Source organism: Balaenoptera ricei, chromosome 5, assembly GCF_028023285.1.
Source record: "Balaenoptera ricei isolate mBalRic1 chromosome 5, mBalRic1.hap2, whole genome shotgun sequence".
NCBI classification, from domain to species: domain Eukaryota; kingdom Metazoa; phylum Chordata; class Mammalia; order Artiodactyla; family Balaenopteridae; genus Balaenoptera; species Balaenoptera ricei.
The window spans coordinates 60,569,477-61,146,192 of NC_082643.1; the positions used below are offsets into that span (position 1 = coordinate 60,569,477).

General features: G+C 34.4%; 1 pseudogene; it reads left to right on the plus strand.

Annotated features, from left to right (window-relative positions):
• Positions 1-337,897: 337,897 nt before the first annotated feature.
• Positions 337,898-338,547, plus strand: LOC132366485 (THO complex subunit 7 homolog; annotated as a pseudogene).
• The last annotated feature ends 238,169 nt before the right edge of the window (positions 338,548-576,716 follow it).

The window sequence follows — 576,716 nt, forward strand, 5'->3', positions numbered from 1 at the left end:
AAGCTGGAGGCATAATTCTCCCAGACTTCAGTCAATGCTACAAAGCTACAGTAATCAAAACAGCATGGTATTGGCACAAAACCAGACATAGGGATAAATGGGACAGAATAGATAGCTTAGAAATAAACCCACACACCTATGGTCAATTAATCTTTGACAAAGGAGGCAAGAACATACAATGGAGAAAAGACAGTCTCTTCAATAAGTGATGCTGGGTAAACTAGATAGCTACATATAAAAGAATGAACTTAGAACATTCTCTAACACCATATACAAAAATAAACTCAAAATGGATTACAGACCTAAATGTAAGACTGGATACTGTAAAACTCCTAGAGGAAAACATAGGCAGAATGCTCTTGGACATAAATCACAGCAATACTTTTTTGGATTCATCTCCTAGAGTGATGGAAATAAAAACAAAAATAAACAAATGGCACCTAGTTAAACTTAAAATCTTTGCACTGCAAAGGAAACCACAAAGAAAATGAAAAGACAACCTATGGACTGGGGGAAAATATTTGCAAATAATGCAACGGACAAGGGCTTAATTTCCAAACTATACAAAACAGCTCATACAACTCAATATCAAAAAAAAAAAAAAAAAAAAAACCCAAACCAAAAATGGGCAGAAGACCTAAATAGACGTTTCTCCAAAGAAGACATACAGATGGCCAACAGGCACATGAAAAGATGCTCAACATCACTAATTATTAGAGAAATACAAATCAAAACTACAATGAAGTATCACCTCATACTGGTCAGAATGGCCATAATCAAAAAGTCTACAAATAATAATTGCTGGAGAGAGTGTGGAGAAAAAAGAACCCTCCTACACTGTTGGTGGGAATGTAAATTGGTACAGCCACTATGGAGAACAGTATGGAGATTCTTTAAAAAACTAAAGATAGAGTTACTATATAATCCAGAAATCCCACTCCTGGGCATTTATCCAGAAAAGACAAAAACTCTAATTTGAAAAGATACATGCACCCCAATGTTCATAGTAGCACTATTTACAATAGCCAAGACATGGAAGCAACTTAAGTGACCACTGACAGATAAATGGATAAAGAAGATGTGATACACACACACACACACACACACACATACACAATGGAATATTACTCAGCCATAAAAAAGACTGAAATAATGTCATTTGCAGCAAAATGGATGGACTTGGAGATTATCATACTAAGTGAAGTAAGTCAGAAAGAGAAAGACAAATATCATATGATGTCACTTATATGTGGAATATTAAAAAAAGATACAAATGAACTTATGTACAACACAGACTCATAGACATAGAGGGGGTAGGGATAAATTAGGAACTTGGGATTAAGAGATACACACTACTTTATATAAAATAGATAAACAACAGGTCCTACTGTATAGCACAGGGAACTATATTCAATATCTTATAATAACCATTAATGGAAAAGTATCTAAAAAAAGAATATATATGTGTGTGTGTATATATATATATATATATATATATATATATATACACACATATATGCATATATAAATATATAACTGAATCACTTTGCTGTACACCAAAAACTAACACATTGTAAACTAACTATACTTCAATTAAAAAAAAGAGTATTATTAAACTCTCAGAAATAGTAAGTTGGTTTTATAGACAGTAATATATGTAGAACTTAAGAAACATAGTTTTGAGTGTAATAATATTAAATAGAATTATATTTACTGAATAATAATATTTTTGTAAATTAAAAACTCATCTGCATAAAACATTTTATAATTTGAAATATAACAAGTCGAATGACATACTTAATATATATAGCTCTTAAAAGAACATATAAAGAACTGCACTTTTAGTTATAGACATTAATTTTTGTAGAAATAAATTGTACTTTCCGAAAAATGTCAGGTGCAAAAGAGAAACGTCATACCTTTTAGTTATAAACGCTTGCTTTTTGGTGCATTTAATATTTATATACAATATATCTTCTTTTACTATCTATATGTGCAACTTTATAGTTCTTTGAACAACATTTCATTTATACTTTAACATTCTGAGTTGGATTTGTGTTGCCCTATTCTTGGTAACACACATTTAAATCAGTTTGTAAATGTTGGGATTCTTGCCAATGTGGAGAACAATTAGGTTACTTAAACTAAGTGGTAATTTTCTAATTAATTCAATTAAATACTATTTAAGTGTATTTGTCTTGGGAGAGGATAATGTTAAAAACTATAGCTGGACTTGTAATCTGGCTGTGTGCCTAGAAACAGTGAACTGTGATATTAAGTAGTGACATAAGTAACGGGGAGCAAATGGTAAGAAAAATTAAGCCATTGTGTCTAAGAGCAAAAAGCTACACATGGAGTGGGAGATTTATAAATCTGTCTTTAACTCACAGTAGTTTAAAAGTGTAACTGATCTGTGAATACTAAAACACAGGAATTGAGATTTGAAGTTTTTCTTGCAGGATAGAATTTGTTGTATATCAGGTTCACTTGAAATTGCATATAGAGGGTTTACTGGGGCAAGTAGTTGGGGTTGATACCAAGAGGGAATGAAGGCAGCCCAAGGAGCTCTGGAGCTGGCAGGACACTACAGAGTTGCCCTGCACTGTGGTGAGGCTAGACATTTATATCCCCACACCAGTCAATGATTGGTGCAGATTATTTAGCCCAGGGCATTTCTCGGCGAGGGACTCATTTGGGTGCTGGCAGCAGCCAACATTTCCAGCAGCTGTGGGAATGAATATAAGTTTTAAAAAGCCTATAGGAGTATTTTTAAAACACAAGTTTTAAAAGCTTATTTGAACATAGTGATAACTATTAACAATTACTTGTGTTTTCAATCAAAAACTGCTTTTTAAATTTTTTAAATTTAAAACCAGTTTATCTCAAGCCAAAAATTTTAACTTTTTTTTTACTTTTTATAACCCTAGTAAATTAAAAATAATCATATTCAAATTTTTATTCATTAAGCATTATACTTCGACACCTTTGTGGAAAATAAATTGACTAAGAGTAAGTTTATTTCTGAATTCTCTTATCTGTTCATTTGATCTGTAAATCTATCCTCTCGCCAATACCATAGTGACTTGATTAATGTAGTCTTGCTCTGAGTGTCAAAAATAGGTGTATAATCCCTTCAAATGTCTTATTTTTTTCATATTGTTTCGGCTATTCTAGATACTTTGTCTTTACATACACATTTTAAAATCAGCTTCTCATCTTTAAAAAAGCCTACTAGCATTTTGACTGGGATAACCTTTAACATCTTGATCAATTTGGGGAGAATTACCATCTTAACAATATTGAGTTTTTCAATAATGAACATCTTTTATCTCTCCATTTCATGTGGTATTCTGTAATTTTCCTTGATGATATTTTGTAGCTTTTAGTTTATAAGAGCAATACTTAAAAATATATACAACTTTACATATGTAAGTAGTCAAATCTATCAATATAGAATATTGGCACAAAAAGTAGATAAATTTATTGATTTTAATATGTGTTGCTATCTTGAGCTCTAAAGTTCAGTTATTTTTTTCATTCCCTATTGTGTTAAAATTACATGACGTAAATGGCCTCATTCACATGTCTAGTTTCTCAGCTCAGATACCTAGAACGGATGAAGTTGCTGATTTCTCCCCCCAAGGTGGTCTCTTTCCACATGGGACCACATCCTTACAGAAGATAGACCAGGTTTGTTAAAAAGATGGCAGTGTTCCAAGAGTTAAAGCCTTATCAAGCCTCATACTTGTTGATTTCCCATTGATCAAAGTATGTCACATAGCCATGCCCTGAGTAATCTGGAAGGGAACTACATGAGGGCATAAACACCAGAAGGCATGATTCATTGACAGCCATTGATCTAACAAACTTATACAAAAAATAACAGATGATGCCCAAATCTCAGCAACTTAGAACTTTCACATTACATTTCTATTATGGTATGGCTGTGGCTGTACTCCACGATAACATCACTCTGGAAATCTAGTGCACAGAGTGTCCCCAATCTCAAATTACACTCATATTTCATAGGCCAAAACAAGTTGTTTCACCATACCTATTTTAACAGGAAAGAGATGCTTTATTCTACCTTGCAGAGGGATACTTCACACCAAATATGTGTGTATGTACAACTGAACACTGTAAAACATAGTTCATATTCTCACTAACATTTGATAAGGTCCAATTTATTAATGTTCAGCTATCTAGATGCAATAAAATGGTTTCACATTATGGTAATACTTTGCATTTACCTGGTAACTGACAAGTATATTAGCTGTTAGATACTATGTTACAACTATTAGTAGTTCTAATAGATTGATTTGCCCTTTAAGTTTTCTTTGCTGTTAAATGCTGATATATGTATTTTGCCTATTTTTATTAGGTTTTGTGTCTTTTGCTTATAGATTATTTTCTTTACTGTTATTTTTCATTATATAATTTTGATATTAATTCTTTTTCAGATATATGGGTTTTACACATCTATTATTTTTTAAGGCAGATAAAGCTCTAAATATTACTTTTATTATTGATATAGTCAATCAGAGAAAAGATCTTCAAACTGGAGGCCTTGCTAATATTTTGTCCCAGAGGACAATTTGCCCTCCCACTTATGGACATCAGTGGACAATTGCAGGTGTCCTCAGGAAAAGCAAGCAGGTTGTTAGCTGCAGAGAAAAGAAGAGACCAGAAGTCTTCATCTCAATGGGAAGTCAGAACTGAATATAAGGGAAGGAAAGACTGAACTGAGCATGCTTAGTTCCTTCTCTCAACTCCTCTATCAGGTAATCCCTTCTCTTCTCAAAAGGAATAAATAAGACATGGGGAGAGAATCCAGGTGTTAGGCTAATTAAAATCCCACAATATGAAAAAATGAAGCCATCTAACAGGTTCTTCAAATATCATCACCACCCAGCATTATCATATTTATTGATTCAATTTCTTAAATAGATATTGGAATTTGTAGATATTTAAAAGTTCTATTTTTAACAGTTTTGTGTTTTTCTAAGAATTTGTCTATTTCATATAAATTTTCATTTGTTTGCATAAAGATGTTTATATATTCTCTTATCTTTTTAATGTCTGTAAGATCTGTAGCAAAGCTCCCTTATTCACTCACTAAGAATAATTAATGTCCTCTCTTAATTCTTCTTGATCAGTCTTGCTAGAGACTTTTACATTTTCATAGTCTTCCCCCAACCCCAGTTCTACTGAGAAAGAATTGACATACATCACTGTGTAAGTTTAAGGAGTATAGTATGATGGTTTGATTTACATATATTGTGAAATAATTGCCATAGTAAGTACAGCTGCCATCCATCTTCTCATACAGATTTTTAAAAAAACAAAGGAAAGGGGAAAAAATAAAGGAAACAAACTTTCTCCTTGTGATGCGAACTCAGGATTTACTCTCTTAACAAGTTTACCTTATACAGCTATAGGCATCATGTTGTACATTACATACCTAGTGCTTACTTATGACTGGAAGTTTGTGCCTTTTGACCACCTTCTTTCAAAAATTTGTATTTTTTACAAATTGAAGATTTGTGGCAACCATGCATTGAGCAAGTCTGTTGGTGCCATTTTTCCAAAATAATTACATTTTGGTTAAGGTATATATATATATTGCTTTTTAAGACATATGGTATTGCACAATTAATAGACTACAGTATAGTGTAAACATAATTTTTACATGAACTAGGAAACTAAAAAAATTTTGTGACTCGCTTTATTGTGATATTCCCTTTATTGCAGTGGTCTCTAATCAAACCTGCAATATCTCTGAAGTATGACTGTAAATTTATTTCCTAAGTACACAAAGAAATATAATTAATTTTAATTTATTTTTACCTAACAAAGCTGTAAATATATCTTGTTAATTCTAAGAATTCACTTTTGAATTTCCTATGCATATAATCATATCATTTGAAACTGAGATTTTTGTTTGAATTATTATAATGTGTATAATTTATAAAATAATCTTGTCTTTCTGAATTGATACTGACTGTTCATGTGATAGTAGTAATAGTCACTTTACTTACAATGTAAAGGAAAGGTTTTCAATGTTCACTGTTAAATATGATACTTGCTTTAATTATTTATATATTCATTTGCCACTTAAAGCAGTTTCCTTCCATTCCTAGTTGTAAGAGTTTTCATTTTTTATTATAAATGGATATTTATTTTAAAATATTTTATGCCCTTATTAAAATGATCATATACATTTACTCATTTATCTATTAATGAGTAATTTACATTGAATTTTTTAAGTAATAACCTAGTTTAACATAATCTGGAATAATTTGAACTGGGTCATTAAGTAATGTATTTTTCATAGAATAGAAGCTTCATTGTAGATTTTATTTAGAATTAAAATTTATATTATGAACGAAATTAGCCTGCAATTTCATTTTTCATTATTTCTTTTAATTTTTTTAGTATGAAATTTACATGGAATAATTTAAAATGTAAGTCAAAAAGAAAAGAGAAGTCTTTTAAAATTGGAAACAAAACAAATGAACTTAACTATATATTAAATTAACGGGACAGCTATACATGTACACAAAGTACTTTCTAAAACATATTTAATTTCTTGATCTTTTCATTGAAAAGCCTAGAAAAATTTATTCTTAAACAGTGGATTGAATTTCTAGATCTTCAACTACAACCTCTAAACATCATTTACAAGTGAAAATAATGAGGGATCTTTTAAGAAATGTTTTAATTCAGATCTGGAGAAGAAATGTTCCAGATGGGCATTTTCTTGAACTAGAAAGCAAGAAAACTATCAAATTTTAAAACCATCTTGTCCAAAGAACACAAAAGGTCACTCAAAGGCTCTGCCCCTGGCCCAAGATGAGACAATCTGAGAATCAGAAAGATTATAATTTATATTTAAGAAATTCATGAATTCATAATAATTCAATATTAAGGTTGTTAGGACAGCAATGTGTTAATCTGAAAACGGACAATTTAAAAATAAAATCAAGCATTATCTCATCTACCCTTACTGATTTTGTTTCAGCAAAACCAGTTGCTTAAAATTTTTTTTCACAGAAAATTTTTTTTTACAGAAAAATTTATCTAATAAACTCAGAAGTAAAAATGGAATTAAAATATTACCATTTTGCAATTTATAATGGGACAATGAATCTAAATAATAATCAATATGATATTAAATGATTACATGAAAATTTAGTGAGGAAACTTTATAGTGGAGTGATCAGGCTGAAGCACTTTATCCACTAATCAATGTTTACATTAATAAACATGGAACGATCGACATTTTATGCTTCATAATTTAACACAATAGGAAGTACAAAGAATCATGATTATTCTTATCCCCCAAAGTGGATAATAACTCTAATCAAACCTCTAGTTATATTTGCCATTTTATAGGAAATATGATGAATAGAGAAACTAAGTAAATGATACCACAAAAATGCAATTTGCCAGACCAGATTTGAGTTAGCCTATAAGACAGATAACGTGGTATTTCTAAGAAGTTAATGCTCTTTTTAAAAAAAGACATCTCTAAAGGAGTTTTTGTGATATGTACAAAGTATACATGGAAGTCTCCACTGACTAAACCACCTTATCTAATAAATTCATGCATTATCAAAAAGATCTGATGTGTTCATTTTAAAACCAGATGTGTTTTTAGCAACCACAGTCATGAATAAAAAGGTAATTGGGAAAGTCACTTACTCTAAAATCAGAAAAAAATAAAATCACATAGCTTATTTTACTGATGAAATTTTTAAACTCCTGTAAAATACTCTTGTTATGGATCAAATAATACAGAGTTATAAAAGCTAAGTGTTCTAAGTCTTAAGACAGTGTTGGTATATAATGTGTTGAATGGCAGAGCTTAAAATCATCATAACTATAAGTTCCTATTTCCTATTTTCCTGCAGATTCTATCCATTTGGTAACTAATGTTTGACATATTATATCATAGATTCAAAAACTGAAATCATAATGGGAAAAATTATTAGAACTGATAAAATATTTTGTTTGCACACTCAGAAACATACAAAAAGTATAGTGTTTCCTTATGACAACTACTATAAAATTACAAACAATGACATCTCTTCTTTTACAAAAGTCGTAAAATCCAGTTCAACTCTTGTAACATCAATGACAATAGCACCGCAGAAGTAAAGACACTGTTTACTGAGACTAGACAGAGCAAAACAGAAAATAGAAGTTGTTCTTTCTCTATTTGCTAACCAGTCTTAAAATCTATATTCGTTGGTAAAAGTCAAATTCTGCTTTTTATACTAACTTTAGGATATGCAGATATGTAACATTTTCTAAAAGAAAGTTTTTCTAAAACATCTATAGTCTAATCAATATGTATGTAGAGTGTGTAGTATGTATAGTTTTATACATAAATAAAATGAGTCAAAGGATATTGTGATCTGGCCAAGATCACAATTATATTACTATATTTAAGTATATTTATGATGTGAAATATGTTTATCCCAGTTAAAATGTTTCAGGAACTATTCTATGTTGATTCATGGGAAGAATGATCTTTTCAGGCAATCATCTATGGTCGAAGGAGAATAAATGTTGACCTCTCTGAATTGTGCTGCAAATGTATGAATAATACTGAACAGCAGAAACTGAACTTATGTAATGGCAATGCTGAGTCACAGCGAAAAAGTGATATATGAAACTATTAATGGCCCTCAGCAAGACTATCTCTTTTTCCTTGTGCCAATAACCCAAAAGATGAAATGTAACTCACTGTGAAGGACAAAAATAAATGTGTCAGATATGATATGTTAGTCCTAAAAATGAGGAAAAAGCACACTTTTTTGAATATCATATTAATAAAATTGATTAATTCCTCTCATCCCTTCCCCACCATATCTAGAACAGTAATTTCAATGCATACAAATTCAAAGGTTTTGGATCACATCAGTCATTTTTCTTCACATAAGGAAATCATTTTAGCTGAGTTGTTCAGTTTTGGAGGCACTAATGATTTACTGGATTGTATTTTTTAATAAAATGGTATTTTTCATCACTGAAAGGAATGGTGACAACCTAAATTCTTGCTCATCACAGGTAATGCACACAACAAAATGACAAAGAAATATCAAGTCATGTGTGACCTTGGATAAACATATTCCTTTTATAAAATAGACCTAATTTTCCTAGTTTCCAAATTTAAGGAAAATGTGTAATTTATATAAAATTGATTAGAAGACTTAGGCAGTGTTTCATAAATGTACTTCTGTCATATATTCATAGCAGTCGAATAATTGATTAGAATTATTTCATGAGAATGTTAGTTAACCATAATCAATCCCATGGCATTTTTTCCCCTTAGCAACAACAACAAAATAGCTTTAAACAGAGACACGGAGTAAAGAAGGGATTCTGTGAAGACTATGATCAGAAATTGTCCCTTTCCTTTATGCTAAAAACATAACAAAATCTTCCTCTTCTGAGTCAAATGATAATTTGAGCTTACATGCAAATAAAGTCTTGAGTTCTAGGGAAAAAAGAGCTGGCATTTTACTTTCTCCCTCAGTATTTTTGGCAGGTGCCTGGAAAATAGATTAAAGAGCTTTGCCTCTTGTGTATCCTCAATTGAAATTTGAACAATATTTAACAATAATATTAAGTAATTTCACTAACCCACAAAAATGAATTGAGTAGGTTAGCTGAATCATCTTCCTCTATGTAATTCTTGGGGAATACCTGGAAAAGAGAGAGGTGGGAATGTTCCTTTATGTACATTTGCAGGGGAATACAGTCTCCCTTCTTCTGATGGTTCACATGGGGAGGGCTTGGATTACCACCACTGTAATATCATCACAACCTTAACTAAAGTTAAACTACAGTAAATAGGCAAAGAACAATAACAACTGAAAAAGAGACCAACAGATAAAATGAATGATAGTAGTACTAGCCTACATAGATATTAATAAAAAATATATGGCAATGGAAAACATATTTATAATACAGATAATAAGCAAAGTGTCCTTACATGTTGAAAAGAAAAAGATGAAACATTAACAAAAAATAATGGTCAAGTGTTATGAAGAGTAAATTCACCAAAAAAATAAATCCAAATCAAGAAACACACCAATATTCAGAAAAATGCAAATAAAACAAATGTTGACTCATTATTGTCCTTTTTTATGTTTTATATGTTTCAAACTGTTAAAAAATTTGAAAGAGATAAAGGTGTTATTGCTTTTGGAGATTACTAGAAAATGACACTCATCTATTGCTTGTAAAAATGTCAGTTATTTTTAAGACAAGCAATTGAACAGCACAAAATAAAATTTATTAAAATAAATTTTCCTTTTAAACACAATATCCTATACCAGGATATCTACTCCATAGAAATAAAACACATTACATAGCAATATAGGTATCAAAAATTTAATTACAAGCATTGTTTTCAGTGGAAGAAAAAAGCAGAAATAAAGTAGATGACTATTATTTGAAGGATAACTATATAAATTGTGGTATATCTCCACTATGAAGTATTATTCAGTCATTAAAAATAATGAATTACACATAGACCAGTAGACATGGAAGAATTTCCATAAAATATTGTTCACTGAGAATAGCATAAAAGATTGTGAAAATGTTTCCACTTGAAAGACATAAGATGACTAAAAAACCCTATGTACTGTCTAGATAGTTAAAATAGTTACATTTATAGCGCTTCATACTAGATTCTTTATATGAGTTATTTGGTGGAACATTGGTTGGGTGAATGGATAGGAGTTAGCAAAGTCAAAAGAAAAAAAGACTATACCAAAAATTAGCAAGTGTGTTATTTGCATTTATGTTAAATGTATTGTAAAAAATAATTTGTATAGCAGATGGCCTTATGATAATTCATTTAAAAATATTTGCTGATACTTAAATAGGCAAGGGTGGAGCTTTGACCTGGTAAAAGTCCCAGTACACTTGATGAATAAACAAAAAAATTGTGATAACCAGAGAGGCAGTAAAGGTAAAAGGTGAAACCCCAGTTTGACTAGTTGGGTGGAACTGACCAATCATGAAATACGTTCCCATAGAATTTACAGATATAGACACAGTTGCTTTCAAGATCATTGGTCATCATTTGTGTGAGCTCTAGTCTAATTACAAAGCTATAGACTATTCAGTACTGAGTCATCATGAGGTCAGGATTCCAACCCTGAGGCAGAATAAAAAGGAAGAGAAAGGCATAAGAGAGGGGAAGGAAAGGAGAGACATGGAAATTTGTCTTTAAGACATCTCTGGAACCTGCATTTTTGAGACATAGCTGCTTTTCAGAAAAGGAAGCCCTACTTCAGTTGTACTAACTCAAGCTACAATGTAGTGGCCAAGGATATGACAGAAATGACTTTGTTCTGGAGAAAGACCTCAGATTTGATGTACAATCAGAAAGACATTGAGAGAGAGAGAAAGGAGAGGGAGAGGGGGAAGAGGAAGAAGGGGGAAGAGGAAGAGGGGCGAAGAGAAAAGTTGAAAGGAAGAAATTATCTTACTGTGGTAAGGCTGGAGTTCTGGAAAATCAGAGTGAAACCATACTGTTAATCTCCAGACACCAGACTCCCTCAGCACCAGTTGCACTGTTAAATTAGAAATCTAAGACCAGAGTCTGGATTATGATTTTTTTCAGTCAAAAAAGGACATGGCATCAGATTGGAGTTAGGGACTAACACATACTTCCTGTCAAATTTAAACAAATGCAGCTAAACAAGATATATCTAATGCTTTTCCTGGATCTGAAGAAGTTTTAATAATATATGTGGATGAGTTTGAGGTGGCTAAGAGTTGAACTTCTAAGTTAGATTGGAAAGTGTGGGAGGAAGCCAAGCATACTGGGGAGTCCTTCAAAGGAGATGCAAAGATTTAAATGCTCTTTTAATATCAATTTCTATAACTTACACTAATAATAAATACTAAAATATATTTAGTGCTTAAGTGTAAGGCATTATTCTAAGCCATTTATCTATATTAAATCACTTCATCTTTCAATATCCCTATGAAGTAGGTACTAAAATAATTTTTAATGATAGACAAGAAAATTAAGGCACAGTTACATGGCTTGACCAAGATCATATATTTAATAATTGACAGAGCTGTAATTCAAACCTAGGCAAACCGGCTCAAAACTCTGTGCTCTTCATCATTAAACTGAATACCATCTGCTATCATAGCATGAAATTGGGTGAAAAGATAAATTATATTTAATGAAGGAGGTAGCTATGATATAAGAGAAAGATAGGGAAAAACCTCTTTTGCTTTTTCCCATAAACCATCCTGGTCAGAAACAGAGTTGGGAAAGAGAGATCAGATCAGCCTATAGTAGCTTCCTCACCTGAGATTCTAGGAAGATATGCATGAAGCTCAGCAACAGTGAGATCTGGGGGAGGGAACTCTAAGTGCACAGCTCCTTGCATGTATCTTGTGGATATGCCAAGCTTTCTGGAGACCCCCCACCAGGGGAACAACCAGCCTGAGGTAGTGAGAGTTCTGTCACAATGGTGGAGGGAAATGGATGCATAGGTGAGACATGGGAGAAGTATGTAAAAAGGATAGTCTCTCATCCATGTGATGAGATCAAACTTATGTGTCATCATGATCTAGTTATTGTCTTAGAATGTGATGAAATGCAGATTATTTATTCCTGTGAGAGAAGAGGAAGAGGTCTTCCTTTTACAATAATAACACTTTTTAAAAACTTAAGACATTAAGTAACTCACGTGATTAATAATTTAGTAATTGTACCCAAATCTAGCTGATTCCAGACCCCGGCTCTTTAAATCATTAATGAGGATAATGGCACATAAAATAAATATTTAAACATCTGAAAGTAGATGACATTTACCATACAGACTTTGTGAAATGAGTGAAAAGAATCCAGAATATAATTCTAAGGAGTAAAAAAACAGTGGAAATAGTAGAGGTAGAAAAGGAAAAACAGAATAGAATAACTGGTGTGAGTTGTCGGAGAAACGAGTGATGCTCCAGAGACTGGGAACAGAGATTTTTGAGAATAGTTACTACCCACGTCAAGTAACAAGAAGTCAGGCAAGATGAAGATTTAAAAACGTTCAATGGCTTTAAAATACCAGAGTTTTTCTTTGGTTTGGTATTTTTTTTGCAAATGTAAGAAATATGAAAAAAATGTTGGTTATAGTAAATATTGGTTATAAAAACTTAAGTTCAAATTCCTATCCCCACATCCTTCAAAATCCAAGTTAACAGTATTGTTTCATCTAAAACAATGACAATATCTGATATGTTACTAAAGCTATTGTAATTATTTAATGCAAGGGTCCCCAACACCCGGGCCGCGGACCCATACTGGCCCGCACCCTGTTAGGAATGGGGCCTCACAGCAGGAGGTGAGCGTCAGTGGAGCGAGCGAAGCTTCATCTGCCGCTCCCCGTTGCTCGCATTACCGCCTAAATCACACACCGCCCCTCCTCCATGTCCGTCCGTGGAAAACTCATCTTCCACGAAACCAGTCCCTGGTGCCAAAAAGGCTGGGGACCGCTGATTTAATGTACTCATAATAGTATTCTTGTTAGCACTTTAATATATTTTATAGAAAAAGTTTGAGAATGTATTAAGGAACAGAACTAAGCAACCAACTACTCTTGTACTCATTTCACAAAGACCTGCTTTGTTGTTTACTTCACTTTGAAATTCCAGCATAGAACAATTTGTTGCTCGCTGCATTACAATCTTAACTATGACAGCATAGCATTATCACCTCCCCCACTGATTCTCTCTTATTTATTCTGGTTAAAATTATCACCCTATTATTCTGGACTTTATCTTAACCTTTTAATATACTTTGCTTGCTTTTATATTCCTCACAAGTGTATGCACTTCCCCAGTATGTTAGTCAAAATCTATTCTTTGTAACCAGAAAAACAACCAATAGAAACAAACATAGGCGATTTATTTACTGCTCAACATAAGAAAAATAAATTTGTCCCAAATTGGAATATCAGGAGAGGGTATAAAAATGCAGCAATGACAAATTATGATGGACACTATTATAAAAATTTCCATGGGAGCTGTAGGTTATGTTCCCTTCTAATTATGGTATTCTATTAATTTCTATTTATGTCATCTATATTAAAAAGTCTTCTTGCAAAAATTGTTTACTGCTAGTGCTTATAGTCATAACTTTAGTAACAAGTTAAATACTTAATATTCAAAACCACTTTATCTCCTACCTCTTTCAGCTAGAGAACAAAATATATTGTTTAAAGAAGTTAAAATTAACTAGCACTTTCATAAATTGAGTTCCTATCTCCATTTCTGTTACCATTTCTTTTCTCAGTTTACTTTAAATTACATTTGAGAGTCATTCCTATGGAGTGAAGTGCATCTGGAGGTCAGAGACACAGCTGCCTCCAGTTCTCCGTGTGCCATTTTGGGCAAGTTATGTATCGCCTCTAAGCCTCAAGTTTCACATATGTAAAATGAAAGCAATATTCTAACTTACAGTGTATAGAAAGCTTAAGCTAGATAATATCAGACTGGGTCCTCAAAATATTTAGAGTGAGTGACTGAAAAGGCAGAGGGTTTCATCTAATAGAGAAGCCAGCAAAACATTTGGAAATCTTATGGAGCTTAACAAAAAGAAAAGAAATTCAGAGTTTGAGACTGCCAAGGTAACCAGAACTTGCATGGCCAAAATCCCAGGGAGAAGGGAGTCACAAGAAAGTGAGTCCAACACATTGCTGAATCCTTAAGCTCCAATCTTGTGCAGGTAAAAAAGCAGAAAAATGAATGAAAATTAGAGTGAAGTTTTCAGTGGTGTCACAGCTGTTAGGGGTTTCAGACAGTCAAGGGAGGAGTGGTAGTAAACATCCTCAGGCGATTTATTTACTGGAGAGCTATAAGCTACCATGGGGAAACCACATATAGCCTGAGCCTCACCAAAAAAAAAAAAAACAACCCTAAAACAAAGCAGGTAAATTAACCCAACAATGTATAAGGTGAAACTTCTGTGGAGGAAGATAAAATGTATCCATAATGTCTATAATTTTTCATATGCAATTAAGCATTCAAACCCAAACTATCAGATATATCATTAAGCAAAACCCAGGATATAGATAATAAAAATTAACTCATTGATGACCTTATGATTGTGGTTACCAGGGACAAATTTTAAAATGAATACATCTATAAATAAATATGCTGAAGAAAAGTGATGCATATGTTAGTTTCCTACTGCTGCTGTGACAAGTCACCACAGACTTAAAACAATACAAAGCCATTATCTTACAATTCTGGAGATCAGAAGCCTGGAATGAGTCTTACAGAGCTAAAATCAGTGTCAGCTAAGTTGGTTCCTTCTGGCAACTTTAGCAGAGAATCATTTCCTGTCTCTTTCAGCCTCTAGAGACTGCTGGAATTCCATGGTTGTGGCCACCTCACTCTCATCTCTGCTTCTGTTCTCACACTGTCTTCTCTTCTTTGACCTCCTGTCTCCCTCTTACACTTGTGATTTCATTGTGCCCACCCAGATAATCCATGATAACCTCCCTTTCTCAAGAATCTTAATGTAATCACATCTACAAAGTCAGTTTTACCATGTAAAATAACATATTTACAAATTCTGGGAGAAGGACATGAACATCTTAGGGCAGCCATTATTCAGCCTACCACAGATGCTAAAATGGAAAATTCTTCTGAAAATAAGAATTTATAAAAAGAATCAAATGTAACTCTAAAACTAAAAAATGTGTTAATTGGAATTAAAAATAATAAAAATAAAAATACTCGTAACAACAAATTGGAAATGACAGTAGAAAGGATTAGTGAACTAGAAAAATAGGTCAGTAGAAAATGTCCAGGCTAATGTATATAGAGAATTATAAAAGAAAGGCAAATAACTACAAATACTGAGAAGGCCTTACATATCTGTAACTCTAGCTTAGAATCCATGAAGAGCAGAAGAGAAAATGGAAGATAAATAATTTTAAGAGGTAATGCCCCCCAATTTTTTTTTAAAGCTACAAATTCAGAGAAATCTATGAGATATAAATAGAAAGAAAAATCACTTCCAAGTGTGTGATAAGACGACTAGTAAAAATGAACTACAAAGAAAAAACAGTGAGAGCAAATGGAAATACACTGTCTTCAAATGAGCTAAATAAGACTGTTAGCAAACTTCTCAAAAGAAATGATAGATCCCTCCCCGCCGCCCCCCCAGCCGCCAAAAACAAAGATCTGCCTAAAGTCCTTGCAGACTAAGCTAGAAGTCTATATTAACTGAGAATATCCTTCCAATGTTGAAGATAAAGAAATTTCAGACAAAATTCAACATACAAACCAATAAAAGTCATTATTTGTAATCATGTAGGTATCCAGCATAACTTTGATACCAACATGGCAAGGACATTTTATATATATATACCAACATCCACATATATATATATATATCCACATATATATATCCATTCTCTCTTTCTTATGAGAATATTAAGAAAAAATTAGGAATAGAATTTTACCAAACTGAATCTAGTTATCTAAAAGACAATATATTACAGTAAAGTTTGATAAGGTCCCCAAAAAATCAACTGAAATTTTAGAAGCAGTTGATTTTATTGAACATGACTGGAAAATTTTTTAAAATTAATTTTGAAGAAGGAAAATATTTTTCCAAATATGCTTATATATACATCTCTATCATTTATTCAATAAATCTATTTATATTTACATATTTATATTTATTTCTATATTCAATAAATATAAACTGTAGGTATAGTAGACATCAGACTCTGTATTCAATGTTAGGCATCTGTTTTAAACAAGATTCATTTCTTGCCCTCAAGTAGCTTGTAGTTTACTGAAAATATAGTTGAGGCCTAGTGATAGTGATAAGAAAAAGAAAAAAAGAGGGAGGAAACAATAAAAAGCATTTTCATTAAAGGGAATAGACAATTCCTAAGCAGGTATTGGTGTGAAATAAAGTTAGAGTGATGAGTAGATCATACAGTTTTATGTCTTATGTTGTCCTGTGCTGTCATTTCATGTCATGTGATATGATGAGAAATTATATTAAGGAGTAGAGAGACCACTTACTAATGGCAGTACTTGGATTTAAGAGCCTCATCACATTTGTCAGTTAAAAGATAACCTAACTACAATGTGGCACATGGACTCGAAAACTCAAGAGGGGCTTCAAGAGTATAAAAAAATTATCATAACACTTGTGAAAATTAATCAGAATAAACCAGGGAAATGACTGGAAATTTAAAAGAAGTATGTGGACTGTGAGGGAGAGGAGCCGTAGGAACTCTCATTTACTGCTGGTGGGATTGCAAAATAGTGCACCCCGTTTGAAAGGCAGTTTGGCAGTTTCTTACAAAACTAAACATACTCTTACATGGGATCTAATAATCATGCTCCTTGGTATTTACCCAAATGTAAAAAACTTATGTCCATACAAAATCCTGCATGTGGATATTTATAGCAGCTTTACTCATAATTGTCAAAATTTGGAATTTTTGGAATTCCAAAATTTTGGAATTTGGAAGCAACAATGATATCCTTCAGGAGGTGAATGAATAAACTATGGTACATCCAGACTAAGCAAAAAGTCATGAAAAGACATGGAGGAGCCTTAAATGTATATCACTAAGTGAAAGAAACCAATCTGAAAGGGCTACATACTGTATGACTTCCACTACTTGACATTCCAGAAAAGGCAAAACTATGGACAATTGTTGCCAGGAGTTAGAGGAGAGAGAAGGATGAATAGGTGGAGCATAGTGGATTTTGGGGGCAACGAAACTACTCTTTGTAATACTATAATGGCAGATGCATGTCATTCTACATTTGTCCAAACCCATAGAATGTACTACACCAAGAGTGAACCCTAATGTAAACTATGGACACTGGATGACAATTTTTTGTCAATGTAGGTTCATTAAGTGTAACAAATGTACCACTTTGGAGGGATTATTGATAATGTGGGAGGCTGCGCATGTGTGGGGAAAAGATGTATGTGGGCAATCTTTGTACCTTCCACTTAATTTTGCTGTGAAACTAACACTGCTCTGGAAAAAATAAAGTCTATTTAAATAAATCAATATAATTGCCTATTTAACCTGCAGCTGACTATAGACGCATGAGTGACCCTAGTCAAGACCAGAACCATCAGCTGGTCCATTAATTTGTAAGCAATAATAAATATTTATCTGTTATTAAAGAAGTATATTGAATTAGTATAGTCAAGAGACCTTTAAACAGTAATAATCAGAGGTAGAAGATTAAATGAGGCAGGAGACAAAGATAATACTTATGTCTCTGGCTTGTTCGAATTTTATTTTTATCATGCTCTGAACAAGTAGCTGGAACATATGGAAAGATTTTTTGTTTCCCTTTTCTTCCCTCTGTCATCACATCTAAGACATTTTCTACACATATACATGTTCTTTTAACTGAATAAAAATTATAACTTGCTATGAAAATATCAATAACAATAAAAATGATAATAGTTATCACTTATGGAGTACTTATGTTAAGTGTCCTGCACTGGACTTTGTGCTTTATATTATTTAATCTATAAAATAGCCTCTTGATAGAGAAATTACTTTTCTTATTTTACAGAAACCAAAACTGATATTTTGAGATGTTAAGTCACATAAAAAAAAGTCTCAAGCTTGTAAGTGGCAGGACCAGAATTCAAACAAAAAAAGCCTAGCAAACCAGTCTTTTAAATATTTATATCAATTATATTTCTGGGAAAATACATGACATCTTCCTGTCTTGGTACCTCTGACCTGTCTTCATGTCTTCTACTTCTATAATTAGGGCAACATTCCTTGTCATACTTGCCAAATTCCTCTGAAGAGTTAGCTCTTGAATCTGTCTGTTCAAATCCTGATTTCCTTCCACTTACTGAACTTGAGATGTTACCACTTGCTGAACTTGAGATGTTACCACTTACTGAACTTGATATATTAGCTGAATTATCTCTGTGCCTCATTAGCTCTTAATAACTGTAAGTTTGCTGTAAGGATTAAATAGTCACACAGCATTTAGCACAGGATCTGGCAAAGAAAAGCTCAAGTAGATTTTGTTTTGTTTTGTTTTACCTTAATGTTATTCTCACCTTCATGGGCCTTTTAAATAAACTACTTGAAAATTAACAGATCTTCCATCGCACATTGTTCATAAAGCAGTGGAGAGAGTTCAGCTTTCCTTTCTCAAATTATCACTTTAGTTTAGGTTACTTTGGAAAGATGAGATTATTAGTAAAAGAGGTAGCTATGTAAATGATGTAAATCAGAAGCTTAAATGTATAAAGTAACATCTTATAAACCTGGCAAGTGAATATTTCAGAAAAGCTAAATTGAACAGTTTATGGAAACAGCTAACACTGATATAGCACAATATGATAGAGAAAGGGACCCCTCAGAGTGTTTTATATATGTTAACTAATTTTATCCTTAGCATAAGCCTGTGAGGTACATATTATAATTATGCTCATTTTAGGGTAAGGAGACCAAGGTACATAGGTAAGTTACTTGACCAGCTAATAAATGGCAGAACTGGGATTCTAGATCAAGTCCTCTGGCTTCACTCTTCGTGCTCTTAACCACTGTGCTAATATTAACTATTCTTAACAACACTGTATCTTAAATGCTGGATATATGGACTAAAAATAATAAAGTTTTCTATAAAGCTCAGGGTGTTATAAACATCAGTTACTGTCCTGAGGTTTAACGCAAGACATTATTATTTTAACTAGAGATAGCTACATCTTTAATGGAAAGAGAGCTGGAATCCTACCCACTATCTAACATGACTTTTGTCACTTTCTCTTAGATATGAGGAAATGTGTCATTGAAACCAATGAGAATCAAATATACAATATTTATGACCATGGGATTAAAAAAATCTTTTGGTAGATGGCCTGGATATTATGATAAACTTTTCCTTTCCAATACAAAGTTTCATATTTCCCTCACTCAACAAATTCACTAATATTGGCCCTCCTTTCTTGGAAAATGTATCTCAAACAAAAGTAATCCCTGGAAGGTCTTATTCCAAGTAAATGACAAGAGGCAAAAAGAATGAGAAGATGTACAAAAGGGGAAAAAATATCTGAATGATATATATTCAAAACTAAAAGACATTTTTAAATACTTAGGAAAAAAATGATTACACAAAGATAATATGAAATTCTTTATATGTCATGCAAAATTATTACATCTAGTGCTACAGCCAGATTGGGATCTTGCCTTCAGCTTTTATCCTTACAATGTTCCAGCTCCTTGAGGATTAAGTGCAAAATCAGGAAGAATTTCTACTTTGGAATCTCTATTTTTCCTATGATATATTCAGACAAATCGATGTGTTTGCTGAGTTCAAGGATTAGCTTTTTATCTTATTTCCTTTCCTTGCAGAAAGATTTTTTTTTTATGGATGTAAGTGTGCCTTCAAATATTTTTAATTTGTTGCTTCTAATTTGCAAGGCTCTGGCAAGTGGGGAATAAACAGTGTGCTATAACTGGGACTAGATTAAATAGAGGTTCTTTGCTTGTCTGCAAAATTTCTCATCTGTGTTCTGTATAGCTAAGCTTATCTCCTAGGTAACTACCAGATAATTGATGTTTCTCTAACAGATTTTAAACATTCCTAAAATGTTCAGTTTTTAATAGTGTTCAACCAGAAGATAATTTTCTATAAGAAATCTTAAGTTTATTTACTCTTGAAGTTCTAATCCCTGTGGTTTTACTAAACTTCTATTTCTACTTCTCTTTTCAAGAGTCCCAGTCTTGCTTGTCATTATTTAGCTTCTTATGTTCGTGTTGCAAATCATATATATATATATTTTAAAAATGTATAATATATATTTTAAATATATATATAATATATATTTGAAAGGAAAATGACATTGATTTACTTCTGTCTATTCACTTGCAATTAAAAAAGTCACAGAGAGTTACTTAAATTCATGAACCACTTCTCAAAATTCATTCTACAAGATGCCATTTGATGAATACAAAGTAAAATTATTAATTTTTTGAAATTTGAATATATGAAGAGAATTTTATTTAAAGAAAATAACTTGTTGACTTGTTCAGAAAAATCAAACTAATACAATTTGTCATAGCTTGTATTTATGCTTATAAAAATAAACTTTTGAAAGTTTACTTTATTACATTGCTCTTGTTAACCTTAGTTTTATGCTGGTTAAAAAAAGCCAAATTATTCTTCTATACCAAAGTATTTGATGGGAAAGTACTCATAATTTATAGAAATTCACAACTAATATTCAGTCCTCTTCTCTTTCATTAATTGCTCTAACATTCCCCCAAGTTATCAAAGAAGTAGTGATTACAGATATTAATTTGTCTCTGAAAGAGTTCCAACAGGGGTGTGGGTTTCCCCACACCAACAAGCAATGCTCTGACACAAGCTGGGTGTTCTACAATTCAACTCAACTTTGATACTACCTATCAGGAGATAGCATCAAATTCTACAGCTTAAGGGGTCAGTAACACAAGACTGCCCCTACTCCTCACTTCAGAAGCCAGTTGCAAGCCCAGGTTATCACCTGTGCTTCTGAACAACTGCTTATAAATAAGAGATTCCCAGGACCCACTCCTCGTGTTTAACAGCCACTCACAGAACTCAAACATTTTACGGAATAGATGCATAGGGTAGGGTATGGGAAAAGGGCAAGGAGCTTTCATGCTCTCTCCCAGCATGCCACTCTCCCCAAACCTCCACATGTTCACCAGCTTGGAAGCTTTCTAAACCCTGTCCTTTTGGGGTTTTATGGAGGCTTCATTACATAGGCATAATTAATTAAAGCATTGGCCATTGGCAATTGAACTCAATCTCCAGCCCTTCTTCCCTCCCTGTAGGTGGGGAGAGAGGTGGGACTGAAAGTTCCAACCCTCTAAACACACTGTTGGTTCTCCTGGCAACCAGGCACCCATCTTTAGGTTACCAAAGAGCTTTCCAAAAGTCAGCTCATTAACATAACAAAAGACACCTTTTTAACTCCTATCACAGAAAATTCCAAGGGTTTTAGGAATCAGGAGCCAGGGACCATGAACAAATGCCAAATATATATGAGAAATAAAATCTGATAATCTAAATGACCAAATATATATTTCTTATAAATCACAATATCACAGATATACAGGGAAAGCCCCATCAGATACATAAAACTGGCACAAAAGCTCAGCTTCCATGAGGGAACATTTTTCTATAAATCTAATATAAATTCATAATCAATAACCTAACACCTATATTTGTGAAATTTTATATGGTATAAAACATAATATACAGAAACCTCAGTTAAAACAGAGTTGGGAGACCAGAAGGAGAAGTTCTCATGCCCTATGACCATAGCAGGGTCCAAAAAGGAAGAAGAAAGACTCCTTTTTCTTGTCTGCCAAGAGTTTAGCTAATGTGAGACTGTCACAACTCAGCCAACCAAAAGTCAATGTACTTCCAACTCTCAGTTCCTCCAATGGACTCTATTTACAAGAGCCCTCCCAACTTCCTTTTCCCCTCTTTAAAAGAGTTCTTCTCTCCTTGCTGTACAGGGACTTGCACGTGGCTTGCCATAGTGGCAGAGCTCAAATTTCAATTCTTTGCTGATTCTGAATAAACCTGCTTTTGCTGGAGAAATAACTGGCCGTCTATTTGTTTAAGGTCAACAATGGTATTATAATGTAACAATAAATTGCTTATATACAATGAACAAGCCCATTATGCAGAAATAGTGCTCTTTAAGCCTAGTTTCCCTATGGTAGCTTATGACCTATGACGTGTGTCCCTTCAAACTGCTGGAAGAAAGCCTACCATCCTTTAGCTTATTATAAGTTTTATTGCTGAGAGTATATTTACTTATAATGAGTGCTTGAAAGAATTTTGGAGTGCTCTGTAGATAATCATATTAAAAAAAACAATCAAACTTATAAGAAAAGAAGACAAATTATCTGGCATGTATTCTACATTTTCTCTATATTCATTCAGGGCAAAATTTTACTTTTCAAGTGTCCAACAGTTGTTGTGCGGGGTTTAGAGTTTTTGTATTTAGTCCTTTCCTCTCTGGGCTGTTCCTATTCAGTTTGGTATAAGGATTATATCTGGAAGACATTTTAGATATCTTCAGTAATATATCCTATTGTGTTTTTTCTCAAAATTTAATATTACCTAATCTGAAGTAAGTAAACTAAATAACTCTTTTAATTTTTAATAAATGTCTGTTCCAAATTAACTGAAATGAAAAATTTGGATGTCAGATATATGTCAATGCAAAAAAAGGCAAACAACATGAAAAAAGATATAAAAACCCCAAAACACCCATACACAAAATTATTTTTCTATCTATGAAAATATCTCCTCACTGTAAAGGTATATATAACAGGAACTTTTATATATTTTTTGATAATACTAATTGCTAACAATCTTTCTGGAGGAAAATCTGCATAATGTATCAAAATTTTTAAATTATGATAACCTTTGATCCATTTGTTTTAATCACAGGGATATATAAGAAAGAATAATTAGACAAGTGTAAAAAGATGTGTGCACAATCATCCAAACTGACATTTTTTCTAATAGTTAAAAATAGGATTGATTAATTAAGTAATCAATCTCTTATTATAGACATTAAAAATGAAGCAGTACATACCAAACAATCATCACAGAAAAATACCAAAGAGAGGGTTATGAATAAAACATGTTAAAGAGGGCTACTATGTCTACTTCTCATTGCAACAAATTTTACATCTTCTCAGAGTGAAAGAGAGGGACTATGGAGCTGTGTTGCTCATGGGACATCCTGAGACATGTGCTGCTGAAGTCACAACCAAGATATTTTTTGTAGTGGTTAGTTTTCTCAGCATTGTTAGGGTCAAGTAATGTCCTGTTCATTGATTCAGAAGAGTCTTAGCTGTGACCTGCACTAGATCCTCTGAGTATCTGTTGCTTTCTCTATCTCATCACTGGCCCAAGTAGTCCATGTTGCAGTGCCTGTCTTGGAATTACTTTTTTTTTTTTTTTTTTAAGCACAGTGATTATCTGCCAAGGCCAATGAAGCCCTATAAATTATATTTGCCTCCTTCAATGGGAGTACTCGCCAATACCTGGATCCCATCCTCATCACAGAGGGGTCAGGGAAGAATTAAGGGCTCTCTCTTCTGCCTTAATAAATCAATGTATTGGGCTTCCCTGGTGGCGCAGTGGTTGAGAGTCCGCCTGCCAATGCAGGGGACAGGGGTTCGGGCCCTGGTCTGGGAAGATCCCACATGCCGCGGAGCAACTAGGCCCGTGAGCCACAACTACTGAGCCTGCGCGTCTGGAGGCCTGTGCTCCGCAACAAGAGGCCACGATAGTGAGAGGCCCGCGCACCGCGAAGAAGAGTGGTCCCCGCTCGCCGCAACTAAAGAAAGCCCTCGCACAGAAACGAAGACCCAACACAGCCAAAAATAAATAAATAAATTTTTTTAAAAAAAATAAATAAATCAATGTATCATTCCCAGTCAAGGGTGGTCCAGCCTTATTGGCTCAGGAATACATTTTGAGTTAGTTCCCTACATACCAATGAAGAAAGACAAAGACAAGCTCCATACTTACAGGTTTATTCCTTAACCAAATTGGAGTTTTCTGTAGTCTACTCCACCTCAAGGGCCGATAACATTCAGAGGTGGTGAGAATTCTAATTCTTCATATTCTCTTTTCTTCCTGTGGACTTCTGTAAAAAAAAGGGGTTTTCCCTATTACTTTTTGGTTTAGAATTGCATATGTCAACTTCTGAGATCTCAATATCCATGACTTATACCAAAATTTGAAGTTTAGACTTTGTCTTTTGATATGTAATAGAGAACTTATAACTTTCACTCCCAATAATCAAAGATGGACAATGTTATCCTTTTTAAGTGATGAAATTTATCGATGGCATTATATTAATCTGGAAGATTGGTTTTCCAAACACATCAAAAATAACAATATAGAATCATGCACAGAATTTTGAAGAAATATTCAAAAGATTATTAAATGCAACATTTTGAACATATAAAGACCTCACTGAATAAGATTTACATATACCTTTTTGCATTTTGATAATGCAATCTCTCTATATTAAACACAAAAGAATAAGCTATTATGTAACTTTATTTGTATTTCTGTTTTCTCTAATAAAGTCTAAGTTTGTTGTCAGCAAAGAAACTAATTCACATTTCTCTGTCTTAACTGTTCCTAATTCATCGAAAGAAGCTATTTAGTGGATGGTTGCTGAATAAGTAGCAATTTCTGTCTATCTATCTATACTTATTTTACTTTGTTATAGTTAAGTATATAACTATCTGTGTCTATAAAATGCCATAAGGGACATAAAAGTGGTGCATACAAAACAATTTATGTATAAGAATAAATTCTCTGTCTATATTACCCTAATCCTGGTTTGGTAGATTAAAGAAGGATGCAAATGCTTTGACACTCTTCTTGTAGGAGGTTGTGTCTATCACCCTACCTCTTGAATATAAGAGGGCTCTGTGGCTACTTTGAGTAATAGAACACTGCAGAAATGATGTTGTATCAATATCTAGTCAGGCATTAAGAGACTGGCAACTTTCACTTCCTCTTTTTCTTTCACTGCACTTTTTCTGGGAACCTTGTATAAGTCTGTCTATCCTACCAAAGAGACTACATAGAGAGGTCCTGAGACAAAAATATAAGGGAGTTGGGCCCAGCTGAGCCCAGTTTCCCACTGTCTTCATCAAGGTGCCAAGTGTGTAATTGACACCATGTTGGACCTTCCAGCTGTCAGCCTAATTACACCAAGTGATACCAATTCAGCCATGCAATCCTTGGCCAAATTCCTCATCAAAATTTCAAAAGATATAATGAAATGGCTTTTGTTAAGTCACTAAATTTTGGAATATCATGTTATGCATCAATAGATAATTGGAAACATAAGTTTGGAGTATATTAAGGATGACAGAGAACAGCCTTGAATGGACTGATGTATTAGGATATTATGGCTATTAAAATAAGACTAGTTACAGTTAATTTTTTTGTACACAGAACTGGCTACATAATTTTCAGGTCAGGCAAAATGAAAATGTGTGTCACCTTGTTCAAAATTATTAAAAATTCCAAGACAACAACAATAGAGCATTAGACCAAGTACAGGGTCCTTCTGAGGGTAGGGTCCTTGTAACTGTACATGTCATATGCCCACAAAGCCTGCTTGTACATGAGCTTTAAAGTATTGATATGCAGACATAAAATTATCCAGTAATGTAATCATACTCCCTGTGATACACTAGAAGCAGTTTAATTATATTCAATTAATGTTAAAAACACTCTTTAGCATGCAGACAATATATCATCGAATAACTTAACTTTAACTGTTATGACCATTTCCTTTAGGTATCAGTATAAGCCTTCAGTTATAAAGGCATAGAGAGAACCTTCTGTTATAGCTAAGAAAACAAGGATAGAATTAGAATATAAATAAAACACAGCAAAGATTATATTGACCAGACATACATTCAAACTGTATTTTCTAAAAAAAAGTATATTGTTCAATGAGTGGCTCAAAATATTGCCTTTGAACACCTCCATCCGATGACTCTGAACTATAACTTATTGAATTTAAATTATATGCGGCCATGAACATATTTAAAGGTGTTTTGTCCTTTAAATATTATATTTTCTTGTTATTCAGTATTTCATGATGTCAGAATGGTGTATTGTGTAACTAAAGGTCTTAAAACTTTACTCATACTAAATCCCTTTCTGATTCCATATATTTGTGTTTACTTGCTGTGCTGATTTTTATGTTCAGCACCAGCTTTGTCATCAATCCCTTATATTACTCTGCCAGACTACCCTACCTCTGACATTAGATTTTGCATGAAGTTACAAAACAAAACAAAAAACCCATTATTTTATAGTTATTTATTTCTTCAGAATCTCCCTATGTAATCTTTTAGAATTCTATCTCTAAATGCCTGAGAGATACAAGTGTGCACTATTAGTTTAAAATAGATCTTTTCTGTTAGGAGATTTGGGAAAAATCCAACAACAACAAAGCTTATTCCCCTAAAAGGATATACACAACCAGCAGAGTAGTGAGAACGTTCTAGCATGCTAGCACGGATTATATCCCGCTGTTATTCTGTTTCCTGTTAATTTATTTCCCAAATAGGCAGATAAGGAGGAACCCATAGGAGTAATTTTATATTTTTTGCCTACTAGTTACAGAATTTCTAGTAAAATATCTTCTTTTAATTTAAAACCCTTTATTTTTCTCCAATTAAAATCACAATCAATATACAAAATCCAGGTACACTGTGGAAATACTGGAAAACTGAAATGAGTAAAATATAAAGAAACATCCACTCTTTCATTAACCATGTTTCAATAATTATTACTTGATGTATATTTTATCAGAATGTGTTCTATGCATATAGAGTAAATAAATATACTGTTTGAAAACACATTTCAACCTTATAATACATTGTGATTATCCCTAAAAGTAAGTGTTCATTTAGCATATCATTTAATGACTACATATGTAAATGCACTATTTATTTAACATATGTTAAGCTATTTGATGCTTATATATATATATATGTGTATGTATATACACATACATACACATATCTATCTGAAAAGATGCAGGTAGTCCTTTGCTAAGAAATGCAAGTATATCTTTAGAATATCTTCTTCAAAGTGTGAAAATCTTGGGCAAAAGTATACATATTTTTTATGTTTTTTAACATATTATCCAATTGACCTCCAACATGGGTTTCAATTTTTTCTTTTTAAATTTTTAACAAAATCATTAAAATTAAATAGTTTGCATACAATTTATATCATTATTATATATTGTAATTATTTTACATAAATGCCCTTATTAAACTTGTAAAAACCTTATGAGATTGGTTTTATTCTTATTCCCATTTTATAAAAGTACAGTACAGAAAGTGTGAACAATTTGCTCATGGTTACACTGCACTGTAATGGGAAAGTGAGTGATCTGTGATTTAGATCTACCTTTAGGCTTAATCCAGAGACTATACTAAGACTAAGACTCTGGCTTAATCCAGAGTCTATAGTCTTATATACTTAGGTATATTTATAATACATAAAATTTTTATATAGTAAGATCATGAAAACATTGTAATAAGACACAGAAAAGTTGATGTCAAAGCTACCAGAAATCATTGCACATTATTCCTCGCCACTAGTGGTTTTACTTCCACACTAATTCAGCTTCTCTGAAAGAGAAAGCAAATATGTTGCTACTAGATAGTCATTTACTAGGTGTTTAAGTGTCTCTTAGAGGTTTTGTGATCTCAAGCTTAGGAAATGTGCTTTGATGAAAGATAAATAGTGGGACATTATTTTTAATATGAATAGAATGTTTTTTCTACTATGGTCAGTATTAAGTGAGCATTTCTTTCCTTTTGCATGGCATTTATCTCACTGGATTTTTATTACACTGTTATCTGCTTCTAGGTATTCTTCTCCACTACACTGAAAGCTACTTAATGGTTAGAATCATTTGTGCTGCTCATTGGATGCCCAGTACTTGGCAGACTGCCTATTATACATTCATGTTTTCATTTATTGATTTGATAAAGATTTATTTAGCACATATTATTTGACTACAATATGGTTGACACCGGGGATTAAACAGAATACAAGAGAGACAAGCCTTGTATACTTGCTGGTCTCGTGCTTTAGTGGAAATGATAAATCAACTAATAAATATGTAAGTTACCCAAGCATATTCTTTGAATATAATAAGTTGACTCACCAAGCAAGTTGCTATTAAATAAATTAGGAAAAGTCCTGGGTGTGATGAAAGCTTTCTGACCAGATGTCCAAGCTCAAGGACTGATCTGATATGCAGTCTTGTGGTCATATGTGCTGGGGGGAGGGGAGTGGGGAGGTGGAGGGGGGCTGTATTAGACAGCATAGTCAAGAAAAGCTTCTCTAAAGTATAGCGTTATCAGAGTCCTGTAGCATGATAAGTAGCTCACTTGAGAAAACAAAGGTAAGAACATTCAGCACCAAGGGAACAGAAAGCACAAAAAGTCCTGAGAGAGGCATAAGAGAGCTTGATATAACTTAGAACTAATAGGAGAAGACAAAAGAGACTGGAAAGTAGTAAATGTTTAAGCTAGATGGGGAGATTCATGAGATGAGAGGTTGGAAATGAAAGCAGAAGCAAGTTTATTCAGGTATTGCAGGCTAAGAAATTTAGATTCTAACAAAAGTAAAAAGACAAGGAAAAGCTTTAAGGGGAGACAAAGGCCTATAATTTACAATCTAACTTACAATTTTTAAAATATCACTCTGACCTCTCCACTTGAATAGACTGGAGGGAATGGTATTTGTTGAAAAGAAGGAGACCATTTGAGAAGTTGTTTCTGTAAACCAGGCTGATGCAACTGTGGTTTGAAATAAGATGGAAATAGTGGAGGTGGTGTTGGAGAGAAAGAAAACTTTCCTCTATGCTTCTAGGTTCTTCTGGCTGGTCTAAGAATTAAATTAATAACTGGAGAAAATAAAATTTAATTTTGCACATACAGGAACCTTGCATACAAAAGAAGTTTAAATACAGAAAGGTAAAAGGAAGTAGATATTCCATCCTGAGCTAAGGAATGAGATAGGGGCCTAGGGCTTCCAAAGACAGGAAGGTCATTCACGAGACAATTAGAAGAGGGGTAGATATTTGGAAATTAGTTGTTTGCCCTGCCGTACAGATGGGACCATTTAGATAAAATTTATATCTGGTAATAATACTCTTTCTGGGAAAAATTTCCAATTTAAACTCTTATGGATAGTTAAGGGAGGGGCAGTAGTTTTTCTTGAGCCTATAGGATCTCCACTGCCTTTATTGCAAAAAAATTCACATGCCAAAGTAGTACATCTTGGGTAGGCCTGTTCTGAAGCCCTACAATGGCGTAAAAGAGTGTATTTGAGATATATTTTGGAGTTAGAAATTATACAATTCTGTGAAGTTTAAATGGTTCTTTGGTTCTCTATAAATTCTGAGCTCCTGATAGAACCATTTTTTAAACTATCTTTCAATGTCTTATGTCTATAATAGAACCATACCAAATAGAATGCTCCAAGACTGCTTAAAAGAATGTTTCTTCTGGATAATAAATATCAAAACTTATCTGTAACTAAAGCTTCTCCTTGGCCCATACATATATATCTTAATTTTCATTCCTTAATCAGCACATTCCATTCTCTTTCTTCCATTTCTCATACAAAACTTAACTGAATTCCAATAGAAAAAATTAAGGAATTTTATGTTTCAGACATTAAGTTATATGTTGAAACTCAAAATAAATAAATCATGTGCCCTTTTTCTCAAGGAGTTCATAATCTACAGGGAAACAAAACTTGTAGCATTTAATTATATATAATTATGTTTTCTTCAATATTAGCTTGTTGCAAACCAAAATTCTCTGAGAAAGATTGAACATTTAAAAAAATCTATTTTAAGGTACTGGACTGCTGTCAGAAAAGATAGAACTTGCTGAGGTAAAATTCTGGAGAGAAGGAAATGCCAGAGAGAGCCCAATGTTTGATGCTACTTTTTCTCTTGAGGTATTGGTCTATTCAAAAGCCATGATTAATGTGCTGAGAAGCTTGACAGAAAGAAGTAGCAGCTGAGATTCTGAGAACCAGAGCAGCTGGAACAGAGTTTTTGACAGTTTCATGCATCTGGGGCAACAAAAATTTGAGTTTAGTGCCTGCCAAGAAGGAGAAACTCTGAAATAAACATCCCATGCTTTCTGCTGTGATCATGAAGGGATACACACGAAAAGAGTAAATGCGGAGCAGAAACTGAACAATTTGAGTTAATCCTAGATATAAAACAAATCACCCCAAATATTGGTAGCTTAAAACAACAATCATTATGTAGGTTGGCAACTTGGGCTGGTTTTGCCTTGGCTTACTGCAGTGAGTGGACAGTTAGACTGAGGCTGCATCATCTAAGAAGTCCTCATTCATATGACTGATGTTTGGTAGGCTGTCAGCCAGGCTGTCTGGGTTATTTTCCGGGTGTCTTCTCTAATAAGCTACTCAAGCTTTCTCACACTGTGCAGGTGGGGTTCCCTTCAGCAAAAAAAGGTCATGGACAATATGCAAGTACATTTCAAGTTCTCTTTATACTCTATTTATTAACATTCTGTTGGCCAAAAACAAATCATATTGCCAAGCCTAGATTCAAAGATTAAATAAATAGATTCCATATCTTGATGAGAAGAGCTACAAAGAGTTTGTTGCCTTTTTTTTTTTTCTTTTTAGTCTATCACATTTTACAAGGTTAGGTCCAAATTGAAGACAGATGGTTAATCCCTGATTTGATTAAGGTGATTTCCCCTGGCTGAATTAGCTCTACAATTTTTCATCTATAGTATCTGGTACTCAATAACAAATAACATGACATCAAAAATACTTGTTAAGTGAAAGCCAAAAAGAAAAATTAACAATAGAAACAGGTTACAGGAGATCCAAATATTGTTAATATTCCCAGATTCTTAAATAATTATAAATATTCAAGAAGTAAAATTAAATCAAATTATCAAAATTTTTTTAATACAGAGAAAATGAAGTACTTGTCAATTTTCAATATTCTAGACAAAATCTGATGGCAGTTAATAAAATGTTCTTGTTTCCTGGACTCAGGAGAGATAAACTGTTAGGCCCAGTAACAATATTTAAAGAACTATATAATTAATTCATAAATGACACTCAGCACTTAAAAAAGTCTCCAGGAAACTCCTGTTTTTAGTCCTAGTATTTTACGTCTCTAGTTTTGTTCACTATACAGCAAAGAGGTGTTAATAATTAATCATGTTATAATTAATTAAGATATATAATCAACACTTCTTTTGCACCAATGTAAATAAAATCAACCAAAAAGGGAAAAATGTAATAAAAGGAATCACAAAATCATTGAATAACTATATTTGATTAAATCTGTCTTAAGAGAAATAAACCAAAAAAGAAATGAAGAAAAAAGTGAAAAACTGTCATCTTGTCCTCCTCACCTCTTTTGCCTTACATCATGACTAACAATCATATACAAAAACATATCATATATAAAATATGTCACACTAATGTCCAAAAAGAATCATATTCCTCAAGCCTTATATACTAAGTCACGAAAAATTAAAAAAAAATGCCTAAAACCTTTGCATTCTGAATAAAGCCAAGGAAAGTAAGAATATCTTGTTTCTAGCTGTATCAAATCTAACTCAAATATCATACAATCAGAATTTATAATTTCCAGGTAACAAATTGAACTCGAGGTTTTGCCTTTAAATTCTGCCTGGGTATTTTTTTTTTTTTTAATAAATGTATTTATTTATTTTTGGCTGCATTGGGTCTTCGTTGCTGTACTTGGGCTTTCTCTAGTTGCAGCGAGCGGGGGCTACTCTTTGTTGTGGTGCGCAGGCTTCTCATCGTGGTGGCTTCTCTTGCTGCAGAGCACAGGCTCTAGGCGCGCGGACTTCAGTAGTTGTGGCACGTGGGCTCAGTAGTTGTGGCTCTCAGGCTCTAGAGAGCAGGCTCAGTAGTTGTGGTGCACGGTCTTAGTTGTTCCACGGCATGTGGGATCTTCCCAGACCAGGGCTTGAACCCGTGTCCCCTGCATTGGCAGGCGGATTCTGAACCACTGCGCCACCAGGGAAGCCTGCTTGGTATTTTTATCCAGGGAACCACTGTTACAATAATTGGTCTCTCCTCCAAGGACTCAAGTAAAAATTTAACTCAGTGCTCAAATTTGTCTTTGAGTTTTCTTTGACACAGGTTATTTATAAATATTCAGAACAGCACACAAAAATGTAGCAGATGCTATTTCGAAAATCCGTTGAGGCCTAGCAGGCGTTGTGCTATTCTCTTAGTGGTAGTGGGTACAAGATTAATTTATCCATCTTTTACTAAGGGGATATTCTAACACATCTCAGACCAAAAACTTCACTGAAATACAGGCCCTTGAAATTTCATAGGCTTTATCTGCAACCCCCAGAATTTTGTACGTTCCTAAGGTATTTATGGTCTCTATTTCTTCACGCTCACCATCTCCTATCAGCAGAATGTCATTAATGTAATGACCAGCTTGAGGTCTTTGATCTTGCGAGATGAGCAACTTCCCTGTGAATTAATTTAGGACAGCAGAGAAGTTGATGTAGACAGATATGAGAGTGAAATGTTACTTCTGTGCATGATAGATGAACACAAACTGTCACTACCTTTATCTGCTTATTGCTTGTAGGGGCTGGAGGTGGGAAAAGACGACCAGATAACAGTTCTCTTTTTTTTTTTTTTTTTTACTGGTTGTTGTCTCGGACCATTTTAATTCTCTTCATTAATCATATTTTGACAGAACTCCAGTTAGAATCACTACCTGATTAAGTTTGTAATCCAATGTCACTCTTCCAGAACCCTCTGTCATTGCTCAGAATAAACTAACAAATAAAGGGAATATGAATGGAATCCTAAAGTTGCATTTTAGTCTCTGATTGTGGCACCAAGCTCTGTAATTTACCCATGTGTCATGAATCTGTAATTTGAAACATTGCTTTAGCTTTACTATCCTGGTAAAGAGGGCTAAAGCCAGGGCTCCTTTTCACACAATAGCTATTACTCTATTTATCAGATATGGTTTGACACATATGTCTATTCCAACTGCTTATTTAAGACCTGCCTGGAAACAAAACGGAAACATAGGATCCAAAAGACATATGGTGAGATGGTTTTGGTGAAAACTTCACGAATTATCTGATCTCTGAACTCTAACATAAAGCATTCTGTATCTCTAGTTCAAGGCAGCGTCCCATAGATTCTGAAAGTTCTTATGCCAGTTTCCCTAGTGCACAGCTGCTCTCAAACATGACTGCTCGACTCTTTGGAGAAGACTTGGAGGAAGATTTAGAATCTTCTGGTGGAAATAATACTCAGTCTGCCAACAGGGCAAAATTGACCCCAGGTACCAGAATCGCCTTTCTCTCCTCTTCCAGATTCTAGTCCTGCAATTCCTCACTATCTTGGTAGTTCTTTGATGCTTTTAAGAGGTTATTTTCGGGGCTTCCCTAGTGGTGCAGTGGTTGAGAATCCGCCTGCCAATGCAGGGGACAGGGGTTCGAGCCCTGGTCTGGGAAGATCCCACATGCCGCGGAGCAACTAGGCCCGTGAGCCACAACTACTGAGCCTGCGCGTCTGGAGCCTGTGCTCCGCAACAAGAGAGGCCGCGATAGTGAGAGGCCCGTGCACCGCGATGAGGAGTGGCCCCCGCTTGCCGCAATTAGAGAAAGCCCTCGCACAGAAACGAAGACTCAACACAGCCATAAATAAATAAAAATAAATAAATAAATAAAATTAAAAAAAAAAAAATTTGCCAAAGAACACGTAACTAATAATTGGCAGCACTAGCGTCCAAAGCATTTAAAAAAAAAAAAAAAAAGGATATTTTCGTATATTTTGTCCACTAATTTTTGTAGTCTTTATCAAAAGCTTAGTCCAAAATTACTAAATTTACCAACACCTAAAGCACCTCTCATTTTGTCACTGGCAGAGCCCATTAACAATTACCAGGAAAGAAAAATAGAATCTGGGTAATAAAATAAAGTCTGACCTTTTTTTTCCTTTGCGTGTAGTCTAGCTTCACTTGCTCACAGGCTGCCGCGTTCACAGGCCTCACAACAGCCCTTCTAACCCGAGTTCCTAATGGGAAACGCCGGCAGCGCCAGCACTTTTAGCTCAGCGGGCCGTGCGCAGAAGTGCTGCGCCCGACACCTCGATTCAAGATGGAGGTGGTAGCGGGCTGTGAGCAGAGACGCTGCACCTGGCCCTGTGCTCTGGAGTGAGCACAGCTGCGCGCGCGCGCCTGCCCAGCGAGAACTGCACTCCTTCCACTCTGAGGAGAGCCTTATAAAGCAACCCCGCCCACAGCCTATCGCGAGAGCTTGTGCTCTAGAGTCTGACCTCGCGCTTATCCATTCTCTGATTAAAGAATAGTTTTCCTTTGCTTCTCAACAAACTCAGTCAGGTTCTGTTGGCCAGAACAACACTGAACAGAAGAACCCTTGTTGGAGACCAACTCGAGAGGGTTGATTAAAAAATTTTAACACCCCGGGTGGGATGGACCATGGCCTTTTAATCTGCACCTATGCACTAGACTCTGGGTTCATCCCAGCTCCAGTGGGAAGGTGACTGAGAGGTGAGAATAGGAAAAGGCCCAGGTCATAAAGACAACCTGACCAAACAGAACGAGGAGACGGGATCCAAGTTCAAGAAAAGACGCTGAAGACGCCTGAGTGCAAAATGGTCCCAAAGTAGGGACATAACTGGCGGGTGACTTGACCTCTTTCTGTCAGTGCTAGTTTCTTTGAAGTAAGCTGGGGAGCCTTGTGAGTTGCTCACAAGGGCTGTGGGAACTGAGGGTGTAGGGGCAGTGTGGTATCGCAGGTCAGGCCAAAAACCACAGGCAGGTGTGGTATTATTTCAGAATGCTGTGACTGCTTATATTTTGCTTAATGGTAATGATCTGCCGTGTATTGTGCCTGTTACACATCTTACATTTTGTCCCTAGTCTGAGTGGAGGGAGTCAGTTTGTGGACTGAGCAACCATGGTGGTCTCACTGCAAAATGCTCTTGCCTCACTGCAAAATGAGTCTGATTGCTGGGTCTATACTGAAATGATGCTGTCGTTCTCCTCTGGACTTTCATGAGAAATTGGCCCAATAAGCACCTGGCTTACTCTTTATACTCTTTAGCTGCTGGTGTCTGTATTGCATTTGTGGTATTTGGTTGCAGTGCACCTCTACGTATGTCAGGGATATCACGGAAGAGGGACAGATCAAGATCGTAAGGGTCGTGCAGGGTCTGTAGTGGTGGAGTGTATGGTCAGACCACTCAAGATGGCTGTTCTCTTGCTCTTTGCATGTCTCCTGCTTGACTAGTCCCTGCTTCACTTAACACCCTACTCATATGAATGTTCTTGCCCCCTGCCCCAGCTAGTTCTAATTCTTAGGCCAGAATAGCGCCACTTGTTAGTTTAAAGGGAAAAATCTGCCCTTGTGATGGTCGTTAACCTGAGGGGCAGGGAGGGACGCACCCTAGCTGCTCGTTTCCCTGGTAACAGATGAGCCAACCTGATGTCAATTCCAACTATAAATGGTAGCCTCCTCCCCTGAGTAGCCAAGATTGCTGCCATATCGTGCCTGCAGTCTGCTGTACACAGTGAGGTATTGCTTCAGGTCCTTTGGCCGCAGATGTGTAAGATCCCCTATCCAAAGAATTGTTGATATCTCTGTCAGTGTTCCTGGGCTCTTTCTTTGGTCTGAAGGCTGGGCAACTACAAGGCTTGTAGGCACGTGGAGTTCAGCCCAACAGCAACGTAGCGGCATGTTTACCTCTGTGCTCCGTTGCCAGGCTCAGTGGTGCCTCTTTCTGTGAACAGAAGACAGTCCTCAAATTTATTTACTAAAAATGTGGAGTTTGCTCTTGCAGTAGATCATGTACTCAGGGCTCTTATCATCTTGTATATTTTACCCCAAAATTAAAAAAAATTATAAACTAAACTAACAGAAAACTAGAATATAAATTGCTTGTACTTTATGGTACTTCAAGATCCCTTGTGCTTAGAAAACTGGTGCTTCTAGCCAAATCAGACCCGTGAAATGTGTGGGCTTTTTTTTTTTCTTTTATTGCTGGTTGTGTTGTGTTATGTTTTGGTTTTACAGCCAACAAACTTGAGATACTGTTACAACTATTTGTTAAAGCCACATTAGCAGAAATTTGTAAAAGGGGACTAAGTTTATATTTGAACCATTTTAATATGCTTTCTTTTAGAGTAGAAATCTATTTTCAAATAATCAATTTGCATGCAACATGTGCTGTGCTTAATTTAATGCATAATAAAATAATCCAATATAAAATAGAGCCAATTTTACTCTTTAGGGGAAAAAAGATGCAAATCTAGAGGAATCATGGATACAGTATCAAGATACTGATTCAGCTAAATGAGGTAGAGACTCAAACGTGCCTAAACAAAATATAATTTTCTCTCTTTGTCACTAAAAGACCAAGATAATATGGCTTTACATATTTCTTGTGGCCTGAAGTCCTTCTCTCTTCTTTTAAATCCATCTCTAGAATATTTCCCTGATCAGCAGAATCTAAGATGTTTCAAAATTAAGGGGAAGTTTCTCTCTTATAATCTTAAGGAAGAATTAGCTGAAGATCTGACCTAGAATCTGACTTTGGGAGTTGCTATATTATAGCATATATTAAATTCACCATCTAGTCAGGTCATTATGTGAAATGCTTGATTGAAATCCCAGGGAAAAACGGACTTTTTGATATATTTGGCTGACTGGTTAATCTGAATTCTAAGCACCTCTGAGTCTTCCTTGGAAGCAGAAGAAACAAGTTCTCTGTTTAGAATGAGGCTGTTTGGTCACTGATTAAAGAACTTGTAAGGAACTCATTTGAGGTAATTACCTTGCGAGGTAATTACCTTGCAAGTTAATGTCAATCTTTTTATGACTAATCTCTACCACCTTTTTGACTTTTTGAGTCAAAACTCACCCTGTCTCAGATGGATAAGAATTAAATCTGAACTCTGGTAAGATTTATATACCAAAATATTTGCAACAATTTTATGATTTATTGTGATAGAAACCTGGGAATTATATGTGGAAATGGATACTGATGGTACTGGACCAAGGAGGAAAAAAATATGATTGTCTGTTGGACTGAATCTACTGATAGAGCACATTTGGTAATGAATCTGGATTTCATGCACTAGCTCATTCATCAGAGAGTAGATTTCACTTTTTAGTCAAGTTGTTAATTAAAACTTGCATTTATGTGCAGCCTGTGCTAATTCAAGCTAAGCTGCAAAAGTTTATTAATAAAATGTAAATATTATAAAGTGTTAAGATAGCAAATTTGGGGCAGATTTAAAGTGTTCTACCCAATCAGCAAGTCTTCAATTATGTCTAACTAAGAGAGCTCAAAGAATACTTTATTTATCATCACTGAGATGTGCATTGGTGAGTAGGTTACCAGCATCTCTGAAATGTACTACTGGGATTGTCGTCTGTAGGGTGGAAATGAAGATGGGAGAGGCTGCCATTCCCTAATTTTAGTGAAGATGTCAGAATCCCAGAATGTCAGAAAGTGGCAGTAATTAATTCCAAGAAGCAAGAAGTTGATGACCATAATTGACATCGAGGTAAGAATGGCATTCAGAATAGCTAGCAAACAGGGATCTTTGGTGTAGTTAAAAGAAGCTCTAGGACTTAAATATAAAGACATCTCTCTTAACTTGGATTCATTCCCTAAAACCCAAGACTGAGACAAAATCTAAGGTGTTTAACAGAGGATGTAATTCCAGGAAAATAAATAAATAAACCAAAAGCCACAAGGTGAATATGTCCATTTCCCTACTTCTATTCAGTATTGAGTATTTTTCTGGGCACATTAACTAGTACAATAATGAGCACAAAGAAATAAATGTAATGATCATAAAGGGATTAATAAATCTGGGGAAGTAAATATAATGAAGAGATCAAAGGCCTAAGAACCAGACAACCCAAATGTTTGGAGGTTAAAGAGTTTTGGAGAAATCAGAAAAGGAGTAGGAGAAGGAAGAGTCAGTAAGGTAAGAGGGAGACTGAGAGAGTGTGGTGTCTACCAATACAAGGGAGCTATAATTTTCAAAGAGAAATGAGATCAAACATAACAAAAGCTACTTACAGTTCAAAAATAAAGGATATTAGCAAGATGGAGGTCATGAAATAGGTAAAGGAACTTTCTGTGGAGTGGTGGGAAAAAGTCAAAATGGTAAGAATTCAAGAAAGAATGGGAGAAAAACAATGAAGACAGAATCAGGATTAGCATACAATTTATTATTTAATACAGAACAATTTTCTTCAGGAAAAACCAAACTGTGACTAACTCAGATAAACTAAGATGAATGATTCAGCCTAGGGAGAACACACAACTCTTTCAGTGATTTTTCTTTAAAGGAAAGAAAGTAAATATGGTGGCAGCAGGAAGAAGTGGTGGGGTTCAGAAATATGTGTGTTTTTGTTGTTTTCAGATGGCTGAGGTAAATAAATACATGTTTGCATGCTAATGGGGATAAATCTGTAAAGGGTGAAGAATTATAGATATGTGGTAGAATTGCTGGGGCATTGCCAGGAGTAGTCAAGGAATGATATCTACTGCACAAAAGGATGGCTAATGGACAAGGTAGAAGCATGAATAATCCATCCATAATAATAGAAAAGGTAGAATGTTGGGCATAGGTACTAGTTGGGAAGATGTGGTGGAGGCCTGTGGAAGTTTTCACTAAAACAGTAATTGAAATCATTACCTAAAAATAAAAATAGTGGATAAAGTTTTTCATCAGGGTAAAATGTGTTTAATGCAGTCAATAAAGTTTTAATTAATATGTTGGGATGTATACTTAACCATAAAATATTGAAACCTAATTCATCTTATAAAGCAAATAATATTTTCTATAGATTGAAGAAAAATGAAAATATAACACTAGAGATAATATTGTAAAATATACTTTTATGACAAATAATATATTAACATCTTTTCTAAAGAGAATTCTTTTAAAAACTAAGGAAAAGGCAAACACTGCTATAAATATGCACCTATCACATAAATAATTCTAATAAAAATTACAAAAGAATACTAAATGCTAATGAAAAAATTGCAAAAGAATAGTAAATATGATCACACTAGTATATAAAAACATTTCTAAATAAAATACATATTTAAATAGCAATAATCTTTTAATAAGTTACTTTGGTCAGGGCATGCAAACACAAAACTCACAAATTGCTGGTAGGTCAAAGCACCTGTAATTTTTGATGGAATAAATTCACCTCTAGGATTTTGAGACCAAGAAAGTAACCTGAGATGCACACAATTACTTCTTTTCTAAGGAAATTATTTATAGCACTCTTTACAATTGTAAAAAATCAAAAATAATCAATGTTTAACAATAGGAAATGGGTAAAATAATTGTGTATCAATATATTAGAATATTCTAAAATTTAAAAATACTTAATAACATGAGAAAATGCTTACAGTGTGTTATGAACTGATTTGTATACCCTCAAATTTCATGTTGAAGTCCTAACACCCAGTGTACTTTAGAATGTGACTGTATTTGAATTACCTCTTTGAAGTAAGCCCTTCAAAAGGGTAATTACGGTAATTTAAAGAGGTAAATGAGATCATATGGGTGAGTCCTAATCTAATACTGCTAATGTCCTTATAAAAAGAGGGAGAGACACCGGGGATGTGTGAGCACAGAGGAAAGATCATGTGAGGATGAAGTAAGACTTCTGCAGTCTGCAAACCAGGAAGCCTCAGGAGAAATCAAACTAGTCGACCTCTTCATCTTGGACTTCCTGGCTCTAGAACTGTGAGAAAATCTATGCTTACTGTATGAGCCACCCAGTCTGTGATATTTTGTTACGGCGGCCTGAGCAAACACAATACAGTCTTTTGTCAAATTTTAAAAATGTTAACTCTATCAACAGTGTGATCACAACTTTCAAAATGCTTTATTTATTCTTTCCAACTATCTAGCTATCTGAGATCTAGATTGAAGTATAAGTCAGTGAAGGAAAGAAGAAAGAAAATAAAGGAAGAGAGGAGAATAGGATAGGTGTACAGATTTATAAAATACATATCAAGATTGTAAGAATTAGAGATGGATTATAAATTGCTTTTTTATTTTTTATATAATTTTTTATTGTAAGTATAGTTGATTTACAATAGTGTTAATTTCGGGTGTACAGCAAAATGGTTCAGCAAAAATCAGATTATTTTCATTATAGGTTATTACAAGATATTGAGTATAGTTCCCTTTGCTATACAGTAAATGTTCATTGCTTATCTATGTAATGTATAGTAGTTTGTATCTGCCAATCCGTACTCCTAATTTATCCCTTACCTCCTCCCTTTCCCCTTTGATAACCGTAAGTTTTCTATGTCTGAATGTGTTTGTTTTGTATATAGATCCACTTGTATTATATTTTAGATTCCACATATAAGTGATAACATATAATGCTTGTCTTTCTGACTTCTTTCACTTAGTATGATAATCTCTAGGTCCATCCATGTTGCTGCAAATGGGAATACTTCATTCCTTTTAATGGCTAGGTAATATTCCATTGTATCTGTATACCACATCTTCTTAAACCAGTCATCCATTGACGATCTCTTAGGTTTTTTCCACAGCTTGGATATTGTAAATAGTGCTGCTATGAACATTAGGGTGCATAAATCTTTTCAAATTAGATTTTTCATCTTTTTGGGATATATGCTCAGGAGTAGGATTGCTGGATCATGTGGTAACTCTGTTTTTACTTTTTTAAGGAACATCCATACAGTTCTTCATAGTGGCTGCTCCAATTTATATTTCCACGAATAGTGTATGAGGGTTTGCTTTTCTCCACATTCTCTCCAGCATTTGTTATTTGTAGATTTCTTGATGATAGCCATTCTGACCGGTGTGAGGTGATACCTCATTGTGATTTCGATTTGAATTTCTCTATAATTAGCGATGTTGAGAATCTTTTCAAGTGCCTGTTGGCCATCTCAATGTCTTCTTTAGAGAAATGTTGATGTAGGTCTTCTGACAATTTTTTTATTAGATTTTTTTTGTTGTTATTGAGTTGTATGAGCTATTTGTATATTTTGGAAATTAATCCATTGTCAGTTGCATCATTTGCAAATATTTTCTTCCCGTCTGTAGGTTGTCTTTGTTTTCTGTTGATGGTTTCCTTTGCTGTGCAAATGCTTTTAAGTTTGATTAGATCCCATTTGTTTATTTTTGCTTTTATTTCTTTTGGCTTGGGAGACTGATCTAAGAAGATACTGATACAATTTATATCAGAGAATGTATTGCCTATGTTCTCTTCCAGGAGTTTTACGGTGTCATGTCTTATATTTAGGTCTTTAAACCACTTTGAGTTTTTGTGTATGTTGTGAGGGATTGTTCTGTTTTAGTTGATTTACATGTGACTGTCCAGCCTTCCCAATACAAGCTGAAGAGACTGTCTTTTCTCCATTGTATATTCTTGCCTTCTTTGTCATAGATTAATTGACTGTACATGTGTGGGTTTATTTCTGGGCTTTCTATTCTGTTCAATTGATTTAGATGTCTGTTTTTCTGCCAATACCATGCTGTTTTGATTATTGTACCTTTTTAGTATTGTCTGAAGTCTGAGAGTGTTATACCTCCAGCTTTGCTCTTTTTCCTTGGGATTGCTTTGGCAATTCTGGGTCTTTTGTGGTTCCATATAAATTTTAGGATTATTGTTCTAATTCTGTAAAAAAAAATAAAATGGTAATTTGATAGGGATTACATTGAATCTGTAGATTATTTTGGGTAGTAAGGCCATTTTAATGATATTCTTCCAATCCAAGAGCATGGGATACCTTTCCATTTCTTTGAATCATCTTCAGTTTCCTTTCTCAATGTTTCATAGTTTTCAGCATATAGGTTGTTTACTTCCCTGGTTAAGTTTATTCTTAGGTATTTTTTATGGAATTTTAAACAGGATTGTTTTACTTTCACTTTGTGATATTGTCAGTGTAAAGAAATGCAACAGATTTCTGTATATTAATCTTGTATTCTGCTCCCTTGCTGAATTCATTTATTAGTTCTAATAGTTTTTGTGTTGAGTCTTTAGGGTTCTATGTATAGAGTATCATGTCACCTGCAAATAGTGACAATTGTACCTCTTCCTTTCCAATTTGGCTATCTTTTATTTTTTGCTTCTTGTCTGATTACTGTGGCTAAGGCTTCCAATACTAATTTGAATTGAAGTGGTGGGAGTGGACATCATTGCCCTGTTCCTTAATTTAGCAGGAAGGTGTTCAGCTTTTCATTGTTGAGTATTATGTTGACTGTGGGTAGTAAATGGCCTTTATTATGCTGAGGTATGTTTCCTCTATACCCACTTTGGTGAGAATTTTTTTAATCATGAATGGATGTTGAATTTTATCAAATGCTTTTTCTGCATCTGTTGAGGTGATCACAGGTGTTTTGTCTTTCCTTTCAATGTGGTGTATTACATTGATTTGTGTATGTTGAAACTTCCTTGCAACCCTGGAATGAATCCAACTTGATCATGGTATATGAGCCTTTTCGTGGGTTGTTGGATTCAGTTTCCTAAAATTTTGTTGCATATTTTTGCACCTATATTCATCAAATATGTTGGCTTGTAATTTTCTTTCTCTCTTCCTTCCTTCCTTCCTTCCTTCCTTTCTTCCTTCCTTCCTTCCTTCCTTCCTTTCTTGTAGTGTCTTTGGTTTTGGTGTCAAGGTGATGGTGTCTTCATAGAATTAATTTGGGTGTTCCTTCTTCTTCAGTCTTTCAGATAGTTTTAGACGGATAGGAATAAGTTCTTCATATATTTAGTAGAATTCCCCAGTGACATTGTCTGGTCCTGGACTTTTGTTTGCAGGGAGGTTTTTATTATTATTATTATAGATAATATTTTGCTTCTAGTGATTGGTCTGTTGAAATTCTATTTCTTCTTGACTCAGTTTTGGCAGGCTGTGTTTCTAGAAACTTGTTCATTTCTTCTAGGTTGTCCAATTTGTTGGCATATAATTGTTCACACTATTCTCTTAAGTTTTTTTTGTGTTTTTGTGGTATCAGTTGTTATGTCTTCTCTTCCATTTCTTATTTTGTTTATTTGGGTCCTCTCCCTTTTCTTCTTGATGAGCCTGGCTAGAGGTTTGTCAATTTTGTTTATCTTTCAAAAAACCAGATCTTGTTTTTATCAATCTTTTCTATTTGTTTTTTGTCTCTATTTTATTTATTTCCACTCTTGTCTTTATTATTTCCTTCCTTCTGCTGACTTTGAGATTTATGTGTTTTTTTTCCAGTTCTTTTAGGTGTTATGTTAGGAGATTTTTCTTGCTTCTGAGAAAGGCCTGTATCACTATGAACTTCACTCTTAGAACTGCTTTTGCTGCATCCCATTGATACTGTAAGTTTGTGTTTTCATTGTTTGTCTCAACATATTTTCTGATTTCCTCTTTGATTTCATCATTGACCCATTGGTTTTTTAGTAGCATGTTGTTTAGTCTCCATGTGTTCTTCACCTCCCCCCCCTTTTTTCTTTCTGTGGTTGATTTCTAGTTTCACACTATTGTGGTTAGAAAATATGCTTGAAATTTCTATCCTCTTAAATTTGTTGAGGCTTGTTTTGTGACCTATTATGTGGTCTGTCCTCGAGAATGTTCCATGCATGCTTGAAAAGAATGCATATTCTGTTTTTTAGCATGTAGTGTCCTGTAGATATCAATTAATCCATTTTGTCTGTTGTGTAATTTAGGATCTCTGTTGCCTTACTGATTTTTCTTTCTGGAAGATCTGTCAATTGATGTTAATGGGGTATTAAAATCCCCTACTATATTGTATTCCTGCCAATTTCTCCCTTTATGTCTGTTAGTGTTTGTTTTATATATTTAGGTGCTCCTACATTGGGTGCATATATGTTAACGAGTGTAATATCTTCTTGTATTGATCCCTTTGTCATTATATAATACATTGCTTTATCTTTCTTTTATGGCTTTTGTTTTATAGTCTACTTTGTCTGATATGAGTATTGCAACCCCTACTTCTTGTTTCTATTTGCACAAAATATTTTTCCATCCCCTTACTTTCAATCTCTGTGTGTCCATTGCTCCAAGGTGAATCGCTTGTAGGTAACATATGGTAGATTATTGTTTTTTATCTAATCTGTCACTCTGTGTCTTTTGATTGGAACATTTAATCCATTGATATTTAAAATAATTGTTGATAGATATATACTTTTTGGCATTTTAAGCCTTGTTTTCCAACTAATTTTGTAGTTCTTTGTTCATTTCTTCTTTTTCTTTTTCCTTTTGTGGTTTGATGGTTTTCTTTTGTATTGTACTTGAGTTTCTTATTTGGTTTTTGTGAATTTATTGTATGTTTTTGATTTGTGGTTACCCTGGTTTTGAACTGTGTTAACCCATAGCTATATCTACTGCTTTAGACTGATAGTCATGTAAGTTCAAATGCATTCTAAAATATCTACATATTTTTACTCCCCTCCCCCACATTTTGTAATTTGGATGTCCTATTTTATATCTTCTGTTTATCCCTTCGCTGTTAATTGTAGTTATAATTGCTTTTACAAAATTTTTTATTTTTAATCTATGTACTAGCTTAAGTGATCTTAATCCTTCTATATATTTGCTTTTTATACTTTTATTTTTCCCTTTCCTATAGATTCTTGATGCTTTTGTGTTTAGAGAAGACCTTTCAACATTTCTTTTAGGGTAGGTTTAGTATTTCTGTATTCTTTTAGTTTTTGCTATTTTGTTTTTTAATTTCTGAGAAATTCTTTATCTCTCCTTCTACTCTAAGTGATAATCTTGCTGGGTAGAGAATGTTATATTGCAGATATTTTCCCTTTTGGGACTTTGAATATATCATACCACTTCCTTCTGGCCTGCAAAGTTTCTGCAGAAAAATCAGCTGATAGCCTTATGGGGGGTACCCTTGTAACTGATTGTTACTTCTCTTGCTGACTTTAGAATCCTGTCTTCATCTTTAACTTTCACCATTTTAATTATGATATGTCTTGGTGTGGGTCTGTTTGGGTTCACCTGTCTGTGCTTCCTGTATCTAGGTATCTGTTTCCTTCTTTAGATTTGTGAAGTTTTCAGCCATAATTTCTTCAAATACATTTTCAATCCCTCTCACTCTTCTCCTTCTGGAACCCCTATTATGTGTAGTTTGGCACAATTTATACTATCTCATAGATCTCATACATTGCTTTCTGTGTGTGTGTGTGTGTGTGTGTGTGTGTGTGTTTCTGTTTGCTGTTCTGATTTGGTGATTTCCATTGTTCTATCTTCCAGATCACTTATTTATTCTTCTGCATTATTTGGTCTGCTATTCATTGCTTCTAGATAGGCTTTTATTTTGTCAATTGAGTTTAATTTTGATTGTTTCCTCTTTATAGTTTCTAGTTCCTTTTTATAGTGGTCTGCATTTCTACCAATAATCTTTCTTAATACCTTTAGCAATTTTATTACCTCTTTTTTGAACTTGGGGTCAAGTAGACTGAGGTCTGTTTCATTATTTGTACTTTAAGGGGATTTCTCTTGTTCTTTAATTTGGAGTAGCTCCTCTACTTTTTAATTTTACTTAACTGTTTCTCCTAAATTCACAGAAACAGAAAAATTATCTACTGTGGTCTTGAAGGGATGTTTTTATTTGGGAGCATCCCTGTGTAGCCTGTGTGAATCCAATACTTTAGATGTGAGAGTTATTCCTGGTATGGATTCCAGCCACATCTTTCCTCAGAGTATACTGGCTGTTATCCCCTTGATAGGGCGTGTGATTGTTGTTGTGGTTTCCAGACCCTGCACTGGATGTTGGGCAGGTTCTCCTCTTTGCTCCATGGCTGTCACAACCCTCTAAGGGGCAGGGTCTGCTCCTTAGCTGCTGGAGTGGAAGCCCTGAGAGTCTGGTTCGGTAAGATTCCATTGCCCTTAAATGTGAGCTCTGTCCCAAAGGAGGTGAGTGCTGAAGTGAGTGAAGCCCATGTGATCACAGTGAAACTATGAGCCATCTGTGCAGGTGTCCGTGGTTCTGTCCAGAAGCAGCCAAGGTTGCATCCCTTTCTCCATTGTGTTTGTTCCAGACCTAGTGCTAGACTGGTGCTGGGTGCCTGGGCACTGGGGCTGCAGGTATCAATGTGGTTGTGCCACCTCTGTAGGAGGACTCTCCCTGGACCTGTCTGCCCCAGATCCAACTCCAAGCTGTGGTGGGTTGAACTGGAGGACTCCTGCTGGGAAATGAACTGCTGCATACTCCTCCCCAGGGGCTGTCTCCCTGAGACACGTAATCTATGGCACCACTCAGTGTTCATGCCAATGAGATCTGCCACTGCCAGACCTACCCCCATGGTGTGAGCACTGATAATTGGTTCCCAGGTCAGCACCACCCCAGAAGTGCATGTGCCCACAAAGTCTGCCACCCTACCATGCACAAGCTGACAATGGGCTACAAGATTGAGCCCAGGTCATGCCCTAGGCCCTCTGGGCTATCTTCATTGCAGCTAGACCGAGTTCTCTCCCCTGCCAGTCAGCCCAAAATTTGGTGCCTAGCAGTTTTGTGTACTAGCAGACCTGCCGAGTGTTCATTGTGATCTGGGAAGTGCAGAGAGGTGGCAGTCTGCAGTGCAGGTCTCTCTCAGCCCTGATTGCCAACTAGCCAGCATGCGCACACTCCTTGTGAGCAGAGACCAAGCTCCTACAGCCCCCCTCAATATGTCCTGGTGGACCTCCCAGTAGGCAAGGGGGCTTCCCAGGTCGGCAGCCTACCCGTGTTTACCTTCATTCCTTCACAGATTCCTCCTAGGGATGCTGTTCCCATCCTGATGCCTTTTATTCCCATCCTACCCAGTTACATGGGGATTTTTCTTGCAGCATTGGTTGTACAAGAGATTATCTGCCAGTTTACAGTTGGTATTCTGTGAGAATTGTTCCACATGTAGATGTATTTTTGATGTATTTGACATCCTTCTATGCCACAATCTTGATCCTCTCCTCTCTAAATTGTTTTTTCTTAATCGTAAGATATCTCAAGTATGATATCAATCATATACATCATATATAAAATCACTTTAAGGACAAAAGGTACTTTCTTTGTGACACAATTCAATATTATTGATACATTTTAGTAATGCCAGTCTCCATTATGCATCACTTTTTGTTGTTGTTGTTTTAAGGTCAAGCACATAGGGTCAGATAACCACAATAGTAAATATATCAAAACAATGTTTCAGTTAAATTAATATAGATGATACCAGAAGACACTAAAATATTTACCATTCTATGATGTTAGTACTAGATAAGACTGGTATCATAATGTGACACTTAAGTAGGCTTTCTTACATTTTGGTGAGGGTGAAATATTCTAATCAAGAACATTCATACTCCATTTTATATGTCTCACTCAATTCAAATTTATTATAATATTAGTGATCTCTGAAATATTTACCTAAGAAGTTGTGAGTCTTTGTGTGTGCTTGCATTATAGTATGCTTTTAATATTCTGGCCATCAGAGCTAGTTGAACAATCTCTATATATTTGGTTACTGAATATTTGTGTGTGGCCACTTAAGCACTCAGTTAAAATAAGCAATCTACAAAGCATTTCTGAGTTTTGTATTTTTAGCAACCTATATATACTTCTAGGCAAACAGCTTTGACATAAAATAGCAGGCACTGAAACTGCCACAAAACATGAAAGAAAGAACACCATTTTATGGGTTAAAATTCAAGTTTTTGAATGGTCCAAGATTCCTTCAAGGGAAAGTTCCAAGGAGAAGTCTAGGAAATGGAGTAAAGTTCAGCAGATAACTAGAGCTATGTGTGAGTCTTGGGATATTATAAATGTGTAAACATCATTGCCTTCTAGGAGTTCAGTCCAGCAATTGAATCAGGTCTAAGGTGCTGGCCAGGGAGAGGTCATGATTAGAGGATTAGGAATAAAGAGAAGAACTAATACTTATGTAAAAATATCTGGAAATACTTCTCCATGAAAAAGTGACATTAAGATTCTTGTAAGTGCATAAACATACTTTCAGGTGTATTTGTGATTGACGACCATGTTTTTCAATGTGAGAATATAATTATGAAGACTTTGCAGTTCTGTGATTTGCTTCATTTTCAAAGAAAATGAGAGGAGAATAACCCTAGTATTTTCCTATATTTTAAGGAACCTCTGTTATTAACTTGAAGCTGCCCATCCTACTTTGCATCTTAAATACATTTGAAAAAATGTAAAAATATACAGGAAAAGCAAATCATTGAAATAATCAAATTGTATTTTAATCAAAGATTGAATGACATTTCTTCTAACTATAATAAAGTAAGCTCCATTGTGTAATCTAAAATTCCTTTTGCAGATAATAGAGGAACCAGCTTCAGAAGTATAGATTGAAAATGTGGCACCTGACAGTCCCATCATTCTAAAGCATTGTTTTATGACCTCCCTGTATTTAATAATAGTTCTTTAGAGGCTCATAACCCTTTCTGTGATTTACTGTGGTTATCCCTTACACCACCTGTGCCTGATATTAATTAAGAATTGGGGATACAATGTTATAAAAATGAAAAATTTTCTTTGTCATCAGGGGAAAAAAAAAGGCACTCAGTAAGTTCTTTGTTCATCAACGTTTGGTGACACTCCAACTACTTGTCCCAAGGCTAGTGTTTTATATATCCACAGCTTGAAGCAGTAGAGCAGCTGAAAGATAAAGCTTGCAATTTCAATAGTCAGCTTGGATATATAATCATGTGTTTCTGTCCGCTTGGATTAAATGTGCTTAGAGACCTGAATGTGGCTCGTGCATCCTTTAAAGCCCAGAACTGAAATAAATAGCATGGACCTAGAAAGACTTGATGCTAGCTGTTAATCTACAAAATAGTCCATTAGTATCTGTCACTTTGTATTAACTGAGTGTTTTTATGTTCATCATGTTTTTAAGCACACCAACTTATAGATGACTATATAGATAGATTCCCAGAAAAACATCCGTCTAGAAAATTTTATATATTAAAAGTATTTCTCCACATTAAGCCCCATAAAATGGGCTTTGTCATGACAGACATTAGCTAAAATGAAGTAGCAGCTCTAAAGTTTCTAGCTTTCTACTATTAAGACATGTAAAAACTAAAATTAAACCAAAGCATATAAAAATATAGACTTTCTTTTCTCCCCTTCAATTTCCTAACCCTAAAGTAACCAGTGTTAACAACGTGGTATATAATTTTCTTTTTCTGTGTATATACAAAAGCAAAACATACATATAACACATGTATTAAGTTTCTGTTATTTGGTTTTAAGAAAAATGGGATCAAACTATATATAGTATCATGAAAAACTTTTACAGGTAATATATCTAACTTTAAGAGCTGCTTATTACATAATTTATAATTAATATATTTTCTATTGATTTACAATCAGATTTGTAATAGTGCTGCAAAATAAACCATACACATGTTTGTTTAGGTGTATATATATTCATGCATACTTTTATTTATTTATGTAACTTAGATTAACCAGGTAGCAATTGTTTGGTCAAAAAAGTATATGCATTTTTAATAGATACGGTCAAATAATTTACAGATTTACTGAGGCAATTCACATTTGTATGGGGAACTTCATTTCTTCACATGTACTGCAACGATGGAAATATTAAAAAATTTTTGCAGTATCTTAAAAAAGGTGAAATTGGTATGATATCATGGAATTTTATTCTACTTATAAGTTAAAGGATTTAAGAAACATAATAGCTAAGGTAAATTCTGCATTTTACATAGAATTTTGTCATACAATTCAAATGTTATCCAAATTTTGAGAATTTTATGCTATATGAAAATTTAGGAAAATGAAAGGGGCAAAAGTGGAATAATTTTAATCACTTTATAGTGTGCGTTCTGGAAAAAGGGATGGGAAATGTTTCCAGACAAAGCTCAGTGAACTGAAAAATTGGGAACAAAAGTGTTGATCTATGTATTCTCATCTAATGAGAGATACATCATAACAAGGATAGATGGCATTTAAGACAAGTAAGTAAAAAGTTGTAATGGAAACCTATTGGTGAATGTGAATGGAATAATACTAGCAGCAGCTTTGTTGATGCAAATTACTTTATAGAATGATACTTCCTGTGGAGCAGCTTTCATAATTCTTCTTTAAAATGCTACTAGAGGGTTTCTCAATTACAATAGAGCAGCTTGATTATAATTATAGAACTTTGGACAGGAAAACTCAGACAGAGGACATCAAATTTATAACTGGAAGATAATTGTATTTGACATTGTGTTGAAGTTAATAAGGATAATTATTGCCATTAAAATGACATTAAAAACCATTAAAACCTTGCAATTTTAAAGGCATAATTTTCCAACTTGATTATTTTGAGCATTTTTCCTATATTTAAAGAAAACTTTTCAAATTAGCATACATAGTGGTATAGAAACATATTTACTTATTTCAGGGTACTAAAACTCCACCAACCTTTTTATGAAATTTCAAGTTAATAGAAACATAATAATCAGTGGGATCCAAACATTTATTCCTTTATAATTTAGATGAAATTTAAGACTTCTGCCTTGCTAATAATCTTGCATGCTGTGCTATGATTATTCTAGAGTAATAAGGTGTTATGATGACAAACTTAAGTAAATCTTTTTATATGTTTGCTATTGATATGAAACTATTTTAAGAATAAGTACATCTTTAAAATAACAATTACAAATTAAATGATATTAGTGGGTATAATTATAACACTTTTGGGTATGATGGTGAGTTGAGCAGATAAAAGTATCTAGATCCAAATTGAAGTAATGAAATTACTCTAAAAATGTAGAAGAGATAGGGAAGTCTGAGTCACTTTTAGAATTTTTCGATTGATATCATTCAAAGGCCAGCCCCTTCAAAGGAATTTTCTGCTAAAAATGGAGATGGAACCATAATAAAGAAGGACTGAAAGTGATTCAATGTCAGAAGAAATAAGTTTATTACATGACCTTTCTAAATAATATAGAAGGACCCGCAGTAGATGAGAGTACAAACTCTGAAAGGTTTTGGACACATTACTTAGAATAATTTTCAGTGACATGTAACAATGTATTTGAAAGGATTTGCTCAAAGCTACAAAAGTCAAGCAAAGATTACCTATACGCAGGGCTCATTGGGTAGGGTTTTTCCTAGATATGTTAAAGCTTAATCTTTTATATAGGGAAGCAGAATTGCAAAGCAAGCCAGATAAACCTGATGTTATATTTGCATGACTAAGATGAAGTAAAATAAGTATCAGTGTATATGTTGTTCCTACAAAAACTATTACAACTATCTCTTCATTTTTCAGGGCATAGGCTCAGCTTCAATAAGACACCACCTTAGATGTGACAAAATTTTAGTCTCCTTCACTTAAAGTCTAGGTAGCCTTTTCCATCTTCAATATGTGGTAGCCATTTCACTATCCACTATGAGTACTCTAAATCCCACCAACAGTTCTAGCAAGGAGAAAGGAGAAAATAAATCAAGACAAGGGTCCACCACTTATCTTGAAAGGTAGTACCTAGAAATTGCACATAACACTTTTTTAGATGTTACCTGATTAAGGTACGAACACTTAGCATGAGATTTATTATCTTAACTAACTCTTTTAAGTGTACAATATGTTATCGGTGACTTAGATGGACAGTGTTGCACAGCAGTAGAGCTCATTCTTCTTGTCTAACTGAAATTTTATCATTGTTGGCATATCACTATTGCTCATATCTCATTGGCCAATATTTAGCCCCATGGTCATAATTAGCTCTAAGGGAGACGACTGTAAAAGATTTTGGTGGGGAGGAAGGGAAGGATGGTATAGCTATGTGGGCAACCTCATACTCTTTTATTTTATTTTTTTAAAGGCAAACTGGAGTAAACTGCCCAAGATCAAGTCCTAGCTCCACATCTTACTAGCTATTCAGTTTAGGAATGTATACTTCTCTGTGCTTCAGTCTCATTATATGTGAAATGGGAATAACAGTACTTATCTTGCAGGATTGCTATGAGAATTATATGGAGTTGTTATTTGTTAAAGATCTCAAAAGAGTGCCTGGGATAATATCTGCCACATTGCCATTGAAAGAAGGGAAACAAATGAAAAACAAATTATATTTAGTTTTAGTGCCTTTTTGTTTAGAATATACCAGAAGTCATAGACAACTATGTGCTGTTAATAAGATAGAATGATTCAGCTGCTAACAACTCACATACCCAGACACACACTCGCATACACACACACTCACACACTGATCATTCTTGTGACTGAATCTTAGGAAAAACCAGTTTATGATGTAATAGCCTTATTATTTAGGACTATACCTGTCTCCAGTAAACAAGCCATAGGCATAGTGAGACAGAACACAATAAGAGGACCAAGTCTTAAACTGTGTGGTACATCTTTTGGCTCCTTAGATCATGGTTAAAAATCTAAGTTTGTGCCCCTTCAATTTCCTAACATAAAAATAAGCAAACAAGCAAGAAAAAGAAACCCAATGTTATTCAACTCACTGTCAGAGTGAAGTTACTAACATCACATTTGTGGTCTGACATATCTGCTTAAAGTGAATGTCTGGATCACAGATGTAACTTACATTGGCTGGAGGAGAAGAATATTGAGTAGATGTTTAGCTGACTTGAGTTGTATTTTTGTTTAATCAATGTCACCTAAAAAAATCAGCATTCTCTTGTTACTTTATATGAGCCAGATATTAAAACATTTAAATTATTAAAACCAAAGAGATGGACTAAAAAGTTAGTAGATATGCTGGTCTCAAATGTTTTTAAGTTGACCAAAATTTAGTCTGATAAAAGTACTAAATGAATAAAGAAATTTCATTTTTTTGCAATTTTTAAAATTTACTTTTTTTATTTTGAAGTATATTTGATGTCCAATATTATAAGTTACAGGTGTACAATATAGTGATTCACAATATTTAAAGATTATACTCCACTTATAGTTATTACAATATATTAACTATATTCCTGGTGTTGTCTAATATATCCTTATAGCTTATTTTATACATGGTACTTTGTACCTCTTAATCCCCAACCCCTATATTGCCCATCCCAGCTTCCCTCCTGAGGAGACCCAACAAGACCCACTAGTAGGTCTAGCCCAGGATCCTATGTAGTCACTGCCACGTGCTGGGGCCCAGTGCATATGAAACCTTGTGTGCGTCTTCCAAGAGTGGAGTCTCTGTTTCCACCAATCCTGTGGAGATCCTACACTCAAGTCCCACTGGCCTTCAAAGCCAAATGCTCTGGGGTCTCCTCCTCCCAGTGCCAGACCTTAAGGCTGAGGAACCTGGCATAGGGCTCAGAACCCTCACTCTTGTGGGAGAACCTCTGTGATATAATTATTTTCCAGTTTGTGTGTCGCCCAACTGGCTAACTATCTTTATTTTAAAGTCTATTTGTCTTATATAAGTATTGCTACTCAGGAGATGGGGGTTCGCTGTGGCTCACCATAAGGGAAAGGACACTGGAGGCTGGGGCCCTAGGGAATACTGATCAGTGTGAACTCTCACAGAGGTAACCATTTTGGCACTGAGACCTGGCCGCATCCAACAGCTGGCAGGGTCCAGTGCTGGGATGCCTCAGGCCAATCAACCAGCAGAGTGGGAACACAGTCCCAGCCATTAGCAGACAGGCTGCCTGAATTCATTCTGAGCTAACAGCCACCTCTAAACACACCCCTTGATGTGGCCCTGCCCACCAGAGGGACAGACCGAGCTTGACCCAACATTGGGCAGGCAGCCATCCCTCCCACCAGGAAGCCTACACAGACCTCTGGACCAACATCACCCACCAGGGGATACCAGACACCAGAAACAGGAGGAACTACAACCCTGCAGCCTGCAGAAAGGAGACCACAAACACTGAAAGTTACACACAATGAGATGGCAGAGGATTATAGTCCACATGAAGGAACAAGATAAAAACCCAAAAGAACAACTAAGTGAAGTGGAGACAGGCAATCTGCCTGAAAAAGAATTCACGGTAATAATACTAAGGATGATCCAAAATCTCAGAAAAAGAATGGAGGCATGGATCAAGAAGATACAAGAAATGTTTAACAAAGACCTAGAAGAACTAAAGAAGACAAAAACGGAGGTGAACAATACAATAACTGAAATGAAAAATACACCAGAAGTAATCAATAGCAGAATAACTGAGGCAAAAGAATCTAAATGTTCTAGGGGCTCATCAGGTTTCCCACCTAGGGGTATGGGACTTGATTATATCATGAGTCTGCCCCTCCTACCTATCTCGTTGTGGTTCCTTCTTTTTCTCTTTAGTTGTAAAAGATCTTTTCTGGTAGGTTCCAGTCTTTTTCACTGATGGTTGTTCTGCAAATAGTTGTGATTTTTATGTGCCTGCAAGAGGAGATGAACTCAGGGTCTTTCTATTCCACCATCTTGGCTGATCTCCACAATTATTTCTTAACAAACACATAAGTACTTACTATGTACCAAACACTCTTCTAAATATTTTATACATGATGATTCATTTAATAATCATAAGAGTCCTAGAGGGTAGGTATTATCATTTTAATTTTACAGATCAAAAATTTAATGCCAGAGGGATTAAGCAAATAGCCCAAGATCACCTAATTTGTTCAATATGTAGCTAATATTTGATTCCTGGCAGCTATGTTCTCTTGTCTGCACACTTATCCACCATGTGATTTTTTTTTTTTTTGACAAAAAATATAATCCACATTGGCGATACACTTAACATGATCTTCCTATATGTCTCTTACTACATAACAGAGAAATATATAAGATTTTCTGGAAATAAAGATAAATAATCTTGAGAGATATTAATGCAACATTATCATCTCATGCTAGATCAAAGAGAAACTAGAACTACAACATGAGAAATCTGTTAATGTTCTATCTACTGGCATCTGGACCCATCTTCAGTTTGTCCCTTTTTTTGCTCATCCCATCTAAGCCAAGTTGTTCCTTCTGGGTTCGTGGACATATTTCCTTCCATATTCCTAAAAACCTTATATTATTGATTATATGAGTTTCCATAGAATATTCTACATCTTTCACCCAAAATGGAATCTTTAACGACCATCATGTAAACATAAATTCTCTAAATCCTTTCACACTGGGGAAAATCTTCCTCATCCTCTCCTCACTTCTCCTCTGCTACATTAGTCCTTTCGGGCTGCTACAACAGAACACCACAGACAGGGTTGGTTAAACAACAGACCCTAGTTTATCACTGACAGCCATCTTGTCACTGTGTCCTCACATGGCAGAAGAGGTGAGGGAGATATTTGGGGTCTCTTTTATAAGGGCACTAATCCCATTCACATAGGCTCATGTCCTAATCACCTTTCAAATGTCCCACATCCTAATACCATCACATTGGGGGTTAGCATGCCAACAAACAAATTCTGTGAAGACTCTAGAGAATCTAATAAACACAATAATCATGAAGAACTGCTGCCTTTTCAGGTGTCAAGTTCTTCTTTTGTGTCAAAATTTTCTAAGGTAGAAGGTTTGTCACTGAAAAATGGTCAAATAGTGCTGGCATTAAACTCTTATAGATGAAAATTACTTATTCACTTTAAACTAGAGATTTTAGAGTAATAGAGTTTGGTGAGATTGCTAGCATATTTCAATAATATTTGAGATGAAAGTTTCACAAGAAACAAATTTTCTTATGTTCTTTGAAAGCTTTTGATTCCAAGAAGAACAAATCTGTGAACCAGCTTTCTCTAGACCTTACCAGTCTAGGGTACAAACAAGGTCACAATAATCTTAATACACAAGTGAAGCTATAGTAAAAGAGTTCTGTCAACGTTAACAAAGAAAAAAATTGTCTTGCTGCAGCAGATCTGTGAGAAAGCTGTCAGAGCACATTCTGCTAAATAAGAGGTACAACCAGAAGGTCAAAACTGAAGAGATACAGTAGCCTTGAGGCAAGATGTTATTAGATTGAAGCAAATTGAAGATTTCAACAGAAATGGCATACAAACTTCAGCTGAGTATAGGTAAAGCTTAGTGGATGTGAGTCAGGACATAGATGACCAATCAAGATAGGCACCACCAGCTCCCCAGAACAGGATCCTGGGCCTCCTTTCTCTGCCAGACATAAATGCTTCATTTGTTGTAATAAGGGGAGGTGGGAGTGAACCAGGGCAAGAGCTTGGAAGGCCAGGGTGGTGAAGGTGGACCACCTACTGGAGAAGTTAAGGCATGCACTATTTTCAAACTGGTGTGGAAATGTTTCAACATTAAAATGCTGAAACCCATCACATAGCCTTTCCAGGGTGTACCAGCTCTCTGGAATGATAAAAACAGGTATATGTTTGCTTCTGGGGAGAACGAGGTGGCTGGGAAACAAGCTTTGAAAAGAATCACATTTGAAAATGTGGGGATTTGAAAAATGTTTATATATTACCTATTTAAAAATAAATAGCTTTGAAATAAAGCAAAATACCTGATCCGCCTTAAAATGGAATGTAGAACAAGGTCTCCCAGAACTGCAAAGAAGTTATCATCTTAAAAGTCAAAATATTTACTATCTCCTCAAATTGATAGTAGCTTTTTTTATTCTGTGTTCATTGTTACAAAAGTATATTGTAGATTTAGAATCTTTTAAAATGTGTATGTATGTATGTATGTGTGTATATATATATATATATATATACACACATATATATATGGGCCGTCCTATGATATAGCAATGGTGAAAAAAACATGCTGCTTAATTTTGACTTGATCCTACTTAGGTAAGCTCACACTAATTTTATTCCATAAACCTTCACATCTACATTTCACTTTGAGACAAAAATTAGAAAACCTTAAAACATACAATTAAAATTCTTATTATGAAAGAAATGCTAATGATAACACTTATAAGTGGAACCTAAAAAAATGATACAAATGCATGTATATGCAAAACAGAGACAGACTCACAGATAGAGAAAACAAACTTGTGGTTACCAGAGTGAGGAGGGACAAATTAGGGGTATGAGATTAACAGATACAGACTACTATGTATAAAATAGATAAGCAACAAAGATATACTGTATAGTACAAGGAGTTAAAGCCATTATCTTGTAGTAACCTGTAATGGAGTATAATCAGCAAAAATACTGAACCACTATGCTGTACACCTGAAACTAACATAATATTATAAATCAACTATACTTCAATAAAAATGATGCTAAACATTTTATAACTTTTAAAAAAATGATTCTTTTACACATTATTATTTGATCTTCTTACAATGTAGCTGTCCTATCTGTAAAGTGGAATTGATGCGTTTGATTGCTCATTTTTTACTTGTAATGGGCAATAAATCTAAATCGAGGCATAAACTTCTGTTCTTTTTTCTTTCTTTAATTATTATTGGAGTATAGTTGCTTTACAATGTTGTTAGTTTCTGCTGTACACCAAGGTGAATCAGTTATACATATACATATATAGACTCTTTTTAAAAATTCTTTTCCATATAGGTCATTACAGAGTATTGAGTAGAGTCCCCTGTGCTATACAGTAGGTTATATACACAGTTAGTTATATATTTTATATTATAGTAGTGTGTATATGTCAATCCCAATCTCCCAATTTATCCCTCCCCCTCTTTCCCTAATGGTAACCATAAGTTTGTTTTTTACATCTGTGACTCAATTTCTGTTTTGTAAATAGGTTCATTTGTATCCTTTTTTCTTAAGATTCCACATATAAGCGATATTGTACGATATTTGTCTTTCACTGTCTGACATACTTCACTCAGTATGACAATCTCTAGGCTCATCCATGTTACCGCAAACAGCATTATTTCATTCTTTTTTATGGGTGAGTAACAGTCCATTGTATATATGTACCACATCTTCTTTATCCATTCCTATGTTGATGGACATTTAGATTGCTTCCATGTCTTGGTTATTGTAAATACTACTGCAGTGAACATTGGGGTGAATGTATCTTTTCAAATTATGATTTTCTCTGGATATATGTGCAGGAGTGAGATTGCTGGATCATATGGTAGCTCTATTTTTAGTTTTTTAATGAACCTCCATACTGTTCTCTATAATGATTGTACCAATTTACATTCCCACCAACAGTGCAGGAGGGTTCCAGTTTCTCCACACCCTCTCCAGAATTTATTGTTTGTAGATTTTTTGAGGACGAGGATGGCCATGCTGACCAGTGTGAGGTGATACCTCATTGTAGTTTTGGTTTGCAGTTCTCTAATAATTAGTGATGTTGAGCATGTTTTCATGTGCCTGTTGGCCATCTACATTTTTTCTTTGGAGAAATATCTACATGTTCTGCCCATTTTTTGATTTGGGTTTTTTGGGGTTTTTTTTGATATTGAGCTGCATGAGCTGTTTGTAAATTTTGGAGATTAATCCCTTGTCAGTCAATTCATTTGCAAATATTTTCTCACATTTGAGGGTTGTCTTTTTGTTTTATTTATGGTTTCCTTTGCTGTGCAAAAGGATTTGAGTTTAATTAGGTCCCATTTGTTTATTTTTTATTTTATTTTCATTATTCTAGGAGGTGGATCAAAAAATATCTTGCTGCAATATACACCAGAGAGTGTTCTGCCTATGTTTTTCTCTAAGAGAGTTACAGTAACTGGTCTTACAATTAGATCTTCAATCCATTTTGTGGTTATTCTTGTGTATGATATTAGGGAGTATTCTAATTTCATTCTTTTACATGTAGATGTCCAGTTTTCCCAGCACAACTTGCTGAAGAGTCTGTCTTTTCTCCATTGTACATTCTTGCTTCCTTTGTCATGAATTAGGTGACCATAGGTGTGTGGGTTTATCTCTGGACTTTCTGTCATGCTTCATTAATTTATACTACTGTTTTTCTGCCAATACCATACTGTCTTTTTTTTTTTTTTAAATACTTTTTTTTAAAAATTTTTATTTATTCATTTATTTATTCATTCATTTATGGCTGTGTTGGGTCTTCGTTTCTGTGCGAGGGCTTTCTCTAGTTGTGGCAAGTGGGGGCCATTCTTCATCACGGTGCGCAGGCCTCTCACTGTAGCAGCCTCTCTTGTTGCAGAGCACAGGCTCCAGACGCGCAGGCTCAGTAATTGTGGCTCACGGGCGTAGTTGCTCCGCGGCATGTGGGATCTTCCCGGACCAGGGCTCGAACCCGTGTCCCCTGCATTGGCAGGCAGATTCTCAACCACTGCGCCACCAGGGAAGCCCGACCATACTGTCTTGATGGTAGCTTTGTAGTATAGTCTGAAGTTAGGGAGTCTGATTCCTCCACCTCCATTTTTCTTTCTCAAGATTGCTTTGGCTATTCGGGGTCTTTTGTATTTACATACAAATTGTAAAATCATTTGTTCTAACTCTGTGAAAAATGCTGTTGGTAATTTGATAGGGATTGAACTGAATCTGTAGATTGCCTTGGGTGGTATAGTCATTTTGACCATATTGGTTCTACCAATCCAAAAGCATGGTATATCTCCCCATCTGTTTGTGTCATCTTTTATTTCTTTAATCAGTATCTTATAGTTTTCTGAGTGCAGGTCTTTTGCCTCCTTAGGTAGGTTTATTCCTAGGTATTTTATTCTTTTTGATGTGATGGTAAATGGGATCATTTTCTTAATTTCTCTTTCTGATCTTTCATTGGTAGTATATAGGTAGCAACAAATTTCTGTGTATTAGTTTTGTATCCTGAAACTTTACCAAATTCACTGATGAGCTCTAGTAGTTTTCTGTTAGCATCTTTAGGGTTTTCTATGCATAGTATCATGTCTTCTGCAAACAGTGACAGTTTTACTTCTTCTTTTCCAATCTGAGTTCTCTTTATTTCTTTTTCTTCTCTGATGCCATGGTTAAGACTTCCAAAACTATGTTGAATAAAAGTGGTGAGAGTGGATATCCTTGTCTTTTTCCTGATTTTAGAGGAAATGCTTTCAGTTTTTCACCATTGAGAATTATGTTCGCTGTGAGTTTCTCCTATATGGCCTTTATTATGTTGAGGTATGTTCCCTCTATGCCCACTTTTCTGGAGGATTTTTATCATAAATCAGTGTTGAATTTTGTTAAAAGGATTTTCTGCATCTATTGAGATGATCATATGGTTTTTACTCTTCAGTTTCTTAATGGTGTGTATCACACTGATTGATTTATGTATATTGAAAAATCCTTGCATCCCTGGGATAAATCCCACTTGATCATGGTGTATGATCCTTTTAATGTGTTGTTGGATTCGGTTTGCCAGTATTTTGTTGAGTATTTTTGCATCTATGTTCATCAATGATATTGGCCTGTAATTTTATTTTTTGTGATATCTTTGTCTGGTTTTGGTATCGGGGTGATGGGGGCCTCATAGAATAAGATTGGGAGTGTTCCTTCCTCTGCAATTTCTTGTAATAATTTCAGAAGAATAGGTGTTAACTCTTCTCTACATGTTTGATAGAATTCACCTGTGAAGCCATCTGGTCCTGGACTTTTGTTTGCTGTAAATTTTTTAATCACAGTTTCAATTTCAGTTCTTGTGATTGGTTTATTCATATTTTCTATTTCTTCCTGTTTCAGTCTCCAGAGATTTTACCTTTCTAAGAATTTGTCCATTTCTTTTAGGTTGTCCATTTTATTGGCATATAGTAGCTTGCAGTAGTCTCTTACGATCTCTTTTATTTTTGTGGTGTCCATTGTAACTTCTGTTTCATTTCTAATTTTATTGATATGAGTCCTCTCCTTTTCTTTCTTGATGAGGCTGGCTAAAGTCTTTAATTTGTATCAGTTTGATTAATATGTGTCTTAGCCTGTTCCTCCTTGGGTTTATCCTGTCTGGGACTCTCTGCATTTTCCTGGACTTGGGTGACTGTTTCCTTTCCCATGTTATGGAATTTTTCGGCTATAATCTCTTCAAGTATTTTCTCAGGCACTTTCCCTTTCTTTTCTTCTGGGACCCCTATAATGCAAATGTTGGTGCATTTAATGCTGTCCCACAGGTCTCTGAGGCTGTCCTTATTTCTTTTCATTTTTTTCTTTATTGTGTTCTATGGCAGTGATTTCCACCCCTCTGTTTTCCAGCTCACTTATTTGTTCTTCTGCCTTAGTTATTCTGCTATTGATTCCTTCTAATGTGTTTTTCCTTTCAATTACTGTATTGTTTATCTCTGTTTGTTTGTTCTTTAGTTCTTCTTGGTCTTTGTTAATCATTTTTTGCATCTTCTCGATCCTTGCCTCCATCCTTTTTCGAAGATTATGTTTCATTTTTACTGTCATTACTCTGAATTCTTTTTCAGTTTGATTGCCTATCTATCTCTTCATTTAGTTGTTCTTGTGCGTTTTTATCTTGTTCCTGCATCTGCAACATATTTCTTTGTTGTCTCACTTTGTCTAACTTTCTGTGTATGTGGTCTCCTTTGTTCAGGCTGCAGGATCGTAGTTCCTCTTGCTTCTGGTGTCTGTGCCCTGGTGGGTGAGGTTGGTTCTGAAGCTTGTGTAGGCTTCCTTGTGGGAGGGACTGGTGCCTGCCCTCTGGTGGGTGGAATTGTGTCTTGTCTCTTTGGTGGGTAGGGCCATGTCAAGAAGTGGCTGTGAGACCAGGATGATTTTAGGCAGCCTGATGGGTGGGGCTGTGTTCCTGTCTTGTTTTTTGTTTGGCCTGAGGCTTTCCAGCACTGGAGTTTGCAGGTTGTTGGGTGGAGCTCTGGGCAGCATTGCAGGACAAGCAGACTGGGGAGCCCCTTGGTCCTCCTCACGTCTCAGTTTGCCTCTTCTCACAGACTGTGATATTGTCTGCAGTCAATAGCCTGTGAATCTGGAGTTTCTTGAGGCACTTCTAAAATTCAATTCCTTTGTTGAGTTTATATGACAACCCATAGCCTTCTGCCAGTTTCTGTCTGTCAGTTGTTGCAGGATCTCTTAGCTACAGCAGCCTCAGAGTGACTAGTGTCCAGTCAGTCAAGTTGAATCCTGTCTCCTACACCAACTGTCAGGGAGGAACAATTTTTCCTCTACCTTTCTAAGTCCTTCTGGCTGAATTAAATTGACATGAGACAGATTAGCAAGAGAAAATCATGCAAAAGTTTAAGAACAAGTATACATCAGAGAAACCCAGGAAAACTGAGTAAACTCCTAAACTTCTGTTCATAGGTATTCCACCTCCTAATACAATGTAAATGCTAAAGGATATTACACACCTCAGGAAAGGTCATCCCCCAACAATGATATCATCAATGAACGCCCTGGTAACTATACAAACACAACAGTACTTACCTTCAATATAACAAAAAGTGAAAAATATTCTGTTGTTGTTGCCATCATATGCAAACGTGGTAGTAGAGGGAAAAATAATATAACCAGAGGATGAAGACACTTTTCAGGAAATGTATTATATAAGACTTCCGTGTACTTGGTCAGCAGTAAAAAGTTCAAACTTGTCTAAAGTCTGATAGCATACAAAAATACTTCATTGTAGTGTACTTTCCCAAATAATGCAAATATCAGACAAACCAAAATTGAGGGGTCTTTTTAAAAAACTGTGCTTAACTCTTAAAAAATTTGCATGACGGAATTTTTTTAAATGCAGGAGGAAAGGTCTATATTAAAGAAGACCAAAGGCATATGATGATTGAATGAAATGCATGATATGTGATTGGGTATTAGATCAGGAAAAAAAAAGTGGGTGAAATAAAGCCATAAAAGACACTTAGGAATCGTTGGGCAATATTTAATAAGGGTTATATACTAAATAACAGTGTTAGATAATGTTAAATTTCAATTGTGTGATAATTATAAATTTAGGGTATAAATTATTTATATAAAATATATGGGTAAGACAATTAAATTATAAGAGAATGTCCTTTTCTCTTATGAGATACATGTTGAAGTATTTAGAGATGAAGTATCAATGTTCTCAAATCAAGCACAAGAAAATGTGTGTGTGTGTGTGTGTGTGTGTTTGTAGTCAGAGGTGTACAATTAAGAAAGCATGATAAAATGAGCATGCCACGTATAAATCTTTGTAAAAGGAATACCTGTGTTCATTGTACTGTTCTTTCTACTATTCTGTGGATTTGAAATTTTTTAAAATAAAAAGTTGAGGATAGATTTCCCAAAGAAATTATGTGATAATTAGTATAAAACTGGAAAAGAAGAACTCTGAGATAAAAAGGGAGGGAAGAATCATTATGTGAAGATTTATGCTTCTGTATATCTATATTTCTGCTTTTACTGATATGTACATTCAGTAAAGTTGTATGCCATTCTTTTTGGCTACAAACAAGATGTACAGAAAATGGTCCTGATGGTATGATGGCTTTGTGATGTGTTAATTTGTACTAAATATTCCAGAATTCAATTTTTTGTATGTTTCTGCTTTGGGTGGGCCACAAGGGAGATTTGTGTATAACTTGAAAAATGGAAGGGAAGCAGAAGCTATTCTAGAACATAAATGTGGCTGCTGATATGTTTAGTGTAAAGTAGCAGCTGGGCCTGTGATTTCTCTATACACACCTGGATTCCCTTTTACCTTCTCTGATTCCTAGGCACAGTGTGTGTTAGCTCCATGGCTCCAGCTTCTGCAGGATATCCTCATCACCAAAGTCAGAAACAACAAGAATGTACAAAGCTTTCAGTCCATTCTGATGGGATTCAAGAACATGTTTGTGGATTTCACCCTACTTAGAATCTTCCCTTATAGATTGCCCTTTCTAAGAGCTTTAAGTTACAGCATCAGATGAAGAGACAACAGTATTACAGAGAAAAGTGCAATAGTTCCCACAGTTTGATAATTCAATTCCGTTTAATATGTCCCATTATAACAAATGAGATGAGAGATTATATGTGGTATCTAGACAGATAGATAGACAGATAGATAGCCTTATACTTATATACATAAATCTCTAGTTAGTTCTGCCTCTATTTTTGAACCTTGATTGATACAAAAGCATTTCAAAATAATAAGAGTACAAGATGGCAGAGTATAAGGAGGTGAGTTGACCTCTTCTTATGAAAACACCAAAATCACAACTAACTGCTGAACAACCATCTACAAAATAATTCTGAAACCCTACCAAAATTATAGCCTCCATCCAAAGAAGAAGCCACAACAAGATAGTAGGAGGGGTGCAATTGCGATAATATCAAATCCTGTACCTGATGGGTGTGTGACTCACAGACTGGGAAGTTATACCACAGAAGTTCTCCCTCTGGAGTGAAATTTCTGAGTCCCATGTCAGGCTCCCCAGCCTGGGGGTCTGGCAATGTTAGGAGGAGACCCCAGAGAATCTGGCTTTGAAGGCCAGTGGGGTTTGATCACAGGGAGTCCACTGGATGGGGGACATAGATACTTCACCCTTGGGGGGCACACATAAGGTCTCATGTGCACCAGGACCCAGGAAAAAAAGCAGTGACCTCATAAGTGCCTGGGGCAGACCTACCCGCTGGTATTGGAGGGTCTCCTGTGGAGATGGGGCATGGCTGTGGCTCACCATGGGGACAGAGGCTCTGGCAGTTCTGGGGAGTACTCATTGGCATGAATCCTCCAGGAGGCCACCATTTTCTCACCAGGACCTGGCCCTACCCAAAAGCCTGTGGGCTCCAGTGCTGGGAAGCCTCAGGCCAAACAGCCAACAGGGCAGTAACACAGCACCACCTATCAGCAGGCCGATGCTTAGAGTCTTCCTGAGGACACAGCTGTTGGCTTAACACACCCCTTGACATGGCCCTGCCCCCTAGAGGGACAAGACCTAGCTGCACCCACCAGTGGGCAGGAACCAGTCTCTCCCACCAGGACACCTGCACAAACCTCTTAGCCTCATCCACCAGGGGGTAGACAGCAACAGCAAGAAGTACTACAACCCTGCAGCCTGCAGAACAGAAATCTCAGTCACAGAGAGTTAGACAAAATGAGATGGCAGAGAAATACGTTGCAAATGAAGGAACAAGATAAAACCTCAGAAGAATAACTAAGTGAAGTGGAGATAGGCAAACTACGCAAAAAAGAATTTAGAGTAATGGTAGTAAAGATGATCCAAGATCTTGGAAAAAGATTGGAGGCACAGATAGAGGAAATACAAGAAATGTATAGCAAACACCTAGAAGAACAAAAGAAGAAACAGAGATGAACAATACAATAACTGAAAGGAAAAATCCACTAGAAGGAATCAGTAGCAGAATAACTGAGACAGAAGAATGGATAGTGACCTGGAAGACAAAATGGTGGAAATCACTACTGTGGAACAGAATAAAGAAAAAAGAATGAAAAGAAATGAAGACAGTCTCAGAGACCTCTTGGACAATGTTAAATGCACCAATGCTCGCATTATAAGTGGTCCCAGAAGGAGGAGAAAGAAAAAGAACCTGAGAAAATATTGGAAGAGATAATAGCTGAAAACTTCCCTAATATGAGAAAGGAAATATTCACCAGAGTCCAGGAAGATGCAGAGAGTCCCAGGTAGGATAAATCTAGGGAGGAATAGGCTGTTACATACAGTAATCAATATGAGAAATATTTAAGACAAAGAAAAATATTAAAACCAACAAAGATAAAGCAACAAGTAACATACAAGGGGATCCCCATAAAGTTATCAGCTGATTTTTTCAGCAGAAACTCTGCAGGCCAGAATAGAGTGGCACAATATAGTTAAAGTGATGAAAGGGAAGAACCTACAACCAAGAATACCCAGGAAGACTCTCATTCATATCTCATGGAGAACTCAAAAGCTTTACTGATAAGTAAAAGCTAAGAGAATTCAGCACCATCAGATCAGCTTTGCCACAAATGCTGAAGGACCTTCTCTACACAGAAGGGAATAGGCCACAAAGAGAAACAAGAAAATTACAAGTGGAAGAGCTCACCAGTAAAGGCAAATATACAGTAAAGTAGGAAATCATCTACACACTAGTATGATATCAAAATCACCATTCATGAGAAGAGGAGAGTACAAAATTCAGGATATTGGAAATGGATTTGAAATTAAAAGACCAGCAACTTAAAACAATCTTGTTTATATACAGACTGGTATATCAAAACCTCATGATAAATGCAAACTGAGAATCTACAATAGATAGACACACAAAAAGAAAAAGGAATCCAAACACCACACTAAAGTTAGACATCAAATCACAAGAGAAAAAAAGGGGAAGGGAAGAAAACTACAAAAGCAAATCCCAAACAATTAACAAAATGACAACAAGAACATACATGTTGATAATTATCTTAAATGTAAACACATTAAATACCCCAACCAAAAGACATACACTGGCTGAATGGATAAAAAAAGAAGACCCATATATATGCTGCCTACAACACACCCACTTCAGATCTAGGGATATATACAGACTGAAAGTAAGAGGATGGAAAATGGTATTACATGCAAATGGAAATCAAAAGAAAGCTAGGGTAACCATACTCCAGCTTTAAAATAAAGACTGTTAAAATAAATTGACTTTAAAAGAAAGACTGTTACAAGAGACAAAGAAGGAAACCACACAATGATCAAGGGATCGATCCAAGAAGATATAAAAACTGTAAATATATATGCACCCAACAGAGGAGCACCTCAATATATAAGGCAAATACTAACAGCCATAAAAGGAGTAATCAACAGTAAGACAATAATAGTGGGGGAGTTTAACACCCCACTTACATCAATGGACAGATCATCCAGACAGAAAATAAATAAGGAAACACAGGCTTTAAATGACACATTAGTCAGATGGACTTAATTGACATTTATAGAGTATTCCATCAAACAGAATACACATTCTACTCAAGTGCACATGGGACATTCTCCAGGATTTATCATATGCTGGGCCACAAAGTGAGCCTTGGTAAATTTAAGAAAACTGAAATCATATTAAGCATTGTTTCCATCCACAACATTTTGAGATTAGAAATCACCTACAAGAAAAAAACAAACACCTGAAGGCTAAACAATATGCTACTAAACAACCACTGGAACACTGAGGAAATCTTAAAATACCTTGAGACAAATGAAAACAAAAGCACAGTGATCAAAAGACTGTGGGATGGAGCAAAAGCCATTCTAAGAGTGAAGTTAATACAATCTTACCTCATAAAAGAGGAAAAATCTTACCTGAACAACCTAAACTTACACCTAAAGCAAATAGAGAAAGAAGAACAAACAAAGCCCCAAGTTAGTGGAAGGAAAGGAATCATAAAATCAGAGCAGATGAATGAAATAGAGATGAAGAAAACAGTAGAAACATCAATGAAACTAAAAGATGGTTCTTTGAAAAGATAAACAAAATAGATAAACCTTTAGCCAGACTTATCAAGAAAAAAAGGGAGAGGGCTCAAATTAATAAAATTAGATATAAAACAAGGGAAGTGACAACGGACACCAAAGAAATACAAAAGATCATAAGAGACTACCACAAGTAAGTATATGCCAATAAAACGGACCACCTAGAAGAAATAAAGAAATTTTTAGAAAGGTACAATTTCCAAAAACTAAACCAGGAAGAAATGGAAAATATGAACAGATCAATTACAAGTACTGAAATTGAAACTGTGATTTTAAAACTCCCAACAAAGAAAATTCCAGGACCAGGTGACTTCACAGTTGAATTCTATCAAATATTTAGAGAAGAGTAAACACCTATCCTTCCCAAACTATTCCAAAAAATTACAGAGTAAGGAACACTTCCAAGCTCATTTTATGAGGCCATCATCACCCTGATACTAAAACCAAAGATACCACAAAAAGAGAAAATTACAGGCCAATGTCACAGATGAATGTAGATGCAAAAATCCTCCACAAAATACTAGCAAACCAAATCCAACAATAAATTAAAAGGATCATACACCATAATCAAGTGGGATTTATCCCAGGGATGCAAGGATTTTTCAATATCCACAAATCAGTGTGATACACTACATCAACAAACTGAAGAATAGAAACCATATGATCATCTCAGTAGATGCAGAAGAAGCTTTTGACAAAATTCAACACCCATTTATGATAAAAACTCTCCAGAAAGTGGGCACAGAGGGAACATACCTCAACATAATAAAGGCCATATATGACAAACCCATGGCTAACATCATACCCAATGGAAGAAAGCTGAAAGCATTTCCTCCAAGATCAGGAACAAGACAAGGATGTCCACTCTCACCACTTTTATTCAACATAGTTTTGGAAATCTTAGTCACAGCAGAGAAGAAAAAATAAAAGGAATCCAAACTGGAAAAGAAGTAAAACTGTCCCTGTTTGCAGTTGACATGATACTATACATAGAAAATCCTAAAGATATTACCAGAAAACCACTAGAGCTCATCACTGAACTCAGTAAGGTGGCAGGAAACAAAATTAATACACAGAAATCTCTTGCATTCCTATACACTAACAATGAAAGATCAGAAAGAGAAATTAAAGAAACAATCTCATTTACCATTGCATCAAAAAGAATAAAATACCTAGAAATAAACCTACCTAAGGAGGCAAAAGACCTGTACTCAGAAAACTATAAAAGGCTGATCAAAAAAAATCAAAGATGATACAAATAGATGAAAAGATATAGCATGTTCTTCGATAGGAAGAATCAATTTTGTCAAAATCAGTATACTACCAAAGGCAATCTACAGACTTAATACAGTCCCTATCAAATTACCAATGGCATTTTTCACAGAAATAGAACAAAAAATTTTTAAATTTCTATGGAAACACAAAAACCCCAAATAGCCAAAACAATCTTGAGAAAGAAAAAGGGATCTGGAGGAACTGGGCTCCCTGACTTCAGACTATACTACAAAGCTACAGCCATCAAAGCAGTATGGTACTGGTACAGAAACAGAAATACAGATCAATGGAACAGGATAGAAAGCCCAGAAATAAACCCATGCATCTATGGTCAATTAATCTATGGCAGAGGAAGCAAGACTATAATTATATAGTCCATTAGGAGAAAAGACTGTCTCGTCAGTAAATGTTGCTGGGAGAACTGGACAGCTACATGTAAAAGAATGAAATTAAAACATTCTTTAACACCATACAGGAAAATGAATTCGGAATGGGTTAAACACCTAAATGTAAGACCGAATACTATAAAACTCCTATAGGAAAACTTAGGCAGAACACACTTTGACATAAATTGCAGCAAGATCTTTTTTGATCCACCTCTTAATGAAAATAAAATAAAAAATATACAAATGGGACCTAATTAAACTCAAAAGCTTTTGCACAGCAAGGAAACCATAAACAAAATGAAAAGACAACCCACAGAATGGGAGAAAATATTTACAAATGATGTGACCTATAAGGAATTAATCTCCAAAATTTCCAAACAGCTCATGTGGGTCAATATCAAAAAAACAAGCAACCCAACCCAAAAAATGGGTGGAAGACCTAAATAGACATTTCTCTAAAGAAGACATACAGATGGCCAAGAGGCACATGAAAAGATGCTCAACATCACTAATTATTCGAGAAATGCAAATCAAAACTGCAGTGAGGTATCACCTCACACCAGTCAGAATGGCCATCATCAAAAAGTCTACAGACAATAAATGCTGCAAAAGGGTGTGGAGAAAAGGGAACCCTCCTACACTGTTGGTGGGAATGTAAATTGGTACAGCCACTATGGAGAACAGTATGGAGGTTCCTTAAAAAACTAAAAATAGATCTACCATATGATCCAGGAATCCCACTCCTGGTCATATATCCAGGGAAAAACATGGTCTAAAGGATACATTCACCCCAATATTCATTGCAGCACTGTTTACAATAGCCAAGACACGGAAGCAACCTAAATGTCCATCAACAGAGGAATGGATAAAGAAGATGTGGTACATATATACAATGGAATATTACTCAGCCATAAAAAAGAATGAAATAATGCCATTTGCAGCAACATGGATGGACCTAGAGATTATTATACTAGGTGAAGTAAGTCAGACAAAGACAAATATCATATGGTATCACTTATATGTGGAGTCTAAAAAATGATACAAATGAACTTATTTACAAAACAGACTCACAGAGAGAGAAGACAAATTTATGGTTACCAAAGGGGAAGGGGGGGAGGATAAATTTGGAATTTGGGGTTAAACGATACATACTACTATATATAAAATAGGTAAACAGCAAGGACCTACTTATAGTACAGGGAACTGTATTCAATATCTTGTAATAACCTATAATGGAAAAGAATCTGAAAAAGTATACATATATTTATATACATGTATAACTGAATCACTTTGCTGTACACCTGAAACATTGTAAATCACCTATACTTCAAAAAAAAAAAAAGTGAGATTTTACTGGGTTACATCCCAGTAAACCCATCGTAAATTGAAAATGCATTAAATCAAAAAAGCATTTAATACACCCAAGTTACCCAACATCATAGCTTAGTCTAGCCTAACTTAAACATGCTCACAACCCTTACATTAGCTTACTGGTTGGCAAAATCATCTAATACAAAGCCTATTTTATATTAAATTGTTGAATATCTCATACTTAGTTGAATACTGTACTGTAAGTGAAAAACAGAATGGTTGTATGGGTACAGACTGTAAGCGTATTGATTGCTTAACTTGTGATCTTGTGGCTGAGTGGAAGGAGCAGCTCCCTGACACTGCCAAGCATCATGAGAGAGTATCATACCACACATTGCTAGCCCAGAGAAAGATCAAAATTCAAGGTATAATTTCTACTGAATGTGTATCACTTTAGCACCATCATAAATTTGAAAATTTTAAATCAAACCACTGTAAGTCAGGGACCATCTGTACATTGCTGAAGTCCAAAACTCTGACAACACCAAATGCTGGCAAAGATGTGGAGCAACAGGAGCTCTCACTTGTAGCTGGTGGGAATGCAAAATGATATAGCCACTTTGGAAGACAATTTGGAGTTTTGTTTCAAAACTAAACATATTCTCATCATACAACCCAGCAATCATGCTCCTTGATGTTTATCCAAAGGAGTTGAAAACGTATGTCCACATAAAAACCTGCACATGGATGTTTATAGCCTCTTTATTCATAATTGCCCAAACTTGGAAGTAACCAAGATGTCCTTCATAGATGAATAGATAAATAAACCATGGTACATTCAGACAAAGAAATATTATTCAGAGCTAAAAAGATGTGAGATATCAAGCCATGAAAAGATATGGAGGAAAGTTAAATGCCTGTTATTAAGTGAAAACAGGCATTCTGAAAAGGCTATATACTATATGGTTCCAATTATATGGCATTCTGAAAAAGGCAAATCTATGGAATCAGTAAAAGATCAGTGGTTGCCAAGGGTTGGGTGGAAAGAGAGATGAATAGTTGGCACACGAAGGATTTTTAGGGCATGAAACTATTCTGTACAATGCCATAATGGTGATTATACGTCATTATACATGTATCCATACCCATAGTACATACAACGTCAAGAGTGAACTGTAACATAAACTATGGACTTTGGGTGTTAATAATGTATCCAAGTAGGTTCATTGATTTTAACAAATCACTGTGATGAGGGATAAAAATAGGGGAGTCGTGAACTTGTGGGGACAGGAAGTATATGTGAACTCTGTACTTTCCCCTCAATTTTTCTGTGAATCTAATAATGCTTTAAAAAATAAAGTTTATTAATTAAAATAATTTTTTTAAATAAAAGATTCAGGCTGGATTAACCTGGCCTTTGTTTATTTGTTATTGTTCTTCAGTGATTTGTTTGGTGAAGAATCCAATTTATAAAAGAGAAGACAATATTGTCTTATTAATTACAAAAGCTTTTATGAAATGAATTAGATATTTGGGTATCTTTACATCTTCATAAGAATACAAATTTATTACTGATGTCTCCTGTTTATAGACCAAAAATGTGGACCTACCCCAAAAAAAGCACAAAATAAGTTGATAGAAACATTAAACCCAAGAAACACAAACATAACTTTAGAAATTCTGCAGTGTATCACTTCTTTTTTCCTTCTTATTGCTATGCTTTGGCATAAAGAGTCATTAATTTATTTATTCATGCATACATTCAGCAATCACTTATTGAATTCCTATTTTACACAGAGGCACTGAGAATATAGTAGTGAGTAAGCAGAAATAAATTTGCTTATAATGAGTGCTGAGTCCTCCCAAGTGGGATGAGTTTGCTAAGAGGATATTTAATTTATTGGGGTGGGAGAAGAAAATATTGGATCTTTTATTTGCATATATATTTTGATTATCTTTTTTAAAAATATATTTTTGTTTATGCCTCATAAGGTAAAAAAAAAAAAAAATCAGAATTCCGGTGCCTGTACAAATACATAAATATATGTAAATATATACATATTCATAGATAGTGGATTCACATTTCTTTCTCCATGTGATCAAACAAATTTGGTCTTATGTAATGAGACAGATCTTAAAACAAACATACAGAACACATAATTACAAATTGTGACATGTTTTATGAATGCAAAGCACAGAGTACTCCTAGAGCAAGTGTGAAAAGTGTGGAAAAAGTGTTCACGGTGGATGAAACAACACGTACTAAAGCTGTGATGCAGGAACAAGCTTAGCATTTTGAAGGAACTGAGAGACGCCTAGTGTAGCTGAAGCCCAATGATCAAAGAAGGAGTATAGGAAGGTCAGATAATGCTGGCGAGTCAGGAAGAGGCCAGGTCACAGACAGGCTTGTAGGACAGGAATGAATCTGAATTTAGTGTTAAGTGCAAAAACATGCTAGTAAATATTTGTTTTTTAAAAAGGAATGACATCAGGTTTATTTGTGTACAAGGTTAGTCTGACTGTTCTTTATGTTATTTTTGAGGGGGCAATTGAAAATGCCAAGGAGTCTGGCAGACACAAGGAATTTTGTTCAAATCTCATTATAAAAAATTTCCCTCAAAACATGGTATGAAATTAATGACATAAAACTGTGAAATGAAAAAAATTTCTGGATTTGCCCTTTAAGTTTTTGAGGCTTGTCATTTAAGCTATAACTAATAAGGGGCATTAATGACTAGTTCTTTGAGCATGTCTAAAGTAACCTAGTTGCCATGAAACTTACGGATTCAGAACTTATGTCCTTTTTTCCCCAGAAAAACAAAGCAGCAGCAAGAGAAGAAGGAAAAGAAAGAGGGAGAAAGAGGAGGAAAAGGAAAAGGAAAAGGAGGAGGAAGGGGAAATAACAAGCTAAAATCAGTTAAATTTATATAAAAATTTTGTGTCAACATTTAAAGTTTGTTGTCATGGTTATTCAACCATAAACTGTCTCTAACATCAGACTTTATTAAGAATTAGTGTTTATCTGACAAGTTGGCCTACAGACGTGACAAACTTCAATTGGGCTTACACAAATAAAAACCCTGCTTTGACTTTGAGTATCATTTTATTATTTAACCAACTTATTTCATTAAAGCCAGACATTGTACCTATAAGCATTTTATAAAATGGTGTGGATACAGCAAGATAAATCATGGCATAGCTTTATTTTTCCTGCAATAGTGGTTATTTATTTTTCTGTCCCTAATGCCATCTCTACTAAACCAAATAACATTTATATTCACTTTATGGAATTAACAAATTCTCTTTTTTAGGCATGAAAGTATACAGGATAATATCAACAAGTTCTAATATTTTATGAGGTTTAAATATTCACACTTCTCCTTTATCTAAGCTTAGAAGGCTGCGTTGAAAAGATGAATGTGATCTGTCTTGTCTTCTCTATTTTCTCTCCTATGTCCTGTACTCAGAGACTTTAGGGTAAGAAATAGAGGGAGATAAAAACCTCTCATTTAATGTTTGAAATTGTAGTTTGGATGGTAAGGGTTTAGAGAGACTCTAAAATTGTTTTCTCTGTTTAACATACATACACATACACACACACCCCAGTCTTCTGCTTATTTTTAAAATAATAAACATGAAAGCTTACCACCTCAGTCTGCTCCATCTGGCATACAATCTTTGGTTATATTTTTGATTTAATGCCTTAGCAGAGACCTCAATCATATTATGTTTCTTATACTTTCCTGGGATTTGAAGTTTACAGAAGAAAATACCTTTTCTAAACTGCTTTCATCCTCAGTCTTTGTATCCTGCTTTTGCTTGTAATTAAATCCAACATTTTTAAACTCTGAAATAGAAAAGATCAGTCTTGGCAGGTCTTTTTCAATTTGAAAGACTTGATTATTTTCCAGCTTTAATTATTTCAACTATGGCATGATATTTATCCTCTCATCCCTGAAGCACTCTTAAATTTTCAGAGTAGATACAAAATTTTACTTTCATCAATATTTGATTCTTTTGCTGACACAACTTAAAAGGTGTTAAGAGTTTTTGTTTCTCCTATAAACATTCTGAATACAACCTGAATCCAAAAAATTTAGGGTCATCCATTTGCTAGCTTTGCTTTGGCATAGAAGAAAAATTCTCCTCCCAAAGGGATTTAATTGGTAAATGATATTAGAAAAGAATAACTGGAAAAAGCAGAAGAAAAACTTTATAAATTTTTGAATTTTACCTAGGATTAGCTAATAAATGATTTTCTATCATAATATTTGAGGAAATTGGAACTATTTTAACATATTTTTAGATTATTTTGGGTTTCTAGATTAACACCCCGTGGTTCGGTGGAAAGAATGCAGGCTTTGGATTTGGATAAAGTTTCTAATCCTGGTCAATAATTTTATAGCTTTGTTATCTGGGGGAAATCTCTCCAGGTCTCAGTTTCTATTTTGTAAACAAACTACATTTTAGAGTCCTTAGGTAGACTAGATGAAGTAATTGATGGTACTGCACATTTCTACAGCACATTTCTGTAGAAATGTGCAAAGTTCTACAACACATTTTCCATCCTTTACATATTCTTCCTCTTTTCATCAAAGCCCAATACTATAAAGATATCCACACTTCTCCACAAGGCAATGTGCTTTGGCGGAGTGAATCCTTATTCTAGCATCAAGGATAGTTCTTAATTGGTCTAATCCAATCATGGTACTCCCATTTTGCTGGCCAGTGACTGGTCTAGGCCAAAGTGTATGATCCAATTCTAGGCAGCACATATGACGGGCACAGGAGTTATGGGAAGGGTTTCTTCCTCCCTAAAAGTGAAACTCTTTCATGATGAAAACATATTCTCTTTCCAAATATGTTTTAATGTCTGGATATAATGCTGGGGGATACGGCAGCCATCTTGTTATAAGCTTATGGATAAAATCAAACTGAAAATGTCAGAAAGATGCTGGAGTTCTATCTGTTAGAACTGTATCTGTATCGCTGATCATCTGATTAACCATTGCTGGAACCACAGTAACTCTAGAATTTTTGTTATGGAGATAATAAATGTTCCTTTATTTTAAGTACAATTTGTTATTTGCTGTAATTTACAAATAAAACATTCTAACCAATACAGTGATGTAACCAATACTGTAGTATGTGGTAGGTGGTAAGTGTTCAATAGATGTTATTTTCCTTATTTTACCCCATTTATCCCGAGAAGTGTTACACTAAGTATATCTGAAATTATTCGGCTTGATAGAAACCTAAGTGCTGTATAGAAAAAAAAAAAAAAAAAAGGTTTGATCAACTGCTTAACTTGTTGAATCCATAGGGGAAATTTATAACCAGTGTTAATAATGTGCTAAGTTCATCATCATTTAAGAATAAAATTAGCTTCATTTGGCTAGATATCTCAGAGTGTAGAAATGAGATGAGAAAAACACTTTATTTTGCTCTTTAAATATAACTCTATGTTTTTAAAACTTGATATTAATTTGTTCAAACTAAAAATTAAATATTACACCATATTAAAATCAATATAATATTAAATAAAAAGCATCCTGAGCATCTAGCATACTAAGGGATCATAAAATGCATATTTCATTCTTACAATAAATCAAAGTTAAAGAAAATATTTAAAAGCTAATGAGAGCAAGGGTGTATCAGTTATCTTTATTTCTCATCTAGAAAATACACCAAAAGAGGTAATTCAATTTTTATAAAATGAACTGTATAATTCAAATCTAAGTTGTTTCCATGAGTGGAGAAAAAAATCAAGGAAGAAACTTAACTATAGATGGCAATTCAAAGCTTCCTTGATTAAATTGGGAACATTCAGAAGGAGAAAAAACCTCTCTCTAAAGGAAGGAGGCCCTTGACAGATGAGAAAATTCACTTACATGCATTTTATGACACCAGGAAGCCCTGAATAAGTCCTGGAAAGGAGTTATTTTTCACTTTGTTAAGAAAAATAGGGTGAGTACAAAAGAGTATCCTAATTAAGGACTGGAAATAAAAGATTTGGATAAATTGATGACATTTAAGGACCTTATCCTCATTTGAATTCTTTTAACAACTACTGTCTGAACCATATTGATGGCATATACTTTTAACTGCATTCCTTTCCATTGCGTGTATGTGTGTGTGTGTGTGTACCACTTTTATCAATCCTAGTGCATTGTTATTTTAAGTAGCTAAGATATAGTCTCCATCCTTGTCTTTTCTATTTGTTTCTTGGCACAGAAGAAAGGTTCATGAATAGGAGGCTTTTGATAAATTTCATAGGTGAGTGAAGGATAAACTAGAACTATAATTTATAATTTTGGTTACTTTTGAGACAATTTCTTTATAATTTATTTCTTTTGTGCTTATGCTGACATGTTTTGTAAAAAAAATATAAGTGAAAAATCACCCTAATAGTCTATAATCACCATGTTATACTATAAATATGCATTCAAAGCACAGGTTATTAAAAAGTCACTACCTGGTAGTACTTCACCCAATTTGATAGTAAATTTTTGAGGAGAAATAATTTCTAATTTACTGAATTAGATCTCTACAGCAGTGGGCAGATCATTTCCACTTTCATGACTGCCCCAAATCCAATGAGGAGAACATTTATTTTGATCCAAAAGCAAGTTGTTATCCATTCTCAGGCCTAATAAGAATCTCTATGAAAATAATAAACTGCTAAGTAACACACACACACACACACATACACACACACAGCACTGATTATCACATTTTATCAATAGTTGACATCAAGTCTCTAGCATAATCCATCAACTAGAAGGTAACTTGAATAATCAACCCAAGAGCAAGGATTAGGCATTACTCATTTTTGTCTCCTCCAAAGTGTGTCCTACACATAGTATTTCTTTATCAATGTTTTTAGCAAATGAGCAAATAATTACTAAAATACTTTTTAAGCAATAATTGTTTCTTTAACAACAATTTAAAAAATAGTGCCAACATGTAATTTCAATTTCAATTCTAATTTGAAACATTCAAATCACTTAAAGATAATCCTTTAAGAGCCACTGTCACTGAGTCAAGAGTCAACCAAATTCTACCCACTCAATATGCTACTCCAATATATAGGTAATAGGATATAAAACCCCTCAGAAGCAGCTAGGATAATCCAGGACATGTTCTTCAGGTAAATTGAAAAGTTTCAGTAAATATCGTAGTCAGAACAAGACAGGGCAAATTCAAAGCAAGTCAACTATCAAGGAAAACAAGGAGGAAGGTATTTGAATGCTGGAGAGAATAAAGATGAGGTAGGCAACTTCTGGCCTCTAAGCAATTTAACAAAGTCTGTTAGGTCAAAGAATCTTTAGCAGTGATATTAGCAGTCAGCTTCCACCTTAATCCAAAGAAGGAAGTTCTTGTTTCCCTGTTATGTTTTAAATTCTCTTCTGGGAGTGAATAGTACTAAGATCATAAATGTAGACTCCTTGGCAAATCCTGATGTTGATTTACATAAGATAGACTTTAAAATTCTGGGAAGATGGTGGAGTAGGAAGTGTAAGGACTTTGTCTCCCACCTAGGCAATAACTGCACTGGCAGAATCTGTCTGATGTAAATATTTTGGAACTCTGGAGTCTATTGAAGGCTTGCAACTTCCAGGGGAAGGTTTAGAACAGGGATCCCCAACCACTGGGCCACGGACCAGCACTGGTCCGCGGTCTGTTAGGAAATGGGCTGCGCAGCAGAAGGTGAGTGGCAGGTGAGCCAGTGAAGCTTTATCTGCTGCTCCCCATCACTTGCATTACCACCTGAACCATCCCACCCCCTCCTCTGGTCTGTGGAAAAATTGTCTTCCACAAAACCAGTCCCTGGTTCCAAAGAGGTTGGGGACCACTGGCTTAGAAGGTAACTTCTGGTTAATTTCAGTGAATTTCACTTCTTAGCTTGGCAGCAGATATCCAACCCCCCATCCCCCACCACCCAGTCCTGTGGAAGGTGGTTGTGTACTTTTTTCTGGAGCAGCTTGCACACAGCTTGTGGAGCCAGAGTGGGCAAAAGGTCTTGTCCTCCAAATATCAGAGATCTGTGCTCTGATCACTCATTGCTGCTTCTGGTCTCAGAAGTGCAGACTAAGAATTGTGTGACCACTGTTGTTGTACCTCCCCCTGTTGTTGCAAGCCCCATTTTTTTGCTAACTAAAGTGACTTCCAGGGGTTTTAAAGGGACCCTTTTTCCCCATCTTCATTATTTTCCCTCTTCTGGGAGACAGACAATAATGACAAGGGCATTCAAAAGCAATTACATATATGGGGGAAATTATAAAGTTACTGTACATGCCCAGGGAAAGGTAAAGTTTCAGAAAACAGCTGAGAAGACCATAAATTTATAGTTCAGGTTGATCCTTGCCAAAGAGCCAGCCTCTAACACTCAAAAAAACAAAAACAATAAACCAAAACAGCAGCAATAACAACAAAAACTCAGCAAAACTTGGGAACCAGGGAGAATATGATTTCAAGTGTTCTCATGTTTTTAGGGTCAACTGTTCAGTTTTCAACAAAAAAAATCACAGGGCATACAAAGAAACAGGATAACATGGTCCATTCAAAAGGAAAAATAATCAACAAAAACTATACTTGAAAAAGAACTGATTTTTTTGATCTAGTTCTGTGAAAAATGCCATTGGTAATTTGATAGGGGTCGCATTAAATCTGTAGATTGCCTGGGGTAGAATAGTCATTTTAACAATATTGATTCTTCATTGCAGCGCTGTTTACAATAGCCAAGACATGGAAGCAATGTAAACGTCCATCAACAGATAAAAGGGTAAAGTTGTGATACATATATACAATGGAATATTACTCAGCCATTAAAAAGAATGAAATAATGCCATTTGCAGCAACATGGATGGACCTGGAGTTACCATACTAAGTTAAGTAAGTCAGACAGAGAAAGACAAATATCATATGATATCACTTATATGCAGAATCTAAAAAAATGTACAAGTGAACTTATTTACAAAACAGAAACAGATTCACAGACTTCAAAAACAAATTTATTGTTACCAAAGGGGAAATGTGGGGAGAGGAATAAATTGGGAGACTGGAATTGACATATACACACTACTATATTTAAAATAGATAACCAACAGAGACCTACTGTGTAGCACAGGGAACTCTGCTCAATATTCTGTAACAACCTAAATGGGAAAAGAATTTGAAAAAGAATAGCTTGTATATGTATAACTGAATCAATTTTCTGTACACCCGAAACTAACACAACATTGTTATTCAACTATAATCCAATATAAAATAAAAATTTTAAAAGACCTGACAGCAGATGTGCTAAACAAAGACTTTAAAATAACAGTCTTACAGATGCTTGAAGAACTAAAAGATGTGGAATAACTCAAGAAAATAATGTAGGAAAAAGATAAAAATATCAGTGAAGAGAAAACCTATAAAGAAACCAAAATGAAATTCTGAAGCTGAAAAGTACAACAATTGAAATGAGAAATTACTAAAGGAATTTAAAGGTAGATATGAGGAGGGTGAAGAGTCATCAAATTAAAGATAAGTAATGGAAATTACTGAATCTGAAGAGAGGGAAGAAAAAAAAAAGATTGAAGAAACATGAGCAGAGCCTAAGGAACCTGTGAGACACCATTAAGCATATAGTGAGAGTCCCAGAAGGAAAAGAAAGGAAAGGTTAGAATATTTGAAAGATAATGACTGAAAATCTCTCAAATTTAATGGAAGACATGAATATAAACATCTAAGAAGTTGAACAAGCTCCAAGTAGAATAAATTCAAAGAGTCTCACTTCAAGACACATTATAATAAAACTTTCAAAAGTCACAGATACAGAGAGACTCTTGAAAGTAGCAAAAGAGAAATGACTCATCACATACAAGGGGTCTTCAATAAGATTATGAGCAGAGTTCTCATCAGAAACTTTGGAGGTTAAAAGGCAGTGGGCAGGGCTTCCCTGGTGGTGCAGTGGTTGAGAATCTGCCTGCCAATGCAGGGGACACGGGTTCAAGCCCTGGTTTGGGAAGATCCCACATGCCATAGAGCAACTGAGCCTGTGAGCCACAATTACTGAGCCTGCGTGTCTGGAGCCTGTGCTCCGCAACAAGAGGGGCCACGATAGTGAGAGGCCGGCGCACCGCGATGAAGAGTGGCCCCCGCTTGCCACAACTAGAGAAAGCCCTAGCACAGAAACGAAGACCCAACACAGACATAAATTAATTAATTAATTAATTAAAAAAACAAACAACAACAACAAAAAAACTGTGGGTCAAGGAAAGATGGAAACTTAAAAAAAAAAAAAAAAAGGCAGTAAGCAGATATATTCAAAGTTCTAAAAGAAAAAAAAAACAACCTGCCAATAAAGACTCCTATATCCAGCAAAACTTTTCTTCAAAAGTGAGGTAGAAATAAAGACATTCCCAGATAAGCAAAAGTTGAGGGAATTTGTTACTATTAGACCTGCTCTGTAAGAAATGCTAAAGGGAGCTTTGCAAGTTGAAATGAAGGGACACTAGACAGGAACTCAAAAGTGTTTGAAGAAATGAAGATCTCAATTAAGGTAAATACATGGACAATTATAAAAGCTAGTATTATTGCAACAACAGTTTGTAGTTCCACTTTTTGTTTTCTACGTGGTTAAAAACTAGTACTTTTTTTAAAAAACAACAATTACTAGTCTAAAAGCTAGTAGTATTCTAACTGTGATTTGTAATTCCACATTTTATTTTCTACATAATTCAGGAGACTAATTTATATAAAAGAATTATTAGTTCATGTTTTGGGGCACACATTTTATGACATCAACAACTGAAAGGACCAGGAATGAAGCTATAAAAGAGCATAATTTTTGTATGTTACTGGGTTAAGGTGGTGTAAATTCAAATTAGAGTGTTATAACTTTAGGATTTTAAATGTAATTCCCACAGTAACTACAAAGAAAACAGTTACAGAACATACACAAAAGGAAATGATAAAGGAATTTAAACATTTCACTACAAAAAAAATCAACTAAACTCAAAAGAAGATAATAAGACAAGAAGTGAGAGACACAAAAGCTATAAGACATATGGCAAACAAATAATAAAATGAAGAAGTAAATTCACACTCGAGAAACTAGGACTAGAGGGAAACTATCTCAGCATAATAAAAACCATATATGAAAAACCCATAGCAAACATTATGTCCAGTAGTGAAAGACACATCTTTTCCTGTAAGATCAGGTACAAAGCAAAGATGCACACTTCTGTTCAACATAGTACTAAAAGATGTAGTCAACTCAGTTAGTGAAGAAAAAGAAATAAAAGTCATCTAAATTTGAAAGGAAGATGTAAAATTATCTCTGTTCACAGATTCTGTTCTCTTACACGTAGAAAATCTTAAAGAATCCACACACAAAAAAATTGCTAGAATAAATCAATTCAGCAAAATAACAGGATAAAAGTAAACAAGCAAAAAAAAAAAAGGCAGTTTTATACACTAATAATGAACAATCCTAAAAGAAAATTAAGAAAGCAATTTCGTTTACAATATCATTAAAAAGAGTAAAATACTTAGAAATTAACCAAGGATGTGAAAGTCTTGTGCAATGAAAAATAGAAAACATTGCTGAAAGAAACTAAAGAAAACATTAAAAAATGGAAACACGTCTCATGTTCACAGATGGGAAGACTTAACATTGTTAAGATGTCAATACTATTCAAGGCAATCTATATATTCAATACAATCCCTAACAAAATCCCAATGACATTTTGTGCAAAAATAGAAAAATTCCCAAACTCATTCTATGAGGCCTCCACCACCCTGATACCAAAACCAGATAAAGGTACCACAAAAAAAGAAAACTACAGGCCAATATCACTGATGAACATAGATGCAAAATCCTCCACAAAATACTAGCAACCCAAATCCAACAATATATTAAAAGGATCATACACCATGATCAAGTGGGGTTTATCCCAGGGATGCAAGGATTTTTCAGTATCTGTAAATCAATCAGTGGTGTATCAGTGTGATACACCACATCAACAACTTGAAGAATAAAAACTATATGATCATCTCAATAGATGCAGAAAAAACTTTTGACAAAATTCAGCACCTATTTATGATAAAAACTCTGCAGAAAGTGGGCATAGAGAGAACATAACTCAATGTAATAAAGGCCATATATGACAAAACCTACAGCTAACATCATACTCAACAGCAAAAACCTGAAAGCATTTTCTCTAAGATAAGGAAGAAGACAAGGATGTCCACTCTCGCCACTTTTATTCAATGTAGTTTTGGAATTCCTAGCTATGGCAATCAGAAAAGAAAAAGAAATAAAAGGAATACAAATTGGAAAAGAAGAAGTTAAACTGTCACTGTTTGCAGATGACATGATACTATACAGAGAAAATCCTGAAGACGCTACCAGAAAACTACTAGAGCTAATCAATGAATTTGGTAAAGTAGCAGGATACAAAATTAATACACAGAAATCTGTGGCATTTCTATAAACTAACAATGAGAGATCAGAAAGAGAAATTCAAGAAACAATCCCATTTACCATCACATAATAAAGAATAAAATACCTAGGAATAAACCTACTTAAGGAGACAAAAGACCTGTGCTCTGAAAACTATAAGGTGCTGATGAAAGAAACTGAAGATGACATAAATAGATGGAAAGATATACCATGTTGTTGGATTGAAAGAATCAATATTGTCATAATGACTATACTACCCAAGGCAATCAACAGATTCAATGCAATCCCTATCAAATTACCAATGGCATTTTTCACAGAACTAGAACAAAAAAATCTTAAAATTTGTATGGAGATACACAAGACCCCAAATAGCCAAAGCAATCTTGAGAAAGAAAAACGGAGATGGAGGAATCAGACTCCCTGACTTCAGACTATACTACAAAGCTATAGTCATCAAAACAGTGTGGTACTGGCCCAAATATAGAAATATAGATCAGTGGAACAGGATAGAAACCCCAGAAAGAAACCCATGCACCTATGGTCAATTAATCTATGACAAAGGAGGCAAGATTATAAAATGATGAAAAGACAGTCTCTTCAATAAATGGTGCTGGGAAAATTGGACAGCTACATGTAAAAAAAAAATAAAATTAGATCATTCTTTAATACCATACACAAAAATAAGCTCAAAATGGTTTAAAGACCTAAATGTGAGACCAGACACTATAAAACTCTTAGAGGAAAACATAGGCAGAACACTCTCTGACATAAATCACAGCAATATCTTTTCCGATCTGTTTCCCAGAATAATGGAAATAAAAACAAAAATAAACAAATGGCACCTAATTAAACTCAAAAGCTTTTGCATAGCAAAGACAACCCACAGAATGTGAGAAAATATTTGCAAACGATGTGACCACCAAGGGATTAGTCTCCAAAATTTACACACAGCTTATGTGGCTTAATGTCATCAAAACAAACAACCCAATCAAAAAATGGGCAGAAGATCTAAATACACATTTTTCCAAGGAAGACACACAGATGGCCAAGAGGCACATGAAAAGATATTCAACATTGCTAATTATTAGAGAAATGCAAATCAAAACTACAATGAGATATCACCTCACACCAGTCAAAATGGCTATCATCAAAAAATCCACAAACAATGCTGAAGAGAGTGTGGAGAGAAGGGAACCCACCTTCTACACTATTGGTGGGAATATAAGTTGTTACAGCCACTATGGAGAACAGTATGGAGGTTCCTTAAAAAACTAAAACTAGAGCTACCACATGATCCTGCAATCCCACTCCTGGTCATATATCCAGGGAAAAACATGGTCTAAAGGATACATTCACCCCAATAGTCATTGTAGCACTGTTTACAATAGCCAAGACATGGAAGCAACCTAAATGGCCATCGACAGAGGAATGGATAAAGAAGATGTGGTACATATATACAATGGGATATTACTCAGCCATTAAAAAAATGCAATAATGACATTTGCAACAACATGAATGGACCTAGAGATTGTCAAACTGAGTGAAGTAAGTCAGAGAAAGGGAAGTATTGTACAATATCACTTATATGTGGAATCTAAAAAGAGATGATACAAATGAACTTATTTACAAAACAGAAACAGACTCACAGGCTTAGAGAATGAACTTATGGTTACCGGGGGTAATGGTGGGGGAAAGGGATAGTTAGGGAGTTTGGGATTGTCATGTGCACACTGCTGTGTTTGAAATGGATAACCAGCAATGACCTACTGTATAGCACAGGGAACTCTGCTCAATATTATGTAACAAACTAAATGGGAAAAGAATTTGAAAGGGAATAGATATACGTGTATGTGAGACTGAATCACTATCCTGTGCACCTGAGACTAACACAACATTGTTAATCAACTGTAATATAAAATAAAAAGTTAAAAAAAACAAATACACATACCCTGAAATACATAATATGAAGATAGGAAATAAGTGACTCCTCTTACACCTGACTGTGACAGTGCTCCGTTTCATACTTTAATTACTGTAAATATCTGAAGTAAAACAAATGTACTCCAGCTTGTGAAATAAAAAAAAAAAGAAATAGAAAAATCCATCATAACGTTTATATGAAATCTTAAAGGCTGCCCAAATAACCAAAACAATATTGATAAAAGAATAACAAAGCTGGGAGACTCACACTTCCTGACTTCAAAACTTACTTACTACAATGCTTCAGTAATCAAAACAGTGTGGAACTGGCATAAAAAGAGACATAGGGCTTCCCTGGTGGCTCAGTGGTTGAGAATCTGCCTGCCAATGCAGGGGACACGGGTTCAAGCCCTGGTCTGGGAAGATCCCACATGCCGCGGAGCAACTAGGCCCATGAGCCACAACTACTGAGCCTGCGCATCTGGAGCCTGTGCTCCGCAACGGGAGAGGCCGCGATAGTGAGAGGCCCGCGCAGCGCGATGAAGAGTGGCCCCCGCTCGCCGCAAGTGGAGAAAGCCTTCGCACAGAAACGAAGACCCAACACAGCTGTAAATAAATAAATAAATAAATTTATAAAAAAAAAAAGAGACATAAATATCATGGAATAAGAGAGCCTAGAAATAAACCCTCATATATATGGTCAAATGATTTTTGTCAAGGGTCCCAAGACCATCCAATGGGAAAAATACAATATTTTCAACAAATGGTGCTGGAACAACTGGGTATCCACATCCAAAAGAGGGAGGTTGGATCTTACCTAACACTACATACAAAAAGTGACTCAAATGAATCAAAGATCTAAATGGAAAAGCTTGAACTATAAAAATCTTAGAGGCAAACAGGACAAAAGCTTCGTGACATCAGATTTGGTGATTATTTATTGGCTATGACACCAAAGCCAGAAGCAACTCAAAGGAAAAGAGACAAGTTGGACTTCATGAAAATTTTAGAATTTTGTGCACTTAAAGACCCTATCAACAGAGTAAAACAGCAACCTAAATGGTGGAAGAAAATGTTTGCAAATAATATATCTTATAAGAGATTAACATCCAAAATATAGAGAGAACTCATAAAACTTAACAACAAACAACCCAATATTAAAAATTGGCAAAGGAATTGAATAGAATTTGTATATCCAAAGAAGTTACACAAATGTCGAATAAACACATGGAAAGATATTAAACATCACTCATCATTAGAAAAATGCAAATTAGAACTTCAATAACTCACACCCATTAAAACGGCTAGTATAAAAAATCAGAAAATAATAAGTGCTGGTGACAATGTGGCAAAATTGGAATCCTTGTACACTGTTAGTGGGAAACTAAAATGGTACAGCTGCTATGGAGAATAATATGATGTTTCCTCAGAAAATTAAAAATAAAATTACCACATGATCCAGCAGTTTAACTTATGGGTATACACACAAATTAATTGAAAGCAAGGTCTTGAAGAGATATTTATCACCCTTGTGCATTGAAGCATTATTCACAATAACTAAAATATGGAATCAAGCCAAGTGTCCATAAATGGATGAATGGATAAGCAAAATATTGTACATACATACAATGAAATATTATTCAGCCTTAAAAATCCTACATATGTTTCACATGTATAACACATTCTACAACATGGATGAAAATTGAGGACATTATGCTAAGTGAAATAAGCCAGTCTCAGAAAGAATACTGTATGGTTCCACTTATATAAGGTACCTAAAATAGTCCAAATCAGAGACAGAAAGTAGAATGATGGTTGCCAGGGGCTGGATGGAAAGGGAGAATCGGGAGTTATGGTTTAATGGGTATAGAGTTTTAATTTAACAATATGAAAGAGTTCTGGACATACTTTGTGGTAATGGTGGCACAATATTATGAATGTATTTAATCGCACTGAATCGTATACTTAAAAGCAGTTAACATGGTAGATTTTGTTATGTGTATTTTACCACAATAGAAGAAGAAAAATAGACTGTAACATTATGCCCCTAAAATGCTATATTACTTGGCTGACATTTCATGGCAGAAGTTTTAGAATTCATCATGAGTCAGGAATTGATGTCAGAAGGGAATTACTGGTTTTAGGGTCACCGTGACATCTCTGATTGACTCACAGTGAGGGCAAATGGAGTTTGTTGGCTATCACTTTCTCCTGTGGATGACATTAGGATGCATATTTTCTAAGAAGGCTGCTCTACACAGGTTATCATGGAGCCAGAAAAAGTTTGGGTCCTTGGTAGAGAAAAGGGTAATAGGAATAAAAAATAATAAATAAATAAAAAGAAAGCAATTAAAAATTCACAGTTATAGAGAAACTTCTTTGTAAAAGGTTTTCTAATATACATGTATATCCTAAAGGAGTTTTGATAAGTACAGCAAGAGAAAGGATTGATCATTGATCACTAAAGGTTAGGCTAAAGAAAGTAAATGCTAAGTATTCTAGATCAAGAAGGAGTCTATTATATGAAAAATGCTATAATATGATACTTAAAATAATATATAACTCCTTCCAGTCTAGGAGATGCTGAATTTTCGGTAAGATAAAATTGTTCTTCTCACTGTTTCAACTTGGATAAGACTATATTATATCTGTAATAGCTCAATAGAACCTCCATTTTCTTTTAAACCAATGCCTACCACTGCGAAATTTGTCTCTAGATTACGAACACCAGCCACCTAATTACATATGAAATATTCTCTTTAATTAACTTTCTTCAACTGTTTCTTCAGTTATCTAATCTCAAATGAGTTGCCAGTATCATAAATTTACCACCTTTTAATAGATTTTGTATATTATATTTGCTTGTACACATAGATACAAATAAGATCATACATTATAAAAATAACAAAAATATAATCATTATACATAGTATGCAAGTATTATAATAAAGAATAAAAACATAATTTTTATAAAATTATGATACAATTTTACATAACCTTTTAATGTTTATAGGTCTGTTATGTTCTGGTTTCTGAAAATTCTATACTTAATTCAGTGTCTAATTATCAGTTAACAATTCTCTGTTCAAATTCTTTCAATGGCTCTCTAATTAACTCATAACTAATAATTTTAATACACTTAACATTTCATGCAATTCTTGACATAACTGAGCTTAATTCTACCATATGTTACTATATGTTTTCTATTTGTCCCATTATTTCTTAAAGTCTTTATTGAACTTGTTACAACATTACTTCTGTTCTATGCTTTGGCTCCTTGGCCCCAAGGCATGTCGGATCCCAGCTCCCCCACCAGGGATCTAACCTGCACCCCCTGCATTGGAAGGTGAATGGACTGGACTGCCTGGGAAGTCCCAGATTTTTCCTTTTAAGAGAGAGTAGTTCAGAAAGGAAGACCTATTGACTGATGCACTGAAACAAAGGGCTTTAACCCGAACCTACAGCTAAGTTTCATAGGTACAAGTGATTTCTTTGAAGAGAAGTGTTCTCACTTATTGCCCCTCTTGAGGTAGAAATGTCTTTGTTAACATATACTCATAACTATGCTGCTTCATTTGAGACAGTTTCACTGGATAGGCTGTCTCTAACAGATATATTGACCAGCAGTGAAGAGCAGTTTCTATACAGAATGACATTTCCCAAAGCAATTACATAGACATTACATGTTTTTGTAATATCTATGTGTTGGTATCTGGAAAAAGAGACACAACAGATCTTAATATTGTTTATAATAGTCAAAGATCACCATTTTCTAATCTATTTATTTTCATAAAAACAGAAACCAGGCGTTGCACTGTAAGGATAAAGAAGACACCAGAGCCATAGATGGGGATTTACTAAATATTTTTCTAGGATATAGATATACAACAATGCCTAGGTTCAGATGATACTTTTCTCTGTCAAAGCTATTTTTGTTTATTTGTGTTTCTTTTTGTTTTTATCACGTGGCAATAAGTTCCTAATTATTAAATGCAGAAAGTCTTTGTATATGAGCCTGAAAATGTTCAAATTCTTTTAAGTGAATCTTTATCACTTTATTTCTCCAGACAAATATTTTCCCCAATTCCTGTCTAACAACTTGACTTGTTAAACTGGCAGTGACTTTTGACTCTAATAGGAACATGCTTTATCTGATACATGTTTGCTGATATGTTATCCTTCCCCATGACATTTTAATGATTGGATAGGTCAATATTATCTCATCTTTGAATTACTTTTTTACTGGGATCCCAGAAGAAAACAGTCTCTATATTAAATGCACAATTTTCTTTCTTTTTTATATCACTAAACTTCCCTCCCATCAACCCACCATAGTTCAGGTGTGTTACAGTTTAGTCACTTTATATCCATGTTTGTGTGAAGCACACAGGAATATAGTAGTACTTCAACAAATATTTAATGATGAAAGAAATAAATTTTAAAATTCATAAAAATAATATTCCCTCAAATTATAATTTAATTAATAAATAACCTCAAATTATAATTTAATTAATAATCATAACTAACTATGGTAGTATGGTCTTTTTTTGTAAGTTAAATATAGTACCAAAGTGAAATCACATCCATAGAAGTTACAGTGACCAAGTATCAAAATTTAAAAATAAAGAGTGTATCCAGCAATTCTACTACTGGATATATACCCAAAACAATTGAAATCGGGATATTAAAGAGATATTTGCATCCCCATGTTAGTGGAAGCACTATTCACAGTAGTTCAGAGGTAGAAGTAATTAAGTGTCCGTTGATGGATGAATGGATAAACAAAATGTGGTACATGCATATAATGGAATATTAGTAAGCCCTAGAGTGGAAGGAAATTCTGAGAAATGATACACCATGGATGAAATTAAAAGACGTAATGCTAAGTGAATTAATTCAGTCACAAAAAGACAAATATTGTATGATCCCGTTTATATGAGATATATAGAATAGTCAAATTCATAGAAACAGAGAGTAAGTAGAATGGTGGTTGCCAGAACTAGGGAGAGGGCAAAATGGGGAGCTGTTGTTTAATGGATATAGAGTTTCAGTTTTGCAAAATGAAAACGTTTTGTAGAATGATTGTACAATGGTGTGAATAAAATTAATACCACTGAACTGCACACTTAGAAATGGTTAAAGTGGTAAATTTTATGCTATGTGTTTTTTACCACAATTTTAAGAGATGAAAAAAAGTGAGAATCTATGGGCTTAAAAAAAGTCTTAATTGTGCAGTATAAGTTCACAACGTCTCAGATGTATTTGCACTCTTAAAAAATATATATCTTTTACAGAATTCTGCAATGTCAACTTCTCATAACCAATTCTTATTAAACTCTAAACTAGTAGTCCAGGTTTTCCAGGTTTTAATTCAGTTTTATTTATTTTCTTTAGTATGTATTAAACTTAAAAGACCACTTAAACATTCCCTGCAGTAATGTTCTAAGATGTTTTTGAGGGTAACTTAAAATTTTCCATAGTATTAAAAATAGAAAATTGAAAATGTGTTATTGTGATAAGAGGTACTGTTAAAGCACAACAGAAGTGGTTTAATTGGTATGTACATTTCCACTTTAAAAATGATTCTTATAACATTTGACTTCAGTGCATTTTTCCCCCAGCAAATTAAATAAAGAGTATACTTCTTTTAACAGAACTGAGGAGATTTACTTAATATCTAACTCTAGGGAATTAATATAATGTGTTGAGAGTAATCTTTAAAAAGCTAAAGGCTAAATTGCTGAAATTGCTAAAAGCAGTTGTCTGGCCAGCTCGCGGGAATAAATGTGTTGAATGAGAAATAACATGAACAATTATTTAGTTATTTAAACTTGTTCCAAAATTTTCCATATTAATAGTTGTGATTAAATAGGTCATGTAACATTTATTCATCTGTCAATTAAATATGTTTTACTTAGTTATAATGTAACTTTCTTTAGAATTGGATAAAGTGCTGTGGAATGCTTTCAGAATATTTTCCTTACAAAGGGGAATCAAAACCACATGAATATACAACATATACTAAATGAATAAAAAATAATGAATACTATTTTAAACACTTGAAAACTAATTTGAATTCATTTAAAAATGAGTTTAGAAATAGTTTTCTTTCATAATTTCTTCTTTTAGAAAGACAACTGCAAATAATTGAGAAAATCAAGTGCCTTCAGTGTTTTAACAATGTTAATTATGTTTTTCACAATTACTGTTCCTATTAAAATATGGTCTACTTATAAGAGCTAATAATTAAATGAAAAATGGAGTCTAGCAACAACAAATCATAAAGTTTATGCAATTATATCATAACTGGAATACATTTGGATTATTAAGAGAGTTTTAGGAAAGCTTCCCAGAAAGAAGATTGCTACATACATTTCATATATCTATTTCTTCCACAGTAACCACCAAAGTTAAAATTATTTAATGAGTTCTATATCCACAATTAAACAGAACTGTCACTTTAGTAAGCCAGAACATGACTAGTTAAAAAGAAGTCATAAAAATGCAAAATATTTTGATTATTTTTTATTTATTACAAATAAGAAAGAGATAAATATTTATGCTTCCTACAATTTTTACTATCAGATTTATATCTGATTAAAAAAAATTTTTTAAACCCTATTCCTGCACTCAAACTTCTCTAATTACTTGAATCTATTTGTCTAGAAGGCATGATTTATTTTCCAAAACCATCCTATCCTTTTTTTTTTTTTAAGTGAGCAAACAAAAATTCCAGAAATAAAAAAACTTTCTCTCAAAAGGAAACCTATTAGAATACTAAAATTAGAGTTTACGGATTCTAACTTAAGATCACTAAATTTCTGACTTTGGGAAATATTTCAAAAGTCTCTTCTATGAGCTAAATTAGCCAGTGGATAGCACAGTACACATGGCAAATTTCTGAAAACTCTAAGATCACCACTAAACTTGAAGCTACACAGTTGAAACATTGTTTAACTGTCTTTAATTGCACAGATCTGCAAGAAGAACTAAGGAACAATATTATGATTAAATAGTCATAAGTAAATGGAGAAAATGAATAAATATTGGACCATACTTTTAACATTTTGGCACAAATTCTGAGATTTTGGAAACCACAATCACAACACATCAACCTGCAAATAGAACAAAAGAAATGCTTGTGGAAAAAAAAGATGGGAAATTATCACCTGATTGTACAAACTACATGTAGCTATAAACTGAGGAATAGTCTCTTCAATTAGAAAATGAGGAAATATTATGTACCCATTAGTTCTTCATATATGCAGCACACTTGAGAAATATAAAATTACACATAATTTTAACATTATTTATAAATTGTTTAAAATCACATTTAAAAATATTCTGATCCTCTTTTTCTCTGTGTACTAAGAGTACTACTACCACCTTATCCTGAAAGGAAAAGACAAATACAATTTATAATCCTAAAGGATTTACTTCCAGCTAGTTAGCACATGCAGAGCATCAATAAGAAGTTGTTTTCTTTCAATTCAAATTGTAAATTCCAGTCCTTTACCATATCCTCATCTGGTAGAGATTGGGAACAAGCTCTGCTGCCCTATTCCTCTGTTTTCCCCTCTCGTGGTTTTCCTTACTGGTGCCTGGGCTCATTTATTGACAATAGGGTATCAAATGTCTCTCAAGGTCTTTAGAGCAACCTCTCCCACCCTGAACTCCCTCCTCTTCTTCTTCTTATCTCCAGTCTTCTGTCTCTTGTGATTCAGACTTTCCCTATGCTGTTTGTCCTTTGGTTTCGTGGTTTCCTACTGAATGCCCCTAGATATCTGGTTCCTTGGAGATTTGGGAAGGTATAGGGTAAGAAGGGGAAATAAGTCATTCCAATGGTCAAGTCTCTCAGGAAAATATCTTTTCAAGATGATAATTAGTTACTCTAATGCTCATTATAGGCCAGGCACTGTTCTAACCACTTTCCATGAAGTAGTTCATTTAATTCTGACAACTCTATGATAGATATCTTATTTTCAAGCCCATTTTACAAATAAAAATATTGAGGCTCTGAGAAACTAATGAAATAGCCCAAGGTCACATAGTAAATGACAGATCACATATTTGAGCCTGAGAAGTCTGTTTGCTATGCAGATTCTTAACTACTATCCTATACTACCTCTAATAATTCACACTGCCTTTGTTAACAAACATATGGGGATTACCTCTAATTTTAGGAAAGATTGCTTGTCCTCGGCTTTCATGATGTCCTGATATTTGCACTACTGCCAAGGAGAGAAAGGGAAAAGAGGAAGGGGAAAAGCCTACCACACCGGTGTATCTCTTAATGAGACGATCTGTTCAACAGTAGTCAAGCAGCTGCGTTATATGAAGAAATATTTGTATGCATTTGCTTTTCTCCAATGAAATGTTAAGGTGTGATGATTTTCACATAATTTAGTTCATATTATTGGGAAGTAAATAAAATAAACTTTCACTTTCAGACGTTTTATTGATTTTCATTTTCATGTAAAATGATGATGCCATACTTGAAATAATATTTTGTTCATTAAGCAAACATTTTTACAATATTCCCACTGTTGTCAAACTATTCCAACCTAGCCACACTGCAAGACCTACTAAAAAGCCACAGTTCTTTCCATTTCTTCCCAGACATATCACCATAGTCCTTAGTGCCATTTCCCTAATATTTGCTTGTCTTTATATTCATTAGCATTTATTTAATGCTTAGTACGCCTTTTGTATAAATCACTTACTCAACTAATACATAGAATTGTTATATATTTTTTATTCTTATATACATGCATAAAATGTTGTGTCCCCACAGGACCATGAAATGTTTGAATGTCTTATACATCAATAGTTCCTTACAGTATCTACTTATACTAGATGCCCAAGACATTCCTGTGGATAGGGTAATAATAAATTATAACTTTCTTTATATAAGGTAATACAAGAAAAGGATTTAGTTCAGTATCACTCTATATATGGATAAGTGTTCATTATTTATTATTATTATTCAGTATTGGTAATAACAGTATCACAAATATGTACTTAATAATGGCTCCAAACATTATAAATAACTTCATTTTTTAAACTAATTATAGAATCTCTATAGAATACCCAACAGTTACTGTGTCAAATGATGGAGACATAACTGGGGAGGGAAAAATCTGAAACTTTCAACCATATAATCTATTTGTGGAGGTAAACATTACAAAATATTATTTAAATAAATGCAAAATAATAACTCTGGTAAATTCTATAAAGAGAATGTATACGTTATTATAAAAAGACATACTAGTAGATTTCACATACAGAGATCCGGGAAGGCTATTCTAGCCAACAAGTAATTAATAAGCTAAAATCAGAAAATAGGGTAGGCATTAACTAAATAGGGAAAAGAGGGCCTACTCTGTACGGATGTCCTATGTTGGGAGGTGCCACATTATATTGTGAAATCTGAAAGAAGCCTATTGTGGGTGGAGTGAGGTCATAAAATGATGATGAAGATGGAAAAGTAGTTGAGACTCAATCTTGCAGGCACTCTTTGTATTATGTTTAGGATTTTGAACTTTATTTTAGGAATTCCGTGAAAAACGTTGAAATATCTAAGCAAATGGGTTACAGAATCAAATTTACTTTTTGACAAAAAACATTCTGGTAGCAGTGTAGAAAATGAATTTTCTACATAGAGCATAGGAGGCACTGCTCGTGCCTTGCACATATCCCTTTGGTCTCTACCATTTCAGTGCAGACCAGCCAGACTTCCCAAAGCTAGTACTTGGATTTTTTTTTTCTTCTTGGCCTGAGGACTTTTCCTTGCAGTTAGAGTTCATTCTAATCACAAGTTTAGCAAGCTGGAAGTTCTAGGGAATTAATGACCAATAACTGACAGGAGTTGGTATATTAATACCCCAGACCCTTTGTTGCTTAGGTGGGCTAACCTTAAGCAATTTTCTACACTGTTTCCCAGAACTCCTTTGTGGGGCTAAGTTTCAGCTGCCACATGGTAACTAGTTTGATACTTAATCCTTTTTTGGAGTTCCTGCCTAACTTCTATACTGCCTTACAGGGGAGTAATTCTGAGATTACCTCCCCCCTTAACAACTCTATTGGCACTGAAATCTTTGTCTCAATTTCTGTTTCTGAGGAGCTCTAAACCAATATAAGGAATGATAGAAATGGAAAACAGGAGACAGGTTAATATACCTTTGAAGCAACCTTGAAGAGATGCAGTGATAAAAAAGCATGCATTTAAATAAGGATCTGTAAGCAAGCCTTGTAAAGTTTGCCTTTCTGTTAAAACCCAGGTATCTTTCTTCAAAGTTAAAAATGATGGTAAACAGAGCAAACACTATCCTCAGTGTAATGAAGAACCTGGCGGCTTACTCTTTGATCTTTTTACAACTCTCTATAATATAATACCAAGTAGGTTGCTCCTGGATTTAACACATAGTGAGTAGTTTTTTGCTCTTCTTTTTCTCATCTGCAGTTTCTTGCCATCAAAGTGGCCTTTTTTTAACTTATATTCTGGATTTTAATGAGAGGTATCAGACAGAGTCACAAGAGGAAACAGAAAGCATACTCAGAATAATTTGAGGAAATTTTAATTACAAAGAAATATTTTATACATATTTGTCTGAGGTGACCACTATGAATAGTGTGTCATACTACAGCTAGGGATACTAGAAAGGAAACTGTTACAATAACAATACTGAAAGAAATTCCTAAGGAGCAGGTTACCTTGAGAGGACCAGTTGCCTTCCAGCTAGTGACATAATCAGTCCGACAGAATGGCACAGAGAGGACAACAAAGGAATAAATGTCTCAACCTCACTTTCCAACCATCTTCTGACTTCCTACCCAGGTTTTCAAGTTATCTGAACCCAATAGGAATCTAGCAAGTGGGGAAGCCACTGATGAAGTCCATAGAGTCATCCTCCAAGGGCAGATATCTGGAAGGAGAAGAGTGTAGGATGACTCTGGAAGGATAAACCAAAGGTATTTAGTGTATATGAAAAGTACCAGTGATGGATCTTTCTGCATCATAAAATTTATTGCATCCCAGGACAACCACATGAGCTGACATTATTCTACTTAAAACTACTGCGCACATTCTTCCCAAAGATATTCATTCAGTAACAGAATCTTTAGAAAGCAGTGATTCTATGTGTAAAAAGGAGAATAAAATATGCATTATCTCAGATAATGAATCAAATATCATAATGATTTACCACTGCATAATGAACTAATGAAGGTGAGAAATACGTGGTCAAAGTCATTCTTCAAAAAGAATGTTAGTTAAGCAGTTGTTTTATCTTAATATTTTAGTGATTTTTATCACTTATCTATTGCTGCATAGCAACCACAAAACTTAGTGGTTTAGAACAACACATTTACTATCTCTCAATTTCTGTGGGTCAAGTATCTTGACATAGAAACAGAAAAGTAACACAAACTAATATGTAAAAATAAACCTAATATATCAGTTATAATAAATATAAATTCACTGAATTTTGAAGTTAAAAGGCAGAGTGCAAATGAATAATAAACAAGATAACTCCTTCAATTTGTTGTTTATAACTGACCCACTTTAAAAGCCTGAGTACAAAGAATGAATATAATAAAACAGTAAAGGATTAGATTAAATATGCATTCATTGATATGGACTAATATCCAAAACTATAATATTTAGTAAAAAGAGCTATTTATAAATATATTCAGGATGATTCCTGTTTATAAAGCCTAAGAAGTTTTAAAGGTAAACAATATACTTTTTAGGGATATTCAGAATCCATTAAAGAAATCAGTAAATGAATAAAGACTAACAAGGTACTGTTTCAAAAATAGTATTTCACTAAATCAATTGTTTTTAAATTGATCAACTGAAGAAATTCTGTGCTAAATCATACAAGGCAGCTGTGTAAAAATATATTCAAAAGGAATAAGAAGCTTTTGCAGTTTTCATCGAGCAAGGGAGTTGAACTCTATCTGGGACACACAAGCCACTGTAAAGACACATACCTCTTTGGAAGAGATCAATTCATCAGTTTTATCATATAAAATCACTCTAGCCTACAAAATAAAATTCTAACATTAAAAAGAGGCCTATCACACTTGAATATTGCTATGTAACCACATTTGAACTAGTAATGCCATATGTCACCCTGTTGTTTTTGTTTGCATGTTTTTGCATTCTTCTTTTTCAATACCCTCACTCCCTCTTCTTAGACTGATTTTTATACTCTGCATATGTCAGCCTGCTACACATAATATTTTTATCTTCTGTTTTTAACTAAGCTCTAGTCTTAAGTTACCCCTTCCCTGTTATTCACTCCATATACCAAGATTAGGAGAGCTGTTTATGACCACCACAATATCTGACTTTATCTCATAACACATTCAGGTAGTGTCACCCTTTGTTATGATAATCCAGAAATACCTTCCCCTGCTAAATATTCCAAATTGTGTCACTTTCTCATTAGGACATTATTTTATTTATAATATGCTTATGTGAAGTTTAATATGTGATTTATCATTTCATTGCTGCATTTAACACTATTATCCAGAGTCATTATTACCTGATATTACTTGGGCACTTATAAATGAATTATGTAGCTTCTTATATCTATTATAACTTAAAAATGGGTAAAATTAAAAATCAAATACATTATTCAAAAATGGCCATAATAAAATTTTCTTAACTATTAAGAATTAAATTATGGTTACTTTCATAAAATATTATCATTATAATAGTATCTTTGAAACAATTGTTTTAAAATGTCATTCTTTTTACTTTAAAATATTTTATTGAATTCTGATAGGCTCACAAACTTACAAAGAGTTGTAATATAGTACAAAGATAATTTCTTTTTCTGAAACCATTGAAGAGTAAATTGTTGACTTAAGCCGCTTCACCTTTGCATACTTTAGTCTGTATTTCCTACAAATAAGGACTTTTTCCTACATAACCACAACATTACCACCAAGACCAGGAAATTAATAATGATGCATTACTGGCATGTTGTCCTTAGACCCCATTCAAGATTTTCCAGTTATCCCAATCACGTCCTTTATAACAAAAAGTCATTCTTAAAAACCTTTTAGATTTTATTGCCACTTGACCTACATGAAAAACCACAGAACCACAGAACATTGAGCTGACAATAGTGTTAAAATGCTGCATGACAATTTTCATTCTGCTAAGGGTGGCTGGTTCAGATTTAGTCCAATAAAATTCTGTCCCTTTTGGACTTTGTATATGTAAATAAGGAATTTCATCTCTTCCCATAACATCAGAAAGCAGTCTCTACTAAAACAATGACTTCTTCTTCATTCGAAAATATGTCAAATCCTTCACTATAGTGACAGAGTAACATTTGCAGTATCTAAACCATTACATTTTGAAGCTGCCTAGTTATATCAGGTATTTCTGTCCACTCACTATATTAATGGCAAGTTAAAGTTACTATTAAAATCTTTCCAACCCTTTACTGGATGTGGTTCTGACACTCCAGGACTAAAGATTGTATTAATGATGAGGGAGTAAACTGAAGTGAGGAGAAAAGCAAAAGAGGCATATTTATGACTCATTCTCAAAAAACAAAAAAAAAGAAAAAAGTTACTAGCTTCTTTTGTTTATTTATTTACAGCAAATTTAAAAGAAAAAACTTTAAAATTTTCATTTTCTTTCTTTCCAATCCTTTTCCTGAATATCCTCCTGTGCTCATTAACAACATTTCATTCAGTTCATCTCACCTTTTGACCTTGTTACCTTCTTCATGTATTCTTGAGAAAGTGTTATATATTCTGGGGGGCAGGGGAGTGTCACACAAAAAATACCTCTCGGTTTAGAATTTACACAATAAAAGTGCATATTTTAACAACTGTCTTGAATAAACATGATACAGCATGTTTCTAAAATACCTTGAGTAGTGTCCCGCAACAGAAAACATAGTTAAGTCATGAATTGCATGTCAAAAATTGAACTGCATTAAGAATGGAAAAGCCGCGCTTATTAGAGGTGAGAGAGCAAAGTTGTGACACATAATGTGGTTTGGCTCTTCACTGTCTAGTCCCAATAATATTATCTTGTGAAGTAAAACGTTAAAAGTTGATCTTGAAAAATGCATTAGTATTTTTTTATGTGCATAATTTAGCTCCCTTTTAGAAGAGAGCTTAGGCTTGGAATCACTTTAAATATTGAAGAGATATTCATGTTTTTCAAAGAAAACAATCTACTTCTCAGATGTCGTTGGTTAATTTTGGCTTTGTTCCCTATATGAATAGCCAGTAAATACTTGATATTTTGAGAAGATTGGGTTTTGAATCCTTCTTCTTTCACTTACACATTTAATCACGTTGCACAAGCCACTTCACCCTGCTGAGATTTAGTGTCCTCTACTATAAAGACATACTGATTTGTGATAACATACAGTTAATAACTCTTCTCTCAAGGGAAATGGGAGGTCAGCAAGCAATCAATAGTAGACATAAATATAAAAGAGCCGATGGTGACAGGAAGAAGCAACGAATAAATTAGGAGTTTAAAGTAAGTTCATGAATGCACACTACATACTCTCTAAGGCCTAGTGGGTTATCCCAGACAAAAACAAGAAATTATGAGATAGATTACAATGGAAAAAAGATGAGAATTAGAGTCTTTACCTTGGTCATGTCATAGATATATTGATAAAGTGATCTATAATAAGTTTGGGATTAAAAATCAGAAATAAATGTATCACCAACCATGAAATTCAAAAAGAAAGGAAGAATGAACTAGTTGAAGGCATAATTTTGGAGTTATAATGAGACCCAGTCTCCCACAACAAAGCATTTAAGGGGTGAATTGGAGCAATAAAGCTTCATTATCAGCTCATAATGTGTGCTCAATAAGCTGCTGGAAATTGTAGATGGAACGGTAAAGTACTGTTAGCTATTCTTGAAGTAGGTTCAGATGCAGAGTAGCTCAGACAGAAATCCGACATCAAGACTGTACCTTACTAAGGGTTCATGTCTTTCTTTTCTGGAATCCTGTGTTAATTAACAGACAAGACTACTTTCATCTGAAAAAAATGAAACAATCCCTTTTTCTCCCTTCTGGGAGAACACTTGGGAAAAAAAGCATTTATTAATAACAGCAAGACTACATCTAGTTTATTATCTGTGAGTAGATGAAATCAGTACCTGCTCTTCCATATCCCATTATGAACACAAGGGTAAGTGAGGAGGATAATCTTCACTCTTAACTTCAACTCTCCATTTACATTCAGAATGGTCAGTATTAATCACCAGAATTTTCTCTCAATATCTACACACTTTGCCCTGTGGCTTTGTAGTTCTCTCCCACTGTGACTTAGAGATGAGCCATATGACTTGCTTTGGTCAGTCAGTGTCAGCAAACATGATACAAGCAGGGGCTTGAAAAGTGCATGCTTGCCTGTTTTGCATGTCCTGTCTTCTCACCCTTGTAATTCTGTCACCAGTGTGAGATCAAACCTGAGCCTACTGGAGGGAATGTGAGGGACATGTGCAGGAGAACTGAGGCCATCCTAGATTAGCAAGCCCCCAGCCAGCCTGCCAGCTGACTGCAGACTCACAAGCAAGCAGAGTCAAGATCACCCTAACCCAACCCAGATCTGCAGAACAACCAAGCCAACCCATAGACTTACAGGAAACAATCATCATTTTAAGACTCTGAGGTTTAGGGTGGTTTATTGGATACATTTTTGAGGCAAAAGAAAACTGAAATACACACACACACACACGCACAGGAAAGCTCTGTATCATCCCAAATGAAGTTAATAACTGATCTCCCATGGGCCTCAATAACCTGGAGTAGAGTGAGTGGGAATGATTTCTCTATATCCACAGCTTAAGTCCCACATACCTTGGGAGACTTACCATTTTGTACTGTTTTAGAAAGCAACTTACTTCCCCTGGTAGATTCCTTGAGGAATCTGAGCTCTGAAAATGTTTTGCTACTTGCTGAGAGCCTGGAGAATAGAAGAATGTTGCTCAACCAATGTTAAATGGTATTGCTGTTCATGATCTACCCCCCTCCCTGCTTCTCCACATCTGTCCTTGTGCTGCTCGGTTTAACTTTATGGACTCTCCTGAAAACTAATGATTCCTAAAGGTTAAGGTTTTTCAATGAACATAAAGTCATGAATATTAGTTTTCTACTTTATAGGTTCATCATCTATAATGAATTCCAGCTTAAGCATTTTCCTTTACTTAATAACAAGGAAGGTTAAAAGATCTCTATTCCTTGTCAAGGCCTTATCAATAAAATTATAATGAAGAACAATCAAGACATACCAAAGGTTAGAAGTAGAGTTTTGGTGATTCTGCAGGGGCACTCTCTCCTGAAGGTTTATTTGGAACATAGGGGAAATGCACTTATAATTGATAATCTTTTATGGAATGATATGACTTAAAATGCTCCATCAGTCTTAATTGAAAGACCAGGGTGCCTAGCACAGGTAAGCATTCTGTGCTCAGTTAATTAAATTGTCTTCTCAGTTAAATAGTTTGATTGAAAACTGCTAGTCTTATTAAACTGGACTTTTAAGCTCTTAGGTTTGCAAAAAGAATAATCGTTCTGGATGCATTCCCTTCATTGCCTCTGTATAGGCTTACAATGTACTAGAAGGCAGATATGTATTTTCCCCCTGTTCAGGACACAGAAATTGTGCCACAGAATTGTGAAGTGATGTGCTTAAGATAACGAAGTTAATAGAGGCAGACTATGACACGTAATTTAACCTTTGGGTCCCGAAGCTGTCTTTCTTTCTATGAAAACATATTGCAAACTCAAGTTTTCTTTTTGACAAAATGAAACTCTTGTTATTATCTAGAAATCTAAATTTGTGGCTGGTTTGTATTGGAGCAAAATTTCACTGATTAACTAACCTATGTAAGAACTATAGTTCTACCTTTTAGAACTATAGTTCTGCAATCAAGACTTTAGGAAAACAGGGAAAAGAAGTTAATATCCAAAACTGACCAATTACCCCTTTATAAAAAACACTTTTTTTTTTGCTTTGACTATAGAGGCAAACTGTTCAAGTTTGGGATCTTAGGAACCGGAATTAAATCATGTCTCTGCCACATAGTGGCTGAGAGATCTAGAAGAAATTATTCATTTCTTTAAGAATCAGGGTTTTAAAAATGTATAAATCTAGGTTAACAATGATACTAATTTCATATGTTCCCGTAAGGAATAGATGAAAAGTACAGGTAAAGTTCCCATCATACTGCCTGACTCCTAGTAAGTATTCAGTGAATGGCAGCTTTTACTATTTTTATTGTTGTTATCATCTTGAGTTACAATAAACAAAGGTTAAGGTTTCAATTCCAGTGTACTGTTTGCAGATACTCGAGCTTCCTATCAATTAACCTGCAGTGGCCAAATCTTTATCTCAAAATTGGATTATTTCTACCTTCTTTCCCTCTCTCAAGACCAAGGAACTTGGTATTATAAACATTCTCATGTAAATTGGAGTGTGTTTTATTAATAATATGCCTTATTAGCTCTAAGGAAGCACATATTAAAATTAAAAGTTAGCAATGGGTAACAAGTGTTATAGACCACAGTTGATCTTGGAAGTAACACAGACTCAGCCCAGGCTATTTGAAGGTTGATATGGCTATTATAGCTGCTTTTGAAATTTCCTGCTAGGTACGTCTTCTTGCACAGATATATCTTCTCTTTGTAACTCTTGGCAGATCTGATTCTGTCAACTCCGCAAAATAAAATACTGAAGCTACTTACTCCTTAACTTCCTAGCTCCCCACAAATCCTACTTTAGCTTTCAGGCCCTCCAGCACTGGCATTGAAAACTCCACTACCTTCTCTGGAGACCCTAGTAATTAACCTTGGAAATTCCTGTCCTGTCTTTTACTTATTGATCTCCCTCCTGTTTTGTTCTGAAATTTCCTTATTGTTTGTTAAGATAAGGAGTAGCCATTTAAGAATTTCTATTTTTACTTTTATAATTCTAAGCTAGAATTTTCCAATGTATTCCTACATTATGCTCAAGAAAAGAAAGCTCCATGTTTACTAAATATTTAGGAATGCTTAATTATCACAATCCTCAGTAAAGAACGAAGCATTCTAAAAGATATGTGTATATATAATAAATATATTAAAATATATAATATATCATAATATATTTTTATATTAACTAATATATTAATAAATTCATATACATATATTATGTCAGAGGAAAATAATATCCTGTTTTGGATTTACTCAAATTTATTTTAACTCAGAACTTATTTCTTTCTTTTATGGCAAAGTAGTTATTATATCAATCAGTAATTATTATACCACCCTTCCTATTTCAAAGATTACACATTATTCTGTACTGTGCCTAATGTTCTCTTCTCAAGTGGAGACGATCTGTTCTCCTCAGCTAGTATATATAGCTACGCCATATACAGCAAATAAGCAGGACATTTTCTGAATTTTGGGATAATTTTCCAGATTTTCTGACATAAATTCAGTGATGTGAGTCTTTGCTCCCAGTTTATCTGGGAGTTGTTATCAAATAGGCTGTCTTTTGTTTTGTTTGCTTGTTTGTGCTTTGTTTGTTTTTTGTTTTTGCCTTGAACCTCTTTGGCAGTTTTGTTTAGCTTATGACCTCCTTCTCAGAATAATGTTTTTAAACATTTTGCAGAAAAGTTATTTAAAATAACAAATGTTTTAAATGTATTTACAAAGGAAATTAATTATCATAAATGTAGAATATTAGAAGTGTGCTATAGTTAAATATATGCATCTTGATGTTTTAAATAAATTATTGGGAGATTTATTAATTGTCATAATTTCAAAATAATGATGAGAATAAAAGACACTAGGACATATTTGCAATTGGTGTAATAGGATATGAAAATGTCTGTGAGTTCTCCTACTGAAAAAGTTACAGGCATCACTAATATTACCATAATTTATTACCTGATATATATAATGGAACCATAATTTATTACCTGATATGTATAATGGAAGAAAATATAAATTTCAGTTAGAAGTTAGTGGGGGGAAAAAAAAAAAAAAAAAAAAAAAAATATATATATATATATATATATATATATATATATATATATATATATATATATATATATATAATTTTCTTCATCTAAATTGATGGTCTCCCAGAATTCCCTCTGTTGTCTATGGTTAACAGATTTGGTACTTCAAACTTACAGGAAGGTTTTTATTGCTGTTATTGTGTTTGCATGAAGGTTTAAAGTAGGTAGTTTTCGTTCTTCTGTTTTTTTCTAATGTAAATCTTATAGTTCTCTTGAGGTATGCTGACGTTTTGTGCAGCACCATTTTACTGTAAATAATTTTTTTAATTGAAATATTCATGATTGAGTTACCTGAAGCAGTCTCATTCCCTCATCTTAACTTACTATGAACAACATTAAATATCCTCAAATTGCAGTTTACTCCTAAATAGTTGTAGGCTAAAGTGAATCAGATGATACATCTGTACATTTTACAGATATAAAGTGGCATAAATTAATGCCTAATTATCATATTTATATCACATTTATATGTATTTTTTGTTTTATGTAGATTGCAATTATGCAACTTTATACCCATCACAAAATGTAATTTTCTCTCTTTTTTTCAGCAGTAGAGAAGAATGATGTACTAATTGTTCTCAGTATTATAAGATTTAGAGTTTTATTTAAGTCTAGTGGACAGAAAAATTAAACATGAGTTCTTAGATCAAAGTTAATGCTTCAGAAGGTAACATCAATAGCCTATACTTGAATATGCTACAGAATTAAAACTTTGGATATTATTTGTGTAATAAGTTAAAACTTTATCTTTTAAGTCAGAATCATGTATCTTAAAACATCACAATTCTTAATAAATCTATAACCTTAAAGTTCATGCCACAATATTATAGTACTTTAAAGAAACTTTGACATATATGTTTGATCATTTGACTTCCATTGACCTTAGTTTCTTAGAATAAACCTAGAAACTGGGATAACATAAAATTTTTGGAGATAAAAATTAGAGGAAACAGATTTTCACAAATTCATAATGAATTATGTAGTTATTCTATGTCTACAAACACTGTACTCATTGGCATTTTTCTTCATACATAGCTGAGCATAAAATATTATCACATTTTCTTCATACTACTCCCAATGCCTTCCAGTTTTAGATGAATAGTAAATTAAAAGCAACAGAAATCCATATTCACAAAGGGTAAATAAAATAAAGCAAAATAAATAACAGCTAAAATGAAAAGTTGGCAAAAAACAAAATATATCTAGGCCTAGTTAGTACATGCAATAATTTATACTAAATATTTATTAGCAATTTCATAGTGGTTTGCCATTCATAAAATACTCTTACACAAGTGTATGTGAAAAGAGGCAATGATGCATGTCATCAATGTTTTAGTTATTATATGTTACATCAAAATTATCATGGTCCTTTCAGACCAAACGTTGACAAACAGAGAAATTAGCTTAGTCCTGGAACAAGATGATATTTGAACTTCTTTCCTTGCCATGTAAATGCAAACTGTTTTGGACACTATTTATTGACTGGGATTAAAAAGAACACACTAGATTATTAAATGCTTTAGTAGAGCCAAAGTCTGTGTTCATCTTCTAGTAAAAATACTAGGAGAGCAGCTATGCTCGGGCTACATCTTATTTAAGTGGCACTTATTAGTCTATTAGGGGAAGTATCCTACCATTAACTGTCATGACTCTTCTGTGTGTTAAATGCTGTGTGGCACCACCCAGAAGTCCTTAAGGTTTGAAGGCCTTATCACACAGCTAGTGGAATTGCTGCTGGCAATTCCCTTTGAGAACTGCCCCATTTGAAGAGCACCGATTGCATCACCATTAGTCACAACCCCCTTCCCAGGGCAGTCCACATCCAAAGACTTATTAACACGATAGTAAAAATATGGCCCTCTTACACTGATTTGGTCAAATCTAAAGGGCAATTCATGCTCCAGATATGTCTGGGGGGTTGTCTGAGCATCTATTTAGGGCTGCAAAAGAGCTCAACTTGTTCCTTTGCTCAGTCTAGCCCCTTACTTTCACTTCCACAGATGTTAATCCTAAAACCACTTCCTACAATCCCTCTTGCCTAGTTACCCCATGCGTAGTGAAGTTAGGACTTAGAAATAAGAGCTTCAGTGAGAAAGAGTTGACACATTCAAACATTATTCAAGGGGTGGACATCCTCTTTTAAGGACTCAGTCTGTCCAAACTTGGGTAAATATTTAGCCCTTTCAAAGAGACAAAAGCATCAACCTATCAGTGTGATGTCATTAATATTTTTGCCATAAAAATAATTTCCCTTCCTCATAGACTATGATTACCAATCATTCTTCTGATTTAGTTATTCCAAATAGATTTCTTTTTAAAGAGATATTTTACTCACTAGAAGGTATGAAGCAATAGTTTCCTAAGCAGTAATGGTTGTAATTATAAATTAATAAGTTGCCTTCTAGTTATTTGTAATATATAGTTAACTTATGAGCTTGAGTAACTATGCTAAGAATTATTACATTTATAAACTTATTATGTTTCTGCCATGTGCCATGAAATATTATAGGTGCTTTATATATCTTATTTTAGTTATGCCTCACAGAAATTCTCATAAAAACAAAGTCGATGTAAATATCTTTATTTTGCTAACAAGGTTGACAAAGTTTCAGTGACTTCCCTCAGAACACATAGCTAAGAAGCCTAATCAGATTTAAATTCAGGTCCATAGCGTGCTCAAATTCACATGAAGAGCTAATCTTTCCTGGTGTAAATGCAAACTTGTTAAACTCAGTAGACCAAAAAAACCCCAAAATACATAAAACAAAATCAGAATATTCCTAGCAACAACTTTAAAACTCATGTATACCCAATACTTATTTTTAGCTATGATTAAATTTTGTCTTCACATCAGAGACAGCACATATCACCAAATCTCTGTGAACTTGTTTTGGGGTGTATTCATTTGATCTGATGCACTGAGAACAGCTGGTAATTCTTTATAAACACACACACACTTTATTTCGAGATCAAATGTGTCTCTACTGGTTGTTGCATAGTCTTTCAAAAGGAGGAAAATGGCATAAATATAATAATAACAATATTAGCCAATATTATTTAAACACTAGCATGTAGGAGGCACTGGTCATAGCATTTTAATATGTTGATCTAATTAGTACAACAAAACTTTTACCAGATATTTGCGATTATTATCTCCATTTCACAGATAATGTAACTGAGACGTGGAGATGTTAACTAATTCACCAATGATTGCAAAGCTTTTGAATGGAAAAACCAGAAGAGGGGATGGTGTCAGTTCAAAAATTGGAGTATCCAACAGGGATAAGGCAAAAAATGGGAAGATTAGAGGACCTTAAAAGAGCATACACCTAACAAGATTCCCACTTCCATCTCCTCACACATGTATACTCTTTTATTCACTCCCTTATCTCTTCAGTTGTCTAATCTCTAGGTTTCAGGTGGAATCCATAGGTAAATGGAAAGGAAGATATCTCTGTGTTGTGATTTAAGCATTCTAGAAAATCAGTTACATTCAAGTTATTTTATTACTGTTTTAACAGGATATTTTTATCATCAGGATCACTTCTTTAGGAGAAAGTATTATAGTTAGATAATATCTCTTAAAACATATCATAAGACAGCAGACCTGATTGATGTGGAGTACAGTTGAGTCCAAATCAGTGTGTGCTACATATGCATCAAAAATTAAGACATTATTATTATTCATTTCCTGATTTAAGGTCTTACAGTCTAGGAGGAATGCTGCTCAAACAAATCTTAGAATTTTTAGAGCATATAAATGAATTTAAGCATACAAAAGGAAAAACAGAAATTTGAGAGCACCTTACATCTCAAACTAGATATTGGCAATTTGGTATGATAAACCTAAGTACAGAGTGCTAGGAACTCTCTTAGGAGAGACTCTTACCACAACCTAGGAGAGAGTAAGTTTTATGAAAGAGAAAGTGTCTGGCTGAATCTTGCAGAATAGGTAAATAGAGAAAGAGTGGACTATACAGAAAGAGAAAAGATCATATAAGGAGACCTGGAGATACAAATGTTTGGTTAGTTCAGTAATCCACAGGTGGGTAGTTATTCTTGGAGCTTGGAGTTTACATGTCATGTTGCCTATAAATATTCATGCTGTCTATGTAATATTATACAGTATGATATTATATAGGCAACATACAGTGTTACCTATACAGTATTCTTTCTCCTGTTTTTCTGTTTTTAGTTAGCTTGTTTTTTTGTTTTTTGTTTTATGTGGATCTGATTCATTCAGGCTATCAAAGTATAAATCTCCTTCTCAGGCTCCCATGAAGCTAGAGGTGACCAGTTCTGGACAAAGCAGAAGTATATTAGATAGGACTTCCAATAAAGCTATTATTTTCATGACAAAAAGGGACATGATCAGTTGTCAGGTATATCTTTTGTGTTACCCTTTCCTCTTCTTTCCTGCTGGAAACTTAAAAGAAAGTTCTGGAAATGCATTCGCCTTATTTTGGCTTTGAGGATGAAAGATACATAGTGCAGGGTCCAGAGTGGAAAGATAAGGAGAACCTGAGCCCTCAATTACCTCTTCACTGTGTTAATGTTCTATGAGGTCCCTATGGCTTATGAATATCTTGAGAGATCAAACAAAAGACAAAATAAGGAGGAGGGATGGCATCACCATTATTATTGATAGGTTTCAGATTGAACTATGTGGCTTAATGTGAGAGCAAGATTGCTAACTAAATGTCACAATTAGGCAAACTTACTCACCCAGTCACAAGCAATGCTGAACCAGGGCAGATGTCCCTGTGTGGTAGGGGGAGAGACTTCTCTTGGAGGAGAAGTGAAGAATGTTTGCTTGTTATCTTCAACTCACCTGTAAGAAAGGAAGCATGGAATGATAACGCTAAGCAGACACATTTAACTATCAGTTGAAGCACCCTCACTCCCCTGGAGCAGAGTAAATTAAGTTTTAAGAGATGCCAAAGGCCAGAATTACCGAAATTAGTCCTTTTATACATGAAAGAAATAACAAGATTGGGAAAAAAGTGTTTTCTTCTGACATACTATTCCAGTCTGGGCTGTCTGCCTCAGGGTTATTATTGCCTGAGAAAAATAAGTTAAAAATTATGTAAGTCATCATTAATAGATTTCTCTTATGTGTAGCCAAACAGAATCTTAACTGATTCAACAGGTGGCAAAATTTGACAGAAGTGTGTAAAGATATGTGGCTGTAATGAAGATATGTTAACAGTTTTAAAATCTATTCTGTATGCCATGGGAATGTTTTAAAAATTTGGTAAAGTATAACTGTGGATAACATAGTGCCTCCTTCTCCCCTGGTTGAAACAATGAACAATGGAAATGGAATTGAGAATCCAGTGAGGATTATGGATTTCAAAAATACTGTAAAGTCATCACTGATATTACTTGGTGACTTATTGAAATGAAGGAGAGGAAAAGGAATAAATTAAGGATGACACACAAAATTTACTGTCTGGTAACAAGAAGAAAAGGAGTAGAGACTGGGTAGAAAAGCAGCAGATGGAGGTGGGAGGATAAACTCAGTTTCAGACATTTTGATTTTGATTTACTGTGGATCAACCAAAGTATAGACTGATCCAAATGCAGAAGGCAATAGAATGTATTGATCTAGAGCCCAGTGGTATTAATGGACTAAACATCTGTTTTGGAGACACCAGTCCAAAAAATCTTGGGTGAAATCATGAGGGTGCATGAGTTCATCTAGGAAGAATATGCAGCACAGAACAGAAATAGCACTTAAGAGAGAGGTCAGAAAACCTCAAGAGAGTGACATCAAGGAAGTCAATAACATTGCTTAGGAGATAGTGTTTTGCAGCAACAATGTGTAGAAAGATCAATAACAAGGAAAAGACTTAATGAATGGTATCCCTTTTCTTCTCATAAATTATTTCAATGATAATCCTGGTAAGAGTAGCCTTAGCAGAGATGGCCATGGGTGAGGCATAACGGGTGGTGAAATGTTGAGAAGCAAATAGGAGATGAAAAAATGGACTCAGTAAATGCAGTCTATTCTTTCAAGAAGAACACACCTGGATGTAAAGAGATACAGTGGGTAGAGGGAGTTTGAAAAGCATATTTTTACTGTGGTTATTATTGCTATTTTGTTTCAAAAATATGAAAACTAAGCCTTTTAAAGTAATGATGAAATATAGAACAAGAAAGGTTTGTTAAAGGAGCTTGAAGAAAATTAATGGGCTGTCACTCCCTAGGAAAGGATAGAATCCAGATCAGAATATATTCTGAGAACAAATATAAAAAGGGGACTCTTGAGAAAGCAAGATTAGGATTTTGGAGACATGAGACAAAATGGGAAGCTAAACAATCTTATTTCACAATTCTGCCTGCAACTCATCTTTTTTTGGTGTAACTGAAATTTTGTACTTATTAGTGGTGGCCAGCCAATAACTCAGAGTCACATGCTATGATTTAGGAGCAAGTTGAAGGTAAAAATAACTGCAACTCTACAATAACTTAATGTTTCCATGAAATCCCTAATTTAAAATCTCTTGTTAAAAGCAAGAGAATTTTTTTTTTGTTCAGACTAGGGGTTCTATATGCATGATAAAATAGTTGTTTATCTCAAATTTTTCTCTTCATCTGACACTAATTCTTTGGGCATTATGAAAGATAGAATGACTGAATATAAAACAAATGAGCATTTTAAGCACTACAGGGAAATGGTGAATGAGAGAGAAACAACTATGACACTGATATTTAACAGCTATGCTAGAATCATGAGCCAGTAGTGTGATGAGCACTTCAACCCATTTCTCTAATATTGTAGCTGATGAAAAGTATGTCAGCTCAGCATAGGTTTGATTTTCTATATTTTATAAAGGACATCAGACCATGAATATCTAGTTTCAGGACATTAAGGTATAAAAATCAAATAATAACATCAAGACACAGGAGACTACCCTAAATAACTTGAAACAGATACAGGAATGCAGGTAATAAATAAAGAATGGCATACTCAACAGGCGAGTGACACAAGTGGCACTTCCTGACACGTACCTGAGCAAAAAGAGCCATCTTCTTTTGGGAATATAGTCAGATATGTAGACAGCTTCAGACAGACCACATAAAGGGGTGAAAAAGTCATACATTGCCTTGTAAACCTATAAATCTCTGGCAACCAGTAGTGTGGCACTTGTCACAATATTAGGCAATTTAGTTTGGGGGGAATTTATGGTAGTCCTTTATCAATGACACTTTTGTGCCTCTCTCCACACTGAATTCTGGCTCTTTTATTTCCTATATATTGTAGGTAATTGTTAGAGCATGGGTTCTGGATTCAAATAACATAAATAAAATAAACTGTTTAGATACATGGGGTTTTGCTAGTGAAATATTAAGACAGTTAGTTACCCCAAAACTTATTCTCAATACACTTGTTACCTTAAAATCAACTTTGTGCTGGCAAGGCTGTGTTTTAGATAAAGGAGGCCATAAGTATGTACTAAATAATTATTTACTTATCTTTCATTTCCTTTTATCAGTTCTTAACTTTTCCTTTGTTGTGACCCAGACTTTTTATATCTTATTTATTGAAGTTCTCAGATCTCCATAGTGGCTCTTCTCTGGACAGGAATGGCACTAGAGAATTCTCGAAGGAGATTATGTGATCCCAGAGAGACGGGGCCAAGTGAGAGTACTTAAGTGTCATAGACAAGGTTGGTGTGATTATCATCATAAGCAGCAGACCAAAGTGTTAATCAGAAAGTTCTGAGAAAGAGAGATCTTTAGTATTGGATAATGCATCATGACGTTCCCAGGACTGAAATAGGCTGCCTGTTAAACGTTTACTTGATTTTATAAGCAGAAATATCCTGGGTCTGGTGAACAGAAGTTTAAATTCAATCACCAAAACAGAAAATGATGGCCCCTCCAAAATGACCCCTCTGAACTCGACAGAACTGAGCTTTTGAATTCAGAGATCCAGAGCATCTTGAACGAAGGGAAAGTCAGGTCCCCTTTAGGAAGGACCCTGCTTAAATTTCCAAATTTCGTGTTGTAAATCTTACTCTTAGTCTCTCCTATAAACACTTGTGACCATTTATCAGGGTGGTCATACATGAAAAAAAAAGGAAATAACTAGATATTCAGGGAGTAGTGGACAGTGGCTCTGAAGTGAAATTAATTCCTGGGATGCAAATACCACTATGGTGCATCAAATTAAGGCCTTATGAAGGTCATATGATTAATGGAGTTTAGCAAGGATCTGTCTCACAGAAGGTACAATGGGTTCTTGAAACCAACCTCTGGTTATTTTCCCATTTCTGGAATGCACAGTTGCAGTAGACATACTGGCAATTGAAAATCCCTAAATTGATATCCTAGCCTTGTAGATTGATGTCTATTATGGTAAGAAAATCCAACTGGAAGCTTCTATTACTGCTGCCATCTTTCTAAGCAGTAAACCAAACACATATAACATTCTTAGAGAACTTGCAGAGAACAGTTCTACCATCAAGGACTTAATACCCACAAAAGAAATCCTTCCATATCTCCATACAATTTGCCCACTTGGAGTGTGCATAAGACTGGTGTATGTCAGAGAATTATTGTATTTTAATAAGTTATAGGCTCCATTGCAGCTTCTGTTTCAGACGTGGGTTCTTTGCTCTTGCACTTCAAAATATCCCCTGCCATCTGGTAAGCAGCTATTGATGAGGGAATTTATTTTTTCCCTATACCATTTAATGAAAACCATCAAAGTTATCCATGTAATTTCATGTTCTTATTCTCCAGCTCTATTTCATAATCTTGTCTACAGGAATCTTGATAGCCTCTTCATTCCACAGGACATCACACAGGTCCACTACATTGATTCTATCATGCTGGCTACACCTGCTAAGCAGGAAGTAGCAATTGTTCTTGATACCTTGCTAAGGTATGGATATGCCAGAGGTGGAAAATAAATTTCACAAAAAGTCATCGTCCTGATACCTCAATTAAATATCTAGCAGTCTAGTTGTCTAGTGTATGTCAAGATAGCCCTTCAAAGGTAAAGGACAATTCTGCATCTGGCCTCTCCTACCACTTAAAAAGAAGCACAAAGCTTAGTGGGCCGCCTTAGAGTTTGTAGGCAACATATATGAAATTTTCACTTGCTAATTCTACCCATTTACTGAGTAAATTAAAAGGCTGCCAGTTTCAGATAGATCCCATAGGAAAAGTCTCTTAAACAGAAGCATACAATGTTGACGCTTGGGCCATATAACTAAAATGATTTGACGGTGCTTGACCTATCTATAGCTGATATAGATGTTGTATGGAGCCTTTGAGATTTTGCAGTAAAGTTATGCCCTCTTCTAAAAAAAAAATTCTTTTTCAAAGAAATAACATCTGGCTTGCTACTGGGTCCTAGTAGAGACTGATCATGTGACTATGTGTCAGACTTTATCATGAAAATTGACCTTCCCATCATGAACTGTGATGTTTTCTGACCTTCCAGGCCATAAATTTTTAAGTATTCCATCATCCAGTGGAAGTGGTATACACCATATCAGGATAGAACAGGTCTTAAGGGTATAAATAAGCCAAATGAAAAATTATCTCTGATTCTCATAGCTTCTGTTTCTCCTACATTTCTTCCTCAATTTGCATTATGATCTCATGGGAAACTTACTATGATCAATTTACTGGAGAATAATAATTCAGTTATAGTCTACAGATGTTATACATAAAAGGCTCTATGTTTGAAAGCAGACAGCTACCTCCTTATTTGGAAGGAATAAAAACCTTCCAAAAAAGGATATAGACTCTGAGAAATCTATCTTATTATTCTTTTTTTTTTTCAGGAAAGAGATATACAGAACTATGAGTCATCAATTCATGGGCAATAACTAACAATTTGCATAGAAGATCAAGGATTCAGAAGGAATACAATTAGAAAATTGGTTACAAGAAAGTTTAGGAAGAAGTGTGAGACACAGTGATTATCTGTGTCCCATCTGAATGCTTGCCAAAGAAGAGTGTATTAATTATCAGATGAAGGCAGTACCCCAAACTGTGGATGGAAATCAGGCACCCTTGCCCTTATGCAAGGAACAAAGAGGCCATAACAGTAGGGATGGTGCTTAATGTCGGTTTAGCAACATGGATTTTGTAAATGCTCAATTATCGAAAAAGTCACCATGTTTCTTGCTTTTCACGATAGCTCTATTAATTAGGCAGAAGCACAATTTTACTATTGTGTTTATTTGTAAGTAAATATGATTAAGAGAGTTTGTATGAATTTCAAGTTAACAAAAGGTTTGTTCTGAATTGCGCTCTGTCAGATTGGTTAAGCTGGAGCTTACATTTCCCTAAATATCCTTCACTATGTAGCTCCAGATTAGATTAGTCCAGAAAAGGAACTTGTGGGAAAAAAGAAGTAAAATATTAGCCATTTCTCTCTGAAGATGTCAGATAAGTTTAAGAATAAATGCAGAGATATTTGGCAGTTCTGGCTTATCCTCACTCACCCCTGTTCTTCATCCAGCTATTTTCTCAATGGTTGGTCCTGCTGACCAATAGCTGCCCCAGGCCCATTGGAATGTGGAGGTGTTAGAGACAGGAGCTTTACAAATACCACTCCAGGAGCCCACAGACTTTGTGCACTGCAGCTAAAGCAATGTTGGAAGGGAAACTGATAACACTAATTGCTTACATTCGAATATATAGATAAGAAAACAATAGAGAAAATTAAAGAAACCAAGAAAATCTTGTTTTCCAAAAAAATTTGATAAAATTCTAAAAAACTGACAAAAGTAAAAAGAGAGAAAAGATAAACCATCAATATCAGGAATTAAACTGGGGAATATCACTACAAATCCTGCTATAATAAAAAGATAATAAGAGAATGCTATGAACAAGTTATGCTCATAAATTTAACAATTTAGAAGAGTTAGACCAATTCCTTGAAAACCACAAACTAACATAACTCAATCAAGATTAAATAATCTGAATAATTCTATAACCATTACATAAATTTAATGTGTGATTAAAACTCCCCCCAAAAGAAATCTCCAGGCGCAGTGGTTGCACTGGTGAATCCTACCAAACATTTAAATAAGAATTAACCCCATATTTACACATAGTTTCTTCCAAAAAATGAAAATGAAGGAAATATTTCCCAAATTATTTTTGAGCTAAGTATTCCTCTGTATTACCAAAATCAAAGATAGTGCCCCGCCCCCCAAAAAAGAAGAGAAAAGTAAAGACCAATATCTTTCAAGAAATTAAAAGTGAACACTCTCAAAAATATTAGGAATATATCAAATGTATCCCAGAGTAAACCAAAAACTTATGATCACACACATATAAAATGTACTCAAAAGTTCATAGCAGCCATTTTTTTGCTAATAGGAAAAACTAGAAATAACAAAGATGTCTTTAACGGGCAAATAGTTAAACTGTGGTATATTCATACCATGGAACTCTACTCAGCAATAAGAAAGAATGAATTATTGATATGTGCAACAATTTGAATGAATCTGAAGGAATATAGGTTGAGTGAAAATTCCCAATCTTGGGCTTCCCTGGTGGCACAGTGGTTGAGAGTCTGCCTGCCAATGCAGGGGACACGGGTTCGAGCCCTGGTCTGGGAGGATCCCGCGTGCCGTGGAGCAACTGGGCCCGTGAGCCACAACTACTGAGCCTGCGTGTCTGGAGCCTGTGCTCCACAACAAGAGAGGCCACGATAGTGAGAGGCCCGCACACCACAATGAAGAGTGGCCCCTGCTCGCCGCAACTAGAGAAAGCCCTCGCACAGAAACGAAGACCCAACACAACCAAAAATAAATAAATAAATTAAAAAAAAATAATTCCCAATCTTAAGATGTTACGTATTGTATGATTACATTTATATAACTGTATTGAAAAGACAAATTTATAGAAATGGAGAGCAGATTAGTGGTTTCCAAAGGTGAGGAGGGAGTGGGAGGTTGGTACTGCAATAAAAGGGCAATAGGAAGGATCCTTTTGGTGATGGAACTATGCTGTATCTTGACTGCAGCAATGTCAATATCCAAGTAGTAATACTATATCATCAATTTCTCTATCTACTGTCTATCTATCTCTACTGTGCTATCAGGTTTTCAATATGTTTTTATGGTGTGGTGGGGGATCTTGATAAAGGGAGTACAGGATATATCTCTACTATTTCTTACAACTAATGTAAATTATTTCAAAATAAATAGTTTAATTAAAAATATATTATCAGGTAAATAACTCATTCCTTAAAACTCTACTTGACATTACACTGGAGATAGCCTCATCCACCAGAGGGCAGACAGCAGAAGCAAGAAGTACTACAATCCTGCAGCCTGTGGAACATAAACCACATTCACAGAAAGATAGATAAGATGAAAAGGCACAGGGCTATATACCAAATGAACGAACAAGATAAAACCCCAGAAAAACAACTAAATGAAGTGGAAATAGGCAACCTTCCAGAAAAAGAATTCAGTATAATGACAGTGAAGAGGATCCAGGACCTCGGAAAAAGAATGGAGGCAAAGATCAAGAAGATGCAAGAAATCTTTAACAAAGACCAAGAAGAATTAAAGAACAAACAAACAGAGATGAATAATACAATAACTGAAATGAAAACTACACTAGAAGGAATCAATAGCAGAATAACTGAGGCAGAAGAACGGATAAGTCACCTGGAAGACAGAATGGTGGAATTCACTGCTGTGGAACAGACTAAAGAAAAAAGAATGAAAAGAAATGAAGACAGCCTAAGAGACCTCTGGGACAACATTAAACGCAACAACATTCGCATTATAGGGGTCCCAGAAGGAGAAGAGAGAGAGAAAGGACCAGAGAAAATATTTGAAGAGATTATAGTCGAAAACTTTCCTAACATGGGAAAGGAAATAGCCACCCAAGTCCAGGAGGTGCAGCGAGTCCCATACAGGATACACCCAAGGAGAACCATGCCGAGACACATAGTAATCAAATTGGCAAAAATTAAAGACAAAGAATAATTGTTGAAAGCAGTAAGGGAAAAACGACAAATAACATACAAGGGAACTGCCACAAGGTTAACAGCTGATTTCTCAGCGAAACTCTACAAACCAGAAGGGAGTGGCATGATATACTTAAAGTGATGAAAGGGAAGAACCGACAACCAAGGTTACTCTACCCGGCAAGGATCTCATTCAGATTCGATGGAGAAATCAAAAGCTTTACAGACAAGCAAAAGCTAAGAGAATTCAGCACCAGCAAACCAACTCTACAACAAATGCTAAAGGAACTTCTCTAAGTGGGAAACACAAGAGAAGAAAAGGACCTACAAAAAAACAAACCCAAAACAATTAAATGGTCATAGGAACATACATATCGATAATTACCTTAAACGTGAATGGATTAAATGCTCCAACCAAAAGACACAGGTTTGCTGAATGGATACAAAAACAAGACCCATCTATATGCTGTCTACAAGAGATCCACTTCAGACCTAGGGACACATACAGACTGAAACTGAGGGGATGGAAAAAGGTATTGCATGCAAATGGAAATCAAAAGAAAGCTTGTGTAGCTACACTCATATCAGATAAAATAGACTTTAAAATAAAGAATGTTACAAGAGACAAGGAAGGACACTACATAATGATCAAGGAATCAATCCAAGAAGAAGATATAACAATTATAAATATATATGCACCCAACATAGGAGCACTTCAATACATAAGGCAACTGCTAACAGCTATAAAAGAGGAAATCAACAGTAACACAATAATAGTGGGAGACTTTAACACCTCTCTTACACCAATGGACAGATCATCCAAAATGAAAATAAATAAGGAAACAGAAACTTTAAATGACACAATAGACCAGATAGATTTAATTGATATGTATAGGACATTCCATCCAAAAACAGCAGATTACACTTTCTTCTCAAGTGCGCACGGAACGTTCTCCAGGATAGATCACATCTTGGGTCACAAATCAAGCCTCAGTAAATTTAGTAAAATTGAAATCATATCAAGCACCTTTTCTGACCACAACACTATGAGATTAGAAATGAATTACAGGGAAAAAAACGTAAAAGACACGAACACATGGAGGCTAAACAATATGTTACTAAATAACCAAGACATCACTGAAGAAATCAAAGAGGAAATCAAAAAATACCTAGAGACAAATGACAATGAAAACAAGATGATCCACAACCTATGGGATGTAGCAAAAGCAGTTCTAAGAGGGAAGTTTATAGCTATACAAGCCTACCTCAAGAAACAAGAAAAATCTCAAGTAAACAATCTAACCTTACACCTAAAGGAACTAGAGAAAGAAGAACAAACAAAACCCAAAGTTAGCAGAAGGAAAGAAATCATAAAGATCAGAGCAGAAATAAATGAAATAGAAACGAAGAAAACAATAGCAAAGATCAATAAAACTAAAAGCTGGTTCTTTGAGAAGATAAAGAAAATTGATAAACCATTAGCCAGACTCATCAAGAAAAAGAGGGAGAGGACTCAAATCAATAAAATTAGAAATGAAAAAGGAGAAGTTACAACAGACACTGCAGAAATACAAAGCATCCTAAGAGACTACTACAGGCAACTCTATGCCAATAAAATGGACAGCCTGGAAGAAATGGACAAATTCTTAGTAAGGTATAAACTTCCAAGACTGAACCAGGAAGAAACAGAAAATATGAACAGACCAATCACAAGTAATGAAATTGAAACTGTGATTACAAATCTTCCAACAAACAAAAGTCCAGGACCAGATGGCTTCACAGGCGAATTCTATCAAACATTTAGAGAAGAGCTAACACCCATCCTTCTCAAACTCTTCCAAAAATTGCAGAGGAAGGAACACTCCCAAACTCATTCTATGAGGCCACCATCACCCTGATACCAAAACCAGACAAAGATACTACAAAAAAAAAGAGAAAATTACAGACCAATATCACTGATGAATATAGATGCAAAAATCCTCAACAAAATACTAGCAAACAGAATCCAACAACACATTAAAAGGATCATACACCACGATCAAGTGGGATTTATCCCAGGGATGCAAGGATTCTTCAATATACACAAATCAATCAATGTGATACACCATATTAACAAATTGAAGAATAAAAACCATATGATCATCTTAGTAGATGCAGAAAAAGATTTTGACAAAATTCAACACCCATTTACGATAAAAACTCTCTGGAAAGTCGGCATAGAGGGAACCTACTTCAACATAATTAAGGCCATATATGACAAACCCACAGCAAACGTCATTCTCAATGGTGAAAAACTGAAACCATTTCCTCTAAGATCAGGAAAAAGACAAGGATGTCCACTCTCACCGCTATTATTCAACATAGTTTTGGAAGTCCTACCCGTGGTAATCAGAGAAGAAAAAGAAATAAAAGGAATACAAATTGGAAGAGAAGAAATGAAACTGTCACTGTTGTTTGCAGATGGCATGATACTATACATAGAGGATCCTAAAAATGCCACCAGAAAACTACTAGAGCTAATCAATGAATTTGGTAAAGTTGCAGGATACAAAATTAATGCACAGAAATCTCTTGCATTCCTATACACTAAGGATGAAAAATCTGAAAGAGAAATTATGGAAACACTCCCATTTACCATTGCAACAAAAAGAATAAAATACCTAGGAATAAACCTACCTAGGGAGACAAAAGACCTGTATGCAGAAAACTATAAAGCACTGATGAAAGAAATTAAAGATGATACCAACAGATGGAGAGATATACCATGTTCTTGGATTGGAAGAATCAATATTGTGAAAATGACTATACTACCCAAAGCAATCTACAGATTCAATGCAATCCCTATCAAATGACCAATGGCATTTTTTACGGAACTAGAACAAATCATCTTAAAATTTGTATGGAGACACAAAAGACCCCAAATAGCCAAAGCCGTCTTGAGGGAAAAAAACGGAGCTGGAGGAATTAGACTCCCAGACTTCAAACTATACTACAAAGCTACAGTAATCAAGACAATATGGTACTGGCACAAAAACAGAAACATAGATCAATGGAACAAGATAGAAAGCCCAGAGATAAACCCACGCACCTATGGTCAACTAATCTATGACAAAGGAAGCAAAGATATACAATGGAGAAAAGACAGTCTCTTCAATAAGTGGTGCTGGGAAAACTGGACAGCTACATGTAAAAGAATGAAATTAGAACACTCCCTAACACCATACACAAAAATAAACTCCAAATGGATTAGAGACCTCAGTGTAAGACTGGACACTATAAAACTCTTAGAGGAAAACATAGGAAGAACACTCTTTGATATAAATCACAGCAAGATCTTTTTTGATCCACCTCCTAGAGTAATGGAAATAAAAACACAAATAAATAAATGGGACCTAATGAAACTTCAAAGCTTTTGCACAACAAAGGAAACCATAAACAAGACGAAAAGACAACCCTTGAATGGGAGAAAATATTTGCCAACGAATCAACGGACAAAGGATTATTCTCCAAAATATATAAACAGCTCATGCAGCTCAATATTAAAGAAACAAACAACCCAATCCAAAAATGGGCAGAAGACCTAAGTAGACATTTCTCCAAAGAAGACATACAGATGGCCAAGAAACACATGAAAAGCTGCTCAACATCACTAATTATGAGAGAAATGCAAATCAAAACTACAGTGAGGTATCACCTCACACCAGTTAGAATGGGCATCATCAGAAAATCTACAAACAACAAATGCTGGAGAGGGTGTGGAGAAAAGGCAACCCTCTTGCCCTGTTGGTGGGAATGTAAATTGTTACAGCCACTGTGGAGAACAGTATGGAGGTTCCTTAAAAAACTAAAAATAGAATTACCATATGATCCAGCAATCCCACTACTGGGCATATACCCAGAGAAAACCATAATTCAAAAAGACACATGCACCCCAATGTTCATTGCAACACTATTTACAATAGCCAGGTCATGGAAGCAACCTAAATGCCCATCGACCGACAAATGGATAAAGAAGTTGTGGTACATATATACAATGGAATATTACTCAGCCATAAAAAGGAATGAAATTGAGTCATTTGTTGAGACGTGGATGGATCTAGAGACTGTCATACAGAGTGAAGTAAGTCAGAAAGAGAAGAACAAGTATCGTATATTAACGCATTTATGTGGAACCTAGAAAAATGGTACAGATGAACCGGTTTGCAGGGCAGAAGTTGAGACACAGATGCAGAGAACAAACGTATGGACACCAAGGGGGGAAGTCCGCAGTGGGGTGGGGATGGTGGTGTGCTGAATTGGGCGATTGGGATTGACATGTATACACTGATGTGTATAAAATTGATGACTAATAAGAACCTGCAGTATAAACAAACAAACAAACAAAAAAACAACTAATACTAAACTATCTTTGGGTTATTTGTATTGAAATATGTTAATATAAATGTTTCAGATATTACATGAAATTTCTAAAAATCTTATATGTTCTGGTATAATGTTATAAGTCATAATTCTAGTTATTACTTTAAAATGTATATCTCAGAAATAACTAAATTCCCTTGTCAATTGCATTATTATGAACTTTCATCAAATCTTTAACCATGGTCATTTTTAAGTCTTTTGTCATTTACAGACAGTTCTGGGTGTACTCTGATGCTTTTGCAAAAATGTTCCTATAAAAGGGTTTCATCTTCAAGGAATTCATGGAAAAGATTCTGACAAGTACAGGTTTCTGGTAACTGACTGTACTGCTGAACTGAATGAATAAGCATTTTCAGAACTCTAATGGAAAACTGATGAATTCATAAAAGTGCTAACAAAAGATCAAGATGAAAAAAAATTAATTACATGGGACTGAGTGAACTGCTGAGGATGATTATAATTTTTGTGACTTTCTGTTTGAATAAAAAAAAAAAATCCCACCAGGACTCAGAGACAAAAAATATACAAATCAATTTTCACTGCAAAGTAAAGGAGCTGTTACAGTGGAGGATTACTGGACTGAATGTCAATATTATGACATAGTATGAGTGTGTTTTGTGTTTGGTAATTGCAATCATTGTTGCTTTTGTTGTGGTCATCCATTTACAATGCTTGGTGTCAGTTTATTTATCTCTTGTAAAAATAAAATACAGTGTGTGTGTGTGGAAAAAAAAGACATTACACTGAATTTTCCTCCTACCTCCTCAAGTGTCACAGTTGGAATTAAGTTCTAACTTCATTATCTTTTTACATAACTAGGTGTTCCAACTATATCTTTTTAAATTATTTTCCTCATTTCCCTGATTTCTAAATGTTTGAGTATTCAAAGATTCAGTCTCCATATAACTTATCTTTTCTATTTATATTTGTTCTCCACAGGAATTAAGCTTTAAATGCCATCTATGTGCTGAGTCCCAAATATCTCTTTCTCTCTCTCTCTCCACCCCTTGCCTCCCAGATAGCTGAATCTAGCTGCCTACCCAATATTTCCACTTAGATGTTTGAGAGGCATCATAAATATAATGTTTCTAATACCAATTTCCAAATCTTTCCTCCAAAATGTCTTCTGATAACAGTGTTCCCTATCTCAGTGAAAGGTATCTTTAGTTTCTTAGTTTAGTTGCTGAGAAATCCTCAACGTATCTTTGACTCTTTACTTTTTCATTACTAGAATACATCAACTAGGAATTTCCCTTAGTTCTCAAAAAGACTTCAAATATCTTATCACTTCTTTCCACATCCAGTGCATCCGCTCTGCCAAAGTCACGATTATTTTCATTTGAATTCTTACAATAAACTTCAAATTTTTCTTTCTCCTTATTTCTGCTCTCTCGGGCTCCCTGACTGCTACTCACAGTCTATCTTAATACAACAACCAAAGTAAAATTTTAAAAATAAATCAGATATTTAAAAAATTGTTCTTTATTCCACTTCCCTCCACTCTTGCTCCACTTCCCCCCCTAGACATCACCATCTTACAGTACACACATTTTACTTACTCCTCTGATTTTTAAATCTCTCTTTCTCTCCTACCAAAGTATAAGCAATGTAAAGGCAAAGGTTTCTGTCTATTTTGTTTCCTGAGAAATGCCCATTTCAACATTTCCTGACACACTGTAGACATTCAATAAATACCTGTTAAGTGCATGAATGAAAAGAATAAATAAATGAATGAAATATAAAATTAAAAAGACCTGAAAATGGTCTGAATGTGAAACGTGTAAAAGAAAGTATTTAATATGACCCTGAGACTTCTTGTCTAAGTGACTATGAGGATTGATGGTTTCATTAAATGAGAGACTGTAAAATGTTCTAGGGGGTTGGTCAGAGGAAGATAATGATTTTGAACATGTTGGATTTTAGTTATATCAATGAATCAATATTAAACTAACAATTATAATTTATTGTAAGAAGGAAATCTAGACTAAGATGTAGATTAACAAAAAGTTAGGTCATCTTTGAATTTCTTAAAATGTATAGACATTTTTACTTTTCTGCTGTTTTTTTCCTTCCAGCATAATGCACATGTGGTGGGACAGATTTTAAACCCAATCTTGTGGGTATGTTTGGGATTGTTACTTAAAAGTGTAGGTTTTTTTAGTTTCCTGAATACCTGCCTTGGGAAATCTGATGAGAACCTCAAAGATCTTTGCAAACTTCCTCAAGGACAGATAGAACTGATGACTACCTATAAGTCTGTTTGGTTATTGAAGGGGAGATAACATACCAATACGTGTTCATATGCAGTGGATAAACAAACACAGAGTGGTTTAAAACAGGGTCTCTAAATGAAAGTTACAAAGATAGATGCTCCAAATTACAGGCACTGATTTGCAATCAAGACAGTTCTCACATGGACAGCTCTAAACGTGTGCTCCAGGGTGAGGAAAAGCAGGGATTTATTTATATTTGTTAATGATTCTCCCAGCAGGCTAGCCAGTAATTTAATAGAAGAATTTGAAAAAATACATAATTAATTTATAGCTTATAGTATTGGAAAAGCAGTTAACTATCACAATAATTAACTTTGAGTTTTAATACTTGTGGGTAGATTTTGGTCTCATCCATTAGAGTCTGGCCACATTGCTTCTGCTTGGGTAATGCGTTCCTTGAAGCACAGAGAACTTACAGGTGAGATTTTCTTTGGTAAGATATGATTCCAAACAAATATGATGAGTTATTATCCAACAAAACTGTTCTTTTCTTAAGCTGCTTTAAGGAGGATTTTTAATCTGAAATCTATGATGTTTCCAGTATTCATAAACTCTGGCTGCACACACACTTCCTTGCCAACTAATTTTACCTTTCTTAAATTTAATATTTCAGTGCTTTAGAAACACTTGATATCAATGCAATTTGATCACCTACTCACACTTAATCAGAGAAAAGACATTACTTTACATGTGATACCCCAGCACTCCTTCTGTGTAACTAGGAAGTCAGTGTCTGGACTACATCCTCTTTTCCTCATGGTAAATAGAGAAAAAAAGGAGAAGTAAGATTTAATTAGCAATGAGCATGAATAATGAAAACACTAAAGAATGTAAGCGATCCTCACTAACAAAATAAAAATAAAGCTAATATAATGCCTTATGGCAATAATTTTGATAAAACAGACAGTGGAATCCATTATACCCAACTACAAGCAATTAGTTTTAAGGGGGAATAATGAAAGGCTCAAATTTAGTGCACAAAATTTTCCTTCTCCCTAAATATATAACTTATTTACTGTGCTCTGTTAAGAATATGACTCCTTTTAAAATCATTTGAAAATTGTACTTTTACTCTACGGTGCATAATAAAAAGCATACATTTCAAACTCTTTCACAAATAACACAGAATGGGGAATAATGTAAAGGAATTTGCTATAAAAAATTTAGTGTTTAATTGTATTTTAGTATTTGATCTAGTATTTAGTAATCTTTGACTTGATGCAAAGGATAATTATGACTTGCATAATTTTAGCTACTTTAAATTTTGGCATTTTTCAGGTAATGATTCTCAGGAAATGCTTTGACATATAATATGCCACTAAATGCTAGGAATCTGGAATATAGCTAACATTTGTCAAAAATGATATTTATTTTAACTGTACCCCAATAGAAGAAGTAATTACACTATTCCCAGACAAACTCCTTGTCATTACCATGACTCCCTAGTATTGCTCTTACCCATAGGTGTGAAATCAAGCATGCTACTTTATCTCTCTCATATTTACTTGATTACATTACATCAAAGTTTACTTCCAGTTCTTGAAATAATTCTGATTGTATTATGATTTTCTGATGACAGTAATAATTTCATTCTCTATACTGACTTTTGATTTAATATAATTACTGCCTTTCTGGTTATAAGTGAAGACTAAATGTTTAAAAATGATACAAAGAAAATGTGTATAGGTATAAGTTATCCTAGACTATTTCTGTGAAGTGTACTCTTTCAAAGATAATATCCCATCTGCATTTCCCCCTGGTATTTCCTGTATCCTATCTATGCTTTCAAGCTGATGGCTGGTTCTCATTGCCCCAAAATGGGGAGAGGACACAGCCCAAAGAAGAGAAATGTGTAAGGCTTGCCTGGTGTTTGAGTACCCCAAACCTAAGCCTATGTAGTGGTAAGGTGTGGGTGGGAGAATTTTGATTTGGAATCTAAACAAATTGTTTCAGAGAAAGAAAAAGTAACATTACTTTTCTGGGCTGGAAGGACTATGTAAACTAAAGAGTGGGGCCAAGAGTATTGGTCTAAGAATAGTGTGTTGTATTTCCTGGTCAGAGTTCCAGGAAGTCTCCAGAGATCAGATATATGGATATGGGTATATCTAGGGAAATGAAGTCATAGAACCCTCATTAAAATTAGTATGCCCTATATATCCAGACAAAAGTATAATTGAAAAAGATACATGCACCCCTATGTTCATAGCAGCACTATTCACAATAGCCAAGACATAGAAACAACCTAAATATTCATCAACAGATGAATGGATAAAGAAGATGTGTTACATATATATATGATGGAATATTAGTCAGCCATGAAAAAGCATGAAATGATACCATTTGCAGCAACATGGATGGAACTAGACATTATCATACTAAGTAAAGTAAGTCTGAAAGGGAAAGACAAATGCCATATAATATCACATATGTATAGAATCTAAAATATGACACTGATGAACTTATCTACAAAACAGAAATGGACTCCCAGACATAGAGAACAGATTTGTGGTTGCCAAGGGGAAGGGGAGGTGGGGGAGGAATAGAGTGGGAGTTTGGAGTTAGCAGATGCAAACTATTATATAGAATGGATAACAACAAGGTCCTACTGTATAGCACAGGGAACTATAGTAAACATCCTGTGATAAACCATAAAGGTTAAGAATATAAAAAATAGTGCATATATATATATAACTGAATCACTTTGCTGTACAGCAGAAATTAATAAAACATTGTAAATCAACTATGCTTCAATAAAAGCAATTACTATGTCCTATAGTAACAAGGAAAGAACAAAGATACTTGCTGGATATCTTGCCTTCTATGACATAAAGGCAATTGCAACTTGTACACAGAATTTTGAGAAGTTTCACAATTATTTCTTTTCATTCTGCCCTTACTTTAGTTTACAGCAGGCAACAGTGAACCTATGTTACCTTGCCCCAGATGACTTTGAGCTTAAGACACAAGACTTGTTTTAACACATGGACTCTGGGCAGAGTAAAACTCCCCAGTTCTAAACAGAGGCTATAAGAGGCATAATGTGTTTGTTCTTGTCTCCCTTGTGCTATGCCATCAGTTACAAAAAAAAAAAAAAAAGCACTTTCCAACTAGCTATTACTCCTACAGCCTGGGTCCTGGAATGGAGAACACCTGATCTGATTTGCAGCCTGATGCTGGGTCCAGCTGAGTCCAGTTAAGCCCATGTAAGGCAAGACAAGACACAGGCTTTTGGGTGAGAAATAAATTTTGTTATTCACCACTAAAATATTGGTGGTTTTTAATTACAGCAAAGACTAACAACTATAAGATGTGACAGAAGAAATATGAATTATCTTAGCAGATAACTACAAGGAAAATAACTTAAGAATTTAGCATACCAACCACCCCCCCCCCCGCAAAAAAAAAAAAAACAATCAACCAACCAAACGCAATATTCTAAAAGCTCCTTAGGCTTTGGAGACTATCCTGGAAACTGGTTGTAGCAATACATAAAATTGAACAAAATTAACTTTTCCACCCAATTGAGAAAGATTGATAAGTGGAGAGAAGAGAATAAAGTGCAGATTGAGGAAAAACTGGAAGTTTGAGTTTTTTAAGTAATAGAGTTTAGAGATATGCTGTCCAATATAGTAGTCACTAGCCACATGTGGTCATTTAGTGAATTTAAATTAAAGATAGATAAAATTAAAAACTCAATTCCCCAATCACACTACAATGTTTTAAATCTTAATACCTACATGTGGTTAATTACCCTATTGGAGAACACATATTATAAATATCATCATCACAGAATGTTCCATGGGACAATGCTGGTCTAGAGGTCTCAGTGATTTATCCTTTATATGGATAATAAGCAAGATAAAATAATTCCTATGTTTCCATCTTGGGCAAACAGAATATTATGGAATACTGTATTATTCCTGAAAATTTTCACTTTTACCTTCCTCTCTTTTAATATAGACTTGGCCCTGTAAGTTGTTTTGGCCATATGAAAAGAAGTACATTTGATGTGGTCAGGTCTGAGCGGAAGCTTTAAATATGACTGCAGGGTTCATCTCCCCACTTTGATTTTCCCCTTTGACATAAAAATTGGCATGTCTCAAATGAGAGCTCCTTCTTATTCTGAGTTCCAGATGAGACAGCAGTGGAGCAAAAATTAGGCTAGAGCAGACCTACACTCCAGAGAAAATCCAAAGGCAACGTGAAACCCTCGTAAACTGTGAAAATGAACATTGTTGCTGCAAATCACTGAAATTTGAATTATTTGATTCCTCTAGCAAATCTAATCAATACCAAAATGATTCAGAGAACAAGGGAATTTTGGAGTAGAAAATAAAATTTTAGTATGTTGAGTATAAGATCCCAGTGTGATGGCTTAGTGAAGATACCTGGTAAATATGTCCAGTAGATATTAGCTTCTGGAGCTCAGTAAAAATAATTGAGGCGGGCGATATAAGATTTGGGCATAAGCTGCACAGAGATGATCATTGAAATTTGGGAATGGATGCTATTATCTATGTGGGATTCATAGCATAAACAAGAGTTTTGAAAATGAAATCTCATTTTGGTAGATGCATGTTATCATTCTATAAACCTCCAAATATGTATTTGCCCTTTGCTGGATAAAATATTATTATAATTGCAATCTGGAAAAATGCTTCAACCTTCAACCTGCTTTCCATGGGTTTAGCTGTATCTAAAGCTCCAGAGGTGGGCTTTCTCTGGCTAAACCAATCAGAGTATTTCTTTTCCTTGTATACAATGATCACTACCCCTCATGAACAGTGAGACATGAGAAGGTATTTGTGAGGCTTCTGGGAAATAGACCTTTTTTTCATATAAACAGGAATAGATTATCTTCCCCTGGATGGTGTAGTATGACTGTGAGGTGTACAACTGCCATAGCAATGTATGATTCAGGCAGATTTTCTGAGGATGCTGGAGTAAGGGTTCCCAACGTGGAGACCAAAAAGAAAACTGGCACCATGATAGAAAAGAGTGAAAAATGAAGGCACAGAAGAAAAAAATAATCAGGGTGCTTGATGGTATTATTTGAACTTTCTAAAGCTTCACCCTAAACAGCCCTACTATTTGTCTTTTTAGTTATGTGACCCAATATCTTCACCCTAGTGATTGAGTTAATTTGATATGAATTTTTAATATCTCACAATAGAATTCTAGCTGGTATACAAAAGAAGCACAAATATGAATAAGTGGCTGAAGAAAAAACATTTAATTAAGCCTTGAAATGGCATGCCACAGAAAACAGGAAGAAAAACAGAATATGCCATGGAAGAGTGCTTAAAGTAAAGGGAAAAATTGATCATTCAGATGCTACTCAAAAATACAGTAAATAAAAACTGTAATGTTCTCAAAATTTTCACTGCATTTAGTAACAAAAACATATTTTGGAATAAAGCATGCTATGAACTGAATGTGTCACCGGATTCGTATGTTGAAACCCTAATTCCCAATGTGATGGTATCTGGAGATGGGGCATTTGAGAAGTGATTAGGTCAGAAGGATAGAGCTCTCATGATGGCATTACTGTCCTGAGACACAGAGAACTTCCTCTCTCCCTCTCTTCCTCTCTCCCTCTTTTTCTCCCTCTCTCCTAATCATGTGAGAATATGAAAAGGCAGTCATCTGTAAACTTCACTAAGAACCTGACTTCTAGCCTTGAAATCTGAGAAATGTTTGTTGTTTAAGCCACTCAGTCTATGATATTTTATTTATTATAGCAGCTACAACTAAGACAAAGCGTAATGCTTTATTCAAAGGTATGAATAAATTATACGGTGGAAATAAAACTGAGATTTCTATAGTTCGGGAATGACTGAGAGTTTTTAAAATAGAGCAAAAGTAGACAACATCCACAAAGAAATTTGGCTATGAAGTGGGAAAAACAGGTAAACTAATTGGTGGAGTAGCGTATGAATTTGAGGCAAACTTTTTGTTTACGCTTTTAAGATTTGTGTTTTTTAAGTTTTCATACATATAATCACTTAAATATATGGTAATATGTCAATACAGAGAACTGGACAAACTGAAAATGTATGAGAGAGCTGGGATAAGGAAATGGATCCATACCACAAATCAAGTGGGAAAGGGAGGAGACAAACCTTATATTTAGACAGAGCCTTGTTCTAAATGTGGTATTAGGAAGTTAAAAATTTTTTATTATTATTTTTATTTTCTCTTGAAGTTCTGAAACAAGAACTCTACATGAATAAGTGACGAGGTGTTTGACTAAGTTTGCAATAGGATTTGTAGAGAAGAGAGGAAATTATGAAAATGAAACATTTAGGAGAAAGCACTGAGGGTTTATTTAATGTTGGGAAACAAGAATCTGCATTGTGTTGTATAGCATTGGGTATACAGTCCATTTGAATGTGGTAGTCAACGAGAATAATGGTTGGATTTAAAGTACAGCGGACTCATTCATGTTAGGTACTACACTCTTCAGTAACTGAGAGAATGGTGAGTTAAAATTGAGTAGTTGGAGGAATAGGCACACCCAGATGGCATAATGCTCAAAGGAACAGATGTTTTTAACATGAGGGTGACGCAATAATGATCTTGAAACTATATTCAGGAGTGAATTGGTTATCATCCTTGTTTCCTAGTACTAATGTAGGTGGGATACAAGATAATGAGGAGGCTATAAGAAGAGTAATACTCTTAGCAGACAACCAGATTTCAGTTAGTGCAATGAGATTGAGGCAAAGTATACAGAAATGTTCAGGTTGTGGGAGAGTTTTATAGCTGAGAATGTGAGTTCCAGAAGGCAGAATGACATGTTTTGATAAAGAGAACAACAATGGGAAAGAGAGTTGATATAAAAGCAGCAAAGCACAGATGAACCTTGTGAATGTACTACAATTTTTTAAAAAAATGCTGAATTGTGCAGCTTAAAAGAGTTAATTCTAGATAAGTGAATTATATCTCTATGAAGAATAATAATTATTAAAAGTACGGAGATTAGTGAGGACTAAAGGTACTTTCATGGATGATGAAAAGTGAGGAGTGAAATGTTAGAATTATCTGGAAAAAATTTTCCCAAAGGAATTAGATCCATTCATACCCAAGAGAAGGCGGTAACTCATGCTTCTTCCTACAAAGAATCAGCAGCAAATAGTCAAAAGTAATGTATAGACGTACTTGACGGAGACAGTGTTCACACTTAGCTGTAGTGCTGGCTCAGCTGGTTTGTCGAGAAATCTGAGCCCTGACAAGCACTGATGCACATCACCATGGGGCACACAATAAGCAATTCTGAAGTAGTCAGAAGGAATAAAGAATCAAACACACACACACACAAATTAAGTAACAAAAATATTATTGCTATAGCACCATTATCTCCCCAAGAGTAGGTGAGCTGCTGCTCTTGAAAAACAGAGCAGCAGAAAAACATAAACCTCTAACATTTTTTCTTTGTGTCTATTATAGATTTTTACTGTCCCACCAGAATTCATTCTCCAAAGATAGGATTCCAGTTAGAAAAAAAAAATAACATAAAATAAAAAATAAAGAACAGAGATTGTTCTTCATTATATATCATCTATTAACAGCAGAAGAAAATGTCTGTTCTTTTCTGGGCTTAGTGCTGAATTTTGAATAGCAGAGAAAAAAAGAAAGTGAAGGCAGTCCTCACTGACAAGTGTTCCACAGAAATAAATCTGAGATGCTACAATATGGCAATTACATTGATATAATAGACACCCAAGCCCCTTGTAACAAACCCAAGGGCCTCAGGAGGAAGGAGAAACACTATGTTATCACGGAGAGATTCACTTCATGTGAAATTCATTGAGTCCTATGGGCTGTGTGTTGAGATTTTGCTGTCATTTTAATATAGCTAGGTTTTCCAGAGTTGTTTTAAAGGCACTGTATTTTATAATACAAACAGAAAAGGAAAAGATTAAAGATGATTTAATAAGAATAAAATAATGATTGATGACAGACATATCGGGTTCTGAGACAACGTTGAGAAAACTGATTTTAAGCAAGAATAATCTGTATTATAATTTCTTGATATGTTTTTCTGGACAACTGGACAGGAGAGAATGGTAATAGGGTTTAAGAGAAGAAGGAACAATACATTTCCTGGAGAAAAATTAAGCAGTCTGATTACGTCATTTATTTATAAGACTCACCAGTTCAAAAATATTAAATCATGTAAATTAATAATTAATTCATAATTAAGAGAGCCTTTGTCATTCTTATAATATGAACAATGTAAAAATTTGTCAACTTTCTATAACCTATTGTTTAATGCCCAACAGAATTACAGTTCATGTCTTGGGAACTGATCAAAAGACTCCAACTTTGATTTTCTTGCTGTCTAGAGTTAAGTTATTCAGAATCTCTTTATTTTGATATCAAAGGAAGGTCTCTACCATTCATCAGAAAAATTCAAGATTCTTCTCTAGTACTATTTTGTTAATCCTTATCTATTTCTGGATGTGCCTTTGTTAGAGCAGGACAAAAAAAATTCAGAACTCTTTGTGCCTCGTGCCTTAATGCTTAAATGATAGCACACAAGGCAAATTTCAGAGACGTCATTTGAAGTCTGAGAGACTTTTAATGTTTTCTAATTTTTCAGTTTTAAAATTTTTAAATGACATTAAGTATGGTAGCCTCTTTTGCCATTTTTGGGACAGAAAGTGATAACATTCTGATTTTTGCGAGCAATAGGGTTATAGGACAGTGGCATGAACATTTATAATGTAGAAATGAGGTAGTACTCCACCAATAGAACAGTTGATATGAAGTGAGAATAAGAAATGTTGAGAAAAAATGTTCTATTTTTTCCATTTACAAAGCAGTCATTGTTGAATTCTTAGGAAATAGTTAATATTTGGACATTATTAATAAAAACCAAAGAAAAAAACACTGAAGTGTATTATTTCCTGATGATCAAACAATAAAGGAGAAGGAGATTCAGATTCAGTTAAATAGAAATGGAATAATGGTGGTGGGAGCACAGGTGAAATCACAGACAACCCAAAACTTGTGATTAATAGAAACTGATCAACAGTGATATCCAAAGGAGAGAAACAATTTTGGAATGAATTCTGGGTAAAGCTTGGCTAGGAAGAGGGGATAGAAAAACTTTTCCAGCTGAACTCATTGGGCTCTAGTTAATTAGTGTACTGCCTTATCCTTTTCCATCCATCCCCACCCCCAAGAGGCTAAGGAAGAGATGCAAACTCTTAGTCTTGGTTACTTGAGGAAGGGAAAATAGAGGATGAGCTGGTAATGGAGTAATTCATGGAGAGGAAAAGTCAACTTAATAAAAGGGCTAAATATTCACCTACTCACAGAAAACAAACAGGTAATGTGAATTAACGGACTCAAGCACAGGACAACAGGGAGTCAAGAGGACTGTGAGAAAGAATACAAGTTCTTATGAAAGACATTGAAATTTAAAGGAAAATGACTGAATGCCGAAACAGACAAAGAAATGAAAAGCAACAATAAAAAATGCATGCATGTCTATGGACAGATAAAATTCTTGTGCCACTAACTTGCTTTTCTTGCATAAAGAAACAGAATAAATCACAGACCAGATCAGGGTTTAGCTTTGTAAATTAATTAATGGAAGAAATACATTTTAAATAGTATATATCAATAAAAGGAGGGAGAGTAAAAACAAAACACAGAAATCTGAGAATCAGAAAGGAAAATATCAGTAACATCCATCTAATCACTAACTTTTGGATAGATTTCTCAGACATATTGGCATAAATATCATTTTTTTAGGACGCTTAACTCAGAATATCAGAAACTAAAGTTACTTCATATCCAAATCATATCAGCTCCCTGAAGGAAAATAATTTAACTTTTCATGTTTACTTTCTAACAGGAAAGAGTCTGATAACAGGCAATATGAAGGTCTGAATTGTTTTTCACCATGTAGCAAAAGGAGATGTTTTTGCCCAAAAGTTTTACAGAATTAAAAATTAATTCTTGACAAAGTTGCACTATAAAAGGTATATATTTATATATATTCTAGCAGGAATCTAAATGTGGACATATATGTTGAAATTTGTTCTAGCATTATTTTTAAATGGTAAAATTGGGGAAAGGATAAAATGTGACATAGTCATATGATAAATATAGCAGTTGAAAGTTAAAAAACTAAAACTACTCAGTCAACACAGATAGATCTTCAAAATATACTTGTGAATGATAGAAGAAATTGCAGCATTATGCAAATTGTAAGGCATTTATGTTAAGAAATACATAAAATATAAAATTTCCATGGCTATGTATTAATATTTATAATTTTAAAAATATTACACATGGATCAGTTACTAGTACATGCCTCTAAAAAGGGGGTAGTGTTCAAATGGGCTTTTATTTTTAAAAGAAAATTATTAATTATATAACAAAAGAATATTCTTAATATTGATATTTAAAAAGTATATATAATCAGTAATTAAATATACAATAGTCTAAGTAATAAATGGACAAATATACACATACATAATTCAATAAGGAAGAAATTCAAATGCCTGATAAATGTGAGCAAATTCAAAACCACTTTCAAAGATGTCACCTTCCTTCATAGTAAACTAATATGAAGTTGTTTAAAATCATAGAAGTCTATATAGGAAAGGCCGGTAGATATAGGTTCAAAACAAAAAAGTTTACTATTTTACCCTCCAGATGGAAGAATAAGTTGGCAGAGTTTTGATTTTAAAAATTGCTCAAATTTATCCCAACCCTAAAAGTTTATTTTCTTGACTCAGAAATGCTACTTGTAAGAAATTATCTCACAGAAATAGTCTGAGACGTATGCAAGTTTTAACTAAATTATCCTTCATAGTCTTATTTACTGTACAGAAATTGGAAATAACACAAATAATATGCACAGGGAAAGGAAAATCTTTATAAGCATTACTCCAAGAAGCAACATTTATGGCTATGAATATCAGAAAACACATTTAGTAATGTAGATACTTTTTTTTTTTAACATCTTTGTTGGAGTATAAACACTTTACAATGTTGTGTTAGTTTCTGCTGTACAACAAAGTGAATCAGCTATATGTATACATATATTCCCATATCCCCTCCTCTTGAGCCTCCCTCCCACCCTCCCTATCCCATCCCTCTAGGTCATCACAAAGCATCGAGTTGATCTCCTTGTGCTATGCAGCAGCTTCCTACTAGCCATCCATTTTACATTTGGTAGTGTATATATGTGATTCTTATAATATAAATCTGGGTAGAAAAACATATACAATTTCTTATATGTTATGATTGCAATATATTTAAAGTGTATTGAAAAGTAAATTAGTAGAATTATTCCCAAACTTTGTATCTGGGTAAACAGGTTGTAGATGACCTTTCCTCTTTTTATGCTTTTCTGTTCTATAATTATTTTGATACTGAGCAGGCATTATTTTTAAAGTTAGAACAATAAGAAACAAAGAAGTGGAAGATGTATCATACAGAAATTATTCCTAAAACCTGATTTTCCTCAGGCCTTGCAAACCTACAGACCCCTAAATTTCAAATGCACATTTTAGGAAGCTTTGCATAACTACATAATATTACCTCCTATTACCTATGGTTTCTAACCTCAAAATTCTGTTCAGGAACAAATACATTCTTAGGGTATCTAAGCTGATAGAACACAATAGTTCCCTGTTGCTGCTGTCTTTTCAACTCTTTCAGATGCACCCTCCCTATTCCATATGCTTTTCCAATACTGCCTTGTCTCTTCATCATTGAGATCACTTCTGTCCTTCCAACATGGCTGTCTTGGTCAGATATTAGTATTCCAAGTTACTCAGCCTATGCTGTGGTCTCTTACTCTCCAATAGGCTTAGAAATTTTTGGCCCACCGAGTAGAGCTGGAACCCAAAGTCAATATGACATGATCAATATGAATCATGTCCTCACATTATACTGGGGTTTTTTTTGGCCACATTTACTGATAAATAATTGACATACAACATTGTACAAGTTTAAGGTGTACAACGTTTATACTGTTTTAATTAACATTATTGTTGTATCAAATTAGACCAGTAAATTTATACATATGGAGAGACCTTCCCTCTCAGATATTTCATTATAGGAGAGGAGTTTTGATTTTGTTTGTGACAATATCTTTTTTTTCTAAAAGTTTATTTTTTTACATTCCTTAGCCAACATTTAATTGTTCTTGTGTTAAATAACCAATATTCGGTTACCTATCACACAGAGGGCAACAATGCCAGATTACAGTCTTCCTTCAGGAGGAGCAAGAAATAGACATCTTCTCACCCCATTCCTGCTGTAAAATACCAGTCCTGAGCCAGGGATAAAGGGAAAAACTTGTATATTAGCTGTGAGACTAAAGTTTAGATTGAACTGAATTTCCTAATACCTAAATCAGAGACTGCCCTTTTACTCCAAACTGATTGTAAAAGCTCTGGAAACTTGCAGAAATATTATCCAGTGGTGGTAAGGAGGAAAAGCCAAGAATCCCACTCCAAAATGAAAACTGGTGGAGGCATAGATGAGTGGTGACCACCCTCTCGTGGATAAAGGTATGGGTATATAATTCCCTTTGAGTGTTATTCAGTAACAGTAACTCTGTACAACCCTTGTTGAGAGAGAATAGACTATGGAGACATCAGCAGATCAACATTACAGGTCAACATAGCAGACAAGATTAAGACCAAGATCAAGAATGACCTTGTTATGTCGAGAACCAGAGAAGGGCTAGTGCCTAGGAATAGACAAAAGTATTTAAAAATTTGAAGTTGGAGAGTTGGATTCTTATAAGCCATGATAAAAATTTTGGATTTTAATCTACTTATAGTTCATAGAAGAGTTCAGATTTGTAGATTTTCCTACCAAGCTTATGTTAACCTTCTCTAACTACAGCTCTGTAAAATGCAGGGCATTTTCTTCACTTGTAGGTGTAATAACAATTGATGTTTTGGGGTAAGGGGCGGAGTATCCCTAACAGAATTTAATAAGCAATAGCAGTTATTTTTCTATATTATTTGTAGTTACTCTTAAAATTTTATTTTCTCAAAGGATTATCCAGGAATGAATTTTTCATTCAGTTCCTCTTAATCAAAATCTCATCATTCACATTGTTATATTTAAATTTCTCTGTATAGCATTGCTGAATTTCTAAGTATTTCAATGAAACTCTTCAGGTGTATTGACTGGAATTAGGAGAGAATTCATCAGACACTATTAATTTACTATAGGAAATATTCTCTTTTGTCCTTCAAAATAACCTCTTTGCGAAAGGAATTTATGTCTTTTATCTATTTTTACTCTTCTCAGGTAAGAACACAAGTTTACAACAGGATTATTGATAAGCCCTTTTGGTAGATTTTATTGCAGTCAAACTTGTAGAGATACAAATCATACAGTTAACATATATTTTAGTGTCTATTATGTCCCTAGATGCCAGAAACCTTGGCAAAGGACGTGTACTCTGACATCAAGAGTCTTTCGCTTGATTTAAAGAAACAGTAACCTAAGAGTTTGCAAGCAAATCATACATGCGGCATGATTCAAAAGTGAATTTGAACTTGAATTTCTCTTTTAAAATAAATAGCATTAGGGTAGTCAGATAAGGCAGGAAATAGCATTATAAGTTACAAGGATGTAAGTTATTCATTATAAGTGTTATGCTATTTTTAATGAAATTAGGAGAACTTTGAAGAAGAAGGAATTATCAGGAAAGATTCAGCATTTATAAATTTGCATTTAGCCAAAACAATGGTATTTATAACCCTTTGCAGGTCAATTGAGTTCTTGATAGAAGTGACATTTTAAGTACAGTATTTCAGAAGGTTGTTGGTGATTTCTAAGAGGAAATTTAATAAAATTTATTAAAACACTACTTTTATACCATTTTTACTTAAATTATATGCTTTAATTTACCTGAATTAGTTGAACAATTGATTGATCAATATATGCCAGCTAATCAGAGACATTTTGCTTTGTTTTTATCCACTTGACTGTAAATTTCCAAAAACAACACCACATCTTCTTGTTTATGAACAGAAAATATCCTGCTTCCTTTAATGACGTGACATAAGACCTTGAACAAAATGAATGTCCAGAATACAGGTTTATTCCTTTATCTGTTTTATTTCTTAATTTTCATTGTTTGTTCTTCATTATGCTTATTATTTCTTTTTCCCTTTACTTTATATGACACTTCAAGTTTCTATTCCAATCTTATTTTACATTTTTCTTTTCTGCTTATCCAGCAGTACTTTATTCAACTCTAAGTGCCAGGCGCACACATTTTTATCTAGTGAGCTATAGATGGCCTAAAGATTCAAGACTTGTGCCTATGATGGAAAAGGAGATAAAAAACAGAAACTTTTTTTTATAATTTATGATTTACTACCTGTCCCCTTCAAAAAACAATTGAGGAGCACTAATTATACTGAAATAAAAGTTGATATTCTTTATGTATGTTTCTTGGGAACAACGACTATTGGCTTTGGTAATATTGTACAAAAATAGCTCATTGTAGAAAATGTAGAGAAGTTAGAAGTGGCATTTCTTTAAGAAGTTCAGTTTTGTGTTTGTCGATATTTGAAACTTTTTCTCATTGACCTTTGAAGATGCCATTGTCAACTCTTGAACAGGACTGGTTCCATTTGAATACTGAGGATTCCACACATTAGCTGTGTGCTATTGTGCAAGATACTACTCCACGTGTCAACTTTTTCACCTTTAAAGGTTAAGAGTACTAACCTAGGCCAAAGTGTTGCAGTGAAAATTAAGTGAGTTAATACATATAGAGTCTTGTACTTAATAATTACATAGTAAGTATCAGCTATTATTATCATTGTGGTTACTCTTTAAAAATCTAAAAACAACTAGATTGTTTATATCATTTAAAAATGGCCTGGTTCCAGAAAACAAATTTATCGCATTCAAAAATTTCACAGAGAGTAATTAATCCTAATGCTAATGAAAATTAGATAACTAATCTAAAATTAGATAATCTAAGAAAATTAAACTCTAAAGTTTTTCCCACTTTCCTCCTACATTATGTAAAAATAATTTTGGCTTACTGTGCCAAACACACAGGTTTGTTGGTTCTCGAAATTCTGGTTTAACTTGGTGTCCTAGTGAGAGAAATGTTAGTTAAAGAATAGAGCTCAATATTTTATTCTGAGATTCTAAGATCGAGAAAAAAAAGAATAATTATTGTAAATTTTTGATGCATTTACTTGAGCAATAGAAGTCTTCTGATTTTTAAATAAAAAAATTAGTTCCGTGCTCTGAATTTTATTTTTAATAACTTATTTTTCCAAGCCAGTTTCAAAGTATCAAATTTTCATGAAACAGTAAACTTCAAAAGTTTTAGTTCAGTACATACAGCAATTGTTTCTTAATGAATGAAACATATACTCTATTTATGAAGAAAATAAAAAAAGTAAAATGTGACTTTCAAGCCAAATCTAACATCTAACATTTAATAAATAGTATTAGTTGTAAAGATTATATATACATACAGACACATATAAAATCTGTATAATTATATGTTATAGAATATGTATAATCTGCTCTTTGTTGTGTACCTTGGTGCCAAGTGTGTAAGTCATCAGGAAACCATGTAATAACCAACTTTTTAGGATATTATCAAGTTTAACATTAGTCCAGGGAGTTTGAACAGAATGACAAGAATCACTGACTACATACAGAGAATTAAACTTTCAAATATGACCTAGAATCATTCCTTAATATCAGATTTCAAATGAAAGCTTAAATTCATAGGTGATTTGCCAATTTCAACCATAATAAGCATATAAAATATCTAACAGAGGTTTGCTCTTGAAAGGAACTCTTCTCTGTTCGGTTTTATTGCATGCCTTAAATTCTCCACTACCTATAAAATGCATTTTGATAAAGTGAAATTTAAAAATATTAGAATATAATCTTGCCTATTTCCCAGCACAAGAGGTTTTATCCAAATTGAAGCATGAGTATATAAAAGTCATGTACATTAATATAGTCCAGAGCTCCACATGTGCATATCTGATACATAATTACATTCATCCCTTTGATGTCTAATATGTGATTACTATTTTTGTGATTTGGGCTCAAAAGAAAAGAGAGTGAGTATCCAGCTGTTCATTCTAGGTATCAGAGGAGGTTTTCTTCTTAATGAGAGATACTAAAGTTTTATTGTCAGACAATCAAATTTATCGGATTATTTATAAATGGCCACATTCCATATGATTTATATTTCATATAAGTTTTAAATAGATTTATAGAAAGTTATATCTTAATCAGAATATCAATTTATTTATTTGTAAGTAAAAACACAGGGAAAGAGAAATATCATATGATATCATTTATATGTGGAATCTGAAAAAGAAATGATACAAATGAACTTATTTACAAAACAGAAACAGACTCACAGACTTAGAGAATGAACTTATGGTTACTGGGGGGAAGGGTGGTGGGGAGGGATAGTTAGGGAGTTTGGGATTGACATGTACACACCACTATATTTAAAATGGATAACCAACAAGTACCTACTGTATAGCACAGGGAATCGTGCTCAATATTATGTAAAAACCTGAATGGGAAAAGAATTTGAAAAAGAATAGATACTTATATATGTATAACTGAATCACTTTGTGGTACACCTGAAACTACCACATTGTTAATCAACTATACTCCGATATAAAATAAAATGTTAAAAAAAAAAAACCATAGTGGAATAATTGTGTTGGCATGCCAAGATCTCCTTCCTAATTTCTAAGTGCCTGCAGAATTCAATTAGCAACAACATTGTTTTACAAGCATTTTGTCAGAATGAAAGTAGATGAGGAGTTTGTACAATATTTCAGCTCCAGGGAAATTAACCCTGCTTGTATGTAGAATGTCTCAAGACATCTATTTTTATACTTTTGATCTCACTGTCAAAGAATGTTATAATTTGACTATATTCCCAAGTTTTAGAATGAATCTATTTTAAATATCTACTCTCCTTCCCAAAGTTTTGACTCCCAGCACTTTAGTAGATTAATTTTAATTAAATAAATATTTACTAAGCACAACAGATTACTTCTTATCCAAATCAATAGAGTTGGTTAATTTAAAAAAAATTCCTCAAAAACTGGAAATCAGAAAAATAAAATCCCACGGATGTAAATATTTTATATTTATTAATATCCATTCACCAAATTTTTATTGCAAGTACAAAGTATTTTCTTTGGGCTTGGGTGTACTGATTGTCATTTGTGTTGACTTTATTTCGTATACTACACCCATACTGCTATTTCTTCTTATCTTCTATTTTTATATGATATTTTGTTTCAAATAAAGAAAAAAAGTGCTAAACCTCTATCAAAACTAATGCAAACTATGATAAAGGTAGAAAAAAGTGTCCCACCTCTATCAAAACTAATGAAAGCTATGATAAAGGTAGAATATAGAAGGTGCCTAGGAACACATAAATGGAAGCATTTAAGTATTACTGAAGATCCCAAGTAAATTTTCCAAATAGGCAGATATTTTGAGCAGAGTCCTAAAAATATAAGACTTTTCAAGGAGGTCAAGATGGGAAATTCATTCTAGTCAAATGGCACTGGATGTTCCAACACCTGGAGGTGATCAATAAATAACTCAGAAACGTGTGCCTTATTTTCAAACAAGGTAGAAAGTTAGCTGAGGTCTATGTTGTAAACATTTGGTTTTACCTACAGACAAGGGACTTATTAGAGGACTTGATTCAGACAGGTTTTTGCTTGTTCGTTTAACCAAATTTGTAGTTTACATGGAAGTATTCACATGTAAATTCAATATCTAAAATATGGAAATAGAGAAAAGTCTTACTTCCAATTCTATGATCTGACACTTCCGGAGTGATTTGGGGCAAATTTCTTCAATGTACCTTGGATGTTAGCAGAGATCTCACTCTCTTTCCTTAACCCCAGATCTTGGGCAAAACTACTCAAACATGATTACCTCAAGCTGAAATTCTATGGCAACTTATAGCCTTGACACCTGATTCTTCCTCCGCAGATCCTTTCTTACCTCACTCACTCAGGCAGGCACAAGCATACCGACAATATGATAGCATCCTCTAGGAAAAGCATGGTACCAGAGACCAGAGCATGCCTGGTCCTGGGCTTAATATTTCCCCATCCTTTTTCAGTGTCTTAACCTCCATCTCTTGTGTCTCTGTGGGGAGCTCAGGATGATTATATTAATTTTACAAAGTGGAGATGGACACAGAAGACAGTTTTGTCAATTCTTTTAAGTTTTAAAAGTACATTTCTTTACATATGCCATATAAGTGGACATCAAAAATATCAGCACCAATGTATTCCAGAGGCATGACAAAACTATTTTTGTAGTCAAAAAAACACTTGTAGTTAAAATTTCTCAGCACCATAGAAGAGCATATCAACTGGACAATATAGATTTATTTCCTTTTCTTTCTTACTAGCCTTACTAAAATAGCCAGACTAAGTTTATCTGTCTTTATCTATCCATCAACCATCTATCTATCATTTATCAATCACCTATCACTTATTTATCTTTATTTCTCCCAGTTTTCTCTGATTCTTGCTCCTACTCAGGATGGATACTAGCTTCCAGAAAGGTCCCTCCTATGTAGCTTGAAGATGTCTCACATGAGTTCATTAATGAGAGCCTTCAGGTTCAGTTTCCATAAGGCATCTATAATTTTTCCATTTTGTTTATTGATGCACTCTTCTGTTGGGCACTATCATGTACTACAGATAACATGCCTGTATAGCATTTCTGCTCCCTGTAGGCACACTTCTGCTTCCATTGGTAGTTTTTTTTTTTTTTTTTTCTTTTAATGGGACCCTGGTACTTTCACCAGGGTCACAGGCACCCTGATCTGTTGGAAACTTTCTGGAGCTGAGTGCCATAGTCCAGGAAGCATTTAATATGTACAAGGCGTTAAAGGCACGGTATGTTTTCTACAGAAGTCAATCAATTATATCCTTCTATCATTTTGTGTTGTAATTTACCACATTAGTACCAAAACACAAAGCTTTTCAGAAAAAAAGCTACTGTGGTTCCACATATAGCTTTTAAAAAATCCCTCCACACGTCTCAGATGTGCTGGATGGGAAAACCACAGGGTGCTAGGCAGCAAGAAAAATCCTTGTGAGACATCCAGAATGCTGCATTCCCAATCACCCAAACCCTCTGTCAGGGGTTATGAATTCCTTAGGAGAATTTTTTTTCCAGGAAGCTCTGAAGTCCCTTCTCCTAATTAGCTCTGATAGATCTTCCGTATCAGATCACCAGCCATTGTCAGATAGAACTGAAGCCCAGCACTGACATCTCCAAGGATCATTTTAGAATCCTCTCTGAAGGTCAGGAGCTACATGCTCTTCTCAGTATAATATTCTATTTTCCCACATGCTCTTGCCACATCTCTCTTGTGACTCACTAGTAACCATTTTACATTTTTTCATCTAACATTGATGGACTAAACATATGGCTGCTGGATGAACACTGAACCATTCAGAGGTGAGGCAATACCTACCCAGCACAGGGTATGACTGTATGCATACAAATGCACTTGAGTGTGCTGGGAGAGGGGCCTTGCATCGGCACGCAAGCTTTTTAAGATATATGTATTTGTACTTCTATACTGAAACAGTTCTAGCCCCCAAAATGAACTATCTTACTTATCTAAAATCTCTGTAGGAAAGAACATTTTCTAGTTTAAAAGGTGAAATAAAACTATATTTCCCAGAAATATTAATTAAGCATGTTTTCAAGAGTTCTTTTTTCTCTCCCCACCCCAGACTTCTTCTTGATATAATGTATTAGAAATTTGCAAATGTGTTTTTTTTCTACCTGGGCACCCCAAAATATTTAGTATATTGGTGACTACCTATGAGAATACTAGTAATGTCTGCACTTATACCGTGCAATATAGAACTATAGTCCTTCTTTGTTTTTTTTTTAAAAAAGAATCCTTTGACAAAAAGCAAAGCATCCTACATACAGAATTAAAGATGAGATATGCAAAATGGTTCAATATAAATAAATAAAACCCAACAAAGTAGTAGAATAAAGTAGGAAAAAAATGGAGTTCTTTCTCTACAAACATAAGCCTCTACCTAAATCCTCCTAGAAATATGCTTGGCATTACTATCCCAACTCTCAGATCCAATATTAATAAGATAAAGTTGAAAATATAGATTTAATATTACAGAATAAACAAAAAATAAAAAGATTGAAACATGGAGGTGTCAACAACAAATTGGCACTTGTCATTGGCACTTACCATCTACCTACAATGATTAAATCATGTGCTGCTGCAGCTGCTGATTTTCAACACCCGCTGAAAGGAGTTCAGGGTGGAGAGCAGAAACAAGGCACTCTGTGCTCTGAACAGGTCTTCAGATAGATATTTTCAGGAGCCGATTATATGAGCCCAATTCTTGTATCTCCTCATATCTAGAAAAGCACTAAAATCCTTCATGGTGATGTCTACTCCTCATGACAAGCAGTAACCTTCATGAGACCAGCAGAAACCTTCTGCAAAAAATATGTGCTTGATTGCATGTACTCCCCCTTCACGAAAATCACATATATACTGACCTTCCCCCCTACCTCTTTGGAGAAGTTTCTCAGAGATATCTGAAATGCTGTCTCCCAGGCTATCGTCCTCATTTTGCCCCAAATAAAACTTAACTTGCAACTCTCATGTTGTGCATTTTTTAAAAGTTGACAGACGTATAGAAAATGAATAAATTAGAAAATATCGAAATAATTAAAAAATGAGTTACAGGAATGAGTTGTAGGAAAATGTACAAATGGAAAAGTATAACACAAACAATAAAAATAATAAGCTATGAAAACCAGTAGATATTAGAAAGCCTTAAAAATGCTTTTAAAAGAGAAAAGGCTAGTTATTTACAAGAAAATATCCAAGTCAGTATTTCCAAGTAAACATGTATAGCAGAAGTAAACCTATGGCAATAAAAAAGCCTGCACAAAGTTTTTCCACTATACAATATTTTATATAGCATACTTATATTATTTTAAATATAAATGGATACTTCCTGCAACACAAATTAACAACACAATTTATATATATATATAACTATATTTTTCATCTTCATAATTAGAAATGAATGGATAAAATCATTTATTTTTCTTGAGCTACTATATTTTCATATTGTGAAATAGATTCATTAACATAAGCAATTCTAGTGAAGAGTTCACAATAAAAGAAGTAAGAATAAAGGATTCCAAACCAATGCCTGTAGTCATTAATCTCTAACAAGCTGAAAGGACAAAAAATTATCTTGCCTCAAAATACACTTTTTTTTTTTTTATCGGTATGCACATCCAGTCCACAGCAGATAGGCTCAGCAGGGCCACTTTAATCCTCTATTTGAATGAAGATTTCTAGATGTCAGATTTAGAATATCTCAGGGATGCTAATTTTCTCTACTTAAATATCACCTTACATTCTGAAGTCCCCTTACAATTCTGTGGCTCCTGTGAATGGAATAGTCTCTTTACTATGACTGAAAATAGTTCCTAAAATAAGCATCTCAAAGCTGAACTTTAAAATTCAGCTTTGAAAACTTATCAGTATTTATTATTTAAAAACATCTTTGAATCATGGATTCTCTTTATTTTACAAACATGTTTTTCTAGGTAGGTTAAGTAATCAAATTCATAAAAACATGATAATTTCCTTTGCGACTGTTTTTGGCAGCTTTCCATTTGATAGACTTTTTCTTTTCCTATAATTCCTCAAGGTGCTAATACTAGAACTTGAAAAATAAGTTTAGTTTCTAGTGTAATGTACTGATTATATTTTCTATCACAAAGCTGCTTGCATATATGCAACAGATCTAGTCTCGGTTAAAAAATATGAGGTAAATAAATATCCTTTCGTAAAATGTCCTGCAGAGAAGACAAAACAAAGTTTTAAGGTTTTGAGCTGGCCGCAATGCCCAAATCATAATATTGTAAGTTGTCTTAGATTCTTCTCCATTTTAATATCTCCCTTCTCTCTCCAGGAACATCTCTCCACACTGTCCCTTTGTGATATTACACTCAACAAGGTATCAGTTGATTTTTGCTAATCAAGCAATAGAGTTATTTGTGATCAGTATTTAGGTGGATGAAGATATTGTGTAAAACATTCAATGATATAAGGAAGAAATATTTAATTCTGAAAGGTCTAACATGGGTCAGAGTAACTATATTGGTATCTGTTACGGGGTAAATTGTGTTCCCCAAAAAGATATATTGAGACTAACTCCCAGTATTTGTGAAGATAATCTTATTTAGAAATAGGGTCTTTGTGGATGTTATCAAGTTCAGATGAGGTCATACTTGATTAGTGGATTCTAATCCAATATGACTGGTGTTCTTACAAGAGAAGAGACACAAACACACAAAGAGGAGAATGCCATGTGAAACAGAGTCAGGGATTGGAGAGGTGCATCTATAAATCAAGAAGTTCTGAGGATTGTGAGTAACCAACAGAAGCTAGGAGAGAGGCATGGAACAAATTCTCCCCCAAGTCACCAAGATGGAACCAACCCTATTGATATCTTGATTCTGGACTTCTAACCTCCAAAGCAGTAAGAAAATAAATTTCGGTTGTTTTAAGCCACCCTTGGTGACATTTTGTTATAGCAGCTCTAGGAAACCAATAAAGTGTCCTTGTTTGGCACCCTTAAAGAAAATTATTTGATGTATACTGCTGCTCCATGGAAAATCTATGGAAAAACAGTAAAGATACATAAAGATACATGTTCAGCAAGTTTCTGGCCTTTTAAGTTAAAAATGGGAATTAAGATCACAAGCTTAAAAGTCCTTATAGAAGAGAAGTGTATATTGCAATTTATCATGTCACAAACTATTATTCTGATGCCCGTGCTATGTGGCAATAAAAGCTGATACCAGTCTAGCATCTCTCTGACCATTTTTGTATGTGAAAACTTGATTAAAACAATCATAAAAGGAAAGGTATTCACAAGGAATAAAAGAATGAAAGGAAAGTCAGATTTTGGATTGAGCAGTTTAAAGATGAGTTAGCAGTGGAAAAATGAAGTGCCAGATATAAGTTACCCAGGAGTTGGAGTCCCATATTTAGTCTTGGCTCCTCCACCAACTAGCTGCCTTCATATCTGTTAAGTTTTCTGAGCCTAGGTTTCCTCATATGGAAAATTAAAAGTTTGACCGGACACACCCGGCATCTACATTCTACCTAAATCACTGGAGGTAACCAACCTGGCAGTGATACAACTTTGATGTATCCACTTCTTCAAGCTTCTTTCAAGTCAGAAAAACAGGAAACAATTTATCTTGACTTGTTTAACATTGGAAAGACAGCTACTTGCAGCTAACTCTAAACAAAGTACAATATGAAAATCAAAATGGATTAAAGACATAAATGTAAGGCCGGATAGTATAAAACTCTTTGAAGCAAACATAGGCAGAACACTCTGACATAAATCACAGCAGTATCTTTGTGGATCTACCTCCTAGAGTAATGAAAATAAAAACAAAAGTAAACAAATAAGACCTAATTAAACTTAAAAGCTTTTGCACAGCAAAGAAAACCATAAACAAAAGGAAAAGACAACCCACAGAATGGGAAAAAATATTAGCAAATGAAGCAACTGATGGGTTAATTTCCAAAATATATAAACAGCTCATGCAGCTCTATATCAAAAAATAAACAACCCAGTCAAAAAATGGGCAGAAGATCTAAATGACATTTCTCCAAACAAAACATACAGATGACCAAAAAGCACATGAAAAGAGGCTCAACATCCCTAATTATTAGAGAAATGCAAATCAAAACTACAATAAGATATCACCTCACACCAGTCAGAAAGGTCATCATCAAAAAATCTACAAACAATAAATTGCTGGAGAGGGCGTGGAGAAAGGGAACCCTCCTACACTGTTAGTGAGAATGTAAATTGGTACAACCACTATGGAGAACAGTATTGAGGTTCCTTAAAAAACTAAAAATACAACTACCATATGATCCAGCAATCCCACTCCTGGGCATACATCTGGAGAAAAACATAATTTGAAAAGATACATGCACCCCCAATGTTCATTGCATTTGCGATAGCCAAGACATGGAAGCAACCAAAATGTCCATCAACAGAGGAATGGATAAAGAAGATGTGGTACATATATACAATGGAATATTACTCAGCCATAAAAAAGAATGAAATAATGCCATTTGCAGCAACATGGATGGACCCAGAGATTATCACACTCAGTGAAGTAAGTCAGAAAGAGAAAGACAAATATCATATGATATTACTTATATGTGGCATCTAAAAAAAAAATGGTACAGATGAACTTATATACAAAACAGAAACAGACTCACAGACTTTGAAAACAAGCTTACAGTTACCAAAGGGGGAAAGTGGTGGTGGAGGGGAAGATAAATTAGGAGTTTGGGATTAACATATACACACTATTATATATAAAATAAATAATCAACAAGGATCTATTTTATAGCACAGGAAACTCTACTCAATATTTTGTAATAACCTATATGGGAAAAGAATCTGAAAAATAATGGATATATGTATGCGTACTACTGAATCACTTTGCTGTATACCTGAAACTAACACAACATTGTAAATCAACTTTACTCCAATATAAAATAAAAAAATTAAATTAAAAAAGTACAAGATGAGAATGCTTACTGAAATGACATTAAGATTTTAATATCATCCAACCACCAAATCATTTCTCTCTCCCTTAAGACCTAATTTCTATTTTTATCTAAAGATCTTTTCTTTTTTATTTAACTTCATCTGCTTGTTGTTTCTTAGGTGATGTGATTTCACTTTTCAACATTTTCCACTACCAGAGTTATCTCTCACTTTTGACAGGGACAAAATAATTCCAGTCCTCTCTTTAAGGGTCTCTTTTGGGTATCTGTGATATATAGGATTTCCTTTATGCTCTTGATTATTCTCCTGAAACATGTCTTATTACCCAATATTCTCCAATTTCACCAAGCAAACCGAGTCAGGCACTACTCTTTAAGATAACATAATTCATTTAAGAAGAATTATATCCATTTAAAAGAATTCTTGAGTTTCATAGTTTAACACCAACGTCAAGGAATAAGAAAAAGGAGTAAAATAACCTTTCACTCAGTATCACACACTACTACTTCTTGTATTCATTTCTTTCCAGTTCAAAACTAGAATTAAAATAAAATTGGAAAATTTATCTTAACATTGCATAAGTGAACACTGAGACTAGCACTGTCATCTTTCTAAATATTCTGGCAAGTACTATTGTCTGCTACATAGGAATTACTTTCTGATTATTATAAAGACAAGAAATGTACTGAGCCTTTTTCTTTCTTTTCTTGTATATGTCCCTCTCAGAAATTTTTCTAGGATTTTGAGTCTCTTTCTTCTGATATCACTAATCAGCCTGGCAAGCTGGCCTTAATTCTCCTTGTGGGAAAAATCCTATCCCTCTAGGATTCTGGGAGAGTTTAAGGTATAGGAGGTGCCCTTTCCCCTTGCCATTTTGACTCTTTAGCATCCACAAAATAACACATTCAGACTCCATACAAAATATCAATAACTAAGAAAAAAAGTTCCAATGCTGGAGAAACAAAGGAGAAATTTCTAACTAACCTGAACTTTTCGCTGAACATTTTTAAAGAATGGATTATCAATGCATGCCAGCTCCCAGTGGGAACTTCCAATGCAAGTTTCTTTCACTCTTACCTATGTGTGTTTATCCTCAAGTTCAAGTTTTCTGCTCCATCCCATAAACAAACTTCATTCCAAGTCTCTCTCTGTGAGACTCAAAGTAGTTTTTTTTTTTTTTTTTTTTTTTAGAAAAATATTATCTATTCTCTTGGGAAGAGAGTTTGCTTCCTAACTCAATCCTATGTCTTAGAGTCTTAAGTAGTATCCAGAGTCTCAGCCAATACCTCAGAATTTGTTGCAGCTCTGTTTCATTCACATGGAGAAGATGGCTTCAGGCCCATGAGCAAAGATAGAAGTATTGAAGTTTATTTTTAATATTTCAACCAGAAAAGCAGCATGTCTTCGAGTTCTCTTAATTGTCGATCAATAATGTTAGCTCCCCTCATGTATCAGATAGGGTGGTTTCACCATTAAGTTACAGAAATCCTGACCTAAAATGGTTTATGAAATAAGTATATTCTTATATAACACTAAGTCCCAAGGTAGGGCAAGTTTCAAATCTACTTGATTCAGTGGATTCATGATGCCACCAAAGACACAGATTATTTTCATTTCCTTGTAGTGTCATTCTCTATTTTATAGTCCGTGTAAAGCATTCTAAGCATCATATATAGATTTGAATGTATCCCCCCCAAAAAACAGAGACCTTCTCTTCATGCAGCAAGTTTCTTTCCAGAAGACCCTCAACAAACTTTTCTCATGAATTATTGGCAAGATATGGGTCACATGCCCATTTTCTAAACCAAATACAAATAAGGGGAATTGACTTCCCCTTAGGCCAAGCAGGCCTCATCTGAGGTGAGCTGGGGGTTCCCTGAGGCACAAGCTGAGCAAAGTTTATGCTCTCCTGGGGGAACACAGGTAAGAGGAGTAGGTGCTAAGTAGACATAAATCATTGCCTTAAAGAACCTTTTATTTTCTCTCTTAGAAATGATAGTAATTTCTAAATTCAACACCAGGATAAGTCATGAGCTTTTCTTAAAATTTTCAACTCAGTAATTTCCAACATAGTCAGGAGAATGGGTGAAAGAAACCAGGCACAAAATGATCTCCTCAGTATATTAGGAACCTATCTCTTCAGGTCTACATGATCATTAGAAATAAAGAGAGATACTAAACAAGTATCTTACTATCTTTTTTGGAAATAATAACACTTTCCCAATCAGATAAATAGTCCTCACCTTTACTCAATTAAACCATGTTTATCTCATAGCATGAGGGGCACCCTCTTATTTAAAACTTCTTAGATTTCATAATATTTTCTTAGTGTTGTGCAGGTTTGAAGGCCTCCACTTTGTCATTCAACTTTGCTAGCCATACCTTCAGTCTCTTTTGATCAATGTTTCAAAGACCAAATGGGGCATCAGAGAAACTCTTTCAGGATATACTTTTTTAGTGTTGTTTCAAGTCTACTGTCTGGATTTAGAGTAGAAAACCATTCTTGAAAACCATCTCTACAAAGAGTAATGTCTAATTTTTTTGTGTCCGATTTTACCTAACCTTTATAAGAAATTAGCATTCTTAGACTGATCCTTTGTAATTGGCAGGCTTCCACCTATGTATTATTGGAGACAAATTTTAAAACTGGACTATATCTCTTTTTGTCAATTCTAGAACTCTATAATAGTATTGTTTCCCCTACAATGGCATTGCAGAAACAATAAACAGAACCAAAAAGCTTTTCATAGATTATCTCTTAGCTCAGCTGAAATATGAGTAATAGAATTTGCCTTTCCATCCACAGGAATGGTACTGAGATCAATAGACAGTATCTAGATAATTTTCGTTATTTATTGAAATGCTTATGTCTTTAAAATTTGAATTTTGAACCTTAGCATCTTCTCACTCCAATAGTTTACTTGGCATCTGCATTGGTTTTCTACTGTGCATCTCAAATGCAAACAGCATGTATTATTCTCCCAGGGCTGCCATAACAAAATGCTAGAGACTGGGTAACTTAACAACAGAAATTTATTTTCTCACAGTTCCAGAAACTAAGTCCAAGATCAAGGTGCTGGCAGGGTTGGTTTCTCCTAAGTCCTCTCTGCTTGGCTTGCAGTGAGCAACCCTCTTGCTGTGCCCTCACATGGGCTCTTCTCTGTGTACATGCATCCCTGCTATCTCTCTCTATAAGGACACCATTGGATTAAGGCCCCACCACAAGGGCCTTATTTTATCTTTACCTTTTTCAAGGCCATTTCCCTAAATACTGTCATATTCTAAGGTACTGGGTGTTAGGACTTTAACATATGAATTTGGCAGGAACACAGTTCAGGCTATAACATTGCAAAACAGACACTTGATTAACCACCTCAAACCTCTTTTCCTTGTTTTCTCAAGTCTAGAGGTGCCACCATCCAGCTAAAGCTACTTAATCTCTCTACCCTTCTCTGAACTCTTCTCACTAACTTTCCTTCTACTACCTTGATCCAGGCCTCAGTTATCTTCTGTCTGGACTATCAGCCTTCATATGACTTTCTTCATCATTTATTAAACTCCAGCCACATTAGTTACATCTCTATTTCTCATATAATTGAAATTTAATTCTGCCTAAAGGTATTGTTTTGAATTTCCCTCTACTTCAAATCTTCTCTCCAAATCCTGAAATGTATGGATTTTTAAAATCATTAATCTCTTCTCAAAAGTCCTTATTTCTAACAGCTTTATTTTCCCCCAATCATCCTATCCAAATTGTCCCTCCTTTTACTCTTTCTCCAAAATCCCTGTTTTATATTGTGATCCCTCTGTGAATGTTACTCTTTATCGTTGGTTTGTTCGTATTTTTCCTAACCCAACTTATATGTATGTTCTTTTAGAGCTAGGGTCTTTTCTCTTTCATTCACAACTCAAACAGGACCTGGAAAATAAGAAGAGCTCAATAAATACTTATTTAATACTTAAGTAGAACAGGTCATCAGGAATGATGCTGGTCCATATGACACACCATAGATCTAACCAAAACCACTCTCCTTTTTTGAAGGCTGTGAGATAATATTTCACACCTGGCCAGCAAATGCTTCCTTGAACACCACTTCTATTTTTCAGACAAAAAAAAAAAAAATTCCTGAATTATAAAACTGACAATTTCTCTGGTTCTATCTCATGAGGCACCAGCAAAGGAAATAAAGCATAATATTTATTTCTGAATAATGAGTTATTTCTGAACTCTCTGCTAGAAGACACTGACATATAAAGCTTCTTGGTGGAATATAGCTATATTCTAAATTCCAGACTGTGGTACTGTTGTTCAAAGTATAAAGAAAGTTAGAATTATTCTTATTGCAAGAGCTGAGCTACCTGTGTCAGCACAAACTAATCATTTCAGACATGAAATTGAGAGATGCAATACTGCCTCGTTCATCATATGAATATTGAAGTCATTCCAAAAACTGACAGAAATTATGGTGAAGAAGACTCTAAGACTGGTTCCAAAATTGTTAATAAATTACAAGACTCATGTGAAGTCCATAAATGATTGCAAAGTGGAGAGACAGAAATGGCAGAACCGGAATGGAATATACAATGGAATATTGGCTATAAAAAAGAATGAAATCTTGCCAATCGCAACAACATGGATAGATCTAGAGGGTATTATACTAAGTGAAATAAGTCAGACAGAGAAAGACAAATACTGCATGATTTCACCTATATGTGGAATATATAAAAAACAAACAAAAACAAACAAAAAAACCCAAATTAACAATGATGACTAAGAAACAGAGTTATAGGTACAGATAACAAATAGGTGGTTGCCAGAAAGGAGGGGGTTGGAGGAGGAAAGAAGTAGGTGAGGGAGGTTAAGAGGTACCAATTTCCAGTTACAAAATAAATGAGTCCCAGGTATGAAATGTGCAGTATGGGGAATATACTCAATAACTTTGTAACATCATTGTATGGTGACATATTGTTATCCTGGTGATCATTTTGAAATGTATAGAAATATTGAATCTCTATGTTGTGTAACAGGAACTAACATAGTATTATAGGTCAATTATACTTCAAAAACAAACAAACAAACTCATAAAAAAAGAGGTAAGATTTGTTATCAGACGTGGTGTATGGGGAGAGGAGGAATTGGATGAAGGCAGTCAAAAGGTACAAACTTACAGTTATAAGATAAATAAGTACTAGGGATATAATATACAACATAATAAATATAATTAACACTGATGTATGTTATATATGAAAGTTGTTAAGAGACTAAATCCTAAGAGTTCTTATCACAAGAAGAAACTTTTTTTCTATTTCTTTAATTTGGTATCTCTATGAGATGATGGATGTTCACTGAAGTTACTGTGATAATCATTTCATGATAAATGTATGCTGTATACCTTAAACTTATACAGTGCTGTATGTTAGTTATATGTCAATACAACTGGAAGAAAAATATCTATTATAACCTTTAAAAAAATAGCAGAACTGGATAATATATATCTCAAATAATCAGATGTTCTTAAAAAGTGGCAGAACTGGAGACTATATCTCTCAAATATTCAGATAATCTTTTGGGTAGCAAAATAATCATCCAAAATGGCAATGTGAGCAAGGAAGACACAGACCCCATCTTTTTATCTTGGAACAATACATGATAAAATAGAGTTGACTAAGACATGATTTTAGATGGGCCTTCCCCCAAGTAGCTATGTACATTTAATAAACAAGTTTTTGGTCAAGTTTTGAATTACAGTTATCTATAATAAGGAACATTCTTAGCTACAAAACATTCTTAAAAAGTAATTGAGATACCTACAATTATGCTAAATAATTGAAAATATGCTGAATTTTAAAGCAAACTAAAGTGTTATTTTTAAATGTAGGTGTAGCCTCTATTAAGCTCAAATTCAGCTTTATTTATAATTGAACATAGGAACAAAATCTCAAAAAGATTAAGATGTTTTGCAAGAAAAGTCCTCAATCTAATGTTTGAATTTTAACACTGAAAGAGAAGCCCTAACACCAAACTCAAAAACAATGAAATACATTTACAGACACCGTCTTAAAGAAACCAACTCTAAGGTGTTTATTTTCTGAAGTTTGCATTTACTGGGAATGAGTAATTTTTAAAAGTTGGTGATATATTGCAAAATGATCACCACAATAAGTTTAATTAACATGCATCACGACACAAAGTTATAATTTTGTCTTCTTGTGATGAGAACTTTTAAGATCAAATAATTACACTGTATACCTGAAACTAATATGATGTTACGTCAATTATGTTTCAAAATGTCCATCAACAGAGGAATGGATAAAGAAGATGTGGTATGTATATACAATGGAATATTAGTCATAAAAAGGAAAGAAATTGGGTCATTTGTAGAGGCGTGGATGGACCTAGAGAGTGTCATACAGAGTGAAGTAAGTCAGAAAGAGAAAAACAAATATCATATATTAATGCATATATGTGGAATCTAGAAAACTGGTATAGATGACCATATTTTCAAAGAAGAAATAGAGACACAGAGGTAGAAAACAAATGTATGGATACCGAGGAGGGGGGGGAGTGGGAGGAACTGAGAGATTGTGATTGACACACATACACTATTGATACTATGTTTAAAATAGACAACTGATGGGAACATACTGTATAGCGCAGGGAACTCTACTAAATGCACTGTGGTGTCCTAAATGGGAGGGAAGTCCAAAAGGGGGGAGATATATGTATATGTATGGCTGATTCCTTTTGCTGCGCAGTAGAAGCTAACACAACATTGTAAAGCAACTCTACTACAATAAAAATTAATTAATAAAAAAATCTTAAAAAATAAATAAAATATCATTTGATGAATGCCAAATGTTATGAGATGATCAGAGTAGTCACTGTTATGTTCTTTCACAGTTGAGGAAACTGGGGCTGAACAAAGGTAAGAGGACTTTCTCTTCCAAGGTCACACAACTGGTAAATATCAAGTAAAACATGAACCCAGGTTCTTTTTATTATTATTATTGTTATACTGGGTTTAATCTCATCGGCAAATGGATCTCCATGTAAATATACCAATAAAAAGTTTCTAAAAGGAGGAGATCTTTTCTGAAATGTCCTTAGAAAGGCATTCTTGGCTAAAGAATTACTTATACTGAACAAACCCAGGATCCATAGATTTATCAACCTGGGCTCCCCTTGTTTGTATTAAGGATTATGTAAGGTGGTTACTGAGAAAACTGACATTTAGAGAAGTTAAGTTACTTGACTTAGGTTCACATATTAGGTGTAGTTGACTATTAGGTGTCGAGACAAGATTCCTATCTAGCAAGTCTGACTCTGGATCCTGCACTCCTAACCACTACTCTCCAGGCCTCTCCATTGGACACTGAAAAGAAAATTTATAGAAATTTTCTAAAATCCTTCCAAATTCTGAAAATGTATAATTTTCCAAAGTATTCTGACAATACGGTATTTTAAAAATTCATTTGATGTGACATGTTTAGATTCATAAAATAATACATTTTCCTTAAAAATATTTAAAGCACTAGGACAAAATAAATCACATTAAATTACAAGAATACCTATGCATTACAAGACTCCAAAGAACATACTTGTAAATAAGTTAGAAGAGTGCTTATCAGGCAAGGTTTTAAATGTTCTTATACACTAATTAGAAATTAAACAACAAGAGGTTTTTCTTATACAACAAGTTCTTAACCTCTATATATTGCTTACCTTTATCTAAATTAGGTTTACAAAATGTTGAGACAAACTGTCATTTTTACTCTATCATGAGAACTCAAGTAGAAGAACAATAATAGTAAAATGATAATATTTAACAGTTTATATTTATTTATTCTGCAATCCCAAAATATGGTTAATGTGGATATCACATGGAAAGAAGTTGATTTTGGCAATGACGCATAATGATCGTGGCAATAACATAAAAATGGTGATGCTAAAATAGCCAAAATATACATTTATTTAATAAGTGACTAAGGAACAGGTATTGTTTTATCCCCTTTACTATAATAGTCAGGAGTTTTACGTACTGAAACTTCTTGATAGATCTTATCACAACACTGGTCTTCTTACTTATTCCACTTATTCAATAATGCTTAACCTGAAAAATGACCTTATTTTAAATCATCAATGTTCTTAAGAACATATTAGAGTTTAAATTTTGAAATATTTAAAATCCTTACATAGCATGTTTATGTATACTATGTATATGCATAGGTGCTATAAATATACATGCACTAATTTAATATATATGTATAGGCATACATATATGTTTATATATATGCATATGTGTATATGCATGCATGTGTGTGCATATATATGCACACACACACATATACATAAATAGTGAATAGTTGTAATGAATGGCCCAGAAAGATAAATATCTAAAATTTGATATGTTAGGTTATTTTTCAAAATCAAAGCTTTTAAAATCAAAAATGCTATAAATATTTCTATTACTATTTTTCCATAACCCATAATTTTAAATCTCAAGACCTAATAATTGATTCAAATATTTACTTTTTTCTTCAACTGTAAGCTAGGTTTTGTTATACTCTATGTCACATGCCAAATTAAATCTTCTGAGCTGTACCATAATTCATGTCAATTCATATGAACTCTGGCTACAGTCATTTATGAAAAATTACTGTGATCTTATTATTCATAGAAACCATTTGTTCTCTTTAATAAAGCTCATCACCAAATTGTAATTTTATATATAGTGTGTTTTGAGATGAAGCAAGAGATGTGGAACTACACTGAAATAGGCTTTCAAAATTTCAATTATCTTGATTTTTCTTCATCTAGAATGTGATGAAATTTCCTGCATAAGTATATGTGAAATAAATGAAGTAAATATATATGCACACACACATATATATTATGTGATAATGAACCCATGACTTATTAACAGATATGCAGCTGTAGCCATATAGGCATATTTTGGAGGTAATGAGGGTTCAGTTCCAAACCACTGCAGTAAAGCAAGTATCACAACAAAATGGTCACAGAAATTTTTTTTCCCAGTGCATATAAATGTTTACATTATACTGTAGTCTATTAAGTATGTAATAGCATTATGCCAAAAAACCAATGTATATACTTTAAACAAAAACATTTTATTGCTAAAAAATGCTAACCATAATCTGAGCTTTCAGCAAGTTATAATAGTAACATCAAAGATTACTGATCACAGATCATCATAACAAATATAACAATAATGAAAAAGCTTGAAATATTGTGAGAATTACCAAAATGTGACACAGGGACAGAAAGGGAGCAAATGCTGTTGGAAAAATGGTGCCAAAGGACTTGTTCAATGCAGGGTTACTACAAAACTTCAATTTGTAAAAAATGCAATTAAAGTGAAGCACAATAAAATCAGGTATGCCTGTTTTGAAATACTGATAGTCAAATCGCTTAAATATCTTTAAGCAATGATCATTTCTGGTTTATTGTAAATGGAAACATATTAAATATTATATAAAAGAATTAATAATTTATCTTTATGACCAAAAGCTTTCAGAAACATGCTATTGGATAGAAGTGGAAAATTTTTTCCCAGTTAAAGTTGCCTTGAACACTACTCAAAGGAAATGTTAGCAATCAGCACTCTGTCATGTCTTAGAACAAACTACTAAATTCACTTTGGGACTTCAAAAATCTAAACTGGCAATATATATTTTCAAGTTACAGTTTCTAAATTGCTTATTTATATTTCAAAAATGCATCCAAACCACTGTTTATTCTTTAACAAAATACCAACATTAGCTCTATAAACTGAATTCTTAAACATGTAAATCCATTAACTGTAACCTTAAAACGTACAAAAACATACATTTGATTTTTCCCCTTTTAATATTCAATCTATCCTTAGGTAATGAATCACAAACATATGGGAGCCCCAAGCAAGGGAAGGGCAACTGAGGAATTTACAAAGAAATTTCATCTTAAGGCATGTAAATGAATAAAATCATAAAGAAGCTAAGTTTAGGGAAAAATTATTCAGTTTTGAATCATCATCTCATCATCATCATCACGACTAAAGTTTAAATGCTGCTGTGGACTGAATTTTGGTGTCCCCCCCAAATCATATATTGAAGAGCCAACTTCCAACGTGATGGTACATTAGCACCTGTGGTGTTTGGGAAGTAACTAGGTTTAGATGAGATCATAGCAGGGAAGCCCCTATTTTGGGATTAGTGCTCTTATAAAGAGAGAAAGAGACACCAGAGCTTCCTCTCGCTGTCATGTAAGGATACAGCTAGAAGGTGGCCAGAACTGTGACAAATAAATGTCTGCTGTTGTATAAGTCACTTCATCTATGGTATTTTGTTACAGCAGCAGGCTGACTAAGACAAATGTTCACAATGATCAAAGGCTTTACACGTCTCTTCACTAGTCTAGATGATGCCTCATCAGTAGACACTGTGAGGTCAGAAATTTCTGCCTTTTAAAATGACCCGATCCCTCCCTACCACCTAAAGCAATGCCTGACACATATTAGACTTGAATAAATATGTGCAGAAGGGAGTAACAATCCACTTAACATTTGAATAAACAAATTTACATAAATTAAAACAAAGCAAAAATGAGACCAAGGGATAAATAATGAAACATTTACTATGTACATGAAGCACCTCAGCCAGACCATGATGGATGAATTTCACTAGTCAAAAAAGAAGAAAAAGCATTTTAAACAAAAGAATTATGAAGAAAAAAGTCATGAAGTCACTGAACCTCGTAGGCTGTGTAGGAGAAATATGTCTGTCCTTATTACTAGACTGTAAAGCTCACAAAAAGCAGGGAGTAGTGATACGGTGGAAAGTGAGTAAAGGATGTGAAAGATTATTGCAGAGCTCCAGTGAGAGGTAGTGAATGCCTAAACTATGATGTTGGGCAGTCATATGCTGGAAAATGTTTACTAATCACTCTTCAAAAGGAAAATATGTATGGGATGCAGTGTGCATTGTGTGTGTGTGTGTGTGTGTGTGTATCTGTACATGCTAGTAAAATTCACAATACCACTTGAGGGTTAACTTTACTGTTTTGGTTATTCCTTTACATAATTTAATAAACAGCAGTTTAACAAAACTATGTACACTTAAAAAAATATACTCCTTTAAATTCAGTGTGACTGGCTATTTCTCACAAAATCTACTACAAATTTTTATCATTCTGGCACCTATGAAAATTTCACAAAATCAGATTCTGAATAATGTTTGATTACTAATGAATGGGGAAGGAATCACTCAAGTCAGTGATTAATAAGCATAGTTCCAATATGAATACTGTTTGAGATCTTCATGTACATTAATAGGTAAGCCAACATGAAACAATGAAGATCTATGCCAGAACTTCAATTGTCAATGACATGAGTGAATTCTTTGCTAAATCTGATTGTTTTAAGAATGATATGCGAAAGAGAAAAACAAATATCGTGTATTAACTCATATATGTGGGATCCAGAAAAATGATACAGACGAACCAGTTTGCAAGGCAGAAACAGAGACACAGATGTAGAGAACAAACATATGGACACCAAGGGGAGAAAGGGGGTGTGGTGGGATGAACTGGGAGATTGGAATTGACATATATACACTAACATGTATAAAATAGATAACTAATGAGAGCCTGCTGTATAGCAAAGGGAACTCCACTTAACTGTACAGTAGAAACTAACAAACATTGTAAAACAGCTATACCCCAATTAAAAAAAAAAAAGAGTGAGGTGCAATATTTCCTCAATTTTTTGGTGCTATTTATAACATAAGGGCTACCGATATGATAGACTTTAATCTGCATCAAAATGTTCTCCATTATTTTCCTAACTCTAGGCAATCAGCAGAACAATAAATCAAGCCCTAATTTGTAATGTTCATCCATTTCCATGGTGTAAACCCTGCAACCATGCCAGATTCCAAGCTACCAAGGGAGCTTTCATTGCATGTGAATTTGGGAAGAGATGTGCAGCAATACATCATGATGTAAAATTTCCGCTCTATACATACAATAGATATAAGGTCAAGAGCACAGGCAAAAGATAAATCAGTAAGATAATTAGGAAGTAATGGTAAAAATTAAATAATTATGAGCTTTGTTTATAATATAAATTTTAATTGTAGCTTTATACAATTTAATTTTTAGTAATAGCTGTGTTTAATAACCAAATGACAAAAATTACTAAAATTTAACCATTGGCTCTCACAAGCAACCTCCATCACATCATCATTGGGGTTACCACATTTTGGGTTTAAAATCACTTTTAAATTGGGGCTTACTCTTTACGAAAAATGTAATATCTATTTTAGCCATTATAAATATATTGAATCACTCTACTAAGATCTTTCTCTAAACCAGTAGAGAATTATATTTTAAGTAAATGGGAGGTAACCCAGATTCTTTAAGAAATTAAAATTAAAAAAAATAAATAAGTGAAATTTATTTGACCACAAGCTTGGACATAATTGGTGCACAAACATTTTCTTTCTCCAAAAATTTGGAATTCCGTTAGAAAGTATACTCAATAGTTTGCCAAATGAATTATCATGATTTGCATAAATTTGGTTTCAAAGAAAAAATATGAGAGTTGAATTAAACATTGAGAGAAAAAATCATTTTATAAGGTTAGAGATATTAATTTGAAAATATTTTACATGATATAAAAGGGAAATAGCGTGTTCATTAGACATTCAGAATATGATTATATCTTTATCTTCTCTTGTGGTTTAAGGCTAAAACCAGTTTGTAGGAAAGAAAGGAAGTCCATAGATATCTGACAAATGTGTAAAAAGAAAAAGTTTATCTATATATAGAGAGAGAGATAAGCTTTACATACATACTATTTATATATGCCTGTGTGTGTATGTGTGCAAATTTTCTCCTAAAAATAAATGTCAGATATTGTGGGGCATGTATAAGTCTTGCTTTTCTATGTTTTTTTTTCCTGTCAAATTCATAACAAAAGACAGAATACTAGACTGGAGTTTTAAACCATTGTATCCTGGGAAGAAATTCTTTATATTTTGTGTTTCTTCCTCACTGATAATAAACAAACAATTCTGTGTCATCAAGGTAAGTGTTTGAGGTATCTATTTTGAACTCAGGCAGTCCCATATATTTTGGAAAAGAGTTTATGAGTCATGATAGCTTGACAATTTTATTATGAGGACAAATGTCAATCACTCAATTTCAAATATATTCTTTACTTAACACTGGCATTAGTGGTATAGTGGTGAACATAACTGCCTTCTAAATATATTCTTTACTGGGAACTGAGATTGATGACACATTGATCATCCTGCAAATGACAAAAAATATACTATCTGGCTAGTGACATACTAATTACAATTACATATATAAATGTAAAATATTTTAAAGTCTTTTATTTCAGAAGTAAGAATGTCAGACACTAGTGCTTTTTATAGTAGAGATCAAACTTCTTAATTTGTAACTTAGGCTTAGAAAGATATTATAAGGAAGATGGTATCTTTATGTCTAATAATTAATTTGCTATCTGCTTACTGTAAGCTAAGTGATGAGTGAGTCATTTTTTTAAAAAACAAAATGGAAAAATTCAATATATCTTAAATGTTTTGAATTTATGGCTTATTTTAAAACTGTGCAGATATTAAAATATTGCTAGGTAGTACTTTAGAACATAACTTCATGGAGATTCAAAATAAATTTTAAAAGATTAACAAACCTGAAAATTAAGTCTCCAAAACAAACACTTGCCTTGGAAAATCAGCTGAAAAGAACCAAAGAGTGTAAAATTGTATTGGAGCAAACTACATGATTTGGGTTAGAGTCTACTTTCTTACTCAATTGAAAACCTCACCATAATCTTTTCTGTAAGGTTTGGCTTTCAGTTTTTTCAGGGAAGCAAATACATGTGCATGTTTTTTCATCTTTGCAAAATAAGGTTTTTCCAAGAGCAGGTATTAACTAGTTTTTTGGTAGTTCAGTAGTCAATGATTATTTTTAATTACTGAATTACAAAATTCAGTGAAAGAGAGAAATAAACTATGTAAGTTCTAAGATGATATAAAAAGTGTAATGGGTGTTTAGGGAATAAAATTGATGCTTGAGAAAATGACAGAATATATATGAGAGAAAATGACAATTTAGCCTGGAACTGAAGAACAAATGTTTTATTAATAAACTGATAATAATAGCAACATGTAATAAATGAATCATGTAATATTTTAAAATAGTTATGCTAAAATGCAATACTTAAATACTTAAAATCATCATGGATATCTAAGATATATTTTTAAAGTTTTTCAAAATACACCTATACTAATGCACACATTATAAAATTATCTTGAATATATGAATTATGAAAGTGAATACCCCTATCAGGATCCCAAGGAAAAGAAGGCATTCAAAAAATGCCATATCATAACAGCACTGTAACAAAGACAGATTATGAAAATGACTAAGATATTGCCTGTCTTCATGTATAAATATTATATTTATCCCAAAAATAGATGTATTGATGTAAGATAGATTCTTGTCATGGGATCAAAAACAAAAAGCTGAATCTTAATTAAGAGATCACACTGCTATTTCAGATCAAATATATTTGATCTATATACTGAGTTACAATCTTAGGAATAATAATGAATTTTCATCAATAGTCACTATTAAGGCTTAAACATGGTATGAGATCTCTGAGAAAAGAAAAAGCACAGAGAAGACAATATAGTGAATCAGACTCTATTTTCAACATGGAATCACGGGAGTTACTATGTTGGTGAAAAACAGAGAATGACTAGGAAAAGAAGAACAGAGAGAAAAATGGCATTTTAAAGTTTTTTTTGCAAGAAAAGGTAGACATTGATTTCAAAATTATTTAGTCCTTATAAAATAGGAATGGGAGGATAAAACCAATAAAATTTTGGTAATAGATAAAGCCAACAATCTACATAGATTTTGTTGTTGCTGTTTCATGTCATCTGCTTCAACATGTCACTACTCTGTTTCTTTAAAAACGCAGTAAGTATACACACACACACACACACTTAATGATACAATATACCTGTAGTAAAAGGAGAGTTAGTAGGTACATATATATAACTAATATGCATATTGTATTTCATGCTATATAGAAGTTATAAAGGACAAATAATAACTCATACCTTCAAATTGCTAGCTAGTTAATAAATGAAACCATTAGAAAAATACTAGACAGACAACAAATACGATAAAACAAAATCATTAATAAAAACTTTTGGCACTCAAGCAAAAGAAGGAGGGAGAGAGCACAAGAATGAGAGAGTAAGAGAACATCTAATTTAATACTGGCTTTTTTTTTTTCTCCTTAATACTAAAGACTGGAAAACACATTGACAAGTCAAGTGGAAGGACTATCACTCTAGAGTATAATGTCAAGTTTGTACTAAGTTCGATAATGGACAGAATGTGTAAAAAATAGGTAGAGTGGCTAACTGAATGGGTTGTAGAGGAAATTATGATATAAAATATGATCGGACCTGGAAAGACTTCAAATGTCATCATCACCACCACAATCATCGAATTTATTCTATGTCTAGTGGTATTTTATCAAAGTCTTGAAAACGGTGAAAACACAGATTTCCTTTTTTGTAAATTGTATTTGACAGATGAGAAAATGTAAAGTATTTGGGTCAGAGGAATGAGAAGGGGAGTTGTCACCAAAGAAAAGGAAGATGTTTCAAAAGGAAGGAGTATGTATACTAAAGATAAACTTGATCAATGGCATAGTTTTGTTTGGAGCTGGCACTAAGTTCTAAGCGAGAACCTAGGATGATTTTTTTTTTCCTACAGGTTGTATTTCAGGGTCATATAAATCTCCAGAAGGATAACATACCATAGGACTTCAAAAAGATTACAGAATAAAATTCCATAATAAGAATATAAATATGGTGCCTTATTGCAACTAAGGTTGAAGAGCATAATGGTATGAGTTTTCCATATATAAAATTCCTATAAAACTCAAAAAAAAGTGTGAAGTAACACTAACAAAGGAAAAGTACTTTATAAAAATGTCTCTTAAAAAGATTTTATTTCTTTATTTTGAATCCTACCATTTTCCCTGGAATCTAACTTTATTTTATTTTACATTCTATATACTTTAGTCAATGGAGTTTTATTGCCAAATTTTGAAGTCATATGTGTGGGAAAACTTTCTTTCATAGGACATTTTCCCACATTATTGTCTTACAAGACATCATCAATAGGAACTGGGATAGTTGCTTGTTCATCTCATTTTTCACTCATTTATTTATTTTCCTGTTACTGTTAGAGAGATAAATATTTCGTGTATTGTCTCATCCCCAGAAAGTATACTAAGCATAATTTGGCTTAGGCCAAGAAAGTTTAAAGAAGGTAATATACCATAATGAAGAATATAAAAGAAAAGAGAGACATAATAGCATCCTAAATATTTTCTGGCTTTGTGTATATCCAACTGAATCCTAACCTCACGAAATTTGTCTGAATGTCTTAGAACTTTACATGTAAGTTTGATTTTTCTTAAGCCAAGTTTGTTTTATTTATGTAATTTATAAAGTCCTCAGTATGGCATAGACTCATTTCGATGTTACTTGTTTCTGTGAATTTCTGCCATGCTCTATTGAGATTTGGCCCTGATTCATATATTTTGTGATTTTTTATTTAAGGAAGATACTCAAATATCCTGAGATTGAATAGCTGCATTACTTGGAATTCCTAAGTGATTAGTCGTTTTTCCTTTCAATATTTAATTCTAATTCCAGTTGTTATGAGAACCATAGTCATTCATGATACTAATTATTTCCCCTAAAAACATAAATATGCTAATCTGTTCCCTTTTACATTTTTACCTTCAGGGAATTCTTCTAATCATTGTCTCTATCTTTCCATTTTTCTCCCTCTCTCTTCCATTAGGAAATTCATGCATAGCTTTATTTTTCTTTTTTTTTTTTACTTTGCTGGATCCCTCCTCATCCTTGATAATTCAAGATGTCTCCTACTCTGATTAGAACAACATATCTCTGAAAAGTGCATTTTATTGCTATAAAAACATCTTAAGAAATTCATATATGCACTTTATGTTAACTCATCATCTTTGAAGACAGTGCAGAACACTGTTGAGTTGGTCAAAGATAATAACAGGTCAATATACTTTCTATCACTGCTAAATCATTTAACAAAATATATTATTTTCTGATACTCGTACAGATAGTCCTAGCATCTCTACAACTTTGCCAAAGATCAACATAATAACATTTAGAATGCCTTCTCAGAGGCTTCAAATCCCTTGATTATACAACAGAACCCACATTTTATAGTATTACACGTTTGGACATCATATATTCAAATATATTCAAATTATTTTATTTATAATATTAATTAAATACATCCTTAGTATAAATGTTTTTTATTTGCAAAGTTGTATCCTATGCATATTAAACTTGTTCTTATAAAAAATGATTATAAGTGCTTTTGTTTTCTTAACCCTTTACTTTTTAGCTGATTATTACAACACATCTATCATATTGGGCAAAAGGGGACAATCCATTAACACTGCCTTGGAAAATTATGCTTGCTTTGAAATTCGCATTCTCCCTGCAAGTGCAATCAAAATAAATTGTGCTACTTAGCTTATAAATTGATTTTTTGGACCACTTTGGAAGATTTCTCTAGGTTTTTATCACTGACTTTACAAGAAAAGAGCACTGCATTTAAATGTCATAGTCCACGTCCTTACTCTGTGCAAGTAACACTCCCCATACCCACATCGTGGATTCTAAATACCAGAGCACTTCACTTTAATAACACATCATTTAACATGGCTCTTCATGGTCATTGAAAGAAAATGATTAACTTAAATCAGGAACACACAAGCATTCCTGTGAACTAGCTTAAGTACAAACCCCCTTGGTCTTCAAATTCTGTTTAACAGATGGAAGTAAAATTTTTTTAAAAAAAATAGAACTTTGGTGTTGACCATACAATGCTATTATGGCTACAAAGTATGAAAAGATGAATCTGATATCATAAAGTAGAGTTATTCTCCTTCACTGAACTGATGAAACAGGTAGATAAAACGTGAAAATGATTTATCACAGCAAAAATTTTTAATTATTTGGAATAATAAAAATAAGGATTTGTAAAGTTTGATTGTCATTCTTACTAGGGAAAATTGAATTTCTCTCTGAATAATTTTATTCAAACGGTCAGTGAAAAAAAAACTAAGTGTTGGGACCGATTTTAACGGAAATCTATTCTAAGATAACCAACAACGACCTACTGTATAGCACAGGGAACTGTACTCAATATTTTGTAATTTTGCAATAATCTATAAGGGAAAAGAATTTGAAAAAAATAGATATATATTTATGTATAACTGATGTATACCTGAAACTAACACAAAATTGTAAGTTAACTTTACTTCAATAAAAATAAATGAATTAAAAAATTAAAAATAAAAAAATTAAAATAAAGGAAATCTAATTACTCATTTGATCTTTATACTATTATTTCTTTTCTAAAAAAATCCTAACCAAAGTTTATGTTTGAATATCTATAATAGTAGAGACTCAGTACATCCCAAGAAAGTCTATTTTATAACTGAAAGACTATTAGAAATAATTTCATAAATGTATTCAAATGAAATCATTTTATTTTAATTTTCAAAAGTTTGGGAAGCTATCCACCTGAGACCACACAGAATAAACTAAGATAGTACACATTCGATACCATCAAACACATAAAGAAGCATCTGATATATAATTTACTGTACAACCTTCTCAAATTTAGTTGCACTACAAAATTAAGCATACTCAACATTCAAATATGGTTCTAACTATGGCTATGTCTAGAGAGAGCAAATTAGGAAGAAAGCATTTTCTCTACACATTAGCCATTAAATACTATAAAAAATACTTAGAAAACTCCATCTTTGCTATTTTATTGTCTGTTATACTCTATATATCTGAATGAAAAAGAGTCATAAAACAAATAGAATCTATAACTTTGTATAGTCTTTCCTACCTAAGCAAAGAATAAGTGTTCTAGAAAGTCAAGAAATTAATATAAGCCTTTGAAATGAGGATAACTACAAGTACTTAAATGAGGTGGCATCTTTCTCTATCTGAGAGAAAGTTTCTAATGATCTTTGCCCGAACCATGGTATTTGGATTAAATGTTTCCGCTTTATTGTTTTACTTTTTAAAATTTTCTTGTTAGTTTTGTAGAGTCATTGTTCTCTAACATATTGTCCTAACCTGGGAATAAAATACTTCATTGGGAAGTCTTTAATAATCACACAAAAAAGTTAAAGTAGAGATATTCAAAAAAATTTTAAAATCTATGTCACAATTATATTAACTTGTTAATAAACATTGAGGCCTTCTTTTTATCTGTACCTCCAAAGATGGCAAGAAAAAAAGAAAAAACACTGAAACACCTAGTAGTTTTTTTCATTTCCTATATGTATTTTAATCTCCAGACCCATTCCAGGACTAACCATGAAGACCTATTGATAGTTAGTAAATTTTTCATAATAACTGCTTATCAGGTCTCTGCATAAAAATTAGCTCTATATAGCCCATAGAGGGACTTAGGTATAAAAGCATTCTATTTGCTTTTAGATATATCTAATAAGAAAACATTATATTTCAAAAAATAGTTTCATAGGAAAATGGGCTGAGAATTATCAGAGTACAAATATTCAATTTCTATCTATAGTAATATTGTGAATGAGTTGTCCAAAGAATATAAAGTATTATTCTAAATTATCCTAAAAATACTACATTATGATTACTGGTAAGATGTGTTCTACCTTGATAGTATAAATACATCTAGCAATTCTTAAGTGAATCCATGTTGAAATTGAATTTAAATCATATTCAGAGCCATCCCTAGTCTGTACCATATCAGAAAACTGCTACCACAAATCTGATGATCATTAGTAATCAAATTATTAAAAAGGAAAGAAACAGTGGAAAAGAGATTCTGGACATCTAAATATAAGAAATACTCATATTTTCTCTTCTCTTTAAACTTTAAATTATAAAGAAATTATTGCGGGACTACAGAATCTTCAGATTTTCATTTCTGGCTTAGAATTGGCTCCCTTGTGACTTCTGTTAACAAACATTAACTGGAACATGTTTACATAAAACTAACTTTTACTACGTTAACTATCATCATTAGAAGTACTGCTAATTTCACACAGTAATAAACAGTTTCCCTCGTACTTGCCAACAACTAGAAGTGGAGAGGAGAGAAACTGTCTAACAGTGCTACTACTATGTGAACACACAGAAATCATGTTCTATATGCCATTCTGTGTAACCCATGCTTACAATTCATCTTGGGTGTTCTATTTTAGCTCTATAATGATGCTGATGATCAGAAGAAATAACTTTGTTTCTTCTTCATCACCTTAGGAACAGACCTGATTGTGTTTAATATGAGATAAATTAACTAGGAGAAAAAAAAGATTAAACATAGAGCACAGGGCTTCCCTGGTGGCACAGTGGTTAAGAATCCACCTGCCAATGCAGGGTACATGGGTTCGATCCCTGGTCCGGGAAGATCCCACATGCTGCGGAGCAACTAAGCCCATGCGCCACAACTACTGAGCCTGTGCTCTAGAGCCCGCGAGCTGCAGCTACTGAGCCCACGTGCCACAACTATTGAAGCCCGTGTGCCTAGAGCCTGTGCTCCGCAACAAGAGAAGCCACCACAACAAAGAGTAGCCCCCACTTGCTGCAAATGGAGAAAGCCCATGCACAGTAACAAAGACCCAATGCAGCCAAAGATAAATAAATAAATATTAAAACAAACAAAAACCCATAGAGTACACATTTTAACTTGTAGTATTCTATATTCTTTATGCAACAGTCAGAAGAGAGTGCATAATGTATAGACTAAAATGTCCCAAACTTATTTTTGACTGAAACATGTTATTTGTAAATAACTAACTTAAACTTGTTAAAGAGTCATTCTCTTGACCTAGTTCCAACAGTCATATAACTCTTCCAGTTCACTCAGAATCTTAAATATTAATACTTTAAAATCAATACATACAAATATATATACACATGTATTATATATATATGTATAAACATTACATATGTGCACATATACACATGTATGTGGGTGTATATATTTACATGTGTGTGTAATTGAAGGGTTTACCTTGTTACTTGTGTGTTTTTAAGAATAGCCTTCTTTTTTCCATTTAAAGTGAATAAATATTTATTTAATGTGAACATTATGCCTAGGACTCTTAGACAAACAGTGGGAGTATAATCCATTTAAAAGATACAATATCCTCAAGGAGCTTTACATTGTATGTGTGTGTGTGTGTGTGTGTGTGTGTGTGTGTGTAGATAAGATGTAAATACTAAAGCAATAATATGAATTACACAATAAATTCTTTAGGTTGTGTATGTAAATAATGTATATGTAAAAAAATGTTAAAAATTGTGCTAAAAATAAGTGTAAAAGATAACATGGCAGTGGAAGGAGCATGAGCCTTGGATTTCAATCCATACTGTTTTTAAAAAATTTTGCTATTCAGTTTTGTACAAATTACCTAACATGTCTAGGCTTCAGTATCTACATTTATAAAGTGCTAATAAATTACTAGGTCATATATTTGTTTTGTGGATTACAAAAATTGCTATATATAAAGGATTTGACAAAGTGCTAGGTATCTGATATATGCTCAAATTTTGGTGGCATTCTTAATGTTGTTAATATTGAACACACTTAATATTTAATAGTTAAAAGCCATTGGGAATAGAAAAATGTTAATATTAAACATGAACACTGACTCAAATAATAATATCAATAAAACAGCAATTGAGCACCATTTATTGAGCATATATTGTTCCAAGAAGTGTTCTATATTCTATCTCAATTCTGATAGAATTTATCAATAGGTACTTTTTTTAAATTGCCATCCTTGCCCACTTAGCTTTTTTTTTTGTTTGTTTGTTTTAATTTTTATATTTATTTTTGGCTGTGTTGGGTTTTCGTTTCTGTGCGAGGGCTTTCTCTAGTTGCGGCAAGCGGGGGCTACTCTTCATCACGGTGCGCGGGCCTCTCACTATCGCGGCCTCTCTTGTTGCGGAGCACAGGCTCCAGACGCGCAGGCTCAGTAGTTGTGGCTCACGGGCCTAGTTGCTCCGCGGCATGTGGGATCTTCCCAGACCAGGGCTCGAACCCGTGTCCCCTGCATTGGCAGGCAGAGTCTCAACCACTGCGCCACGAGGGAAGCCCCTCAATAGGTATTTTTAATATGAATCAATATCCTAATTTAATGAAAACAATACATCCCATTAAGTTTGAAAATTAGCATATGTTATTCAAAAAGGGGTGAGAAAGTGATTCTTAAGTATTGCTAAATTGCCTTCAAACACTGACACCCTATGTACATTTTTTTGTTTGTCACTAATTCAGACTAAGATAAATTGGTCTTTTTATTTTGTTCCTAAAAGCACAATCTTTCAAGGGAACAAATTATCAATTTCAATAATATAATGTAATCATATTCATTTATATATAAAAGGTATTATATAAATATGGGGTTATTATTAAGCTAGAATAACTTTTCAGAGTGAAAGTTCTTATATAAATATCACTATTGTATGCTTTCTATCTTGTGATTTCTGAATTTCATCTTTCAAATTTAAATATATACATCAAAATGTTTGTCGCAATTTTATGAAAATTGTCTCTTAATGGCAAATTAATAAAATATGGATATTATAACTATGAATTCCAGTTTTACTGTGTTCACTTCCAAACATATCTCTTCAGTTACAATATTTAACCCTATTCTAGCATATGAGAATAGTACTGACACCAACATAGAAATGTACTAGACCTGTTCTCCCTTCCCCAGTCCTGCTCTACCTGGACGACTTTCATCAGAGTTCATGACAGTCTCATTATTCTGGTTTTTCAGGCTCAAAGAATAAACGTGTCCTTCTCTCTTCTTTTTCTCACTCTCTATATCCAACCTATGAGCAGTTCTTGTTGGCTATATTGTCAATATGTATCTACATTCTAACCATTTCTCATGATTTTCACTATTACAACCCTTGTGCAAGTTCCCATTATCTCTCTCCTGGAATACTGCAATAGTCTCCTAACTGGTGTCCCTGATTTATGTCAACATAGCAACCAAAACACTACTTTATAAATTAAAATTGTATTAAAGCACTCTTGAATCAAAACATTCCTTAGCAATTCATTTTTCTCAAAATAAAAACTATCCAATTAGACTCCTTTACCTCTGTAACACAATCCACTACTACCCTAACCATTGCTGACCAAACCTACTTACTGTTTCTTGAATAACCAGATACACATTCCCTTATCCTCTTCCTCCCACCCAAAGATATTTACTCAACTATTCCCTCTCCTCTTTCAAGTCTTTGTTGCAATAATACCTTTTCAGGAGATTCTACACTGGTCCTCTTATCTAACATTGTAACCTCCAGTCTTAACCCTCACTCTCTACCCTGATTGTTGTTTCACTTTCCTAAGTAACTCATTACTTTCTGACAAAATGAATTATTTACCTACTACTTATGTATACCATTTCTTTCTGTCCCTACCAGAATGTAGGCTCCTTTTTTTTAAGGTAAAAGTTATATTTTTATTGGAAAGATGTTTAACAAAATACAGTGACTCTATCTTATAACCTTTCATTTTTGTTGACCTTCCAGTCCTTGTACACATCAAACAGATTCAATCACAGGATTACATACCATAATGGGTGCTCAATGCAGTGATGGAGTCCCACAATATGCAATACTACCATTAAGAAGTGCTCCAAATTTTAAGTCCAGAAGACAAAGAAACCTAGAAACTTAGCAAGATAAATATTTATAAACAGTGTAGGAAAAAGCAAAATATTTCAATAGTTTCATTAAATGCCTTCTTTCAGGTGTAACAGAGGCTACAGAGAGGGATACAGCTAGCAGTCTCTTGATCAGAAAAGGAAACTTGACCAAAAACAAAACAAACTATGCTTTCCCAAACTTTCCAGCAACCCCAAAGTGAGATTACATGAACAACTATACTTCAGAAGTCTAAAATTCTCAGCAGTTGATTGATGTTGGTACTATGCTGCTCTCTACAAATCACTAAGGAAAGCATTGCTTCCTGTAACATTCCTGCAATGTTTTCATTTGTGAGAAAATCTCCAGAAAGAACTCTGTTTACACCAAAGCAAGGTAGCAAGGAAACCAGTTACTGTGGAATAATAAGGGCCTGACAGAATGTAAGCTCCTTGAGGGCAGATTATTTATCTGTTGGTTTCTCACACCACAGCACTAAAAGCAATGTACAGCAATTGGTAGGTGTGAATGATTGAATGAAATATGCAAGTAATTAATCTCATCTCTATCTCTGAAACAGATAAAACTAGTAATTAAGTAAATTATAATCTATGTGAGGCAGCATGTCAGAGTCAGCAGGAATTCTTTGAAAAGAGTCAGTTCATTGGATTCTTTAAGGAAACATGTCTGTAAACAAAGAAGCACTTACATCAAATTTATGGATGAGGATGTTGATATATGCAACTTGGTAAGGTAAAGCTTCAGATTATATATTCTTATTTACTTCCCTTTAAATTATTTCTTTATATTTTCATAATTTGATTTTTATGAAAAATCATTATTATTTGATTATGATTTAATATAGAGGAAAACAAGGTATCTTATTTTTTTAAGTGATTAAATGAGAAGACAAGATGTGTGATACGGAAGCTACTTAAAGTTGCTAAGAACACTGATCTTAAAGAGCTTAATTTAATAGCAATCACTTAAACCACATTTTAACCTTTTCTATCTAAAAGCTGTACACAAAATCTCTCCTATATTAAATACTTTATAAAAGTCATAGGTAAATTTACTATTTAAAGAACCCTAAAACAATTATTTTGTTTTAAAAAAATCACACTTTCCAATACAATAATCCCCTTCTTCACCTGTTCTGTGGTCAAATGTTTTACTATTAAATTTTCTTAAAAGTGAGATGTGCTTCCCAATTTGCTGTAAACATTTTTGATACAGAAAAGACCTCTAAGTAAATTGACATGGCAATAAAATTAGCATTATGAAAAGTCTTTTTTCCCCCTCTTTCTCTTAAACATGTCAGACTCATTGCTGGAAGAATGTAGAAGACTTCCATTTGAAATATGTGAATGAACATACTATTTTAAGAAACTGATCACATTTCTATGGGATCCTTCCCCCTTACAAGTAAAATGCAATACTTTCACACATGATATATTTCCAGCAAATTATATTTTTGGTTATCCATATGTTTGTAGAAGCAGAATTATTCCAACAAACTAGGTTTGTTTTAAAAGTCCCTGTATTGTGGTGGTTAAGCGGTCAGGTAAAGCACATGTGAAGCCTGTAAGTGTGGTAGGCTCCTGGTAAGTGTACATATGCTCTATATTGATCGACATTGCTTTGAAACAGTAGTAACACAACTCCGGTGTTGAAACAACTCACTACTAGAACTCTTTGTTTTGAAATGCTCTCCTTAAAACTTTCTTAAGAGTATTCTGTTTGTCAAGAGGTAGAGGGCACCAGCTCAGAGGACAGGGATCTTGGAGTCCCACCCATACTTCACTGGCAGCTTCTATTTCAACTCAAAAAAGAGTTTCACATGTTTACAAAATATTTAAGAAACACAATAGCATAGAATTTTGAATTCACTTTTCTGCTCTACATACTAATGATACCAGCTCATAAAAATCACAACAGTAGGCAAGTTGGAGTACATATGTTTGTTTGTACTTTGTTTGCAGGTGTGACAGAGAAAGGAAGCAAGTTTGAAAGTGAGAATTAGAAAAGAATGACAAAACGAAGTGAGTGAAATGAGGAATCACCACTATTTGTAAACAAATAGAAGTTGACTTTGGTGTAACCAGTTATTAACTTGTATTTCGTGTAAAGCATTTGATTAAATACATACTAAAATATATCATTAAAAAACAAATATTTAGGTCTAAACCATGGTGAGGGTGTGTTAATTTTGCAACAATTCTTATTCAAATTATTTCAGTAATTTAACAAAGTAGAACTTCATGAAACATCCTACAAACTTTTGACTTCTAAATATCCACAACCTTTCCCTTAAACTTGCTGGAATATTTTATCAGATGTATCAGGTGACATTTCTTGAAATTTGCTCTGCCTACTCAAACCCTATCACCAATTTTATAATGTAATTATGTGGAAAATCTACTTTGCTTTATCAGACTTTCAGCATGTCAGGATAAGAAGAATAAGTAAATAAACAGTGCATTACTATCAAGTTTTCTTAATACTCAAGGCATCTATATTTTTTATTAATCCCACTTGATCCTCTAACTATATTAGGAAGGATATTATTGACTGTTAGTATTGATGGTGTAGAGAGATTTTTTTTAAATAACTTAAATTAGACCTGAAGGAGCTATAAAATTTGTAATGTTTTCCTTTTTATGAAGAAATCCAATAGATAAAATAACATGTGGCAAAGATAATAGAATGCCACTGAATCCATCTACAGAAATAACTGTAAGTAAACATTTTAAAGACAGATTAATAGTTTCAGTATTCTTTCTATGGCTTCCAGATTTCAATTCATTCAGAGAGTGAGGGGGGAAAAAAACGATTTACCAAAGGATTATTTCAGTGCATACATTTTTTTTTAAATTTTAAAACATTTTATTGAACTAGTAATAGAAGAAAAACATTGCTTGACATAATAAAGAATAATGTATTTCAAATGATCATCTATCATTTTACTTTGTGGTGACACAATGGAGGCATTCCTATTCATATCCAGAATAAGATGAGAATATTTGCTATCACCAATAAATTTTGGATTTTTCCTGGGCATTCTAACAAATGCATTATAAAAAGAGGGAAAAAAGTACACAAGTACAAACACTGTAAAGGAAAAATCAAAGTTTTTGCCAATGACACAAATATCTTTTTCTTTTTTTTGAATTTTATTTATTTTTTTATACAGCAGGTCCTTATTAGTCATCAATTTTATACACATCAGTGTATACATGTCAAACCCAATCGCCCAATTCATCACACCACCACCCCCACCACCCGCCATTTTCCTCCCATGGTGTCCATACGTTTGTTCTCTACATCTGTGTCTCTATTTCTGCCCTGCAAACTGGTTCATCTGTACCATTTTTCTAGGTTCCACATACATGCGTTAATATACGATATTTGTTGTTCTCTTTCTGACTTACTTCACTGTGTATGACAGTCTCTAGATCCATCCACATCTCAACAAATGACCCAATTTCGTTCCTTTTTATGGCTGAGTAATATTCCATTATATATATGTACCACAACTTCTTTATCCATTCGTCTGTCGATGGGCATTTAGGTTGCTTCCATGACCTGGCTATTGTAAAGAGTGCTGCAATGAATATTGGGGTGCATGTGTCTTTTTGAATTATGGTGTTCTCTGTGTATATGCCCACTAGTGGGATTGCTGCATCATATGGCAATTCTATATTTAGTTTTTAAGGAACCTCCGTATTGTTCTCCATAGTGGCTGTATCAATTTACATTCCCACCAACAGTGCAAGAGGGTTCTCTTTTCTCCACACCCTCTCCACCATTTGTTGTTTGTAGATTTTCTGATGATGCCCATTCTAACTGGTGTGAGGGGATACCTCATTGTAGTTTTGATTTGCATTTCTCTAATAATTAGTGATGTTGAGCAGCTTTGCATGTGCTTCTTGGCCACCTGTATGTCTTCTTTGGAGAAATGTCTATTTAGGTCTTCTGCCCATTTTTGGATTGGGTTGTTTGTTTTTTTAATATTGAGCTGCATGAGCTATTTATATATTTTGGAGATTAATCCTTTGTCTGTTGATTGGTGTGCAAATATTTTCTCCCATTCTGAGGGTTGTCTTTTTGTCTTGTTTATGGTTTCCTTTGCTATGTAAAAGCTTTTACGTTTCATTAGGTCCCCTTTGTTTATTTTTGTTTTTATTTCCATTACTCTAGGAGGTGGATCAAAAAAGATCTTGCTGATTTATGTCAAGGTGTGTTCTTCCTATGTTTTCTTCTAAGAGTTTTATAGTGTCCGGTCTTACATTGAGGTCTCTAATCCATTTGGAGTTTATTTTGTGTATGGTGTTAGGGAGTGTTCTAATTTCATTCTTTTACATGGAGCTGTTCAGTTTTCCCAGCACCACTTATTGAAGAGACTGTCTTTTCTCCATTGTATATCATTGACTCCTTTGTCATAGATTAGTTGACCATAGGTGCGTGGGTTTACCTCTGGGCTTTCTATCTTGTTCCATAGATCTATGTTTCTGTTTTTGTGCCAGTACCATAATGTCTTGATTACTGTAGTTTTGTAGTATAGTCTGAAGTCAGGGAGCCTGACTCCTCCAGTTCCGTTTTTTTCCCTCAAGACTGCTTTGGCTATTCAGGGTCTATTGTGTCTCCATACAAATTTAAAACTATTTTGTTCTAGTTCCGTAAAAATTGCCATTGGTAATTTGATAGGGATTGCATTGAATCTGTAGATTGCTTTAGGTAGCATAGTCATTTTCACAATATTGAGTCTTCCAATCCAAGAACATGGTATATCTCTCCATCTATTGGTATCATCTTTAATTTCTTTCATCAGTGTCTTATAGTTTTCGGCATACAGGTCTTTTGTCTCCCTAGGTAGGTTTATTCCTAGGTATTTTATTCTTTTTGTTGCAATGGTAAATGGGAGTGTTTCCTTAATTTCTCTTTCAGATTTTTCATCATTAGTGTATAGGAATGCAAGAGATTTCTGTGCATTAATTTTGTATCTTGCTACTTTACCAAAATCATTGATTAGCTCTAGTAGTTTTCTGGTGGCATCTTTAGGATTCTCTATGTATAGTATCATGTCATCTGCAAACAGTGACAGCTTTACTTCTTCTTTTCCAATTTGTATTCCTTTTATTTCTTTTTCTTCTCAGATTGCCATGGGTAGGACTTCCAAAACTGTGTTGAATAATAGTGGTGAGAGTGGACATCCTTGTCTTTTTCCTGATCTTAGAGGAAATGGTTTCAGTTTTTCACCATTGAGAATGACGTTTGCTGTGGGTTTGTCATATATGGCCTTTATTATGTTGAGGTAGGTTCTCTCTATGTCCACTTTCTGGAGAATTTTTATCATAAATGGGTGTTGAATTTTGCCAAAAGCTTTTTCTGCATCTATTGAGATGATCATATGGTTTTTATTCTTCAATTTCTTAATATGGTTTATCACATTGATTGATTTACGTATACTGAAGAATCCTTGCATCCTGGGATAAACTCCACTTGATCATGGTGTACGATCCTTTTAATGTGTTGTTGGATTCTGTTTGCTAGTATTTTGTTGAGGATTTTTGCATCTATATTCATCAGTGATATTGGTGTGTAATTTTCTTTTTTTGTAGTATCTTTGTCTGGTTTTGGTATCAGGGTGATGGTGGCCTCATAGAAGGAGTTTGGGAGTGTTCTTTCCTCCAAACTTTTTTGGAAGAGTTTGAGAAGGACTGGTGTTAGCTCGTCTCTAAATGTTTGATAGAATTCGCCTGTGAAGCCATCTGGTCCTGGACTTTTGTTTGTTGGAAGATTTTTAATCACAGTTTCAATTTCATTACTTGTGATGGTCTGTTCATATTTTCTATTTCTTCCTGGTTCAGTCTTGGAAAGTTATACCTTACTAAGAATTTGTCCATTTCTTCCAGGTTGTCCATTTTATTGGCATAGAGTTGCTTGTAGTAGTCTCTTAGGATGCTTTGTATTTCTGCAGTGTCTGTTGTAACTTCTCCTTTTTCATTTCTAATTTTATTGATTTGAGTCCTCTCCCTCTTTTTCTTGATGAGTCTGGCTAATGGTTTATCAATTTTGTTTATCTTCTCAAAGAACCAGCTTTTAGTTGTATTGATCTTTGCTACTGTTTTCTTTGTTTCTATTTCATTTATTTCTGCTCTGATCTTTATGATTTCTTTCCTTCTGCTAACTTTGGGTTTTCTTTGTTCTTCTTTCTCTAGTTCCTTTTGGTGTAAGGTTAGATTGTTTATTTAAGATGTTTCTTGTTTCTTGAGGTAAGCTTGTATAGCTATAAACTTGCCTCTTAGAACTCCTTTTGTGGCATCCCATAGGTTTTGGATCGTCATGTTTTGTCATTTGTCTTCAGGTATTTTTATTTCCTCTTTGAGTTCTTCAGTGATCTCTTGGTTATTTAGTAACGTATTGTTTAGCCTCCATGTGTTTGTGTTTTTTACGTTTTGTTGCCTGTAATTCATTTCTAATCTCATAGCATTGTGGTCAGAAAAGATGCTTGATATGTTTTCAATTGTCTTAAATTTACTGTGGATTGATTTGTGACCCAAGATGTGATCTATCCTGGAGAATGTTCCATGTGCACTTGAGAAGAAAGTGTAATCTGCTGTTTTTGGATGGAATGTCCTATAAATATCAATTAAATCTATCTGGTCTATTGTGTCATTTAAAGCTTCTGTTTCCTTATTTATTTTTATTTTGGATGATCTGTCCATTGGTGTAAGTGAGGTGTTAAAGTCCCCCACTATTATTGTGTTACTGTCGATTTCCTCTTTTATAGCTGTTAGCAGTTGCCTTATGTATTGAGGTGCTCCTATGTTGGGTGCATATATATTTATAATTGTTATATCTTCTTCTTGGATTGATTCCTTGATCATTATGTAGTGTCCTGCCTTGTCTCTTGTAACAGTCTTTATTTTAATGTCTATTTTATCTGATATGTGTATTGCTACTCCAGCTTTCCTTTGATTTCCATTTGCATGGAATATCTTTTTTCCATCCCTCACTTTCTGTCTGTATGTGTCCCTAGATCTGAAGTGGGTCTCTTGTAGACAGCATATAGATGGGTCTTGTTTTTGTATTCATTCAGCAAGCCTGTGTCTTTTGGTTTGAGCATTTAATCCATTCACGTTTAAGGTAATTATCGATATGTATGTTCCTATGACCATTTTCTTAATTGTTTTGGGTTTGTTTTTGTAGGCGCTTTTCTTCTCTTGTGTTTCCCACTTAGAGAAGTTCCTTTAGCGTTTGTTGTAGAGCTGGTTTGGTGGTGCTGAATTCTCTTAGCTTTTGCTTGTCTGTAAAGTTTTTGATTTCTCCATCGAATCTGAATGAGATCCTTGCTGGATAGAGTAACCTTGGTTGTAGTTTCTTCCCTTTCATCACTTAAATATATCATGCCACTCCCTTCTGGCTTGTAGAGTTTCTGCTGAGAAATCAGCTCTCAACCTTATGGGAGTTCCCTTGTATGTTATTTGTTGTTTTTCCCTTGCTGCTTTCAATAATTTTTGTCTTTAATTTTTGCCAATTTGGTTACTATGTGTCTCGGTGTGTTTCTCTTGGGTTTATCCTATATGGGACTCTCTGCACTTCCTGGACTTGGGTGGCTATTTCCTTTCCCATGTTAGGGAAGTTTTCGACTATAATCTGTTCAAATATTTTCTCTGGTCCTTTCTCTCTCTCTTCTCCTTCTGGGACCCTTATAATGCAAGTGTTGTTGCGTTTATTGTTGTCCCAGAGGTCTCTTAGGCTGTTTTCATTTCTTTTCATTCTTTTTTCTTTATTCTGCTCTGCAGCAGTGAATTCCACCATTCTGTCTTCCAGGTCACTTATCCATTCTTCTGCCTCAGTTATTCTGCTATTGATTCCTTCTAGTGTAGTTTTCATTTCAGTTATTGTATTGTTCATCTCTGTTTGTTTGTTCTTTAATTCTCTTTGGTCTTTGTTAAACATTTCTTGCATCTTCTCAACCTTTGCCTCCATTCTTTTTCCGAGGTCCTGGATCATCTTCCCTATCATTATTCTTTTTCTGGAAAGTTGCCTATCTCCACTTCATTTAGTTGTTTTTCTGGGGTTTTATCTTGTTCCTTCATCTGGTACATAGCCCTCTGCCTTTTCACCTTGTCTATCTTTCTGTGAATGTGGTTTATGTTCCACAGCCTGCAGGATTGTAGTACTTCTTGCTTCTGCTGTCTGCCCTCTGGTGGATGAGGCTGTCTAAGAGGCTTGTGAAAGTTTCCTGATGGGAGGGACTGGTGGTGGATAGAGCTGACCTTTGCTCTGGTGGGCAGAGCTCAGTAAAACTGTAATCTGCTTGACTGCTGATGGGTAGGGATGGGTTCCCTCCCTGTTGGTTATTTGGCCTTAGGCAACCCAACACTGGAGCCTACCTGGGTTCTTCTGTGGGGCTAATGGCAGACTCTGAGAGGGCTCACGCCAAGGAGTATTTTGCAGAACTTCTGCTGCCAGTGTCCTTGTCCTCACGTGAGCCACAGCCACCCCCCACCTCTGCAGGAGACCCTTCAACACTAGCAGGTAGGTCTGGTTCAGTCTCTTATGGGGTTACTGCTCCTTCCCCTGGGTCCCAAAACACACACTACTTTGTTTGTGCCCTCCAAGAGTGGAGTCTCTGTTTCCCCCAGTCCTGTCAAAGTCCTGCAGTCAAATCCCACTAGACTTCAAAGTCTGATTCTGTAGGAATTCCTCCTCCCATTGCCGGACCCCCAGGTTGGGAAACCTGACATGGGGTTCAGAACCTTCACTCCAGTGGGTGGACTCCTGTGGTATAAGTGTTCTCTAATCTGTGAGTCACCCACCCACCAGTTATGTGATTTGATTTTACTGTGAATGTACCCCTCCTATCGTCTCATTGTGGCTTCTACTTTGTCTTTGGATGTGGGGTATCTTTTTTGGTGAGTTCCAGTGTCTTCGTGTCGGTGATTGACCAGCAGCTAGTTGTGATTCTGGTGTTCTCACAAGAGGGAGTGAGAGCACGTCCTTCTACTCTGCCCTCTTGGTTCCTAATCTCAGTGCATACATTTTTATACCTCCACAAAATGAAGGCAGGGCTCTGTTAAATTCACTATCTAAGGTTTATAACCTATTATTTTTGTCATTTTCTTAAATTGATTCTATTTTAATTATTCAAGCCCTTGATTACTTTTCACTTCCTTGAGTAATTCTTCTTACACATTTTAAAAGACATTAGACATATTTTTTTCTTTATGTTCATGTCTTCATTCCAACACAGCTTTTCTCTAAATATGCACAGTTAATAAGAAAAATTATAAAAATTATAATTATCATTATAAATAATATTTATTCCTATGAATTCTCATGCATTTATATAGAATATGTACGAGGTTTTTGAAAGATGTGTCATTTTTAAATTATATATTTTAAATGTGGCATCTAAGCTTACATCCATTTTCTTCCTCACAGCTCTTAATAAATGTCTCATACATATGGTATTACTTTTGAAATAGTAAACTAGTATTAAGAACAAACACTGGTAAGGTATTCACTGTAAATAGTAAAATATTTCTGCCACTATTTTTTTTTAGCTGGTAAATTCATTTCTAAAGAAAGTAATTGTTGCCTGAGGTATTTAGCTTAAGACTATGCTGTTTTGAGATTTCACAAACTGAACGTGATTTTAACAACAGCAATACCACACAAAATTACAAATATATTATTCAGAATTATATTATTGAAATGACAGAAGCCCAATTCAAAGCATCTTAGGAGGTAATGGGAATTTATTGGAAGAATACTGGATTAACTTATAATAACCACAGTAAGGCAGTGTTGAGCTTGTATCTAAAAGGCCACTACATTTTTTTTGTTTTTAACTAGAACTAAAGGAAGTTATTCAATCCCTGAAAAGTGAAACTCAGAAGCTGATAGTGGTCATGTTTCTGACCAAAAGGGGAAGCAGAGCTGGGAGAATTCTTTTGGCTTCTTTGACCCACTATTTTTTGGTGTTGCTCATTACTCTCCTGGCTACTTTTCTTTTTAATTATTATTGGAGTATAGTTGATTTACAATGCTGTGTTAGTTTCAGGCGTACAGCAAAGTGGATCCATTGTATATATATATCCACTCATTTTTAGATTCCTTTCCCATATAGGCCATTACAGAGTATTGAGTAGAATTCCCTGTGCTATACAGTAAGTTCTTATTAACTAATCAATTTTATATATAGTACAGTAGTATGTATATGTCAATCCTAATCTCCCAATTTATCCCTCCCTCGCCCCCTGGTAATCATAAGTATGTTTTCTACATCTGTCACTTTATTTCTGTTTTGTAGATAAGTTCATTTGTACCCTTTTTTTAGATTCCACATATAAGTGATATCATATTACATTTGTCTTTCTCTGTCTGACTTAACTTCACTCAGTATGATAATCTCTAGGTCCATCCATGTTGCTGCAAATGGAATTATTTCATTCTTTTTTATGGCTGAGTAATATTCCATTGTATATATATATACCACATCTTCTCTATCCATTCCTCTGTTGATGGACATTTAGTTTGTTTCCATGTCCCAACTATTGTAAATAGTGCTACAATGAACATTGTGGTGCATGTATCTTTTTGAATTATGTTTTTCTCTTGCTATATGTCCAGGAATGGGATTGCTGAATCATATGGTAGCTCTATTTTTAGTTTTTTAAGGAACCTCCATACTGTTCTCCATAGTGGCTGTACCAATTTACATTCTCACCAACCGTATAGTGTTAACAAATGAAATTAGAACACTCCTTAACACCATACACAAAAATAAACTCAAAATGGATTAAAGACCTAAATGAAGGCTGGACACTATAAAACTCTTAGAGGAAAACATAGGCAGAACATTTTTTGACATAAATCGCTGCAAGATCTTTTTTGATCCACCTCCTAGAATAATGAAAATAAAACCAAAAATAAACACATGGGACCTAATTAAACTTAAAAGCATTTGCACAGCAAAGGAAACCATAAACAAAATGAAAAGACAACCCTCAGAATGGGAGAAAATATTTGCAAATGAAGCAACCGACAAAGGATTAATCTCCAAAATATACAAACAGCTCATGCAGCTCAATATCAAAAAAAAAAAAAAAAAAACTCAATCAAAAAATGGGTGAAAGGTCTAAATAGACATTTCTCCAAAGGTGACATACAGATGGCTAAAAAGTACATGAAAAGAAGTTCAACATCACTAATTATCAGAGAAATGTAAATTAAAACTACAATGAGGTATCACCTCACACCAGTCAGAATGGCCATGATCAAAAAACTTACAAACAATAAATGCTGGAGAGGGTGTGGAGAAAAGGGAACTCTTCTGCACTGGCTACTTTTCTAAGCCACCCAGTTAACTCATTCCCTCAATGTAGATGTTAAATTTTTATTTCATGAATTAAAAAAAAAATTGTATTTAGTTATCCACACTTTTCCTAGGAGAAATCATCTCTCATATGGCTTCAATTATCATCCATACCCAGATAAGTCATATTTCTCTCTCCATCCTGGGATGTTACACAGAGTTCCAAACATCAATATTCAGCTCTTTAATTGACACTGTGAATTATATATATCAAAGCCAACTCAATATCAATATAAGACATTATTTTTTCCTAGTCCAGCATACCAAAATACACAAAAAAGAAAAGTTACTGGCCATCTTCAATGACCTTCAGGTCATTAAATGGATTTGTCATCCACATGATGAAACTATTGGAGTCAGGGAGTTATACCTTCAATTTCCCTTACCTGAGCCCAACATACATACCTCTACACTCACACAATTAAATCCAAACATCTAATCCATTACCAAGTATTGTTGAATGCCTTCTGAAAAATGTGTGCAATTCCTCCATTTGCTCTATCTCCACCACCACTACCTTAGTCTATCTTACATCACTTCTCAATTAGGTTACTCAAGTAGATTACTAAACATTTTATGTTTATTCACATATTCTCTTCCAAATAGTTCTCAAGGCAGTGTCTGTGATTTGCTAAAATACAGATATTTTCATGTGACACACATTCTTTGGATCTTTGTTGAAAATGCTTGAATATTTCTTTCGCTGTATCTCTTAATATAAAGAGAAAACCCTTAATGTGACCTCTAAAACCATCACTATTTACCTCTCCAAATTTCCCTGGCACCACATCCCGTTTATGCTTTTCTCTTTACAACCTGTGTTTAATTCACTCATATAAATCATGGTCACCCCCACTATCATCTCTTATAGGTCCCTCTGTGTGGAATGCTATTTTCTCCCTTTAATTCTTGGTTAATTCTTATATCTTTAAGGTCTCAGCTCAAATTTGAGATCCTCATAACCTTTTTCCATCCTGGTTGGGTCAGATTTTGTTACCATTGGCACCATTTACCACTCTGTCACAGTTCTTATTATGGTGAAATGTTGCACATATTTCTGTTATTACTTAAATATTATCTCTCTTCAGTCACTGGAGTATGAGTTTCATAAGACAGCAAACATATTCAGCTTTATTATTTTATTCCCAGCTCCCAGGAAAGTGCTCAGAACTATTTTGTGCTCAGTTAATGTTAAATAACCAAAGGTAGAATGAATATCTACATTCAGCTATAAGAAAAAAAAAGGTAATTTTTTCAAGACCAAATTATGTCTCCTTTAAGAGAAATTAGCTACTAATCATAGTAGTAGATGATTCATTTAAACACATTGGTTCAATTAACAAACAACCTCTTTCACAACAATAATCAAACAAGAACTTAAAGATTTAAAATAGTCCCACTTTTACCAGAAATAAAGTGATATTTTATAGTATATTTTATATATTATATTACCAGTATATTTTCAAGTTTTTTCAATTTTATCAATTTTATTGAGTTCTAATTTTTATGCAATAAGATACCCATATTTAGGTTTAGATACACTTTTTTTAAGTTCAAGGAGATCTGACAAAATCTTGTAAGCACCACAGCAATCAAAATATAAAATATTTCTAACTTCCCAGGAAGTTCCCATATTCTTCTTTATGGTCAGTCTCCACCCCTCCCACCCACACATACATCAGACAACCACTAACCTAATTTACATGACCACAGTTGGTTGCTTCTTCTAAATATAAATTTACATGGAATCAGACTGCATTTTTGTGGTTGGCTTTTCTCAATATACTGTTTTTTTGAATTTTGTCTGTTGTAGTGTATGTCATTATTTTGCTACTTTTATTAACAAAGTTAATATGAACAATCTTGTACAAGTCTTTTTGTGGGTGTATGAATTGATATCTCTTAGATGAACAGGTAGTATTGAAATTGCCAATTTCCAAAGTAGTTGTACCATTTCACCATGCCATCAGCAATACACAAGAAAAGAGGTTCAAACAATATAGTAACATTTTTGGAAGGGCTCCCACTGGCCAAATCTGGGGTAAATTGTACAGTAAAGCTATGAGAGGAATAAATGATAGTTTATTTAAAAAAATAGGAATCCTGAAATCCATACTGATATAAATAAATAATTAAATCGGGGAGATGAGAAATTTCCTTCTTACAGTAAAACACTAACTAAAAAATGTAGAAGGAGGGAATTAGAAAAATCATCATTTAGTCACCATGAGACTAATAATTTATTGAAATAAAAAATGTCAATGGATGTTAATAAAAAGAAAGAATGTTTACTGAGGGATAGGATTTTTACATATTCTCAAAATATCACTCCACAAAAGACATTTACTAAAAATGAAAACATTATAACTTTACAATGGAGAAATCTGGTAGATTACACCTTAATCAAGTGATCTAGTATCACCAGTAATAATAGGACACGTTGATATTGGATGCTCCAAAGATGATATACACTGAAGAACACAACATACTTTCTGTAGCATTCCTGCTAAAAGTGAATATTCCCAACACAATCATGAAGAAATATTAGACAAAATCGAATTGAAGGGTATTCTACAAAATAATTAGTCTGTGGTCTTTAAGGATTTCATGGTTACACAAGAAAAGAATCATGTGAGAAAATGTTTCCTACTGAAGGAAACTAAAAGATATCATAATGAAATGCAAATAAAATAAAATGTTACTGGATTCTGGACAGGAATCTTTTTCTTTGAAAACAAAAGAATAAAATGTGGTGAAGTTATAGTACCTAATCTAAAGTTGCAGTAATAATAAGAGTAGCCTATTGGCATAAGAATAAACAAGTATATCCATGGAACAGAACAGAGCCCAAAGGAACTGAGGTGACTTTATGATGAAATACAATTTTTCAAGAAAAAAATCTGCTGAAACAAGTGGATATCAATTTGGATATCCAAAACAAAAACAACTCCTTGACTTCCACCTCACAGGTTTCACCAAAATTAATTTATGTATTAGATCTGTGAATAAAACCTAAAGCTGTTAAGCTTCTAAAAGAAAACAAAGGAGAAGATCTTTACAACTTTGAAGTAAGCAATGATTTCCTAGAATAAACACTGAGTACTTCCTTATTTTGGGGCACAGCAAGATATCCCAAGCCTGTTTTCTCTTCCTGTCCCAGTCTGGGATCAGCTATTTCTCCTGGTATCTCAGTTTCCATTTAGTGGAGAATGGTATATAGAAACTAAAATCTAAGTACTAGTTGTGCTCCTTGCTATTAGATCCTCTCAACAGAGAGAATTAGAAAATATATATATGTATGTATGTATGTATATTTATATCTATACATTTATATGTATAGTAAAAACAATATTTCTCATTTATAGCTCCAATTCTAAGCCAACACTACAGTGTTCATTTATTCTTGTATTTTCCTTATTGGTATCTTCTCTGAAAGTAAAAAAATATGGTTCCCATTATCCTCGTTATATTTTCTGACTTGGTTACAGACACATACCCATATACACAATATATGCAGTCACACAAAACTACCAATCCCCTCCTTGGCCTCAGAACACCTAAACAGGCTTTGCTGACTTTGCTGGTCTTGTCAGCCTTGACTGCCATCTTCCGCCAGGCCCTGTCAGTCCTGTCATTTCCAACAGCCAACTTTATAGTACTCCTCCACAGATGTTGCTAGCACTGGTATCTCAAGAGAAGAAAAAAGAGAGGAAGAGAAGGCAAGAGAAAAACAAATGAATCTTTTTTAAGCAATGGGGAACTGAAGGGAAACAGAAATTGCTTACTGATCTTTTGTCCACTTGTTTTGTCAGTTACTGAGAGAGCTCTGTTTAAATCAACTACTGTTATGAATTTATTCTCCTTTCAGTGCTGTTAATTTATGTTTCATGTACATTGGCATTCTAATGTTAGGGACAAACATCCATAAAACTATCAGAACTTCCCTTTTTATCATATGAATTGTCCATCTTTAACTTTGATAACACTCCCTATGTCTACTTTAACTATAATATAATACATATTAGCTGTCCTATAGTATTTTTTTATCCAGCCCTTTGCTTTCAACTTATCTGTGAATTCTTTTGTTTTTCATCATTTTTCATTTTCAAATTTTTTAAATTAACTTTTAGCTTTTGCTCTTTGTTTTTTTATTTTAATAGGTTTATTCTATTTAGATTGACCATTATGACTTCATGTAATAGGTACACAACAGTATAATTTCATTTTCAGCCTTTCCTTTTTTTCTAATGGAGTCATATATTTTATTTCTACCTATTTTATGAATACATTAATATAATTTATTCTTTGTCTCTTACAGAAATAAGAGATAAAAAGTAAAGGTCATTTTGTGCTTTTTAAAAAAAATATTGTTCACAGAGTAAACTTTCTGATGCTTTTCATTTTTCTTGAAAATCTGTTTTTTATTTGTTATCATTTACCTTTAGACTGAAGAACTTCCTTAATCATTTCTTATCGTACAGGTCAGTTGCTAACAAATTTCCTCACATTTAATTTTTCTGAAAATATATTTATTTTATTCTCAATTTTGAAGGATAAATTTATGGAATATGGAATCTATCATGACAGTGTTTTTTTGTTTCAGTACTTTGACGATGTCATTGTATGGTCTTTTGAGCTTCATCATTTCTGATGAGAAATTAGCTAGTGAATAAATCATATTCCCATTTGTGTAATTTTTTTTTCTGATTTAAAATTTTTTTCTCTTTGTGGTTTATAACAATATAACTATAACGTACACTGTTGTGATTTTCTTTGTATTTTTTTAACTTGGTATTATACTTCTTGGATCTGTGATATTTTATTTTTCACCACCTTTGGGAAATTTAAAGGCATCATTTTGTTCTAGTTTTTTTTTTTTTCCTGCCCCATAATATCTGCTCTCTTTCTGGAACTCTAATTGTGCATATGTAAGAATGCCTGATATTGTTCTATGGGTTATTAAGGTGCTGTTCATATTTTTTTTTCTGTTCTTCAGTGCGATAATTTATGTTAATCTGTGTCTAAGTTCACAAATTTTTTTCTCTATATAGTCTCAAATATTTGGTTAAGCTCATCAATTGATTTTTTAAAAATTTCAGATAATGTAACATTTCACTCTAGAACTTCTGTTCTTTTTAACAGTTCCATTTCTCTGCTCTCATTCCCTATACGTTACCTCATTAATGGATGTTTAAAGTCTTTGTATGCCAATTCTAACAGGCAGGCCATACTGGGATCTTGATTAAGGGTCTTTTCCTGCTTCTTTACATGTATAATAATTTGTAACTACATGCTGGACATTGTGTGACACATTGGGTGGAGCCTGGATTATATGACCTCCCTTTAAAGGATACTGAATTATTTTTGAGTAACCAGTTATATTTCTGGTAGATTCTTTCAATCTTTCCAGGTTTCTTTTCTTTTTTAATTTATTTTCTTTCTCTTAAAGTATGGTCTTTCTGGAATCTCAGCTAAACACCTGGAATACACAATAAGATCACTCTACAGTGGCTTGGTGAGAAATGCAACATTTCTCAACATTGTGCAAATTTGTGTGTCTCCACTTACCTCTCAGCTTTGTAGTAACTGCTCTGTGCTAAGCCTTGCCAATTCTGTGCTTATATATTCCAAACTTCTGCCAAAAAAATTGCAGTGTACCTCACACAGCATATGGGGTTTTCTGCTTCAGAGTTCCCTTCTCTACAGTACACTGTCCCACAAGTTCCAACCATTTTAACAGTCTGTAACATCCATCTCTGCCTCCTCATCTCAGAACACTACCATACCCTGCTCTTATTTTATCTTCATGTACTCTGGTCTAGAATGTGCCTCCGATGAGAGAGTAGAGTCTAGCATCCAGCTGTCTCCTCAAGAATACAGTTTTTACTGCCTATTTGCTAATGTCTAAAAACAGTTGACTCATTTTTTGCCTAGCTTTATAGTTGCATAAGAAGGGCATTTCTGGTACCAGTTACTCCACCATGGTCACAAGCAGACCAATTTAATTTATTTTATGGTAAAAAGATTATTAAGAGTGAAGGGATTATTTTTCTCCCATTTAAAACCCTAAATAAGAAATAAATATAACTGTAATTTAATAATATTTAGAAATTCATTTTGTCCATTTGCTCTCCATTTCCTTTGATTTTTATGAAAATTTTCAGAAGGAAAGCATACAATTATAAAAATAATATTAGTATGTCAATTCATTAATTGTTAATATTTTGCCATTTTTGCCTCTGTCTTTCTGGATGGAGATATAGACAGATATGTATGTATGTATTTGCTGAGCCCTTTGACAGTATTTAAAACCACAGTCCCCCTCTCTATCAAAACAGAAAATGCACATATACAGACATACATAATAGCCTAAAATTTTTAAAATAGACCACTTGGGTTCTATTTTAAGCATACTTTATTTAAGCAAATCTAGAAAGGACATTGAGGTAAGCTCCTGGGGGGGACATTCATGCTTTCCAAGTTATTTATTATTTTATTCTGTGTCTAATAAGAAACCATTTTTGCTTTAAACAGGATTTTCTTATGATTACAGATACACTCTGGAATAATTACTTTGACAGTGGCAAGTAATTTGTATTAGAAAGTTTAGAGAAGGCACTTAAAAAATGCTGAGTGAAGAAAGGTAGGCAGAAGTTCAATTAAAAGGCTCATGTAATGATATTAGTGAAAAACAATAAGGTTCTGAACTACATTGATGATAATGGAAATATAAATTATATACCAATGGAGATTTCAAAGAGGAAAAACCAACAATAGGCAATTACTTGACTGAGAGTAAAAAATGAAATAAAAAATGATTTTGTATTTTGAGTGCTTTTTTCATACCACTAACAGAAAAGATAAGTCAGAACAGAACTGGGTATAGGAGAGAAAGATGATGATGATGGTAATCATAATAACAACAACCACATCATCACTAATATGCCTCAGGTACAGTTCCAAGTGCTTTATAAGTATTAACTCACATAAATTTCACATTTTTCCATGAGATAAGTACTATTATTATGTCTATTTTACAGATGAGGAAACTGAAGCACATGATTAAGAAATTTTCTGAAGTTCATCCAGGCACTAAATCATAAAGCAGAGTTTTAAACTCATATATATAAATGCAAAAGTCTGTGTTTTTTAATAAATTTACTTATTTAATTTATTTATTTTTGGCTGTGTTGGGTCTTCATTGCTGCACGTGGGCTTTCTCTAGTTGAGGTGAGCGGGGGCTCCTCTTCCTTGCGGTGACTGGGCTTCTTGTTGCGGTGGCTTCTCTTGTTGCAGAGCATGGGCTCTATGTGCGCGGGCTTCAGTAGTTGTGGCACACGGGCTCAGTAGTTGTGGCACATGGACTTAGTTGTTCCGCAGCATGGGGGATCTTCTCAGACCAGGGCTGGAACCCGTGTCCCCTGCATTAGCAGGAGGATTCTTAACCACTGCGCCACCAGGGAAGCCCAAAAGTCTGTATTTTTAACCCACTCTACCATGCTGCCTTCATATGACTAGTTGAATTTATTGGTCAAATAGTTCTTAGAAAAAAATTAATTTTAAAGACTCTATTTAAAGTTTCTAATAAAATTACTATAGCCAGATTATAGAATTATATTTAGATGCAGCGTATATTTAGATATATATTTACTGTATATTAGGATGCCTTGTGTACCTTGGCTCAGATATAAGTCTCTTTAAACAAGGTCAGTAGGTGGAGATAAGCCTCTTTGATGGTGTGAGTCAAATAGCATAATTGAGTTATGTGGGAAAACGTAAAACTTTCCTCATTCCAAGCAAATCAGTGAATTATTTCTTCTGTTTTCTTTACTCTTATCTACAAAATATCAGTCCTATTTATTAGGTATATTATTTGTTTCCTTTTTTTCACGAAGTAACCTAAAAATATTAATGCCAAATGATGATTAATACTTCCCAACGGCCTGAGCTACTGAAGTGAGAGAGCTCTTGGTGGAATGAGAGAAAATTACAGGAAATATGTCCAAGAACAGAAGAATAATTCATTAGCTATAATCAATGTTAATTCAGTAATATGTTTGTCTCATATTTTGTTTTAGATCTGTCAGCCCCAAACTTCTATGAAGTACAGAATATTTTATGAGTTAAGAAACAAATAATTACATATTTGAATGAATAAGCTAACTATAAATCAAACCACTCATTATTTTTGAATTGAAGGGAAGATGAGAGAAGAAGGGATTAAATAATGTTAATAATTCCCTCTAAGTGTATAGATATATGATCAAAATTAATCTACACATTGCCTAATTAGCTATATTTCAACCTTCAAATCATTTTCTCAGTAGTATGTTTTAAGTGCATTACATTTAATATCTCATTTTATATCTAATACCAATAATAACAACAAATGAGGTATGAACTATTAGCAGTTTGTCATTGACACATGACATGAGTGAAATGATTTCATCCAGATGAGAACCAATAGTGAGCTAGTAATGTAACGTAGTCATTAATTCTTTTTCTTTAAACTCTCTCTCCACTGGTTCATTACATATATATGCTCAATAATTTTTTTCTTCTTAAAACATGTATGCATATAAGGATGCACTGATGCCTGCACACCTGTCATGTGTACATGCACAGGTCCACACCTAATATAATTTTGATTTCCTTTACAGCCAACCTTCTGGAATCTGTTGTCTAATCTTTATTTTATCTAGTCCCTCATCTCTACTCATACCTCAATCCACTCCTATCAGGCTACTATACAGTAGTGTGCTGAAGCTGGCTCATATCAGTGCTCCAGAGACAGTTCTTAAATTTTCAGAAATATTTTGAGCTAAGCACAGCATTATTAACATTGGCTTGTGGTAGAGGTTAGCCATACCTCTATTAAAAACCTTGATTTATAATTAGATACAACACTTCTTCAGACCACTGAGAACAATGATATAAGACCCTTAACTTCCAGTATCCCTAACTAGACTACAAGTTTTCTTACCACAAGGATTATTTCTATCTTGTTCACCATTGTATTCCCAGTGCTTGACTTATAGTTGCTCAAAAATGTTTAACATGTAATGTAAATAAAAAGAGTGAGGCATGCAATAGACAGGACTCCAAATAGAAGTGAAGTTAAAAAGAAAAAATAGGGAAAAAAAGTTGTTTCCTCTTTTTAAAATTTTGATCAGTTTTTCTCTGATAATAATTGCTGCAGCCGTAATTCATGTCAAACATTTTTCCTAAGACTACAAACCTCAGGGTTTCACATGATTTTTTTTTTCTGTACTTTATATTTGGGACAAAAAGTCTATTAAAGTTTAGCATGATGAGAAATATAATCTTGGTTAATATTTGAAGCTTAGCTCTTTTTTTAACAACTGAAGAAAAGAAAAATTACTTCTACTCCAAATGTAGGCAATTTCTAAACTGAGATAAGCATGTGGGATGAGAGCCAGAAACATTAAGCAATAGTACATAGCATCTAGCAATTTGAAGGGTAAAGTGCCCCACTGAAAGCATCCAAGTTCTTAAGAATGAAGTAAAAATGTTATAATTACATTATATACATCAATTTCAAAAACTCACAGTAAATAAACAGAAAGTACAGGCATACCTGGGAAAGAGTGCAGGTTTATTTCCAGACCACTGCAATAAAGCCAATATTGTGATAAAGTGAGTCACATGAATTTTTTCTTTTCCCAGGGCATATAAAATTTATGTTTATATTATATTGTAGTCTATTAAGTGTGCAACAGCATTATGTCTAAAAATAATGTTCATACCTTAGTTTAAAAATGCTTTATTGCTAAAAATTGCTAATCATCATCTGAGACTCCAGCAAGTTGTAATCTTTTTGCTGGTGGAGGGTCCTGCCTCAATGTTGATGGCTGCTAGTTGCTGAAGGTTGGGGTGACTGTGGCAATTTCCTAAAATAAGAGAACAATGAAGTTTGCCACATTGATTAACTCTTCCTTTCATGAAGGATTTCTCTGTAACATGCAAAGCTATTTGATAGTATTTTACATACAGTAGAACTTCTTTCAAAATTGGAGTCAATTCTCTCAAACCCTGCTGCTGCTTTATCAACTAGGTTTATGTAATACTTTAAATCTTTTGTTGTCATTTCAACAATCTTCACAGCATCTTCACCAAGAGTAGATTCCATCCCAAGAATACACTTTATTTCCTTATCCATGAGAAGCAATTTCTCATCCGTTAAAGTTTTATCATGAGACTGCAGCACTCCTGTCACACCTTCAGTCTCCACTTCTAATTCTAGTTTTCTTGTTATTTTCACCACACCTGCAGTTACTTCCTCCACTGAAGTCTTGAACCCCTCTATAAGAGCTAAAGTCAACTTCTTCCAAACTCCTGCTGATGTTGATATTTGATCTCTTCCCATGAATTATGAATGTGCTGAATGGCACCTAAAATGGTAAATCCTTTCCAGAAGGTTTTCAAATATTCACCCACACCCACTAGAGGAATCACTACTGATGCCAGTTATAGCCATACAGAATATATTTCTCAAAATAGTAAGACTTGAAAGTCAAAATTACTCCTTGATTCATGGGCTGCAAAATGGATGTTGTGTTAGCAGGCACTCAGTATTTTTTAAGAGCCTTCTCTAAACTTTCTAATCCAAATTACTTACGACTGTCAAAGTAATTATTCCAAAGTATATCTGTAATCATAAGAAAATTCTGTTTAAAGCAAAAACGGTTTCTTATTAGACACAGCAAGCATCATACTCAATGGTGAAAAACTGTAAGGTATCTAAGATTTTGTTAAAAAGTGACAAAGGCAGGTGTTGCTGTTTTTTATCTTCTTCTTGCCTTGAACATGGGCATGAGATTAAACCTACAGTAGACATTTTGAAAACATAAGGGAAAGTAATAGTAACCACATTTATAAAGAGTAAATATTAAATAATAGCAGATTTTAAGCAAAATAATGAAATATGAAGATATCTAAATCGCTTATATGAAAATATTTATTGGCAAGTAAATGATCACAGTATACTGCAAAAGTTTTAAATGGTATACAAACTATGCAAAAAGATGGTAACATTTTGTAAATATATGAAGATGAAAGAGAAAAGTGTAGAGTCTGGGTATTCTCTGGCAGTGTAATAAAAGAGGTGGGGTGATAGAATTTGTCTATACCAGACGCAGCCAACAATGGGGTTGTATTCTCAGTTATAGTACTTAGAACAGTAATAAAGCCAACCAAAAACTAATTAGTGATTTATTATTAATATGTACCAGTTGGCTTTTCTGTTTGTTTGCAGAAATAATATCTTCTAAGGACAGAAAACTTGGAAAATAAGAATATAATCAAGAAAAACATCTTTGATACTTAGTTCACCAATTTTTTCCATTTCGTTAAACTACTCAAAATCAAGTGGCTTAAAACAACAATTTATCATTATTTTATTTCATATTATGTGGGTCAAGAATCTGGGTGGGGTCAAGGGGCTTATCTCAACTTCTCAACATCTTCTGTCTCTGCTGGGCTGATTTGAATGGCTGGGGCTGGAACACCTAGAGCTGGTGGAGCTTCTCTGTCCAGACAGACTCTGCCTCTGTCTCTCTCCTTACTTCCCCCAAGGCCTCTCGATGTGACTACCTTGAGCTTTCACATTGCTTGCACACAGAATGGTCTGACTTCTCCAATGAAGGTCAGTGTTCCAAGAAAAAGGAAGTGGAAACTGCCAAGTCTCTTTTTTTTTTTTTTTTTTTTTTTACTGCCAAGTCTCTTAAAGGCTAGGTCCCAAACTGGCAAGCATTAGTTCTGTCATGCTCCAAGCCTAGATTCAAGGGGATGGGATATAGTCTCCATCTTTCAAAGGGAGGGATGTCAAAGAATTTGTGGCCATTTTTAATCTGTCACGATATTTATGTATGGATTTGTGTACATGATTAACTGGTCAGATATCTTTCAATTAAAATGAAACAATATAGCTTAAGAAAAAAAATTGAAATAAAAAATGAAACAATATACAATAAATTGTCAGAGTGATAGAGAAGACTAAGAAGAGTGGGTAAATATACTGGCTACTTAAAAAAATCCAGTTAGTTTCCAAGAGAGGCTAGACACAGGGTTCAAACTATGTTCTCTCTCTCTTGTTTTCACTCTCTCTTTCACTTGCTCAGATGTCCGTGGAATAACCTGAGTGGACAGACTTTATAGGACTGTCATAGGACAGTGCCTATAACAACATTGTAGCATGGAAAAAGGGGCCTGGTTAGCCAACCTGAGCCACATAACCGCCCCTGTGGGTGGAGAGATAAGGCCATGTAATTCTTTAGGTAAGAGAAGATGCATTAGACATTTCTTACTACAAAACAGAACTACCATATGACCCAGCAATCCCACTACTGGGCATATACCCTGAGAAAACCATAATTCAAAAAGAGTCATGTACCACAATATTCATTGCAGCTCTGTTTACAGTAACCAGGACATGGAAGCAACCTAAGTGTCCATCGACAGATGAATGGATAAAGAAGATGTGGCACATATATACAATGGAATATTAGCCATAAAAAGAAATGAAACTGAGTTATTTGTAGTGAGGTGGATGGGCCTAGAGTCTGTCATACAGAGTGAAGTAAGTCAGAGAGAGAAAAACAAATACCGTATGCTAACACATATATATGGGATCTTAAAAAAAAAAAAAAAAAAGGTTTTGAAGAACCTAGGGGCAGGACAGGAATAAAGACGTAGACGCAGAGAATGGACTTGATGACACGGGGAGGGGGAAAGGTAAGGTGGAACGAAGTGAGAGAGTGGCATGGACATATATACACTACCAAATGTAAAATAGATAGCTAGTGGGAAGCAGCTGCATAGCACAGGGAGATCAGCTCGGTGTTCTGTGACCACCTAGAGGGGTGGGATAGGGAGGATGGGAGGGAGATGTAAGAGGGAGGAGATATGGGGATATATGTATATGTATAGCTGATTCACTTTGTTATAAAGCAGAAACTAACACAACATTGTGAAGCAATTATACCCCAATAAAAATTTTTTTAAAAAATTGTGTCCACTAACTTTAAAAGGGATATAGGTAAAGATAGTGTAATAAAATTATCAATAATTTACGGATATGTTCACCATCTACATGTGTTTTCTGTTTGAATTATTTGTGTTCTGATTTAATACCTGCTATTAAGTAGAATTATAGGTTTTTTTGAATATAAGAAAATTAACAGTACTTATTGCAGTTTAAATAACAGCAACTGTGACTTGAATATATGTCAGGAAAATATATCTCAAGGTTCTATATAAAATAATGATTTTTAAAATGCCTTTATAGTTTGTTAACTATGCACAAAGGATTAAATTATAAAGATAGATAATAGCAGAGTACAAGCTATATATCTCCCCATCTGAACATTAGCTCAGGAGCCTGGACCAACTACTGAATTTTCTCTATGTCAGATTTGAAATAGTCTCAGGAAAAGGTTAAAATCACTCCCTGTCAATCATTATCTGTCAGCACCAACATCAAGCCCAGGAAGGATAATTGTTAAAATAGGTGTCTTCTAACAGAAAGACACTTGCTGGGATACAGTTTATTCTCAATATTTCCCATGGATGGATAACTGTAGAGTCCAAGGGTAGAGCAAGCTTCTGAGACCAGTCCAACCAGCATTTGTCCTATATTCACTGTTTTTTACATCAAGGGGACCTATATGCTGGAGGATTTCCAGAAATATCTTTCAAATGAAGGGAGGTCAGGAAATAAAATGCAGCATGCCTGAATTTGTCCCCATAATCTCTATATATGAGTTTCCATTTTAAGAATGACAGCTTTGATTAAAGTCAAATTTAGGAATACTAGTGAGGGTCAAAAATCAAGCTTTTATGGACTATATGCTGTTAGGATATTGTTCAGAAGAAGATGACTGAATTGTTAGAATAAACAGGAGTAAAAATGCAGTTCTAGGTGTGGAAGGCAAAAGAAGGCAACTGGTAGAATGTGCCATATATATATATATATATATATATATATATATATATATATATATACACACACACACACACACACACATATATATATATATATATACATATGCCATTACCCAATTGAAAACAATCTTTGTCATTTAAATGAATGCTTTTCAAACTGTGCTACCAGAGTCCAGAGCTTTCCACATGTTGAGAAGAGTCAAGCAAGAGGATGCTAAGTGATTGGGATTTCTCACATATAATCCAAAGCCCACAGCAAATCTATCTGGATCATAATAATTTTGTTTTTATTAATGTACGTGATTGGATTTTCACAAAGATTTTATTTGAAGGAAAGAGTCCATTGCTATAAAGATATAGAAACTACTGAGCTAGACTTGTTGCCTCTTCAAATATTAATATGTATTTAGTCATTAAATTTCATGCCATTGTAAATATCTTATTCATTATAATCATGTAGACCAGATAGAGATTTTAAAGGATCATAACATTTTAATTATTAAACAAGGTTTTAGGCCTCATTAAAATCTAATATGGATAATATTTTAATGAAAGGATTAATTATGCATCTCTATTTTTGAACATTTTTATTTAGAAATTTGTGGTATAACTATTTATAAGCCTTGCTCCATACAAATATATTTCACAACTGTGTTTTAATGACCATCATACCTGAAAACTATACCATGAAAGATGTACAGATCTAAAAGGAAGAAAACCATCAGTGGCTGTGATGACTTTATGCTGATTAGCATGTTTAACCCAAACAACGAACTGCTCATGGGTTTTTACTGAAAGGTTGCTAATAAATATTCAGAAACTAATGGGAATGTTTTTGAAATTGTTAGTAAATTGGTAGAAACCTCTCTTGAATCTCTTCATTTAGAAGATTTTTAAAGAAATAAGAAAATCTTATTTCCAATTATCTTTTTTCTGTTTTTACGTGCATTACATAAGATTTTAAAGATGTTACTAATCTTACTATGACGATAAAGTCATATGGTAACTGTTACAATTCCAGACACCTGTTTTCAAAATGACACTGTTCATGGCACAAATTTCTTTTGAAAAGCATTAACTCTATCATTTATTGTAAAAAGGTCACCTTTATGTTGAAAGAACTTTTATATTTATTTTCAATTTACAAACACTTCATCAATAGGTTATTACTGACAATCACTTATCATTCAGTAAAATGTCAACAAATTCAGAGCAATAATTTTTTTTGTAAGAGAAAAATGTATAATTCATCTTTAACTTTGACTATTCTTTGGGACTACATAACAGTAACTATGTTAGTCTGTACAAAGATTTTCATGATAATCTATCTCAATAGAAGATATAATAGGGGCTTCCCTGGTGGCGCTGTGGTTGAGAGTCTGCCTGCTAATGCAGGGGACACGGGTTCGAGCCCTGGTGTGGGAAGATCCCACATGCCGCGGAGCAACTAGGCCTGTGAGCCACAACTGCTGAGCCTGCGCGTCTGGAGCCTGTGCTCCGCAACAAGAGAGGCCGCGATGGTGAGAGGCCCGCGCACCGCGATGAGGAGTGGTCCCCACTTGCCGCAACTAGAGAAAGCCCTCGCACGGAAACGAAGACCCAACATAGCCAAAAAAACAGAAAAAACAAAACAAAACAAAAAAAAAAAACCTGGATTTAAAAAAAAAGAAAATATAATAACATTTTACAATTAAAATGTGTTTTATTATAGTAGCAATCATGTTTAGGATATGTTGGTTCACAACTATAGTATGTTAAATCAGCTGAAAGTATATGCCACAGTGACAGCAAAGTGACAAAGCCTCTGCCTCCCTGAGACTATATACTTTATGAAATGAGCTAGAGTTCCAATAACAAGCTATATATTAAGTTGTGAAAACTACATGCTTTCATGATTTAGATAAAAATTTAAATAAAAACATTCTACTATTTCTTCCTGTACTTCTATGGAGCATATAATAAACACAGTGATGGATATGCCTGCCACCATGTAGACAACAATATTCTGCCAACAGTGTATATCTATTTGATCGCTGTTAGAATTCAGCCTATATACCATTACTAGAGAGGGTAAATTTCACTAAGTCAGACCTCAAAAAGCTTTATGTATACCCCCTTGGCTACAGATAATGTGCAGATGACTCACCATGGCAATCATGGCTTGCTGTTTTCATATCTAAATCAGCCTTTTTACATGACCTTACCCAGAAAATTGAGTTATTATATGCATCAGTCATATTGAGAAACTTGCTTTTTACTGGATATGGTCTATGTTTTCCCACCTTAGGGCCTAAGCTATTTCGTTTCCTTCTGCCTCTCTTGTACAACCATCACTGCTTCTACAAACCGTACTTCTTTCAAATCCACCTCATGATTCCTTCTTCATTTTTAATTCCCTGAATTGGGACTATTCTGTGTGTGTGTATCAATGTGTGTATGTGTGTGCATGTATGTTTCATCAAGTGTGTGTACTGTCTTTAGTTTTATATGACTATAGGAATATGCTCTTTCTCTTCTACTATATTAAAGGGAAGGATCATGCCTTGCTCATGTTTGTATTCTTTGAAAAACAAATATCTGGAAACATTATGAGCTTGATATATTTGTTGAATTTAAATTGTGCTCATTAATGAGAACTTTTGCTCATTAATACAAGAAAAATAAATGAAAACCAGTTTCCTAATTTCCCTGGATCAGCAGTAAGTAAAGAATAACTTGTCAATGTCTTAGCTATCTTCCACTACAGCTTCAGGAACAATATTAAATTGCCTTTCCTTGTTTATTTTTTATAAATTGTTGTTTTATTTCTATTAATAATTATTTTGCATGATGTTAATGTTGCTTTTGTAACTTAAAATTGTAATTAATTATTATTTTCCTAGATGAGTTACATTTAACATAAGAAATTATGAATACTTTTATAATAATTTGAGACCATAAAGAAAAAATGCATAAAGATCCTTAATAACAGAAGAAAATGTTCTAGTATTCACACAAGAATGAACGAAACATTCTGTACCATAAATAATTACTAAGCATTGATAAATCCAATGCACAATCTTCCTAGTTATTCAACCACATAAAATAAATAAATCCTAAACGTGACATTCCAGAGACCTACTTAAAAAATCCTGGAAGATAATAACGTATTTTTAAAGCCATTTAATAAGCATTCAGGGCTTCCCTGGTGGCGCAGTGGTTGAGAATCTGCCTGCCAATGCAGGGGACACGGGTTCGAGCCCTGGTCTGGGAAGATCCCACGTGCCGCGGAGCAACTGGGCCCGTGAGCCACAACTACTGAGCCTGCGCGTCTGGAGCCTGTGCTCCGCAACAAGAAAGGCCGCGACAGTGAGAGGCCCGCGCACTGCGATGAAGAGTGGCCCCCACTCGCCGCAACTAGAGAAAGCCCTCGCACAGAAACGAAGACCCAACACAGCCAAAAATAAATAAATAAATAAATAAATTTTTTAAAAAAATAAATAAATAAGCATTCAGCCACATTTCTTTTTGAAATAAGCTTTTTTCCAATTAAACTGAAAAAGTGAAAATGGTTTATGCTTTTATTTGATGTGATAACCCCATATGTCAGAGTTATGGCATACAATTTCAGATAACACAAAGAAATAAAAACTAGCTTAAGGGTATTTTTTCTGATATACAATTTTTATGATTATAATAAATATTTCTTTATTAAAATCTCATGTTATCTGTTGATTGAAAGTGAATTAGATCATCAGTAGACATTGAAAGTGCTGCTGTAGATTTTAAATTGGGTTGTTGCAAAAATAGTTCACTGACATGAGTACTGAATCTAGAGAATTGCTTAAGAAACCCATTGGAAAAATAATCTTTAAAAAAAATGTTCTGTCCTCAAGTGTCCTCATAACTTTTCATTAAATGGTCCTTTCTATTGACTAAATTATTGTCTATCGGCTTATTATTTCTAAGGTCAGCAACTAACATTTTGAAAAGCAAAAACCTGTGAATAAGAATGGAGTGTTTGGCTTCAATAATAGAATAAAGTTTTGCTAGTCAAAGGTTATCAAAATGTTTATTTAACCAGGAAAAAGTGATTTGTTCAACATGGGCAGTTGTCTGTTCCGTTTCATGAATCATTGTAAAGTATAAAATGAATCTTTAGGGGATTTACCATTCAGAGTAAAAGAACTGAGTTCTAAAATCATGGTTCTAACAAAGGAAAAGTCTTCACCTCTCAACTGAATATATCTGTCTGAAAAAGAATATCCTGAGAAATATTAGTAAATATTTAAGGAGGTTTTCTAAAGCTATTGAAAGTGCATATGTGTTGATATTTACCAAAGTAATTTATGGTCCTGGGCAAGTGCTTTAGTTTGTTTCAATTCTGAAGAGAAGATTTAAGTGTACAATATAAAAAAAGGTGAGCATATTACTCCCATTTCCCTATAAAAAACATTTGAAACATTTGTAATGTATGTAGACATTCTGTTCCAGTGGCAAACATCAGAAAACTTTTCTTTAGCATATTTTACTTATTCATTTACTTATCCATTAAGTAACTATTAATTGTCTAATATACAACAGTTACAGGCTTAATCCTTAAGTCTCATGACTTAATTTCAAATGCAGTGATCATGAATGTGTACAGATCATGTGAACAGAAGAAGGGACAGCTATTCCAAACTGCAACTGGTTAGAATCAGCTTTCCAAAGGAACAGGCTGAATTTCAGTAGGTGAGTAAAGATTACTTAGACTCAGAGAGGAGAAAGTGATATTCTAGAAATAAGAAACAGTAAATGCTAATAAAAGTAGCACAATGTACGTGGGGGGAACAGAAGTAATTTGGATCTTTGGAAACATAAAATACAAGGCACAGCATGACTAGATATGTGTCTGGGAAACAGTCAGAGGGCACTTCATGGCCACCCTTAAATATAAGGTAAAGTACCCCATAAGTGACAGAAAATCCTTGAATGTTTTTAAGCAAAGAAATAGTGTGGTTAAACTGCACTTGAGAAAGTACCTGGTGGCTCTTAAACTATGAATTTGAGTAGAGCAAGTAGAAAGCAGAAAGAATGCTAAAACAGAAAAATTTAAATAAGGTCCTGTTTTTTTTTGTGTGTTGGAAGAGTAGTGTTTTTGTATGTGTGTTTCTTTTATCCTAAAACATTGGTTGTTAAACAATTACCAACACTTGACTGGCTGTATCCCACTAGTGATCAAAGACTATACCCTGTTATTCAAAAAATCTTCAGAAGTAAAAAGAGATAAGATACTGTGATATTAGTAAAAAAAAATCTCTACAATGCCTCATAAAACCATGCACATGCAATACCAAATTAACAGAAATGTTGAAAACAGTAAAAAGCATGTGCCTCTTAGCTAAATTATAATACACATAAGTTAGAGGTTTAAAGGGTTTGCATGTTATAATCTATAAAGCAATGGCTTTCTCTACAGAAATTACTGCATTCACCAAAGGCAGAAGTTATTCAGTCACACTTTTTTATCCAGGGACCTCTAGTCACCCCAGTCCTGCCATGTATGTCTCAATATTTGAAGTAAGCTTCTATTTTTTCCCAGAGGTTCTTTTATATGACAACCACTTTCAGAAATCTCTGCATAAAAAAGTGTCATCAAGGAGGAAAAAATCTCACAGGCACATAAAAATTATATTTTTAAATAAAAAATCCAAATGCTAAGTTAAATGCCACACAGTAATAAACATATTAAGTATGACAGTGTTTGATGAATATAGATGCAAAAATCCCCAACAAAATACTAGCAAACAGAATCCAACAACACATTAAAAGGATCATACACAATGATCAAGTGGGTTTTATCCCAGGAATGCAAGGATTCTTCAATATATGCAAATCAATCAATGTGATACACCATATTAACAAATTGAAGAATAAAAACCATATGATCGTTTCAATAGATGCAGAAAAAGCTTTTGACAACTTCAACACTCATTTATGATAAAAACTCTCCAGAAAGTGGGCACAAAGGCAACCTACCTCAACATAATAAAGGCCATATATGACAAACCCACAGCAAACATCATTCTCAATGGTAAAAAACTGAAAGCATTTCCTCTAAGATCAGGAACAAGACAAGGGTGTCCACTCTCACCACTATTATTCAACATAGTATTGGAGGTCCTAGCCACAGCAATCAGAGAAGAAATAAAAGGAATACAAACTGGAAAAGAAGAGGTAAAACTGCCACTGTTTGCAGATGACATGATACTATACATAGATAATCCTAAAGATGCCACCAGAAAACTACTAGAGCTAATCAATGAATTTGGTAAAGCTGCAGGATACAAAATTAATGCACAGAAGTCTCTTGCATTCCTATACACTAACAAGAAAGACCAGAAAGAAATTAAGGAAATAATCCCATTCACCATTGCAACAAAAAGAATAAAACACCTAGGAATAAATGGACCTAAGGAGGTAAAAGACCTATACTCAGAAAACTATAAGACACTGATGAAAGAAATCAAAGATGACACAAACAGATGGAGAGATATACCATGTTCTTGGATTGGAAGAATCAATATTGTGAAAATGAATATACTATCCAAAGCAATCTACAGATTCAATGCAATCCTTATCAAATTACCAATGGCATTTTTTACAGAACTAGAACAAAAAATCTTAAAATTTGTATGGAGACACAAAAGACCCCGAATAGCCAAAGCAGTCTTGAGGGAAAAAAACGGAGCTGGAGGAATCAGACTCCCTGACGTCAGACGATACTACTAAGCTATAGTAATCAAGACGATATGGTACTGGCACAAAAACAGAAATATAGATTAATGGAACAGGATAGAAAGCCCAGAGATAAACCCACACACCTATAGTCAATTAATCTATGACAAAGGAGGCAAGGATATACAATGGAGAAAAGACAGTCTCTTCAATAAGTGGTGCTGGGAAAACTGGACAGCTACATGTAAAAGAATGAAATTACAACACTCCCTAACACCCTACACAAAAATAAACTCAAAATGGATTAAAGACCTAAATGTAAGGCCAGACACTATCAAACTCTTAGAAGAAAACATAGGAAGAACACTCTTTGACATAAATCACAGCAAGATCTTTTTTGATCCACCTCCTAGAGTAATGGAAATAAAAACAAAAATAAACAAATGGGACTTAATGAAACTTAAAAGCTTTTGCACAGCAAAGGAAACTATAAACAAGATGAAAAGACAACACTAAGAATGGGAGACAATATTTGCAAATGAATCAACAGACAAAGGATTAATCTCCAAAATATATAAAGAGCTCATGCAGCTCAATATTAAAAAAACAAACCCAATCAAAAATGGGCAGAAGACCTAAATAGACATTTCTCCAAGGAAGACATACAGATGGCTAAGAGGCACATGAAAAGCTGCTCAACATCACTAATTATTAGAGAAATGCAAATCAAAACTGCAGTGAGGTATCACGTCACACCAGTTAGAATGGGCATCATCAGAAAATCTACAAACAACAAATGCTGGAGAGTGTGTGGAGAAAAGGGAACCCTCTTGCACTGTTGGTGGGAATGTAAATTGATACAGCCACTATGGAGAAGAGTATGGAGGGTCTTTAAAAAACTAAAAATAGAATTACCATATGACCCAGCAATCCCACTACTGGACACATACCCAGAGAAAACCATAATTCAAAAAGACACATGGTCACAAATCACCGAGCTGATCTCTCTGTGCTGTGTGGCTGTTTCCCACTAGCTATCCGTTTTACATTTGGTAGTGTATATATGTTAGTGCCACTCTTTCACTTAGTCTCAGCTTACCCTTCCTCCTCCCTGTGTCCTGAAGTCCATTCTCTACGTCTGTGTCTTTATTCCTGTCCTGCCCCTATACTCCAATAAAGATGTTAAAAAAAAAAAAAAGACACATGCACCCCGATGTTCATTGCAGCACTATTTACAATAGCCAGGTCATGGAAGCAACCTAAATGCCCATAGACAGACGAATGGATAAAGAAGATGTGGTACCTATATACAATGGAATATTACTCAGCCATAAAAAGGAAAGAAATTAGGTCATTTGCAGAGTCATGGATGGACCTAGAGACTGTCCATACAGAGTGAAGTAAGTCAGAAAGAGAAAAACAGATATCGTATATTAACGCATATAGGTGGAATCTAGAAAAATGGTACAGATGAACTGGCTTGCAAGGCAGAAACAGAGACACAGATGTAGAGAACAAACGTATGGACACCAACGGGGGGAAAGTAGCAGGCGGGGTGGTGGTAGGATGAATTGGGAGATAGGGATTGACATATATACACTAATATGTATAAAATAGATAACTAATAAGAACCTGCTGTATAAAAAGATAAAATTAAATTAAAAAAAAAAGTATGACAGTGTATAAAGCACCATGTTAAATATTTATATCAATATTTTACATATTATCTCATTGAATTCTCATGCAAGATCTGTTTTTTTTTATTATCTTCAATTTCCGTATGTGAAAATTAGGACTTGGAATGGTGTTGTTGTGCTGGGGGCCTTACAGTTTAAAATTGGTTGAGTGATGATTGGAATCTAAGTTTAGATCCTGGACCTCTTTCTCTTGTCTGGTTGCCTAATCTGCCTTATCATTCTCTACAGTAAGTCTCTTTGGATAAAAATGAAAGAGGAAACCATGTGAAAATCTCACAAAGTGCAAGCCAGATTACTGATACAGAAAATGAATTTTAGAAGATAAAACCCAGAGCTCTCTTTAATAATAAAACGAGCACTGGTTTTAGAGTCACATATATCTTAATGGGATTTCCTGTTTCATCAGTCAGATGAGCTGGGTGAATATGGGAAAATTAGCCAGTCTGGGCCTCAATGCTGTCATCTGTAGCACAGTTATGAGAATTAAATATGAAATTGCCTATAAAGCCTCTAGTGCAGACCCAGGTAATAATGAGTGCTCATTAGCATGTTAATATAATTGCACTGCTGAAAGGTGAGCCAGAATAATAAGTGAAAGAATAGAAATATCAATATTTATTTCTTTCTCAAAAGCAACTTGCAACTGAGCCAACAATAATGCTTTCAGACATGGTGTTGACTTCAATAATAGTTCAGTAAGGAATTCTTTATATATATATATAAAACTTTGTTTTGTTTTCTGCTTAAATTATAAACTGAGGCTCAAGAAGGAAAAAAGTAAGATGAGAAAAGGAGACAGAACTGACCAGCTCTACATCATTCTAAAAATATTATAATTTCCCTAGGAAATTATGACTAAAATGATAATAATGCCACTAAGTTAAATTATGATCAATTATTATCAAATCTATAGAGTTTATGTGACTATTAAGGACATGCTTTTGAAAACTAGTATGGAAAGAAAGATTAAATGGGCCTGACATTTGCAAAGTGTTATGTAAAGAACTATTCTTGCTTTCTGTTAACAAATACAAAATGAATTTATGGGAGTGAACCATAAAAAGTAGCAAATGATAAAAAGTAGTGTGGGACAAGATAGAAAGTGTTTATTATAACTTAGTATCTTCTTTACCTGTCCCCAGAATTGATCTCAAAAGTTTAACATTCTGATAAGTACTTTCACTCATATCTCACAGATGTTAATCGTTCTTGTTACAGGCGGTACCACTGTCACTTTCCCACAGACAACACTTCTTGGGTCATGTCAGTGTCTGCAAGCAACACCAGTATCAGTTGTTGGTTCTCTTTTCACACTGAAGCAATGATCTGAGTGTGAAAGCAAAGCTACTGTTGATAATTGGCAAGGTATATTCAAGACTCAGAAACCTGCTTCCTGGATTAAAACATCCATCAATGTCTCAAACACTCTTCCCATCTGTCTCTCTTTAAAATAAAATTTTTTAAAAAATGAGTATCTGAGAACTATTTCATATCTTTGATATTTAGAAATGTACATAATACAAAGAAAAATATTCTAGTTTCTTTCCGCCTCCTTTTATTGTCACTGAAATTTGTAAGTGATCAATATTGTGATCCTAACATTTATTCTCCATATAACTTTAATTTACTACTTAATATATGTGTTTCTATAGAAGATATAATAACAGGATTATTAAAATGATTGGAATTTCTTCTACGTATGCAAATCATAAAATGAACATAGTTTTATCAAATCCTTAAATAATATAGAGGAGAAATTCATAACACTTCCTATCATAGTAAGCAATAACCACATACACGTAAACACAGAAATATACACAAAACCTCCTACATAAGGTTTTCAAAAGCGTCATAAGGCAAAAACTTTCTTTTTACAGAGGAATATATTTGAGTAATACTTATTTAAACAACCATTGCCATTCATATTACTGTGCTTACTGAATAGGTAAAATAGATTCAGTATTTTCACCTAGTTTTAATAGCAATAATATATATTATTTTTATTGAAATTTATCATGCACAAAGTATCTCTATAAATATCATCACTCATGACCCACACAATCTGGAAGTAGGAAGGTGGAATCATCCTTCCTACTCTATAGATAACGAATCTAGGGTTTACACAGTCAGGTGGCTAATAGGTAGTAGTACTGAAATGATAAACTAGCACTTCTGATTCCCATTTTGCTGCTCATTTTCCTTTATCCAATAATCTACTAAACTACAGTGATCTTTAAAAATATTTCTCAAGTTAAAATACTTGAAAGAATAAGAAAATTTAACATACCAAAATAAGAACTTGTCAGGCACTGAATGTGACACCTAGATCCAAGGGTAAGTGTAATAAAATTCAAGTTCTCAATAATTTCATGGTCTAATAGGTGAGACATTATATTTAAAGAAATAATTACAACACAACATATTTAAGAAAATACAACTGTCTAGGACATGCCCCATAGTAGCAGGAGATGAGGATTGATGCATAGCCAGGACATGGAAAGCCTTGAATGCCAATCCAAGGTTTTTTTCCCCCCTTACAGATAATATAATACAAATGAAATGCAAGCAGGATAGTAATGAAATAAGACTTGCATTTTGAAAGTCTATATTAGCAGTAGTATAGAGAATAGATTGGAGGGACATGAAGAGAGAGTTCAGAGGTTATTTTAAAAATCTAGAAGAATGAGAGAAAAGAGAAACTAAATAAATAACAAGAAATGGGGATCAAATTTATATAATACAAAACCAATTAAATACTCAAAATAATGAATGACTCCCAGCACATTTATAGAGAAAACGGTAAATGGTAGTACCATTCAACAAAATACGTAATACATACATAATAAACCACAAATCTCATGGGAGAATATGAATGAAGTGTATTTTGTGACATCTGGTCACTCTGAGTTTGAAGGGCATAGGGACAGTGAACCACAAAACCCCAATGAAAGGCTGAACTAGGGAAAGAAGGACCACTGAGAGACTGGCTTTACCAGAAGTAACTAAATCTGAAAATCAAACAACTGGTTTCTAGGTTTTTAAACACATACATACATAAATACAGAAAAGGTAAGAATTTCAGCCAGATTCCTTGAGTGCCAAAACTATTAAGTTTCAAGTTAACAGTATTTTCAAATGGAAAACAGTGGGTGGCTTTTCCTTTACCATAATAAAATAATTTAAATCTGCAACATTTGATACATAGAGAACACTATGGTAAAGTAGCCGTCTATCATTGTCACTAAGATATGCAGTAAAAAATTGAAAAAGTATGAGTCATTGGATCCTTCATGAAACCAATTAAGACAGATTAAATTTCTTCTTCATCCCCCTACTCCAGAATCCCCAAAATCCAATTTATCTTAGCTGAATCCTGTATCCAACTCTATGTGTACAATTGTATTTCTTTGTTGCCTAGACAAATAATATACAAAACATCTTGTAGTTAGCTTTTTAGAGGGTAAAATGTAATTTTCTCAAAGAAATGTGATTGCTTTCTGGGAGTTTAACTGGTTAAAATAAATTTTACTTAAAGGATACCATTAGCTATCTACTGTAGTGGGGATAAGCTATCTCTCTGGTAAAGTTAAAATACAAAGAAAAAGAACTTGAAATAGAATCAAAGCATGACCATATAAAACATACTATATGATATATAAAGAATAAGTTAAAAGGAGGGGAATGGCCTGTAAGGGACCTACATGGATGAAGCTTATCGTCCAATACATTATAAAGATAACTGATTAACTGTACAAATTGGAAACATCTCATTTTTACAATAAATATAGGCAATTGGAAAAAGGGACATGGTAATTGGCTTCAAGTCTACTACCAAAATGACTAACATGATCATAAGTATGAATAATGTTCTCTATCTTACTAAGTTAAAATACATAGACACCCAAATATAAGATTTTGTTTCAAAGCTATGGTATATTTTAATTCACGTAGATGAAGAGGAAATAAAGAGCAAGGGCTCTAAACTCTAATTACCCAGAATGACTTGAATAAAATTCGTTGGACAAGTTTCTCATTAATTAATTTTAAAACTACTGAGACAAATTTTGAATTTTCCATGCAAAAACTTACCACTGGTTGTCAGAAAAAAAGAAACAATATTCATGGGATTTTGTATAACAAAAATTTTGCGTACTGAAAAGAATTCAAAATTTTAAATAAACTCATATACACACATGCTCTTATTGGACTCCTAGCCCCACTACTTACTAGTTAGGAGTGATTAAAGTATCTTTCATTTCTCTGAGACTAATTTTCTCATCAGTTAAACAGGAATAATAATAACTGCCTTGAAGGGTTGTTATTGGATTGGAAATCACAAAGTGTAGTACAAAGCAAACTTCCTGGTACTTAATACACTCTCAAAAACAGACAGAAAATACAAGAATTTCACTTTAGAGTCTAGCTCTGTCATAGACATATCACTTCCCTTCAAATAGTTTATAAATGGCAAGTTGTGTAATCCCTCTAAAAATTTTTCCCTATAAATCTACATTACCAACTCAATCACATCCTTCAAGTCCTTGCACAAAAATGACCTCATCAGTGCCTATCTTGATTTTTGAAACTTACCCATCCATTTCCACCCTTAGTATACATCATCCCTCTGAACTTGGTCTACTTTTTTTTCCATAACGTTTATCATCATTATGTATGTTTATACAATATTTTTTCTATTCATTATATTTATTACTTTCTATCAATACCTATTCATTATATTTATTAATTTCTATCTACAATTCCTTTCTAGACTATAGACTTCAAGTAATCAGATTTATTTTGCTGTTTTGTTTGTTCATTGACGTGTCCTAACATTTAGCATAGTGTCTGACACATGATGTATATTCCCAAATATTTGCCTTTGAATGAATATATTAATTAATTAGATAATCCTCACTTCTAAAGAAAACACAATTTGCTGTAAATATTGTCTAGAATAGGAAAATGAATGACCCTATTCCAATGTTTATGAATAAGAAACACTAAAATACGAAATCTTCCAAAAGAAAAAAAAAAAAAGCATACAAATCTAATCTGAAATTGTTACCTATCCTCCAGCAGAATTAACAATGGCCACTTACACAACATTCCTAGGTAATGCCTAGAATTTTACCTAACTCGCTGAATTGCTTTTTGAAAATTCTCTCTACATCCTTATATTTGGAGATACAATTTATGTGTCAATTTCTCTTATCCATGTAGTTGTTCAGAGTACTCTTTTGTTAAATAAAATATTGGAAGTATTTTCATGACAAGAACTGTGTGCTTGAGAGCAAAAGATACAATGTTATAAAAGGCTTTAGATATTCAAACGTAGACATTCATATTCGTCTATCTTTCCAACTCATCTGTGAGATGTAAGACCTGTAGTCTCCTTGGATTCCACGAAATTTCTTTCTTTTTAGCACAGCGCTGTATCTCAAATATGTATCCCCTTCACTTTGAAAAGATGCCACACTGGGATGTGCCTTGCATTGACACAATGTAGGGGAAGAGGAACACTTAAAATTGTGAGAGGCATTTATATTTAGGACTCTTCATCAGCTATTGCATTTAGGATGGCCATACATCTCCTTATCCCTAACCCCTTCAAATTGGCTTAGTGTACATTTTTGGCCTGGGGGAAAGATTAGCTTCAGCTAAACCATAGATATATTTCTTAGAGAAACAAATGTTTCACAGAGTTCCCAGAACTGGCAGATTCTGAATCTCTTTCTTCTCTGAAATCTGACAGAATTCAGGTTCAAAGAAATGAGAATACAAGGCACAGCTTGTTTTACTGAGAATAACATAGAAGTTGATCTATGTCTAGTTTATATATAACTATGAACACTGAAACCTGAAATAACCATTCAGACACTTCACTCTCTTGAATTCAATTAAACATAACAAGTGTATAAATAAATGTATTTTACACACAATAAAGCATGATTTATGTTAAAAATAAGCAGTGAATGCTTACTACACAAAAGGCACTCCTGCTGTTCCCAGATATAAAAAGTTGAATACGAAACAATCTTAGTACTTAAGAAGTTTACTATTTTTGATAAACCAAAGCAAAAATTAGGTTTATAGGGAGTACAAAAGAGGGACTGCTTAATTCTAACTGTAGGGCTGAATAAAAACTTTAAAAAGAAGGTTGCACTTGATGGGGCACTGAAGAAGTTTCATGATTTTGCTGAAAGAGGTAAAAGGATTCTAGCTAAAGTAAACAACATGAAAAAGACATATAAGCATGAAATTGCACAGATTACTAGAGGATTTCATAGGTGCCTGTTGTGACTGGAAATTTAGTGTCAGAAGGAGATCTATGGGCAAGAAAAAGTTGGCGAAAAAAGTGAGCGAATTGTTTAAAGCCATATATTTTTAGAATCGTAAATGACAAAGACATTAGATTTTACTGTTTGCCACAGAAACTTTGAAACCATTTGAATAGTGTCAATATTTAGAAAGTTAAGTTAGTTGTTTTAGACGGAAGTGTAATGACTAGAGACTGGAATAAGAAAATGTTAAGTGAATAACACGATTACATAAAGAACTACAGTATGGTAGTAATAGTGGCAATGATGTACTATTTTTCATTTTTGACACCCTTACTTATAATTTAGATCATTAAATTATAGCCTATGAACGATATTCTTTTAGTACATATACCTACGTCTCTGAAGTCACCCTGAAAATACTACATTTTTTATTTCAGGAAACTAGAGGTATAATTTGGTTAATTACCCATGTGAGACAATGACATTAATCTAGTGCTAAAAACAGTAAAGTGCCCAGACAGGAGTAGGTAAAGCTGTATGTGAATGGAGTATGAAGAGAGCTTTTCAGTTCGAATGACAGCAATTCTTAAGGACAGATTACAAATTTCCTATATGAAGTCAGACTATTAAAACTGGAATTTATTTTAAAATAACATTAAAACAGAATTTTAAAATGTGAAATCCTTGGGAATAAATATAAAAATTAAAAAAAATAAACTGCAGTCTCTAAGGCCAAATAGAAAACTTTGTTCAGAGAAGTTAAAGAAATCCTTTAAACACCTGAAAAAGACATAAATAATTGTGAGAAAAAAACAGTATTTATGATTAGGTCTCAATAGTGTAAAATATCAATTCTCTGATATTGGTCTTTAGTCAGTATATTCCCAATTTAATATAATCAAAACATCAGAATATATTTATTTGGGGCACTAAACAACCTAACTCTAAAATTTAAGAACAGGAAAGTTTCCTGTAAGAAGAAAAAATGTTAGAATTGAGCCTACCACATTTCTAGACTTACTATAGTGTTATAGTGATTTAGACAATGTAGTAGGCAGAATAATGGCCCCCTAAAGATTTTCATGCTCTAACTCCCAGGAACTGTGAATATGTTACTTTTTATGGTAGAACAGATTTTTTCAGTTATGATTAAGGTTAAGAACCTTAAGATAGGATGATTATCCTGAATTATCTGTGTGGGCCCAGTTTAATCACAAATCCTTAAAAATGGTAGAGAAAGGCAAACAAGTTAATGAGAGAAATGTGACGGTAGATGTGGAGACAGAAGAGATTCAAAGTCTGAGAGAGACGATCCAACATCGCTGGCTTTGCTGTTGGAGGCAAGGAATGCAGGTAACATTCCCTGTAAGCCTAGAAGGGCTCTCAATCCTACAACCACAAGAAACTGAATTCTGCCAACAAGCTAAATAAGAGAACAAAAATCCCAGAAAGAAAGGCAGTCCTGCCAACACTTTGGTTTTATACCAGTGAGACCAGTATCCAACTTGTGACCCACAGAACTGTAAGATAATAAAGTTGCATTGTTTTAACCCACTAAGTTTATGGTAATTTGTAACAATAGCAACAAACGGAAATAGTCTCATACATATATCAACACTTCATCTATGTAAGAGGTGACTTTAAAAATCAATAAGGAAGTAACAATCTTTTCAGTATATGAACTAGGATAAATGTGTAACCATTTGGAAAAATAATATTTAATATTTAGAAAAATAATTATTTAAACTTCTAAATATGTAAAGCAAAGCAGCAAAGATCTTAGAAGATAATCTAGGAGAATATCTTCATGATATATTGATATTTATCAAAAGACACCATTAAAAGTGTAGAAAGGCAAAGTTGAGAGTGGGAGAATATATTTGCAATTTATAGTATTATATAATACATATACAGAACTCCTATAAATCTCCAAGAAAAGTCAGACCACTTTGAAAATTTGGTAAGAAACTTGAACTTTACTGAAAATAGAGTCAGTTGGTCAGTAAACAGATGGAATAGTAATTGACTTCATTAGTAACCAGGAAAATTCAAATTAAACTCAAAGCTCCTCTGCAAAATGGGAAGAGGGGGGAAAAGGGGAAAAGGGGGTGTTAGAGAGGAGGAGGGAAAGAAAGAGGAAGAGAAAGAAAAGAAGAAGAAGAGTGGACTTCTGGTTTCTAATTCTGCCTGGAAAAAGCTTAGAAGTCATCCTAATAACAAATAAAAAGCTGAATAGAATAAAATATAACTTTTCTTGAATCTGTAAGAAAAGGGAAGACACAAGCCAAACTGCAACCCCCAAGACTGCAGAGACACACAGTTGAATACAGGGAGTCACGACTTACCAGAGCAATGACTCATGCGTGGAAACTGCCATCAGGACCAGTGCCTTGGGAGGAAAAACTGAACTGTAAATGACTAATTGCTTGAGGTTTTTGTGGATAATTCTGGGAGTTAGAAACTCCAGGAAGTCCCAATCAAGTGTGTGGGAGGTCACACACTTTTGTGTTTTACCTCCAAGAACTTAACCAGATTCTCACAGTAAATAATGCAGGAAAATACTTCCACGCTTCAAGCAGGAGGAGAAGAGGAACCATTTTGAAATACAGCAGAAAACTCTGTTTTTCTTAACAAGTCTAGGCCTCAGGTGAAACTAACCAGATCCTAACCTGGGGGATTATCAGAGCCTACTTGACCTGGAGAAGGGGAATACTGGATCCCATCTGACTCTAGCCTTCCATGTGGAGAAGGGGAATATCCAAGTCCAGCCCACTCTAGGCAGAATAACGGCCCCCTAAAGAAGGGGAAGCTCTGAGAAGCTCTTGTGAAGTTTACAGCCCAGAGCAACAGGCTCCTAAAAGACTGAGCCCTAATCATAGGACTATAGGATGATTCCCCTTCCCCCACTCCTCACAACCACATTACTAAAGCCTAATTATAACAGTTCCTTTTATCATGTACAGCTGTCAAGAAAAAATTACAAGGCATAACAAAAGGCCAAAAACACAATTAGAAAATACAGAGCAAACATTAGGATCAGCTGTGGGAGGGGTGTTGGAATTATCAGGCTGGAATTTAAAACAACTATGATTAAATATGCTAAGGACTCTAATGGATAAAGTAGACAACATGCAAGAACAGATGGGCAATGTAAGCAGAGAGACAGAAATTCTGAGAAAGAAAGAACCAAAAAGAGATGCTAGAGATTAAAACAACACCAACTGTAAGAGAAATAAAGCAGGCCTTTGATGGGCTTATTAGTAGGTAGGACACAGCTGAGGAAAAGAAATCTCTGAGCTACAGGATATATATCAGTAGAAACTTTGAAAACCAAAAAGTAAAGAGGAAGAAGACTAAAGAAAACAAAACATAATATTTGAGGACTTTGGGACAGCTACAAAAAGTCTAACATAAAATTAATGGGAAAAGAAAGAAAGAAAGAGAGAGAAAGAAAGAAAGAAGGGAAGGAAGGAAGGAAGGAAGAAAGAAAGAAAGAGGGAAAGGAAGAAAGAGAAAGAGAAAGAGAGAAAGAAGGAAGGAAGGAAGAAAGGAAGAGGGAGGGAGGAAGGGAGAAATGAAAGCAGCTCCTTTGCCCCTTTTCTGTTTGCCCATTTCTGTTCCCCTTTAAACTTGAAAGAACCTAATTAATCTGTTGATTCTTTTCCTAGATAAAAAGAATGAAGAATTAAGTAGTTAAAGAATGACTAGCTCTCTGCCCCCAAAAGCCCCCTTATCAATACTGCAGGCAGATCACACTAGCATGAAAACTTCTGAAGAGAGAATCAGCCAGCCTGCACGCAATGGAGAACAATGCAGAACTCAACCTCCTGCCTCAAAGATTCACTGAGATTCTTCCACCATTTTTCCCTTTAAAAACTGTCATGCCTTAGCAGAATCTTTGGAGCTGGCCTCAGGACACGAGTCAACCTTCTTTTCATATTGCTGGTTTTTCTGATTAAAGCACTTTTCCTTTCTGTTGACACTTGCATCTCTAATTAATGGCTTTTGGGTAGCGAGCAGCCAAACCTGAGTTTGGTGAAAAAAAGAAAGAAAAGAAAAGAGAGAAAGAAAAGAAAAATATTCTCATGGATTATCCCTCACTTCCTCTAGATCTTTGCTGAAGTTTTACTTTCTCAGTGAACAACCTATTTAAAATTATAAAGTACCATTCTGCTGAAACTTCACATTCCTTCCTCCCTTTCTTTGTATTTCTCTATATTTGCTATGATCATTTGGTCAATACACGTCGCACTTATTAATGCAGTTGTTTATTTATTTGCTTGTTTTTATCATCTATGTAAAAATGTTAGCTACATGAGAGCCAGAAATTTTTAGTAAATCAGAAAATAAATAATTGAATGAACATTTATGATACATCAATTTCTCATGACTTCAAAGGACTTTTCCTATGAGGAACATAGATTTGATGATCATTATAATTTATTTGCAAGTTCTACAAGTTTTGTGTGGCAATATTTTTTTAAAGAAGTATTTTTACAAAGGAATCAACACCTTATTTTATTTATTAGAATGTGAATTTAATCATGTGCCTTCTGAATCTAGGCTTGCATTAGAAAGTAAAGTTTTATTGTAAAAAAGCCCCTGGTCCTTTGAAAAAATATATATATATTTAGTATGTCATAATTGTGTTACTGCTCCACAGAAATACAGCATCTTGGGGTTTACCAGAGTAAGGATTCCAATAGGCTGGTCTTCACCCAGAGAAGTCTACATGTGAACACAATGGGAATGGTATGTAGGTAAAGAAAAATAGTTAGTAATTTTATAGATAGAAGGAAGCTTGGCAGATTTTGCCTGCTGAGGGAAACTTTGACAGCTTGACATATTTTAATTGGCTGTCTATTCCGGGTATTGAAGTGAGCAAAAGCAAATAAAAGAATAAGAGGAAACTGGGAATAAGAGACAAAGATATTCTAAGAAATGTTGAAGAAAAAGACCGGAATAACTGATGTATGGAGATCTGCAAAATTACAAATTAAATTATGAGAAAGCACTGAGAGATATGAGAATGCTATAATTCACAAGAGTTAAAGGTTGAGAAGAATTGAATAAATTGTGAACCAGAGAGCATTATCAAATAGGGTAAATATATTTTTGTTCAAAAGTATGTTTAGATAAAAATATTAGTGTTAGGAAGAAACTAGTTGAATCAGAGTGAAGATTGGCTTGGCAGGAAAAAATAATCAACATCTGTCACTTTCCTCCTTTTTGGGGTGATCTGTAAGAACAACAATAGAAACAGTAGAAAGTTCCCTTGGGTGCCAAGTTACAGAAAAATCTGAAAACCTATGCTTTTGGTAAGAGTGATATAAAAGTCAAATGGGCAAAAATATCAGCAGAGAAATGGTCTAAAAGTGGCAAATTTGAAAGCACTATATAGGTTAACATCATGTGGTTTGGGCAAGGTCTAACAGAAGATAAGAAAAGAGAACTCTACCACTTCAAATGTGAATACATGAATATCTGTGCCTCAAAGTACGTTGGCTGATATGAAAGTGAGAAAGATCAAAATAGAGTTTTACACACACACACACACACAGAGTTGCCATATTTTGCTACCTACTGAGTTTTGGACTTTGAAAGATGGAAAATATCCAGGAGAAAATGATGAAAAAAGTGCTAGATTGTAACAGCCAAAAGTATCCAAAAGCATTCCTCTCACTAAAAGTATGTGGTAAAAGTTCAATAAAATGAAAATGAAGGTAAAAATGTTGAGCAATAACTAATATTAAGTGATATTTACAAAATTCCTTGGTGGGAACCATCATGTTTGTAAGACACACATAATATTAGTAAGATAATAAAACAAGATACCTTAAAGAAAATAACTCAAAAAAGTCCAAGTTAAATTTTAAAAATATTTAAAACCATTAAATTTAAAAGACGCTACAGATTATAAATGAGCAATAATAAATCAGTGAAGCCAAAAATGGCAGAAAATAATTATTGACTTATTCTGTGATTAACATCCAAAGTTACATTACACCTTTTACTCTATTGTTTTAAAGAACAGTTTGTCTGTGTTCACCTTTTCACAAAATGTATTTTATAGTATATTTACATATGAATAAAATATTACATTATGCATTACAGGTATAACCCCCTTTTATGTTTTGCTTTATTGCACTTCTCTGATATTGTATTTTTTACAAATTGAAGTTTTTTGGCAACTCTGTGTCGAACAAGTCTATCAGCACCATTTTTCCAAAAGCGTTTGCTCACTTTTTGTCTCTGTGTCACATTTTGGTAATTCTCACAATATTTCAAAAATTTGTATAATTATTATATTTGTTATGATGATCTGTGATCAGTGATCTTTGATGTTACCGTTGTAATTGTTTTGGGGGCATCTTGAACTGTGCCTGTATAAGACAATGAACTTAATGGATTGTTGAAATGACAACAGAAGATTTACTATATTATGTATACTTAGTTGATAAAGCAGTGGCAGGGTTTAAGAGGATTGATTCCAATCTGCAAAGAAGTTCTGTGGGTAAAAATGCTATCAAACAGCGTACTACAGAGAAATCATTCATGAGAGGAAGAGTCAATTGACGCAGCAAGCTTCACTGTTGTCGTATTTTAAGAAATTGTCACAGCCACCCCAACCTTCGGCAGCCACGACCCTGATCAATCAGCAGCCATTAACATCAAGACAAGACCTTCCACCAGCAAAAAGATTACAACCCACTGAAGGCTTAGATGATGGTTAGCATTTTTAGCAACAAATCATTTTTAAATTAAGGTGTATACAATGATCTTTTTAGACAGATGCTATTGCACATTTAATAGACTACAGTATAGTGTAAACAAAAATTTACGTGCACTGGGAAACCAAAAAATTTGCTTGAATCATTTTATTGTGAAAGTCACTCTATTGCTGTGGTCTGGAACAAAACCTGCAATGTCTCCAAGCCAAGGTATGCCTGTACAGTACATTATTACTGAACACAAACAAAAATATTTGGTTTTTTTTATGCCTCATTTATGGTTGTGAGAGGCAATGGGATAGGTTCCATGGAAAAGTTTGACACAGTAGTATGGAAGAAAAAAATATATATATATTTAACATATATATATATTTATAATGCATTAAGTGCTTAATAAGTCTTAGGAATGCCATTAAGCATGTTACATACATTCTTTCATGCAAACACAAACATCTCTAAAAAAGATAAAGTTAGTTATACGTGCATTAAAGTGATATCCCAAAAGAGAACTATGAAAGTTCAGAAAAGGAACCTATTTCTTTCTGCAGAAATTTCTCCAAAAATGATGTCCTATGATAACTTACTTTAAAGCTTGACCTTGATGAGAAGGTAGGATTTGGATACACAGGGCAGAAGAATACAACATTCTATTGATATATGGGTGCAATACTGTCAACAAAGATATAGAAATTGCAAAACAATGGACACATGAAAAGAGAGGAATGCAGTTGATATGCAGCAGATATGCATGGTGGGAAGTAGTGAGAGAAAAGAAAAGCTAGGCTGTTTCATGTTTGCCATATTCAATAACACTATGTGAGGTCATGGAATTAAATTTCTTGATTTTTATTATTGTCATTTTTTAAAAAAATTTATTTATTTTATTTTTGGCTGCATTGGTTCTTCATTGCTTTACAGGGCTTCTCACTGCGGTGGCCTCTCCCGCTGCAGAGCACAGGCTCCAGGCGCACGGGCCCCAGCAGTTGTGGCACATGGGCCTAGTTACTCCACAGCACGTGGGATCCCCCCAGACCAGGGCTCGAACCCGCGTCCGCTGTACTGGCAAGTGGATTCCCAACCACTGTGCCACCAGGGAAGTCCCCTATTGTTGTCATTTTAATTGTTCCAGTTATTTTGAAATCTATGACTTGTAGAAAGTATTATTAATATTCTCATGACTGAAAAGTAAGGTCAAAATATAGATAATGCCCTTTAGTCATTAATTCTACACATATTTGTTAAATGTTTAATTATAAGCGAAGATAAACATGTCATACTGCTCATTTTGACTATTTTTTTATCTTATCCTTACAATTTTTGATAGAAATAAAATACATAGATTTTTGATAGAAAACAATGACTTTTCTGAACATTCATACTAAGGATTCATTCTGTCAATGATACAGTTTCTCCTAAGGTAGTGATAGTGGACATACTCTAAGGTAACCCCATTGACTCACAGCCTTGTATAATCCCTTCCCCTTGAGTGGGAACACAACTTGACTTGCTGCTAGCCAACAGAATATGGCAAAGGTGAGGGGATTTTGCAGACGTAATTAGTCTTAAATCACTTGATTTTGAATTTCTCAAAAGAGAGATTATCCTAGGTGGGCCAAATTTAATCAGGTTAAAGCCCTTAAAAAAGGGACTGGTGGTCATCCTGAAGTCAGAGACTCACTGTCCTGCTGGCCTCAGAGAAGTAAGCCACTATGAGTTCTACAACCATATGGAAGTAAATTCTTCCAGCAAGCTGAGGTAACCTGGAAGTGATTTTCCCCCAGTGGAACCTCTGATGAAAATTCAATCTGGCTGAAACTTCAATTGCATCCTCACAAGACTATAAGCAGAGGACCCTGCCTACAAGATGCTCTCCTTGTCCAAAATTTAGTCAGGTTCCTCTGAACCCTCTTCTCAACTAGGTCTTGACCTTTGGACTTCCATGTCCATCTTTGCATTGCCCAATTTTAGCAAAAATCCTGCTGAGTGAAAAATCCTCACCCTTAATATCTGATCACACTCAATATCAGATCAAATTCCTTGGCTCCCTACCCTGGGTATCTGATCACCCTGGCCTGTGTTCAGCAAGAATTCTGTCACATTGGTTTAGCCAGAATCCCTCCTTACCCCTGATGTTTCCTCTTAGTAATTTTCCACCTACTGACCCCTACCTACCCTGCTCCTTGGCTATATATCCCCAATTGTCCATGCTATATTCAGAATTGAGTCCATTTCTACAATAAGGTCTCTTCCCCCTATTGCAACAGTCCTGAATAAAGTCTGTTTTTGCTGCTTTAACTACTTGTTCAGCTCTAGTTTTTCTTTCTCACAGCTAAGCTATGCCTGATCCACAATAATTAGTATCTTGTTTTAAACCACTAAGTTTGTGGTAATTTTTTATATCACAATAACAAATTAACACAGCAACCAACATAAAAATATATATTTTCTCCTTTTCAGTAATGGGAATGAAAATTTAAAAATTCTACATCTGAACACAGACGTCCCCCTCAAAAACAAGAGTAAAGAATTTGCATGTGAGGAATAAACAGTTCTCTCCCAAGCACATACTCATGGAACACTGTTTCCTTAAATCTTTTGTGGATCATGGGGTTAGCAAGTATTATCTTTCTTACTCGTTTTTACAAACTTTTCAAAGTATTTGTAAATAAAGAGTGAAAAAGCATTAACAAAGCAAACAAGAAGCAATCAAGAACTTTTGTTTCACTAAAGAGATTTTGACGATGTGGATAAATATGCCTTTGGAGATTTGAGAACTGACTGCAAAGATTTCTAGAGATATGTTCTAATATCTTTTCAAGGTATACAGGAATTATTCACAAAGCCTTTGTTTAGCCATATTTTTAAAAAGGATTTAGATTGATAAAATCTCAAGCTTTTAATGCTGTTTTTCTTGACATGTATATTGACTGATTTGGTTTTAACTGGAATGAACTACCAAGAGTTAAATATTTCATATGGGAGAATGTTAACTCTACGTGGCAAGGGACCCCAGGAGAGTAGTGAATAATAAATAACAGAATTTCTTCTTTGTTAGCCTCTCACACCTATGCTTACTGAATATCATGCTGAGTATCCAAAGAAAGTATGAGTTTGTTTGAAACAGAAGCAAGATACTACAGAGCCAAGTTCAGGCTAACTTCAGAGCATCTCTTGCTGTGCCAGCCGGACAATTAAATGACCACATTCCCTTGGTGAGTTACCTGGAACACAGCAGTGCACAGAAAATGGACTTGAATTTATCTTGTTTTTGACCATTTTCTTACAGCCATTTCAAGTGGGATTTTAAAGGACTGATTCTAAATGATTGCTTACTCTGCTATTATATTTCACGTAAGTGGATTTTTCAACAATGACAAACAACACATTTTACTAAACTGAGCAAATCTTAAATGGAAATACAATTAAATAACTGCATTGATAAAACACTGACAATAAAACAGAGAGTTTTAATGGCCACATAAGAAAGTGGCCCTGTAATATTAATCAGCTGCTGTGGCTACAATATGATGATATGACTAAGATCAATGATGAAGTAAAACCAAACAATAATGCTGAAATCATATTTTTGTATTATAAAATTGAAAGAAAGAGGTTAAACATGTGAAAAACTCAACTCTGAATGAAGGAAAAGGAATCTTATATTTACTACTAAAACCACATGTTGAAGGATGATAAACATTCAGCCCATAAAGAGCATCTTCCAACTGTGAAAGCCATCTGTTTTCCTTTTAATTGGGTAAACCTAATCAACTGTTATTCCAATAACAATGTAAAATCTCAACCACAGAATTATTTTTTTAATTAATTTTTATTGGAGTATAGTTGCTTTACAAGGTTGTGTTCATTTCTACTGTACAGCAAAGTGAATCAGCTATACTTATACATATGTCACCACTTCTCTGGATTTCCTTCCCATTTAGGTCACCACAGAGCACTGAGTAGGGTTCCCTGAGCTATACAGTAGGTTCTCATTTATACATAGTATCAGTAGTGTATATATGTCAATCCCAATCTCCCAATTCATCCCACCACCCCTCCCCCCTTGGTGTCCATACATTTGTTCTCTATGTCTGTGTCTCTATTTCTGTTTTGCAAGTAAGATCATCTATACCATTTTTCTAGATTCCACATATATGCGTTATGGTATATATATGATATATACTATGTTTGTTTTTCTCTTTATGACTTATTTCACTCTGTATGACAGTCACAGAATTATTATTTTAATAATGATGTGCAATGGACTATGGATTCTGCTTTTAAACAATTCACATTGCCTCATCTTTAATTCTTTTAAAATTCTGTTGAATTACATAACCCAAAGAAAATAATCATGCTTTGTTAATGTGAAAAACTAAAAAGATTAATATAATTTAATCCTTCTTTGGTATTTAAGAGAGCATTTTTGTAAAAAAGACATCTCTTTTCTATATATTCTTAAATTTACTATGTGTGGATTTGTCTACTATATTTTATGGTGGTTTAATTTATGTACTAAAATGTTTCTTTATAATAACATCCCAGTTGGAGTTATACTTTGATGAAAATCTGTTAAATATCTTCCAAATTTCACAGAGTTTGTTTGGAAAACTCTAATATCCTTAAAATATTCATATTAGCAAGTTAAGGTGTTAACTTTAATTGTTACCATTGTCTGAATATTTCTGTCTCTCAAAATCCATATGCTGAAAACCTAATGTCCAAGATGATGGTATTAGGTGATGGGGTCTTTGGGATGTGATTCGCTCATGGGGGAGGAAGCCCTCATGAATGGATTAGATTTATGAGAGTCAGGAGAGAGCAGCTTTCCCCTCTCCGCTCTCTGTCACGTGAGGATACAATGAGAAGTTGGCAGTCTGCGGCCCAGAAGAGATGCCTTACCAAAACTCAACTGCACTGGCACCCTGATCTCAGGCTTCCAGTCTTCAGAACTGTGAAGAATAAATTTCTATTACGTATAAGCTACACAGTCTGTGGTATTTTGTTAAAGTAGCCTTAACAGACTAAGACAGCTGTCTACCTGCATATTTTATTATTTTTATACTTGAGTTATATTAAAGAATGGTAATTGTGACAGATTATACTCTCCAAGAAAGGTCACAAGGCTATCTCCTATCAGACATGCTTGTCTGTAATGTGGCATTGTCACTCTATCATCAAGGGATGGAATGTCTGTATACATCCCTTTTAACCTGGTAAGTCCTGTAACAGCCTTGACTGATAGAATACAACAGAAATGATGCTGTGCCAGGTCCAGTGGTTCCCATTAACCAGCCTGTAAGCTTCTACTGCCTGCCACTTGGAAGCTGCTCAGCTTTATGAAGTGCAATTACATGCTATGAAAAGTTCAAAGTTCATGCTCGTGGAGGGTGAGCTATCCGGTACAGACAGACAGAGACAGAGAAACAGAGATCAGAATCATGAAGCTTCCAGATATTTGAGTAAAAAAAATCCATTTTAAAAGTGAAAGCTCAATCCCCAGCCAATACCACATAGATCAGAAATAAACCACCTGTTATCATTCCCTTCCAGAATCTCTAACATAAAAATTTGGGCAAAATAAAATAATTTTTATGTGATTACTTTTCAGGGTGTTTTTATTAATTTTTTCACATGGGTTTTGTTAACCAGAAGCAGGATGCTGCCATAATAAGAGAGAGGAAACTGGAGGGGTCTTAAAAAGACTGTAAGGAGAGACTGGAAAGACAATGAGGGAATTGTGTTCAGACTAGAGAAAGCAGACCATGTACTGGTGGAAAGTTTAGTGAAACTGGTGCCTATGATAACATAGAAAACAGAAAATGTTTTTAATGAATCCAGAGAAGGAGATATCCAGAAAGGAAGTTGAAGGTACTAACTGGTTTCTTTCAGCTACAGAAAACTCAAGCCACTTTCAGAGGCCATGGAAGATGAAACTACATGGAAAGACAGAGCCTAAGTCCAAGGAGCTCCAAGGCGCCTGACATGTAAGCAAAAGGCCATCTTGAAAGTGCTTCATCCAGCTTTAGTAGCCCTGGCTGACAGATACCATATTCAGATACAAACCATCCACCCAATCACCTTCCAAATGCATATGTCTTAAATTGTGAGCAAAACAAATTGTTTCTTTAAGCTACTATCTTTGGAGTGGATTTTTTATGAAGCAATAAATAACTAGAATCTAATGATTGTTTTTTTCTAAGTAACTATTACTTAAATAAATTACTCCATTAATTTTTCTAATTGCAGAAAATGTTAGAATACTGGCTCTAAATATGGCAGTTTAAGGTCATAGAAATTTCTAAACAGTAAATGGCATCTGGATTTAGATTTAACAACTGTGTAATTGGATGTTTAGAATTGTTTTGTATTTTCTAAAAACTATATTACTTAGATAAAAGGATTAATTTTTAGTAAATGTTATTGTCTTTATGTTTTATTTTATTTAAGGGAACCAAATAAAATAGGTAAGTCTAACAATTGACACATCCAGAAATGATAGTGTGTGTGCCTATATGTATGTTTATGTATGCTTCCTTTCTGTCCTTTGAATATATTTCACTGCCATCTGCCATCCATTTTGGTTGATGAGAAGTTTGTTTTCAGACTATTGGTCATTCTTTTGTAGTCAAATTTTCTTTTCTCTCTTACAGCTTTAAAGATTTTTTTTTTTCTCTACTATGTTCTGCGGTATCACTACAATGGAACAGGAATGGATTAATTGTATTTATCCTTTTAGCAGTCTGTGTGTATTTCAATCTGAAAAGATAATTCTTCAGTTCTGAAAATTCCTTAGCCATTTTCATTTTAGATAAGCTTTCCATCTACTTTCCTTTCATATTAGCTATGGTTGAGTCATAAGTATATTCTCTATACTCTCAATTTCTTTTTCTCATTTTTAACTTTTTTATCATTCTATGCTGCATTCCTTGTGAACTTCTCAGGACACTTCCCATTTGTTATGGTGAAGGTTATGCTGCCATAAAAATTTTTATTTTTATGTGTTACTGTATTTTAGTATACAAGATCTATAATTGGATTTTAATATCCACCAGTTCTTACATCAGTCTGTCTTTGTTTCATTATTTCCTATTGTTTTTAGGGATGTTATATTTTTTCCATTTTCTCTTTTAGAAACATTGTCTAAATGATTGTCAACATACGCTAAAATCATTTTGAAATTGCTCTAATACTTGCATTTCATTGCCTTGCTCCTATTTCTCAACTGTTGGTTTTGCTGATCAATTTTTTTCAGTGTTTGCTCTTCTCATGTGCTTGAAATATTTGCAAAAGCCTCACATGTGAATTCTCTCTTTCTCTCTCTCTCTCCACCCCCCCTTTCCCTTCCTCCTCCCTCCATCTTTGTCCAATGGTTTTGCATCTGCTTCCACCTGGCTTCCCCAACCCCATTCTGGAATTAGGACTTGTATCAGCTCTCCTACTGCAACAGCCCAGGGCTATTCCAGATCTAGTCACTAAACTAATGGGTAGGTTATCCCAGACCCCATCTGGGATGATTTCTTCACTTTCCTCATTCTTTTAAGATGAGCTGCTTTATAAAAGTCATAGCTCTTAGAAATGTTCAGTTCTTTTTGGGTCACCTTTCTTACATGGATGGGAAGTCTTATTCCCGTCTTCATCTCCATGCCACGTAGCTGGTTCTTTTCTTCTGTCCCACTTGCCACTCAATATCTTCACCCCACAGGAGGTAAAATGTGATGATGCCTCTGCTTAAAGTTCTTAACATTAGGTTGCTCATAATACTGTTACCAACTTATAAAAATAATTTTTTTTAAATTTCAGTTTTGTCATGTTTGGAAGAAAGGGGAAGTTTAAAATATGAATTCACAAAGCCATCTTGATCAGAAATCCCCTGAGAGTTCACTATTGCTTATGTTCCTCCTAAGAGTATGTTCCCCATCCTCCAGTCTAGTCACCAAAGCTTCAACCCTAAATATCAAGCAACATCCATCTTTTTCAGATATCTATATGCTGTAAATAATTTTTAACTAGGGAATGGGTAAAGACAATAAAAATATCCATTAAAAAGAAAAGAGTTTAGACACAGTTATTAAAATATCTAAATTTCACTGCATAAAAAAATGTAAAATTAATAATGATAAAATATACTTTAATAACAGCTTTTCTTTCCTCCTTATCCAGAAACAAGGAGTAGATCTAGAATAGCTAAACTAAGAGTTTGCTTCAAACTCGACTAGTTTCCATTTTGTATATATTTGATCCTGTTGTGTATCCCTGGCTGCCTTGCAGAAGTTTTACACTGGGTGGTCCATCATTAATCACAGCTATTCATCATTCTTTTACTTCTTAATCTTGGTAATGATTGTATAATACTCCTTTCCTTTTCTGTCTAACCAGATCCCTGGAAGTATATTTCTCTCAGTGGGGTCTATGTTCTTGCTCTGCTCAGGATAGGTGAAAGATTTTTTTTTTAAATTGAAGTATAGTTGGTTGACAATGTTGTGTTAGTCTCAGGTGTACAGCAAAGTGATTCAGATATAGATATACACACACACACACACACACACACACACACATATTCTTTTTCAGATTCTTTTCTATTATAGGTTATTACAAGATTTTGAATATAGTTCCCTGTGCTATACAGCAGGACCTTGTTGTTTATCTATTTTATATGTAGTAATGTGTATCTGTTACTCACAAACTCCTAATTTATCCCTCCCCCACCTCTCCCTTTTGGTAAACATAAGTTTGTTTTCTATGTGAGTCTGTTTCTGTTTTGTAATTAAGTTCATTTGTATCATGTTTTTAGACTCCACATATAAGTGATATCGTATGATATTTGTCCTTCTCTCTCTGACTTACTTCACTTGGTATGATAATTTCTAGGTCCATCCATGTTGCTGCAAATGGCATTATTTCGTTTTTTATAGCTGAGTAATATTGCATTGTATAAATATACCACATCTTCTTTATCCATTCATCTATCAATGGACGCTTAGAAGTAAAATTGTCATTTATGCAGATGACATGATACTCTATATAGAAAACCCCAAAGACTCCACACAAAAACTGTTAGAACTGATAAACGAATTCAGCAAGGTAGCAGGATACAAGATTAACATACAGAAGTCTGATGCATTTCTTTACACTAAAAATCAATATCAGAAAGAGAAAGTAAAAAAAGAAATCCTTTTTAAAATCACATAAAAAAAAAAAGTAAATAAAATACCTAGAAATGAACCTGACCAAAGAAGTGAAAGACTTATATGCTTAGAACTATAAAACATTGATAACGGAAATTGAAGATGACTCAAAGAAATAGAAAGATAGCCCATGCTCTTGGTTTGGAAGGATTGTTAAAATGCCATACTACCCAAAGCAATTTACAGATTTAATGCAATCCCTATCAAATTATCCATGACATTTTTCACAGAACTATAACAAACATTCCTAAAATTTATATGAAACCACAAAAGATCCAGAACTGCCAAGCAATACTGAGGAAAAAAAAAAACAAAGCTGGAGGCATAACCCTCCCAGACTTCAGACAATACTACAAAGCTACAGTAATCAAAACAGCATGGTATTGTCACAAAAACAGACATGTGGTGAAAGACTTTTTAAACTAACTTTGTTGCAGAAAGCTGAAATATGTTTTCATCTGACAAGAGGGATCTCCACTGACAAAACAATGTAAATTCCATGAATATTCTCACCTAACACCATTGAATTCGAAACACAATCAGTAGTTGTTTTGCATTAATGCTTCGTTACTCCATGGTCACATAGTTACTCCTATATCACATAGGTCACATAAGTACACACTGTGTCAAATACCAATAGTATATATAGAAAGGCACAATTCTTACTTTTCAGTAGTCTATTTGGAAAGACAATGAGAAACATTTTCAATGTATTAATTTTGTTCTGTGCAGGTTGGATTGAAAGAAGAAGATGAAAACAACAGAGAGATTAGGTAGGAGAAATTTGTAATAGCAATTTGAGATAACAAAGGCCTAGATCATAATGAGATCGTGGAAATGACAAGAGCAAACCAGGAAAGACACAAAAAAAGGAGTCAGTATACCAGGAGACAGGACCTGAGAAATAAAAGAAAGAGGAGTAAAAATGATGATGATGATAATAATAACAAGGGTAAGAGCAGTGAGAACAACAACAGGTTACATTTGCTAAGTGCTGACTGAAATATTTCAAGCAGAGGAAAATAAAACAATGTTAGCAACAGGGACAGAACCTGGAAAGAGAGTAATTTAAATGAAGAAAATTATTGAGTTATAGAAATTCCAAGTGTGATGTGACTGTGAGTTGTACAAAAGGAGAAGCCCTGAGTCACTTGAAGACTCAGGCATCAACAGAGACACAATTTTAAAAGGCAGCAAGATAAGGTGGAGCAGAGTCTTGAAGAGCACTCAAGAAACTGAATAAAATGAGAAGAGTTTTATCTTAGAAGATTGAGTTACTTTTATCAAATGTATATAAGTTCTGAGGACTTAGAAAGGGAATTTTACATTTTCTTTATCACTACAGCAAATAAGTAATGAAGCGATGTCTTTTTTTATTACTTTTTATTTCTAGATCTTCCTTAATATGAATATTTGTGCTCTAATTGTGTTGCTTAATTGCCAAATAGCATCTCTCTAAAGCATCAAATCCCTGTGGTAAAAGCCACTATAGAAAACTAAAAATTCCACTGCTTCTTTCTGTAAATGCTTTCTCATTTTCATCTATTATCTAATTCAAAAGAAAAGTTATTATTTTAGACATGCAGAAACATGAAGTATGCCTGAATCTATAATGGCCAATGGAATTATCTCTTTGGAATGTCTTAAAGTACCTTGAAATACATAGTGAATTAATAAAACTGCAGCAATTTTCATGAACTTTTTTTTTTTTCAAGCAAAAACAAAGATCCAAAAAGAGAATAATTACCACGATATAGAGATTGGAGTGACCATTTCAGTTTGTTTCATATTGATTTTGCATTCCTATTTAATAATTTTTAATAAGCCGGCATGTGGAATATCCCTAAATAAACTTTAAGATGAACATATTAGTATGGAGCTCACGTAGTGTCATTTGTGTTCCTTTCTACCTTGACACAATAGCCTCCTCTGTAGAGTGTTCCACAGAGAATTCTATAACACTGGGTGGCGCTATATACTAAGAGAAAAATATTTATTTAGCTTGCATACAGGTTTTTCTAGCTTCAGATCATTTTCGCAGTCTAGATATCAAGAGATATTATTTTTCTGGTCCTTCTGATATTCCACTCACACAAATGTCTGCTGCAAACTGGTCTATTAGCAAGGAAATGTCAACCATGTTGCTCCAACTAGGTAACATGCTCATAATAAAGCATTATGACACATAAACTGCAAGAAAATTAAAACATTTGATAGAGAAGTATTTTCCCTCATGTTGATGACTGAGGATATTTGTTGGAGGGAAACATTAAACAAATTACAAATTTGAAGAACTAGTGAGTTCCAAAGTAGCATCACATTTCCTACAACTTGGCTGTTTTTTAATAGTGATGTGCTAATTCATCAAGTGCAATGCTGAAGTTATTTAATTTATTCACCTGGATCTTCCCAGAGTCACTCACACAGATTGAGCTATCATTTTCAGGAAATTGGATACCAAGGCATTTATATTCAGAAGGGGTAAATATAAAGGTTTTTGAAATGTTAACAGAGTATCAATATTGGTTGTACAATAGAAGACCAAAAAGTACATTGGAAGAATATATTAATTAAATATTAGAATCTCTGATTAAAATAATAACAGAACATAAAATACATGTTTGAAAGCAGGAGCTTATCAGTTTTTTCTCTTACAAGTGATATATAACTAATATGCATTGTTTTTTAAAATTATCAAATAAAGAATAATATTAGCATCTGATGTCCTCTTTCATCAGCATCCTCCCTCTGTACTTACCATTCATACCCTAAACCAAGAGATAAAACTTGGTGCATCCAACCAGTCCTTTTTATATGCATGATGTAAATACATATATATATATACATATATATATATACACATTTTTTATTTTAAACTGATAGGATCATACCATGCATATGGTTCAACAATTTGCTTTTTAAATTAAAAACTTAAATATCATTCTGTGTCAACATAAAGGTCCAAATGTTTTTAAAGCAGCATGATATTCTATTCCATGGATATGTCATAACTCCTTTAACCATTTTTCTAATTGAATTTTTAGGGTTTTTCCCCCTTTATTACCGGCGATGTTGAAATAAACATCTTGTGCATACATCTCTGTGCATGTGTGTGTTTCTGTTAGACCGATTTTAGAAGTAGAATTGCTGAGGCAGAAGAGATGCACACTTTCTTAAATTTGTCTAATTCTGAATTTCCTCCAACAGTGTTGGAGAGTGGTTTGTTGGAATCTAGTAAAGTGGTTTGTTGGACTCTCAATGTCAGTTCTTGGCAAAAATAAACAGTATCAATTTTTAAAATGTTTCTCATATTTAAATGTTGGGATGCTATATCTGTGTTTTCACTGCTGACTAAACGTGAAATTGTGGATTATTTTGTATTTGTATTGGAATTTAGGGATTACATATTCATATCACCTTTGTACATTGGCAAGCTGGATTAATATTTATTTTTGTACAGCATTATAAGAGATTTTATATTATGTAATTTACCTTTTGTTAATAATAGCCATCTAAATATTTATTCCAGCCTGTCATTTGTCTACTAGTACCACTTATACCATCTTTGGTGAATATATGTTATAAGTTAAAAATCATCTTATCATTCTTTTTTTTTTTTTAATGAATTCTGATTTTGTTTCTTACCTAAGAAAGCATTTTCCATCCCCAAATTTTCAATGTATTTGCATTTATTTTTTAATAATGCTTTTATCATTCAGCTTATTATATTTATCTCTTTAATTCTTCTAAACTTTAATTTTTATATGGCATGTGGGAGGGAATTAAACTCTTTTTCTCAAATTTATAGCCAATTTTCCAGGTCATTTATTAAAGCGGTTATCCTTTCCCCACTGACTTGAAATATTTCTTTAATTATAAACTGAAGAAATATTTTTTGAGGTTTTGAATAAGTGTTTACTTCCTTTGGTTTTATTGTTTGCACTTTGTCTTATTTTTATAAAACTTCTATCATTATATTCAAATGATATCAATATCACTCATAAGCTAATTTTTAAAACATATTTGATTACATGTGGTATCACTTCTCAAGTTATAATACAACTGAGTTAAGCTAAACAAGATTAATATTCTTCTTCAAAAAATGTTAAAATAAGTTTTTCTACTTTTAACTTTGTTCCTCAGTTCACAGAGTGACTCTTTTTAATATTCATTAAATATTATTTTTCTCAAGGGATTTAAAAATGACTATCCTGGACCTGGAAACTAACAGTCATATATTGACCTAGGCATGAACCAATTTATAGAAGGAAAAGAGATGATGATTTAGTAATTTTGCAATTATTGTATCTGTACTTCAGTGGGTATGCTAAAATGTGTCTGTATAGCTTGACTTTTTCAGACTCTAAGGCTAGACAAACTAAACATTTCTCCTCGTAACTTAGATGAAGCCTTTTTGGACTAAATATTTGGCCTCTGAGACACCTTCTAAAAATATGATTTTATGATAATTTTTTGACCCAAGGTTCTCTTTTCCATTTGGAATATCTTAAATAGCAAAAACAATTCTCCACATCTATTTGATAAAAGCGCAATACTTACATTATAGTGTGGGATGCTATAAACTGTTTTTATTCACAACATGTCTGACACCAAATGTGTGGGTTTTTTCATCACACCAACAAATTCTCCAACTTTCTGGACACCAAATGGGTGTCCTACAATTCAACTCAATTCTGACATTAATTACCTGGAGATAACACTGCATAAGTTGAGGGCTCCGTCACACAAAACTGCCCCCCCCACTTCAAATGCCAATCACAATCCCAGGCCTCCCATATTTCTGACTGACTTCTATAAATCAGTTTGATGACTTGCTAGAATGACTCACAGAACTCAGGAGAGTGCTTTACTTCCTATTATTACTTTATTATGAATGATACAACTCAGGAACAGCCAAATGGAAGAGATGCAAAGGACAAGGTATAGGGGAAGGGCATGGAGCTTTCATGCTCTCTCTGGGCGCATCACCTCCCACCACCTCAATGTATTCACCAAACAGGAGATTTAATTACATAGGTATGATTGATTAAATAGGTGATCGCTGGTGATTAACTTAACCTCCAGCTCTCTCCCACCCCACCCCCCAAGTCAGTGGTGGGGCTGAAAGTTACAACCCTCTAAACATGCCTTGGTCTTTCCGGAGACCAGCATCCATCCTGAAACTATCTTGGGGGCCCTAAGATTCTAAAAGTCACCTTATTGCATAAACTCAGGTATGGGTGACAGGGGCTTATTATAAATAACCAGAAAGATGCTCCTATCACCCCTATCACTCAGGAAATTCCAAGGTTTTTAGAACCTCTTTTAGGCACTGAGGACAAATACCAACTATGTATTTCGTATTGTATCACAGATGTTTACACAAAAAACACAATGCAATTTTCTAATAATATACAATTTCATGCTTCTAATATTTATGTTTATATGAGAAAAAGCACTAAATTTTGCAATATTTAAGAATTATTCTATATATTAAAACATTAAAATGATTTCTTATAAGCAAAATTTCACTGTAGTCATAATGAAACATTGTAATACTCTTTATGGTAGAATGTATTGATTAGGCAATGAAATCTAAGCATTGTTTGAGTATTTTTCAAATATAAAATACATTCATAAACAGTGTGGACAATAATTGTCTTAATACATGTATTACTGATTCATAGTTCAGTTTCCTTCAACTTGATTTTATTTTGTATATAATTGGAACCATTAAACTCTACATTTAAGATCATGAAGATAACAATCCATGTGTCTTATGAAATCAAAAAAATCCATTATACAAGTTTATTCTGATTCAACCAAATGCATTGTTTGAAATATGCTTAGTTGATAGTAATTAATTACATCATGTTATTCCTTTTTTTCCCCCTATAGTAATTGTTATTGCTTCAGATTTGGGATCTACACACATTGCATTCAAATATCAACAGTAACAACTATTCAATGTATTTGTCATATTTATTATATTTATATTCAAAACTAGCATGCATTTAAGATAATTGTTAAAAATCTAGTCTATCTTCACTCTTACATGGGTGATTACAGAATCTGGACTTTCTTATTTTTAACTTGTAATCAATAAATGACCACTGAGATTTCTTCATAACAATATCCCTTATATCCATTGTGTTTAAATGCATAAACATTTTAAAACCATATTATTTTGTGTACTAAAAACTTAACATTCTAAATAATTAATATTCCATAAGGAAAGGAAAGAGGTAAGATTATTTGCTATATTATTTGTATTAATTTAGCTTTTGTAAATTAGTTTGAAGACTAAGATAAGACTATAATAGATATCAATGTTTTGTGAATAATATGATTTCATGCATGGAAAATTTTATTAAAGTCTAACATAGTTATTCTTATCAATATTGATTGTTTTAACACATGATGAGAATTGCATGATTTTTGTTCATATGATCAGATATTAATTAATAGGTTGTAATATTCATGTATTTGAGGAAAACATAAGGCACCCACTTCAATGTATGTCAACACTTGATTTTGCTGAAGAATTTCCATAGCAATTCTTAATTTTTACTAACATGAAATTTAAGGTTATTTAAAGGAGAATTAGCAGATTATTACAACTGTATTAAAGAAAGTTTAATATTTTAAAACTGTACCTTCATCTTTATTTTATTTTCTTTACTAGTTTTATTTCAAAAGAAACCAATAAGTGGTATTACATTGGTACATTAATGATAGAAGCTTGATGCACCCAATTAGGCAATTCTATCATTGTAATCATTGTTTTTGACTAGATATAAAACATACATGCGTAGAATGTATATGTGTATACATTCCTATATATTTCTTTTCTCTTTTTATTTTTTGAGTGTTGGACCATAGTTCATTCTTGCAAGTCATATTGAAAAGAAAAAACAGATAACATGGAGGTGGTGAGTAAATGCTGTTGTCAGAATCTTGCACCACTAAAGTTCTCCATGGCACAAATTATACCCCTTTTGTTGTCAGAATAGATATACAAAAATTTTTAAAATTTAGAAGTGCCATTCTTTTTTTTTTAAACATCTTTATTGGAGTATAATTGCTTTACAATGTTGTGTTAGTTTCTCCTGTATAACAAATGAATCAGCTATACATATACATATATCTCCATATACCCACCCTCCTTATCCCACCTCTCTAGGTGGTCACAAAGCACCGAGCTAATCTCCCTATAATATGTGGCTGCTTCCCACTAGCCATCTATTTTATATTTGGTAGTGTATATATGTCAATGCCACCCTCACTTCATCCCAGCTTACCCTTCCTGCTCCCCATGTCCTCAAGTCCATTCTCTATGTCTGTGGCTTTATTCCTGTCCTGCCCCTAGGTTCTTCAGAACCACTTTTTCTCTTTTTTAGATTTGATATATATGTGTTAGCATACAGTATTTGTTTTTCTCTTTCTGACTTACTTCACTCTGTATGACAGACTCTAGGTTCATCCATCTCACTACAAATAACTCAATTTCATTTTTTATGGCTGAATAATATTTCATTGTATATATATATCACATCTTCTTTATCCATTCGTCTATTGATGGGCACTTTGGTTGCTTCCATGTCCTGGCTATTGTAAATAGTGCTGCAATGAACACTGTGGTACACGATTCTTTTTGAATTATTGTTTTCTCAGGGTATATGACTGTAAGTGGGATTGCTGTGTCATAGGGTTGTTGTATTTTTACTTTTTTAGAGGAACCTCCATACTGTCCCATAGTGGCTGTACCAATATACATTCCCACCAACATTGCGGGAGGGTTCCTTTTCTCCACACCCTCTCCAGCATTTACTGTTTGTAGATTTTTTGATGATGGCCATTCTGACTGGTGTGAGATGATACCCCATTGTAGTTTTGATTTGCATTTCTCTAATGATTAGTGATGTTGAGCATCCTTTCATCTGACTGTTGTCATTCTGTATATCTTCTTTGGAGAAATGTCTATTTAGGTCTTCTGCTCATTTTTGGATTGGGTTTTTTGTTTTTTTGATACTGAGTTGAATGAACTGCTTGTAAATCTTGGAGATTAATCCTTTGTCAGTTGCTTCATTTGCAAATATTTTCTCTCATTCTGAGGGTTGTATTTTTGTCTTGTTTATGGTTTCCTTTGCTGTGCAAAGGCTTTTAAGTTTCATTAGGTTCCATTTATTTATTTTTGTTTTTATTTCCATTTCTCTAGGAGGTGGGTCAAAAAGGATCTTGCTGCGATTTATGTCATAGAGTGTTCTGCCTATGTTTTCCTCTAAGAGTTTTAGAGTGTCTGGCCTTCCATTTAGGTCTTTAATCCATTTTGAGTTTATTTTTGTGTATGGTGTTAGGGAGTGTTCTAATTTCATTCTTTTACATGTAGCTGTCTAGTTTTCCCAGCACCACTTATTGAAGAGGCAGTCTCTTCTCCATTGTATATTCTTACCTCCTTTATCAATGACACAGTGACCATATGTGCGTGTGTTTATCTCTGGGCTTCCTATCCTGTTCCATTGATCTATGTTTCTGTTTTTGTGTCAGTACCATATTGTCTTGATTACTGTAGCTTTGTAGTATAGACTGAAATCAGGGAGTCTGATTCCTCCAGCTCCATTTTTCTTTCTCAAGATTGCTTTGGCTACTCAGGGTCTTTTGTGTTTCCATACAAATTGTGAAATTTTTTGTTCTGGTTCTGAGAAAAATGCCATTGGTAGTTTGATAGGGATTGCATTGAATCTGTACATTGCTTTGGGTAGTACAGTCATTTTCACAATTTTGATTCTTCCATTCCAAGAACATGGTATATGTCTCCATCTGTTTGTATCATCGTTAATTTCTTTCATCACTGTCTTATAGTTTTCTGCATACAGGTCTTTTGTCTCCCTAGGTAGGTTTATTCCTAGGTATTTTATTCTTTTTGTTGCAATGGTAAATGGGAGTGTTTCCATAATTTATCTTTCAGATTTTTCATCATTAGTGTATAGGAATGCAAGAGATTTCTGTGCATTAATTTTGTATCCTGCTACTTTACCAAATTCATTGATTAGCTCTAGTAGTTTTCTGGTGGCATCTTTAGGATTCTCTATGTATAGTATCGTGTCATCTGCAAACAGTGACAGCTTTACTTCTTCTTTTCCAATTTGGATTCCTTTTATTTCATTTTCCTCTCTGATTGCTGTGGATAATACTTCCAAAACTATGTTGAATAATAGTGGTGAGATGGGCAACCTTGTCTTCTTCCTGATCTTAGTGGAAATGCTTTCAGTTTTTCACCTTTGAGAATGATGTTGGCTGTGGGTTTGTCATATATGGCTTTTATTATATTGAGGTAAGTTCCCTCTATGCCTACTTTCTGGAGGGTTTTTATTATAAATGGCTGTTGAATTTTGTTGAAAGCTTTTCCAGCGTCTACTGAGATTATCATGTGGTTTTTATTCTTCAATTTGTTAATATGGTGTATAACATTGATTGATTTGTGTATATGGAGAATCCTTGCGCTCCTGGGATAAACCCCAATTGATCATGGTGTATGAAGCTTTTAATATGCTGTTGAGTTATGTTTGATAGTATTCTGTTGAGGATTTTTGCATCTATGTTCATTAGTGATACTGGCCTGTAGTTTTTTTTGTGACATCTTTGTCTGGTTTTCGTATCAGAGAGATGGTAGCCTCGTAGAATGAGTTTGGCAGGGTTCCTCCCTCTGTTATATTTTGGAAGAGTTTCAGAAAGATAGCTGTTAGCTCTTCCCTAAATTTTTGATAGAATTCAGCTGTGAAGCCACCTGATCCTGAGCTTTTGTTTGTTGGAAGATTTTTAATCACAGTTTCAATTTCACTGCTTGTGATTGGCCGATTCATATTTTCTTTCTTCCTGGTTCAGTCTTGGAAAGTTGTGCTTTTCTAAGAATTTGTCCATTTCTTTCAGGTTGTCCATTTTATTGGCATATAGTTGCTTGTAGTTATCTCTCATGATCCTTTGTATTTCTGAAGTGTCAGTTGTTATTTCTCCTTTTTCATTTCTAATTCTGTTCATTAGAGTCTTCTCCCTTTTTTTCTTGATGAGTCTGGCTAATGGTTTATCAATTTTGTTTATCTTCTCAAAGAACCAGCTTTTAGTTTTATTGATCTTTGCTATCATTTCCTTCATTTCTTTTTCATCTATTTCTGATCTGATCTTTATGATTTCTTACCTTCTGCTAACTGTGAGTTTTCTGTGTTCTTATTTCTCTTATACTTCAGGTGTAAGGTTAGGTTGTTTATTTGAGATGTTTCTTGTTTCTTGTGGTAGGATTGTATTGCTATAAACTTCCCTCTTAGAACTGTTTTTGCTGCATACTGTAGGTTTTGTGTTGTCGTGTTTTCATTGTCATTTTTTTCTATTTATTTTTTGATTTCCTCTTTGATTTCTTCAGTGATCTCTTGGTTATTTAGTAGTGTATTGTTTAGCCTCCATTTGTTTGTATTTTTTACAGGTTTTTTCCTGTACTTGATATCTAGTCTCATAACGTTGTGGTTGGAAAAGATACTTGATACGATTTCAATTTTCTTAAATTTACCAAGGCTTGATTTCTGACCCAAGATATGATCTATTCTGGAGAATGTTCCATAAGCACTTGAGAAGAAAGTGTATTCTGTTGTTTTTGGATGGAATTTCCTGTAAATATCAATGAAGTCCACCTTGTTTAATGTGTCATTTAAACTTGTATTTCCTTATTTATTTTCATTTTGGATGATCTGTCCATTGGTGAAAGTGGGCTTTTAAAGTCCCCTACTATTATTGTGTTACTGTCAATTTCCCATTTTATGGCTGTTTGCATTTGCCTTATGTATTGAGGTGCTCTTATGTTGGGTACATAAATGTTTACAATTGTTATATCTTCTTCTTGGATTGATCCCTTGATCATTATGTAGTGTTCTTCTTTGTCTCTTGTAATAGTCTTTACTTTAAAGTCTATTTTGTCTGATATGAGAATTGCTCCTCCAGCTTTCTTTTGATTTCCATTTGCATAGAGTATTTTTTCCATCCTCATCACTTTCAGTCTGTATGTGTACCTAGGTCTGAAGTGGGTCTCTTGTAGACAGCATATATATGGGTCTTGTTTTTGTATCCATTCAGCCATCTATGTCTTTTGGTGGGAGCATTTAATCCATTTACATTTAAGGTAATTATCAATATGTATGTTCCTATTACCATTTCCTTAATTGTTTTGGGTTCGTTATTGTAGATCTTTTACTTCTCTTGTGTTTCCTGCCTAGAGAAATTCCTTTAGCATTTGCTGTAAAGCTGGTTTGGTGGTGCTGAATTCTCTTAGCTTTTACTTGTCTGTAAAGTTTTTAATTTCTCCGTCAAATCTGAATGAGACCCTTGCTGGGTAGAGTAACCTTGGTTGTAGTTTCTTCACTTTCATCACTTTAAATATGTCCTGCCACTCCCTTCTGTCTTGCAGAGTTTCTGCTGAAAGATCAGCTGTTAACCTTATGGGGATTCTCTTGTATGTTATTAGTTGCTTTTCCCTTGATGCTTTTAATATTTTTTCTTTGGATTTAATCTTTGATAGCTTGATTAATATATGTCTAGGTGCCTTTCTCCTTGGGTTTATCCTGTATGGGACTCTCTACACTTCCTGGACTTGATTGACTCTTTCCTTTCCCATGTTTGTTAGGGAACTTTTCAACTATAATCTCTTCAAATATTTTTTCAGTCCTTTTCTTTTTCTCTTCTTCTTTTGGGACACCCCCCATAATTTGAATGTTGGTGCATTTAATGTTGTCCCAGAGGTCTCTGAGACTGTCGTCAATTCTTTTCATTCTGTTTCCTTTATTCTGCTCTGTGGTAGTTATTTCCACTATTTTATCTTCCAGGTCACTTTTCTGTTCTTTTGCCTCAGTTATCCTTCTATTTATTCCTTCTAGAGACTTTTTAATTTCATTTATTGTGTTTTTCATCATTTTTTTTTTGCTCTTTAGTTCTTCTAGGTCCTTGTTAAATGTTTCTTGTATTTTCTCCATTCTATTTCCAAGATTTTGTGTCATCTTTACTATCATTACACTGAATTCTTTTTCAGGTAGACTGCCTATATCCTCTTCATTTGTTTGGTCTTGCAGGTTTTTACTTTGCTCCTTCATTTGCTGCTTATTTCTCTGTCTTCTCATTTTGCTTAACTTACTGTGTTTGGGGTCTCCTTTCTGCAGGCTGCAGGTTCATAGTTCCCATTGTTTTTGGTTTCTGCCCCCAGCTGGTGAGGTTGGTTCAGTGGGTTGTGTAGGCTTCCTGGTGGAGGGGACTGGTGCCTCTGTTCTGGTGGATGAGGCTGGATGTTGTCTTTCTGGTGAGCAGGGCTGCATCCGGTAGTGTGTTTTGGAGTGTCTGTAAACTTATTATGATTTTAGGCAGCCTCTCTGCTAATGGGTGGGATTGTGTTCCTGTCTTGCTAGTTGTTTGGCATAGAGTGTCCAGCACTGTAGCTTGCTGATCATTGAGTGGAGGTGGGTTTAACTTTGAGATGGAGATCTCTCAGCGATTGATATTATTTGGGGCTGGGAGGTCTCTGGTGGAGCAATAACCTGAACTCAGCTCTCCCACCTCAGAGGCTCAGGCCTGACATCTGGCCAGATCATCAAGACCCTGTCAGCCACACAGCTCAGAAGGAAAGGGAGAAAAAAAGAGAGAAAGAAAATAAAATACAAGTCATTAAAATAAAATTTTTTTTAATTATTAAAAAGTAATAAAAAAAAAAGAAGAGAGCAACGAAACCAATAAACAAATCCACCAATGATAACAAGCACTAAGGACTATACTGAAATAAACAGAAAAATCAGCCAGTAGTCAGTCTCATACAGCAAACCCCAAGTCTATAGGTGTTCCCAAAGTCCACTGCCTCAATTTTGGGATGATTCATTGTCTGTTCAGGTATTCCACAAATGCAGGGTACATAGAGTTGATTGTGGAGATTTAATCCACTGCTCCTGAGGCCGCACAGAGAAATTTCCCTTTCTCTCCTTTGTTCTCACAACTCCTGGTGTTCAGCTTTGGATTTGGCCCCGCCTCTGCATGTAGGTCACCCTCTGGCATCTGTTCTTTTCCCAGACAGGAGGGAGTTAATGGGGTGGCTGATTAGGGGACGCTGGCTCACTCAGGGCGGAGGGGAGGGAGGGGTACAGAATGCAGGGTGAGCCTGAGGCGGCAGAGGTCAGCATGATGTTGCAACAGCCTGAGGCGTGCCGTGTGTTCTCTTGGGGAAGTTGTCCCTGGCTCATGGGACCCTGGCAGTTGCAGTCTGGAAGCCTCCTGGGAGGGGAAGTGTCGATCGTGACCTGTGCTTGCACACAGGATTCTTGGTGGCTGCAGCAGCAGCAGCCTTAATGTTTCATGCCCATCTCTGGTGTCCGTGTTGATAGCCATGGCTCATGCCCGTCTCTGAAGCTCGTTTAGGTGGTGTTCTATATGTCCTCTCCTCACGCACCCCGAAATAATGGTTTCTTGCCTCTTAGGCAGTTCCAGACATTTTCCTGGACTCCCTCCCACTCAGCTGTGGGACACTAGCCCCCTTCAGGCTGTGTTCACACAGCCAACCTCAGTCCTCTCCCTGGGGTCTGAATTCTGAAGTCCGAGTCTCACCTCCCAGCCCCCACCTGTGCTGGCGGGTGAGCAGACAAGCCTCTTGGGCTGGTGAGTGCTCATTGGCACTGATCCTTTGTGAGGGAATCTCTCCACTTTGTCCTCTGCCCCCTTGTCTCTGCGCTCTCCTCCATGGCTCCAAAGCTTTCCCCCTGCTCACCCCACATTTCCACCAGTGAAGAGGCTTCCTAGTGTGTGGAAACTTTTCCTCCTTCACAGTTCCCTCCCAGAGGGGCAGGTCCTGTCCCTATTCTTTTGTCTCTGTTTTTTCTTTTTTCTTTTGCCTTACTCAGGTATGTGGAGAGTTACTTGCCTTTTGAGAAGTCTGAGGTCTTCTGCCAGTGTTCAGTAGATGTTCTGTAGGAGTTGTACCACATGTAGATGTATTTCTGATGTATTTGTGGGGAGGAAGGTGATCTCCACATCTTACTCATCTGCCATCTTGAAGGTCCTCTCCCTGTATTTTCATCTTTAAATATGTAATTTCTTACTCTAGCATATTTCAAAAACTTGCATTTTCATATCATACTTAAATGAATACTTGAGATAATATAGCCGTACAGACTCCCATTGTCTCCAACAAAGATTTCTTGAAGGTATTTTACTATGTCATTGATACTTCAAATATCTTTACTTATAATGTCTAAACTAATCCTGTTGCTCTATCTACCCTGCTTCTTCACATATCACATTTCTAACCATCTTATAAAGACCGAAGAATGTCCTATCTGCCATATGGTGTTGCTTTAGATGCTTGGGTCTTAGTACATGGATGTAACTTAAACCAACTTTTTTATCTAAGCAATTTCTAAGAGTGAAAATACTGGAAATTTGCATACAGGGCCCTTGTGAAATTAAGTTAAATTGAGAAGTTCTTGACAGAAACAGAACAGAAACCTGTTTGCCAGCCTCAAGTGTCTCCTTCTATGCCTAAGTTGGGTTTATCACCTTTTGCTTTAAGGGACTTCATGGCCGGCACTGTTCCAATTAAAGGAAGGTTTGCTTGGGCATTCTATGACAAATGAACATCTTCCTTTGAGTCCGTACCATAGAATCCAATATTTGATTATAAACTAGGGTGGTGAGAGGATGAATGCAGACGTGTGTGTCTCTATAACATTTTAAGCTGAAGTTTTAAAGTCTTTGAATTCATAAGCTATTTCTTTTATCATTTTTTTGTATCCCAAACAACAATCAAAAAATAAAGGTATTATATAAATGCTTATGTTTAAAAACAATTATTTCATAGAACTGTAAAGATTAATTAATACATGTAAAATGATTAGAATACAACAGCATGATGCATAGTATTTTATATATAATTGCTATTATTTTATGAATTAACATAGAGAAAATTGGTCAACTTTAGAGAGCAGCTACCACCAGTGTGAAGTGTAGTAAAGTAGGCATTAATCAGAAGAGGTATTTACTATTTGCTTGCCTTAAGAAAATACACTTCTCTTTGGTATTTCTTTAAAGAACAAAATACGGATTGAGTTACCTTTCATTAATTTTGGTTGCTGAATTGTGTTTCCTTTTGAATACCAGATTTAGTTTAATTTGAACAATAGTGGTCCCATGTTTTATTTAAGTTTATTTGCAATAACCAAAAATTCCTGATAAAAAGCAACTGTTCTAATAGTTAATTGGGATAATAGAAGAAAATATTATAAATCAGAAACAAACAAAAAAAAAGAGGGGTGTGGCAAGGGTTGAAAATGAAAGTACTCGAATAAGAACAAGTCAGAAATATCAGCTACACCCAAATGTTGTGTAAATTCTTCAAGTTTTGTACCTTTATAGACTGAGGCTCTGTTAAGTTTTCAGTTAACTCTTTAGTCAGTCTCTCTTCAAGGAAAGAGCATTCAGGGATAGGCAGTTGGATTTATATTGATGAAACTGCACATAGTTTGATGAGGCTAGAGTTATGATAAACAGAAGGCACAGCACAAAATAGGAGAGCGTGTGTATTTCAAACTAAAAAGTGGTTCTACCAGTAATGGGGAGCCACTGTAGATTTTAAGCAGGTAGTGGCATTATCACGTTGCATTTTAGAGAAAGTATCTTGGATTCATTAAATTAAATTTATATATTCATTCATTTAACAAATATTTGTTGTTATATATGCCAGATAATTTTCAAGATGCTCAGGATAGCAAAGTGAACAGGACAAAAAACCAATCTTTTTCATGGAGCTGACAAAAAGGACAGTTTGACAATAAACAACTAAAGAAATAAGGATTAGGATTTTAGATAGTGAAACTATCATGAGGAAATAAGTGGAATTAAGTGATACAGTGTGATTGATGGGTGTGATCAGTGGTTGGCATCACTAAATAGCAATGATGATACTATACTATCTCTGAGGAATAACATCATATTTAAGACCAGAATGAAAAGAAGGAAGTCACCACTTGGACTAGAACCGGAGAATGGATAACTGCAAAGAGCTGGAGAAAGAGAGCTAGGCTTGTTAGAGAAATGGAAAAAAGTCCAATGTGGGAACAGCAAATTGTATGAGAATAAAAATGGTACAACCAGAGGTTTAAAAGCTAGTTTAATAGCTCATGTAGAGTGTCAGAGCATAGGACATGGGAAAAGACTACAATTTTAAAAATGGAAATCTCTTGGTTGATGTTTAAAAATGGAATGATATGATCTTAATTACCTGTTTAAAACACAACATTAGCAGCTGACTGAAGTGTGAATGAGAATATATGCAATAGGGAAACTAGTTAACTCCCTAACTGATATCTCCTATCAGAGGTGAGAGATAGTGGTGATTTGTCCTAAGTGGTAACAGAGGAGATGGTGAACATAGAGGTGGAGCTGCAGGTACTCAATGGTAGGATGGATAAGGGTGAGAAAAAAAATTGGGGTATCAATAGTTAAAACTATATCTGGAAAGTAAGTAGATGGTCAGGAAGATGGCGGAAGAGTAAGACGCAGAGATCAACTTCCTTCCCACAGATACAGTAGAAATACATCTAAACGTGGAACTGCTCCTACAGAACACCCACTGAACGCTGGCAGAAGACCTCAGACCTCCCAAAAGGCAAGAAAATCCCCACGTACTTGGGTAGGGCAAAAGAAAAAAGAAACAACAAAGACAAAAGAATAGGGACGGGACCTGCACCACTGGGAGGGAGCTGTGAAGGAGGAAAGGTCTCCACACACTAGGAGCCCCTTTGCGGGCAGAGACTGCGGGTGGCGGAGGGGGGAAGCTTCGGAGCCATGGAGGAGAGCGCAGCCACAGGGGTGCGGAGGGCAAAGCGGAGAGATTCCCGCACAGAGGCTCGGTGCCGAGCAGCACTCACCAGCCCGAGAGGCTTGTCTGCTCAGCCGCTGGGGCGGGTGGGGGCTGGGAGCTGAGGCTCGGGCTTCGGTCAGATCGCAGGGAGAGGACTGTGGCTGCCGGCATGAACACAGCCTGAAGGGGTTAGCGCACCACAGCCAGCCTGGAGGGAGCCCGAGAAAAAGTCTGCAGCTGCCGAAGAGGCAAGAGACTTTTTCTTGCCTCTTTGTTTCGCGGCGCGCAAGGAGAGGGGATTCAGAGCGCCGCCTAAATGATCTCCAGAGACGGGTGTGAGCCGCGGCTATCAGCGCAGACCCCAGAGGCGGGTGCGAGCCGCGGCTATCAGCTCAGATCCCAGAGAGGGGCAGGAGACGCTAAGGCTGCTGCTGCCACCACCAAGAAGCCTGTGTGCGAGCACAGGTCACTCTCCACACTACCCCTCCCGGGAGCCAGTGCAGCCTGCCACTGCCAGCGTCCCGTGATCCAGGGACAACTTCCCCGGGAAAACGCACGGCGCCTCAGGCGGGTGCAACATCACACCGGCCTCTGCCGCTGCAGGCTCGCCCCGCCTCCTCTGTACCGCTCCCTCCCCCCGGCCTGAGTGAGCCAGAGCCCCCGAAGCAGCTGCTGCTTTAACCCCGTTCTGTCTGGGCGGGGAACAGACGCCCTCAGGCGACCTACATGCAGAGGCGGGTCCAAACCCAAAGCTGAACCCAGGGAGCTGTACGAACAAAGAAGAGAAAGGGAAATCTCTCCCAGCAGCCTCAGAAGCAGCAGATTAAAGCTCCACAAACAACTTGATGTGCCTGCATCTGTTGAATACCTGAATAGACAACGAATCATCCCAAATTCAAGAGGTGGACTTTGGGAGCAGGATATATTAATTTTTCGCCTTTTCCTTTTTTTGTGAGTGTATAGGTGTATGCTTCTGGGTGAGTCTTTGTCTGTATAGCTTTGCTTTCACCATTAGTCCTAGGGTTAGGGCCGTCTGTTTTTGTTTTTTTTTTTTTACTTAAAAATTTTTTTTCCTAATAAATGTTTTCTTAATAAATTTTTCCTTATTTTCTATTTTTAGAAATTAAAAAAATTTTTAATAAGTTTTTAAATATTTTTTATTTCAAAAAATTAAAAAAATTTTTTTCTGAATACATTTATTCTTAGTAATTTTTTTTCTTATTTTTTATTATAATAGCTTTATTTTATTTTATTTTATCCTCTTTCTTTCTTTCTTTCTTTCTATTTTTTTCTCCCTTATATTCTGAGTCGTGTGGATGAAAGGCTCTTGGTGCTCCAGCCAGGCATCAGGGCTGTGCCTCTCAGGTGGGAGAGCCAACTTCAGGACACTGGTCCACAAGAGACCTCCCAGCTCCATGTAATACCAAACGGCGAAAATCTCTCAGAGATCTCCATCTCAACATCAAGACCCAGCTTCACTCAACGACCAGCAAGCTACAGTGCTGGACACCCTATGCCAAACAACTAGCAAGACAGGAACACAGTCCCATCCATTAGCAGAGAGGCTGCCTAAAATCATAATAAGGCCACAGACACCCCAAAACACACCACCAGACATGGACCTGCCCACCAGAAAAACAAGATCCAACCTCATTCACCAAAACACAGGCACTAGTCCCCTCCACCAGGAAGCCTATACAACCCACTGAACCAACCTTAGCCACTGGTGACAGATACCAAAAACAACGGGAACTACGAACCTGCAGCCTGTGAAAAGGAGACCCCAAACACAGTAAGATAAGCAAAATGAGAAGACAAAAAACACACAGCAGATGAAGGAGCAGGGTCTAAACACACCAGACCTAACAAATGAAGAGGAAATAGGCAGTCTACCTGAAAAAGAATTCAGAATAATGATAGTAAAGATGATCCAAAATCTTGGAAATAGAAGAGACAAAATGCAAGAAACATTTAACAAGGATGTAGAAGAACTAAAGAGGAACCAAGCAATGATGAAACACACAATAAATGAAATTAAAAATACTCTAGATGGGATCAATAGCAGAATAACTGAGGCAGAAGAACGGATAAGTGACCTGGAAGATAAAATAGTGGAAATAACTACTGCAGAGCAGAATAAAGAAAAAAGAATGAAAAGAACTGAGGACAGTCTCAGAGACCTCTGGGACAACATTAAGCGCACCAACATTCGAATTATAGGGGTCCCAGAAGAAGAAGAGAAAAAGAAAGGGACTGAGAAAATATTTGAAGAGATTATAGTTGAAAACTTCCCTAATATGGGAAAGGAAATAGTTAATAAAGTCCTGGAAGCACAGAGAGTCCCATACAGGATAAATCCAAGGAGAAACACGCCAAGACACATATTAATCAAACTATCAAAAATTAAATATAAAGAAAACATATTAAAAGCAGCAAGGGAAAAACAACAAATAACACACAAGGGAATCCCCATAAGGTTAACAGCTGATCTTTCAGCAGAAACTCTGCAAGCCAGAAGGAAGTGGCAGGATATACTTAAAGTGATGAAGGAGAAAAACCTACAACCAAGGTTACTCTACCCAGCAAGGATCTCATTCAGATTTGATGGAGAAATTAAAACCTTTACAGACAAGCAAAAGCTGAGAGAGTTCAGCACCACCAAACCAGCTTTACAACAAATGCTAAAGGAACTTCTCTAGGCAAGGAACACAAGAGAAGGAAAACACCTACAATAACAAACCCAAAACATTTAAGAAAATGGGAATAGGAACATACATATCAATAATTACCTTAAATGTAAATGGATTAAATGCTCCCACCAAAAGACACAGACTGGCTGAATGGATACAAAAACAAGACCCATATATATGCTGTCTACAAAAGACCCACTTCAGACCTGGGGACACATACAGACTGAAAGTGAGGGGATGGAAAAAGATATTCCATGCAAATGGAAATCAAAAGAAAGCTGGAGTAGCAATTCTCATATCAGACAAAATAGAATTTAAAATAAAGACTATTACAAGAGACAAAGAAGGACACTATATAATGATCAAGGGATCGATCCAAGAGGAAGGTATAACAATTGAAAATATTTATGCACCCAACATAGGAGCACCTCAATACATAAGGCAAACACTAACAGCAATAAAAGGGGAAATAGACAGCAACACAATCATAGTAGGGGACTTTAACACCCCACTTTCACCAATGGACAGATCATCCAAAATGAAAATAAATAAGGAAACACAAGATTTAAATGATACATTAAACAAGATGGACTTAATTGATATTTATAGGACATTCCACCCAAAAACAACAGAATACACATTTTTCTCAAGTGCTCATGGAACATTCTCCAGGATAGATCATATCTTGGGTCACAAATCAAGCCTTGATAAATTTAAGAAAATTGAAATTGTATCAAGTATCTTTTCCGACCACAAAGCTATGACACTAGATATCAATTACAGGAAAAGATCTGTAAAAAATACAAACACATGGAGGCTACACAATACACTACTTAATAACGAAGTGATCACTGAAGAAATCAAAGGGGAAATCAAAAAATACCTAGAAACAAATGACAATGGAGACATGACGACCCAAAACCTATGGGATGCAGCAAAAGCAGTTCTAAGAGGGAAGTTTATAGCAATACAAGCCTACATCAAGAAACAGGAAACATCTCGAATAAACAACCTAACCTTGCACCTAAAGCAATTAGAGAAAGAAGGGTAAAAAAACCCCAAAGCTAGCAGAAGGAAAGAAATCATAAAGATCAGATCAGAAATAAATGAAAAAGAAATGAAGGAAACAATAGCAAAAATCAATGAAACTAAAAGCTGGTTCTTCGAGAAGATAAACAAAATTGATAAACCACTAGCCAGACTCATCAGGAGAAAAAGGGAGGGCTTCCCCGGTGGCGCAGTGGTTGGGAGTCTGCCTGCCAATGCAGGGGACACGGGTTCGGGCCCTGGTCTGGAAGGATCCCACATGCTGCAGAGCAACTGGGCCCGTGAGCCACAATTACTGAGCCTGCGCATCTGGAGCCTGTGCTCCGCAACAAGAGAGCCCGCCATAGTGAGAGGCCCGCGCACCGTGATGAAGAGTGGCCCCCGCTTGCCACAACTAGAGAAAGCCCTCGCACAGAAACGAAGACCCAAAACAGCCATAAATTAATTAATTAATTAATTTTAAAAAACAAAAAAAAACTTAAAAAAAAAAAAGAGAAAATGGGAGAAGACTCAAATCAATAGAATTAGAAATGAAAAAGGAGAAGTAACCACTGACACTGCAGAAATACAAACGATCATGAGAGATTACTACAAGCAACTCTATGCCAATAAAATGGACAACTTGGAAGAAATGGACAGATTCTTAGAAATGCACAACCTACCGAGACTGAACCAAGAAGAAATAGAAAATATGAACAGACCAATCACAAGCACTGAAATTGAAACTGTGATTAAAAATCTTCCAACAAACAAAAGCCCAGGACCAGATGGCTTCACTGGCGAATTCTATCAAACATTTAGAGAAGAGCTAACACCTATCCTTCTCAAACTCTTCCAAACTATTCCAGAGGGAGGAACACTCCCCAACTAATTCTACGAGGCCACCATCACCCTGATACCAAAACCAGACAAAGATGTCACAAAGAAAGAAAACTACAGGCCAATATCACTGATGAACATAGATGCAAAAATCCTCAACAAAATACTAGCAAACAGAATCCAACAGCACATTAAAAGGATTATACACCATGATCAAGTGGGGTTTATTCCAGGAATGCAAGGATTCTTCAATATACGCAAATCAATCAACGTGATACATCATATTAACAAACTGAAGGAGAAAAACCATATGATCATCTCAATAGATGCAGAGAAAGCTTTTGACAAAATTCAGCACCCATTTATGATAAAAGCCCTGCAGAAAGTAGGCACAGAGGGAACTTTCCTCAACATAATAAAGGCCATATATGACAAACCCACAGCCAACATTGTCCTCAATGGTTCGCTGAAACTGAAACCATTTCCACTAAGATCAGGAACAAGACAAGGTTGCCCACTCTCACCACTATTACTCAACATAGTTTTGGAAGTGTTAGCCACAGCAATCAGAGAAGAAAAAGAAATAAAAGGAATCCAAATCGGAAAAGAAGAAGTAAAGCTGTCACTGTTTGCAGATGACATGATACTATACATAGAGAATCCTAAAACTGCCACCAGAAAACTACTAGAGCTAATCAATGAATTTGGTAAAGTAGCAGGGTACAAAATTAATGCACAGAAATCTCTTGCATTCTTATATACTAATGATGAAAAATCTGAAAGTGAAATTAAGAAAACACTCCCGTTTACCATTGCAAGAAAAAGAATAAAATATCTAGGAATAAACCTACCTAGGGAGACAAAAGACCTGTATGCAGAAAATTATAGGACACTGATGAAAGAAATTAAAGATGATACAAATAGATGGAGAGATATACCATGTTCTTGGATTGGAAGAATCAACATTGTGAAAATGACTCTACTACCCAAAGCAATCTACAGATTCAATGCAATCCCTATGAAACTACCACAGGCATTTTTCACAGAACTAGAACAAAAAATTTCACAATTTGTATGGAAACACAAAAGACCCCGAATAGCCAAAGCAACCTTGAGAACGAAAAATGGAGCTGGAGGAATCAGGCTCCCTGACTTCAGACTATATTACAAAGCTACAGTAATCAAGACAGTTTAGTACTGGCACAAAAACAGAAATATAGATCAATGGAACAAGATAGAAAGCCCAGAGATAAACCCACGCACATATGGTCACCTTATCTTTGATAAAGGAGGCAAGCATATACAGTGGAGAAAAGACAGTCTCTTCAATAAGTGGTGCTGGGAAAATTGGGCAGGTACATGTACAAGTATGAAATTTGAACACTCCCTGACACCATACACAAAAATAAACTCAAAATGGATTAAAGACCTAAGTGTAAAGCCAGACACTATCAAACTCTTAGAGGAAAACATAGGCAGAACAGTCTATGACATAAATCGCAGCAAGATCCTTTTTGACCCAGCTCCTAGAGAAATGGAAATAAAAACACAAATAAACAAATGGGACCTAATGAAACTTAAAAGCTTTTGCACAGCAAAGGAAACCATAAACAAGACCAAAAGACAACCCTCAGAATGGGAGAAAATATTTGCAAATGAAGCAACTGACAAAGGATTAATCTCCAAGATTTACAAGCAGCTCATGCAGCTCAATAACAAAAAAACAAACAACCCAATCCAAAAATGAGCAGAAGACCTAAATAGACATTTCTCCAAAGAAGATATACAGATAGCCAACAGACACATGAAAGAATGCTCAACATCCTTAATCATTAGAGAAATGCAAATCAAAACTACAATGAGGTATCATCTCACACCGGTCAGAATGGCCATCATCAAAAAATCTACAAACAATAAATGCTGGAGAGGGTGTGGAGAAAAGGGAACACTCTTGCACTGTTGGTGGGAATGTAAATTGATACAGCCACTATGGAGAACAGTATGGAGGTTCCTTAAAAAACTAAAAATAGAACTACCATACGACCCAGCAATCCCACTACTGGACATATACCCTGAGAAAACCATAATTCAAAAAGAGTCATGTACCAAAATGTTCATTGCAGCTCTATTTACAATAGCCAGGACATGGAAGCAACCTAAGTGTCCATCATTGGATGAATGGATAAAGAAGATGTGGCACATATATACAATGGAATATTACTCAGCCATAAAAAGAAATGAAATGGAGGTATTTGTAATGAGGTGGATGGAGTTAGAGTCTGTCATACAGAGTGAAGTAAGTCAGAAAGAGAAAAACAAATACAGTATGCTAACACATATATATGGAATCTAAGGAAAAAAAAAAAAAAGGTCATGAAGAACCTAGTGGCAAGATGGGAATAAAGACACACACCTACTAAAGAATGGACTTGAGGATATGGGGAAGGGAGGGGTGAGATGTGACAGGGTGAGAGAGTGTCATGGACATATATACACTACCAAATGTAAAATAGATAGCTAGTGGGAAGCAGCCACACAGCACAGGGAGATCAGCTCGGTGCTTTGTGACCACCTAGAGGGGTGGGATAGGGAGGGTGGGAGGGAGGGAGATGCAAGAGGGAAGCGATATGGGAACATATGTACATGTATAACTGATTCACTTTGTTATAAAGCAGAAACTAACACACCATTGTAAAGCAATTATACTCCAATAAAGATGTTAAAAAAAAACAAAACTATATCTGATACGTAACGTGGCTTCATGAAAAGATGCGAAAGCCATTTCAGGGTTATGATGATAGAAGATGAGTCCAGGTTATATTCAAGACTACAAAAAAAAGGAAGTAACCATGTCTTTCTCCATTTAACAAGTCTTCATTTCCCAAGATTAATTGCTCTCAAGTCTGCTCTTTCATCCATCAAAGCCATTATAGTCTATAGTTTTCCCTTAGTAGTAATACTTCCCTTATTGGGTTACTGTGAGAAATAAATCAGATAGAAACAAACTGTACAGTCAGGTTATATGAAATAGCCCTTTATGTAAACATACTGGCAAAATTGTATGTTTCAATATAGTAATATGTAAAGTGTCATATAAATGTTGTTATTATTATTAAGCAGTATTTATTTAATGAATAAATTGTAATTATTATTTATGATGTGCTAAATACTGCTCTAGATGTATTTAACATAGAAGTAAAAATGTTAGATGATAATTACTCTGATCTCTTGGAGTATTCTATTAAGAATTCTATTAATTTTAGATAGAAACGAAAAACAAATATATAATATGCAAATAAATTATTCATCCAACAGAGATTTATATTGAGCACCAACAACTTTCTAGGTACTGCTGTAGGTGCAGGAAATACAGAAGTGGAACATAACAGATAAAAATCTCTTCCCTCATGGAAACTGCATTCAAGCAGACAAGCAAACAAGAACAACAACATAAAAAAACAGATCAGATTAAATCCTGGGAAAATATTTACAATAGAGTGATGGGATAGACTTAGTGGGTGTCAACTTTGGTTAGAGAGCAAGTCACTTCTCACCCGTACTCAAAAGAGGGGCGACTCATTGGGAGTCACCTTAGTGTGTGTCTATCACAGTCCTCAAACACTGAGCCTGTTATATTGCATATATTCTACAACATACAAAGATGCTAAAAAATGCTGATATATTTTCAATAAAGTTTTAATTTTTATGCAGTTTTCACAAATAACATACAATATGAATATTAGTAATATTTAAGGACACTGAGTGTTAATGTACCTTTTTGAAATGTAAGATAGCATTCACAATGATAATAATAATAATATATTGCTTTAGAGTAAATTATCTTACATTTAAAATGATCAACAGTTATAATGTTAGAGAGGAAATTAATTCTTTTTAGTTTTCCTAAACGGAAATGACCATATGAAAGCAAGAAAGAACCTGGAAGATCATTAGTGGCTCATTATCTTTCATTTCCTTACAAGACTAAAGGACACATTGCAGTTAATATCTTCTTAACCAACTCTTTTTCCACTGACATTCTTCTAATGTTGCAGACTGGTGCCACATAAGTCTCTCCACTGAGGGTGACTGGTTAAAATCCTCAATCAATTATATGATGCAAGTTAACATAACCTAAGTCCCTTTCTCAAGAGGATGAAGGTAGAATAATGGAAAGTGAGGGGACTTTAAAGTCAGATAGATATGACTGGGATCCTACTTATTAGCTGAGGGAACTGGTTACATTCTTGAATCTCACTGAGGCTTAAATTCCTCATCTGTTAAATGGAGATAACTGTATCACTCTTATAGAGTTATGGCAAGCCTGGAAGGAGAAAATATATGTAATTCATTGAGAACACTATCTGACACATGAAAACTCAGCTCAATAAAGTTTTGGTTTTTTCAGAATTAATAAAATTGTTGTTATACCCACTTTAGCCTTCATCTTATTATGTTCTTAACACCAGAAAATTTTGATGGTTAGTTAATTAAAAATTTTATTCATAGGTGATAAATCAGACACATTTTACCTCATCACTTTTCATTTACTATAATGGTAACTTTTAAAATGAATGGTCAGAAAACATTAGAACAATTCTTTTGTTTGGGTGCACTTATTGCTAGATTCTAAGATAAATGGTTTCCACAGTTCCTGTTAAAAACAGAAAATGCAAAAATTTGGCAGATAACTCTTCTCATCAAGTTGTCCTGCCGTATTTTATCAGGAACATATGTCATCATTCTTTCACAGTGATAACAAATTAGTTACATTTTCCTTATTGTACCATCACTATCTGTATCTCTGAGATTGACAAATGTCAATCTGTGTTCCCACAGAAAAATTCACATTTTGTCTTGTAACAATGTCGACCAGGAGTTCCTTGAGATGGGGTTAATTCCTCCTCTCTGTCCTCTCACATCTAGGATAGAGCCTGGATAATCAACACTAAATAAATAATTGGTGAAATAAAAATGAAACCATAATTGTTCAAATTAAATACATAGGTATCTGCTGACGCAATTTACTAGTGTGTAGAATCACAATGGATTCTTGAAATCTCTTATGGACTGAATGTCTGTGCCCACTCTACCACCTCCTGCTAATTCATATGTTGAGGTCCTAACACCTGTGTGACTGGACTGTATTTGGAGAGGAGGTGATAAAGGTTAAATGAGTATACAAGGTCAGGATTCTAATCCGGTAGGGCTGGTGCCCCATAAGAAAAGGAAGAGACACCAGAGCTCTCTCTCCAACATTTAGGATACATTGAGAAAGTAGCCCTCTGCAAACAGGAAGAGAATTCTCACCTGGAACCTAATTGGCCTGCACCTTGATCTCAGGTTCCCCAGCCTCCAGAACCGTGAGAAAATAAATTTCTGTAGCTTAATCCAGTCTGTGGTATTTTGTTATGGCAGCTGGAGCAGACTAAGACAATTACATTTTATATAATATGATGGATTTTATACTTTATATTATATTCTTCAAGAATTAAATCCTCACCTGACTAACCGTGTTAGTAGAATGTGTATAATTAGTTTACCAAAGCAAAATTAATATTAATAAATTGTGGAAAATAAGACTGCATTTGGCATTTGGGACTTAGCTAAATGATATGCAGATGTAAATGCATGGAGTCTATTAAAAATCCCACTGACTGCCAAGGATCACAGATAGAGTTGATCTGCCTCCAGTTTTATACATCCATTGCCGAATTTGTTCTACTTTGGGTATTTTAGCCAAACAGGGTGCATTTTTGAGACCCAAATAATATCATTTAATAAAGTTTGAACCATGGAAAACATAGTTATAACTTCTCTAAAGAACGTACAGTAAAAACAACATGTATAAAAATATTTCATTCATGAATCTACTCTGAGATTGAATCCTCCTAATATTTTATTGATGTAAGAGTTTGGACTCCAAATTTTAAAATAAACTAACAGAAAGACACTCAAATAGCCAGTAGGAATTTTTCCAGAAGAATAAGTCTCTACTTTTTAATCTATAATTCTTCTGTGGTATGAGACAATATAGTTAATCTACTCTTGTCTCAATATCTCTGTTTATCTCCATAATCTTTGAAATAAACAGGCCAATAAGTTAGAAAGTTTTTGGTCTTACAGCTGATTTATTGAAGGAAACATCCTTTATCGTAACTTCTCCTTTATGATTTGGACTTGAAAGAAACTCATTAATATATACAATGGAAAGTACCCTCATATTAATTCAGGGTACTCTGGAAGAATTATATATGGCAAATTCTCTCATTTCATCCTTACACAACCCTAAAAGATTGGTATTACTCCTGTTTTATAAAACAATAAATGAAGCAAAGAATTGATAAGTAACATGCTTAAACTCATATTGTCATTAAGTGGTAGATGTAAGATTTGAATTGCATTTCCTTTAGAAGTCCTGAAGATATTTTTACAAAATTGAGGAATAAATATAATGATGATGGTAGTTAAGAATAATAATAATAATGAAGTACAATTTCTTCCGCAAAGCTCTTACAATGGATGTATAGTCTCTCACTTAAATACTTAAAAATAATTCAAAGATGTCTACAAAAGATATTAAGTTACATGTAAGTAAGTAGAATATAAAGTCAAAGAAGGGAGAGAAAATAAATACTAAAGCCATGGAAGAGTTCACAAGCAAAACAGTTTAGCCAACAGTGTTCATTTTGCATCTTAAACATAATAACATGTTATATGTAGTTATTTGTAGTGTAAGAATGTTTTTCCTTGCATTCTACAATGCCAGGGTGTGTTATGCATGAATATATTAAGTATTATTTTCAACTCAATTTTGAAATGAAAAAATCTGAGTTTAAGGACATTGAGTGACTTATCTAAAGTGACTTAGCCAAAAGATGTCAGTGCTGGATCAAGAATCCAACTTTTTTACTCTTGTCCCCAAACCATTTCTTTAAATCCTCAAAGCTAGAACAAATGCCACTTCCTCCCCCATAAAACTGTGCCTAAAATTGCCTTCAAGCTATAAGGAATCCATACATCTTACAATAAGAAATGTTAATATTCATTAATCAAAGCACTTGTTTATTGGATTTGTTATCAAGGTAAAAAACATACTTTGAATAAATATTTAATTTCCTCCTAAGGGTACTAAGCAAATAACACCATTCATCTTCTAACCCTTGTATATGCAGGCAAGGAAAGGTTGCTGAGGAATAAAGTGCTTGCAGAACTCAATATTAGACTGTTTAGATTTACAAATTCTTGGTGGTAGTAATGTTAGTAAATATAGCCCATTTGTCACTTTTTTACTTTAAACTCAGAATGGAAATAACATAATCTCTCACTCTCACAGTACCTGTTGAGTTATGAAACCAATAAAATTTAGATCAAATATTAAAAGGACTGACATAGGCAGAACAATGGGTATAGATTGACATAAATTTACTAAAACTTTGATTTAGAAAAAATGTAAAGAAAAGGAACTACTAAAAAAGTTTAACACTTTCAGAGTGCAGTCTCATTTTCAGATGCATCACCAACTATAGGACTAGCATAAAGATGCAGCGTTAATGTATTTATGATCACTCCTAAAACATATTTGAAAAAGACATTAAAGTCTTATATGGTACAGATGGCTTCAAACACTTTAAAATATTGCCATTTTGTTCTATGAGTAAAATTTCTAAATGTAGAAACGGCATCACATGTCATACAATCTAATGACAACTTGTATTACTTGTAAGACAAAATTTTTTTACAAATTAGGTAAATACTAGAAATAATTAGTAATTAGGGTACCAATAGAGTTCTGCTCTTCCAGTGCTGTCTTTCAATAAATTCACATTTTTATTAATAACCTTTTCTTTCATTTTGCCTCTTTGGTTACCCAGAAGAATGCCCCTTATCAATATGTATTTCCAAATAAGAGCAGACTAAGTGGAATTCATTAATGTCCTTCTTTTACAGGTTAATATTTGTAAGCTTAAGTAACTTAGTTATTAATGACAGTTCAACACATTAGATTAATTATAAGAAATAGGAGGCAGGATTTAATTTGATCTTAGCCTTTTGAGTCATAGCTCATTGAGTTAAGAAATACATTTAATCAGTAATAATACTTGTTGCTGGCATGACAGCAAACTGCAGAGTTTCAATAAAATCTATTTTAAGTTTTTCATGAAATTCTGATTAGGTTGACATATTGTTCTTTGTATATACATATATATATATATATATATATATATATATATATAATCTTTTTTTTTTTTTTTGTAATTATAATCATTGTACCTTCCTTGGTTTCCCAGGGAAGTCAACCATTAAAATGTAAAAGATGATAAAAATCCAGGTACCACATCTTATTATTCTGTTTCTAGAGAGCATAATATTGTCATTTTAAATGGTTTTTTACATATTTGCATGCAAAAATAGGTGCATTTTAAGACAGTAGTTCATTATTAGTCAAACAGATTTCATTAACATTTTCTTCCATGGAATTTAGAGCCAATCAAATTTAGATTCTCCTTATGTAAAATGCTGAAGTTAAAAACATTCAGAATAAAAATCTCAGATAAACAACCTAACTTTACACCTCAAGGAACCAGAAAAAGAAGAATAAATGAAGCCCAAAGTTAGTAGGAAAAAGGAAATAACAAAGATCAGAGCAGAATTAAATTAAATAGAGACTGAAAAGACAATTAAAAAAATCAATGAAACCAACAGCTGTTCAATGAAAAGATAAACAAAATTAACAAACCTTTAGTTAGACTCATGAAGAAAAGAGATAGAACTCAAGTAAACAAAATCAGAAATAAAAGAGGAGATGTTACAATTGAGACCACAGAATTACAGAGTATCATAAGAGACTACTATGAACAATTATATGCCAACAAATTGGACAGTCTAGAAGAAATGGATAAATTCCTAGAAATATACAACTTTCCAAGACTGAATCATGAAGAAATAGAAAATCTGATCAGACCAATTACCAGCAAGGAGATTGAATCAGTGATCAAAAATTCCCCAACAAAGAAAAGTTCAGGACCAGACGACTTTGTTGATGGATTCTACCAAACATTCAAATAAGAATTAATATCCATCCTTCTCAAACTCTTCCAAAAAATAGAAGAGAAGGAAACACTTCCAAATACATTTTAAGAAGCCAGCATTACCATGTACCAAATCAGACAAAGATACCACAAGAAAAGGAAATTACAGGCCAATATTCCTGATAAACATAGATGCAAAAATCTTCAGCGGGGCTTCCCTGGTGGCGCAGTGGTTGAGAACCTGCCTGCCAATGCAGGGGACACGGGTTTGAGCCCTGGTCTGGGAAGATCCCACATGCCATGGAGCAACTGGGCCCGAGAGCCACAACTACTGAGCCTGCGCGTCTAGAGCCTGTGCTCCACAACAAGAGAGGCCACAACAGTGAGAGGTCCGTGCACCGCGATGAGGAGTGTCCCCTGCTTGCCGCAACTAGAGAAAGTCCTCACACAGAAACGAAGCCCCAACACAGCCAAAAATAAATAAATAAATAATTAAAAAAAAAATCTTCAGCAAACTATAAACAAACTGAATTCAACAATATATTTTAAAGGATTATACACCATGATAAAGTGAAATTTATTCCAGGGATGCAAGGATGGTTCAACATCCACAAATCAGTCAATGCGACAAACCACACTGACAAAATGAAAGCTAAAAAACATATGATCATCTAAGTAGATGCAGAAAAAGCATTTGACAAAATTCAACGTCAATTAATGATAAAAACAAAGTGGGTATAGAAGGAACACACTTAAACATAGTAAAGGCCATATATGACAAGTCCACAGCTAACATCATACTCAATGGTGAAAAGCTGAAATCATTTCCTCAAAGACTTGGAACAAAATGGGAATGCCCACTCTTATTAATTTTAATAAACATGGTATTGGACGTCCAACTAAAATCATTCAAATTAGAAAAGAAGTAAAATTTTCACTATTTGCAGATGACATGATATTATATATAGAAAACCCTAAAGAATCCACCAAAAAACTGTTAGAACTGATAAATAAATACAGAAAGTTGCAGGATAAAATATCAATAAAATTCTGTGGTATTTCTATACATTAATAACAAACTATCAGGAAGAAAAATTAAGAAAACAATCCCACTTACAAGCTTATCAAAAAGAAAAAAATACCTAAGGGTAAATTTAACCAAGGAATTGAAAGACCTGTACACAAAAAATTACATTACAGTGATGAAAGAAATTGAAGAATTCACAAATAAATAGAAAGAAATTCCATGAACATAGATTGAAAGAATTAATATTGTTTAAATGTCCATTCTACCCAAGTAGTCTATAGATTCAATGCAATCCCTACCAAAATATCAATGGCATTTTTCACAGAAAAAGAACAAACAACCCTAAAATTTGTGTGAAGCCACAGAAGATCCCAAATAGCCAAAGAAATCTGGAGAAAAAACAAAGCTGGAGGCATCACACTCCCTGATTTCAAATTATATCACAAAGCAATAGTAATCAAAACAGTATGGAATTGGCATAAAAACAGACACATAAATCAATGGAACAGAATAGAGAGCCCAGAAATAACCAATGCATATATGGTCAATTAATTAACAACAAAGGAGCCAAGGATATGCAATGGGTAAAGGACAGTTTTTTCAATAAATGGTGCTGGGAAAACTAGACAGCCACAAGCAAAAAAAAAAGAGAAAAGAAAAAGAAATTGGACCACTGGGTTACATCATACACAAAAATTAGCTCAAAGTAGATTAAAGACTTGAATGTACGATGTGAAGTTATAAAACTATAAAATTCCTAGAAGAAAACAGATACAGTAAACTCCTTGAACCTGGTCTTGGCAATGATATTTTGGATTTCATACCAAAAGCAAAGGCAACAAAAGCAAAAATCAACAAGTGGGACTACATCAAACTTAAAATCTCCTGCAGTAGAAGAAACCATCAACAAAATGAAAAGCCAACATACTGAATGGGAGAAAATATTTGCAAATCATATATCTGATAAGGGGTTAATATCCAAAATATATAAAGAATTCATTCAACTCAACAGTGAAAAAACAATCAAATTAAAACATGGGCAAATATCTGAATAAACATTTTTCCAAAACAGACATACAGTTGGCCAACAGATACATGAAAAGATGCTCAAATCACTAATCATCAGGGAAACACAAAACCATAATGAGATATTATCTCATACCTGCTAGAATGGCTATTATTAAAAAGACAAGAAATAATAAGAATTGACAAAAGATGGAGAAAAGTGTACCCTGCTTCACTGTTGGTAGGAATATAAACTGGTGCAACCATTATGGAAAACAGTATGGAATTTCTTCAGAAAATTAAAACTAAAACTGTCATATGATCCAGCAATTCCACTTCTGGATATTTATCCAAAGAAAACAAAAACACTAACTTGAAAAGATATATGCTCTCTTATGTTCAATGCAGCATCCTTTACAATAGCCAAGATGTGAAACAACCTAAGTGTCTATTGATAGATGAATGGATAAAGAAAATGTGGTATATATATATATATACACACACACACACATATATACACACATACATACACACACATACATCAGGCCAGGCCATTTATATATATTTGACAGGATATTACTCAGCCATAACAAAGAATGAAATCTTGCCATCTGCAACAATATGGACGGACTTTGAGAGCATTATGCTAAGTGAAATATGTCAGAAATAGACAAGTACCATATGATATTTCTCACTTATATGAGAAATTTAAAAAGAAAAAAAGAAAATCTCACAGATACAGGGAACAGACTGGAGGTTGCCAGAGGCAGGGTTGGGTGCTGGGCAAAATGGATGAAGGGAATCAAAAGCTACAAACTTCTAGTTATACAGTAAATAAGTCATGCGGATGTAATGTACAGCATGGAAACTATAGTTAATAACACTGTACTGCATATATGAACGTTGCTAAGGGAGTAGATCTTGAAAGTTCTAATAATAGAAAAAAAATTCTGTAACTATGTATGTTGGCAGATGTTAACTATACTTATTATCATGATCTTTTTGTAACATATACAAATATTGAATCATTAAGTTGTACACCTGAAACTAATATAATGTTATATGTCAATTATATCTCAACAAAAATAAGTAAGTAAATAAATACACAATATAAATAAATAAATACAAGCCCTCAGAACGATGTCAAATCAATGAAATTCATCAGAGAATGAGTATTTAATAGTTAAACATTTCTAATATTTTCTGTTCTCATTCTTTATGAGTCAGAATTATTTTAACAGAGATTGATTATTTTCTGTGTGAATTTTAAAATGGAGACTTGTTTAATCAATCTATGTCCAGATCAAAATTTTAAGATTTTAACTTCTACTTTTAAAATGATATTTTTAGATCATTATTTTTGAAGTCAGGTCTTCCATGGCTATACTGGGCAGATTAAAATGTTATGAAGATTTTTTTCTTTCATTGATAGAAGTCAATAATTATTTTTACTCTTTTAAGAATGGGTTTTAATTTTGTATTTGATTATACCGAATATATTTTATCCCATAATAACAAATGTATCTTGTAGTTTTTAATATCACTAATTAGATGGGGTTCTTCTGAGTTTTTATTCTACTAAGAAGTTTACCATTATAATTTTAAGTTGTGTCAGGGTTATTTTGAATAAATGCTAAGACACTGCTTTCTGTAGAGTAAGCCCAGAAGTAAATGAAGAGTTGGTTACCTTTGCATTCTGATTTAACACAACCCATTATTCCAAATTACAGATGTATAATCTGTCATTTTACTGTCATTATTCTTTGCAGAATTGAAAAACTTTCTGTTTTTTTAAAGCACCCTATTAGTATGCATAAAACCCATAGAGAATCCCAGGCTTACTGTTAGCAAAAATATTAATATAAGCACTAATTTTCAGAATACTTGGTTTTTCTCTTCCATGCAACTGTTTCACAACTTAATTCCATCCAGAGTTACAAACACTCTTGTATTATTTCCCTCCTCTTTCTCATCAATGACTTTGTACAAAATTAAATAAACTCTGAAATAAGGATATATTAATTTAATATGAATAACATTCTAGTCTCTGGGAAGTTGATATTATTACCATTCTCATAAGATAAGTAGATGCCCAAGGAGACATAACTGATGATCAGCAAAACAAGCATTGGAACTCGGGTCTTTAGTTCATTTAACCTGAACTGAAAAATTGAATGCTTTTGTTCTCTTCAAAGAATTCCTGACATTATCAAATACAAAGAGTAAAAGCTAACAAATCAATCTCTCTCTCTCTCTCTCAGTATCCATAAACTTCTACTACTAACTAATCTTTGTGTGAATGTACACACACATGTGCGCACACACACAATACTGGAAAGGAAGTATTCTTGTTCTTTTTAAAGGGCACTAAATGCCAAATTACCGTAACTATTGCATCTCCTTTTTATCTTAAATAGCACTGAGAGAAGTCAGTTGCTGATTCATTCATAAATGACAGATGAAAACATGAAACACTGAGAAAAAGTGATGGCTGAATGGTTAAGAAGCTGAACAAGGTTTTCATTAGTTTCAGACCAGAATGGAAAATAAAGTTCCAAGCTAAACAGCGTGGAGGGTGCAGTCTTTAAACTGTGACCAACATCATTAGCATACCTAACACCTAGATACTGGTGTTCAAGTACTATCTCCACTGAAAGGGACTAGAACTCCTTAGAGAATTGACTAATACTAGGACTGGGGCAGAGAAAGAACAAGATGACCCTGGAACATTCTGTGTCCCAAATTTAGGAATTGACTAAAGAGTGATAAAAATATTCAGAATGACGCTGAAACTAACTAAAAGATGATCCCACTGATCAAATCTGGAACAAATTTATCTTTAAAGTACATTTGAAATGTAGCAGTTTATAGCACATTGAATAAAATTGGAAAAATGTGAGTCTATATGGATAAAAATTAATAAATGAACAATATGAACATTTGAAAAGGATCAGGATACTTTTTAAAGATTCATGTGCTTTACCACAAGGTTAAAAAGTAACTTCACACTCACCTCTGCCTTGCAGACACCTCTTTTATCAAGTGATGAAAGCATGTGTGCTAAGCAAATAGTCTACTAAGTGATATTCTGGGTCTCTTCCTGGCTGACTATGAGGAGGAATCCAATTAGATAATGCATTGTATCACATTGATTTGAGCTTTTTCTTGCCCATTTTTCCCTTTTTTTCCATCAACTTCACTGCTTGGTCTTATAACTCCTTAGTAAAGGCTTAGCATTTTAATCCTTGCTTTAGTCACTGTTATTTTAGGATATTATCTAAGCCATTTGGTTTTACACTTGAAATTCAAGCAATATAATACCCATATCAACAAAATCAAATAGAACAATCCCTATAAACATCACAATAGATACAGAAGAAGCATTTTTAAAAATTCAAAATTCAATTTATAATAAAACTATTGCCAACCTAGTAATAAAGAAAACTTCATTAGCTTAATAATTAATATCTACAAATAATAGCATAATTAATGATTAATCAATATCAGTAGCATAGTTAATAATGAAATAATGAAAGATAATTTTATCTGAGCTGAAAATATAAGAATGTCCCTCAGCATTTATAATCACTATTATATTTGATATTTTATTAAATGCAAGAAAAGGAATTATAAGAATTTGAAAGAAATAAAACTGTCATTGCTTGCAGATGACATGATTAGTTATATAAAAATCCTTAATCTAAAATATGTCTATAGGATTAAAATGCAATGTAGTAAGATCACTTCATAAAATTTCCATATACAAAAATCAATTGCATTTGAAGAAACAATAAGAAAATAACATATTAAGATATAATAATATTTGTAATTACTTTTAAAAAGAGATTCTTGTGAATAAATCTAGTTGCAAGAATTAAGAAAACAAGAAAACACTGCACAGAAATACATAAATACTATTGAGAGAAAGTAAAGGAGCTCTTTAAACATTTAAGAATATATCATGTTCATGAATAAAATGATTCAGTATTGTAAAGAACTGATCCATAGATTTGATTCAATGCAAACATAGGAGTGTGTTGTGTGTATACATGTGTGTTGGAAGTTGTTTAGTTTATTTTCAAATTTATATGGAAGTGAAATGAACCAAGAATAGCCAAGACAATACTGATGAGGCAAAACACTGATAGAAAACTTAACTTGGTAGATATCAAGACTTATTTTAAAGGTTCTGTAATTAGAAATGTGTGCTATTGGTGCAAGGAGAACCCAAATAAAGTAATAAAACACAACATTCAATTTACATCCAATGTGGTATTTCAGAGCAGTAGGAGAAGACTTTACAATAAATTGTATTGTATTAATGAAATATATATCCATTGATCCCTACCTCACACCATACACACACACATACAAACGATTATATGTAAATTGTATATATAAATGTTAGAGGTAGAGCATTATGCTTCTAGAAAAATATCAATAACAAAAGAAAATAATAAGTAGGTATGCAAAATTAATGTACATTAGAAGAGTGGGGATTTGTGCTATAATTCATATAGAGAAAAATTCATCTTTTAAGATGTACAGTTTTATGAGTTTTAACAAATTTGAAGCTTACTTTTAAAACACCACAAATTTGTAAAGAAACTAATATGATAAACTGGACTACATTAAAATGTATGAAATTCTGCTTACCAAAAGATATTATTAGAAAGCGAAAAGTCAAGCCATAGAGTAGAAAAAAAATATGCAATTCATATTACAACCAATTATTTGCATACTGAAAGTATATAGAAAACCACATAAGTCAAAAAGAAAAACTACTGAAAAAATGACGAAAAGATATGAACAGATATTTCAAATCAAAAGACATTCAAATGAAAAACAAATTAAAGTATGTTACAACTCATGAGGGAAATGTCCATTAACATCACATTTTTGATCCCAATCTATACTCACCAATGCAAAAATAAACATACAAGTCAAGTGTTTGCAAGGATGTAAAGTAACCAGAATTCTTGTTCATTGATGATGCAAGAATAAGATGACACTAATGCTTTGGGAAGCTCATGATATATACTATAGTTCAAAATATGCATGCTCTATGACCCAGCAACTCCATTGCTACTATATATGCAAGAGAAATACATTGCAAACGATGTACACAGAATGTGCATAACATTATTATCCATGAGAACCAAAAACCTTAAAACTACTCAAATATCCATTCACAACAAAATGAGTAAGCAAGCAAAAGGTAGTATGCTCACACACACAAAGACCTATTATTATACAACAATATTGATAAATAAACTGTATTCATATTCAGTAACTTGTATGAACCTCACAAATATGTTAAGTTTAAGAAGCCAGTCACAAAAGAATTCACACTTTTACTCCATATAAATAAAATGCAAAAGAGGGAAAATAATCTATGATTTGAGAAGTAATGTAGTACTCATCTTTGGAGAGATTTATAGGGGGGCTGTAGAGAATGGGTAAGGTTCTATTTCATAGAATTGAACAGATGGTTCACTTTTTGATAATTCATCAAGCTTTACACTTAGGATTTGTTTGCATTTATGTATGTATGCTATACTGAGATGAAATATTCATTATAATTGGTTGGTACTTTTAGTCTATCCTCTATTTTTAATTGAAATATAACCATATTAAATTAATTACCATGAAGAAAATTTGATATTCACATATTATGTACCAGATTTATTCCATAGCTTTGAATACTCCCTGGAACATTACTCTGTAGTCTCCAAATTACATGTACAGCATGAGAAGATGGTTATCAAGTCACCTCAGTGAATCAAAACTTGTTAGCTAATAATGTAATGGCAAATTGTAGGAAATTCACTGGGCACCAATTTGAGGGTCAATCCAGCCTTCTTTTCTGGGTACTGCCTGCCACACCCAGGTTTGCTTCCTTGTATCACTGTTTCTTTTCTACGATTCAATTCTCCTGGCTACAGGTGACTGAATATAGGTGAAAATATTACCTGGGACCTTTTCATTCTATCTTTTGGAAAATTGGAATTTAAGTTGAAAATAGCTTACTATGAGCTGGCCTATTAAATAAAGGTTATATAAACCTAGAAGCCATTAATGCACCAATTTCCACTCCTTTAGCCCAATAAGCAGAAAACACCAGACTGTAGAGAAAGGAGAATGGGACAAATATGCAGAAAGTAGAAAAACGGAAATTCAAGAAGAGAAGTCTGCTGGCTTTCCAGTATAAAACTGCAGTTTCTGGCTGAGGTTCAATGTCATTTCTGCCTTGGATTACACAAGAATGTCCATTAATCCTATAAAAATTATATTTCTTTCACTCCTGCTGTTTTTAATGACAAACTTCACCTTCATTATAATTTTATCCAGGATATTTTGTATTTACATTGTATGTGCATGAGAGTTAGTGGGAAAAAGAGCAATGTAAGTTTTCTGAAGGTGAAGATATTTATGATGGGATAAGATGTACTTTGATATCAAGAAATTTAGATTTTAGAAGTTAGAGTATCTTGGTTAACTGATTATTTTTATAACTAATTAAAAATACAGAACCAAATCAAAGGAAACTTTTAAATGACAGGAATTGCAGGCATATAAATAGAATAAATTGTAGTTAACGCTATAATTATTTGTCCCCATTGACCAATAATATCATTCTAATTGTAGATTTACACTTCAGCAAACCATTATGTTGTAGTTAAAGTTTGTACCAATACTAAGTATTTATACAGAATGCACACCGCTGAACTGTCTACAGAAGCCTTTCATTACTGTGCATAAAAAGCACTCCCTTAGTGATGTAATTTAGCTACAGTTTTAAGTTGACAAGCAATCTTAATGACTGTGTTTAATGTTAACTGTGAATATAACAGAAAGTTTATAGAATAATATGCATATCACAGAAGCAAAATTATAGTAGAAACAATCAATTCTTTATATTTTTGTGCATTTAAGAAAAAAAAAAGCTCCATTTTTCCAGAAATTAAAAAACAAAACAAAACAATAAACCCTAAAAACTCTTGTGCATTGAGGGAAGGAATTAGGGGTGGGATTTGTGTGTGTGTGTGCGTGTGTGTGTGTGTAGACAAATTTGCTTCAGAAGACATATGGATTAAACATCATAAAAAGAAACACAAAATGAAGGCATTTGATACTAAACAAAATTATCAGCTAAACTAAATTACCTTTTTTTTTTTTTTTACAAAATCATGAAATGCAAGGCTGTCTTTATTTTATTTTTTAAACATTCTTATTGGAGTATAATTGCTTTACAATGGCGTGTTAGTTTATGCTTTATAACAAAGTGAATCAGCTATACATATACATATATCACCATATCTCCTCCCTCTTGCATCTCCCTCCCACCCTCCCTATCCCACCCCTCTAGGTGGTCACAAAGCACCCAGCTGATCTCCCTGTGCTATGCGGCTGCTTCCCACTAGCTATCTATTTTGCATTTAGTAGTATATATAAGTCCATGCAACTCTCTCACTTTGTCCCAGCTTACCCTTCCCCTCCCAATGTCCTCAACTCCATTCTCTAGGTCGGCATCTTTATTCCTGTCCTACCCCTAGGTTCTTCAGAACCATTTTTTTTTGATTCCATATATATGTGTTAGCATATGGTATTTGTTTTTCTCTTTCTGACTTACTTCACTCTGTATGACAGATTCTAGGCACATCCACCTCACTACAAATAACTCAGTTTCATTTCTTTTTATGGCTGAATAATACTCCATTGTATATATGTGCCACATCTTTATCCATTCATCTGTCAGTGAACACTTAGGTTGTTTTCATGTCCTAGCTATTGTAAATAGAGCTGCAATAAACATTTTGGTACATCACTCTTTTTGAATTATGGTTTTCTCAGGGTATATGCCCAGTAGTGGGATTTCTAGGTCGTATGGTAGTTCTATTTTTACTTTTTTAAAGAACCTCCATACTGTTCTCCATAGTGGCTGTATCAATTTACATTCCCACCAACAGAGCGAGAGGGTTCCCTTTTCTCCACACTGTCTCCAGCATTTACTGTTTGTAGATTTTTTGATGATGGCCATTCTGACTGGTGTGAGGTGGTACCTCATTGCAGTTTTGGTTTACATTTCTCTAATGATTAGTGATGTTGAGCATCCTTTCATGTGTTTGTTGGCAATCTGTATATCTTCTTTGGAGAAATGTCTATTTAAGTCTTCTGCTCATTTTTGGATTGGGTTGTTTGTTTTTTTGATATTGAGTTACATAAGCTGCTTGTAAATTTTGGAGGTTTATCCTTTGTCAGTTGCTTCATTTGCAAATACTTTCTCTCATTCTGAGGGTTGTCTTTTCATCTTGTTTATGGTTTCCTTTCTGTGCAAAGGCTTTGAAGTTTCATCAGGTACGATTTGTTTATTTTTGTTTTTATTTCCATTTCTGTAGGAGGTGGGTCAAAAAGGATCTTGCTGTGATTTATGTCATAGAGTGTTCTGCCTATGTTTTCCTCTAAGAGATTTATAGTGTCTGGCCTTACATTTAGGTCTTTAATCCATTTTGATTTTATTTTTGTGTATGGTGTTAGGGAGTGTTCTAATTTCATTCTTTTACATGTAGCTGTCCAGTTTTCCCAGAACCACTTATTGAAGAGGCTGTCTTTCTCCATTGTATAGTCTTAACTCCTTTATCAAAGATAAGGTGACCATATGTGCGTGGGTTTATCTCTGGGCTTTCTATCCTGTTCCATTGATCTATATTTCTGTTTTTGTGCCAGTACCATACTGTTTTGATTACTGTAGCTTTGTAGTATAGTCTGAAGTCAGGGAGCCTCATTCCTCCAGCTCCATTTTTCTTTCTCAAGACTGCTTTGGCTATTCGGGGTCTTCTGTGTTTCCATACAAATTGTGAAATTTTTTGCTCTAGTTCTGTGAAAAATGCCATTGGTAGTTTGATAGGGATTGCATTGAATCTGTAGATGGCTTTGTGTCGTACAGTCATTTCCACAATGTTGATTCTTCCAATCCAAGAACATGGTATATCTCTCCAACTGTTTGTATCATGTATAATTTCTTTCATCAGTGTCTTATACTTTTCTGCATACAGGTCTTTTGTCCCCTTAGGTAGGTTTATTCCTACATATTTTATTCTTTTTGTTGCAATGGTTAATGGGAGTGTTTCATTGATTTCTCTTTATGACTTTTCATCATTAGTGTATAGGAATGCAAGAGATTTCTGTGCATTAATTTTGTATCCTGCTACTTTACCAAAATCTTTGATTAGCTCTAGTAGTTTTCTAGTAGCATCTTTAGGATTCTCTATGTATATTATCATGTCATCTGCAAACAGTGACAGTTTACTTATTCTTTCCCCATTTGGATTCCTTTTATTTCTTTTTCCTCTCTGAGTGCATGGCTAGAACTTCCAAAACTATTTTGAATAATAGTGGTGAGAATGGACAACCTTGTCTTGTTCCTGATCTTAATGGAAATGGTTTCAGTTTTTTACCATTGAGAACGATGTTGGCTGTGGGTTTGTCACATATGGCCTTTATTATGTTGAGGTAAGTTCCCTCTATGCCTACTTTCTGGAGGGTTTTTATCATAAATCGGTGTTGAATTTTGTCAAAAGCTTTTTCTGCATATATTGAGATGATTATATGGTTTTTCTCCTTCAGTATGTGAATATGGTGTATCACACTGATTGATTGATTTATACTGAAGAATTCTTGCATTCCTGGGATAAACCTCACTTGATCATGGTGTTTGATCCTTTAAATGTGCTGTTGGATTCTATTTGCTAGTATTTTGTTGAGGATTTTTGAATGTACATTCATCAGTGATATTGGCCTGTAGTTTTCTTTTTTGTGACATTGTTTTCTGGATTTGGTATCAGGGTAATGGTGGCCTCATAGAATGAGTTTTGGAGTGTTTCTCCCTCTGCTATATTTTGGAAGAATTTGAGAAGGATAGGTATTAGCTCTTCCCTAAATGTTTGATAGAATTTGCCTTGTGAAGCCATCTGGTCCTGGGATTTTGTTTGTTGGAAGATTTTTAATCACAGTTTCAATTTCAGTGCTTGTGATTTGTCTGTTTATATCTTCTATTTCTTCCTGGTTCAGGCTTGGAAGGTTGTGCTTCTCTAAGAATATGTCTGTTTCTTCCAGGTTGTCCATTTTATTGGCATAGAGTTGCTTGTAGTAATCTCTCATGATCCTTTGTATTTCTGCAGTGTCTATTGTTACTTCTCCTTTTTTAATTATAATTCTGTTGATTTGAGTCTTCTCCCTTTTCTTCTTAATGAGTCCGGCTAATGGTTTATCAATTTTGTTTATCTTCTTAAAGAACCAGCTTTTAGTTTTATTGATCTTTGCTATCATTTCCTTCATTTCTTTTTCATGTATTTCTGATCTGATCTTTATGATTTCTTTCTTTCTGCTAACTTTGGAGTTTTTTGGTTCTTCTTTCTCTAATTGTTCTAGGTCTAAGGTTGAGTAATTTCTTTGAGATGTTTCTTGTTTCTTGAGGTAGGATGTATTGCTGTAAACTTCCCTCTTAGAACTGCTTTCACTGCATCCCATAGGTTTTGGGTCGTCACATTTTCATCGTCATTTGTTTCTAGGTATTTTTTGATTTCCTTTTAGATTTCTTCAGTGATCACTTGGTTATTTAGTAGTGTATGTTTTAGCCTCCATGTATTTGTATTTTTTACAGTTTTCTTCCTGTACTTGATATCTAGTCTCATAGTGTTGTGGTCGGAAAAGATACTTGATACGATTTCAGTTTTCTTAAATTTACCAAGGCTTGATTTGTGACCCATGATATGATCTATCCTGGAGAATATTCCATGAGCTTTTGAGAAGAAAGTGTATTCTGTTGTTTTTGGATGGAATGTCCTATAAATATGAATGAAGTCCAACTTGTTTGATGTATCATTTAAAGCTTGTGTTTCCTTATTTAGTTTCATTTTGGATGATCTGTCTATTGGTGAAAGTGAGGTGTTCCTGTCTTGCTTGTTGTTTGGCATGGGGTGTCCAGCACTGGAGCTTCCTGGTTGTTGAGTGCAGCTGGTCTTAGTGTTGAGACGGAGGTCTCTGGGAGAGCTCTAACTGATTGATATTACGTGGGGTCAGGAGGTCTCTGGTGGTCCAACGTCCTGCACTCAGCTCTCCCACCTCAGAGGCTCAAGCCTGACATCCAGCTGGAGCACCAAGATCCTGTCAGCCACATGGCCAGGTATGTGGGGAATTTCCTGCCTTTTGTAAGTCTGAGGTCTTTTGCCATTATTCAGTAGGTGTTCTGTAGGAATTGTTCCACATGTAGATGTATTTTGATGTATTTGTGGGGAGGAAGGTGATCTCCACGTCTTACTCCTCCGTCATCTTGAATGTCCTTGGCCTACTTGAACTTTTAAACCTCAGTTTTCTCATCTGTAAAATTAAGACCAAAAATATCTACCTCATAGATAAATAAAAGGATTGCCTTAATTGGAATGATGTTGCTAAGTTCAGAGAAAATATTTGATGGATATGCTTAATGCTTATGTTTAATAGATTTGTTGCTACTCTTGTAGTGACAGTAATAGGAGTAGCAATAGTATTCTATTACTTCGAAGATTTATCTCTATCATATCTGAATTAGGACTTATTGGACTAACAATAGGACCTTCTGGGCCCTGCTTTGTATCACCATTATTACAAGAGAACAGTGAGTTGTAGAAATCTGATTAGTAGAGGTAGTTAGTTAAAGTGCTACAGAACCACAGATAAAGGTTCACTAGGAACCCATTATTTAAAATAAAAAGTAAAACTAACCTCAGTGAACACTGTCTAATGAACTAAGCATGACTACTTGAAATCGTTACAATGGATAAAATTTATGTTCAAGTCACTGAAAGAAACTTTTCTTTTCTCTACCCTATGGTCATGAGTTTCTAATTGAAAACCAATGAGATTAAAGGGAAAAAATTACTCAATGAAAGGGAAATGAATTTAAAACTGTGTAAACTCATCTAATATAAACCTTAGTTGACATCCGAGACAGGGAAATGGCTCCAAAATCAGTGAAGAAGGCAGCCAAATCATAAAGGTTAAGATCAAAACAGTTTTTTTTTAAATTGCACTTATCTCTTTCAAATTTGCATACAAGCCACAATGCATACTAGAAAATTAAAAAGTGATCACTCTTGTTAAATGGTCTGTAAATAGTAACTAGATAAGTATCATTATCTTAATCAAAACCATTCATTAAACTCACATCTAAATTGGCTGGTGGTGCAGTACTGGGCATTGGGAACAAGGCAGCTTAAAATGTAGTGATCTTTACCCAGGGGGCGGGGGGTTGTGGAAATGGGAAAAGAAACTGTATATCTGGCATAAAAGACAAATGAAGTAACATTAATCAAATACATTAATAAGAAAAGTGTAGATATTAGGTTTAAAACAGAAAAAATAAAGGATTCCTTATATTTCTAAATGACTCTATATGAAAAATATCTCATTGTTCCTTTAAACAGAGAGATTCATCAGTACATTTACATCACAAGAAGACTGATTTAATCCCAATTTTAAAGGTCACAGTAATTACATATATTGTGGCACATTTAACAGATATCATCTGAGCACATTTGCAAAAGCCAAAGGAAGTAGCCAGTGTAGGGTACATTCAGCAGCCCACAAATCTCAAAATTGTCACCTTCAGAATTATCATGATAGAAAAAATCTCTCTATATGAGTTTTTCCATAATGAGTTTTCATGTGAGTGGTTGACAGTATTATAGCATATTATAACTAATGTTTAACATAATCAGGATATTATAGCCTGTGTGTGCACGCACGTACTTGTATTGCAGTAGAGAGGGATACAATCAATGTATCTGAAAAGGAGATAACTCTACAGAGCATTCAGAATTCTGCACCCTGCACTTAAAATGTGTCTCTAAGTCAAAAGTCCAAATACTGCAGATCATTAAAAAGCAATGCCTGGCACTTCCCTCGTGGCACAGTGGTTAAGAATCTGTCTGCCAATGCAGGGGACATGGGTTCCATCCCTGGTCCGGGAAGATCCCACATGCCATGGAGCAACTAAGCCCCTGTGCCACAACTACTGAGCCTGCACTCTAGAGCCCGTGAGCCACAACTACTGAGTCCACAAGCTGTAACTACTGAAACCCGTGCGCCTAGAGCCTGTGCTGCACAACAAGAGAAGCCACCTCAATGAGAAGCCTGGGCACCACAATGAAGAATAGCCCCCACTCACCACAACTAGAGAAAATCTGCGCACAGCAATGAAAACCCAACGCAGCCAAAAATAAGTAAGTAAGTAAATAAATAAATAAATAAAAAGCAATGCCTATAAGAATTAATAAAAAATCTTCATGAAATCATGAATTCTTTAAGAATATTCTAATTAGATTTGGAGAATAACTACCTCATTTCATTTGTACAAGTCTTGTTGTGCACTGAAAACATACAGAAAATGTGCAGATGTTTTATAAATGGACACACTTTAAAAAAAATGTTTCTTTTATCCTCAGGTAAAGGAAAGATAGCATCAGCCAATCCAAAGAAGAAGCAAGAGCGATTTAAGGAGAGACTTTTTTCATTGCTAATTTCCAGAGGGAATTAACCAATTTTCTGTATTATGATCGAATCAGCATATTGAGGATTGGACCTATAGATAATGTCAAAGCAGAAGGGGTTCTTTCAGCTTTGTATGCCTGTTGAATTTTAACTATGAACGGCTGCTGAGCTTCTGTTTGCTCCGTGATTACTGGTCAGGTTTCATCAGATTGGAGCCTGCTGTTTAAGCTGTATTTAGGACATGACCCTAGCAGCTGGCTCCACTGAATGAGCCGCTTCAAGGTGGTTATTACTATGCATGTAATAACTAAAGAATTTGGAAGAGCTATGAAAAGCTCTAATCCTTGTGTACCCTATTGAATATTTCGGTAGATTTGAAATCTAACTAAGCAAGGAGCATATGAAAAATAAAAGTATGGTAATTTACACTAAAAATAACTTTAACATTACCATCTGGATGACAGAAAATGCCATATGACTTTGTCAGAGTAAACAGAATCTATTTTTTAAAATACCCACAACTTAAAAAAAAAGTTTGAGAGTTTTTACTATAAATTTACAAAAGCATTGTTTAAATGATTGGTGTTTGAATAATATCTGGAAAAATGAAAAACGTCAAAATAAATTTACTTTTATATCCAAAGTCTATAAGGATGAAGATTATATCTTATTCAGCCTTATATCCTGTAGGATATATCATATTGCAGTCACCCATAAATGTTTCTTGAATTTGAACATATAAAATGAGAGCTTTGGAGGTCTACAGAAATTTAAAAACCACCAAAAAATGTGCATTGTAACATGAAAAAATCCTAAATGTCCAGGAGAACTAAACCTTGCATTTTCTGTATATAAGACTGAAAATAAAAATAAGGCTAATGATAAATATATTCCATTTTTATAGATAAGAAAGAAAAGTACTAAGTATATTTTTGCTAGGTTTTGTATTATCCATCTGACTCAGGAAAAAATAAGATGCAAGAAGAGCTGTATCATTTTTCACAGAGTAAACAACTTGGATGTAGTCAATATAGTCTTTTACCTAAATATATTGGTCATCAAATACTTCAGTAATAGTTACCACTATGAGGGTTACCAAATAATTTGGAGATAGGAAATGACATACACTGAAAATGATTTCTAAGTATTTCTATGTAGTGTGATAAATAAGTTTGTTTTAGGGCAACAATCTAGGGTTGCTTAAACACTAAAATATTTATTGAAACCTCCAGGAAACATTGTGGCATTAGAACCCCCTGAATTCCAGAATCTGACCAAAATGTGTAATGAAAAATTAAAATGTTGGGCTTGAGGGCACCCCTCTGAAACTAAGATAAGGTGTCAACCATATTTTATAACATTATACAACATTACAGTGTAGTATTGTTTTCACTCTTTAAAAATAGAAACATAGAATTTAAAAATATTTTTTCCTTGCCCCTCTCCTAAGGTATAAGTAAAACTTCCCCTGGTCTCCTTTATTCTCCCTACTCTATCTGAATGACATACTACAGCCAAATTATATCTGATGAAGGGTTGTTTGTATGGATCTCTGACAGTAGGGTCAATTTCTGGATTCACAAATATCTCTGTGATTTTCTTCTCATCTCCCTCCAGCCTATTATGCCAGCAGAGTCACACTCAGTGGGGATATTGTAACCTCCCTCTAGGGAGCTACCATGACACAAACATTTATCTCCCCAGGACATCTGGGGATAATCTTTCAGGTTGTATAAAGTTAATCTCACTTTTAGCTTTACCTGCAAAGTTCAGGAATGAACATTTTGTACAGCTATACAAATAAATGTTTTGAGTTAGGGCTTCTCTCTATTGACCTCTCTCTATTCAACAGAGACTTAATGGATTCATTTTGCTCTCACTCTATTCTTTCCTATTCATTCTAAATGGTTAATGCAATTGCAGGCCATTACATTGCAATTACTCAATAAGGAAATACTTTCAAGCAGGAGCTTATGAAAACATTTTATAGTATTTCAATTGGAGCCAAAAATAACTGCAGGTGTAATTATTATAAGAGAAAAAAACAAAACAAAACAACTGCACAGTAGATAGAAAAGTTACTCTAAGATATTTCTCCTCATGTAGGTTGCTAGAGCTGAAATATGGAGAGTTAAAGAAAACTATATTTTGTTGTCTCTTTGTACTAGGTTATATATGAAGAGTTTGGTTGGCAGATGACAATGAATTAACACTGATTTATTCTGCAATTTTCAACAATTATATATTAACATGTCCACATACACTAAAGTACTTTGATTTCCCTAGAATGGTATCAGGATGCTTTTTTTTTTTTAATTAATTAATTAATTAATTTATGGCTGTGCTGGGTCTTCGTTTCTGTGTGAGGGCTTTCTCTAGTTGCGGCAAGCGGGGACCACTCTTCATTGCGATGCGCAGGCCTCTCACTATCGCGGCCTCTCTTGTTGCGGAGCACAGGCTCCAGACGCGCAGACTCAGTAGTTGTGGCTCACGGGCCCAGTTGCTCCGCGGCATGTGGGATCTTCCCAGACCAGGGCTCGAACCCGTGTCCCCTGCATTAGCAGGCAGATTCTCAAACACTGCGCCACCAGGGAAACCCCCCAGGATGCTTTTAAAAGTCACATTTTTAAAAGCAAAATTATTCTGAAATGTAAGTATAACATTTAGATTTTATAAATTAGTAAGTTTGTTTAAATAATCTATACTTAGGCTTCTGAAGATATGCAATGGCTTTTTACTTTTAAATTATATATTAGAATTACTATAATTTACAGTTATATATAATTTTATATGCAACTGCATTATAGCATTTGTAAACTCTTGCTAATAAATAAAAATGAATATTATAAATAATAATAATGAAAGGCATTAAAGACTGAGTTAAAGTGCTTAGTACTGCAAAGAACTCAAAGTAATCAAATCTAGTAATCATATCAAATCTTTTTCTCTACATAGGAATTTTCTACACTATACCTAATATCTCATAATTAAATGTAAGCTATATCAAATTATTATTGCTGTTGAATGTTTAAGTTTTACGTGATTTCAGCACTTATAAAGAAATAACACATTTTTAAAGGATTGTTCTCCTATGACAGAGTCAATCACGAAACTGTTCAGTTTGGAATCATAATGTCTCATCCCCCTTTCCCCGCCCACACAGTGTTTAGAATGACTCAGTTAGTGGTTCCTCTTCTAATTAAAGGGAACCTCCTCTAGGCTTTATTCCTTCCCCTTTTATCACACCAGAACAAAAAAAAAAGCACATAAAATAGAACAAAACATGAAATGAAAAAGTACTATGGTATCAAAAAAGGGTAATGAACGATCCAACCTGTCACTTTTTAGAATGGATTAGTACTGAGTGTACATGGAAACCATGTTAGAGTAACTTAACAATGCATTTAAAAGTCAGTCAGAAAAATGTGGAGCAGTGCTAGTTGTTTACTTAATAAGATCGAATTTGTAAGGCAGGGGTATGACTGGTTAGTTCTTATTTCATATTCCATATAAGTTAGTTATGTAAGTTAGCTAGTAACTCTATAATACAGATGTAAGATCTGCAATACATTTTAAAATAAATTGAACGTAGCTCAAAGTAATGTATTTTAAATCTGAGCTTCACTTTTTAAAAAAATCAGTATTGAAGGATGAATCATTAGGGAAAAACTTACTTGGAACTTTTATAGTAGTCAGAGACTACAAATAGTTATAGATTATTTATCTCTTTAGTACAAATAACTGTTTTCTTTCATTTAGTTAAGTTATCGATCGAGTCCAGTGAAGAGATAAAAACACAATAATCTGAACAGGGAAAATTTAACATAAAGGATTATTAATTATAGCAGGAGACTGGAGTAACAACGGATTGGCTGGTAAGACATAAAGAGAATTCTGAATAAGACAGGAAGCACAGGTATAGTGAATAATATAATAGTAAAGATAATATCACATAATATGGTATGAATAAACATTTCCCCTTTCCTCCCCCCAGAATTAATATATTGAAACCTTATCCCACAATGTGATGGTATTAGGAGGTGGGGCCTTTGGGAGGTAATTAGCATTAGATGAGGTCATGGAGGTGGAGCCCTCATTAATGAAATTTGTGCCCTTATGAGAGTCATGAGAGAGCTTGCTTCTCCTCTCTGCTCTCTGCCATGTAAGGACTGAAGAAGAACTTAGCATTCTGGAACCTAGAAGAAGGCCCTCCCCAGAACTTGACCATGCTGGCACCCTGATCTCAGACCTCCAGCTTCCAGAACTTCTGTTGTATAATAAATAAATTTCTGTTAAGTCACCTAGCCTATGATATTCTGTTATTGTAACCCAAACTGACTAAGACAACCATTGCTCCTGTGGGTAAGAGAGAACACCCAAGGTAGTGTTCCCTCCTTATTTAACCCCCTCCCCTAGCCCAGGACTGAGACTCAGACCTCCCTGGAGAAGGTATGGCCATGACTCACTAAATGACAGAGAAGTTGCTGCTCTAGTGCCGTGTCAGAGAAACTTGTCGGAAATCCTCCCTCTGGAACTTGCTGGAAACTTGCCCTCTGGATGTCTGGAGAGGCCTCCCATTCTCCTGTCCCTCAGAATTTGCTGTGAACCAAACCAAAGGGATGCCAGGGGAAGCTGCTTGCTGCTGAGTGCTGCTGGCTGCCTTGAACCACAGAGCCAGGAGCTACAGAAACTACAAAGTGACAGGAGCACATCAGAACCAGGAAGAGAAAGTCCCTACATTTTCCAGCAACTCTACTGGCAAAGCACTCTACTGAACATTAGTTCAGCTGGCAAAGAAGAAACTGTACAGCTGAGAGACAATAAATTGATCATTGTCACAGTTATTTGTCTTATCAATGAGTATGTCTCTTTTACCCCCTCACCTCTTTTAACTAGATTTCTAACACCGATTCTCCAACTAGCTCGGTTTCTCTTTCTTAACAGAATATAAAAAGTATCACTATCTCAAAACATTTAAAATCCTTTATTTTAATAATAATAATACATATTTTATAGCACTATATGGATTTAAAACATTTTTCCTAACTTATAAAGCAGTCAGAAAGATGGAAAAATCTATTAACAACATTTCACAGAAGACAAATCTAAAGCAGCCAACCCAGTCCACTTCTGCACTCTTCTCACAATAAGCTTCTATGTTAGAATACTGCTTAAAAACATATGTTGGTTTCCTTCTTCTTACGGAATGAAATCTAAATTCCTTAATTTGGTAAATAGACATTCACATTCTGAACCCAACTTACTTTTTCATCCTTTATTTTCTTTTAATGTATCATACTCAACATTCACTCTGAAGACACAACATGGCTCACTTTTTCCTCATTAAGTCATGTTTCTTTTTGGCAAATATGCTACTCAGTGTATTCTATTTCTTCTTCTGGCTCAAAAAGCCAAGGTCAGTAACTGGAGTAATTATGTACAATTTTTGGCAAATATACTACTCAGCGTATTCTATTTCTTCTTCTAGCTCAAAAAGCCAAAGTCAATAAGTGGAGTAATTATGTACACTTGGTAGAAATGGAAGAACTATATTACTTTATTACTTTTAAGTATAGTAAGTTAATACATGTAATGTGTTCAGAACATTGCCTAGTACATTCTAAGTACTCCATAAATGTTAATGCTTTTGTTATTTTTTGCTTAATTTCAGTTTTCTCACCTCCAGCTTTGGTGAAGTGGCTCTGTTAGAACTACTACACACTCGGATTTCCTACTTTTGGAGTGAATAACGATCTAAGAAAATACCGGGCAGTATAGCTGATTAAATTGTAGGAAAAATATCAAGTGGATTACATGGTGACTCCCACTTCCAATTCCCCATGTCCAGAGTGTTTCCTAATCTTTGCCATTGCTGTTGCCTTTCCATCATCATAATCGTCATATTATAAAACACGAGTCACTGTGGTCAAGTAACATAATGCTAAAGTGGGCCATAGCATAACCCTAGACCTATGGAGAGTAAAGGAGCTGAGTGAAGGGTGGAAGCAGACATGGCCCATTAGGGAGAAATCAGCATATTAAAAGAAGGATGTATGAATGCTGGAGAGAAAACAAAAGGTGCCTACTACATATATCCATTAAAAGTTATCTCTTTTAAAGAATTCCAAAGTAACAGAATGCCAAATATAAGTTGAAAAATTCAGGTGCCTTGATAACTACTTCCAATTCTGTTATTTTAGAGTCAAATATATCAATGGTCCAGAGAATGTATATTTGGTCCAAGGTCAAAACCTGGGAAACATCAGAGCCAGGAGTAGAACACAGCTATTTTAATTAGGTTAGTGTTCTCACAAAGAGTTATGCTTTAAACAGTGCTTTAACATAAGCCAAGAAATGTAACTAAATTAGAAATATCAGCAAAGAAAACTAATAATTTGCAAACTGCTGCATACTAAATAACAAAGAAGGAGAATTCTGCTGCATACTGTACCAACCCTTCAGATCTAACCAAAATTCACAAAAATTCCTAAGAATGCATTTTTCCAACTTGTCTCCAAAACCATTATTTGATATTAGCTCTTGACTTCATGTTTCCCATTAGCTGAGTTATTTCTGTAGTGTTGTGCAGATTTAGCATATCTGTTTGTGCTGGGCTTTTCAGCACTTCTAAAGAATGCTGATGTTCCTTGTTTCCTAATAGCATACTCTCTTTTGACATTGATGATCATGTTATATAAGCTCTGTGAAGCCAAACAAGCACCAAAAATTGAGTATTACTGACTTACAAATTTTCAGGTAACGTCTCTATCAATTTTGTGTTCCAGAGAAATTCTGTAATACAGAGGCTAAGATATTTATCTCAGGATTCAGAAGATCTGAGTTCAAATCCCAGTTGGAACTCAGAAGCTGTGTAACCTATAGAAATTACTACTACTTTGTATCTCAGATTCCACATCTTTAAAATGGATATGATACTAATATTTAACCTACAGTGTTATTTTTATGATTAAATGAAATAAAAGTATATAAGTCACTTAACACTACCTTGCCCTCAGGAATCACACAATTAATGCTGTGATTGTTGTTGTTGTGGCTACTCATAGTCTGTGGGGTAAGGGCAAGGAGTTCCAAGGTTTGGAGGAGAAGCTAATAGTCTCACTACAGACAGAAAATGAACCGCTGAAGAAAAAAACACGGGGACACCAGACCTTTTCAGAGAGGATAAAAAGGTCAGCATCCAAATGAGCCGAATATCAAAACCTGGAAGGCTGGAGAGAGTATTTATTGCAAGAATGTCTCAGGGCTTCCCTGGTGGCGCAGTGGTTGAGAATCTGCCTGCTAATGCAGGGGACACGGGTTCGAGTCCTGGTCTGGGAAGATCCCACATGCCGCGGAGCAACTAGGCCCGTGAGCCACAACTACTGAGCCTGCGCGTCTGGAGCCTGTGCTCCGCAACAAGAGAGGCCGCGATGGTGAGAGGCCCGCGCACTGCGATGAAGAGTGGTCCCCGCTTGCCACAACTAGAGAAAGCCCTCGCACAGAAACGAAGACCCAACACAGCCAAAAATAAATAAATAAATTAATAATAAAAAAAAAAGAATGTCTCAAATATGGATTAATTACAGTAGCTAGCTACATCTCTTTGGGCAACTCTTTTCCTCTAAACTACAGTTTCTTCATCCCTACAGTGACATTTGTGGCTTACATTCAGTGAAAGATACTCTTTGCCAGGCATTGTTTAAACATTCCAAACAATCAATCTTATGAGTTAACCTCAATTATTTTTCCCCTTTCAGAGATGAGGAAATAAATTCCAGAGAGGTGAGATGAACTGCCCAAGATCATCACAATTTACTGGTGGAGCAGAGCCATGTAGTTTGGCTCCAGAGTTCAAGCTCTTAGTTAACTCGGCAATTCAGCCTCCGCTAGGCCAGCACAGAAACTATTTGTAAAGCTTGTCTAAAGATGAAGTGCAATATACATGTGAAACAATAAGCACAGAGCCTGTCACATAGACAAACTGCAATAAGTTTTAGCTATTACCATTAATATAATACTGTTGAAATAAAGAGTCCACTAAAATCTGACACTTTATTATGCAGAAAGCACTTAAATGTTTAGTTGACCCTTGAACAAAATGGATTTGAACTGTGTAGGTCCACTTATATGTGAATTTTTTTCAATAAACACTACTACAGTACTATACAATCTGCAGTTGGCTGAATCCACAGATATGAAACCATGGATACAGGGGACCAATTGTAAAGTTATACTTGAATTTTCAGCTGTGTGGAGGGTTTGTGCCCCTAACTCGCATGTTGTTCAAGGGTCAACTGTATTTTTTTCTGTATAAATAAAAAAGCAAATTTGAAAGCTAAATTCCATGATTCAAGGAAGAAATTGTATACTTATTTGAGTAAATGGCTAAGAAGCCACATTTTCTATGCTTTCATCTGTTTTTATATTTTAAATGTTTATGAAATTTTCTGTCATATATAGTTCCCACCCCATTTTTTGTCAAAGGAGTTTTCTGTTACAATAATAGAAAATACATACATATATATATATATATATATTTTAAAAACATAATATCACCCAAGCTTTGGGAGCCATTTTCTTTATCTGACCTAAATTAGAGTGAATTAGCACAAATTTGTGGACTTATATATCATATTTAGCCTTTTTGAGCTTGGTTTCTAAATTCTATAAACTAGAAATCATAGTAACTGAATAACTGGCCCTAGGTAACAAATGTGAGAGTGAATTTGGAAAAAGAAAGGTCTTACAAACTGTAAAATTCTTTTAAGAAGTAGAGGAGTTTGTCTTCCTTTTTAGCAAGATATATTTCAAAAAAAGGATGTATTTCAAAAAAAAGATCTATTTCAAAAAAAGAATGTTAGCCCATGTCTCTAAGAGTTTACATTTCAAATGAATTCTTCCATTATCCTATAATGTTAAATATATCCCAAGCCAAATCCATCATTTTCTTTCCATTAAACCAGGGGCTTCTTTCAACCTGTAGAAAAATGTACTATTACAAAAGACAATAAAACTTCTAGGTCATAATAGATTCAGGGAAACCAGAGCCCTTGTCAGAGACAGTATAACATGGTGTTTACGGTATTCTGTATCTGTAATACCTGGGTGTGATTCTTTGCTCTGCTACGTCCTGCTTTATGACCTTAGGAAAGTTACCTACCTCTGTTTTCTCATCTTACTCATTTGAAGCCTGTATATTGGGTTGGCCAAAAAGTTCGTTCGGGTTTTTCCCGTAAGATGTTACGGGAAAATCCAAATGAAATTTTTGGCCAACCCAGTACTTCAAATGGCTACTGTGGGGACTAAACGTATTAATTTATGTAAAGTGCTTGGAAGACTCTGACATAGATTGTACATTAAATAAGTGAGAAATTATTCAATAATGTTTGTAGTTTGAACATACTAATTAATCATCCCTTCTCCCTTTCAAGTTCTGATAACAGACACAAGAATTCAAACGGGAATTAACATACAATATCAATTCTCACTTGTAGAGCTAGATTACAGAATATGATGGAGTCTTCTATCCCATTTGGGACTGAAACCTCTAGACCCACCCAAGGCTGCCTTACTCAGTTAGAGAGGCCAGAGAATGGCATAACACATTTCTTTAGGACCCACCTCTCCACCCAACTTGGAGGTTTTGGCCAGAGGATAAGAATAGAGGAGGTGGGAGGGCAAGAGAATGAGAATGAACTGATAGCAACTGATACATTGAAAAGGGGAACCAATGGCTGTGAAACTCAGAAATCAGATAAGTCATTCAGCATCCTAAAGGAGAGGTGAGTGAGGTGATAGAAAGATGGCTCATAAGCATTCACCAAGCAACTTCTCCCTTGAGAAAAGGAGATGAACTCTCTTTTATGGAAAACAAAAATCAAAAACAAAAATGAGGTAAGGGAATAAGCATTATCTGACCGGAAATTTAATATGGGTCAGGACATCAGTTGCTTAGAAACACCTTCTGCAAGTATTTGTTCTTTTAACAAACATTGACTGAGACCATATTATGTGCCAGGTATTGTGCTTGCACAGGGTGAAAAAAAATAAACCAAGATTAATAGTCAGATTCAGTGATGTATGGATTTTAGGTCTCATTAAGCAAGTTAATAGAGGACCCTGCTTAGAATCTCTACAGAAGATTGTGTACTCCACAATGTATAGGTAATAATATTTCTTCCCAATATATCATAGTGTCCAACACAATTTTTTTATAATATGCCAGAATATGTTCTTAAGCATTCTACAAGTGTTTGGTCTAGTGCTAAAGAAGGTGGACTAGATAAATGACTCTCAAATTTTTTCTTAGTACAGAGTTCTTTAAGCAGGATAAACTCTTAATTAAAACCCTGAAATGTAAGCTAATAAAAGATCCTCTGCTTGATATCACCATTATCACCTTCAGCTTCCCCTGAGGACTCCTGAAGAAATTTCACCTCTAAAGCATATATTTGAAGACCACTGGACACATGAGCAATAAGGATTTTTTCCAGTTTATTAAAGTGTTAATTCTAAGAACTCTAACACATATATAGTCAGAAAGCTTAAATGAAAAGACACTGCTAGAAGAATCACTGCTCTCAAAACATTTTATTTAAAATGTAACCAAAAATTAGAAAACAAAAAAACCCTGCATGTCTCTCAGTATGTCTTAGTAAACATGTGCTTTTTCTGAATCATGATCAAAAAAGTTATTAATTATAAGGATAATGCTATGTAAGTAAATTAAAATATTGTTTTAACTCTAAACTTCACTAAAAATATTGTTTTTGCTTAAGTGTAAATTATATTAAAACATTCATGTAAGATGATGTTTAGCAGACTTTCCTTCTTAAAGAGTTTTCATTTGTCAAATTCTCTGAATATAAGCTACTGTAATCATTCTCTATTATAATTCTATGTATTTCTAAGTATTTGTAACAAAATTTAAGCCTGAACATGAATATTTTTATAGTTAAATGTATTAAAATAGGTGCTGTCAAGTATTCTTTTGCCCTCATACGTAATATAGTAACATATATCAATCCAGTATTTTTTAATGACAACTCTAGCTGTTTTCTTTTTACTGTGCCTCTGTTCTTCCTGCTTCTTTAAAATACAGACTATTGAGAAGAAGTGAAGCCATCAGAATACCCACTTTATATTAGCACTCATAGTACACAGTAAAGTTGAATGAAGAAATTGGCAGAGGATAAGAGCTTGACAGGGTTTTTTCTGTTCTTCACTATTTTTCTTGGGCACATGCAGATGGCTGTTTAAGAATGGGCACAGTGTTCAGCCTAGGTTTGCCAACAATGCAGACTTAGAAGATAGAATAAAGAAAGTCATCAATGAGCATAGTAATGGCAGGAAATGGTTCAAAAGAGACCCCTGTGTTGCATACAGAAATATCCTAAAAAGCCTAAAAGTAACTTCAGTAATCATTAATTATAAAATTTAGGTTTTCAGTTTGGGCAGAGTGTACATAGCCAAAAAAACCAAAAAACCAACAACAAAAAAAAACTGAGCTGAATAATGTAGTTACCTAATAGATATGGGAAGATAATCTTTATAACTAGGACATCATTAATCCATTTATTTTCATTTATAGCTTTAACAATATCTATAGCTTGTTAATGATGTGTCAGGCATTACACTAGGAACCAGAGGTAAAATATTGGGCCAGGGACTTCCCTGGCAGTCAAGTGGTTAAAACTTCACCTTCCAATGCAGGGGGTGCAGGTTCGATCCCTGGCCAGGGAGCTAAGATCCCACATGCCTCGTGGCCAAAAAACCAAAACAAAAAGCAGAAGCAATATTGTAACAAATTCAATAAGGACTTTAAAAATGGTCCACATCAAAAAAAAATCTAAAAAAAAAAAAATATATATATATATATATATATATATATATATATATATTGGGCCGAAAAGGCTTGGTTATGCTTTCACAGAACTTTCATCCAAGTAAAATAGACATACAGTTAAACACACAAATCTAATTAAGAGCGATGTATCCCATAAAGTACTTTCTCTAGGGAGCTGTCTGGTATCCTGGAGAGACCATGAGCTTTGAGGTCCTGGATAATTGCATCCAGGATTCTTACTCAGACACACACTAGTTTTGTTACCTCAGAAAAGTTATTTAACCTTTATAAGACTGTTTCACTAACTGAACAATAGCTAAACTTGTTTCATGGTTTTGCCTCAAATGTTAAATGAAACAGTAAATGTAAAGGACATCGTAACTGGCACAATGCAGGTATTTGATGTGTTACATCTGTTGACCCAAATTTTCAACAATAAAAGCAGAGATTAATGAGGTCCTGACATTTTATCTAAGTTAGTCTCAGAGAAATTCTGTGGGCCATTACAAAGTCATTATTGTAATTATGGTGAATACTTTGCTTTTGGGGTATGTGTAATGTTATTCCAAGAGAATTAATTTTATATATTCCCTTTATTGTATTTTTGCTTTAATTTTTCCTATATATAAGTATTTTTATTCATATAACCTAAGGAAGAATACTAAAAAGCAGAACTGACCCTCATTATTTACTGACATGTATATGCCAATTTACCTAGCAGCTAACATTTATTTATAACCCCTAAATCAATATTTGCAGTGCTTTGGGGTGATTTGCCTACATGTACCAAATGAAGGGAAAAAATTGAGTTGCCCAACTGCCATGTTCCCACCTGCAATGAGAGGAAACAACACTGCCTTCCTTGGCTCTCATATGTACATCACCAGGGGATGGAGATGGTAGGGGGAGTATGGGTAGTGTAAGAATCTCCTGCTCTGGGGGCAACGGGATGGGGTTCGAATCCCAATTCTGGCATCTATTAGTGGGGGGGCCTCAGGCAAGTCACTTAATCTGAAACTTTGTTTTCTCTTCTGTAAAATAAAAAAATAAAATCTACCAGAATTAGTTGTTTTCATGATATGATCATAATCTATGTGAGATACATGTTTGTAGGTAGGCAGGTAGATCTATAGGTATGAACATATTTCCACTAGGAACAATGATTCGGAGTTTGCTAATTCAGTGTTTGCAAGACTTTATAGAACTTAACTACCACGAATAACAGAATTGACTGTAATTTTTTTTATTATACAGTTGACCCTTGAACAACACAGATTTGAACTACATGGGTCCACCTATATGAGGGTTTTTTTTTTTCAGTAAATATTTAGTACAGTACTATAGGATCTGCAGAGGTGAAACCATGAATAAGGAGGACAGACTGTAAAGTTATACCCAAATTTTTGACTGACTTAATGTTTAGGCCCCCTAATACCCCCACATTGTTCAAAGGTCAACTGTATATAATTCAAACTTTATTTTCAACTCTGTGTGCTATTAAAGTAATTACTAAACAAAATACTACATTCTGGAACATAACCCAAATACTTTGGTTAATTTCCCTTTGGAATAGAAAAAGGCATTAATATTAGTCTTAGGGGGCAATGGGCTTCACACAAGAGATAGAGAAGGTTACACTTCATTATAAAGTGATTCAATGTTTCCCTATTTATGGCATGGTAAAGCAATTCAGAATGTATTTGTTACTTCTACAGATGCAATTTTTAAATGATAACATGGTAGGAAAGTTTAATGTTCCAATTTGGGAAAAAAGAGTTATCAGATTATCACATTTCAACTGCTTAAGTAACTGAATTAAGTAGTCAAAATCATGAATGAAATTACAGTGAGCATAAGACACCCTCAGTAGTCTGTCAAAATATATTTTGTATAAATAGAGACAATTCACATACCTATGTTTAGACTGATTACTATTAACTATCTTTATAATTAGATATAATACTGTAACTTTTAAAAATTCCATTATTTGAAATCAAATATTATAAAAAATCCTATCAGGTTTCTATGAGTTAAAAGTATAAATTTTTAAAATCTGAAATATAGCTGAACACAATACTCTTATTTTGGCCTTATGATCCAAATACCTCAGAGGGAATAGTTTAAACTTAAGCTTTGAGTTACTCAAGATTTGATCAAACAATAGATTCTGAAAAATAAGCCAAAATAAGCCACAATAATTTTAAAACAGTCTTTCTGTTTTAAGCATAAGGCTCTTTCAGAAAAGTTTTCGAAGAGATTTGTCAGGCAATGCAGACTGCAGTTGAAATTGTTATCTCAAAACTTTCCAAATATGCTAAGCAAAATCAGCTGTCCAGAACTAGTGTTCATATATATTATTGTATGTTAAAGCAAGCTCATGCTTAAAGAACTAATGGAAGAAAAGAAATTTCAAAATACTTCTCATTTGGACAAAAAATAGCTCCATAAATACCTGGAGTGACCTGCCAGCAAATATCCTAGTTTTTATTCTTTTTTCTCTTCTGCCTCAGATAGCTAATTTACAAGGTCCATTAAAACATGCATTGTATATATGAATGATTTTGTTAAAATAAGGAAAAATTTTATTAGTGACAGTATATATCCTCCTATTTCTTTGGATGCTAACCTAAAATAAATTGGCATTTTTCTTCAAAGACTAGTATGTGGTAGTGTTGTGACCTTGAATTTACCAACTCATAATATATTGAGCAGTCCTGCAAGTAGGTGCAAATAGGTAAAATAATCACTTTTTGAAACAGTAAAAGTCATAATTACAATACAATTCTTATTCTGTCACAATATGATTTCTATAAAAAGACATAAAATTAAGTAGGCAGGTGCCTGAATAAAGTTACATAATTTTTTCAGTGTCATGTAACCTGAGTGCAACTTCTAGGACTACTGTTTTTTTCAATATGAATACAAATTGTTCAGGGATCACAGAGACTTATTTCTTTTCTGAACTCAACCATACAAATAGAGCTCTATGGATATCAATGCAGGAAACAGAAGTTGGCAATGTTTAAAATAACATCAGTTAGGTCTGGCTCTGTGGATTTGCCACAGAATCAGACGAAATGAAAATGAGAAGAAAACACCTTGATATTAAATAAGAATGAGATATTTTTAAGTGGAAATTCAGCATTAGGAATTCTAGCCTCATTAATAGTACAAGTAGCTAATAGTCAGCTTATTTGAACTCTGGTACCAGGTTATTTCTACTATGCTACAGTGCTTCCTTGAAATGGTTTTGAAACACAATTACACAATTCATAAATATATTAGCATTCCATTATAGCTGAGCTCATTATTAGATGTATTGAAATATACCTTGGATCAAATCATGTTCCTTAAAACTCAACCTCCACCAAAAAGTCTAATAAATAAAATGATAAACCTACAAGGTGAGGATTCAATTTGTATCGTCAAACCAGCAGAAGTAGAGTCTATATCATTCATTCTTCAGAATCATAAGCCAGGAAAATATCAGAGAAGGAAAAAATATTATACTTCCAGAAAGCCAGAGCATGGAAACCATCCTGTGATAGGCAGTATAAGGTCCCCTCCAAATATGTCTATGTTCTAATCCCCAGAACCTATGAATGTTACCTTACATGGTAAAAGGCATTTTGAAGATGTGATTCAATTGAGGATATTAAAATAAGGAGGAAATTAAAATTCAGGATTATCCAGGTAGGCTCAATGTAATCACCAGGCCCTTTATAAAACTGAGGTGGAAGACAGAAGAGACAGAATAAGAAAGACAATAATGTGAAAAGGATTCAGCCCAATCATGCTCGTTGTGAAGATAATGGAATAGAGACATGAACCAAGGAAATGCAACTGGCCTACAAAAACTGAAAGACGTCATGGTAAAAGATTCTCTCTTAGAACCCCCAGAAGGAAAACAACACTTCCAACACCTGGGTTTTAGACCAGTGAAACAGACCAGGACCCATTTTGGACTCTGGACCTCTAAAATTGTAAAGATTATATATGTATATTTGTGTGTGTGTGTGTGTGTGTGTGTATATATGCATTAAAGCAGATTATTTTGGAGGTGATGGAACTATTCTGTACCTTGATTATGTCTGTAATAGTATGTCAGTATGTGTTTGTTAAATCTCACAAAAGTGTAAAATAAGAGTACTAAATTTTACTGTAAGTAAATTTTAAGTTTTTAAAAGGTAACTTTAATTTTGAAGAAGTGTTTCAAATTTGTATTTAGAAAATTCTCTGATTTCTTTTGTTTCCCATGTATATTATTTCATTTTACCACCATCTTCAAAAAGCAAATTAATGTATTCTTTTTTCATTAAATACATTTGAAATACTGGTATTGATTGGATGGGAATCCTATGTGTGACCTTTCATATTCTTTTGAAAGAATAGAAAAAATTATAATTCAATTATTTATTCCTTGAATAAAAATGTATTGTGTTTCCTCTATGTAATATATTTGAGTTGAGAAGAGCATGAATGGAAAGATCATAGGGTGATCTAAGGGACCATATCAAGCAATCTAAACTATGTGTAATTGAAGTCATAGAAGATGAGATAAGGGGTTGCAGACAAAATATTTGAAGAAATAATGGCCATTTTCCAGACTGGTTGAAAAATATAAACCCACAGAAGTAAGAAGCTCAGAAAACTCCAAGAAGCATTAACACAAAGAAAACTACAACAAAACACCTCATATTCATAATTTTGAAAACTAATGATAAAGAGAAAATCTTTGAAGCATATGATAGTTTTGATTATGAGTCAACAGAATTTTATTTTATTCCATGGGCTTTATGGTCATATTATTATTATTATATTTGTTTTAAAATGAATAATCCAGCAACACTTTGTAAAATGCATCACACTTGAAAGAGATTGATTATAAGAACAAAAGGGGGGGGATAGGGATAAATTGGGAGATTGGGATTAACATATACACATTACTATATACAGAATAGATAACTAATAAGAACCTACTGAATAGCACAGGGAACTCTATTCAATACTCTGTAATGACCTATATGGGAATAGAATCTAAAAAAGATGGTTATATGTGTATGTATAACTGATTCACTTTGCTGTACAGTCAAAACTAACACAGCATTGTAAATCAACTGTACTCCAATAAAAAAATTAATTGAGAAAAAAAGAATAAAGACTCTGAAAAAGACGATTACTAGCACAAGTGTGAGTTAATGGTGACATGAACTGGAGTGGTATTATTAGTAGAAATAAGAAAACAAATGTTCAGTTTCTTTAATAAAATTGTGTTCATTATTTCCTTAAACCCATTTGCAGAATGTCTACAATAAACTGTGTCCTGTAACAAGAGCTGAGGGAGTAAAAAACGTAAACAGATTATTAGGACAAAAATGAAAAAGTGTTATAAAAAAGATATTTGCAAGATATTGGTTTTTGGAGATAATTCCTATTTCTGCCTATCATTAACAGTCAATTTGTTCCAGACTGTCTTTTCAAGAATACTGTTATAAGCAAAGAGCCTTAGATTGATGGTGGTGTCTCCTACATTCCATGGTAAGAAAGAGAGATTTCTCCCGCTGCCGGCAACGCCAGGTTTATTTACATTCCAGGATAGGGAAGATAGAGATGCATCTTTCTCCTCCTTAGCACAGATATCCTTTTATTTCAGTATAATAAGATAATGTCTCTCTCCATAGGGGAAGGTGGGCAGTTTTCCAGCAGCCCTTTTATAAGACTGAGGTTTCCTAAACTTGGGATTCCTCTTCTATAACACACTGCATGTGCAGGCAATACTGAACCCTCTTTTCATCTCTTTGTGAGAACTGGAGCTCAGAGAGCTGGCATAATATATAACTCTGGCTACTGTGACTGCATTAAGAAACTTTCTTGTATTTTGGACCAAAAGCCTTGGATTTTCTGCCATAATTTATGAAATTGTGACAGACTAACTTACCTTGAGGTTGGGTAAAGTCTCATACTTTTTTACAGTTTCTGATTTTCCAATGAGGGCATAAAGGAGAGAAGGGATTAAATATACAGAGAAGTCAGCTAAAACTTCATTATCACAACTGACATTGCACTGGATCTTGAAGACCAAGTAGAAATGTCTGACCTTGGAGGCAGGGGAAGCTGCTTGCCTTTTAATCTAAAGAGAGCTTTTGTGAGCTATAGTGCCAAAGCCATATTTTCAATCTAGTAAATAATGACTAATACTTAGCCTGAAGAACTGGGAGGATTTTTTAAAGTAAGCAAAATCCTTTCCACAAGCCCCAGAAATGCAGGCATACATCCTCGACACTCCCCTTCCTGCCTCTGGGATGAGGTTCCAAATCTTTAGAATCAACAATAATGAAAGACTTTTATAAATGTGTTATACCTACTCCTGTTCAGGTGGGGAGATAAGTAGTCTTGAAGACCAGTATTATATAGGCAGTGTTAGTTATTTAGTTAATTGTTAGTTAAATGCATTATGAAAAGGTTTAGAAACCTTTAAACAATTTTAAAGATTCAAGAGAAAGTTTATAAATTCAGAAATAAATAAGATGAATTGACTGTTCAGTCACATTGTTGACTTACAATAGAAGATAACAGCATTCTAGACAAGGGAAGTTGCTTGGCATTTAACCTAGGGCAAGTTTTTGTACTCATACATGTCAACTGAGGAGAACATTACAAGCATGGCTTGTCTTTGTTTTTAATAAATTTTGCAGCAAAATATTATAAAGTATTGTATACTTCTATTACACAACTGGCAGAAAATAGTAGGTACTTAATTACATGAAATGAATGTATTTTAGGTCTCAGTTGGGGATCCCCAGACCCTCAAAATCCTTGTAAAATTGACTTATTCCACAAACCACTTCCCAGTCATTACTTCTTTTTGTGGTAGTCCAAAGTCCTACACAAGATTTTCAGTAAACTCCTGAGAAGCTTCCTTTTTCATATAAGGTCCTGCTTTTGTACATGTGGGAAAAGGTACATCTGCTTTTTTAAATAGAGTCTTCCTAAAAAGAATGCTAATTATGCTATATTTTATCTAAAATTACACAGTTGTTTTACAGAACAAGAACATATCTAAAAATTAAATAATAAAAATTAACATTGTTGCCATGCGTTCAATCTTTTCAAGACTGAGAGCACTGAACTCAAGTTGGAGACTCTGGCCAACTGAAAACAAATTCATTAAATGTCAGTGTTTCTTTGGGTATTTTTATAGAAAACATGGACACGCCTTTGAGATGGCCAGCAAGAACTATTGCCAGCATCACTAGTATTTTTACCTGGGAGAATGGAACACAGAAAAACGGAAGAGACTATACAGGTATTATAATACAAGCATTGATAAATGGATGGCTTTAAGGAAAACTTCTGGTTTAGCAAATTGCCTAGAATGAAGAGATTTAATCCACAGGCAAAACAATTCCAGAAAGAACCCATGGTCTTGCTACTCCAGCATAAAGTTTTCTCCTTTAAGGATATGGTCAGGTACATTTAACACTTAAACCTGTGTAGAAAATTGCTGAACTCCTTTCAGAGTTGCTGAATTGTTCAAATTAATCTGAGGCAGGTGCTAAGGTATGCGATGTGTATGCTTTCCAGAAACTTAGCAAGTGGAAAAGATACTCTGCTAGTATTTGCTGAATTAGATAATCACAAATGCATGATTACTAAACTGTGTGATTGAATATATGGTCTCAGTATTTTCTATGGACAGACTTGTGTCCCTCCATAATTCATATATTGAAGCCATAACCCCCAATGGGACTGTATTTGAAAATACAGGGCCTTTAGGAGGTGATTAAGGTTAAATGAGGTGATAAGGGTGGGTCCCTAATCCAACAGGGCTGGTGGCCTCATAAAAAGAGGAAGAGAGAGATTGCTCTTTATCTGTGCTCCCATGTGAATACACAGTGAGAAGGTAGCACTCTTCACAAGCCAGGAACAGAGCTCTCACCAGGAAAGAATCAGCTGGCATCTTGATGGGGGACTTAGAAATGTGAGGAAATAAATTTCTGTTGCTTAAACAACTCAGTGTAAGGTATTTTGTTAAGTAAGCCCAAGCAGGTTAAGACAGTATTTATCGCCTAAGTCTTAACTGCTGCCTCATAGACATGTATCAGTTTCACACTAAGAAGACAACATTAACAGCAAGATCATAATTTTTAACAGCCCATGGAAAAGATAATCACAACTGCTGAACTCAAAACTAAAATTCATGGTATGCTAGGAGTTATTGCCATGGCTTTATTTAGTTTCCTGTTGCCTTAGATGAACTTCTTTCTATTCTCCATTTGGGTATAAGTTTTCTTGTTCTTCCTAACCTAACATTCAATCATCATAAGCTAAGTTAGATCTGTTGTCTTAAAACATGGCTTACATGTTAGGTTTTCATATCTAGAATGATGTACGTATTCATATTCTTCATATATATAAGACATTTTAGAAGAACAGGAATGGTTTGAATGTATAAAATAAAATTTTATTTTTATAGTAACTATTAATAATAAAACATGAAATATTTCAACTGATGTTCCCCAAAGACCCCAAATATTGGTCATTCAAAGCACCAGAGAAATATGTATTTACTAATAATAACAGGGTCTTGATTCAAAGTGGGGATATATTCTAAATCCCCATTACCAATTTCCCATAAACTAAATATTTGGGACAATGAAAAATTTTAATAACAATCACAAAATATTTTCAGTATCAGATATTCTGAATATTTTTACAGTTAAATCTAAATCTCAGAAGCCATTTGATAACATAGAACCTGTCTCTCCATAATTTAACTAACTTTTAGTTGTGAAATTTTTTCTTTATATAAAATATCTGATTCTGGGTTTGCTTATAATACCCAATAAATTATTTCATTTTGTAGCATTCATTTTATTTTATTTTTATGAAAATAGTGAACTTTATTTTTGTTTATGTAGCTGAAATTCATAAAATTTCTGTACAAATATTTTAATCAAGAAAAATAAAGGACAGATTTTATGAGAATTAAAATGTTTGTACTAAAATATATATAAATGTAATTTCTAACTAAAATCATCAGCATAAAACTATTTTCTTCAGTTTGCAGTTCCCTAACTTATTTTCTTTCCCTTCATGAGCATTTCACTTGATATTCCATACAAAATGACAGTAAGAAATTAAATTTGGAGGAAAAAACTTCTTTTAATCCTAATGATCATGCTTCCTAATGAAAACTAAACTGATATTTTCCCTTAAGAAAGAAGAAAATTGAGCCAGATACTGGAATATTACAGCATTTTAAAAGCAAGTTAAGTATATATATACACTAATCAACATCATCTTTTCTGTTCATTTTTACCCAGAGTACACAAGCTCAATAATGACTTTCTCATTTCCTGTTTGAATAGTATGTTTAAGTGAACTATATGTCTGCACTTGGAGTTAGACCGATAACTTTCTTACTATTTGAGGATGTAACAAGTTGTTTTTTTTTCCTAAGCAGAATTATTTCTTTATATAAATTAAATAATAAAAATTAAGTAATGCTTAAATGGAGTAAAACTTTATTTTTTAATATATGTATCTTTATATGATCATAAATCATATGGCTATCCTCTCCTCATTTCGTGCTCTATTCCCCAATAATCCCTTTGTCCCCAACTTTTTGCTGTCATTCTGTTATTCTTTTTTGAGTTTAAAAACTATTCCCAATCAACTTTCATTCTTAAACACATTCATTTCTCTAGAGCTTTATAGGATCTGAGATTTTACCCTATCGGAAAGCTCACAGTTATCCTGCCACAGTTTTATGAATGGTGGCAGCAGGCATGAGACTTCCATGTCAGAGACAAAGTATTTTATTACTCACAGCATAGCAGACAACACTGGCCTTATATTTGCATCTTGATTTTCAAGTTCCATGGGGCAACGTAGAGCACCCAATTTGGTTGCTGCATGCAAAAAGAGTTTATGTCACATTGTGTCACCTCAGACTTAGGGAACTCTGATATTTTATAATGTAATGGGGTACAAGGAAACATGCTTGAACTTTTCCCCAGAGGGAGATATTATCTTTATTATCTGGCACAGTAAACAAACATATTCCCTGCTCTAGCGGAAGACACTACATTTATCTTCCAAGTTTTTGGCTACACAAACATAGCTGAAAAGGCCGTCTGGGGATGAAAGTTGTCAGTGCCTCTGCTCACAAGACAGGCAGAAATGTGAGTGACCCAAGGAGAAGTGTCTCCCAATATAACTCCCCCACCCCCCTTTTATTTTTCTAACTTTATGAATTAAAAAAAAAAAAAGTAGCTACCTGACTGACTAAACACATACAAGTACACACACACAAGCACAAAACACAGAGCACACAAATATGTTTTTCTTTTATAATATTTAACTTATATTTAGGATCACTGTAAAAATTATGTGGGATAGTACATAAGAATGTGCTTTGTAAAGTGCAGTTTATACACAGGTAATTATTGTACTCTGTCAGCTTATCTGTCTAGATCTCCTTCTTTTCCAAATTTTCTTTCCACTTAAGTATTTCTTAACAAACTTTATTGCTTTCCTCAGGAAAAAAAATTCTATATTAGAGAAGAAGGGTTCTATATTAGCAGAATGGCTTCTGAGATTTAGATTTAACTATAAAAATATATAGAATGCTGAAAATATTCTGTGACTGTCATTAAATATTTTCATTGTTCTAAATATTTAGTTTATGAAAAGTATTAATAGTAAATAGTCATTCTAATAATTTCCTTTTTTAAAAAAATAAGGCCTGAACTGTATTTAGCCAGGACCGCACTGTCTGATAGTAATATAATGTGAGCCACATAAGTTATTTTAAACTTCCAGTCATCACACTTAAAAAGGCAAAACAAAAAAGGTGAAATATTTCATGTTTTTTTCACACTAAGTCTTCAATATCCAGTGTGTATTTTATATTTCCAACACATCTCATTCAGATACTAATTTTTATTGGATATGGTTCAATTGTATTTAGATTTCATTTTCTCACTTAATCTTTTTTTTCCTTTCAAGTTCTCAATAGACACATGTGGCTACTGGTTATCGTACTGGAAAACACAGAATTAAAAGCTACTAAACTAAAGGCAGAATTTGTGTTACTTCTCAAGTCCACTTGGTAGATTGCTTCCCAGCCCACTCCGTTTTTAAAAGGTACCTCAGGGGCTGGATTACTTTTTCAGGCCTGATGAACCCATTTAAAAGAGATGGAAGGTAAAATATTTACAAAATTGTGCTGCTGGGCCTCAGCAAATGGAGTCCAACAGCAACAGGAGAAAACAGAAACCACATCCTGACTCTGGGAATGGAAAGAAAGGTAAAAGGAGTAACAAAGCAAGGGTGCAACTTGAGGGATATGGCTGATATATACCAAGAGTGAAGGGAGAGGAGTTGAACAAGATATTAAGAGACAAGTGGATATTTGTGATATAAGAGGTTGAAATAAACTCAAATTATTGTGAGAAAGAAAGAATTTAAGAATACAAGCAATAAGAAATTGAAAAGAGAGAAAAAAAGATAAGAAGTTGAATTTGCTGACATCTCAGTTCAATTCCCCAATCCACCCTCTGCCCAAAAAGTGGATGGAAGATAATTGGGTAAGACCAAAATTCGAAAAGGAATATAATTATAACCTTAATATTTTGTTATTAGCTTGAAAGTTGACCACTATGATAGTTAATAGAGTTAACATTGTAATAATTGTAACACTGTTATAATACTGTGTTAATATTGTACAGCAACTAATGAGCTTAAATAGATTTTAATTGAATATTGAAATGTCTCATTAATCTCTCATGATATGTTATGCATTGAATATCTAGATAAATTCCTAAGGAAAGATATTTTATTTTTAATAAAACCAACATAATACCAAGTGTTTAAAATGTTAATATGCAGTCTAAGACTTACCACTCGACATAATTTTATCTTTTAAAATTCCCTATTATTGATTAACTATTTGGTTTATATTCCAAATTCTTCAATTTCCTAGAAATACAAAGAACTTTAAAGATACATACTGCATGGTGACAATTTAGTGGAGACTCATTACAAATAGATTTACCCTTGATTTAGCCAATTGTTTAAGAAAAAATATTTTATTTCTTTTTAAAGATATTTAGGTACCAAAAGTGAAAGAAAAGCTGCAACTGAAAGGCAAAACTGAGGTTACTCTTATTTAAGTGAATACCAAGAAGTGTAAACACTGCAATATGAATATTTTAGCACATACATCAAGCAGATTTATCAAAACCCTTGGGAAACACAAACTCCAGCCTAATGAGAGAGCATTTGCAAGGGACAAGCATATGATTTGGAATACTTTGAAAAGAAAGCAGATGCAGGGAAATTAATGCTATATCTTCATAATTCCCATGATGCTCCTTAGAAACCACTGAATGAACCATTGATCTGTCAATATCTGTTAGTATCATTATGCATAAAACTATATGGAAACCTGTGCAAATTGGTAAGACTACTGAATATAATTTTATATTTTTCTTCTTTTGTTTTTCTGGGCATTTGGATCTTTGTTATATGCTCTCATTTTTCCCTTATTTGATTTTGCTTTTCAAAAAAGTTTATTTCTCATGCTGTCAGAGCTACTATAGAATAACTTTAAAACATGATTGTAAAAAAATCTCTCATTGCTTAGACATGCTCTTTCATATTGTTCTCAAATTCAGGTTTTGTATTTAAGAGACAATGGTATCAGCTAAAGAGTCTCAAAGCCATGTCTTTGTGACATTATCTTGTCATGTGAGCAAAGAAGAAACACAAAATGTATTGTTGTAGCTTTTTTGCTATGTAACTATGGATCAGACAATTTCCTCCAAGACAGTTCGTTAAAAAGACCTCAGAAACTGTTTCCTCTCCTTGTGATGTACGTTCTGCTCATGTAAAGTGGGAAATGACTGCTATTAGTTTTTGTTATATCTTCTGGAGTTTCTTCTGCTTCAGAAACTACTGATTCTGGATTTGTCATTCAGACCCTTCAGGTGTGCCATATTTAATTGGGCTACATGGAGGCATCATTAGTTAAATAATATGCATTGCCATGAGCTGCAGGATTTTTTCCCTCTGATTATTTTTGAATATGCCACACTCAAGAAAGACTATGAAACACAGCAAAGTTAACAATGCTTTGTCATAAAATAACCTTGTTAAATCACAGGGCTAGTAATAAACTCAATCTTTTTCCATGTTATTGAGCTTCTACTGCTTACTGGATTGTGCTGATGGGAGGCCCTTCTCATACCTATCCTTCTATCTTTTTTGTTTTTAGTGCCTACCATAAAAGAAGTCCTTTTCTTGTTATCTCAGAAATATGTAATTTTGATCAAAGGAGTCACTGGATAAGCAAGGGCAGACAGGTAAGTCATTTAACTTAGGGAAAAAAAATTTAAACATAAAATAAATAATTTAAAAAGTAAGCTAAACCAAACCCAAAGTCAACTGATTCATCTTTTATGTAAAGAAGAATTTTTCCTTATTATGCCTACCATTATGCTGTATGGCTAGAAAAACAAAACTTGCTATGATAGATGAACAAAATATCCTTTTCCTCCCAATTTCTCTCTAGACTTTAAAAAAAAGTATCATTTTATTTTTCCTTAAAGTATAATAATAATAAATTTATTTAAATAATAGTATTTCATATACATATTTATTGTACAAATTACTACGTGACGAGCACTAGGCTAGGTGATGTACACACATTTTCTCTAACCTTTACCATAGACTTGTAAGATTTCAATTCCATTTCAGATAAAGAAAATGAAGCTTAAAGAGGTTAAGTGAATGGATAGAAGATTACAAAACAGCCATGGGGACACTAAAGATATGTGCAATGTAGAGTATTAATTATTGAACAATATGATTAAAAGCACAAACAACAATTAAAGAGTAATTTCCCCTAAAAGAAAAATTGAGCATAGCTACATAAAATATATATTTCATGAATGAGGAATGCCTACTAATATGCCAACACAAATTAATAAATAAATTTTATTTTCTAAAGTTCTCCATCCAATGAAGAGAAAAATTATCAAGAATTTCAGATTATTGCAGTTTATGCTTTTAATTATAAAATAGACATTTTCTCAGTGCTACTTTAAAATTGGTTTCTCATTTCTGACTTTTCTCACCAACTTTATTTCAAACAGTAATTGCCAGTGGATTCATAACATTCTTAGTTAAGTATACTTTTTAAACTTCTCTAAATGAAACAAGAACTAAAAGTAGTAACCAATAATTGTATTCATAAGAATGCATAATGTAATTAGCATATTATCTTGATGTTTAGAAAATCAACAGCTCTGCCTCTGTGCCATTGTTGTTGATTTGGAGTCCATCCATTCCTAACTTTCCATGGCATAATTTTATTATGAGCATTCGTTAGAGTAATTTGGACAAATGGACATTGAGAGCACTTACTGGAGGGGAGTAAATATGGTGGTGGAATTACAACATTGTTGCTTTTCTATATAAAACAATTTATTATTCCTAAAAATGAGTACAGAACTACCTAGCTATCAGTAAGGTATTTAATGAGAGAGAAGACATGGAGATCAACACACTTTGATGATCTTACCTTTTCTATATGACTCCTTCCTCTCATTTAAGTCTCTTGTGTCCTCCCTGAAGAGTTTAACTTATCACTGTCCCTGGGTCTTGACCTTCTGGTCAACTATTGTTGAGTCATCCAGACACACCTCAGACCAGACAGCCACCTCAGAATGTATTGGGATAGTGGGGGTTGTTTTTGCACTTGGGTTGGGATGAGTAATTGTTCTGCCAAAACATTTAAATTATATTTTACTTGACTTCCTGATATCTTACTTTTTATTCTAATACCTCACTAGAAGACTGCCTGAAGCCCAGCTTTGTTTATCAAATTAAGCAGGCATTTTGGACTTGTATATTAGAAACAGAGGATATCAAACCAAGAAACAAAAAAGTTAAGAGCCATAAACTGTTGAAAAAAAGACATCTTCACACTCCTCCCAAAGATCTCCCTCACATCAGAAATTAATCCAGTAATTCAGTTAGGTTTGTACTAAAAAAATATTACAATGACCTTTTTTGTCATTATTTTGTGACATTTAAAATAGTCTATAAGGCAAGATACAGCTATTAGGTATCACAGTATGTAGGTGTATTATATAAACTAGAAATTAATACTATTTTTTCTCTTAATGAGAGAAAGAAACCTAAAAAATCCAAAAGATTTTTAAATTAATTAACACTTAAGTTATGTCTTTAGATTTGAAAGAGAATTTAAAGCCTAAATAATCATGCTCATTCAACATATAGGTTCTATTTGCTAAGGGCGGGGGGTGGGTGGAAATTGGTCAATCTACACAAGATCATGTATCACTCATTTTTTAATAAACACTTGATGCTTCCTGTTTTAGTTACAGGTGTCAGGTGATAATGGTCAAATAATTGGTAAAATCTGGATCAAGTTCCTTTCTCTGAACTTCCAGTTTTCTCCATTTTTGGCCATTAAACTTGACGATTTCTCCCATCCTAGCCTCTCTCACGCTTTCAGAATTGAAAAACTACCAAACGCAAAAAAGAAAAAAAACATTCTTTTTGTTTCCTTCACAAGTCTATCTCATTTTTTTTTTAAATTTTAACAATGTGTCAAAATCCCAGATGCAAAATCCTAACAGTTTAATATGAGGCATGTTTATGGTATATCCCTACAGATCTTTGTAAGTCACTCTATAAAGAAAAAAGAACACAAAACTGTCTTAGAGAATATTCTGAGAGGAAAAGGGAATAATAATAATAAGCTTCTGACCATGAAAGCTGAATGGCCAAAGAAAATCATTTGCTTATTAATCAGATTTTAAAGTATTAATGGTTCATTTTATTCTTACCAATTTGGGAACGAATTTAACATTTGTTTATAATTTTTTTTTTTTTTACTTTAGGTATGCAATTAAACAGTCAGATGATTTCATAGATGTTAAATAAGTGGTTCTTAGTTTCTTGTCTTTATTTTCTCATTGACAAAATGAGCCAAGTGGCCCTAATGAACCAAATTTGACCTAAAGACCAAATCACTATCAGGGACAAAAATAGAATGAGAACACAAGTGGTTTTATACACAAAACATCTCTTCAACATTTAAATATTGTAACTGCCCACTTATTACCCTTCTTTCTTTTTTCTAGATTTTTCTAGCCAAAAAATCTAAGACAATGAAGATTTACTTTAGTAAGTTTATACATCAGGGATATCATAACAAGCAGCAAGCACACTTAGAGACAAATAAGCCTCGTTTATGATAAATATTACAATAAGTATATTATATGTATAAAAACTAGTACTAGTTGTTTAGAGTTAAGAGACTAGCTCTGGATCCTCCACTAGAAGTTTTAAGTGGCCTGGACTCCAGCAAGATGCTACTACTTCTTTCTGAATTTCTATAAATAAATCTCAATCTTTGCTCATGCTTTGTTCAAAGTACAATTTTGTAAATCCCAGAGTTGACTACATAATGAGGCCATGTTCTCTCTAATCCAAGTATTCTCTATCAGGGCATTCTCTCTGTTTTCTGTCTGCTCTATCAGCATTTTGAATCTCCTTTGATAAAAGGAGGGTTTCTTAAGCCCTTTTAGAGGAAAAGGTCATTCCCAGGTTGGAGTGAAAATTGAAACAGAATCATCCATTTCTGAAGCACAGATGTCTGGGTCTTTCAGGATGACGTGAACAGGACGCTAAAAGGAGAATTAACCAAAGAGGAGAAAAATATCATATTCATGTTGAAACATCTCAAAGGATCAGAAGAGAAATAAGACCAAATCTGAAACCAAATTATTTCCTATCTCCAAAACAGTTCTCCACTTATTGAATGTGAGTATTCATATATATTCTCCTTTAAAATTAACACTACTAGTCAAGTTTTGCATAAAGATTCAACTCTAATGATTCTAAGAATTGATTTTGAAAATAACAAAATATGGCAACCATTAAAGAATTTAAAACCACTTTTATTTTTAAACTGTCACGTAATTCTATCTTTTGTGTACCTGATTTGGAATTAATCCATGAGTGACTTATAAACATACCCCATCACATTATAAAAAGTATTTGTGATTTTCAAAGGCCATGCTCCTATTTGTGCATAAATAAGTTGCTAAGCTTCCTAGAACTTTCTATTCTCTCTCACACAACCTTTTAACTCCTGAATGACTGAAATCTTACATCAATGTCATTATATTCTGAAAGCCTTTGCTCTTTTAAACCAAACTTAATCCTGAGTCTTTTTTCAATGTGTTCACACAAATACATGTATACCTTCTCTATTGTTATGATACAATGTTGTAAATATTTACTAGACCATCACTCCTGTTAATTGTTGAGAAACAAGAAGACAGATGCTGCCCTTCTAACCCTTTGTGACCACTGTTTATCACAATGTGTACCACACAACACACACTCAGTATTTTTGCATAGATGAATTGTTATAATGTAAACTGCCAGAATACTGTTGATTGTAGGGAAAAGCACCTCAGTTGTCTTGTAAGACTGATTTTACTCAGGTATTTTAAGGGCTGCAGACTACAGAACCACTCAATTTAATCCAAGTTCTATATATAGTGATAACGTTGAAATCAAAGTACTATAGCATCATAGAGAAGAAATCTTTTCATGCATTTCTGGCTTCTATGTGGCCATAAGTAAAGCTTGCAAATAAGACTGAAGATTTCTTCAATGTTCTGGTTTAAATTTTTTCCCGCCTTATTAACAAGGCCCCCCCTCCTCAAGCCTGTTGCTTATTTTTTGGTTGATCTGCCTATTTTTCTTCTATTAATAAATGCTCAAGTTTTCATTGCTTGCTGTTGTTGTTATCTCTAGTTGTTGTTTTATCTGCTGCTAAGCTCTTACTCAGAGGGTTCTTTGATATTGGATATCATCTTCTCAGCTTGAAAATTAGGACACATACATAAAATATTGGGAAACTTCCTAGTATTTTATATCTCTATACTTTAGAGCAGAAGTTACTGTCCCTCCATAATCCAACTTGATTTGGTATTTCAATGGGGGTGTTTATTTAAGGGCTGTAACACACAAAGCCGCAGGGTAAAATAGCACATTAACAATTAGCACCAGGTGGGGTTTTCAAACAGGCAGTGATACAATTTTAAGAGTTCCTCAAAGTATTTTAAAGATTGAGAAAACATTTGTGTCATTACAAAGCCATAGTTTAAAGCTTATGAGACTTCCACCCTACTAAGAAAAGCATTTAAAACAACCCACAGAGGATAGGGTAGCACAAAAATAGGTGGATCTGTAATTACTAGGAGCATTATAATGGTTCAACATACAAAAGAGGATTACTCCTTTACTTATGAATATTTAATGGTAAAACGTTTTCTTTAATAGTTAGCCACTAACAGTCAGGTTTTCTACATTTACCATGTCTTAGAAATCTTGACTCTAGAAATTTTCTTTGTTTATGAGAGAAGTAAATTTAAGTCATGGTCACTCTGGACTTATGTTTGCACTTCAAGCCAGATCTGCTTTTATGAACAGTATTTCTGTTTCAGATAAGTGTTTTTGCTTCACCAAAGATTGGATCCAAATTCAACTGATCTGATAGAGTTTTTCTACTGCTATTGCCATAGGTTGCTCATATCTTTTATTTGGACTATTGAAATAGCCACTAGAGACTAAACTAATACACCCTAAGCACTCCAATGAGAGTGTTCTTCATAAAATGCAACTCTGATAACGTCAAAAGGCATTGCTGTATAGGTATTAAGATTGGGAGTTCAGACTTGGTGTTTCCACAAATCACCAATGTGTTTAAACCATCCATGATGCAATTCCCTCCTCTGTGAATTGGGAATAATAATGTAGCCTACCCCATAGGACTGTTGAGGGAATTAATGGTTAGTTCATGTAAAATACATCAAATCCTGGGAATTTTTAAGAACTCCCAGAATGTTAGGTATTAGTGTTTGCACCATGTTTTTAAAATGTACAATTATTCCCTACGGAATACAGAAGTAAATTAAGGATCCTTGCATGGAATCTCGACAGATTGGCCTTAACCAACTTTTCAAATGTATCTCAAAATAGAGACTATACCCTACTTACTCCAATACCATTCTATATTCTACTTTTATACAGCTTTATTGGGTTAGAATTTACACACCATAAAATTAACCCTTTTAAGATGTACAATGCAGTAGTTTTTAGTCTATTCACAAATTTGACCATCACAATGACCATCGTGATGATCTAATTTTAGAACATTTCATCATCCTATAAAGAAATCTCATACTCCTTAGTAGTCATTCCATTTCCCATTCACTAGCCTCCCACAGCCCTTTGCAACTACTAATCTACTTTCTGTCTCTCTAGATTTGCCTTTCTTGACATTTTTATATAAATGGAATCATATAAGATATGGTCTTCTGTGTCTGGCTTCTTTCACTTGGCGTAAGGGTTTCAAGGTTCATCCATGTTGTACCATGTGTGAATACTAGATACATTTTTTATGGCCAAATAATATTCTGTCCATTCACCTGTTAATGAACATGGGGGTTATTTGCAGTTTTTAACTATCATGAATAATGTTGCCATAATTCCACACAAATGTCCACACAAATGTGTGGACATTTGTTTTTATATTCTTTGTGGTATGTACCTAGGACTAGGATTGCAGAGTATCGTAACTCCATGTTTAACATTTTGAGGCATACCTAAATATTTTCCAGTATAGTGACAGCATTTTACAATCCCACTAGCAATTGTTTGAGGATTCCAATTTCTCCACATCCTCACCAGTACTTATTACTGTCTGTCCTTTTTAAATTTTAGCCATTCTCGTGGGCGTGAAGTTGTATTATAGTCTATAATTTTACACTCTCTCTGTACTCTCACACCTCTGGCCATTTATTTCTGCTGTTCTCTGTTTACCACAGTCCCCCTTTCTCCTACCTGATCTCCCATTGTGGAGCTGAACCCCTATTCTTCCTTCAAGGCTAAAAGTCTCACCTATTCAAAGAAGCATACCACTAAAAAAGGAAATCATCTTCCACCTACTCATATAGCACCATAATCTTTATTACAGCATTTTAAATGTTTTGCTTTATAACGAAGTAAATATTATATTTTTATCAACTTCCTCAACAGATACTGAAAGGAAATGACCTTCTTAACATAGTGTTTGGCACATAAAAGACACTTAGTGTTTCCCAAATTTATATTTGACCAGTCATTCATTTTGATAACTAGAGAAATGAGCCTTTTGACTAAGGCACTCAAATGTTTTCCAATAAAATACTAAGAACCTTTTTAAATAATAAATGTGCTTCTTAGATTATCTATAGATAAACTGAATTGACATTTCACAATATTTGTTAATAATGTGTTTACCTGTTAGCCTCCTTCACTTGATTTCAATTTTCTTGAGTATGGAAATCATACCAGTGCCTAGAACAATTGAACAGAGCTATGTAAGGCTGCAGACTTTTGTTTACTCAATCTATTGAATTACAATGAAATAATAGTTGTAGTTTCTGTCCCCTCTCTCTCTCTCTGTCTCTCTCAGCAAAGGACAATGAAATAGACGATATTATCATCTATTTCTCTGGCTGTAATACTCTCACAAATTCAAGTAGGAGTCAAAATGATGTGTCTTTTAGAATTACATTAGGTTACTTGTGAAAACTTTTTAACCACTAAAGGGCTGACATCCAGATATATTCACATTAAGTATAGAGATGTGGGTTTTGATTAAAGTTTCTTGAGTAGAAAGAGAAAATAATTGATGATACATTTTTTGACATTGGTTACTGCTTTTACTTTATGGAGTACAATACATCATTGGTCTTGCAGAAATATAAACATGAAGAGCTCTGGTCTTAATATAGGACACCTGAGCTGTTCTGTATCAAATATCCTCCAAGAAATTCTCTAATCATTCCCCTCCCTTTCAATAATGATGGCAATTGTTATGTATTTATTCATCTCTGAACCAGACACTGTATCAATTCCTTCATATAGATTATCTCATTTAATAGTCACAAAAAACCCAAAGAGATAAATAGTATATTTTATCTCATTTTACATTGATACATGTGCAACTGAGACACAGAATAGACAAGTAACTTGCCTAAGATCCCACCACTAACTAGTGGTAGAGCTAGAGTTTGAACATAGGCAGATTGTTTCCTTGGAAAACACTGTCTCCTTTTATTAATTCCAAATTTCAAGTAAATATCAGAATTCACAGAATACAAAATAAAAGCAGTGATTCTTAGAACTACTTCAAGTTCAGGACTCCATAGTTAGAGTAACATTACTCCTTATCTTCTGCCCACCCAGCTCTTCATTCCTCTCCTTAACCCAGCTCTTCATTCTTCTCCTTTCTCTCATATTTTATTTTTAAATACTCAATAATTAAATGAAATTTTAGAGCTTTACATTGTAAAGTGTGGCAATTGATTACTCTTGGGTTATCTCAAAGTCATGGCTAAGAATTACCTGAAATTTTACCAAAGTAATCATGATACATGCTGCACAATAGATACAGAACCTCTGAAGAACATGAAGGACACCTACATCCATGTCAGACAGAAATAGAACTATCTACGAGGAGCCATGCTTCAACAAAGCAGATCACATTTACACTAAATATATAGAACTGTATATTGCAGTCCTCTCTTTCCAGTCCCCAATGTGATAAGCTCCTTTGGCTTGATATAATTCCATAAACTGCTCCATAAAGAACCATTCTTGGAAACATTATTACTAAAAAGCTAATGAAGTGGACAAGATGAAAAAAGAAGATAATAGATGACATTCATATGTCAAAGATTTCTTCAAGGACTACTCTCTTAAAGTACAGTATAGACAGGAGGGTTGATTCTCACTTGCTATTTTATGACCAGAGTTTCTTGCCTGCTTGTTTGGAACTGCAGTAGTGCCACCACCAGGAACCAGAGTCATCTTAGATGCATGGAATGAGCAATATATTTCTTTCTCTCAACACTACTCACTGCACCCATATTTTTATAGAATCTTGAAAGAACTCTGGCATTCAATACCTCATAAATTTTATTTATTTATTTACTTATTTACCTAATTTTTTTAAAGATTTTTTTGATGTGGACCATTTTAAAGTCTTTATTGAATTTGTTACAATACTGCTTCTGTTTTATGTTTTGGTTTTTTGGCCGCGGGGCATGTGGGATCTTAGCTCCCATCCAGGGATGGAAACCGTACCCCCTGTACTGGAAGGCGAAGTCTCAACCACTGGACTGCCAGGGAAGTCCCAATACCTCAAAAATTTCATTTAGACATTTAGATTCCTACTATTAAAATGATAGCATAGTTTTTAGACCTTTAAAGAAAAATCATACTCTGAGTTGTGCCAGTGGCTTAGCACACAGATAAATTTTGGAAGGTCATACTAACTTTGAAAAAGAAAACAGTTTAAACATGGGCAGTGGGTTAGTTTATCAGTTTCTCTCTACATGCTTTCACAGTAGCCATTTCCCTACTGCACCACACTTATTAGTTCACCCCCTTTTTTACTCCAACTTCCCTTCCGTTTCTTAGTGAAAGAATTTCTCCTGGTTGATTTAGGCTATTTTCTAACAGAGTGCCTCTTCCCTGAATATAGATTTAAAAAAAAAAAGAAAGAAAGAAAGAAAGAAAGAAAGAAAGAAAGAAAGAAAGAAAGAAAGAAAAAAGAAATGTTTGATGAAGAGCAAAAGGAATAGCAAACACTGTTAACTCAGACGCTTAGAAATTCTTGGAATGTTGAACTGTTTCATCAATACATGCATTCATTCATTCAACTAACAAATATTTATTGGGTCAGACATGTACTAGCTATTAGAATACCTCTCTGAAAAAGACATAATCTTGTGCAACTTACTAAACACTGAATATTGTATGCTTTCCCCCACTATCCTGACACTAGTTTTTCCCTTTATTCTTCAATAATTCTTCATATTTCTCAGTGCAACTATGTGCTAAAACTCTTGAGTTTTCTATGATATGTAAATAAGCAAGACATACTATCACTGACAGGAGAAAAGCAGTAATAAATTTAACTTCTTAATTGTCTCAACTCACTAATATTTTTCTTTAAATATAAATATTACAGATAATTTTAGCACATTGCAATTATGTTATCAACTAACTACTTTAAAATAATACAAAAAATTTGCATAAGTCCCAGCTATTTTCAGCACTTGAAGTTCATACCTTCTGCATCAGTGGCATAATGACAGATGGTATGTTTCCTTAAAGAGTTTTTTTTAATACCAAAATGTGTGCTAAATGTGGATAACCTGCTTATACTCTTCTAAACAACTGTTTTATGAGTTTTCTGCCCAAAGTTTAATTAGCTCTTCCACACTCTGTCCCTTTTTCAAATTGTTATTTCCATTTTCATTTGGGTTAAGAAAAAGGTTGTGATGTATGTTTAAAACATTAGCTAGTCACCAAAGAGTAGAACTGCCTCCTGTGTTCTGCCAAGGAGAGTAAATTGCTTGGAAAGATGTCAACACTGAAAAACTGTCAATAACTTTTTTGGCTGCTGTTGTTCAAAACATTTTATTAGTATTTGATCGGTGTTTTTAAAACAGACCAAAATACACTCAGGATTTATAGACTTTGGAAACAAATGATTATATGTTAAGCCAAAATCCTTTTCTTTCTCATTATATTGCTTCCATTCAAAAGTATGAATCCATATTTGAACCTCTGACATTATATTTTTTTGATATGAGATATGTTCCATCTGGATTCCATCCAGAGAGCTTTAATAATTAAAGTACCAGCTAAGTATGGTACATTATCTCATAATGATGAGGAAAAAGCATACAACTAAGATTTAGGAGACCTATATGCAACCATCATGGTAGTCAGATTCCCTAGGTCTTGGTTCTGAAAAATATGGAGATAATTTCTGCCTATCTATTTCAAGGGGTTTTTGTTAATATAAAATGAAATTAGCACCTAAATTAACTTTTCTAAATTACAGATAAGTGTATTTGTGTTATAGACACCTGATAGCAGTAAATGTATACCAAAAAATTTTAAGATTATTGGACAATTTTATTAAAATACATCAAAAGTGTTAAGTGCAAAGAGCAAGACAGAAATGCTCACATAGAATACATATGCTTAGAAACACCAGAAGGGAGTACACTAAAATGTTATCTGTGTTCCTCTCTAGTTAAGGTACTATAGGCAAATATTACTTTCTTTTTTAATCTTATCCACTTTTTTTTTCAAATGTTCAATAGTGAGTATACATTAGTTTTATAAGAAAAAGATCAATGTAAAACTTGAGAATTATCTTTTTCACTTATATTTCACTTGATTTACTAATAGTGAATATAGAATTTGAACTTTATATCTATATTACTGACAATTGTTTTAAATAATCAAGATTGGGTTATTTACACTGAAGTATTCACAATCCTAGCTCTGGATCTGTCTCTCCAATATATTACCTGCATCTCCCTTCCATTATGAAATGAAGAGAAATATTTTCTGTCTTACATAGTTTTTAAGAAATAGCTTTCATGATTATTTCTTTTTCTTTTCCCCTGCTGCATTAAAATTTTATACTCTAATTTTCCATGTGATTAGCTTTTTTTAATCTAGTTTTTTCCTTCAGAGTGTGCCATGCACTTTCAGCACTTTGTACCATGCCTGAATGCTAGCCAGAAAGAGTAGCTGACGTCTTGCTTATTCCTGGGATCCACAGACAAGGCATATTCAGTGCCTTTACTCCTGCAACTCATGGATAGTGATAAAATGGCTCTCATACTGAAGAACAATTAGAAAATGTGAATTGAAAACTGAATTTGGTATAAGATGCCCTCCTGAAAAGTAAGTATAACAAGTGTGAAATAATTTTCAATAGTTCTATAATACTAATAAAGTTGAAAATTGAAATCAATCTTCTTTTCTATATTATTTCCACCTTATAATAATATCAAACTCTAAAAATGTTGTAGAAATTAAGGTTTGGTGCTGTAGACTTCAGGTTCTTTTCTTATAACCTTGTATGAGGAGTTCAAGACCTCAAAAGCAAAAATGAGGATGGGAAAGGGAATGTTTGATGGTAAGAAAGATAATTTTTCCCTAATATCTATCAGATAAAATATTTTAGAAAAGTAAAAGGAAATTAAAATGTGGCTCATATATTCCTTCTATTAATACTCTTCTTCCCTCCCCTGTAAGTTCCATGAGACATAGTGGATTAGCTCTCTCAATGGTACCTGTGTTCCCCCCACACCGAAGTTAACTGAAAAAAGACAAATCTTTCAATACTCTGACCTCATTCAAAGGTCATAAGGTGCACTGACTAATGAATGAATAAGGCACTTTGAAAACCATCTAAAATATAATATGTAATTATCTATCATTAGGGGAACATATCAGAAAGTTTTGTTTTCATTTTTTAAACAGTTGACTTCAGGCCAGTTCCTCATTTTACTTTATTTTTCTCATCTTGCTCTGGCTTATGTTCAGAACTCCCATTGACTTCCAGAAGGATTTTTGCATTTGGCTCAGTTTCAATAGCAGAAAGCAAGATATTGAACAGACCCTTACTGCTTCTGAATATCTCTAAAATAACAATGTTCCACCTTCGAACTGTCTATCCCGTAATGGATTTTTCATCATCAACATCAAAAACTGCAAGCAACTCTGCACAAAATGTTTTATAAAATGAATTCAAAGAGTGTAAAGAAGTTTGCTTACTTTTTTGTGGAGTTATTTTAAAGTTTCCTGTTATTGTATATATATTATTTCATGTAATCTTTACAATATTTTGTGAAATTTTTAGGGTAGATACAAGTTTCTCCATTGTGCAGAAGAGAAAACATGGAATAGAATTATTAGCCATTAAAAAAATAACTCTTAGTGGCATGGACATATATACACTACCAAATGTAAAATAGATAGCTAGTGGGAAGCAGCCGCATAGCACAGGTGGATCAGCTCGGTGCTTTGTGACCACCTAGAGGGGTGGGATAGGGAGGGTGGGAGGGAGGGAAATGCAAGAGGGAAGAGATATGGGGATATATGTATATGTATAACTGATTCACTTTGTTATAAAGCAGAAACTAACACACTATTGTAAAGCAATTATACTCCAATAAAGATGTTAAAAAAAAAAAAACCCTTAGCTCTACCAGTAGCCTCTGTACTTCAGACTTCTGAAAGGTTTCAGCATTACTTAAGGGAGTTTTACACGTCATTATAGTACAGCAAGTATTGGGTCACATACGTATGTATTATAATTTTAAAATATTTTTAGGTACCATTTGATTAATAAACCATATGCCAGTTATACAGTATTTGTATAGTCATAATATTTTTGCATTATGTACAATCTCATTCAGGGGCTAAAAGAGAACAATTATTCTTATATACAATCTCACTCAAACTTATTTTCTGGTATTAAAGAAAATTCAACATGTAAAGAATAAATGCACTGAACTGCATTTATGCTCCTAGAGAAAGTGGCACTAGGGGAATAAAACAGATTATTCAAGATGATGGGTTAAAGCAATATTGAGCTTAACAAATTTGCATCTAAGAAACCATATATATGGACCAGATATAGTCTAACTATTGAGGCTGTCAAAAGAAACTCTACATCTTAATATACTTTTATTGGTTCTTATTTTTTCAATAAGAGATATGGTGTATAATACACCACTCCCAATTGAGAGCCTAGCTCCCAAAAAAGACAAAGAGCTCCTAGCCCCAAATCAAGTTAACTCAGCCTTAGAGAATAAATTTAAGCAGAAGTAATAGGCCTTACCTTTCAGTGTGAAATTGCAGAGACCAATTAGTGAAGTTCTGAAAGGTACCATTCTAGTAGCAATTCTTCACTGTCTCAGTCAGAGACAAACTGTAAAATGAAGGGGACCTTTCTCATTATGTTTGCAATATCTTCAATAGCTATGACAGTAATACAAATAAGAAGTCATCAGTATGAGTGAAGAAAGGAATCATATTTGAAAGAAGCAAGTTAGAATTCTCTAATGTATTAATAAAATATTGAATGAAGCAATTCCAATTTCCACTTTTACAATACTATAATATTCACTATTGTCTTAGACCTATGGGAAGAAAGTTGACATATAAATGATGAGAGAAGAGAGGACAGAAATGGAGAAAATTTTTTTTAGTGAATAACAAATATGGTATGAAAGGAAGAGTAAAATCAAAGATCCAACAGGCCCTGAAGGGAGAATACCTTCCTTAATACCACTTATTAGAAAAAAAACCTCTAGAGCTCAAAAAATGCATTCAAACTGATTCCCTCTCATTACTACAACTGCATTCCTTCATTTCAGCCTCCTTGCTGACCTTCCAGTTACACACCTTCTCATCCTCTCCCTACTTCCACACTCTTGCCTCTATTTCTCTCTCTAAAAACAAACTGAATCATGTTAATCTAGTATTTTAAAAAGGAAAAACATAATAATAAAAACTCTATTAATGACCCATTCTGATATGCCCATATCATATGACAGAGATCTAGTCAATCTCTGTATAACTTGAAGAATAAATTATCACATGAAAAAGACTGCAAGTGAATATATTTTAAATTTACCTAAAACAAGGCAAATAAATAAGTAACTGAAAAACTCACTTTTCAAGAATATGTCATAAATGAAATAATATTTTTCATTTTTATTCTTGTTTTTTCTAGCATTATTTTATTTTTATAGTCAGAGAATGGTTCATTTATAGTCAATATTTCCTTTAAGAACACTACAAAAGTAATTATGGTTTATTCTTTAATCAATAAAGACTACTCTGAAATAATCATTACATAATGATCAAAAGGTCTTATCAATAATTTTTGTTTCAAACTGGTTTTTCAAAATTTCTTTTTTTTTTATTTGACAGGTGTTTATTGTTTGTCAGACACTGTGCTAGGCATTGGAAATAGAGGAGTGGATAAAACAGACATAGGGACACCAGCCACTGGATTTAAGTCTCCCCTTAATCCAGTATGACCTCATGTTAATTTAACTAATTACATCTTCAAAGACTCTATTTCCTCACATTCTGAGGTTCTGGGTGGGCATACATTTAATTTTTTTTATTGGAGTATAATTGCTTTACAAAGTTGTGTTAGTTTCTGCTGTACAATGAAGTGAACCAGCTATATGTATACATATATCCCCTCTCTCTTGGATCTCCCTCCCACCTCCATATCCCACCCATCTAGGTCATCACAGAACACTGAGCTGAGCTCCCTGTGCCATACAGCAGGTTCCCACTAGCTACTTGTTTTACACGTGGTAGTGTATATATGTCAATCCCAATCTCCCAATTCTTCCCACCCTCCCCTTCCCCCCCATGTCCACATGTCTGTTCTCTATGTCTGCATCTCTATTCCTGCTCTGGAAATAGGTTCTTGATATAATTAGTATGAGTATTTATGTAAAATGACAGCTAGATGAAATACCACTATCATGGATAAGGAAAATGTCCAAAAGTGTTTATCATCTATTTTTATTTCACAGTTTAATATGTTGTTGTATTTGATTTAAGACTATAATTTTAAAAGGCAATAGACATCACTGAAAGGTAAGACTTTTAAAAACAGATTTAAACTCCAAAATACAAGACACCAGAGTTTATATCATATCAAGTGCCACAAAAATATTTTTAAATGTTATTTAAAACATTATTTTAAATATTCCCTACTTTATTTTTTTTAAATTTAGTATATCAAGTGAACTTAATAATACCTGCTTGGCTTTTAAGTTACTTAAGCAACATAGTTATAATAATATTTTCTTTTAGAAAAAAATGATATAAAAATTCAATTTTAAAGTCTAATAAAAAATACAACAAAATTAAGTTAGACTGCATATAATATACATTTAAGGTATTTTGAAAATACAACAGTGAAGAAGTCTTTCCTGCTTGAGTATGTAAGAAGATGTATGTGAAGGTTAACATTTATACATATGAAGTCAACACAAATATCAAAACTTTTATAAACAACTAGACTGTTTAAAAACTGTTTATAAATCTGAGGTTATGATTTTTTGTTTTGAATGCATGTTGGAAACCTAGTTAGGATCATTTAATGTTGACCTCTGGACTTTCACCCTTATTTCATAAAAAGTGGCCATTTTCATATTTTTCTATGCCTTAAAAAAGTATGATATAAAGGTAAAAATAAATAAATGGGATCTAATTAAAGTCTTTTGCACAGAAAAGGAAACCATCAACAAAACAAAAAGACAACCTACTGAATGGGAGAAAATATTTACAAATGATATGACTGATAAAGGGTTAATATTCAAAATACATAAACAGTTCGTACAACTCAACATCAAAAAAACAAACAACCCAATTAAAAAATTGGCAGAAACCTGAATAGACATTTTTCCAAAGAAAACATACAGGTGGACAACAGGCATGTGAAATGATGCTCAACATCATTAATCATCAGAGAAATGCAAATTAAAACTACAATGAGATACTACCTCACATCTGTCAAAATGGCTATCATCAAATATACCACAAAAAAACAAATGTTGGTGAGGATGTGGAGAAAAGGCAACCCTTGTACACGTTGGTGGGAATGTAAATTGGTGCAGCCACTGTGGAGGACAGTATGGAGGTTTCTCAAAAAACTAAAAATAGAAGTACCATATAACCCAGCAATTCCACTCCCAGGTATAAATCTGAAAAAAACAAAAACACTAATTTGAAAAGATACACGCACCCCAAAGTTCATAACAGCATTATTTAAAATTGCCAAGATATCAAAAGAACCTAAGTGTTCATCAACAAATGAATGGATAAAGAAGATGTGGGGGTATATATATATATACACAATGGAATACTACTCATCTATAAAAAAGAAAAATTTTGCCATTTACAGCACATATATATATACATATATATATACTATATTCCATTGTGTATGTACATATCTATATATAGTACTCAGCCATAAAAAAGAATGAAATTTTGTCATTTGCCACAACATGGATGGACTGTGAGGGTATTATGCTGAGTGAAATTAGTCAGACAAAGACAAATACTGTATGATATCACTTATATGTGGAATTTTAAAAATACAACAAACTAGTGTATATAACAAAAAAGAAGCAGACTCACAGATATAGAGAACAATCTAGTGGTTATCATTGGGAGAGGGAAGGGGGAGGGGCAAGATAGGGGGAGGGGATTTAGAGGTACAAACTACAATGCATAAAATAAATAAGCCACAAGAATATATTGTACAACACAGGGAACATAGCAAATATTTTATAATAATTATAAATGGAATATAACCTTTAAAAATTGTGAATCACTATATTGTATACCTGAAACTTCTAATATTCTATATCAACTATACGTCAATAAAAAAATAATAAAATACAAAAAAAATCAGCAAAACAGATGAACTCTTAATTTAAAAAATTTATGATATATTAGACCCATTTAGATATCAGGAGCCAGAACTTAATCCAAAATTATAGTTTGTAGAGTTCCAAAATTTCTACTTTGTATCAAATAAGTTTACCAAAAAATGAACCAGAATGACTCTCACTTTTAGTCAATGCCCTCAGATGCAATTGAATTAGCTATGATGTTCTATCTTTTCTATATAAAAAAAGAAATGTGTGCTCATATATGTTAACACAATCCCAAAAATCTATTGGGGAAGATGATGTATTCATACACAAGTTCTTTAAAGCACTATGATTTGTTTATGCTGCAGTTAATATGGAACATTAACCTCATTACTGAGGTTGTTTATGATTTGTTTATGCTGAGGTTAATATGGAACATTAACATTTTATTGGAAGGTAGGTATCAGTAAAAACACATAGTGCAGAAATGTATTAAACCAGCAAAAAGAAAAAAAAATAATAGTATACTTTCTTCAAGGAAAAGAAAAATAAATGTGAAGTAGATAAACAATATGAACTTAAACTTTTCATTCACTTATATACATTTAGGTATTAAATTTATTCCTCTTTTTTTTTTCCTAGAGGAGCAGTTGGGCAAGAAGGTGGAGACGGTGCCAAAAGGCTTTGTTTCTGCCTATTATCTTTTAGTTATGCCAAGTCATTACATAATGGTTGCAAAGAAAACCAATTAATTGCAGTTCAGAAAAAAATAATAGTTGAAAATAAAAATCCACACAGACACTTTAGACTCACTGGAAAGACTAATGTCAAGATACAGGGAAGTATTTGTAATAATTTTATCTTAGGAAGTGCTATTAACATTATAAATATTTCCATTTTTTATGAGGAAACTAGTTACTATAACTTTATTAGTACATTTAAAATGATAGAAACCAAAAAGTGTTTTATAATATTTTGCTGATTTTAAATATCAGTGCATACTTAAATAATAATTTTCAGAGTATATTTTGGAAAAATAATATGGATAATTTTAAAGAAAAATTAAAACCAAATATTTCACCATATGGAAAATTATGAATAAAATAAACTCTCCATATAAATATACTGAATAGAAGTTTAAAACATGGTTGCTGTGAGTGTAAGGTCATTCATCAAACTGACCTAATATTTTAGCCGCACCTACTTGCTGTGTGAACTTGAGCAATTATCTAAACTTTTTCCCCCAATATATCCATATTCAAAACTTGATTAGAAATTACTTATATCATAAGGTCATCTGAGGATTAAATAATTTAATTACTGAAAAGTTCTTAAGGCAGTCCTCAGACCTCTAGTAAATACTGAATAAATGTTGGTACTATTATTGCTAACTGATTTGTCTTATGATCTGTGGATTGTAATTGTTGCCTTGACTTCTTGACTTAGCTGTGTTTTGTTAACATGGTAGATAGCAGTTCAACAAAGTTTCTGGCTGGAATTTTCTGATCTGGCTTCATTCTCTACTTAAGCTGCATCAGCTTTGGGCTTGCAATTTAGTTTACACTTAACTAATTTCAAGCTGAAGAAATGTGTCCTGGTAGAAAGCACATACGTAAATTGGTTCATGTTCAGCATCTCTTGTATGTCTCTGGACATAACTGAAAAGTCATGGAATGACTATGGAAGCCTTTGAATTCTTAGGATTTTAATTTAGGACCTGAGATAGATCACTTATTGAAACTTACTTATTGAAACACCTAATAAACATTTAAATTATTGCATTTCCATTTTGTTTCTTTTAATCAATTTTTAAAAATTATACAGCAATATACTCTTACTGTTACAAGTACTAATTATAGATATACAGAAAAAATTAATAATCTTTTTCCTGAAAAACTTTCAGTCTATCCCCAAAAGTCTTTATCACCACCACTGTCAGTAGTTTATCTACACCTTTTCATTCATTGTATATACTTGCATGTGTTTGTGTGTGTCTGTGTGTACCTAACACACACACACATATCCACATTCTTATGTGGATATGTAAATATATATATGGGCATCATCCTTTTTATTAACTTATTTGACAGAAATAGAGGTATATCTATTAACTAAATATAAAATGCAAAAAAATACATAAGAAATGGTTTATGTTTTGTGTGTAATCAGAACCACTGTGTATACTTATATGTACACACACATATATGTACATATCAGCATAATATATAGAGTAAGGAATAGAGGTTTCATTGTTTTTAAATTACTTGACATTCTTGCAAGTTATATTATTATTTTTTCCTATAAACTATATAATATATAATTAAAAGTTATATATACATGTAATTTTAAAAAATGATATATAATAGGCAAAAGTATATCTAAGACATTAAATAAAAAGGAAGATATCAGTAACATATACATAATGTATTAATTTCTCTATATAATCTCTATCATATACATATGTACATATATTTGTATATAGATGTTAGCATAATAAATCCATCTATAGATAAATTAAATATAAAGAGATTCAATACTTTTAAACTGGCCCTTGACATTCCTACAAGTGCTATGTTATTTATAAAGAAACACACAAACATATATATATATACACACGTTTATACAATTACTCAATTGTTAGACATCATGTAACATACACATTTTCTCATTTTTGCTTCCATGAACAACTTGCAATAAATATTCTTGTACGTATGTGTGAGAGAATGTGAATTTATAAACATACATACATATACATATACATGTACATATTCATACATATGATAGAGTTTTTTTGGAAATTAACATCCTAGAATTTCTGGGTAAAAATATGCACATATTTAAAAATTGTAAAGATATTTATAGCATGGACCACTGAAACTGTGGAATGGTGTTAAAAATTCCAGAGTCTATGGCACAAATAAATATCTGTGTAAGGTTTTTTACTCACCTACTTTGCCACTGTAGGGGGGAATGTAGTGACAAAATCTTGTCACCAGAGCTAGAACCTTAATCCCAGAAAACTGCTTTTCAGAAAGATTTTAGCAATTTATCCTCCCACCAGAGGTACTTATCTCTGTCACAGTATCATCAACCAATGGATGTTACTGTCTTTATTTATAAGCACTAACTTTATTGGTGAAAACTGTATTACATTATTATTTTAATTTCCATTTACTTGACATTTAGTGAGATTGAACAAATTTTTATATATTTTATTGGTAAAGTGATTACATCTTTATCAATTATCTATTTTCCTTTTATTTCTCATCAGTTAGAAGGGATTGTTGTTATATTATCCATATTGACTTTATTAGTCATAAGTTCACATTTTATTTGTGACTCATTTATGTTGTCTATTGCCATAAAAATATTTAATTTTAAGCATTTAAATATGTCCACATTTAGACATATTAAAGATGTTTTTATGGCTTTTCTCTTTCTTTCTATACATAGCTTCACTTGTTTGAATTACACTTGTGATCATAAAATTTCATTTTATTTTTTTACAGACTATCTCACAACCGTATTTCAATGTTATACATACCTCTTATGAACATCAGTACAACAATAGTCATGTTTTGAGAGAAGGATAAATAATATTTTGAGTTAAACTATCCTGTCAGCTTCTAAAATGCACATGTTACCTGCACCCAATTGTAAACAGAGCAATATAATATGTATACCAGGTCAAGACAAACATTTTTTAATGTAACTTGAAAAACATAACTTACCCAAAAGAGGAACCACCCTACCTCTAAAAGAATACCTGCTGGCAGGGTCATTTTTTTTTTTTTTTTTTTCTAAGCATGGGAGAATACTTAGCTCTCTTCAAGCGCCCACATGCATAATTGAATTTCTGGAGTTCTGCACCACAGAGCATAGAGGATAAGATTTTAGCCAGGAATATTTTAGAAGAGATGTTGTCAGTTGTCTACTTTGAACTTTTCTATCAAATGTATGATTTTGAATAGTTATGCTTCTTGGATGGTCTTGCCAGGATGTGTCAGCTGCAAAATGTATCAACAGTTAACTTAGTAAATTGACCTAGTAGGTGGGTTCTGTTAGCATTCTCCATTTAAGATTGCATACTACCTTCCAAACACATTAGCTTTCTTCTTTCCATAGTTGACATCAAACTGCACTTTCTGGCACTAGTTAAAGAAAATGATAGAATGACTTTTCAAACAACCACTGGTTTAGAATAGAAAAAACATATTTTTAATACAGAAAGATATTTTCATATTTACTACAGCAATAGCATCTGGATGCAGTTTTTTTCTAAAAGCTTATCAATGTGTTTATAATAATACACTTTAATGAATATGTAGTTCCTTGAATGCAAGGGCAGTGTCTTCATGTTTGCCAGACTGATGTTTATCACAAAACTTGAATAATAATAATAATACTGATGTCTGAAAAAATTGCTAAAAAATACAGGAGGACTTCATTTTATAACACTTGGTTTGAAATCTGATACTTTCCAAAACCATTTTCACTAAGTCTGGTCTCATGGTAGTTCTTAAACTGCAAGCTTTGAAGCACTTTTGCCAATTTTGGATCAATAAGGAACTGATGTAATTTGATCCATAAATACTTTCTAACCATAGTAAAATAAAAATCTGATAGCAGATTGATGAATGTCATGACAACTCTTATGATCTTAGCTATTATCAATGTAAACTGAGAGCACAACAAAGACAGAACAGCAGTAATGCTTTAAACCAACTTGGCCTCTGACATATTGAGTAAATTTTCAAACCCAGGCTGGGAGCTTATTGGGGAAGAAATAGACCTGGAAATTAAGCAAGCTAAATTTTTAAATACTGTCATGTATTAAGTGTTTACATTATGCCAGGAGCTCTAGTAAGAATGTTACCTATATATTGACTGACAACAGCCAAATGTGATAGGCACTAATATTAATCCTTTTCTGCAGATAGGAAAAGGTAGATCTACATAGTGGGACAACTTCCTCAAGGGAATTCACAAAGCTAAAATATGAACCAGAATCTGTCTGATTTAAAAACCCATGCTATATTTGATTACTCTAACAGAAGGCAGAAAAAAAAACGTTTCTAACATTTCCATGATATATAACTGGGAACAAACTCTCTCTCAAAAAACTGTTTCACAGAAATGTTTATTATTTATAGGTGTAACCAGAAAAGATGAAATTAATTTTGGTAAATTTAAAAAAACAAACATTCAGAGCAAAAATGTATGAAATTTTTATTTTAGAAGACTGTTTATGAGATTATAGCAATCAGCACACCATCTCAGTCTTCTTGTATTGTCCATTCATCATTCATTTATCCATTTAACAAACTTAGGGTAGAGCTCTGCTAAGCAATGTGGACATAAAGATGCATAACATATTTCCTCATCTTAAGACAAATTTTTATCTAATTATAATACAGTGGGATAGATGCTTCAAAATAAATAAAAGGTAGTTACAAACAAAGTACTGTGGAATAAATAATGAAATGACTATTTCTACATAATACATTTGAGGACTCCTTTATATGAGTGTTAGGTGAGATAAAACTTCAAAGTTCATAAGGCACAAAGATGGGAGGCTATTCTTGAAATTGGAAACAGTGTAGTTAACTAACGGTACATATTAATGTCCATTGTCACAGAAAACATTTTTATCACCCCTACCCAAAACCTCACAAATACACCCAATCTGTCACCAAATTGCATTGTTTCCAGAACCAAAAGCGACAATGCATTACCTTACAAAAGTAGAAATTTTGAAGGAATATTAATATCAGTGAAATACTGTAATTTAGTATGAGTTGTACTCAAAAAGCCTTATTTTGAGCTTTTAGTAAATCATTGATAAAGATTTAAAACAATAAGAAAGACTTTTGCTTTAGTAAGACAGACTAGGTTATTTGAACCAACTCTCCAACTGAGACAACTAGAAAATATGAACAGAAGAAAATTTATTTTCTTGAAAGCTTTAGAAAGTTTAAAAAACAGTGAAAGTGATAGCATCAAGATCCAGAAGAATAAAGAAATGCAGAGAGGAGAGCCTAGAATTTTTCACTATTTATTTCCTAGGGGCATATGTGGATTATAGAGATGAAAGGGTCTGTGATGCTTTTCCGTTTGGAAGAGTGTTGCTCATGATTTATATCCTTTCAATTGGGAATGTCTATTGGTTCTTCTTGTGGAAATACGTCTCTTTTCCCCAGGAGGATTTAAGGAATCATCTCATGTAGCTTCTTTGGGCTATTCTCTCTCTCTCTCTCTCCTCTAACTCTCTTACTCTCTAATTGGAGATATTTTCAATGAAAATCAATATCTTGCTTTTCTAAAAGTTCCATATATAACAATCCACACTCCTAAACAAAATATTCATCTCAATCTAAAGTAGAAGTCATTGCAAAGGAAGTAGAAACATAGTAGTCCTCTGTATTAAATATCTCCACTGAATAAGTGGATGAAAAGTGAATAACTAAAGCATGAATTCTGATCCCAGTCTGGTTACTAGCTGCCAATATGATCCCGATGTGTCCTAGACTCTGTACCTTAATTTTAGGAAATTAGGAATACTATTATCTTTCTATCCAAGTTTTTTTGTAAGGATCAAATAAGATAACGCAAGGGAAGTCTTTTGTCAACCATAGGTCATTTTTTTTCCCCCAAATTAAAAGATACATGGGTTGAATTTAAGGAAAAAAACCTCTCTACAGGAGAGAACTGCCTTTAAGTCATTCCTGACTGACATCTGGTTTTTAGGAAAAAAAATAATCTGCCATTTCTAACTATCACACGTTTGCCACTCTCCTTCCCACGAACTTTAACATTCCAGTTATGAGTACTATTAAACTATGCTGACAGTATGACTAACAGAAAAAAAATTTTAATTAACATAATTTAAATTATTTTTATTTAGTATTATATCAATTTAAATTTGAACATTCAATATAAAATACCACTGGTTCTTGATTGGAAATCTAAATGAGTCTTTCAATATGGAACAAAAGTGACATCGTGAGAATATTGTATTGTCCTTGTGGATGCATTTTTCTCAATGTTCCCTGCCTTGATTTAGGATATCATTTCTTAAAGAGGTCTCCTGGGAAAATAATTTTATGAATCATATTATCTGAGGAAAAAATTTTGTAAGTAGTACTATCACTGGCCTGCAATTCACAAAGTAGCATGAAGGTATAGAATTAACTCTAAACCTAAAAATTAAAGATCAGATTCCTAATGAGTCTTAAAGCAAATCAGTAAGAAAAATATAAATGTAAAAGTCATCCCTTGTATCTATTACAGAATAAATACAAGCAAGACCATGTAGGGAAGACAAAATTTGTCAAAAAAACAAACTCTCTAAAAAGATCTGTCTGAAGAAATGTCAGCTGTCCATAATCCCTTTTGCAACTTGGCAACTACTGAGTGGCAGAAGGGGAAGACAGGACTTGGAAAGTTTTCATTAATGCATCTGGTAGCACTTTTAACAATTACTGTCACTAAACTCCACTGGAATTTAGTGAAAGGTTGCTATATCACAGACACCAAAGCTACTCATCACTCTTGCTACTCTGCCACAAATTCTAGTCACTTCAGTTACCAATTATACTCTGCTGCATTCAGGGTCAAGGAGATATTTTCAGTTCAAGGCAGCCCTATCATTTCAAGAAGAGGTATTTCCATGCCAGGCATCTTAACTCATTACTGCTTATCTCTGACTCATTCAGAATTCTTTGGGGTCCAGAATTGCTATTTCTTTATTTTACCTGAAACAGCACCATGGGACATTATCTCCAGACCTGCACAATATATTTACCTCCTTATCAGGCTATGCCAGGGCAGCTGGGTTTTACAAGGGTATATTATTTTCCTAGGAATGCCATAACAAAACTACCACAAATGACATGGCTTAAAGTAACAGAAATTCATTGTCTCACATTTCTGAAGGCTCAAAGTCCAAAATCAAGTTGTTGACAAGACCAGGCTCCCTCTGAAACCCATAGGGGAGAATCCTTTCTTGCCTCTTCCTAGCTTTGGTGATTTGCAATAATCTTTAGCATTCCTTGGCTTGCCCCTGCAGCATTTCAATCTCTACCTCAGTTGTCACATGGCCTTCTCCCCTCTTTGTCTCTATCTCCATCTGGCATTTTCTACTTCTCATAAGGACACCAGTCATATTGGATTAGGGCCCGCCCTAATGACCTCAGCTTAACTACATCTGCAAAGACCCTATTTCCAAATAAGATCACATTCCCAGGTTCCAGGGATTAAGACTTCAACGTGTCTTTCGGAGGAACACAATTCAACCCATAACAAAGGGCTAGGGACGCTTTTCCTCAGCCCTTGGCACCATGTCCTTTTGAAGCTTGCAAACCTTAATTCTTATGAGACAGCCAAATAATTATACTCCTCAATTCTCCTCATTTATTTTGGGGTAAAAGGAAGAATTCTAGATTATTCATTTTTTTGTACTAAAGTATATATCCATAGCCTTTGCCATCTAATTTTGCAGTGCCATCCAACTGTGGATGGCAAATACTTCCGGGCCCCTGTGCAGTAAGACTTGCCCATAGGACTTGGTTGGCCAATGAAGTTTAGTGGGTTCATTGAAAGACTAAACTGTACTTGCTTGATTTGGCTTGGTTCTTGGACTCCTGCTGTAACTCATGAGAAGAACATGTCCCAGGTATCCTCTGGTCAAAAAAGAGTGAGAAAGATGTGGAATTGTCTAATCCAATCTTTAACCTGTAAACAAGACCGATAGATCTGCAGATTAAAGAAAAGGTAACCCTGCTGACCCACAAAACTCTGAGCAAGAGAAATAAGTATTTGTCTTTGTAGGCTACTGAATATTGGGGTGGCTTGTTTCACAGCATTATTATAGTAATAGCTGATCAATATGTTCTGTTGTGTTCTGATGATTTAAGATATACGCCCACTTTATCACTCCCTCTTCTCTAAAATTTTCCTGATTGATTTTGCAGGTTCTTTCTATTGAAAATTATTTCAGGCTTAATTTATTAAGAGAGCTACTCTTGGGCTTCCCTGGTGGCGCAGTGGGTGAGAATCTGACTGCCAATGCAGGGGATACGGGTTCGAGCCCTGGTCTGGGAAGATCCCACATGCCGCGGAGCAACTGGGCCCGTGAGCCACAACCACTGAGCCTGCGCGTCTGGAGCCTGTGCTCCGCAACAAGAGAGGCCGCAATAGTGAGAGGCTCGCGCACCGCGATGAAGAGTGGCTCCCGCTTGCTGCAACTAGAGAAAGCCCTTGCACAGAAATGAAGACCCAACACAGCCAAAAATAAATAAATAAATAAATAAATACACTTCAATCTCTAAAAAAAAAAAAAAAAATCATTTTTAAAAAAAAAGAAAAGAAAAAAAGGACTCAAAAAAAAAGAGAGAGCTACTCAATATTAAAAGAAATATGTCTGTTTTATGAGCCATTTGTTTCAGAAATTATACTTCTGATACTATTTGTGATTATCACAATTGGCCTATCACATATTCCACTGAAATTAACTTCCCACAGAAGATAATAGAAAGAAACAGAAAAGGCTAAATCCTTGGGCATGTGTGAAATAATTTCAGGGGCCTCTTACAGCTAAGGTGACCATATAATTAATCGTGTACTCTGGGACACCTTTGAGAATGAAAGAGGATGTTCTTAATAGTTATGCCATAATCAGTCATAAACCAGACTTCCTGAGCATTCTGGAATGTATGATCATGGTTCTTATGGTGAAACAACACTGACGCACATAAAGAGTTTAATTTTCATCATTGTCTATTCAGCACCTTAATGTCTTTCATATAAATGCTGGTTAAGATATTTGCATTTAGATTTGCAAGGTATAGAAATCAGAAAGAGTAACTCCAGAAAACTCCCAAGGGGAAAGCAGCTATTTACCATTTTTGGATACAGGTTAATAGAGTCTGTATTTATTGTTAGAGCAATTCTTACTGAGGAAGATTCACAAAGAAAATATTTCAGAAAAAGTTCAGGCTCTTCAGGAAGCAGGTTAACTTCCTGTTGACATTTCCAATTCCAGGTATACAGAGAACTGATTTCCTTACTGGATAGAAGGACAGCAAATCCAAATAATATGAGTTTTAGCCTTATATATCCCAATTATTCTCAAAGCTTTCAACACTAGTTTTCAGAATAAAAGATGATTCAGCTGTCTGTTTTTCTGTCTTCCTGCTCTAATGCAGCAGTTCTCAGAGTATGATTTGAGAATCCTAGGTATTCCTTACACTTTTTCAGGAGGTAGTAAGATTGAAACTGTTTCATGATAATACTAAGACATTATTTACCACTTCGATCTATTGACATTACAGTGATGGTGGAAAAGCAAAGGTGGGTAAAACTGGTGGGATCTTAGCACAAATCAAAGGAATAACTCAAGCCTGTATGAGCAGTTATGCATTCTTCAATACCATGCACTTGCGATGAAAAAAATGACAATTTCCACTAAGAATGTCCTTGAGAAAGCAGTAAATATATTGATTTTATTAAATCTCAACACTTGAAGACATATCTTTTTAATTTTCTGTGCAATGATATGAGAAATACACATGAAGCCTTTCTGCTATATAATGACATACAATGGTTGTCTCACAGAAAACTTGCATGAATATGTGTTTACTTGTGTCACTGAATGTAAAGCAAGTGCATTTTCATAAAATATCATTGTCATTTGAAAGGATGTCTGACACACAAACTATGGGTATTGAGACTTGGGTATTTGGCAGACATTTTCTCAAAAATGCACAAAGTGAGCCTGCCATGCCAAAGAGAGCAAGTGAGAGGTATGTTGCCAAGAATTCACGTAAAAATTTGAATCTGGGAAAATGCCTACCCACTTCCATGAACTTAAAATTTCCTAGTAGGTAAATAATTTTCTGAGACAATCAGAGGTAATATTAATAAAGGTGATATTTTGCTATTTGATTTATATAATGAAATATGCTAAAATTTTGGAAGATTTCCATAACTCTGTAAACAAATACTTTCCAAATGGCCATTGCATGATGTTACAAAATAATGCATGGAGAAATGATACAATCAGAGTGCAAAATAGATGGTGGACCTTAAGGTAACAATGTACAAAACGTTCATTGGTATTGTTTAATATTCTTTACTAATTTTTAAGAAATTACCAATGTTGAGTTTTGATGTAGAATCAAAGAAGGATATTCCAAAATAAGTGAAAAGGCTATTGAAATATTTTTCTCTGTCCAATTACATATCTGTGTAAAGCCAGATTTTCTTCATGTTCTGTAACCAAAATAATATAGTAGGTTGAATCCAGAGACATATAGAAAAATCTATATGTCTTCTACTTTACCAGACATTAAAGAAATTGTAAAGCTATTTTAAAAATCATTCTATCACTAATTATTTTTTATTTTGAAAACTGTAGTTATTTAATTTAAAAATATTTTTATGCTATCATAGTGAGCTTACTATTATTCATACTTTAAAATTTGATTTTAATTTCCAACATAATAAATATTGGTAGATCTAACTCATGCGAATACAAGCTTTTTTTGTGGTACTCAGCAATTTTTTAACACAATAAGAGAGTCCTAAAAACAAAAGTTTTGAGTACCATTGCTCTAGTTAAATCCTTTCTGTCTCTTCTGGATTCAGTTTCATTTTGTTTTGTTTTCAATTGATAAAGATAGAGAGATAAAAATCACTTTTTATTTCCTAAAAACACTGCTATGTATAATCCCAATTCTAGTCAACTCTTGTTTAATTCCTATTTTAAGAAGAACATTAATAAAACTTACACCATAAAATTATCTATTGGAAGCACTACACTGATGGTAGAAAAATCAATTTGTTGAGTTTTATGTAAAGTACAGGCCAAGTAAAGGGGCAATGATATGATTATGATCCTTCTGCTGTGTCTTTTCCATGAAGTATTATGTGAAATTAGAAGAGTTACACTGTAGATTTCTCCTCTGGATGAGATTATCCACCCATTTCCATCTCCTTATCTATTGTGAGCTGCTTTCAAATTGTTAGAGTAATGGGTTGCATAGCTAATGTATTTGTTCAGGAAGAAAAGGAATTGTTTTGACGTACATTAAAAAAAATTGTTCTGATGTTTTCTTAGGATTAAACTTATTTTTGTCCCCCTAGTTTGGTGATAGTGACTTTTCAACCTGTTTTTTTGTTTTATTTTGTTTTTGTTTTTGAAACTTTTGGACTCCATGATATTTTTTAAAACTCTCAGTTTCTTTGTGTTCTGATTTAATGCTTAAGGATTTCATTGAGAAATTTACTATTCCCTGATGACTTACTGCGGAGCCAGTTTCAAGGGGAAGTGAAATAACTTAAGTTCTCAAATTTTAGGCATATTCTATTCACTATACCCCTCACATTATGACTCCCTATGCTGTAAATGTAAAAGACATTAGAAAAACTAACATAGGAAAAATGGATAAAATATGTTTTAAAATGAATTTATAAAATTCAAGAACAAACTCTTACAGATCAACAAGCATACGCTTTGACAAGCTGAAAGGCTAAAAGTGGATGGATGGTGCTCTGTACATTGGAAACTTCAGCTCTGAAAATCAGGGCAACAGATCCTTGACAAGTAAAGATACTGGATGTGTCTAGTCAGAATAATAGTAAAGGATTTTTTTCTTACTTTGTGACTCAAATTTGTAAATTATATTGGAAATTAATATCTAGATATGTTCAAGATATGCCCTATTCTAACAATTTTTTATTCAGTATCTACCCAAGTTTCTTGCACACACAAGACCTGAAATGTGTGTTTGTTGAATAATAAATCTGGACTTAGTTCCATGTTAGTTTTCTCCAATAAATTTCAACATGAAAAAAAAAAATGCACCCAGTATCCAGACTCCTTACTTTGCCTTCGATAAATCATTCCCAGTCCAACTCTGGCTCTGAAAACATCCCCAGTATCTTCTTTTTTTTTTCTGCTCCAATTCCAACTCTTGGATGTAAAAATTAAATACATGTGTGATCTGGAAATATAACAGCAATGAACCTTGGCTGCTCTACTCAGACATGTGAGTATTTAAGTAATAAAAGGTTAATACTATACCAGAAGGAGCCAGGAACTCTTATTCTTCCTGCTTAGTACATATATAAGAGTCAAATGACAGCATGTGGCAGACTACAACTCAGAAAACAATGTGTGCCAGAAGTTTACAGAATAAAATATCCAAAGCCCCAGATGTACAATAAAAGGTGCCTAGAGAAAGAGGAGGGGGACACACTTCTCCTGAAATCTTTTGAAATTCTTCCTTTTAAGTCTTTTGTGGGAATTTGGCTGTCAAAATGGCAAAGTAGATGCAACATGAGGAAAAAAATTGATAGAAGAGTTGTATTTTTTATACTTGCAACTTGGGTTGCCATAAACCTTTGGGTAAAGAAAGAGTGAACTTCACAGCAGTGTAGGATAAATATTGCTTGCTGTAAGGTGCTCACATTTCCAAGCTTAGCTGAAGGTGACTATTGGTTTAGAAGTGCAATGCTATAGACATGATGTGCAAGATTAGAGCAACTCATTCAATATTTCCATTCAACAACAAACTGTGAAGGTACAGTTCTATGCCTTGCAACTTCACTTCATAAAATAAGAAAAATTATATTATATAGTTGATCCTGTCAGTGAGGTTGGGAACTTAAATCAGTTTGTTCAGCTCAGAATGAAGAAAGATTTACTCTGGAGAGCCAGCAAACGCTATCTGAAAGTAGACGATACCTTACAGTGGTCAACCTGGAAGGAGTTATTGAAGTCCATGGGTAAAGAAAGATCAAGAAGTGCTGAAAAGAATATTCTGGAATATTCAGAACATCAAGATAACTTTAGTTTAAAACTCTAGAGCTAAATTACTTAGATCAAAAATAAATTTAAGAAAATAAAAATTTTAAATTATTTGAAATACCACCATTAATGACTATAAAGAATACTTCATCCTGACAAATATATTCCACTTCAAAATATCCTCACAATTCTAATTTTGAAATTCTCTTTTCTTGAAGGTTTCTGAAGCTTTCAAGACTATTTTGCTTATCACCATGGAGTTTTGGTCACAGATTTTATTTCCCTCATCTAGCTTTATTTTGCTTAGCCTATGTAATCAGAGACAACATCTATTTCACATTTCATGAGTTCTCAAAGTCTACTTCATGTTGTATATGATGGTCTTATTTAAATAATTAAAGTTGGAAAGTCATTTTAGCTTTTACAAACGAATACTTGAAAGCAAAATCAACTCAATTATAAATTACCAGTTTCTCCTAATAGTATGCTTGCTTGAGGAACTTTATTTGTATTAGTAAACTAAATTTTACTTAAATAAAAATGTATTTATCTTAAACTACTTAGTTTATTTACTATAATCTAAAATACCTCAATGCATATTAGGTACACGTTATATTTTTAAAAATAAATTTTCCATATAATATATACTAGTTTATAGATCAAATCTTTAAACTTTAGCATGTGCTAGTAAATACTAATGACAATGTAGATACTAGTAATCATTATTATATAAAAGAAAGACTATTACTGGTGGAGTAGCTTTTACTATACTTACTTTGGGCAGATAACAAGTACATATTACCTCTGGACAAAGTATAAAAGGCACTGTAGAGTGATCAAAATTAGGCAGAAATTTAAGAGCATTTGACTCTTGAAAGAAAGGAACTGGATTGGATTAGATCCATGTTTATACAGATATCCCCCTGAGGACATTCCCATGTCTGAAGGTCCTAGAATAGCTAAAAATTCAGGAAAAAGTCACAGACTTATTAGATTGAGGTATCACAAGACAAAGTTTAGAGCTGTCAGACTGCTGGGAATTGAAGGAAAAAACAAACTGAAAGAGAAGGGCACACAGAGAGGAAGCTGCAAAACTTGTATATAAAATGTTCAGAAACTATGCATGCATGAGGAAGACTTTAAGAAATCCAACAGAAAACAACATGTTGCTAACAGCACAAGACAAAAATTGGTACATTTTAGATGTTTGGTAAACACATTGGGTTTTCCACTGAAATCCAAGGATGGCCATACTTTTTTCTCAGGTCTAAGGAATTCACTCTGAGCCTAAAGGCAAAACAAATACAGACTTGCTCTAAGAAATCATATAAGCAAGACTTCAAGATTTCAAGTTAATCAGCCAGTTACTTAACTATCATCTAGAGCAGAAATTTCCTAGAGGAAAATAACAGGAACCAGTGTCTTTAAAATAAATCATCCAGACTACAGTAAAAATTTATAAACGTGAACAGGAATATCTAGCCCACAATCAAGAGAAGAAGCAGCACACAGAAACATATACTTAAATAACACAGAGGTTAGATTAATAAGTACTTTAAAGCAGCTAACATAAAATGTTCAAGGAATTAAAGGAAAATCTGGTCATATAATCAAACTGATGGATAATTTCAACAGGTAAATGGAAACTATAAAAAGAAACTGTGGAAATTCTGGGACAGGAAATACAATATCTGAATCTAAGAATTCACAGGCTTCAGAGAACACTGAAGTTGGCAAAGAAAGAGAGAGACAGAGAGGTAGAGAGGACATGAATGTAAAGATAGTAGAAGGAAATATATCTAATGTATACAACAGAGAAACAAACTTGAAAAAAAATATTCAAGCAAATATATGTAACTGTGTATCCATAAGAAGAGGAGAAAGAAAGGAAAATAAAAATAATAATACTTGAAGAATTGTTGAAAGAATATGTAATTTATAGATCTAAGAAACTCAGAGAACTCCAAGCTTTATAAATATAAATAAACCCACATTCAGTCACATCATAATCAAACCGCAGAACCCCAAATATGAGTAAAACTTTGAAGATGCCAACAAAAACAACAACAACAACAAATACTTTATATATAGGGGAGCATTGATAATAATGCTGGCTAAATTCTGATCAAAGTACGTGAAGGAAAAAAGACAATGGTATGATATCTTTAATGTGCTGAAAAGAAAATATATATATATATATAAACCTAGAATTATCTATCCAGTTTAAATGTGATTCAAAAATGGAGAAAATACTAATATATTTTCAGGTAAACAGGGGCTGAATCTATCCTCATGAAACCTAAACTATAAAAACTGCTAAATGAATTTCTTGAGACTGAAGGGAAATGCTGTAAAATGGAATCTCAGCTCTACAAGAAGGAACAAAAAATAAAAGAAATAGAAAATACCTGGATAAATATATAAAATATATTAAAAAAACTTAATTTTTATTCTTTTAATTTCTTTTTAAAAAAGCAACTAACAGTTTAAAATTATAACATCCTAATGCAGAGTTTGTCATTTGTGTGTGTGTGTGTGTGTGTGTGTATAAACAATATCACAAAGGTTGGAGATATTGTTTGAATCTTGCATTTTACATTCATTTTACATTAGCTCTGAGAAGCCTTTGATAAATTATGAATATGTATTATAATCCCTAGAACATCATTAAACATACAAAAACTAGAAATAAAAGGCAATAGAGAGATTTACATGGACTAAAAATAATAATATTTGATTACCACATAAAAGGGAGGAAGGGAGGAACAGAAAACAGAACAAATGTAGAAAAAAGAAATATAAAATGGTAGAGCTAAATGCAACCACAAAAAGAATTATAATAAATTTGAATGAACCAAACAAAAGGAGGAGTTAGAATGAATTGAAAAAGGTAGATTTATTGTCTATAAGTTATTTGCTTTAAATAGGACACAGTTGATTAAAAGTAAAGGATAAAAAGATATATACCATGCAAACATTAATCAAAAGAAAGTGAAAGTGCTTAGAGTAATAGGAAACAAACCAGAATTTAATCTGAGGAATGTTATTAGGGATAAAGTGGGACACTAATATGAATAAAGGGTCAATTCATCAAAGGTACAAAACTATCATAAATAAGTATCATCTAGTAACAGAATCTTGACATACATGAAGTAAAAACAGGTAAACAATCTACAGAGATAGAAATTAAATAAAAATAATATTTACATATGTTGGTGGGTATTGGCTAGAAAAACACATAAGGAAAATTTCTGGAATAATGGGAAAAGTCTATGCTTAATTTGGGTGGTGGCTATGGTTTTATACACATTTATCAAAACTTGAATTGTATATTGTAGATTTATCCATTTCATTACATGTAAATTTAACCTCAATGAAAAATCAAAGGAACAAATATGTGTCAGACAGTTATACACGACACAAGATTTCATTTATTATCTGTATGCACATTATGAGTTAGATATCATTATTTTTTGATATGATGGAACTTATTTTAAGAGAGATTAAATGATTCACTCAAGGTCACAGAATTAGTTAGTGGCAGAGTCAATATTGAAATGCAGTTTGGTATTTATTCCACTATACCATATTCTAATTAAAAAGATTCTATGTAGCGTAAGCATTATAATCTCTTATAAAATCATATGGTACTAATTTTGGGTTATGCTTTTCTATTTTTGTTTTCTTATTTAATGATCATTTTGCTGTAAATCACGTACCTGCTATATGCTCAAAGGTTTATGTCTTGACAGTAAGGCCGTTGTCAAGAGGATCTTTCTTTGCTTGGAGTGGAAAAGTTAAGATAGCTGAGATAAACTTCTTAGTGATCATTAATAGGTGGAACATTCCAAGAATTACAAAGTCCTACCAACCACTATGTTAATTGAATAGAAGTTAATCATAGGTATAATATAAGCCATACATAGGCAATACATTCCAACATTACCATTATACCAATAGGTTAATAAAATTATCTTTTTGTGAGGGCTCAGGGTATTTTTTTCTTCCTTTGTTCCCTATTTCTATTTTTTTTAATCAACAAAAAATTTCTTTATTCAAAGGATAACATATTTTTTAATGTGATTCATATTTAAAATGTAAATTAAGTGATTCAGAAGTTTAAAACTGAAGTCCTTGACTTGTTTGAGATTCACCATCTCCTGGGAGACAACTAAAAATTAACAGGAATGATCAAGCCTTATTTTTGAATAGTAACTCTCCCCAAGGGAACTTTCTGCAGCTTAGAATAGCAGAGAATTTGTAGTCCTGGATTTAACAAATTTTAAAATGTAATAAAATACACAACAGTTAAGTTGTACAGAACTATCCTTATTGACTTAGAAAGCTCTTGAGAATCTTGCAATATGTCAGACTCAATCAGCACTGTGAACATTGTGATTATCATTGCCTATCATAGACTAATAAACTAGTCATTTGAACTTACAATTGATTTGAATTCTACATAAAGGAAGTCTATTATGTTTATAGAAGCCTTACATTTTAATTCAATCAATAATATTCTTGCTTTGCATTTATCAGCAGTTTATATATATTTCATCTTATAGACGTTTAATTTGTATTTTCTGAATTTATTGCATTTTTGACACCCATCCCTTATTTAGTATTTATTCATTCAATCACTTATTCATTCACTCTCAGATGATGCCATTATTTTTATTTCACTGAAAAAGAAGAAAAAAAAGATGCGATCAGAGATTTTCCGCCTCATGCCAAACACTAAATTAGTCAATAAACCCATATTTGTGCCCACATACTCTACTTATACTCCAGATGTAATCAGCAATCACCCCCATGTATGAATTGGATCCTAAGAACAAATGCAAAGACATTCCTCCTACAATTTTGGGCTATCTACTTTATCATTGTCTTTGCCTTCACATCTGGATCATAGCTTAAAAATAAATCATGCTTTAACATCTCCCATCTTAAAACCAACCAACCAGCTCTTCCCTGATCTCATATCCTTCTGCCAATACTGCCGTTTCTTTCCTGTCTCACTGTTATGGACTGAATGTTTGTATACTCCCAAATTCATATGTTGAAGTCTAATACCCAGTGTGATGGTATTAGTAAGTGGGGCCTTTGGGGCGACTAAGTCATGAGGTCTTATGATGGGATTCGTGTCCTTATAAAAAGAGACCGGAAAGCTCTCTTGCCTCTTTCTGTCATATGGTACAACAAAAATTCAGTAGGCTGCAGCCAAGAAAAGAACTCTTACCAGAATTTGACCATGTTGGCACACTGATCTCAGACTTCCAGCCTCCAAAACTGTAAAATAGATTTCTGTTGTTTATAAGCCACCTAGTATCTATGGTGCTTTGTTATAGCAGCCAGAACCGACCAAGACACTCTCCTCACAATAAAATCTTCAAAAGAGTTGTCAATACTGATTGTTTCTACTTCCTGATCTTCAATTCTCTCTTGAATTCTCTCCAGTCATTACTCACCACTACTATTCCCCTAACATCTTTGTTGTCAAGGTCACCAATAACCTTCTCTGTGATAAGTCCCACAGTCAGTCCTCAGTGCTCATTTTACCAGGCCTATCAACACCACTTGATATGTTTATCATTTCCTCTTCCCTAAAATATTTCCTCACATTTCTTCTGGAGTACCAGTCTTTCTTGGTTCTCCTTCTTTGCTTGTTCTCTTCTGTGCTGTTCTCAGCTCTATCTACAATGTGTAGACCTGTGACTGCAATGACACGGGCATGCACTAATATATTTTGAATGAATAAATTAATGAATACTTGTGTTTAAAAGCCACTCTTGCTCTTCAACTGAAGGTAATCACAGAATAGAGACAAATATAAGCATTAAAAAATGACTGCCAATCATTTATCTCTTCTAACAACGGTATAACATGAAGAGAAAATGTTCCTATCAATATCATAAATACAGCCTAAGACAATTGTCATGTGACTTTTCTTGTATAATATTAAACCATGAGATTTTTTTTTTTACAGTTTAATTTTAGTATTGTCTTTCTAATCAGAGTATAATTAACATTGCTTTGCATTTGTATATAGTCTTAATTTTATATTTATCTACATTGTGTACATGAATGTTACAAATATATATTTTCTTCTACATGTAAGATTTCCTGTGCAAATTACATGCTTGTCAAAAGCTTTGTCAAGTTAAATGATGAGAAGATAGCTCCATAGAAAATTTCTGTTTTAAAACCACTACAAAACTTAAACTTTCCATTTGAACAAAATAACAACAAACAAAAATTAAAATGTGCCTATTGTCCAAGAATTACTGGTTTCTTTAACATGACCCCTAAAGACACAGCAGGGTCTCTGTAAAATAAGAACAAGTAGAACAGGAAAACATGAAATTACAACATAATTTGGCATGTATGTGTATAGTTATTCTTTGGTTGAAAATAGTTCATTATCACTGAGGAGATTATTCAAACAAATAGAAGCATTACCATCTAAGAAGTCATGAGATTAAAAAGGAGATATCAATACTTTATTTTTTCAGAACATACTTCAGAATACTTGAAGTATGCTCAAGTAGCATAATTATCCTATTCATGACCAGCTCACTGTTTTACCTGTCAAACTGAGTCTCTTTAGGTGAAAAAAAATAATCATATAATGATTAGCAGACAGATGTGATTTAATAAATATTGAGAATAAAAGCACTGCACAATTTTAATGGATCTGTAATTGTAATTCCCAAGTATCTTTCCTTCCTCAACTAATTGGGTAATGACATTGCTAGAATTAATCCAAGGTCATCAGCTTGCACACAGTGCAGATGGTTTCTCCACTTTATGGGTATACAGGGGATTCGAGACTACTGTTGCCTGCTGCTTTTCAAACTAATTTTTATTCTTAAAAATCCACATTTTCACTGCAACTGAACAGCTAAGCCATATGTTACTTTGTGAATACTTTAAATTATCTGGTGCATGTAATTATTACACTAAAACTAACATGCATTAGTACTTTTCGATTTTGTTGTAAGAAGGAAACACTCACAGTACTATGCTTTGTGTGTGTGGGTTTTTTTTCCTCTATGTACCAAGGTTTAGTTTAAATTATGGTTCCAATGAGAATTTTAACCTAAAATACATTGGTCGGCTGATATGTTTCCTCACATGTAACATATACCAGCATAGTTCAGATTTTGCCTAGTGCTATTTAAGATACTATGTTAATCCATCTAGCTACTAGAAAGTTTGGCTTTGAGATATCTTTCCAACTTCTCCTGTGGTAGCCATGATAAATAGGAACAAGGTATTTCTGTGTTTTTGTCAGAATTCTGACATGCCAATGGCAGGTTCGACAATTTGGGCCTTTTCAAATAATGTAATGGGTAAAGCGTCTTTATTAAAAATAGTAATATCCTCCGCCGCCGCCGCCGCGCATGCCATGGGAGCCGTGACTGACGACGAAGTCATACGCAAGCGTCTCCTAACTGATGGAGATGGCGCTGGAGATGATCGGAGAATTAATCTGCTAGCGAAAAGTTTCATTAAATGGTGCAACTCTGGATCCCAGGAAGAGGGATACAGCCAGTACCAACGTATGCTGAGCACACTGTCCCAATGTGAATTTTCAATGGGCAAAACTTTGCTGGTATATGATATGAATCTCAGAGAAATGGAAAATTTTGAAAAAATTTACAAAGAAATAGAATGTAGCATTGCTGGAACACATAAAAAATTGCTGAGTGCAAAAAGCAAATTCTTCAAGCAAAACGAATATGAAAAAATCGCCAAGAATATGATGCATTGGCAAAAGTGATCCAGCATCATCCAGACAGGCGTGAGACATTAAAGGAACTAGAGGCTCTGGGAAAAGAATTAGAGCATCTTTCACATGTTAAAGAAAGTGTTGAAGATAAGTTGGAATTGAGAAGGAAACAGTTTCACGTTCTTCTTAGTACCATCCATGAACTTCAGCAAACATTGGAAAATGATGAAAAACTCTCAGAGGTAGAAGAAGCTCAAGAAACAAGCATGGAAACTGATCCTAAACCACAGACCAACTAATCACTCACTGTTCCCAAGAATATTGAAGTAGCAACATGATCTTAGTGTGTTCAGAATTTGTTGTGCTCTTGAGACATTTAAAGTTTTGGCAGTGAACTACGTTGCTTTTAAATATTAATGCACAGTTCACTCATATTTCTTCACACAAAGGGAGATGACTTCATTATATATTTATTTCTTCACACAAAGGGAAATGACTTCATTATATATTTGTTTTTATTGAAATGCCTTTTTTATACTTAAAAGATAAGAAGCAACATCCAAAAATGTTTAATGAAATGTTTTCAAGCCAGATATGTTAGTGCTCATTGGTATTCTAGGTAGTTTTTAACTGGTAACATTGATTTGCTCACAAAATAAGTGGAAGATAGTGAGAAGGTGGCATTTCTAGGATGTACATGAGAAAATGAGTCAAATTCTGGAAATCGTTACCACTTTTGAAAATGAAGTCCATGAATAGGCTCTCAGGAGGTCTGTGAACTTGTGAAATTATGTACAAAATGTTTGTGGTGTATGCTTATTGTGGGAGAGGTTCCATGATATTAAGAATCACTGATATCAGAGGTAATTACAAGATGCAAAGTAAATCAATATGCATTACTTTCTATATCTCTGTCCTTAATACTTGAGCAATGTGGTTGTTAAATGTTTTGTTGAAATGTTTTCTCTCTATTGTTTTGTTCTGTAGGAGTCATTTTCAAGAGTCTTGCAAAAAGGATTTCATGATCTTTTTAAAAAATTAAGCCAGGTCTGAATCAAAAAAAAAAAAAAAAGTAATATCAATCATACTTATTTGTTAATATTTAACAGTCACCAAAGTGTTTTCATATTAAATATACTTTTATAACACAAAAACAATCTGAGCTCAGAAGGCAGATGAATCATTATTTTGCATATGAAAAACTCAGAGATCCAAATGATTCACTCAGGGTCCCACAGCCAATAAGTGACAAAACGAGGTTAGGACTTGCTGCTACTTTGGTCTTCCTAGAGCTTATTCTGCCCCCATGACTAGGTTCAGGGTCCTGTCTTTTTCATTTTCGTCTTACCCCATTCATAGATTAGGAACTAGCCATGTAAGGCAGATAGGCAAGATGAATCTATATTAGCCAGCATTCTCCAGAGAAACAGAACTAATAAGATAAGAACGATAGATAGGTAGATAGATTGGCTTATGCAATTATGGATGAAGGCAAATCCCAAGATCTACAGGGTGAGTCTGCAAACTGGAGACCCAGGAGAGCCAGGTCCAGTTCAAGTCCAAAACCCTGAGAACCAGGAGAGCTGCTTGTATTGGCCCACTCACATTAGGGAGGAAAAGCTGCTTTACTCAGTCCACTGATTTAAATGTAAATCTCATCCAAAAACACCCTCACAGACACACCCAAAATACTGATTGACCAAATATCTGGACACTCCACAGCCCAGTCAAGTTGACACATAAAATTAACTATCACAAAAACAAACTAGTTTTTCCCTATAATTATATTTCTTTCTATACTGCTTCCCTAATTCACGTAAGCTTTGTTAAAATTAAGCTCCATAAACCATGTTGTAAGTAGATGCAATAAATCTTTACACAAACAGAAACTGTATATATGTGCATATATATATTCAAAAGTTATCAATATAGCGAAGCAAAAAACCTAAAAGTTTATATCATACTCTGTAAAGTATCTGAAAAATGTCATATGAATAACTGATCCTCTGTGTTCCAAGGGAGAATATATCATAGAACTTGCATGTAGAGATAAAGTGTGACCTAAGATGGACTCTGAAAGACAGATTATAATTAGTTAAATTAAATGAACAAAGAAGGCTATTCCAAGCCTAGGAAAACCTGAATAAAGTGAAAAGGCACAAATTTGGTGAGCAAATTTTGAAAAACGTGTTGGGGACCATCAAGGATAAAATAAGATAGATGAATTAGGAGGGTTATGGACAATATCAACTTCCTCAAATAGGCAGGATTTGATTCAGAGTGAAATGGGATCAACTGATGATTTTGAGCGAAGAGGTAATTGATGAAAGTAGTCAGGTTTCTGAAAAATTTGCTTGAGGTGATGAATAAAATTGATTCAAAAAGGCATAGACATAAAAAGGAAAACAAATGAAAATTCAGAATCCTTGGCACAAATTTATGAGTATATGTAACAGGGTAGCTGCAGAAGGATAAAAAAGGAAGGAAACAAAAACATTACTAAAAATAAACAACCGTTTGAATATGTAAAAAAGGAAAATTCAATGACATATCAAGATTTTAAGACAAGATAGCTCGGGGAACGATGGTATCTCTGATATAAATTTAGAACCAGGACTGAGGCAGAGAGGGGAAATAAATAACAGACTTACACACACATAGAAGACAGATTAGTCTGAGGTTCAAAAAGGGAAATAATTGGTGGAACTGTTTAGATTCCTTCTACTAGATGAACATTCTGTACACTAATCAATTGCAGAGGAAAAATTGTCACTGAATTCTAATTGCTGACTTTCACTACGTAATCTCTCTGTGGAGATAAGAATTAGTTATGGAGTGTTTATGTAGATGGCAGTCATCTTGTTTTCCACAAACTCATTTGCATGGAAAAGCGCACATCAGTTAGACACCTGTCAAAATAATTAGCTAGGCATGAGATAAGGCCTTTTAGATTTTAGAACATTCCAAGCATTGTCTTTTTTTTTTTTAATGTACAAAACCAAATCAACACATTTTACAGAAATAATAAGCATTGTATATAATTCTATAATTTTTGTGTTCCTTTTGCTTTGGTTTTTCTTATCTATTTAATAAAGTATCTAATTTAGTAAAATAAAACATTACCAACTGGTAATCACTGAGATAATGAGAAATGGAATTTCTTCTCACTGTTCTCATCCCTCTCATTCTATGTTAGGCATTATGAAATTGAAATAAAATCCATTTCAATTAAAAGAGCTCTGTTCTCTTACCATAGAGCATGATAAACAGTATTACTGAATTCAGGTCAATCATAATTTAATCACCATGTATCCATCATTGAACACCAAGTTCACAAGAATATATCCTTTTCTCCTCCTGCATGATGTGAAAGCCCAAGGTTGAAGTATACTTGAAAGCGCTTGTTACTAAGGGCATTCTCTACTTTGCTCCTCCTCTTGAGCATGGAACAGGGAACCAAAGATCAGAGCTTGTATGTCTGGAAGATGTGATGTGATTTGTTGCTTTATAAATATGTTTATTTTACAAATATTTAGCTTGCTTCTTTCAGTGAATTTACTGTCCACTATTAAAAGTTTGAAAAACGTGAAGTTGATACTAGTTCCTTTTATTGTTTACCTTTTAGATTAAGACATGTAATGACATGATGGTCATTTTGGTAACTTAACTCTCCCAATTTCCATGTCCTTAGATTATTTTAAAAATTGAACAAAACAAACTACTTACTATCCTATGTTTTGCGGATATGAAGATGAATGAGAAGCTGTTCCTGTCCTCGTGTGTTCTACAATGGTTAAAGCATTTGTAGTTATTGATCTATTAATTAAAAGAAAAAAACATTTGAAGGTCATTTCACGCACAAATGCTTGCCTTTCTTACCTACTTTGTACTTGTCAAAAGTGATCCTAAGCACACAAACATTATATTCTTCTTCTAATTCAAGGTGTCCCACCTTTGCCACTATTGACATTTAGGGGCAGATAGTCCCTTGTTGTGGGGCTGTCCTGTGCATTGTAGGGTGTTTAGTAGCAACCTCAGTCTCTACTAACTGAATGCTAGTAGTGTATCCCTAGGCGTGACAGTGAACGCTGTGTCCTGACATTGCCAAACTGCCCAGGTTGAGAACCACTGCTCTCATTGTAGTGGAGGACACCTACATTTAAAAGGCAATCAGAGGTGTACATTTTTTTTTTTTGATTCCATGTATAAGCAATATCATATGATATTTGTCTTTCTCCATCTGGCTTACTTCGCTTAGAGATGGTAATCTCTAGGTCCATCCATGTTGTTGCAAATGGCAAGCCAGACAGAGAAAGATAAATATCATATGATATCACTTATATGTGGAATCTAAAATAAAATTTTAAAAAGATGCAAATGAACTTATTTACAAAACAGAAATAGACCCACAAACATAGAAAACAAACTTATGGTTACCAAATGGAAAAGGGGTGGGGGAGGGATAAATTAGGAGGTTGGAATTAACATATACACTCTACTATCTGTAAAATAGATAACCAACAAATATATATGTATCTGAATCACTGTGCTGAACACCTGACACTAACACAACATTGTAAATCAATTATACTTCATTAAAAATAGATATTAAAAAAGAAATACAAAAATTAAGTAATTAATTAATTAAATCTGTGCAAAGAAAAAAAAAGACTCTTCACAGCTCCCTTGCCCCTTTCACATGCGAAGACGCAAGGAGTCTGGGACCCGGAAGAGGTCCCTCACCTGACCATGCCTGCACCTGGTCCCAGTCTTTCAGCCTCCAGAACCATGAGAAATAAATTCCTGCTGTTTATAAAGTAAAAAACAAACAAACAAACAAACCAAAAAAGGCAATCAGAGGAAAGGGAATCCACAGAGGAGACTCAAAGAAAGCAGTCAAGAAATAGAAACAGAACAAAGTCTGAGAAACCAAGAGAGGGAAGAATTTCAAGAAGGAATCTGGTCAGTGGTGTCTAATGCTGTGCCCAGTAATAAAGATAAGGCTCTAGAATGGAGTTTAAACAGAACAATTCAGGAGTGATTTTTACATATTGACCTTTACCACACAGCATCTCCTCTAGCCCAGTAGTTCTTAAGTGGCCATGCACATCTGTGTCGCCTAGACATCTCAAACCCCAGAGATTCAAATTCAGTCATCTTGGAAAGTGCTGTGTTACATGTACATATTTTGGAAAAGAAATTTACCTGAGACATCCTGGAATGCGTCCTAATTAACAGCTATTGTTCTAATCTCATTTTCTGTTTCCTTTATTTCCTCTGTAATTTTCTCCTTGTCTTTAGCAGTGTGGAATAGTATAAAGAATGTTGAACTCAGCTGTTCTGGTCAGAGTTCCTAGTTCCCAATTTAACATTAAATAAATGTGTTTACTGGACAAAGTCCCTTACACTCTCCACCTCAGTTTAATCACCTGTAAAATTGGATTGGACAGTTTCCCTAACACTAATCTTCTACATATAATCTGATAAAATAACCAAAGTAAACAGATTCCTGGTGGAAATATTAGTTGATCCATTCCAATCAGATACAAATATTATGAAAATAAAGAAGTAAACCACAGATTATAGAGCAAACTATAGTGTAAATTGTGATACAATCATCACACAGTAACTATGTAATAACATTTCAAATTGTAATATATCCAACAGCTGGAAAAAAAATCCAGAATAGTATATAATACTACATATCCAAACAGAATAATTAATTCTCAAAGAAATATTCTGAGTGATTTACATTTCAATATTCTGAAAAATGAATTCTCACATATCTGCACACATGATAGATTGTTTTCTACCAATGAGATCACTCTATATATGTAGTTTAATTTTGCTTTTCATGTACATTTACTGCAGTTCCTTTATCATCATGGGAGTTGTCACCTCTGAAATGACCACTTGAGAAAGTCAAGAAGCAAGAAGCTGCTGCTACACACTCTACTCACTATCACCACAACTACTTCTCAAGCACAGGAAGTAGGGGAAGAGGCAGCCAAAGCTGCAGTTTGTGGATTCATGCATCTGATGGAGCATCCACAGATTCAACCTGCACATGGGGTAGTGGATGAAAGAAGGCCGGTGCCAGACATCAGCATGCTTTCAAACTTTGTTTCAAATAGCCAAGTACCTCAGGAAGAAGGGTTCTGCCTTATTGTCACCTTCCAGACCTCACACAAGTGCATCTTATTAGTCGAACCTAATTTGTATTCAGATGAAAAGCACCAGTTAGCTTTTAAACATCTCTCCAAAGAAGAAGAAGAATATTTGAGAGAGTTTAAAGAATGCACCGCAGTGTATTTCTGAATTTTCCTTTGCAAATGGAGTAGAAAGAGCAACAGTAATCTCTTTGAGTTGGTAGTCTTTATTCTTGGCCATGATGGTATATCAGCAAAGAACTTGGGCTATCCTAAAGGTTTAGTGGCTGTTGATGTGGTTGATGTGACTATTAAGTAATTAATCATAAAAATAGTCGATATAAACTGAAGCAGGAAAAATTTATTAGTTAAATGTTCAAACTCTGGAATAAAACTACGTGACTAAAATTTTAGCTCTACCATTTGGCTAACTAATAGGACTGTGGGGAATTTACTTAAAATCCCTCTTCCTCAGAGATTTTCTTATATATGAAGTAAGAGTAATAATATTACTCTTCATGTTATTGTGAGGATTAAAAGAGAAAATCTGTGGAAGACATCTAACTCAGTGACTAACACTTGGTATAAACAGTGCTAATGGTAACAATAATTAAGTCAAATTGATTATATTTAACAGACCTATCAAAACCATCCTGAAAGAATTTTTGAAATTATTATGGTAGCCACCCATCCATATAAGTCCAATTTGTCTATAGGTAATTGACCAAATGCTATGTATTATACATGCGTGTGTATATATTTTTTCTCAGAATATTTTGTGGTTAAAATGGTAGCCATATTTTACAGCCTGAAATTAACTCTATTTTATTATGTAATAGAATCTTTGGGAGGAAAATCTCATCATCCAAAAAGATGACTTAAAATTTTTTTGATCAAAGTTACAGGTCTATGATATCTCTACAGTCATTTATTTCATTGATTTATTTAATTTGAATTTCTAAAACAAACTGTAAACTGTTTAATAACTTCTAGACTGCTTGAAGAGAGACATTATTCCCCAGATTACTAGCTCCTTAATATGATTATGACATAATGAGAAATTCCTAGGATGGTGCTAAGTGTATAATACAGGTTCTAAATAAATATCAGTTTCCTTTTATTTTCACAGTTCCACAAGGGCTTGGACAATGTTGTCTTCATTTAGAATTAACAACAGTCAGTGAACAATGTGATATAGTAGAAATGTACCTGGTGAATTTGAGGTTCTTGATGTCTCGTCACAGAAGGAATTCAGTGAGAGACAAAGTGATAGGTAAGAGGTGGAATTATTTAGAGAGAAACACACTCCACAGGGTGTGGGCCATCTCAGAAGGCAAGAGAGCCTCGAAATATGGTGGTTAGTTTTTATGAGCTGGGTAATTTCATAGGCTAATGAGTGGAAGAATTATTCCAATTATCTTGGGGAAGGGGCAGGGATTTCCAGGAATTGGGCCATTGCCCACTTTTTGACCTCTTATGGTTGGCCTCAGAAGTGTCATGGTGCTGGTGGGTATGTCATTTAGCATGTTAATGTATTACAATGAGCGTATAACGAGGCTCAAGGTCTACTGCAAGTCAAATCTTCCTCCATCTTGGACCCAGTTGGTTCTAACCAGTCTTTGTCACATCCTATGGCTATGCCTTTCTTTTAAAGGTTGTGCCCTGCTCCCTTCCCTCCTGCTTCAGAAAGAGCATGAGTTTGAAATTAGGTTCATATAGTAGGTTGCAAAATGCCCACAAGTTTCTCCTTTCCCCACATGCATGTCCCTTGGCAATGTGACTTTGCCTCTCCTCCTATTAAGAAGTGGAGAAATGTTCTCCATATGGGCTTAGCCATATGACATACTTCACTCAATGGAACATTAGAAAATACAATCTAGAGTCTTAAAAAGTGTTGAGTACTGGGTGGTTGTCATCTCTTGGTGTTAAAAACCCTCCACCATGTGAACAAGCTAAGGCTAACTTCCTGAATGATGAAAAACAATATGGAGAGAGGTCCCAAGCCTTCCTAGACACTCCATCTATCCCAAATATGTGAGTGAGGTCTCCTAGACTATTCAGTCTCTTTCTAATCAAACAGACTCAGACTGAAAGAACTGCCCAGACAGCCTACAGAATTACGAGGAAAAATTAAAATGTATTGCTCTAAGCCATGTATTTTGGCGTTCGATTGCTGAACTGGAAAAAACTAACTGAAAAGGCTCATACTACAGTTCTACCACTTAATAAAGCTGTTTAAACTTGGACAGGCTACTTACCTTATTGAAACTTAATTACCTTACTTGGAACATTGAGATAACTTCTGACTATACATTGTTGTGTTAGGTAGTTAGTCAGACATTAGCAGCAAGGAGGTGACAGCGGTAAGAAAGACAATAAGGAGCAATCAAGTCACACCCAACCATCTGGGGACTCTCCCCTGACCTCACCCAGAATGGGCGAAACGATGGTCGTGTGGTGGGCAGCTTAACCTGATAAAGAGGGGCACAGTAACACGAGGGAAATTCCCCGGGCTGCGCATGCCCAGACCAGACAGGGGTATAACCTACAGTAAACCCAAACTCATTATACCATCATTATAGCAAAATCTACATGTGGTTTTGCACCACCACCCCACCACCCCGCCCCGTGGGCATTTCTTACCAATTCAAGGGTGAGAGCATGCGTAGCAGTAAACTTGTTACATATTTTGGGGCTGTCAATCAAATAATGATCCGCTCTCACTCACCCCCACCACCCTGCAAAATGCTCCTTAAAAGTGCCCTTAAGGGCTTCCCTGGTGGCGCAGTGGTTGAGAATCTGCCTGGCTCTGCAGGGGACACTGGTTCGAGCCCTGGTCTGGGAAGATCCCACATGCCGCGGAGCAACTGGGCCCGTGAGCCACAACTACTGAGCCTGCGCGTCTGGAGCCTGTGCTCCGCAACAAGAGAGGCCACGATAGTGAGAGGCCTGCGCACGGCGATGAAGAGTGGCCCCCGCTTGCCGCAACTGGAGAAAGCCCTCGCACAGAAATGAAGACCCAACACAGCCAAAAATAAATAAATAAATAAATAAATAATTAAAAAAAAAAAAAAAAAAGTGCCCTTAAGCCTGTATAGGAATGCAGCTTTCAATTTGCAGAAACAGCCCACTGTCCCTCTCTGAGAGTGTACCTCTGCTTAAATAAACTTTGCTTTGTGCTTAAGCTTAAAGTGGTAGTTTGCTATTCTTTGCTTACTATCGTGGGACTGAGATTGCTGGTCTGGGTCTTCCGTTGACCTCCTCGGTTGAAGCTATTTTGTTACAACATATGTCAACCCGGTGACACTGCGGTGAGAATTAAAAGAGATAACATGTTTAAAACCCTTAGCACAATGGCTGGTATCTATTAGGGACTCAGCAATATTCCTTGCCTTTCCTTTCCTCTCTTCTGACAATTTCTTTCATAGAGTGTTTTTTGGGCCACAACATATGTTTGTACAAGATGTACCAAGCACAAAAGTATTGCCAACTAAAAATTGGCACTTGCCATCTGCCACTACAAGGATCAAGTCACTAGCCACTGCGGCCATTGACCTTCAACACACTCTGAAAGAAGTTCAGGGTGGAGATCAGGAATGAGGCACTCTGTGCTCTGGGAAAAATTGGCAGAACAAGCCTTCACATAGTTAGATATTTTCAGGAGAAGATTTTATGACTCCAAATTCTTGCATCTTCTAGTATCTAGAAAAACACTAAAATCATTGAAGGTGACATCTGCTCCTCGTGGCTAGCAGAAAGCCTCTGCCAAAATGTGTGCTCAACTGCAGGTATCCCTCTTCACTAAAATCATATATAAAACTGACCATCCCCCCCACCTCTTCGGAGAAGTTCCTCAGAGCTATCTGAGATGTCATCTCTTGGGCTGTAGTCCTCATTTTGCCCCAAATAAAACTTAACTCACAACTCTCATGTTGTGCTTTTTTTTTTTTTCTGTTGACAGTACTAAGTCTAAAGAAGCAGTGGGACCTATAATACAGTCCAGGCTATGTTTCCCAAACTGTGCACTCAGGTTTAGGGTTTTCTTTGCGCAGAGGAAAGAGTGCCTTACCTTATTCACACAGGCCTAACTAGAGCTGGATTGTATGCTTAACAAATGTCTGTTGACTTGCATCAAATTAAATTATTTGGTAATGGGAAAGTTGAGTTTTAAAAAATAGAATAGCAAAAGTTATCCTGGCTGATTTCAAAATCTAGACAAGTCATCCAAAACCCATCCTCACCTTTCCCTGATCTCCAGTGAATTTCACATTTCATTTCAGTATTTATACACATGGTTACATTCTAGAAATAATCATCACTTATCATTTTTCAGCCTCAGAAAACTTAAGATGTAATGATGCACTGTACTTTGATTATAACCGGTATCCTCTACTGTTCTGACTTCCTTAATTGTGCTACATTTGGACTTCAGCTCTTTTGATTCCCCCATTTTCTCCAGTTGATCAACAGCCTCTTTCAACACTCTCTTTTCCACCCAGCCTGGATTGTATTGAGAGAAAAAAAAAATAACATAAAAATGTAGATGTTTTACACATTAATGTTCTCCAGCCACAGCTGGACGTTAAACACTGTTTAGAAATCCTTGGCTATTTTCCTCTGCCTTTCCTCAAAGTGACCATTCTGAATCTTCATCACACTTCTCAATCTCCTAACCTCTTCTCACTCATCCATCTACTCACTCATTCATTCAAATATTTGCATTAAGTTTCTACCACACAATGTATATTTTGACGGGACATGGAGATAAAACAGTGACCAAAATATGGTGACCTCTTCTGTCAAGAAGCTTATATTCTACTCTGAAAAATAGAAAATAAACCAAAAAACAAAATGATTATAATTTTTAGTTTTATGGACAAAATAAATAGAAAGGATGCTCTGAGAGAATTTAGATGGGGAAGGGGACATGGAGGTGGCATTCTTATATGTTAATCAGAGTAGAACACCTTATGGAACACATTTAAGTTGGAATTTGAAAGTTGAAAAGATAGCCTTAAGAAGAGCTATGAGAAGATGCCCTAGCAAATAGCACAGCATTGGCAAAGACCTTGAGTTTTTAAAAAATACAGCGTTCTAGAACCTGTCAGAAGTTCAGTGTATCCAGACCATAGAGAAATTCTAATGTAGGGTTTAACCATACATAGGAAGTAGGGTGATTCATTCACAGATCATGCAAAAGAAAGAATGGAAGAAGGAGTAAGGGAAGCAGGGAAGAAGGAAAGAAGGAAGGGAAGAAGAGAGAAGGGAAAAGAGAAAGAAAGAAACTTAGAACACATGCTAGCACAGTTAAAGAAGTAAAATGTCTTACTGGCTTATTAGATAGCTCACAGACATTTTGGAAGGCAGAGAAAACAAGCTTGAAGGCCACACAAAAAGATACTATGCCCAAACTATACTGTAGGAGTGTGCCAGTGAAGAACCCCTGTGACTGCTTCTACCTCTCTTGGCATCAGTGACCCTGGGCAGTGGTGCCTAATTCTCTCTCATCACTGGTCCTAAAAGCCTCTATTGCCATCCTCAGCTAAACATGGGTCCCAGGCGGCATCTGTTTCCTCATGTTAATCTTTTGTGAATTGAAGTTCATTGTAGACATGCTTAGATAGCAGGCGCTAGTTTCCAAGTCTGTGCCTTTGTTGCAAAGGAGTCTAGGAGAGTAAATACCTGGTTTCTACCTTGGACTGGAGGAACTCAACTCATAAGAAATTTCCCAAACTTAAGAAATGTGCTTGGCAGCTAGATGCCATGACATTTTTATGCTGTGAAACATATAATGCCAAAATCTCAGAAACGTACAATGAAAGTTCATTTCTTGCTCATGTTTTATATATATATATATATATATATGTGTGTGTGTGTGTATATATATATATATGTGTGTGTGTGTGTGTATATATATATATATATATATATATATAGACTGTAGGTTCTCTGATTCTCTGCTCCATATGTTTTCTCATTCTGGGTTGTAGGTTGAAGAGCAACCCCTATACCAGTTATGCCTTTTTCTGTGGAAGAAGCATAATCAAGAAGCTAAGATATTCCATGCAATCACATTTAATGCTTTAATTTGCTAAACATCATGGCTATTCATATTCCTTTGGCCAAATTAAGTCTCATGGCCATTTTTTTAAGTTAAAAAATACGAAATGAAAAAATATACTTCTCCAATTGCAGGGGCTGGGGAAAGAGGAGAGGAGAAGTAAATATTTGTAAACAATAGTCTATTAACACTGTCTAACCTCTTAGTCACAAATATTTATTTCCTTTTCCCCTGCACAGAAAACACACCTCAAGGAAGACATCCTAAATGTCTTATCCAATCAGGGCATCAGACTGTGAATCCATCATTTTGTGATAATCTCTACTTTATATCTAAATGATGGCACTCCTCCAGCTCACACATCCATCATAAAATGGTAGATTATCCACCAAAAAGCATTACTGTTTGAAAAGAGAATAATGAGAGACAGAACAATCAATCACTGGTCCAACAATATCTAAAATTCAGCTAGACAAACACTGCAGAGATCCCTCTTCTTGGTAGTTGAGCATGTCCCTCAATTAGTTTTTGGTTCTGTCTGCTGGGAGGAATTCCTCAGTTCATTTTTCTCCATGGGTCTAATCCTTGCCTTCTGGGAAGAGTTTCCTTTTTATTAGTCTCCTTGGCAACATGTGATGAGAGTTTTCTGCCTTTTTCTTTCCAATAGAAATTAGAAGCTAAAAGTTCATTTTACATATTGAATAGTCACAAGCTCTTCTGATACAGATTAGCAGTGATTTTAAAGTTACAAATCTCTCAAAAACAGGGTTGAATTTTATTTTTTACCAATTTGATGCTAATCAGTTTAATATTCCAATAGCCATACAAACTATTATTTTGGAGACATGTTTTTCTCCTTACATTAACTATAGATATTTTCAGTATACCTGCCTTTCATTGGATCACACTCTTAGCTTAACCTATTCTGAACTATTTTACTCAACTAAAAGGATTTACAAAAGACGATTCAATAATAAATAAAATACATTAAAATCTATTCTGAGATTTTAACAAAGAGCTAAACCATACTTATGACGTGTGTTTTCCCTTGAGCATGTGTCTTAATAGCTACGTTCATGATTTGGTCTTTGACCTAAGGATGCATCTTAATGAGGTTTTGGGTCTCAAAACATTTCTCAATTTTATATTTACTGTTTATAGAAGAGAACCCATTATATTTCCTAACGCTGCAAGTCTCAGATATTCAAAATTCTAATTTCCTTCATATCCTTTCTTGAAAACAAGCAGGTTTTTTTGTTTTTTGTTTTTTTTCCTGAGCTCATTTCTTACTGGTAGCATTATATCCAATGCAGCATAATACGTAACCCTCATAATAACATTTACTTTCCAAACCTTATAGGTCAAAGCCACAGTTCTATTAGACACATTACCTGCCTTCCAAATTATCACAGTTGATGGGTTGGTTTTTTTTTTTTTTTCCTAACTGCATAAAATGGGGCACTGTTTTTCCAGTTTCTAATAACAGTTTGGGGAGATTTTTTTCTTCCTTCTACTGGTCCCAAAGCCAATGTTACATGTACAACATTTTTGTTTTAGGAGTACAACATTTCTAGGTGCCAATGTTTGTATTAGTCAGCTTTGATAATCTATGTTGTGTAACAAACATCCCCAAAACCTCATGGCTAACAACACAGGTTTATTTTTCACTCCTTTTGTATGTATTCTCTGGGATAACTGTTCTTCTGCTCTTCTTACCTGTGGGAAGTTTTGAGTCTTCTACATTTGTCCTCTAATACTACAGGCTAGGATGAAGGGACACCTCTAACCTAGAACATGACTTTTCATACCAGAGGGGAAAAGCAAGAGAAGCTAAGCCAAAGCATGTCACTGTTTTTAGCTCCTGCTCAGATATGGCATAGAGCAGATCTGCTCACACAATGTTGACAAAATTTAGTCACTTGGCCAATAGGATGAAAAATTATAATCATTCATTGGGAGGTTAACAGTGAAAGAGTAAAGGAGAATAAATATTTGCAAACAATAGTACAGCTTACCACAGAGTGAATGTAAAAACAAATTTGAGAACCAAGTCCTCAGGAGTTATAATAATTAGAGTTTAAATAAACAAAGAAGAGTCAAAGAGGAAGAATCAACCAGTGAGAAAATAAGAGTATCAGGGAAGTATGAAATCATGTGAACAAATAAGAAGGCAGTTAAACAAAAAATAAGTAGCTAATTTTGACAAGAACCACTAAGAGGTTAAGTAAGTTGAGGCCTAAAAGATATCTATGGATTGAGGAAACATGAAGATCATTGGTGAATTGGACATGAAAAATTTTAGAAGAGCAGAGGAGCTACTACCAGGTCAGAAATCTATGTTAAAGAATAAATAGAAGATTGTGAAGTTTAAAAGACTGATAAATTATACCCTCTCTTCCCTACCAGTTTCAGAATCAAATGATAAATACATGTAGGAGTAAGAGCTATAGAGATCAAAATAACAAATTTATAACTAGTAAAGCTGAAGTGGAGACTAAAGCTGTGTGGCCAATATATGTTTCCTTATATTTTCCTTTTCTTATAAAGCATAGGATATATCCACAAGGTAGATTTGGTCTGAAGAACAGACTTCATTTATCCATCCATGTATAAGAAAAAAATGGTTCCCTCAGCCCAGTACATAGAGAAATTCACTTTCAAGGGTCCTTAAATGACAGATCTGGGGCCTCAATCCCAACACATTTTCTACATAGCATGAACAGTAGAAGAATGCATCTATCCTCTAGGTAGATGTGGTGGAGACTACTAATTGTCTTCCAATACCACATTTCCCTTCATGATTTTAGAACTGTACCTCCTCTCTACTGAACTTTAGCAAGACAAATGGATGTATAGAGACCAAATTGCCCAGTCTTTCTTGCTTCTGGTATGGTCCAGATTAAGTGGCAGATAAAGTGACAAACAAATTTCAGGTCCCATTCTTAAAAAGAAAGTATATTATCATCTATTTCTCTTTTTCCCTGTCTGGGTTCAGAGAGATGGAAACAAAAAGCATATCAGAGATGGAAATTACATGTCAAGGATAGCAGAGCCACTCCACCAGCCTGAATCTCTGGATTATCTTTTGGATCAGCCACTTAACCACCCTAGAAGCTTCATATCCCTCTGAACTCTTGCATGAAAGATTTTCTCTTGTTGACTGACTGTATTTTGGGGCCTAATTGTTACAGTAACTTATGCTACACCATAATTAATACATAATTTGGAACTTAGCAATGTTGTGCTGCCATAATAAAAATCTCGAATGAAGCATTGGCTTCTCAGGTGGGCTGTGAGCATCAAGAACATAAAAAGTTTTAAAACCTGGTAACACTTATTATGTCACGACAAAATATTTGGTCAGCTACGGTAGTGTGGAAGGCAAACCACATGCTTTCCAAACCTATAAGTAGTTCAGAAAAGGTAAGTGGGCAGTACTCTGTGACTTCAACTTGTTGTTTTTAGCAAGATCCTGAAAGAGATTAATGAAGACAGGCAAGAATTAGCCAGGTTACAAACAGAGACAAAATGGAACACTTTTCTCCTAAAGGACGTTTTCTTGTCCTGTGGTTTGCAATTTGAATTAACTTTAAGTCTAGAATCTGAGTACCCAACAGTATTGCAAATACTAGTTTTCCTGTATAACTCTACCTAAAAAAGATAAAATTACTTTCCAGAGTCTAACACATCTCCCAAGATTTCTCAGATATGGTGGCAAAGATCATATTACAGTGTTTCTTCCCAGGCAAAACTATTTTTTTCTATTAAATAGCCTCATGTAGCCTCAGTTACTTTGAGGAAGGAAGAATAGACGGAAGAATGTAAATAAGTAAAAGCATAAATGATTGAAAACAATGACTACATAATAGACATGACAGAACCTTCAGAAGGCAAGCCAAAAGCTTGGACAAACCAGAAAAGAAAAGGTCTAACCAAGGAACTTTTCCACTGAAAATTGAGAAAGTCTTTATAATTCCTGCCCAAGTAGGAGTTCATCATTATTATGAACTAGTGAGGGCTATGTGTTGCCTATTCTTTCCAATTCCGAATGGCCAAAACAGGGCTTTTATTGACAATATTCTGTTTCCATTATACTGTGTATTAGGGTGTGTGTGTGTGTGTGTGTATACTAGGGAGTGAGGGCAGTAATTTGTTTATCAATGTATATGTCACAAGACCTTGAAGAGTAACATCCAGACTCAGTGGAGAGCATTACGTATTACCCAAAGATGGTGGACTTTGTGCAGAATGGAACTTTGTACTATCTTTTTGGAGAAAAGTGTGGGAGATGATATGCATTAATATTTGAGTGGCCAGAGGAGAAGAAACTGCTAATCACCCCTCACTACCCATTTACCCATCTGTTAACAACCTACCTTTCCCTTTGATTTTGAGCCAGGAAAGCCCAAATAAAAAGAAAACTTCTCAGCTTCCCTCGTGGTTAAGTGGCCACAGTCTCAACTGAATTGAGAGTACAGGGATATGTGCAACACACAGGTGACATCTTGAAAAAAAAAAAAAAGGCTTCTTTCCCTCCATTTCCTCTTTTCTCCTTCCTGCTTGCTGGGAAATTGTGATAATTGGAACAGACACTTTCAGTCAGGAAATGGAAGCCAGGTGTTGAAGATAATAGATGTTCCTCAGCCAGTATGCTTAACACTCTTGAAACTTCTGCCAACCTCTAAGCCAAAAATTGAGAGTGAAATAAACTTCTGTTAAATCCAATGAGTCTTTGCAGAGTTCTTGTTTTGTTTTTTATTTTATGTTTTATGTTTTTTGTTTTTGTTTATGTTTTTAACTCATACTCTCTTTTTTTCATATCTTTATTGGAGTATAATTGCTTTACAATGTTGTATTAGTTTCTGCTGTACAACAACGTGAATCAGTTATATGTAAACATATATCCCCATATCCCCTCCCTCTGGAGCCTCCCTCCCACCCTCCCTATCCCACTCCTCTAGGTCGTCATGAAGCATCGAGTTGATCTCCCTGGGCTATGCAGCAGCTTCTCACTAGCCATAACTCATACTCTTAATTAATTCAAAAGCCATCCATGTACATTCTGTTCCTTTCCCAAAATCACCAATAGCACATGTCACTCATCTTAAGTAGAAGATTGAGTGAGGAAGACTAGAAGTATAATAAAAATGATCCTCGGTGTGAAGTAGGAGTATTATTCTTCCTTATCTTAGGTGTAGAAGTAGACACTGGTTACACAACAGCTCTATCAAGAATTTGTGACAATAAGAGGAGTAAATAAATGAGGCATATTTGGAGTAAAAGAAAGCACTTTTAAATGAGGATATGCTAGAACATATCTGTAGTATTGCTATTTTACAGATTCTGATAGATTATACAATAGAACAGGAGCTGAAAGCATAAAAAACTAAAGATCTGGTTATTACATCCTAGATACACTAAGTCAAATTTGTTTAGGAGATTTAAGAAAAGGTCAAAAACTTTTTTAAAAAAAATGATACAAAGGATGGTGCCAAATTGAAAGACGGGAAACAAATTCTGCTGACTCAGAGATCCTGAATTTCAAAAATAAAATGTAAGTTTCAATGACACAGGAAGCCATTGCTAATAGGCAGGATTTGGAAAGTGCCATAGAAGTGGCTGGCAAAACTTAAACTGAGAAGGGACACAACATACCTAATGCGGGTTGAGTTTCAATCACCTTGGGGATACATCCGATTTCTGGGCAAGAATCAACTGGCCATAGCCAGAATGGCTACCCTACCATCCTTGCTCAGGTAAGTGAAGCTTTGCTTGATTAGTAAGTGCAGTTACAATACTGGTACAAAAATAAAAGAGAATTGCATAAGTGAATGGTACTGATAATTTATGTTAGAACGACGTGTAGACATAATGATAAGTTTGGAATCATTGAGATACATTGCAAGTGTTGCATTTATTTTTCTACATCTTTGAAACTTTTAAGAAAACCAAGCATATTAAATCTTTGATTTAATAAATTGAGTGAAAATTTAAATACAAGAAGCACCGAGAGTTTCATTTTACAAAAAAATAGGTAGTATGCTGATGGAAACAAACAGAATTATGATATAGTGGACAGATGGGAAATAGAAGAGATATGTCTTTATAAAGACAAGGAAGAATGGGATCAGTCGCATATGTGGAAGATTTGGGCTTTGAGAAAGTGAGGCACTTTCTCATCATCACCGTTTTAGTGAAAATGAAGAAAATATGGTTGCAGCTGCAGGTTGATTTATAAAGTTGGTGATGGAAAGATGAATGCGTCCCACCGGATGGCTTCAATTTTCTTAGTGAAGTGTGAGGTAAAGTCATTATTTTGAAAGGAAGGAGACATAAGTAAGTTAAGAAGAGAGAAAAATCATGGTCAGAAGATGAACAAGCAAATTTTCTAGATAAAAATAGGTGTTCAATAAGTATTAACAATTAAGTTTATGTTTATGTAATTAAAATGAAATCGTGCAACCTTGCCCTATAGTGTTCCCCTATAGCATTCAGCAGCATGAATACAATCATAAATAAAGGAGGTTCTTGCACTGAACCAATGTATGCTTCCCACCAGCCATGCATGAGTGGAGTCTAAGGAGCCCAGGGAGTTGGGAATACTTTCCAGGAAGTGATGAGACTATCATGCTATGGGCTAAGAAATGAAGTGAAGCAAGGAGGGGGCTGATGGATGATGAAAAAAGGTGACAGAATCAGTGGACCAGAGATTTTGATGAGATACAAAAAACTGTACTATTACATGAGATAATAACAGTAAATCTTGCTCTCCTGGTGAGCATCCAATACCTCCTCCATGATTCTCACTTTCTGGTGATGACCTTTATTCATATTCCTCTGGGGGAAAAAAATGTCAGAAGAGAAAGTTAAATTCCCCAACGATCACCACCAAATCTCCCAGCTGATCTGGCTCCCTACTTGTATCCTATGAATTTCCTCCTGTTGCCAGGGATAAACTGTTCAAAATCCCACACAAGGCCGAGCTCTTCCACTTTTGCAGTGGATCCCATCACTGATCCGCTACTGTTCCTTTCTCTGTTTCATCATTAATTCTTTCTTCTGACCTGAAACATAAGCACCAGCCAAAAACAAATGCTACTTCTCATATTAAAAAAAATTATTTTTAAAATTGTGACCTCACATTCCTTTCCAGTTACCAACACATTTTTCTGCTTTTCCTTTAAAATAAAACTTTTTAAATGTAGCTTCTACACCCATCATTCCCAATTTGTCTCCTCTCTTGAACTCAGTCCAATCACTCTTTTATCCTGGTTACTCCACATTAACATTAACTGTTATCTTCAGTGTCACCAATGACCTTGAAATTGCCAAAACCAATGGAAAATTCTTAATTCTCTTCCTAATCTATCAAACATAACAATTGTTCCATTTTTTCCACTAACTCATATCTGTAATTTTTTCATCCCTTGACTTCTATGATATATGTCTATTTTGGTTACTCTTGTTTCCTCACAGTTAACTTTCCCCAAGTCGCCTTTGCTTGTTTTTCTCAATTTTTCCAGCCACTAAAATAATGGCACATCATGAAGCACATCTCAGAGTCCATCACTCCTCCACCTACAGTCACTACCTTGGTTATCTCATCCAATTGCATTACCTTAAGTGGCATGAATATGCTAACTAAACCTAACTACTACCTTGTCTCTCCAAACTAAATTTCCCTTATAAACTCAGATCTCATACTTGCTACTTGACATCTCCTTTTAGACATCTATTAGAGACTTTAGGTTTACCCTGCCCCTGCAAAAAAAACTCTTAGTTTTCTACCTCAGTCACTGAAATTTTAAAATCTTGGAGTCAACCTTGATGCCTCTATTTTTTGACATCTCACTTGAATCAATATATCACCTCTCTTAACTTTAAAATATGCATCAAATCTAATCTCTTCTTACACATCTCTTGCACTACAACAACCCTAGTCCAGTCTAACTTCATCTCTCACTGAATTATCACAATAGATTTCTGTTTCCCTGCCTTCCATCCTTAACCCTTTATAGTCTATTCTCCACTGCATATAGGGTGACAATTTTAAAATACATTAAATCCTGTAATTCCAATAGACACTTCAATAGTATTCCACTTTAATCAACATACAGTCCAAAGTCTTACAGTGGCCCACAAGGCCCTATGTGATTGAGCTCCTTGCCGTCTCTCTGGACTCTGAGATACACAGTAGTATAAGGAATTTTGTTTTGTTTCATTTAAAGGTCTTATTATCTTGCTCTGTTTCATGCTCTAAACCAGCATGGGTGCAATAGGGATTTTGAGGCTGAACTTAACCACGCAAAAAAAGCATTTTTTCTCACTCTAAGCAGAAGATTTAATCTGTTTCATTAGGAAAAATAAATCAAACACGATCCATAGCAAGCATGATCTTCAAGTATAATCCTACTGACACATCAAGCACATTATAACCCAGAACCTGATCATCAGACCAAAACACATGCTATCATTTTTCACATCAAAATAAATTTTTTAAAAAACTAACTTTAATCCTCTTTCAGCTACCAACATACTTCTATGCTTTCTCGTTATCCCTCTTCCTTTTTTCCTGAACCTACTTTTTCTCCTTACTTCCATTCTTGGAAGAATATAAGATGCCTTTTGGATACCCTATTTCTGCTCAATGACAACGCCTATATCTTTCTTCCTATTTCTTCAAATATATTACTCTGTCAATTAGCCCTTTTTTTACTCTGTGTATTCAGTCTCTCTCACTCTTTCTGCTCATGTTTTCAGCAGCTAAACATGCACAAGGTTATTCCACCCTGAAAAATAAAACAAAACAAAATTCCATTGACCCTTTTTACCCTATAGCTTTCCAACATCTTTCTTTTTCTTTTCACTGCCAAGGCCCTTGAAGGATTATTGGGTCTTCTTTTTCTTACATCACATTCATTTCTTAAGTGTCTTTGGTCCCCTAACACTTTACTAAAATTGCTTTGGAAAAAGGTCACCAATGATACCCTTATTGCTGAATGTAACAGAAAATACATGTGTTTATGTGTGTGTGTGTGTTATCTTCTGTTTGTGGCATTAATCATCTCCTTCTTCTTGAAATCTCTCCTCTACTAAGACTTCCATAACACTACCCTCTTCTTCTACCCTCTCTGCTACTCTAACTTTCCTCTCAGTTTCCTGTGTCACCTCCACTCCTGGGACTTGACAAATTCAACTTGCTTGAATCCTTAAATCAAGGCATCCTGATGTTCACTCTTGATCTAACATGTCACTGGAGGATGGTAATAGAGTGTCATATTATCTGATTTCACATCACCTCCAGGACAAACCTAAGAACTCTATGATGGTGTTTCCAGATGACAGTCTATCTAGTCAGTGGGTCTACATGATGTTTGGCAAATAGTAAATAGTTCTGAAATTGGAGACCACAGTCAATCTCAGAGCATTCAACAAACTTTGTAGCAATTTAATCCTATTGGCCACAGATAAAAACTATTTGTTGTTGTTAGAAAATACATGCCAACAGACAGTTGTACCTCTGAGACTTCCAGGACAAGTGAGAGGGTTCTTGGAGAGGGATAAGTTGGTTGTCGTGGAAACACTTTAGGTCCTTAGGAACAGAGAGAGCTATTTCCTCTTTTAAGGAAGGCTTAAGAACTGCTTTCCTACACAGAGAAGGACAATAAAAATATGACAGGGCTTCAGTTTTTTCTGGGTCTATGTAAGAGGGAATGGTACCCATATTCCGGACAGCTCAGGAAGATCTTCATGGAAATAAAGTCTTAGGCAAAAATTGAACTAACAAAGTTTTACAAAAAGAAAAAATACAGACAAACCTCCTCCATAGGCCTTAAGTCCCACCAAATGAATTAAAAAACAAAACAACATTAGCGATAATAAATATTCACACAGTCCTGCCTGGTGCCACCTTCTTCCTCAGACCTGCTGCGCAGGAGAGAGGCAGCCCTGAAAGGGTTCCTCTAACAACTACCTGGGGGAGGACCACATTTTCCTTCTGACTCCAGCCTGCCTTTCCCATCTTCTCACCAGCTGTTTGCCATTGGAAATCAGTTGCTTAAGCCAAACTCAGTTATTCACCACAAATCCCTAGTTCCTTGTTGTTCCTGGAAGGTTGCCCACCTCCTGCAATGATCTCTCCATCTCCTCTCTGTTTAGACATATTTTCTCCATTCTTTAAGAATCCAATCAAATCTTGTCATTTTCTAGAAGACTTCCTCAACTACAACTGCTTTTGCTGACACGGCTGAATTTCTAAAGTACAGACAGTCTGTAAATACCATTTGACCTCAACAAAGATAGCCATGTAGTTCTGGTTTTGTTTTTTGTTTGTTTGCTTGTTTTTAACCTATACTACTGTTCTTCCCACTAGTGTTAGCTTCCTTGAAGGGCAGAACTGGGTCACGATCATCTTGGTCTCCACCTTAGTCTGTAGCACAGAGTAGGCTCACAGTCAATGCTTATTAAGGGCAGAAACATAAAATCACAAACTATAAATCAATAATAACAAATGTGATACAGTGAAATCACATTCTCTTTGGTAGAAATTTCTAATTCTACTGATAATTCTCAAGATTCAATTTACCATGGCTATTTACAATTTACTTCTGACTCCATACGGTCTATTCAAGATCCATAGTTTGCATGCTGTATATTCATCCTTTGTGTGAATATTTTTACCTATGGCTTCTTTCAACATTTGTATAATAATCTTAAGATGTGGATCAAAGGCCAATTTTCATAGGTGGAATAGCTGGAGTGATATAGGTCCTAAAGAATTTGAAACCCTTAAATTATGTATGGAGAGTATCTAGCAATGTATATCTTTTTCTTCAATTCTGCTTCTTTATGGAAATTTCCTTGGGTAAAATATAATACTTCTTATAGCAATATAGAATCACATTGCTTTGAAAAATGCATGTTACAGAAGTATTTATATTGAGGATATTACACTTTGTATGTATGCTCTGTTTTCTGACCTCAATGGTTCTTTTACAATTTAACCGGGGACCATTATCACCTCAGCAAGTATGCACACAACACGTATCATTAATTTTCTTCCTACACTACCCTCACCTGAATGTGGCCACCCTAAAGATTTGGAATTTCTGGGGATGTTTAAGAATCCCTAAAGTGTTTCTTGATCGTACTGAACAAGTGTTTTACTGTCTTTGTTATGTTCAGCAAATGTTTGAAACTATTCTACTAGCTTTGAACACAGTTAAAAATTATCAGCCAAAAAATATGTTTGAATAATAATTCTGATAGAAACTTTGCTGGATGGTTCTCATGTTTAAAAGAGGGAAAGGGATATTCTAAGTGTTTATGACTGACCAAGAAAAATTTCAAGGCTCTTAGGATGGAAGCATACATAAAACAGGCAGGGAACATGGCTATAAGCAATCAATCAATACAGAACCATTTTCATTTTTATGAAAATTATATGTATGGCTACATGCAATAAGAGTTATTTGGGTAGAGAAAATTCAAATTGAAAAAAAGCCAGCCTTGTACTTTTGACTATAAACTGGACTTTATTGTTGTTGATATGACTTTTTAGAAACAACAAAAAAGAGCCAATTTTCACAGCTAATATAGATTATTTCAAAAGTATCTGCAATACTACAAGTACCCAACAAATGACGGCATCTATTTTCCCCTAAACATCAGGAGAGAAAATCCAATATGTCATTCTGCTATTTAAAAGCCTCTTGCATTAACAGAGATAAGAAGAAAAAAGCTATTTCTATTGATCTATGGATAAAAACAAATAGTACAGTATCGAGTGAACAGTATTGGTGAGAAGACAACTTACAGCATTAGAGAAGAGAAAGACATGAATTTAGTTAGTAGATGAAAGTGGGTTAGTTTAGCAAGTTTAAGAAGAGTGTTTGCATCAGTATGACTTTTGTGTAGTAACAAGGAAGATAGGGAAAGAAACAGAATTGTATTACATTTTACATCCTTTAGAATGAAGAAAGAAGGTGAAACAAGAGCACAGCTAAATAGGATTCCATAATGCTAAACAGCACAATCATGGCTCCGTGGTGAGTTGGTAACAAACCTCTACCCCACAACCCCATCATCTTATGGGAATTATATTATAATGAAAAATATTACCCACAAATTAAGTATCAATAATTATGATTCATATGAAAGATGTACCTAGCTAGTTCTACCTTAGAAGAAAGTCTGTCCAGGAAAAATGGTTTTGAGACCTTTTTTAATGTCATGGAATACATCATAAGAAATAATTTTTGCACACACACTGGGATAAATGGAAAAAGTGGGCAATTAGCACAAGCTCGCTGGCTCCCCAGGCCTTGCACAGCTTCTCTGTGGGATGAGGAGACCAGCATCTCCAGGGCACCTTTAAACACTTCCCTACAGATCCATATTCTCTGGCTCATCTTCAGACAATGGTTGATATTGTAAGGGAGCAATTGGCCATCCCAAAATATGTCTCTTTGACATGAGGATTAATTTAGGCTGATTATGTTTAAGAAAAAGAAGATTCAAGAAGTTTTTCTTGTTTCCTCCCCCTTAACTGCTTAAAAGACTTTAGATCAAAAGCCTTTTCCTAATGTAAATTGGTGCAGCCACTATGAAGAACAATACGTAGATTTCTGAAAAAAACTAAAAATAGAGTTACCATATGACCCAGCAATCCCACTCTTGGGCATATACCTGGAAAAGATGAAAACTCTAATTTGAAAAGATACATTCCCCCCAGTGTTCATAGCAGCACTATTTACAGTAGCCAAGACATGGGAGCAACCTAAGTGTCCACTGACCGATGAATGGCTAAAGAAGATCTGGTGTATATATACACAATGGAATATTAGTCAGCCATAAAAAAGAATGAAATAATGACATTTGCAGCAACATGGATGAACCTAGACATTACCATACTAAGTGAAGTAAGTCAGAGAAAGACAAATATCATATGATATCACTTAAATGTGGAATCTTAAAAAAATGATACAAATGAACTTATTTACAAAACAGAAAGACTCACAGACATAAAAAACAAATTTAAGGTTACCAAAGGAAAAATGGGGGGAAGGGATAAATTATGAGTTTGCGATTAGCAAATACAAACTACTATATATAAAATAGATAAAAAATGAGGTCCTGCTGTATAACACAGGGAACAATACTCAACATCCTGTAATAAACTACACTGGAAAAGAATCTAAAAAAGAATATATATATATTGAATCACTTTTCTGTACACCAGAAACTAACACAACATTGTAAATCAACTGTATTTTGATTTAAAAAAAAGAGCCTGTTCCTAGAATATAGCTATCACCAGACATATCTGCAAAGAATATGGGCTGGTTGTGATGGGAGAAACTCAGCAGGGCCCAGAGATCAGAGTTCACTCTGTGCCCCATTTTCTCTATATGCACAAGCAAACATTCGTTAACCAAACATTAGCTTTTCCTTCTCCGTGTGAATTTCCTTCTTCCCTTTTGAAATCCCAAACCACAACCCTCAACATCCTCTTTTGAACATGGTATTTAAGGTGAAGGTTTCGGCCATTTTAGGGAGTTACTCAGTTTTCCTGGGTCTCTTCTATGTTATTAAACTTTTGTTTCTCCTGTTAATCTGTCTCATGTAAATTTAATTCTTAGACCATCCAGAAGAACCTAGAAGGAAAATGTCTTCCTCCATGACAGTATCAGTTAGGAAAGAATTTGTGTTTTGAATAAAGGGGTTAAATTAAGCTTGTATACCCTTGAGTTTCTGGACCACATCTGTGGCATCTCCTGCTCTTTTAGTTGCAAACAATTTGAATAAATCAAGCAGTTGCACATTCAATTTGCATGACCTATTCAAATTATTGGCATTACCTATGGAACGGGACTTTGGATTGAAAAATAAAAGTCAACTTTTTCTGCGTTTTTGGCTGGTTGTTGTAGACATTGTAGCAGCTTGTTTCTTGGATTGAGTTCCCTGTTCTGTGCTATCAGCCAAAAGGGCTTAGCTGGCCTAGAGCCCCAGAGGAAAAGGGTACCAAAAGTCAAAATATAATAGCTACATTTAAGTATTCATTTTAATAACTTTCCAATTTTTGAAAATATCATGGTATCAATCCTTTTGAAAACCAGCATTCTCTCTCTCTCTCTATATATATATGGCTTTCATTTTCGGTAAAAAGTTAATGATTACACTTTGTAAATTACCTTTGCAATTTAATAAAGCATAGGTAAGTATACCTTAACTCAAAAATGAAAGCTAACACAGATCATTAAATGTTAATCTGTTGCCAAATTTATAGATGTGCAGGAGCCACAAACTCCTTTTTTGGCAATAAGTGTCTTGAGATACCTTGCCTCAGGCTAAACCCTCTGGCTGACAATATCTCAGAATGCTCATCACCGAGTAGTTTTCTCTTTCCTTCTAATCCTATATAAAAAGATCAGGCAGTTGATAAGTAGCAAAATCACCTCTCCAGAGATCTTTAATTATAATCAAGGTATTTTTTAAAATCACCAAATAAATGAGATAGATGGGGTCAAATTAGTGACCAGAAACCCATAAAGTCTTATTTTACAGGGTCCAAAATACACTGATCCCTATCAGATGGCGATGTGACAATTTGTGCTTTTGATATTAAAAGCATAATCTGTAATTCAGACACAGGATCTAGGGCATTTGTAGGTTCATAGTATAAAAGTGTATAGTTTGAAATATGGCAGCGGTTGAAATGTTTAAAATGGGTTATAGTTGGGTCACTTTCACTCTTGCATTGCTGTCCCATGATTTTTCCTGCATTATATTTGTTCTTCTCTTTTTTTCCCCTCTAATTTTACATTTGTCTTTTACCTCTTCAAATTCTCTTTTTCCCTTTTTTCTTTAAGTGGGTAAACTAGCTAGTATTCACGCATATGAAAGAAATCCCTTTTGTATTCTATAATGTATTTTACTCGGGGAAAGGGAGCCATTATAAAGTTAGTGAGGGTTAGGAAGGCCTGGGTTAAAAAATTAAGCATATCTCATATTAAGCAAAATTAAGCATATCTCATATAATATCTCATATTACCACTAATTCTTGCACACAACTTTAGCCCGGTAATGTTGCATCTTCATTAATAGAAAATTGTTTTGTGAGCTACCCTGGAAATACCAAGAAAATAAATATACTCAGCTAATCTTATATGTGCTTATTTCAACTCTAAACTAACAAAACAAAAACAAAGAGTGAATATCTGTGAATTGCCTGATATACAAACATAGATTGAAAATGGTATATAAGAGAACTGAAAGATGTATCATATACTAATGGAAACTTCCTAACAAGAAAAACAAAATACTCATTTTGTTTTGTGTTTAAAAGCTGATCTGAAGATGTCCATCTAGGGTTATAGGGAAAATCTTTGCTACAAAGACAGTGCAACTTCACATAAACTGTCAGTAGTGCTGATAGAACCAGATATGCTGATGGACCATTATAATAGAACAAATCACAAAATGAGCAGAACAGTGGCTTTCTCTTATTGAAAAGGAAAGGGAAGGGAAATAAGGTAAGGGACAAGAAGGGAAGGGATGACATGACAGTTTTGAATACAATAAATTGGTTACAGAAAAATACTTAAAAGATGATGATAAATTGGTTTGTCTGAATCATGGTCAGTATTTTGATGCAGTTAAAGCTTATGACAATTTGCTTCTCTTGCCATGCTTTAGTTTTAGGTTATTTTCTACATCAAGTGTGTATATGCACTTGTGGGGAAATATGTATCACAGACAGGAAAGAACACTTGTTTTATTTTTTAGAGCTTATTTGTATTATTTCTAAAATACTCTAGGAACAAAATTAATATTTGCATTTTTAAGGATGTTAACACAATGATCATTGGTTGGTACTGCAAAAAAAAAAAAATTCAATACACTAGATTTATGACCTTTGGTTTTTTTCAGTCTCATTTAAAAAGTAGCCATGCCTTTATAAAATTACAGTGACTGACTCAACATGACTTGTATCATATAGTTAATTTTTTTAAAAATATGTTCTTTATAATGCCTTTCTACATAAAAATTATTCAACAGTTCTTCTACCACTTCCTCCTACACTGCAAATCTATCAAAAGCAACATTCATATGTTCTAATAAGATCTTTTAATATTTTTCAATAGTTTTGTGCATTAATAAACTTCATTGAAAACAATCTAAAATTTACTGCAAAATTTTTTTATTGTTTGAAACGAAGACTGAAGAAGTATGATTGAGTTTCTGACTTTTGACAAAATTTTCTGCTGCCCCTAAAATATCATTTTTAAATACATTCCCTAAATAAGCAACATATTCTTTGTAGGTTTTTAAGGGATCTATGTCTGTTCAGAAAACATAAATGTAAAAATGTGAAGTGAGAAAAGTAATGAAATCTAATGAATTTGAGTCCAAAGATTTTATTTTTTCAAGTTCACCAAAGTGGTTTAGTTTTAAAGCACAGGGATAAAATACTTGTCATGGGGAAATTTGTATTCGTTTTGGCTCTGCTCCACTTTTGGAGTATTATTCATACTTCTGGGTCCTTTACTCTTTATACTTTCAAATGCATATTCCTAATACAATTTATTGTTATAAAACAAATTTTGTAACTTAATCACTTAATATTGTTATATAAATTCTTATAATACCTGAGTGAGTATAAAATACAACACAAATATAAGGGCATTTTTGAAACATAACATGTATCCACCATTAATAAATGCATTAAGCTTTGTAGCAGAGAAGTGTGTTATATCAATTCACATTATGTATTCACAATGTGAAAATATGTATGTCACAAATGCATTGTTCTGTGTCTTGCATCATAGAAAACAGACTTTTGAAAAATCAAAGGGCTATATCAAAAGGAGAATTCTTTCATATTCCTCGCCTTTGCTGCCATGAGACCCTGTAACACCCAGCCTCATCCACGACTTCCCAAGTCTTTGAAGCTGTACGTGAAGTACAAGCATGCATCATTCCCTTCTAAGGAATTCTTCTTTGGGATGTCAGCCCCTGCCGTAGCAGTTTATTAATTTTTTAAAATTACAACCTGTAGTTTTCTCAGAAAACGTATCCATTTATGAGGCCAGTAACAATATGCATTGTGTTACTTAACAAATGCAGTGTTCTTACACCAAAATTCTTCTCTGATGTTCAGCAGGGTCTATACTCCCCAGTTAGAATCAATCTTATGTTATAGGATATGGATCTCCATAAAGCCACTCAATTGATAGCAGGCTCAATTTATTAACTGATTTGTATCTAATTTATAGAGAACAGTGGCCTAATAGAATTGGCTATAGGTCAAGTAAGGATTTATTTGAAAGAAAATAGTGACAAAATTTGAGGAAAAGGGAGCTGTCCAAAAAGCGCAGGGTGTAGAATCTAAGAAAGTAGGGTGAAAATATTGAGAGAAAGAGGCAAGGGAAAGATGGAAAGGAGTGTATTGAGGAGACTGGAGGAGAGAATGACATTATGTTTAGTGAACAAATAAAAAGTGAGTTACCTTAGTAAATCTAGAAAGAAATGTCCATATCAATGTGATCATTGTGTCGAGACACACAAAGCAGAAAAGAAACAATGGTAGACTTTTATATTCACTTGAATACTGAAGTGAGAGAAATGATGGGCCCCAGGTTTTCTTCAGTCCTCTCTTACACTCTGTGTCCAACCAGTCTCCCCAGCTGCTAGCCTAACCAACCAAAATCAGCCTCAAACTCACCAACGCATGTTCGGCAGCACCTCCCACAGAGGTGAAAGTTTCCAAGGACATGACCATGATCACATTCTTCATGGTCTTGTTTTCATGGCTTGATGACTACTTTCTCAGACATTCCTACAAGCTTTGATTGTCCCCTTGTCTACCCACATAAGTAATTCAGGCTGTTATGGTGAGTGATTGATTACTCTCTGATCCTCCAGCTGAAAAAGTCTTGAATGTTTCTGCTTTTTCTCATGGAACTGTGCTACTCCTATGATGACATACCTAGCCTAGTCTACTAGAGGAGAATGTGGAGGAGAATGAACCCATTCTAGCTGAGGCCATCTTTGACAAGTCAGAGCCCATGGACCCACCAGCTGACTGCATATGCGTAAAGGAGTCCAGGTAAGATAAGATGAACTTGATCTAGTTCATCAGAATAGCCAGCAAACCAGAAAAATCATGAAAATTAATAAATGCTTGTTGCTTTAAGCCACTAATTTGGGGGGGTGGAATTTGGTATGTAGAAATAAATAATTGATACAGTAAAAGGAGCAAAGTTAAAGGGAACAGAACTTTAGACATGGGCATCTGAAAATAAAGAATATACACAGAATCATGGGCATTGACAAATGCCTCAGCTTGTTGATTGGGAACTGGGGGGAAGAAAAAGATGAGAAATAAGGACGTCTAGGGGAAAGGCATACGAATGGACCTATGGGCGGAAGCATAAAGCATGACTATGGGAGTGATAATAAAGCAGTCTTTGTATTGCATGTTGATGTCCATGAGTGCCCATTTATCACATAAGAAGCCTAAACAAAAAAGTTAGCCATTTCCCATCAGCCAGGTTCTGACAACTGATACCCTAATGGTGGCACACTGAGCCTGTGAATGGACAAGCCATAATGACAAAGATAGAGCCTGTGCATAAGCCCAAAAGTATAGGTTCCTATTCATCAAAGCTGATCTAGCTACTGCTACAGCACAATGTTCAGCCTACCATCAGCAGAGAATGAAACAAAGCCTCCATAAAGCACCACTGAGGGTGGACAACAGTCCCAGTTAGTCCAAGACTGAGGGGTTATCCAGGACGGCGGACATTCAGTGCTAAACCTGGGACAATTCCAGACAAACCATCTTTCAAGGAGACCAAACAACCAGCTGGTGGCAAGTTGACTACATTGTACACCTTCCTGGCAAGGGTAATGATCTATAGCAACTGTGCTGGGGAGGAAGAAATTTTCCTCTAACCTTCTAGGTTTTTCCGGCTGGGCTAAGAATTAAATTTGTATGAGACAGATTAACAGGAGAAAAATCAGAATTTAATAACATGTATACATGGGAGAGACCCAGGAAAACTGAGTGATTCCCCCAAATGGTCAAAACACTCACCTTAAATACCATCTTCAGATAAAGACAAAAGAGGATGCTGGGGGTTGTGGTTTAGGACTTCAAAAGAGAAGAAAATTCACATGGAGATGGAAAAGCAAATGTTTGGTGAACGGATGTTTGCTGGCCATGCAGGAACAGTGGGATACAGAACGGACTCTGATCTCTAGGCTCTGCTGAGTTTCCCTCACCACACCTATACTATGTTCTTTGCAGATATGTCTGGGGATAGCTCTATTCTGGAACGGGCCCTTTACCTAAATTATTTTAGGTAGTTAAGGGGGAGAGTAACAAGAAAAACTTTCTGTGTCTTCTGTTTCTTAAAAATAATCAACCTAAATTAATTCTCACGCCAAAGAGACACATTTTGGGGTGGCAAATTTTGCTCCACTACAACTAGAATTGTCACAAATTTCAGGTACAGGTTTGCCTCTCCTACACACAGAGCCTTGACAAAGTTAGAAATGTTTAATCCACCGGACACCATCACACATAACATTATCTCAAACCAGGAGAATCACTCCAAAGCAAAGGACATGTGACGGTGGACACATGAACACAGGATAGTCCAATCCCATACTGCACTCCCTGTGGCTGCCAGTCAAATGAAGCAATGGGACAACATTTTCAATATTCAGTTGAAGTGCTAGCTTAGAGATGTAACCCTACAAGGATGGGACACTAAACTTTAGGATGTGGTTTCAACCCTAAATCAAGAACCATTCAATGGTGCAATGAACATAATAGATAGAAAACGTAGCTCTGGGACCAAAGGGTAAAGTTAGGAGTGACCTTGCTCATCATTTATCCCAGTGACCCACTTGAAGGATTCATGCTTCCTACATTAGATTACAACAGTATATTCTAGAATTCTTAGTTCCCAGAATAACAATCTTTCCAAGACGTAGCCTATCTCAATAAAATTTAAGCTACAGATGCTACTCAGTGACTTCAAGCTCCTGATGACAAGGAAAGGAATCACCAATCTGGCAGGGGCTTTAATTCTGATCATTAAGGGGAATGGATTCAGTTTTGCCACTAGTCATGTGAAGTTTGGAGGTCCTTATACAGTCCAAGATTCAGTTTTCTCATCTTTAAAACAAAGGTAAATTCTACTTCATGGGACTTTTATAAGACTTAAATGAGAAGATGAATTTAAAGCAGGCTAATACATACTAGGCATTTGGTAAATAATAGCTGCTATTATCTTTTATTGTTTTTAGTATTATTATCATTATTATTATCAATATAAGCCTTCATAGAGTTTACACTCTACCATAGTCAATAATGTTTCTAGAGGTAAATCTAAATTCCTAAACTCTGGCAAATGGAAGGCCAAATGTGCTATAGTCACATGTGAATCTTAAGCAGGCAGATGTGAGTTCTTTTTCCTCTTAAAACAATAGTATTTTCCTCCTCCCCTTCTGGTACTGTCAGTGGAAACTATTTTTTCTTCCTGAAATCTAAGCCCTTCACTAGGCCTTAAAATTCTTATTGAGGTATGTAGTCAAAGGATTTACCAATTTAGAAAATATTCCTTCCCTATTTGTCTAGGAAAAGGCCAAGGTTCTTCTTTTAGAATCTTAAAGAACACTAACACATTACCATTTATAAAATATCACCATATTTTATCTCATAGATCTTCTGGCATAGAGTAAGTATTGATTGTCCATTTGCTTACATGTATTCATTTGAAACAGACAAAAATGTATATAACTCCTGTGGAAATAAACAAAGACTACCCAGATAGAACAAGCAAAGGCTATTCAGAGCTTGCTATAAAGCAAGGGAGTCAGCTGCCATCACTTGCATTTGGCAGAGACTCAAGGCAGATGGGAGTGGGAAAGCTTTATAGTGGAAAAAAAGGGAAGGCTCTAGTTGGAGGTTATTGGCATGAGGACTCTAGAGGCAGGCTGATAGAACTGGAGCATCCTGCATGACTGGTTAGGAGAGCATACTTCTCTTGCTCTGATTGGCCCTAAATTGTGAACAGGAGCAAAATGAGGGAAGCTGGCATTTATTGATCAAGTCATTACCATTTGGGGAAAACTGGTTAAGAAGTTGTGGTTTGGCTTCTGAGAATGTTTGCTGCAGGGTTTGTGGATTAGAGTTTTATTTTAATATATGGTCTGGCCATTTCCATTTGCATGGTCAGTCTCTCACTCCTTTTATGACATAGATAGAGGACCCCTCAAAATCATAAATACTTATTTTCATGCTAATCTATGCATATGGAAGTGAGTTTCATAATAAGTTTATATACTCAAAGATATATTTCTATACCGGAAAAAGATTATGTTTTTGAAAACATCTGTGTATAGATTTCTACGTAAAATAGACAGACTTTTTTTTTTTGACTTAGTTTTTTTGGTTTGTTTTGGGAGGAATCTCATTTCTGCTACTTTGAATTGGTGATATTTTAAGGACAGTTTTGAAAATCAAGATGGAAATTCTTTATAGACCGTCATAGCTAAGAGAAGTATGATAACCTACCATCAGTGTTTTTCACTCATTGATTACAGTCCTGAGAGAAGAGCAATCTGACTGTGAAATTGCTTTTTTACTAAAAATAATTAAATCTGGTATGTAAAATAATTTATTAACTTTACAAGTTCTTCAAAAGCAATTTCATTAGATGAATGTATTATTGCTATCTTTAGGAAGAGGTCACAACAAATCATAAAGTATGTATAAAAATAATTTCACAATAAAAAAGTGATTATGCAGTCTCACACTTCCTTTATTCCGGGTAAAACAAATCTTCTGAATACACCACCATGTTACCTTTAAGAACTTGAAAAAAAACCCAACCTCTGAATAAGAAAATTCTAAAAGGGAAGTGTGTAATATTAAATTGCTTGATTTAAAGGGATTTTCCTTTAATAATAACCAAATGTTTAAAATAAGTTAAAGAAAATTATCTTCTTCAAATCATTCATTCATTTTTTTCAACAAATACTTGTTGAATACATAGGAATCTAGACTGAGGATGAGAGCTCAAATATGGTCATCTGACATCATATTTTTTTTCTGCACTTTTAAAAAGTTGAACCAACTTTTAAAAAATCAGGGGATTTCATATACAAACCTAGATATCTGTCTTCTCTTAAACAACACAGGCATTTGCATAGGCCAGACATCTGCTGGAAGAGAGAAGAGGCTGCCTTTGTGAGACAGGCTGTGTCATCTTCACCACAGTTCTGACCACTCCCCACTGAAACCCTGTCTCTCTCAACTGTCCTCTATCAGAGCCCTGCCACCCTGCTATCCTTAGAAAAATATTTCTTTATACCTGTGCCTCGGTAAAGAATTGAAAACCAAAAGCTAGACCAATAAAACATCACGTTTTAAGAAAAGGGGAAAAATGTGTTTACTTGTAGAAATAAGACTATTCCCACAATTAAATATACAAACAGCTCTGTAACACCAAAAAGAAAAGACAAAACCCAGTCCCTTTTTAATGATTTATACTATCATTGTGGCCCCTGCAAACTTTTGCACTAGAAACCCCAGGTAAACAAGCCAGGCACTAGTCTAGTTCCTAGGAATAAAATTGTTAGCAGCACTGAGTGGGTTTTTGACTCCAGGGTGTATAACCTAGCAGGGAGAAACCGAATAAGAATTCTAATAAAGTTAAATACATAATTATAATAAAGATCTATCCTTAGCCATTAGAAAAGTAGAAACTTCAAGGAGCTGCCTTTTAGTAAATCATTGGAAAAGCACAAAGGCCCAGGGAAACGGTGTTTGGCTCACCCTCATTTCAGATTGTGAGATCTGAGGCCTTAATACCTCACATTCTACTTTATGCCCATAATCACTAGTTCCCAAATTGTTGTCTACACACTCTTATCTACCAAATTGTCTTCCACTCTCCTTCATGCATTTCAACCTTCTAACTTATGATCATCAAACTCACCTATAGCTGCCATCACTTCTTGGAATGTTCTCGCGACTGGATGACCTTCATTAAAACCTGGCTGCCTCCAATGGAAATCCTTCCACTAAATTGCTCTTAACAAAAAGTTTTTGTTGTTGTTGTTGTTTTGTTTTTTCTTTCTCAGTCCACAAACCTCAGGACCAAGAGATAAGATAGGTGTCCTCCTTCCTCCTTAAAACTACATTCAGGTAATTAATCCCCCTGCCTTCTTCTGAGGGAATTAATACTATCTAAAGCTTACGTCATCTTCCTGTGCCACCTTCTCTTGTGTCTTGATACCATCTACTGAATTACTCATTATTTTTTGAAGACATCTCTCAGGGCAAAGAATTTCTCCCTACCTCATTATCATTCTCAGCTACTTCAACATGGACATAGATGAATTAGCCACACCCGGTCTCTTTAATCCTTGGACTCTCATCTCTACCTTAGATGCCCACTCCCACATTTAACACTCTCAACTCATTCTTCTCATTTCCCCTCCCTTTTTCACCCTAAAAGAACTCTTGTTGAACTCTAACCTATACCATTTTGCTGCCTGTAATTGAGCGTCTGAATATTTCTAGGGGAGAGGAAATCATACAATGGCATATTTCACATTAAAGTCATAATCAAATTACTCAAATGAGTACATAATATATAACTCCTAGAATTCCTATGATGTTTCCTTAGTGCATTTGTTTCCAGCATTCTGAGATAAGTTATCATGTCCTTAGTCCACATTCTCAACTCCATTGTGTTAAGTGTTAATGATCTACTTAATATTTTATAAGACAATCGATGACATCGAACATAACAGCTTTGGCAGAAACTGCTAGGAACCTCAAAATAGCCATTCAATTTTTAATTTTTTTTTAAATAACGGAAACCCATTCTTTCCATAAGCACATTGCCACCAGCTAAAAGATTTTGTATCCCAGAATTCCTTGAAGCTAGATATGGCCCTATGACTTAGTTCTAGCCAAGGAGATATAATAGAAATGTATGATATCTTCATAAAGTTCATTAGAAGGTATGGATGTGGCCTTTTTTTTTTCTACATTCTCCAACTTACTGCCTAGAAATCAAAAATGATCTTGGTGACTTTTATGCTAAAAGGCAGAAACATTTTTTAAGAAAAAGAGAAAAGGGTCAAGTAAAAAGGAATGAAAAAGACTCACTGAATGTCATGATAAAACATCATTTGGGGTCTTTATCAAGTATTGTTTCAGTGGAGTGAGAGGATTAGAAGACATTGCAGGGAACAGAGTGAGTAAAAAGGTAGAAATACGGGGACAGTTTATAAAAATCTTTCCAGAAGTTTGATTATGAAAGAGATGAGAGAGATAGAAAAGTAAATCAAGGAGGAATTGGAAACTAAGTACTTATTTAAAAAGGGAGGTGCATGATCATTTTCACATTATTTTTTATTTACTGAAGGGATATATGTTGATTTTAACAAGTTAATCAGTGTAAAGGTGACTAAAAGAAGGATTAATATTTTCTTCACATCTCTCCTATCCTCCCAGCCCCCTTGTTCTTTTTCCTTATTACCAGTTTTAATATGACATCGTTCTAATTTTCTCTCCTGTAAAGTGAGGATAATGTTAGTGCCAGCATCAAAGGTTGGTAAGCATTATGTTTGCTATTATTCCTTGGCAGTTGGGCCTGTGACTGGTTTGTTTATTCTCAGATCCACGCCTTCATACCCCTTGCTTTGTTCTATACCACAGATATCTGACTCCTCCATTTTCTGGGCTCCTTTGTCTATTGGTTTCTAATTAGTTTCCAGATTCTGGATGCACTAGCAGAACACTAGAGGAGAGAAAAGAAATCAGGATATTTAACTTTCTCTTTCACTGGGCTCCATGCCAGGTCTCAGCAGGAGCTGCCTCTCCTTCACTGTGTGAGCTAAATTGGAAACTATCCATCCCTGAACTCTGTAGCACCATCTTGTTCCACTGTACCATGAAAATGATAGTAGCTTTCAGCTGTTGCTAAGTTCTGGGTGTCTTACTATCACCCAATTTTCAAGTCTTTTATCACTTTTACAACTAGTTTCCAACATTACACTCCCTCTATTATACTACCTGGCATGGGTTCTCTCTTCCTGACTTTGCCCTGATTGATACAGCTATCATCATCATCATCACCATCAGAATGAGTCAGTAAATAGAAATCAGTTAAATGTGGAAATAAGTGCCTAAAGAAAGAAAGAGATGGAGTACAAAGCCCAGGTAAGAGGAAAAGCCTACAATTGAGAGAAGAAAAACTATCTTCCTATTTAAGGGAAAAATACAGCCATGTAGAATCAGGTAAACAGTCAGTCCAGTTTATTTTGTATTACCTTTTTTTATTTTTATAGAATCCATTAATCCTGAACATGTTTGAGGCAACTGAGACCAGGGTGTAATTGTACCTTACCTCTCAATAACACCTTAGCAAAATAGTGAGTCTCCAGGGAAAGATGACTAAATTATGTGTTATGCAGATAGAGCTTTAGAAAGTGTCATAGAGCTCCTTAGGTCCCAGAGCGTACAGCAACAGCAGAATGACATACATGCAACACAAAATGCGGTGAAAAGTAAAAACGGTTGCATGGAATTTCTAGGCAGATTGGGGCTTAGCCAGGCTCAGAAAGTTCCCCAAGCACAATGTTGTGTGAGCAAAAAATAGAAAGATTTCTCTCTGCCTGAGCACAGCACTGCAGAAGAAAAGAGCTTTGCTGAACCAGATGAGAACCAGCAATAATTTAGAAGGAATCTATACAGATTGACCACTGAGAAACCAGCAAGACAATGAATGACTCAATAGAAGTCAGCCTGGACAAAGCACACTTAGGACTAGATGCCCAGCCTACCCTCCAATGACTTGGGACTATGTAAGGACCGTGGAACCTTGATAGAGTACCTAGAAAAGGAAAGGAGAGACTGAGAAATAATTTGGATTACAAGTTTTGACACTGTGCTGGAATAGGGCTCCAAATAAAAAATCATTTTATAAAAATAAATTTCTATTTATTACACACCTGAATTAATAAAATGAGATTTTTACCTGTGACTTAGCAAATAAAAATAATTGAAGATTCTTACAAGTTTTCAACTCATGTCAGAAAAGTAAGCTCACGCTATGGGAAATTTTATGAAGTACTGCATTGAGGATATGAATGAATCTATTTTTGGTAAAAAAATGTAGCCAAGCTGGAAAAAAAAGTGTCCTTATTTTATAATGCTTAAAGAATATTTTGAATAAATGGTTGAAAGACTGAAACCAACCAGAATGTTAACTTGAACTTTTATGAATGTATAGTCAGCACTTTGGTTATTTTGTTGTTTTGTTTTATTTTGCTTTCCCACACACAAAAATTATTTGTGTGAAGACAGATTTAATTGTGAAATTACTTGTAAAGAAATTTTCAAATATTAAGTTTTTTCAACTGGGAAGAAATAGAAATATATACTTATATGGCACAAAAACTTTAACAGGTAAAATGCAAGACTGGGAGTTCACACTGCACCCATCGTTTATCCTGAAAATCGTTCAGTGTGATTTCTCAGCTGGTTTTCTCACCTGATTTTCTCAGTATCTTCACTGGGTGCTCAAATGGTAAGTTAAAATAATAATTTAAACGCTTTTGGCCATACTTATAATGGAATTTGAAGTGACTTATAAGCTTTCTTCAGGTACAGTGATAAATTCTTACTTGGCATGTAGAATGCATTAGCCAAAATTTATTTGCTGCTTTTCTTAAATAAGAAAAATAACGATGCCCTGGCAAAGGATAAACATGAGGACAGGGTGAAATGATTCATTGTTTACCTAACAAGTTGCTCACAAATTCAGATTATTTAGCAGCTATTTTTCTAGCCTGAGCATTCACATCCAACAAGTGTAAGTTTAACTTCGAATTGTTGTAAGGTACTTGACGATATCCATAAAACTGAAATACAGTTGGAACTGGAAAGGGAGACTTGATTATTGGTAATACAAGTCATGTTTTATCTTTCATTACATGTGACAAAAATTGTAGTGTTAGTGGTTAAAAAGAATGCATGAGTTATCTTTCTTTACTAAATATGTCTAGTCTAGTAAAATAGACTGAGGAATAAGTCAGTGAAACTTTCACTGACATATGACACAATTAACTAAGCTCTCCAGTAATAAGATTCATTTACTGAAAATTTCAGCATTGGATGGAGTCTCCTCTTTGAAAATATTATTCCAGCACTTCTCTTCAGGGATTCCTCATTCAGCTGGGGAATATCAGTTCACATTTATCTCTCTCTCTATATATATATATTTCTAAATTTTTTTTTTACAAAAGAAAATTGTCCAGATAAGGAAGCTGGTATGCCATGATGCTTCTCTATTCAACCTAGATTTTTAATAAATAGACATTTATTTTAGCCATTAAGCAAAAGAGAAATCGAAAAATCTCATATAGTAAGTAATGTAAAATATCATTTTTTTGTGATAAAAAACTGATGCTTTATAGAGTTGAATGTAAACTTCCCATGAACTTTTAAGAATGGGGCAGTGGGACACCAAGCAGTCCACAAGGTGTCCCTGGTTTATTATCCTATGCCACTATAGATACTCTGCAAAAGCTTTGAGAAACATAACTATGACATCAATACTTTGGTCATTGATTTTACATCCTTTCAATGACTTTGTCCATCAGCAAACAGTACCTCCTTGAGGAACCACCAGCCCTTACCCCTCATAATGATCCTCTTACTCTAAAAATAGGGACCCATGTCCTGGTCCCAGATCCCAGTGAAAAGGGCCAGAAACTGGCAGCTGTGTCAACTACTAACTAATAAAGGCCTTAGTGGGCACTTTGGAAAAACCAGCAGAGACTGTCTAGGTCTCTTTTTCCCATTGCTGTCAGTAATCTGGCTCTCATGGAAAACAGAAAAGAATCTTCAAAAATGTCTATCTGCAGTATAACAATAATAGTGTAGAGTCAGTAGTTTACCTCAAAACACTGGTAAATGGTGAAAATATAAAGATGATAGTAATCATAAAGGGCATAGAGAGAGAAAACAACAAGACTGTTTGAGGATGGCTTTTACTTTCCAATGAAAAGCGAGGAATATTAAATATTTCTTCTCTAAGAACCTCGAATACAGAAATAATTTAGGTTTTTTTATCTTGTTTCTCTGACCTGTGCTTCCATAAAAGGTTAATATTTGGAACATTTGACTGGTTTTTTTGAAACCTAATACTAAGCACTTCTACAGACTTAACAATTCCCTGGATATGGAAAAACAGCCTGGCCTGTCTAGCCATCTCCTTATATTCCTGCAGCCAAGCTTGGTATTTCAGGCCTGTTTTGCATTCATCCCCATAGTGTTTGGTGAAGCCTGTTCATGAAAGAGAGCAGTACAGGATTTCCTGCAGATTTCAGTCTCATTGATTTATTAACTGATTTCTATACAAGGGTTGTTTTAATACACGCATCACTAGTGATGACACAGAGAATAATTATCATCCTGTAAATGATCAGAAAAGTCCTTTTCAATATGAAAGTAATAATCTTTTATTATTAAAAGTCTACACAGACCAGTTCTCTCTTTTCTAGGATACTGCACTAATGGACTTTATAAAGCAGTATCCTACTCTTTCAGGGTGTTGAATATTATGGAAATCAGTGAGAGGATCAAAGCAAGTGCACATTTTATAGGGTTAATTTTTTTCTTAAGTTTCTTTGATGCACAGCTGAAAGAATATCACCAGATCTTGCAACAAAATGACAAAAATATTCATTATAAGGCAATTCTAATAAGTTGTATATTTTTAAGAATGCATTAGGGCTAAACAGAAGCATATTAAACTATGGTTTCAATGAAATAGTCTTAATTGGTGCTATAAATAAAATAATATAAAAATACTACCTAAAATCAATTTTGAATCACTTCATGGGTAGATGAACTCAAATTAATACTGACATTGTGTGCTTCACTCTTAACTAAAAGAAAAATAACATTTCTAGAAAATTTTCATATAATGATGTTGCTCTGGTTGGCTTTCTGCCATTTAAGCAAATAACAGTGGCTTTTTGTTAGGCTGTTAAAATTATATTTTGGTGTGAAAAATTATATTCTTTAATAACTAGTTTCATTATACAGAATTTTCTAATAGGTCAAAGTACATTTGAAGCTTCTTCTATAATTTTTTTCCTGGATTAATAATATGTCTGGAAATTAGATATTCACAACAGAGACTTTTTCTATCTCTTGATTTTTCTTTAACATATTATAAATACTTTCTTTTTCTCTTTGGTTGTATAAAGGAATGATACATGTAAAATGTATTTGCATTTTCCAATTCAGCGTTCTAAAACAGTTATCTGTCAAATCATATAAAGTTAAGAATGTTCACTATTCCTACATCACCATGATATTATGATCTACACCTCTCTGTCCATTTTCTTGAATACAGCCACTGTGACAGCATGGACCTTTTAATGGCAACACTGTTGTTCACACCATCATGGTACACCCTGAACCACACAGAGTTCTTCCCTCACTACAGGACATTTTAATAGTTTTCACTTTTGTAATTCATTTTATCATGGATCCTTTGTTTGGATATTTTAGTCATTTGGACAGTTGAAAAAACAATTTTCTTCTGTAAGAATATAAGAGCTCTGTAAGAATATAAGAGCTCTATTTCTTTTTCCAAATTGAATTAGAATTTATAGATTTCTGTTCCCTTTTTCATTTTCTTTTTCTTTCTCTTTCTTTCTTTCCCTTTCTTTCTTTCTTTTTTGACAAAATCCTCAGAGAAGCAACAAATAATTGCACTATATTCTAGTTCACTAAATATTAATTTAGTTACTTTGTGTGAAAATTCTTTCTTCTATTTGTATATCCTCAATGAATGCTTTTATACTTCTTTAAGTAAATAACATCTTTTGTGCAAGTATAATATGGATGAACTATAATAGTATACTTTAATTTTACCCACTGTATCAGTCAGGGGTCACCAGAGAAACAAAACCAATAGGATTGGCTCACACAATTATGAAGCTAAGTCCCTAAATCTGTTGTCTGAAAGTTGGAGAACCAGGAAAGCTGGTGGTATAGATCCAGTCCAAGTCCAAAGACCTGAGAAACAAGAGAGCTGATGGTATAAGACCCTGTCCAAGGGCAGGAAAGACGGCTCAGCTCAACAGTCAGGCAGAAAGAGTAAATTCTCCCTTTCTCTACATTTTTGTTCTATTCAGCCCCTCAATGAATTAGATGATGCCCACCCACACTGGGAAGGGCAATCTATTTTACTCAGTCTGCCAATTCAAATGTTAATCTCATTCAGAAACAACCTCACAAACACACGCAGAAATAATGTTTAACCAAATATCTGACCACCCTATGACCCAGTCAAGTTGACACATTAAAATTAACTATAACATTCACATATGATTGTTCTATTTGACTCTTTTCCCTTGGCTAGTACTGGTAAAATATATTACCTCATAAAATTATGTCAAAATACACTTTTCATAATTATTTTCTTCCCAAACTATGACATGTGTCTTATTTGCTTCCATTACACTTTTTTTTTTTATATTGGAATTTAATAATTAGGTATATTATAGGAACTCAAAAGCAATGTCTTGCCAAAGCAGAAGGAGGTGGGCGGAGGAGATCAAGATGGCAGAGTAGGAGGACACTGACCACATCTCTCCCCATGAACACATCAAAAACAGACCTACATGTGGAGCAATTCTCACAGAAAACAAACTGGAGACTGTCAGAAAGACTCTTCTACAACAGAAGCTGTAAAGAAAGAACCACATGGAGTCAGGTAGGAAGGAAATAGATGCAATCAGCTCGGAACCTGGACCCTTAAGAGGGGACACAGAAGAGGAGGAGGATTACATGGGCTTGGAGATCCTCCCTGGTGAGCGAGCTTTTTGAACCATGTATTGGGCACCATAGCCCTGGCATCCAACACTGGGAAAGTGAGTCCCCTAGCTGGTTTGAGAACCAGTGGGACTAGCAGGAGGGCTGAAAGAAACTAGACTCTACTCATGAACAGTGTGCACATGCTTGTTTACTCCCAGGAACAAGGTGGAGGAAGCAGACTGAAACAGCCTGGGACTCTGGCTGGTTTCCCACAACTACCCCAGCACATGCCCTGTCCCATACCAAGTGCCCCTTCTGGCACTTCTAGCTCCAGCACAGCTCTCTACTAGGGCAAAAGCTGTTGTAGCTGGGAAGGATGCACAGCTGGGGGCAATGGAGCTGGTTCAGACCTGGCAAAGCATCCAAGTGGGGCAAGGTTGGCCATTCGTGACGTTCACAGAGGTGACAGATTGGGAGAAGTCTAGCGCTCTGACTAGGTGGTCGAGACCATCCCAGCACATGCACTGCCTTACACTGGGCACCTGCTCCAGACCCTCTTGCTCTAGCAGTACTCCCCTCTAGGGAGAAGATGCTGTTGCTAGGAGTGTACACACTTAGAGAGAACAGAACCAGCTTGGACCCTACCCTCAGGGCTTCTGCTATAGTACCTTGGGACCAGACCCCCACCCCTGATAGGGCAGGGACAGCCACTGAGAATAGGAGAAGCCCTAGCTCACACCTGGCTCTGGCTCTAGATCCTCCACCTCCAGTCCCAACTCCCACCAAGGTGATAGCTGCCAGCACACCTTGAGGTGAAGATGTGACTTGTGCTCACTTCAAATCCAGCTCTCCCAACAAAGCCATGGAGCACATATAGACTGCATAGTGATGCTTACACAAAAGGACACCCCTTCAAGAACAGGATAGGTAACTGTTTCACCTAATTTCACAGAGACAGAGAAAGCAAAGCAAAATGAGAAGACAGAGGAATTTGTTCAAACCAAAAGTGAAACAGAGATAAATAATTTACCAGATAAAATGTTCAAAACTGAAATGAAAAAACACACTAGAAGGAATTAACAGCAGACTAAGTGATACAGAAGTATGCATAAGTGATCTGGAAGATAAAATAATAGAAATCACCCAATCAGAACAGCAAAAAGAAAAACAAATTTAAAAATGAGATCAGTTTAAATTACCTCTGAAACAATATCATACATACTAACATTCACATTATAGGAGTTTCAGCAGGAGAAGAGAAAGAGAAAGGGGCCAAAATGTATTTGATGAAATTGTGGCTGAAAATGTCCCAAAGCTGAAGAAGGAAACAGATATCCAGGTACAGGAAGCACAGAGAGTACCAAATAAGATGAACCCAAAGAGAGCCACACCAAGACACATCATAATAAAAATGACAAATGTTAAAGATAAAGAGAGGATTCTAAAGGCAGTAAGAGAAAAACCAAGAGTCACATACACGGGAACTCCCACAAGGTTATTGGCTGATTTTTTCTGCAGAAAATTTGCAGGCCAGAAGGGAGTGGCATGATATATGTAAAGTGCTGAAAGGGAAAAACCTACAACCTGGGATACTCTACCCATCAAGATTATCATTCAGAATTGAAGGAGAAATAAATAACTTCTTAGATAAGCAAAAACTATGAGTTTATCAACACTAAACTGACCCTAAAAAAATGTTAGAGGGTCATCTCTAAGTGGAAAAGAAAAGGCTAAAACAAGAAGTAAGAACTGATAGGAAAGGAAAAATGCCACTAGTAAATACAAATATATGGTAAAGGCTGTGGATCAACCAATAAAATAAACTAGTATAGAAGTTAAAAGTCAAAAATTATAAAATACAACTACAATAAACAGTTAAGAGGTAAACATGAAGATGTAAAATATGACAACAAAAAACACAAAACGTCGGGGAGAGGAGTAAAAGAATGTAGATCTTTTAGAATGTGTTTGAACTTGAATGACTATCAGTTTAAAGCAAGTAGATATAGTTACAGGTCAAGATACATGAACCTAAAGGTAACCACAAATCAAAAACATACAATAGATTTACAAAAGCCAGAAAGAAAGGAACTCAAGCATACCACTAAAGAAAATCCTCAAGCCACAGGGAAGAATCTAAAAGATGAAAGACAGAACAGAGAAGAACTACAAAAACAACCAGAAAACAATTAACAAAATGACAATAAGTACATACCTATCAATAATCACTTTAAATGTCAATGGACTAAAATCTTCTACTCAAAAGACATATAAGCACCTAATATGGGAGGATCTAAATATATAAAGCAAATATTAATAGACAAAAGGGGAGAAATCAATAAAAGTACAATAATAGTAGGGGACTTTAACACCCCACTTATATCAATGGACAGATTATCCAGACAGAAAGTCAATAAGGCAACTGTGGCCTTAAATGATATAATAGACCAATTGGACTTCATAGATATCTACAGGACTTCTATATAAAAACAGTAGAATACACATTCTTTTCAAGTACACCTGGAACATTCTCCAGGACAGATCACATGCTAAGCCATAAAACAAGTTTCAGCAAACTTAAGAGGATAGAAATTATGTTAAGCAATTTTTCTGACCACAAGAGTATGAAACTAGAAATCAATTACAGGAAGAGGAACAGGAAAAACACAAACATATGGAGACTGAACAACATGCCACTAAAAAACCAATGGGTCAATGAATAAATTAAAGAGAAAATCAGAATATACCTTGAAACAAATAAAAATTTAAACAACTTTCCAAAATCTATGGAACAGAGAAAAAGTAGTTATAGGAGGTAAGTTTATAGCGATACGGCTTACCTTAAGAAATGAGAAAAATCTCAAATAAACAACCTAACCTACCATGTAAAAGAATTAGAGAAAGAAGAGCAAAGCCCAAAGTCAGCAGAAGAAAGGAAATAATAAAGTTCAGAGAGGAAATAAAGAGACCACCCCACCAAAAAAGTAGAAAAGATCAGTGAAACCAAAAGCTGTTTTTTGAATGGGTAAACAAAATTGATAAGACTTAAGCTCATTAAGGAAAAAAGAGAGAGGATCCAAATAAACAAAATAAGAAATGAAAGAGAAAAAATTACTAATGATTCCACAGAGATCAAAAATATCATAAGAGACTACTATGAACAGTTATATGTTAACAAATTGGACAACCTAGAAGAAATGGATAAAATTCTAGAAACATACAATCTTTCAAGGCAGAATCAGGAAGAAATCTGAGCATACCAAAAACTAGTAGTGAAATTGAATCAGTAATCAAAAATCTCCCAGCAAACAAAAGTCCAGGACCAGATGGCTTCACAGAAGAATCCTATCAAATATATAAGGAAGAGATAATACCTATCCTTTTCAAACTATTCCAAAAAGTCAAAGAGGAGGGAATACTCCAAAATTCATTCTAAGAGGCCACCATTACCCTGATACCAAACCAGACAAAAACACTACAAAAAAAATTATAGGACAATATGCCTGATGAAGATACATGTACAAATCTTCAACAAAATATTAGCAAATCACATTCAACAATATATAAAAAGATCATACACCATAATCAAGTGGGATTTATGCCAAGACTACAAGCATGCTTCAATATCTGCAAATCAATCAATGTGATGCATTGCATTAACAAGAGGAAGGATAAAAATTACATGACCATCTCAATTGACACAGAAAAAGCATTTGACAAACTTCAACATCCATTCATGATAAAAACTCTCATCAAGGTCAGTAAAGAGGAAACATATCTCAACGAAATAAAGGCCACATATGACAAACCCACAGCTGAAATCATACTCAATGATGAAAAGCTGAAAGGTTTTCCTCTAAAATCAGGTACAAGACCAAGATACCCACTCTCACTACTTCTATTTAACATAGTATTGTAAGTCCCAACCAAAACAATCAGACAAGAAAAACAAATAAAGGGCATTCAAGTTGGAAGAGAAGAAGTAAAACTGTCACTATTTGCCAATGACATGATACCATATATAGAAAACTGTAATGCCTCCACCAAAAAAACTATTAGAACTACTAAATGAATTCAGTAAAGTTACAGGATACAACATTAATATACAGAAATCTGTTCCTTTTCTATAGACTATTAATGAACTATTATTAAAGAGATAGCAAGAAAACAATAGATCAAGATCAAGCAAGTCAATAGATACATAGATCAAGCAAGTAAACAATTTACTTCACATTAAAAAGAATAAAATACCTAGGAATAAACTTAACCAAGGAGGTGAAAGACATATACTCAGAAAACTGTTAAAACATTGATGAAGGAAGTTGAAGATGACACAAAGAAATGGAAAAATATCCCATGATCTTTGTTTGGAAGAATTAATATTGTTAAAATGACCATATGACTCAAAGCAATCTAAAGATTTCATGTAATCCCTATCGAAATACTCACAACATTTTTCACAGGACTAGAACAATATAATCCTGAAAATTATGTGGAAACACACACTCCTTGACTTCAGATATACTACAAAGCTACAGTAACCAAAACAGTGTGGTACTGACACAAAAACAGACACATAGATCAATGGAACAGAATAGAGAGCCCAGAAATAAACCTTTGTGTCTATGGTCAATTATTCTATGACAAAACAGGCAAGATATACAAAGGAGAAAAGACAATCTCTTCAATAAGTGGTGCTGGGAAAACTGGACAGCTACATGTAAAAGAATGAAATTAATACACTTCTTCACACCATATACAAAATAAACTCAAAATGGATTAAAAACCTAAATATAAGACCTGAAATCTTAAAACTTCTAGAAGACAACATAGGTAGAACTTTCTTTGACATAAATTGTAGCAATAGTTTTTTGGATCTGTCTACTAAGGCAAAGGAAACAAAAGCCAAAATAAACAAATTAACTTAAAAGCTTTTGAGCAGCAAAGGAAATCATTGACAAAATGAAAAGACTACCTACTGAATGGAAGAAAATGATATGACCAATAAGGGGTTAATATCCAAAATATATAAACAGCTCATAAAACTCAATACCCAAAAAACAAACAACACAATTAAAAGTGGGCAGAAGAGCAGAATAGACAATTTTCCAGTGAAGACATACAGATGGCCAACAGGCACATGAAAAGATGCTCAACAACACTAATCATCAGAGAAATACAAATTAGAAGCACAGAACATTCTGTAACACCATATATGAAAGTATGCTTGAAATGGATTAAAGACCTAAATGTAAGGCCAGATACTCTAAAACTCCTAGAGGAAAATATAGACAGAACAGTCTTTGACATAAATCACAGCAATATTTTTTGGGTTCATGTCCGAGAGTAGTGGAAATAAAAACAAAAATAAACAAATGAGACCTAATTAAACTTAAAAGCTTTTTCACAGCAAAGGAAACCATCAACAAAACAAAAAGACAACCTATGGACTGGGAGAAAATATTTGCAAATGATACTACTGACAAGGGATTAATTTCCAAGATACATAAACAGCTCATGTGGCTCAATATCAAAAAACAAAAACAAAAAACCCAATCAGATAATGGGCAGAAGACTTAAATAGACATTTCTCCAAAGAAGACATACAGATGGCCAAAAAGCACATGAAAAGATGCTCAACATTGCTAATTATTAGAGAAATGCAAATCAAAACCACAATGAGGTATCACCTCACACCAGTCAGAAAGGTCATCATCAAAATGTCTACAAATAATAAATGCTGGAGAGGGTGTGGATAAAAAAGAACCCTCTTGCACTGTTGGTGGGGATGTAAATTTATACAGCCATATGGAGAACAGTATGGAGGTTCCTTAGAAAACTAAAAATAGAACTACCATATGACACAGCAAACCCACTCCTAGGCATATACCCAGAGAAAACCATAATTTGAAAAGATACATACACCCCAATGTTCATAGCAGCACTATTTACAATAGCCAAGACATGGAAGCAACCTAAATGTCCACTGACAGATGAATGGATAAAGAAGATGTGGTGTGTGTGTGTGTGTGTATATATAATGGAATATTGGCCACAAAAAAGAATGAAATAATGCCATTTGCAGCAACATGGATGAACCTAGAGATTACCATACTAAGTGAAGTAAATCAGAGAAAGACAAATATCATATGATATTACTTAAATGTAGAATTTTTAAAAAATGATACAAATGAATTTATTTACAAAACAGAAAGACTCACAGACATAGAAAACAAATTTAAGGTTACCAAAGGAAAAATGGGGAGAAGGGATAAATTATGAGTTTGGGATTAGCAAATACAAACTACTATATATAAAATAGGTAAACAACAAAGACATACTCTATAACACAGGGAACTATACTCAATATCTTGTAATAACCTATAATGGAAGAGAATCTGAAAAAGAAAAAAATAAACACAATGAGGTATTGCCTCATACCTGTCAGATGACTGTCCTCCAAAATACCACAAATAACAAATGTTGGGAAGGTGTAGAAAAGTGTACCCTAGTACATTGTTGATGGAAATATCAATTGGTTCAGCCACTATGGAAGACAATATGGAGGTGCCTCAAAAAACTGAAAACGGAACTACCATATGATTAAGCAATTCCACTCCTGTGTATATATCGAAAGAAAATGAAAACACTAATTTGAAAAGATACACACACGCCAATGTTCATAGCAGCATTATTTACAATAGTTAAGATGTGGAAGCAACCTAAGTATCCATCAACAGATAAATGAATAAAGAAGATATGGTATGTGTATATATATATATATATATATATATACACAATACAAGGAATATTACTCAGCCATAACAAAGAATGAAATTTTGCCATTTGTAACAACACAGCTGGAGCTGGAGGGTATTATGCTTAATGAAATAAGTCAGACAGATAGACAAATACCGTATGCTATCACTTATATGTAGAATCTATAAAATAAAACAAACAAATGAATATAACATAATAAAAAGAGACACAGATATAGAGGACAAACTAGTGGTTGCCAGTGGGGAGAGAAAAGACAGAGGGACATGAAAGGGATAGGGAATTAAGAGATACAGACTACTATGTATAAAATAAATAAGTTACAAGGATATATTGTACAGCAGAGGGAATATAGCTGATATTTTATAATAATTTTAAATGGAGTATAATCTATAAAAATATTCAATCACAAAAAAGTAATGCAAATCATATTTATAAATTATGTAATTGGTATATCAAGTTGGTTAATTTCACATTACAAATATTGGGCTGGCCAAAAATTTGTTCGTGTTTTTCCATAAGATGTTACTTATTAACTATAATCTTCTTAAATGAATGAATGATTTTTATTATTTCAATTACATATATTTCCCAGTATTCTGAGTCCCACATGGTGATACCTGTAATGCCAATATTGAACATGTTTTTGTTAATAAAATTGGGATTACAAAGAACTAAACATTAAAAAAAAATAACCTGTTCTCACCTCAATTAATATTAAATTTCCATTTCCTCCTAAGATAATTTTCTTCTTCAAAAGTAAGTTATGTAATATATCATATATTCATTGAATTTTTCACCACAACTCACATTCTCCTTGATTTATGAAGGAAAAAGTATAATTAGATAAAAGTAGACTTTGGTCTATTTCTCCATTTTAAGATTTTTTTGGTTGTGTAAGAGTAAACCATCATATTGTGCATTTTGGGGCATGGGGCATAAAAATAGTTACTCTGGTAAAACAACTGTTATCTATTAGAATTAACTCCTAATAATCAGTATTTATTTAGAAATATTTAATTTGAATGACATTTGAAACCATTGTAACTTTATTTTTAAGATAGTTCCATTGTTTGATTGTTCTATGATAGTAAAGTATTCAATTCTCTAATAGGTTTAATCAACTATATATCATATATATAGACACACATACATATGCATCTTATAAGTAACTGTCATTTTTATAGAATACGCAAGCAAATTAAAAAGTTAAACCAGAAATAAAATTGTGTTTTTCTACTACTAATTGGGAATTTTTAAAGGCTTTGTCATGTCATTTATGTCATAAAGGCACAGAGTTTTATAAATTTAAAGAAAACTTAGACATGACATATATTGGCTGTCTTCATTATACTGGGTAATAAATGACTGAACAGTTAACACTTGGGCATTGCTTTCAGTAGGAAGACAGAAACAGAGTAATAATGATTCAGTAGGATGAGTGATTCTTTTTCAGCCTGAAATACAAGTAGCAAGTTAATGCTTCACAGTCAAGGAGATTTTAGGTGTTCTGTCCTTGGTTGCAAAGGGAAGACTGTTACTATGGCTAGGAAGAAGAGCCCAGCATAGAAAAATGGAGAGAATTCAGGGTATGGAAACAAAAGGATAAAATATTTGATGATATTGACACTCCCAAGGATTAATGTATTTGACAACATTGATACTCCTAACAGACGAATCAAGCATGAAGCTGTGCAGAGCTCCTTGGACAGAGTAGGCACAAGAGGCCCCGCTAGAGGGAATTAGGCAGAAGTGCGCTGAGAGTGAGATAACAGCAAGCAACTGACCATAATGAATACAGCACAAATGGTCATAATTGAAAAATATTCAGCAAAAAAATTGAAAATCTTGACTGACTCAGAATAAGGATGGTTTTCCTTCATTTATTAAGAATTGTAATTTGACTATCAGAATACAGTGAACAATGATTTTATTTATTTTACATATTTATTCTTATAATAATGTACATTACATAAGTATATGTCCCATCATAGAGTATAATTGGTTATTCTCTGTGAATCTATTTGTTAGAAATAAGACAAGAGTTTTTTCTTTTTAAAAAATCCTTAATAGTATTTAATATGTAGGCAATTGGATTAAATGTATTGTGAGCTTTAAAGTCAAGTGAGCAAAAAGAAATGTGGCACCACTTATAAAATCCCATCACTATAAGACTCACTTCTGTTTGGGTATCTTGCAGCTCCTATTTTAAAAGTATGATTAAATTTGGTAAAAGAAACACTGTGCAAATAAACGTATATACACATTGACAACAAAAAGTTTAGTCATACTCAAACCTAATTATTTTTCATCTGCCCCCCCCACAGAATAATTGTGTATATATCTATTTTTTTCCTTCTCCCTATGGAGTCTCTCCAAATTGATTTAGTAAGTAACACCACATTACACAAAACTGTCTGTGAAAAGAAGAAAAAATGTTTAAGGAATCTGCCTGCTACGGTGGTGAATTAACTCTTTTCACGTAACTATTGACAAAGCTACCAAATATAAACTGGCCGAATGAATTGTGTTACATGATATGTAGCAAGTAATTCACTTTCCATCCTACTTGATGATCTTTTCATTCTTGCCCATAAAAACTGATGGCTTGATAATTAGCATCTCTGATACCTTCCTGGAAGGAAACAATATTGTATCAATAAAAAAAAAAAAAAAGACCTGATGCACACGTAGCATTTAATGGGCTCAATTAAATGCTCTTTACCACCCCGCCACCCCGAAAATACATATTTTCTTGTTGTAGGGAAGAAAATCAAACCTAGTGTTCAGCTCTGGTAGTCAACTTCCTACATAAATTCTCACTGCGGTGAGGTTCCCACTCAGGCAAAGTAAAGTTAAGATCCTTTAACCATTTTTGCTCTCCTTTCCTAACAATAAGATACACAAAAGCTGAGTTCAGATCTCCTGCAGTTTTAGGAAAAAGAAGCATTCTCTTTATGTATGATTAAAGGAGTTCTTGAAATAGAAAACTATCATGGAAATTTTAACAGTTACTATTGTGCTACTATGGCCATTATTAAATTCAAATTATTAAAAAGTAAAGAAGAATTACTAGATAAATTAGAAAACCATGGGAATGTAAGTTCGTAAAAAAAAAATTCTAGGAAGAAATTATAGAAGAGGTTTGAATATACATGTTTGAATTTATTCTAGACAAACTTATTGTAGACAAGGTTAGGGAATATTAAGGTAGAAAAATAAATTATAAAGTAATGAAGCTTGACAATGATATTTCACAGGCACTGCATGTCTCCACAACAGAGGGTCACCAAAGTGATCTGAAGTGCTTTGAAGAAGAACTGATAAGCACATCCAGTTGAGATAAGATGGGCTTTGGAACAATAGGAGGTAAAAGAGATAATCCAGAAGTTATCAAGAACAATGCAAATAAACATACACAATATTATTTTGGAAAAATGAAATTTTGGGAAGCTATTGCATCAAAATTATCCCTCATTATGTACTATTTATTGTACTAAACTTTAGCGATAAAATGTAAGCAAAAGAGAAACAAAGTTTACTATTTGTTGTCCAGTAAAAGGAGAAAGCATATAGATAATCACTGAAATAAATAGTCATGCTTAGAAACTGATACTGTATATGAAGTAAAGGAAATTGATGCTCTGAGATTATTAAAAAAGGAATTTATTTAGATTAAATAATCATGGAAAGGTTTTTTGAGAAATTGATGTTTAAGCCAAAACCTCATTAAAGAGTATGAATAGCTTGGTAAAAGTATTTGGAGCACGGAGCAGAGGGAGTCAACTAATAGGTGTGCTTCAAGCAATGAGAGATGAAATTATAAAGGCCTAAAAGCCAAGGTGGCCTGAAAGCAAATGTGGAAAGAGTAAGTGATACTGAGAGTGACTGGAGATAAAACTAGAAAGGTATCATGAGGGCAAGGCCAAAGATTTTTTGTTTTCTCTTGAATGCAATGCAGAGCTATTGAAAAATTTAATCAGATACGTGACATCACCTGATTTATATTTTATGATTATTTTGGCTGCTATTAGCAGATTGGATTGGTTAGGAGCAAGAGTAGGAGAGCAATTGTTATAGAAGATAAGGCAAAATGACTAAAACAGGGTGGTGGGGTGGACATGGAGATAAATTGTCATATTTGAGGTATTATTTTTGAGGCAAAATTGGCAGGATGTGGCATTCAGTTTTATGTGAGGGTTGTTCTACTTTCTTCCTTGAGCAACTAGTGGGTGGTGGTGTCATTTACTGAAATAGTGAATACTGGAAGAGGAGCAAGTTTATTTGCAGAGTTAATAAAAAATTAATTTTGGTCATCTTAGGACCAAGATGATCAAGAGATATCCAAATGTAGATGTATAGTAGATTGTTACTTATGGGTTCTGAAACTCAAAAGTGAAACCAGAGCTGGTGATACATTTTGGGGAGAGGTAAGCGTATAAATGGTTTCCAAAGGCAGGGAGATGACATGATTTAGGCAAAGTAAGTGTATTTAGCATGAGAGAACAAACAAACAAACAACAACAAAAACCCCACAGTGCAAAGACCTGAGGCTGTATGAAAAAGAAATAGCCAGCAAAAGAGACATAGAAGAAAACATAATGAAGAAAGAAAAACCCACACTTAAAGAACATATCATGAAATTAAATTAAAGACTATTTTTAACACAAATAAATCAGCCAATTTTTAACATCAAATAAATCAAATAATGCTGAGAAGTCAAGTCAGACAAAGAATGAGAAATGCCCATGGATTTGACAACAAGGAGGTCATTGGTGACTGTCACATGACCAGAGGAGTTGGAGACAATAAAACTTGCTATATTTTCCTATGAAGGGTAGGAGCTGTCTGGATAAGTCAACATAATATCCCTGAATTATCTTATAGGAACAAATGAATTATGGACTTTTATGTATAAAAAGTAGGTCAAAGTATTTAATTTCTTTCTTAATAAATCAATTAAAATTAGAATCCACCTGGTTTACTTTTCCTAAACTTTTATGCCTAATATATTTAAAAATACAATCTACTTTTAATTTCACAGTGCCATATAATTGTCCCTGGAAAACACAATTACCAATATTCCAGTAATCTTAGAGGAGACGAAAACAAGGATAACATGAAATTGACAAATACTGATTTCAAAAGGTAAACAGAATGAAAGTCAGTAAATATTTGAACTAAAGGGATTTTAGACAGTTTGAAGTTTACCCCAAATTAAACAGATAAGAAAATTAAACCACTAAAGAAGAGCCTCTAAGTCCAGAATATTGCAAAATATAAAACTATCTGTGCTATTCTAGTAAAAAATATGCTTTGAATTCAGTAAATACTAATAATAATGTTACCCAGAAATTAGACTTCAGCTCTTCAATAAACAAAGATGAAAAATAACTATATGTCATCCAAAACAATTCTTAAAATGCTGATTTCAAAATTGGTCTACCATAAGGAGCAATTGTCTAATTACCTACTAGACTATAAAGTATAAAATACATACTTTTTCATATTTCAGAGAAATTTTACAGCCAGCTCAGGTGACCTAGAATTTACTAGTTTACTAAGCAGGACTACTCTTTTCTGATTTTCATTCATTGACCACAGGAGTGCTTGTGGTGAAACCTGATGACATTCTATGGACTGTAGCTTTTCAATAAACTCTGCTTCAGTTTTAAATAAGATCATGTTCTGTGCTTTACTTGTCTGTTCTCACTGCTGATATCCAGATTGGCTACTACAGTTTGATGAGTTCTTAGATGGACTCTCAATAACCAAATGAGAAAACTTATACAAAAGTACATGCTTAGCCTGATGAAACATGTTATTTCTATACATTAATTTTCATTTTAATAATTTAATGGAGAGAGTCCTCAATAAAATTCTCATTTTCTAGCATATACTTGGTAGTTTTAAGAAAAAGTGCTAACAAACAAGCCTATCAATATTAAGGATAAAAGTAACACAGTTTTCACAAGAAGTTTATTTTTCATAGCTTTAGGAAGATTGCTATATTGAAATAAGAAGGAAGAAAGGAGGGAGGGAGGGAGGGAGAGAGGAAGGAAACAAGGAAGGAAGGAAGGAAGGAAGAAAGGAAATGATAATGTGAAAAATATATACTTCTCAAAAACTTGTTTTCAGTGCCCCTTCCTTTTTGATCTCTTTAATGTAAACAAACAAAAAACAACCAAAACAAAAAAACTATGAGATACATATGAAGTAACCTTGATCATATTGGGAAACCTGGGTTAAAACACCTGGCCCTGCCTTGGTAGCTGGATAGCAACTTAGAGTAACTTAGAAAATCTTTCTTCGGTTCAATTTCCTTGAAGGCAAACTGTAATTAAAAATCCTTATATTCCTTACACTGTTATGAGGAGAATAAGCACCTTATAAACTGTTATACTCGTGTAAGGTACAGTTTACCATTAATTTTAAAAAACTCTATTGATTTTAGAAAGATGATAACAAGACTTTTTAAAGCAAACCAATTAAAACTGAATTTGAGGTAGCCCAAAGATAAAATATTGTCATGTGGATTCATTATTGGTCTAATAAATTTTCAACAATTTGGGAATTTTTTACACAGATTGAGCCAAAATTTCTGTTCCAGGAAATGTTGGTATAAAACTAGATTTTTAAACTTTATTGTTGCAAATATAAGTTGATATGATTATTTTTAGCTGTATTTACTTTCAAACTATTTGTTGTCTTCAAAGGTGGCTGTGGTGTGTAGACTTTCAGGTGGCACCCAAATATAGCACCACTTCCTGATGTCCTGTACTTATGCCATGTATAAGCTTCTCTCCTTGAGTGTGGGTGGGACCTGTGACTTCCTTCTAATAGAATATGATAAAAGTGATGAGCTATCACTTCAATGATTAAGTTACTGTGCGAAATAAAACTTTCCTAGATTTCTCAATGTTCAGGTAAAAACCCCTAGTCTCCTGGTAACAAGTTGACATACTATGAGAATTAGATCTATAGCCATTTGTCTAGTTAATTGCTCTAATTCAGAAGAATAGTGGATACGGCCAGGAGTAGGTCTCTGGGTTAAGCCCCCAAGGTGCCAGGAAAACTGCAAAGGTTATCTTAAGTATTTTCATTTCAAGGAGGAATGAGGCCCACGAACTTGGAGACTTCTCTAGGTTGTAAACCAGACCCAGGGGTTATCTGTTTCCTGGAGAAATTTTATTTACAGAGCAAAGGGCTAGAGTAAGGAAGATACCCTTCCAAGAGGGAGAAAAAAGAAAGGAAGGGAAGGTGTCTTGGCCGTTTATAAACATAGAACAATCATTTTTCCTCATCCCTCACTATGGGAGTTAAGCTCTTCTTCCCTTGGAACAATGACATGCTTGCATCTTATAGTTCCAAGAATAAAGATAGAACACATGGATGATGATACTATTATTTACTATGAAACACCTAACAAAAAAATCTGTTTCTAATTCAGTACACCTTATGTGGACATGTAGGATGAAATCAGTAAAGAGGAATATCAAAAATCCAACAGTTACAATCTTACGTTGTGCAGCTGAAACTAATATGTTATATGTCAATTATATTTCAACTGCAAGAAAAATCTAGAGTAAAGATATTGAATAATTTCATTAGTGAAAGTTTTCTCACATACATTATTATACAATGTGAAGCGTGTCCTGTATTTTATCATTTTTTCTAATAAATTAAGGAAGTTATCTCTTGGGAGGGTATTTATTTCTCACTTTTAAAAAAGTTTCTATGAAATGTAAGGTTTTGATATGATCATTTTTAATGCAAACCAATTTGAAAAATAATGTTTCAGAGTTGAGGTCATTAGAAAAATGTCTGAAATACATGGGATCAAACGTATGATTTTTTAAAAATCACTACTTTAAAAAAAAAAAAGCTTTATTAAGGTAAGAACACTTCCGCAAAGGTTGTTTATTATATTAATAACTTAAATGTAAAATACCCCCTGTTAAACTAAAATAATCCACAAATTCATGAAGTTGCTAAAGAATTATTAGAAGACTGTGAATTGAAAAAAGGTAAAATCCTACCAGTAAATTTAGCATATCTGTCCAGTTTTTGATCCAGCAAAACCATCCACATATTGCTTAAAAGCATACATTTATGCCCTAGGCATACACAATACATGCTCTTTCAAAGTTTGGAAGAAAAATAAAAACTGTCACTATGAAGACCGCCACTAGCAAAGGAAAAAATAAAAGAAAAATAAGCCTTTATAAAATATAAATTACACTGTTTTCAAGCTCCTTGTGTGAATTTCATTACATAAAATATGCAATGGCTAAAGAAAAAAATGTAACAATTTAAAATTCTTGCCAAAGAAGTGTGCGGATAAATATATATAAATGTTATATATTTTGTATTATAGATTACAGATTATAGATTATATGTGAAGAGATCATTTTTATTGTGTAGAAGTACTATTGAGTGTAAGGAAAATCAAGCATGAAAAGCAGAATACAAAGGATATTGAGAAATACATTTTTAACTTATCTAAAATCCTATTACTTTTTATCCTCAGTTGGTATAAAAATAAATGTATTTTATATAAACATGAAGCTGCATAATAGAAATAGTAAATAATGTATAAACAGTCTGTGTCTTTTCAAGATGGTTGTTTGCCTTATGTAATTATATGCTGGAAACATTTAACAGATAAAAAATTAGAGCTCTAGGACTTAATCCAAAATGGTGGTTAAGGAAAGAAAAAGAGTTTATGGACCATATGTTCATTTATAGGAGAAAACAATAATATACTTTTTGAGACATAAGAATAAAACATATGATGTTCTGGGTGTTTAAAAAGCCACAGCTAATCTTTTCTTTATTTATCATTTCAAGGCAGAAAGCAACTGAATATAAACTCCACTAATCTTTAAACAATCAAAGGTGATTGAGACATATTTGTTACTCTTTTCCATCATACACAACTCTCATGATTGGAATGATTCATATACCCATATCATATTTCCATATAAGAAAAGTTTATGTGTGGCTGTTTTAACCAAGGAAGTGACATCAGCTAATTTCTCTTATTAAAGGTAATGAATATATGTGGAGAAAGGATTGGGTAAGGACAAAAATGTAGCAGGTTGTGTGTTAGGCGTTTACTGGTGAGGTTTAGGAGAAAGAAAAAATATGTTGGGATTGGTAGGGACATAGCAAAAGGATAGGAGAAAGGGAATTCAAGATAAATGATATGGGTGATAATACCAGCTGGACTTACTGATGTGAGAGTGAAAGAAAAGAATAAATTAAGGCTGATTCCTTGGTTTGGGGTTTGAGCAGATAGAAAGATGACAGAGACATTTGCTGAAATTCAAATGATTGATAAAGGAATGGTACTTTGTTACCATTATATCAATATTTTATATCAATATTTTCCCCAAACAATGGCGATGCAATATTTCTGATTCTACATCCACTTGTACCTCTAGCTAGGGAGACTATCTCCCCTCCTTTGGACCCAGCTGGATCATTTTGGCTACATTACCAAATAAGAATGCAAGGTAAGGGATGCTACCTGACTTCTGATGCTAGGTCATAAAAGGCAATCTCGCTCTCAGGAGGCTCATCCTTGGAAGCCAGCCATCAGGTTGTAAGGAAGTGAAGGCTACCTAGGAAGAAGGGTGCTCTAACCAAGTCCCAGTTAAGGTCTTAGCTGAAAGCCAGCACCAACCACCTGACATGATAGTGAAGGGACCTTGAGGCCATTCTAGATCCCAGCTGACACCAACTGCAGCAGTGACAAGCTATCACTAGCAAGCCCTACCTAAAAGGCAGACTTGTGAGAAAAATAAATGTCACTGTGCTTTAACCTACCAAGTTGTGGAGTTATTTGTTACGCAGCCACCGTAACTGGAACAGTTGCTTGGTTAGTGCTTTTGTTATTTGTGTGTGTGTGTTGCGGGGGTTGCTTCTGGGGGCAAAGCAGTTTATCAATCTGATCAAGAGTTCAATTTTGAACATGTACCTGAGAGATATGCAAGTTGATATATCAAATATGCAGTTGGATGTGAGTTTGGAACTTAAAGGAAAATTTTAGCCCTGAGATAAAAATATAAAAGCACTAGCATAGAATTATAAATAAAATCACCTAGAGATATAGTGTAAATAAATATGTTAATTTTTTTTAAGTAGCTAAAAAAGTTACATAGAATAATTGAACTAAGTCATCAAAATTAATGCTATGGTCTGCAAATTATCAGGCCTCAGGTGTTAGGGATTGGCACTCAGTGTATTCTGCAATGAGAATAATATAACAATAATAACAATAACAGATCATTAATTCACTACGTGCCAAGCATTATACTCTAGAACTAAGTTATCTGTACATATGATCTAATTTCATCATCAGATTAAAGCCATTATTATTATTTTTTAATTTCCATCATTTAAGAGATGTGGAAATTAAGTCTAAGGGAGGATGGTAACCAACACATAGTCATGTAAGCCGTGGTTAGTAAAATCTTAATTTTGGCTGAATTCTGTATGACTACAGCTAAATTATGCTGATCTTTTCTTATAAAATTTTTCACATGTTCATATCTAAAATAGTTTCTATTGCTTATATATGTATATATTTTTCACTCCATAATTTTCACATATTTGATGCTAATAAAAACAAAAAGTATTTTTAGAATATTTTATATTCGATAGCTTGCTCAGAGACTGCTGAATTTTCATTTTCTCTCATTGGATTCATCACTTTGGAACTTGAATCTATTTAATGACTGATTTTTTTTTTTTTTAATTTTGAAACAATACATTTTAGGAAGTTTGGAAAAAATATATAGGCATTTTTCAGGCAATAAGCAATAAAAACACTATTATTTCTTCCTTGACATTATGTTGTATTTCTCTTTAATTGCTTAAAGAACAAAATGTAATCTTATATCTTGAAAACCTGAGAGTTTAACAGTGATAAAAATTATAAAATATAGGGAGAAATATAATGCTCTGAAATAAGACAAGCAATTTATGGTCCAACACAAAAATGACAAATTTGATATTCAACTACTACGTCAACTTCAGTAGTCTCTGTTGTGTTAATTTATATTAATGAAGACATTTTAAACAAACAATCATCTACATTTTTCTCATCCTTTTAAAGAATCCAATCTCTCACCACTTTAGAAGCACCTCAGCTTTGCAGATTCTGAGATGTATCTATCACTGTTTCCATTGCTGACCACTGAAGGTGCCAAGGACTCAAGGAAAAATATAACTGCTTTTTAAATGCAGAATTCCTTTTTATGTCTTTCTTTCTAAACCCCAGCTTCATATTTTGATTCATGGTGAGTTTTAAGAATTTATAGGCCCTATTCATGTTGTGTAAACGTAACGCATATTGACATTTTGATGACAATCAATTTCTGCTCTTCTACTTCAACACTTTTGCATTTCACCTCTCTTTATAAGGGAATATCAAGGTTAAGCTGTAAATTCAGCTCCAGTGCGAAGGGTTCAAACCTTGAGTTTGACTTTAGAATTTAAGTCCAAGACACTCAGCAATGTTTATTGCTCTTCAACAGCTCTGTAGGGTTAAAAAGCTTACTTTTACTTAAGTTAAGTTCTCTATTATCTGGAAAATATTTAGATTTCCAGTTATAATTTCACTGAGTTCTGCATTTCATTCTTCCAAATTTTGACTTAATGACAATAATGCAAATAGTGGTAAATATATTGAATTTAATTATATTTTCTAAGCAAAGTATTTTTATAACTATCTTTTATTCTAATATATTCTTTTCCATTCTTTGATGGTTTATTTATGCTTATCACATATGCAGTCTTCCCTTATGTGAGATAGAAAATGGTAAATTTAAAAAGGTCATAGATGTGATATTGTGGGAAAATGCCATGATGTTCCACTTTTCCTTTTATTATTTTAATAATTGGAAGCTAGCATGACTTGAAAGAGAAGAGAAAAATACACAGAAAAGTTTTTGCTAGGCTGTAGCAATACAACACCAAAATAAGTAGTAACACATTCAAGAAACCTATTGATCTCTCCACATGATGTCACATGATAATATTGATAGCTTTTTTTTTCACTAAATAATCTGTTTTCTGTTTACAGGCATAATAGCTTCTATGTTATAAAGAACTAGTATAAATATCCTTAACTAATAATAATTATGTCTAAATATAACTAAAGTTCAGTCAATCAAATCAATTTGATTTTTCTTTAAAATTTTATCAAACATTAAGTCTAAAGATCCATTTAACATTTGAAAATTTTTCCACAGCTTATTTTATATATACATCATGGTCATATTCTAAGATCCATTCAATAAAAGGATTACTCTCATATTTGCCTTAATCTTTTCAATAAGTTTTCATACCACATATTATCACCTTCCTTAATTTTTTTCTCAGTTATACACATGAAGAAATTAGCTTGGAGTCATGAAAAAATTTATATATCCAAAATCACAATATAAGGAAGCTCTAAGAAAAGAATCATCCATGCAGCCAACAAATGAGGTAAACTGTCTAATTTGAAATGCATGCCGTAGAATTTGGCCAAAACGGAGCAAGCTAAAATTTTCTTGGAAGAAGCTCTCATAACCTCCAGCTATTTTGCATTATCTATGATCACAGTCACTTCTGAAGAGAATGTGTGAATTTGGTTCTTAAAAATGTAGATTGATATGTTCAGATACCAGTAGGTACAGGGAGGGACTGAAGCAAAGGATCCAGTTAAGAGCAATGGTGACTTGACCAGTTCTCCACACATTCAACCCATATTGTGCTTTATTTCTGGAAATAATATTACTGGTAACAACACAGAATGGTAGTGGGGATTATGAATTTTGGAGTTGATCCTACTTGGTTTTCAAGTTCATGACAATTTTTAAATTTCAAGTGTTTATGAAAAATTACGTATCCTGTGTCATCCACTGAGTCCTTTGTGTTGATTTGAATCTTTTTCCAGTATTCCTGATATCAGGTCAGTCAGCAAATCCTCTTCCTTCTTCATTAGGAATATCTCTTGAATTCTTCCCATCATATAATCAGCAATTTTTCTGTTATTATACTAGTGAAGGTTGTTGTCACCATAAGTCCAGATTACTCAAGTAGGTCCCCAAATAGTCTCTTTCTACATGGTAGATTTAGTCCTTGGTCCCAGCTCTTCACTCCCTCCCTAAATTACAATTATAGTGCCACACCCTTTGCCTTGTGCCTTTGCAGTACTACTAGAATGTGCAAAGTATATGTTTCTACCCTACTGATCTTGAGCTTGGACATTGACTTGCTTAAGCCAATGGAATGTGAGGCAGAATGACAAAAACTAGTTCTGAGCTGAGGCTTTGAGAGTCAGCAGGTGTTTCTGCTTGTGCTTGTGTCATTGCCAAGAGAAATGTCCCTGGTAGACCGTGATCCCAGAATGAGACACCGTGGGTCCTGGGGACCTGAATCCAACCTGCAATCTATAGCAAGCCTAGACAATTGGCAACCTGAAGGCAAAGTGCTTCAACTGACCTGCAAAACTATGAAAGACAAGCTATAAATGTCCATTGTTTTAACCCACTGATATTTTGAGGATCTTTTGTTGTATAACAAAAACTCAGCCTTTAGGCTCTCTTTCCTCTGTTTGATAGAATGCACCTCTGCCAGTTTTAACCTCTATAATACCACTGGAAATCTCCTTTTTACTGCTCAAATGTTTTATTGTTCCCAATCACCTAATGAAAAATCCCAACATTTTAACCCAATCATTCACAACCTGGCTACTACTTACCTTTCCTGGCTTATCTTTAAATACACCTAAAGATGCACTTATTCATTCCAGCACACTGATGGATTCATTGCTCCAAAAGCATTTATCATCTATTTCCTGGTTTATCCTGTAGCTCATTACTCACCTCCTTTCTTAAAGTATCCTTCTTAACCTTTTCCTTCAGCAATAAATATTTGAAAGTTTTAAAATATTTCCAGATAATAGCTGCCTCTTGTGCAGAACATCAAAAGTATTTTGTAACCTTGTAAAAGGATTAGGCTATTGATGTCCATATGAATGCCAGGTGAAGATGCTACCCAGTACACTTCACTCCTGAAATCCTGTAAGCCACAAACGCTAAGTGACCTTTTAATGTAGTTTAAATAGCTTCCACATATCTGGCACTTTTAGGCTGCTCCAGATAGACACTATTGTCTTAACTGTGTTTACCATGTTAACTAAATGTTTAAAAAGCAATTATATGGCTATAGATCTCAAGTGGAAACATAAGTAAGAGAGAAGAAGACTTTGTTTTTCCTTAGCCCTGGTGATGTCAGTATGATATTATATGCTTCTGTTTTGACTTACAATTTTAACTTATAATTCTAAATATTTTTTGTTGTTTTTTCTTAGTGTTGGAACCCACTCTTGAGACTTTCAGGCCAGCCTGACACTCATTACATATCTTAATTCCTTCCTCCAAATCATAAATATATACCCAACTATCCCGGTCATGAATATTTTCTCCTATGAAGTTTTCCCCCTTATTGGAATGACCCCTTTCATGGACTACCTTTAATACAAATTTTCTGTTTAAATTGAAGTATCCAAATCCCCTAACTAGACATTAAACCTTGAAGAGTCAAACAAGTCCTCTGTAACTCCAAAACCTAAATGATATCTTACACACTGTAAGCAAAATACAGAGGGAAAAGAACACAGGATTTGTACCCATAAAGACCTAAGTGCAAAATATGACTCTACCAATTGATGGTATAAGTTATTAAACTCTCCATACTCTAGATTAATCATGTTTAAAAGAGTGGGAAATGGGGAAGTGGGTGTGTAGGTACTAGTACCTAATAAATTGGGGACAAGGTATTTACTTAACATCTCTTAGTTCCCAATCCCACTTTACTGACCTCAAACTCTAAACCATGAAGGTTTTCACATGAGAGATTTGTTCTATTCTGGGAGCCCCCATATCTATCACATTGCTTCAATTTATGATTAAGAGTCTAGAATGTTTAGTATTTTCCAGAACTGCTTTTCACCGAGATTTCAGTACCCCATTACTATCTCCAGCAAACCCCAATCAGAAATCAAAGAACTCACACCCAGTTAGACTGTCCCTAGAAATGCAGAAAAGATAACCTAAGCATCATAGCACAGAGCTATGCTATGTATCTTCTGGATTTAGAGGGTAAATTATCTGTAACATTGGGAGAAAAACTGAAAGGGAAATGAGCACACCATTTCTGTTTGATTTTAATTTAGATGTTCTTTCCTAGCACAGATTAAAATTGACAAAAGTTATATTTTATCTAACTAGGTAACAGCTTGAAAGCCAAATTTAAGTATGGCTGCTTAAAGAATGCTCTGTCAAATATCAAAGCTCTGAAATTCATAGTGTGATGCCACAGTGGAGGTTTGATAACTCAGACCGCCTGCTAGGCACTCAATAAATATGTGACAACAATTGATTAAACCACAGATGCAGTTTAATGATTAAGTACTGCACACCTCTTACGCCGTATCAGTAACAAACAGCTGTTTATTTGCTTTATCAAAAATTGCCAACTTCAGCATCAATATGATGACCGTAGAATATATGTCATTGTCTGAAAATTCCATGTAAGGTTTTCAGTTTAAAAATGGAGTCTGACCAGTAGTAGTCTTTGATTCAACTTTTTAAACTTCCTCCTAGGTGCCCATAAATGGAGAGGATAACATAGTTTTATACAATAATGTTAAAACCAAGTCATAAACTTACTGCCAAAATTAAAGAGAAACTTTAAGTAACAAAAGCCATGAAGCTACATGGACAAATTCAATTAATTTAACCATATTTGCCTCTCTATCTTGCAAAACAAAGCAAACAACTGTTCTTGGAAGTAGGTAGAAAGTGGCTCCAATCCACAATCAATTTCTTGATCAAAAGGCAGCAGACCTATACTCATTAGTGTGGATACTCTTTGGTATTGCCTAGTATACTTCATTCCTATTTCCTCTTATCAGAATCTTGTTAGAAATTACACTAGAATTTGCATAATATAATTTGCCTTCCTGTCACGGCAACGAGATGGCAAATCTACCAAGATTGCAAAGAACACTTAGCAAAACTGTAGATCACACACATGCTTCCTGAGTAAATAAGTCCGTTCTAAACAAAGAATAATTTCAAAATAAACAAAATTTTGGGACAATGAAAAAAACTGTCTTACAATACAGAATAAAAAGAACATCAACCTGAAATTCAAATGAAAACTATATCAGGAAAGATTCTGTAGTGTAACCATAAGAAACGTTAGAAAATGTTCTTCATTGTCCTCAGTAGGTTATAAGGAGATCTGACTCCTATGAAAGAAGAGTAGGAAGCAGGAAGTGTAATACACAAAGGAGAGCCAACACCTTAGATGCTCTGGACTAAACTGCTAGCTGTTTGTTCTGAGGAAGGCCGAAAATTCAATCTTAAGATACCCATTGAAACAGTAAGAAAATTATTTTCAGGAAATAATCTGCAGAGATCTAGAGCAGATAACATGGAGGAAATGGACAAGGAGAAATTATAAAAGAAAATATAAGAACTATGAAAGACAGAGAATAGAAACCTGAAATGAAAAAATAGGTGCTTCTGGGGAATGTACCAGAAATATTGGATTGAAGAATAATTCAAGATATAATTAGAAAGAGTTCTACTAACTAACTAAGATGTGTAAATCTGCAGCAGAATGTCACTCCAACCCTAACAATGAGAAAAATCTGGATTTTTTTTTTTTTTAACTCAACAGGGAGCTGAGGTTACCACGTAATAAGGTAAACCTAATTCTAACGGGAGATGAACACTTCTGTGGGCCCTAGTGATGCTGTAGATTACATGGGAGCCTCATATACAAGGTAAGTTTGCCCTCATCCAGCAGCTCTTTTCTATAGGTCTTCACCAGGTGTTCATGAGAAAGACTGGGGACAGGGCAAGAGAAATGAATGAGTTCCCCTTGTGGCACAGGCTTGGAAGGAGTACTGAGAGTGGAGTATTCATACTTAGAGAAGCACATTAATGACTCAGGCTGTGCATAAATGCAAAGTGGTGATCAGCTGCTGGTGAGGGACAGGGCAAAAACCCGTCAGACCTTTTTCTGAAACAAAACAAAAGCAAGCTGCTTCTGAGGGAGTGGCAAAAAATCCACTCTTGTCTGGGACCTAATCCTGCTTTGACAGGAAAAGTTGAACAGCAACTTGGACTTCACCAGGTCCAAGGCAAAGGTAGGCTGCTACTGATTTTGGTGGAAGCTAAAGCTATCTTTAGGTGGCTATATTTATGTGGGAGTAGAACAAAATCCTCTTCTATTCCCTGGTTCCAGCAAAGGTTGGATGCCTCTGAAGAAGGGACAGAAAACTTGCCACTTCCTCCCAATTCCACTCTGCAGTCACAAAGCCATCTGCCACTGGGGCAAAGGCAGGAAATCTGCTCAGGCCTAGAACATACACTGACACAAAACTAAAAACTGTTACCACTGTAGTAAGAGCAGGACATTCACTCACAGCCAAGACTCCTTACCAACACAGGGAAGAGTTTGGCTGCCCTGTGGGTGGAGGAGCAGGAACACACTGGCCCTATAGACTCTGCACCATATATGAGATAGAATTTTTCTGTGGTGAGTGAATTTTTCTGTGGCCAGGAACTCAGAGAAAGCTTCATTCCTGAGTCTCAGAAAAACAAAGCCTGCTTAAGACTGACAAAGAAGCACATCTGCCCCCCCACCAACCCCCGGCAAAACAAGCCTTGCATTAAATAACAAGCAATAGCAGTCTGCCACAGCTAAAGGGCCAAGGCAAGTCACCCCTTTGTGATACAGGTGTACAGGATCCGGTGAAAGGAGAGGATGGAGCACTGAGTAGAGCTGTTCAGCACTCTCTTATTTATTCTTATGGGTTGAATTTTGTCCCCTCAAAAATTCATAAGTTGATACCTGCATAACAAAACAATGGTGGATAAAATATCCTCAAGTGGCCAACAAGTGCCCCTGGATTTGAAGGACAAAGACCTTCCATCAATTTCTCATGTGCAGAGACAGAAAGTATAACAATGATAAGAGGATCTTCACATTAAATAAATATGGATGCAGGATTCTGTACAAAAACTAACCTGTGGAATTTGGACTTCTTGGCAACCTTCTATCAAACGATCAAAACTTTAAGTACTGTATCTCTCAACTGGAGATGGCTACTGTGAGTACATCTCCCAGTGATAATGAAGACCCAAACAGAAATGTGTGCGTGTGTGTACAGTAGATGTCCATATGTGTAGTAACAACATTAGATCAGAACTTTGTGGCTAACAAATATTTGAATTGTCAAATAACGACACACAGAAAACTGACCAGTACACCCCTTCTAAACTAGACACTATCTTTGTTTTTTTGTTGTTGTTGTTGTTGTTTTAAATAAATTTATTTTATTTTTTAAACAAAAATTTAAAAAATTCATAAGTTGAAAACATAATCCCCAATATCTCAAAAGTTGAACTTATTTGAAATAGGGTCATTATAGATGTATTTAGTTAATATGAATTCACCCTGCAGTAGGGTGCACCCCTAATCCAGTATGTCTGGTGGTCTTATCAAAAGGGGAAATTTGGAGACAACACCTACACAGAGAAAATGCCATGTGAAGACTGGAGTTATGCTGCCACAAAACAAAGAAATACCAGAAGCTAGGAAAGAGCTCTGGAGTGACCCTGCTGACACCTTGATCTCAGACTTCCAGCCTTCAGAATTATGAGAGGATAAAACTCTGTTTTTGAGCCAGTCAGTTTGTGGTACTTTGTTACAGAAGCCCTAGCAAACTATTATACTCACAAGATAAACAAAATAGCAATACCCCACTTCTGAAGGCATTTCAATCCCACAGTGTATTAAAGGTAGATATACCAACAACAAAAAACTAACCCAATGCAACTACTGACTGGATTAAGGCAACCAACCATTGTAATGGCCTGACAAGAACAAGGGTACCCATTTCCAGCCATAAATATTTTTATCTCAGATTCTACTGTTCTTTTACACATATTATCCAGTATTCAATCAAATATTATGAGACATATAGAAAAGCAATAAAAAGAATCAATTGTCAAGAAAGAAAATAGTCTACAGAACCAGATAAAAGGTAGCCCAGCCCAACTATCAAAGAGAGGTTTTAAAAATAACTTACTAATATTTAAATAATCTAATGGAAAAAGTGAGCAAATCCATGAACAGGTGGGGAATTTCAGCAGAGAAACAGAAACTATCAGGAAAAAAAAAAAAAAGTCAAGTAGGAATGTTAGGAAAAAAAATATCAAAGATGAAGAAATCTATCAATAAGACTATTATAAAGCTGGGCATAGCAGTGGAAAGAATCACTGAACTTGAATCACTTAACTTGAGATATGTAAATGGAAATTATCTAAACTGAAATACCAAAAACAAACAAACAACAGTAACAAACAATTTTTAAAAAGAAGAACAGAGCATCAAAAACCTAGGAAAATATGAAAGGCCCTAAAATATATGTATGATTGGAATCCAGGAAAGAGAAGAAAAACAAAGTAAAGCAGAAGAAATATATGAAGATATAATGGCTGAGAATTTCCTAAATTAAGAAATGAAAACAAACCACAGACTCAAGAAACTCACAGGACCCCAAGCAGAATAAATACATGAATACAAAGAAAAATGCACCACGATACATCAAAATACTGAAAGCTAAAATAAAAAGAACACTTTAATGACAAGAAGAAGAGGGATGGGGGGAAGGAAGACAGAGAAAGAGAGAGAAGATGGAGGAAGGAGAAAAAAGATGTCCCAGTAATAGGAGTATACAAATTCTTTTCAATTGTACAGGAAACATTCACCATTATAGACAATAATCTGGACCACACAATAAATCTCAGTAAACATCAAAGGGTTAAAACTGTACTACATTCTGTGAATTAGAACGCAGAATCATAGAGATAACTGAAATATCCCCAAAGAGTTGGAATTTGTCAACGTACTTCCAAATAATCCATGAGGCAAAGAACAAATCACAACAGAATTTGGAAAATATTTTTGATATACATTTCACTCAGTGAAAACACTACATACAAAATATGTGAGATGCAGCAAAACCACTGCCTCAAGGGAAACATATCCATTAAATGTCTGTTAGAAAATCAAATCTCAAATCAATGATCTAAGTTTCCACTTTACAAAACTAGAAAAAAACAGCAAACAAAACCAGAAATAGGCAAAAGGGAGGATAGAAAGATAAGAGAAGAAATAATGAAATAGAAAAAATACAGTCAAGAAAATCAATGAAACCAAAGTTGGTTTTTCTTTAATGAGTCAATAAGATTGATAAATCCCTAGCCAAATTTATCCCCCCAAAATAACCAATATTGAGAATGAAAGAGAGGTGGACATCACTACTTATCTTACTGACATTACAGGAAAAATGAGGAAATATTGTTAATAAATTTATGCCAATACATTCAACACCTTAGATGATAAGGTCAAATTCCTTGACTGACACAAAGTACACTAAATAAGAAACAGAAAATTTGAATATAACTATATCTATTAAAGAAATTGAATTTGTAGTTTAAAAAAGAAACTTCTCATAAAGATAGAATTTGGAAAAAAATTTCTAAACCTCTCCAAACTTTCTGAGTATACACATTAAAAACATCCTTCATGATTCATGTTAAACCATGCAAAAGATATACATTAACACAACAGATAAAAATTTTTGCATTGCAAGTTAATAAGAAAAGCAGTGAACATAAAAATAGTTATCTAAGAGGAGTAAAATCCAGGCTAGCCCTAGGCTTGTCATCTGCAATACTAAATATTAGGATTATATGAAACAACTTACACAGAATTTAAAAAAGAAAATAGCTCGTGGCTTAAGAATTTCATGTACAGCTGTGGCTCAGATTCCTCATTACACCCTAATACCCATTGTTTCCTTCCACTACAGTGTATTAGATGGCAAAAATAGCCCAAAGTATTCAGTACCCCCTACAGTCTTGCCCTTCACCACGTAACTTTGTAGGGCCCTCCCACTCTTACTCTGGGGTCACCATGTGACTTGGGATTTTCCAGCATTGTCCAAAGAACTCAGAACTATGTCTACACAGAGTCATGTCCAAAAGAATTGTGGATATAGATTTTGGGCTCATGGGATGAATTCAAGATAAATAGGATACTACAATATTTTTGAAATAGCTATAAGGCAAAACCATCAGAAACTTGGACTGAAAGGAACTGAGACTATTACAAATATAAAACACTTTCGCACTCCCAACTTTCTAAAAGCAGGGAGTAGACTTAGAAATCTACTCACATGCCCAAGGGAGTAATTTCTTCTAAAGTAGCCAAGGAGGGTGATAAAGATAGGAGGGTGATAAAGATAGGAGGATGATAAAGAAAGGAGGATATATCAGCCAGTATAGCCAAGAGCAATAGAGCACAACAGACTGGGAGGTCAATCTCAGGGAGCAGAACTAGAGGCTAATTGATAATGTTATGGTTAAAACAAAAAAGACAGTCACACATTCATTACATGGTGTGATTATGCATTTTGGCAATAAGTAACAAGACTTTTAAAAATGGTTATACCCTTTTATCCAATAATTTCATTTTTTAATATGTATCCAAAGGTAATAATCAGGTGAACTGAATTACATACAAGATTTTGAAACAAGATGAGTCCTATAATATGAAAATGTTTAAACTACAGATCCACCATATAATGAAATATTATTCATTTAAAACATCTTTTAAGTGGTAAAATGCTCAAAATCCAATATTAAATGATAAAAGCAAAATAGTATATGAGATATGAGCTTAACTTTCTACAAAGAACATCATAGTAAAGAAGTTCAAAGGACCAGAGAAGAATATTTTTTATGTAGCAGCATTGAGTTGGTGATCTTTACCATGTCTACTTGTATAAGTATCTATCAGAATGATCACAACACTTGTGATGTGCTACATTTGTTTGCTTAAAATCCTATGCTTTGATATGCCAGGGACAATGAATTAAAAAAAAATTATATTTTAACCACTTTATGGTGTGAATATCTAGAAAAACATAATTTCATATGTACCAAATATATAATATGCTAAGAAACAATTTTAGTTCAGCTAGGATTTAACCCATTATTCTTAATCTCCTTGTTAAAAGGTTTTTAATTGTTTTTAAGAATTATCATTAAAAGGATGGAGAGATCCACTGGAAAAAATGGAGCTGTGGTTTACTCCAGTGTCAGATAATGGGAAGAAAATGAACAAAGTCTCCTGTATATGGGAAAGGAGCTCTATATACTAACCTGTCTGTAATCATATTTCATAATCATTAAAAATTCAAAATTTTTACATTAAAAATTGAAATAGAGACGCAGATTTTTAAAAAACTAATTCAAAGAGGGACTGATTTTGCTTTAAGATTAAGATGAAAAGAGCAACAACAACAAAACGGTGATATATTGAAAGAAAAAGAATTGAGTAAAAATTGAAAGAAGCTTAAAGTTCTAGCAATGGTAAACACAAGATAGATAAAGTTTTTAAAAAGCTGGGAAAAAATAAAGATAAGAAGCACAAGGTGATTTTATAAAAGAAAAAATGTTGAAGGTTTGAGATACATAGCTTAAAACATGAATTACAAGCTAAAAGTAAAAGGATACTTTTTAAGTAAAAAAAGAATTGCACTCCCTTTTTCGAGAACACTGGATTCACAGCTAACTGCTGAACAATCATCAACAGGAAGACACTAGAGCTCACCAAAAAAGATACCCCACATGCAAAGACAAAGGAGAAGCAGCAATGAGATGGTAGGAGGGGTGCTATCACAATAAAATCAAATCCCATAACTGCTTGGGGGGTGACTCATAAACTGGAGAACACGTACCACAGAAGTCCACCCACTGGATTGAAGGTTCTGAGCCACACGTCAGGCTTCCCAACCTGGGGGTCTGGCAATGGGAGGAGGAATTCCTAGAGAATCAGACTTTGAAGGCTAGAAGGATTTCATTGCAGGACTTCAGCAGGACTGGAGGAAACAGAGACTCCACTCTTGGAGGGCATACACAAAGTAGTGTGCACATTGGAACCCAGGGGAAGGAGCAGTGACCCCATAGGACACTGAACCAGACCTACCTGCTAGTGTTGGAGGGTCTCCTGCAGAGGCAGGGGGCAGCTGTGGCTCACTAAGGGACAAGGACGATGGCAGCAGAAGTTCTGGGAAGGACTGCTTGGCGTGAGCCCTCCCAGAGTCTGCCATTGGCCCCACCAAAGAGCCCAGGTAGGCTCCACTGTTGGGTCGCCTGAGGCCAAACAACCAACAGGGAGGGAACACAGCTGCACCCACCAGCAGACAATCAGATTAAAGTTTTACTGAGGTCTGCCCACCAGAGCAACAGCCAGCTCTACCCACCACCATTCCCTCCCATCGGAAAACTTCCACAAGCCTCTTAGATAGCTTCATCCACCAGAGGACAGACAGCAGAAGCAAGAAGAATACAATCATGCAGCCTGTGGAACAAAAACCACATTCACAGAGAGATGGACAAGATGAAAAGGCAGAGGACTATGTACCAGATGAAGGAACAAGATAAAACCCCAGAAAAAAAACCTAAATGAAATGGAGATAGGCAATCTTCCAGAAAAAGAATTCAGAATAATGATAGTGAAGGTGATCAAGGACCTCGGAAAAAGAATGGAGGCAAAGATCGAGAAGATGCAAGAAATGTTTAACAAAGATCTAGAAGAATTAAAGAACAAACAGAGATGAACAATAAAATAACTGAAATGAAAAATACACTAGAAGGAATCAATAGCAGAATAACTGAGGCAGAAGAACGGATAAGTGACTTGGAAGCAGAATGGTGGAATTCACTGCTGCAGAACAGAATAAAGAAAAAAGAATGAAAAGAAATGAAGGTAGCATAAGAGACCTCTGGGACAACATTAAATGCAACAACATTCGCATTATAGGGGTCCCAGAAGGAGAAGAGAGAGAGAAAGGACCATAGAAAATATTCAAATAGGTTATAGTCGAACACTTCCCTAACATGGGAAAGGAAATACCCACCAAAGTCCAGGAAGCATGGAGAGTCCCATACAGGATAAACCCAAGGATAAACACGCTGAGACACATAGTAATCAAATTGGCAAAAATTAATGACAAAGAAAAACTATTGAAAGCAGCAAGGGAAAAATGACAAATAACATACAAGGGAACTCCCATAAGGTTAACAGCTGATTTCTCAGCAGGAACTCTACAAGCTAGAAGGGAGTGGCATGATGTGCTTAAAGTGATGAAAGGGAAGAACCTACAACCAATATTACTCTACCCAGCAAGGATCTCATTCAGATTCGATGGAGAAATCGAAAGCTTTACAGATAAGCAAAAGCTAAGAGAATTCAGCACCACCAAACAAGCTCTACAACAAATGCTAAAGAAACTTCTCTAAGTGGGAAACACAAGAGAAGAAAAGGAGACCTACAAAAACAAACCCAAAACAATTAAGAAAATGGTCATAGGAACATACATATCAATATTTACCTTAAACGTGAATGGATTGAATGCTCCAACCAAAAGACACAGGCTTGCTGAATGGATACAAAAACAAGACCCATCTATATGCTGTTTACAAGAGACCCACTTCAGATCTAGGGACACATACAGACTGAAAGTGAGGGGATGGAAAAAGATATTCCATGCAAATGGAAATCAAAAGAAAGCTGGAGTAGCTATACTCATATCAGATAAAATAAACTTTAAAATAAAGAATGTTACAAGAGACAAGGAAGGACATTATGTAATGACCCAGGGATCAATACAAGAAGAAGATATAACAATTATAAATATATATGCACCCAACATAGGAGCACCTCAATACATAAGGCAACTGCTAACAGCTCTACAAGAGGAAATCGACAGTAACACAATAATAGTGGGGGATTTTAACACCTCACTTACACGAATGGACAGATCATCCAAACAGAAAATTAATAAGGAAACACGAGCTTTAAATGGCACAACTGACCAGATAGATTTAATTGATATTTATAGGACATTCCATCCAAAAACAGCAGATTACACTTTCTTCTCAAGTGCGCATGGAACATTCTCCAGGATAGATCACCTCTGGGGTCACAAATCAAGCCTCAGTAAATTTAAGAAAATTGAAATCATATCAAGCATCTTTTCTGACCACAATGCTATGAGATTAGAAATCAATTACAGGGAGAAAAACGTAAAAGCACAAACACATGGAGGCTAAACAATACGTTATTAAATAACCAAGAGATCATGCGAGAAATCAAAGAGGAAATCAAAAAATACCTAGAGACAAATGACAATGAAATCACGATGATCCAAAACCTATGGGATGCAGCAAAAGCAGTTCTAAGAGGGAAGTTTATAACTATACAAGCCTACCTCAAGAAACAAGAAAAATCTCAAATAAATAATCTAACCTTACACCTAAAGGAATTAGAGAAAGAAAAACAAACAAAACGCAAAGTTAGCAGAAAAAAAGAAATCATAAAGATCAGAGCAGAAATAAATGAAATACAAACAAAGAAAACAATAGCAGAGATCAATAAAACTAAAAGCTGGTTCTTTGAGAAGATAAACAAAATTGATAAACCATTAGCGAGACTCATCAAGAGAAAGAGGGAGAGGACTCAAATCAATAAAACTAGAAATGAAAAAGGAGAACTTGCAACAGACACCACAGAAACACAAAGCATCCTAAGAGACTAATACAAGCAACTCTATGCCTATAAAATGGACAACGTGGAAGAAATGGACAAATTCTTAGAAAGGTATAACCTTCCAAGACTGAACCAGGAAGAAACAGAAAATATGAATAGACCATTCACAAATAATGAAATTGAAACTGTGATTAAAAATCTTGTAGCAGGGCTTCCCTGGTGGTGCAATGGTTGAGAATCTGCCTGCCAATGCAGGGGACACGGGTTCGAGCCCTGGTCTGGGAAGATCCCACATGCCGCGGAGCAACTGGGCCTGTGAGCCACAATTACTGAGCCTGCGCATCTGGAGCCTGTGCTCAGCAACAAGAGAGGCCGCGATAGTGAGAGGCCCGCGCACCGCGATGAAGAGTGGCCTCCGCTTGCCACAACTAGAGAAAGCCCTCACACAGAAACGAAGACCCAACACAGCCATTAAATAAATAAATAAATAAATAAATAAATCTTGTAACAAACAAAAGTCCAGGACCAGATGGATTCACAGGTGAATTCTATCAAACATTTAGAGAAGAGCTAACACCCATCCTTCTCAAACTCTTCCAAAAATTGCAGAGGAAGGAACACTCCCAAACTCATTCTGTGAGGCCACCATCACCCTGAGAGCAAAACCAGACAAAGATACAACAAAAAAAGAAAATTACAGACCAATATCACTGATGAATATAGATGCAAAAATCCTCAACAAAATACTAGCAAACAGAATCTAACCACACATTAAAAGGATAATGGACCATGGTCAAGTGGGATTTATCTCAGAGATGCAAGGATTCTTCAATATACGCAAATCAATCAATGCTATACACCATATTAACAAATTGAAGAATACAAACCATATGGTTATCTCAATAGACCCAGAAAAAGCTTTTGACAAAATTCAACACCCATTTATGATAACAACTCTCCAGAAAGTGGGCATAGAGGTAACCTACTTCAACATAATAAAGGCCATATATGACAAACCCACAGCAAAGATCATTCTCAATGGTGTAAAACTGAAAGCATTTCCTCTAAGATCAGGAACAAGACAAGGATGTCCACTCTCACCACTATTATTCAACATAGTTTTGGAAGTCCTAGCCACAGCAATCAGAGAAGAAAAAGAAATAAAAGGAATACAAATTGGAAGAGAAGAAGTAAAACTGTCACTGTTTGCAGATGACATGATACTATACATAGAGAATCCTAAAAATGCCACCAGAAAACTACTAGAGCTAATCAATGAATTTGGTAAAGTTGCAAGATACAAAATTAATGCACAGAAATCTCTTGTATTCCTATACACTAATGATGAAAAATCTGAAAGATAAATTAAGGAAACACCCCCACTTACCATTGCAAAAAAAGAATTAAATACCTAGGAATAAACCTACCTAGGGAGACAAAAGACCTGTTTCCAGAAAACTCTAAGACACTGATGAAAGAAATTACAGATGATACCAACAGATGGAGAGATATACCATGTTCTTGGATTGGAAGAATCAATATTGTGAAAATGACTATACTACCCAAAGCAATCTACAGATTCAATGCAATCCTTATCAAATAACCAATGGCATTTTTTACAGAACTAGAACAAAAAATCTTAAAATTTGTTTGGAGACAGAGAAGACCCCGAATAGACAAAGCAGTCTTGAGGGAAAGAAACGGAGCTGGAGGAATCAGACTCCCTGACTTCAGACTATTCTACAAAGCTGCAGTAATCAAGACAATATGATACTGGCTCAAAAACAGAAATATAGATCAATGGAACAGGATAGAAAGCCCAGAGATAAACCCACGAAACTATGGTCAAGTAATCTACGACAAAGAAGGCAAGGATATACAATGGAGAAAAGACAGACTCTTCAATAAGTGGTGCTGGGGAAACTGGACAGCTCCATGTAAAAGAATGAAATTAGAACACTCCCTAACACCATACACAAAAATAAACTCAAAATGGATTCGAGACCTAAATGTAAGACTGGACACTATAAAACTCTTAGAGGAAAACATAGGAAGAACACTCTTTGACATAAATCACAGCAAGATCTTTTTTGATCCACCTCCTAGAGTAATGGAAATAAAAACAAAAATAAACAAATGGGACCTAATGAAACTTAAAAGCTTTTGCACAGCAAAGGAAATCATAAACACGACGAAAAGACAACCCTCAGAATGGGAGAAAATATTTGCAAATGAATCATCAGACAAAGGATTAATCTCCAAAATATATAAACAGCTCATGCAGCTCAATACTAAAAAAAAGAAACAACCCAATCCAAATATGGGCAGAAGACCTAAGTAGACATTTCTCCAAATAAGGCATACAGATGGCCAAGAAGCACATGAAAAGCTGCTCAATGTCACTAATTATTAGAGAAATGCAAATCAGAACTACAATGAGGTATCACCTCACACCAGTTAGAATGGACATCATCAGAAAGTCTACAAATAACAAATGCTAGAGAGGGTGTGGAGAAAAGGGAACCCTCTTGCACTGTTGGTGGGAATGTAAATTGTTACAGCCACTATGGAGAACAGTATGGAGGTTCCTTAAAGAACTAAAAGTAGAATTACCATATGATCCAGCAATCCCACTACTGGGCATATACCCTGAGAAAACCGTAATTCAAAAAGCATATGCACCCCAATGTTCATTGCAGCACTATTTACAATAGCCAGGTCATGGAAGTAACCTAAATGCCTGTCAACAGACGAATGGATAATGAAGTAGTGGTACATACACGCAATGGAATATTACTCAGCCATAAAAAGGAACGAAATTGGGTCATTTGTAGAGACGTAGATGTATCTAGAGACTGTCATACAGAGTGAAGTAAGTCAGAAAGAGAAAAACAAATAGAGTATATTAACACATATATGTGGAACCTAGGAAATGGTACAGATGAACCGGTTTGCAGAGCAGAAACTGAGGGACAGAAGTAGAGAAAAAACGTATGGACTCCAAGGAGGGAAAGCGGCAAGGGGTGGGGGTTGTGGTGTGATGAATTAGGAGATTGGGATTGACACGTATACAATAATGTGTATAAAATGGATGACTATTAAGAAAAATAAAGTAATTAAAACAAACAAACAGAAAAGAATTGCAGAAATCATTTTCAAAGAAAAATAAATGTAACATCTTAACTTGGTTAGATGTTGGGCAAGAGATAGTACTCTAACATGAGAAAATATCAAATTGTTGGTTAAATCCTGCACTATGCTTGGTCAAAAGTCTCTCCTTCAAGCTAAGCAGCAACTTTTTGAGTAAGGTCTCCAGGAACATTAAACCATCGAGACTTCCCTCACTTCTCTTTTGCTACCTTGAACTTTCTCATAGGCATTGAAACATAATTTAGTTTCTCCTATCATCATCCCCAGACCACACGCCAAATTTCAATTAACTGTGCATCTCTTTACTCCTCTTCAACATCAGCCTTCATAACAGAGTTGTCAACACTTGGAATTTTCACTTCCTTGATCCACCAAAATCTAACTACTTTTGCCCCCATTAATCCACAGAATTTATATTTGTTAAGTTTGCCAAGAAATAAAACATTAATAAATCCAATGGGCAGTGTTGCTTTTCCTTCATTAAACTCTTGACAACTTTCAACCTAATTAAAAATCTCAATTTTAAAATATTCTCATCTCTTGGTTCAACCTCCAGGCTTCTTTCTATCTCTCCCTAAGATAATATTTTATCACCTTTGTTCTGCTTTCTCTTACTCCAGTAAATGTTGGAATTGCTCAACTCATTTCTTTTCTGAATCTATATTATTTCCCTGAGCGATACCCTCCACTCCATTGGTTTGAATTATGATGTGTATGTCTATGAATCACAAATACGTCATCCCCAGTCTACTCCTCATATCTGTGCTCCTAAACTGTAAGAACAATTATCTTCAGTTGAATGTACCTATAATACCAAAACATAGTATTTCTATAATTAAACTCAAGATCTCCCCTCTCCCAATTTGCCCCTCATCCAGTTTATCCTCTCAGTTTATGGCCTACATGCATGCCAGGGTTTAATAGAAATCATGTTGCCCAAGCTTGTTTGCTCACTTATCTTTCCAATCACTCATGAATTCTTTTCAATTTTTCATTGGAAAATGTTCTTGAATCTATCCACTTATTTGCATCTCTATTCCACAACCTTCATCCCAACAATCTCTCCTAGCCTCTGAATTTATCTCCTAATGACTTACATCTAGTTCGTTCCTCAAAGGAAGGTCAAAATTACCTTTACACTTATAAAAAAATAATAGATGAATTTCTAGGAAGTCTTCTAGGTGTTCTAGGGTAGAATACAATGACTTCACTTTGGGCAATATTTGAAACTTTTAACATGGTTTAAGATGCCCTTCGTAGTTGCTTATCAGTTAAGGCTGTATTTTACTACTCTCTCCTCATACTCTTGTTCTTGAGACATCACAAGCATTTCCATTTCTTAAAGTCACTGTGGTAGGCACAGTAATTCACTTGTCCACATCTTAACCCCAAAAACCTGTGAATATGTTATCTTACATGGTAAAAATTACTTCACAAATGTGACTAAGTTAAGGGTCTTGAGATGGGGAGGTAAGCCCACATTATCCCAGTGGGCCCAATGTAATCCTTGTAAGTAAAAGAGGGAAGCAGGAGAGTCGGAGGAGAGTTTGGGGTGATGTGATTGCTGACTTGGAGGCACCCACAAGCCAAGAAATATAGGCAAATTCTAGAATTGTCAAAAGGCAAAGAAACTGATTTTTCTCAGAGTCTCCAAAAGGAACATAGTCCTATCAGTGCCCTGATTTTAGCCTAGTGAGACTGATTTTGCACTTTTGACCTCCAGAACTGTTACATAATAAATCTGTGTTAAATCAGTAAGTTTGTGGAATCTGTTATAGAAGCAGTAGGACTAACACACTCACCATGTTCTTTTTGGCCTCAAATTCTTTACATACACAATATGACCCTTACCTAGAAATTTCTGCTTCTCTTTACCTGGCTAATTTTTGGTTTTTCTTTTTACCTCAGATTAAATATCATTTCCTATGGAAAACGTTCTCTGCTTCTCACCTACAAACATTAGGTGCCTGTATTAGTTTTCTATTTAAGCCACTTAATGGCTTAAAACAAGACACATTTATTATCTTACCTGTTCTGAAGGTCAGAAGTCCAAAATCATTTTCACTGGGCTAAAATCAAGATGTCGGCAGGGCTTGGTTCTGCTAGAGACTCTAGGGAAAAATCTGTTTCCTTGCATTTTCCAGTTTCTAAAAGCCACCTACATGCTTGGCTCATGGCTCCTTCCTCTCTTTATTTCAACCTCTTGCTTCCATGGTCACATCTCCTACTAGTAACTCTGGTCTCCTCCTCTTAAAAGGGCCCTTATGATTACATCAGACATAGCATAATAATCCAGGATAATCTCCCTGTCTCAAGATTCTGAACTTAATCACATCTACAAAACCTACTTTGCCATAAAAAGTAATATCCATAGGTTCTGGGGATTAGGATGTGGACATATTTAAGGGGCCATTATCCATTCTATCATAGCCCCCACTGTACACTCCATACATACCCTGTATTTTCATAATCAAAAACTTTTTGTAAGTCTTTGCAGAATCAAAATTATTTATTTGTAATAACTTGTATTTGTAATATTTACTTTTCCTTCTTGGCTGTATTCTTTACAAGTGCATTGAAAAAAAATAAAAATCTCCACTGTTATATGCCAGACATATTTTGACAACTATGACTTCTATATTTTGAAGTCTTGACAATATCCTCAAGTGGCAAAAATAAACACTTTTAAGTATATTTTATGAAACCTGTACCTCTAGATGACCCTTGCAGATTTGTGCCTACATTTTGAAGCTAGTCTCTGAGAGAAAGCAAGTATTTAGGTAGAGCCATGTCATATCTAAACATGACGAAGAGAAAGTGCAAGTTACCAGGGATTGTTTTAAGTTAGGGGTGATTTTTAGTTCACTGAGGGAGGCTAAATTGAGACCTGGATTGCCAAATTAGACATTATCTTTTACTTCATAGAAGTTGATGGGAGTAAAGTTAAAGGCTAGAGCCCAGAATTAGGACAGGACATCAGAGAATGCTCTAGAATAGTGCTTTTCAAGCTATACTTAATGAAGGACTAGTTTTATCCTTTTTAAATTAATAATCTGTCATGGTTAGATAGCTTTATAAAATTTAACAATAAATTACTAGCAAAAATAAAATGAAAAAATACATATACACAAGAAAAGACCAAATTTCACAGACACAGGGAAAAAGAGTTACCAGAACTACACATGTTGTTTACTGAATGTTCGAAAATGCTATGTAAGGAATCACTATTACACTCCCACATTTCTGGAATTTCAAACTATAGATTACTGAAAAGTTATGAGTGAAAGGGCTATTTTCCACATTAAATGTCTTTACAAACATTTTGATGAATACTATGCATGTCAATTCTTAAAGATTTAATGTGACAAATGAGTTTGCTTCTTGCTTGTTAGTTTATCTAATCTAGGTGAGATTGATGACAATGGTGCTTGCTTGGGATAATGTATATCTACATGGTATTTATATTTTGTTTTGATAATATGGGTAGAGAAGCCAGTCTCAGAGAGCTTTGTTGAATTGAATGAAAAATCAAATTTAAAGTGATTTCAGTCAGTCTCAGAATGTTCATTTTTAACTTTTATCCAAAATGAAGCAAACTGTGCTGCTTTTCACAATTCAGTTTTAATTACTCATCAATAGCAATTCCAACAACATATTCTATATAATTATGATTAAATTTAAATTATTTTATGATTAAAGTAAGGAATCCCATATTCATAGATTTGTCATATGTGAAACTTATCTTCTTGAAAAACTCAAATCAAAATTTTCTGTAGAATTCTTGTTTTTCAGTGATAACTTTCCTCAGATATGTAACATGAACATCCCCTACCTAACTGTTAATTATTCTTAAATTAAGAAGCACGTTACAGAATCTGTGGAAATGGTTCTTCTAGACTTCTAACTTTTGTTTTTGTTCTTTAATCTTATCTGCCTTTGAAAGCCATGTTGTATTGGGTCATTTGCATGCAAAAATTTAAAATATTATAAAGGCTGAATATATGCAATATGAAAACTAGTGGCCCAATTTATAGCTTTAAAAAGTTGGGACCAAACATTGTTATTTTGTAGAAATACTAAGTGTTCAGTAATTAAAACATTTTGAACAGAACTTTTGATTCCTGTTTATGATCAGGTCCATATTATCACATAATAATAATCACAACTTTAATGTTTTAGCCTATGTAATTAATAAATGTTACTATGTCACTAGGCACATTTTTTTTTCACAGCAAGTCTTTCTCCATGAAGCAAGAAGTGTATCAATTTATACTCTGGCACAATCTCACTCTTTAATCTATATAACTACTTCAGAAGGTTTTCTGATATCACAGCTATTTCTTCAGAACACACTTCTACCAAACTTAGACTCCAAACCACATTTTCAAACTATGTAATCTTTTATATTTTTATAAAGTATAAATTTTGTTGTGTTTCCAGCAATGAAGCTAAAAAAATTATTCTTCCTTCCCATCACTACTATGTTCAAATCATAGATACATTTTTTAAATTGTCATGTTAGCTGTATCTGGGCATTTGCCAAGTTGCAATGAAAAATACTTTGAAAGCTTTGTTTTCTGAGATGGTCCTTCTTATCGCTAGCCTGTTCTGGAATACATGATATGGTATCAGAGCAAAGTGGTATTTTCACTACTTTATCTGCTACAAATTCACCACTATTTTTAAGCCAATATAATATCATGGCAATTGTATCTTTTTAGTCTTGGCTGTTGCTTTATTAGAATCCTGCAAAGCACTAATGTTCATAGGTAAACTATGAAACATCTGTTTCTAACAGCCTTTAATTCAATGCTTTTTCCTTCAAATATTTTTTGTTTTGAAAGTGTTTCTTCATGATTTGTTCATAAATTTTGCTTGGATTTTGATGGTTTTCTTGCTTCATTAGCCATGTTATGACCCCACAAATAAGATACTATTCTTTATATTCCTCCATTAATTATGGCTACAAAACCGAACTTGGCACACAAGAGATCATGCTTCTAGGTAAAATCAGTAGTACATATTTGGGATTTCTTCAGAGTTACTTCCATTGCCATCATTTGGTTTACAACCAACAGAGTTCATCTTTCTTTGGGCTCTGTGCTCCTGAAACAGCAACAGTTAAGAAATCTCCCCACCCAATGTGTTCTGGGAAATGGCTTACTGCAAAGAGCCAACCTTCCGTACCACAGGAATTAGACAAGATTCAAGGATGCCCCTTGTTTACCTGTCTCAAGGCCAGACACAGATCCTCCAAAATTTCCATTCTTTGTCTCATACATGATTAGTTGAACTATTTATAGCCACTAACCAATCTGGACAAAATACCTGCTAACTTAACCTAAATTTGGTTGAACCTCTCTCCTACTTCTAAATGTGGAACAACCCTCCATAGAGGCCCAAGAATTGGCTGACCACAGGGAAAGAAGTTCCCTGATCCAATGTCTGATCACATACCTGCTCAACCTGCTCCCCAAGTCCCATTCTTTCTAACCTTACTTACCTCTCCCTATAAAAGAAAATTCTTTTCTGCCTGACATTTGAGACACTTTTAGATATTATGCTTGGCGAGTTTTTCCTAATGCAGTGGTCTACCTCTCCTTAGTGCAACAGTCATTTTAAGTAAAATTTCTCCTTACCTAGGGCCCAATCTGTTTTTATTTGAAAGTTTTTGGATGCTGACACTCGAATGGAGTGCTGACCACCCTCAGACCCTCTGTCTTCCTCCGTGTCCATTCCAGTTTCTCTGATCCTCTGTTCTTTCCTGGCTGGGGTTCTTAACCATGGTGGTAAGTCTCAACTCTTCAGCCATTTTCTGGACATTTGTCTGTTGTAACATGATAAAGGGTTACTTTGATTCTCTCATGCATAGACAATTTTCTTGGCCCTTCTGTGAGGCCTTTTCTGTTTCTTCTTGGTTCCTCAAGCTGAGGATCATTTGAGGGAATTTCTTTAGCTCCTTAACTGGGTATTACATGGAGGAATTTCCTTGGTTCTGTGGGGATTGTGTGAGGGAATGAATCAAGTGGGCCTTTTCCCAGCTCCCTTAAGGTTTTATCTCTGATTTAATTATCTAGTCCCACGTGTAACTTTCACCTGATTAGGCACTCTGCCTCATCTTTTCCCACTGACTACATGCTTTTCCATAATTGCACTGTCTTAATCTGCTTGAGCTGCCATAACAAAATACTATAGATTGGGGAAATTAGAATCATAAATTTATATTCTCACAGTGCTGGAAGTCTGGGATCATGGTACCAGCATAGTTAGGTTCTGGTAAGAACTTTTTTCCTTGCTTGCAGGTGACTGCTTCCTTGCTGTGTACTCACATGGCTTTTCTCATGTGCATGCCCATGGAGAGAGAGAGTGCGAGAGCGGGTAAGCTCTCTTGCTGCTTTTCTTATAAAGGCACTAATCCTCATGTCCTTATCTAACCATCATTCCCTCCTAAAGGTCCCATCCTCAAATATCTTCACATTGGTGGTTAGGGCTTCAATATGAATTTGGGAGGCACAAATGTTCAGGCACTAATTCTGTTCAGTACCTTGAGAAATGGAAAAATTCACCATGGAACCATTTAAAACTTCAATATTCTGGACTTTTTGGAAAATTTGGGACTGCCCCAAATTTTGGGCCATTTAAAGCCTTCCTTTCCCATCACCCATTCCTTCTCTTTCTTTCTTTGTACTACCTTTGGTCTTCCTTCAGCTCCTGTGAATCTTTTATCTCTCTCTCTTCAACATCTCCAACTCCTCCACCACGATGTCCACCTCTGCCAGACCTTTCCCTTCTCACTTTGGCCCTAAGCTCTTTATAGTAACTCCATACTCCAGCTTTACTTGGGCTCTCAAAGGGCTCAGGACCCTAAAAGCAACTGCCTGAGACTGAAAAAGCTAACTGGAAACAGTCTGGGTATCATATCACTCATATGAGCTTTGGAGACCTCAAGATGGCCACTTGTTCTCCTCTTTTTTCCCTTGTCCAATATTTAGTCTATAGGCTAAATAAGATTACACACCAGAGCAAAAAAAATTTAACGCTCTCCTCCACAAATGTTAGTGGGTATCCTTTAAATCCCATATTAAACAGGCAAACTTAAATTTTCCCATCTACCAGAAACATAATCCTGGTAAAAATATAAAGGTAGGGATTAGAGCCAGACCTTCTCTACAAACCAGTGAGTTTTGTATTTCTGTGTTTATGTCTGACTCATAGCTGAAATTTTATAATTGAACCTATAAGCTCTGCATTTGGGTCTGTTTGGTCTGTCTATGCATGTATGTATATGCATATATATGCGCTATGAACTGAATTATGCCTCCCCCTCAATTTATATATTGAAGTTCTAACCCCCAATATAACAATATTTGGAGATAGGGCCTTTAAGGAGGTAATTATGGTTAAACGAAGTCAAAAGAGTGGAGCTCTATTCTGATAAGCCTGATGCCTTTATAAGAAGAGGAAGAGACACTAGAGCATTCTCTCTCTCTCTCTCTCTCTCTCTCTCTCTGCACACACAGAAGAAAGGCTCTGTGAGAAGCAGCCATCTGAAAGCCAGCAAGAAAGCTCTCACCAGAACCTGACTATGCCAGCACCTTGAACTTGGACTTCTGGCATCCAAAACTTTAAGAAAATAAATTTCTGTTGTTTAAGCCACTCAGTCTGTGGTCTTTTGTTATGCCAGCCCCAATTGACTAATATGCAAATTCGGGTACTGTGAAGTGGGGTACTGCTGTAACAAATACTTAATAATGTGGGATTGGTTTCAGAACTTAGTGATGGGTAGAGGCCAATAAAGTTTTGAGGTTCATGCTAGAAATAGCCTACATGATCTTTGAAGGGAGTGTTGATAGAAATATGGACATTGAAGGTGATTTTGGTGAGGTTTCAGATGGAAATGAGGAACAGGTTTTTGGAAACTAGAGGAAAGACCATCCTTGTTATAAAGTATCAAAGAACTTGGCTCCTCTCTAGTGTTTGGTGGAAGGTAGAACTCGGGAATGATAAATTTATAATTTAGCTGAGGAGATTTTTAAGCAAAGTATTGAAAGAGAGGTTTAGTTTCTCTCTACTACTTATAGTAAAATGCAAAAAAGAAGTAAACTGAAGGAAAAAGGAATCAGAACTTGAAGATTTGCAAAATTCTCAGCCTATCTATACTGTAAAAAGTGAAGGAGCATGTTCTGAAGAGAACACGATGAGTATGGCTGAACAACCATTTGACAAAGAAATCATGGGTGCAACTCATGGATTTAATCAGCCACCTCAGCAGAAGCCAGGAATAGAGGTGGAATTATACCAGCAGAAACACAACTGGAACTAAAGGGGAGAGAAAACACGACAGAATGAAGGAAGGCTGTCAGACTTCTGGGATTCTACAGGACAGGATCATAAATCTATTCAGTTGTGAATATACATTCATTATCCTTCAAGAACAGGGAAGAATAACACCAAAGATAATTCAGAGATCATAGCAGGAGGTGGAGGTTGACACTCCCACCATAGGCTCAGAGGATAAGGCTGATTCTTCCTTGATTTCACAGGATAGAACCACCTCCTCAGTTTCACTGGACCACACTGCCCTTATAAATAGCCACAGGGCAAGGCGCCTACAGAGAGCTATGTAGAAGGGGCCATTAGAAAGAGCCATAAGGAGTATTCTGTTCTGCTAGCCTGAGCAGACTAACATAGTATGTATATATGTATGTATGTATGTATGTATGTAAGTTATGCATGTGTAATATTTTCCTAACTCTGGATGGTATTACCAAGTTAAATTATAAAATTCCTCAAAGGAGCTCTATTCTGATTGGCTTAGAGATCAATAAGAGTTTCTATAAGTTGAATGTTCCTAAAATTGCCAGAAATTAAGACTAATACAATCTTTTTTTTTTTTTTTTCCTATTTGGATATGTTCCTCCTAAACTTATATTCCACTGAGTAACTTTACATTATATCTACTAGATGTTTAAGATATGAAAATGTAAATTTATGATTAATCAAATTGAATAATTATTTTGACAAACTTTATTTCAACAGTAATTATGTTTTATAGTTCATCAATATGAAGATATAATCACCAAGATCTTTTGATAACTTAAAATCTTAGACTCAGGAATCTAACCCCTAACCCTGGTGGTCCAGTGGTTAGGACTCTGCACTTCCACTGCAGGGGGCATGGGTTCGATCCTTGGTTGGGGAACTAAGATCCCACATGCGGTGGCATGACCAAAAAAAAAAAAAAAAAAAAAAAATCTCCTAGATTTATGTTACATTAGGTTAACTAATGACTATTCTTTCAATACCTAAATCATTTCTATGTAAGATGAAATACTGAAATATAAATTACTAAGCCTAATTTTAAGACTCTACGTATTTGGGTCTGTTAATGTTATTCATTTTTGATCACATTTACAAGTTATATTACAAGGACATAAACGGTTATAAAAATTGGAGTATGTATATTCTTAAGCTGTAAGACAAACCCCTGGTCTATGACACTGAGTTCACAATCATCCACTTTACACTTTTCTCTGTGAAATGGAAGCTAATATAGTTAAAATTTATAACCAATATATGTTAATGAGACTCTACCAGAAGAAACAGTGGCAGAGAAAAACAAATTTCTATACAGGGTATTCAGGAATTATTTTCGTTAGGGGAAAAAGGAGTAATTTTGTCCTAGTGTAAAGTGATTAGTTATTCCATGTGAGAAAGAGGAAAGTGTAGAAGAAAACCTGAATGGGTATAGAAAGTTGTAAAGTTCTACAGACAGGCAATTTTATTTTTTATGTTTAAAGCTATCAAAGGTTTATTTATAAGAATTGTTTGAAAAGTGCTTTTGTGTAAAATAGTACATTGATGCAAAACTAACATCTGGTTTTCTCTCTGTTAAAATGACAAATTTTCTTGAATTATCGGTTTGTTATTAACAAGAGGTTGTAAAATGTGTATCTTTACCTTCTGAATAATCTGCTTAGGAGGCAAAAATTCTGTGTCATATTGGAATTGTTTCTTGTCCTTTATTTTGACTTTATCATGACCACAATTAGTTAAGAAAATAAGTTTTCTCATTTTTGTGCTAAGTTCTTATTACATCTTATGTATACTTTAAAAACCCCTTATTGTCACAGTGATTTTTGATTGATTTTGTTTTGTGTGCCAAAAACAAGCAAATTTCCTTGTCAGTGGCATTTATATTTTAATAAACTTTCATTAGATCTTTTGTTTTTGAAAATTATCAATGATAAATTAATCACAACAAGTTTAAAGTCTTACATCCTCTACACAAAGTTTTTTGTTTTATTCTCATGCTTCCCTGAAAGCACTTGCAAATTAGCTACAGACCAGAATGCTGTCTTCGAAAAAGGACTGTCTTAGAGACCCTTAGAAAATGACTATGCCAGGTACTCTTGGGCATAGGTTTCTGATGGCATTGCTTAAATAACTTTGAGATCATACCGTTGGACTGAGTCAGGATGTTCATAACTCTAATGTAGAAGCAAATGAGATCACAAGACAGACCTGAATCTATCAGAACAAGAATTAATTACATAGGACAGAAAGAACTCATGAAGGATGATTATGGATTTTGCTTAGAATACTGCTGATTTAACATCCTATTTTCTGGATATGAGGAACCCCTTTTTCTTTTCTCTTTTTCTCTCTATAATTCCTAACAATTTAGTAGACTATATTCTTATAAACAGAAATGAAACATTTATCCTGATCCCTTCATATTTTAGAAAGTCTTATGGATTGAATGTTTTATTTTATGGCAATATAACTTTGGCTTAGGTTCAATGTGTCTTCCTTTGTTAGCAGGACATAATTGAAATCATTGGTAATAAACCAAGGCTTTGACTGGAATGTCATATTTGAGAATGATACTTTAAATCGCATATGACTAGACACTATTAAGGAGTTCAAGTTAACTTTATGGAGCCAAAACTCACAAAGCCTTATTAGGAAAACTAGTGAAGTACCTAGCTTTACAGAGTTTCCAGGCTTACAGTTGACAAGGATTAGCATTTCTTTGCAGGCATAAGGAATTTAGGATATTTTAGGGAACTCTAGAAGAGAGAAATTCACCCAAATTTATAGGTACTGAAGGTGAAGTATAATGATGAGTTCTTGGTTTGGCTTCCTAGCCTTAAGAGGCTTTTGAAACGCTATCTGAGATTCCTCATGAAAATTTTCAGCAAAGTAAATTTTAGAAGGCCTATAAGGGCAAATCACCATTCTTACTCTATCTATGAAATAATGAGGCCAAATCTAATGAAAGAAACCTTAATTTATGATCTAGAATACCTTTCTTTGACATTTTCTTTGATCAAAGGAAGGGTGACTATAGAAAGAAATTTTGTGTATCAGTGGACAACTATAGCACTCCATGCAGGTTATCATATTCTGGCCCTCAATTGTTTTTGAGCTATTTAGCATCACTTGCCAAATTTTAAGTAACAAATGGATATCAAAAACCAGTTTTGTTACCTATATTTCAATTGGACTGGATCCTTTCATCTGTCATGGATTGTCAACCTTTACAATATTTTCAATTCTTCTGGCTTTCTTCAATATTTGACTATACCCCCAACTAATGTTTCCAATTTTTCTCCCTCCTTCCTTACTTGGTATTACCAAGAGCTAAAACCCGACTAACCAGACTCCTATACGGACTCTAGGTAGCCATGTAACAGACCCTTTCCTCCAACATGTGAAGAAAAGTATGTGAGCTAAATTCTGAAAACTTGATAACCTTGAAGGACTTATCACCACAGTAGACTATGCATGGGAGAAATTTCTTCCTGCACTATCTGCTGACTGGGTCATTAAGAAGTCTGATAAAGTTCTCAGGTCTTGCAAGCTCTTAGAGGAGAGATAACTGGAACACTGACATCTTATTAGCTTCAAGAAACTCAACAAGCACTGCTACATAACTGAAAGATTTTCATCCATCAAACTCTTAGAATTCACTGAATACCTTCTGGGGTTCAACTTCTGGCTTTTTACTTTAATACAATTTTTTCCATTAATAATTTTTATTTTCATTTTAAGCAACTTTCTTTTAAGATGCCTGAACCTAATGCAACTGACCTTTGCTACTATCTCTCAACAGATAGTTTAACTGATTTTACAGGAACAGTGCCAACAAGAGTCCTCAGGTGTCTACTTAGAAGCTACTTTGCCCCACTCTGATTTACAATACCCTCTGAGTTACTCAGCAATGAATGATATTCATTGGCTTAAGCAAATGGGGGAGCTGACAGTGTTAAACTCTACCAGATTCCTGTGCTCCCGGCAAACAGTGACAGGTAAGAAATTCCCCCTTAATCATTTTGTATTCTATAAAACAACTTACTGCAAAGAACCACTCTTCCTCTATGACTTAGGTAAGAGTCAATGATGCCTCCTACCTCACTCACCTATGACAAGGCTAGACACAGACCAAATTCTCATTCCTTGTCTCATCCATGATTAGCTAAACAATTTGTACTCACTGACCAATCTGGACAACATATCTGCTAACTTTAGTTGAGTAAACTTTAGTTTCATTTCTTTTCTTCCTCAGAACACACAAAACTGAATTTGATGCATGCCCAGCCTTAGTCAGTATTGGAATGTGAACCAACTTTCATAACAACCCCGCCAGAGAATCAAGAATCAGTTGATCTTAAGGAAAGACATTTACTGATCAGCTGTTTGATCACACCACCCAATCATTCCCCTCTTACTCACTAAGTTCTTTTTAGCCTTGTTAGTCATCCTATAAAAGAAAATACCTTTTTGCCTGATATTGAAGAGTCTTGCAGATCTTATCATGGTCAAAGTGTTCTCCCTATTGCAAAAGTCTCCCTCATCCTATGGCAATAGTGCCCTTCCTTCTATTGCAATTGTCCTTTTTAATAAAGCTTCTCTTTACCTAAGATCAGAATTTTTTACACTACCATTCTGCAACAGTTAGAAAAGTTTTATCTTTTCTTGAAAAAATAGTTCAGTGAAAATGTTTCATAATCTGTAAATTAGGAGTGAAAACAAATAATATATATGTCACTTCCTTATTTTTCCAAGTCTTGTTAAACTATAAATTAAAAACCAGGCTTAATTAAAACCCAAAATGATGTAGAAATAACAAGACTTAAGAAACCAATGACACGTTTTTCTGATATATCCTTTTGAGTTATACTTAACAAGCTAACTTTAAAATGCCACATGTTGTGTTGTGATCTTACTACACATAAGCATCTCACCCTATGCCAGCTTACTCCCCAAGATGAACTTTACCAAAACTAGTCTAAACCTTCTCAGTGATGTGAGTCCACTGATCACATGCTTGTATGCAGTAGGTTGTCAAATTACTGTAAAAAAATTCCAAATTCTTCTTCTCATTTTCTATATTTATCTTTTCGTGTACCAGTACCAAATACTTTGCAGTCCAGCCCTGCAGGCCATGGATTTCATAACACTCACTATGAATTCATAGGCCTTGGGGGTTGGCTCTAAAGCAGTTCCTGGTGCTAGAGATAATTTTGTCACCTATTGCAACAATGGCTGGATTTTGGACTAAGAGTTCCCTATTGTTCAATGGCTCCTCCACTCTGCTGTTCCTCTCTGTGAAGTGTGTTGCCTTCAGCAAGACAGGAAGTCAGTGGATAAGAAATCAGCATTAAGATTGAATATTAAAAGTACTCCTACTTTCAATGTGGCTATAAAATTAACTAAGGACCATCCAATTTAAAAATATTAATTTTCTAAGTTAATTTTAAAGATGAGAGAAATGCACATGTACCTGAATCTTTGAAGATCAATGGATAAATTTCTAATCCACTCTATGTTAGATTCATTTCTAGAATTCTTTTTTGCATGTTCTCTTACCATGTTTTAATGTGATTTTTAAGTTCATGTGATATTATCTCTTGATGTATTTCTTCAACAAGTGAAAAATATAATCAACCAATAGGAAATTAATAAAAATATCAAAGGCAAAGAATTTGCTGCACAATTAACTTAAGAAACCTTAATGTCTAATCTTCAACATTGAATATTTTGTCATTTCAGCTCTGAAGGATAGGCTCAAGTAATTTAACATACTCAATATATATGGTTGATACGCTAGTGAGGAAATTACTTGAAATGTGTGAATATTATTTAGGGACAATATTGGTGTGTAGGCAGAGCATATTAACCGGAACAAGATTTTCAAAAAGTCATGTAGGTACCTTACCCAGCACAGAGAGAGTACATTAACACGGAAAAGCAGATTCTTGAACTCGCTGCCCACTTTTTCACTAAGCAGAAGATTTTGTGGTCACAATGGGAGTGAATTAACATTTTTACTGTTTCTTGATACACGAAATCAAAGTCAGGAAGCATATCAATGTACACAAAATATTTACTATGAATGAAGTTGTACGTAGATTAGTATCAAAGGACACTCAGACTGGTCCACAAAGTAACCCCTTTCCCTCCTCCCAACTCTTCTTACAAGCCCACAGCTACAAAGGCCAAGATAACAAAATAAGTGTTAACCAAATAAAATATCTCTTATCCTTGTAGGATGACTTCCTCATTGATAAACAGGATAAAAATTCATCAACTCTGATTCTCTCATATCTGTACAGTGCATGGGCCAAGAATTTATTCATAATCAGCAAAGTTGGTTTCAATCAACTGGTTATTAAAACATCTACAGGCACCTACCACATAGTAATTATTTTTCTTCCTTTGATACATAGTTAATATTATGCATCATCTTGAAATATCATTCGATAAAAGATTTTTGACAATAACCTCCTCTACTTTCTCTTTGTTTGTAATATTTGTCATTAATATTGCAATTGGCTATATAGTTTTTTTAAGTACTTTTTGCTATAAAGTGTGAAATCTTAAATGCTTCTCTTCTGTACGTTTAGCAAAAAAATTAATCACTTGTATTGCATAGAAATTATTTATGCATGTTATTTTTTTATTTTTTGCCTGTTATTTAAAAAAAAATCTCCTTAGTTTACTGGATCAAAAATAAAAGAATCAATGACAATTTCCAACTTATTATTTCCAGTTCTTCTACCCCTCCCACTCCTGCAATGAGTGAGTATCACCATCACCACCACCACTACCAGCCCACCAGACAACTCATGTCTAAGTTCCCCTCTGCTGAGGAGGTACAGAATGTATCCCTAACTATAGGATGGTGGGTTAGTCGCAGATAACTCGACATTTGGGAGTGGACAAAATGAAGGTAAAGTCTTCAGGTTATAGGACAGTTACATTGTAACTGGGTGTTCATATACAAAAAAAGCTGCAGTTTCTCTATTTGGGGACCTCTCCATGGGAAACAAAAACAATCGCTCCACAGTTAGCCATGATCCATGCAGGCTTCTGGTACCTAACAGTGAAGGTATTTTCTACCTACTCCTCAGACAAGATAAGCCCTTCCTTTCTTGCCTCCTTTCTCTTTCCTTCCCTTCTGTGCCTACTCCTTCCTTTCTTTCATCTCCCAGCTCCGTGTCTTCCCTTACTCCTCTCTTTTCTTCCCTACCTTTATGATGTTAGACTTTCTGAGGATGATTCTGTAGTGGGTGATTTCCCTTACTCATGTGTCTGAGGAGAGTGGAATATTTCTCAGGCTATAAGCTGAATATTTCACAAGGAAGCAGGGGGAACACATCAATTAATCCTTCAAGAAATGGTCTTGCCAGACATTTATGTCCTTGTTTGACAAGGTTTTATAATGGAAAATAAACTAGGGAATAGTGGTAAATTAACCTCTAGTCAAATATAATTCAATTTTTTAAAGATATTCATAAATGTACTTCCTATTTGTATTTTTCTCTTCCTGCTGCATATGTGAAATCATGACACTTGCAGACTTATGTGTCCCAGCATATACAGATTTACATTCCATATTCAGCACTGGAGACCGGTTCACTCTTTGTTTATGATGTTATTTGTGGTTGTACTATTTATGTAACTCTTTCTATCGCTTTTCAGGCTTCAGTGAATCACATTTCAGTCATGGGTCCATTTTTGAGAACTGGGGATATCATGCAGCACAAGCATAAAAACAAAATTACAAATTTAATAATGTTAACAGTAGCATGAAAATATATTAGGTGAGACAAACGTTATCCTACCAGCTAGATATTTTCAGACAAACAAACCGATGCAGTCCTGAAAAGGACATACATAATTTTAGAGGACATGTATAACTTTAGAGGACCTAATTATCATTAACTGTATGAGTAATGGGATTTCCATACAAATAAAAATTAATCTTACATTTCAGATTTGTTTAAGTCTGTGAACAAATCATTTCAGGGATTTGGGATTTTTCCTCTTCAGACTGACAAACTTCTTCCAACATGGCCACAAACCCATACTTTAACAAAGACTACTCTGTCTATCAAATAAATACCACTATGATCCCCTTCACATTTCTTGTCTCTAAATTCATTATATATTACTTTTTTTATTTTTTTGCCTTTTCCTTTTGAGACATCATATGTGTACACACACACACGCACATACATAATAATTAGGAAATAAATTAGTAGGACCTCTGTGTTCTGATCTCTTATCATAATTTAAAGCAATTAATAAAGAGCACAGGAGCATAAAAACTTATCTTGACCTTAGAATGCTTATCTCTAAAAAGCCAGATAAAACACAGCAGCAGCTTTCACTTGTCCACAGCTTACGTCTTCTCCACAGAATGTGCAATGACTGCATCCTTACTCAAGAGGAATGCTGTGTAGTCTCAGGAGCACAAAGAATCTGAAGGAAGGAGGCTGATACCAGAGGGAAAATAAACAAATAAATAAAGCATTGCTGATTATAGCAATAATGATATTGCACATCCACTTAGAAAAGAGCCTTCTGGAAAGATCCAAATTTTACTTCTCTGACATACATTCAATGCTATGTTGAATAAGTATGTAGTATGTGTGTTTATATACAAACAAAATACTTTGATGAATTTTCTAATAAATCTTTGGAAAATTAATTTTGTTGCAAAAATAACTATTCACTGTGTTAGTACCAATAAACTCGTTCAAATTAACTTCAAACTTCTTCTCCTTACTTGTAAAATAGAAATAATACCTAGCTTTCCTTTCTGCAGCTACACTAAAGATCAAACGGGAAAATGTTTTTGAAATTAATTTGTAACCTGAAAGCAGCCACATAAATATAACGTTTTGATATAAATAGAGCTCTGTTCAAATAAATGAATAAAAGATCATAGTTGAAAATAAAAGTGATTATCCTAACTAACCCATGATTTATTATTTTTAAAAATAAGTTTAAATATATGTTTAAGGGAATACTTTCAGTAGCACTGACATGTAATCATATATATTAATATATTTGTGATTATGTAAAGATCTAAAGTGATATAACTATACATAGATTGATTCAGTCAGCATGTACTGAACTCATACCTTGAGTAAGACCCATTCTAGAGGAACAATGCTTAGTCTTGACTCTTGCCCTCACCGTGTGTGGGGCATTGGAGCATGTGCTACTGAAATAGTCATTTCACTAAACGTTATAGAAAGCAGAGGAAAAGACAGTATTAACTGAGTCCTCAGCATGTTGATTTACATTTTATCATTAATTGCAAAAGTCATATTGAGTGAGATACTTTATCTTGTAGAGTTTATGGAAGGATCAATTATACACTGTGAAAGTAAATGGTAGAAAGCAATAAAAATGCTGCAAGAGTTGCCTTTACAGTAGGAATGGTGTAGTGAGTCTTGAGTTGCTACATATACAAAGCAATGCTGATAGCTTCTGACCTTGGTGACAGACTATTCTTAAGCAAAACTTGCTTTCTACACATGGCCAGGTATATTTTTACAAGACATTATCATAAAGAAAGAGAGATTACCAAAAAAGACATTGATCCTAAGATCAGTTATAAGCTCGTTAGTGTGTTTAGTTTTATCCATTTCAGGCCTGGTATAAACAATGAACTTTTTTAGCCCTTCTTTTATATGTCAGAACTAAGAATTCTCAGTTCTATTATGATGTTAAAATGATGTCATCTTGTCAAAAGTCAGTCATTACGACAATTATATTTCATATATCTGAGAAGAAAGCCATATTTAAAACTTCTTGGCTATTATTTTGAAGAACTAGAGGATTCCTAAGTCAGTCAGGCCAAAGAGTACATGATCTGAAAAGGTGGATAATTTTTGGAAATTCAGAAAAAAATAGCATAGAAGGAAAAAATTGTGGTATTTTTATAGGGGCAACTGAAAAATATAGACTCCCTAACAAATCTGGACTGATAAGAAGGATGAATTATATATATATTTTAATAATCATTATATTTCTTTGCATAATATACTTGAAGTAACTTTAAGGAGTTCTCTCAAGGCTATTAGATATAAGCAGTTATGATCACTTTTGTCACCTAATATTTGGCAGATATTTTGAAAATGATTATGATATTTTATAATATCTAAGATATTATTATTTTATAATTATGCTATTTTATAATATCTAAGATATTATTCACTTGCATTCTTCACAATAGACACCAATATAAGAAGGAGATGAAGACATTGAGTCACATGTTACCAAATACCTCACTGGAGTTCAGCTGAAGGCTAAAACCCAGTGATCTCTTCTTGATATAAAGTCTGACCTAAAGACAAGTAGATTCAAAAATAATAGGAGATTTAGAGACAAAGAAAAATTGTTGAAATATGTCAATATGTTTAAAAGAAAGCAATAAGTCAAATAAAGGTTTTTTAAAAAAGTCTAATGATCACATATGAGACAAAGTTTTGAGGAGACAAGTTTTGGCTTTGCCTTGTATAAGTTGATTTCCTTAGATGAAATTTCTTCTAAAAAGAGAAAGTTGACATAAATTACGCTTAAGGTGCCTCCAAGCATGGATCCAGCATTATTAGAGAGAGTATAGATTTTAAGGTTATTGTTTCCTGGATTTTAATCTGAAATTCACCACATATTGTCTGGGTGAGCAATGGCAAGTTAATTAACTTTCATGAGTCTAAATTTACTCTTAAAATAAGTATCTGCCTTTTAAGACTGTGTAGGGGAGGGGCTTATATAAAATAATGGAAATTAAGTGCTTGGCACAGGACCTCACATTGTAGTCAACCAGTCCTCTTTATTAATCTAAAATTCTATGAATTATAAGAGCCAGATTACTCAGGTTATGACCTAAAGATTATTGTCTCTAGGTCTTACTAGCTAAATGAACTTGGGCCAGTAACTATGTTTCTTCCTGTGTAAAATTAGGGTGTAAATATAAGCTTTGTTTCCTTTCTGCTCATTATTATAATGAAGAAAAATAACATGAAAACATAGTCACAGAAATAGCTATACTCATGGACAGGGAAGGAATTAGCACTTCCGGCTGCTTACAGTGTTTTAGATGATTTGCTTGCAGTATCATTCAATCTTCATTACAATCCTGTGAAGTATTTCTTTATTTCACAAGTAAGAAACAGCAGAAAGAGTAAGTAAGTTGGCCAAGGTTGGCCCAGTTCACCCAACTGTTAAGTCACAGAGCAGCAAAGTCAGTCCATGTATGTTCACTTACCCACTCCACACATGGCTTCTGAATAACTAAGGTTGTTAGTAAGAGGAAAGGATTTAATTTTAAATCATAAAGCAAGAATGATGAAGGGAAGGGTGAAGAATAGGCTAATAGATGCTATGAGCAACAATTTCAGTGTTCATTCATTTAGTAGAACAAAATAAAACTCACTAAGCTGATGAGGAGTCATAGATAATAAGTGAACAAATCACAAAGGAAATGGAGAATTATTAAATACAACAAGATCGTTTAATGTGTATGTCTAATAGTGTATTTTTCCTATCTTTATAAAACTGATAGTGAGAAAAGGAAGAAAAATCCATGTTAATGCATCATGTATTCTAATACACTTCAGCTGCAGATTAAAGGAACCACACCAGTTGCTGCAACTCCAGACAGAGCGGAGAAATCCTCTATGAGCCCCGTGGATTTATAGAAGTCTATCTATCACCCTGTCAGTCTTCTGGATCATTATTCAAGTTGTTATACCCAGTTTTGCTGGATATATCAGATCAACTCCAGCTCCATAGGTAATTTTTCTCCCTAATGGGTTTGGAATTTGTTCTTTTTTTTTTTAATTGTCTTTGGGCTAACGTGCTGCTCAAAATCTTTGAAAATGGTGGTAAGAATGTCAATCATTAGCTGTGTGTGTGTGTGTGTGTGTGTGTGTGTGTGTGCGCACCTGTGCATTTATTCACAAACTATTACCTTACTATTAAAACACAGGGAATTTAAAGGTATAGACAGAACCGTTATTTAGTGTCAGTAATATTAACTGAATATCATGCTTTATAATGTTTCTATTAATATAATTATTTTCTATATTCCTTTGTTTATTTCAAGGGATCTTAAAGGACAGGGAAAAACATGTTTACATGGTTCCAACTTGATGCAGAAATTTGGCAGATATCTAGACATTTGATCAATAAAAACAACATTGGGAAAATTTAACTAAATATTTACCAAAATTCAATCAGCAAACATATACATAAAAACATATATATAATTTTTTATTAATTTTATAAAAATTATTATAGATAATATTTATTATTAATATTCACAATTAATTTTAATTAATTATAAGTAATATCATATTTATATATTTTTAAATATAAAACTAAACAAGGATAGTTCTTGCACACATTCACAAAGGAAGTTTATTCTTTTATTCAAGAAACTTGTACAGGTAATATACATACAAAGAAGACGAAGACCCTACCTTTAGACAAAAAAAAAAAAGCCAACAACAGTAAAGAGATATGTTAAGTGTTAATATCAGAGGCACATAAAATTGGAAATATCATCCCCATGACAAGATTCAGGAAGGTTTCCTAAAAGACATGAGCGTTAAGCAGACTACTAAAGATTACTTAGGTGAAGAGGAAGGAAAGAGCACTGCAGAAATCCATAAGCATTTTGCTATTTCCAACTACAGTTTAATCTTCATGGGAGCAGGACTTTTCATCTTTTATGTTCAGAGATGCATCCAGTATCTAGAATAGTTCCTGATACATAGTAACTGTTGGTTGAATGAATGATTAAATTATGATCTGCAAGTCAAGGAACAGAGAAACGTGAATTTGGAATAGAACCAAATCACAAAGTATACTTAAGGGTTCCTTAGTGACACTTTCTGTACTACTTTTTCTCACTTAGGCCCTTCCAGCCCACAGATATCTGGTAACAATGAAGATATCTCAGTAATCGACACTCCTATTCACACTTGCCCTCTGGACCTTGTCCTTGTAATGTGGCATTCTCTTGGTGTAACTTCCCATCATAATCTCCCTTTGTCCATTTACCTTGGAATATATCTTTGCTGATAGAAGCTAATGTAATTTGCCTTAAATTGTTCGTGGGAGAAAACCTTTCCAGATATCATTTTCAGTCATCCATGGCATTTTGAAAAGACCACTACTCATTGGACTTAAAAGGACTGAGTTCATATCTCTGGTCTGACATGGACCAGGTCTACAACTTCCTTTCCCATCTATATTAAAAGTGGCATCGGGCTTCCCTGGTTAGGAATCCGCCTGCCGATACAGGGGGACATGGGTTCGAGCCTTGGTCCAGGAAGATCCCACATGCAGAGGAGCAACTAAGCCTGTGCACCACAACTACTGAGCCTGTGCTCTAGAACCCGCGAGCCACAACTACTGAGCCCACGTGCCGCAACTATTGAAGGCTGAGCGCCTAGAGCCTGTGCTCTGCAACAAGAGAAGCCACCACAATGAGAAGCCTGTGCACCACAATGAAGAGTAGCCCCCGCTCGCTGCAACTAGAAAAAGCCCGTGTGTGGCAATGAAGACCCAACACAGCCAAAAATAGATAAATTAAATAAATAAAATTTTTTAAAAAGTGGAATTAAATTATACCACAGGCATATTGGAGATTATGATTTATCCTCAAGTAACTCAATCTCTTTGTTCCTTAATCTCAATTTTGAGAGGAATAGCATCCTCTGATCACTATATAAATACTTTTCCAATTCATCCTCATAAAAACTAATGCTACAAGGTAGCAATTGCCATCACCATCCACACTTTATATAGAAGCAGTTATAAAACTTGTGCAAAGTTAAATATACTATGCCTGGCTCCATAACTGTTGGGCTTTCTAGTATATATTTATACATTTCTCTGAACTTGGTTAGTCAATGAATCTGAGACAAAGTTATTGAAAGACATTACTCTTTATTATAATAAAAACAAGCATATAATAACTGCTTATTTTTTTCTTTTTGCCTTCACTGAAATAAGACAATATTTGTCTTACAGGCAAATGGATAATTGTTTATGTGAATTATGCTTAGTTCATTACTCTCATACAATTAATTTGTATGTTTGTTATTCTGTGTGTATATATACATATGTAATATAACCTATATGTTTATGTATAGACATATATACATGTATGCACACATATATACGTACACACACACACAAAACAAACATTCATTTCCATCCTTCACTACCCCCACAGACACTTGCATTTTTTTCTCTTTGTGAAATATAGTGCCAAATCAATCTCTTACATATCCTAAATTTACTTGTTCCTGTCCTTATGTATGTTATTAAAATGAGAAGTAGTTTTTCAAATCAGACACATAACACATTAGATGCAACAAACATGCTAACCTTAATTAACATAATATTTGGTGGAAGTGTCCTGAAGAGAACAACAGCTGTATTGGTCTGGCCTAATTAGTGAGGCAGAATAGTATCAGTATAAAAAAGATACTTGTCATCTACAGATAACCTGAGGTTTGGGAAACTGTCAGAAAAGAAAGCCATTACCGGGACTTCCCTGGTGGCGCAGTGGTTAAGAATCCACCTGTCAATGCAGGAAGCACAGGTTCGAGCCCTGGTCCAGGAAGATCCCACATGCTGCAGAGCAACTAAGCCCGTGTGCCACAACTACTGAGCCCGCGTGCCACAACTACTGAGCCTGCAGGCCTAAAGCTCACGCTCCGCAACAAGAGAAGCCACCTCAATGAGAAGCTCGCACACCGCAACGAAGAGTAGCCCCCACTCACCACAACTAGAGAAAGTCCGTGCACTGCAACGAAGACTCAACGCAACCAAAAATAAATAAATAAAATAAATAAGTTAAAAAAAAAGAAGGCCATTACCTAAGTTGCCATGGTTTCTTACAGAAATACAGTCATAAAACCTCAAAATCATCATGTTGAATGGTAAATACATCTGAGATGCCATGAATTTTCCCATGAGGTTTCAGACTAATATTATACTATAAAATACATCTTTTACTATTTTTGAACATGGTAGCACCCAGTAAAAATGACTGCATTTGTTATTTCAAATTATATTTGATACTACCTTCATTATTTTTTCTTTCCAGATGGGTAGAGTGTTTTCCTTCTATTTTAAAAGATAGCAAAGTGGAAAACTGGTGAATATTATAAGGACACATTGAAAAGTGCATTGTTACTATGGCAATAAAAAAGAGAACAAATGCCCCAATTCTTTTTGGTAAAATTCCATTTCTCTATGTGAAATGTTCTAGTTCCCTGCATTAAGTGTAAGCAAATAGTCTTCATGTAACATTTTTAATTGAACTAAATATATCCATATGATTTAAATGTATTTAACACCTACTATGTTCCTGGGAATTCAGGAACATGACTGAAGCACCTTTTCTGATCTCTTTGCAATCTATATGGGAAAACTGGTAAACAAACCAACAAGTGGTACAGAGGAGGTCTGCACAGGTAATGAAGCATCCAACACTCTCCTCCCCTTCAACTTAAAATTCCACCTTCAATAAATTTTTCTTCAAGGCAAATGTGAAAAAGTTGCTTTCTCAAAATAAAAAAAAAAAAAAACAGACTGCCAGCAATAAATCATGGCAAAAATCTTTTTAACCAGTAGAAATATACAGAAGGTAGTATGAAAAATTACTGTGAGATAGACTAAAAGGAATTATCAGGTATTTTTAAAAGAGAAATGTAATTATGGTCATTCCTTTTCAAACCTAGATATAGTCATGGTAATTCACTGCTTAAAACGACAATTACCAGTGAGGACCTGTAACATGACTAAAAAAGCCCTTTCAGATCTAGCCCTTGCCTACCTCTGAAGTCCCATTCCATGACATTCTCTGTTTTCTCCATACTTAAGCATTCGGATCTTCTTTCAGTTCCTTAAACATTTTTTCCCTTCCCAACCCCTCTATATATACTATTTTCTCTGTTTGAAACATCTCCTGAACTTGAAGTATCAATTTAATATCCTTGTAAAAGTCTAAGCTGTCCCTAACCTCCACCATTGTCATCACTACCACCACTCCTGCCCCCACCAGACCAGCTCAGTTCCACTATTAAATTCATATAATCTTATCTCCATTAAATCTATCCCATATTATAATTAAATATTTTTTGTGATCTGTAAGCTCCATTAAAATAAAAAAGGTGTTGAGGTGGAGTTCTCAAGATGGCAGAGTAGAAAGACCTTGAGATCACCTCCTCACACAGACACAACAAAATCACAAATATCAGCCCCAGCTTCACCCACTAGTGGATGGGCACCAGTCCCAAGATCTCTTGGACCCTGACTCTGCCCAACAGTGAGTCAGCACTAGCCCCAAGGCCTCCTGGGCTTCCACAGCCAGCCACCTCATGACCCAGCCCCACCAACCAACAACGAGCAAGCTCTGCACAAAGCATATCCTAGCAACCAACCACAGTGGGGGCCAGCCACACCTACCAGACTGCCCAGAATTGTCAGCCTACCGCAACAAAAGGACCCATACAGCCCACGTAGGGAACACCTTTAGAGCTTATAGTCCTGGTGACCAGAGGGGAGTGCACTGCTGGGATAGGACATCTTCTACAAAAAGCCATTTCTCCGAGGTCAGGAAACAGAACCAACCTATCAGAGACATAGAAATAAAAACAGAAAGTTAGATGAAATGAGGTGATAGAGGAACATGTTCCAAAAGAAGGAACAAGATAAAACCCCAGAAGAAGAACTAAGTGAAGTGGAGATAGGCAATTTACCCAAGAAAGAGTTCAAGGTAAATATTATAAAGATGATCAAAGAACTCAGGAGAAGAATGGATGAACAGTGAGAATTTAGAAGTTTTTTAAAAAAGAGTTAGAAAAAATAAAGAACAACTGAACATAGATGATGAATATAATAACTGAAATGACAAATACACTAGAAGGAATCAACGGTAGAATAAATGATACAGAAGAACAGATCAGTAAGCTGGAAGGCAGAGTAGTGGAAATCACTAAAGCTGAACAGAAAAAAGAAAAAAATGTAAAAATAAATGAAGTCTGTATAAGAGACCTCTAGGACAACATCAAGTGCACTAACATTCATATTATAGGGGTCCCAGAAGGAGAAGAGAAAGAAAAAGGGACAGAGAACAACTCTACCAAACATATAGAGAAGAGTTAATTCCCATCCTTCTAAAACTATTCCAAAACTTTGCAGAGGAAGGAATGCTTCCTAACTCATTCTACAAGGCCAGTATCACCCTGATACCAAAATCAGACAAAGATATCACATAAAAAAGACAATTAAGGCCAATATCAAATATGAACATAGATGCAAAAATCCTCAACAAAATATTAGCAAACCAAATCCAACAATAAATTAAAGGGATCATACACCATGATCAAGTAGAATTTATCCCAAGGATGCAAGGATGAGCAAATCAATCAGTGTGATGCACCACATTGACAAACTGAAGAATAAAAACAATATGATTATCTCAGTAGATGCATGAAAAGCTTTAACAAAACTCAACATCCATTTATGGTTAAAACTTCCCAGAAAGTGGATACAGAGGGAACATACCTCAACAAAGTAAAGGCCATATATGATTAGCTCACAACTAACATCATATTCAATGATGAAAAGTTGATAGCTTTTCCTCTAAGATGAGGAACATGACAAGGATGCCCTCTCTCACCACTTTTATTCAAGATAGTATTGGGAGTCCTAGACACAGCAATCAGACAAGAAAAAGAAATACAAGGAATCCAAATTGGAAAGCCAGAAGTAAAACTGTCACTGTTTGCAGATGACATGATACCACACAAATAAAATCCTAAAGACTCCACCAAAAAACTACTAGAGCTCATCAGTGAATTCAGTAAAGTTGAAGGATACAAAATTAATATACATAATCTGTTGAATTTCTATTCAATAACAATGAACTATTATAAAGAGAAATTAAGAAAACAGTCTAATTTACAAGTACATCAAAAAGAATAAAATACCTAGGAATATACCTACCTAAGGAAGTAAAAGACCTGTACTCCAAGAACTATTAGACACTGATGAAAGAAACTGAAAACAACACAAATAGATAGAAAGATGTAATATGTTCAAGGATTGGAAGATTTGATATTGTTAAAATGACCATACTACCTAAGGCAACCTACAGATTTGATTAAATTCCTATCAAAATACCAATGGCATTTTTCACAGAACTAAAATGAATAATTTTAAAATCTGTGTGGAAACATTAAAGACCCCAACTAGCCAAAACAATCCTAAGAAAAAAGAGAAGAGATGGAGTTATCAATCTTCCTGTCTTCAGACTATATTACAAAGCTACAGTAATTAAAACAGTATGGTACTGTCACAAAAACAGACACATTGATCAATGGAACAGAACAGAGAGGCTAGAAATAAATCCACATACTTATGGTCAATTAATCCATGACAAAGGAGGCAAGAACACACAATGAAGAAAAATGGAGAAAAGACAGTTTCTTCAGTAACTGGTGCTAGGAAAACTGGACCACTACATGGAAAAGAATGAAATTAGAACATTTTCTCACACCATGTACAAAAATAAGCTCAAAATGAATTAAAGACCTAAATGTAAGACCAGAAATCATAAAATTCCTTAAAGAGAACAGAGGCAGAACACCTTTTGACATAAATCATAGCAATATTTTTTTGGATCTGTCTCTTAAGTCAAAGGAAACAAAAGACAAAATAAATAAATGGGACCTACTTAAACTTAAAAGCTTTTGTAAAGCAAAGTAAACCATCAACAAATAAAAAGACAACTTACTTAATGGGAGAAAATATTTGCACATGATATGACCAATAACAAGTTAATACCCAAAATATATAAACAGCTTATACAATTCAATAGCAACAAAAACAATCTGATTGAAAAATGGGCAGAAGGCCTGAATAGACAGTTTTCCAAAGAAGACATACAGATGGCCAACAGGGACATGAAAAGATGCACAACATCACTAATCATCAGAGAAATGCAAATCAAGACCACAATGAGACATCACCTCACACCTGTCAGAGTGGCTACCATCCAAAAACACACAGATAATAAATGTTGGTAATGAAGAGGAGAAAATGGAACCCTGTAAACTGTTGGTGGGAATGTAAATTTGTGCAGCCACATTGGAAAGCTGTATGGAGGGTCCTCAAAAAAATAAAAGAAGTACCATATGATCCAGCAATTTTATTCTAGGTATATATCCAAAGAAAACAAAACCATTAATTCAAAAAGATACATGCACCCCAGTGTTCATCGCAACATTATTTACAATAGCCAAGATATGCGAGCAACCTAAGTGCCATCAACAGATGAATGGATAAAGATGTTGTGTGCGTGTGTATATATATATATATATATATACACAATGCAATGCTATTCAGCAATTTAAAAAAATTACCATTTGTATCAACATGGATGAACCTGGAGGGTATTATGCTTAGTGAAATGAGTCAGACAAAGACAATTACTCTATGATGTCACTTATATGTGGAATCTATAAAATAAAACAAACTAGTGAATACAATGAAAAAAGCAGACTCACAGATGTAGAGAATAAACTATTGGTTACCAGTGAGGAGACGGAAGGTGGACAAGCAAGAAGCAGTAGGCAGTTAAGAGGTACAAACTTCAATGTACACAATAAACAAGCTATAAGGATATACTGTATAGCACAGAGAATATAGGCCACATTTTCTAATAACTATAAATTGATTATAATCTATAAATATTTTGAATCAATATGTTGTATACCTGAAACTAACATAATATTGTAAATCAACTATAACTCAATAAAAAATTACATTAAAAAAAGAAGAAATTTTTAGATTTGCAGTTCTAATCAATGGTAGATATGTTTTTTTTAATTATTTATTTATTTATTTATTTATTTTATGGCTGTGTTGGGTCTTTGTTTCTGTGCGAGGGCTTTCTCTAGTTGTGGCAAGTGGAGGCCACTTTTCATCGCGGTGCGCGGGCTTCTCACTATCGCGGCCTCTCTTGTTGCGGAGCACAGGCTCCAGACGCGCAGGCTCAGTAACTGTGGCTCACGGGCTTAGTTGCTCCACGGCATGTGGGACCTTCCCAGACCAGGGCTCGAACCCGTGTCCCCTGCATTGGCAGGCAGATTCTCAACCACTGCGCCACCAGGGAAGCCCGGTAGATATGTTTTTAATTGTTTTCCCCAAATATTTTCCCATTCTGAACTTGGACTCATAATTCAATCATTGTCTATGTAAGCAATACATATTATCCACAAAAAAATAAATAAGAAAGATGACTCTTTACTTACTATATTATTCTTAGTGCTTATCACAGGACTTGACATATAATAAGGGTACAATAAATATTTGTTGAATGAATAGTATTTTCAAGATCATATTTTTATGAAAAAGAGGAAAGATGATTAAAAGGAAGTAATACAAAGGACAACAAGAAATAAAGTTTTAAGTGAGTCCAAAAAATTTAAATAAGTCAAGAAAAATGTAAAAACTGTATACAGGAAGGAGAAAACAAATCTTATTAAATGGTTCAGAGATATTTCACCATGAAAGTGATATTTCAGTTGAATTAAAAGGAATATGGAAGATTTAAGTAGAAAAGATGGAAGCAAGGAAGCTTACTGTGGTTGAAAAAACAAAGGCTTTAAAGATGCTTAGGTCCTAATCCCCAGAAGCTGTAAATATGTGGCAAAAGGAACTATTACTGTGTGATTAAGTTAAGGATCTTGAGATGAGATTCACCTGAATTATCTGGGTGTGTCCAATATACTCACAGGGGAGTTTATTATAAGGGAGGCAAGAAGGTCAAATTTAGAAAAACTAGGTAGAACAATGGAAGTAGAATTTCGATTGATGCACTTTAAATATGGGAGGCCAAGAAATGTAGAAAGCTTTAGAAGCTGGAAAAAGCAAGAAAATATATTCTCCCCCTGGAAGCTCCATAATAAATAGAGGGGAACTTCTTCAACTTGATAAAGAACATATACCAAAAAACCTATGACTAACATTATACTTGATGGTTAGAAACTAGATGCTCTCCCCCTAAGATGAGGAACATGGTAAGGATATCCATTCTCAGATATCTGATTGAACGTCATTCTGGAAGTCCTAGCTAATGCAATTAGACAAGAAAGGAAATAAAAGCCTTATATACTGGAAAGGAAGAAATAAAACTGTCTTTGTTTGCATATGATGTAATTGTCTATGTAGAAGAAATGAAGTTCTACAAGATAAGAGAGTAGAAAATCAAGGTGACTTTAGGTTTCGCAATGAGTTTTTAGATATAACTAACCACTAATCCATGAAGGAAAACACTTATAAGTTGTACTTCATTAAAATTTAAAACTTCTGCTCTGCAAAGACACTGCTAAGAAAATGAAAAGACAAGTCACACACTAGAAGAAAATATTTGCAAAATAGGTATTTGATAAAGGACTTATATCCCTTAAATATGCAAGAACTCTGGAAACTCAATAATAAGAAAACAAGCAACCCAGTTAAAAAGTAGACAGGCGATCTGAACAGTCACCTCATGAAAGAAAGTATACAGATGGTAAATAAGCATATGAAATGATGCTCAATACCATATGTCATTAGGGAATTGCAAATTAAAATAACGAGATATCACTACACACCTACAGAATGGCTAAAATCCAAAACACTGACAACATCAAATGCTGGGGAGGATGTGGACCAACAGGAACTCTCATTTTTTGCTAGTGGGAATGCAAAATGATACAGCCACTTTGGAAGATAGTTTGGCAAGGTTTTTGTTAACAAAACTAAACATAGTTTTACCATATGATCGAGCAATCAGATGCATAAGTATTTACCCAAATAAGTTGAAAACTTACATCCACACAAAATCCTGCACATAAATGTTTATAGCAGTTTTACTCATAATTGCCAAAAATTGAATGCGACCAAGATGACTTTCAATAGATGTATGGATAAACTGTGATAAATCCATACAATGCAATGCTATTCTGTGATAAAAGTAAGTGACGTATTAAACAAGGAAAAGACATTGAGGAGCCTTAAATGCATACTGCAGAGTGAAAGAAACCAGCCTGAAAAGGTTACATACTATATATGGTTCTAACTGTATGACATACTGAAAAAGATAAAACTATAGAGACAGTAAAAAGATCAGTAGCTGCCAGGATTTGGGGAGGAAAGGATATATTGGTGGAGCGCCGGGCATTTGTAGGACAGTGGACCTATTCTGTATAATATTGACATTATCATTTTTCAAAACCCATTGAACTGTACAATAGGAAGAGTGAACCCTAATGTAAACTACTGACTTTAGTTCATTACAGTGTATTAATATTAGCTCAACAACTGTAAAAAATGTGCCACATTAATGCAAGAAGTTAATCATAGAGAAACTACTGAGGGAGGGGGTATGCAGGAAGGAGAAGGAAATATACAAGAACTCTCTGTAGAGCTCATTTTATTTTGTAAGCCCAAAATTTCTCTAATAAATAAATTCTATAAATTAAAAAAAAAAGCATTTGGGAGAAGTATGTTTAAAAGATACAAACTTGCTGCCTAGTGTTGCATTGTCACTAGGCAAAAGTAGAAAAATCAAAAATGGCTAATGTTCTACTTTTTGTTTTGTTTATATTTCTATTCTAGTTTATTTCTCCAATTCAAAAATGTTCTCCAGAAAGACGTATTTTGGAACAGTTGTCAATTTATTAATAGAGGTAGCACTTCTGACATCAAGTGAGAATCAGTTCTATATTTCAACAACAGAACACAAAAGGCTTGCATTCCTTAAGGATTCCACAAACTGCTTATTAAACTTTCACAGGCTACTTCAAAAAGTAGAAACTGGAGTCAGGTAAAAAAGCCTCAAAGGAAAAATCCACATAGAAGGCCAACTCCTGTCTTATTCTACACACAAACACAGCTTCTATTGAAAATGTTTTTTTCTTTTATTCAATGGCAGATCCCAAGCATTATACAGAGAAACAAATCTATTCCCAAAGTGTACATAGCAAGTATCGCCAAACAGAAGGTTATATCTAAAGGTGAAGTTGACCTCTTTATCATGAAGAAAACCGTGGAGAAACAAAAAGTTCTTTCATCTGGACACTTAGGAACAACAGTGTGGGACTTGTTACTTAGGAACAACAGTGTGGGACTTGTTAGGGTTATAACTATAGATGACACTCAAAGCCTGGATTTAAACACAGTCTTCCTGAGTACAATGTTAGCTTGGCCCAAAGGGCCCGTATTATTATTTTTTATTTTTTGAAGAGGGTCATCTATTAAGATACTGACAGCAATCGAAAACTTAGAATTTTTCTATGTGGTTATGAGAATATATAATCTTTTTGCTCCCCCAGAAGAAGATGTTCCCAGTAATAAAATTTCCCCAAGAGCTCAATTTACATGACAAAATTTATTCCCTATAATTATAACATGTAGCGTAAAAAACGAAGTTGTATGAGGATTTACACTACTAAATCAAAAATATAGAAAGGGGCATAATATGTAATAGATTTAAATGTCAATGTACACTTTTTCATCTATATGAAATACTGCTGGTAATTTCATACAGGTACCAAAATAGAGGTGATATTTTTCATCATTACGATTTTGCTTATAACAGGAGGCTATTTCATAGCTGCAATCTTTTATAAAAAATTATATGCTTTAAATGAGTGGAAGCTCCAAATATAGCCTAGGAGAAAGGGCTACTGTACTAAGGTTAAATTTATCTATGAAAGCTTTGCTCAAAAAGTCTGCAGGAAATTACTCCATGGTAATAAATGATAACTTTTCAAAATTAAATTTATCATAAAGGTTGATAAAATGTATATAAGGAAGGTACTTTTAATGGCTGGTAGGATTTTGCCTTAGCTGGTAGATAACAGAAAAATATTTGGGAACTACTGATTTCTAACTGTACTTTCTCTTTCTCTCCTGCTAAAAGCAGCTGAAAACTCATCTCATTCAAAAGTCTTGGCTAAGTAACCCTCTCAAAATTCAAATTTATCCTGCATTTTTACTCATTATTTGTAGAGCCCTAATATGAATCACATTCAGTGTATCTTCACAAATAATATTAAATCTTTATTCCACATACAGTAATCTAGAAACCAGAGTTTTAAAATTTTATTATTTTTAGACCCCATAACACTTTACAAATGCAAAATATGCAGTGAACACTTAGTTTTAAGCCACTGGGAGGTGTCATCCTTTTCTGCATATTAATGACCTAGATTATGAGAAAATATTTTAAATAATTGTTGTATAAACACATCAGCAAAATTTATTAAAATTTAAAAGTTCCTAAACTTTGATGGGGCATTTATAATTCTTGGAATCTAAACAGACCAAACAAAACAAGATAAACTGAATGTCCAACCATAAAAGAATGATAGAATAATGTAGTTAGCCAAGTATTATAGAAAATTATATGATGATTAAAAAGAATGCATTTGATCTAGATAATTTTCTTAATTATATCACTCCCTTGCTGAGTCATTTAGCATCCAATGGCCTAGTTTCCTTATTTGTGGAGTAGAAACATTATTCATCCTAAGACAAACAAAGTAGGAATAAGTGAATATACTAGTACACATTAAACAAATGAATGTATAGTTATATAATTTTATGTATTTTATGCAATGTATATACCATTTTTAAATGAATGTACAGTTATAACCGAGGTATTATTATAGCTCTTTTCCATGTGAGGAAAATGTGGTTTATATAGATTAGGAAACTTAGCAAAATTTACCTAGTAATTTACCTAGAGGTGATGTGACTGATACTTGATTTCAAGTCTGTTGAATTCCAAAGCTAAATCTTAACAACTATGTTAAATTGTTGTACTTTGTTCCTGAACACCGAAGTGTCTCATGAATATGCATTACCAGTACTAGGAAATAAGTTCAAATTGAATGTCACACTAAGAATGAGTTAATGGATACTTCCTTTAGAAAAAAAAAAAAGTATAGTACATTTTCCTTGACAAGAAAGAAAAAAAATGTCTGGGAACAGAGTTCATATAAGAAGATTCATTAAATGGTTTTATACAACCATTACCTACTGTAACTAAGAACAGAAAAATGGTAACTCATCAGCAGTGAAACTCTGCTTTGCCATCCACCAGTTGTGCTTTCTTAGCCCAAACTGTTCAACTCTCTGAGCTTTGTTACTCTTCATCATTAAAACCAGACTAAGAAATTTGCACCCCAATGTTCATAGCAGCATTAATTACAACTGCCAAGATACAGAAACAATCTAAGTGCCCATCAACAGATGACTGGATAAAGAAGATGTGGTATATATCTATACAATGGAACACTATTCAGCCATAAAAAAGAATAAAACTTTGCCATTTGCAACAACATGCATCAACTTGGAGGGTTTTATGCTTAGTGAAAAAAGTCAGAGAGAAAAAGACAAATACTGTATGATGTCACCTATCTGTGGAATCTAAAAGTAAAACGAATGAACATAACAAAACAGAAACAGATTCACAGGTATAGAAAACAAACTAGTGGTTACTAGTAAGAAGAGGGAAGAGGGAAGGGGCAAGATAGGTGAAGGGAATGAAAAGATACAACTACTAGGTGTACAATAAATAAGTAATGTGTACAGCACAGGGAATATAGTCAATGTTTTATAATAATTTGTATGGAATATACTCTACAAAAATATCAAATTACTATGTTGTACACCTGAAACTAATATAATATTGTAAGTCAACTATACTTCAATTTAAAAAAAAGAAAGAAATTTGCTGTAAGGGGCTAATGGAATCTTGATACAAAAGTGCATAGAATGTAGTAGTTAATAAATAAGTTGTTAGTTATAAAGTATGTTGGTTATATAGGAAGACTGTTTTTCTTGCAACAATGTTTATTTAAAAAATTAACTAATGGTCTAAAGGTATTGCAAAACGATGTCTTTATTTCTCTAAGACATATAGATCTGGTTTTCTTGTCTGAGTGGGTAGATTCTATGAAAGCAGGAATCAACAGTCTCTTGAGATCTTTTTACTTCCAGTACCTTAAAAGTAGTATTAGTTTACTGGATGCAAATTAGGGCCCAGAGCCAACCTCAGACACAGAGGATGTCAGGCATGTTTACCCTTGTCTCCCACCAAATGAGTTTGCCTGGTCCAAATATTGTCTACCTAATACTTTCAAGGACCCTTGTCACTAACCTCACCATTTCCAGAAGCCCAGTTCTCTTTCCAATCATTTACCACTTTTTATTAGAAAGTACAATAACATGCAGAAAATAAGAGTTTTATGTCAAAGATGTTATCTTAGTTAAGCACGATCAGGAAACTGGTAAAAACTGAGAATTTTCTATTACTAATAAATCTGTGCCACATATATATGTATACATATATATTATGCACATATATAGTAAAAAAAATTTCTGGCTTTGTGGTTATTCTTTCCAACCTATTTTAAATTCAAGAAAAAGATCATTTTCTAAATGACAGTAATAGGCAACAAATACTATTCTACTATTAAAGGCAAGCAACTCACTACTTTATTACTGGCAGGTTTCCTCCTGTTCACTAGCGTTTACTAAGTATTTACTATGTGCTACATATGCATCTTATTTAATATTCATTAAAAGTGCAAGAAGTGGTTACTAAGTTCATATGGAAACTGAGGCTTAGAAACCATAAGTTACTGAAAGTCTAAAAATTAGTTAAGAGGTGGAAATGGAATTCAGAGACAGCCCTTTCTAATACTGAAGTGTGCTATTATTCATTAGGGAATTATACTTGCATTTCAAATTGTGGTCATTTGGGATAGTGTGTTCTTCACTTGCAAATAACTATTATTATAGTCAATATGTGAAGGATTAGAAAATATAAAAAGGCCTATTATGCTGACAGAGGGACAAAGTGCCAATGTATTTACGACTTATATTTACTTCATTAGATATGCAAAACAAAATATGGTTTTAGGATGAGATTCTTGTGACAAATTCTTTTGTACATTGACAAATCTCTGGTATAAAAACGTCATTATATGAAGTGAGACTGGTTAAAAGCAAGCAAAAAAAGTTATAGCTAATAAAGACCTGTCTGTTTTGCTTCTAGAAGGCACAAATACTTTCAAATTTGGCTTTCTATCGATCTGTTGAATTGCTATAGGAACTCAGTTGTAATTGAGTGCGACTAATCCTTTATACACCTAAGCTCTCCCTTTACGCAATTATCCCTCATTTCATGCATCCAATGTATGTCTGCCCCTCACCCCCATTTACCTTAAGCTTTGAAACAAAAATGAATCTAACACCAACCAGTACTTGTGGTTATTATCTCTGTTAAAATCAAGTTATATAAAAGTGCTATCTTTCCTGGGAATATTTGCATTTTAAACCGGTTAACTCTCATTTACAACAAAAGACTTTTAACTTTTCGGCCGGTAAAGGAATTTTTTTACAAGGAAATGGCACATATATCATAGAGGAGAATAAGCCATGTAACTCATGCAGTTAGCCACTTTACAATAAGACTAGTAGGTATGGCCATACAGAAGATCAGACCTGAGGAATGACCCAGGTACATTATCTAGACTCCTAATCTTAGGAGCTATTAAGAGTGGTGGAACCCTTTCACTCCTACATCCAGAGTCTAAATTGCACAGCCCTGGCACCTCTCCCTTCCCTCTCAGTTTTCCTCTCTCTTTCTCTTAACCCAGCCATGCATCTTTAGGTACCAAGAAGCCCAGATCTATAGATTAAATTCTTTCGATCTATAGATGATACTTAAAATTTTTTTTTTATTAGAGTATAATTGCTTTACAGAAAACGGACATGTAGATAATATTTTTTCAATCTTGTGACAATTCATAATACGTTATGATTGATTTCTGTGTTTTCTACTTACAATTGGTTATGAGGGTTATAGTGAATAAATATAATAGTAGCATATACTGGTACACAGTCCTTATTAATAGTGTCATTATTGCTGTCTAATCTACTACGCAATGCTGCTTCTAAGAATAATCATTTCAAAATTCAAGTTATTTGCTGGATGTATATTTTAATATATGGCAAAAGTAAGTTTTCTATTTCATGCTCAAGTGTCATCTTGTACTTCATACTTAGAGATAAAAACAGATCAAGTTATTACTCTTCATAAATCACAACTGAACAGTTATAACCTCAAGGAGATCAGCCTGACATACATAAAATACAGAACTGCAGGCTAAGTGTGAAAATCACATTGAACTCTATGAGGTCAGAGTGTAATTCTCCAAAGTAATTATTTTCTAGTCCTATTCCAAGACAGGATTATTGATTCAATATATCGAGTCAATACTTATTTGTTTCTGTTGCTTCTGATTGTGGATTTTTTCAGAGAATTCAGATTGCTATTTAGTTCAACAGTAAAATCTTTGCATATCAAATGAAAAGGAAAATACTTAGAGAAATTGAACTGTACAAAACTTTAATTTTACCACTTAAAAACTTAGAAATAATCCCCAATTATATTCTCAAAAATACCTCTGTGTACTTACTTTTTAAAAGATGAATCATCTTTTGCTTCTTCACTTGATTCCAATTTCTCCCTTTTCAATCCATGCCACCTCCTTAGGGCCTTGATCAAACAAGCACCACTTCTTGATTCATTATCTTTCTCCCCACCACTCTGCTACCTCCCAACACTTGCCAAACAGAATGCTAGAGTCTCCTCAGACATTAAGAAAATAGACAATCTTAGTGTTGCCTTAATGCCCTCCCTTTATTCATTATCAAGAATAAATATTAGTCCCAAGTTCATCACCTTCACTTCCTTGCCTTACATTTCCATCTCAATTTTCAGAAATCTACTTAGGTACATTATCCTGAAATTGTTCCCCCTAAGATCACCAATTATTTCCTAGTGGTCAAGTTCACAGAAACTTTTCCTTGGTTGACTTCTCTTTGACTTCAATACCATGCATGATCTTCTCCATAAATAACACCTCTTCTCTTCACTTCCACAAAAAACGTTTTTTCCCTTCTACTACTTCTCTACCATTTTCTGGTTCTCTACCAGTAACTTTTCCTCTAACTATTCCATGGGTTCACATCACCTTTATATAGGTGGCTCTCTTTCTCCTGAGCCCCAGACTTTTGTATCCACGTTTATATTTACCTATCTATTTGAATAAAACATAGACCACTCAGTCTCCGCATAAATAAATGTATCACATATACCACACCAGTTCCTCCTCTTCAAATACTCTTTGTGAAATAAAAAAGCTGAGAAGAGCAACAGTCAGCTCTACCCACCACCAGTCCCTCCCATCAGGAAACTTACACAAGCCTCTTAGATAGCCTCATCCACCAGAGGGCAGACAGCAGAAGCAATAAGAACTACAATCCTGCAGCCTATGGAACAAAAATCACACTCACAGAAAGATAGACAAGATGAGAAGGCAGAGAGCTATGGACCAGATGAAGGAACAAGAAAAAACCCCAGAAAAACAACGAAATGAAGTGGAGATAGGCAACCTTCCACAAAAAGAATTCAGAATAATGATAGTGAAGATGATCCAGGACCTCAGAAAAAGAATGGAGGCAAAGATCAAGAAGATGCAAGAAATGTTTAACAAAGACCTAGAAGAATTAAAGAACAAACAAACAGAGATGAACAATACAATAACTGAAATGAAAATTACATATTAAGGAATCAAAAGCAGAATAACTGAGGAAGAAGAACGGATAAGTGACCTGGAAGACAGAATGGTGGAACTCACTGCTGCGGAACAGAATAAAGAAAAAAGAATGAAAAGAAAAGAAGACAGCCTAAGAGACCTCAGGGACAATGTTAAACACAACAACGTTTGCATTGTAGGAGTCCCAGAAGGAGAAGAGAGAGAGAAAGGACCATAGAAAATATTCGAATAGATTATAGTCGAACACTTCCCTAACATGGGAAAGGAAAGAGCCACCCAAGTCCAGGAAGTGCAGCGAGTCCCATACAGGGTAAACCCAAGGAGAAACATGCCGAGACACATAGTAATCAAATTGGCAAACATCAAAGAAAAATTATTGAAAGCAGCAAGGGAAAGACAACAAATAACACACAAGGGAACTCCCACAAGTTTAACAGCTGACTTCTCAGCAGAAACTCTACAAGCCAGAAGGGAGTGGCATGATATACTTAAACTGATGAAAGGGAAGAACCGACAACCAAGATTACTCTACCCGGCAAGGATCTCATTCAGATTTGATGGAGAAATCAAAAGCTTTACAGACAAGCAAAAGCCAAAAGAATTCAGCATCACCAAACCAGCTCTACAGAAAATGCTAAAGAAACTTCTCTAAGTGGGAAACACAAGAGAAGAAAAGGACCTACAAAAACAAACCCAAAACAATTAAGAAAATGGTCATAGGAACATGCATATCGATAATTACCTTAAACGTGAATGGATTAAATGCTCCAACCAAAAGACATAGGCTTGCTGAATGGATACAAAAACAAGACCCATATATATGCTGTCTACAAGAGACCCACTTCAGACCTAGGGACACATACAGACTGAAAGTGAGGGGATGGAAAAAGATACTTCATGCAAATGGAAATCAAAGGAAAGCTGGAGTAGCAATACTCATATCAGATAAAATAGACTTTAAAATAAAGAATGTTACAAGAGACAAGGAAGGACACTACATAATGATCAAGGGATCAATCCAAGAAGAAGATATAACAATTATAAATATATATGCACCCAACATAAGAGCACCTCAATACATAAGGCAACTGCTAACAGCTACAAAAGAGGAAATTGACAGTAACACAGTAAAAGTGGGGGACTTTAACACCTCACTTACACCAATGGACATATCATCCAAAATGAAAATAAATAAGGAAACAGAAGCTTCAAATGACAAAATAGACCAGATAGATTTAATTGATATTTATAGGATATTCCATCCAAAAATAACAGATTACACTTTCTTCTCAAGTGCACATGGAACATTCTCCAGGATAGATCACATCTTGGGTCAAAAATGAAGCCTCAGTAAATTTAATAACATTGAAATCATATCAAGCATCATTTCTGACCACAACGCTATGAGATTAGAAATGAATTACAGGGAAAATAACGTAAAAAACACGAACACATGAAGGCTAAACAATACGTTACTAAATAACCAAGAGATCTGATGGAGGAAGTCAAAGAGGAAATTAAAAAATACCTAGAGACAAATGACAATGAAAATACAATGATCCAAAACCTATGGGATGCAGCAAAAGCAGTTCTAAAAGGGAAGTTTATAGCTATACACACCTACGTCAAGAAACAAGAAACATCTCAACTAAACAATCTAACCTTACACCTAAAGGAACTAGAGAAAGAAGAATAAACAAAACCCAAAGTTAGCAGAAGGAAAGAAATCATAAATATCAGAGCAGAAATAAATGAAATAGAAACAAAGAAAACAATAGCAACGATCAATAAAACTAAAAGCTGGTTCTTTGAGAAGATAAACAAAATTGATCAACCATTAGCCAGACTCATCAAGAAAAAGAGGGAGAGGACTCAAATCAACAAAACTAGAAATGGAAAAGGAGAAGTTACAACAGAAACCGCAGAAATACAAAGCATCCTAGAGACTACTACAAGCAACTCTATAAATAGTGTTGCCAATAAAATGGACAACCTGGAAGAAATGGACAAATTCTTAGAAAGGAATAACCTTCCAAGACTGAACCAGGAAGATATAGAAAATATGAACAGACCAATCACAAGTAATGAAATTGAAACTGTGATTAAAAATCTTCCAACAAACAAAAATCCAGGACCAGATGGCTTCACAGGTGAATTCTATCAAACATTTAGAGAAGAGCTAACACCCATCCTTCTCAAACTCTTCCAAAAAATTGCAGAGGAAGGAACACTCCCAAACTCATTCTATGAGGCCACCATCACCCTGATACCAAAACCAGACAAAGATACTACAAAAAAGGAAAATTACAGACCAATATCACTGATGAATATAGATGCAAAAATCCTCAACAAAATACTAGCAAACAGAATCCAACAACACATTAAAAGGATCATACATCATGATCAAGTGGGATTTATCCCAGGGATGCAAGGATTCTTCAATATATGCAAATCAATCAATGTGATACACCATATTAACAAATTGAAGAATAAAAACCATATGATCATCTCAATAGACGCAGGAAAAGCTTTTGACAAATTTCAACACCCATTTATGATAAAAACTATCCAAAAAGTGGGCATAGAGGGAACCTACCTCAACCTAATAAAGGCCATATATGACAAACCCACAGCAAACATCATTCTCAATGGTGAAAAACTGAAAGCATTCCCTCTAAGATTAGGAATGAGACAAGGATGTCCACTGTCACCACTATTATTCAACATAGTTGAATAAAAGTCCTAGCCACAGCATTCAGAGTAGAAAAAGAAATAAAAGGAATACAAATTGGAAGAGAAGAAGTAAAACTGTCACTGTTTGCAGATGACATGATACTATACATAGAGAATCCTAAAGACGCCACCAGAAAACTACTAGAGCTAATCAATGAATTTGGTAAAGTTGCAGGATACAAAATTAATGCACAGAAATCTCTTGCATTCCTATACACTAATGATGACAAATCTGGAAGAGAAATTAAGGAAACACTCCCATTTACCATTGCAACAAAAAGAATAAAATACCTAGGAATAAACCTACCTAGGGAGACAAAAGACCTGTATGCAGAAAACTATAAGACACTGATGAAAGAAATTACAGATGATACCAACAGATGGAGAGATATACCATGTTCTTGGATTGGAAGAAGCAATATTGTGAAAATGACTATACTACCCAAAGCAATCTACAGATTCAATGCAATCCCTATCAAATTACCAATGACATTTTTTATAGAACTAGAATAAAAAATCTTAAAATTTGTATGGAGACACAAAAGACCTCGAATAGACAAATAGTCTTGAGGGAAAAAAACGGAGCTGGAGGAATCAGACTCCCTGACTTCAGGCTATATTTCAAAGCTACAGTAATCAAGACAATATGGTACTGGCACAAAAACAGAAACATAGATCAATGGAACAAGATAGAAAGCCCAGAGGTAAACCCACGCACCTATGGTCAACTAATCTATGACAAAGGAGGCAAGGCTATACAATGGAGAAAAGACAGTGTCTTCAATAAGTGGTGCTGGGGAAAGTGGACAGCTCCATGTAAAAGAATGAAATTAGAACACTCCCTAACACCATACACAAAAATAAACTCAGAATGGATTAGAGACCTAAATGTAAGACTGGGCACTATAAAACTCTTAGAGGAAAACATAGGAAGAACACTCTGACATAAAGCACAGCAAGATCTTTTTTGATCCACCTCCTAGAGTAATGGAAATAAAAACGAAAATAAAAAAGTGGGACCTAATGAAACTTCAAAGCTTTGCACAGCAAAGGAAACCATAAACAAGACGAAAAGACAACCCTCAGAATGCGAGAAAATATTTGCAAATGAATCAACGGACAAAGCATTAATCTCCAAAATATATAAACAGCTCATGCAGCTCAATATTAAAGAAACAAACAACCCAATCCAAAAATGGGCAGAAGACCTATGTAGACATTTCTCCAAAGAAGACATACAGATGGCCAAGAAGCACATGAAAAGCTGCTCAACATCACTACTTATTAGAGAAATGCAAATCAAAACTACAATGAGGTACCACCTCACAGCAGTTAGAATGGGCATCATCAGAAAATCTACAAACAACAAATGCTGGAGAGGGTGTGGAGAAAAGGGAACCCTCCTGCACTGTTGGTGGGAATGTAAATTGATACAGCCACTATGGAGAACAGTATGGAGGTTCCTTAAAAAACTAAAAATCGAACTACCATATAATCCAGCAATCTCACTACTGGGCATATACCCAGAGAAAACCATAATATAAAAAGGCACCCCAATGTTCATTGCAGCACTATTTATAATAGCCAGATCATGGAAGCATCCTAAATGCCCATTGACAGACGAATGGATAAAGAAGTTGTGGTACATATATAGAATGGAATATTACTCAGCCATAAAAAGGAACGAAATTGAGTCATTTGTTGAGACGTGGATGGATTTGGAGACTGTCATACAGAGTGAAGTAAGTCAGAAAGAGAAAAACAAATATCGTATATTAACGCATGCATGTGGAACCTAAAAAAATCGTGCAGATGAACTGGTTTGCAGGGCAGAGCTTGAGACACAGGTGTAGAGAACAAATGTATGGACACCAAGAGGAGAAAGCCACGGTGGGTTGGGGATGGTGGTGGGTTGAATTGGGCGATTGGGATTGACATGTATACACTGATGTGTATAAAATTGATGACTAATAAGAACCTGTTGTATAAAAAATAAATAAAATAAAATTCAAAAAAAAAGAAAACTAATACAAAAAAAGAAAAAAAGCTGAGAATTTTTCTCCAGTCCCACCCCCCCACACCCTCGGTCAAAAAGTTCTCTCACCTCTACATTCTCATTCTCTTTCCACATTGCTCTACTGACACCACTCTAATTCAGTTCATCAAAATGTCTAGATTTCCACCTTTTCCTTCAGTTTCCAATATCACCTCTCTCTCCTTTCCTTCACTACCTGCAAATTCTTTATTCATCCTTAAGCTTGATACTTATTTTAACACATCATTATCTCCCCTATTATCCCCAAGGTAAAATACAAATAGCTTAACATACCTCTATCAACTCAATTCTCCACCTATCACTTCCCTGTAGATGGGCTATATTTCAGCCATGAAAGGTCATTTGATTTTTCCCAAATGAATGTTAAAATCTCAGGTCCCTGTGCTTTTTATACATTTTCTGTTGGAAACTCCTTCGTCCTCTGGCTAATTACTCTCTATTATTTGAGTTCAGAAAAAAATTACCATATGTACAAACCTATGTCTGGTACTCCTCACTGCCCCCAGAGCACAACGCAACTAATATTACAACACTTATTAGGTAATATTATAACTTTTCATATTCTTATCAATCTCCTTCATGGAAAAATTTTTGGACATGAAATATATCTTATTCTTTGTATCCACTATGCCTAGTAGCTTTAGTTAATCTTAAACATTTATGGAGAAAAAAAGATTTTAGTCTATAATAAAATGAGATAGAAATATCAATTAATCACAGATTAATGCATGAATGATACAACCAGAATGCTATTTATCACCCAATATGGTAACACTAAATTATTACTGACAGATATTTACACTTTGAAGAGGAATTTTGAGAGCCCCAAACGTTTATGGGCAAGATATTGCTCAGCCTTTAAAGGGGGCGTATTCTTCAGTAAACTCCTTAGATGAGGCCAAGGGGCATAATAGGAAAGGAAAGAATTCTCAGAAGGAGAATCCAAGAGCCATGAAAAACAATGAACTGGAAAGCTAGAGCAGATGCCAAACTGTGTCCTAAACAGGGAGTATTTCCTATCACCACGGCAGAGGTGCAACACATTTATCCAGCAGGATTTGGGAATTACTACTGTAGGTCTCTCATTCTTTCACTTTCTGAATGGTGGTGTCTTTTTCAAAGTATACTAGACATTGTAATATATAGTGACTAAAGATTTTACAATATATTTTTAATTTATGTTATAGATATAATTATAAATATGTATTATATAAATATTGTATTTATATATTTAATCAACAAATATGCCAGAAAAAACAAGCCAAAATTCTGACTCTTCTTTCATGTTTTCTGGCAAAATGAAGGAAAAAATATATATATATAAAATTTACACCCCCACCTGCCACTGCATTTACACTTACAGTGGCCCTCTAACTGGAATGTCCTTCAGATAAATATTGACTTATTTACTCCCTTATTGCCTTCTAGTTTGTGCTGAAATGCCATATAATCAGAAAATTCTTGACCCAACCACTTGTATAATTTAACAAGACACACCACTTTCTATCTTATTCTCCTGCTTTATGTCTGAAATGAAGCACTTATCACCATCTGATATTTGTATTTACTTATTTTTGTATTCCTGCCCTCACTTTGTTATATTCAGTGCAATTTCCTCTGCGCCTAGAAGAGTGCTTGGCCCATACTAGGAACCTGATGTTGAATAAATGATTGAATAAATCATAGAACATTAATCTCTTAATAGATTTTCCATGAAATTCTTCATTTAGCAGTTAGACTGATCCTTGAAAATATACTAAACATATCATATCACTTAATACTACACTTAGAATACATCTAAACTACCTAATATGCACCACATGATCTGATCAGACATACATGATCTAACATCTGTCTACAGCTCCTCCAAACAGACACCAGGGTAGCTTGTGAATGTCAAACTGGGAGCTTTAAGATCCCTGTAATTTCTATCTGCCCTCTCAAAGTTGTCACAAAGAAATTTGTAGTCAAAGTAAAAACAATGTGCTTGTAATGCTCATGATAATCTCCCAACCTCTACTTCCAAACAGATTTATTCCTTAGGCCCCTTCCATGTAGAAAATTCTAAGCCCCACTCTTCACTGTCTTTTAACCATATTGGCCTTAATTCTATTTACTCAAACGATCCAAACTTTTAGAGACCTCAGGTACTTTATGTTTTCTGAAACACTCTGATGCCAGATTTTCACATAGTGTTCTTGTTATCATTTGAGTCTCAAATATTACCTTTCCAGGGACATCTCAGTTTACAGGTCACATCCTCTGGGTGGGTCTTTCCTAAAGTATTCCATATACACCTTCGTGTGTGCACACACGCACACACACACACATTCACATCCCTTAATCTTCAGGCACTTTTCATCATTGCACTTATCAAAATATGAAATGTATCTTCATTTGTTTGTTCTCTGGCTTGTGAATTGTTTTCCCTTCCACTAAAGAATAAGCTCCATAAGAGCAGGGACCTTACCTATTTTATTTATCACCGGGCTTCCATTCCCTGGAACAACATCTGACATAATGGAAGGCATTTAATGAGTACTAAAAAACAAATGAACCTAGCCTTCAACCTGAATTTTAATGCATTCAAACATTTATCTCAACCTTCTAGGTGGACACCATTTATATGAATAAGACCCGTATTCTAGTCCTAGTTCTTTGCAAATCCTCTGGGACTCAATCTTGATTTTGAACTAATTTACAGTGACCCTTGAATTCTAACTTTCCATAATTCTGTGGCAAATGAAATATCAAATGCCATTCTCATTATATATTTTTGAAGTCTTAGCTATGCTGTAGTGTTTATGCAGTTCAATTTTCCACAGATTTACTCTTTAAAGGAGAATACAGAAATATCAATGTATCTTGGCTGGAATAATTTGTTGTTGCTGAGCAAAGTATTTAAGCTCTACTGTTGTCAGCAATATCCTAAGACAAGAAAAACTGAGTCAATTGAATATTCTTGTAACAACAGTAGCACAGAACAGATTAAGCAATATTAAGCTATTTCTATGTTAAACTTTCCAAATGCAGGTAACACAGATCTAGGATTAGAAGTCTGCATGTATCAGTAAGCTAGTTGAGCCTACCCCAATGAAAGATGATGCCTGCATTTCTAGAAATCGGGAAAGCAAGAGTCAGACAAACCTGTAGTCAGTTCACGTTTTGGTCACTTTGGACAAATTACATAACCTCCTCAACTCTCACTTTTATCATATCAAAAATGAGATAATATTTGTGTTGTAAGGATTAGCAATGATATGGTCATTATGTGTAGCATAACATTTGCAATGTACTGGGTTGGCTGAAAAGTTCATTTGGGTTTTTCCATAATGTCTTATGGAACCCAAATGAACTTTTTGGCCAACCCAATAATAGGTGCTAAATAAAATCCATCTGCTGTTAAGACAATGATTAATTGTAATAATGGGCAAATTTCATATTTATCTTTCTTCAATAATTAGAATTGTCCTTCTTTAAAATATAAATAATGACAAGGATGGAAATATTTTTGGATGGAAATAAAGTTATGTAGAATTTTCCTTAAAATATATTAAAATCTGATGATGGCCATTCTGACCAGTGTGAGGTCATACCTCATTGTAATTTTGATTTGCATTTCTCTAATAATTAGTGATGCTGAGCATCTTTTCATGTGTTTGTTGGCCATCTGTATGTTTTCTTTGGAGAAATGTCCATTTAGGTCTTTTGCCCATTTTTTGACTGGGTTGTTTTTTTGATATTGAGCTGCATGAGCTGTTTGTATATTTTGGAGATTAATCCCTTGTCAGTTGCTTTCTTTGCAACAATTTTCTCCCATTCTGAGGGTCGTCTTTTTGTCTTGTTTATGGTTTCCTTTGCTGTGCAAAAGGTTTTAAGTTTAATTAGGTCCCATTTGTTTAATTTTGTTTTTATTTTCATTACTCTAGGAAGTGGCTCAAAAAAGATCTTGCTGCAATTTATGTCAGAGTGTTCTTCTTATGCTTTCCTCTAAGAGTTTTATAGTGTCTGGCTTTACAATTAGGTCTTTACTCCATTGTGAGTTTATTTTTCTGTATGGTGCTAGGGAATATACTAACTTCATTCTTTTACATGTAGCTGTCCAGTTTTCTCAGCAACACTTATTGAAGAGACTGTCTTTTCTTCATTGTATATTCTTGCCTCCTTTGTCATAGATTAGGCAACCATAGGTCTATGGGTTTATCTCTGGGCTTTCTATCCTGTTCCATTGATCTAGATTTCTGTTTTTGTGCCAGTACCATACTGTCTTGATGACTGTAGCTTTGTAGTATAGTCTGAAATCAAGGAGTCTGATTCCTCCCACTCCATTTTTCTTTCTCAAGATTGCTTTGGCTATTCATGGTCTTTTGTGTTTCCATACAAATTGTAAATTATTTTGTTCTAATTCTGTGAAAAATGCCATTGGTAATTTGATAGGGATTGCACTGAATCTGTAGATTGCATTTAGTAGTATAGTCATTTTCATAAACAATAAATGCTGGAGAGATTGTGGAGAAAAGGGAACCCTCTTACACTGTTGGTGGGAATGTAAATTGATACAGCCACTATGGAGAACAGTATGGAGGTTCTTTAAGAAACTAAAAATAGAACTACCATATGACCCAACAATCCCACTCCTGGGCATATACCTAGAGAAAACCATAATTCAAAAAGATACATGCACCCCAATGTTCACTGCAGCATTATTTACAATAGCCAGGACATGGAAGCAACCGAAATGTCCATCAACAGAAGAATGGATAAAGAAAATGTGGTACATATATATACAATGGAATATTACTCACCCATGAAAAGGAACAAAACTGTGCAATTTGCAGAGACATGGATGGACCTAGAGACTGTCACACAAAGTGAAGTGAGTCATAAAGAGAAAAAGAAATATATAATATCACATATGTGGAATCTAGAAAAATGATACAGATGAACTTATTTGCAAAACAGAAATAGAGACATAGACATAGAGAAAGGACGTATGGATACCAGTGACGGAAGGAGGGGTGGGATGAATTTGGAGAATGGGATTGACATATATACACTACTATGTATAAAACAGACAACTAATGAGAACCTACTATATAGCACAGGGAACTCTACTCAATGCACTGTGGTAACCTAAATGGGATGGAAATCCAAAAAAGAGGGGATATATATTTACATATAGCTGATTCACTTTGCTGTACAGCAGAAACTAACACAACATTGTAAAGCAACTATAATCCTATGAAAGTCAATTTAAAAAATACATTAAAACCTGGGTCATACTAGTTGCTATTGATATATGCACATATTTGACCTGCACATGAGATTGAGTCCCAAAGCTCATAATTAATGATCGTCAATAAAGAAAATATTTTTGCAAAACAGAGAGAGTTTTTTTAGATAATAAATACTTTAAATGTATATATTAATGCAACAATGACAACATAATTCTACCATTTACTGAGTCCCTGCAATTCCACCAAGAACTCTACAAGAGAGGATTTGTCAGCTTGATTTAACAGATGAAGAACCTGAGGGTCTCATTTTGTGACATAACATATGCTTTCTAAACATAATCATAAAGCTAGTATAAAAGATAATCAAACTGGAACAGCTTACACAGATTTTTTCCTGTTAAATATAAAAAGCAGTAGATGCATACTTATGACTATGTAAGGGATTTCATAGTTCATTATAATCTGTGCACAGATTCAATATGGTACCTGAAATGGTGTTATTTAGTAAATTTTAGATGATTTGTTTATGATGTAATGTTTGTATTGAAAAGTAATTGGAAACATATAATATGTATGTTTTGCTGTTCTCTCTACTGCTTTGGGTTAATTTCAGTACGGCAATCTGTGGGATTCATTGGCTTCCTCCTTGATCCTAAATGATTCTATTCTAAATCTGATTATAGCCCAGAAGTTCTAACTACTCAAGGATAAGAAGAAGATTAGATGCCAGCTTGATTTAGAAACACAAGGACCTCAAGGAGCTAACCTAAACTCTAAGCACCTAGAGTAAGGAGATTTGAAGTTTATCACATCCATGAAAAATATGTCAAGAAAATATTTGTGTCAGGATTTAGGCAAAGAGAAAAACAGACATTCTCATTCCTTCTGAGATTAAAGGGTCTTCTGAATAGAATATATTACACTTGTAAGAGATGAACATCACTAAAATAAACAAATCAAATAAAAACTTGCAAATGAAATGTTAGTGTGAAAAATGTACACATATGCTTGAGGAAATATTTTAAGCCCTAGAATACAAAATCACGCACGACTTATTTATAAGCTTATGGATATCCACTGTAACTAAAGTTATTTTAGCAAAACATAATTTTACCAAACATATCTTAATGCTTCTAAAATCACAGATTTCTAAAAGTAAAATTGTATGAACTATAGAGTAAATCCCTTTATATTTCTACTTAAAATATATAGCAAATGAGTTCTTTGCCGGGGCATTAATTGATATCATTTTATTTAAATTCCATAAATAATGAAGCAGATGCAGTATTCTTCAAGGCAGAAACAATATTCACAGGTTGTATTCCAAACAGTATTCATAGGTTGTATCATTTATATGACATCACATGTGGTCTGAACTGTGTATGGAGGTGAACCAAATGTTTCCCATTTAAAGCTGGCCACAGCAAAGATTTCATCTCCATCCATGTTATATAAACATGCTATGGGCAAGAGCTCAACAAAAGCTTATGAAAGAGGCACCTGTGGTTTTTAAATTAAGTCCATTTGCTGTAATTAACCAGCTTTGTTTTTCATAAGTCAACTTTTTTCATTGTTTTTTAAACCATCCCTGTGGTGGTAATAAACACCATGCAGTTTTAACGGGGGAGGATTTTGTTTCTTACAACTCCAGGAGACTTGAAATCAAATCAGTCAGGCCACTTCTAAAAGGGAAAAAAGAAATTGAGGGCTCTGGTTAACTCAGCTCTAGTTGTAGGCAATTCAATCCAAATAAAATAAACGGGCATTAGTGCAGTTCCGTCTTGTGCAGTCTCAGTAGATTTACCTTTCCCTTGGAGTTTAATCCCCAGCATGGTTATTCTTGAGGCACAACTTACTTTTCTGCATGGTTAACCTTTGAAAATTAACTGTGCAACCAAAACAAAATATATTTTGAAATAAAATCTCAGGGAGTTTCATAGAAAATATGCGGCTACTAAAAAAATTAAATATGTTTGAGAATAGCCAATACCATTTTAAATAAACATAGAACAATTGCAGATTTGATATATATTTGAGGATCTTTTTAGAATTATTTGAGCTTTCATTTTTTTCCAGGTACACTTCAATATTGGTAGCCCTAAAAATTCACCTACAAATGCTGTGACTATAAAAACGTATTTTACATCTATTGCTTTGCTTAGCTCTAGTCAGAACAGAAGTGCATGACTCTTTGGTACATCAGAACAGGACGCTCAAAAGTTTTGACATGAGCCTTTTTTCTTAAACAAAAGACACTCCCAGAAATCATGTATATTTTTTTTAAAAAGTGTTTTCAGGAACATAATTTCAGTATCCTAATGAAAAGAATTTGAGTAGGAAAAGCATTTCTACTATTCTAGGAAACACCCCTGTTTATAAGAAATAGGTGATATACATAAGAAAAGATATAAATAATATATTCGATTCTGCTACATTTATTTCTTCCTCAATGTTATTGTAAAACTGACTTTCAGTAACAGCACTATGCTTTACAAGGTGGCAAAGGAATAAAGATATATGCAAACTGTCCCAAATAAGAGTGTAATTAAGCACAAAAATTATATCAAGAACCACAAAAATTATCAACTGTTGACCAAAATAATTTCATCTGTTGATCAAAATAATTTCAAATCTAATTGATTATAGGGGAAGAAATAGAAACTTTGACATAGTATGTAAAGTTCACAAAGAAATTCATTGTAGAATATGTAATCATAAAGAAAGGAAAACAACCTACATGCCAAGCTAAAGAAATGGATACACACACCACAGAGAATCTATTCAAGTAAAAACTTTCCGAGGACTACTAAGCATGATTTGGTTTGTCTAATCCATTTGGGAAATGGTTTGGCATTCCTAATAAAGTGGAAAATATGCATACTCTGTGATATAGCAATCCCACCCATATTATATAGTCTAGAGAAGTTCACACTGTTAAGCATAATATGTATATATACAAGAATGATCAGAGCAGTGTGGTTTGTGACATCAAAGTACTAAAAATAACCCACGTTACCCATAATAGAATAAATAAAACATTTCTGATATAGTCATACAATATCATTGGGTACATATAAGAATACTAGCTATAGCTTCATGCAATAAAATGGATTACATATTTAAGACAATGTTGGGTTAAAAATCAGGATACAAAAATAATTCGTACAGTGTAATCTCATTATATAAAGCTCACAAAAAGCAAAACTGTACCATATTTTTAAGGGAAATTATATAGGTGATAAAGTGTACATAGCAGTAAGAGAATAATTTTTATAAAAGTATGTTAGTAAATACCTGGAGTAGGGAGAGGATTATGACTAAGAAGGAATATAAAGTAGGCTTCTGAAGTGTGAATTTATTCCATAAATGTATGTTTTATAATTAGTTATGTTATATTTCACAATACAAACATAATGCTTTTAAAAGCATAGTTTCAAACAATTCTTGAAAAGAGAAGCTAAATATGTTATAATATTAAATAGAGTAGCAGGATTTCCTTTGTGTGTGTATGTCTGTGTGTGCATTCACATATATATATATTTATACTTACATAATTATTTCAATAGATGTATAAATATTTAATCACATATTTTAAACTTTGTTGTGTAATGGAGCTTAAAATTTATTTATACCAATGTGACCTTCTTCCCAAGTCCCTACCCTAAAGTAGCAGCTAAAACTATATTTACTTAATTCTGACTTAATCTTTAGTCAAACCAAATATTTTTTAAATGTAAAATGTAATGAATTTTAGATAATGATTCAGTTTCTCTTATTTCCGTTCCTCCCCAAATTCCTGCTTCTATTCAAGATAATGTTTAGATAAATGTAGGCAACAAGGTGACTTTGTTGGCTACAAGAAGCAGGTCATTGCATCAGCAGGGAGGCCAGTGGCAGCTCTAAGCTCTACAGCAATACCCCTTGTCTTCTTGGCTCTTCCTGTTGGCATGTAAGGTTGATGTCAGCAGATGACACAACTCAAGACCCTTTTACTCCTTTAGTCTTATCTCAGTAGCTCTTCCTATTGGCATGACCTCCACATAACTCTCACTGGCTACAGTCATTTTTGAAACTTTACCATATTTTCCTTCTACCTACTGATCCATCCGTAGCCGCTGTTTTAAGTCTAGTTCATTCATACAATTGTCTGGCCCCCTTGGCATAGTGACACTCAATTCAGCACAGTACTGTATAGAAACCAAATGACTCTTATAAATCAACTAACTACACTCCCTCTCTTTCTCTCTGCCTAAATTCACAGCTCTGTCCCCTTTAAATGACTGCCTCATCTCATTTCAATTCCTTTCTGCCCTCAGTGCTTTCCTCAACTTTGTATTACAGTTGATCCTTGAACAATATGGGTTTGAACCTTGTGGGTCCACTTATATGTAGATTTATTTTTAATAAATATATTGGGGAAATATTTGGAGATTTGTGACAATCTGAAAAAATTCACAGGCGAACCATATAGCCTAGAAAAATTTAAAAATTAAGAAAAAGCTAGGTATGTCATAAATGCATAAAATAGATGTAGATACTAGTCTGTCCTTACATAAGCATAAGGTGAGTGATATTTAATTTAAAATTAATAATGTGTTAGTTTTCTTACTGTTTTGAACTTTGCTTTCAAAGAAGTGTATTACCATACAGTACGCCTCTCTCTTCTAATTGGAGAAATTGAGTATCAGCCTATCATCACATGTGTTTTTTTTTTTTTTTTTTTTTTTTACATGTGTTTTTAATGTAACAGTGTTTCCAGTACTGTACTATGAATATGACTATAATAACGTAGGTCATAAAGATTTTATAATGATCCATTCATTAGTCTCTAGGCCAGGCTATCATAAGGCAATTGTATTGCTGCTTCTCTGTTATCAATGCATGAATTATACCTGTAAATAAAAGTGAACTTTTTTCACATTATCTTTTCATTTTTGATGTCTAGAGTTAGTAATATGTATAACATCTACAGTATTTTGTATCATACGAGAAAATATTGATATAGGTACTGACAGAGGATTCGTCTTGTAAACAGACAACACAAACATACAGTATCAATAAGTACAGTATACTACTATAAAAGTATTTTCGCCTTACAATTTTCTTAAGAACATTTTCTTTTCTCTAGCTTACTTATTCTAAGAATACAGTTTATAATACATATAACACAAAAAATATGTTAATTGACTGTTTATCTTATCAATAAGGTTTCAAGTCAAGAGTAGGCTATTAAGTTTTGGGGAGTCAAAAATTGTATGTGGATTTTTGAATCTGTGGAGGTTGGTCCCTAACCCCCCATGTTGTACAAGAGTCAACGGTATTTTTAAACCAATGCCTTCCCCCTCCTCATGCCCCTCATGCCCCCATGCATTCTGAGCTTAGCCCTTGGCTTGGATCAGGGACAGGAAATAAGGGAACATAATTATCCCTAGATTCTGACCATCTCAATCTCTCTTTTTTGTTTTCTTCCATGTCCCTCTCAGGTTTCCACATTTCCTTGGTCACATTCCCAACTTCTTCCCAATTCAAACATCTTAAGTCTTAACTGAAGACAAAGTATCTTCTCTAAATTATTAAAAACTCTACAACCTGCCCCTTGATAGGTTAAATGTGAGTTCAAATAAATTTAGAAAAATTGTTTGCTTTTATGAAGACTGGCTTTGAAGATGTTCTGAAAAATCTTATTTTGAAGTCAAAAGTTGTCACTCTTTCTTTTTCTATATATATTCTGTAACAATCCATACCCCCAGGTAAAAGAATGTGTTGGGCCAACTAAGAGAAAGATCTTGTGATAAGAAAGGCATTAAAAAAAAATAGTACAAATAAACTTATTTACAATACAGAAATAGAGTCACAAATGTAAAAAACTTATGGTTACCAGGAAGGAAAGTGGGGGGCAGATAAATTGGGAGATTGGGATTGACATATACACACTACTATATATAAAATAGGTAACTAATAAGGACCTACTGTATTGCACAGGGAACTCTACTCAATACTCTGTAATGACCTATATGGGAAAAGAATCTAAAAAATAGTGGATATGTGTATGTATAACTGATTCATTCTGTTGTACAGCAGAAACTAACACAACATTGTAAATCAACTATATTCCAATAAAAATTTTTTTAAATCATATCAATCTTCTTTTAAAATATTATCTCATTACATATGCATAATAAAAAGTCTTAAAATAAACATCACCCAAAATATTAATATTTTGATGGTTTAGTCATAGGTGATTTTTCTTGCCTTCTTCATAAAATTTTCCCCAAACTTTTTAGAATGATGATGTATTATACTTATAACTAGGTTAAAAAAATATGATACACTTTATAAAATCTAAAAAACATAAATCATAACTATCTAGTATCTGTGTGGGGCAAAGTGCTTGGTTTCTATTAACCTGAATCATGGAGTTACAGCAGGAAAGCACTAGTTCCAGTTAAGATGGGGAGATTCTAAACAATTTGTCCTGAATTAAACAGAACAATAAATTATTTATTTATGTGCGATGTTTTTTCTTTAAACACTGAGATAATCAATGGTGTAAGTTCTGGAATCAACATGATATAAAACATACATATTAAAACATGAGAGTTATTCTCAAAACAAATTAGACAGACATAACCTAAGTCTCTAGAATTCAGTTCAGCTTAACAATCCCTATAACTCTGTTTTTACTTAAGGTTAAGCCTGTAGCACTTTAGATTCTATGTTCATTTCTCTTAGTGTCATGTTAGAAATACAATTGCCAAAAAAAAGACATTTCTATTCAACATAGCTTTAGTTATCTCACTGTAAAAACAACAACAAAAAGCAGCTAATCAACAAAAAAAAATCTAATTTAAATTCAACCAAGGAAAGAAAATGCAGCCTCTACCCTAAGCTCAGCAATTTTGCTTATTATTTTCCTAAATTTCAGATAAAACTTTGTTTAGGATAGAATACTTCTTTTAGATACATTTTGCACTTTTGATGTTGAAAGAACTTATTCAAAATTTAAGTGTTGTCATGTCTGTAAATACAAAACTAAACAGATTAATGGTAAAAAGAGAAAAGATGGAGTATTAACATGAGTATTGTCTTTAATTAAGCAGTTGTTTTTAATCCTCACAAATAGATCCACATGAGGGCAGTAGACCACGATAAAGCCTGGAATATGAAAAGTGACAGAAAGATACACCAAAAGGAAATGCATATTCAGTGCTGGAATCCTTTCCCTTGGCAAGAGGCATAGCCTCTTATTTTAGAAACCACAACTAACCTGAGTTACCAATATCTTTCTCATGACTAATAAATCTTTTCTTTTTATATACCAGCAGGAAAAAACTGTTTTCTCTCTTCCCTCCCTATAAAAATCCATAAAGGATAATAATCCTTTAGATTATTATCTCATAGAACTCTCATGATCTCATAGAACTCTCAAAGTAAGCAAAATTCTTGTTCCACTGTTTTCCTATAAGTATTGACTAAGGTAAAAATATCCCAGTTAAATGAAAACTCTTGCTGTGGAGAGAGGGAAAATGAATAGAGTATCAATTTAATTTACCATTTTTAAAGCACTTTAAGGAATGATAACTCTTTTACTTAAAAATCAAGATGGAAAAAAATTAGAAATGTACCATTTTTAATATCAGGCTCCTGAGTAATCTGAGAAAAAGATTTTTGGAGTATTTATATGCATCCCCATTATTGTCAGGATTTGAAGTGAGGAGTAAGGAAAAGTGATAGAAATGTTACCACTACTTGCCCTTGCCTCTTCCATAGTTCAAATACAATATTCGGCATATCATTTGTATTAGTTTTCTATTACTGCTATAACAGATTACCACAAACTTGGTGGTTTACAACAAAACACAGTCATTTTTTCACAGTTTCTGTAGGTCAGAAACCTGAGATGGGTCTCACTGGATGAAAACCAAGGTGTCAACAGGGCTGTGTTCCTTATTGCAGGCTCTGGGTAAGAATCCAGTCTAAGCTCATTTGCATTGTTGGCAGATTTCAGTTCTATAAATTTGTAGGATTAATTCCCTGTCTTTACTTGCTGTCAGCCAGAGGCACCTTAACTCCTAGAAGCCTCTTTCCAGTCCTCACTGATGGGACACTTACATCTCAGAACCAGCGACAGCATAGTGGGTCCCTCTCAGGCTTGGGACCTCTCTGATTTCCCCTTGTGTTGTATCCCATCTGGCTTTTGCTGCTGTTGCATCTCTCTGATTCCAACCAGGGAAATATTTCTGCTCCCAAGGGCTCATGTGATAAGATTGGGCCCACCCAGATAATACAAGGTAAACTGCCTATTCTGAAATGCATAATCTAAATTATATTTGCAAAGTCCCTCTTGCCATGTAACAACCTATTCAAAAGTTCTAGTTAGGATGTGGGCATCTTTGGGGAGTAATTAATAAGCCTGTCACCTCGTTTAATTGAGAGGAGGCCCTGAAGGGAATAGGGAAGCATGGAAATAACAAAGAAAAGGAATGGACTTTAAAAAGATTAAAAAAAAATTTTTTTTCTGAGGCTATTTTCATCCACGTCCTTAGTGTCCCTATGTTACAAGCTCATTGCTGCACTAGCGTCTTACACATGCTCTTTGCCCTGCTCAAACGCACACCTTTTATGCACTGCCTATCCAAAGCATAATCTGTTTTCAGGTTTCTAGCAAGATCCTTCTCCCTACAAGCTAGCACCAATATTTACTCAAAGCATTACTGATCTTTTTATTTCTCAGAGTCCCTAAGCATTTAAGAACTGAACCATTGGCACTTAATGATGTACTAATGTAAATCTCACCTCCTCCAAGTAATGTGTATGATGGTTAAGAGCATAGATTCTATAGCAGAATGCCTAGATCATATCCCATATCTGCCACTTAATAGCTGTATACTCTTAAGGAAGCTAATAAATCCCCTTGTGTCTCAGTTTCCTTCTCTGTAAAATAGGAATAATAACAGTAACATCATGGGTTTAAGTGAGTGAATATACATACAGTGCTTAGAACAAGTGTCTAGCACATAGTAGGCACTCAATAAATGTTAACTTTGATTACTGTTGGGTTTTTTTTCTTTTCTATGCTTTTTTTTTTTTTTTGGAGTATGGTTGCTTTACAATGTTGTGTTAGTTTCTGCTGTACAGCAGAGTGAATCAGTTATATGTATACCTATATCCCCTCTTTTTTGGATTTCCTTCCCATTTAGGTCACCACAGATCACTGAGTAGAGTTCCCTGTGCTATACAGTAGGTTCTCAGTAGTTATCTATTTTATACATAGTAGAGTATATATGTCAGTCCCAATCTTCCAATTCGTCCCACCCCTCCTTCCCCCCTTGGTAACCATAAGTTTGTTCTCTACATCTGTGACTCTATTTCTGCTTTGCAAATAAGTTCATCTGTACCATTTTACTAGATTCCACATATAAGTGATATTATGCGATTGATTACTATTGTTAATACCTGTTTAAGTGATTTGAGTATATGTCTTATTTTTAGGTTATATTCAATAAGGCTCCAAGTTCTTTAGCTGTATATAATTTTCCCCTATATGATTTTTCTGTATATGCCAGTAAAATATAGGTGAAAAGTAATAAAGGTCACACATATATTTATGTTCTAATAGTCATTACATACACTTAATTTTATGTCAATAAAATGTCCTATGTGCATTAATTACAGTTTGAATGAGAGGTTATACTTACCTGACAGTTTTAAAGTGAGGAAATTTTATTTGATTGTCCTAGACTGCTATTTTCAAACAAAATAAGTGAGAATACACACATTTTATTCTGGCTTAAATTATTGAAGCAAAAGACATGTGACTAGTGCTGCAATGTAATGCAGCATAGAAAGTCCATGAGAAAATGGAGCATAGATGGTATTCTCCCAGGGGTCTTAGGTCCATGAACATTTTAACAATTTTATTTAAAATTTTAATAACTGGTTTTTAAGTGAGGTGTTCTAAAATAAATTTTGTTCTGTTCTTTTTAGAAAACAACTCTAAGCAAAATATATATATCATTATTAGGAAAATGAGAAAATATACCACTTACTCATTCAACTATTATTTATTAAGGTTAGAGATTATACCTAAATAATAAGTGATAACTGTGAAATAAAATTCATATTTTATGGTAAGACAAGAAAAATTTAAACATAAAAAATTTTCTCTGCCCTCTGGCCTCCTCTCTCCTCCAATTGTACATTGTGTATCTGCATTATGCATCGACCAAGCCTCCCCCATTGGCAGCAATACCTGCTTAACAATAAAGAGTAGCATTCTCCTGGCACCAACAAAACAACTTCTTTAAAAAAAATAACATTCTGTCTCAATCTTGTAAGGGGACACATGACATTTAGATCTGGATTGTGTAAACTGTCAATAATACATCATTTAATGTACAGCCCTCTGCCTCAAAAAACTTACAGAACTGTTCCTTGACTTCTAATGGGTGGAACAGCTCTCGTAGTTTTCTGAGATGCTCTTCCAGGTTTATAATCCTCAAATTTGGCTGGAATAAAATTTTCCATTTCTTTCTTAGATCGACTGATTAATTTTTCGACATAACTTTAATCACCAATCTTTGAAGCAATGTTAGAGGTAGGGATCATTTTATCCTCATTTTTCAGAGACTCTTATGTCCTGTCCTAAAGACCATAGAGCTTGCTATTGGTAACACCCAGATTAAAACTCTGTTCTGTTGTACTTCAAAGCCCATGGCATTTCAATACCAGGTGCTGTTGTTCATTAACTATTCTAATTTGTTCAGTATCCCCCCTATCCAGTGTGTAATAAATGTTTGTTTCACTTTTTGAGCTTAAGAAATATGTGTTGAATAAGTGAATACATGAAACATATTAATTATTAGATTAATTATAAGACTTTTCATTTGAGACCTCCCAAAGAAAGAATTTAATGAAATCATGTGTTTTAACTAGAGCAACAGCCCTAAAATGCTTTTGGCTTCAAGTAACAACATACCTACTATCAGTGACTTAAACATATGGTTATATTAATAAGTCTTGAATAACAAGAAGTTCAGAGGTTAATTCAGCAGCTCAACCAATGTCAGACCTCTCAGTCATTTACGATTCTCCTGTCTCTTCCCTCACCATTGCCCAAAGCTGTTGCAAGCCTCACTCACATATAACTGTTGAAAGGCGAAGGTGGGAAGGAAACGAAGGGCCCCCTTATGCACCTCTCCCTCTTAATTAGAGAGGAAACGTTTTTCCCAAAGTCCCTCAGCCGTGTTACTCTTATGTCTTTTTAACCAGAACAGGGTCACATGCTCAATCCTTAACCAGACGAAAAGGATTCATATAATTGACTACATCAATCAATAGTCATGTCCTGTGCAGAGCACAATTCTTCCCTTAAATGTGAATAAAATCAGCATCCTGTTTGCAAAACTGAGAAGAAGAAGGCCTAATTGGTAGGCATCTAGCAGCAGCAGGTACTATTTCCTTAGTATACTCTCTCTGGTAGGCAGAGTGCTGTACGTTCTTTGAACATCTTAGAGACGGAACACATTTTCAATAATGTAATTGCTTACGTAGACATCATGAAAAAAATACATAACAATGATGATAAGAATTCACACCAGCAAATGTTATAAGTATTTTTGTTTTTCCCATTCATCAGTGAAGAAAATAAGATTGAATTACCTTGCCCAATATCAGCAAATCTCAGCAGAGAAGCTGGGACTCAAGCTTCTGTTTCTCTGACTCTGAAGCTGGAGTTCTTAATGCCTAAGATACACTACCTAAATGTCACTGGAGGACTGCCATTTATAATAATTGAGATGAATTCTTGTTCCATGCATTTCCCTTCTTTACTTTGTAACAGTTTTAATATCAACTGCTGCTCCTTTGGAATCAGAACTAATATCTATAAGAACATAACGCTGTGCAAAGTATTACATGTATTATAAACACTAAAATCTAGTTTCTACCTTCTTGGAGATAGCAGTCTAATGCAAAAAGCTCGCGGGGGTGTGGGGCTGGGGTAGAGGTTTTCATTTCCAAAGTCAAAAGGAAAAAGGAACTTAGCGATGAAGTTCTCTCTCTTTCTCTCTCTCCCCATCTCCTTCAAACACACAGACACACACACACAGACATGCACGCACGCACATGACCTTGACCAATAGACAGCCTTCATAAAAATCTAAGCAAAATGTCTGAACCACTGTCTTGGAAATGAATAAACACCCATCTCTCCAGGCTACAACTATAAATATACAAGTTTTATTAATGACAGCAAATGCCTAGAAAATGTCAGATAAAACCAAGGTATCTTTCAATCAATGATAGATTAATTGAATTTAATATGGTGGGATTGGAAAAGTCACTGTAACTAATTGTCCTTACAGTCTGTGAATGCCTCTGACTGTAATATACAGTATCACACTTCAGTATTTCAGTTAAGGGTCTTGATATTAAATTACCTTGAAACATCGATGTTGGAGGTTATAGAGCTCATTTACTCTTTATCTGTGTTCTAAGCTGGAAGGTCACCTTTTCTTTTAAAATTTAGTTTTTATATTTTGTATGTTCCTGCAGCTAGAGATATCAATCTTAAAATAATGCAATGATGTTACCTAATGGAACAATAGCAATCAATCCCTTCAAATACCTGGAGAAATTAAAAATATGCTCCAAAATTGACTGAGTGCCTAAAACTACATCTTATCATCCAGTAGCTAGTAAGCATAATTTAGCTATGTGATGAGTGTTACCTATCATCTCTTTTCTGGTTTCAAATTTAGCAGCCTCAGAAGAAGCATTTTTCATTTGTTTGTAAAATGTCACTGACACATACATTAGCCCTTATAGGAGGATAAAAAACATCCATCTGTCTTCTAAAAGCTCTGTGACTTTCACAAAGAGTTATTATTTACCATCTTTCCCTTGAAAGCACTTCTAATACTGAAGAATTATGTCTGTCCCACACATACGTGCATGTGTGTAATTCTCTCCATAACAGTTCATTTGGGGTCAATAACAAGCATTATATTAGGGCTTTACAAATTTACAAATCCAGAGGTGAACACAAGAAGGACAAAAACCACAGAGGTAGAAAGCATACCTAATACATACCAAGTACTTACTAGACCCTTCGACATAGTTTATGTTATAGATGAGACCATCTCAGAGTAGCAGTGGTGGGGATGGTAGTAATGCCTTCATGATGTTAGAGGTAAATAAAAATAATTACAATAAAAAATACTACTATAGGGGCTTTCCTGGTGGCACAGTGGTTGAGAATCTGCCTACCAATGCAGGGGACACGGGTTCGAGCCCTGGTCTGGGAAGATCCCACATGCCACGGAGCGACTAGGCCCGTGAGCCACAACTACTGAGCCTGCGCATCTGGAGCCCATGCTCCGCAACAAGAGAGGCCGCGACAGTGAGAGGCCCGCGCACCGCGATGAAGAGTGGTCCCCACTTGCCGCAACTAGAGAAAGCCCTCGCACAGAAACGAAGACCCAACACAGCCATAAATAAATAAATAAATAAAATAAAAATAAATAAATAAAAATTAAAAAAACCTCACGTGGCAGTAAAGTATATCAACATTAAAAAAAAAACACTACTATAATTATTGAATGTCTATCATGTGCCAGGCACAGGTACACCAGACATATGCAAATCATTTCAAAGCCTTACAAAACTCATACAAATGTAGCTGATATCTAAATTTGTCTAGATTGGACTCTCCTATGTACTGAATGTTAGCCAGTTACATCCACATTTTAAAACCAAATTTTGCTTCAGCTTTGGGACTTTGGTCTCAATTGTCTAATCAATTAGCAGGAAATTAAACTCAAATAAGAAATTCACTTCCTCTTGAATTTCTAATGCATAATTACATTTGGAATTATAGATTCCAACAGAGTTTAGAGGGTTTTTCCAAGTTCTTTTTCCTTCCTTTTTTAGCCATTTTCAGAGGAGAGATTTTAATACTGTGTTACATACATTTCATGTTTTTCAAAAAAATACATTGGAATTATATCTGTATTAACAAAAACATGTCCTATATGGCCATGACTTTGAACCCAATTACTATTCTCTGCAGCAATATCATCTGCACTCAGCACCCAATTAATATCATTATAGTATTTGGTACATTTTAGTGGCCCTTTTGGTCTTCTACACCCTGAAACCCACAACTTTCACCCAACTGACAGTGACTTTGTGATTTTTAATTAGTACAGGTGTGGAAACCAGATAGTCAATATGCTAAAATCCACTCCCCCATCACCAAAAGAGGAACATATTCTGAATGATCGCTTAAGACAGAAGTTGGCAAACTGCTTCTGTAATAGGCTGCATAGTAACTACTTCATATTTTGTGGCCATTTCCATATGGTCTTTGTCCCAACTACTCTAACCTGCCATTGTAGAAGGGAAGCAGCCAGTCAATATAAACAGGTGTGGCTGTGTTCCAAAAACTTGGCAGTGGGCCACATCTTATATTGTATTTTCATTTACACAAGTTTGAAATATTTTATAAATTCATATGTGATTCCTTCCTTGATCTATGTATTTAGAATTAACTGTTATTTAATTTCTAAATGTTTTGAGGTTTTCCCAGGCATCTTATTGTTATTGATTTCTAATTTAATTCTTCTGTGATAAGAGAACATACTGTATATAATTTGAAATTATTTTTTATTATATGTTTCAGGTGTACAGCATTATAATTCAACACCTGTATACATCACAAAATGATCACTACCACAAGACTAATTACCATCCATCACCATATGGCTGACCCCTTTAACCCATTTCACCCAACCCCAACCCTCTTCCCTGCTGGTAATCACTAATCCGTTCTCTGTCTCTATGGATTTCCTTTTGTTTTATTTTGTTTGTTCATTTGCTTTGTTTTTTATATTCCACATATGAGTAAAGTAATACAGTATTTGTCTTTTTCTATCTGACTTATTTCATGTAGCCTAAATACTTTCAAGCCTATCTATGTTGACCACTATGGTTGGATTTCACTGTTTTTTATGACTGAATAGTATTCCATTTATATATAAACCACACCTTCTTTATCCATTCATCCATTGATAGATAGGTTGTTTCCATAACTTGGCTATTGTAAATTATGCTGCAATGAAGATAAGGGTGCATGTATCTTTTTGAATTAGTGTTTCCTTGTTCTTTTGATATACATCCAGAAGTGGAATAGCTGGGCCATATAGTACTTTTATTCTTAATTTTTTTGAGGAATCTTTATATAGATTTTCATAGTGGCTGTACCAGTTTACAGTCCCACCAACAGTATTTGAGGGTTTCCTTTTCTCCACATTCTTGTTGTTTTCTTTTGTATCTTGTCTGGAACTTATTATTGTTATGTCTAGGAAGTTCCTGTCCAATAGGAGCATTAATGGTCATAAAAATTTATTTTTTAAAATGTAAATTCAGGGCTCTACATTTATTTTTTAAAATGTGAATTCAAGGCTCTACATTTGCCTCACTATATTTCATTTTATTGGTTTTGGACCATTGTTTATTTTGATTATATCTTTTTCTCAACACATATCAAAATGCCTTGGACTCATCAATGAAATACCTAGACTTACATTGGATGAATGAGATAATTTCAAATATTGTTTTTAATATTCATTATCTTTCTCTCCCAGTTGTGTTTCTATAGAAGCAACAGCTTATAATTGTAGTCATGGCTAAAATATTTACAGAAAATTAGTAATTTAGACCCAAGATATACCATTTCAGACTTTCTCCTAGGTTGCCACTAATTCTTGTCCCATTATTTAAGCATTGCTGCAAAATAAATACATATCTGTCTCTCTCTAAGTTATATGTGTGTGTGCACATGCACGTGTATGTATTCTCATTGAGTTTATATTTCTTTATTTTTTTTGACTCACACTTGTATCCTTTCCTTTGAATCTCATCATCTTTGGAACTCCCATCTCCTAGGTCTTTCCTAGCCAATGACTCCCAAAGGTCGAGCTATAGCAGCCCTGCCCTCATGATGAAGTATTGGTGAGATCACACTCCAGAACTCCCCATGAGATCAAGCTGAGGCTATACTTCTCTGATAGACATCTTTGCCCAACTTCTTCCTCTGCTCTACCCTGCTGTCATTATAATATTACATATTTATTCTAAGAGAACTTCCTGAATTAATCCCTTGTACAATTACCTCTTTCTCATGGTCTGCTTTTGGAGAACCTAAACTAAATTGGCCTGCTTTAGCTACCCCCCACCCTTTTTTTTTTTTGCATTTGATTTTACTTTCTCTCTCCAGTGAAGAAAGTTTAAAAGAATAACTATGGAAAACTCTGGAGATTAACTCAACAAAATCCTTCAACCTCCTTCTACTATGCCTTGCTGTACACTGGAGATTAAAAAGCTAAAGATTAAAATTTTAATAACCCAGTCACAAAACAACAAATATATGATTCCACTTATATGAGGTGACTAATGTAGTCAAATTCATAGAAACAGAAAGTAGAATGGTGGTTATCAGGTGCTGGGGGGAGAGGAGAAAGGGAGTCATTACTTAATAGATATAGAGTTTCAGTTTTGCAAGATGATAAAGTTCTGGACATCTCTTTGATAACAATGTGAATAAACTTAGCACCATGGAACTGCAGACTCAAAAAATGGTTAAGATGGTAAAAAAGAAAAGAATAATAAATATATACATATAAACATGGAAAATTTCCATGTAAATAAATTCCATTGAGGGTGGGCTTTTTTCTGTTTTGTTAACTAATATAGCATCAACATCTAGAAAAGTGCAAAGATATAGTAAGTGCTCAATAAACAACTTTTGAATAATAAACATATTTCTTAGCCAAAAAAATATGCTACAAAAGAATATATGCCAATCTTTTTTTAGTTTGTGTGAGTGTACCTGTGTGTGTGTATGTGTATAAATACATACACACACATACATATACTACTCTACTATAGTCAGGATAGATTAGGTTATGCTGCTGTAACAGACAAATGTAAATAAAAATGTGCTATTTCTCAAAAGAAAAATTAAATTTTCTAGAATTTTTCTGTAGCTCAGGGTTCACAAGTGACTTAGGTTCTACTAAGCAAATGTATCTACATGGGAATTAGAAGGCAAAAAGATTAGTTAAGTCAATAATGAGCGGCTCTTCTGATGAGCACTGTGGAAAGGTATTTAATTATTTTGCAACAGTTGTAACAGAGGTTCCTTTGTCCTTCCAACCTTTTCCACTTCTCCTCTCCTAGAGTCCCTCAAGACAGTAATAACAGAAGGATTTTTGTCTGAATAACCACTTGACAGTTGGATGCTTTCTCATATCTACACTTCTCTTGCATCTTGAATATTTGGTACCCTGATACTCCTAGAAATTCTATCAGGTAACTCATGTTTTCTGATAAATCCCTACTTGCAAAACTAGCTACAGTGGATGTAGCTGACTGTAAATAAAATACTAGCCAAGAAGGCAATTAGGAACAAAAGTGCTTGTCAACCACAGATCATCAAGCAATGAGAAAACATGGATTATTTTTCTAACCTATTTCAGTTTGAAGATAGAATCCAGCTGACAGTAGAAGATGAGGCTATTAACGAATGCCATACAAGAAAGAGCTATTTAATTTCATTAAAACTGTGGGCACATAGAAATAAATGACTTAAAGGAAAGCTTTGGCAGAATGATGACCATAATGACAGATAACTAAGAGAAACAAAGAATTCAAAAACACTGGAGAGGCAGGCTGCTTCTAACTAAATTCAGTATACAAACTCAAGGAGTAGGATTTTATCTCTTGCTTGGATGGTTGGCTGATACTTTTTAGATCTATTGTAAATGAAATTGAATACCCCAAATTCCTTGCAAGGCTCAAAGATTTAGTGATATAGAATTGTTGGAGTAGATGTATCATGAACAACACACACAGACAGCCCTTAATCCTTTCTCCAGAGAGGCTGTATTTGGGGCTGAAAGTTTTTGTTCCCCAGAATTCACTTGTTGAAGCCCTATACCCCAGTGTGATGGTATTAGGAAGTGGGGCCTTTGGGAGATAACTATGTTTAGATGAGGTCATGAGGGTGAGATAAGAGCTCTCTCTCTCTCTCTTTTCTTTCCTTCCTTCCTTCCTTCTCTCCCTCCTCTCCCCCACCATGTGAGAATACAATGAGAGGACAGCTGCCTGCAAACCAGGAAGAGAGCCCTCCCAGATAGTGAATCTGCCAACATCTTGATCTTGGACTTCCCAGCCTCCAAAAGTGTGAGAAATATTTATGGTTTAAGCCACCCAGTCTACGGTATTTTATTATAGCAGCCTGAACTAAGGCATATAACAGGCCGTATAAGACTTTGTTTCACAAAGTCATTAAGAATCACATTGATGGCATTCTTGAAAAAATATCATGGTGGCTCTCCAGTGTAGACCATGGATAAAGATGGGAGAGAACATCATTGCAATGAGTTCCATGAGCATCATGAAGTCCAGGGATGATACTAAATAGCAACACTTAACTGGCAAGACAAAGGAGGGTACTAGTACCATAAAAGAGAGCAAGGGCAGAGTAGTAATCAGAATTGTTTGGCATTGTTTGGTGGTTTCTAAAATCATCCTAGATAAAAAGCTCAAGAAAGTCCCACTGTTCCAATACATATGAAAAACCTCTATTTCAGATGAATAAGGCCTGACTTCAGCAAACAAAATAGAGAACTAGAAACTTTAAGTCCGTTCAAAGACCTAGAGCTCCTTGAATGAGGAGGAGAATGAGCACCCTTGAGAAAGAAATAAGCAATAACATCACAAGTCCCTGTTATAAGTTTTCTTTCACAAAAGAACTTGTTGCTATTAACCAAGATAACCGTGCATTTGGGAAAGAGAAATGTCCAGACTTTTTGGGATTTATTGACTCAGGCTCTGTATTACTTTTCTATTGCTACTGTAACAAGTTACACAAACATACAGTTCTGGAAGTCAGAAGTCTGAAATAGGTCTTATTGGGCTGAAATCAAGATGTCAGTAGGACTTCACAATTTTCTGGAGCCTATAGGGGAGAATCTGATTTCATACCTTTGCAACTTCTAGAAGCTCCTACATTTTTGGTCCCTGGCCCACTTCTATCTTCAAAGCCAGTAAAAACTGGTCAAGTCTTTTACATTACTCTGACACAACTGTCTCTGCCTCCCTCTTCTTTTCATTAGAACCCTTGTGATTATATTGGACCCTCTGGATAATAGAGTATAATCTTCCCATCTCAAGGTCAGTTAATTGCAAGCATTTATCCGGTCTACAACTTTAATTCCCTAACACATTCACAGGTTCTAGTGAGTAAGGCAGGGGCACATTTGGGTGGGGGGTGGGGTCATTATTCTACCACCAAGCTGTAAACTTATCACATAGAATATTATGGTGATCCAGCCGTGAAAGTGGGAATTTATGAGGGTCAAATAATGAATGGAGTTTGGTCTTACAGTAATCTTAGTGGACTAGCAATATCATGACATTGGTTTCCTAACCAATGAAGTAAATGTTATTTTAAAAGAAAAGGGCAAGTGAAAACTTCTGGAACCACACCTCTATGCCAGAGTAATAAAGCAAAAACAATGCCCCATTTTCGGGAGAACTTTGAAGATTAGGGTCAACATCAAGGACTTGAAAGATACACAGGTGAAGATACTTATTATGTCCCTCATTTAACTTGCTTCTTTCACCTAAAGGAAGAAGAGTCTTACAGTTATTGTTTCAAATTCAGTCTCCCTTACCAAAACAAAGTAACACATGCTTCGTTCAATTAAAACAGATACACATATACACATTTACTTTACATGTATATTAAATACACTTATATACATTACAGTCAGCACAAATTACATAATATATAGAATACACACTTCCTTTTTATGAAGGTTTATTTTTATTTCACTATTAATGGTAACCCAACTGGGGAAAATAAGCGCATATCATCCACATGACATTGGGATTAGAAGAACTTGTCCTGTTTCTAGTACAACAGAGTTGCTCTGTCTCATGGAATGTCTCTTCCTGTTGCATCTTTAAAAGTCACAATTTCCATCTAATTCAGGTTATTGTATTGAACAGAACTTTTTCTTTTTTTTTGGTTTTCAGTTTTATAATTTTTACTTCATTCTTTTTTTAACATCTTTATTGGAGTATAATTGCTTTAAAATGGTGTTTTAGTTTCTGCTTTATAACAAAGTGAATCAGCTATACATGTATATATATCCTCATATCTCCTCCCTCTTACATCTCCCTCCTACCCTCCCTATCCCACCTCTATAGGTGGTAACAAAGCACTGAGCTGATCTCCCTGTGCTATGTGGCTGCTTCCCACTAGCAATCTATTTTACATTTGGTAGTGTATATATGTCCATGCCACTCTCTCACGTCATCCCAGCTTAACCTTCCCCCTCCCCGTGTCCTCAAATCCATTCTCTATGTCTGCGTCTTTATTCCTGTCCTACTCCAGGGTTCTTCAGAACCTTTTTTTTTTTTTTTTTAGATTCCATATATATGTATACACTTTTTTTCCTTTCTTCTTCTTTGTTGGTGTTAGTAAATGTTATAGTTTAGTCCAGACGTTACTGGATATCAAAACTAGATTATGAAGATGAAATTTCCACAGTTTCCCCCCCTGTAGTTACCACTCATTTAAATTAGAAGTCTTCTTATATAGCCTCATCCACCAGAGAGCCAACAGCAGAAGCAAGAAGAACTACAATCCTGCAGCCTGTGGAACAAAAACCACATTCACAGAAAGATAGACAAGATGAAAAGGCAGAGGACTATGTACCAGATGAAGGAACAAGAAAAAACCCCAGAAAAACAACGAAATGAAGTGGAGATAGGCAACCTTCCAGAAAAAGAATTCAGAATAATGATAGTGAAGATGATCCAGGACCTTGGAAAAAGAATGGAGGCAAAGATAGAGAAGATGGAAGAAATGTTTAACAAAGACCTAGAAGAATTAAAGAACAAACAAACAGAGATGAACAATACAATAACTGAAATGAAAACTACACTAGAAGGAATCAATAGCAGAATAACTGAGGCAGAAGAACGGATAAGTGACCAGGAAGACAGAACGGTGGAATTCACTGCTGCAGAGCAGAATAAAGAAAAAAGAATGAAAAGAAATGAAAACAGCCTAAGAGACCTCTGGGACAACATTAAATGCAACAACATTCGCATTATAGGGGTCCCAGAAGGAGAAGAGAGACAGAAAGGACCAGAGAAAATATGTGAAGAGATTATAGTCAAAAACTTGCCTAACATAGGAAAGGAAATAGCCAGCCAAGTGCAGGAAGCACAGAGAGTCCCATAAAGGATAAACCCAAGGAGAGACACGCCGAGACACATAGTAATCAAACTGGCAAAAATTAACGACAAACAAAAATTATTGAGAGCAGCAAGGGAAAAATGACAAATAACATACAAGGGAACTCCCATATGGTTAAAAGCTGATTTCCCAGCAGAAACCCTACAAGCCAGAAGGGAGTGGCATGATATACTTAAAGTGATGAAAGGGAAGAACCTACAACCAAGATTACTCTACCTGGCAAGGATCTCATTCAGATTCGATGGAGAAATCAAAAGCTTTACAGACAAGCAAAAGCTAAGAGAATTCAGCACCACCAAACCAGCTCTACAACAAATGCTAAAGTAACTTCTCTAACTGGGAAACACAAGAGAAGAAAAGGAGACCTACAGAAACAAACCAAAACAAATAAGAAAATGGTCATAGGAACATACATATCGATAAATACCTTAAACGTGAATGGATTAAATGCCCCAACCAAAAGACACAGGCTTGCTGAATGGATACAAAAACAAGACCCATATATATGCTGTGTACAAGAGACCCACTTCAGACCTAGGGACACATACAGACTGAAAGTGAGGGGATGGAAAAAGATATTCCATGCAAATGGAAGTCAAAAGAAAGCTGAAGTTGCAATACTCATATCAGATAAAATAGACTTTAAAATAAAGAATGTTACAAGAGACAAGGAAGGACACTACATAATAATCAAAGGATCAATCCAAGAAGAAGACATAACAATTATAAATATATATGCACCCAACATAGGAGCACCTCAATACATAAGGCAACTGCTAACAGCTATAAAAGAGGAAATCGACAGTAACACAATACTAGTGGGGGACTTTAACACCTCACTTACACCAATGGACAGATCATCCAAAATGAAAATAAATAAGGAAAGAGAAGCTTTAAATGACACAATAGACCAGGTAGATTTAATTGATATTTATAGGATATTCCATCCAAAAACAGCAGATTACACCTTCTTCTCAAGTGCGCATGGAACATTCTCCAAGATAGATCATATCTTGGGTCACAAATCAAGCCTCAGTAAATTTAAGAAAATTGAAATCATATCAAGCATCTTTTCTGACCACAACGCTATGAGATTAGAAATGAATTACAGGGAAAATAACGTAAAAAACACAAACTCATAGAGGCTAAACAATACGTTACTAAATAACCAAGAGATCACAGAAGAAATCAAAGAGGAAATCAAAAAATACCTAGAGACAAATGACAATGAAAACACGATGATCCAAAACCTATGGGATGCAGCAAAAGCAGTTCTAAGAGGGAAGTTTATAGCTATACAAGTGTACCTGAAGAAACAAGAAAAATCTCAAATAAACAATCTAACCGTACACCTAAAGGAACTAGAGAAAGTAGAACAAACAAAACCCAAAGGTAGCAGAAGGAAAGAAATCATAAAGATCAGAGCAGAAATAAATGAAATAGAAACAAAGAAAACAATAGCAAAGATCAATAAAACTAAAAGCTGATTCTTGGAGAAGATAAACAAAACTGATAAACCATTAGCCAGACCCATCAAGAAAAAGAGGGAGAGGACTCAAATCAATAATATTAGAAATGAAAAAGGAGAAGTTATAACAGACACCACAGAAATACAAAGCATCCTAGAGACTACTACAAGCAACTCTATGCCAACAAAATGGACAACCTGGAAGTAAAGGACAAATTCTTAGAAAGGTATAACCTACAAGACTGAACCAGGAAGAAATAGAAAACATGAAGAGACCAATTCCAAGTAATGAAACTGAAACTGTGATTAAAAATCTTGTAGCAAACAAAAGTCCAGGACCAGATGGCTTCACAGGTGAATTCTATCAAACATTTAGAGAAGAGCTAACATCCATCCTTCTCAAACTCTTCCAAAAATTTACAGAGGAAGGAACACTCCCAAACTCATTTTATGAGGCCACCATCACCCTGATACCAAAACCAGACAATCATACCACAAAAAAAGAAAATTACAGACCAATATCACTGATGAATATAGATGCAAAAATCCTCAACAAAATACTAGCAAACAGAATCCAACAACACATTAAAAGGATCATACATCATGATCAAATGGGATTTATCTCAGGGATGCAAGGATTCTTCAATATACGCAAAGCAATCAATGTGATATACCATATTAACAAATTGAAGAATAAAAACTATATGATCATCTCAATAGAGGAAGAAAAAGCTTGTGACAAAATTCAACATCTATTTATGATAAAAACTCTCCAGAAAGTGGGCATAGAGGGAACCTACCTCAACAATAATAAAGGCCATATACGACAAACCCACAGCAAACATCATTCTCAATGGAGAAAATTTGAAAGCATTTCCTCTAAGATCAGGAACAAGACAAGGATGTCCACTCTCACCACTATTATTCAACATAGCTTTGGAAGTCCTAGCCATGGCAATCAGAGAAGAAAAAGAAATAAAAGGAATACAAATTGGAAAAGAAGAAGTAAAACAGTCACTGTTTGCAGATGACATGATACTATACATAGAGAATCCTAAGGATGCCACCAGAAAACTACTAGAGCTAATCAATGAATTTGGTAAAGTTGCAGGATACAAAATTAATGCACAGAAATCTCTTGCATTCCTATACACTAATGATGAAAAATCTGAAAGAGAAATTAAGGAAACACTCCCATTTACCATTGCAACAAAAAGAATAAAATACCTAGGAATAAACCTACCTAGGGAGACAAAAGACCTGTATGCAGAAAACTCTAAGACACTGATGAAAGAAATTAAAGATGATACCAACAGATGGAGAGATATACCATGTTCTTAGATTGGAAGAATCAACATTGTGAAAATGACTATACTACCCAAAGCAATCTACAGATACAATGCAATCCTTATCAAATGTCCAATGGCATTTTTTATGGAACAAGAACAAAAAAATCTTAAAATTTGTATTGAGACAAAAAAGACCCCGAATAGACAAAGCAGTCCTAAGGGAAAAAATCAGAGCTGGAGGAATCAGACTCCCTGACTTCAGACTATACTACAAAGCTGCAGTAATCAAGACAATATGGTACTGGCACAAAAACAGAAACATAGATCAATGGAACAAGATAGAAAGCCCAGGGATAAACCCACGCACCTATGGTCAACTAATCTATGACAAAGGAGGCAAGGCTATACAATGGAGAAAAGACAGTCTCTTCAATAAATGGTGCTGGGAAAACTGGACAGCTACATGTTAAAGAATGAAATTAGAACACTCCCTAACACCATACACAAAAATAAACTCAGAATGGATTAGAGACCTAAATGTAAGACTGGGCACTATAAAACTCTTAGAGGAAAACATAGGAAGAACACTCTTTGACATAAAGCACAGCAAGATCTTTTTTGATCCACCTCCTAGAGTAATGGAAATAAAAACGAAAATAAAAAAGTGGGATCTAATGAAACTTCAAAGCTTTGCACAGCAAAGGAAACCATAAACAAGACGAAAAGACAACCCTCAGAATGGGAGAAAATATTTGCAAACGAATCAACGGACAAAGCATTAATCTCCAAAATATATAAACAGCTCATGCAGCTCAATATTAAAAAAAAACCCAATCCAAAAATGGGCAGAAGACCTAAATAGACATTTCTCCAAAGAAGACATACAGATGGCCAAGAAGCAAATGAAAAGATGCTCAACATCACTAATTATTAGAGAAATGCAAATCAAAACTACAATGAGGTACCACCTCATAGCAGTTAGAATGGGCATCATCAGAAAATCTACAAACAACAAATGCTGGAGAGGGTGTGGAGAAAAGGGAACCCTCTTGCACTGTTGGTGAGAATGTAAATTGATACAGCCACTATGGAGAACAGTATGGAGGTTCCTTAAAAAACTAAAAATAGAATTACCATATGATCCAGCAATCCCACTACTCAGCATATACCCAGAGAAAACCATAATTCAAAAAGACACATGCACCGCAATATTCACTGCAGCACTATTTACAATAGCCAGGTCATGGAAGCATCCTAAATGCCCATCGACAGATGAATGGATAAAGACGATGTGTTATATATATACAATGGAATATTACTTAGCCATAAAAAGGAATGAAATTGGGTCATTTGTTGAGACGTGGATGGATCTAGAGACTGTCATACAGAGTTAAGGAAGTCAGAAAGAGAAAAACAAATATCGTATATTAACACATATATGTGGAACCTAGAAAAATGGTACAGATGAACTGGTTTGCAGGGCAGAAATAGAGACACCGATGTAGAGAACAAACATATGGACACGAAGGGGGGAAAGTGGCGGGAGGGTGGGGGTGGTGGTGTGATGAATTGGACGATTGGTATTGACATGTATACACTGATGTGTATAAAATTGATGACTGATAAGAAACTGCTGTATAAAGGAAAAAAAAAAAAAAGAACGAAAACAACCAAGACAATTTTGAAGAGGAAGAAGAAGATGTGGTAATGATAAGGTGTGGAGACTTATTTATGCAATAACAAGACTTTTAAAATAAAACTAGTGTAATGTTGGCATGGGAGTGGGCAAGTACTGTATGTCAGTGTAACAGTTCAGAGTGCTCAAGAAATGACCCACATATAATGAGAACTTGGTGTTATTATAAATTGGCATTATATTGATTAATCAATATATTGTGCTAGATAATTTTGTATGAAAAAATTCAACTTAATTCTATACCTAGTACTCTTCTTGGAGTTTCAGACTCATACTCAAACAATGTTTCCCAAACTAAACTGATGGTAACTTTTCAAACTATTCCCTTTGTATTCTGTGTATCACTAGCAAAGAAATTTGAGAGCCAGTAAATAAACAAATCAGAAATCTTAAATCCAAAGCATAGTAATTCCTCAGAGTTCTGAATGTGCTGGATATACTAGGCAGATTCACCTCTCTGTGTAAGCTGCAAAGTGAAGGTGGGCCTTACACACTTTTCTCTCTTTCACCACTGGTTCTAGGAGAATCTTGGGGATGGGGATGAAGATGCAGATGGGGATGGGGATAAATTTTCATTCAAAATGGACATACAAATTTAAACTCTTAGTTATATTGTTTAACTTTCCTGCCATGTAAGTTTTTTGAAACCAAAACATCTCATCACTGATAGAAACTAATCAATTGGCTTCATAGTTTGGGCTACTGAGACAAACAACTCATGATTAAATGGTATGAGCATTTTCCTTGAAATGTTAAAAAAAACAATCCCAGCAATGAAATTAGCAACATTTGCCAATTCTTTGCTTGAGACTATTCTATCTTGTATGTCTAAAAAAGTGGAAACAATAGTAAAATTAGAGGGCAACCCATAGTTTGAAACAGTTTAATATAATCACACTTTTAGCAGTTATTAATGCAAGTGTTAGGGTATAATATAAGCAAAGACTTGATGCCAAAGAAAGGCATTCTTACAATAATATTTAATATCTTCCTGGGGTTAACATAAAGCAATACAGAAGGATTGGGTTTATTATTCCCCAAAACATCAACTTCTAGATGATGTTTACCAAAGAATTTGCCCTCCCTTAAATCTTGAAATTGTAGAACAAATAAACCCTCAGGATGACAAAATAAGATTGTTTCATGGTTGCAGTCTTCAGAGAATCCTTTGTACAACTTTTGAATGTGTAAGATAAACATTCCAATATTTCTCACCTTACATTGTTTTTCTTTTCCCATAAACTTTGTCACAAACGATAGTGTGATTGATATGTAACTCTTAAAATAAATGTTTAATTTCAAAGAGGCTACATCATGAAAATCATGATGTAACTCATAGAATAATTTCAAACAGCTGGGAGTAGACTTCAGTGTATTATCACAATACACTTCCACCTTGAGACAACCATTGTAATTGCATCTAGACGTCTTTTTAAAAAGAAACCTAAGTTTACAAAAGGAAACTTGAACTTTGCAAGCTTATTTTGGTGGCACTAAGAATTATATTTCTTTAAATAAAATATATGAAACTAGTAACACTTTGCTTTTGTTCACCATACTTACCTCCTGGCATGAAATCAACTTTTGGTAATATAAGAAGTACATAGCCTAGAGAAACATATATTGTGCTGTCGAAGAGGATTAAGACAGATAAGAACCCATCCTGGCTCCTAAGGTCTACCTTCCTCACTTGTAGCAGCCAGAGGGAAAGAAATGTATAGTTATTACCCAGGACTACTCTGATTTTTATTATTTGTTTGTACTGTCCTCTCACACCCATGGCCACTGTAGCGCTCCAAGCATTAGGCTGAGAAACAGCAGTTCTGAGCCTGCCATGAACAAACTAGAAATGCCTGGTCATCTCTAGCTGGATGCAGGGCCCAGAAAAATTCTACTCTGGGGTAGATGCAGGTTTAAACACCATTAAAGGCAAGTTTGGAAGAGAGAAAATTCACAAAATGGAACACATGGCCACAGATCAGATGACGACTTGGCTTGGCAATAGAGAATATATTTATGAACCAGCCCTAAGTGTATATACGTCAGGTCTTTTACTTTATTAGGACCAATTGGCAGAACATCTCCTTTTCCCTCCAGTTCCCATCACTGCCAGATAACAGTAAAATAGTACCTTCTTCACCACCCCAAAATTGAATTTATAGTGTGAGATAATCCCCCAAGGATTGCTTTGACCAGGTTGAGAAGAGAAAACCCCCCTTCTTAATTTGGACTTGGACAAGTCACTTAAGCTTCTAAACCTTGAGTTCCTCATCTGAACAGATAATACTTATCTAAGTATTAAAATAATGTCTATCATCTGCCTAGCACAGTGTCTGGTATATGAGCACTCCATATATGGTAACTATTTTTTTCACTCCACATGTAATTTTATAAAAATAATGGCACTTGTGGTTCAAGACATATCTTTAGTGGTAACTCGCTCTAATTAAACTGATTATAACTTCCTTCCTACACATAATGCTCTCTAGTATTCCATCCTATAGCAAATCTACTAAGCATTCAATTTACACACACACACACACACACACACAACTTACAAGAAAGATCAATCTTCTAACTAAATGATATCATACATTATCCTTCTAATACAAAACTTTGTCTTAGGATGGTATAAGAATCCAATGGCTTGCTATCTTTCCCCTGAGGGTGTTGTACTCCTTAGGTGTCCATTTATTCTGTCCTATGAGGACATACTTCCCCAGGGTATGAATTATTTTATCTGGTCATATGTATTGGGAAAGATCCAAAGGCCAGACCAGTGTGCATTAGTACTGAGGAGTTTAGAAACAGAAAAGGGATGAGTTCAGAGCAGAGAGCCCCAGGACCTATAAGACATCTTTGATCACTCCTTTTGGTTGGCACTCATGAGGCATCTCCTATATTCAAAAACTCTCTGTTAAATGCTCAGGAAAAAGCAGCATTGGGAAGAAGCAGCTTCCTTAGGTTATAATTCACCAATAATGGAGATATGGAGGGAGAAGTGTTGAAGAGTAAATTCCCTAGGAAAACTGTTGTGATTGTACTGCTTTCATCAACTCCTCACAACTGCAGGACTTTTGTGCTATCTTGATACTATACTTGGTTATCTGAACCAGTGGTAGAACTTGTTGCAGTGGAAGCACAGTCACTGACCACTGACCATCTAAAAGAAGTTGTGAGAGTAGAGGGGAAAAGAATAGAAATCTTAGTATGGAAACAGTTTTTCCTCCACTCATTTCCCGCACCAAGGTCACTATCAGTTACTTTCTCTAAACCTGAAGTCAACCTTTGGTCTCTGCAGAGATTTCTCATAGTTGTTTATGTTGTAGATTTTAATTCCCAGAGTCTACACATCTGTTTTACTTCTTTAGTTTCCCTAGTGATTTTGATGGAGGAAACCAACAGCTCATGCCAGTTTGCCATCTTGATATCACACTGCTAAATAAACATCTGATAAATATGTATAATTTGTAGAGACTTGTTTAGTTAATTAATAATCCAAATACAAAGAATTGATTTTTTTAAAGTATTGTTTTATTCTTACACTGATACTTCTGGTATTGGCAGCATGGTATATTGAGCTATCACAGTTCTTATTTCCTCCAAACAAATATAAAAATTATGGACAACAACAACAAAAGCAAAGATTGAGTTGAGTTAAAAAGAAAAAAAAGCAGGAAAAAAGGAAGGAAAGAAAAAGAAGGGAGGGAGAGAGGGAAAGGGAGGGAAGGGAGAGAGGGAAAGGGAGGGAAAGGAGAGAGGAGGGAGGGAGAAAAGAGAGAAAATTCCCCTCTGAATAAATAAGGAAGGACTATAAAGCAAGAAACATAAGTTCACTAAGTGATGCCATTGTAGCCTTAGGGACCTCAAAATCTGATTCTGACCCAACAGTCTGTCTGAGGATAGATTTTAATTGCCCATGGAGGCAGAAGTTAAGGTCTTACATACAGATACCCAACAGGCACATGAAAAGATGTTCAACATCACTAATTTTTAGAGAAATGCAAATCAAAACTACAATGAGGTACCACCTCACACCAGTCAGAATGGCCATCATCAAAAAATATACAAATAACAAATGCTGGAGAGGGTGTGGAGAAAAGGGAACCTTCCTACATTGCTGGTAGGAATGTAAATTGGTGCAGCCACTATGGAGGGCAATATAGAGGTTCCTCAAAAAACTAAAAATAAAGTTGCCATATGATTCCTCAATCCCACTCCTGGACATATATCTGGACAAAACGATAATTCAAAAAGATACATTCAACCCTATGTTCATAGAAGCATTATTCACAATAGCCAAGACATGGAAACAACCTAAATGTCCATCGATGGATGAATGGATAAAGATGTGGTACATATATACAATGGAATATTACTCAGCCATAAAAATACAATGAAATAATGCCACTTGCAGCAACATGGATGGACCAGATAATCTTTTTTTTTTTTTTTTTTTTTTTAAAGGTATGTAGTACTTTATTTATTTATTTATTTATTTATTTATGACTGTGTTGGGTCTTCGTTTCTGTGCCAGGGCTTTCTCTAGTTGTGGCAAGTGGGGACCACTCTTCATCGCGGTGCGCGGGCCTCTCACCATCGCGGCCTCTCCTGTTGCGGAGCACAGGCTCCAGACGCGCAGGCTCAGTAATTGTGGCTCACGGGCCCAGTTGCTCCGTGGCATGTGGGATCTTCCCAGACCAGGGCTCGAACCCGTGTCCCCTGCATTGGCAGGCAGATTCTCAACCACTGCGCCACCAGGGAAGCCCCAGATAATCTTGATATTTGAAATAAGATTAAGGAGAAACTGAATTTTTAGTGTCCCCATATACCTAGCATAATCCTTGAAGGGAGAAAAAAATACCCTGCCATCAAATAATTACTATAAATAATTTTTTTTTTCAAATAAGCAGTGGGGCAGGGGGAAAACACAGAAATACAAAAGACACAGAAGGACTATGACACTAAAGTTATGAGTAAAACTGTAAAACTGCTGTACTTGTTATGTCCAGAAATAAAAACGAATGCTAAACTTGAATATTTAAGAAGGGGATTCGAAATTATATAAAGTGATGGGAGAGGAGGGGTCTAAAAATATGGCATTGAAAGACTCTAAGTCCACCTCCTCCCACTGACACAGTGAATCTAAACCTATACATAGAGCAATTCTTCTTGAAGAAGACCTGAGGGCTGATTTAACAGCTTCTGCACATAGAGGAACCACATAGAAACTGGATGAAAGATGGAGAAATGGTATCCTTGGGAAACCTACCCCCTACATAGTGACCTGCAGTAGAGAGGGATATCATTGAGGAACCCAAGCACAGACTCACCCACCCTGAAACACAGCAAAAAAAAAGAAAGTTTAAATAGCACTTAAACTATACAGAAGGAGATCCAAATACTAACCTTAGAGCATCTGCCAAATGAGAGAGGAACTGCTGGAACTCTGTCTGGAGTAAGAGGCACTGGTGAGCACCAGTGTTGGAGTACCCTTGGAACAGCCTTCAGCCCACACCAACTCCAGCTCTCAACCATCCTACCAAAGCAGCCACAGTGCAGTGCCCCCTGGGACAGCCCCTGATCCACATCTGGTCTTGGTCTAGCCATCTCACCAAGACAGCCACAGCATAGCATGCCCCAAGATACCTCCCTGCCCATGCCTGCTCCAGCTCCAGCCATATCATAAAGGTGACTTCTGCCAGGAGTACCCTGGGACCCCCACAGCCCACACCCACTCCAGCTCCAGGCAGCCTATCAAAAATGCCCAGCACACACAGGTACATGGATACTTCCCTGTACCAGACCATTCCTTCAAGACTGGGAGAGGTAGCTTTTTACCTAATTCATAGGGGAAAAACAAACAAACAAAAAAACAGAAAGGCAAACAAAATGAAAAGACAGAGAAATATGTTCCAAACAAAAGAACAAGATAAAACCCAAGGGGAAAAACAACAACAACAACAACAAAAACGTTAATAAGATGGAGATAAGTAAATTTCCTGATAAAGAATTTTTTAAAATGGTCTAACTAACTAAATTTGGGAGAAGAATGTGTGAAATCAGTGAGAACTTCACCAAAGTGTTAGAAAATATAGAGCTGAAGAATACAATAACTGAAATTTAAAAATACACTAGTGAGTCAACAGCAGATTATATGATCCAGAAGACTAGAAAATCAATTTGAGAGAGGATAGTAAAAATCATCCAAATCAGAACAGCAAAGAAGAAAAAAAAGTTAGTGAGGATAGTTTAAGAAACCTCTGAAATAATATCAAGCATACTAGCATTTACACTATAGGAGTCCCAGAAAGAGAAGAGAGAGAGAGAAAATGACAAAAAACTTAGCTGAAGAAATAATGGCTGAAAAGTTCCTAACCTATGGAAGAAAATACCACACAGCTCCAGGAAGCACGGAGAGTCCTAAACAAGACAAACCCAAAGAGATCCACACTAAGATGTATTATAATTAGAATGGCAATAATTAAAGAGAGATTTTAAAGGCAGCAAGGAAAAAACAATGAGTCACATAAAAAGGAATCCCCCTAAGCTTATCAGCTGATTTTTCAGCAGAAACTTTATGGGACAGAAAGGAGGGGCAAGACATATTTAAAGTGCTGGAAGGAAAAAAAACTTACAATGTAGAAAACTCTATCCAGCAAGGTTATCATTCAGAATTGAAGAAGAGGTAAAGAATTTCCCAGACAAGCAAAAACTAAAGGAATTCATAACCACTAAACTGACCTTACAAGAAATGTTAAAGGTCTTCATTAAGGGGAAAAGGAAAGGCCACAACTAGAGATAAGAAAATATATGAACAAAAAAATCTTACTGATAAAGATAAATATATAACAAAGGCAGTGGATCACCACCTTAAAAAACTAGTATGAAGGTTAAAAGACAAAAGTAGCACAGTCAACTACAACTAAAATAAGTAGTTAAGGGATACACAAACTACAGATGTAAAATATGATGTCAAAAACATAAAATGTGGAGGGGGTGGATAAAAATGTAGTACTTTTAGAATGCATTCTAACTTAAGTGACCATCAGCTTAAACTAGACTGCTATATATATATATAGGTTGATATATGACCTCATGGTAACCACAAATCAAAAACCTACAATGGATACACCAAATATAAAAAAAAGAAATTCATACATAACACTACAGGAATCCAAAAATCACAAGGGAATAAATCAAGAAGAGAAGACAAGAACAGAGAATAACTACAAAAACAACAAGAAAACAATAAGATAGCAATAAGTACACACCTATCAATAATTACTTGAAATGTAAATGGGCTAAATGCTCCAATCAAAAGACAAAGGATGGCTGAATGGTTTCTTAAAAAGACCCATCTATATGCTGCCTATAAGAGACACACTTCAGATCTAAAGACACACATAGACTGAAATTGAAAGAATGAAAAAAGATATTCCATACAAATGGAAAAGAAAAAAAAGCTGGAGTAGCAATATTCATATCAGACAAAATAGATTTTTAAAACAAAGACTGTAATAAAAGACAAAGACCATTACATAATGATAAAGTGGTCAATCCAATGAAAGGATGTAATACTTTTAAACATTTATGCACCCAATATAGGAGTATCTAAATATGTAAAGCAAATATTAACAGACATAAAGGAAGAAATAGACAGCAATACAATAATTGTAGGGGACTTTAGTACCCTTACAACAATGGATAGATCACTCACAAAAATTCAGTGAGGAAGCACTGGTCTTAAGTGACACATTAGAGCAGATAGAGTTAATAGATATTTACAGAACATTTTATCCAAAAGCAGCAAAATATACATCCTTTTCCAGTGCACATGAAACATTCTCCAGGATAGATCGCATGTTAGGCATTGAGACAAAATAAGTCTCAATAAATTTAAGAAGACTGAAATCATATCAAGCATTTTTTTCTGACCACAAAGGTATGGAACTAGAAATCAATTACAAGGAGAAAACTGGGAAAAAAACACAAGCACTAGCATACTAAACAGCATTCTACTAAACAATAGGTAATAAAGAGATCAAAGAGAAAATTTAAAAATACGTTGAGACAAATGGAAATGGAAACACAACTTTTCAAAATTTATGGGATGAAGCAAAAGCAATTTTAACAGGGAAGTTCATAGCAATACAAGCCTACTCCCAGAAACAAGGAAAAAAGTCTAAATTTCATTGAACAGAGCTAGAAAAAGAAAGAACAAGCAAAGCCCAAAAAGAGTATAAGGAATAAAATAATAGAGATCAGAACAGAAATAAATAAAATATAGACTAAAGAAAAATAGAAAAAAAAAATCAATGAAACTAAGAGTAGGTTCTTTGAAAAGGTAAATAAAATTGACAAACCTTTAGCCAGACTCATCAAGAAAAAAAGAGAGGGAGTCCAAGTAAGTAAATCAAAAATGAAAGAAGAGAAATTAAAGCCGACACCACAGAAATACAAAGGATGGTAAGAGAATACTGTGAACAATTATATGCCAACTAATTAGACAACCTAAAAGAAATGGATAAATTCCTAGAAACCGAAAACCTTCCAAGACTGAGTCATGAAAAAGTAGAAAATTTTAATAGATCAATTACAAATAGTGAAATTAAACCAGTAATGAAAAACTATCCAACAAACAAAAGTCCAGGTCCAAATGGCTTCACAGGTGAATTCCACCAAACATTTAAAGAAGAGCTTATATCTATCCTTCTCAAGTTATTCCAAAAAACTGAAGAGGAAGGAACACTTCCAAACTCATTTTATGAGGCCAGTATTACTCTGATGTCAAAATCACACAAAGACACTGTAAAAAGAGAAAATTGCAGGCTAATATCCCAGATGAACATAGTTGCAGATATACTTAACAAAATATTAGCAGACCATATTCAATAATACATTAAAAGGATCATTCACCATGATGAAGTGCGATTCATTCCAGAGATACATGGATGGTGTGATATCTGTAAATTAGTCACTGTGACACACTACATTAATAAAACAAAGGATTAAAATCAAATGATCATCTTCATAGATGCCAAAAAAGCATTTGACAAAATTCAACATCCATTTATGACAAAAACTCTCAATGAAGTGGGAATAGAGGGAACACACCTCAACATAATAAAGGCCATATATGAAAACTCTATAGCTAACATCATATTCAGTGGTGTAAAGCTGAAAACTTTTCTTCTAAATCAAAAACAAGACAAGGATGCCACTCTCACCATTTTTATTCAGTATTGTATTGGAAGTCCTAGCCACAGCAATTATGTAAGAAAAAGAATAATAAAAGGCATCCAAAATTAAAATGAAGAAGTAAAACTGTCACTCTTTTCAGATGATATGATACTATATATAGAAAACCGTAAAGATTCCACCAAAATTTATTAGAACTAATAAATAAATTTTATTTAAATATTTTATTAAATAAATATTTCACTTATTTAAAGTTGCAGAATACAAAATTAATATACAGAAGTCTGTTGCATTTCTATACGCTAATAACAAAGTATCAGAAAAAGAAATGAAGGAAACAATCCCATTTACAATTTCATCACAAAGGATAAAATACCTCTGAATAAACATAATCCAGGATTTAGGTTAAGTATGGGTTAACCCTATACTCTGAAAACTATAAGACACTTATAAAGGAAATTAAAGGTGATACAAAGAAATGGAAAGATATCCTGTGCTCTTGGATTGGAAAAATCAATACCATGAAAATGTCTATACTACCCAAAGCAATCTACATTTCATGCAATCTCTATCAATCTACATTTCATGCAATCTCTATACCAATGGCACCATTCACAGAACTAGAACAAATAATCCTAAAATTTGTATTGAACCACAAAGGATCTCGAATAGCCAAAGCAATCTTGAGAAAGAAGAACAAAGTTGGGGTTATCACGCTCCCTGATTTCAAACTACACTATAAAGTGACAGTAATATAAGAATGGTATGGTAATGGCACAAAAAAACAGACAAACAGATCAATGGAACAGCATAGATACGCCAGAAATAAACCCACATACTTGTGGTCAGTTAATCTATGACAAAGGAGCCAAGAATATAAAGTGGGGGAAAAGACAGCCTCTTCAATAATTGCTGTTGGGATAACTGGACAGCTGCATGCAAAAAAAAATCAAACTGACTACATTCTCACTCTCTATATAAAAATAAACTTAAAATGGATTAAAGACTTGAATGTAATAACTGGACCCATAACATTCTTAAAATAAAACATAATCTGTATGTTCTTTAATATCAGTCTTAGCAATATTTTTTTGGATGTATTTTGTCAGGCAAGGGCAATAAAAGCAAAAATAAGCAAATGGGACTACAGCAACCTAAAAAGCTTTTGCACAGTGAAAGAAGCCACCAACAAAATGAAAAGGCAATGTATTAAATTAGAGAAGATATCTGTAAATGATATATATAATAAAGAGTTGATATCTAAAACATATAGAGGACTCATACAACTCAACTAAAAAAAAAAAAACAAAGAATGGGCAGAGGACCCGAATAGACATTTTTCTAAAGAAAACATACAGATGACCAACAGGCACATGAAAAAATGCTCAACATCACTAATCATCAGTGAGATGGAAATCAAAACCACAATGAAATACCACTTTACATCTCTCAGAATGGCTATTATCAAAAAGACAGGAAACAACAAGTTTTGGTGAGGATATGGAGAAAACAGAACCCTCAGGTATTGTTTTGAGGAATGTAAATCAGTGCAATCACTATGAAAAATATTATGGATGGCCTCAAAAAACTGAAAATAGAACTAACATATAATGCAGCAATTGCACTTCTGAATATTTATCTGAAGAAAATGAAAACACTAATTCAAAAAGATATATGTACTCCTCTGTTCATTACAGCACATTTAAAATAGCCAAGATGTGGAAGCAACCTGTGTCCATCAATTGATTAATGGATAAAGAAGATGTGATGTGTATATATACATTATATATATATATATATATATATGTATATATACATTATATATATATATATATATATATATATATATATATATAATGGAATATATGGAATATATATAATGGAATGTTACTCAGTCATAAAAAAGAATGAAGCCCTGCCATTTGCAGCAACATGGATGGACCTGAAGGGTATTAGGCAAAGTGAAAATAAGTCAGACAGAAAAAGACAAATATTGTATGATTTCTTTTTTTTTTTAAAGAGTTTGACATACTTTATTTAAGGGAAACAATCCATGGATTAGAGAAGCACAATGTCTGCAAGCAGTGGAGCATTATTCCAGAGGGATCTTGGACAAAAGCAAGTTTTTTTTTAATTTAACAATTTTTTTTATTGAAGTACAGTTGATTTAGAATGTTTCAGGTGCACAGCAAAGTAACTCAGTTATACATATATATACATATATATGCATGATTTCACTTATATGTGGAATCTATAAAAACAAAAAACAAAAACACAGAAACAGACCATAGATACAGAGAACAAACTAGTAGTTGGAGGAGGAGGAGGAGGAGGAGGAGGAGGGGGAGGAGGGGGAGGAGAAGGAGGAGGGGGAGGAGAAGGAGGAGGGGGAGGAGGGGGAGGGGAGGAGGGGGAGGAGGAGGAGGGGGAGGAGGAAGAGGAGGAGGAGGAAGAGGAAGAGGAAGAAGAAGAAGGAGGAAGAGGAAGAGGAGGAGGAGGAGAAGAAGAAGAAGAAGGAGAAGAAGAAGGGAAATAAAAAAGCTAGAATAGGCAGAACAAATAGAATCATATTGTAACAAAAAACTATAAAGTCTACTACCAAAAATTACATTTTATATAAGAAATTAGTGTTCCAATTTTTTAAGATTGTCAGCTATATTAATTTCTTAAAATCTTTATTGTTTGTAGAATATTTAAATATTAAAATAATATAAACATAAGGGATAGAGAGTCATATGATAAATGCTAGAAAAAAATTTTTTATATGAAGAAAAATGGAAAGCCAACATAGATATATTAATATCAGTACACATCTACGTTAAGGCAAAGGAATTATTAGAAATCAAGAGGACCACTTCATAATGATAATAGTTTAATTCAACAAGACTATATAAACATTTTAATTTTTAATCTAATAACTGTCCTTGAATATTAAAAATCAAATATTGACACGACTACAAGAATAAATGGAAAAAATCTATAATCATAGTAGAAGATTTTAAAGTTCCTCTCTAGGTACATAACCAAAGAACTGGAGGAAGCACATTATTTGAACAACATGATAATGGAACAAATGCAGAATATATCTGTTGTGCAAGCACACATGAAATCTTTTATAAAAATTGACTATATACTGAGCTATAAATCAAGTCTCAATATTTCAAAGGATTGAAATATAGAGTTTATTTTCTGACTATAACAAACTTTTGCTAGAAATCAATAACAAAAATAATAACTAAAAAGTGCCCAAATGTTTGGATGTTATAATAGAAAAGTTAAAACATACTCTGAAATTATTGAAAATAAAAATACTACATATCAAAACTGTAAGATGAATCAAAACAGTACATAGAAGAAAACTCATAGTTTTAAAAGCACACATGAGGAGAAGGAAAGACTGAGAAATATGAGTTAGGCGTCCAACTCAAAATTAGAAAATGAAGAACAAAATAGACTGAAACAAATAAAAAAGAGGAAGAGTAGAGTAAAAATTATTTTAAAAAATTATTATAGGATACACAAAGCCAAAGTAGCTTATTTGAAAAAGAAGAAAAGCCACCAAATATAAAATTGATAACCTCTAGTGAGACTACAGGACAAGAAAAAGAGAAAAGGTATACAAATATTCAGTATAGTATTGGGCTTGGGAAGTCATCACTACAGATCTCATAGACATTAAAAGATAATGAGGAAATCATCCCAAGGCAGAATTTCGAAACAAAAAAAATTATCAAATTGAAAACAGTAATATAAAAACTGGTAATACATTACAACCAAGCTCATATAATTCCAGGAATGTGAAGTTGGATCAATAATCCATTTCCCCCATTAATAGATTAAAGAGAAAAATCATATGATCATCTCAATACATGTAGAAATATTTGGTAAAATTCTAATCTTAACAAACTGAAATAGAAGGAAACTTAATCTGATAGAATGTCTATAAAAGTAAAATCCTACAGAAAATATCATAGAAAATCATAAAAAATTAGTGTTCCTCTTGAGATCTGGAAAAAGGCAAGGCTAATCTTTATTACCACTTCTATTTAACTTAGTTCTGAGGGTTCTAAGCAGTAAAATAAATGAGAAAAATAAAAGTTATTGAGCTTGAAAGAGGAGGAAAAGTATTTATTCACAGATAAAATGATCGTGTACATTGGAAATCTAAAAAAACATTCAGATAAACTATTAGTATTATTAAGAGGATTTAGCAAATCTGCAGGACATATTTAAATACAATATAAAATCAATTTTATTTCTATATACCAGCAAAAAATACAATATTATCTTTAAAAGATTTAAATAGTATAAAAAGTCAAGTATCTGGGAATAAATATAACAAAAGATGCACAAAACCTATATTAAGACAACTACAAACCTCTACTGATAGAAATAAAAGAAGAGCCTAAAACAGCAAGACACACTATGTTCGTGTACTACTAGATTTAATTCTGTAAAGCTGTCTATTCCCCCCTAGGTTTTACAGATTTAATACATTCCCAAAAATAACATAATGCATATGTGTGTGTGTGTGTGTGTGTGTGTGTGTGTGTGTATTTGTAGAATAGGACAAACTGAATCTGACATTTAAATAGAAAGTTTAAGGGCCAAAACCAGCTAGGAAAACCTTGAAAAACACAAATAAATAGTAAAAATTATATTTCCAGATTTTAAGACTTATAAAACTGTACAACTGAGTGTGCTATTGGCACAAGGATAGAAGAATGGAATGGAATGGAATGGAATGGAATGGAATGGAATGGAACAGAACAGAGCAGAATAGAACCTAGAAAAAGAGCCCTATGAATATTTAAATGATCACTTGAGTTTTTATAACAGCAGCACTGCAGAGTAATGGAGAAATGATAGTCTTTTTAATGTGTGATGCTGGGAAACTGGATATTCTTAAATAGGAAAAAAATAAATTGGACCTTTACCTCTACAAAAAAAAAAAGGTTTCATGGAGACTATAGGCATAAATATGAATGAGACAAATAAAAGCCTTCTGAAAAATAATATAAAAATATCTTCATATTCTTGTGTAGGAAATATTTAAATAGTTTACAGAAAGCACTAACCATAAGGGGGAAAATGACAAATGGGTCATGTTAAAAATAAGAACATCAGTTCATCAAACTAATTAATTTATTTATTAAAAAATAATTAAGGTAATGGAATATCAAGCCATAGAATGCAAGTGTATATAGGCAACAGAAAATTTTAAAAGAGCTCACATTTAGAATACATAAAGAGCTCCTAGAAATCAATTAGAAAAACACACATAAATAGTTACAAACCATATGAGGGAATGACCCAAACAAGGAAGAATCAAGAAACAAAAAGCAGAAAGGTGCGCACTCTCTGAGAACTGAGTCCCTTCCTCTAAGGTCCCTGGTCCCCTAGACCCTCTGGTTCCAGGCTTTCTGGAGTCTGGATTCTTTAACTAATACTCTAGCTCTATAAACTCTAAAATGGGCAGAGATAGTTAGTGCCCAGTATTTCGTGTGTTTGTTTGCTCTCCCCAGTCTTTTTTTTGTGGTTAAGTTGCAGGTATTTAACCTGTTCTGATCCATAGACCATAAGCAGAATAATGAATATTCTTTCCTGCCCAAGACAGTTCACCACTGGTATTCCTCTTCTTTCTTTCTACAGCATCCAAGTGTTCCACATGGTGTAGTCTAAGATGAAAAAAGGCTGCTCAACTTGTATCTAACTTTTCATAAGAAGAAAAGAACAACTGGGGTTTTACACTTTAAGTTTTACTATGGTTAGCCAGAGTGGATATCTGCCCTAATTTATACGTCAAAAAAAAAAAAAGTATAATAAATTTGTTGGGTCTAAATATGAGTATATAATCTTATTTTATGTAGTCCCTTAATGCTTCCTGCAAGAAAGAGGAGAAAGGTTTTTTTGTAATATATTGAAAGAAATAAAAATACTGGCTATTCTAAATAGCAAAACAAAATATTAATTTTCAGTGAAAACACTTGTCAGAATCTCATTACTTTCACAGATTAGTTCTAGTTGATCTTGTTGCTGTGCCAACTAATCTGAAAATACAAGTGTCTTCATCTATTATACATTTATGAGAAATGAAAAATTCATGCCTAATTCTCAGATAAAAGAAATAATAATTGCTTTGATTTAAGCTATGATAGTACAGTTTGTTGTCATCCACAAGGCACATTTCAAAAGGTAAACTGGAAATGTAAGATCAAAGTGTAAATTAAAATTTAAAAACTATTTGGAAGACTTCGCTTTTCTTCTTTCGTATGTTAAAGCAGGTCTCATCTTGAAGTGTAACATATTTTGGGGACTAGGACTTTCATCAGAAAACTTAAGTTTCCATATATTTCCTAACAGCATTATCCTCAAAAAATGGCACAACAAAAATGATTCTAAAAATCATAAATGCTGGAGAGGATGGGGAGAAAAAGGAACCCTCTTACACTGTTGGTGGGAGTGTAAATTGGCGTAGCCACTATGGAAAACAGTATGGAGGTTCCTTAAAAATCTAAAGATATAGTTACCATATGATATAGCAATGCCACTCCCGGGCATATATCTGGAGAAAACTAATTCAAAAAGATACATGCACATGCACCCCAATGTTCATTGCAGCACTATTTACAGTAGCCAAGTCATAGAAACAACCTAAATGTCCATTGACAGATGACTGGAAAAAGAAGATGTGGTATGTATGTATATATATATATATATATATACACACATATATACACACACACACACACACACACACACACACACACACACACTGGAATATTACTCAGCCATAAAAAAAATGAAATAATGCCATTTGCAGCAACATGGATGGACCTAGAGATTATCATATTAAGTAAAGTAAGTCAGACAAAGACAAATATATGATATCACTGATACATGGAATCTAAAAAACATGATACAAATGAACTTATTTACATAACAGATAGACTCACAGACATAGAAAACAAACTTATGGTTACCAAAGGGGAAAGGGGAGGGGAGGGATAAATCAGGAGTGAGGGATTAGCATATACACACTATTATGTATAAAATAGATAAACAACAAGGATCTACAGTATAGCACAGGGAATATTCAATATCTTATAACTAAGATATTCAATATCTTATAATAACCTATAATGGAAAAGAATCTGAAAAAATATATATATATTATACATATATGTATATATATAACTGAATCATTTTGCTGTACACCTGAAACTAATGCAACATTGTAAATCAACTATACTTCAATTAAAAATTTTTTTAAAAATGATTCTTGGGTTATGATTATTATTAATTTTTTAAAAATATATGTCACTGAAGAATGATGATTTTAAAATTCACATATTTTATGAAATTTTAGCAACAATGATAAGAGTAAAGAGCAAAAATTCCAATTTCTGTTTTACAATATTATGGTCAGATAAGGGAGAAAAGATGAAAATCTTGGTGGTCATAACTTTTAAGAAAATCATTCAACTCCTTACATAGGACTGACCAAATCTCTGAAATCTGATGCCTGATGGCTTTGCTATCATGTTCTATCATTAAAAAAAAAAAGGCACAAACTCTTTAGACATTAACTACTGAAGTACTGAAACCACATCAACAGAGGTATGAAATTGATTTTGTTATATGAGAATTCCAGATTTAGTATTTATAAAAGTTCTACATAGTTTCTGAAAATATAGTACCTGTGGGAGAGGAGGACATCAAACTCATCTGCCAGGGAACCGTTAGGATTATTCCTTTAAAAACATGAGTTCAGGTCATCACAACATGCTTCCTGTTCTGATCTTACATCATAGACATAAACTGATTTAGCTTATGAAATTCTGTTTCTCCCTGTCTCTAACTGATCCCTCCCTGTCTATCCCATCTGTTGCATTCTGTAGAAGTCCCACCCCATAACAAAGAGATTTCTCTACATGTCCTAATTCTTCTGGAGTTTTCCATCTTCTATTTTTCATTCCACATTCTGGTTTTTCCTTTTGGAGATACACTTTTCTAAGTTAGATGTTTTCTCAAAGATAACTTATGCTGAGACTTCGTCTTTTCTTTCTGCATACTATGACATCTCACTCATTCCTACAATTCCAGTTCATACTTGAAGGTTAGTGTCTCTCAAAAACATAATTCCGGACCAAGAAACTCCAATAAACATCAGATCTTACATGCAAATGCTTAGATCCTATCATAAACATTTGCCTTCTACTCAGTTTTTATCTTCTCCCATAATCTTCTGCTCCAATGATTTTTACCTCATCCAAGGGCATCACAATACTGTATTCCCACTTACATAATCAACTTGGACATTATTCTTAATTCTTCTTACTCCCTATCAGCCTCATCCAATTAATCACCAAGATCTGTCTCAACTATCCCTGAAATCTGTCAAAACTGCCTACCTCACTAATGAGTCACTACTCTTGTCTAGACCTACCTGGACCACTGAAAGCACACCCCACCCCTGTCTTCATTTGCACCTTCACCTAATCCATTCTCCACAACGAATCAAAGCTATCTCTCTAAATCCCAAGTCTGATCATGTCTGGTCTTCAATAACTATCCACATTTTCTATAATAAAATTCAAATATCTATCATTGCATGATATATCAGCCGTTTCTAACCATTCCCCTTTGAAGTCTCCTATCAAAGCAGACTTCTTTTAGTTAATAAGCATATTATCCTTATTACAGGTCTTTGCACCTGCCGTTAATTTTACCAGGAACTTTAACCCCTCGTCCCCTCTCTTTTAGCTTAACTCCCAGCTTTCTTTCAATTCTTCATCTAGTTATCTCTCACCGACTGGCAAACATTTCCTGACCCTCAAGCCTGAGTTAAGTAACCTTCTTATATGTTCCCATAGCACCGATAATTCCCCTTCATTATCCTTACCATGGAATACTATAATTGGCAGTGGCCTCAACTGTCTTATTCACTTCTCTATCTCCAGTGCTTCATACAGATCCAGACACTTGTAATATTTAATTAGTAGATTAATGAGGGGACAACTTTTGTCAGTCCAAAACTGAGAACCATCTGTATAATAAAAGAAAATGTGTAATCACCTTATTTTTCTTCTAAAACACTTTTTGAAAAAGTGATTCTCAATTAAAATCTCCCTTACCTTCAATAAAGAAGATTTGATTCTATTTTCCCTCACTTTTTCATTCTAGGTGCTTAATAAAGGATACACATACTAATGTTACAATATTCTCAGCATGGCTAGCAGCAATATTGTGAAATTCTGTATGCTTCTATTAGCACTGATTGGCAACATTGACCCTGATGGACAAGCTATTATCTATCCTAGCCCCAGTTGTCTCATTTTGAATGCTTATCTTTATGCAATTGCTAGAGCCAAAATCTTTTCTATTGTTGTCTCCCTTAGAGGGTGATTTATTTGATAGCTCAGTTGCAAACATAATTTCTTCCCAAATTATCCTATCCATTCCATTATTCCCCTTCTATTATCTTGAGACTCCAAAAGACTAAGTAAAAAGATGACGTGCCAAATTCACTGTAACTTTTAGAAACAAAGAGTAACATTGTTAAGTTTTTTGATGAAATTTTGGGAATGTATCTCTGTCTTTCCAATTAACTCTGATTGATGCCTGACTGATGAAGGATGGTGGTGAGAATCTCGTGTCAATGTCAATGAAGTCTCATGTAAATACACATGTAAGTGTTTAAGATACATCACTTGAAATTTTCTGGCAGAGTCTCAAAGTTTATCTTCTAAATTGTTTTCTATCATTAGTACCATTGTATGAAATGAATCCACATTTTGCTTTAGGGCTCAAGGACAACTGTATAAACACTCATATAATCAAAGTACACTGAACCAGTTGGTTTTGGTTAAAGAGAGACCAAACATTCAATGATTAAGGAAGTTAAATATACAATACAGTAAAGATTTCAATAAGTTTAGTGAACTCTCTGAAATTAGATACCTTTCAGTGCTTTCCAGGAATCATTAATTTACTTAGATTTATACTTTTATATTCTACTTTAATTATTTCTACTCTGAAATCTCATCGATGGTGCTTTCCATATTACACTCTCTTTATACAGCGCATTAAGATCATATTCTCTACATTTAGTCTCTGAACCCATTAATGGTTTCCAAAATGTTTCTGGCCGTTCTTGATGTCCTATTACGTATCAGCATTGTGTTTTATTCACGTAAGTGTTCCTTAAATTTAATTTTTAATATGTTATCTTATGCAGCCATCACCATTTAATTGGCCCCTTTTTCATTTGTGAATTGAAATAATAGGTGTAAATTTCGTAGTTCTCTCAACCCTGAAAACCAATGTGAAATGAAGATACCAGTATTACAAAGGGAAAATATACCATTAAGGCTATATTTTAAAAGATTACTAAAAAATTGACTTGCTTAGGTTGTCAGATTTGATCCTGAGATGTTTACTGCTCATATTCAATATTGAACCTCTAGCCCATCAAACCAGATATTTTAAATGTAAATAAACATTGTAAATTAGTTTGGGATCTGACATTAATCAAATTTCCCAAGTCTGTAGGAATATCAGAATCATTTAGGGTATATATATTCCTGGCCCCAACCTCAAGACATTCTGAGCTAATAGACTGGAAAAGGTGCTCAGAAATCCATACTTTTTAAATGTTCCCATAAGAATATATATTGGTTTTTTGTTTGTTTTAGTAATGTTTACAGAAATAGTATTAAACTATATGCAAATTGTTACAGTCGAACTTTTTAATATACACATCAAAATATAAATGCATATATAGGCAGGACATGTGCTAACTTCTTAATGTTTACCTCTGGGGAGGGAGGGAAGAAAATGGGACTGGGAAAGAGAATTCTTTAATTCTAACTGTGACATTGTTTATTCCTTAAAAAGAAAAAGTTAAAGAAAATAATGGCAAAATGTTAACTGTCAAGTTTTGACCGTGGGTATACGGGTTACTGTTATTTTGTTATTTTTTTTATATACTTAGGATATTTTATATATTTTAAAAATACTGTCCCCAGATAATACAGATCGCCATCCATGGTTGGGAACTATTGGAATAATGACTGAGCAATGTAATTTATCATCCAAACTGGGACACTGTTGAGAATTAAAGAGAGCTATTAAAAACTTTATCAGAATGAGAGGCAAACTAGAATGTATGGTCACCCTAGGAATAAACTATTTTAAGTCCCACTTAATGCATGAACTTCTTAACAGGAAAATGTATTTTCTATCATCTTCCCTAATCTCCTTCTTTATAGGTTATCATAGAGGTTATTGATCTAATTTGCCCAATTTATTATCCATTTTTCACTGAAGCACTTTAGGGTAATACATAATTTTCAAAAGAGTCATAATAAATAGTGGAAATACAGGAAATTTTTGAAGTTAAAATATTTCTAAGATGCAATAAGACGTAGTTAGTCAAAAGTATTTAATGAACACAGTATTTCAAAGTAAGACATCAGGTGATGTGAGGTTAAAAACCTCACAAAAAAAACCTAACAAATATATAATCTTTAACCTCAAGAAATTTCTATTTCAACTAACTCTATAGACAAAATACATAAAACAAACCAAGAATACAGATTCTATAACTGTGTAATAATTGAATGAAAAGTAACTACTATTAGAAGGCCAAGTACTAATCAATAGTAAAGTGAAACATAATAAGTAATGTGATCATCACCAGTGCCAAGTCTGAGAGCTCAGTTTCTCTTTTCCACATGTGTGTCCTTGCTCTCACCACACACTCTTTCTGGACTCTTTCTTCTCCAGTTTGTAAATTATCTCATCATAGAAATGATCTCTGCTTTATACTATTTTGACCAAGACACAAGTCTCAATCTGTTTCAGTTAGAAAGTTTTATATAACTATGCATAAAAGCCCTCCCAAATGTACTTAATGAAAAAAAGCAATTTTTTGGCTCAAGAAGGTGAATAGTCCAGATGTAGCTTAACCTAGGGCTCAAGTGATACAATCAGGACCCACTTTACTTTCTTGTGTTCTTAGTTCCTTTTTCAGTTTCGGCTTCCTTCTCAAGCCATCTTTTCTTTTAGCCATTAAATTACTTCCAGCAAACCCTAAGCTATTACCTGGGGAGTCACATCCAGAGGAAAAGAAACTGACTATTTCCTAGGCCTTTAAAAAAGAAATCCTGGAATTTCAAGCAGAAATTTCAACTGTGTCTAGCCTGACTTCAGTCAAGTACATTTCCCTGAATCAGCTATGGCTGAGGGTGGAACTTGTGGATGTCTGGATTGGTTTACACTAAATCCTATGCTCCCCTGAATCATGTCATCCAAAGTAGACAGGTTGTTAGTACCAGTACGTGGTTCCTAAAAGCAAAATGAACATATTGTAGCCATAAGATAGGAAAATGAATGCTGGATGGGCAAAAAGGAAAGAAAGAAGGAACTGAAGAACAGAGAGAGAAAGAAAGGAAGAAAGGGAGGGAGGGAAGAGGAAGGCAAAATTACAAAGAGGAAAGGAGAGATGGAAGAAGGGAGGAAGGAAAAATGATAGAAAATAGTCCACTAAGACAGTGGTGTAGATAAATATTTAACAATCAGCTTTCAAAAAAATAAATAAGCAAACAAAACAAAAGACTTTCTCTGCAGTGTTTGACAATTTTTATACTGCAAATTCTCCCAACATGATGATTTCAAGATATCAGGTCACTAAATGCAGAGTTTGGTAAAGATGCACAGAAGTATATCTATATACACATACATACACACAGATACAATCAACATCAATAACCTCAAAAACAACAATAGTACTACGTAGTAAAATAATTAGAAAGTGATATGTTTTCAGTATTTATTAACTTTGTTTTTAATGTGATTTATTTGCTTACAAGTTTACATAAGATAATTTTTAATAACGGCTCTGTTTAACAACCATCTCACAAAATCACTGAAATTTTAAAAATTGGCTTTTCCAAGCTGCTACAGTCTGGCTCCAGCACATCACTGACAGAGCATCTTTCTCATTTTCTTAAAAAAAAAAAAAAAATGCTCACACAAAGCAGACTGTGCTTGTGCAGTGGTCTCCACTAAAGAGCTGGTGGAGATTGGAGTATTTTTATTAAAACACAAGAACTTCAAGTCAACCATCATATATTTTGTTCTCAGAAATTCTTCATCCTCTGCACTACTGTGACTTTCACAGTTTTTTTTTTTCCTTTCATTTCACCTCAGGAGGCACTCCCCCTTCTTGTATTCTCAGAGATTTCTCTTTATCCCGGTTACATTACCATAAATGTACTCTCACAGCCCCTAACCACTGCACCCCGAACAATCCTTCTCACTCTCATATGAAAAGTTGTTTAACTGTACTGACCCCTACACCCCAAAAACAACCGCAGCTGTATCATTATATTTGCAAAGCAAATGTAGAGAGTTTATAAAACTACGGTCCCTAGACCAGTTGCTTAAGAAACAACCAGGGTTGTTTAAAATGCTGATTCCTCCATCCTGATACAAATCTTTGGGGAGAGGACTTAGATACCTCCTTGCTTATTAAACACTGCAGATGTTTTTAATGGACATGAGAGTGTAATACCATCAATAATAGGCTGGACAGAACTAACAGGCTCTCTATCTGAAAGAAAATCCTCATTTGTGCAAATAATTTTTTCATTTGTATTGTGTGCTGTAAAGTCATTCTTCCCAAGGTCTCCATGACCACCTGAGCAGTCTATAGATCCTTACAGACTCAACCTAAAAGAGAGCTCTTAGCAGCCCTTTTGACCCTCATCTAGCCTCAGGACTTTCCCTGACTCTCATTTAACCCCCTCTATTTAAATTTAGCTGTTTCCTTCCCTAGGCAATTACAGCACTCAGCCCATTACCTCAGTAAGTTAGTGATTGCTTTTCAGTCTACTTCTCCTAAAAGACTGCAATCTCCTTGAAATTCAAGACCGGTTCCTAGTTATCTGTGAATCACCTGTACTTAGCATAATGCCTGACAAATGGTATGCGTTCCATAATCCTTGTTCACTGATGAAGCAAATGAAGACAGAGAGGAGTAGGAAGGGGGGACAGCTATAGATATAAAAACAAAAAAAGTAGAGAAGTAGAAAAAGATGAGGAAAGAAAGAATAAAATGGAAGTTTTTGCTTTAAGTTCTCATTTGGGCTTGAATTCCTGTTTCATTGAATAATATATTATTGTGTTCTCAGGTAATTCAGATCTCTAAAAATAAAAGACTCTTAACTTCTATTAGAATAAAAAATTCTATTACTGTAGGCATCCACCAGAGTTTCAGGTTTTAGCATTGTTTGTAACTTCTAAACTTAACAATGCCTGCTCAACAAACATACTTTTCATGTTTTCATGTGTATTTCAGAAAATATTTCATGTCAAATATGCATAAAGATTACAAATCAGGTGCAATAGAGTGCCAGGACATGGAAATGAAGAACTGAATTCCAAGCTGGCTTAGATTACACATAGCCTCTATGGATCAAGAAATAGAGCCCTGTTCCTTGTCTTCTGTAGAGACATTTACTCATATTTCTTTAAGAAAAACCAAGTTAGCTACAGGCATACCTCGGAGACATTGTGAGTTCAGTTCCAGACCACCACAGTAAAGTAAATATAACAATAAAGTGAATATCACAATAAAGTGAGTCACACAAATTTTGGGGTTTCCCAGTGCATATAAAAGGTATGTTTATATTTTACTGTAGTCTATTAAGCACGCAATGGCATTATGTCTAAACAAGGTACATATCTTAATTTAAAAAATTCTTTATTGGTAAAAATGCTAACCATAACTGAACCTTCAGTAAATTGTAACCTTTTTGCCATAGGAACATCAAAGATCACTGATCACAGATCACCATAACAAATATAAGAATGAAAAAGTTTGAAATATTGTGAGAATTACCAAAACATGACACAGAAACACAAAGTGAGCAAATGCTGTTGGAAAAATGGCACCAACAGACTTGCTTGACACGGGGTTGCCACAGTCCATCAGTTTGTAAAAAAAATGCAGTATCTTCAAAGTGTAATAAAGCAAAGCACAATAAAAACAAGGTATGTCTGTTTTTCTCCTGTTTTAAAGAGCCCACCCCCTAAGACATTGCTTATCAGTTTGTGGACAGGACCCTATATATCCCCAGGTATTTGTAGAAATCTGTAAGTTCTACACTAAAAAGATATTCCTTACATTTTGAGTTCTGTTAGACAGTTTTAGTGCCCATGATTGCAGTTATATATATAATTAAGCTGCCTGCAGTCAATTCTACTTTAGAAGTCACAGGGAATAAAGACAAGACAGAGCCCAACTTAGCGTGTAAACGCTTTTGCACCAAAGCCACATGAAGGCCAAATGATACTAGAAAGTGCTGCATGAACAAATGTTTCCCACTTATTCAAATAGGAAAAAATGGTAGGAAATGTGAGGCCACACAGGGTAACCAGCACTTGAGATGTGCCAAAATCAAAGGAACAGCAACAGAGCAATCAAAATCATAGACACAATGGGAACTGAAATTTAGATTCAACAAAACAATCTTATCTGTCATCTTAATGTTATTTGAATTGTACTGGTTTTTCAGATATGTTTATATTTCATGTGTAAATTTTATTTTAAAGTTGAATAACAGAGAAAAGCATGAAGAATTTATCCCCTTTTTTAGGTTAGATATATAAACAACATTATAATAAAACTACACAATAAAACTGGTAAGCCCTAAGAATATTCTTTCCTTTACAAAGAAACACTGTATTAGAACAAACTGCAGCACTGACATGCCATCTTGTTCATTCAGAAGGACAAATACCAACCTTCAATGTTACATGTGATTTTGGTATGAGTTTGATGAGGACTTGCTGACTACTAAGTGCCCTCTTTTACTCTCCCATGTTGGTTTGGATTGTTTCTGCTTAGCTCTATTTACCACATTGCAGTATAAATATTTCTTCATAAGGAACACTTAGTGATTAAGAGGGTGTGCCCTATAAATCTTAAGTTGAAATCTTGACTGTGCTACTTAGTAACCATGGTATAGACTTGTTAGATGTTCACCAATCCATTTCCTTCTGCGAGCACGTAAGACAGCAATATTATCCAGGTTTCTTTATACTAAGCTAGACCCACATGACTGGTACGGTCAGTGGATATGAGGGAAGCAATTTCGCCATTTTGAGGGTTGGTCATTATCCCCCTTGAGCAATCCTTACTCCCCTTAATCCCTCTATGATGACTTTGAGAGGTAGGTATTTCTGATGTTGTGACTATAGTGTTGTAGCTGCAACACGGAAGCAAATTGGATCCCTGGGCCACCACTTTGAGGAGGGCTTCCTGAACCATATAAGACTAGGACATGGTCAAGAAATAGACCTGATAGACCTTTATTCTGTTAACCTCTAACGATTCTGGTATTTCTTTGACATGTACCATGGCCTTAACTTTCCTGACTAATAGAGTAACCACACAGCTCTGGACAATTTAACCTCAGTGATCAGTTTCACAGTTTCCGTATATGTAAAACTGGAGTAAAATATCTCATAAAATAAGTGTGAGAATCAAATCAAATAATTCAGGTAAATCTGTAAGAAAATGCCTGATGCTGAGTAAGCATTACTATGAGTCTTTCTCCCCCTCCTCTTCTGTAGTTCACCTTCTATTTCCAACACCTTTTTATAGTGTTTGACACATAGTGGGTCCTAAATAAATGTTCGCTTCATTGATAAATCTAATATCTCCATAAAATTGAAAGTCTTATCAAGTTCATCTTTGGTTTGTGTTCAATTTATATTGATGCTCTGGCTTCATAATAAGTATTGTGAATTCACTGCAGCAAACATACAAGTATGATTTTTGTAATCCCTTATCCCTTCCCCCATCTTCTTTTTCTTCACTGTTCTCTACCCTCAAGCATTTAAAATACTGATCTACATTTGAGAAAAGTCATTAAAAGAGCTGATTTAATTTAAATTTAAATACCTTAATTTAAATTAAGTATTTTTATGTAGAATAGGTCTCCCTGCGTCATCTATAGGATTATTCTCAAATTACAGGAGAAATACAAAATTGAAATTTCATATATCTATAAGCTAAATAATTCTAATGAATCTTATTGTTAATCAGTTAGGGTGGAGAAAGATGAGTTTATGAGAATTAACCTTTCCTTTGCCTCGTGGTCACAGACCTATGACATGCTTTTCTGTCCTACAGCTAAAGTGAGATGCATCTAGCTCTTCATGCTGCTCTCCTTTGGGAACTGCTCTTTTGCTTATTTACGTATTAGCACCTATACCAAGTGCTTAAGGACAAAATTCAAAGTTACTCTATTAGCATCTCTAGCAAATGACTTAATCAAAGAGAAACTGAATTATTGAATAAATATATTAATTCATCTGTGGATTTCCAATATGCATACCGCTATCCCAGTTTCCATAGCAAGTTGAATTGAGAGTATCAAATGAACAATCTGAGATGTAAGGTGAGGGGATATCCAGATTAACAAGATAGCAGGATTTTGCTCAAGTGCTCAGGAAAGAATCACAAATACTGCAGCATACTGTCCAGACAAGAATTGCCCGAGCAAGGAAAGGGTAAAAAAATCAAAATGCCAAGCCATTAATTTGCTGAATTTACCAATAAACCCCCAAATCCACATAGAGCCCAATTCTGGAAGACGTCTTTTAATAAATAATTCTGTGTTTTCTGATAATAGAGGCAAGTGGACTGCTGAAAAAAAGACTAATTTCCCCTTGTAATCATAATTGGACAATGATAAAAGCATACTGCAAATATAACTTCCTACTCTGCAGCAAATTTTTGAAAAAGTAACTAGTATTTAAAAATTAAATATTGTCAATACTGTACTACTGTATTGTACATTTGAAAGTTGCTAAGAGTAAATCTTAAAAGTCCTCATCACAAGAAAAAAAATTCTTTTGTAGCTATGTATGGTGACAGACGTTAACTAGACTTACTGTGTGATCATTTCGCAACGTATAAAATTATCAAAAAATAATATAAAATACATGACAATAAAAATACTAATTTAAAAAAATAAAATAAGTGGAAGAGATGATGAAGGATTTTATAAATGGTTAGATTATGTTCAATTTTAAGTGTTCTCTTTAAAAGCCATCTCTTAAAATGTTCTTTTCCTTCAAACCAATTCTAATTTTAACTTTAAAGTTCATCTGAAAAAATTGTCAATAATATAAACAGAAGTATTTCCTTTTTGTGTGTTTGTAAGATAACACTAATATGAATCTATTTATTATAGTGCATTTATCAGGGATGCATTCAGATAATCAAAGACAATCTTTCATCATATATTTTTCTTGCTTATATTAATCTACCATACTGGGCACTAGGGAGTAGTGTGGAAAAAAATAGATAGGTAGGTAGTAGGTAGATAGACAGACAGACATATAGAGGATAGGGATATTCCAATTTGATAAACTTAATCCTATCCAATAATGTAAAAAGTCACTATGGATAATTCAGTCTTTTTGTTTTCTTGATAAATTTTTTTGTGCGTGTGTGTGTGTTTAGACTCTTCTTTATTGACTGAATTTATTCCAATGGGTGTTTATTAGTATCATAATTCAAGTAACTTGAATAGTTACAATAAGGCTTTCTTATATTATTTTAAAGATAAATATGCTAAGATGAACCCTTTGGGGCCATAGAAAACAAGCTTTGTGTGTCAACTTTGTTGTTTTTTTTTTTTAACATCTTTACTGGAGTATAATTGCTTTACAGTGGTGTGTTAGTTCCTGCTTTATAACTGATAAATTTTTAACCTTTGAGGTTTCCTTTCCGTTTCCATATTACTACCAGATGGCATCTGAAACATATGTAGAAAGTGGGATCTTAAATAACTTCCTATGTTGGGAGCACATGCATCTAATCTATATGAGTGAGACCTTGTACTATCTTCTGGCTCCTCTGATTTCCATGATGATGCCGCCTGTCACCTGGACATTAGGTGTAATGCTGGCTTTTAATGCTGAAATCTGAGTCTGGTTAACAGGTGGGATGAATCTTAGGTAGATTAGAACATGTGATCACTGGCACCCCCAGTACCCCTTGATCCAGTACTTGTTGGCACAATTTGAGTACTGGCTGTAATTTTCATTTTTCCCCAGGCAAACTGGTCATCCATAAAGACCTCAAGAGTAGGATTACTGCCCACCTCTCAGGGATTCCCTTTGGCCATCTACCCACTCAGATTCAGCAATTGCCTCAACTCTCCTCGGGGTGTAGAGGAATTTCCAAGTCCTTCACACTACATGGCATCCAAGGGAGGTTTGGGAGTGCTGTGTTTGTGTGGGAGCTGGATGACTCCTAAGTGTCCCAGGCTGTCAGGGAACAGAGAGCTGGTCTCTTCACAGAGCCGCATACGGAAAATAAAATTTTGTACAGATCTGAAGGATCATGACAAAAATGTCTCACTGGGTGCTTCCCCTCTGTATCCAGTCTGCCTACAATTATAAGAAGATCAAACAGTGCCAGTTTTCTGCTCTTTCCCTCAGACCAAGATTTCTTCTAAGTCCTGCCCTTCCTTCTCATGGTGGCATATACCTACACTTCTGTTGGGGACATCACACCCTGTTACAGGGAGAACTGCTTTCCACAGTACAACTTCCTAAGAAAAGAAAATGAATTACATTTTCAAAAAATATTTTCAAAGTATTGAACTACTTATATTTTATCACCCATAAGTAAGTTTCTTTTTTTTTTTTCTCCAAAGACTACTTTGGATCTGTTCTCATTCCCCTTTCAGCTCTCTCTCTCCTCTCTCTCTCTCTCTTCTCTCAAATATAAGGCCAAGACTGTTGTTAAAAATGAGGTAGATACATAAAATAAAAACCTTTTATTATTTAATTAAAACTTTTGCTTTACCTAATAACCTAACACTCACCACTATAACAAACTTAAATTTAAAAATTAATTGGAATGCAATGTAGTACAAGACATGTTAAATGAAAACACAACATCCTATAGGAACAAAACACTGTTACACACATTGTATCTCACTTGATCCTCATGCAGAATTACCTTGGAGATTGGTGCTTTCTTTCCCCTGTTTTTACAGATGATCAAATGAGATCAAGTTTTAGTTAATTTTAAAAAACTATAAAGTGGTACATAAAGAGCCACTGTACCATATTATGATGTTATCTGCCACATTATTTGAGTGATATTAAGAGGACGGTTATAAACATACAGCGATTTATGAGATGAACATTTAACTAATGACGAGCAAGTTAGAACTCTAGTAGCATTTCCACTTAGACGCTTGCTAGGCACACTCATATCTCATCCTTCCCATTACACAGTAGTCTAATTCAGCTCTGGAAGTCTGCAGACTTGGAGGAAAAAAAAAACAACCCTAAAATTAAGTAATTTCTATCAAGATATTGAGAGAAGGAAATAAGATTTGACTATGAGGAATAAATTCTTTCTATTCCTAGGCAGTTTTGTTAAGATCTTGTGGCACTTCTATGTGAAGAAAAAAAGCATGGAATTCAGTTCTACTTACACCCCCACTCCCACCCCTGTGAATAGCATTTTACTTATTGGAAGTTGAGAAGTAGGAACAAGTGGACCCTTAGAGATGCAGAGGATCCTAAGACCCTACCCAGCACTAATACCTGTGATTCTACAGTATTCCTAATAATGTCCAGCAAAATTCTAGAGTGTATTCAGTCATCGAAACAACAGAAAAACCGACCTTCAGTTTTAAATTGATTTCTTTAATCTGATTCCAGAGAAGTTATGTATCAATGCCTGTTCTATTTGATAACTTAAAATATTCTATAAACTGGACTATCCTATTGGCCAACTGTTCTGTATAAACATAAGTCTACCCTGTCTAAAAATACTTAAATGTTTGACTCTCTATAAAAAATTAATGTTTGATATTTTATCGATATGTTTGACATAGCCTATATATGTCTAATTGAACTATCTGAAAAATAAAGACACAAATTTAAAGCTACTGTGGCATAAAAGTAATGAGTTATATGTAATGGATTTTTTAAGGTCACAATCAATTTGTTTTAAAAGAAAAATAAATTCAGCTATATGATAATTTCATGTTTAATTAAAGAAATGTTTTGGTCTTAATTCTCCATCCAGCCAAATGTATTGAGCACATACTATGTTCCAAAGAATTCAGTGGTAAAAAACAAATTTATTCACTACTCTCATGCAGTTTATAATCTGATGCAAGTCACAGAAAACAGAAAGCAAACATTATAATAAATAAGTAATCTCACATGATAAATCATATGAAGAAAATAAAACTAGTTGATGAAGTAGAGAGTGGTAGAGCGGATCCACAGTGGGCCAGAGATAAAGAGTCTTGATGAGATCAGAGAGGGTCTAACTGAAGAGGGAAGAATTGTGGTAAGACCTGTGTGTCTAAGGAAACAGCCATGAAATCCAGGACCAAAATATATCAGGCTGGAGAAACAGTACTCTCAGCAGGAATGAGCCTGGCATATGTAAGAATGAAAAGTAAGGCAACGTGTTTAAGGAACAGGGATTGAAGGAAATGTGTCAGCAAATGGGGCAACAGGCAAAACAGATAGCCCCTATACACTATGGTCAAGGAGATTAAATTTTATTCTAAAGGCATTAAAGGGCACTTGGAGAGTTTTGAGCAGGGGATTGTCATAATCTAATTTGAGCTTTTAAAATATGACTGCTGTATGGAGAATAGATTGAAAGAGAGACAAATTTCAGCTGTAAATTTTAAAAGAATAATTAGGGTAACAAAATTTCCTGTAACTGATGTGTTGGAATACCTGATTCATGAGATGAAATCAACACACAGTTTTTTTTTTTCTCTCTGACCCTTTAAAACTTACTCAGTGGGGGTAATCTTCTCCTCCCGTGGATGCGTATTTAGTCAGATTCCATGAATTTTCTGCTTCATCTTAGTCAAGAGGCATTTCTCCAGTTACGGTACTACTCAGCTATGACTCAAACGCTTTAATCTCCATTCAAAATTAGAACTTTTCAACACCTTCTGAACTAAGATTTATAATAGATACTGCCTGTCTTTGGGGTATGGGGTGAGGTCAGCATCTACACTCTCTCCCTGCTCTAATGTTCTATCTTTTCTTAGTCAGTGTTATGGACTTTGGCTAAGGTTGAAAGAAGCATGGAAGAGAAGGGGGAGGTTGGGAGAGATGGTAAGAAAAGGTAAAGGATGGAAAACCAATTCTTACTTCATCCTCATCATTTTACTTGTATGAGTGGCTTTATGCTCTTTGGGCATGGTAGATGTTGAAATCTTACACCTTCTCTTGTGGGGTTTCTTAGGTCCTTCAGAGAGTTCCATGTTTAGGTAGGTACTCTTCTCCTGTTAATTCTTTGACCTGGGTACAGGTATCTCTATTCTAATTCTGGCTGATTGTGGCTCCTTTCTAAGCCCCAAGGAATATGTGTTCACCTCCAGCAATGAACATTTCTGAGAATGTCAGTCACTCACAAAACTATCATTTTTATCCTACTGCCCAGGAGCCTTTGGATTTCTTTGGCTGAGTCAGCTCCAGATTTATATATTCTCCAAGTCTCATTCTGATCTTATTTCTATCACCTCTCTAGGTTTGAGAAGGGTGAATGAAGTGGGAGGCCAGGTGACCAACAGAGCAACAACTTTCCCCAAAGCAATATCTTCACAAAGTTTTCTTGCCTCCATAAAATATGACCCTTTCTTTTGTATCCTTGTTATGGACAGAGGGCTCAAAGTTGTAGACCATTTCATTTTGTAAATTCTGTGTATGGCCTTTTATTTCACATCTACTTAGGAGTCTGATGTGTATCGTTATTGACATCTCATTTAAAATAAAGCAGAAAGTATGATTTTATTACATACTCAACTTTTTCTAAGAAACTTACTTTCAATAACATTTTGTTTGTCATGAATACATTGCTTGGCTTCCAGTGTTTCATCAAGAAATATAAATATGTTCACATTTTGTGCTAAGGATGCAGCTGTGAAAAAAAAAGGCAAGTTCCTTGTTCTAATGAAACATATTTCCTAGTGGGTAAAACAGACTCTTTTTGAGTAAATAAATAAGCAAATAATTTAAGATTACAATAAATAATCTGATGGAAATAAATAGTGTACTGCAATAGAGAGAGGAGGACCACAGATGAGAAATGGGTGGTAAGGAGGCTTACTACAGCAGGATGGCCAAAGACAGCTTCTCTTAGGAGGTAAAATAGAAGTTAAGACTCAAAGGATAAGGAAAGGCAAGTCATGGGAGAAACAGGAAATTAGTTTTCCAGGCCCAGTTGGAACTGGAAATATGCAGACCCTAAAATGAGAAAAATCTTGAACAATCAAGGAACTTGGAGGCCAGTGTGACCAAAACACAAATAGCAGGGAGAATAGTACAGGATGAGATAGAATTCTAGAAACTTTTGCCAGTACAAATTATTTGGAAGGTATGTAACATTCCTTTACGAAATCTAGATCGACAGTGTGCCTCCTGTGATAGTCACATTAATACATATAAAATACATTAATTTCAATAGGAGAGCTAATTAATGTCTAGCTTGATTTGTCAATGATCATTTAAATTAAGCCTTGAAAGAAACAGATCCACTTTCAGGAATATGATTCAATTCTTTGCTGAACAAAGAAACTCTAAAACCCTTAGGGTGTAAAACTCTTTTTCTAATGTAGTGTGCTGGAGAAAGACAGCCCACTGTGCTCAGAGTGAATTTAGCTGCCAAAACTCTGAAACAAAAGAAAAAAAAACACTTTGCAATTTGCTGAAGCAAAGATTCTACTATGAAAATTTCATATGGAAAAACTGCATAGCTCACAGTCTAAAGCAGTTAAAAACAGTCTTCCAAAAACTCTGCACATTTATTCAAACAAATAGTCATATACAATGCTTATAAAATAAAATCTATCTGGGACAATGAGATTTTTAAAGACAATGCCTCAAACTAAGAAAGATTCCCAATGCATATTAAGTTTCACTAAAAAATTGAATCCCAGCTTAAGTTTGCAAATATTTTGGAACTGAGCCTAGAACAAGTTCCGCATGAGCCCCAAGGTAGAGATTCACACGTCTCTTTAAATTTCTCTCTGACTAGAGCAACTGCTCTTCTGGGCCAAATATCTGGACAAGAGGAAGGCATCTTGAGCATCAATGCATCTTTTTTTTTATTCATGAAAAATTATTCACTTCCTACTCTCAGCTCCCTTGACATTTTGTAAGTATCTGTTACTTTGCTTCTTCTATTGCAATCCAGTTAGTTAACCTTGTGCCTGTCCCTCACCTTCTCTTCCCTCCCTTTCCATCTCTACCATGAGGTTATGTACTGAACAGATTTTTAGGCTTTTTGTATTTGAAAATCAGTGATGATTAAATGTGTGTGTCAACTTGGCTAGGCTGCAGTACCCAGCTGTTTCATCAAATGTGAGTCTTGATGTTTCTGTGAAAGGTATTTTTTAGATGTGATTAATATTTAAATCAGTAGACTTTGAATAAAGCAGATTACCCTCCATAATGTGTGTGAGCCTCATCCAATCAGTTGAAGGGCTTAAGAAAAAAAGACTGAGGGCCCTCACACAGGAAAGAAGCCTACATTCAGACTGTCTTCAGACTGATGCTGAAACATCAACTCTTCCCTGGGTCTCCAGCCTGTCAGGATGCCATAAAGATTTTGAACTTGCTAGCATCCACAATTGCACGAGTTACTTCCTTAAAATCTCTCTCAATAGATAAGTAGATGGATGGATGAATAGATAGATAGACAGATATATAGATATAGATATACATATATATACACATAAATGTGTGTGTGTGTGTGTGTATGCATACTATTAGTTCTGTTTCTCTGGAGAACTCTGAATAATACACACAGTAAATTTTGATCTAACAGATGAATAAACAAATGAGTGAATAAGTCAGTAAGTCAGTCATCAGTCTAATAAGTTATGGAGAATGTGAGTTGAAAATGGTTAATAATAAAGGGGGATACCCCATGTAAACATTTATAATTTCATATTTCTCCAAACTCCACTTGCAGTTTCAGATTTCTCCAATTCAAAAAAAATTTAAAACTATTATTTCCTGGGCCTAAAAATTAAACAGTGAGTTTTGTGCTTTGCTCTTAACTGAGCTCCATAGCGGCCCAGATTCCTTTGTGATATTTGCGTTGGGGAGAGGTGGGAGGATTTAGGAAAGTCAGGGTTTCATCATCAAAGGAACCAAGCCAAGGGGCAAGTCTCAACAGGGCCTGTCCTATTGTTTGGTTGGGAAGAAGCTAGTACGAATAGCACAATCCTCTGACAGCTTCCAGGTTTTACTTTTACACACGTCCTCTACTTTTACAGTTTTAATAACTATGCTGTCAACATATTACTTTTGAAAGTGTTGATATGTGGCACTTTTGGGAAAGGCACTCAGGAGAAGAGCAAATCAGTTCTGCTTTTATCTGTCATTCAGGCTGGATGTGACTGGGATAAACTTTTGTTGTAAAAACCTATGTTTTTCCATATTTCCCCTTTCCCCTGTCCATTTAGCATCATAGTACATGATGAGGGTGTGGGAGCAGGAGGTGGTAGTGGTAGAAGCCCCAATATCTCGAGGTAGGGTCCTCAACTGAACCAGCTTTAGATCTACCTGTATTGAGACTGTGACTAATGATATCCCAGGAAAGGAAGGATTCCATTCGCTTTAATACTATTTTATACTACTAAACTAGAAGATCAATAATGCCTAGACATATATTTTTTATTTTAGAAAATTCCAAGTTTCATTTAAAATCATCCTAATTGGATGAAAACATAGTTCAAAATGATAATCTATTTAAATGCTCAGCTATTCCCTAATTTGTCTGAATTGACCTTAGCAAGCAGCACATTGTTAACCCTTTAATTATATATACATTCTAAATTTAATTTGAAAACTAATGTAAGAATGAATGCATTCCAGCATAGATTGGAAAAAAATCCTATGTAAGTTAAACATCCTTTTGTCATGTAATTTACAATAGCAGTGTATGTGTTTAAATTTTTACACTCAAATAGTTCAATGGAAATGGCCAATTCATGATAGAATTGTTAACTTCCTATTTTGTGAGAGTTTTTAAAAAAATAAAATGTACAAATTTAGGGACCCCAAACCATGTGTTTATAATAATAATAATGATAATTTTTTTAAAAACCTTTTTGCTTTTTCATTCTTATTTACTTTGATTCCAATTGTCCTTTATTTGCACATTTCTTATATTAAATTTGTATTTAATATTTACAACAGTAGAAACCTATTCTCTGCAAACATTTAAACAATGCATAAAGTAAGTAGCTGTTCTAGAATTCCTAAACTTAAATCCCCTCTCCATCCACTAACAGATTGATATAAATATTTCCTTCTATAACATTAATACAAACACTCACACTTAAGTCATTTTATTGCTATTTTACCAAAATGTAATCATACTTTTCAAATTTTTCCCATTTTTTTTTTATAGCATATCAAGTCAATAACTATAGAGCTACCTCTTTTTTTGTAATAGTTTTGTAACACTATGTAATATCTTTACATGACACTAATGATTTCTGTCATGGTAAATATTGATAGACATTCAATTTTTTGCCAATATCTTTTCAGTAAACCAATGCTGCAATATATTTCTATATATCTATCTGTATATATGTATACATATATTTACATCTACAACTCTCTATCTGATTTGTATCCATATATGGATACTTACTTCTTCTATGTGATAGATCCCCAAAAGTAGGATTTCTGGAAAAATGGTAAGTGGTGGGTTTATTCTTTTAATGTTAAAGGTAGAGGCAATTTACATTTCATAAAAGCTGTAGCAACGATTATTTCTATTAACAACATATGAATGTCTATTCCTCACATTCTCACCAAAATTAGAGGCTGTCGTTCTGTTTTGTCTTTCAAAATGATGTATAAAATAAATCTCATTAATGCAGACATTAATCAAAAATGGTTTAGATTCCTGTCACAATTTTTTTGGCTGTTAGGTTTTCCTCTAATTTAAATTGATTACTGAAATATTTTGTCAATTTGGGAAGGGATTGGTCTTTTTCTGATCACTTTGAAATATTCTTTGTACTAGGTATATTAATCATCTAATGTCATATACATTTTAAATATTTATTCTATTACTTGCTATATAACATTTTATGGTAGGTATTTCTGATACCAAAATAAAATAATAAAATTAGTTCTATATAGTTTGTTAATTGTATCTACCTTCCCTAAATTGCTTTTGATTTTTCCATATTAATTTTTCAATATTAATTCTTGTCACTTATCAAAATCATACAAATTTTCCTCTAATGCTTCTAGTGCTTAAAGATATTTAATATATTTAAATCTTCAATCCAATTAATGTGAAACACTTGATTTTAAAATTATAAAGTTAATGTCATCTTATTAACAAAAAGTATTAAATTGATTAAAATTTTAAAAAATTATAATCTATTTTGACTCTAGAGCTAATTCCAATTTAAAGTTACAATAATAGATTACAAGTCAGACTTTAGTATTCCATATTTGACAATAACATTTATTGCATAATTTACTAGCAGGTAATAAGGGAATAAGTACTTTTGGGATGTTAAGGTATTCCTCATGCTTGAATAAGTCAGAATTATTGGTAAGTGAGCTACAAATAAAGTAGACCATTATGTTTAAAGCTGTTTTAGAAATCGGAGCAAATTGAAACAAAAACGGATACAATCTTCCCATCACTCAGTGTTAAGGAAAACACAACCTATTATCTGTCTTTCCTTCTACATTACACAGCAGGAATCTCTCAATCTTTTGAATCATTCTTTTTTAGAGAAGCTTATCAACTCCTCCCTATCACAGATACCTCTGACCCCTATGTTCTTCCAAGAGTTCTTTTTTTATGCACTCTTTTTTCTGCATTTGTTTTTGGCTTTTTTAGCAGCTTAAGTTGACTCAACTTACTTCACTTTCTGCTGTCTCTGATCCATCTTCAAACATTATTCATTTTTTATAGGAAGGAAAATTTGAAAACATTCAGGCTTAATACATCACCCCACTTTCCCATTCAATGCAGAGAAAATTGTGGGAGTTAAGAAAATGATAGCTATTGTATAATTTTGAAGTGGATAGAAAAAAAGAATTTTCTAAACCTGATGTTCTGAAGCCATAAAGAAAAACAGTAAGCAATTTAAATACATAAAATCCAAGAACATATGCGTGTTAAAGATACATAAAGAATAAGTCAAAAATAAAGGAGAACTTAAAAAATACTATTTACATACATATGCTGAGAAAGAATAAAATTCTTTAATATAAAAGAAGTCTTTACAAATAAAGTTTTAAAAAGAAAAATAGAAAAACATGTTATAGGACATAAATATGAAATTTACAGAAGAATAGACAGATGACAGTAAATATGTGACACTTTGCTCAACCCTATAAAAATAGAATGAATAATCAACGTATCAGATGTCATAGCAGAAAAAATCAACACATTACTGTTTTGAGTATAAATTAGTGACATTTTAGATAATCCTTGGAAATATTTATAAAAATTTTAATGTGCAAAAATATTTGGCTCAGCAATTTAAATTTTAGAAATTTAGCCTAAAGATAAAAATCACACAAATATGCAAAAATATAGCTATAAATATTTTCATTACTAATTTGTTGTAAACACAGAAATCTAAAAACAACCTAATTGTCCACTGATAGTTTAAACAAATGATGATTCATTGAGGTCTTTAAAGGAACCTAATAATTAGTTAGGTTCCTTACCCTTTCCCTTACTGTGTTCCTGAACAGATGGATATTCGAGAGCAATAATGTTATCATTAACATCAATAAGGGGTAAGTCAGGACACATAGAGTAATTTGAGAGTGAAATATTCAATCCAACAGTGAATCCCAGAGTTAGACAGACATATTAGTCTACTATTAGATAACTAATCTCAGGCAAACTTCCCCCTGATGGCTTAACAGATGACCTGGGAAGACTTAGAGCATGAAGAAGTAGAAACTAACTCACATTCTCTGGAGCCAGATGAGTTTTTCCCAGTTTTACCTGTACTGGGACCTTCTTCTGTTGGGGAGAACTGGGCAGGAGTGGGAGGAAGGCAGAAGGAGATTGGAAAATAGTCAGATGATTTTAGGGAAAATCTCTCATTAGAATCAAAATTGTGGAATCTTCCTTAATATTAAGTTTTTTTCCTTTTTAAAGAGCTCATATTTAATGATAGTAAATACAGTTTGATAAAAGAAAAAGCAATTTACTTAATAGAATGGCACATTTTTGACTTTAGAAAAAAACAAAGAGGAAATAGAGAAAGAAATGTAAAAGTTTATGTATGCATACAGACATAAATCCAGAAAGACACATGCAAAAATATAACAGAAGCTATTTGTAGGGAGAGAACTATGCAGGAGATGAATATGGTTAAGAGAAAACAGAGTCTATGACTAAAGATAAGAGAAAAAACTAGAAGGAAATAAAATAATGAAGTAAAATTAAAGAGATCAAAGCCTAAAGTAAATGGGAGGAAGTTGTAATAGTATTGAAATAGATGAGTGAAAATTTATACTTTGAGTTTTTCCTTTCCTACTTCTTTACACTTTGTCCAAACAAAACGAAAAAGAAAAAAGCTAATGGCTTTTTTATTGTAATCCATCTTCCACAAATCCTAGTAAAAATTGAATTAATTTATACTTAAGTTTAATAGACAAAGAATTTTTAGAGTGCATTAACTATTGGATTCTTAAATAAAGGGTGAATTTTAATGGCATTTGTGCCTAAGACCAGGATCCTATCACTTTCCCATATGCTTATATTATAGCCACTTTAAGTGGTTATAACTTTGTATTTTTCATCCAACCATATAATTTTTTAAATATTTAGTCTGCCATATAGTTAACCTAAAATATTAGATGTATACTATGATAACACAAAAGACCAGATTGTCAAATCTCATTCACATGAATCAGAGCTCTGAGCCAGTAACACAGTTTTACTAATAGTTTTGATGACATGAATAATCTCAAGGTGCAGGCCAGCAAGGAGAGATCTAGGATAATGTATGCAACTACACACCTTACACAGTAGAGAACTGTCTGGATTATAAGACATCTGCACATTCTAATCAGATAGTTACATAGCTTATAAGACATTTTCCTTCCAGAGAACTGCCCCATAAATTGAAAGCTTTGAATTTTTTTTTTTACCATAACTTATTATAGTAACCCTGGTCCAACCTGCTAAAAGCATCCATAGACATGAACTATTCCACTAGCGAGTATCATTGGTTCGTTTGCCAAAATTTTTGTCATTAACCTGTTTAAAGGGAGATTAGACTGGGTCAGCTTCTTTCCTGACCAGAAGTTCTCCCTAAAAGGAGAGAGTTGATTGCAGACCTACTGCTTAACCATTTGTACGCCAGATTCCTAGATGGATTCCATAAAAGACCCCTTTGCAAAAAGACAGATATGCAAACATCAACAACTCAGGAATAGGTATTCACAATAACTGATTTTTACCCAAGTCGGTTAGTAGATCTCCTTTTTAATTATTAGTGTCTTAAAATATATGTATTTGCTAATTTGTAATTTTGCATCATCTTTCACTATACTAGGGTTATAACTAAGACCAAAGAGCTGGAGTGCATTAAGTAATAACAGTCTTGTGAGCCAGACTGCAATTTCACAATTTATACAAGTTTATAATTGAGTAAAGCTATATTTCTTTCTATTCTCTCCTGTTTGGCCCAGGGCTAGAGAACTATGCTAAACAATATAAACTTTTGTGCTTGACTAAAATAATTATTAAATGTGGTAAGTATAGTCAGATGAAAGCATATTAACCTAGTTAACGTAGTTGATGTTGTAAGTGTAGTAAGTTGTTAATATAATTAAGCATTTTATAGTCATTTTATAGAATATTTTCTTTACTACAAATGTATATCTATTACACTGCTAAGATTTTATATGTTTTCTTTGATGTATCTCCAATATAGTAAGAAAACATCTGGCAGTAGAATTGTTCACAATATTCGTTAAAAGTCAGTAAAAGGAAATCAGTATTTGAACAATTTTCGAAGTCCAGATGTAGAAACCCAATGAAAACTTTAAAAATTATAATTTCATTTACATGCCTCTGGCAGAACCAGTGCACCCTCAGCTACTATCCACCAAAAAGTATGTAAATCACTAACTGCCAGATGAAAGGACCATATTTCTACAAAGTGTTCTTTGAATATTACTAATATATTTTAATCTCTGTTTGTTCTTCTTATTAGAAGACTTAGATTATCTGTCTTCAAAAGCATGATTATACATGTCTTCCAAAGCATTACTCATCTCAACTCAAACTTTGGATAATTTTGAATTTAATTAACTCTTGTTTATCCTAGTATTTTTCCTATATTTCACACAGACTTGAATTGAACTGTCACATGACTTTTTACTAACTTGACATATTAAATTTAAATATAAGCTAAGGATTACTATGCTAATTAGTAAAATATATGTAGCCTTTGAAAAATGGACTGAATCATCTTAATTCACATGTAATCCATTAAGTAAAAACTGCTATTTTAATTAGTAATGGTGTAACAAATTGAGATATAAAGTTTGATAGATACTTTGAAATTTAACTTAATTAGTAATTGCTAATCTAATTAGCAAATGCAATAAACAGTGAAGTGTTTCATCAGGGAAAAGAGAAAAATGCAATAATGCCAACAAAAGGAAAGAATAATAAAGAATTTAAATTGTGTTCACCTAAACACGTAAGGCTTGATCTTATAAATAGGAAGCTCCTTCTAAGTGAGAGTTTAACCTATGGTGACACCAAATCTGTCTTGTATCTCATGAACTATCATGGGGGTCAACAGTTTGTTACTTAAGAACACACCAGATATACAAATCTGTGTTTGACAGTAATAATAACTGTTAAAGTTTATTAATAAAAAAGAAAAGAGAGTAAATATTGGAGAGCAGCCATTCTCTGATAGAGAATAACTGTTGGGAAACCCTCTATAAAATTCTTCACACAGGTCTTAAAAATCCTGACACTACCATTCTCATGAAACATATGATATTAATAGTCTGTATCTAGTGTGTTAAACAAAATATAACAGCTTATGTGTGCTCTTTCCAAGTGATAGTTTGCATATCTGCAATGAAGGAGAGAAAAATGCAATGCTTACAAATTCTTTTTTTTTTTAAAGCCCCTTTATTTAAACTTCAGGCTTGATTACTTGCTCTTTGATCTAGGAAGTAATACCAATTTATCAGAGAGTGAATTATCGGAGTCTCAACGGTCACAGAATTGAGAAGATAAAGTTTCCAGAGCAGGAAAACATTTAGTCATTCATGCACTTATTTATTGACTGCATACTGTCAACAACACATTGGTAAAGTTTCTGGGAAAGCAACACAAAGCAAAACAGATAAGATCTCTGCCTTCAATGACCTTATGTGGTAGTGGCGAAGGAATACAATTAATAAACAATCAATTGAGGTATAATAGGATGTCAAAAAGTGACAAATAGTAGGAGAAAGATAAAGTAGAGTGGAAGGATTGCTACTTTAGGTAGGATGGTTGTGATAAGCCTATTTGCGGAGCAGAAAACTTAGTGATATGATGGAGAAAACCATATGAATTTCTGGGAAGAACTTTCTAAAGAAAGTAACTATCAAATATAAAGGCCCTATGGTAGGAGTATGTTTGATTTGTTAATGGAACAAATCAGTGAGATCAGTGTGCCTATAATAGAGAAAGCAAGAGGGAGAGTGATAGATAATAAGGTTAGAAAAATAGATAGGAGTTAATCACCTGGGTTGTTAATCTTACTAAAGTTTGGCATTTTTTTTTTTCCTAGGTGCGGTAGGGAAACATAGGAGAGTTTTGAGCAGGGGAATTATGATTTATATTTTTGAAGGATCATCTGACTGTTGTACGAAGAGACTGTTAGGGCTGGGGAGTAGACTATAAACAGTAGACTTGTTTGGAGTCTATTGTAGTAATCAAGGTAAGAGATTTTGCTCCAGAGTGGTAGCTCTGGAGAGGATTAGAAGTGGTAAAATGTGGAATATATTTTGAACTAGATCCAACAAATCTTGTTGCCTTAGGGGATTCAAGATTGAAAGCAAAGATAATAAGATTTGCTTATCAGTGTGATGAGTTTTAAAAGAAATAAGTCAAGGATTTCTCTGAGTTTTTAGCCTGAGCAACAGAAAGAACAGATTATTTACTACAATAGGAAAGACTCAGGAAAGGTAAATTCTTTTGTCAGGTGGGTGGGGGAAGATTATCAAGAGTTGATTTTGCACATGTTAATTTTGATTTGCCTCTTAGTCAAGCAAGATAATATGTTGAGTAGAGAATTAGATATATTAGCCAAAAAGTCATGGAGAGACATCAAGGCTCAAGAGAACATGATCAGTATTTAAGCATAAGATAATGTCTGAGCCACAGGACTGAATGGATTACCTTGGCAGTGCATGCAAATAACAAAGAGAAGGGTATTTGTGCTCTGACAGTCTATATACTCAAAAATACCTCTTGTTGATACCCACTAAGATTGCATATGGAAAATAAAGCTTTTCAAGTGATCCAACTCCCTCACACAAATTACATCCCCAAAGGAAAGTCATCTCTTCTATTATGTGTGTGTGTTTAATCCAGTTTGGATAATATGTTTGATAATATGAAAAAAGTATGCACTTGTTGGTACCTATCCCTGGTATACTTTTTCTCAGATATTTGCATGGCTCATCACTTTATAAAAGTACTTCCAATTGTTCTTCAAGTTATGATGGAATAACTGGAATTAGACTTGCCCTCCTGAGGTAAAGAACTGAAATACTAAACAAAATTCATGAGTCAACTGTTTTCAAGCATTTTGCAAAAGGCAGTACAGCAAAGTGATCCTTGAAGGAAGAAGAACATATAAGGTAAACCCTACATTTGCATCAGCTTTCTGCCTGGTGGTACTTCGCACACCATGGTGCAGAGAGATGGAGTATAAGCACAGCATGGGATTCTCATTGGGTGAAGAAGCTGGGATAGCAGAATAGGGTGGAATTTTAAGGGTAGGGTGTCAGAGAGAAAGGAGATACATAGAGGGTGTGATAGAATCCTACAATGGCACCAAGATCCCTGTCCTTAGTGTACATATCTCTATAGACACCAGGACTGTGAATATGATAGATTTTACTCACATGATTAGGTTATGTTATATGGCACATTTAACTTCGAAAAAAAGAGATGATCTGGGATGAACCTCATCTGCTTGGGTGAGTCCCTTAGTTTTCTCTAGCTGTTCACAGAAGAAGCAGTCAGAGAGACAATGTTTCCAGTCGGAAAGAAAAGCCACAGCCACGTTGTAAAATGCCTACTGTGGGTACATGGTAAGGAATACGGGCAACTTCTAGGAGCGGAGGGGTCCCTGGCTGAGAGCCAACAAGGAAACAGGGACCTTAGTCCTGCAACTAGTTTTTTAGTTGCAAAAAACTAACTTTTTCCAATGATATGATTGTGCTTGGAAGTGGATTCTTCTCCAGAGCTTCCAGAAAGAAATGTAGCCCTGTCAAAACCTTTTGATTTCAGCCTTAGAAGACCCTGAGGAGAGAACCCAGCCACTCTGTGCCTGGTCTCCTGAACTACCGAACTGTGAACTAATAAATGGGTGTTTTTTAAGCTGCTAAATTTGTGATAATTGGTTACCCAGCAATAGAAATGCAATACAGAAGAAGACATCAAAAATCTGTGTGGAGATTTACTGTAAGTCTTTCGACATGAGTGTAGCTGTAAGTAGGGTAAGATTCTGTGAGCACTAAGAGCACTAAGTAAGAAACAAAGTAAGAACTGATCTAAGGTAGTGCAGTGCTGTGAGGTACTGAAGTTCTGGCCCAGCCAGAGTAGAGAGAACTCCCTGAGCACCTACGCTTTCAGCTGAAACCCCAGAATGGTCATACATCAAGAATGAGAAATGCTTCCTACACTAACGGGCATGCTTTAGTACTAGGCCAAAACTGAAATTGTCATTCACAAGGAATAAAGTCATGTCTGATGACATCAAAAGATTCCCCTATAAATAACTGCCTACTAGAACTAAGTTTAATACCCTTAAGAGAAGACAAAATAAGCAAGATTCCCTACAACATAACTGATAATATATAGCATACAACAAAAAAAAATCACGGAAGAGCAAAGAAGAATGAAAATATGACATATGATTGGGGCAGGAGTGGAGGAAGCAGCCAATAGAAACACGCCAGAAGACCCAGATATTAGAACTGGTAGAGAAGGATTTTGAACAGCAATTATCATTATCTGTAAGAAATTAAATGAAAAGAAGAACATATAAATAAACGGAATATCGGCAAAGACATTGAAATTGTAAAAAAGAACCTAGTGGAAATCTCAAAGATGGTAAGTGCATTATCTGAAATAAAAAACTGCACTATATGGGTTTAACAGCATATTGAAAACAATAAAATGAATGCTCAGTTAACATGAAGACAGAACTATAGAAATTATTCTATCAAAGAAGAGAAAAAAAGAGAAAAAATAAACAGGTCCTAAGTGACTTGTTGGATAATCTCAAGTGATCTAACATATGCTTACTTTTCATTTCTAAAAGAGAGAAATAAAAAAATTAGGCAAAAAATGTTTGAAGAAGTAATTGTCAATTTTTTTCAAAATTTTTTTAGAAAATTCATACTACAGATACTAAAATCTAAGCATGATAAATAAAAAGAAAACCACACCTAGGTGTATCATAGGCAAATTGCTGAAGACCTATAATAAAGCAGACAGAATAAAAGCAGCCAGGAAAGAAAAACCATTATATACAAAATATGACTGGCTCTTTATCAAAAATAATGGAAAAACTACTTTAAAGTGTGCCAACACAGGAGTATACATCCAGTACAAATGATATTAAAATTAAAACTTTTGAGATGAACAAAACAAAAAAATTGCCAAAATGCTTTAACTAAATGAATGCAAATGCTAAAGAAAGGTCTATCAAATGAAACTAAAAAAATATAGGAAAAATAAATATGTAGATAATATAAAAATTGTTTTTCTTCTTTTAATTTAACACTGTTTCAAGGAAAAAATGATAACATTTTCCTATATGGTTATACTGCACAGAGAAGTGAAATTTATGATAAAAATAACAAAAAGGTTGAAAGGCATAAATGGAATTATGCTTTTATAAGGCTCTTACATTTCACATGAAGTGGTACAATGTTAACTCTAAGTAGACTTTAGTATGTTAAAGGTGTACATTGTAATAACTAGAGCAACTACTAGAAAAAAGAAATTGAAGAGTTACAGCTATAAAGGTTTTAGAAGAGTTAAAATGGAATTAAAAAGTTTTTGTTTTTTTTTTTTGGTTAATTTGAAATAGTGAATACAGAAAGGAAGGAATAATCAACAAAATTAAAATTTAAAAAGATGGAATAGAAAATAAATACTAACATGATATTATCTAAACCTCAATCATAGGAATAATTGTATTAAATACAAATTACTAAACACTACAATTTTAGGACAGAGATCGTCAGATTGGATAAAAGAAAAGAAAACCTAACTATATTCTGTTGTCAATAAATGCATTCGAAATGTGAGATGAAATATAGAAAGAAAAAATATGAAAAGAAACACAGTTTGTTTAGCTAAATTAATACTAAAGCACACTTCAAGACAGCAAATATTTTCAGAGGTAATTAAGTATATTTCAAACTATAAAAGGAAACTATCATCAGAAAAACATAAGTTTTTTAATAACATATGGACCTAAATAATAGAGTTTCAAAACACTTGAAGGAAAAGCTGACAGCACTAGAGAGAAATAAAGAAATTTAAAATCTTTATTAGAGGCATTATCATTTTCTAATAATTGTTAGATAAAGTAGACAAAAAAAATTCTGTAAGGATATAGAAGGTTTGAATTATCAATCAATATAAGTTAATTGATATTTCTAGAACAGTACATCCCACAACTACAGGATACACATTTACACACTTTTTACCTGCACATGTAACATTCACCAAGACAAACAATATACTGAGCCATAAAATGGGTCTCAATAAATTTCAAAAGACTGAAAATGTACATAGCATGTTTTGTGATCAAACTTCAGGAAGGACAGATTTTTTTTTTTTTTAATAAACTTGTTAGCAATAGCACTCAGATTTATAATTTAAATTGTATACATGTGTGTGCATATATATGTATATATCGGGCAAAATTTAACATACATGTGTACACACATATATATATATTCACACACACATATTTAGATATCAGTCATAGTTACTATGAAACAATGCAATAGACAGTCTCCCAAGCCCTAAGGATATTCAAAATTGTTCTTCTAAAGCAGAAAAAAATAACACAAAACATTCTTAAGATTCTCCTACATTAAATTTTCTATAACCTATGGGTCACACTAAAATTTGTCATTTAATATGTATTTTTTCATATTTATATAACACCAAAGCATACTATAAAACCTAATTTAGTAGAGAAACCTTTTTTAAATAAAAAAGAAAATATAAACCCATCTTATTCATATGTGGTATATTTGGATATTCAGTTATGTTTTTTATTAAATCCACATATAGGAAAATATTGGCAATATATTATACAGAAGTCCTGTCATCATTTAGGAAAAGCTTGGGTGAAAAACAAAAAGAGGTTATATAAGATTTAAGAACAACTAAGAATTAAAAGATTGTTCCAAATATTCAATTTTTTAAAATATCCTAGGGTGTGCTAGTATATAACAAAGTGACAACTTTTTAAAATGTTCAAGTTACAAGAGATTTTTCTGTCTAATGACTATTTTTTTTGCATTTACTTGACACCAAAAATTTTATTAATTTAGTTTAAAAAATAGTCAAAAGTACTTCTTAGGATCACATAGCTTTTCTTACTAAAACAAAACTTTTACCATGTATTATGTTGGGATTGGTGGGTTGGGATTCTTTTTTTTCTTTTTCCAGTTTTACTGACATATAATTGACATACAGTACTATATAAGTTTAAGTTGTACAACATAATGAGTTGACTTATATACATCATGAAATAATTATCACAATAGGCTTAGTGAACATTCATCATCTCATATAGATACAGCATTAATAGAAAAAAATTTTTTCTTGTGATGAGAACTCAGGATTTACTCTCTTAACTTTCATTTATAATGTACAGCAGTGTTAATTATCTTTATCAATATGATATAGATAACACTGAAGTCACAGTTTTTGAAAGGAATTACTTGACTCCTGTTTTACTAACTGGAGAATCCAATTAGAAATATAACTATGAAGACAAGAGGCTCTGGATTTGAAAATGGAGGGTTAGATTATTTAGACAACCCCTCTTGATGAAAATATCCAAGAGTCTTCTATCTCCAACTTAGACAATTCAAATGGTGCCATCATTAATTCATGTATCCCAGTTTCTAATCACAAGCTCTTATTGTTTTAACATGCTTCATTACTTACCATATCACAGCTGATTTTGGACTTACTCCATTGGCCTCTGCTTTCTATACATCATCCCCCTTCTTGTCTTCACTTATTTGCCTCTGTCATTTTTCCCACCCTTCCTTCAAAATACCAACCCTATTTCATTTAATTATCACCTCCCAGGGCCTCTTGGCATTGTTGGAGTAAAAAGCCTAACCAGGAATATTGGTACTTGTTCTCCAAACTCAGCTGGATCCTCAATAACCCTGGCAGGGCAATCATCTTTTTCTAGTCTTTTCATCCTCCCGTCCTCTGCAGCAATGACATTTCAAAGCTTCTCTACTCTCCTCAACCCTCTGACAAGCTTTCTTCATTTTTCACTCTCAGTAGATGACCCTTTCTACTACAGAGAAACTAGAAGTTACCAGCTTGGAACAATTCTTACCTTCTTAACTACATTTGCTGTTCTTTGTTACCTTTGTCTTTTTATAATGGAGTAAATATGCAATCCCTCCCACTGTGCCCTAAGCTTATTTCCTTTAGAAAAATAATATATTCAGTTATCTTCTTTCTCCGATATTATTAACATCTCCCTGTCTATTGTCTTCTTTATATCCACCTTAAAAATATTCTTTGATCATATTTCCTCACCCAGCTACTGTCTTTTCTCTATTTCCCTGCATTTTGTTAAAAGTTGAGGTGTAAAGTGTGGTTCGTATTGCATAGTATTCAGAACAGGGACCCAGGATTGCTTAAATCCTAATCTGTCTGTTAACTCTCTTCAGTAGGGTATCAACAGAAAGATGTAAATATTAGGAACCATGGCAAAAAGAATCAGCATGTTACTTTATTGAGAGTAAGCAAGAATCTGATAACCTAGTTAACTCACAAGCTCCAAAGTGGTTTGGAGAATCAACTTTATTACTAAAGTTCTATGTGAGGCCACATTCGTATTTTCTGCTCAATAAGAAAAAGCAGGTCTGGAGAACAGGCACTGTCCTTACCTTATATCCATTTTATGTGGTCAGAATTTAGAGAACAAATAAAGATTGAGCATGATTTGCCCTAGTATGTAGAGTCTGCCTAGGACCGACATTAGAAAAACAAGGCTCTGTCCAGAGATGCTAAACTTTAAAATACAGTTTTAAAGTTAAACCATCCCCCTAGTAAAATGTAACTCAATTAATGCCCTGGGCTCTAACCAATTAAAGACCCTTCTTTACGTGAGGGTGGAGAGAGAGAAAATCGTAAAGAGCTGTGTAGAGGCAGATTAAGGAAAGAGAAATTCAACTGACCAGGTTAAATTCTTTCTTGTCTACATTTCTTCTCCTTCTACCACTCCTCAATTCTTGCCAGAAAATTTTCACTCTGTTTCTTTAGACTTTTATGTCAGTCCATCTAATGGTCATCTTTCAGGCCACATCTTATATGACCCTCCCCACCCCACCCCCAGTGTCATTTGATATGGTTCACCACTGGCTAATTCTTTCAACACTTCCTCACCTTAGCTTTCATAACAAGCTATTTTCTTAATTTTTTCCCTATCTTTCTGGCTGTTCCCTCTCAAAGACATTTAACAACTCTATCAGTTATTAATATTAATATTCTTTGGCTAAATGTATAATCGTCCCCTAAAACTTGCTCCTATTCCAGTTTTTCCTGTTTACTGCGTGTTCATACTGTCTACCAAGTTTTCAACTTAAATCCTGATCGCTGTTCTTGTCCCCTCCCTTTCTAATGTTCCTCATCACTCATATCCTCTAACCAAGTCTTACTAATACACTCTTGTATATTACTTACAATCCTCCCTTTCTTTCCATTCCCATTACTTCCTGTGGAGAGAAGTCTTACTTCTTATCTAAACTCTATTCCTTTCAGGTTTCCATGAATCTACTTTTGATCCTATCTTATCCATCCTTACTACCATCAGATTGAACTTCCTAAAAGGCAGGTCTGATTTTGTCACTCTCTTCAGTAAATTTATAACATCTTTTGGATCAAGTTCAAGAACTAACAAAGCCCTACATGCTCTAGATGTTATTTACTCTATTGTTTCATCTCACACAATTTTCCTTTTGTTTATTATGGTACGGTCACAATGCCTACTCAATGAATGGTGATGAACTATCTAGACCAGGGCACTATTTATCAATTAATTACTATATTATTCTATCAGGGACTCCAGTGTTTTTAAACCTTGTATTAATGTATTAGAGTTGCCAAAACAAACTATCAGTCTGGGTAGCTTAAAAAACAGAAATTTATTACCCACAATTCTGAAGGTTGGAAGTCTGAGATCAAGATAACAGCATGTTTAGTTCTTCTGAGACCTCTTTCCATGAATTGTAGATGGCCACCTTCTTCGGATGTCTTCATATGGTCTTCTGATGTTGGTTCATATGTACAAATTTCCTCTTCTTTTAAGAACACCAGCCATATTAGATTAGGGTCCACTCTAAAGACCTCATTTTAATTTAATCACCCTTTATAAAAACCTTATCTCCAAATACAACTACTAGAGCTCATCTATGAAATTGATAAAGTTGCAGGATACAAAATTAATACACAGAAATCTCTTGCATTCCTATACACTAACAATGAAAGATCAGAAAGAGAAATCAAGGAAACAATCCCATTTACCACTGCATCAAAAAGAAGAAAATACCTAGGAATAAACTTACCTAAGGAGGAAAGATCTGTACTCAGAAAACTATAAGATACTGATGAAAGAAATAAAAGATGACACAAACAGATGGAGAGATATACCATGTCCTTGGATTGGAAGAATCAATATTGTGAAAATGACTACACCACCCAAAGCAATCTACAGGTTCAACGGAATCCCTATCAAATTACCAATAGCATTTTTCACAGAATTAGGACAAAAAAAATTTACAATTTGTATGCAAACACAAAAGACCCTGAACAGCCAAAGCAATCTTGAGAAAGAAAACTGGAGCTGGAGGAACCAGTCTCCCTGACTTCAGACTATACTACAAAGCTACAGTCATCAAAACAGTATGGTACTGGCACAAAAAAAGAAATATAGATCAATGCAACAGGATAGAAAGTCCAGAGATAAACCCACGCACCTATGGTCAACTAATCTATGACAAAGGAGGCAAGACTCTACAATGGAGAAAAGACAGTCTCTTCAATAAGTGGGGCTGGGAAAACTGGACAGCTACATGTAAACAAATGAAATTAGAACACTCCTTAACACCACACACAAAAATAAACTCAAAATGGATTAAAGACCTAAATGTAAGGCCAGATACTATGAAACTCTCAGAGGAAAACATAGAACACTTTTCGACATAAATCACAGCAAGATCTTTTTCGATCCACCTCCTAGAGTAATTAAAATAAAAACAAAAATAAACAAATGGTACCTAATTAAACTTAAAAACTTTTGCACAGCAAGGGAAACTATAAACAAAAAAGAAAAGACAACCCTCAGAATGGGGGAAAATATTTGTAAATGAAGCAACCAACAAGGGATTAATCTCCAAAATATACAAACAACCCATGCAGCTCAATATCAAAAAAACAAAAACAAAAAAAAAACCCAATCAAAAAATTATTGGAAGATCTAATAGACATTTCTTCAAAGAAGACATACAGATGGCTAACAAGCTCATAAAGATGCCCAGCGTCACTAATTATTAGAGAAATGCAAATCAAAACTACAATGAGGTATCACCTCACACTGGTCAGAATGGCCATCACCACAAAATCTACAAACAATAAATGCTGGAGAGGGTGTGGAGAAAAGGGAACCCTCCTACACTGTTGCTGGGAATGTAAATTGGTACAGGCACTATGGGGAACAGTATGGAGGTTCCTTAAAAAACTAAAACTAGAGCTACCATATGATCCAGCAATCCCACCCCTGGGCGTATATTAGGAGAAAACCATAATTCAAAAAGATACATGCACCCCAATGTTCATTGCAGCACTATTTACAATAGTCAGGACATGGAAGCAACCTAAATATCCATCACCAGAGGAATGGATAAAGAAGATGTGGTACATATACACAATGGAATATAATTCAGCCATAAAAAGAGTGAAATAATGCCATTTGCAGCAACATGGGTGGTGTCATACTGAGTGAAGTAAGTCAGACAGAGAAAGACAAATATCATATGATATTGCTTATATGTGGAATCTAAAAAAAGGGTGCAAATGAACTTATCTACAGAACAGAAATAGAGGTAAAGATGTAGTAAGCAAACTTATGGTTACCAGGGGGTAAGGCGGGGGGAGGGATACATTAGGAGATTGGGATAGACATATATGCACTACTATATATAAAATAGATAAGTAATAAGGACCTGCTGCATAGCACAGGGAACTCTACTCAATACTCTATAATAGCCTATATGGGAAAAGAATCTAAAAAAGAGTGGATATATGTATATGCATAACTGATTCACTTTGCTGTACACCTGAAACTAACACAACATTGTAAATCAACTATACTCCAATAAAAATTACAAAAAAAAAAAAAACACAGTTACATTCTAAGGTACTGGGGCTTAGGACTTTAATATGAATTTGAGAGGATACAATTCAACCCCTAACAAACCTGGTCATAACACTTCCCAGAATTCAAACTTTGCCCTCTTGATTATGAAGGTTTGAGTTTCTCCCATCAAGAAAGGTAACCCTAATTTAGAATTTCATTGATATTCATGTGGCATAATTTTCTTCTCAGTTTATACATTCACAAGTAGAAATACAGACTTTGCATGAAAAATTGCCTGTCTGCTAGAAAATAATTTATTAAAAATATATGTATGTGGAGGGAAAATGTTTCTCTTCTTTGTCTGTGAATCACTGAGCTTTGGAAGATTTTTATTTGCCAAAATTGCTTCATATAATACAGGTTTTATTAATGGATAAAATATATTTTCTTATTATTGATATTTTACTTGCTCCCTCTGGAACTATTTTAATATTGTTTTAAATAAAATTAAATATAGGGCTTCCCTGGTGGCGCAGTGGTTGAGAAGTTGCCTGCTAATGCAGGGGACACGGGTTCGAGCCCTGGTCTGGGAGGATCCCACATGCCGCGGAGCAGCTGGGCCCGTGAGCCACAATTACTGAGCCTGAGCATCTGGAGCCTGTGCTCCGCAACAAGAGAGGCCGCGATAGTGAGAGGCCCGCGCACCGCAATGAAGAGTGGCTGCCGCTTCCCGCAGCTGGAGGAAGCCCTCGCACAGAAACTAGGACCCAACACAGCCAAAAAAATAATAATAAAAAATAAATAAATAAATAAATAAATAAATAAATAAAATTAAATATAAACAATCTGTTCTTTTCAAAACAGTTATCTGTTCTTTGTAGCAGTACTTTAGAGTATATGTCAAAGGTATTTTTTAATGAATACATACACCATATTTAATAGGTAATGGCATTTTAAAATGTTACCTATGTAATACAAAGGAGAATATTTGGAGCATTTAAATGTAGATAACTACTGGAAGAATTGTAATTGCTACATCATTTTCAAATATTTCCTTCTTGATGTTGGAAATCTTTTTTGCTTGGGACAATTACTGAACTTTAAAAATATATCATGTATTGAACACCCAAAAACTTCCTATTACATTTTTGTCTTTCTCTAAATCTCAATGTCCAGACGATCATTCTATGCCAAGTTATCTTCTTTTCAAATAGTTGCGAAACAAAATATTCCCTATGATGCCATCTTTTTCTAATTGGGTCATTATGTTTGTCAACCCATTTCTTTCCTGGATCTTGCCACACACCAAGATGAGGGAGACTACAGTGAACATCTGTTGTTTTTGCTGCTCAGCACTTTCTGATAATCACATTCTAATTTTCTTCTCAGTCCATTTGCTTCTGTTAGAGTTGAATCCATCTCCCAATACTGTGTGATTTAGACCTGGAAATTTGGAGTACAGCATTTGCCTGGCCACATCAATTGTTAAGGAATAGACACATAACCTAAGCTGAGCTTGTGAGATGGAAGACGATTTTACTCTAATCTCTGGAAAGGATATTCCTACCCTTTCCTGTGAGGCCTGAAATTACATCGGAACTGGAGATCCTGCAATCATCTTGTTACCGCTTGGAATCAAAAATGTAAAAGCAAGGCAAGAAATGATGGAAGATACAATGAGTTCTAATGACATTGCATCGTGAAGCCATTGGACTTCCTAGTTATGGGACCCAATAAATTTAATTTTGCTTAAGCCAATTTTGATTGGGATTCTGTCATTTACAACATTAAGAATATCAACTAATGCAGAGAAAGATACTCCTTTAACCTAAAAATGTATAGGAGATACTCCAGCAAATACATCTGCTTTTGGTTATATATGTAACAGATCAAAATTCTACGACATGCACATGCAGGGTCAGAAGCTGCAAAAGGACATTGAGTCTCACAAAAGAATTTCAGCAGACAAATGCAAATAGATCCACATTTTGTATTAGAAGAGTTAGAATTCTTTCTAGTATACCTCGTAAAGTCTAAAGCCATAACCGGGAATGCTAAGGCTGTGTACAGAAATATCTTTCTACATTTTCATAAATTAGTTCAGAGGAGAATGTATGCCACCTCACAATCTGTCAATAACTGTGACATATATAACAGATAGTGCAGGGTGTATATTGAGAAGGAAGAGAATGAGGGACCTAGAAACCTGTGAGAGGCCCTATATCCTCTCAAGCACGGATGGCAATGGAATGTTTTCTGTCTCAACGTGTGCCAGGGCAAGTCCTCTTTGGTAGAATACATTCAAAGAAGCAAGTAGGAGTCTTTAAATGAAATCATTTAAAATCATTGTATCTCAGGGAAGAAAAACTAAGAATCCCGGACCACTGCAGAAGAATGAGTATATTCAAACGTGAATTTATAAAGTAGCCAGTTTACAAAGCAAAGCAATAAATGACAAGTTCCCACAGGACCTAAACCAGCTAGCTAAGTGGGCAGGGAAACTATTAACTCCCTGCTGTGCGACAAGCAGTGTTTCAAGTGAGTTCTTTTTTATCTACTATGAAGAGAGGGAGTGTTTAGGAACTGAAGGTATTCTACCAGGGCAGCAGGTGGTAGAGCAGCTTTTGGTCCACCTCCCTGCTCTCTTCTTGGGCACAGACAGAGAAACCCATCATTTTCCTATCATAGAGGCAACATGAAAGCAGGAATTTTCTAGATACTGAGAACTTGGATCATCTTTTATCTATTCCACTCTGAGTCCAGTTCGTGATCAGAGAACCATTTCCAACCTCCCTTCCACCTGTCATCTACAATCAGCAATGGAAGTAGAGGGACCTGAGTGACTGAATATAGAAGCAGAAAGTAGAGCCAGTAAAAGATTCTCAATGGGACAGAAAATCATTTAAGGGGGCTGAGAGTTAATAGGGCAAGAGAGGAGAAAGGAATCTAGAAAAAAAAGTTTTGCTTATTAAGAAGGTATGGCCAAGTAGGTTTGAAGGTAGAGAATTAATGTCCTAAGTTTTATGGAGAAAATGAGCCTGGTGGGGATGTGGGTGTGGGACTGTTTTATGGTGTAAGAAGCTGTTCCCCCATCTCCAACACTCTGTGGACTTTATGGATAATATTTTCCCATTTGAACCCAACATAAAGGAATTTTTTTCCTTTCTCACTCCAGAGTCTAAGATTCATTTTCAATTGTTGTCTATCCTTACTTACTAAATGATATATTATTCTTTTTTTCTGATTGTTTTTAATAAATGGTTTTATCTGCCTATATCAGTATTATTTAGCTTAAATTATCAGTTTCTTGAAGCTTGAAATGTTTGCCATATGACTTATATTGTCCAGATTCTAGGACCAGGGATATATAGCTGTTCTTGGTGCTAATTTTGATAAAAATTAACACACAAAGTAAAAATTCCTTTTAGCTTCAGGAAAAAAGTGATGCTCGTTCTCTAGAAGAAGAATAAAAAGAATAAGAATCAGTCTGACAAAGGTATTATAATTTCCTTTTCATTTCACCTTACTGAAAAATTATTATCAGATAAATTCCAGTGAAAATCATGTCTGCTTAGGATTTTGGTGACTTAGTGAGGCAAGCTGCTGTAAACAGATTTTGCTTCAGATATTGTTATTCCTGCTATCTTATAAAGTCAAACTCAATAAAGTATAGGGCTTTATATCATCATACTCTGGATAAGGAGCAACCAGTTTCTTTAATACAATTCACTGAATTGTATTAAATAATTTAGACTTTGTTTTTTGCATAAAAATAATAGCACTTATATTTGTTTAGTGTGTAACAGTTAATAAAAAGCACTTATATATAAGTAATAAGGTTACCATGAATGAGTTTTAACCCCAAGGTTATTAAATCACTGGTGAAATGAGACAAAAAGGAAACTAAACTATGTCTTATTAGCCCACAGGATAAGACTGTTCATGTTTAAAACCAAATAATCTAGACTCTGAGAAGTATACTGATGTCTTACTATTACGTTATGTTTTTTTGTTGAGGCCTTGGGAACAGAACAGAAAACTGTGAATGGAGATGAGGTTTCTCCTGAAGAAAAATGGACATACATGCTATCATTCAGGCTCCAGAAATAAGTCACAAGTCAAGGGTGCAAGCCTTAGTTAGGTGTGAGGAAAAAGTTTATTTTTCTTTTTAGAGTTGAAAGTAGATTTGGTCTGAATTCAAGGTGTGGAGATCTTGGTAAACTTCAGTGCAGGAGTTCGGTACTCCTGACCACATGAAGAGCGGTGGGCAATGAGGCAGGATAAGGAATTCTAAAATGACTTGGAACCCACATATTGCTGTAAATCAATTTCTGTGTTGTATTTCCCTAGAATCTGGTTCCTTAGACCTTTAGGAAAATATCCTTAAAGTTATGGACGGGTCTCAGCTGCACTTTGTAGAATTAGCATCCCCAACTCAGATGCTGAGCCATGCATCTATTACTGTAGCAGAGGTCTGAACCATAGATCACAGGGTTCTCATGGCTAGGATGGCGAAAGCAACAACCAATCCAGTAGAAAATGTGTGTGTCCAAAGACAGACTATAGGATGACCTGCAAAACAGGCAGTCATAGGGCGGCATGACAGAGGGACAGAGCGGAGGGACTTCAGGGACTTGTCCTTGAGTGCATAAGAGGCAGCACCCTGGAAATCACCTCTGGGGTGAAAGTCATTTTAAGGAGGATGGATTGCTAACAATTAGGCCAGTGAGAGCTCAACACATGCTAATCTGGGCATTAAAAATAATTTTGTAACTATAGGCTTGCAAGGTCTAGGAAACTGATATTAATACATTTTCTCAGTCATATCCTATTCATTTCCAAACGCCATTTAGGCTATAATTTTATCATCTCTAATCTCTACTTCTTGCCTTATCCCAAGTTTAGGTCATCATTACCTCTTGCCCGAATTATCACAATGACCACCTAGATGGACTCCTTCCCCATCTTATGTAATATAGCCAATTAGTCTTTACAAAATATCCATCTCATTGTGCCAATGTCTTTTCAAAATTCCGCACTGGTGACTTCACATTCCACACATTATGGTGTGTAAAGCCCTTACTCATTTGGCTGCTGTTTACATGTTCAGGTTCATCTCTCAAGACTCTTACCTTTGCCTCAATTAGCACATCAACTCTTTACAGTCCCATTAATGATCAATGCTCTGTTACCTCCAAATTTTTCCATGTTATTCCCTCTACCCAGAATGCCCCACCCACCACCCACTTCCATTATAGAGTTTTTCTTCCTACTTTACTTGCATCTTTCTCTGAACAGAACATCCCTTGAGAAGTCTTCCTGATTCTTTCCCGCCATATATACACAGAATGGGTTATGTTCTCACCTTACCCCCCAGAAGTACTAATACATTTGGTATCATCTATTGTTTCTTAAGGGAAAAGACTATGTCTTGTTTACTCTATCTCCTAGCACCATTCCAGACACAGTAGGTGATCAAGAAATGTCAGCTGAATAATTAATTTTTTCATTAGTAACACAACCACTCTATGAGTTAGAAGCAATTACTATCTCACTTTACAACCATGAAAACTGAGTGTAAGAAATAATAAATGACTTTTCCAATGTAGCAGAAATAGTCGATGACCAAGCCAGGATTCAAAATTGGATCTTCTGTCTACAAACCTCATACTTTCTCTGCTGTACTGCAAAGCCTTATAGTATTCATGTATAGTATACTATACATTTCTCTACAAATATAATGCTTTGCTAGAGGACTATAATCTAGGTTTGAAAATTCAGTATTGTGGAGATGCTATTATAGAAGAAAGAGTAGATATTTGAATAAGGTAAGTCCATGCACATGGTTCTCACACTTAAATGTGTATTGAAATTACCTGGAAAACTTGTTAATACACAGATTGCCCAAAGGTGGTAAAAAGAGGTTAAAGTGTAGCTTATTCAACTCTCTAACTATACAATTCTACTTATGTGAAACCTATAAGAAAGCTTCTCTACATCTTTTCTTTTTAATCTTGTTTAATTATTTTAAATGTATTTCTGTATTTTCCTAGTACACTAGTGATAAGAAGGAAATTCTCAATCAACCAGATATTCAGAAAATTGGTACAAATAAGGCTTAATACTAGTACTGGAAGAACCCACCTTGGTAGTGCCAAATTTATTCTGGCAGTCCAAAGACTCTGGAAGTGTAGGAACGACAGGCATGGCCACAGTGACCACATTCCAGGCTCTGCTACATTCACTCACCATCTTGAATAGTAAATGTCCAGAAACCTTGGATGGGTGGCAATATTGCTCCCATACCCAGGCTTGCATGAGATCTAAATGTGGGAGAAACTCAGAGCTGGAAGCTAGTAGTCTTTATGCTGATCACAGATGCCTAAAAAATTATATTTGCCAAGGAAGCTGACGGAAAACACTTCACCACACTAGATATTTCAATTTAGAAACATAGTTCCTTTTTAATTCATTTTTTAATTTAAAAATTCTGATTTCAAATGTTTGTTTGTTTTGCTGGTTTTGTTTTCTTACACGCATCTGTTCATTTAAGTAAAATTGTCTTTGTTTTGCTTCTGTTTCCTCTAGTTATAATGTCACATCTGCTTACCATCTTTATTTTTAATTGATGTGTGATAAATGACAACTTCATGCCTAACCCTTTAGCTTACAGTTTGGAGTAAGTATAATCAGAAAACAAAATTTTACCCTCCTGCTTTTGTCTAAAATTCTAGGGCCACAAAATAACTTAATATTTTTATGTGTATGTGACTTTCTTCTTTTGGCTTAGAGCCCCAACTAGGAAATTTATACTGTTTACCTACCACGTAGTCTAATATAGATCTTCAATACGCATTTGTCAAATAGTATTTATAGTGTAGTAGGCTGCCATCTGTAGCCCAGCTTGCAAGATGCTGGCCACAGTGGATTCAAAGTAAATTCTATTAAAAGTTGATAAAGTAAAGAAACAAATCACAGCAAATCACAGCTACCACAGTGCCTCATATGTCAAATATTTTCCAAAATAGTCTCTGAAGAATCTTTTTCTAATAAGCATTAGAGTCAATAATTCCCAGAGGGTCAGCTAAAATATCCTCTGCTGAGTGGTCTTCACAGCATACAATCTTATGATCTCCCCACTGGCCTGATCCATCTTTCCCTTCCACCAACGTGCTCCTCTGCTGGAAGTCCTATTTCAATGGATTCTCCCCATCCCAGTTCTCTAGATGTTTCATAGATATTATCCAGGGAAGTCCCTTAGTTTTCTTCCTGATCCAGCCTGTGATTACAATGCCTTCAGAGAAGTGTCATCATAACAATAAGTGCCAAGTTGGAACTGCATGCCCTTAATACCTATTTCCTTCTCAAAATTTGAAATAATATAATATAATGGGAGAGAGAGATAATATAGCACAAGGGGTCTCACTCTTTAGTGTGCCTCAAAATCACCTGGAGAATTTGTAATACACAGATTGCCAGGCCCCATGCCCAGAGATTATGATTCAGTAGATATAGGTTAGGGTCTGAAAAATCTGTATTTCTTACAAGTGGTATCAGTGATGCTGGGTAGAGGACCACACTTGGAGATCCACTGTTATAATGGAAGGAGTATCAACTTTAGAAGTCTGAATTACAACTGTGTTATTTGCTAGCTGTGTGACATTGAGCAAAAGCCTCAATGTCTTAAATCTTCTGAGTCCTCATTTGTACATATGAAAGATGGCAATCAACACTACTTAGGGTCATTGTGGGGATTCATTTAAAATTAGAAACATACACACACAACATTAGGCCAGTATCTGACTAAAAGAAGTGTTCTATAAATGTTCACTCTCTTTCTTCCCCTTTTCTCTGTGCTTCCCAGCTCAGTTGGTCTCTTCACAAAGAAGCAGCAACCTCTCCACTCTGGGCTACAGCAAAGCCAGTATCACTGACTCAATCCCAAGATAGGTGCTTTTCCTCCTAAATATAGTACTACTAGTAATCCTTCCACAATCCTTCCCTTGTTTCTCTAAGAGTTGCCAAAGGGCACCAGCTGCCTCCCAATTACTCTTATTTCATTCTCTGTGAAAATAGCCAAATAACAAAAGGTTTCTTTCTAATGACAGACACTGATTACTGGCTATAAACTCACTCGAATGAGGACTGTTTAAAAGTTCTCAAGCCCTGCCTATCTTTGAAAGTCTTCCTAAATAATGCAGAATTAACTTGAGACAAAGGAGACTCAGATTCATTCATTCTCAGCAAAGGACAACATAGGCAAGCAAGCCTTTCTGTTAAATTCTTTTTTTCCTTTTCAGAGTAGTTTAAAATTGAATTAAGTAAAAATATGTTAACCAACAGAATTATACCTTCTCCAAACTTTTCTTCAAATTTCCATTTTCAGTCTTAATGTGATTTAATGTTGACTGTGAGTATGCAATGCCTGAACAGTAGAAAGAGGGAGCAATGAGGCAAGGATGGAAAGAGATGACAAGTACCTAATAAAAATTTCAGTTTTTCCTGAGCACTCACTTTTTATGAGAGATTAGACTGAAACATTTTGTTTATACTCTCTCATTTGATTTTATAGTAATCCTGTCAGGTTGAAAAGCATTTCATCACCATTTTATGTATGACAAAACTGAGGTTATAAGACGTAAAGCAATTTTACATAGATAGTAAGTAGTAGGATCAGGATCCAAACTTAGTTCTCTAATGCTTTTGCTCTTAATCATTACATCAAACTCTCTTCTAATAGGCATTGAAGAGTCCCTAAAGAATCCCTTATTCCTAAACACACACACTGAAATACTCAAGGGCAAATTAGAATACACAAATACATACACACATGCACACACACCAATATGGCAAACATTAACAACTGCCGAACCTAGATGAAGAGTATCAGGGGTTTATTGTATTATTTTTTGTTGTATATTTTTATAATAATAAGCTGGATTAAAAGAGGCTTCATAAGGTGACAGCATGGAGATGAGTTCAAACTTCATAAGGTGATAGCATGGAGATGAGTTCAAGATATGGATATAAAAATAATAGAAGACAGAATGCAAACAGTATAGAGAAGAGGTCACTGAATGAATTGATATTCTTTGAATTAATGCCCACGTGCAAGTCTTCCCTTAATGCCCTTGGCCTTGACCATTCCATATCTCTATAGCTTTGTTATCTAAATATCTTCCTACACTCTTCTTAGGCATCTGCAATCATCACGAAAGTTCACTTACTCATTTCAGTAATAAAAATCATCTTCTAGCAGTCCTAAGAGAATACCCAGAGTACATCTCTCTCTTTTTTTCTTTTATATATAGCTTTGCAATTTACATGTTCTGCCAAACTGATGATTATTTCAGAAAATATAATGAAATTTTCTGTTCTATCCAAGCAGCCATTTGCAGAATTTTTTCTTTTTATGTAAGGCAAAGTCAAAATAAACCAAATTCAATGATATTTACATAACACTATTTGGGTCATAATTTCTCAATGGCATAATTAAGATAGAATGACCTTTATTCTGTGCAGTCTCTGATTACTGAAGATCCTGGATTTAAACAGTCACTATCATAACCTACTTAAATGAATGTGAGATACATCACCCAGGAGGCTTGTTCTATAATGATTATTAAATTTAACACTAAAAACCAGGCCTGTCTTTTTCCATATCTATCAACAACATATCTTACATGTAATTGATCCACAAAATGCAATAATTCACCAGAAAATTTTAAATGCCTATAATTACGCTGCAGGCTGTAGTCCCAGTCATGTAATTAGAACCAGAATTGTCTGGTTACAAAAATGTTTAGGGCAACCAAAAGGAATTCAGAATTTCTGAAGACAATGCCCAATTATTTCCTTTTGAGAGCTGGTCCTATAAGAACAGTGTGGAGGGGAGACAGGAAGCTTGAACTTTGGAAACAGACTGTTTGTGTTTAAATTATTATATCAAAATCACTCTATGCCCTCTGGGAAAGTTATTTGACCTCTCTAATCCTCAAATTATTCATTGTTTAATGGAAATAATGATAGCAACTATTAGATATTGTTGTCACGGGAATAATACAAAATAATTCATGTAGGCTGCATCAAAGATGGCCTATTGATAATTAAGCAGTTAATGCATGTTGCTTATTATCATCATCATTACCATTATTTTCATGCAGATGTACCAGGGCATCTCAAATTCAGAATGTCCAAAACTAAACTTATTCTTATCCTCTCCACTTTCACACCTTCTTCTCTAGTCTTCACCCTAATTAACAGAACCATAATCCACTTCATTCCCTCAAGACTGGAATCCGGGAGAAATCTGCTTATTATCTAATCACAATATCTACTCAGCAATCACATTGTATCAATGACTAATAGCTCTCAAATTTGCCTTCTCTCCTCCATATCCTCTGATACTGATTTAATTCAGGTCCTCATCATTTTTCATCTGATCATTGCAATAGCTCCTTTCTTCCAGTCTGGCTCCCTCCCGTATGTTCCCCACAAGGTTTCCATATAGTAACTCTTTAAAATAATTATCTTTTTACTTTCTTTTAAAAAATTATATCATGACTTCTAGTGAAAAGTCTTCAGGATTTTGTTCAGACATGACAAATCAAACACATGTGATATTCTCTATTCCTTCTTAAAAATCTCTCTATACTTGTCATCTATGGTTATAAAATAAATAATATCAATTTAGCAGTTTAAAACAACAAACATTTATTATCTCACAGTTTCTGTGGGTCAGGGTCTTAGTCTGCTCAGGCTGCTATAACAAACTACCATAAACTGGTTAGCTTAAAAACTACAGAAATTTATTTCTCACAGTTCTGGAGGTCAATAAGTCCAAGCTCAAGACACCAGCAGATTTAGTGTCTGGGGAAGGCCTGTTTCCTGATTCACAGACACCTTTTCACTGTATCCTCACACGGTGGAAGGGACAAGGGATCTCTCTGGGGTCTCTTTTATAAGAGCACTAATACCATTCATGAGGTCTCTGTCTTCATGATCTAATCACCTCCCAAAGGCCCAACTCCTAATACTATCACCTTGAGAATTAGGATAACTTGGGTGCAGCTTATCTGAGTACCTCTGCCTCACGGTTTCTCACAAGCCAACAACCAAGGTGTCAAAGTGTCAAGTCTTCTTGTCTGAAGACTTGAATTGGGGAGGATCTGCTTCTAAGCTCATTCATGTGGCAGAATTCAGTTCCTCCCAGCCTATTGCACTGAGGGCCTACATTCCTTGATGATTATTGACCAGAGACCTCCCTTTGCTCATTGCCATGTGGGCTCTGTATAGGGCAGCTCACAGTCGGAAACTTGCTTCTCTCAGAGCTAACGAGAGAGCAAGAATGAGAGTGAGAGCAAGAGAGAGAGAAAGTAAGACCAAAATCAAGGTCTCTTTGTAACCTAATCTTAGAGGTGAAATTACATTACATTTGTCAAATACTATTCTTTATAAGTGAGTCACTAGGTCCGGCCCATATTTAAGGGGAGGAGGTTACACAAGAGCATGAATGCCAGGAGGCAGTGACTCTCAGAGGCCATTTCAGAGACTGCTGACCAAACCTTTTAAATAGATAATAAAAGGATAAAACAGGAACTAAGCCAGCAGGACAAATGGAATGGAAAAAGTAACAACAGCAGACAAGAAACCAAGAAAGTAACTGGACTAATAGTACATGATTTAATAGCTCAGAAAAAGCTACAACCTGAACCCTTAAGATGATTTAGTAACTCAGAGAAACCTGGAATCTAAACCCCAGAGAGATAAAGTCAAACAGAAGCTAACCAATGGATAACTCAGGGATTTTCCTCAGAAAGCTAACAGTGAGTGTAGCCCATCAAACTAAGGGAATAAATCAGTAAAGAGGAAACAACAACTCAAAAAATAATAGATGCTGGTCAAAGAAAGGGATTTTCAAGAAGATAGTGTGAGGAACAAGTTACAGAGCAAAGAGCTGAAACTAAAGCGGGAGGACAAAGTGTTCTGAGAGTCCTGTCTGCTAGAAGAAAATTAAACCGGTAGAGTATCTGATGTGCTTTAACATATCCAGGAGTTATTTTCAATTCTATCAGATAACTTAGGGATAAATTATTGATAGGGTGGACAGAAAGCTAAGCAAATGAAAATATATTATTGACTACTTTTTAAACAATTGAAACGTAAAATAAAGGGAAAATGATCATAGTACATAGTACGTCTTGGCTGTAAAAAATATCCACAGTTACTTTAATGACTATTTAACCAAAAATTGTAGTATAAGTATATTGGAACAATAGAAGGAAGTAGATTTGTATACATGAGGGAGAGAGGATGAAAGACAGATGATTTATTTTCTTATAGGATATTAATATCTAAAAATTTTTTAAATCATAAATAAAATTATAACAAATATTGGGAGCCATATAAGCACATGCTTCAAACCCTCCTGAAATCCAATTTGAAAACTAATCCCAGAGACCGAACACTGTATAAATCCACAAAAGCAAAAGTAATTTCAAATAAATTCCAGTGCAAAATATTTTGGTATTTTGTTCTTTCAAGAAGGAATTCTTTATTAGATGCAACATATCATACTTGCAAGTTTATATAGAATTCATCATGAAACACAAATGTCACTACTGTCCTACAGAAAAACAAACACACACACAAAAAAACAAGAAACCCAATGATGGTATAGTTCTCCTAGTTCTTATCATATTACCTATTTGCTTTGTGTGGAAAATTACCTGGCTTTACTTAAAAGATTTGTTATGACTTTAGGCAAATGATTTAAATTTTTTATGCCTTTATTTCTGCAAGACAAGGTGGGGGAATATGCAACTCAAACTTGGGGAAGTATTTTTAAAACATGACCAAAAAATTAAATTCATAAGTTTTAAAAAGAAAGAAAAAAGCATTGATATACTCATGCTATTTAGAATAGAAGTAGATGTCAAAAAAACACCATAAAGTGGAAGCTTCCAGACGGAATTAGACAGAGGCCTGCTATTTTTATAATCCTTATAGTACAAATTTTACTTTTTAAACTTGATATATTATTTTGATGGAAATAATACTTAAATTTTGAGAGGTCCTTCAGAATTAAAGCATTAAAGAAAAGATTGACTTTCATCATCTTTTCCAACTTAACTCTTCCAACTTCACATCTTGCACCAATGTCCCAACAATACTAAATTATATGCAATTTCCCAAAACCTGTCTTCCTGTGTCTGTGCGGCTTTTCCCGGGCCATTTCATTCCCTGCACACTCACCTTCCCTCTGCCCTGCACCTTCTCATTTGTCTGAATCCTGCTCCATGGGCTGGACACAGCTTAGATTTCCTTTCCCCTGAACTGCGAACTGTGCAGTGGAGTTGCCAACTTATGTGTCCTGTGCATGCCACAATGGGAATATTTATCACATTATGCTGAATTTATTTAACCTATTCATGTTTCTTCACCTTTGCCAGAAAATGGCAATTTCTGTTGGGTTTTTTTGGTTTGTTTTTTGTTCTTTTCCCCAAATGGTTGGGGCAAAGCACTGTAGAGAGACAATCAGCTACATGAGATGATGGGGAAAGGGATTAAGAACTGACTCAGAAGCAGGAATTCTGAGCTAGAAGTATGGACTATTAAGAGGAAAATGTAACATTATTCTGGGTGATGTGGGATGGGGTTTGTTTTATTTTATTCTATTTTATTTAGATTTGGATATCAAAGGAAAGGACAATTCCCAAATCTAGGAAGCTTCACAGAGCTTCAAAATCTCTAACTGGTTTCCCTCCTACCTCTTGCTCCACTCTAATCTATTCTCCCACATAGTAAGTATCCTGAGTGAGCTTGCAAAAACACCAATCTGATTAAGTTACTTCCATAACATAATCACAGTTTTAATACTTCAATTGGTCCTCACTGCTCAATGATATAAAGTCTGTAACATGGTTAATTAGACCTTTTCTGCCTGGGCCTCTGCTACCCGCCTCCAGCCTCATTGTTCACATTCTTGTTTCCTACTTTATAGTTCAGTGGTACTGAGCATTCAGCTCTTCTGAAACAAGTCACATTTCCCCTCGCCCCTCCCACAGTCTCATGCTCAGTCAACAAGAACATTCTTCATCATCCCCCTCCTCCATCTCTTTGAGACTGTGAATTCTTTACCTGATTCTCCTACTCCTTCAGGTCCAAGCTTACATATCATTTCTTCCGAGAAGTCTTCCCTGATACACCTGGTTTGAGATCTTGAACTTTGAACTTGTCCCATGAAAGCACTCATCACCACGAATTAATTTGTTTGCATATTTATTCATATTCTTTACCAGGCTAGAGATGCTGTGGGTGAAGGGACCTTGACTCCTAGCTTACAATGGAATCCTCAATGCCTAAAATAGAGCTTGGCATCATGCAGTCAATAAATACTGGGTTGACTGATTGTTTAACCGAATAATGGAATCACCACAGTTTCAATTAATTACGAACATTTGAGTCATCTTAAAACTGATATTTCTATGAGGAAATATTGTTTGGGAATTAAGGGGCATCCTAAGAGATTTCACAATTCTTATTTGGCTTGTATTCTGTGATTTTTTTGGGTTTTGGCAGGAGAACCACTTTATAACGAGCTCAGAAGACCTGGATGCCAACCAGAAAGACAGGCACAAAGGAATTCATTGTCATGGGACAAATGAACCACTTCCTCCAGCAGAGAAGAACCTGGAAAACTCTAAAACAGCAGACCCAGAGGTTAATGCTATGTGGATTTCAATTACAGCTAAGATTAATAGTCACTGGGACCAGCTAAATTAATACAATCTCCTGTCTAATACTGTCAATTTTTTAGAGGACCAGAAGGAGCTCCCTCTCACTTCATTTTCAAATTTTCATAAACCTCTTACTTGATCCAGCCACGTGTGTAGTTCTGAAGAAGGAACTCTGATCTGGCATTGCCTTCTCCAGGAATTCTTCCCTGACCTCTTCTTTCATCTTACTCCTTGCTTATCACTCCTGGCTGAGCCAGAGTACCTCTGTTCCATGCTCTTTCCACATACATGTTTACCTGTACCTCTCTCTCTCAGCTGGGAACTCTTTTCTCTTTTTAATATAAGTTACAGGTGTACAATAGAGTGATTCACACTTTTAAAGGTTATGCTCCATTTATAAAATATCGGCTATGTTCCTTGTGCTGTACAATGTATCCTTGTAGTTAATTTTATACCGAATAGTTCGTACCTCTTACTCCTCTATACCTATATTACCCCTTCCCCCTTCCCTCTCCTCACTGGTAACCACTATCTTGTTTTTAATTTATTTAACTTATTGAAATGTGTTTATGAAATGATCTTTAAGTATATCTATTGATACTTAAAAAGGTACATTTAAAGGTCTGAAGATCATATTTGAGACTGTGTTACCTATAATTTTTATAATGTAGTGGATAGGAGTGTGAATTCTGGAGTTCAGTTGCCTAGGTCAAATTCAAGCCAGTGTGACTTTAAGGATGTTATTTAAACTATCTCTGTCTTAGTTTTCTTATATGAAAAACTGGGATAATATGACCTGAGGGAGCTGTTATAAGGATTAAATAAATGCATGCAAAGCACTCAAAACAGTGCATGGCATATAGGACATTTAATGTTATTTTAATTTTACCTCTACCAGCCATAAAAGACTAACATTTCTTAGTAGAATAGAGTTTCTACCTCTTTTTCTACTATTTTTCTGTCCCTTTATATATTTTTATATTCTATTATGTGTTGCATAGTGGTTCATAGTTTCATGAGAGATATAGCTGATTTGTGGACTGTACTGTTTATAAATATGAATGGCTGTCTTTTTTCAAGTTAACTTTTTCTATTTTAAATTCTACTTTGTCTCCTAAGAATATACTGACACCTGCTTTTTTAAGTTTTTTCTTTATTTTTCGTTTTGGATTTGCTTTATGCATTCTTTGCATTTTAGCTTTCTGTATCATCTTAAGTGTAGCTCTGCAAGCATCATATAGATGGATTTTGATTTGGAACCCATTCCAAGAAACTATTTGCTCTATAAACAAGTTCAAATTTTTACAATTATTGTCAAAGTTAATGCACTTCTTTTTCTTCTATATTTTACTGTACTTGCTGTTTTTTGTTGTATTTTCTTGCTATTCCTTTATTACATATATTTTATTCTGCGTACAATATTTTCTTAAGATTTTTTCATTCTTATAATTTATATAATGTACATACTATTTTTACTTTCACAAGGACGTTAAGGTATTAAATTTATATTTAGACTTATAATTCTCAAATCATCATCAAGATGAAAAAGCATCCTGATTCACTGGGAATTATAAAGAAATTAATAGCCACTTCTTGTTTTTTTGTGTATACTATTTGGAATTTTATTATTAACATTTTACATTTTATGTATTTTTATCTCAGTAATTAGTCACTGAAATTTTAGTTTTTAGCAGATATGTTTTCTTATAACAAACTGATGTAAACAAAAATGTTATTTTGAAAATATCCTTAAAACTAAAATTAGTCTCACTTCAAACTCCTGTTTCATGCAATAGCAAAAAACTGAATCTAGACATTTTCAAGTAAACTCAGTAACTTCTGAGGTTTACTAATAATTTCAACTTTAAAATATGTTAATAGAGAATTGGCCTTTACTCTTCCTTTTACCTGTGATGGCATCTAGGGGTAGAATATTAGGAGGGCAGCAGGTTTATATAGCATCACTGCATCAGGAACAAGCTGCCTTTGGGAGTCACTGAAATCCATTTTTTGTTGGCATCAGACCTTTTCTGTAACAAAACCACAAGCTACCATGTTTATTCTCCTGGGGGCACCATGCTAGAGCAATAAAACTCTATTCCAGAAGACTGTTCACCTTCTGTGCACCACCTGAGAAATGAGAAAATATCTCCCTTCTGTCCTCAAATCCCCACCATCACAAAGCTGCTATCATAGACCCCAGCCCTTAGCCTGGGCGAGGATGCAAACTTCTAATGTTTGCTATCTTCTCCAATCTGTTCCCTTTCTTTATTATATCTACAGCAGGAGATCTTATACTTATTAATGATGCATTTTTCCCAAATCTATTATTAAGGTATGTATTTTGACTCTGGATACTCTAAAGTCAAACTGTTACCTACACCAGAAATTTCAAAAGTCCATCTTAAAATGCAAATCTCAAAATAAGAAATTTAATGGTCTGCTCTCTCCTCCACAGAGTCCTAGGTACTCAATATTTTCTAGAAAACATGACACAAGTATCACATAGAAATGTACCTACTGGGAGCAAAAAATATAATTTAACATTAAAATATTAACTCAGTTACCATTTTTATAATAAATATATTTACAAACTATTGATTTAAATCTATTTAACTATTCAGTACTTACTGTAAGTCCTTTTACACAACAATTTTTACTTTATTTTTGTTCATCTCTCAATTGACTGGAGTTTGTCTCTCATTGACTTCTTTGGAGGCGACTGTTTGAGTGCTATATTTGACTATTTAAGAATTTATTTATCTTAGAATCTTTCTCTGCTAGATTCACCCAAAACAACCATATTTTTTTTCTTTTTTTTTTCCCCCTCACACGATTTCTGTAGTCTGCTAATTTTGCCTTTTAGAAAACTATATGCAAAGTAACCAAGGTCTCTAAACCAGGTAAATTGTCACACAAAAAAGGAACAGAGGTCATATACTTTTTATGCATTTACAGGCCAAATAAAAAGATAATTTGTTTAAAAATACATTGGATAATTGTTAAGAAAACCCAAAAATATAGACTCTTCTTAGACAATACCCCTTTACTAAGCTTGAAGTACCCTTAATAATTGAATACAGTTAAAGCTTTCCCTCTGTTTGAAGAAAAAGTTTAAAACTATAAGTTGTGACTATATTATGTTTTCAAATCAGTTCCACTTATATCCACGTACACATTTAAATTTCACACAATTGCAAAAATAAATTGCAGAGATTACAAAGTTCCTAGCGAAATTTTTGTCCAAATATTTTTTTCCATATAATGCAATGAAAAGTATTCAGTATAGCTCAGTGTATAATGTTGCTAATAAAAAATAGAGATAGGCCTGCTCATTAAACCTGTCCTAAATGGATTCATGGAGTTATGATTGAATGCTATTACTGCTATCACTTTCAAAAATGTGTCAGAACACTTTCCTCTATTTGGAGCGCACAATCATAAGCAAAAACCCATTTTTTACCTTCCATAAAGGTGAAAGATCTGTTCAAATCCAGATCTGCTCAAATATATAAGGGAGGAAAAATGGGAAAGAAAAGGAAAAGTGTTCACAGAAGACTGAAAATAATGTGATAATGCTTCATTGTTTTTAACTTATCTGAATACTTATCATGTTTTCCTTAAAAAAAAACCTCCAAAAAGAAATGTAAAATTTTAAATATAAAATGCTGTGGGATTTCCTTGTAAGAGGCTGAAATGGACATAAACGTCTACTTTCCTCTGAGTTTCCTATGCAAATGATCAATAAAGTGTAAAAAAAAAAAAAAAAAACCCAAAAAAAAACACTGAAAATTCAATAATAGATCCATTCATATGTCTAACAATCAAAATATTATTTTCATATGTTGTGATTATAAAACAATTATTATTTTATAATGCAATGTACTATGAGCAGACCCTTTATTTGCCACCAAAAACATACATATTGTTTTTAACCAAATAGCCTGTTACTCAAAAAAATAATAATAATTAATTAATGGGTCTAATATTTGAATCAGAGATGCTATTGGCTGTAAGTTATGGAATAACCTATTCAAATAATAAGTATTTATTATAAACAACAAGTCTAAAAGTAGGTACTTTAAAGGTTAGCTCAATGTCTCAGTGTCACCAAAGATCCAGATCTGGCTTCTCTTTTCAGGCTGTGGCTTCGTGGTTTCAGGATTGATGTTGCATGTCTTTGTATCACATGCTCAAACAGTACCCAAAGAAGAAAATAAGTTAAGGTTCTATTCTATCCTCCCCATTTTTTTTTAATCAAGGAAAATATCAGATACACGTGTGCATGCACACACGCGCGCGCGCGCGCACGCGCACACACACACACACACACACACACTTCTGCTTTTTTATCTCTTTGGCCAGAGCTATGGCTTAGCCTTACTGTAAGCGAGGCTGAAAAGTAAGAATCTGACATTTTCGTTTTTTATGATGAGAGGCGCACTTTGGCAGGAAGTAAAAAAGAGGAAATGGTTAAACGTCAAGGCACGGTGTCTGACACCGCTTCATTACCTCATCAAATTATAGTATTGAATCGAATTTTTAGGTTAATCACTCAAATAATTTAATGGATTAAGTGTTAAATCATCAAAATATAGATTCTGTGGGTTTTTACTTAATTTATTTGGAAGACAAGTTTAACTTTGAGGAAATGAAAACTAAAATACTCAAAATGATATGTAAATATATCAAATAGATTATTCCTAATAACATTAACATTCATAGTTTAGGTGTAAAATGTATCAACTGTCACATCCCCTAAAAGAACATCAAAAATCTGTCTTTCCAACAAAGTTAAGTTTCTTAGAGTTTGGACTGTAAGACAGAATACCACTTTGACAGTCCTAGCTGCACCTCAAAAGAGAGAGATCAAGGAAGGATTCTTACAAAATTTGGGAGACTAGGTTCAAAGTTCAAGACAAGAACTTGATTGATATTCAGCATAGAATATGACATAATAATTTAGAACTGATGGACATAACACAGTGAGGGTTTTGATGAGTAAAATCTTACATGACATGTGAGTTTTTGCACCAGTGATCATTCTATTTTCCTGACAGGAGAGTTGTTTGCCCAGAGGAGCAAATTGTTTGCCCAGATAAATTGATTTACAGCAATTTCCTGAAGTAAACAGTAAAGTTATTTTTTGGTTTACACCCTTACCTTCCTGAGAAAGAACTTCCTGGGACAGAGTTGTGTACATATTATCATATGTAACCACAGTTCTCTATGCTCCCTTGTAATTCTTATAACCGTGCTGAACAATAAGTCAGTATCATCTAGGGATGCGATCAGTCCAAGTCTAGACCATGCTTTGTGGAGTGTGATCATGTAACAAGTTCTGGTTGTGGTCATTTCAATCTCTACAAAGTTTAGATTTCCTCATTCTTTTTGGTATATGATTGTTTGGGGACAGTAGCTGTATAACAGCATTTAAGACTCTAGAGATCATACATTTGAGCACTGCAGCATAGTAAATACTAAGAAAAGATCATGATCAGAGTTTTTAGTTTTCTTCTACACTAGAGGATAAGAGTGCCAAAATTAAACCAAGAGAACAATCCTTTCACCAATCTAATACAAAGAGATACTGGGGTATTTACCAAAGCATATTTATCATCTTGTGTGTGTGTGTGTGTGTGTGTGCACGTTTGTGTGTGTATGTATGTGTGTTATGTTTGTATATGTAAATATATATTATGTATGTATGTTATGGGCTGAATTGTATCTCCCAAAAATTCATATATTGAGATCCTAACCCCTGGTACCTCAAAATGTGATTATATTTAGAGATAGGGTCTTTAAAATAGCAATTAAGTAAATGAGATCATTAGAGTGGGCCCTAGTCAAAAATGACTGCTGTCCTTATAAGAAAAGGGGATTTGAACACAAACACAGAGAAAAGAACACATGAGGACACAGGGAAAAGACAGCCATCTACAAACCAAGGAGAGAGACCTCAGAAGAAACCAACCCTGCTTGACACATTGATCTTGAACTTTTTGTCTCCAGAATTGTGAGAAAATAAATTTATGTTACTTAAATCATTCAGTATGTAATAGTTCGTTATGGCAGCCCTGGCAAACTAATACATTGATATTTCTCTGTAACTCTTGAACCAAGTGTTATCTAAATATAGTTTATTTCTAATTAATATCTTTATCCAAAGTAACCAAATTTTGTTTTTCCAAACTCAAAAATAAAGGCAGAAAGCCAACAAATATTATTTCATAAGCATAAATCTATCAGATTAATAAATTTTTAGGTTGATCATTCAAAGGCAATTGTATATACTTTTACTATACAACCATTCTATAATAAATAAAAATAAAGAAAAGGGTAGATATAGACAAGGACTAATGACCAGTGTTTTTCATCTTTTTCTTCTTAGAAATTGTCCAAGTAACCAAAGATTAAGTTATTAACTCAGAAAGATATTAGTCTAAGACCTTAAAGTAACAGTCTAAAAATTAAAATTAAGTGAATACATTGTCTATATCATTGGTAACATTGTAAGTATTCATAGGCTTAACCACTTTTGGCAGTTATTCATCAAAAAAGTTATTCATTATTACAAGCTCTTTTAGTTAAGTAAAATTGTATGTCTTTGTAATATTGAAACAATTTGTGGGGGACTTCCCTGGTGGTGCAGTGGTTAAGAATCTGCCTGCCAACGCAGGGGATACAGGTTCGAGCGCTAGTCTGGGAAAAATCCCACATGCCATGGAGCAACTAAGCCCGTGCACCACAACTACTGAGCCTGCGGTCTAGAGCCTGCAAGCCACAACTACTGAGCCCGCACGCCACAGCTACTGAAGTCCGCGTGCCTAGAGCCAGTGCACTGCAACAAGAGGAGCCAAGATGAGAAGCCCACGCACTGCAAAGAGTAGCCTCCGCTTGCTGCAATTAGAGAGAAAGCCCGCACGCAGCAACGAAGACCCAACGCAGCCAAAAATAAATAAATAAATAAACAAATTTATTTTAAAAAATTTGTGGAAACACTGATGGCTCAACCCATATTTTATATACAATATATAGTATAATAAGTGTTACATAATACAATATAAAAATTTTTAAAGTTTAACTCATAAGAAATTAGACTCAAGGCATGTCCTAACTAAAATATTGTGCTAAGATATGGTAGTAAATCAGGGAGAAGATAATAACCTTGAGTTGTATGTCTTGTTTTGGAATATCACATGAACTCAGGATCTTACAGTGGCACTAGCAATGCAAGAGAGACTTGCTTTCTCTGCATCCTCATCAGCATTTGGTATTGTAATTATTTTTTATTTTAGCTCTTCCAATAAGTATGCCATTTTGGTTTAAATTTTTATTTCTCTAATGGCTAGTGATGTTGAACATTTTTTCATGTATTTATTGCCATCCTTACACCCTTTTCAGTGCACTATTTCTTCATGTTCTTTGCCCACTTTCTATTTGGAATGGTTTGGTTTTTTTTTTTTTTTTTTTTTTTATTTATTTATTATTTATGGCTGTGTTGGGTCTTCGTTTCTATGCGAGGGCTTTCTCTAGTTGAGGCAAGCGGGGGCCACTCTTCATCGCGGTGCGCGGGCCTCCCACTATCGCGGCCCCTCCCGTTGCAGAGCACGGGCTCCAGACGCGCAGGCTCAGCAATTGTGGCCCACGGGCCTAGTCGCTCCGCGGCATATGGGATCCTCCCAGACCAGGGCTCGAACCCGTGTCCCCCGCATTGGCAGGCAGACTCCCAACCACTGCGCCACCAGGGAAGCCCCTGGTTTGGGTTTTTTGTTTGTCTGTTACTGTTGAGTTTTAAGAGGTCTTTTTATGTTCTAGATATAAATCTTTATCAGATATGCACTTTGCAATTCTTTTCTCGGTCTGCAGCTTGTCTTTTAATCTTCTTAACCATCTTTCTCAGAGCTAATGGTTTTAATTTTGATAAAGTCCAATGATCAATTTTTTTTATGATGCTTTTGGTGTCATTTCTAAAGAACACTTGACCAAGCTCTAGTTTTTCTCCTATGTTATCTTCTGAAAGTTTAAATAGTTTTGAATTATCCATTTTGAGTTAGTTTGTGGATAAGGTGTGAGGTACATATTGAGGTTTATTATTTTTGTCTATAGATGTTTAATTACTTCAGCACCATTTGTTGAAAAGACTACTCTTTCTCTTGCTGCTGCACCTTCATCAAAAATTAAAAATAGGTATTTGTCGGGGTCTATTTCTGGGTCTAAAATTCTTTTAAATAAATTATTAGAATTGGTCATGTTAATTTTCCCACTAGTTTTGTGACTCTGGTATAAGTTTTTAGTGTCTGCATTTTATTCATATAATCCTTAAAGACTAGTAAAATTACAAAATATACAATTATTTTCTAATGTAACCTACTTCACATTAATAAAAACACATTTGAGCATTTGAACTTATTTTAAATGTTTATTCAAACATTTCTTTCTTGATCACTCTCCTATCTTCTTTATCCAAATAATAAAATAGAAATTATATTCTACAACATTAGATTATATTCACAACATAAAAGTTCTGTCCTCTAATTAGATGAGATATTCCAAAGAGTGCTTGAGAAAGCTTTCCTATTCTACTGGTATGATATGATATCATTTGGAACAACATGTAATTAAATACTAGAAATGAGCTATTGTTGAAATGAGAACACTGTCTAAATGAATAATCTTTACTTACACAACTCTTTACAACGAAAAACATTGGCCCAAAAGTTTTGGCCTTGTAAAAATGATCTAGAATATATTTTTTTTCCCATTTAACTCTCTGTACAGCATGAACTTAAAAGGAAAGAGAAATTGTTTCATTGATGTTCAACATAGGGCAACTTTAACTGAATTACTCTAGGGAAACAATAGCCAGTACCATTAAAATCATCAAGTTTTTTCTCTATTCCTCAGTGATTTATAAAGTGTATTCTCTACAGAGAAAGAAGAGAGGTCGATGTGTAAGCACTGGCCTTCTCTTTTCCACCATGTACATTCCCTGAATATATGGTTTAATTGATGCTCATGTCTAAAATTCTCCTTATAAAGAGTTCAGACGTAGCAAATAGCTGAGTCACTACAAAGCTAAATTAATAGTATATAAAACAGGAGTGATATTTACATGAGTCCTTCATTTCATATGTCAAGATTAGAAATATAAATACATTGGTACTATTCCTCCAGTTATCACCATATTTACCTCTGATGGTTAATTTTAACTTGACTGGCCATGGTGTGCCAGATTAAATGTTCTTTCTGGATGTATCTTGAGAGTGTTCCTGGGTGAGATTAGTATTTGAATCTGTGGACTCAAAGTAGATTGCATTCCCCAATGTAGGTAAGCATTATCTAATCCATTGAGGGCTTAAATAGAACAAAATGTGAAGGAAGAAGGAATTTGCCTTCTTTTCTAGATTCCTGCTTTAGCTGGGACATTTCATCTCATCTTCTCCTGCCCTCGGACTGGGATTTACAAACCTCAGCTTTCCTGGTTGTCAGGCCTTCTGACTCGGACTGAATTATACTGCCAGCTCTCCTGTATAATGCCAGCTTGCAGATGGCAGAGTGTGGGAATTCACAACATCCACAATCACATGAGCCAATTTCTAATAATCCTTTTCTTCTCTCTGCTCCCCTCTCCCCTCTCAGAACAGGATTCTATTTCTCTCAAGAACGCCACAAATACACTGCCCTTCTCGTATCACCTCCAACTGTAGCAAGTTCCAAGCTAAGTTCTGTAAGCTATTGCTTTATATTGTAAATGCATATGATAAAAAAGAATTGAAGTTTTTACTTCATTAAGGGCTCAGATTCTTCAGTATCATATGGCTAAAGAAAACCTTAGTATCTTCTTTTAAACAGACATGATTATTATTTCATAGAATTATAGACCTGGAAGAATCTCCATTATTTCATTACAATTATGGTCATTTTAACTGTGCCAAGCACTGTCCCACACCCCTTACATCTACTTGACAGATGAAGAAATGGAGCGTCCAAGATCACACTGTTAATAAATGACAAAGCCAATTTTGCTTAGGCAGTCCATCTCAAGAGCTCACATTATTAAACCATATGCCTCATATATTTTTTTAACATATTTATTGGAGTATAATTGCTTTACAATGTTGTTTTAGTTTCTGCTTTATAACAAAGTGAATCAGCTACATTATGTATACGTATATCCCAATATCCCCTCCCTCTTGCGTCTCCCTCCAAACCTCCCTATCCCACCCCTCTAGGTGGTCACAAAGCACAGAGCTGATCTGCCTGTGCTATGTAGCTGCTTCTCACTAGCTATCTATTATACATTTGGTAGTGTATATATGTCAATGCTACCCTCTCACTTTGTTCCAGGTTGCCCTTCCCCCTCCTCGTGTCCTCAAGTCCATTCTCTACGTCTGCATCTTTATTCCTGCCCTGCCCCTAGGTTCATCAAAACCATATTTTTTTTCTTTTTAGATTCCATATATATGTGTTAGCATACGGTATTTGTTTTTCTCTTTCTGACTTATGTCACTCTGTATGACAGAGTCTAGATCCATCCACCTCACTACAAATAACTCAATTTCGTTTCTTTTTATAGCTGAGTAACATTCCATTGTATATATGTGCCACATCTTCTTTATTCATTCATCTGTCGATGGACATTTAGGTTGCTTCCATGTCCTGGCTATTGTAAACAGTGCTGCAATGGATATTGAGGTACATGACTCCTTTTGAATTATGGTTTTCTCAGGGTACATGCCCAGTAGTGGGATTGCTGGGTCACATGGGAGTTCTATTTTTAGTTTTTTAAGGAACCTCCAAACTGTTCTCCATAGTGGCTGTATCACTATGGAGAACATAGAATTTACATTCCCACCCACAGTGCAAGAGGGTTCCCTTTTCTCCACACCCTCTCCAGGGTTTACTGTTTGTAGATTTTTTGGTGATGGCCATTCTGACTAGTGTGAAGTGATACCTCATTGTAGTTTTGATTTGCATTTCTCTAATGATTCGTGATGTTGAGCATCCTTTCATATTTTTGTTAGCAATCTGTATATCTTCTTTGGAGAGATGTCTATTTAGATCTTCTGCCCATTTTTGGATTGGGTTGTTTGTCTTTTTGATATTGAGCTGCATGAGCTGCTTGTATATGTTGGAGATTAATCCTTTGTCAGTTGCTTCGTTTGCAAATATTTTCTCCCATTCTGAGGGCTGTATTTTCATCTTGTTTATGGTTTCCTTTGTTGTGCAAAAGCTTTCGAGTTTCATTAGGTCCCATTTGTTTATTTTTGTTTTTATTTCCATTCCTCTAGGAGGTGAGTCAAAAAGGATTTTGCTGTGATTTATGACAGAGAGTGTTCTTCCCATGTTTTCCTCTAAGAGTTTTATAGTGTCTGCCCTTAAATTTAGGTCTTTAATCCATTTTGAGTTTATTTTTGTGTATGCTGTTAGGAAGTGCTCTAATTTCATTCTTTTACATGTAGCTGTCCAGTTTTCCCAGCACGACTTAATGAAGAGGCTGTCTTTTCTCCATTGTATATTCTTGCCTACTGTATCAAAGATAACGTGACCATATGTGTGTGGGTTTATCTCTGGGATTTCTATCCTGTTCCATTGATCTATATTTCTGTTTCTGTGCCAGTACCATACTGTCTTGATTACTGTAACTTTGTAGTATAGTCTGACGTCCGGGAGCCTGATTCCTCCAGCTCCGTTTTCCTTTTGCAAGGCTGCTTTAGCTATTCAGGGTCTTTTGTGTTTCCATGCAAATTGCAAAATGTTTTGTTCTAGTTCTGTGAAAAATGCCATTGGTAGTTTCATAGGGATTGCACTGAATTTGTAGATTGCTTTGGGTAGTACAGTCATTTTCACAATGTTGATTCTTCCAATCCAAGAACATGATATATCTCTCCATCTGCTGTATTGTCTTTAATGTCTTTCATCAGTGTCGTATAGTTTTCTGCATACAGGTCTTTTGTCTCTTTAGGTAGGTTTATTCCTAGATATTTTATTATTTTTGTTGCAATGGTAAATGGGAGTGTTTCCTTAATTTCTCTTTCAGATTTTTCATCATTAGTGTATAGGAATGCAAGAGATTTCTGTGCATTAATTTTGTATCTTGCTACTTTACATATTCATTGATGAGCTCTAGTAGTTTTCCAGTAGCATCTTTAAGATTCTCTACGTATTGTATCATGTCATCTGCAAAGAGTGACGCTTTTACTTCTTTTCCAATTTGGATTCCTTTTATTTCTTTTTATTCTCTGATTGCTGTGGCTAAACTTCCAAAACTATGTTGAATAATAGTGGTGAGAGTGGGCATCCTAGTCTTGCTCCTGATTTTAGAGGAAATGGTTTCAGTTTTCACCACTGAGAACAATGTTGGCTGTGGGTTTGTCATATATGGCCTTTATTATGTTGAGGTAAGTTCCCTCTATGCCTACTTTCTGAAGAATTTATATCATAAATGGGTGTTGAGTTTTGTTGAAAGCGATTTCTGCATCTATTGAGATTACCATTTGGTTTTTCTCCTTCAATTTGTTAATATGGTGTATCACATTGATTGATTTGCGTATATTGAAGAATCCTTGCATTCCTGGGATAAACCTCACTTGATCATGGTGTATGATCCTTTTAATGTGCTGTTGGATTCTGTTTGCTAGTATTTTGTTGAGGATTTTTGCATCTATGTTCATCAGTGATATTGGCCTGTAGTTTTCTTTTTTTGTGACATCTTTGTCTGGCTTTGGTATCAGGATGATGGTGGCCTCGTAGAATGAGTTTGGGAGTCTTCCTCCCTCTGCTATATATTGGAAGAGTTTGAGAAGGATAGGTGCTAGCTCTTCTCTAAATGTTTGCTAGAATTCGCCTGTGAAGCCATCTGGTCCTGGACTTTTGTTTGTTGGAAGATTTTTAATCACAGTTTCAATTTCAGTCCTTATGACTGGTCGGGTCATATTTTCTATTCCTTCCTGGTTCAGTCTCAGAAGGTTGTGCTTTTCTAAGAATTTGTCCGTTTCTTCCAGGTTGTCCATTTTATTGGCATATAGTTGCTAGTAGTAATCTCTCATGATCCTTTGTATTTCTGCAGGGTCAGTTGTTACTTCTCTTTTTTTCATTTCTAATTCTATTGATTTGAGTCTTCTCCCTTATTTTCTTGAAGAGTCTGGTTGGTGGTTTATCAATTTTGTTTATCTTCTCAAAGAACCAGCTTTTAGTTTTATTGATCTTTGCTATCATTTCCTTCATTTCTTTTTCATTAATTTCTGATCTGATCTTTATGATTTCTTTCCTTCTGCTAACTTTGTGGATTTTTTGTTCTTCTTTCTCTAATTGCTTTAGCTGTAAGCTTAGGTTGTTTATTTGAGATTTTTCTTGTTTCTTGAAGTATTACTATAAACTTCCCTCTTAGAACTGCTTTTGCTGTATCCCATGGGTTTTGAGTCATCGTGTTTTCATTGTCATTTGTTTCTAGGTATTTTTTGATTTCCTCTTTGATTTCTTCAGTGAGCTCTTGGTTATTTAGTAGCATATTGTTTAGCCTTCATGTGTTTATATTTTTTACAGTTTTTTCCTGTAATTGATATCTAGTCTAATAGTGTTGTGGTTGGAAAATATACTTCATACAATTTCAATTTTCTTAAATTTACCAAGGCTTGATTTGTGACCCAAGATATGATCTATCTGGAAAAATGTTCCATGAGCACTTGAGAAGGAAGTGTATTCTGTTGTTTTTGGATGGAATGTCCTATAAATATCAATTAAGTCCATCTTTTTATGTGTCATTTAAAGCTTGTTTCCTTATTTATTTTCATTTTGGATGATCTATCCATTGGTGAAAGTGGGGTGTTAAAGTCCCCTACTATGATTGTGTTACTGTTGATTTCCCCTTTTATGGCTATTAGCATTTGCCTTATGTGTTGAGGTGCTCCTATGTTGGGTGCATAAATATTTACAATTGTTATATCTTCTTGTTGGATTGATTCCTAGATTGTTATGTAGTGTCTTTCTTTGCCTCTTGTAATAGTCTTTATTTTAAAGTCTATTTTGCCTGATATGAGAATTGCTACTCCAGTTTTCTTTCGATTTCCATTTGCATGGAATATCTTTTTCCACCCCTCACTTTCAGTCTGTATGTGTCCCTAGGTCTGAAGTGGGTCTCTTGTAGACAGCATATATATGGGTCTTGTTTTTGTATCCATTCAGCCAGTCTTTGTCTTAGTTGGAGCACTTAATCCACTTACATTTAAGATAATTATTGATAGGTATGTTCCCATTACCATTTCTTAATTGCTTGGGGTTTGTTTTTGTAGATCTTTTCCTTCTCTTGTGTTTCTTGCCTAGAGAAGTTCCTTTAGCATTTGTTGTAAAGCTGGTTTGGTAGTGCTGAATTCTCTTAGCTTTTGCTCTGTATAAAGTTTTTAATTTCTCCATCAAATCTGAATGAGATCCTTGCTGGGTAGAGTAATCTTGATTGTAGGTTTTTCCTTTCATCACTTTAAATATGTCCTGTCACTCTCCCTTTCAGCAGAGTTTCTGCTGAAAGCTCAGCTGATAACCTTATGGGGATTCCCTTGTATGTTATTTGTGGCTTTTCCCTTACTGCTTTTAATATTTTTTCTTTGTATTCAGTTTTTGATAGTTTGATTAATATGTGTCTTGGCATGCTTCTCCTTGGATTTATCCTGTATGGGACTCTCTGCACTTCCTGGACTTGATTAACTATTTCCTTTCCCATATTAGGGAAGTTTTCAACTATAATCTCTTCAAATATTTTCTCATTCCCTTTCTTTTTCTCTTCTTCTTCTGGGACCCTTATAATTCAAATGTTGGTGCATTTAATGTTGTCCCAGATGTCTCTGAGATTGTCCTCAGTTCTTTTCATTCTTTTTTTCTTTATTCTGCTCTGCAGTAGTTATTTCCATTATTTTATCTTCCAGGTCACTTATCCATTCTTTTGCCTCAGTTATTCTGCTATTGATTCCCCCTAGAGAATTTTAAATTTCATTTATTGTGTAGTTCATCATTGTTTGTTTGCTCTTTAGGTCCTTGTTAAACGTTTCTTGTATTTTCTCCGTTCTGTTTCCAAGATTTGGATCATCTTTCCTATCATTACTCTGAATTCTTTTTCAGGTAGACTGCTTATTTCCTCTTCATTTGTTTGGTCTGATGGGTTTTTACCTTTCTCCTTCATCTGCTGCATATTTCTCTGTCTTCCCATTTTGCTTAACTTACTACATTTGGGGTCTCTCCTTTTCACAGGCTGCAGGTTTGTAGTTCCCATTGTTTTTGGTGTCTGCCCTCAGTGGGTAAGGTTGTTTCAGTGGTTTGTGTAGGCTTCCTGGTGGAGGGGACTGAAGCCTATGTTCTGGTGGGTGGGGCTGGATCTTGTCTTTCTGGTGGGCAGGGATGCATCAGGTGGTGTGTTTTGGGGTGTCTGAACTTAGTATGATTTTAAGCAGACTCTCTGCTAACGGGTGGGGTTGTGTTCCTGTTTTGCTAGTTGTTTGGCTTGGGGCTTCCAGCACTGGAGCTTGCTGGCCATTGGGTAGAGCTGGGTCTTAGCATTGAGACAGAGATCTCTGGGAGAGCTCTCACTGATTGATATTACATGGGGCATGGAGGTCTCTGGTTGTCCAATGTCCTGATCTTGGCTCTCCCACCTCCGAGGCTCAGGCCTGACACCAGGCAGGAGAACCAAGACCCTGTCAGCCACACGGCTCAGAAGAAAAGGAAGAAAAAAAGAAAGAAAAAAATTCAAAAATAATTAAAATTAAACTATTTTTTTAATTATTAAAATTTAAAAATTAATTTAAAAAAAGAAGGGAGCAACCAAACCAATAAACAAATCCACCAATGTAACAAGCACTAAAAACTATACTAAGATAAACATAAAAATCAACAACAAGTCAGTTGCAGACAGCAAACCCCAAGTCTACAGTTGCTGCCAAAGTCCAATGACTCAATTTTGGGTTGATTCGTTGTCTATTCAGGTACTCCACAGGTGCAGGGTACATCAAGTTGATTGTGGGGTTTAATCCACTGCTCCTAAGGTTGCACAGAGAAATTTCCCTTCTATTCTTTGTTCTCACAGCTCCTGGGGTTCAGCTTTGGTTTTGTCCCCACTCTGCATGTAGGTTGCCCACAGGCTTCTGTTCCTTTTGGGAAGTCTGAGGTCTTCTGCCAACGTTCATTAGCTGTTCTGTAGGAGTTGTTCCACATTTTGATGTATTTTTGATGTATCTGTCGGGAGGAAGGTGATCACCACGTCTTACTCCTCTGCCATCTTGAAGGTCCCCCCCCATATTCCTCATATACTTTAAACCATACAATCTCTAATGGGAACCTCTCCTTTTACAGATATGAACCAATCTCTATAAACATTTTCAATTTTTAGTCTTTAGTAGCAGATTTTGTTAATATCAATGTCAAATGTTTGTTGTATTTTACCTCAGTATAATATGTTAGAAATTATTTAATATAGTTATTTGTGTTATAAATAACTATAATTGAAATATTAGAGTTCAATATCTTAAGTGTTTTTGAGTATTATAAAAGTTAAGTTCAGAATGATTACTTACAGTCTACAAGTTATTGTAAATCAGAAATCTGCAATGATTTAATCATTCCACTGCTCTAAGGACACACACACACACCATTGCCATGATTGTATCTGTCCCTCTGTGTATGCCATGTATGTAAACATGTGCATGTCAAATATATGTGAGTCTACACATGTATGTATATACATGTGTGTATATGTATGTACATATATGTACATATATAATGTATATATACCAAAATACATATATATATATACACACACATATATATACTTATATACACACACACTCACCCACATGGAGAAGTAGTACCAATGAACCAATGATCGCATATTTTCCATTATAGTTGTCCCTCAGTATTCGTGGAGAATTGGTTCTAGGACCCCCCCTGTGGAGAACCCAAATCCACAGATGCTCAAGTCCCTTGTATAAAAAAGCATAGTACAGTTGGCCTTCTGTATCTGCAGGTTCTGAAGAGATTGGCATATGTGGCAAACCCAGTTGGGGTATGTTTTCTAAAGAGAATTGTTAGTTCTGTAAACATAGCACTTAATCTTAAACACCCTGTGATTAACTTTAAGCTCAGTGGACTATAAACTTTAGCTCTCAAATTTCCTCCCAGCCCAAGAATTAGCAATAACTGACTGCAAGGTTTTCAGTAGGTAGAGTGTACTTGGCTGTATTTGAAAATTTGTCTAAATTTCTCATATAGTAGCTTAAAATGAAGCATATTTGTGTCAAGACTATGCATTAATGATGATGTTTCACAGATATGATGGACTTCAAAGATAAACTTCCATATTTTGTAAGTGGATAAACTAAGATCTGTGGCTAGTAAATCACCTATTTTGGATGCACAGCTAATTCGTGGCACAAAAAAGATTGTATGGCTAAAAACTTGCTTATTCCACTAAGCACTGTCTTCATCTATCAAGAAAAACAGGAGTATATATGTCCCTGGACCTCTAGCAGGATGATCAGGGAAGATTATCTGCACTTAGCCTTAGGGATGGAACTGGAGATATTAGAAAAATGAAGAGCATATCCATTTTTTTTTTCTACAGGGGCAAATCAAAGATGAGATCTATTTTAAATAACTATACTCATACTAATATTAAGTATTCACTAGGTACAAAGTGCTATTTTAAGCATTTTACAAATATTGTCAGTTACTATTAACTATTTTCAGATGAAGTAAATGAGTTACAGTGAGGTTAAATAGCTTGCTGAAAAGTCACCCAGACTTAAGAATATAGTTCCAGAATTCACATGTTTAACCACTGTGTTCTAGTGCTTCTTTGAGTAGATTACAACCTTTTTCAGAACAGAGGTCTTATCATTTTGTATCCTCAGAAACTGGTTCATAACCTACCATGTGATAGGCACATGGAAGACATTAATTTTGCTTCCATTGAAAAACAACAGCTGGGAAAGCCAAAGTCTAAGCCAGCAGCCCGATACATTTTCAAGTCTTCGAGGGAGAAACACCATGCAGCCCTTTGGTCCCAGAGTGATGAGTGATATCTTAGCCTTGTGATCTTCGAGTATTCTTTTCTACCCACTGAGTGGTTCAAATTAAAGTAGGTTGAGCAATACCCTTATCTGCTTTCTCCTAGGTCAAAACCAGGCTCTGGGATCTACTACTCTAGAATTTATTATAACATACTTGAACAAAGTTTTCCTAAGTTGCCAGTTCTGTACCTGATTTCCACTAGACCTCACCCTGGCTTCTCCAGGCTTCCATGGGACTTCCTAATGGAAGGAAAGTGCAGTTTACCCTTGCCACACATGGAAAGGGGAAGAAGAGGAAAGGCCAAATCTAAAAAAGATAATGTTACAAAACAAAGAGTCTTTCAGACATTTTAAGAAATACCAAAAATGCATTCCTTTTGGAAGAGACAGCTTTTACCTTCTTAGCTTCCCCTTCTGCCTCTGACCTCTTAAATCTCAGACCCACTGTGTATATTAAGTATTCCATTTTGCCTACTTAGCCTTTCATTCTTGATATGGGAGAAAAAGAAATACTTTCTTTGCTTTCTCACATCCTATGTTTCAAAGTGAGCCACTATTACCAGATAATTAATGTTTGCAAAATTAAAGAAACCACAGGCCATATTAAAATATCAAGAATTTTAAAAATCTAAATTTTACTTTTTCCAAGACAGAAAAATATTTGACAGACTATGAGAGCACCTTTACCAATTTTTCCATTTATCAGATGAAAATCATTCTACAAAATACTTTCAGATATACCACAATTGATTAAGTTGAAATGTTTAGATTAAATTAGTTATTTCCACAATATTTTGTTTATCAAAATCGTCTTAACATTTAATATCCCAATAAGACACTCTAAAAGTAACTTTTTAGGCTAGCCACTGCTTTTATATTACATATATATACATACACACATATATATATACATACATATATATAACTTTTTAGTAAAAAATTGTTGCTTAATGCCCCGACAGTACAAAGTTATCTCGTCTGTATGT